The sequence below is a fragment of the Panthera leo genome, chromosome A1 (assembly GCF_018350215.1).
Source record: "Panthera leo isolate Ple1 chromosome A1, P.leo_Ple1_pat1.1, whole genome shotgun sequence".
Lineage (NCBI taxonomy): Eukaryota > Metazoa > Chordata > Mammalia > Carnivora > Felidae > Panthera > Panthera leo.
The window spans coordinates 105,565,585-106,142,300 of NC_056679.1; the positions used below are offsets into that span (position 1 = coordinate 105,565,585).

Genomic DNA, 576,716 nt, shown 5'->3' on the forward strand with positions numbered 1-576,716 from the left:
GAAATTAAACTAGTTTTTATGTTGATTTTGGCTACAGTTTTAATATGTAATCAAGTTTTATTATGAAAGAAGAAAGCAGACCTTTTGACTTGACAAACAAAGAAATAATAGGTCTGACATGGGAGACTTAGGGGGCAATGGATAGTGGTACCAGTTATTGAAATGAGGGTGTGTATAGAGACACAGGTTTGGGGGAGCTGGAGAATCAGGAATTCTGTGTGGTTATTTGATGTCTCTGATGACAGAATTCAACCTTGGTCTTGTGTCCCTGGCGCTAATTTGTCCCTGAACTTCTGCCTTAGTCCTGCTTCTTATTCTGCTCCAGTATATCATAAAAAGTAAAAAATCTCACTTAGCTGTGCCCAATTCCCTTACTGGGGCTTGGCATCACCTCTTCCCTGGAGTGGCAGGTCAGGAGGGAGGACCATCATATAGAGACAGCCCATCCAGATGTTACTTCTGGTCTGTCTTCCAAAGCCCGGTCATTACTTTTTCTAGAACCCATGTTGAGCAGCTTTTTTATGGAACCCTCCACACTAAAATGATGGATCATCAGTCTTTTAGAAGTCATGCTCCTTTCTGATTTGTCTGTCTTGTGAAGATTCAGCTTTGTCCCAGCAAGTCCTGAGAGGGCCAGTTGTTCAGGTATAAGGACTAGTTTTCAGACTATTCATCTGTTAGCTGAAGAAAATAAGATGCTATGGGATACACAGACAATAGTATAATTAAAAATAATCATCAGGATCTTTAAGATCTCATCAGGCAGAGAAAACATATGCTATTTTGCCTCAATCACTAATTAGTGGTAGTTTTCAATAAGAGGCATTTCTGTTTTAAATAATGTATCTGAAAATGGAACAAATGCCACTTTTTAAAGTTAGCCTCAAAATAATGAAGGGTGAAGTTAGAATTATCAAGTTATTTGAATTGCACAGTTAACCACTAGAACAATTCAGCTAATTGACTCCATATCCCCTCCATTATCTTGGCAATTTAGAAAAATTAGTGGTTCCTTTCCTGAATTACCTAAGTAATTATGGTTGTAGACCTGAGCTATTGTCTTTTTATTGTAAATGATGTTCTGATTGGGTTGGTAATATTTTAAGTAACATTTTAGGGTTCAGTTTCTTTCATGGGGGATAGAGAAAATCCAAGAAAGAGGTCTTCTAGAACTCCATGTATTATGACAGATGCCAGGCACACTTTCCATATCTACAAAGCCCAAGTCAAAGCTAATGTTCATTCTGACATTTCATGACCAGCATTATAATTCTCAAGTATGTAAAAATTTTTATTAACTGGTTTTTTCAGTTTTATTTTAACTGGTTTTATTTTATTTTATTTTATTTTATTTTATTTTATTTTAGACAGAGGGAGAGCGGGCAGGGGAGAGGTGAAGAGGGAAAGAGAGAGAGACAGGGAGAGAGAAAGGGAGAGAGAATCCCAAGTAGGCTCCTCACTCAGGATGGAGCCTAGTATGGAGCTTGATGTCACAACTGTGAGGTCATGACCTGAGCCAAAATCAAGTGTTGGACATTTAACTGACTAAGCCACCCAGGCACCCCTGTAACTGGTTTTAAAATGACTTAGTGGTTTGTCTAATTGAATATATTGAAATTATTTGTTAATAATCTTATTTCCCAAGGCTGTCTAACTAGTTCTTTCTTATGTATTTTGCCAGTCTATTTTCTCAACTAAATGGATGGATATTGGCCTTATTTTCCTCAGGTCAACTGTAGAATCAGTGAAGCATTCTTAGCTCTAGAATTTACTTCCCCTAGTGGTCCAACAAATGTAAACTTACTACCTTTTCAGAGATGGCACTAGTTTTCTCTTGGCAGTGCTGAATACAAAAGGAATAATGTTCCACGTCAAATGACCACCAACTCAAGGGTTCTATAAATGCATTTTCATAAGCAAGATAGAGGATATATTTATAGAAATTAGTAAACAATTCTATTAATATATTTATAACAATTGTTTAATATTATAATAAATAAAACGTTTATTGACCAATAAAATAGCAATGGCCAATTTAAAGTAGTGAATTAATATGCATGTTTATACTCCATTGCATTTGTATATAGAACAACTAAGATATTTTTATTATGAGTAATGCTTTCCCAAGCAAAGTAAACCAAATATTTATCTGGGGAATTTAGGCAACAGAAGATAACTTTGGCAAATTATATGTTTTAAGCCAATTTGAAGAGAAGTTACTTATCTCCTGCAAGCAATATTGCTCATATGCAAATCTTCTGACCTATCTTAAATGCATTAGGATTTTGTTCACTCCAGCTTCAGTGAACTTGTGTAAAAGTCCATGACATTATCAAATGGCAAAAGAGATGATATCTATTGGTAAGATGTATTTTTCCCAGTAACCCATAGTGGCCCTATAAATGCTTAGCATTTATAAACAACTGATGACATGAGCGGATTACAAAAGCAAAGATATCACTTTTCTGTTTCTCTTCTGAGGAGCAAGAAGTCAAATGAGATGAAGAGGATATAAATAAAAAAACAGCAACAAAAACAACAACACAGACAAAAGAAACTGAACCCAAACAAAACCACCATGAGTGACATCCCAGAATATCCACGGGATGTCAGGAAGAAATTAGGAAAAATAGAATCATGAAAGATGTTTGTTTTCTTGAGCCACCCAAATTATTTAGGACAATTGCAATGAATTCTAAGGCAAGCTTAATGCTCAGTAAGAAATTGATTCAGAAGAGTTAGGTCGAATATGAGCAAAAAGTGACGAATCAGCAACTGAATACAAGAAATGCTGATGCAGAAATTAAGCAAACTTGCTGAGATCTATGAAAAGGGTTTACATTTGTACTAAAAATCACCATAATTTCCCATGTGCTACTGGTGGCAAGGCAGAAAGACTAATTTTCAAATATCAATAATAATCACAAGGTTTTTTTTTGGAATGCTGTGCTAAGAGCTTCACCAAATTTACCCTGATTATTCTCACAGCAACCTGTGGGGATCTACTCAGACTCACAGAGCTGGTATGAAGATGATTTTAAACCAAAGACATTTGAGATTTAACAGATACAGGAAGAAGGCTTTTTGGAGCTTATCTAACTAAAGGCAGAAACTTCTGGGAGCGAGGATGCCATAAATCCCTTCTCAGAGGAGTGTTACTGGCCAGAAAAAGGACAGAGAAGAGAACGTGCATCTGCACCAACAAACATTAGCACAGACTTTCTTATCTCCCATTTGTTCCTCTAGAAACCCATCTGTTCTTTCCATAGAAGACTTTTGTCCCTCCTCCTTTCCCCTTCTTAAGTTAGGCATATAAACCCCTGTCTTTAGCTGTTTGGAGAGTAACATTTTTCTCTTTGCTCCTACGACAAAGGTGAGTAAGAGTGGACTTTTCTCTTGCTAATCTGACTTTTTTCAGTTTAATTCACATGTCCCCAGCTAACGAACACAAGACTGTACGTAGAGGAAAATTTTTCCTCTGATGAACTAAAGGATGCAAGTAAATCTCAACTTCATTGTAGATGTGAGAAAACAGAGAAAATAGGAAACTTGCCCAAATTCACTGGACCTGAAGAGCCAAGATTCAAATACAAAGCTATTAATTTTACACTAGTAAAATTCATTAAGTTGTTTATAGTGGATCTAAAGGCCCTCCCAGCCCATGTGAACTGTCATCTCTTTCAAGCAATTCTTCCAAGACCCCACCATTACTGTCTTAATTCTGAATGCTTTGGCATTCACTGGGAAGGATGTTATTTGGATGACTGCAAGGTTTACCCAAATTATTCGGTAAAAGCAAAGATAAATGAAGCGTTTAATTTTACTTCCTTCACAAACTGGTTTCTAAAGTTGCTTATGTTTAACCATTAGAAGAAATTCCTTACATACAATTGGAAAATTGACTCAAGGTGAAAGAATCTAGCATGACTAAGACTTGCATTTGTCACATGGCGGTAATGAGGAAGTTGAGCAGACAATACACAGGACCTACACCAGCCAGAGACCAATGTCTCTTAACCCCTGGACATGCCCAGCCCTGCTATGCTGAAGAAACGGCCTTAGAACAGCTGTTGCTAGCAGCCATGAGGGATGGCAGCCAGCCAGGGTCATGGAGAATCAACTGCAGCTCCCAGATTAAAGGGGGAGTAAAGCCTGCGGAGGAGGAAGGGAGGTAGGACAGGGGGGTGAAGATGGAAACAAAGTCCCCTGTGATAGACACAGGAAAGGAAACCACCTGCAAAACACTAAAGTAGTTGGCACCGGAGAGCTAACTGTGCTACAAGAAGGCAGGATAAATATTACTACCTCCCTTCACTGAAAACAATTAGGATTAACTAATAGGGATAGATTTCCAGGATTTTTTTTTAAGTCAAGTTACGGAACCAAATGACATTATTTTTGTTTTTCAAAATCCTCTAAGTGGTATATATTTCCTAAGGGTACACAGAAATATCCATCTGTAAATACAAAGCAAAAGGGCTAGAAGGATATTGTGGAAGTCTACAAAGACCACCAAAGGGGAAAATTCAGAGGCTACTTAGTGAGGACTTGCTGGAGCAAGGGAGTCAGCCACCATCACTGATGTTTGCCAGAGACTCAAAGACAGGCAGTGGTGAAGAGTGGTGGAAGGGAGGGTTATAGGGGAAAAAAGAAAGGAAGAAAGCTTCAGGTATGCTGTGACTGGAAATCACTGGCATGGGACGCTAGAGACAGGCTAACTAGAAGTCAAGTGTTCCATGTGATTGGTTGGGAGAGCATAGCTGGCTTTCTCTGGTTGCTCCCGAGTTGGAAGCTGACAGTCATTGATCAAGCTCTGAGACTTCCGGACCAGTTGCTACACAGTTTGTGGCTTGGCTCATGAGTCTGCTTGCTGCGGAGGATTTGTGTCAGAGTTCTATTGACAGATATAGCCTGGCCCTTCTTTGTTGGCGTTTTCAGTCTCTCATTATGTACCTGACTGATGTTACTGGCACTGTTGGCAAGATGGGAAGGAGTAGGTTCATCAAGGTCTAAATTCTTTCTGCAATGTTTTCTTTTCTCGTGTAAGAAGAATACATTACTCATTTTTTACTTGTAATTTTTTTTTTTAATTCTGAAGCCAAATGGGAGAAGGATGTTAATTGTCATTTCTAAACCTTATGATGGGTTCTATTCTTATTTTACAGTAGAGAATACTGAGACACTAAGAACTTAATCCGCCCAAGGCCATACAGTTGAGAAAAAGCAGACAGAATTTAATTCCAGGTATACCTGATACTAAAAGCTACTGTTCACTGTGCCATGCTGCTGCTTACAAAAGTATAATTATTTTAACATTAACAGAGAGAATCGTCATTACCACTCACAAAACGTAGGCATAGACATGTTGGACTAGCACAATATTAGCATCTGTTAGCATCTGTTAGTACAATATTAGAATCTCCCTACCAGTATGATATTAGAACTCAGAAATAGTTGCTGCCCTTTTTCAAATTGGGTTTATGAAACTATCAAATAATAGTCTTGGATGAATTATTACAGTCCAATCCCTTGTATTTCCAGAAGAGTAGCTTTGGCTTTTGAAAAAGAGAGAGCATTTAAAATGCAGTTATAACCAATGATAAAACAGGATAGTAAGGAAACCATGTATTTCTCAGATAATGCCTTTCAGGGAACAATCTATCACCTATATTGCTGAGGAAATGGTATGTACCAATTTCTCTCCCCTTTCTCAGGAGATGCTCATGAATTCATTTCCTGTAGGTTTAAAGCAGGGTGTGAACCACTTGACTTTTTCGTGTGCTAATATAGCTAACCTAACTTTGAACATCTTGTTGATCAAAAGCTTATAAAGGTGTTATATTTACCTCTGGCTTAAGGAGTGCAAACCAATACTTGAAGGGCTGAACTCTTCTCTTTTTTAAAAATCTTTAATTGGAATCACAGGTTAGGATGACCTATGAATTAAAAAAAATAATAAAAGTAATTTTTATATCAGGTAACTGTAGCACTCACCTGAGACAACAGATTAATATCTATAAAAATTTTTGCTGTTTTTCTTGCCTTAAATATTACCTCAGTGATTCATACAATAATCCCATGTTTCACAGCACAAAGTACCACATTAAAATCATCTGGAAAGCTTAGAAAATTATATCAATGTCTTACCCCTTACTGCACACACATCCAAAAAATTCTGGTTTAATTGGTCTACAGTGGAATCTCTATGTCAGTGTTTTGAAAAAGCTTACCAGGTGATTCTAGCCAGCAGCCTGAGTTCAACAGCACTGTTACAGACCAAGATGGTCAAAATGAAAAGGATTTCATGACGCAGTTGTTCATCCATCTCTTAGGGTTCTAGAAGGCTGACTCTACCCCTACCCACCCAGAGCCAGATCTAGCGGTGTGCACATGACTCAGTTCAGAGTAATCCAGAGCATAGGGGAGCCCTCCCTGAGAAGTTTCCACCAGTCAATGGGAATGGATAAAAAAGTGTTTTTCCGGTACCTGTCTTAGGTTCAATATCCGGGGTCTTACAAATTAGACTGACAAGAGACAGGGTAACAAGAAAAAAAATCCAGAAGTTCATTAATGTATGTGTTGCACACAGCTCAGTGGTGAATAACTCAAACGAGTGGGTAGAAACTGGGCTTATACTGCGTCTTAACAAAAGAAAACTAAATTTCTAGAGAAATGACAAGACAAAGGAAAAGGGTTTTAGGCTGGCAAGGGTTGCAAACTGTGGGAAGGTAAACACATCGGGGAAACTAAGAAGATAAAGGCTAGTTAGTAAGGTTTGTTATATAGATTCTTCTGTTGCCATCTCTGGGCAGGTAACAGTCTAGAATTATCTCCGGTGACTAAGAATTGTTCTGCCCTTCCCAAGTAGAGAGGGGGAAACCAGAGAGTTCTTCTTTGTCTGACTTATCTCCATTGCTTTCAGCTTAAAATAATCCATATGCCAGATTGGCATATTTTAGGGTGGCATACTCCATCCTTTGAGAAGGAAGTCCTCTTTTCTGACTGTAAGCTGTAAGGACAATGTCAGGAATGATTTATGGTATCTTTACTACCACCTGGAGAAATTTTTCACTAATAGGAGAGAATTGATTCTAACTTAACATACAAAGAGAAAGAGAATCTAAAGATTGAGAAACAGTTCAGATTTTCATTCAATAAATATTTATTTATGATAAGTGTTGGCTGGTGACAGATGACTGACATTGAGCCCCTGGCTCTATCACTAGTGTCTACTAGAAGTTCTATAGTACTAGCTTAGGCTATTTAATTCCATTTTTAGTTGGTTTTCTTTTTTTTTTTTAATATGGAATTTATTGTCAAATTGGTTTCCATACAACACCCAGTGCTCATCCCAAAAGGTGCCCTTCTCAATACCCATCACCCACCCTCCCCTCCCTCCCACCCCCCATCAACCCTCAGTTTGTTCTCAGTTTTTGTCTCTTGTGCTTTGGTTTTCTATTGCTTGTAACCAAAAGCATCCTGAAAAGTATAATAATAATTTAACATATTTATAACACCAGAACCAATTTTTGAAGTTATAGAATAGCTCACCCCTTCCCAACTCCTGTTCTTCTAACCATGGGTTTAAAATCTTTTTGACGATATCTACAGTGTGCTAAACAGAAAAAATATGCAGCTGAGAATCCTTTATCCAGCAAGTCTGTCATTTAGAATAGAAGGAGAGATAAAGGTCTTCCCAAACAAACAAAAACTGAAGGAGTTTGTCACCACGAAACCAGCCCTACAAGAGATCCTAAGGGGGATCCTGTGAGACAAAGTACCAGAGACATCACTACAAGCATAAAACATACAGACATCACAATGACTCTAAACCCATATCTTTCTATAATAACACTGAATGTAAATGGATTAAATGCGCCAACTAAAAGACATAGGGTATCAGAATGGATAAAAAAACAAGACCCATCTATTTGCTGTCTACAAGAGACTCATTTTAGATCTGAGGACACCTTTAGATTGAGAGTGAGGGGATGGAGAACTATCTATCATGCTCCTGGAAGCCAAAAGAAAGCTGGAGTAGCCATACTTATATCAGACAAACTAGACTTTAAATTAAAGGCTGTAACAAGAGATGAAGAAGGGCATTATATAATAATCACAGGGTCTATCCACCAGGAAGAGCTAACTATTATAAATGTCTATGCGCCAAATACCCGAGCCCCCAGATATATAAAACAATTACTCATAAACATAAGCAACCTTATTGATAAGAATGTGGTCATTGCAGGGGACTTTAACACCCCACTTACAGAAATGAATAGATCATCTAGACACACAGTCAATAAAGAAACAAGGGCCCTGAATGATACATTGGATCAGATGGACTTGACAGATATATTTAGAACTCTGCATCCCAAAGCAACAGAATATACTTTCTTCTCGAGTGCACATGGAACATTCTCCAAGATAGATCATATACTGGGTCACAAAACAGCCCTTCATAAGTTTACAAGAATTGAAATTATACCATGCATACTTTCAGACCACAATGCTATGAAGCTTGAAATCAACCACAGGAAAAAGTCTGGAAAACCTCCAAAAGCATGGAGGTTAAAGAACACCCTACTAACGAATGAGTGGGTCAACCAGGCAATTAGAGAAGAAATTAAAATATATATGGAAACAAACGAAAATGAAAATACAACAATCCAAACGCTTTGGGATGCAGCGAAGGCAGTCCTGAGAGGAAAATACATTGCAATCCAGGCCTATCTCAAGAAACAAGAAAAATCCCAAATACAAAATCTAACAGCACACCTAAAGGAAATAGAAGCAGAACAGCAAAGGCAGCCTAAACCCAGCAGAAGAAGAGAAATAATAAAGATCAGAGCAGAAATAAACAATATAGAATCTAAAAAAACTGTAGAGCAGATCAACGAAACCAAGAGTTGGTTTTTTGAAAAAATAAACAAAATTGACAAACCTCTAGCCAGGCTTCTCAAAAAGAAAAGGGAGATGACCCAAATAGATAAAATCATGAATGAAAATGGAATGATTACAACCAATCCCTCAGAGATACAAACAATTATCAGGGAATACTATGAAAAATTATATGCCAGCAAATTGGACAACCTGGAAGAAATGGACAAATTTCTAAACACCCACACTCTTCCAAAACTCAATCAGGAGGAAATAGAAAGCTTGAACAGACCCATAACCAGCGAAGAAATTGAATCGGTTATCAAAAATCTCCCAACAAATAAGAGTCCAGGACCAGATGGCTTCCCAGGGGAGTTCTACCAGACATTTAAAGCAGAGATAATACCTATCCTTCTCAAGCTATTCCAAGAAATAGAAAGGGAAGGAAAACTTCCAGACTCATTCTATGAAGCCAGTATTACTTTGATTCCTAAACCAGACAGAGACCCAGTAAAAAAAGAGAACTACAGGCCAATATCCCTGATGAATATGGATGCAAAAATTCTTAATAAGATACTAGCAAATCGAATTCAACAGCATATAAAAAGAATTACTCACCATGATCAAGTGGGATTCATTCCTGGGATGCAGGGCTGGTTCAACATTCGCAAATCGATCAACGTGATACATCACATTAACAAAAAAAAAGAGAAGAACCATATGATCCTGTCAATCGATGCAGAAAAGGCCTTTGACAAAATCCAGCACCCTTTCTTAATAAAAACCCTTGAGAAAGTCGGGATAGAAGGAACATACTTAAAGATCATAAAGGCCATTTATGAAAAGCCCACAGCTAACATCATCCTCAACGGGGAAAAACTGAGAGCTTTTTCCCTGAGATCAGGAACACGACAGGGATGCCCACTGTCACCGCTGTTGTTTAATATAGTGCTGGAAGTTCTAGCATCAGCAATCAGACAACAAAAGGAAATCAAAGGCATCAAAATTGGCCAAGATGAAGTCAAGCTTTCGCTTTTTGCAGATGACATGATATTATACATGGAAAATCCGATAGACTCCACCAAAAGTCTGCTAGAACTGATACATGAATTCAGCAAAGTTGCAGGATACAAAATCAATGTGCAGAAATCAGTTGCATTCTTATACACTAACAATGAAGCAACAGAAAGACAAATGAAGAAACTGATCCCATTCACAATTGCACCAAGAAGCATAAAATACCTAGGAATAAATCTAACCAAAGATGTAAAAGATCTGTATGCTGAAAACTATAGAAAGCTTATGCAGGTAATTGAAGAAGATATAAAGAAATGGAAAGACATTCCCTGCTCATGGATTGGAAGAATAAATATTGTCAAAATGTCAATACTACCCAAAGCTATCTACACATTCAATGCAATCCCAATCAAAATTGCACCAGCATTCTTCTCGAAACTAGAACAAGCAATCCTAAAATTCATATGGAACCACAAAAGGCCCCGAATAGCCAAAGTAATTTTGAAGAAGAAGACCAAAGCAGGAGGCATCACAATCCCAGACTTTAGCCTCTACTACAAAGCTGTCATCATCAAGACAGCATGGTATTGGCATAAAAACAGACACATAGACCAATGGAATAGAATAGAAACCCCAGAACTAGACCCACAAACGTATGGCCAACTCATCTTTGACAAAGCAGGAAAGAACATCCAATGGAAAAAAGACAGTCTCTTTAACAAATGGTGCTGGGAGAACTGGACAGCAACATGCAGAAGGTTGAAACTAGACCACTTTCTCACACCATTCACAAAAATAAACTCAAAATGGATAAAGGACCTGAATGTGAGACAGGAAACCATCAAAACCTTAGAGGAGAAAGCAGGAAAAGACCTCTCTGACCTCAGCCGTAGCAATCTCTTGCTCGGCACATCCCCAAAGGCAAGGGAATTAAAAGCAAAAGTGAATTACTGGGACCTTATGAAGATAAAAAGCTTCTGCACAGCAAAGGAAACAACCAACAAAACTAAAAGGCAACCAACGGAATGGGAAAAGATATTTGCAAATGACACATCGGACAAAGGGCTAGTATCCAAAATCTATAAAGAGCTCATCAAACTCCACACCCGAAAAACAAATAACCCAGTGAAGAAATGGGCAGAAAACATGAATAGACACTTCTCTAAAGAAGACATCCGGATGGCCAACAGGCACATGAAAAGATGTTCAACGTCGCTCCTTATCAGGGAAATACAAATCAAAACCACACTCAGATACCACCTCACGCCAGTCAGAGTGGCCAAAATGAAGAAATCAGGAGACTATAGATGCTGGAGAGGATGTGGAGAAACAGGAACCCTCTTGCACTGTTGGTGGGAATGCAAATTGGTGCAGCCGCTCTGGAAAGCAGTGTGGAGGTTCCTCAGAAAATTAAAAATAGACCTACCCTATGACCCAGCAATAGCACTGCTAGGAATTTATCCAAGGGATACAGGAGTACTGATGCATAGGGGCACCTGTACCCCAATGTTTATAGCGGCACTCTCAACAATAGCCAAATTATGGAAAGAGCCTAAATGTCCATCAACTGATGAATGGATAAAGAAATTGTGGTTTATATACACAATGGAATACTACGTGGCAATGAGAAAAAATGAAATATGGCCTTTTGTAGCAACGTGGATGGAACTGGAGAGTGTGATGCTAAGTGAAATAAGCCATACAGAGAAAGACAGATACCATATGGTTTCACTCTTATGTGGATCCTGAGAAACATAACAGAAACCCATGGGGGAGGGGAAGGGAAAAAAAAAAAAAAAAAGAGGTTAGAGTGGGAGAGAGCCAAAGCATAAGAGACTGTTAAAAACTGAGAACAAACTGAGGGTTGATGGGGGGTGGGAGGGAGGGCAGGGTGGGAGGGAAGGCAGGGTGGGTGATGGGTATTGAGGAGGGAACCTTTTGGGATGAGCACTGGGTGTTGTATGGAAACCAATTTGACAGTAAATTTCATATATTAAAAAATAAAAAAAAATAAAAAAAAAATAAAAGGTGTCTAAACATAAAAAAATAAATAAATAAATAAATAAATAAATAAATAAATAAATAAATAAATAAAATCTTTTTGTGTGTGTGAAATATAACATATACAGAAAAGTATACAAAACACTGTGTGTAACCACCACCCAATTCAAGAAATAGAATTTTACTAGCAACCCAGATGCTCTTTTGTACTATTGTCTCATCATTAATTCTTATACACCCATTGAAGGTAACCAGTGTTCTCTGACTTTTGTGGTAATCAGTTCCTTACATTTCCTTTTAGGCTTACCACCTCAGTGTAGATGTCTAAAACACAAAATTTTGCCTGTTTTTGATTTTTTATATGATGGGAACTACAAAGTGTTTGTGTTTGACTTCTTTCAACATTACATTTGTGAGATCCATCAATGTTCTTGCATATAGCTGTAGCTAATTCATTTTCATTGTTGTATAATATCTTATTCTATGAATATGTAACAAGTTATTTATTCAGTCTATTGATAAACAGGTGAATTGTTTCCACTTTTTGGCTACTGTGAATAATGCTGCTGTGGACATGCTTGTACATATCTCTTCATACACTTGGGCAAGCATGTCTGTTGGGCACATACCTAGCAGGAGAATCACAGAGTATCGAATATAATCATGGTCAACTTGGAAAAATACTGTCAACCTGGTTTCCAAAGTGGGTATAATAATCTAGATTCCTTCTAGCAATGGAAAGGAGTTCCTTTTGCTCTATATCCTCATTAAGACTTGACAGCTGCCTTCTTAATGTTTATTTTTGAGAAAGAGAGAGAGAGAGAGTGCACAAGCGGAGGAAGGGCAGAGAGATAGAGGGAGACCCAGAATCGGAAGCAGGTTCCAGGCTCCAAGCTATCAGTACAAAGCCCAACATGGGACTCAAACTCACGAACTGTGAGGTCACAGCCTGAGTCAAAGTCAGATGCTTAAGCGACTGAGCCACCCAGGTGCTGACATTAGCTGCCTTCTTAAGTGTGCCTATCTAGGTAGGTGAGTAGGAATTTCACTTTGATTTTAATGAACATTAACACAATGACTAATGAAATTAACTATTTCTTGGTAGTTGACTGGCTATTGGATACCTCTTTGTTCAAGCCTTTTGCCTAATTTTCTATTTTGTTGTTGTGGCATTTTCATAGTGTTTTGAAGGGAGATTCTCTGTGTACCTGAATAAAAGCGTTGCAAATATGTTCTCCCAGTTTGTCTTGACTTTTCACTCTTTTAATGGTGTATTTTGATGACCAGAAGCTCTTAATTTTGACTTAATTTGACTTTACAATTAGCGTTCTTTGTGTCATGTGAAAAAAGTCATTCCCTACCGTAAGTTCAAAAAAATATTCTCCTTTGTGATCTTCTGGAAGAATTGTTACGGCTCTAAAATCCATCTGAGTTGATTTCTGTGTAAAATGTTAGGAAAGGATCATTTATCTTTTCCATGTGGAAATTGACTTGTGAAGTACCATATAATGAGATGATCCTTCCTCCACTATAGTGCAGGGACATGTTTTTTGTTTTTTGTTTTTTTTTTGTTTTGTTTTTTTTTTGTTTTGTTTTTCTATTTTATAAGTCTATTTTGTGTCAATACATCATAGGATTAATTACAATAACTGCCTAATAAGTCAAAATATCTATTCAGATAGGTTCTTCCACCTTGTTCTTTATGGGTATTTTGGCTACCTTTTGCACTTCCATATGTTATTTTAGAATCACCGCGTCACTTGTGCTGATCCCCACTTAAGTATCCCATGTAACAAAGCTGATTAGGATTCAGACTGGAATTATACTGAACCAATAGACCAATTAAGGAATAATTATCTTCTTCATAACATGGTAGTCTTCCAATTTATGGGCAAAACATAGCCTTGTTTCTTTAGGACTTCTTTAAGTTCTCTAATAAAATGTGGTAAGTTTCCTGCATGGTATGCTTGCACATCTTTAGTTAGATCTAATCCATGGTTCTTTTTAACGCTGTTTTAAGTAGTAACATTTAAAAAAATATTTTTTTCTGATTTTTTACCAGTATATAGAAATGCAGTTGACTTTTGCATATTGAGTGTATATCTAGCAAACTTGCCAAGCTCACCTTTTATTTCCAATACTGTAACTGTAGATCCTCTTGGATTTTCTCTACAATCACATGCATTCGGACTATGAACAATGACAGTTTTAGTTCTTCCTTTCAAGTATTCCTTCATTCATTCATTTTCCTTATTGTTTTGCTGGCTAGAATTCCTATACAATGTTGAATAAAAGTGTTCAGCATAATAACATTCAATTCAATATAATAAAAGTATGTGATATTCTTGTTTCCTATCTCAAAAGGGAAGCATTCCATATTTTAAGTATAAATATAATGCTTAATGTAGGTTTTTTACAAATGTTTTATCAGATGAAAGATAAACTTCTACTTTTAGTTTACAAAATGTTTTATTCACAAATAGCCGTTGAACTTTTCTGCATCTATTGAGATTATGATACAATTAACTATTCTTTATTCTGTTAATCTGGTTATTTATATTACATTTCTAATATTAATTCAGGATTTAACTCATGAAATGAACACAATGTGGTCATCATGCATAAAATGTTGCATTAATATTGATATATTATCTATGTGTGAGATAGGATTTTTAATTTCCTATCTTATTATCTGCTTGTAAGGTGCGAGTACCAAGATTGGTCTGGCTTCAGAAAACAAGTTGATGTTTACTCTTTTTGTCTTCTCTGAATGATCTTGTGTAATATTGGCATATTACATTGGCATATTCTACTTTGGTAGAAGCCTGGCCCTAGAATTTTCCTGTCAATGTAGTGATCTAGGGTCAAGTTGGCTAATCTTGTTCACATGTTCTACACTTCTGCCGAGCACACATTACACACTTTTTAAATTTGCTTGTTCTGTTACCAAGAGAGGTGTGTTTTTGAATCTTAGTTCTTTAGTTAACATCAATTTATGCTTTATATATTTTGATGCTATATAATTACACATAAATATTTTTATATCTTCATGATGGATTAAAATGTTTATTATAATGAAGCATACATGTTGTTTCTAATAATACCTTTTACCTTGAAGTGTACTTTCTCTGATATTTATATCATTACCTCAGCACCCTTTGGTCAGTGTTTACATTTTTTCTATCCTTTTAGTTTTTTTGCATCCTCACATTTTTAAATACCATGCTTGTAAACAGTACAACATTGAGTTTGTCTTTTAATGAAGCACTTATCTCTTCTACATTTAATGCAGTTAATGGTATATTTATGTTTAAAATTATTTTAGGTAGTGTTTCTATTTATCTTGTATCTCCTTTCAGCCTTCATTTGGGTTTTTTATTTCATTTTTCCCTCTGTATTACCCTGAAGGTTATATAGTCTTTGACTATTTTTGTAAGAATATTCCTAATGACTGGAACTCATAAGATTGAATTATCAAAGTCTACTGTTATTTAATAGATTCACCCTCTTCACAGACAAGGCAAAGTCCTTAGAAAACTCACTTAACACCTGACTTATATCCCATTCTTGTAGGTATTTTAATTGTCTCTATATTTCCCCCTAAGACTTTATTATTATCATCATTATTATTATTGCTTTATACTACCAGTATTTTTATATTCTCTTCCCCCATATTTGCCACTTTCATTGTCTTTCTTTCCTTCCTGCATCTTCAACCTTCTGAAATCATTTTACATGTATCTAAGGAACTCTCTTTAGTATTTCCTTTAAATCAAGTCTGATAGTGAATTCTCTTAATTTTTGTTTGTATGAAAATGTCATTTTGAAAGGATGTTTTCATTGGATATATAATTCTAATTTGGTAGTAATTTTCCATGAACACTTTGAAAATGGTATTCTGTTATTTCCTAGCTTATTTATTTTTATTAAAATGCCAACTCTTGGAAAGCAGTTGAATGCTTGTTCAAAAAAAAAAAAAAATAGACATAGAATTACCATTTGACCCAACAATTACACTCCTAGGTATACACCCAACAGAACTGAAAACAAGTACTCAGATACTTGCACATCACTGTTTAGAGTAGCATCATGCATAATAGCAAAAGATCCAAACAACCTACGTGCATATCAAACAATAGATGAATAAACAAATGTGGTATATACATACAATGAAATATTATTCACTCATGAAAATTAATGATGTTCCGATATATGCTGCATCCTGGATAAACCCTGAAAATGTGCTAAGTACAATAAGCCTGTCAGAGAAGAACAAATATGGTATGATTCCATTTAAATGGAATGTTTATAACAAGCCAATTTATAAAGACAGAAAGTACAATAGACATTAGCAGGGTCAGAGTGGGGGGAGAAGAGAATGGAGAGTAATTTTTTAACCGGTACATAGCTTTGGTTTGAGATGATGAAAAGGTCTGCAAATGGAAAGCAGTAATGGTTGCACACCATTCTGAATGTCATTAACACCACTGCATTGTAGACTGAAAAAGTAAAAATGGTAAATTGTATGTTATATGTATTTTACCACAATGAAAAACAAAAAGTCAGCTCTCAAACCGCTTGTTGCTCTTTAATGCAATACTTCCCTGCCCCTCCTCGCCTCCCCCCCCCCCCCCAGCTGCTCAAAAATGTTCTTGTTTTTGAGCTTTTTTTTTTTTCTTTTGCTTTGATGTAGTTCTATTTTTTGTTCTTCTTGCCTACAGTTCCTAAGCACCTTGAAACTAGAGCATCATGTCTTTATTAGCTTTGAAAAGTTCTTGGTCGTTATCTCTTCAAATATGGCTTTTGTTCCTCTCTTCCTTTCCTTGCCTTCTGGGACTAAGAATCTGAGACATTCTCACTAGAACGAGATACTATTTCCCATCCTTTTCTCTCTCTAAACTTTATTTTGGATACTTTAATTTTACTAATTTTCATTTCAACTGTTTCTAAGTTTTCCATGCTTCATTCTGCAGTTTGTGACCTATATTCCACTTCACAAAATCTCTACATGATGTGTCTGTCTATTCAGTTCTTAATTTCAGTTCTGTTTTCAATTCTAGAATTTCTAGTTGTTTCTTCTTAATTTTTAAAGTTTTAATCTTTTACTCTCATGAAAAGTAGTAAGTATAATCAGATAAATACAGCATGTGTCTGATAACTTCAATGTGTACAAGTTCCTGTGTAACTCTTCTACTGTTTCTATTGCTTTTTTACAATACATCTATTTTTTACCCCTGTTGTCTTGCTTCCTCACACAAAATTGTTTGTAGAAATAATCCTGGGAATACTGGCAATCCAGGATCACCTCAAAACAATCACAGACAGAGGATTTCAAGCTGGTGGTAGTCCCTGAAAACACTTGTCTCCTTTCTGGCTCTCTTTTTCTTCTAAGCGATAATACTTGGTTCCCAACTTGATAATGAACAAATAGTTTACCACCATCTCTGTTTGGTGGGAGCCTTGGATACTCATCTCTATGCATTTAAGGGCTTACTCTAGGCTGCAAAACCATGAGCCAGCCACTTCATTTCTGTTCCTAGCAGAAAAGCAGCCCCAGTGCCTGGCCATTTCCTTAGTTCTCATCCCTCCCCCAGATCCTAGCTTGATAATTCATCATTATGTTGTTAACTTTGAGATACCCACGTGCTTTTTTTTTTCTTAAATAGCTTTTTAAGTTGTTCTAGAAGGAAGGTTGATTAAAATTCTCCAACATATCAATATTTAGATGACCAATTTAGACCCAATGTTTCATACTCTTTGAGAAATTCCATTCACACAAAACTTAACAAAGAACCTCATGGGTAAAAGTTTGACTGCATTCAGAGGAATAAATTATCCATTTTTAGAGTAAACCCTCCCAAAAATTCAATGTAAATTTTTTACTGTGAGCAGTGTGTTATAGAAAGGACAAGTTGCCTGTCACCTACTGTTAGCATCAAATAAATCAGAGCTATTTGGCTCACAGACCAAGATTTCTTACTCTGATTTCCAAGAGTGAGATTAAGGATGAAAATGTTCCAGAAAAACTACTTAGGCAGACCTTCCTTTTTCTTTTTATTATCTAATTAATTTTGCATATTTTATTTCCCAGCAGATATGCAGCTCAAGCTTCATTTTCTTATCAACTATTATAAAAGCATGTGTGAAGAGCAACCCATAATAATTTTGAGAAAGTTTCTGGGAGACTTGGTAGGAAAGCAGAATAGCCATTTAATCCTGTGTTCTATACCAGGGGCCTATCAGGGCTCTACATCAGCAACATATAGACCCTCAGTGAGATCAAGGCCAACGAGTGTTTTGGTATGGCCTGCAAGTTATGAATGGTTTTTATATTTTTAAAGGGCCATGCACACACCCACAAAAAATCAAAGCAGCACATGTAACAGGTAACATACATTATCCATCTATTTACAGAAAAAGTTTGCTGATCTCTGCTCTATATCATCTTGCCAAGACGTTGTGAAGGTTCTGAGAATTTTACCCTATTTGCAAGGTAACAATTTAGCTTGTATCATTTCATGGATGGTGGCAGAAGACATGAGACTCTAGGGTCAGAAACAAAAGACTTTATTTTTCACAGTAATAGCAGTCACGAGATAATCAGCATTTACATCAGTTCCCTAAACCCCAATTCCCACAGGGCAACATGAAGAGAGCCAGGTAAAACCTGCACACACAGTGGCTATGTTACAAGAGAGGAATTCAGGGAACTTGAGCTTAAGGAACCTGAACCTTCTATAATGGGCAGTTGAACATACCTGTTCTACTCCCAAGGAGACATTATTTCAATATTCAAAGGCTGGTTGCTATACAAGCATTCAAGAAAAAGAGTCTGGAACAAAGGCAGTCAATGTCTCTGCTTGCAAGACATGTAGGAACACAAGAGATCCAGGGAGAATGGTCTTCCAATAAATCTAAACTTGTTATCTACAGCTACCACCTTCAGCATGTTATGGTATAGTTTATCATTCCAAAAGTTGACCTGAGCCAAAAAAACTGTTAAAGTATTTTCAGTATTCTCTTAAAAACCAGAGGAAACATATACATAGAAATTTCTTAAAGCAGTTTAAAACCTTAACATTTAAAAAACTATTTTCGGCTACCTTAAAATTTCTGATATTCAGAAAGGTTTATTTCTGACAGGGTCCAGGGAACTGATGAATTACTCTATATTTACCTTCTAACTACCTTCTTAACTGACTCCTACATTTTATTTAGTAGAGGCATAATTTAGTGTTCAACTTTTAGTACTACAGCCCAAAATGTTTTTAAGTTATCTGAGAATTAATGAGAAATATACATTTTAGATAAGAAATTCAAACATGTTAAGGACACTTTTAATGTATGATTTAATCTGTATTATAGTTTTATTTACTTTCTTGAAGTAGAGCCAAATAAGTAGTTTTCTCACAGCACTATAAATGCAACCATATTTAAGATTAAGATGCAGTTTAAAAAAAAATCGTAAGATAAAGTTTTACAAGGCTATAAATTAAATAACATTCAGTTAAATACATAGCAAGCTGCTTTATTGAAAACAATAAGCTTTGTGAAATTGGGAATCTTTTAGAGAATCTGGGTCATCTTTAAACAACAGATATGGGACAGTTACAATTCCCTCAGTCCGACGTGAAACTTTCTTAACCCCCAAAATCAGAAGTATGAGGTCTAATCTAAACTGGCCTGAGGCTTCCATTATACAGGCCTGAGCTGAAGAACTCTGGAGAAAGTAAGATTAGTTTGAGGCAATACAGAATCATGTGTTTCCAAATAAGAGGAACTATCTGGTGGCTTTGAGTTCCTAGCCTACTGAACAAAAGCCAAATATAAGACTTGATGTTACACTAGCTAATTTTACACAGTAAGTTATAGGAAGCTTAAAAATATATATGAAACAGGAATGTAAACTAAAAATGTTTTGCATGGTTGGTTGCTACCCACTACTTATAAGTGTCACTATTTAGTCTTGTTCAGTCACATATTTTTTTTAACAGCTTATTTATTTTGAGAAAGAGTTGGGGGGGAGGGGCAGAGAGAAAGAGGGAGGCACAGAATCTGAGGCAGGGTCCAGGCTCCAAGATGTCAGCAGAGAGCCTGATGTGGGGCTCGAACTCATGAAGCGTTAGATCATGAGCTGAGTCGAAGTTGGATGCATAACCGACTGAGTCACTCAGACGCCCCAGTCTCTTATCTTAATTTGGATTGAACTACAAGTCATTTTAGCTTAGAACTAAGTCTGAGCTAGGTTCACATGGATTGTTTTTATATACGCAAATAATAACTCATTTGGTTGTCCTTAAGTGTATTGAGAGTCTTCATCTACTGTCTTTTAAATATTCTATTAAAATATCTATTATAGGCTTTCTAAGGCAAACATAAACTCCATATAAGTCAATTTCATTTCATTTACTATAAGACAAAGCTTAACCATGAATAAATTGTTATTAGAGATGCTTAAACTTCTGACAGCATTTGATAGTGTTTCAGATGAAGTGAGGACATGTAAATTGAAGGAAGGTTGGAGAGAAGGTATTTTCTAACTTCTTAGGGTACATACTTCATGTCTGGTAAGACATTGTCCTTTACTCATAGCCCTTGCCTACCTATAGACTTTTAGGACCAGTGAAGGAAGAAAGAGGAGTCATTTAAATGTTAAACAGATTTTTGTTTAAAGTGATTACATTCATCATATTCATGATCTACAGTGGTTCCTAGATGAAGTTCACACTTAACATGTCTTTGCAAAAGAGAGAAAAAAAAGGCTGAGCTATATGTGAGCTAAATTTAGGTATCTTTATATATATTTACAAAGCAAATGACAACATATGAAATAGGCTTCTAAGCAATTTGCATCTACAACCTGAAAATCATAAAGAAGATTAAAATTTATGTACAAAAAAAATAGAAACAAAGGGTAAAAATTAAACACAAAATAGTAAAAGTATTTGCAACACATAATAGGCAAAAATGTTAGTATCTTTAATTTGTAAAAAGTTTTACAAATCACTAGGAAAATATGCACTGGCCCAATAGAAAAATAGGCAAAGGATATTAACATGCAGTTGACAAACAAATGGAATCATGTTCAACTTCACTCATAATTAAATAAATGCAAACCCAAGAAAATTATATTTTCAACTATCTGAACAGCAAACAAAGTAGTCTGGGGCACCTGGGTGGCTCAGTCGGTTAAGCATCTGACTTCGGCTCAGGTCATGATTTCATGGTTCATGGGTTCAAGCCCCACGACACGCTCCGTGCGGACAGCTCAGAACCTGGATGGAGCCTGCTGCAGATTCTGTGTCTCCCTCTCTCTCTGCCCCTCTCCAGCTTGCTCTCTCTCTCTCTCTCTCTCAAAAATAGACATTATTCTGATAATATACAATGCTGACAAATAGTCATTAAAAGGTAAACTGACACAGTTATCTGGAGGGCAATTTTGCAGTATCTAGAAAAATTTAAAATGCTTACTCTGAACCAAAATTCTACAATTAAAAATATATCCAATGAATAAGTTCTCAAATATTATGAGGTATGGGTTTGATATGTGCTGACAGCTCAGGGTCTGGATGGAGCCTGCTTCAGATTCTGTGCCTCCCTCTCTCTCTGCCCCTCTCCAACTCGCTCCGTGTCTCTCTCTCTCTCTCAAAAATAAATAAACATTATTCTGATAATATACAAAGCTGACAAATAAGCATTGATTAAAAGGTAAGTTGACACAGCTTTTTGGAGGGCAATTTGCAGTATCTAGGAAAATTTAAAATGCTTACACACTCTGAACCAAAATTCTACAACTAGAAATCTATCCAATGAATAAGCTCTCAAATATTACGAGGTATATATTTCAGTGTATTTACAGATCCATCATTGGTAACAATAAAAACTTGGACATGCCCTAAATATCTGTCAATCAGTCTGCCTGGTTAAATAAATCACCATATACCCAACCAATGCAATATTATTACATTATTAATAATATGTTAATATAACATACCATGTGTGACACATAATGTATTTTTAATTATATGTTAATAAATATCATTCACATTAAGATACCTTTTTAAACAAATGACAGGAAAAGAAGTGAATTCCATTTTTTCTAAATGGTATTTTAACTTTTATAATAAAATACAATACCATAAAGTTTGTTTTCCTCACTGAAGAAACTTTCAGCAAATATCTGAAGAGGTGGTAAAGAACCTTAAAAATAATGCCATTCTTCGTACAACGGCTTCACTTGGACAAGACTTTGTCATTCATGGTTTCTATCTTCTATAGATATATGGTGATCTATCAAAGGTAAAGAACATACCTTGTGAACCAGCAATATCCTCCTAAATGTAGACCCTACAAAAATTTAGACACATATTCACCATGACGTGTATAGTAAAATGTTCACAGCAGCAATGTTCACAACAGCAAAAATGCCAAAAATGAACCTGGAAACCACCAAAATATTCATGAACAGCAGAATGGCTCCATCAATTGTGGTATATCCATCCAAGCTAATACTACAATGTTGTGAAAATAAATGCACTACAACACATACAACAACATGAATCAACTGCACAAACAGATGCTAAGATGAGGCAAGACACAAAAAAGCCCCTGCAGTATGAATCCATTTATATTGTTTGGGGATGCACATGTATACAAAAAAAATCAAGGAAATGACTCTCACTCTACGTGGAAGTAGGACAAAAGGGTTGTGATCTGGAAGGGACATACTTGGGGGCTTCTGGGGAATGGGCAATGTTATGTTTTGTGACTTAGATGGTGACTTATACAGATACTTGCTTTGTAACTTTTATCAAAACATATGTATGTCTTCAACGTTTCCCTATATATGTGTTATATTTCATAATAAAAACTGCAAAAATAACACAAAGCGTTCCAAACTATTCTGCATCAAAACTATGGTTCACACAGACCAACAATGATTCCAAAGGATATCTTATGCTAGTTGCCAAGGAGTCAAAGGCTTGCAGAATGAATTCTAAGGTTTAGGCATTTATAATCCCAAAATAAAGTACAGAGAAACTGACTATGAAAGTGTGTTCACTCTTATGTGGATCCTGAGAAACATAACAGAAACCCATGGGGGAGGGGAAGGAAAAAAAAAAAAAAGAGAGGTTAGAGTGTGAGAGAGCCAAAGCATAAGAGACTGTTAAAAACTGAGAACAAACTGAGGGTTGATGGGGGGTGGGAGGGAGGGGAGGGTGGGTGATGGGTATTGAGGAGGGCACCTTTTGGGATGAGCACTGGGTGTTGTATGGAAACCAATTTGACAGTAAATTTCATATATTAAATAAATAAATAAATAAATAAATAAATAAATAAATAAATAAGAAAGTGTGTTCAAACCATCACAATAAAAATCACTACCAGTACTAAGAATAGATTCTGCATTTAGATGAGAATATAGAATTTCTGATTCCTTCTTCATGATTAGATCTTTAATATTCATTCCTAAATCAGATATAGGTCATTCCTTTTCAAGATACTATATTTCCTGGGGTGCCTGGGTGGCTCAGTCGGTTAAGCGTCAGACTTCGGCTCAGGTCACGATCTCACAGTCCGTGAGTTCGAGCCCCGCATCAGGCTCTGTGCTGACGGCTCAGAGCCTGGAGCCTGCTTCAGATTCTGTGTCTCCCTCTCTCTCTCTGGCCCTCCCCCCTTCATGCTCTGTCTCTCTCTGTCTCAAAAATAGACATAAAAAAAAAAAGATACTATATTTCCTGATGAATTTACTTCATAAATTGAAAATCCACTTAAACACTCATACTAATGTATACTTCCAGAGGACATGGGTGGCTCAGTCAGCTGAACGTGTTTGACTCTGGATTTCTGCTCAGGTCATGATCTCACAGTTCACAGGTTCCAGCCCTGTATCAGGTTCCACGCTTACAGTGTGGAGCTGGCTTGGGATTCTCTCTCTCCCCCTTTTCTCTGCCCCTCCCCTGCTCTTTCTCAAAATAAGTAAATACACTGTATAAAAATTATAATAATATATCCTTCATTATTGCTCATATTCACCTAAACTGCACAGAAAAAATCTGAGAGCTGAACAAAAGAACTATATGAAATATGCCCAGAGAATTAAACTCATCTGGTTAAAAAAAAATCTCTTTTCAACTCACACATCATATTCAAGTATGTGGTAGTAGAGATGGTGGAGGAGGAGGAAGAAAAGATCTGAAGTGCTATGGCATGCACACGTGTGCGCATATACACCATTTTGCAAGGGGAAAACTCCTTCAAAATGTTAGCTATGTGTTAATTTTCACTTGATGTTTCTAGGTACATCTTCGGTTCCGTATTCAATATAACCACCATTTTAATACTAGTATTAAGATGTTTTATAGCTCTTTAAAATGCATGTGTCTACCCACTGGCAGGACTCCTCATAGAAAACACCAGAACTCCACAGGTTTTGGCTGGTCACATGAATGCCGAGTAAAAGGTATTTCCCAACCTGCTATGCATAGTGAAGTGCCTACATCTTGGTCAACAGGATGTGTGTGTGTGTGTGTGTGTGTGTGTGTGTGTGTGCGCGCGCGCGCGCGCGCGCACGCGCACGTGCATGTGTACATGCGTGATGCTAAGAAGTTGGTTATTTTCCACTCTCTAGTTCCCCCTTTCCACTGACTGGAAAGTAGCAACAAGTGAAGCAAGTGCCTCTGCCCCAGAGATGAGAGCCTCCTTCCCGGTAAGAATGGCAGAGCTGCCTGACAAGCTTGAGACATATCGTTTCTGGAATGTTGTCTGAGTAAAAGATATGTATCTTACTTAAACATTGAAATTTGAGGATACTGTTAAAGTTGATTCTCACATAAGAGCCTAAGTACTCAAGGTAAATTATTTGTAGAAAATTGTTAAACCATTGCCTCATCCTAAAGCACAAATAAATGTTGTAAGAGTTAGGGGATTAAAAATAAAACCATAAATTGAAACATATAAACATATTAATTTTATGTACATGAGCCCATGATGGCAAAGACCTGTCTAAACATTACATCAAAGGCAAAAATCATAGAGAAAATGGTTGAGATACTTAACGGCAATACATTTTTAAAATAACTGAATGTCAACACTACATGAACAAAATTATAATGCAACTGAAAAATGAAAGAGAATCAATTTAGTTTAAGGCTTATGCACGTGATACATAAACAGTTCTTAAAATCGATTAGTAAAACACATCAGTAAAATGGCAAAGAACGTTGTCTAAATACGGATTCTTGGTTGCAAGTCATAGGAACCAACCATGGTTAACGTAAAGTGAATTATGTGTAAATTATGGGAAGTCTAAAAGGAAGGACCAGATTTAGAAAGGACAACAGAAGTAGTTTAGGAGGGTTTTGGCAGCATGAACTACTATGCAGTTTTCCCTGAATGCTGCCACTGGAATGAATGGGCAGGTCTCTGGAAGCAGGCAGAAATGGAAGATGGCATAGAGAAGGTTGGCTGGGAAGTGCTCTCAGGAGATACACCCTCAATCAAATGAGGAAGGCAGGACTGGGCAGAGGGAGAAGCAGACGCACAGTGAGGATGCAGCTGAAGCCTCAGCCAGTCCTACCGGGTGCTCATTAGAGTCCCAAATAGAATGGTGGACTTAGTACTGTCCCTTTAGCTAGTCCGGCCTTGGACTTTGGACTGCTCCCAGGCAAGGCAGTTCTCTCCAGAGGGAGGCACTGAGGCATGAGCAGCTAATAGTCCTAGCAACTGGACTTATTTTCTGACTTTGCATCATTCAAAAGTCAAAACTCTTGGGAGAGCCAGATGGTACATTTGTTAATGTGCTCACAATTGGCTGGGGTAGGCAAGGTCCTTGAATATTATATCCTTCAAAACTGCACAGAGCAGTCATTCCCATACCCTGCAAAAAAAAAAAATGTATTTATATGCTATTACCACAAAAATGCAGGATGGAAGCCAGACTTCCAGGATACATCAACAGTCTACTATATATACACCAAGAGGCAATTCAGATATATGTATATAAGATTAATAAACTTTAACAAGTTCACCCTCACCAGCAATCAATGATCTGAAAATTAAACCATTTTTTGCTAATCAGATTGACAAAGATAAGAAGATTCTTCTCAGAATTTGTAAGGGTGGAGGGAAACAGGCACTCAAGTAGAATGCTGATAGAAAAATACACTGATAAAAGCTTTGGAAAATCAATCTTGGATTGTATGCCAGAAGCTTTAAAAATACACATACCTTGCAATTTCACTTCTAGGAATTTATCCTAAGGAAATAATAATCAATTATGAAGAAAGACATATGCACAAAGCAATTCAGTATTGTTTGTTATATTCATAAAGGAAGGAAATAAACATTCAAAAAAAGGATAGATTCAGTAATTATGATAAATTCAAATGAAGAAATATTATGAAGCCATTAGGAATAATACAGTTGCAAGATATTTATATATACAGAAAGATGTTCACGTAATTAGTAAGTTTTAAAAATTACAAAAGACATAAAAATTGTTTAAAACCAAAAGGTAAATGTTATATTAGGGTGATGCATTACAAGTATATTTCTTTTATATTTCCTATGACTTCTATATTAAACATATTACTTTTATAATTAGAAAAATGTCTAATTAATGGACTTCATAAATATGAAATTTTTAATTTACATTCCAAAATTTCATGTCTTTGGAAATTGGTGGAAATAGAAGTATACTTTCAGTTCAAATTTCTTAAAAAACTGAAAACATTTTTTGACCAATCAAAAGAGTTGACATTTGGTGCCAGATCTGAAGTCTGATGTGAAAGCCCAGTTTCAAGTAAAAACAATTACTTCAACAATAAAAATCTGTCTTTACCTTTACAATCATCAGTTGTTGTTTTTTTAACTGGAATATTGAACCTAATGTTTTGGCCTACATTTAAAGGAAGATTAAATTACTTGGAAAGGGCCCAGAGAAAAGTAATAAAAATAATTATGTACTCAAATATTGGGCTCTATAATGACATGTAAGAGGAAATCATTTAGAAAATAAAACAAAAAGTAACCTTACATTTCATGGGTTACCATAACACCCAAAGAATAGGACAAGAGGCAAAAACTCTGAATTATTAGAAGAAGAATTTAGTTTAGCCATTAGGAAGAATGTCCTGTTCTTAAATAATATATTTGAGTGTGTATTACATGTCTAATATTATGGCTGTAAGAACTTGGAATTGTTAAAATATGTTACTAAAGAAAAAAACGTTTTTTGGGGGGGGCGGGGTCTGGCTGACTCAGTCAGTGGAGCATGTGACTCTTGATCTCAGGGTTGTCAGTTCAAGCCCCATGTTGGGTATAAAGATTACTTAAACATTTTTTTTGAAAAAGTGTTTTCTGTGTGTGTGTGTGTGTCAATGGTAGAATAACTATTCTATTTTTCAAAGTAGGGGCTTGCTACATAATCCTTAAGATCCCTTCCATGACTGTTTTTAAGATTTTTAATAATTTATTTACTGTGAGTGGGGGAGGGGCAGAGAAAGGGGGGGAGGGAGAGAGGGAGAGAGGGAGAGAGGGAGAGAGAGAGAGAGAGAGAGAGAGAGAGAGAGAGACTCCACACCCAGGGCAGAACCTGATGTGGGGCTCAATCTCACACTGTGAGATTATGGCCTGAGCTAAAATCAAGAGTTGGACACTAAAGTGACTGAGCCATCCAAGCACCCGGAGTTCCCTTCCATGTTTATGGTCTTAGATTTCAGGCATCCTAAACAATTATAAAAACATATCTCAATTATTCTTACAGTTTTTTGAAAATGAAATGGATTAATCATTAATGAATATAATAGAAGATAAAAAATTAGACATTTTTCATTAAAAATGAAGGGAGTATGGAATTTAGTTATGGGATACATTATAATATTTGACTCCATGGGGGGGGGGAAGCAATTAAACTAAATAACAAGGTTGTTTTTTTTTGTTTTTGTTTTTTTGAGAGACAGATGGGAAGAGAGGTGGAAGGAGGGGCAGAGGGAGAGGGAGAAAAAGAATCTTAAGCAGGCTCCAGGCTCAGGATGGAGCCCCAGCTGGGGCTTGATTCTACGACCACAAGATCATGACCTGAACCAAAATCAAGAGTCAGACACTCAATAACTGAGCCACCCAGGCACCTCTAGGTGTGTATTTTTTAAAAAAATATTTATTTTTGGGAGAGAGCGAAAGAGAGAAAGAGCATGGGCACATGCACCGCAGGGGAGGGGCGGAGAGAGAGGGAGGCAGAGGATGTGAAACAGGCTCTGTGCAGCAAGCCTGACGTGGGGCTTGAACTCAAAAATCTCGAGACCTTGACCTGAGCTGAAGTTGGGCGCTCAACCGACTGAACCATCCAGGCTGCACCCCCCCTGCCCCTGCCCTGTGTGTATTTTTTAAGTGTTGGTGTGTAATGCTATTAAATTCTATTATTTTGAAAGTATAGTAAACACAGTGAATACAGACAAAACATCACTATAGCATACTTCAGTAATATATTTAGTATACAATGGTTTTAGTAACAAACAGTTTAAAAGGGCCCACCCAGTAGGAGGAAAAAATGGACTTAAGGTGAATATAGGATAAATCCTCAGCCTAGGGTGTTATTCCATCTTTCAAATAAGTGGCAGCAAAATGTTACTAACAAATGCTTTAAAACTATACAAACTCTGGGGGCGCCTGGGTGGCTCAGTCGGTTAAGCGTTAAGAAGTTAAGCTTTAAGACTTCAGCTCATGTCAGGATCTCACAGCTCGTGATTTTGAACCCCGGGTTGGGCTCTGTGCTGACAGCTCAGAGCCTGGAGCCTGCTTCAGATTCTGTCTCCCTCTCTCTGCCCCTGCCACACTCAAGCTCTGTCTCTCTCTCTCTCCTTCAAAAATAAATAAACATTAAAAAAAAAAAAAAAAAAAAAAAAAAAAAAAAAAAAAAAAAAAAAAAAAAACTAAACTAAAAATCACTTAAATGCCTCCCAAAAACAAAATTTTAAAAATAAACAGGACACATCCATAAAAAAAGATACAATTTAAAAGTTTCAACTTACTACTGTTTCTTATTTTTGAATGAAATATTTAATGTTTGTATACAGTAGGGCTTACCATGTGTCTGGCACTGTTCTAAGCACGATACAGGTAGCAATTAATGTAATCCTCATAAGTCTAGGAGATGGCTACCATTATTATCCCTATTTACAAAGGAGAAATCTGAGGCACAGGGGTCACACTAGCCCAAGTCACACGATGAGGTGCGCTTGAAGCTAAGAGTCAAATCCAAATAGTTTGGCTAAGAGCATGCTTGTAACCACTACACTATTCTGTAAAAGCATTTCCTTCATATATTAGTATTTGGTAACAATTTTGAACTTCAAAGTTTGCAAATGTTCACCACCTTCAGAGTTTTAAGTATTAAAAGTAAATCAGTACAGAGAGAAAAATAACTTTTTCAATACAAAATTTGAGTGAAAGGGATTTCCTTGATTAGTTTTATGACAAATACAGGTATTCATAGGTGGAAATGGGGAATGAAAAAAAGATTTTGACCAGCTTTATTTTAAATGTGTTATGGGCTTATAGCTGGGATAAGATTTAAACTCAATAAAACCTTGAGCTCTCTTTTTAGAAAGATATAACTTACAAATATAAATTTTTAAATAAGAATGTGATTGGGACTTGAGTAAGAAAACAAAATTATGACATTTACAGCATAAACAAGCTTCTCTAGGGTAACTTTTTTTTCCCCATAATAGGATAATTACTTTATTTGTCAAGAGAAATACCACTGGCCTAATCTGTATGCAGAATGACAGCCAGTAAAAAAGAAAAAGCAATAATCACGTAGAATGTGAGGACACACAATATATTCAAGTAAAACCCATTGTAAAGAAAAAAAAGAAAAAGAAAAAAGGCTGATTTCAAAGGCTCCACATGTCTTTGTATCTCACATATTCTAAAGCTGCAGGTATGAAGAGTTGTAGGTCTAACATAATCTATGCCTCCTTTTAGGATTTTTTGCATTTGTTAACTGAGAGGCTTGGAATAATAACCTAAGTCTCTTCTCGTCCTAAAATTCTAAGTACATTCACTACACACTAGCAAATACATTGCACATACAATGCCACAGGCTAACTTTCTGACAAAAGGGGAAAATGAGCAAAACGATTGGAGTACTCCCTCATGGCACTTGTCTGTTCTCCTGACGGTTAGTCTCTAAATTGACACACGGTAAATCTAATAAACAAATGTTGTATCCTGATAGTGTTTCTACAAGTTTCACATGCACAGTTTGATTACATTTCCTGGAACCCTTGCTCCCCACCATTACCCTCCCATTATGTTGGCTAATACATGGTACTAAATTCAATCTATTACTACTTTTCATCTGTCTCCATCTCTTGGCCCAGTTTAATACAGCTAATCTTACTTTAAGAATGACTTCATCTGGTTTTCTTTTCAACTTTCAGGCCACTCCTCCTTTTTATCTAGTCTTTACATGTTGGAATTACACAAGGTTGGACTCTAGGCCTTCTTTTGAGCCCTATTATATCTATGTTGTTCAATATGGTAGCTACTAGTTCAGGGGGCTACTTAAGAAATTCAATAAAATTAAATTTTCAGCTCCTCAGTTGCACTAGGCATTTCAAGTGCTCAAGAGCCACAAGTGGCTCATGGTTACTATACTGGGCAGCAGTGATATAGAACATTTCTATCACTGCAGAAAGTTCTGTTGTACAGTGCTGCTCTACACCATCTCCCTAAGTGATCTTATTTGTGTCCATGGCGTCTACTTGCAGAAGATCCCCACATCTGTACTCTGTCATACAAACTTTTCCTATGAGCCCAAAACCCATGTCGCCAAATACTTTTCCATTTGGATGTTTCAAAAGTATCTCAGCCACAATATGCTCTAGACCAAATTTCTCATAGTCATCTCCAAACCTAGTTTTAGAATGTTCATTTCCTCACTCATGTCACCATCATCTAACCCCAGGTACATAGTTAGAAAATGCATACTTTATTATCTTTCATTCCTTAACCCCCCTTAAGTACCTCTCAAATTTTCACCTTCGTCATCTCCCGTGCATCCCACACAATCCAAACGAGCATAGCTTGATTAGTGAAGACATCTCTCCGAATTCAAATATGCATTTTGGCTGAGTGACCTCAGACAAGTTACTTAACCTTTTTTTCCCTTAACCAAGTTTTTCATCTGTAAAATGGGGGCAATGCTAGGATTTTCTTCATAGTGTTGTTGTAAGAATTAAGTAAGATTATGAATGCAGAGTCAAGCACAGAATCTAGGACAAGTTCTGTATAAACGTTAGCTAGTGGTACTGCTATCATTTTCTGCCTAGATTACTGAAATTGTATCCTTTCTTATTCTTGCCCCTCTCCACAATCTCCTGCCACAAAATCACTAGAGAGACTTTTAATAAATTTAAATCTGGTCATGTCCCCCTCTACCTCCCTGGAAACCCCTTAATGGTTGTATAGGGCTTTTAGAATAGAGTCATCTCTTACCACTCTTGTCTCTTAATCTCCATGCTTTAACCAAACTGGCCTCAAGCTCCTTAGGCCATGTTCAGTCCATGAGGGCTTTTGCCCACAATATTACTCTTTTTTGAACCCCTCCCCCCACTCCTGCAAGTTCTCACCCTTCAGACCTCAGCTGAAAAGTCACTTCCTCCCTCACTAAGTCTGGCCCCTGTATTTTGCATTCTCATTGTACTATGTTCCTCTCTGTCCTAGAACTTCTCAGCTTGCAATTACACATTTCTATGAGTGAATACTATTAATTGCTATACATGTATTTGTTTCCTCCAACGGATATCTCAGACTGAGCTCCCGATATGCCTCCTACCCAACCGTGCTCTATTCACCATCTCCTCCATCTCAGAAAATAGTAACGCGATTCTTTCAGTTGCTCAGGCCCAAAGGTGGATTCCCTTTCACCCTCCACATCTATCAAAAAATTCTATTGCTTCCCTAATTCAACCACTTCCCTCCCACTCCCATTTTCACTACTACCCATTATGGCCAAAGCCATACCATCACCTCTTGGATTGCTGAGTTGCCTCTTAACATCTCCTTGTTTCTTTCTTTGGCCCCACCACTTACCTTCTTGTATATTTACAAGGCAGTTAGGTTCATGTCTTAAATATATGTCAAATCGTGTCATTCCTCAACTCAGACACTCCAATAACTTGCCATCTGCTAGGAACTAAAGTGACCTTCCCACCCAAATCCATATGTGAGAGCCCTAATTCAGCCAACTGTATTGGAGATAGTGCCTTTCGGAAATGATTAAAATTAAATGAGGTCATAAAGGTGGAGCACTGATTAGATGAAAATGGTCCCCTTATAGGAAGAGACACCAGAGTTCTCTATCCACCAAGTGAGGACACAGTGAAAAGACTATAAGGTCTGTAAGCCAGGAAGAAAGCCCTTTCCAGAAGCTGCCCATACTGGCACCCTGATCCTAGACTTTCTAGCTGCCAGAACTGTAAGGAAATAAATTTCTGTTATTTAAGCAACCCAATCTACGGTACTGTGTTATGCCAGTCGAAACCAATATACCATCTCACTCAAATTAAAAGCCAAAGTCCTTCCAAGAGCCAATGGGGGGGGGGGGGGAGGGGTCCATTCTGGTCTATACCGCTTCCAACCCCTAAACTCTCCAACACAATTGCCTTTGATTCTTCCCATCCCTTCAAACAGCTTTTGCCACACGGGGCTGTATCTAATTCCATGAACATGTCAGGAATATTCTCACCTTTCGGTCTTTGCTTTTCTTCTCCCTAGAACAGTATTTCCCCAAATATACATAGAACTCCATCATTCAAACGTCGCCTTCTCAGTGGGGCCCTTCCATGACAAATTTTGCCACCTCCATCTCACACACATATCCCATTCTCCTTCCTCTGCACTCACTACTCGCTTGCTATACGTTTTATCTATTTGTCTTTATTGCCTCTCTCTCTCCCAAGGGAGACTACAATTTCCATGAGAAGCGACTGTCTGCTTTGCTCACTGTCACACCCTCAAAATACAGAGCACCGCATAGTAGGTGCTTACCATTTGTTCAGCTCAATGCATAAGGAATCCCAAGAGCTACCCAATTAGCATCCCTACCACACAGATCTGCTACTAAGGCAGCAATGCCCTTGTAGAAACTGCACTGCTTTAAGGACTGCCTGATTTTTCTGGCCTCTTCTGGTTTTCTCCTACTATCGCTAAAGCTCAAGAAGGACTTTAAAAACTGTCGCTACAGGATTCAAAAGTGGTTCCTTCCTGTCTCCATTTTTTACAACAGAAATAATAAATGTAGAAGAAAAGTTGCAAAGGTCAGATAAGATCACGGGTATCACAATTTCCTGAAAACTCCCTGGTTGCCAACTTTCTTCACAGCATTTCCAAAGAACCCTGCAAGCTCCGCGGCTCTTTGGTCATGTTTTCAGGGTTCAGCAAAGGATGGTGTTTAACCCCAGAGATAAAATTTTAAATACGCAAGCATAAATAAAAGACAAGGGCTCGAAGAAACCATTCGTTGCTGTTAGCTGCTTTTACGTGGGGCTGGGGATAGAATTTAGGTTAAAAATAGATTCTGCAGCTAAGAAAGTTGCAAAATCACGATATTCCTCTACATTTCACAGAAGAGAAACCAGGCTTGCGGAGGAGAGGAGGAAAACAGGAATTCCTCACAACCTAAACCAAGCCCAAAGTTCCCGGTGAGCGCTCCACGGTTAGTCACTGCTCTACAGTTAGTTACTTTTGTGTATTCACTTCCGAGCTCAGCTTCCTTTTCTTTCTGGAAATGCCTCAAGTTAAGAATCGCCTCGAAACGATAACGTATCACCACTAAGCTCCCTTCTCACCTTCAAACATCACAGCTTTTAAAATAAAGGTGTCATCGAAGCGTGGACACACCCACTGCATCTCCACTGGAATGAGTTTCTGGTTATGCAAATCTAACGCGGCCAGGCGGGGAGTCGACCGCCTCAAAAGCTGCACAGAGGAAATCCTGCCTCCCCCTAAGGCTCAGGCCTGGGGTGAGGGCCGGCAGTCGCGGCGGGCCGGAGCAGCGAGCGGACCTCGCCTCGGGGCGCCCCTCGGCGGCCACTCCGGAAGCACCTGCGGGCCCGACGGGAAAGCCCCCGGCATCACCCACGGGAGCGGGGGGCGGCTGGCAGCTCTAGCACCGCCTCGGGTACCACACGCCTGAGGTGAAGCGGCCCTGCCGCATCTCGCGAGATCTCGCCGGCGCAGCCCAAGTACTGCGAGCTCAGAACTTAAAAAAAAAGAGAGAGACAGAGAGAGAGAGAAATCGAAGAGAGAGAGAGCGCTCCTGGAGCCGCTGCAGTGGTGGCAACTGCCGCGGGAGCATCAGCAATCGGCGTGCGCCGAAGCAGGACTCGGCAGCCCCTTCACCCGCGGGGCCGGACGCCGTCCGCAGGCTGCTCCGCCGAGGCCTGGGCTGCCGGCCCATTGACGTGCAGCCCCAGGGGCGGGGAGAGAGGGAGGCGGCCGGGGGCCCTCTCCTCTTCGCCGCAGAGGGGGCGGGGGAAGGAGGTGGAGGGGTGGGAGGAGGGCGACGGAAGAGGAGGTAGCGGCGCGGAGATCCCGGTGACGGCGGTGAGGCGGTGCGCCGCCGCGCCTGCTCCCTGAGCGCGCTGCCGGTGCTGCTCGCGCTGCCGAGGCCCGGCGCGGACTGGACGGAGGCGTTCCTCGCGCAGGCAGCTCTCGCGTGGGGTCTCGCCGAAACCCGGGAGGGCCGGGACGCCGAGGGAGCGTCTGCCGCGCGACGCTGCGGGACCGCGGGTGGGCGGGCTGAGGGGCGGAGGAGCAGCCGACCCCGCCTCCCGCGTGCTGCAGCCGGAGCCGCCACCGCTGCGGCCCCGCCGAGGCTTTAAACAGCGGGGCCCGCCCCGCGCCCACTGCACTCGCGCGCCGACTCGGCTGCCGGCGGCGTTTGTGCCGGTCCGGGCTAGCGGCGGCGACTGGCGGGTGGAGGGGCGAGCAATTCCGTCACCTGGCGTCGTGGCCGCAGGCACCGCCGGCGGGGGGCGCGGAGGGCTTGCAGCCCGCGACGTCCGCCAGGCTCTCCGAGTCTGCCGGGGGTCGGGCGGCGATGGAACCGGGGCCCACGGCGCCCTCCTCCGGCGCCCCGAGGCTTCCCGGGGTCGGTGAGACGCCGCCAGCTGCCGCGCTGGCCGCCGCCGCGGTGGACCTGCCTGGCACGGCCGTGCCCTCAGCGTCCGAGGATGCTGCGGCCGCGAGCCGGGGCGGCGGCGGGGTCCGCGGGGAGGGCGCCGCGGCGGCTGGGGACGGACTGGGCAGACCCCTGGGGCCCACCCCGAGTCAGAGCCGCTTCCAGGTGGACCTGGTTTCCGAGAACGCCGGGCGGGCTGCGGCGGCCGCGGCGGCTGGTGCCGGGGCTGGGGGCAAGGAGACCCCAGCGGACGGGAAAGCTAGCGGCGAAAGCGCACCAGGCAAAGGCAGCGAGGAAGCCAAGGGCCGCTTCCGCGTAAACTTCGTGGACCCGGCTGCCTCCTCATCCGCCGACGAGAGCCTGTCGGATGCGGCGGGGGTCGGAGGCGAAGGGCCCAACGTGAGCTTCCAGAACGGCGGGGACACGGTGCTGAGCGAGGGCAGTAGCTTGCACTCGGGCGGCGGCGGCGGCAGTGGGCACCACCAGCACTACTACTATGACACCCACACCAACACTTACTACCTGCGCACCTTCGGCCACAACACCATGGACGCCGTGCCCAGGATCGATCACTACCGGCACACCGCGGCGCAGCTGGGCGAGAAGCTACTCCGGCCCAGCTTGGCTGAGCTCCATGATGAGCTTGAAAAGGTGAGCTCTCCCGGCCCCTCTCCCTGCATCCCTCTCACCAGTCCTCCCTCTTTCCCCAGCCACTGGTCCTCCTTGACCGGGGGGATGTGGCCGCCGGCTGGCCACGGGTGAGGTGGCGGGAATAGACGTGCACGACTCCGTTGGCTTCTCAGCAGTCAGCTGTCAAGGGTGGAATTGCAGAGGAATGTAACTTAATCTCATAAAAGTTTGCAGCGGGTTAAGCTAGTTAGGTAATGGAAGAGAGGCTGCATGTAACAACCTTCACCATCCACTTGTGTGTCTCCTGTATACTTTTTCTCATCCACGCTTTAACAGTCACCATCCCTCTGAATGACAGTCGTGCTTGTGGGCTCCTTAAAGGGAATGTGTGGGGAGGTTTAGGTGAGGATGTCTCTGGGGAGAGAGGGGAGAGCACCTACCATCTGCGCCCTTTTTAAAGGTTGTATTGTATGGCTTATGTACACCCACTAGGGGTCTCGAGAGTGGGAACGCTAGTGTTTGAAGGGAGAATCTTAACCGGATGTGTTTATTATAGTCTATGAATTATTAAAGCTGAAACCTGCTATCTTGACTATGCAAAGGATTATACAGATATTGAGATATGCTGTTCCTGATAATGGCATAAATCTGTTTTTTATTACGTAAATTTTTGGAGAGGACTATATAAAAAGATTACCGGGGGTCGGGGGAACGCAAAGTCCAAAATAGGGGGAGGGCAGAGAAAGTGAGAAAGAGAAACAAGAGAATTGGTTTTTTTCTATGAAGGATGTCCATAACTTCTGGGGTCCTGGGTAACTGGTTACACTTAGTGAACAGAAAACCATCCCTATAAGGTCGATTGATGTCTGCAATTCTGTTTTTTATGGCCACATATGATTTTTATTTCTTCAGGGCCCAATATTATTATTTTGAGATAACCTCAACTCTTTGAGATTTGATTAATATTTAACTTTTATGAGTTCGGATTACTTGATTTCCACTTTAACAAGTATATGATGATTACATCGATGAGATATTGTGAATGCAAATGTGGAAAAGTTTAAAGACAGAAAGTATGTAATTTCTTTTGGATGTGATTATTTGATCTCATACAGTCATTTCATACAAGACTATACTTGTCTTAGTGTTTGATAATGTAACATTCATACAGTTTGAAATAATTATAGAGGTCCCAATCCTTAGTGCTTAGTGACTCTTTAAACGCCTGACATCATTTAGCTTTCGATAATACTACTCCTGTTATTCCATTCTGGTATTTTGTCATATCGAAGAAAAATGATTTTTAAAACACTTACACTTCTATACTTTCTTTCAAATTTATTATTTTTACCCTTTCAAAACTATACATCTTTGTAAAGTAGATGTGTAGGTGGTAATTTCTCTTTTATTACAGCATTTTTATTATTTAAAAAATCATAAAGCTGTATTTCAGATAACACCAAAGCTGAGTAGTTTAGTAGTAAAGCAGTCTAAATTTACCCATAAGTGTTAAAAAGGGTTTTTAAATGGAAGTATGTTATAGACCTTGGACTTGTAAGCATCCTATAAAATTGTCTGAATGGCAAAGCACTTCGAGTTCTCCAAAACTTGAGGGTTTGTGTTTGGGAGCTTTTGATCAGTTTACAGTGTCTTAAAAAGAACACCTGTATTGTTAGCTGTGTAGTTGAAGAAACCACTCAACCTTTTCAGCCTCCTCTCCTGCTTATTTTGAAGATTTCATTTTGAAGATTAGAAAGAAATGAACATCAAGGCCCGTGTTCAGTGCCTGGAAAATAATGGCTAGTATAGTTATTATTTGATACATGTTGGTCCTTCAGAAAGTACATAAACTCTAGGATTCTCTTAATTTCTACTTTATTAGATGAATATAGTATATAAAATGTTATGTTCATAGTTCATTTATGCAACAGGTGGTATAATGAGTTCTTTATAGTTTTTGTTTGTTTTTGTTTTTACCTTCTGCCCCTTGGTTCCTTTATGGTCAGTGAAAAAGGTATGTTAGGTTAACTAAGCATAGAATCTCCTATGGAAGATAATTTTGTTTAGAATTTAGCAAATGGACTGAAGAAACATGTCACGTTAAGGAATACAGATGTGGATATAGAGATATACCACTGTTGAAGGAGGGCAGGAAAGGGGTTATAACATAGTTTGACTAGATCCCAAAAGGTTGTTTATCACCCAGTCTAGATTTACTTTTACCTGCATAAAATCTCTTCTAAACTTCTAGCCCTCAATGAATCATAATATTTAGAATTCTGTAACATTGAATTCTAGCGCTTGATCAGTGTCCTGTAGGCTGCTTTGGTCACTGAGTGCTTAAGAACCTACCTTAACTGGATCTAACTCTGTGCCATGTTCTATAGCAGGACAAAAGAAGTAAAAGACAAGAGCTCTAGATCCTTATTAGGAGAAAGAACTATATTCTCAGTCTTCTACTTGAATTCCTTTCTTTGCCCACCACTGTGACTTAAACGTTTTTTCCCTAAAAATCCAAATGAAGTGCAATAAATATTCATGCTGCATCTTGCTGTCTTATGCAGCCATTGTAGAGCCAGGACTCATGAGTTTTTCCATTTATCAAATATTTATTGGAGACAGGAATTTGTTAGGTATTGGCCACCTGGCTATTGGTACTGTGGGTTGATGCAGTGGTTAGCAAAACAAATATTGTGCCTAGATATACCGTAACCAAATAGTTGCACAAATAACATAGTTTTACCAACTTTATTTGCAGTGCTATGTAAGAAAGATGTAGGGTCTAGTAAGGATATAATGGGACCTGATCATATTGGAGTTGGGAGGGCTTTTTTTCAAGAAATGTGACATCGAGCTAAAACCTAGAGGGTAAGTTAATGATAGGGCAGAACAGCATTCCAGGCCTAGGGAACAGTATATGTGAATATAGTGAGGGGAAGAGAGTGGTATGCCCAAAGAACTATCAAGAGGCCAGTAGAAGATTTTATTATAGATACAGTGGCAAGTTCTTGAAGGATTTTTCGTGAGGTAGCAACATGATCTGTTTGGTTTGAACATCTCTGGCTGCTGGATAAAGAATGGATTAGCAGGGGCAACAGTGGAAGCAGGGAGACCCAACCTATTACTGAGTTACAGATAATAACAGTTGGTGGCAGAATGAGTTGCATGCAGGTGCATTGGATATGGGAGTGAAAGAGAAGCGGATTCCCCAGTTTTGGACTTGAGTAACTGTGTAGATGGTGCCACCATTGCCTGAGGTGGCCAACCCAGGGGAAGGACTAGATATGAGAGGGGAAAGAGAGAATTGTGTTTTGAGTAGTATCTTGAGCTGGTAAGATAATTAGCCCAAGAGTCATATTGAGGGAGGGGAGCTGAATACATGTTATATCTACACAAACTTTATGTATATGTATGTATATACACATATGTACATACACATGCAGGTATGTGTACATGTGTATGTATATACATGTGTATATACGTGTGCGTATACAACAAAAATATATATGTGTGTCTATATACAGAGAGAGAGAGAGAGAGAGAGAGAACGCGCACGCACGCGCTGAAGTCATGGACTTGAAATGACTTCAGTAGAGTGGGAGGATAACAGAAAAGAATTTGAGTCGGGGAGGGGCGCCTGGGTGGCTCAGTCCGTTAAGTGTCCAACTTTGGCTTAGGTCGTGATCTCACGGTTTGTGGATTCGAGCCCCACATATCCGGCTCTGCTGTCAGCATGGAGCCTGCTTGGGGTACTCTGTCTCCCTCTTCTGCCCCTCTCCCGTGCAGGTGCATGTGCGCAGTTTCTCTCTTAATCTCTCAAAAATAAATAAACATTAAAAAAAAAAAAAAAAAAAAAGGAAATAGGGTCCGGGGTTGGGAATAGGGAATGTGTAAGTCTGTTAGAAGTTGAGGAGACGAGAGCAAGGGGAAGTGAGAAGGAGCTGCTAGGCTGGTGAGAAATAGCCAGGATAGCAATGTCAGGGAAGCTGAGAGAAGAGTTTTAAAGATGCCAGAAACTCTTCAGTGCTGATGCCAGGAATTGATTTTTTTTTAATGTTTTTCAAAAAATGAATCCAAAGTAGTGATTCTTGCCCCTACAAGAAGAAATTTAAAAGTGAAAGGCAAACAAATAAGCATTTGATGGGCAACTTCACTTACAGATGGACAACATGATGATCAAATGTAGAAAAGTTGGGTGGTAGACAATCCATAATAGCTTCTACTGGATTTAAAGCATTATTAAAAGAGTTCTAAAGGTAGAATTACCTTTGCACAGTAGTTCTTAGTCAAAGCTTGAGAGCCTTTGGTGGTTGGATGTCAAGACTTTGCATATGGCCTCTCTGTTACAGCCTTTTTCCCGAATAAGAAGAGGAGGAACTACATTTAGTGTCTTTTATGTCTCCCTGAGCTTACTCATTTTTCCTACATTGCATCAGAAGCAGTTCTTACACATGTTATTCATGATAAAATGGGTTCACAGAAGCTGAAGAAATTACTTACTGCTACTCATAGAAAGTGATACAACTGGAAATCACTCCCAGGGATTTCTCACTCTAATGCTTAGAAATAGTAAGTAGCTCTTCTCTCTTACTATGATCTCTTCTGCCTTCCTGTTCCCCAGACGTGCTGTGAGATGACAGGGATGTTGAGGGGGACATGTTGGAGATTACCAACATTATCCCTCTGCCCTGACTTCCTTAAAGTGGAATGATTATATAACTGAGAGATATGAGGAGGAATGCTTGTGAAAATGTGATTATTGATGAACATGACTGTCGCTTTCATAGGATATGGGCCTGTGTCTCATTTATCTCCATACAGAGAATAGGTACTTAATAAACATTTGTTCATTGAATGTGTCAGGGTAGGTAGTTCTTCCTTCTTAACAAGGAATTTACGTAGAACATCATACAGTATGTTATCTACACGTACTCGTGTAGCTGCTTCTCTGAGTGGGTTGCATTGATTCTTGGACAAGAAATTCCACACACTACTAACTACTTCAGTACATAGCTTGCGTCCTTGAAGGTTCCTGAAGGAACCAGAATGGGTCACATCCTGGGAAGGGAGGGCGGGTAGGAGAGTGCCAGGACTGAATAAAGGTGGGAACCTGATAAGAAATATTTGCACATGGCAAAGTCAAACTTGAGAGATTTTACACTTTTGCCAGGGGCTCTACCCTGCTTAACCCAAGCCACCTGAAGCGAAAGCTGGTTTTTCCATAATACTGTACACAGTCCCCCAGGTAGTCTACCCTGCCTGGGTAGAAGGAAAGATAAACTTTGGGATTTAAAGTGTGGTAGAACTGTACATTGCTATCATAACTGATGTCTTCCCGATCCCATGAGACTGGACTAGTGTGTCTTGGTTTTTGTTTTTTTTTTTTTTTTTTTTTTTTTTTAATGTATATTTTATTTTTTGAGAGAGAGAGGACAAACAGGGGAGGGGCAGAGACAGAGAGGGAGACACAATCCAAAGAAGGCTCCAGACTCTGAGATTCAGCACAGAGCCTGATGCAGGGGTCGAACCCACAATCATGAGATCATGACCTGAGCCGAAGTCAGATGCTTAACTGACTAAGCTACCCATGCACCCCTCTTGGTTCTTTGGTGTTGAGTGTGTTTGTTTCAAATAATTTTTTTTTAATTTATTTAATTTGAGAGATAGCACAAGTGGGGGAGGGGGAGAGGCAGAGAGAGAGAGCGAGCGAGAATCCCAAACATGAGGATTGTAAGAATTTGCCAGGGCAGAACCCAACACAGGGCTTGAACTCAGGAAATCAAGAGTTGGACACTTAACCAACTGAACCGCCCAGGTGCCCTTTAAATAAATTTTAATTCCATGTTTCATATATGTGTTTGGAAAGTTTCCAGTACTAATCCTATTGATACCTTGCTGAAGTGAAATGAATATGGATTTAGTTGTTCAACAAATCCTTACTGTGCACCAGCAGCAACAGCACTGTTTTAAGTGCTGGAGATACAGCCATGAACAGAGACAAATCATGGAGCTTTCATTCTAGTGTTAGGAGAAAATAAGCAAATGGGTCAGATGTAATTACTGTGCAGAAAATTAAAGGTGGTGATGGCTGGGGTAATGCTGTATAAGAGTGGTCAGAGAGGGCTTCTCTGAGGCACGAACAGACTCTAGATGAGGGATCACCCCTTGCAGATACTTGGGGTAGAAGAGCAATCTAGGCAGATGAATGAACAGCACCATGACCCTGAGGTGGAAGTGTGTCGGGGGTGATTGAGATACGAGAAGGCAGCAGTACTGGAGGAAAAAGAGGGAGAGAGAGGAGAGGAGGTCAGAGCAGTTGTGAGGAGCAAGCCTAAAGTAATGGTGTTTGAGGTGATGACAGGTATTAAGGTGCTAGGTATATTTAAAAGATAGAATTGTTGGGATTTGCTGATTGTTTGCATGACGGGTGCATGGAAAGATTAATGCTAGGGTTTGTTCCCTGTTTGGAATGGAGTTGATACTTGAGATGAGGAAGATTGTGGAAAGAGCAGGTTTGGGAGGTGGATTCAAGAGTTGGTTTCATTGTGCAAATTAGTTCTACCATGGGGCAGGCACTAACAAAATGACAGCCTCTACTTTGTGAAATAATAGTACTTAAAAATGGGTTTTAATTTGTAGCTTAAAAATGTGCTTTTATACTTCAAATTTTAGGTCAAGCCATGAATCAGTAGTTGTTCAGAAAGAGTATACAGCAGAGTACAAAGGAGTGGGCAACAAAGGAGTGAGGGATGGACAACAATGAAAACAACTTAAAATAATTGAAGTTAAAAACATATCAATGTTTTCTTATTTAAAATATGAAAGCTGTCATCTGCCACTGACTCCTTTATCCTGTGATTTTTTTTACTAGAATCTGTATCAGTGCTGTCCAAAAGCTGTTACGAAAAACTGGGTACTGATAGAGAACTTGGGGATTTCTAATTAGAAGGTGGGAAAAATCTAAAAAGCAAAAACAGCTTAGTGGAATGTTGTCTCTGCAGAAGCTAATTATGACAGGTGATTTGTAGTGCCCTTGGGCTCTGAAATTTCCTTGCTTTAAATTTTCACTATGCTGTTTTTCAACATTGACTGATGAGACATTCATCTAGGTTGAGAATCATAGAAACATCTGAGATGGTTCTTTGTTTTGGTGTCACTTAGTTCCTTCAACAGTGTGGTTTCTAACAGAGTTAACTGTATAAGTCATTTTGGGGCTTTGTGGAGGGTAGGTGACTTTGTAAGGTAGGCTTGATTTTTCCAGTGGAGATTTAAAGGACCTGTGAGGGGGCGCCTGGGTGGCTCAGTCGGTTAAGCGTCCGACTTCAGCTCAGGTCACGATCTCGCGGTCCGTGAGTTCGAGCCCCGCGTCGGGCTCTGGGCCGATGGCTCAGAGCCTGGAGCCTGCTTCCGATCCTGTGTCTCCCTCTCTCTCTGCCCCTCCCCCGTTCATGCTCTGTCTCTCTCTGTCTCAAAAATAAATAAACATTAAAAAAAAATTTTTTTTTAAAGGACCTGTGAGGACCCTGACCACCTGCTGTGCTATGGCTTCTGTGCTATCATTTTATTTAAATAGTTCTTGTTAAAGTGACCGGTGACCTCCATCCTATTACCATGTCCAGAAAACCTTCTCCCCTCACCCCCACCTCCTCAGCACTCAACCTTCCAGCAGAATTTGATTTTCTCTTGAGGTCTTCTTTGCCCTTCTTGGACTTTGTAACACCACTTTGCCTTTTAACTTTTCTCCCTTTCTGGCTCTTTGAGCACAGGGTCTTAGGCAGTCTCCATCATGTCCAAATTGGCCTTCCTCAAGGCTTGATTCTGCCTTTTCTTCTTCCTCTGTTTTCCTTTTTCTTTCCCTATGCTGTATCATCTGTAGGCTAACGAATCCCCAAATTTTGTGTCCTACCCACATCTCTTTAGTGCGTTCAGGACATCCAGTGACTATGGGATATTTTTGCTTCTTATCTGAAGGACACCCTGTACTCACACACCTAGGATTTTCTCCCTCCCATTCCAAAAGCAAAACGACCCAGGCATCTTCCAGTATGCCCTGTGTCTCCATGGATGGTACCACTATTCATTGTTACACAGGTGAGAAGTATATGAGTGAGTCCTCCTTGATACTTTTTTTCATCCTCCCTCATCAAGTTTATCACCAAGTGCTTTCTATCCCCTTTATTTCCTAAATATTCTTTTCATCTTCACTATTCCCATCCTAAACCAAACTGTAGCATGTCCCTCTGTAACCTAATAACTGGATTTCCCCTATTCACTGTGCACTCCCAACACTGTTGTACCTAGAGTAGTTTTAAAACAAAAAGGATATGTTATCCCTTGGCTTAAAACTAGCACCTCATTGTCCATGTCTGGCTTACCTGTTCCTCACTGTTTCAGTTACTCAGTGGCACAGTATTTCCTTTGGCCATAGGGCCTTTGTACATAATATTGTCCAAGATCTCTTCTTCCCTTCTCCTCCATACATGCATTGTTAACTTTTCAGTTTTAAGATTTCACTCCCATCCTGTTTCCTCAGAGAGGAAGCTTTTATCCTCTAGCTGGGACAAAACACTTCTTCCCTGAGAGCATTTATATCATGTAATAATAGTATATTTATTAATGTGGTTATTTGAATTGGCATGAGTTGACTTCAGGCTCCCTGAGAAGCAAACTATGTCTGTGGCTACTTATCATTATGTGTTTCTAGTACCTTTTATATAGTTTTGACTGTAGCATGCCCTGAACCAATACATTTTGAAATAGAGAACTCATTCTTTGTAAATTAATGGAATACAAAAGAATCTTATACTCTTTGACACACCTTATATTTGTTATTTAGAATCTCTAAAGGACATTTGACAGACAAATTACCCCAATATGCATATTGGGAGTTTAAGAAGCCGAAGAGCCCAGTAAGTAACCTGTCCACAATCCTAGGACTTGTAACTACCTGAGCCAGGGTTGGAACTTGGAGCAAATATTCTGACTTTAAGTTGGTGTTAATTCCAGGATCCTGTAGTTTAATACTGTATAAGTTCTTTGTTATTTTGGTGATTGTTTTCATTTTTAAATACCCATGACAGTTGTTTTTAAGTTCATTGAAGATAATGTAGGACAGATTTGGAATCCTCAGTATTATTGTATGAATGTATATCTTTTTCTAGTGGAAAGTCTTTTAAAAAAAATTATAAGAGGGGTGCCTGGAAGGCTCATTCGGTAGGTCATGATCTCACATTTTGTGAGTCGAGCCCAGCATCGGGCTCTGTGCTGACAGCTCAGAGCTTCATGCCTGCTTCAGATACTTGTGCCCACCTTTCTCTCTGCCCTCCCCCACTCACACTCTGTCTCTGTCTCAAAAAGAAATAAACATTAAAAAATAAAAATTTTAAAAATTAAATATAAGAAAGTTTTTTTTTTTTTTTTTTTTTTTTAAGATTTAATTGTCAGTAATCTGCATACCCAAATGGAGCTCAAACTTCTAACCCCAAGATCAAGAGTCCTGTGCTCTGCTGACTGAACCAGCCAGTCGCCCCTGAGGAAGTTTGTTATAAATGGAATCTTAACTAAGGTTTTGTTTCCTCTGCCTTTCCCTATCCATACATACCTCCCAAAAGACCTAAATTTTTTAATGTTATAGGGCTATGCTTTCTGCTAGTGTAACCAGTAGTCCTATGTGGCTGTGAAACTAAGTATAAATTTAAGTTTAAAATTCAGTTTTTCAGTTACTAGAGCTACATTTTATGTGCTTGAATACCCACATGTGGCTAATGGCTACCCAAGTGGGCAGCTGGAGAGCTGGAAAATTTCCATCATTACAGAGAGATCGATTAGAACATGCTGTCAAGGGAAGTAATACTTAATAGGACTTTTTTCCTTCCTTCATTTCTCCTTTCTTTTCTTCCATATTAAATAGCCTAGTTTAAAATTACTAAAGTCAGGGGTGCCTGGGTGGCTCAGTCTGTTGAGTGTCCAACTTCAGGCTAGGTCATGATCTCCACAGCTCATGAGTTCGAGCCCCACATCAGGCTCTGTGCTGCACATCAGGCTCAGAGCATGGAGCCTGCTTCGGATTCTGTGTCTGCCTCTGTCTCTGCCCCTAACCCACTTGCATTCTCTCTCAAAAATAAACATTAACAAAGTTTTTAATTATTAAAGTCAAATTTTCTTGTAATTTTGCATGGGATCCTTCCTCATATAAAGGTGTTTAGACATATTAGGCCCTCCATGAAGTGTTTGTTGAATCAGTGGAAACTTCCCATTTCCATCTGAGGCTGAAAATCTGGGTCTTTAATTGGAAAGGTTATAAGGAATTTCTTAATATTGTATAAAGTGTTAAGGTTTCCAAAGCACTCTTAACTTACATATCTGTATTTGGTCTTCAAATCTATCTTTGGAGGAGGTAAGTTTTAAGAAGATCTTGAAGTAGCAGTCTCATTTTGCAAGGTCTGGTTTGTCTAAAGTCAACACAACTGATACTTGGTGAGGCTGAATCTTGTTGAAGCTGGGTCTTTGCCTTCCTCTCCTTTTCTTCTGAACCAGTGATTTCTAAATAAGAATCCCCTGGAGAAAAACTACAGACTCCTTTCTTCCAAAATTTTTAAAAAGCTTTCCTGGTGTTTCCCAGAGAGCCAGGTTTAAGAACCAGTGTCCCAGAGCATGTTGAGAGTCTTACACTTTGGTTATGCCTATGACAGTAGTACATTGTTATTTTTTGATGTGCTGATGATACTCAACTTTAAAATACCCTTATATAGGATAAGGGTACTACTATCAAGATCTCCCTTTAACCCTTCAATAACATGTACTGAATTGCATTAAGTTACCAGTTATTGGATATCTGTCATGTTTCAGGAGCTTTCTGTAGTCTGAGCACAATTAACTTGCAAACCAGGTAATTTATCAATAGACAAACTCAGAGGCTAATAGAACTTGCTGAAGTCTCTTAGCCAGTAAGTGATAGATGGCTGTTTATATATACCTGGAAACATAAACAAAAGCTTACCTGTGAGGTATTAGGGCCGACATGTATATTGCTTTTTAAGTGGCCTCTTAAAATCCTGTAGGGAGGGGCGCCTAGGTGGCCCAGTAGGTAAAGCTTCTGACTTCGGCTCAGTCATGATCTCACAGTTCATTGGTTAGAGCCCGGTGGCAGGCTTTGTGCTGATAGCTCAGAGCCTGGAGCCTGCCTCCGATTCTGTGTCTCAGTCTCTCTGCCCCTCCCCTGCTTGTTCTCTCTCTCCCTCTCTCTGTCTCTCTCAGTCTCTGTGTGTGTGTGTGTGTCTGCCTTTCTGTCTGTCTGTCTCTGTGTCTCTCAAATAAAATCCTGGGGCACTTGGGTGGCTCAATAGGTTAACCGTCCGACTTTGGCTCAGGTCATGATCTCCTGGTTCACGAGTTTGAGCCCTGCATCAGGCCCTGTGCTGACAGCTCACAGCGTGGAGCCTTTTTCAGATTCTCTGTCTCCCTCTCTCTCTCTACCCCTCCCCTGCTTCTACTCTGTCTCTCTCTCAAAAATCAATAAAATATTAAAAAATAATAAAATCCTGTAGGGAAATCAGAGGTATTATAAGTACTAAGTGGTAAGTCTGAATCCTGAAGAGTTCATGTGGAGTAGTTGGGCCTACATACTACTTTCTCTTTTATAGGACCTAATTGTTTTAGACATAAACACTCAGTCTTTCTATTTTAGAAATTAAGTTTTATGATAAATTACTTCCAGCATTGGTTTATCTGTAAATTTCTAGAAATAATAATATGCAATTCTGTAAGTTTGTAGGCTTGGAAAAATTACTTGACTGTGAGTTAATCCCAATTATTTGGAACATTTGCTGACCAAAAAAAAAAAAGAGAGAGAGAGAAAAGCTGATCTCTTAAACAGAACAACAACAATAAAGGAAAGGTTTTCACATAAAAGGGATTCGACTGACTACACCTATACTTGGAAACTGTATAGTTATACTTTATTCACAGTGATCACAAATATGGTGCTCTGGTTTCCAGAACCAAAGTAAGTTGGAAGGGAAAATGAATACTGGCAGAGGTGGATCCAGAGATAGGTAGCATGTCATAGAGGCAGAAGGCAAGTAAATCATAAAAAGCAGAAATGAGGTTTTCAGTAAATAGCAGTCTAGAATAGCCCTTTAGAATCGATGCAAAGAACAGCACCTGAATGTTGGTTATTGTAGCATCTCCATTGCACAGTGCTGGCACAAAATTATTTTTGTTTTGTTTATTTTTACAATAGTATTTTAAATCTTAAAAGAGACTCCAGGAATGTACATTTTTGGGAAATTTCAGTCTCAAGCCATCCTAGAGTATCAAATTTTAAGAAGCTGAAAATTAATCCTTTTTTATAAAACTAACCATGTAAAAATTTACTCCAGGGTTTCATTTTTTACTTAATTTAAAATGTTTTGTTATTATTTCATTATGCAAAGAAAAAATAGAAGATTAGGAAAATAAGGAAAGCTTAACATTCTTGTGTTTTTGTGTGCATTCTATAAACTATACTTTTATAGTTGACTCTTCCCATCTAGCATTAAATAATCATTAGTAAATAAGTAATAGAAGTTTTCTGTTACCCACAGTAATCTTCTGTTTAAGTGCATGTTTGGATAATGTTCTCATACATATACCCTGTGATAAAGACCTGCTAATTTGCATTTTCTCTTCGCAGACTTACTTAGTCATTTACATCTATCATGATTTGGTTGTAATAAGCTTGGTATTTTTGATATTTGTTTTCTGTTTTCTTGTTTCTTATTCTTCTAATCCTCTTTTCGTATTATCTTTTGTACTAATCACATATCTTTTGGTATTGCATTTTAATTCTTCTTTTGACTTTCCAGTGATATATTTCTTTGCCTTATTATTTTAGTGGTTGCTCTATTTAGAGAGAATATTGAATTTCTTTAGCTAAAATCTGGGAACCTTAACAGAGACTCTTTTCCTTAGTGTTCTGGTTGTTATAAATTAGAAACCCCAATACAGTGTTGTAATTTTTGCTTTCAAAAACCATATGGTTTTAAAAAAAGAAAAGAAAAAAGAAGAGGGACACCTGGGTGGTTCAGTCAGTTAAGTGGCTGACTCTTGATATTAGGTCAGGTCCTGAGATCAAGCTCTGTGTCGGGCTCTGAGCTGAGCCTGGAGCCTGCTTGGGATTCTTTCTTTCCCTCTCTCACTGCTCCTCCCCCTACTCATGCTCTTTCTGTCTGTCTCTCAAAAAAAGAAAGAAAAATTGAAAAAAGAGAGAAGAAAAGAAAGTTGGATGTATGGTATATTACGCTCCTATATTCCCATTCATTTTCATTTCTTCTTGTAGATTTCTGTTGCTATCTGATACTGTTTTCCTCCCTTAACTACTTCTTGTAAAGGAGGTCAACTGATAACAATTTTTTTTGTTTTTTTAATGTAAAAATGTCTTTATTTCACTTCATGTTTGAAAGATAGTTTTGCTGGATGTACACTTCTTGGTTGACAGGGTTTTCTTCTTTCAGCTCTTTGAGTATGTACTTCCAATGTCTTGTGGCAGCCATTGTTTCTGATAAGGCCATTGACCATATTATTTTCTCTTTACTTTTGGCTTTCAACATTTGTATGTAGGTGTGTTTTCTTTCTGTGTGTATCCTTTTTGGTTTTGTTAAGTTTCTTCTCTTTGTAAGTTAATGCTTTTCACTGCTTCTGGCTGCCATTTCCATTCTGCTTTTGAGTCCATTTTGTGAATTTTTCATTTCAGTTTTTGTGACTTTCAGGTCTAGAATTTCTAGTTTTGAAAATACAGCTTCTGTTTCTCTGTTGAGATTCCCTTTCTGTTACTCACTGATATATTCACCTTTAGTTTTGTTAACATATTTATTATAACTGTTTTAAAGTCTTTATCAACTAAATGCAACATCTGAGCCTACTTGGGGTTAATTTTTAGTGATTGTTTTTTTCCTAAGTATGAGTTATAGTTCCTTTTTATTAATTTGGAGGTGAAAATTGTACATGCTGATAATATGTTATAGCACCTTTGGGTGGTGATGGTTGTTTTATTTTCTTTTAAGGATTGTTGTTTTTTGTTCCAAAAAGTATTTAACTTGCCTGGGCTTAGACTACAAACTGGTTTCTGTCATTCCACTATGCAGTAGGTTTTCAGCTGACAATTTTTTAGTCTGCCTCTTTGGACTGGGAAGTCTCCCCTGTGCAATTTAGTGGTTTGCCAAGATTTAGGGCTTACCCTTGATATCATTCAGGTTTTCTTTTCTGGAGATTGCCACTTAATTTCCAATTTCTCTTTTGGCTTTGGACTATCTTCTCTTCTATTTCTAAGTACTAAGGCTTCTATTCATTCAAGTTACACACAGTTGGGGAATGCTCTCCATTAAAAAAGACATCAAACTTAGGGATCTCACCCAGTGCCTCTGTATCTATAAAGAATGTTTCCTTTCTGGTTTTTGCTTTTTTTCTATCTGCTTTAGGTTCTTCACCATGCATGTGTAGTTGAGCTGTCAGTCAGGGATTTAAATCTTGGCCTTCCACTTACTATTTGTGTGACCTTGAGAAAAAGGACTTGCCACCTTTGATCTGAAAGATGATATTTTTTATAGTGAGAAATACCATATATTGATGTGAAAAATACATGAAACAACAAGTGTATGCCATACTCTGACTGTAGTTTTTGCTATCACGTGGTTCTCTATATTGCTTTTATAATATTTTACCTACTTAGGATGCCACTGGTCATGTATTTATGTCCCTAACATCTTTTGATTCTTCTTATTTAAAAAATAAAACAGTTTGGGGGAGCCTGAGTGGCTTTGTCCAATAAGTGTCCAAGTCTTGATTTTCCCACTCAGGTCATGATCTCATGGTTTGTGAGATCAAGCCCTACATTGGGCTCTGCACTGACAGCATGGAGCCTGGTTGGGATTCTCTCTGTGCTACTCTCTTTGCCCCTCCCTCACACATGCATGCATGCATGCTCCCTCTTTCTCTCTCCAAATAAATAAAGTTTAAAAAAAAACAACGTGAGATAAAGATCACACAGTTATTGATACTGGGAGGTATAAGTTTTCTGGTAGTTTGAGTTATGTTCATACTGTTGGAGTTAGCAAGTTGTGTGGGATTTGAAATGATGCATACATCATGCTATTTTTAATGCACAGTGTTGTAACTCATTCTTGAATGGCTAGTAAAGAGCATGATGGGCTAGGTAGAGGACTGAATTCTTGGACTGTAATCAGCAGTTCTGACTTGGTTCATTGTAAAGTCACATGGTCACACCATCCACTTTTATCTGTGGCACTTGAGTTTTGAGCTTTGCATTAATGCCACTGGATATTAATAGACCATTGTTAACCAGAGCAGATTGGATTCCTGTAAAACAATACTTTGTTTTGAGAGAGTAGTCTGTATGGGGAGCATTACACTGAATACACCAATCACCGACAGCACGGATAGGAAATGTTGGTAGCTTTGGGATGATATAATTGGCTAGTACTTGATGAAAAAATTGTTAGAATAAACCCAGCCACTTTGGCATCTAAATGTACATATGTACGCATCCATTTTTAGTTACTAATTTTACTATGTTTCAGGATTTAATTTAATGCTTTAGTTTACAATAGTAAACAGATGCTGTTAAATTATATGCAAGATTTTTATCTTTAAAATGTCTTTAGTAATACCTTATTCAGAAGTTTAAGGATTTAAATTGCATTTTTTTGGTGAACTTTAACCTTTCTTTAAATGTAATTTGGGGTTTATTTAAATCCATAATAATATGCTTATAAACGAAGAATAATTCTTATTTATTAATAGTCCTGAAATAGATATTCACTCTTTTGCCTGTCATTAGCATTGATTAAATTTGCTTAAATAAAGCTGGGCCCAGAAGTTTGCTTCTCTTCTCAGACCATGCTAGCTAATGTTAACCCTAACTGATGTAAAGTGATTCTCCTTTCTCACTAAAGGAAATAGTGAAGAGAGGAAGCTGTCTAGTTTACTAGGCACATTTTTAGTGCCAGGTGAGTCACAAAAACATTTCCAGCAGTGTGATCTGTAATGATCAAAGCCATGTTATTTGTACTGTATTCTACTAAGTTGCTGGTAGGGTAGGTGGTAAGTCTTTTACCAGAACGGTGATCCTATTTGTATGTAAAGGTCATTATTTTTAATTTTATCCTTCCAGAGGTAATATAATTCCTACTAATATCAATTTATAAGAAGCTGTATGGTAGAGTCTAGATAAATACTGTTTTGTAGTATTTACTTTCATGTATTTGTTTAACATCTGGTTATAAACACACAGCATGGAAAGTTGCAGTAATAGATTGCTAATTAGTTGTTTGTAATAATAGCTCAAATCTATTCAGTAATTACTTGTTAGTGCTAGGCAAGAATATAGGAAAATATATATATATATACTTATATATTTATATATAATTTATATATTTATATATACATAAAATTTATATAAAATTTATATATATATATATGAATATAGCAAAGAAAAAGACATAAAGCATAAATGATGATCTGTACAGTCATCATCCAGATCAAGAAACAGAACATTGCTGGTACCCCAAACACCCTCTGTGCACCTCTTTCAAATCCTCCCTCCCCCACCTACTGTCCTGACTTAATGGTGATGATTTGCTTGGGAGTTGGTCTTGATTTTATCCAATGCTTTTTGTTAGCTTTATGTGTTCCTGAAAAGTATTAGTCTAGTTTGCCTGCTTTAAAACTTCATATAAATAGAATCATACAGTATATTTTTATCTATCATCTTTTGCTCACTGTTATGGTTGTGTATTTATAATTCATTCAGTTTTATTTCTATTTATCTTCCACTGCGTAAAATGTTACAGTTTATTCTGCAGTTATGTGTTTGGATTGTTTTTGGCAGTTATTAACCAGTGTTGATAGGAACATTTTTATACACATGTCCTGCTTCATATTATATTTTGTATCTGTAGGGCTATCCCTTAAAGTAGAATTGCTGGGTTGAATGGTATGCATGTTTTCAGTTTGAGAAGATAATGCCCAAATTTATTTTCCAAAGCCGTTTATTAATTTATATTACCGCCAGCAGTGTATGAGAGTTTTTGTGTTCTGTGAATCATCATGTTTTTTCACTTGATCTTCTCAAACAGTATGGAGTAGCTAATATTACCTCCAGCTGACAGATGTGGACCCTGAGGGCCAGAGGGGTTAAATAGCTTCCCAGAATTTACATAGCTACTGAATAGCAGAGCCAGAATTTGAACCTGGATCTGACTCAGGAATAGACACTTCAGATTTCACTTGTACCATTACATGACATTGTTTGGAAAATAGACCTGACCTGTAAAGGGTCAATATTCATTTACTATGTCTTTGACAAAAATCATAGGAAAGGTCCGCGCCTTTGTGGATGCTCCATTTTAATGCATAATGAAGGAGTGGAGGTGGATGCATAGATTACAAATACTGAGTGAATAAAAAGATAATCACAGAGTGCCATTGTGCTATGAGGACAATAAAAGGAGCACTGATGAGGAGAAACTGTACGTCGGGCAGCCTGGGACGGAGGAGCCACACTTAATCTACGACCTAAAAGATTTGAAGGAGCCAGTCATCTTCAGAGTGTGTTACAGGCAGAGGGAACAGCAAGCAAAATGCCCCCCCCCCCCCCGAGAAAGTACTTTAAAACCAGTATTACAACAATAAAGCAATATTACATCAAATTAAATATTTTAGCGCGCTTTCAGTAATTTTCTAACTTAAAGGGTAGGAGTTTGAGGGTGTATAAAAATATGTATGATAACTTCCAAGGAAATTTACAGAAATAGGAAAGTGGTCTGTAATTGGAAATGTTTACTGTTTCTTTAATCTTGTTATACGTGGTAACAAAACATTGATGATAAGTCTCAAAAATTCTGGGTAGGTAATTTTATTTTTCAAACCTTCCTGGAAAGGCATGGATGTGTAGGTGGATCCAGGAGTCAAGAGGTTACAATGGTAAAAGCATATGATGGATGAAAGAAACTTGTATGACCTAGAACATTTGATATAAAGGAGTTACTAGCTGAAGCACCTGATGTGGGTTTTTAAGTGAAAAATAGAAAATGCTAGGTAATGTAAAACTGAATGATAGGCCTTTTTTTTTTTTTTTAACCTACTTTCTGTGCCATGATAGCCTCCAAATACACTATTAAAGTTAAATACCAGCTACAGCTCTATTGGTACACAATTTTATATTTAAACATTTGACATGTCTTCCCAGATAGATTTTGTCTGGACCGTAGCTATTCTTTCTCTTCCATAGGGGGTCCAGGGCAGCTGTCTTTAAGAATCCTCTAGGGCAAAGAGTTTTGTAGACACTGTAGACCCTGGGGCATTTCTACAAAGCACAAACAGGTTTAAAAATAATCCCTTGTAGTTCCATCCCATGTAGAACTTGTGTCTTTGTTAGGAGGACAATGTCAGAAGCTTTTAGCTTCTTTAGATGTGGAAGCAGAGGGAGGAGGGAAAGATGAAACAAGGTTGAAGAGTGAAAATAGCTGGGAAATTGCCAAGTTTGAGCAGGACATTTTCCTGAGTTGGGTGATTTGTCTGTCTTTTGTCCCCTTGCCCAAAATATTTTAATTGGCTCACTGTTGTATGTGAACTTCTACCATTTAGAAGATTCTCAGGGTGCCTGGGTGGCTCAGTCTGTTAAGCATCTGACTTCGGGTCAGGCCAGTGATTTCACGGCATGTGAGTTCGAGCCCCACATCGGGCTCTGTGCTGAAAACTCAGAGCCTGGAGCCTGCTTCAGATTCTGTGTCTCCCCCTCTCTCTGCCCCTCCCATGCTCATGCTCTGTCTCTCTCTGTTTCTTGATAATAGATAAACATTAAAAAAAAAAAATGAGAAGATTCTCTGCACTGTCACATTAATAGCTGTATAGTTTGGGCTGTGTTAACCTCTTAAAAGACTGTTTCCTCATTTTTAAGTGAAGATAATACCTACCTCTCAAAGATGTGCCAATTTAGGGAAATAGGACGTGTAAACATTTAGGGAAATGTCTGGCACAGTAGTTTTCAGTAAATGGTGACTGTTACTAAAGTAAGCCAGACAGATTATGAAGGTCTCACATACTAAGAATTCTTGGTTGACCTAAGGTAATGAGTAACGAGTCATAGATTATGTGCAGCTATATTTTGTAAGAAACTTTTGCTTATTAAAAGCAGGAAAAGCTATATATCATCGTATCTGGCAATATTAGTAGAAGAATTCTGGTGTGTATCACAGACTGGAATTGATAGGGTTAGATTCAGTGTCAGGGTTCACCTCACCCCCAAATATATAAAATCAAACTATTTTTTAACCCACAAACCAATTCTCATCCAGAATTGAACTCTTTGCAAGTAATTGGGAAGACATCATTCTTATCTCTGTTATGTTTTCCAGATGTTCATGTGCTTATAGAAAATAGTAAGGGGGTAGGTCAGAAACACGTGGAACTAAGTGCACTAAGGCAGCTTGTGATAACTGCTAACTAAGCTTTTCCATCTTGTTTTTTTCATTTAGTGTGTTTATTAATTTGGGATAGAATTTAAAATAAATTTTGAAAGGAATTCTTATTTCAGTCTTATATGAGATCTCCATTGACGTTGGACTTGTGACATTTTTGATGGTTATAATTAAGATTTTTTAGCATTTAGATGATGTGGTCTTCCAGAATAATTTGAAATTGGACTAAACATTTTTTGTATATTGTTAAATTTATGTATTCTTTACAATAGCTACTATTACTGTACCTAGGACCTTCTTCTGAATAAGCACTTGTTAAATGCATTTCAAGTTCATAGCTGTGTATCAGCATCCCTCCACCCCCACATTCTTTTCCTATTCATGTTGTTTCTGTAACTTTGGATTATTTGGTAAGGTCAATTTACTTTGTAAAAAGGTACATCAGTTCTGACTGAGATCCAAATTTTATTTCGTAGGTCAAAATGCTAGAAAGCAGTGTATAGTTATAGTTCCCTAGTCTACATTTGGCGGGGTCAATGAATTTTTGACTCCTTTTTTGTGGTAGCAAAAAAAATGATTAGGTAGTAGTGTGTGTGTGTGTGTGTGTGTGTGTGTGTGTGTGTAGCTTTGTCTTCTTGAAAACTAATTCTCTGTCGTAATATATTCTCTTTTTGTCTTCGCAGCTTTATCTTCAATGAAATAATCAGCCTTGGGCTTTGTTTTGGTTTTATTTTGTTTCATTTTGGTAAAACAGTACCTTTTCTTGTTTGATCCTCACATTAACTATGTAAGTTAGCATATTGGTTTAAGAACCACTTTCTAGTTGCAGAGGCAATACTAGAAGCAAATTGCGTTTGTCTAAATAAATAGACCTTTCCACAGAAACATAGACTCACAGTGGCTCCATAGAACATAATGACGACTCATGCAGTATGCATTTCAGGGAAGCAGTAGGCAGACAAAAGGAAGAGGAGTTCTAGTTGCAGGAGCAGTTAAGTGATGCTCACTGGCATGGGTTTTGGTCTTCCTGTACTGTGATAGGTTGAGCTGCTCAGCAGGTGCCACAGGAACATCCTTGACCAGGTACCTAGAACATGCAGAATCCTAGGGAAGCTGCTACCCTTGCTCAGACAGGGCATAATCTTGTTCTTGTTGAAAAGTGGTCAGGCACTGAAAAGCCAGGGCACCTAAGAATAAGTTTTCCACAAGTTCTTTTGAAATATATAACCATAAGTGAGTCATAATCTCACATTTCTAACATGGCACTGGCATTTAAATTTAAGTTGCTGTATTATAAGCAAGTTGTATCAGCTGGCTTTATAGTCACGAACTAGAAACCTCAACTGCTTTATGTGGCTGTGTTGTTACCAATTGATCTTTATTTGAAGAGCCTCAAGAATCCAGGGGGATGGTACTGGTGGGCAGGGATTGTCATTTCCCTTGTACAGATTAAGAAACTGACTGTTACAGACAGGCTGTGACTTGAAATAGGGTACTATTGAAAAGGCACCCAACTTTTTTTGACTGGGTTAAGCATTTAATTTAATAGAGGCTGCTTTGGTATAGTGGAAGAAAACCCACATTTAAGGCAGAAGACCTACCCTTTCATCTCTAACCTCTGCTGTAAAAATAAGTCCAGGAGGGCTGGAAAGTACCTAATAATGATGCTTGATAAAATTGATTAATGAATGGTTGCTTAATGAATGAGTAGAAGGATGTGATTATGTTTTATGCCCAGAAACAGCTTTCTGCAAATGTAGAATCTTCAAATAACAGAAAAACATTAGAAGTTACTATGGACTTTTTTCTTTTTTTAATGTTTATTCATTTTTGAGAGAGACAGAGCGAGAGGGGGCGCGGCAGAGAGAGAGGGAGACACAGAATCTGAAGCGAACTCCATGCTCAGAGCTTTCAGCACAGAGCCTGACATGGGGCTCGAACCCACGAACCGTGAGATCATGACCTGAGCCGAAGTCAGAAGCGTAACCGACTGAACCACCCAGGTGTCCTAGAAGTTACTATGGACTTAAAAAAAAAAAAAAATTTTTTTAATGTTTGTTTATTTTTGAGAGAGAGAGAGAGAGAGAGAGAGAGACAGAGCGAGAGACAGAGCCTGAGTTGGGAGAGGGGCAGCGAGAGAGGGAGACCTAGAATCCAAAGCAGACGCCAGGCTCCAAGTTGTCAGCACAGAGCCCGATGTGGGGCTTGAACCCACAGACTGCGAGATCATGACCTGAGCCAAGGTTGCACGCTGAGCCCGCTGATCGACCCAGGTGCCCCATGGTGGGCTTTTTAATATATTAAATACAGTTAAGAGATGGGAACATTTCTCTTTTTGAGGAGTGTCTATATTTGAGCATCCATGAGTCTACCTGGAAAGAGTATTGTGGCAGCCTTAGGCCTAAAGTTTGCTCAGTTCTTTAAAATACAGTTAAAACCGCAAACATTGTCTTTTGCCTGTTGTGACCTGAAATTGTTGAGCAAAGACACTTTTTACCAAGTCATTACCAGTTTAATTGTAAAATCAGAATGAATTTGTATTAAAACAAATTAGATTTATTACCATTCTAATAAACATGACTAGAAATGTATTTTATTAGTATTTTAACTATTCAGAAGTTGCTGTGTTGAAACGGTCTTGATGTTTCTTTGCACAGTGATAAACACCTTACCAACTCATTCTTATTCCTGCACGGTCATCTTTCATGAGTATTAATATCTTTCTCCGGTGTATTGTAAAGACCATCTATGCTACATTGTATGCTAGAGATGAAAATTCTGTGGATTTAGTGACTGGGGTATCCAAAGAAAGAGAAATAAATGACATTTTAATGTAAGGTGAGCTAAAGCATTTAACAATGAGAAATGCAATGATGTGCACATTTGGGACCTGAGAAGGATGTACATACAGGACAGCCTTGCACTCCAGGTTATAGAGCTAGTCTAAAGCAGTATTAAAGTTTTCATTGGTAATGTTTTGAAAACGTGGTCAAGTATTTTTTTTCTAAAGCTTGACTTTTATCCATTGTTTTGAAAACAAATATGGTTTCATCGTAAGTTGTTTGAAAAATTCTGAAGAAAATTGTTTTGTTAGGGAAGAAAGAGTAGCTTCATATATAAGTGGCTTTTTTTTTATGCTGAGAAATGATGATTAATCTTAGTGGATTACGGGTAGTGTCTTAGATCAAACAGAATTGAAATATGACATTTGATACAAAAAAGGTAACTTAAATGGGTGAATTTATATTTAATTGTTCGTTTGGAAACTGAAACTTTGTAACAGTGTTTTTAGATATCCATTGAGGAATCTAACATACATTTACACTATTAAGGTTTTAATTATTAAGACCTTGCTATTTTTCTCATCAAATACTTTTTTTGATAGTTAGGTGTTTACTGAACCTAATCCAAAAAAGAGAAACTGTTTCCTTCTTTTCATACAGAGGAAAGTTGCTGTTTATAGCACATTGACAATTTCTTTTTCTCATTTCATAAGAATTAGAATAGAAAAAAAAAATATCCAAGTGGCACACCATTATGTGTACTCCGGCCTGAAATTCAGAGGGTAGGTCTGATCTGGAAATGAATAGGAGCCATCATTTTTACTTCACATACAGATAGTGTTTAAAGCCATGGGTTTAGTGAAATGACCATAGAAAGAAAATACAGAATAAGAAAAGGAGATGAGTCTAGGACCAAGTGTTATATTTAATTGCTGGGTAGAAGATGCTTTGAGAAAGTGTGGCGTCGGAAGAAATGTTTCAAGAAAGAGTAGTCAGCAGTGAAAATGCATTTCAAAAGTTGAATGGAGAGTGACTGAAAGATGTACATTAGATGTGGCAGCAGAGAAGTCTTGGGATGTATTAAAGCTATTTTTGTGTTGTGGTGGGGTGAAGCCAGGTTGGCCGTCATTGAGGAATGTGCTGTAATATTTCAGCAAATTTGGCTGGGTATTTGTTAATGGTACGTACTGGTGGTTTTGTGTGGGGGGGGGGGGTGGGAGGGGGTGGTCATTGTGTGGTAAAAAGTTAACCATCGTTAAAGGAGAAAGAATGATCGAGTTGAGAAGGGAGAGAAGAGATTACCCATACTGCAAAAACTTTTTTCTCTACTCTGCAAAGAAATAATGGACATGGAGACCAGAGTTCCTTTTCATTTTTGTATTTTCTGTGTCCTCAGAAAAATGGTCAACTCCTCACTCTTTCTCTCTGTAAGTTTCTTTTTTCATTTTGTTTCCATAGCTTTGCCCACTTGCTCTTCATCCCTGGCCCCTCTCCTAAGTTCCAGTCATGAATTTTTTAACAGCATGATAGAACTCTTTAATTGTCTCATGACTCCTCAAATTGAGCATGTCCAGCTGAATTAATCATTCCCTTTTCAGGCTAACTTAATTTACTAGTATCTCTATTTCTTTCATTTCAAAATCCTTCCACTTACTGAGGGCCTAACTCTCTGGGTCTTTTATTGTTTTCCTCTGTCTCTTCCTCTCTTCCCCATTCTGCCCTCACCCCGAACAGCAGTCCTGTTTGGTAGACTCAGAATCACAATTGATAATTTCTGAAAGATTTTTCCCCACATAAATCCAAATTAATTTGGTCCACTTGGTCCATCTCATTTGATATGGTATTAGCCATAAAATTCAATTATGTTGTTTATTTTTGACCTTTTATCCATTATGTGAAAAACAGTAAAAAACACAAACCGATCATAACTGTGAAAATGTTAGTTGGGTTGAAGATATTATTTATGTAGCTTTTTATCAGCATAATTTTATTTCTTAATGGTAAATGTGAAATTTTCTGATTATAAGGTTTTTAAACAATTTTTTGTATGTATGCAGAATCCCACACTGACATTTTCATTCTTTTTCTGAAATTAATTTATTTAAAGGAACAAAATATGTGTATTCTACTTTGATTTCGTGTTACTGCAGGAAATTAATACAATGTAAACCCAATTCTATTATACTTAAATGTATTGATTGAACTATAAGTAATAAATACTTGATTATAATTTTTTAATTGTATGCTAGAGATTAGTAACGGTTTTTAAATAGAGCCTTGGGACGTGGAAAGGAAGATAACTTTCATTTTATGTGGAGTCATGTTTATTCTAAAATACTGCTTTCATACATGCAGGAAAATCTTCATGTTTTGAATACAGTTGTTCATAGTATAGTGGAAATTTGCATAGTTATCACTAGATCTTCAACTTTGATGTGGAATTCTGATAAACACCCACAGCAAAAATTTTAAGATGCCTGCATGCTTTTTGCATTGTTAAAAAGACACCCACATTAGGGCGCCTGGGTGGCTTAGTCTGTTAAGCATCAGACTTCAGCTCAGGTCATGATCTCATGGCTTGTGAGTTGCAGCCCCACATGGGGCTATGTGCTGACAGCTCAGAGCCTGGAGCCTGCTTGGGATTCTGTGTCTCCCTCTCTCTTTGCCCCTCCTCTACTCATGCTCTCTAGCTCGCTCTTTGTCTCTGTCTCTCTCTTAAAATAAACAACAAAAAAAAGACTCACATTAATACTTAACCTTGGAAAAGTTAGCTTATGACATATATATGTCTTTTTCTTTTTAAATAAAAATGGAAAGGAAGAGGTATTTTTGGATATTATAGAAACTATATTTTTTTGCAATACTTGGAAGATTATATAATATATTAACGTCTCTATTTACAAGTTAAGGGCAGAGCACTACATACCCTAGAGTGAAAGCCAAGGAGCTTCTGTCTGCTTTACAATTGATTGAATTAACAGGGAGAAATTTTTATTCTGGCTTTATTTGAATAATGGAACTGTTGAGTTATCAATGCCTATGAGGAGTCTTTTTTTTTTTTTTTTTTTTTTTTTTGTGAGTGGGGAGTGATCATCATCATCGATGTTGTACCGTCCAGAACACCTTCAACAGTGGAAATAAAGCCAAAGTGGGTTGCTCTTGTGATTGAGTCACACAGGCCTCTGGTCACATTTCTTTTTTTTTTTTCTTGCCTATACGTGTTTCTAACAGTTATGGTTACTGATTACATTGTTTATACCAGATGCTAAGTGAGGAAGGGGAATAACAAAAGGCACATGGACTGACTGAAATGAGGAGTGACACTCTGCAGTCTGATACCAAAGAAAAAAAATGACCAGAAGTAGTCATTTCAAAAATGAGAGCCAGCAATTCCACTGGAATTGAAAATTCTGTTTTCAATTCCAATGAAAATGTATGTCCACACAAAATCTTGTGCACACATGTTCACAGGAGCATATTTCATAGCAGCCATAATGTGGAATGGGCTCAAATGTTCATCAAGTGAAGAACAAATAGACAAATGTGGTATATCCATACAATGGGATATTATTTGGCAATAAAAAGGAGTGAGGTACTGAAACAACATATGGATGAATCTTGAAAAACGGTTACACTGGGTGAAAGAAGCCACAGACAGAGGCCACATATCACATGATTCCGTTCCATTTGTATGAAATGTCAGAATAGGAGATCCACACAGACAGAAAGTTGATAAGTGATTGCCAGGAGCTGGAGCAAAGGAGAAATGGGAATGACTGCTGATGGGCTTGGAATTTCTTTTTGAGATGATGAAAATTTTCTAAAATTGATTGTGTGATTGTGGTGATAATGGTGAAACTTGGTGAATTTTCTAAAAGTCATTGACATGTGTACTCTAATTGGGTGAGTTGTGTGGTATATGAATTATATCTCCATAAATCTGTGAAAAAATTATAGCAAATTAAGTTAATTAATTTTTGTTAATGGGAGTGGTTCTATATACCATACGCTTGGGGCAATCTTCTTAGAGTACAGAACCGTAATCATTGATGCCGAAGATAGTAGTTATGAAACTGTGAGTTACAAGGGCAATTATTATAATTTATGTCCCATAGGCTCTGTTTTTAGAACTCTGTCAACTATCACAGATTTGTGGTTAACACGAACATTCATGTTTAATTTCTTCGTGATCTTAGGCGGACTTGTTTTTTGTATGTTTCACATAGGTGAAGTTATTGCCTTGTCTTTTAATGGAGAATGAGGATTAGTTGAAAAGTAGATTATTATTTTATTGTCATTAAAAAGCCTAGGTAAAATAATTTGAAAAAATATATTTAAAGAAATTATTGCATCTAACTTACAATGTTTCTTCTGTGGCTTCAAAACCTAAGAATTAGTAGTCATTCAACTAAATATGGAATGTAAGAGCTGATCCAGGTTGATCTTAAGAAATACAATACATTAAATGGAATTTAATGAGTTTACTTGCCTAATAGATACTGGTCAAGCAAAAAAGGAAAGTTAGGGTTATGACAGATTTTTCTCTCTGGTAACACAGCATCTGGTATAGTTCATTTCTGTGAAAAATATTTGTATTAGGAAATCACTAGAGAGTATGAACCACTGAAAATGGCTTAAAAAAGTATGGCAGGAAATCTGGATGACAAGTTTGAGGGTTATATGATAATTTAGTTGATTTTTCTCCATTTAAAGAATGAGATTAAAAACACAGCTGTATTTTGTTCCCTGCTGTTGACATACAGGTAAAGAAAAATTATGGGGATAGTGTCAGGGACATGATTCTAGACATAAAGCATTTTCCCTGCCCCAACACCTCCCTTCACCCTTCATGACCTATTTAATAACGTTGTTCCTGGTATGGAAATGTGTCATTTATCTTGGGTGTATTGGAACTGAACAAGAAAACTAAAGGAAGAGGGAGAGAGAGAGGGAAGTTAGAGAACAAAATATAAGAATAATACAATCAGACATGAAGGATAACCAGTTCATGTCTGAATCTGAGAAAAATTACAATGGAAAAAAAGCACTAAATGGTTGAATGCAGATGAAGAGTGAGTAAAGGCAGGAGTTAGGAATGAATCTTGGGAATCCGGCTATAATGGACTATAGGGGAAACCTGTTCATTGATGATGAGGAGTTTTAAATTGTTAATGTTGTAATTTCATTTGTAGGAAGGATGCCAACCAAATACTGTAAAGTTGTGGCCAGAGAAACAAGGTCTGAATTTTACTTAGCTAAGCCTATACTTAGCAAACAGTATTTGTTCTCCAGACACCACCAAAGTGTAATTAAAATTTGAAATGATTAAAATGGGTTTACTGTCATGATAAGATTTAAATTTTTTAAACACTCATTAATTAAGGTTTTCCTCTACTTTGTTGCTCTACCTTTTTTTTTTAAAGGTAAAATATGTGCTGTACATTTTTTTTCTTAGGTAAAATATGCAGACTCCCTTGATTCTTGGAAATCTGTATCCTCTTTAACATGAGTAAATGTATTTAGTGATATTTGTCTTTATCAGGTGATTGTGAACTTCAAATAATGAATAATTCACACTTCTTTTATAACCAGGAACCTTTTGAGGACGGCTTTGCCAATGGGGAAGAAAGTACTCCAACCAGAGATGCTGTGGTCACGTATGCTGCGGAAAGTAAAGGAGTTGTGAAGTTTGGCTGGATCAAGGGTGTATTAGTACGTACCTATAGACTTAATTTTAGAGTTACAACATTTCTTTTTATTAGAAAATCTTCCTAATATTCTTATCATTTCTTAAGAGAGCTTGTCTGTTACAGAAGACCATATTAATAACATGTACCTCTTTTTCTTGTATTAAATTCAGTAAAGGAAACAGGATATATGTATTAATGGAATCATACTATAGTTGATTTCCTCTAAATTATATTCTGTTACCTCTTATAAATCTCACATATTGTCATTTGTCAGAAATTAAGTATGAAATGATGAAATTGTTGGAAGCATCAGAATCAAGAAAGCTGAACGGGCAATAGAGCTGATAGATTGCTGCTTCCTTTTCTGCTATGCCATTATTTTCTCGAAGAGAAATGTATAAAAGTTAATGAGGAACAAAATAAAGGAGAAATTGTTTTCTTAAGTGTTGAGGTCACTTCACCAAATAGGTTTGAGTGACTTAGTTTCAGATTTGCTTCTGTTTTTCTGTGTTCACATAGGCACTAAGGAACTGACTAGAGTAGACAGGTAAACTAAAAGGCCCTCCCATTTAGACTTTGGGGGTACTTAAGAGTTGTGTTGACATTTAGAAAAGAAGTCGAGGAGAAGTCCCACTTCTAGGAGTACTTTCATCACTTTTAATGGACAGAGTAAATGTGAAGCTCCAGGTAGTGCTCTTTGCCTATTCTTAAATGTTCATATTTTAGAAGACTATGTTCTATGTGTAAGCATAATAAATAAAAGTAAAAATAAATACAGGAAGCTCTGTCAAATAGTTGAGAATTTTAAAAGATGTGTGAGGAGCACCTGGCTGGCTTAGTCAAAGGAGTGTGCAGTTCTTGATCTTGGGGTGGTGAGTTTGAGCCCCACACTGGGTGTAGAGATTACTTAAAAATAAATATACTTTAAAAAATAAAACATGTGTGAACAATTGGCATTTTGTGTTGACAGATATTTTGTGATACCTGAATCTTCTGAAGGAATCAGGAAATAATGTTGATAAAGAACAAGCAAAAATTATACCTAGTTGCTTTGATAAATGGGAACAGGAACTACTTTCTTAGGGTTGAAGTCTTAAAATACCCTTTTACTTTGTTCAGTTGCTTTTGCTGCTGTGTGTGTGTTATATTATTCTTAAATTAGCTTACATTTTAGCTCTCAGTAAATTCTTTTAAAAATAATATAAAGAAAAGGATAAGAGATTTAAAGTGATTTTCTATATAGTTCTAAATGTATGTTATCCTCCTTTTGGCTAGTTTAACATTTACTGATGTACTATGTTTGATCACTTTGCTTCATCTGTAACTTGGCTTCTTTTCTTTTCTAGGTACGTTGTATGTTGAACATTTGGGGTGTGATGCTCTTCATTAGGTTGTCGTGGATTGTGGGTCAAGCTGGAATAGGTAAGCGAAGTTCCATACTGCTTGATTCACTTGAGAATGAGTAAGCAGAGTAGCTGTGTGCTCATCTAGCCTGGGAACCTCCTAAAATTCAAACAATTAGAAATTATTGTACACTGTTTTTTCTTTGTATCAGATTGTTGTCTTAATGTTCCTTTTTTTATAATTTTGGTTTGATTTTTCTAAAATGGGGTAAAAATAAGGTAATTGTTTACTATAACGTAAATTAGGTTTATTAACCTTTTCTAGATATAGCAAGTTGAAATAAGTATTTCTCAGCCTCTTTTCTTTTCCCCTCAAGGTCTGTCGGTTGTTGTAATTATAATGGCCACTGTTGTGACAACTATCACAGGATTGTCTACATCAGCAATAGCTACTAATGGATTTGTCCGAGGAGGTAAATTCAGTCTTCTCACATCATTGTTACGAGATTACTGTTACTAATAAAGTGAGGTTTAAATTTTTAAATTATTTTTTACCTTTCAAAAAGCAACATAGGTCTGTATAGGTGAGGAATGATACTGAGCACTTTCAAACTAGTGTATTTAAATATAAAATTTTATTTCAGCCTATACAAAAACATGTATGTGTCCAGTTACTTAGGATGCTCAATGTATTTTGTAGCAAGAATGGAGCTTCTAACCGATTTCTTCTCAGTTGGGTTGCCCCTTATTGCCTCCTCCCAGATTTCAGCCCTTAGATGAGTGGCATGCATCCAGTATTTGTTTAGTATTCTATAGGTGTAACCTCATTCTTCCCATTTAGGGGAACTTTGACAGAGTTGTTTTCCCATGACCTGACAGCTGGTCTATTACGCCCAGAACTCGGAATCCACACTATCAAGTCTTGGTCTCTTCTTTGGGTGCCCTGAGGCCTCTTTCGTTGGAGTCCACAAGATCTGCCTTGTGAGATTTTACCTCGCCCCCCCGACTCCTGCCAAGGGAGAGAACCCAAGAGATCAGGGGAATGGCTTTGGGACCTCTTGGAACAAGAAGAGAAGAATTCCATTTTCCAAATCAGAACCCGTCATTTAGCTGGAATGAGGAGATCCCTAGAGAAAGGGGAGAACATGGACTTTAGCAGCTCCTGTAAAGTTGTCAGAGTGGATCGACTGACAAGAGGATCAACCTATACCATCTGCCTCACCTATTTTACAGATCAGTTTGACATTATGTGTACACAATTTCTGTTTTATCTGCATGAGCTATTTAGAGAACTACATTGAGCCTTTCATTCTTCCTCATCGTCTTCCTATTTCTTACTTACCAGAATATCCAAATCACTGTGGCCCTGGGGGAAGCTAGTAGCAATATGATTATGGCCGTGCTGAGCATGCATGACTGTTGGCTGAAGTTTTATGTGTACATGAGTCTACACTGAGCCATATTGTGGTGTAAGGTATGGATTTGTCCAAAAGTGTTTCGTCAGGCTACAGTGAGACTTTCTTTTTGGCTTCTTGCGTACTCGGTGCCCCATGCTTTTTTTATTTCCGCTACTTCCATTCTGGGCAATAGAAGTGAAAGGAGAAACGAATGCGGTGTTATGTACTTGTGGGGACCAGCAAGTCACCAAAGAACTTGTCCCTATCTTCAGGCCTTCCAGTCTAGGTTGTAAGCCTCAATGGGGGCACTGGGGCATGAAGCCGTTAGCAGCATGAATCCCACAGACTGTTATTCTCCATGTGAACACAGACTTAGGGGAAGCATAGATTCTCCTACATCGTGACTGAAAAGCCATTTCATCTTTTGATACTGCCAGTAGTTTTTATATATATATCCATGAATGCACGTACTTTAGAGACTTTGACCACAGACTTTGAAACTTTGCTAGAAGGCATTCAGTTTTCACTTGTTGGTGACTTTGGAAATTTGGCTGATCCTTGACAGAATATAAAAAAGTTGTTTCATCACCTGCAGTGAAAGTTTCGTGGAGTTTTTTTTTCAATGACTGTAAGCCCCTTCTGTCACCTCTATCTGCTTCATGGACTTGGACAGCCGTAATGGGATTTATTTATGTTCCACAAAGTAGATACAAGTCTAAATCTGGCGAGAATATATTGCATCCTGTAGTCATGATTCTAAGTTGAATATATTGTTGTGATTCACACGTTTTATTCCAAAAGTCCCTGTCGCTTACTTCTTTGCATAAAAATTCCCTGTAACAAATGACCAGCCCAGTAGCAGTGAGCACCCCTAGTGCCTATGTTGTGTATTTTCATTCAGAGGAACCAGGGGACCTTAGAGAAACAATTGATTTCCAGATCTGGGCAGGAAATGTACTACAAGAGCCTAGACATCTTTTCACATTGGAAAGTAGAGAGGTAACAAAGGTGCTTGGTTTCAGGTCAAAAGGACCCAGGAGCCAACTTGAAGAAGCTAACATTGACCTAAGTTTGGATAATTTGAACAGCAGTACTACTACTAATAACTGTTTTGAATGAAGATATAATAGATGATAAAATCCTTAGGTTCACAGACACCACAAAAAAAGATCTTTTCATTTTTTTTACCTTTGAAGAATGCTAGGGAACTAACTTATTAGCAAAATTGATAAATAAATATAAAGAATGTCCTGTTGAGTCAAGCTTTCTTGAATGAAAGTGTCCTTACCTAAACTCAGTGTAAGCAAGAAATTGATGAGATTTGTTCTCTGATAATTATTCTATGTGATAAGCGAAGAAGGAAAGAAAATTAAAATCTTCCAACTTTGTAAGCCCTTTACTCAATAAAAGTATCTGAACCATTGTTTTCTGAGAAATTGAATCTGAACTATGTCATTGCCTGTAGCTCCAGGAAGCATTTTATATAATACGCAAGGGAGACAGGAACTTAGACACTATAGAATGACTAGATCAAATTCCAGACTGGGAATGTCTCTGGAACAAGAATCCCCCCCCCCCTTTTTTTAAGTAATGTGTACACCCAACATGGGGTTCAAACTCCCAACGCTGACATCAAGAGTCACACGTTCCACCGACTGAGCCAGTCAGGCACCCAGGAATCCTTATCTGACATAATTTTCTAAGGAGAAAAAGAGGGAGAGAGTTAGGGTTTAAAACTCATGTATAGGTATGAGTTTGTTTGCCATTTGTAACTGTAAACTACTTTGTCTTTTAGTGGGTTGGGACCAAGAGTGCCAAGTTTGGATCTCCTCTAGCCCCATCACAGGATTAATTTTCACTTCCTCTCTTAAAAGGGCTACATAGGGAAGAGAGGAATGGAGCCAGAAGTGTCCATAGGGTCAGGGTGCTGAAGGCTTAGATATCTAATGGAGAAATGGAAGAATATCATGGGAATAGTGATGTTTTGAGGCCCATCTCAATTTTCTATGATTGATTATTAAGGGAATTAACAAGGAAATATTTTACTGAAAAGTTGTGGTTGCTCTCTATAGTGGTTTTAATTTGGAGAGACTCCTTTTGAACTTGCCTAGTTATCTTATTAATATAAAGAACTACTTGAGGTAGTGTTCAACAGTTTATCTTGATTCTTAACTTATACACTGATTTATATTTTATTAATATTGAATAATATTTTATTCTTGGTTTCTAGGGTATGTTTCCAGCTGTGTGGCAGTATGTGAAATGTATACTTTTCCTATGTGCTTTTTGCCATAGGAGAGGTTTAAGTTTACCAAGTAACCTTAACATTGGCTTTAACAGTACATTTTGGAGATTAAACAGATACCAATTTATAAAAGTGTAGTTTTTTTAAATATGAAATAACTGCTAACTTATAAACAAATATAATGTCCAGTTATGAAGTCTAGGATAAAAATAATATAACAACGTTCAGGGTTTCTTTAAAAAAAAAAGAGTCAAAACTTAAAAAATATAAGATGCTTAGTTTGGGGCTTGATTAGATTTTAGTAATGATGTTTGGATAATCATTACAACTACTAGCAGGTGAGAGCATCATCCCCTCAGTTCTCTCCCTGCACAGAATAAGACAAGCAGTGCTGAGTAACTTCAGCACATCTTTACCTTCATCTCTGGCATAGTCCTTAGCCCAACAGACACATACATTGTACAGATAGTCAGGAGCCAGGGCTCTTTACTGTGCCACAAATCGTGTCCGTGTTGAGACCTGGGTTTTACAGAATCGACCTGCGTCATGTTCAACGAGTTCCGCAACCCAGATGGTGCTGGCCAGCGGCTGCTTTCACTGAGATCTGCATTTTCTAGATGTCACAGGCCAAAGTTCTTCCATCCACAAATAATTAGTCTGTGAATATGAACTCGTTTATGACATAGAGGGCAAGCAGAGGCAGCCTTTTATAACATGAAAGTGTAAATACTAGTTGTTCATTGTATTGTGTTATATGACCTGAGGGTTAAGTTGAAAACAGAGATTAGTACAGTTTCAAATAAAAATCCAGGTTACACCAAATTCAGAGGAGTAGTTCTGAACATGTAAAATCAACATAAATGACCAAGATGAAATTTTATGTTACCTGTATTTCAGTCACTCAACAGGTAATTGTTGAGCTCTTGGTGACAGGCACTGGGTTTGTAACCATCACTGTCAGACAAGATCCTATTTTCTTGGAGCTGTGTTCAGATAATAGTGGCAATTATTTTTTGAAACATAACTGCTGGGCATGATAACATGCTTTTGACCTACATTATCAGATTTAATGCATCACAGTTGTTAGTCCCATGTATAATTTGTATGGATGAAGAGAGCGAAAATGAAACACACTAATTTTTTCAACAAATTTAAATGTTATGCAGATTTTACTGATGAATCTTTAAGTTTCTGCAGTATGTCAGGATTGTCTTTATATACTTCTGTTTCATTTTGCTGAAATGAAGCCTTCTGTATATAGGTAAAACTAAATATTGGAAGTAATCGTAACATTTTTCACATGGATTCTAAGTGACAGAAAGTGCTTTCTGTATTAGTAAAATCAGATTATCATTGATTGGCAATTTTTTGTTTAGTCTATTATGTAACTATTCATTCCTGTCATCACCAAGCAATGAGTTGTAACTTAGAAATAAGCTCCATAGTTCTTTCCTTTTATTGCTAATTTCTTTCAAATTACAGCTTTCCAGATCAGTGAAATGCTTGAAGAAGCTGTAAAAGGCAGTTCTGTAACAGTTGTATTATGAGGTTTTATTAGACTTCAACATAACATTGTGTTTTCAGTTTAGTAAAAACATGACTTAACAAACCACAAGTGGCTCAAATGTGAATCTGGCAAGTAGTTGTAAATAATTTTTCATTTGGGTTTTCTCTTTGACTTACTTAGTGGCATTTCAATTTTGCCAGTCTTTAATGATTAAAAATACTTGAATTTCATTCTGAAATTGTCTACTGCAGAATTAGGGCTCTATGTCTTGACTCTTCAAGTTTAATATTTAAAGTGATCAGTTACAGTGGTAATATAGCACTCAGTCCTAGTCAGAAGATTCCGTGTTGGTTCACACATCTTTCTCTACTTGACTTAATAATGACAACAGAATACAGCAAATTTGACCAGTGTTAACAGACACACAAAGTATTGTGTATTGGTAAACCAGGGTATTAGAATGTATTTCCTAGAACAGTAACCAAAATGGATATTGGATCCTTTTGGGTCCATTATTGCCCCATTGTATTCTCAAAATCGTTCCTCAGAATGTTAACACAAGGTGGCTTTGGATAAACTGATTGGTCAGTATACAGAAGTAGGTGATTTATTGCTGTAAAATTCTGGTGTGTTTTCTAAACATATTAGATGAATTTTGAACAGTAAATGTTAAATAGTTTACTTTCTCATTCCTAAGTTTATTACTTTTTCATTATTTTGACCTTTTGATTTGTCTCTTCCTCAGTACATCAACAAAACCTTTATTTTATGAAATTTCCACAGATACAGTAGAGTATATAGATGATTCATATTATATATATTGATCATTTCATCCACGGTAAACAAAGGATGTTTGGTCACAAACTTCATTTTCGTCTGTTCGGTGGCTAACAACTTTCTGGAGATTTTTATTAGTTAGAAATTTTGAACCTTTTTTTTTATTTATTTTTTTTTTTTGAGGGTACTTGACCCACTGACCCACAATGTTACATAGTTCTAGATACACAACTTAGTGATTTGACAAGTTGTTACATTATAATATTTTCACAGGGGTAACTACCATCTGTGTCATTACATCGCTATTACAATATATTGAGTATTGTGCTGTGCCTTTTATTCCCATTCTGACTTATTCCTTCCATAATCGGAAGCTTGTATCTTCCTCTCCTCTTCACCCACTTTGCCCAACTCCCCATCTGCCTTCCCTCTGGCAACCATCAGTTTGTTACCAGTATTTATAGGTCTGAATTCTGCTTTTTGTTTGTTTATTCATCTGGAGTTTAGGTAGGGTTTTGTTTTTTGTTTTTTGTTTTTTGTTTTTTGTTTTGGTTATTTTAGATTCCACTTAGTATAATCATGGTTTTTTTGTGTTTGTCAGTGTAACTTAGATCACATAGCGTAATCCTGCCTAGGTCCGTGTATGTTGTCTCAAATGACACAATCTCATTCTTATTTATGGCTGTGTAATGTTCCATTATGTATACATACCACATTCTCCTTGTCCATTCGTCTATTGATGGCCAGTTAGGTTCCTTCAATATTAATTCAATGTAATTCCTGTCAAAATCTAATGGCATTTTTCACAGAAATGGGAAAAATTATCATGGAACCATAAAATACCCTGAAGAGTCCAACAGTCTTGAGAGAAAAAAAAGCTGGAGGCATCACATTTCCAGATTTCAAACTATATTTCAAAGCTGTAGTAATCAAAATGGTATTGTAGCGACATAAAAAGGTACATAGACCTGTGGAATAGAATTGAGAGCCCAGAAATAAACTTATGCGTATAGAGTCATGTAGTATTTGACAAGGGAGCTAAGAATACTCAGTGCAAAAACAGTAGGCTCTTAAATGGGAACTGGATATTCACATGCAAAAGAAATTGGAACTGTATCTTAAATCACTCATAAAAATTAACTCAAAATGGATTTAGGACTTAAATTTAAGACCTAAAACCATGAAATTCCTAGAAGAAAGTATAGGGAAAAAGCCCCTTAACATTTGTCTTGCTAGTGATGTTTTGGATGCAACAGGAAAAGCACAAGAACAAAAGCAAAAATCAACAAAATGACAAAAGCAAACATCAAACAAAAAGCAACAACTTCTGAACTGCACAAGAAACAATCAGCAAAATGAAAAGACAACCTACAGGATGGGAGAAAATATTTGCAAATCATGTATCTGATAAGGGGTTAATATCCAAAATAGAGAAAGAACTTACATAGTTCAATAGCAACAAACCAAACAATCTGATTTTAAAATGGGCAAGGCGCCCCAGTGGCTCATTCGGTTAAGTGTCTGACTTCGGCTTAGGTCATGATCTTGCAGTTTGTGGTTTGAGCCCTGTGTCGGGCTCTGTGCTGACAGCTCAGAACCTGGGTTCTGTGTCTCCCTCTCTCTCTGACCCTCCCCTGCTCACTCTGTCTCTCCCCAAAATACATAAATATTAAAAAAATAATAAAAACTAAAAATGGGCAAAGTACCTGAACAGACGTTTCTCCAAAGAAGACAACAAGTTCATGAAAAGGAGCTCAACATCACTAATAATCAGGGAAATGCAAATCAAAACCACAATGAATTATCACCTCACACCTGTTCGTATGGTTATTTTCAAAAAGACAAGAGACCGTAAGTGCTGGTGAGGATGTAGAGAAAAGGGAACCCGTTGCACTGTTGGCAGTGAAAATTGGTATGGCCACTGTGGAAAGCAGGATGGAGGTTCCTCAGAAAGTAGAACTACCATATCATCCCGCAGTCCCACTTCCTTGATATTTATTCAGAGGAAGTGAAATTACTATTTGTTAGAGATGTTGCCATTCTTGTGTTCATTGCAGCATTATTCACAATAGCTAAGCCTTGGGAACAACCTAAGTGTTCATCAGTGAATGAATGCATGAAAAAAATAACACACATTCTCACACACACAATGGAGTATTATCTAGCCTTAAAAGGAGACGTTGCCATTTGCAACAACATAGATGAACCTTGAGGGCATTATGCCAAGTGAAATAAGTTAGAAAAAGCAAATACTGTATAATCTCACTCATATGTGGAATCTAAAAAAGCCAAACTCCTAGAAACAGATTGTAGAAAAGTTGCTACCAGGGGTTGATGAGCAAAGGAAGTGATGAGGAAGTTGGTCAGACTTAAAGTTACAAGCAGAGTAAGTTCTGAGGATCTAACATACAACATGCAGACTATAATTAGTATTGTATACTCGAAAGTTCCTGAGAGTAGATCTTGAATGTTCTTACCATAAAACAACAGCACAAATGGAAATTCTGTGGGGTAAAGAATATATTAACCTTATGCTGGTAAACATTTTGCAATACGTATGTGTATCAGCACGTTACATTATGTGTCTTTTTAATGGTTTATTTTTTTGGAGAGAGTGTGAGCAGGGGAAGGGAGAGGGAGGGAATCCGCAGCACACTCTGCACTGTCTGCACAGTGCCTGACGTGGGCTCGATCCCACACACAACCTGTGAGATCATGACCTGAGCTGAAATGAAGACTGCGATGCTTAACTGACTGAGCCACCCAGGCGCCCCCATCACGTTGTGTATCTTATACAATGTTATATGTTAGTTATATCTCAGTAAATCTGGAAAATAATTAATTGACCCTACATGTGTCGGTCTGTTTCTGGACTCTCTCCTGGTACATTGTCTGCAGATTTGCCCTTAATCTAACACCACACTATCTTGGTACTGTGGTTTATAGTAATGCCTGAAGTTGGGCGTTATAGCTCCTTCTACTTTGCCCTTTTTCAAAATTGTCTTGGCTATTCTAGTTCTCTTGCCTTTCCATATATATTTTAGAATTATCTTGTCAATTTTTGAAAACTGTCTTGCTGGAATTTAGATGAACTTGGGTTCAGTGTAGAGATCAGCTTGGGGAGAATTAACAACTGTTAGGGCTCTCATTTCACAAATATGCTTTATCTCTCTCTAGTTCTTAAAGTTTTAGTACACAGATTTTGAGGATATTTTTTAGTATTTCCTGGTTTTTGTGCTATTGTAAGATTTAGTTTCTTACTGTTTCTTGCTGGTATATGGAAATATGATGGATTTCTGTATATTTACCTTGTAATACTTTTGTAGTTGGGGTGTCCAGAGAAACAGAACCAATAAGGTGTGTTTGTGACAGTGTGTGTCTAGAAAGACGTATTTGAAGGACTTGATTCACGTAATAATGGAGGCTGGGAAATCTAAGACCTGCAGGGTAGGTCAGCAGTCTGGAGACCCAGAGACAAGGTGTTCTCAGTTGATGTCTGAAGGCTGTCTCCTGCAGAATTCCCTCTTGCTATGGAGAGGTTTGTTTTTGTTCCATTCAGGCCTTCAGCTGATGGAATGAGACCCACCCACGTTATGGTGGGCAAACTGCTTTATTTACATTCCACCAATTGAATGTAAATCTCCTCTAAAAACACCCTCACACAGGGCTGCCTCGTAGCTCAGTTGGTTAAGCATCTCACTCTTGGTTTGGCTTAGGTCGTGATCTCACAGTTGGTGAGGTCAAGCCCCGTATCTGGCTCCATGTTGACTGACTAGATCCTGCTTGGGATTCTCTCCCCGTCTCTGCCCCTCCCCGGCTCACACTGTCTTTCTGCCTCAAAATAAATAAACTTTAAAAACAATAATGAAATAAAAATACCCTCACAGAAACGTTCAGAATATAATGTTTGATCTCATGTCTGGGCACCAGGGCTAGGCAAGTTGATACATAAAATTAACCCATCACAGTGTCACCTTGTTAAATTAGCTTTTATTTTAACTGAGTCCATTACCCTTCAAATTTTATATGGGATTGTTTTTCTACCTCATAGTTGAATTAGTTTGTATTTTACATCGAATTACTTTGAAGCTCCTCTTTGAAAGCAGTTCATTTTAATAGAAAACTTGGGTCAAAATTTGATTTTGTTCAGTCTTACTCGTACCTGAGGCACTGAGGATGATCATTTGTTGACTGATACTTTAACATCATTTTGGACAATAAGATTTCTTGTGCAGTTTTTATCCAAGGAAGAGCACTAGTTACAACAAAAGAAAGTGTAATAGTTCAGAAGAAGTTAACTGGACTTGGACAGGTTTGTTGGTGTTCTAAATATTAAAATACCTTTCACATTAATGAACAACATTTAGTCCCTGCTAGCAGGTAAGAAGAGTCATGTAGTGCTAAACTGAGCCATGTGTAGTTTTTATTTTCTTAGAGTTTGAGATGTAATGACAATACAGTACTGAAGAAGTTTAGATCTTACAGCATAATGAGTGGTCTTACATGGTATTGTGAATTAGTTGCCACAATAAGTTTAGTTAACATCTATCATCTCGTACAGATAGAAGGGATAAAGAAGAAAAACATGTTATTTCCCTTGTGATGAGAACTTCTAAGAGCCATGTGTGGTTTAAGAAATGTCTGTTTTGTGGCATAATTGGTAGTCAGACATCCAGAGTACGTGTTCAAAAGATAGTTAAGTACTGCTCCTCCCTTCCTGCCTGTAGTTTTGTGGGGTTTTTTGTCTCTGTGTACTTTAGTTTTGAAGGTTCTATATAATTCGTGTTGAATTCATTTGTTCTGAATGTTCATAATAGTTTCATAATAGCTGTACCTGATAATTCCACTTTCTACAAAGATGGATTAGTAAATGTGGTCCTAATCAAAAATTGCTCCTTACCATGCACATGGACATGCACATTGGTTAATTATGGGTTTTTCATTTTTATGTTTCGTATCAGCAAAAGCTAAGGTAATCGTTGATTAATGCGTTACGACAAAAATTGGCAAGATACTTTACTGGGAAGTGAGGTATCAAATCCAATGACTCCTGTTTAAAAAAAGGAACAGGATAAGGTCGGTTTCTTGTAAAATGTTGGATACTTTGCAAAAACCTTTGTTACCCATTTATCATTCATGAAATTTTTTATTTCAGGTAAAAGCCGAGGAAAAGATTTTTAGTGTTTTGCCTAAGTTTAAAGTACAATTGTAATAGAGCTTTGTTTTTTTCCATGGAGTTTTGAATTAATTCTTAATAGTAATAGGCAGTCTTTTAGTGTTGATTTTACTTGTGGGACGAAATAGCAGATCACTTTGGTCTTTTCATTGCTTTACCAGTCACCTATTATACTCACTGACCTCTCTGAATCTCTGTGTACTTCTGTAAAATGAGGGGTTTGGCTTAATGACCTGTGAGGTGCCTTATAGTACTAGGATTCTGTGAGCTTACACTTCAGCAACCACAGAAGTGAATGGAGAGGAGGGAGGGTGCTAGGTGGTGATGAAAAATTTGGGTCACCAGTCTGTCCATTCATTTTGCAGGTGTTCTGTGCTCATCCTGAATTAGGGTTGGGTTCTTTGTTTTTTACAGAAAGATATATAGATGAATTTAAGTGCCTTTTAAAAACAACTTTAACACATGGTTCATCTTAAAGGTAACTTTTGACTCCTTTTGTTGTAATCAGTGAGCTGATGAACTTGCTTGGGATCCATTTAATCTCTCGAAGTCTAACATGCGTGAAGATTTTTTGCTATATCATTTTGACTAGGGTATACTTTTTAAGTTTTAAAATGATGGTTGTTGAAAGTAGATTTACAGTTTATTAGAACAATATTATTGAAGTAAAATTCACATGTAGTGAAATGTAGATTTTAGGTTTACAGTTCTGTGAGTTTTGGTAAGTATATAAACCTAGCTCAATCAGAATACAAAGTATTTTTATCATACTGGAAACTTCCTTTATAATCATTCCCTCACCTCTAGCCCAGGGTGGGCTTTTATTACCTAAAAGGTACTCTTTTTGTGTCATACCTCAATATAATATTTTTAGAATTCATCCATGTCATTCTATATGTTAGTAGTTTGCTGTAGTGTAGTATTTTACTACATACATTTTACTGTATATTACTTTGGTTTATGACTGTACATTTGTAGTAACAATAATTTGTTTATTTAGTACTTATTGTTGGACATTTGGGTTATTTTTGGTGTGAGGCTATTATGAATAAGCTTGACAAGAATATTCTTAGACAAGTCTGTGTCGATGTCTATGTTTTTATTCATGTTGGGAGATTATGAGTGGATTTGTTGATTCATGGGGTATTTATATGTCTCATTTATAAGAAATTGCCAAATAGTTTTCCAAAGTGGTTTTACCATTTTATACTACCATCAATATATGAGACTTAATAGTTTTCCATGTTACTGCCAACAGTTGTTATGTATTTTTAACTATAGCTATTCTTGTAGATAATTAATTATGGTAAGTATCTTTTCATGTGCTTATGACCACTTGTATATCTTCTTTTGTAATGTATTCAAATCTTTTGCCAATATTTAAATTGTGTTATCTTTTTTTATTTGTAGGAGTTTCTAAATATATTCTGAATACAAGTGATTTGTCTAACATCTGTATTATGGGTTTCCCTCCCAGTTTTTGACTTGACTCTACATTTTTATAATTTTTTTAATGCTATGTTTCAGAGTGTAGAAGTTTACTATTTTGATGAAATCCAGATTTTTGTGTTTTCGTGTACGGCTTTTATCTACTGGCCTGAAATCTTTTGCTTATCCCAAGGTCTTAAAGATATTCTTCTTTGTTTTATCTAGAATCTTTATAGTAGCTTAGGTTTTGACTATTAGTAGTATCAAAGGAACTTTTTAATATTAGCACAACAGAGGTTGTGGTTTTCTCCTCTTGCTACCCAACTGTGTACGTATCCACTTGTTCCTGCACCATTTTTTGAAACGACCTATCTTTTCTCTGTTGAATTTATTTTTGTGCCATTGTTGAAAAATTTATTGTGTTTTTGTCTAGACTATATGCTATTTCATTGATAAGTTTTGTTTCTCCTATTATGCTAGTTAGTATTGATTGCTTAGCTTTATAATTTCAGAGACTTCCAAATTTGTTTTTCTTTTTTAAGATTGTTTTGGCTCTTTTAGGTCGTTTGCATTTTTACATAAATTTTTGAATTAGGTGTTTTCTGCTAAATAGTAAAAAAATAAAATAAAATAAAATCTTAGTGGGGCTTTGGGATTTCAGCCTTAAAAATATTTTGGGGGGTGCCTGGGTGGCTCGTTTGGTTAAGCATCTGACTCTTGGGTTTGGCTCAAGTCATGATCTCCTACTCTGTGACCTCGTTGTTTGTGACACCCAAACCTTCATCCGGCTCTGCACTGACATCACAGAGCCTGCTTGGGATTTTCTTTCTGCCCCTCTCTGTATGCCTTTCTCACTCTCTCTCTCAAAATAAACTTAAAAATCTTTAAAAAAATCTTTTTGGAGGGCACCTGGGTGGCTCAGCCGGTTAAGTGTCCGACTTCGGCTTAGGTCATGATCTCGTGATTTCTGAGTTCAAGCCCTGCGTCGGGCTCTGTGCTGACAGCTCAGAGCCTGGAACCTGCTTCAGATTCTGTGTCTCTCAATGTCTCAGCCTCTCCCCTGCTCATGCTCTGTGTCTCTCTCTCAATAATAAATAAACATTAAAAAAAAATTTTTTTTTATCTTTTTGGGAAGAATGGTTATGTTAAAAGTATTGAATCTTACAGTTTATGAAAATGGTATATCCATATATTTCAATCTGTTGTTTCTGATAGCGTTGTTTTGTATATTTCTGTATAGATGTCTAGCATATACATTATTAACTTTGTCCTTACATGTTTCATGTCCTTTGTGTCAAACGGTATTTGTAAATTTTATTTTCCATTTTTTTTTGTTTCTTACATATAGAAATAAAATAGATTTGTTGTATTTTAGTCCCACTAGTCTGTGATCTGGCTAAACATAAACAGACGTATCATCAGTTAATAGACATGGCTTACACTTTGTCTTTACAATTTTTAGGATTTTTTTCTTTCTTTTGTTGAATTAGCTAGGAGTTCCACTACAGTGTTTAATTGAAGTGGTGAGAATAGATATCATTACCTTGTTCTCAGTCTTAAATGGAATGAGTGCAGTATATCACAACTAAGAAGTTGTTAGTGGGGTTTTTGAAGATGTCATTTGTCAGATTGAGGAAGTTCTATTTCTAAATTGCTGAGAATATTTGTTCATGGTTGGATATTGAATTTTGCCATGTATTTCCTACATCTTCTGAAATGGTTATATGGTTTTCTTCCATTATTCTATTACTATCACAAATTATATAGTTTTTTGAATCTCTCTCTTTTTTTTTCTTTTTTTTTTTTTCTTGAAAGAGTGCGAGCAGGGGAGAGGCAGAGGGAGACAGAAGGAGAATCTTAAGCAGGCTCCATACTTAGAATGGAGCCCCGCATACAGCTCAATCGCATGACTGTGAGACTATGACCTGAGCCACAATAAGGAGTTGGAGACTCAACCTATTGAGCCACCCAGGCACCCCAGAATGTGTAATTTTTAACAAAGCAAATTTATTTTTTTATTTTTATTTTTTTTAACATATGAAATTTATTGTCAAATTGGTTTCCATACAACACCCAGTGCTCATCCCAAAAGGTGCCCTCCTCAGTACCCATCACCCACCCTCCCCTCCCTCCCACCCCCCATCAACCCTCAGTTTGTTCTCACTTTTTAACAGTCTCTTATGCTTTGGCTCTCTCCCACTCTAACCTCTTTTTTTTTTTTTTTTCCTTCCCCTCCCCCATGGGTTTCTGTTAAGTTTCTCAGGATCCACATAAGAGTGAAACCATATGGTATCTGTCTTTCTCTGTATGGCTTATTTCACTTAGCATCACACTCTCCAGTTCCATCCACGTTGCTACAAAAGGCCGTATTTCATTCTTTCTCATTGCCAAGTAGTATTCCATTGTGTATATAAACCACAATTTCTTTATCCATTCATCAGTTGATGGACATTTAGGCTCTTTCCATAATTTGGCTATTGTTGAGAGTGCTGCTATAAACATTGGGGTACAAGTGCCCCTATGCATCAGTACTCCTGTATCCCTTGGGTAAATTCCTAGCAGTGCTATTGCTGGGTCATAGGGTAGGTCTATTTTTAATTTTCTGAGGAACCTCCACACTGCTTTCCAGAGCGGCTGCACCAATTTGCATTCCCACCAACAGTGCAAGAGGGTTCCCGTTTCTCCACATCCTCTCCAGCATCTATAGTCTCCTGATTTGTTCATTTTGGCCACTCTGACTGGCGTGAGGTAATATCTGAGTGTGGTTTTGATTTGTATTTCCCTGATAAGGAGCGACGTTGAACATCTTTTCATGTGCCTGTTGGCCATCCGGATGTCTTCTTTAGAGAAGTGTCTATTCATGTTTTCTGCCCATTTCTTCACTGGGTTATTTGTTTTTTGGGTGTGGAGTTTGGTGAGCTCTTTATAGATTTTGGATACTAGCCCTTTGTCCGATATGTCATTTGCAAATATCTTTTCCCATTCCGTTGGTTGCCTTTTAGTTTTGTTGGTTGTTTCCTTTGCTGTGCAGAAGATTTTATCTTCATAAGGTCCCAGTAATTCACTTTTGCTTTTAATTCCCTTGCCTTTGGAGATGTGTCAAGTAAGAGATTGCTACGGCTGAGGTCAGAGAGGTCTTTTCCTGCTTTCTCCTCGAGGGTTTTGATGGTTTCCTGTCTCACATTCAGGTCCTTTACCCATTTTGAGTTTATTTTTGTGAATGGTGTAAGAAAGTGGTCTAGTTTCAACCTTCTGCATGTTGCTGTCCAGTTCTCCCAGCACCATTTGTTAAATACACTGTCTTTTTTCCATTGGATGTTCTTTCCTGCTTTGTCAAAGATTAGTTGACCATACGTTTGTGGGTCTAGTTCTGGGGTTTCTATTCTATTCCATTGGTCTATGTGTCTGTTTTTGTGCCAATACCATGCTGTCTTGATGATGACAGCTTTGTAGTAGAGGCTAAAGTCTGGGATTGTGATGCCTCCTGCTTTGGTCTTCTTCTTCAAAATTACTTTGGCTATTCGGGGCCTTTTGTGGTTCCATATGAATTTTAGGATTGCTTGTTCTAGTTTCAAGAAGAATGCTGGTGCAATTTTGATTGGGATTGCATTGAATGTGTAGATAGCTTTGGGTAGTATTGACATTTTGACAATATTTATTCTTCCAATCCATGAGCAGGGAATGTCTTTCCATTTCTTTATATCTTCTTCAATTACCTGCACAAGCTTTCTATAGTTTTCAGCATACAGATCTTTTACATCTTTGGTTAGATTTATTCCTAGGTATTTTATGCTTCTTGGTGCAGTTGTGAATGGGATCAGTTTCTTTATTTGTCTTTCTGTTGCTTCATTGTTAGTGTATAAGAATGCAACTGATTTCTGTACATTGATTTTGTATCCTGCAACTTTGCTGAATTCATGTATCAGTTCTAGCAGACTTTTGGTGGAGTCTATCGGATTTTCCATGTATAATATCATGTCATCTGCAAAAAGCGAAAGCTTGACTTCATCTTGGCCAATTTTGATGCCTTTGATTTCCTTTTGTTGTCTGATTGCTGATGCTAGAACTTCCAGCACTATGTTAAACAACAGCGGTGAGAGTGGACATCCCTGTCGTGTTCCTGATCTCAGGGAAAAAGCTCTCAGTTTTTCCCCGTTGAGGATGATGTTAGCTGTGGGCTTTTCATAAATGACTTTTATGATGTTTAAGTATGTTCCTTCTATCCCGACTTTCTCAAGGTTTTTATTAAGAAAGGGTGCTGGATTTTGTCAAAGGCCTTTTCTGCATCGATTGACAGGATCATATGGTTCTTCTCTTTTTTTTTGTTAATGTGATGTATCACGTTGATTGATTTGTGAATGTTGAACCAGCCCTGCATCCCAGGAATGAATTCCACTTGATCATGATGAATAATTCTTTTTATATGCCGTTGAATTCGATTTGCTAGTATCTTATTGAGAATTTTTGCATCCATATTCATCAGGGATATTGGCCTGTAGTTCTCTTTTTTTACTGGGTCTCTGTCTGGTTTAGGAATCAAAGTAATACTGGCTTCATAGAATGAGTCTGGAAGTTTTCCTTCCCTTTCTATTTCTTGGAATAGCTTGAGAAGGATAGGTATTATCTCTGCTTTAAACGTCTGGTAGAACTCCCCTGAGAAGCCATCTCGTCCTGGACTTTATTTGTTGGGAGATTTTTGATAACCAATTCAATTTCTTCGCTGGTTATGGGTCTGTTCAAGCTTTCTATTTCCTCCTGATTGAGTTTTGGAAGAGTGTGGGTGTTTAGGAATTTGTCCATTTCTTCCAGGTTGTCCAATTTGTTGGCATATAATTTTTCATAGTATTCCCTGATAATTGTTTGTATCTCTGAGGGATTGGTTGTAATAATTCCATTTTCATTCATGATTTTATCTATTTGGGTCATCTCCCTTTTCTTTTTGAGAAGCCTGGCTAGAGGTTTGTCAATTTTGTTTATTTTTTCAAAAAACCAACTCTTGGTTTCGTTGATCTGCTCTACAGTTTTTTTAGATTCTATATTGTTTATTTTTGTAACAAAGCAATTTTAAATTGAAGATAAATACGTACTTTATGCCAATTAGTAAAATACCAGGCTGAGAGTAGTAGGTCTTTAATACTATCTTTTGATGCTAATGAAAAAAAAAAAAAAGGAAAACAGCTTTTAAAACTGGTTTCCTCTAGGAAGCAAGAGTGGAAGTGAAAGAAATGGGGCAGAGAACATTTACATCAGGAGTAAAAGTATAAGGAGAACAGCAGCTGCTCTTTTATTTTCTATTATCCATTTGCTCTTCTTATATTCTTGGAAAAAATGCAAATGTTTTAAAAATTAACAAAACTGGTATGAAACTTTAAGGTTTACACATCTTAATTTGTAAAAGATAAAATACAGTTCTGGAATGTCAGAATTTGCCTACCTTTATTCATCATTCCTGAGGTGAATTTCCCCTTCTCATTGTTCCCACATACTGAATGCACCTGAAGATACATATTTTTTCTTCTTAATAATAGAAAGACTTGAAATCATAACTGTAAAGCATATGATGGATGAATTCTTTGCTTTTACAGGTCCTGTTGGTTATGTTTCTCATTTTAAAATTTATATTGTCAGCTGTTGAAACCCATGAGTCATTGTTGATTTCAGTTAACCTTTCATGGTGACTTAATTTTCTCATTTATGAAATCAGGATAAATAATATGTAATTCATTGTTGGTATTGGTATTAAACAAAAATAGTTTAAATCAATTTTGAGAACATATGTTAAATATAGGCTTGATAATTAGAGTATTCTAGGAATTTTCCTGTGATTAATTAGATTATGATTTAGTCTTACTCTAAGATCTTTATTTGACATAAAAAACTGTCCTTATATAAGTCCATTAGAACTTTTTTAGTGTTCAAAAATATTTCTGGGAGATTTTTAAGTAATTTCATCTGATTAAAAACCATAAAACCAGGAGCACCTGGGTGGCTCAGTCGGGTAAGCATACAGCTTTGGCTCAGGTCATGATTTCACAGTTCACGGGTTCGAGCCCCATGTCGGGCTCTGTGCTAACAGCTCAGAGCTTGGAGCCTGCTTCAGATTCTGTGTCTCCGTCTCTCTCTACCCCTCCCCTGCTTGCTCTCTGTCTCTCTCAAAATAAACATTTTAAAAAATTAAAAAATAAACATGAGTTAAAAAATACATAAGACCAATCAATACATAGGATTAGGTTGTTGTTTTTTTCCCCAAGATTTCCAAGGTGGTGGAAATGATTAATTGGTAAAATAAGTAACTAAGGAAGTTTGGGGTGGATGGATTTAAAGTGTAGAATATTTTTTTTGAGAGAATTGATAGAATTAACTATAAGACCTATTATAGGTATGTCCAAAATGAAGTTTGTGTATTTAGTACTTTATTAAACTATAGGATTTTTTGTTGTATTTGTCTTCATTATACTAGAAGAACAGGAGAAATGTTCAGCTATTAAAAGGCATTTCATTATAGGGTCTTATGAACTAAACAGTTCATTAGTATTTAAGAGAAAATGTATATAACTTCATGTAACTTCATTATTATTAAAACTAAGTTTGCTAATTACCTAGAGGCCATAAATAAATTAGAATTTTAGAAGAATTCTTAGAGCTAAGCGTTAGATTGACTCAAAATCATAATACTGGTTAATATTTAGGTTAGAAAAACACTTGCTTCATGATAGTTCATTTAATGTCCTTGTTGACTATTGCATTTAGGCTGGATTTATTAAAATATAAACTGTATCTATTTAGGAGACCACCATATGCTTCGCAGTTTCTTGTGAAATTTTCTTATGAAGTTTGCTTAGTCTTAATATTCACATTACCAACAAATTCCCATATTAATTTAAGTAACTGAAATAATCTCAACTGTGATTTTGAAAGTTACATTAACATTAAAAGCACTACTTAGAAAACCATCAGGAGATGATCTTGGTATCTGTGAATCTGAGCAGAAGGCTGTTGCCCGTTTTAGTCTAAGCTTTAGAAGAGAAAATAAGGATTTAAATAGCTGGATGATTTTATATTTGATACAGGCAGAATTCTCTGGATGTTGAGAACTGTTAATGAATGAAGTGGGTTGTTAAGAATTCTTTTGTTTCTTCCTGAAAATATGCTCACCCACTTGCTCGTTAATTTAACTGCTGTGCTTACGGGAGGCATGTGCTTTCTGAATTCTTGTGAAATTAAAAGGATTGTTTGACATTTAAAATCCTAACTTTACTACTTTTGTTGTTCTTTCTTTTAGGAGGAGCATATTATTTAATATCTAGAAGTCTAGGGCCAGAATTTGGTGGCGCAATTGGCCTGATCTTCGCTTTTGCCAATGCTGTTGCAGTTGCTATGTATGTGGTTGGATTTGCAGAAACTGTGGTGGAGCTGCTTAAGGTAATTTCCCCTTTTAGACGTTGGTTTCCCAAATGTTTATTGAGGGGGTTATGTACCACTCCCCATGTTAGATCCTAGGAAAGCTGTCATGGACGCAAAATACGTCCTTCAAGAAGTTTAGTGTGGAAGATAGACAAAGAAAATAATGACAATACGATGTCACAAGTGGGTAGTTGTAGGAGACCTTGGCAACACAAAGGGTAATCACTTAACCTATGTCCAGGAAAGGAGGTAGCACAGGAGTGTAAGGAAGAGTTTTCCAGGGATGGGAGTCTAGGTGTTAGCAGGCGGGTCAGAGGAATGGGGCATCGTATGAAGGGAATAGGGAAGAAAAGGAAACAAAGGCCTGGAAGAGTATGGTTTGTTTAAAAAACAAAACAAAACAAAACAAAAACCCTGTAAATATTTCTTTATGACTAGAGCCTAAAGATTTAAAACTAAAGAGAGGAAAAAAAGGGTCAAATCAGGAAAGGTATTGTTTGCTGTTAAATTGTGGTCTTAATCTTGATCAGAGTTAGGGGCTGGGATGTGATCAGATTGGTGCCTAAAGAAACCCCTGGCCCTCGAGTAGAGAATGGATCTGGGGGATCACAGGTGGAGAGTGAGACCATTTAGAAGATTGTAGCTATCCTGGGAGAGGGATGCTGGCATACGTTCAAACAGTGACCAGTGAGGCTGGAGAAGTGTAGTGAACTGGAAAGATTTTAAATGTTGAATGAGTGGACTTGATGATTATTGGGCTTATGGGAAATTAGAGGAAGGGAAAGGATTTTCAGGTTTATATACAGATTTCTCAGTTGGTGATTCAAATGGAGGATAATGGCCTTCCCTTCGAAATAGCAACACAGGGCAGTTTAATTTGGGATGTCTAATTTGAGGAACCTGAGTTACATCCCAGTAGAGCTGGCCAGGAAGTAGTTGATAATACTGCTCTGGAGTTTAGGAGAGCATTTGTTTAAAAAGGCATTGGGATGTGTGTAGTTAAAGCAGTACAAGCAAAATAGAATTTGACATATTTAAATGAGAAGAACCTTGAGAGATACCTGTAGTTGTTCATGTTAGGTTAGGTTGTAACTCTTCTTCTGCAGTAATATGCAGTACAGTAGGAAGTGTAAAATCTGAGGAGGACTGAGACTTACATTGGCATTGACCTTCTTTGTATAGGCCAAAGGGATGGAGAAAAGCAAGGGCTATACGAAAGCAAGCAATGTAACTATTATGAATTCCTGTTTTTACATTATTTGTTAGCATGTTTTTAATGTCATTGAAATTAAACCACAAACATTTTTACTTGTAGAGTGGAAAGAGTGTGATTTTGGGCAAAAATGTATTCATTTCTTAGACAGTATAAAAGACCATTTTCAAAAAGCATGACTTGGCTAATCACAGTGAATACAAAATATATTTCTTGAAAAAATCCTGTTGGTACTGCTTTGACATACTATGATTTTTATTTGCTTGTTACCAATTTCATTTTTGATTTATTGAATCTGTATTAAATACAGCATTATTAATTTGATCATATTTTTGATATCTTGAGATAATTGTATGATACCTCAATAGTACATAGTTATTTATTCCTTTTCCTTAGGCCTCCCTATTCATTCCATAGTCATTTATCTAACTTTTTCATGTAAGGTGTTGTCATGTCTCTGAAATGTTTCAAAAAAGAATTAAATAGTTTACTTCAGTAACTAATATTGTTCATTACATTGATAATTCTCTTCTTCTAGGAACATTCCATACTTATGATAGATGAAATCAATGATATCCGAATTATTGGAGCCATTACAGTGGTGATCCTTCTAGGTATCTCGGTAGCTGGAATGGAGTGGGAAGCAAAAGTAAGCAATGACATCATTGGAATATCTGTACATATTTAATATGTCAACTTTTAGAACTTATTAGGGACCACTGTTAAGTGTGGTAATATACTTAGATTTTGAAGATTCCTTAAGTGGCCATTTTCAGAGAAATTCATGTATCAGGTTATCTTCTATCTGACAAGGTAAGGAATATTTGGAGATAACAGTCATTCCAGCATCCACTTAAACCCAGTACTTTCTAACTTTTGACTTCCTACCTTCCATCCCTTCCCCTAATCTTAATTTACATTCTTTAGAATCACTCTGGTCAGTATGTTAGGAGCCCAAATTAAACTCTTGGCTTTGTAATTATTTAAAAGTTCAACTTCGAAAATTAACACAGGGGCAATAAACTTCAAACTAGTGCCCATAGAGATCAGAAAAGTTAATCTTGTTCCTTGCGATTGAACTCTCAGAAATCCCAACTACCTAAGCCAAGGGCACTGTTACTGGGAAGAATTGGTGAAGTCACATGTTAACATGTAGGCAGGGCATCTGGAATTATTTCTGTACCTTTGAGAAAATATTCCTCAGCACAACTCTATTCTCCTGACTAATGCACATCCACACAGATGCTGCTGAGGATCTCTAAGTCCTTTTAGGTTTCCTCTTGTTTCCTTTTTTAAGTCATGTAAGATCACACATCTGTGCTATATATGAGCCATGATAATGTTACCAGATCAAAAAGTAGGAAAACTGTAAAGAATAAGGGTTATTTTCTTAAATCATTAGTATAAAATTAAATCATTTACTTACACATTTAACCAGTTGACTTTACTGAAAATAATAGAATTTCATACTACCTGGGACATGATTCTCATTCAAGCAGTTTTTCTTACCACAGATGACACAGGTTTTCTGGAGTATCTGCTCCACTTTATTGGGAGGTTAAGAGTGGAGGAGGAAAGGTGAGGGTAGGGGGCAAAATAGTAAACAGAGTCAAATGTATAAAATTGCAGTTCTAAAATAAATGTCATAGGGATGTCATGTACTGCATGGTGACTATAGTTAACTCTACTGCATATTTGAAAGTTGCTTTTTTAAGAGAGTATATCTTATAAGTTCTCATTACAGGAAAAGACAAATTTTTAACTCTGGTCATGGATATTAACTAGACTTATTCTGGTCATTTCACAATTTATGTGTATAAATACTGAATCATTGCATGGTACCCAGGAAACTAAAACATTGTTACACATCAGTTAGGCCTCACAAAAACAAAACAAAAAGAGTGCAGGAGGAGGGGTTGTTCTCATAGATTGTTCCCCCAGACCCATTGCTACTTAGATCCTCCTCCTGGATACTGTCTTCTTTCTGTACTTTTTCTTCGTCTTTTCCTACAGGTGTCACACATTCAGCATTGTCTTTGGACTTGGTGTAAAACTTGTGTTTGTAACAGATATGTTCCCCACGTCAACATTGTACTTACGGTGGAGGGGGCAGTAAATAACCACAAAGGATGAAAAGCCTACAGATTGTGGAATTTATAGTGCTTTATGATTTACCGGAGGGCATGCACATCTTTAATTTCAGAAATACATGGGCTGGTTCTACGTTTGCTATCCATTTTCTTCCGAGCATATTGAACATTTTTGGATAGTTCTTCAAAGATTTTTCATTTAATAAAAGTTTATTGAGGGGCGCCTGGGTGGCCCATTTGGTTAAGTGTCTGACTTCAGCTCAGGTCATGATCTCACAGTTTGTGAGTTCGAGTCCCACTTTGGGCTCTGTGCTGACAGCTTGGAGCCTGCTTCGGATTCTGTGTCTCCTCTCCCTGCCCCTCTCTTGCTCACACTCTCCCACTGTCTCAAAAATAAACGTTTTAAAAAATTAAAAATAAAAGTTTATTGAGCACTTGCTTTGTGCTTAGCACTGTTTGAGGCTCTGGGAAAACAAGACAGAAATCCTTTCCCTCATGCAAGTTATATGGTAGTGAAAGTGAATCAGTGTATAGACATGAGAGATCTGATTTTGATTTTTAATATTTGAAATTTCTAGGCTCAGATTGTTCTTTTGGTGATTCTACTTCTTGCTATTGCTGATTTCGTCGTAGGAACATTCATCCCATTGGACAGCAAGAAGCCCAAAGGTTTCTTTGGTTATAAATGTAAGTAAAAAAAAAACCATTTTAAAGGTGCTTATTATAACATTCCATTAATAAACAAGATTAGTATATTTTAGGTTCTTTGTAATAGAATTGATTTTGGTATAGTTACTCCAATTTAGTATTGTCTCTTTTATGTATGTTACAGAGTAAAATACCACTTTTATTTAACCCTTTGGTTTTTCATTATTAGCAACAAAAGGTAATAGAATGTAGAAAAATCAGTGCTACTGAGGAAAGGTGCTTTTGTTCTTTATAATTTAGGGAGTTTTTAACTGAAATGGTAACTTGTGTTTTCACATGGCTTTTTCATTCTTCACAACCCAAAGTGCCTAAACCTGTGAAAGAAACATTCATTTCTTGGTGTAATTGCAACTTAAGTTTTTCTACAGTTGTCATTAGAATTTGTGAGAATTTTCCACAGTTTTCACCTCTGTAACCCTTTTCATTCTGCATCTGATTGATGAAATTGTCATTTGTTATTCCCCAAAGTGTCTCTCTGTACTGCCCCTTCCACCCCAACTCCCCACGTACTGGATCAACCCATCCTGTCTCCACAGGGTAAAATGGAGCAGGAAACAATTGTTGCGTCAGCATCATAGAGGCTCACCACTTAGGGTAATAAATAGACTTGTCTTCAGTTCATCAAAATTCCTGGTTTTGCAGCTCTAGAGGAAGAGACGTAGCTTTTATACTGCAAAATTGTATAGCCCAGAGCTGCTCACACAGATCTGTGAAAAGATACAGAATGTACATCAATGCATTTCTTCCTTCACAAAGTCTTACTGGGAACAAAAATCAGCTGACCCAAATTGTGCAACCTGGACCCCTAGTTGGTCTACACCCTGGTGTAAGCTCACTGATAACGTACAGACCTTAGAACATTTGTGAGTAGCACTGGTTTGGCTTATATCAGACACTGACTTAGTTGGCCTGGGTGGTTTTCTGATAGGAATTGTTCCAAGGATTTTACCTGAGCCAGTGATGCTTTTCCATTCTTCACAACCCATTATTTGTGCCTTCTGGTCCTGGGTTGATAGTGTGATAATATGTTTTTATGAGTGGTATTCATGCCTGATTCTAAGCTGGGCTTTCAATTCTTTATCTTCTCCATTGGGAGGACAGGTGTCTACTATGCATGCCAGAAGTGAAGTTCAGTAGCATTACTTAGGTAGTTCCTTTTCTTTATTTTATGCTCTCATAAATTGTGACATTTATTTTAATTACAAGTGATTTTTTACTTAAGTGTTTTTTTAGGATAAAAAAAAATTTTTGAGCATTTCTTTTTGCAACTTTATTTCTAAAAGAAGTGTTAAAAATTAGAGTGGATGATTACTTCTAAAAATATTCCTAGTAATTATATATTTTCTCTTTGTGACTTAGGTTGACTTCAGAATAGCTACAAATAACTGCCACGTTTTTCATTTCCTTGTGTTTCAGATCCTTGGCAACTTTACAGAAGTATTGCATAGCTATCTAGTATAGTAATAAATATTGTATAAGTAGCATATCTAGATTTATCTCAGTCTGAAGTACATAAATCTAAATAAATTTTGGAATGTGACTTTTTTTCTTGGTGACTGATACTGCTTTGCTATCTTGCCATTCATCTTACTAAGGTAGTGAGCTACCAGATGGCTCTAGCAGAGGACCTGGCGTATGGCACACACTCAGATACTGGTGGATAGGTGGATGGTTAAATGACAGTTAGTGGGTTATTTCATTGTCAGGGCCCATCATAATAGATGAAAACAGTAGGACTAGTTAAAGCTTTGATTATTGTTACAATGGAAAGGGACTTTACCTAGTTTGCTTTAGCTAAAATTCTGTGGAAGCCTGATGAATACTTCAGCATCGAAGCATAAACAGGTCAGCACTAGGAAGTAGAGAAAGCTATACAGATAGTATGTAGGTTAGATGTAAGAAAAAAATGGTTCCATGTTAGTATGATGTTTTTCTACCTCCTTTCTTGTTTCCTTGACTGACCCCAGACATTAAGAAGTTTATCCATGCTTTGATTGACATCTGGACTAGTGATACCAATCAAGGTAGAGGTGCTTGAAACATAATTAGTAAGGTATATGGACTAGTACACATGACCGAAGTCAAATCATCATTTTGATTGTAAACTGTTCCCTCATATAAGAAAAGAGGAATGCCAGACTTCACCTAGGAGGTATTCAAGAATTTACCAGTGACTTGAACTGAAAAAAAGCGAGGGATCGTGCATATGTATCGCTCAGACTTGACCTAAATTATAATGGTGCAATCTGCTTTCCATTAATTGCCAAAGACATTCTGTTCTCCATAGCTGAAATATTTAATGAGAACTTTGGACCGGATTTTCGGGAGGAAGAGACTTTCTTTTCTGTATTTGCCATCTTTTTCCCTGCTGCAACTGGGATTCTTGCCGGAGCAAATATCTCAGGTGATCTTGCGGTAAGTATTACAAGGTACTGGATCACTTCTGTATAAAAAACGGTAGATGTATATTATTTTTAAAGGTAGACTTAAATTTTTTTTCTTGCCTTCTAGGATCCTCAGTCAGCCATACCCAAAGGAACACTCTTAGCCATTTTAATTACTACAGTGGTTTACATAGGAATTGCAGTATCCGTAGGTAAATAACCATATAGTTTTTTATGTGTTTCAGAAATTTCATGATGTACACACTTTAAGTATTTATTTCCGTGACATTTATATTTCTAACTTTTAAATTAAGAAATATTTCAGTAAGAAGGTTTAGAGTTGCATATTTTAATTCAGAAAGAGTTTTAAATAAACTGGTAATGATTTTATAGGCATTAGCTAAACTACCAGATGCTCTATTGTTTTTTCCTCTAAGATTTTTATTAAAGTAAATTAGAAAATTATGTAGTCTTATTTGCAAACTTAAATTTCACTGAGCTACAGTTTATAGAAAATGTAATACAATGGTGTAGAAGTAAGTGAATTTTACTTTGTGATCTTTATAAAATTTTTAGTATTTTTGCTTATGGTCATTATTTTATATTTGCATGTTAATCTTACTACGTATGAAGATTGTTTCAAGACATTTAAACAACATTTGGCATTTTCTGTCATAAAAAAATGATTCTGGTAAACAGGACATAGTGCATCAAATGAAAAGCGTTACTGAAGTCTTACTAAATCGAATGAAAATGGTTTTAAATCTTTTATTACATTCATGAAATCATGGCATTTTAGAACTTGAAAGGACTTAAGTGGTCAACCAGTCTCTAAATCACTGTTTTGCACAAGACTGAAAGTTTAGAGATTTCCTTACCAAGGATAACTGACACTTGATTTCCAGAAGTGTTTTCTTGGCAAAGAGAGATTTTGTTTTGTTTTATAATGAATTCTTTAAAGAATGTTAGTAAAGTAGGTTCTTTAAAATATACTAATCCAAAAAAAAAGGTAAATGTTTATTTGCCTGTAATTTACATGTAGTGACTATAGATAAATTGTATTGCCTTTACTACACTTTGGTGAAACTATATACTTTACCCAGAACACATATATTCTTGAATTGTAAGCCTTGTTTTAATGTCTAGACTCAAGTTTTCCAGTTAAATCTCTGAACTATATTATAAGAATAAAGCTTTAGTTTAAAACCAGTCTGAAGAATCAAACTCCAAAATCATAGACCACAGAGTATAAGGTTTTCATAGTATTTCGGTAAGAAAAATTTTTTAAATGTGTATTTATTTTTGAGAGAACATGAGTAGGGGAGGGGCAGTGAGAGACGGAGGCAGGGAATCTGAAGCAGTCCCTGTGCTGTTAATGCAAAGCCTGATCTGGGGTTTGTTCCCACAAACCATGAGATCATGACATTCCCATGAGCCATGAAATGATGACGTGAGCCGAAGTTGGGCACTCAACCGACTGAGCCACCTGCTCACTCCAAGAAAATTGTATTTTGTCACATATTTGGTGATATGTTGTGAAGTAATGACAGAACTCTTTTTATAAACTCTCCTGTTAATTTGCCTAAATGTAATTTTGAAACTTCACTAAACAAGAATTGGAAATGCTAATAATGCTATCATGGTGGGCTAAATTCACATTTAGTAAAGGAGTTGGATTTCATTTATTCTTCCAAGTCTGTATATGCGCAAATCTCTGAAATTCATTTAGAAAAAACAAATCAATTATATATATAAGCTTAGCAAAATATTTTTGTCTTCCCCTAAAAGTTCTTGGCACAAGAAAATTTAGTTTTAATTTAAAGAAAGGTTTATATAACTGGTTATGTTTCAAATTGGAAAATAGTTACAGCAAATAAATGGTTTCTGTTTGTATGTTACCCCCTAACGCTGTTGGCCATCATACTCCTTTCATTCTGTCCACATTAGCCCTTGGAGTGTCTGTTCTCCCTGACCAGCCTACATCAGTGGTTGTGTAACTAGTTCAAAGTAATGGAACCTTTTTTCACCCAATCACATCCATGTAGAACATCAGAATATGAAACACTTAAAAGCATACATGCTTTATAAAGGGTAGACAAGCTTCTTTTCTCCCTTCACCCAAATGGTTTCACAAGCACCTTTAAGGAAACATGGTTTTGCAAACACTATTCTGAGAGTTAGATGAAGAAATTGAGGACAAAAAGGACTTGATGTAGGCTGTCTAATCATTAAAATGTTCTTCCTTTCAAACTTAAGTTTCTGTTTGTTGTTCACTTTAGGCTACACTGTTTATTATTTTTACTTCATATGTAATGAGACAGGAGTGCTAAAGTGCTTCAAAAGTAAAAATATATGAAGTCTAAGGAATGGTAATTGCCAATAGTTACACATCATATGTTGTTCCAAATAATGAAATGCTTTTTTATAAATAAAGTTTTTTAAATGTCGTATTATAGAAGTTTTCAATTTTGCACAAGAGTTGAGAGCTTTTTCTAATCAACTATCACCCAGTTTCAATGAAGTTATCAAGAATTAATTAACAATGTGTGGTTAATCTTGTTTCACCTATACCCGTTCATTCTGCCCCACCAGTTATTTTTAATCAATTCTCCAATAATCATGTCTTTTCTTAATATCAGGGTAGACTTACTTGAGCCAGAGGTTTAAACAGAATTATAATTCATTGATATTCACATTGCTTTCCTTCACAGAAGTTTGATATTACCTGAAATCTGATCTTTGGCATGTTTCAAATATAAAATACTTGGAGCAGGAAAACATTTCTCCCATTTGTAACTCTTTCAACACAACGTGTTTATATTTGCTTAAGGACATCTTACCAAATAGACCTAGAAATGGTTTTGCTTGTTATCATTTTCCACAACCATATGTACAGGGTTTTTAATCGTGTATTTGTAAAATACTAGTTTTTAATAATGTTTTGATTCATTAAAATATTGGGGATCATGATGCTTTTTAAATTCTATTACAGGTAAATCTTTGTAAACTATAAATGCTATGAAAGTAAATGGTGAAAATGTCAGTACTTTTAACAAGTATATATTCAGTACCATAATTTGCTTTATGGATATATGTAATTTTGAAATGAATATAAATTTGAGCTATCTTACTTGTTATTGTACCTTGCATTTCAGGTTCTTGTGTTGTTCGAGATGCCACTGGGAACGTTAATGACACTATTGTAACAGAGCTAACAAACTGTACTTCTGCAGCCTGCAAATTAAACTTCGACTTTTCATCCTGTGAAACCAGCCCTTGTTCCTATGGCCTAATGAACAATTTCCAGGTGAGCATCATATTTATATTATACAGACATTTATGTAGAGGTTAGACTGCTATCAAATTTGGGCATTGAGATTCCAGCACTAACTTAGAAGGGAGGGCTATTGTTATTTTCTACCCAGATATCTGTTGGAAAAGTCTCTAGATAACTAATTGGGCAAATAGAAAAATTTTGAAAGGGTAAAATCTGAAGCTCTTCAAGAGCAAAAGGGCTCCCAAGGGTAACACTTCTATATTAGGGTACAATATATAGTACATATGTATGGTGTATAGTTTAAGAAAACAAGCATCTCATACATGGTCATATTTCTTGGGTCTATTTCTAGGTTCTCTATTGTGTTCTATTGATGTTTGCATCTATCCATCCACTAGTACCATACATTCTTGACTAGAGTAGTTACATAATAAGTCTTAAAGTCAAGTAGATTGATATCTACCACTTTATCCTTTTTCAAAATGGTTTTAGCTATCTTAGTTCTTTTTGCTTTTCTATAAAAGTTCTAGAGTAATCTTACGTTTATCTGAAAAAAGTCTTGGTGAGGTTTTGTTACGAACTGCTTTAAACTTGTATATCAATTTAGGGAGAATGACATATTCACTCTATTGAGTGTTAGAATCCATGAACACAGTCTATTACTCCATTTATTTAGGTCTTTGGTTTCCTTCATCAGCATTGTGTAGTTTTCAGAATACAAGTCCTATACGTGTTTTGTTAGATTTGCACAAGTATTTCATGTTAATTTGAGTTTTTTAAATCCACATTTGTTCAAATGAGTTTGTTTTTCTAATTAGAGGTGTCTACATAATTGCTTTATATATAAAATCCCTTTTAAAAAAACACTGATGAGTATCAGTAGTGTTATTTAGTTAGATAAGGCCCATATAGTCCTAGTGTGCTAAACTACCATTGAACAACAGAATTAAATTTTTGTTGTTGTTTACTTACTTATTTTTGAGACAGATCAGGGGAAGGGCAGAGAGAATCCCAAGAAGGCTCTGCATTGTGAGTGAGGAGCCTGACATGGGGCTTGACCTCATGAACTGTTAGATCGTGACCTGAGACAAAATCAAGAGTCAGATGCTTAACTGACTGAGCCACCCACGCACCCCCAGAATTAAGTTCTTAATGGATGTTTGAAAGTTTGTGACCTTTTAAAACAAATGAACTGTGTAAAAGATAATACTACTTGTCCAGAACTTGGAGGATATCATTTCTTCTTCCTTTTATTATTATCTCTACAAGGTTCTAAAGGTAAAATGAAATTTTTGTAAAATATATGGGTTTTTACAAACAGAAGATTATACTGAATCAAAGGAAAAACTAAAAATTTTGTTTCCTGGTGTTTTTACAGTTTAGTTTAATTATAATAAACAATAATTGATGATTTATTGTATTTTAGGACAGTATAAATTTCATGTAGAATAATGAAATTTTGTAATAAAATGTAACATTTTAATGGCGTTATTTTTATTTTTTGTGGTTTCAAGCAATTGTCTACATTTTCAGTGTTTAGAAATATTGAACCCAATTATATAATAGAAGTTTGTTTTTTTCTAGTCACAAGACTAGGCATAGTCGTAGGCATGAAAGAAAGTATTCATATCCAGCTAATGATCCAGGCCAATTCTGACATTGATATTGTGTATGAAAGGCACAAATGTTGATCTCTGCCCAGTGACTGAAAATGCCAATCAGATTTCTGTGTTGTTGCCTTAAAATACAAAAGTGTGTTGTCTTTATCAAGTCTAGTATGGACTCAGTAAAGCAAAGAGCAGCTTGGTTTATGTAAAGCTGCTTTGCTTATACAACTAAATAAATCTTCAAAAATTTTAAAAATGTAAAGTGAAACAAAAAAATCCTGTAAAAGCGTAAACTCATCATTTAGAGAATGAAGAATGGTACACAGAACATAAGTAACAAGCATGCAAGTTGGAGTTTGATGATGCAATCCACCCAAAACCACACTTGATAATGCCATTGTGCATGTCTTTGTCTATTCATACTTCAGGAAGAAAAATGACTTGGATCATTTTGTCTTAAATTTTGATTTTTACATATATAGTCGTAGGTTTCTTAATGTATTTCTACATTTTAATGTCTTCTGAAACCAGTGACTCACCATTGCTTAGTAAATAAAGTGTGAGCCTTTTTACTGTCAGTCAAAACCCTTCATAACCAGTCTTATGTCCCACTGCCTTCTATCCACACTGAACCCATGTGGTTGCATATTTTTGCATATATACATGCACACATGCTTCTCCTAGTCTTTTCCTTTTTTTTTTTTTTTTTGGCACTTCATTCTGCTTGGAATGCACCTACTTTTTTTCTTTCTATATGTGCAAATATGCGTTTAATCAAGGAAACACAGTTCCATGAAGATTTTCTTGAACCTCAAATCATCAACACATACACATATATTTCCCCCATAGAAAAATCTTGACTTTTGTTTTTTTTCTCTTACTAGAGATAAGACCTTTATTTTTGTCATCTTTGTTTCCATCATGGATTGTGGACAACACTGATGTTACCATTATTTACATTCATTATCATTATCCTTGCTATTCATATTTTATCATAAAATGGTGGGAAATGCAGAGGTTATTGGGTAAATATGTAACTAGAAAATAGGAAACTCAGCAAATTTTAGAAGGATAGCGTTTCTAGATGCTAAGTGTGGAGCATTATTTACCTCCCTTCAGAGGTGATAGAAGAAGAGGAAACGTGATTTTTCCCTCAAAATTGACAGATGAAAGGTTATAGTTATATGTAATGCTTGTGGTGTCTGTTTTGCCTTAATCCAGCAAAGTATCATTTTCTCTGTACTTTGCTTTTTTTCTTCCTTTATCTCCTGTCTTTGCACTTACCTTTGGGGTCATGATGGACAGGCACACAATTTTGGATTTGAAAAGTATGTATAGCAGAAATCAAGTCTGTTCATTTTTATTCTGGTCCATCTTATCTGTCCTTTATAATCTCCTTCCCCAAAGACAGGAGTTGCACTGCTAATCTAGTATTAACGACTGTGAAACATAGTGATTGTGAAAAACGTATGGCATATATCTAACTACCAAAATTTGACTAAAGGGCCGAATAGAAAATCATTTGTTTAAGATTTTTTTCTCTCTGAAATGCTTACAGAGGTCAATGCTAATATTTTTTTAGCCACTTTAATATATTCTTCATTTTTAATACTAAGTCTTTTGAAAGATACAGAGAGAGCTACTTAGGTGAAACAAGGTGGAATTATCAACACATGAAACCAGATGTATGCATTATGGCCCGGGATCATGCCTATAGTTAACTTTACATCTGGTTTAAAGTATAAAATTACAGTCAAGGGCAAAATAGTCACAAATACCTTAAAACCATATTTCCTTGTCTCCTTCTTAGTTGGCACGGTCTTGGTCACTATAAATGAAAAGTAAATCTCTACTAGGGAAGTAATGAATCTAGGTAATGATCATCATTCACTACTGGTGGAACTTATAATGGATTGGTCAAGTTGACAGTACCTGAGTCCTCCAGACAGTTTTCCACCTCTGTCTTGTCTTTTCACAGTTTTCAAAGATGTGGGAGGAGCAGTGCAATGAATACCTCTATACCTACCCCTTCACTTAAATTTACTAGGTGTTTTTGTTTTGCCCCAGGCCTTTACCTTTGTATATATGTATAGTCTCTTTCTTCTCAAATATGTGAAAACAAATTATACACACCATAAAATGCCCATCAGTTTGAGCTCTTTGAAATATTCTATATGGGCACAGTATAGTTAGCCCACTTCAGGAATTCGTTGTTGTTGAAATACTGTTACTTAAATATATCATCCATCTTCATTTTCCCCACTTGCTCCAGTAATGTCCCTTATAGCTATTTTTCTTAGATCCAAAATCCAATCTAGGTTACGTATGGCATTGAGTTACCATGTTCTTTTAAAATCCTTTAATCTAGGAGTTTCCAGCCTGCCTGTTTTAATCTTCCAGGGTGTTGCTATTTTAAAGAGTCCAGGCATGTTACTTTGTTTTTTGCCCCTCAGTTTGGATTTATCTGGTTGTCTTCTCATGATCTAAATGATCAATCCATTTTTTTTTTAAACTTCATTAGGGAAATTTTTGAACATGTACAAAGATAGAGAAAGCAGTGTAATGTACTTTATGAGATTTTATTAATCACCAGTGCTTGGCTGACTTTGTTTTATTTATAACTTCCTACTCCCCACATTATTTAAAGACACATCATAGACTTATGTCCTTTCAGGTAGAAATATCTCCACATTAGGTTCCGAAAGTTGCGGTCTCTTTTTAAAAAAGAGAAAACATAACTACAATACCAATCTCATAGAAAGGGAGGGAGCAAGGAAAGAAAAGAGAGAAAAAGCAACCTTCTTGAGAAAGAAAAGAAAAGAAAGAAAAAACAACCTTGATGGAAGTTCACCATCTTGAAATACTCTTGCCACAGAACTTGTACTTCATCCTGATGCACTGTCTAGATCTGTCAGTTCACTAGAAATACAGAGGTGAGAGCAGCGGGTTACATACCACAAGTTGGAGATGCAGTCAGTGAAATCCAGAAGTGTGAGGCTTCCCTGAGACAATGAATGACTTAATAGTAAAATGTAAAGGAAAGCAGTGAACCTGCTGATTGAAAAAGACGTTAAGAGACGTATCAACCAAATTTAATGTGTGGTCTTTTTGTGGATTTTGGTTTAAACTATTTAAAAAGGCAAGAAAAGATGGAGAACTTGAATGGTGATAGGCTGTTTGGTGATGTTAAGGAACTACTTTTTAAATTCTGACAGTGGCTTTGTAGTTAGAGTTTTTAAAAGTTCTTACCCATTAGAGGTACATGGTGAAATATTTATATATTTGTTTATTAAGTGATGTCTGGGTTTGATTCACAATGATGTGAGATTGGTCCTGAGCTGATCATTGTTGAAAGCAGGTGATAAATACTTCGTGGTTCATTATGCTCTTCTGTCTGCTGTGTGTCTGAAATTTTACCAAATAAAAAGATTCCAGGTGAACGCTACTGGTAAATATGTTTTAGAAATTTGTAATGCACATAACCATTATTACTGCTTGTTATTATCATATCCCCCCGCCCCGACTGTTAGTCTCCTTCATTAGCATAATAATGATATATAGTATTTTGTTCTTTCTTGACTTGTTTGTAACACTTAATTTTCCCCTTTTTTAAGGTAATGAGCATGGTGTCAGGATTCGCACCATTAATTTCTGCAGGTATCTTCTCAGCCACTCTTTCTTCTGCATTAGCATCCCTTGTGAGTGCTCCCAAAATATTTCAGGTAGGTATTTTCATAGTACAAGCTTTATTGAAAGGGAAGTTATGGTAATATATTTCACTTTGGGATTCTTAACTTTTTCAAATCATTTGTTTGCCTTTATATGTGTATGACATATACACACACATCTCAAGACAGGTATCTTTAATTTTGTGAATGTTTCTCTTTATATAAACATGAGTGCATTTACCTACTGTGAAGGTATCGTCAAGTTGTCTTTCTGTAAATGGTGATGGAGTTTTGTTTTTTCAACATACTCTCATTGCACAAATTTTTATAATGTCTTATTAAGAATAAGGAATGCAGTCCAAGTATAAGTTGAACAAATTAAAGGACCTTGTGCCCCCTTGCATGATGACAGCCTTTATGTTTTGATTTATGAACATTTGAATGCCTACTATATGCCATACATTGTGTTAGCTACTCAGGATGACGAATGAGGCACATCTTATCTCCCTTTAATGAGCATTAAGCAAACAGCTGACACTGAATAGGATGTTGTTCTGCAGCCTTGTTCCTGATATTATAGTTGTAGCCAGTGAGTAGGGTCAATGTAGAATATATCTCTTAAAATAGTTTTTAGTAGAGTTTTAAGAAAAGTGGTTAAATTTTATAATTAGGATTTTTATTTGCTTTAAGTCTAGGATTTAGACTTTTTTTTTCGTGATGTAGGTCACACCTATGTCATACTCCTCAAATTTTCAGATTTATTTGTATGCCTGCTTCTCTGCCATTTATCTTCATAAAAGAATTTCAGCGTGAGGAGGGGGGTAAGGTAGATAAAAACTTCAGTGGTATTCTCTACCAACTACCTTTTGATGCTTGAAATGTTTGGTCTCCTTTATCGTTTGTTAGGTAAAGCAATGTGACACAGTGGGAAGAAAGAGGATCAAGAAGTAGAAATCTTGTGTTCTAATCCTGAATGTGTCTGAAATTTTACAGTATTATACGTTTATACAGTATTATACAGTATTATACACTTACACATATTATAACTGTAAGGAAATCTGTTTGTCTAATTTCATTATATTTCCTCTAATATTTGCCTTTCTTCACTAGGCTCTATGTAAGGACAACATCTACCCAGCTTTCCAGATGTTTGCTAAAGGTTATGGGAAAAATAATGAACCTCTTCGTGGCTACATCTTAACATTCTTAATTGCCCTTGGATTCATCTTAATTGGTTAGTCATACAAATGATGTGCTAATACAGATTTTGTAACATTTATAGTGTGAACTCTAAACATTGAATTATTAAATTATGAAGAAAACCTTAATTTGCCTAGTAAACTAAGTTAGTTTTTTTGTGATTAAATGAAAGTGTACGTAGAAAATACTATAAATTATAGTGCTCGGTACATACCTGCGAAAATTATTACCATCACTAAGTCTCCATCAGAGGGAACTCCTAGGTTCTTGTCCCTGAAACAAATAAAATGACAGCGTACGAGAAAGGGTTTTAGTGCCCTCCTGAAGGTAGAGCCTCCCCTGAGCTACTTTTGGGCACTTTTACCTCTGATCACAAGTGAGTTAAATGAGTCTTCCACTGCTGAAGATGATAGTAGACTTTTATTAAAAGTCAGATAGACAAGCAAGTATGGAAACTAACTCTCATGTAATGCTGCTAGGTATCTCTTCGGTATGGCTACTTTGGAGAATAAATCACTAATGTTTTGTAAAGGTTCTCACAGTCCAGCAGTTCTTTTTAGTAGTCTATATATATCCTAAAGAAACTTGAACGTATATCCAAAGAACCATATCCAAAGATGTTTTTAGTGTCATTATTTATAATAGAAAAGGAAAGCAACTTAAATACCTACTAACAGAAGAATGAAACTGCCGACTATTATCGGAGAGTAAAAATAATGAATACGCTTTATCTCCACATATCAGTATGAATGAGTCTCAAATATAAAAAATGTAACCAAATTGCAAAATGATAAATATGGTATTTGTCTGACTTTGAAAATACCCAAAACAGTACTGCATAAAACTTGTGGACTATATATGTGTTTAGTAAAACTGTATAATGTCACTGGAAAAATAGGGCAACTTTGGAAGAATGAGGTGGAAAGGGTTCAACTATGGACCCAAGGGTCGATGTCTGGAAGTATATGAAGTACCTGTGGCAAAATATATGTACTCATTAAATCTGAAGTGTGGATATAGGGCTATATCTATCTATCATCTAAAGGCTTAAAATAATTTCATGTTTTAAAAAGTTAAAAAATGTGTATAGTGTGTCCTTAAATACACCTCATGTGTCTTTTGCAGCTGAACTGAATGTTATCGCTCCAATTATCTCTAACTTCTTCCTTGCATCGTATGCTTTGATCAATTTTTCGGTGTTCCATGCCTCACTTGCAAAATCTCCAGGTGATCTTACATTTTCTTAAAGTTCTGTGAATGCATTAATGTCTTTGATTTTAGAGAAAATAATAAAACTTCAACACATTTTAAAAGATGGTGTTGTGAGTGATTAACCCATTAATGCTCAGTCCACCTTCACTCTAGAGTCAAGTTAAGTGAGTCTTCAAAGATCTCTTTGTCATGAAGTTTACTGGTAGTTTACTGTTTCTTGTCTTAGAAGCATGTAAGATAGCATTAATCTCCAATTCTGACTAATACTATGAAAGAATTATTTTCTCCCTGTTTTTATTATTTATTTAACTGCTTTCCATTTAAGTTCTAAGAACATGGTTATGATAAAGCTAACATGCCCAGAAAAATATTTTTAACACAGTAAGTTCTGTGGAGTTCTGTTTTAAATGGCTCTGGGAACTGAAAAACTGCCCCATATGCTTTCATCGAGGACTTTTTATTATAAACCATAACAACAGCTGGACATCAGGGAAAGAATGAAGGAACAAAGGCAATTTTCCTTCTAAGGGTCTCAAATTCTCTCAGAATAGGAAAGATAAAGTATGGAACTTGGGACACACACATCTTAGCTTCAGTCTTATCTTTAAGAATATAAATTTTAGAGATGGGTATGTGTGGTTGTAAAAGGATAACACAAGGGATGCTTACATTGGACTGCTCTTTGTCTTTACTGTATTAATATCAGTATCTTAGTTGTGATATTGTGTAATTTTGCAAGATGTTATCATTGCAGGAAAGTTAGGTAAAAAGTCCCCAGAATTTCTCTGGATTATTTCTCACAACTTTGTGGGAATCTGCAATAATTTCACAATTAAAAGTTTAATTTAAGAAAAGAATATGAAATTTATTGAAATGATTTTTAAATAATATTTTTGGCTATGGAATGAAAATTTGAAAACATGGTCTTGAGCATTTTTTTATAGTGAACTTAATTCATAAATACTTCATCAAATGGGAAGATAAGTTTCTACACCCAACTGTTAATTTTTCTAGCAAGTAGATGAATTAACAGTTTTCCAGAAAATTTTGTTTGAACTCTTTTGTATATGCATTAGAATATGCATATGTTTCATGGTAAAATCCAAAAGCCACACTTGTAAAGACTCAACTTGAAACTTCCTCTCAATCTTTTGTAGTTTTTTTGTATTCCCTAAGATAGGTTGATGCATAGAATAAAGTAGAATTAAATACATGTGCTTTCTTCATGGCCTTCAAAAATTGTGAAAGTTCATTGTGCTCCATGAATCTACTTTTATATGTTAGCCTTATACTGAATATTTAAAGCAACCACAAAGAAAGTTATTTTGTGCACACATATGTTCCATTGTCTAAAGCAGATAAGGTATTTCACTGACTTTTATGTATCTGTTTTGTTTGTAATTGTTAGGATGGCGTCCTGCATTCAAATACTACAACATGTGGATATCACTTATTGGAGCTATTCTTTGCTGCATAGTGATGTTTGTCATTAACTGGTGGGCTGCATTGTTAACATATGTCATAGTCCTTGGGCTGTATATTTATGTGACCTACAAAAAACCAGGTTAGTACTCTTTTATATTTATTGTTTCAAGCCACAAGACACTTCGAAGTTCTTTGTTACTTTTCCTGTCTAAGCTTCATCTTCTGTGTACTTGAAAGGTGCTTTGTGTAAAACCTAAAATACTTCTCATTTCCAGATATATGTAGTCTTAGTGACCACAAGACTTGTTATTCTATGTAATTTCATACTTGCCCATAAAGTTAACTAATCCTACTTACAGAAAAATGACACATTTGTATTACTAACATTTGGGTGACCCTCAATGTATTTTAAAATTTTCCTTGGAAGGATTAGACTTCGTAGAATAGCTCTTGTAATAGCCGTTAGCCTAATAAGCATACGTGTTAGTACTGTGGTCTTAGCACCTGTTGGAGTAAATTGCACGGAATGGACGATATATTAGAAAGATGTAGTATCTTTCCGTTAGTTCACCATATAGCAGGGAACATTTGACAAACATGTCCTAACTGGGAAATAGTTAAAGATTTCCCAGAACGTGTCATGTTGGTAACTCTTGGGTGTATCTCTACATAAGATGATGATCATTAGGTGTATTGGGATTGGCCCAGTGTAGTGTGGTGACTGTAACACTGAGGGAGGAGCCAGTGAGAAAAGTTTGACAAGTTTTGGCCCCATTCGACTAAGTTAGGAAGAAATGCAAGAGTAGCTGCAGTGTCGTCATCTGAAACTGTGAGGAAGCATTTTGCAATCCAGATATGATGCAGGGAGGTTTTGGATTAGAGTGCTGGCTTTAGAAATGAAATGGACAAAGAAGGTAATGTTTTAGCCATCTTAGAAACAATTATTTCTCTAAAATAACAAATTTCTAAAGTCCTATTTGGTGTCCAGGCTGTTTACTCAATGCAGAGTGTGAAATTTTCCTGTTCCAATAACTTAAACTATTAAGTACTATGAATGGTAATTTCACAGTTTTGAAATCTTTCCATCAGAGATCAGCCTCTTTCCCATTAGGCCTCTGGCTATATAAACAATAATCTTAAAATTATTTGTGGAACTTTGTTGAGTTGCATGCACAGCGTGTCTCTAGCCCCATCACCTTAGTCTTTTCTGAACTGTACTTGTTCTTTAAATGCAGTTCCAGTTCAGATTAGCATTATCACAGTGTCATGCCATGCACTTGAACTGTTGTGCATTGTCAGTACATTGGTTTATTTTAGCATTTGATTTTTTAAACATGGGAGCATCGTTTACTTCTCTGTGCCTCAAACTGGTTATTGATCGTTGGTTAATACTGGTGTGTTGCTGTGTGTACCCTGTCTTCCCACAGACGTGAACTGGGGATCCTCTACACAAGCTTTGACTTACCTAAATGCTCTGCAGCATTCGATTCGTCTTTCAGGGGTGGAAGACCACGTGAAAAACTTCAGGTAAGCGGTAAGGTGACATAGAAGCATCTGTGTTAGGTGCCACTCACTTCGTGACTTACTGTTCGGTAACATTTTCATCTGCTGATATTTCTTGCGAAGTTTCCTAAAAGCACAGAACATTCGTTTTTGTTTTGGCTGGACTTTGGATGGGCCATGTGTTCAAAAACAAGGGTAGTAAGATTTTTTGGTTACCAAAAATTGACAAAGAGGTGAATTATCTGATTTACAAAAATGTTACAAAACTAAAAGTGTCAGAAGTCTCTCATTTGAAGGCTTTTAAATGGTAGCTGTCATAAAGTGAATAGTTGCTTCCCCTTGTGGCCAGCGAAGTTCGGTAACCACTGTATAACTACAAAGTATGAGCTTCTTAGGGATTTTTGACATACCCTATTTTGTAATTATACTAAAGCACTAACTATTGTCGTGTTAGTTGCTTTTTTCTCTCATCATTGACTTCTGGAATCCAGTTTTGATGATAAAGAATCAATGTCTTAACATTTATACTGTTTTACTCAATAAGTGACTTTGTATTTTATAGTAGTGTATTAATCATCAATTTAAAAACTATTCCTTAAAAGATAAAAATAAAAACTATTCCTTAATTCAGCCTGCTTCTAACAATTGATGGAATTCAGTTATTAAAGTGCTACTGATACATATCCCTCTAAATCAAGAAATCTCATTATTTCCCTATGTAGATTCTTAGAAATTATAGATTTTGCATTTTGTGGAAAGTAGGCTTGCCATTTTTTTAAAAATTGATCTAAATAGTCTTTCTCATACTGTTCAGTTAAGCCTGACTGTAAGCAGTTGACTTTCTGTATTCATGAGTAATCACATCTCAGTGGCTTCTGAATAATGAAGAGATGTGTTCCATGCCTGTCAATAAACCAAAAGGGGAAATACTGTTGAAAGAAATCCTAAGGAGTGAATGAGTGACAGAAAAGAACTGCTCTACCAGTTTTCTCCCAGTAAGAAAAGTCTTTATGTATTTTTCTGTTACCTTTTGGATCCTGCCCCCATCCCTTTTTTTCTAGAATGAAAAGTTTCCAGAGACCACAGATGTTCAGCTTTGGAGTAGAGAGAAATTGGGAAAAGAAAAAGCAATGAGAGCCCTGGGCGGAAAACTTTAATTTTAGTGCATTTTGAATAGATGATGCCAAGTATGGCTGAAAATAGAAATCCTCCCTTTGTGTAAAAAATTGTATTACAGAACTGAGAGTATGACCAAGACTCAGAGTTAATTTGCCATCAATGAATACCTTTTGCTTTGCTTTGTTATACTAATGGGAACATTGAAAAGATGTATTTTATTCCAGTATGGCTTCTTAAATCTTTATCAGAATTACACATGAACAAAGTTGAGAGAAACAGAAGAAAATCATGAAAATCCATAGTTGCCTGATTTTTCATGTCCCTGTTTGTGTCATACCACAGGCAACCTCTTTCAACTCTTAGCTGATTGATTTAGTAATTACTTGATATTCCCCAACATTAGAGTTGTCTTGCTGTACTTTTTGATTTTTAATTTAACTTTAATTAAATTTAATTGACGTCCTTCACCCACATGTGCCCACCACACACATGCACTCTTCCCTTTGTCCCATCCTCACAATATATTTTTATGTCATTATTTTGATTAGGTTTTTATATTTTTATGACTTTTTAAAATGATTCATAGCTGAGCCACGTGGTAATTATGACTCCTTTTTCTTCCCTTTTACAGCTTTCTTGTTTTCTCTGGAACCAATTTTTTTCCTTTTCTTTTCTTATTTAATTTTATACATATCACTGTCTCAGCCTTCACCAAACTTAGCTAAAGATGTGGTTTTCTCCACCTTGTAGTTTCTGTTTCTTGAAATGTCTTTCTCTCTGTTTCCTGTCTTTTAGCTTGGGTTCTTAGATTTAGCCTTGTGTGAAGTAACTGTGGTCCTTGGCCAGGGAAATTCTGCATTGGTGCTTGGAGCTTGTCATTGAAGCCCTTAATGGAGATGAATGTGGCTTTGCTGGTTCTTTGAGAAATTCAAGTCATCTTGAAGATTGTTTTTTTTTACAATTAGATTTCACAGAAAGGAATCTTTTAATTTTTTGCTTGTTGATGACAGTCGTGGCTACTGAGTTCTGAGAGTCAAGTGGGAGAGGAGATTGAAGATCTCGGGATTCAGTATGTAAATGTTTTCTCCATTCCTCCCCTGATTAAAGTAGCTGCTTCTGCTCTCAGTTGTTGCTAGTGTGTCACAGACCAAAAATGTTTTCATTAAAGTATAGTTGACTTATAATATTAAATAGTTTTAGGGATGCCTGGCTGCCTCAGTTGTTAGAGCATGCAGCTCTCTATCTCGGGGTCATTCATCAGTTCAAGCCTTTTGTTGGGGGTAGAGCTTACTTAAAATAAATAAAATTTAAAACTTATTTAAAATTCTAAAGTTATAGGTAGACTACATAGTGATTTAATAATTATACACATTATGAAATGCTTGTCATGATAAGTATATTACAGTATTTTTGACTATTCCCAGTGATACACTTTTCATCCCCAGGACTTGAAACTGGAAGTTTTATACCTCTTAATCTCCTTAACCCATTTTGCTCATCCCCCCAATCCCCTCCACTTTGGTGGCCATCAGTTTGTTTATATTTATGAGTCTGTTTTTCTTTTTGTTGTTGTTGTATTGATTTCTTCTCTATATTTGTGAGTCTTTTCATCTCTTGTTTGTTTTCTCTTTTGGTTTTTAGACTCCACATGTAAGTGAAATCATGTGGTATTTGTCTTTCCCTGTCTGGCTTATCTCCCTTAGTATAATATCTTCTAGGTTCATTCATGTTGTCAAAATGGCAAGATTTCATTATTTTTTACGGCCAAGTAATATTCTGTTGTATATATACCATGTATTCTTTATTTATTCATCTGTCACTGGTAACTTAGGTTGCTTCCATATCTTGACTCATGTAAAACACCAGTGCGTGAAGGGTGCCTTTTCTCCACATCCTCACCAACACTTACTTCTTGTCTTTTTGGTAAGAGCCATTCTGAGTGTTATGAATTGATACCTCATTGTGGTTTTGAGCCCCTTTTTAGCAAATAAGCCTTAGCCTGGCAGGATTGGGGAAGGACACAGAAATGTATTCATGATGGTAATGAAGATGATTTGGTTCTTTCTAGTTGTTTCTTATGCAAAGTTGCAACCAGTGCTTCTTACTTCAGTTTCTTTAATACATGGTTCGTGCCACTTCCAGAGGCACCCACTGGCTCTAACTTGTAGGCACTGGTGATTTTTAGGTGTCAAATCAGGTAGCTTCACAGCTTTCTCTTAGGCTTTAGGATTTAGCCTCTTCCTAATATGGGGCCTATCTTCTGTTGTTTTTTCCCTCTCCTTTCTAGCTTTCAGTATTTCCATACTACTGTGTTTTCTCCTGTTCCTTTTTTTTTTTTTCCTTAAAAATCCCTTTATACAATGGACTGTTTTGAGGAAGGAATTAAAACAAAGGTAGATGTTTGCCCTCTGTCATTGTTAATCAGTCTCATCCCTAATATATTTTGTATTCTGCTTTTTTGATGCTTTTATGATACAACTATACTGAAGTAAGCCTTTGTGGTATATTTACCATGTAGTGAAGATGGGGGCTACCGGTTCTTGAACTGCAGCTCTAGATTATGTTAGAGTGTAGGTTAAACTACAGTTAAGGAAAGTTGGTAAATAGAGTGGTTACATAAGACAAGCATCCATATTACGTGGTAGTCCAGAGGCAGATGGGTGGTTCATGGCAGGCAGATTTGCTGCACTTGGTCCTTCAGGTCCCACATTCTTTGTATCTTGTCAGTCTGCTGTTTCCTAGGAGGTGTTTTTGTCCATGTGGTCAGAGTCATCAGCACATCCATGGTGTGGCTTACAGGAAAGGGAAACAAAGTATGGAGGGCAGCCAGCTTCCTTATATGGGCTGTAAGCCACTCACAGGGTCAGTGGTAAGCTACCAGGAAGGATAGGAATTGTGTAATTTCTAGCTGAGGAGCTTTTTAACCTGCTAAAGCTCAGATAGACTAAACTATTAGCAATCTGGGCCGTACAGGCTGGTTTCTTGTTTGATCACTCCAATGCCCTTCTCGCAGACAGAATTGCTTTTTTCAGATAGCTTGCTAAAATTCTGAATACGTTAGTTATTTTGGTTTGCTTTGGTTTTTGTAGTCTTTATTCAAGTTCTCATGCTTACTTTATGAAGTTAGGAACTACCCTACAATTTAGTGATTTAGTCAGAAATTTTAGTCTATTTCCTTTTTCTTAACATTTGTTTTAATCATATAAATTCTTGTTTTAAAGAATCTTTGCTAATGTTTGAACTTATAAAATGGATACTTAGATATTTTTACATTAAATAACATTGATTTCCATTTCTTTTCAGTTAAAATAAAGAATTAAGAATATATGAAAGTCATGCCACTGTTTTGTGTTTACAAGGGCAGTTGAATTTAATTTTGATTTCCACCATAATTTAGAATCAAAACTTTTACTTCAAATAGAAACCTTCAAATCAACCATAGATGATTTTACTGATACAACAGCCGTCATTAAAAGTAAGCTAGATTAGATAGGGCTGATATTACGAAGTAGAAATCATTATGATAGGATCAAGCTAAGAAGGAAGATGACCTGTTTTGTACATGAAAGGAAGGCCAAGCTCTTAGGAAGTTTTGGAACTCTGTGAAAGAACTGGGATATTTATTACCTTTACAAGTAAAAAATTGTTACATATATATATATATATATATATATATATATATATATTTTTTTTTTTTTTTTTTTTTTTAAGGAGTGATTCATTTTCTTTTTTAGATGATTTTTTTTAATGTGAAATTTATTGTCAAATTGGTTTCCATACAACACCCAGTGCTCATCCCAAAAGGTGCCCTCCTCAATACCCATCACCCACCCTCCCCTCCCTCCCACCCCCCATCAACCCTCAGTTTGTTCTCAGTTTTTAAGAGTCTCTTGTGCTTTGGCTCTCTCCCTCTCTAACCTCTTTTTTTTTTTTTTCTTCCCCTCCCCCATGGTCTTCTGTTAAGTTTCTCAGGATCCACATAGGAGTGAAAGCATATGGAATCTGTCCTTCACTGTATGACTTACTTCACTTAGCGTAACACTCTCCAGTTCCATCCACGTTGCTACAAAGGACCATATTTCATTCTTTCTCATTGCCACTTAGTATTCCATTGTGTATATAAACCACAATTTCTTTATCCATTCGTCAGTTGATAGACATTTAGGCTCTTGCCATAGTTTAGCTATTGTTGAGAGTGCTGCTATAAACATTGGGGTACAAGTGCCCCTATGCATCATTACTCCTGTATCCCTTGGGTAAATTCCTAGCAGTGCTACTGCTGGGTCATAGGGTAGGTCTATTTTTAACTTTTTGAGGAACCTCCACACTGTTTTCCAGAGCGGCTGCACCAGTTTGCATTCCCACCACCAATGCAAGAGGGTTCCCGTTTCTCCACATCCTCTCCAGCATCTGTAGTCTTCTGATTTGTTCATTTTGGCAACCCTGACTGGCGTGAGGTGATATCTGAGTGTGGTTTTGATTTGTATTTCCCTGATGAGGAGCGACTCTGAGCATCTTTTCCTGTGCCTGTTGGCCATCTGGATGTCTTCTTCAGAGAAGTGTCTATTCATGTTTTCTGCCCATTTCTTCACTGGATTATTTGTCTTTCGGGTGTGGAGTTTGGTGAGCTTTTTGTAGATTTTGGATACTAGCCCTTTGTCCGATATGTCATTTGCGAATATCTTTTCCCATTCCGTTGGTTGCCTTTTAGTTTTGTTGGTTGTTTCCTTTGCAGTGCAGAAGCTTTTTATCTTCATAAGATCCCAGTAGTTCATTTTTGCTTTTAATTCCCTTGCCTTTGGGGATGTGTCAAGTAAGAAATTGCTGCGGCTAAGGTCAGAGAGGTTTTTTCCTGCTTTCTTCTCTAGGGTTTTGATGGTTTCCTGTCTCACATTCAGGTCCTTCATCCATTTTGAGTTTGTTTTTGTGAATGGTGTAAGAAAGTGGTCTAGTTTCATCCTTCTGCATGTTGCTGTCCAGTTCTCCCAGCACCATTTGTTAAAGAGACTGTCTTTTTTCCATTGGATGTTCTTTCCTGCTTTGTCAAAGATTAGTTGGCCATACTTCTGTGGGTCTAGTTCTGGGGTTTCTATTCTATTCCATTGGTCTATGTATCTGTTTTTAGGCCAATACCATGCTGTCTTGATGATTATTACAGCTTTGTAGTAGAGGCTAAAGTCTGCGATTGTGATGCCTCCCTTGGTCGTCGTCTTCAAAATTACTTTGGCTATTCGAGGCCTTTTGTGGTTCCATATGAATTTTAGGATTGCTTCTTCTAGCTTTGAGAAGAATGCTGATTCCATTTTGATTGGGATTGCATTGAATGTGTAGATAGCTTTGGGTACTATTGACATTTTAACAATATTTATTCTTCCAATCCATGAGCACGGAATGTTTTTCCATTTCGTTATATGTTCTTCAATTTCCTTCATAAGCTTTCTATAGTTTTCAGCATACAGATCATTGACATCTTTGGTCAGGTTTATTCCTAGGTATTTTATGCTTCTTGGTGGAATTGTGAATGGGATCAGTTTCTTTATTTGTCTTTCTGTTGCTTCATTGTTAGTGTATAAGAGTGCAACTGATTTCTGTACATTGATTTTGTATCCTGCGACTTTGCTGAATTCATGTATCAGTTCTAGCAGACTTTTGGTGGAGTCTGTCGGATTTTCTATGTATAATATCATGTCATCTACAAAAAGTGAAAGCTTAACTTCATCTTTGCCAATTTTGATGCCTTTGATTTCCTTTTGTTGTCTGATTGCTGATGCTAGAACTTCCAACACTATGTTAAACAACAGCGGTGAGAGTGGACATCCCTGTCGTGTTCTTGATCTCAGGGAGAAACCTCTCAGTTTTTCCCCATTGAGGATGATATTAGCTATGGGCTTTTCATAAATGGCTTTTATGATCTTTAAGTATGTTCCTTCTATCCCGACTTTCTCGAGGGTTTTTATTAAGAAAGAATGCTGAATTTTGTCAAATGCTTTTTCTGCATTGATTGACAGGATCATATGGTTCTTTTCTTTTATTAATGTGATGTATCACGTTGATTGATTTGTGAATGTTGAACCAGCCCTGCAGCCCAGGATGAATCCCACTTGATCATGGTGAATAATTCTTTTTATATGCTGTTGAATTCAATTCGCTAGTATCTTATTGAGAATTTTTGCATCCATATTCATCAGGGATATTGGCCTGTAGTTCTCTTTTTTTACTGGGTCTCTGTCTGGTTTAGGAATCAAAGTAATGCTGGCTTCATAGAATGAATCTGGAAGTTTTCCTTCCCTTTCTATTTTTTGGAATGGCTTGAGAAGGATAGGTAGTATCTCTGCTTTAAATGTCTGGTAGACTTCCCCAGGGAAGCCGTCTGGTCCTGGACTCTTATTTGTTGGGAGATTTTTGATAACTGATCCAATTTCTCCACTGGTTATGGGTCTGTTCAAGTTTTCTATTTCTTCCTGTTTGAGTTTTGGAAGAGTGTGGGTGTTTAGGAATTTGTCCATTTCTTCCAGGTTGTCCAGTTTGTTGGCATATAATTTTTCATAGTATTCCCTGATAATTGCTTGTATTTCTGAGGGATTAATTGTAATAATTCCATTTTCATTCATAATTTTATCTATTTAGGTCCTCTCCCTTTTCTTTTTGAGAAGCCTGGCTAGAGGTTTATCAATTTTATTTATTTTTTCAAAAAACCAACTCTTGGTTTCATTGATCTGCTCTACAGTTTTTTTTTAGATTCTATATTGTTTATTTCTGCTCTGATCTTTATTATTTCTCTTCTTCTGCTGGGTTTGGGGTGTCTTTACTGTTCTGCTTCTATTTCCTTTAGGTGTGTTGTTAGATTTTGTATTTGGGATTTTTCTTGTTTGTGGACATAAGCCTGGATTGCAATGTATTTTCCTCTCAGGACTGTCTTCGCTGCATCCCAAAGCATTTGGATTGTTGTATTTTCATTTTCCTTTGTTTCCATATATTTTTAAATTTCTTCTCTAATTGCCTGGTTGATCCATTCACTCTTTAGTAGGTTGTTCTTTAACCTCCATGCTTTTGGAGGTTTTCCAGACTTTTTACTTTGATTGATTTCAAGCTTCATAGCATTGTGGTCTGAAAGTATGCATGGTATGATCTCAATTCTTGTATACTTATGAAGGGCTGTTTTGTGACCCAGTATGTGATCCCTCTTGGAGAATGTTCCATGTGCACTTGAGAAGAAAGTATATTCTGTTGCTTTGAGTTGCAGAGTTCTAAATATATCTGTCAAGTCCATCTGATCCAATTTATCAGTCAGGGCCCTTGTTTCTTTATTGATCTTGTGTCTAGATGTTGTATCCATTGCTGTAAGTGGGGCATTAAAGTCCCCTGCAGTGACCATATTCTTATCAATAAGGTTGCTTATGTTCGTGATTAATTGTTTTATATATTTGGGGGCTCCCGTATTCGGCACATAGACATTTATAATTGTTAGCTCTTCCTGATGAATAGACCCTGTAATTATTATATAATGCCCTTCTTCATCTCTTGTTACAGCCTTTAATTGAAAGTCTAGTTTGTTTGACATAAGTATGGCTACTCCAGCTTTCTTTTGACTTCCAGTAGCATGATAGATAGTTATCCGTCCCCTCTCTTTCAATCTGCAGGTGTCCTCAGGTCTAAAATGAGTCTCTTGTAGACAGCAAATAGATGGGTCTTGTTTTTTTATCCATTCTGATACCCTATGTCTTTTGGTTGGAGCGTTTAGTCCATTTACATTCAGTGTTATTATTGAAAGATACGGGTTTAGAGTCATTGTGATGTCTGTAGGTTTCATGCGTGTAGTGATGTCTCTGGTACTTTGTCTCACAGGATCCCCCTTAGGATCTCTTGTAGGGCTCGTTTAGTGGTGATGACTTCCTTCAGTTTTTGTTTGTTTGGGAAGATCTTTATCTCTCCTTCTATTCTAAATGACAGACTTGCTGGATAAAGGATTCTCGGCTGCATATTTTTTTTTCTGTTCATCACATTGAAGATCTCCTGCCATTCCTTTCTGGCCTGCCAAGTGTCAGTAGATAGATCCGTCACTAGTCTTATCCGTCTCCCTTTATATGGTAGAGCACGATTATTCCTAGCTGCTTTCAGAATATTCTCTTTATCCTTGTATTTAGCCAGTTTCACTATGATATGTCATGCAGAAGATTGATTCAAGTTACGTCTGAAGGGAATTCTCTGTGCCTCTTGGATTTCAGTGCCTATTTCCTTCCCCAGATCCGGGAAGTTCTCAGCTATGATTTCTTCAAGTACACCTTCAGCACCTTTCTCTCTCTCTTCCTCCTCTGGAATCCCAATTATGCGTATATTATTGTGTTTTATCGCATCACTTCTCTAATTCTCCCCTTATACTCCTGGATTTTTTATCTTTTTCTCAGCTTCCTCTTTTTCCATAATTTTATCTTCTAATTCACCTATTCTCTCCTCTGCCTCTTCAGTCTGAACTGTGGTCACCTCCATTTTATTTTGCAGCTCATTTATAGCATTTTTTAGCTCCTCCTGACTGTTTCTTAGTCCCTTGATCTCTCTAGCAATAGATGCTCTGCTCTCCTCTATACTTTTTTCAAGCCCAGCAATTAATTTTATGACTATTATTTTAAATTCATTTTCTGTTATATTGTTTAAATTGTTTTTGATCAGTAGCTGTCGCTACTTCCTGGACTTTCTTTTGAGGAGAATTATTCTGTTTCGTCATTTTGGATAGTCCCTGGAGTGGCACGGAACTGCAGGGCTCTTCCTCTGTACTGTCTGGAGTAACTTGTGTTGGTGGGCGGGGCCGCAGTCAGACCTGATGTCTGCCCCCAGCCCGCCGCTGGGACCACAGTCAGACTGTCCCAGGGGCAGAACTCACTGTGGAGTGGTGTGGCCCCTGTCTGGGCTACTTACACACTGCCAGGCTTGTGGTGCTGCTTCGATGGGATCTGGCGTATTGGGGTGGATCTGCAAGGTACACAGGGGCGGGAGGGGCAGACTCAGTTGGCTTTGCCTTTGGTGGTCTGCTTCAGGAGGGGCCCTGCAGCACCGGGAGGGAGGCAGACCCATCGGAGGGGTGGATCCACAGAAGCACAGCATTGGGTGTTAGCGAGGTGAAGCAAGTTCCCTGACTGGAACTGTTTCCCTTTGGGATTTTGGCTAGGGGATGGGCGAGGGAGATGGCGCTTCCCAGCTCCTTTGTTTCTTGCTGAGCTGAGCTCTGTCCTCTGGGGCTCAACAACTCTCCCTCCCGTTGTCCTCTTCTAGCCGTCTCTCTCTCGGAGCAGAGCTGTTGACTTATAACATTCCAGATGTTAAGTCCCGCTGGCTGTCAGAACTCACTCTGTCTGGCCCCTCCACTTTTACAAGTCAGACTTGGGGGCTCTGCTTTGCCGGGCGGGCTGCCCCTCCGCCGCCTGGCTCCCTCCCGCCAGTCCGTGTAGCGCACACCGCTTTTCCGCCCTTCCTACCCTCTTCCATGGGCCTCTTGTCTATGCTTGGCTCCAGAGAATCCGTTCTGCTAGTCTTCTGGCGGTTTTCTGCGTTATTTAGGCCGATGTGGGTGGAATCTAAGTGATCAGCAGGACGCGGTGAGCCTAGCGTCCTCCTACGCGGCCATCTTCCTCTGATTCCTGTTATGAATATTTTAATTACCATGGTCATTTCTTCCTGTAATACCTACCAGAATTTTGATGTGTAATCTTACCAAGTGATGTGTAATCATTTGGCATGATACTTGTTCCAAGAAGTTTTTGTTCATGCATTTCACATGTACCTAGAAACCCTGCTTGAAAGTCATCTTCTGTTGAGAATCCTGTGGCCTGTGTCTTGAGAACAATTACATAAAGGAGAGATTCTAGTGTGATAACACATTCTTAGAGAAGCAATGTAAAACCTTTGCATGTTATCAAAATCTAAACTCTAATTTTGTTTTATTTTTTTAATCTTAAATTAGGCCGCAGTGTCTTGTTATGACAGGTGCTCCAAACTCACGCCCAGCTTTACTTCATCTTGTTCATGATTTCACAAAAAATGTTGGGTTGATGATCTGTAGTCATGTACATATGGTAAGTGTTCGCTTTGTTTTCTATATTAAAACATCCTTTACTCTGTGTATGTAATTTGTAATTCATGGGACTTTTTAGATGTGAAATAATTTGACAAAATAAGTCTGTTGAGTTTCTTTGGGCATTTTGAAATTAGTTATTTTCTTCAAAATATTCTTGCCTCAAAACTGTCTCAGAACCTGACTTTAGCAAAGATTTGAGAATTTTGATTGTTTTTTTTTTTTTCTTATTTATTATGAGATTTTAGGAAACGATATTTCTGTTACAGAAGGTTTTGGGTAAGAAAAGTAGCTTCTTGGTAACTAAGGAGCCTAAGTGAAATACGTGTATTTTCTTTCTTTTTTTTTTTTTAATGTTTATTTTATTTTTGAGACAGAGACAGAGCATGAATGGGGGAGGGTCAGAGAGAGAAGGAGACACAGAATCTGATGGAGGCTCTAGGCTCTGAGCTGTCAGCACAGAGCCAGACGCAGGGCTTGAACTCACAGATCGTGAGATCATGACCTGAGCTGAAGTTGGAAGCTCAACTGACTGAGCCACCCAGGCACCCTCAAATAGGTGTATTTTCTTACTGACATTTTTCATAATGTTTTGAGAATACTGGGAATATTTACTACCAGAAAAAAAAAAAAAAAGTTGGAAGAGGTAGACAAATCTTGGTAAATATCTAGTATCAAATATATAAGAAGGGCAGAGTGAATGCTGAATTTCCAAGTTCAAACAGTGTTAATTTTAATTGCCTATTCTTTTTTGTTTTATCCATGAGTAATACCATTTTAAAAATACTGTTAAACTTTTCATCCAAAAGTAGTTTTTATGATTTTGGCATCTTGATTGTTAGACAATGGATCACCTGTTCTGTGTGAGAAATTTGGAGCATTTGTCAGATTAGCTTTTCTTCCAAACTGTTTTGTTCATCTTGGTAGAAATTTGGGTTCGACACCCCATGTCTCAGCCTGTGCTACATTTGCTCCTCTGCTTATATGGTAGCAAGGTCAAAGCCATGTCTGGGGGAGAACATTAAGACACCGACCCCACTTGGGACCTGTGGAGGTTTTCAGTTTGTCTCCAAGTTGAACATTTCAAGTTGGGGTTTGACCACAGGAAATTACAAATGGGGCAATATTCCTTAACTTTTTCCTCTGTAAAACAAATTGTATTTTTCCTATACTTTTTCATGTACAATGAGGGTGTACTCTTAAACCTACTTTTAGATTGTTGCTTTATACATTTGCATATAACACATTTTATGTGTTGCTTGCGAGAACCAAAATAGAATTGCAAGTTGAAGTCTCATTTCCTTAATTCTCTTACTTCACCATTTAACTAACAGAAATATGAAGAAAAAAATGCATTTATATTTTACAGCAAACTTCTGTTTTCAGTGATATTTTCAGGTTACTGAGAATTAATAACTCAAACATTGGGGACAAAGGGAAAACAAGCTGAGAAACTTTATGTAGAAAAACACAAGGCTCGGGTGCCTGAGTGGCTCAGTAAGTAAGCATCTGAGTCTTGATTTCAGCCCAGGTCATGATCTCACGGTTCGTGAGTTTGAGTCCCACATCGGGTTCCGTGCTGACAAGCAGAGTCTGCTTGGGATTCTTTCTCTCTCTCCCTCTCTCTGCCCATCCCCTGCCCACTCATGTTCTTTCTCTCAAAAATAAAAAGAAATAGAACATTAAACCAAACAAATAGAAAAGCAGAAGGCTCTTATTTTTCTCCATGTAATCTCTTCTCCATCTTTAGTAATTTCTAATTTTTCTCATTTACTTAGTATTGATACCTTCTTATTTTTTCAGTGTGCATTTCTTCCTCTTTGCTTTTCCCTTTTAGTGGCACCCCCCATCCCTCCCATGCCTTCACTTTTGCAACGCAGACCCGTACTGTCATTATCTTCAATACTGGAAAGGATTCACTGACAGGAAAATACGATGTTGTTGTCCTCCTCTTCTCCCCGTCCCCCAGTTGCAGGCAGCTTGTTCAGGCCGAAGTAACAGGGTGATTTTTATAAATGTGGAGTAGATATCTTTCAGTTAATGATATTATTAATATTTTTCTCCAAAAGGGCCCTCGAAGACAAGCCATGAAAGAGATGTCCATTGATCAAGCCAAATATCAGCGGTGGCTTATCAAGAACAAGATGAAGGCTTTTTATGCTCCAGTACATGCAGATGACTTGAGAGAAGGTGCACAGTATTTGATGCAGGTAAATTTGTCCTGCCTTTCAAATAACAGAATTCAAGTAACCTTTTGTAACCTTTGAAAAACCTTTTACATTCTAGGTTTCATTCTTCATATCAATAAAAATGGTAAATCTTTTAACATATTTTTATTACTAAGATTTGTGTAATTGGAGAGCGTAAGGAATGAAAGAAATAATGTGCCCTTGGCAGCCCAGGGAAAACCTATTTGGAAATTATCCTAGCCTATTTCCCTAAGACGTTTCCCTTTCACTTTCTGCTGTACCTCACTGGGGTTAGTTTGTAAGTGTGAATTAATGGCAGTCCTTATTTAATTCTTTAAAAATTCTTGTTCCTTACTGTATTTCTCACTATTTATTTACTAAACTTAGATTTCACTTGCAGTTTTGTGTATGACACACTGGTCAGAATTTGGGATTTGGAGTTGGTCCTAGATTGACATGTTAGCACTACCACTTCCTTATTATGAATTTTTACTGAGAAAGTTCCTCAACTTCTCTGAAGCTCAGTTTCCTCAATCAGCCCTGAAGTTTATGGGAAGAAATAAATGGGTTGGGATCATGTTGGCCATCTTTTTTTTATAGGAACCCCTTTCTTCAAAAGAAAGCTTAACCAGAAGCCCATTCACTGTGTTGATTGCAGAGCTGCTCTGTTAAAGCAGAGGTGGGAGGCTCAGCGTGCTGTCACCTGCACATTCTGTTTAGATATTTTATAAAACTTGACAAGCACAGGATTAAGAATATCTTAGGCGAGCCTCAGGAATAATAAGGGGTGGTAGTGGGCTTACTTTGGTAGATATAAAGTCTCATCATAAACTTTAGTAATTAACACATAGTGGTATTGAATTAGTGATAATAAGGTTAATGGAATAAAACAGAAAGGAGAAATAGAGCCCCTCATATAGAAAATTTAATATATATGGAAGTAGAATTAAAAGGATCAGCTAGGGCAATTGGTGATTCATGTGAAAAAATAATAGATCTTTACAAAGACTACACAAAAACCATTTCTAGAGGGATTAAGGACTTAAATGTGAAAGGCAAAGTTTTTAACTATTAGAAGAAAAATGTAGAATAATTTTATGACTTTGAGCTAGGGAAGGATTTTTATTTCAGTGAGACACAAAATTTGAACTCTGAAGTTCAGTCTGCCAATTCCAAGTGTTAGGAGCCGTATGAACAGTTGGAAATCTTTGAACTGCCATAGTAACATAGATGGCACAGTCACTTGGGTCAGCAACCTGGCAGTGTCCTCTACTTTCAAAGTGTTCGTGTCCTCGGACATTCCGTTCTTACGTGTGTTCCTTAGAGAAACTTTTACACGTGTAGGGAAGACTATATGAAATTGCATAGCAGCATTATTTGTATTCGTGAAAAAGAAATGGAAGTAACTTCAACAGCCATCAGCCACAAATTGAAAGATCGTGGTATAAACATGCAGTGGAATTCTACATAGTGATAAAAGGGAATTAGTTATACGTAGCAATAGGAATAAACTTTGAACACAGAAAGTGCTAAGGAAAAATAGCAAGGTAAAAAGACAGGAACAATATGGAGATGATATAAAATTTTAAATATACGTAAATTAAACATGTATATGTATGTATGTATGCCTAAATGATGAAATGGTGAAAATACAAAGAGGGCGTGACAAGGATACATAGGGTGTTTGAAGTGTGTTTGTAATGTTTTTTCTTAAGCTGGGTGATGGGTACATGATTATTTAATGTATTTGCTTTTCTATGTAAAGTATTTAAATATTTCAAGTAAAATTCTGCTTCTGGTCATATGGTTGTTTCTAGTGGGTAAATCTTAACTTGCTTTTGTGCGATTTGTAGGAACATTTCTAGAACCACTTTATGTATTTAAGAAGCGTTAGGAAGGAAAATACTTCCTTAGAGCAGTGGTTCCTGAACTTGAGCGTACGTCAGAGTCATGTAGTGGGCTTGTTAAAACACACTGCTGCGTCCCACCTTTGGGATGACTTAGTGGGTCTTGGGTGAGCAGGGAGAGTTTGCATTTCTATAACTGCTCCTGGTACAGTGCGGACACTACAGGTTGAGAACCTCTGCCCTTAAGCGTTTCTGTGGTAAAAATGACACTGTTGACGAGTGTTAGGATCCATTGTCCTCCTCACTCTTCTTCCCCCTAACATGTTCACCCCAGTGGGTCTAGACCGTTTGAGCAGTGTGGGGATAAAGGTAGGATGCATAGCGCGTGGTAGTATTTTGAGACTGGCCTATAAACTGGTGGATGCAAGCATTTCACTAAGATGCCCAAGAAGTTGCCTTGATTATAGTGGCAGAGCTATCTGAGTAACTGTGTAAAACAAACTTACATATAGGAGAATTATCTCTGCAGAATTAATCACCGACTTCTTAGTGTAAATTGTCACTGACAGTATTTCTCTTTCTTTTGTACCTTCTGGAAACCTGTTAACATCCAGTGGCAAAAGCCTGTATGTCTTATTAGAGGTTTATAATCTTTGTCAAAAACCGCTTTTGAACATTTTTACTCTACCTTACTCATGCTCTCTCTTCTCGTTTCTCTCTCATTTATCTAGTTACTGATTATAAGCATTCATGTATCATTGACTTAGCATTTAAGTATCCAGGCTCCACAATAAATCTCAAGATTCACGATTTTAAAAAAGAGGCAGTCTTCTCCAGTAGCACTGCTAGCTTCCTTGTGTATTTGTATCTTTCTGTTTTCTTTTTTAATGGCAGGAGCCACTTAATTGTCAGTCAATTTTAAACCTTTATTTCAAAGAGCAAAAACTTACTGTCCTTACTGAAAATTCAGATTACAGATTACATTATGGGGGCCCTTTAAATCAAGTGGGTCTCATTCACAGTCTCACTCTAGACATAACTTTACCTTTTTTCCTGCACAAAAATAGCCCAGAATTATACTCTTTAATACATCCTGAATGTTTGTGACCTTTCCTCTTCATCAGCCACTTTTTGAGGTAGACGGTAAGTTCTTTTAAATTCTTCTGAAATAAATAGATCAAAATAATTTAATTCTTATACCAATAAGAATATTAGAAATATAAATTATGTACAAATTATGTCTTATAGCCACATCTACAAGAAATATTGTGCCATGAGATATTAACTAATGATAATTTAAAGCAGTCACTAATTTGGGGGCACCTGGGTAGCTCATTCGGGTAAGCATCCAACTTTGGCTCAGGTCCTGATCTCGCGGTTCGTGAGTTTGGACCCGCGTGGGGCTCTGTGCTGACAGCTCGGAGCCTGGAGCCGGCTTCGGATTCTGTGTCTCCTGCTCTCTCTGCCCCTCCTCCGCTTGCACTCTGTCTCTCTCTTTGAAAATAAACAAACATTAAAAAAAAATAAAAGCTATCCCTAATGGCTGAACATTTTAACCATCCAGGACATGGAGCCAAAACTCTACAAGTATTGTTTTCAGTAATTTTTAAAGTAATACAGATCTCACAGCAGTATTTAACTACATTTCAATAGGTAACCATAATGATTGGAAATATTTTTACTTAATAGTGAAAGACAGAAATAAAAAGCCATTGTGTACCATTGTGGAAATAGTTCTTTCTGCTGCAGTAAAAATGGTTATGATGATACACAGGAAAATATAATAACAAACTAAAACACATTTCTTGTCAGCAAATTCTGGTGAAAGATGCATAGAAAACATTGCTGAAGATCCAAAGAAACAACACAATGGGAATATTTGAAACTAAAGACGTTTGTAATAAGCTTCAGAGGATTGTATTTTGCCAAATCAGTTTCAATTATGGAGTTCCATGAGAAACTGCTTTTATGAACCATTAAAGAAATCTGTTTTCCAGAGAAGACATATTTTCAGTAATAAATTGTTCTTTAAAACACAGGATATTTTATGGAAACTGAAAGCATTACTTCTGACTGAATAACTACTTTGATTAGAATTTACAAAGGATTTAGGGATGAGTGATACATTTCAAATTTCTGTGCTCAGTCATTCAAGGGAAAGTTATTGAAATAATGAAGTTGAAACAAGTGGACAGAGTGCCGCAGGGTGTGATTGTTAATTTTATAAAAATAAAACCTTTTAATTATTATGTTGTGACAAAAGTTTGTGATGAAAAAGAATAAAAATGACATTATTTTGTATCATCAGTAAGTTATTGGTTATCTTGTGGCCTTGTTCTTTAAAAAGCTCTAAAACTCAAAGATGTTTCTTGCTTTGCTTTTACCAAAAAAAGAAAAAAGAAAAAAGAAAAGTCTGTGTGGTTAGTGGCTATCTTGATACCTAATAGATAGTTTTAAAAAACAATGATTGTCTTTTAGCTATGAAGGTAAAGAGTTGTTTTTAATATCTAGTGGGATAGATATTCTTTCTTTTTTGAAAGAAATTTGTGCATGGAGAGAACGTTTTGAGAAAGATTTTAAGTTTTATATGGTTAGGATATTGCTAGCTATCCCAATCGTATGGACAGTGTCTGGCACATGATCACATAATATATACTTGGATTAATTTAATCTTGAAATTAAGATTTAATTGTTAATCTTTCAATAGATTAATCTTTAAATAAAGATTAAAATTAATCTTTAAATTTATTTTGAGAGCACATATGTATACTCTCAAATAAATATTAAAAGAATAAAAATTAAAAAATAAATGTTTATAGCCCGTCTATTTGGAGGATTTGATCCTTTATAAAATATTTTGCTGAATAGTATATATTGAAAGTTGTGTTTTTCCTTTGTTTTAGGCTGCTGGTCTTGGGCGTATGAAACCAAACACACTTGTCCTTGGATTTAAGAAAGATTGGTTGCAAGCAGATATGAGAGATGTGGATATGTACATAAACATATTTCAGTAAGTATCCTTTTAATCCAGGAACTTGGTTCAGAAAATGAAAACTTGCACTGGTTTTCAAAGCCTGCAGTGGTTTGTGAAGCCTGTTTTCTTAATACGCTCTCTTCTCGTAGAAGCCTAAGAATGAAAAGAATCACATGCGGTTATCTGGGTTGTCATTTGACGAGCTATTCACAAAATGTTTTGATTGATGTTTCTGTCTCTCTTAATACATTGGAACATTCACACACGTGTACAAATGAGCACACGACATATATACTCTAGCTTCTCATTCAAGTTAGAAAGAGTTGGGGTATCCTTACAGCTGTTGCTCTGCAGATTTCCCGAATGTCAGACCTCTCACCTTGCATTCTGTCATTATAGTATCTGGTGCTGAGGAGGGCATTTCATCATTGATATCACCCTTCAGATGGTTAGGTTTATTCTCTCACACTGATTTACATGTTATTACTTTATTTATGCATTAGGTGATTTGCATTTTTTTTAATAAAATTTTTTTAATGTTCATTTTTGAGAGAGAGTGAAACAGTGGGGGAGGGGCAGGGAGAAAGGGAGACACCTACTCTGAAGGAGGCTCAGCACAGAGCCCAATGCAGGGCTCGAACTCTCCAACTGTGAGATCATGACCTGAGCTGAAGTTGGACGCTTAACGGACTGAGCCAGCCAGGCACCCCAGTCATTTACATTTTTTAAATGTACTTACATGCTTTGATTTTCAACCTGTTTGTGAAGTGTAGATTTTGAGTCTATAATTCACTTCTTGGTGTAATTTAAATGAATGATATTTATCAGACAGCTTGTGTTGGTTTAACATTACTTCATCTTCCCTTGTATGGATTGTCTGGTGCATTCTTTTTATTTTTTTGTTACTTTGTCTTTCTGACTTGAGCTGGTTTATGTTATAGTTGATTTTTATGGATGTATCTGTTTAATCCACCACAAATGCTTGTTGGAACTAAGTGAGTTATTTAATAAAAAGAATAAAACTTGTTATTTTTGGCAATTTTCTTATTAATTTTGAAATACTTCCTTTTCCTAGTATTCTGGGTTTGCTTAACAGGTCCTTTTATCTCATTTGTACTGTTTTATAGAGGATAAGGATTCCCTTTCACACTACCATTGTGTTTTGTTTTTTTTTAATTTTCTTTAAATGTTACTTCTTTTTGAGAAAGAGAAAGAGAGAGTACAAGTGGAGGAGGGTCAGAAAGGGAGAAACAGAATCCAAAGCAGGCTCCAGGCTTCAAGATGTTAGTACAGAGCCTGACATGGGGCTTGAACTCAAGAGACGTGAGATTGTGACCTGAGCCAAAGTCGGATGCTTAACCGACTGAGCCATCCAGGCGCCGCTACCATTATATTTTTAAGTTTTTTTATTTTAATTCCAATGGTAACATTTAGTGTTACATTAGTTTCAGGTGTATAATATTGTGATTCAACAATTCTCTGCAATACTCAATGCCCATCATGATAAGTGTACTCTTAATCCCCATCACCTATTTTTTTCCATCCCTCCACCAACTCCCCTCTGTTCTCCATACTTAGGAGTCCATCACACCACCATTCTTTTTTTTGTTTTTTGTTTTTCGGGTTTTGTTTTTTTTTTTAAGTAATCTCTACACCCAACATGGGGCTCGAACTCACAACCATAAGATCAAGAGTCCCAAGCTGAGGCAACCAGGTGCCCCACACCACAATCCTTGGTTGGAGAATAATTTCTTCTTATTATAGATGCTGATGAAACAGAACTGTTCATTCTTTCATATCTTGTTTTTCTTTACATACAATTGTACTTTTTTAAAAAAAAAATGTGTTTGGCAAAGTAGCTCTATGACCAGGTTCAGATCTTATTTCTCTGAATTTTGATCTGATTATCCTTAACTAAGTAGAGTTATTTCCCTTACTGGAACTCCTGTTGGAGCCATAAGTACTTACCTGGATCACATATGATAATTTTGTGTCCATAGCTACCTTGAAATCTATTTGAGGGAGTAACCAGATGTTATACTTTTTAAAAAATCTCTTCATATTGATTAGGCAAGTATAGAATGAATAAGTTTTCCCAAGTAATTATTAAATGCTTTTAGTAAAATTAAAGCTTTTCTGATTTTTGACCTACTATGGTTGCTCTTTAGCTTTGGGGTTTCATCCTACATTTCTAATTCTGTCCTATCCACTTTGCATACGTGAGGACTAGGAAAGGAAGGACAGTGTGAACTTTTAAATCATGTGGGCCATCTGACATGGACTGTGCTCTTTTCTGAAGATGCAAGAGCAGTGAGATGGAATAATTATCCCAAAATGTAGAAAAAGTGACATTTTTACAAATAATTCTTCCACTGTTAGTTGTAGTTGCTCGTATGGAAACACTGAAAAGAAAAGAGTCTTTCTGACTTTGACCTTGTAGGAACTTGAAGTGCATGTTTGCTCTGAGAGTCAAGTATTACTCTAAGTATTATACAGCAGGCAGCAATTAAAATAGAGGCAAAATGATGCTTTCTGGTTTCCAGAGCCATAGAAATTGATGTCAGTTTCAAAGCAGTGATACTGCTTATGCTTTTATCTTGTGACACTTAAGTTTTGGTTCTGATTATAAATACTTTGAGCACTTGAGGTTTACTTAATTTACTATGCCTAGTAACAGCATGGAGAGGCTAAAACTCCAAATCAAATTATAGCTTAGAGAAATTTCTTTGTTTATAGCAAAAATATTTGGCTACTTTATTCCACGGTAAACTTGGGAAGCTATATTCACTGGCTTTTCTTTAAGGACCTTGATTTTAAGTCATTTGTGATTTATTAACTATTTTTTCAAATACTTGTAGTTACTCTTCTCTAGCGTTAGGTCTTTCAGGATACAGCTGAGGAAGGTTACTGTGTCCATTAATTTTCCGATAAATCTCTTCAGACCTTAGCTAATTCATTATAAGAATGATTTAAAACAAAAACAAAAAACATCAATAAACCAATAAAACATCTCTTACAATGATAGGTATTCTTCTTTGTGTCTGGGAACAAAAATTTGATTTTTTTTTTTTTTTTTTTTTTTTTTAGCATTTTAGCCCTTTCTTTTGGTTATATAGAACTAGGTTGTATGTAATTTTTTGAGTATAATGAATATTGGTTGCTTCATAATTAAAAATAATAATGAAAGATAAAACTCAAGCCTGTTACACTCTGGGGAATGACCCAAAGTTTAGGAATTTGTAATTCTTTCAGTAGATTTGAGAAAAACTTGAATCCACATGATTCATGGTCTCAACATAAAGTTTCCAGAATTGAAGTCTGGTTTTAGAGTTGTCTTTGAGGTTTTAATAGATTTTGCATGTGTTATAGGATGATCCCATTTGTGTTTAAAAAACTCGAAATGACATATGAATGCGTGTCTACAAATGCACATAAAATCTTTGTATTACCTTTTTAAACATTTTTGTAAAAATGTGAGAATTACTTAAAAATACTCTGGTTTCTTTCAGAAGTCATTCCTTTATATTCTATTCTCTTTCTCAGTGGAATCACTTTGCTTTGTCTTCTTGTATTTCTCTTAGCTTTAAGGGTGTAAGCCTAAATTAAGTATGGTGGGAATATTGAATGTTATTTTTCCGTAATTTTAGTTTGTTTCAGATAGGATAATAGTACAGGCACGCTTTAAATGTCTGGTGTAGGTAGAGTGTCAAGACTATAAAGATGTACACTTAACTCGTTTTTAAGAGTTAAGTGAAGAAAGGAAACAGAAGAAAGGAAAGGGAATGGTATAGAATTTGAAGCAGACATTATATGGGTCTCACTGTATTTTTAAAAGCATATGTTAGAAATAAGACATTTAAAGCTGAAGGTGTTTTAGAAATCATCTCTTACTGCCTTCATTTTATAGAGGAGGACACTAACATTTTTGTGATTTTGATTCTCCCCCCACCCCCATTATAGTGACGCCTTTGACATACAATATGGAGTAGTGGTTATCCGCCTAAAAGAGGGTCTGGATATATCTCATCTTCAAGCACAAGGTAAGTCTTGCTGGAATAAATGTTTTACTTTAAAAATATAAATGACTCTGTTAGTTCTATGTCATTCTCACAAATTCTTCAATAACTTTAACATTTACTATCTGTTTTGTGTCATGTACTTACTGTATGGCATTTGGAAGTGAGATCTTTTCAGCTCCACCATCTTTTCAGAGTTGGCACCAACCTGGATGATGGCTGGTGATTATTAATGGAGAGACTAAAATTCAGTGTAAATCATAAGTTTAAGAGAAATAAGCATGAGTTATGGTTTTAGATTGGCCAAATGTATAAAAATACATGATAAATACTATAGAGAAAAAAATGTTAATGACTGCTAAATCATCATTTTCATGTTTATGAAGGTCATGCTTTTTTTACACACAGGTATATTAATAATGAAAACTGAACTTGGTAATGTCATTTTCTCTGTCTTCAGAAAAGACCCTATAAGTCATTTTTCATAACTTTTTCGTTTTGAAATGACTATAGATCCATAATAAGTAACAAAAGAAATAACAGAGAGGTCCTCTGTACCCTTCATCCATTGCTCCCAGTGGTAACATATTGAATATCTATCATTATACGTCATAACCAGGAAACTGGCATTGTGACCATTTACCCACCTTATTCAGATTTCACCAGTTCTACTTAACACTTGTGTGTGTGTGCTCATGAACATGTGTATAGTTCTGTGCCGTGTATCACATGCGGTTGATTCATATAACCAGCACCATAATCAAGATACAAAACTGTTCGATTGCCGCAAAAATCTCTCTTGTGCTACTCCTTTATGCCCCCACCATGCCCTTCATCTCTCCCCCATCATGAACCCCTGATACCCACTAATCTCCTCTCCAACTATGTAATTTTTAAAGCATTCAAAAAAAATGTTTTTAGATGAAACTTTAAACCTAACTAAGGTATACTGATTACTTTTGCCACCTTAATAAAAACTGGGAAATTCTATACCCTTTGATGATTTCCTGGTAGTTTAACAAGTATTATAAGTTTAAGAAATTGCATACCTAATATTTTACCCTTATCAATTAATTAACTAAATCATCAAAAATAGCTAAGCCTAAATAGCTGAGAGGCACATCATGAACTTTTGTCACCTGTTTATATATTTAAACAGTTGTAATCCTCCCCCTCCTCCCACCATTTTAAGGGTATTGTGCAGTTTTGAAAGGAACGCTTTGAGGTCTTTATCCGTGGAACACAAAAGTATGGCTTGCTGAAAATGCATTTTCTTACTCCGGAGTAGGCCTTACAAAATACTGTTTCAGTTCTCTCATGAGCTGCCAGCAATTGAGGTTTAGGGTACCTGTTAACTGCACAATTAGTTGTGTTCCCTGTCACTCTCAAAAGTATGACAATTTGACTAATCAATTACATATATAGTTGTGTAATCCACTGTGATTTGAATCTGACTAGAACTTTAAGAAAACATTTTCATGTGTTTCAATTAGGAAAATTGTTTCGAAGGTCTTGTTATTCGTCATCAGGATTTGGACACAGGAATTTGGTTCAGCACAGGATCAAGAGCACAGGCTTTGGAGTCAGATCTCCTTTGAAAATCCCAGCTTTTTCTCTTAGTACATAGCTCTGTAGCCTGGGCAAATTTGCTGACTTCCCAGCTTCAGTTTCCTCATATCTTAAAACAGAATTATTGGGGTGCTTGGGCTGGCTCAGTCAGAAGAGCCTGAGACTCTTGATCTTGGGGTTAAGAGTTCTAGCCCCACGTTGGGTGTAGAGATACTTAAATAAAACATTAAAATTTAAAAAAAACCGGGATTATTTCATAGGGTTGTTGTAAAGAAATGTCTGCGAAGTTCTTAGCATAGTCGTTTCTCTTGTTATTTCTCATCATACATACAAATCAGTGATGAGGATTATCTGTCACCGATCAGTTTCTTATGACATTTGTCTTCGTGTCGCATGTTTTCATGGTGGAAGTTAACTGTTTACTAACTACTTCTCAAAAGATACAAAATGGAGAAAGTGCTTTAAAAATGAAAAACTGGTACTCTACCCTGAGTTGATGTCCTGGTTTTGTCTCTGTAGTCAGGGGTGTAATTTTTCAGTATTGTTTGTCATCTTACACATATGTGAACATTTGTCACATTTTACATTTTTTACATGTGTAAATGACTTTGAGAGTAGAATTTATTCACATTCTATACACTATTCTTTTGTCTGCCACACTTTTATGCTCTTTGAATCTCACTCATTACTAATTCCTCAGCACCTAATTCACATGTCTGATACTTAGCCGTGGCTCAAGATATTTGAGTGAATAGTTCTTTCAGATTATCACATTTGTTTACCTAAGAAATCATGTACTGTAAACTTACTATTTCTTCCTAAACTGTGCTGTGAACTGTTATTTAATTAATATACCATGGTGCTTTAATTAATGGCTAAAATAAGATTTGGATAATAATTTGATTACTTTCATGTCCATAGAAGAATTATTGTCTTCACAAGAGAAATCTCCCGGTGTCAAGGATGTGGTACTAAGTATGGAGTACAGTAAAAAATCGGATTTAGATACCTCCAAGCCATCCGATGAGAAAAGTGTTACACACAAAGGTAATTTTTATTCAGACAAGAAATGTTATTAATGGTAATGTTTAATTTGGGGAGAAATGGTTTTTATTATATATAACATGTCTTATTAAGTAACCCATTCTCTCATTTGTACTGTTCATTTCTAGTAGATGAGGTAAAATGGATGGCTACAACATGATTAGCTATTTTTAAAATACTAAAGTCGATCGTAGAACAGAAGCCATGCCAATTAATTATATACTACACTAATACCTGCTTGTATATTTTTATATATGCTTTAAGTGAAGCAATTTAATTTAAAGCCTAGGTTAAATCTGAACTTGGAAAGTAACATGGTAATTTTAGAGTAATGTGATAGAGCATAAGATAACCCTGGAAGAAATTAAGTTGACCACAAATCTACATAATTTTTTTGTAAATCAAGATACTGAAATACCAGGGATTTTGTTTATGTTCTGACATATTTAGAATACTTTTTACATCTACTGCACCTGGAGTTGTTGAGGTAAAACCATGTAATAAAAAATCACATGCAGTTGTATTCCTCACTTAGTCTCTGAAGGAACATGCTATTGGTGTTTGGTTACTGAACTGTTTGGCCATAATTGCACACCTACTACCCCTGGTGGCCCATGTGATTCAGGCCACACAAAGGTCTCCAAATCTCCTGAGACGCTGAGATAATTTCATCCATAAATCTGTGTCATGTTTACAAGACGGAAAGAGGGATGACTTCCAAATCTTACTGTCCCGCCCTCACTCTCCTACCTCTGTTCAGTCAGTATCTCCATCTGTCCTGGTCCCAGCTGGCACGCAACAAGAAAAATCTGCACTGTAAATCATCAAACCATATCATGCTTTTTTGATTCCTATCAAAGAATTACTATTCTTTTTCTGAAATTGATCACTTTGGACAAATCCTGTCGCTGTGAAATCAATCTTCCCCAGATTACATAGAAGCACTGCTGTTACTTAATATTTCTTTGCTCCTTATTTACATTGGCTGCTCAGAGTAGTGGTAGTTGAGGCTTTAGTTGAGACCTCTTTTCCCTTTAAGTTCTTTGCTGGCTTGATTATAATTTGTTTCCTGTTTCATCTCAAAACTCTATGAAAGATTCTAAAACTGCTTTTAATGTTCCTGCATTTACTTTTAGTTTATGGTATACATGCTCTCATTTTCTCTTTTTATTTTTGTTATCATTTTCTTTTTCTTAAAACCGATCCTTTCTTTACAGAATCTGTTAGGAATTGATAGGTAAAACTATGATGGGAAAGGAAGAAGTAATAGTCATCAAGCATCTACTCTGTGCCTTTCACATTGCAGTAGGTGTTTTCTACACAGTAGCTCATTACTGTGTGCCACAGTCTTGGGAAGTCATTATTTTTAGAGTAGGAACCTGGGGTGAGTAAATACCTGCTCACCTTTTTATTTTGAAAATGTCAATAGCTTTATTACCTTCAGATACCTTTAAATATCTTAGTGTAAATTATTTTTTAAGTGTCAGGATTTCCTTAACATTTTTTGAGGTCTCTGAAATAAATACACAATGTCCGTATTTATATTTATAATTGTTATTTTTTTTTTTTTTTTTTTTTTTTTTTAAATTTTTTTCAACGTTTTTTATTTATTTTTGGGACAGAGAGAGACAGAGCATGAACGGGGAGGGGCAAAGAGAGAGGGAGGCACAGAATCGGAAACAGGCTCCAGGCTCCGAGCCATCAGCCCAGAGCCTGACGCGGGGCTCGAACTCACGGAGTGCGAGATCGTGACCTGGCTGAAGTCGGACGCTTAACCGACTACGCCACCCAGGCGCCCCTATAATTGTTATTTTTACTATCATCAAAGACAGTATCAAATATCTACTTTATAAGAACAATAATACATAATCCTATAAAATTAAATATAATAATTGAAATGTTCCCTAAGAGGCATAAGAAATTAGCATTCAAAAATAGCATTAATTTTATTTTGTGTTTATTTTCTATGTAGCCAGTTACTTTCAAAATTAACATAGAAACTATAGAAAAGTTTATATAATTTAAAGGTGTTCAGAATTAGAAACATTCTTGTGTAGTCACCATATAATTACAGGTGTTCGGTATGTCTTTCTTGGTTACTGTGGCACACAGCATGCAAGGGGACAGAAAGAGCGCCCTTTGAATACTTACTTTGTGCTAGGCACTGAGCTAAGGGCTTTAATGCTTGCAGCATAATGATCTGAAGAGGTATGTATTGTTCACCCTTTTACTAACAAGGAAAGTGAGGAGTTAACTAACCACTTCAAGCTGACGCAGCCAGGAAAAGCGTTAGAGGGAATCCTGGAACCCTGGGAGCCACTTGACTCCAGAGCAGTGTACTCTTCCCTGTCCGGGTCCGGAGTTTTACATGCCTCAGACACCTCACATAAAGCTTATCTGAAGAAGAACCTGAGATTAGCAAAACTGTTAACCCCAAGAAAATACTTAAAGATACCTAAATACAGATGGACCAGTACATGCATACAAACATATATACATGTATATATATGCTTACGTTTTATATATCAATTGATGTATATATGTATAAATAGTATTTTATATAAACCAAAAGACTCTGTCTCTGATCAAATTCCTTCCTGTTTCAAGTGGGGATTAGTTTTTACAAGGACCGGATATCCATTAAACGTTTCTAAAAGTAACTTTTCAGTCATTTGCCCAGTGATGCAGTGGCAGTGTTTAAAATTCATGTGTTATCTGCAGTGTCAGTTTTTAACGTCCTATTTCAATTCTATAAGCCATAGTTGAAATTCTTTTCAACTGATTTCAAGTATGAACATTTACAAGTTTAAAAATCGTGTTCCAGTTTTTGTCAGTTTTACAGGAATACAATGTAGGGGTGAGCGTTCATCAGTAGCCCTGTTGGAGGGGTCTAAAATATGTTTGCTTTTAAAACTCCTCAACACTCAGTGTAGAAGATAAGTATTTTCAGTCTTGATTTTTCACAGACTGTCTCATCATACTATGCTCTGTTTATAAATGTGCTCTATTTACATTTTCATTATTAATATAAAGACAATTAACTTATATTTTGTGTTTTTTAAACATAATCTAGATGAGGAAGAGGATGGCAAGACTCCAACTCAACCACTGTTGAAAAAAGGCAGGCATTTTTCATCATTTTGTTTTAATCCCCTTTTTCATACTGTTAACTCTTTAATTCCAACTTTGCTATTTTCTTTTTTTACCTTAGTTTTTATTTCCATGGCAAGGTGATGCTACACTTATTTATTGAATGCAGATTAGAAACATTATCTTTAGTCCAACTAAAAAGTATAAGTCATCCCAGGGAAAGGGAGTGTATCAAAGGCAAATTATTTTAAATCATCATAGCATTTCTGAAATACTCAAACCTTGACTGTCAATACCAGTTTCTTATTTTAAACTGCATGGTTTAGGTGCTAAACAGAGACACTGAAATGGGTCTCTTTGCCAGTGTCACTTGCATTCTTTACCATCAGGTGTACCAAGCCAAGCCCTTAATTTTGATACTAATATATTTTTCATTTCAAAAATTACAATATTTCTCACAGCCCTGCTGCGTTTGGGAGATACACAGTCATGTCCCCGGGCATGACTTTTATGAGAAGGAGATAGAGGTGAGAGTTACGGAGCAGTGTGGTTTGGCAGCCATATTATGTCATCATGCACAATCATTCGTCATGTTTGCGTGTATCATGGCAGCATGAGAAGTGAATGACAGACATCCTGCAGAAACGATCAGATTTCCTCCTGTGGATTCCTGCTTTTAAAAATTTGCTGTAGGAGTCTCATAATAGTCATTTGCTTGCTCATAGAGTCAGTGCTGAGTTTTTTGGTTTTTTTTTTTTTTTTTTTAAGTTTTTAATTCCTGAGAACGTGGGAACTTCCTTGGTATATTGCTCTTTAGATCTGCAGCACGTGGTGCCCTCCAAGGAGTTCTACCATCTTTCTGTGCCTCAGAGAAAGATGTGTGATTATATGGCTTTAGCTTTTTGCATCACAAACCAAGGGGTCAAGTTAGGTAAAGATGAGGGTGTTTGCTTAGACTCAGAGGTTTCACTGTGATAATTGTTAGATTGTATTCATTCGTCTTCCACTTCCCTCTGTCTTTTATATTAATGATGGCATTTTAAGTAAAATAATTTTTTGATCTTATATTAATGATGACATTTTATGTAAAATAATTTTTTGATCTTTAAATTACTGAGGAAAAAGATTATAAAAGTGATATGTTCATGGAATAGGCATAAGCCTCATTTGTCCAGTTAGCGTAAAACAACTTCTCAAAAATTAAAATCTAGCAGTCAATTATAATATTCTTGATTGGTATTGGTATCATTGCTTCTCTTTCATTAAGAATGCTTCAAAATATTAGAAATTAGGCAAGATAATTTGGATGAGTTAAGCTGTTGTAAAGATGTATTTATCTGTGAACGTCTTTCGAAAGTACATTTAAATTATAAACCACTGAAAGCTTATGATGGATGCCATATACAACTGTCTGCATTATAAACATTTAAATATACAAGAGTTAGGGAATTATAGGAATTCAGCAAAAGAGACTTGAGTATTTATCTCCCTTACATGTTCTTTTTCTGCTTCATCCTTTAGAATCCAAAGGCCCTGCTGTGCCCTTAAATGTAGCTGACCAAAAGCTTCTTGAAGCTAGTACACAGTTTCAGAAAAAACAAGGAAAGAACACTATTGATGTCTGGTGGCTTTTTGATGATGGAGGTAAGGTTGTTACCATGCTTTTTAGCAGTTTTACATGTAGTGAAGTTGTGGGACTATGGGAATAGTACTAAGAAATGACGTGTCCTCTTCATCCCTAGACCCCTTTCCAGTTTTGTCAACATTCCCCAAAGCACCAGGATTAGTTTCAGAATCAGGTGTTGCACTTAACTGTTACCTCTTCAGTGTCCTTCACTTTGCAAGTTGCCTACTTCTTGAGCTCATGACCTTAAGATTTTTTGGTTTTTGTTGTTTTTTTTTTTTCAATCGACCAGTCTGAGAATGTCACTAGATTTGAAGTACCATTTAATCTTTTGTCATAATTAGTATACATTATGTAGGTTTATGGTAGAAATATTACAGAAGTGACACTATGCTCTTCTGTCTATATCTCAAGTGGGACATGATGTTTGTTTTGGCTCATGACTGGTGAAGTTAGCTTTGACCATTGAGTAAGGTGGTTTTCACTAGATTTTTAGAATGAAAAGTTACTGTTTCCCCTTTTTAATTACACATATTAGTGGATGGGGATTTGCTTTTGGATTAGGTAAATATACCATCATTACTACAACTTTTACCACCATCTTCAGCATCCTTTGATACTTTGGCCTGCTCTTATCATTGGTGTGGTGTGTTTGTGGTTGCCAAATGATGATTTTCGAATCCTGTTATTTCTTCCTCTTAGTTGGCTTCTTACTGTAAGGAAGAGCTTTCTCTTTTTTTCTATCTTTGTGAACTCATAGACTGTATTCAGTGTGAGATGATTTGTCATTCTCATTATTTGTTTTGATGTTCAGATCGTTTCCATATTTGGCCAGCAAGATCCTCTGTAGTCTGACTTGTGTGTCCATTTGTCATTTCCCAATCATAAGATGTTCCAGACTTACTTTTGTACTTTGCCTGTACCAGCCATTGAGTCACCTTTTACCCGAGGAACGCTGACTGCTCTTAGTGGAGAATGCTATATAGAAACAAAGATACGCTCATTGCCACTGCAGTGTCACTGCTCCCAGGCCCTCTCAGTAGACGGGTCTCAGAAACTTACCATAGATATGTTAGTACATGTAAGTATAGATTGAACACCCATTCCAGTTTAAACACTGCAGGGTTTTATCCAGCTTCTTCCTTCTTGGAGTTCTCATTTGAGAGAGAAACCTGGCTCCCACTAGGTTCAGTGAAGACTCTCAGTTCCTGAGTCCTCCTGTATGTGACTAACCTCCCGGTTCCATTGGGCTTCCCTCCTTGTTCAGGCCTACCTCATGGCTTTCTGTCAGAATTATTAAGGAAGAACAGATAGAAAAATATTGTTTAATGCAGAGTTGTAGCAGACATTCTTTTAGAGATTAAATTGAATTAAAAGGTCTTAATTGAGAAATTAGCATTTCGTGAATGATTTTTTATATTTTTATGATTTAGGTTTGACCTTATTGATACCTTACCTTCTGACTACCAAGAAAAAGTGGAAAGACTGTAAGATCAGAGTGTTCATTGGTGGGAAAATAAACCGAATAGACCATGACCGGAGAGCGTAAGTGTATTTAAATAGAAGAGCATTAATCTAGCCATACTTCACTATTACAGTATATTTGATAGTATAAAAAAGACACAGTCCAGAAAATGTCAGTCAGGCTGTCCTATACTGAAGCTGAAAATCTTGTTAAACAACTAAAACCTCATTCTCTTTAATTTAATCTTTATGTTTAAGTTGTAGATAGTTCATTTTACTGATTCCTAATATTTTTTCATATATTGACATTTTAGAAAGTCTTTGTTAAAAATTTGCAGCATTTAAATGTTAGGCATGTAAAAAAAATCAGTGGATGTGCCTCCAAATCACATATTCCTGTGTGAGATACATTCTGTAGACTTGAAGACAACAGAAATGAAGGATGCCGCGGTCATCCCTTGTCTTACTCCCGCTGTACTGTCCCCATTCTATTTCTGGTTGGAGTGATTTGCTACATACCCCACACCTCGTCCCTGACCTTTTCAGCATACACTATACACTCTTCTCTTGAGTTCACGTTTGAAAAGTAGAGCTCTGATGACAAGATGCCTCTGCCCAAATACTTGGAATTTCCTCTCTGTTACATTCCATAGAAAGCCTGTGCTAAAATATGACAAAGCCCAAACCCTCTGTCCTGTTCTCCACACTGTGTCTTACCCCTCACTGTGGTGCGCACTGGTGCACCTGCCCTGAACACACATGCTGTCCCAGGCTTGTACCCCTCTCTGCTCTCATCTCTACTGTAAACAGCTCCTCTCATGAAACACTCCAGACTTTCAAGTCCAGCATTGCCGTCACTTTCTTCGTGACACTTGCCCTAATGTGTTTTATTTTTATACCATTGTCTCCCCATTAGTTGTTACCCTTCCTTCCTCAGTAACGGTATATTTGGTATCACTCGCTGCATTCTAGGTACTGTATTAATTTATTTTTGTATCTTAGATTTGAGTTTCGTGGGCCCAGTGACACATAGCAGGCACTTAATAGATCTACACTGGAATTCAACTAAATGTCGAGTCATCTCACATAGTGAATTATGCAAGAAATACTAGAAATAATTCAAAAGTTAAACCTGGAGCAAGTCTGTTTTCTAATGTCTTAATTTAGAAAACTCTGTTTTCTTAAAAATAGAATCCCCTTGTGCTGACAGCTTTTCCTTTGTGTTTTTTTCCACTTTTTTGTTGGTGCCACCAAGGTTTCCTTGCCATCTATGCCTCTGAAAAGGTATATCTTTACTGAAAAGTCAGAGGCTTGTTGGAGCTTCTTTTTCATGTCTGTCCCAGTCCCCCTCCCCCTCAAAAATGCTGTGAACTTGATCTGCCATTAGTTACAGCTTTTGATGGCCCCCAAAAGTCCTGTTTGGGTCTTGAGATAGGCATTCTTCATGGATGGAAGAAGAATCGAAAAATAATTAAACTTAACAACTGTTTACTAGTTTTTGCGGAAATCCGTATAGTCACCAATATAATCTGTCTAAAAGTTTTAACTGAAGTATAGTTGACATATATTATTGTTGGTTTCAGGCGGGCAACATAGTGATTCCATATCTCTTTATGTCGTGCTCACCCCAGGATTGCTACCATCTGTCCCTGTACAGCGCTATGAAAATACCATTGACTATATTCCCCAGGCTGTACCTTTCTTCTTCGTGACTTGTTCATTCTGTAACTGAAAGCCTGTATCTCTGACTCCTTGTGACAAAAATTAAATTTAAAAACTAGTTGCCTTCCAAATTTCATTATTACTGTCTTTCCATTCATGATTAGATCCTAAGGAGCGATTCAGAGAAAGTGAAAGAATATAACCAGAGTCTCTACTCAGGGAATTTTGAGTTCTACTCAGTTGAATGTACGGTGTGAACTAACACAGATGAACTTTATTCAGCACCTGATACAGTTTTCCTATAAATGATGCTTTTCAGATACAGTGATTCAGCCTGAAATGGAATAAAAATACATAGATGCAGCTTTTATGTATCTCAATGCTTTTCATTTTTGTTTTAGGATGGCTACTTTGCTTAGTAAGTTCCGGATAGACTTCTCTGATATCATGGTCTTAGGAGATATTAATACTAAACCAAAGAAAGAAAAGTAAGTTGTTGGATAAATTACTCTGTATAGATAACTGATTCTTTTATGGATGACCTACTCACATATTCCAGTAACAGATCATTCAACTTAAACTAATTACCTGGAGGTTTTACCTGCTGTTAGCATGTGAAGTCAACTTTTTTAAATCTGGTACTGACAGTTGGCATGCCTGTAGCTGTTACTAAAGTAAGTGTAAGGGCTTTCAGTTTTCAGAGAATTCAGTTAGTGCTTTACAAGTAATTTCTGAAAATCCTAATGCCACAGAAATTCCACATGGTTCTTTGAATTTCCACTGTTCATGCCTATATTCATTACCACCACTCACTCAATTCCTACTCCACATTATATATTACTTTTCACTGTTTTGCCTTATTAGTAAAATAGGAGAATCAAAAATTAGCCTATAATAGTTGCAATCAGAATTCTCAAGGGTCAAGGGAAAGTATACTCATGGAATAATCTACCTGAAAATGGTACGTAGAGATTGTTATAATAATATGTATATTTATGTTACCAGGCATAATTTTAATTATTCTCAAGTAAATTGTTGAATAAATGATGAAGCTGGTTTAAAGAATTTATCTTAAATAGAAAATAATAAGGTATACTTTGTAAGCTTATAATCAGGGAAGGATTTGTTTCCTTTTATAAAACAATATATGCCAGGAACTTTGTATGAAACTTGATACTGAAAAATATTTTTCACATTCGTAGGGGATTAGAGTGTTTATGTTCTTTTACTGTCTCTTATCCTATTAAATTACCTTTGTATCTAGAGATTAATTGTGCATCTTCTTAAATGTTAAGTATCTGTGTGTTCCTACCTTCAGAATATTCTAGTACCTTTTCTCCTACTACTGCTCCTTTCATTCAGTGGTACTTGAACTAGGAAAGGTTTTGAATATTTTGAGTAAAGGAACAACACAATTTGACGTATTGCTCAAAAGGATCATCTTAGCTAAGGTGATGGAAATGTATGTAGGTTGACAGGGGAGTGGGCATAGGAGCAGGGAGTAGATACAGAGAGATCGTTGTTAGCAGTTCAAATTACAATTCTGTTATTGTGAATATGGTTCTAAATCTCTAATCAATTTGAGAAACTAGAGATGGCTGTTTTCTGAATAAGTTGCCAAAGAGATGGTTATAATTAGGGTGTGGAAGTGAGCAGGAGAGATGGAAAACACTGACTTCTCAAATTCTGATTTAGCATTTACGATCTTAGTGTTAAGTAATTCAGATTGTGATTGTCAGTTTTTTTTAAGTATTGTAGCATTTGATGAAATGATTGAGCCGTATAGACTTCATGAAGATGACAAAGAACAAGATATTGCAGATAAAATGAAAGAAGATGAGCCATGGCGAATAACAGATAATGAGCTTGAACTTTATAAGACCAAGGTATTATTTCTCTTCTGCTTTCTTTTCATTAATCTTCCATTGATTTTTTTTAAAAAATATGTTAAGATAGAAGTATCAAGAACTATAATTTGTTATGGGAGGAACCGGTCTTGTAAATTCAGTCTCCTCTAAGTTGGATCTGTATGTGAACAGTGTGTGTAAATCATTAGGTCTTTTTTAAACTAGGGAACAGATACTTTTATTACACCAAAATTATTTTGGTTTCTTTTTGCTTACTTCTATATAGTTCTCTGAACCACACTAGATTCCACTTTTCCAATGGTCTAGGAATGACTTTGTCTTATTTCCTTTCAGACCTATCGGCAGATAAGGTTAAATGAATTATTAAAGGAACATTCAAGTACAGCTAATATCATTGTCATGTAAGTAATGTCTATACTAAGATTTTCTTCGGTATTCATTTTATGATAATGCGATTAGGATTAATTGCCATAACAAGTACATACGTATATATTTCCCAGTAATGATAATAGTGGTTATAAGTAGGAAAAACAAACTTTTGTTAATACACTTCAAGCATACGGAAAAATCACTTAAGGTAGGAGGAAAGAAAAGCAAAAATCTTAAGCTTATATGAATCTAAGTAATTCTTTACCACAATAGTTTATTATGGAATTTTTCCTTTCTTCTTTTTCCCACCTTTTAAAAACTCCTTGGCTTTGAGGACACTCCATCATATGTGGGGTACGAGGACCTCAAGTTAAACTTTGGACCCTGAGGTGGTGGAGGGCACCTGGCTGGCTGAGTCTGTAGAGCGTGCCTTTCTTGATCTGGGGTTGTGAATTTGAGTGTGACATTGAGGGGTGGATTGTACTGACTTAAAATAATTTTTTTCTTTTTTTTTTTGAGAAAGAGAAGGCACAAGTAAGCAAGGGGCAGAGAGAGAAGCCCAGCTCACCTGAAACGGCACTCAAGCTCATCTGATGCCAGACTTAACTCACGAACTGTGAGATCATGACCTGAGCCGAAGTCAGATGTTTAATGAATGACTGAGCCACCCAAGCACCCCTCCAAATCAGTTTTTTACTATTAAACTTGCCTTAGATTTTTAAAAAATCTTAAAAAAAAATTGTAGACTCCAGGCAGCAGCCTCATAGAAATAACACCATAAAGTTACCTTGGGGGTTTAATGTAAAAAGTGGTTCCTGTCTGAATCTGCTCCCCCAGTTTTCCACACACAAACTTTACATACAGACACTCTGTCCTTGCATTGAATATAGATGTTAATGCTCTCTAGCTTTTTTTTTTTTCCTCACTAAATCAGATTCGGTAGGTATTACTTGAACCTGAATTTTCTGTCATGGAGCCTGGGTCCTTCAATAGGTTAAACAAAAAAAAAAAAAACTCAGTCCTCCAAAAACATCCCAAATGATAAAATAAAATAATACTAGAGAAATGTTGTTTTGATTAACAAAAAAACAATACACCAGAAGATTTCAAGTTTTGCTGCTAATGATCAGATACTGTAATGGAATATGCTAAAACAGAAGTCTAGAGAGAAACAGTTGATAGGGCAACTGGTGACTGCTACCACTATCTACAAATAGGAATGAAAGACCAGACATTTGAGTGGCTCAGTCCATTGAGTGTCTGACTTCAGCTCAGGTCATGATCTCATGGTTCGTGGGTTCGGGCCCTGTGTTGGGCTCACTGCTGTCAGTCAGGATCCTGCTTCAACTCCTCTGTCCCCTTCTCTCACTGTCCCTCCCCTACTTGCACTTTCTCTCTCAAAAATAAACACTAAGAAAATTAATGAAAGCCCAGAGAAATAAGAGAAGTTGAAAATTAATACATAGAATTAATTATGTTTCAGTTTTGTTTATCCATGTGTAGTTTCTGCTTTCAAAATTCAGATAGAAACAGCCCTTTCTCCTAAAAGAATTCTGTCCTTAATGAAGAAGGGAAAATGTGAGGTTTAGCGTTAGATATGAAATGTGCTACAGTTGATAGAAATACTTATTTCTATTCTTAGGGATAAATTTTAAAAATCTTTTGTTCAGACATGTGAAAGGGAGAATAGTGATCTATGAGTATAGTCATTGTTACGCTATGTTCAGAATTTGCCACGCTCAAAAACAATGTGTAACTAACCAAAGTAATTTTTAGTTAATATTAGTAGGGACTCCATATATAATTTTTATTACATTTTCTATTTTCAACTTAAATGCATTGCCTAATTTCCTTTCTCTTTTTGATACCAGGAGTCTCCCAGTTGCTAGGAAAGGTGCTGTGTCAAGTGCTCTCTATATGGCCTGGTTAGAAGCTCTATCAAAGGACCTACCGCCAATTCTCCTAGTCCGTGGGAATCATCAGAGTGTCCTTACCTTCTATTCTTAAGTGTTCCGACACAGTGGACAGCCCTCCAGATGGTACTTTAGTGCCCAGTGGAGTAACTGAAATCTTCAATGACACATTAACGTCACAATGGCAAACTGTGACTTTTCTTTCACTATTTCATTAATTTGAAAGCACACAGGGAAGTTGCTCCATTGATCCGTGTATGGAGACTTCAGTTTTAGTCAAGTCTGTATTTCAATCTGAATGAATGATGATGATTCCTTGTTGCTGGACTGAAGCTCATGAGAGTAAAGTTTTCCTTTGCTACTTGAATAGCAATAAAAGTGTGTTATTTTTTGATTGATGAGAGGAGTACAAAAAGCCTTTAGCCTTGAGGTGCCTTCTGAAATTAACCAAATTTCATCCATATATCCTCTTTTATAAATTTACAGAATGTCAAATTTTGCCGTCAGCTATTATTTTTATTTCTAGTCTCTTCCACCGTGAAATGAAATGGACACTGCTTTTCTTCTTCCATTGACCAATTAGTGTTGAGTACTGTATGTTTTCTATTACTTTTGTAAAGGTATCTGTTAGATACTAAAGATGAGAATTAGGGCAAATTAATGAAAAATGCAAAAAAAAAAAAAAAATGATAACCCAAAAGTGACCCCAAAGGTTAGGTTTCTGTGGGTTTATATAAAATGTAGATCTAGGAAAAAAAAGACCCAATAAACCTTTCTTTGTTTTGTTTTTTTTTAATCTCTAATTGGCTATTTGTATTTTTATTTGAAATCTTAGGGACAGTTGAAGATTTATCCAGTACTTCTATATACCATACTGAAAAATCTCCTGTTGTCATTCTTCAGACCAAAGTCCTCAAAATCATTTGTATCTATTAGAAGGGAGATCTGTCCTAATTTATAGTTTTCCTCAAATCTTGAGGGACTTTTAAGAAATGCTAAAAGATTTTTCTCGAGGAAAATTAGATAAAATAATGTCATCAAATAGACTATTTCAGTAAACAATATGTGGAATCCCACTGTACCGTCGTTTATAAATCATTAAAATATTTAATGTTTCATCAAATGGTTAAATGGACCACTGGTTTCTTAATGAAATGTTTTTAGGCTTAATTCATTCAATTGTCAAGTATACTTAGTCTTAATTAATATACTCAGGTTTGAACAGATTATTCTGAACATTTAAATTTAATCCATTCTTAATACTTTAAAACTTTTGTGTTAAGAAAAACTGCCAGTTTGTGCTTTTGGAATGTCTGTTTTGACATCATAGTCTACTAGTACAATTTTGACAGTGCATACGCACTGTTACTAAAAGCTTTATATACAATTATCAATGTGAAGTTTTTCATTTTTTATTCAAGGAAGGATTTCCTAAAAACATTTCAAGGGATAGATGTCTGCATATATGTATGTGTGTATGCATACGTATATGCATACACAGATGCATATGTGTATATAATGACGTTTATGTTGCTGGTGTTTTTGCATTTTAAAGTGATCCAAGATTCATTAGATTAAAATTTTTTTGTTTTGGTAAACATAAGTTCAAAATGAGATTGAAAGGTAACAGGTTTCCTGGAGAACAAAGGTGATCATTGGAAGGGCATGTAACTTCACACAGTTACTGTTCAGTTAGAAAATGGAGAACACGTCCGCTACAGTACTGTTCAGTGAGTTCATTGGCATAAGTCTCCGTGGTGAAGAATGTATGCAGGTTTTCATGAATCTTGATAGAAATCCATAAAATTACTATTGTTGTCAATAGTGCAGTCTTTCTGCTGCGTGAGCATAAACTAAATGAATAGACAAGTGGAGATCTGATGATAATTTTGAATTCAGAATGTTAAAATGAAGTAATTGTTTTTCCAAATTTTTTTCCCTACATTATAACTCACAGCATTGTTCCATTTTATTGCAGGTTTTGTAGTGTTTTGGGGAAAGACAGTAGAAATGTCATATTATTCAGTAAACAATATCGTGTTTGAACTTTTTAAATGGATAATAGGGCATGAATTGAGTGCTGCTATCTTGAAATGTGCACAGGTACACTTACTTTTTTTTTTTTTTTTTTCTGGAATTTTTCCCATTCAGGAAACCATCATTGTGATCTGTACTGCAGGAACCAAATGTCATGCGTCATACATATGTGTATAAAGTACATAAAATATATCTAAATATGCATAATGGGGGGAGGGTAATATTGTCTGTGAAATAATGTAAGAAGCTTTTCACTTAAAAAAAAATGCATTACTTTCACTTAACACTAGACACCAGGTCAAAATTTTCAAGGTTGTTGTAGTACTCTAATAAATTTCAACAATTCTTAGAGATGCTAGCTAGTGTTGAAGCTATTCTACTCTGTTTTATTTATGCTGAATTTGATTATTTTAATGCCATTTTTTTTTAATTCTAATCATTGGTGATAACTTGGAAATAAATATGCAATGGCATTGGACAGTTCATTATTTCTATAGGTAAATACCGGGTTTAGAGAGAATGGTGGTGTTAAGCTGATTATTAAGGGTTAATTAAATCAAATATTTATTTGTTACATTATTTCATTTGTACTTTAGGTTTCCTTTTACGTTCTTTTTATATGCTTTCTGACGTTACATATTTTTAAAGACTATGGAAATAATTTAAAGATTTGAGCTCTGGTGGATGTTGATCTACTAAGTTTGAAAATGTAATATTTTGATAATACTGTACTATAACTGTCACACACCTGCTTTTCTAACGTTTTAATGTGGAATATTGCAGTTGCTGCTTGTACAGAGGTTACTGCAATAAAGGAAGTGGATTCATTAAAACTACTTAATGTCTACTCTTCTATTTTATCTGTTTTGGAAATCTTTGTCAACTTTGTGATATACCCTCATTTATAGGACTGTTATTTCACAATATCAGAGTTTTTTGGTGGCTTTTACTGTAATATTCATGCCTTGGAAAAGTTGTTTGAAATTGTTTGCTATCCCTGGGCCTTTGTCCCTAAGCCTCATAGTCCCTGTCTTTTCTTCGGAAGACTTTTGGCTAAGCTGATTAGCGATTCTATAAAACATTTTCGCTTTCTTTTATTTGAACATTATAGTAAGCATGTCATATATGCAGGGCGGTTAAGTTATCTCTGTTTTACTCTTGAGAAAGCAACTTGGTGCAATGTAGGGAGTTTCCTGAGGTCATGTGGCAAATAAGTGAAGAATGTTGGCCGAGAGCCCAGATCTTTCATCTCCTGGGGTATCTCTATTACGCGTTCACTGCTGCCTGATCCATAACTAAGAGGTCTGGGATAGACTGGCTATTTCCAAACTGCTCGTCCATATCTGCCAGCAAATGTGTGTTCAGGTAATGCAATTAAAGTTAGAAATACAGAGTGGCTACAGGCTGGCTAATACATCTGAAGCCAAATAGAGGTGTCCACTGCATGATCTTTACTTCTTGCTTATTGTCCAGTAGTCTGCTATTCAGGGTCCTTATTTCTTTGGGGACTTAAAAGGGGGTTCAGAGGCAACTATGAACTATGAATGTGGCATTTCCCAGTATCATAGTATCCAAAGGTTTTCCAAGTTGGGATGCCATTCATCTTTGAGCCAGCAGGTATTTTTTGTTCATTCACTGGGAAGAAAATATAAATGCATGTGATACATTTCTGTCTTTATGGACCAATAGGATGGGTGTAGGTACAGAACCAATAGGTGATAGTTTAATGTTGAACTCTTGGAGGAAAGATGGCACAAGTCCTGGGACATGCTCATCAGGAAGTACTGTTTAGCTAGTTGAGAGAGTAGATACACATAATGTGTTGGTGGGTTAACCAACTGGACATACTTTGTTTGTAGACTCCTAAAATACCTAAAGATCTAAGTCTTGTTGCTCTCTATGGAATCCAGAAGCAGGGGTCAGGTCAGAGACCTCTTCAGATAGGCTATTAAATGGCAGTGTTAAGAACTTCAGCCCAGTTTTTCCTCTTGAATCTTCCAATGAATTTTGTGTTATGGCTAGAAAGCACTGTTTTAGGGGAAACGTGAAGGCCTCTGAATTTGTCACCTCCTGTTGTGCGGCCTTAGTGTTCACTATGCTCACAGATGAGGAACTCATTCCCCAAAACGGTAGTGTCTTGTCCACACATATCCTCTGTTGCACTCTTCTCGGATACGGAAACAAATTACCAAGATGTTCTGACCACAGCTGCAAAGGAAAATAAATTGTACGTTTTTGATCCACACAATAAGATCAGTGATCTGTGGATACTGAATACAAACATAGAGACCTGACTCAATACTTGCCAGAATTTGATTAGATAACTGCTGAACCTTTGGGGCAGGGGGGAGAGAAACATGCAGATTTTGTCCAGGCTAAAGAAGGGAAAGCACCTGACAGGGTCATTTTATGTCTTCTATCTCTAATAACAGGTAAAAAAGTCTTAAAATTATGCAGGCAGTGTTTTTGATAAACATACGGTACACAAAAAAGGCATCTAACAACTACTCCTGCGAGAGCCTATTTTACTTGCTCTTTTACAAATACATTTAGCCCCCATCAAGCCATTTTTGAAAGAGGTAGTCACAATTTAAAAAGGGAGCTGTAGTTCATCTGAATGACAAGCCACAGGTTATTTTTCTTTTAAGTCCACAACATTTTTGCTTAATTGTAGACAACTCTTGAGTTGTCTTAAGAACTTGAGTTCCTAAGAAACTTCACTAGTTAAGAAATTGCAGGGGCGCTTGAGTGGTTCAGTCAGTTAAGCAACCGACTCCTGATTTTGGCTCAGGTCGTGATCTCACCTTTGTGAGATCCAGCCCCATTGTCAGATAGTGCACTAAACTTGGAGCCTGCTTAAGATTCTCTCCCTCTCCCTCTGCCCCTCCCTTGCGCACTCTCAAAAAAAATTTTTTTTAGAAGATGATAGGGACAATTTGGGAAAGGGGGTGGGGGAGGGTAAAAAGGTAAGCTCCAAGAAAGATTCGAGGATTGTGAAAGATAGACCGCTTTATGGCTAAGTCTTTCACTCCTGTTTCCTTCCAGGAAACAGTAGATTGTGAAGAATGGAATTTTTTTTTTTGCCAAATTTTAAAATCTATTGATCATAATCAGCATCTATTAGCTACATGGTACCAACCCCCGAGATACACCCTACATCCTTCAGGTAGCCTGTCTATGACTTTCCCACCAGTAAAGATAATCCTTTGTTTACTGTCTATGCACCTGTGAGTTCAGCATTATTGACATAAATTTTCTAAGTGGGCTTTTTTCAGAAAATTGATAGTCAGGAAGCACAGGTGTATTATGTATTAAAACACTAGAACAGTGGTGTGCTTCAGAATCAGCTGCAGAGTTTGTTAAATCCTCCTTCACTCCTGCCAGATCTCTGCTCTGAGTGAAATTCCTCCCTTCACATATGCTGCTTCTCACCATAACCCTCCCTTTATGACTGCCTTTGTCCTTTACACATGCCCTATCGCATTTCTTTCAAAAGGTACACGTATTTCCATCTCCCCTAACTTCAACTATGAATTCAAATAATGACCTCCCTTTCAAATTCCTTACCTTTTTTCCTTTTATATTAATTAGATCTTCATCAGTGGCAGGAATAGAACCCAAAGAAGGCAACCAGAAAAAGGAAGTCCAGGAAGACACCTGAGTTGAGAGACTCCATGTAAGCAGAGACTCAGAACAATGTCCTTAGGGCTCTGTCTCTATCTTCCCTTCTCTCCGGTCTGCCTCTCTAGGTTTGACTTGATTCTTCAGGTAGATGGTCACCATGTAGGGCGTCCACTGACTTCTGGAAAAAAAAGAAAGAAAAAAAAAAAAACAATCCATGTAGTTTGGCAACAACTGAAGTAGAAAGATGATATGTTAGCAGCAAGAAGAATCTCATGTATGTCAGGGGCCTTACCCTCTCCCTTGGGTTTGCCTTTAGAGTCTAGGGTTTACGTGGCCCAGATATTGAGAGGAAGGGCATTGGATGTTCATTCCACCAGGGCTGGCTGTTCCAGGTGCTGGGCTGACCAGGCTCCAGCAGTTGATTCAAAGGTGGACAGCCCTTGGGGCACCTGGGTGGTTCAGTCGGTTGAGGGTCCGACTTCAGCTCAGGTCATGATCACCCAGCTCGTGAGTTCGAGCCCCGCGTCAGGCTCTCTGCTGAGGCTCAGAGCCTGAAGCCTGCTTCAGATTCTGTGTCTCCCTCTCTCTCTGCCCCTAACGCACTCAGATTCTGTCTCTGTCTCTCTCAAAAGTAAAAAATAAACATCAAAAAAAAAAAAAAAAAAGGTGGAGAGCGCTGCAGGCCCAGCCTAGGCTACCAACACCTCTGCTAGGTTCCCAAAGTTCTGCAGCTAACTGCTTCATAACTATTTCCTCCTCACTTTCTACCCCAGCCCAACAGTTACACAGCCATCCCAACTCAAAGTATGTGTTCAGAGAATACTTGGCAGAGCATTCCTGACCTCCTTGTCCATGGGAACTCCATTTCTGGCACCTCTTTTCTCTCCTTAGGGTAGTGTCTCTCTGGAACTTGTGCCCACACCACGGGGCAGGCTCTCCCTAGCCCTGGAACAAGAACCAGCTTTTCTTTCTCTTCCCCTTTACTTGGCAATGAAATCTTCATGGCCCACAGGAAAATGCAAAAATGCTCAGCTAAATAGGCTCTAGATCACAGAAGCGTCTCCTTTTCCTACAACATCTAGAAATGCAATAACCATTTAGAAATGCAGTAGAAGAGTCTTCCCTCATCAAAATAGGCAGAGTATACTTATTCTGAAACAACTGAAAATGACCTGGTTAATTTTCCCTCTTACGTTGCATTAAATTCTCAACAGCTCACCTTATTACGAGTACCAAGATCAACAAATCCAAGAAGCATGGTGCAGGATTAACTTCTCTTTGGGAAGATATTCATTAGTCCCCAGACTAAAGTGGGAGAGAGGAAGAAATTTAAGATCTTTGGGAGAAAAACATCAATAGGACTGGGTGACGGGTCGTCCCGTGTGCTGAGCAAGAAGATGGAGTTACTCAGGTTGTCTTGATGGGTTGAGGATTGTCTTCCTACTCCTTATTCAGGAAAGATGGGGGAGAAAAGAGGACTCCTATCAATGGAATACCCACATGGTAGAGTTGAGGAGCAACGTTTAGAGGGGCTATGATCACAGTGAAGAGGAGTGTCAGGACAGAAACCTGGGTCAGCCTCTCTGGAAAGTCTCCTCCACACTTCTGTTTCCTCTTAAGGGGGGGTGCCTTCTGGTACCTTTTTACTCCTTAACTTCTCTGAACAAACATGGTCGCCTGTAATAAACAGAAAAGCATACTCCTTCACTGAACTTTACTAACTTTCTTCCAGGTAGCTTTTTAAAAGTTCAAGAGATTGCAGTATGTAGCTGGCTCAGTCAGTAGAGCATGCAACTCTTAATCTTGGGGTCGTGAGTTCAAGCCCCAAAGTTCAGGAGATAGCTCTCATTTATCAGTTATTCTAGTACAAGCTTATCCACCAGAAAATAGCTCTCTGTGCAACCTGAGCTCAGTGTGTAGCTTTCAGCCATGGAGCTAATTTTGTGCCATGGTTTCACAAATAGAAGAGCTACTTTGACATTTGAAATACTTAAGCCTGTTAGAGATACGACATGACTTGTCCTTTATCTACAGGCTGCTATTTGCAAGACAGGTGTATCTTTTGGAAATTAATGAATATCTCCATAGATTGATATCTCATATTGTACTTAGAGGATTATGAGGAAAAAAAATTCCATGTGATTTAGGTCATTTCTAATGAGAGGGAGAATTAAAACATAAAGCATTTCTTCTGTGCATTTGTGTCTTCAGCCGTGACACCTGAGAAAGTTAATGGAAATGGTAAATGTATCCAAAAAGTGTGTCTCTTCTAGGAAACAAACAAATCCAATCAAGAAAGGAAAAAAAAAATGTAAAAAAGGAAAAGAATATATTAAGTATATAAATTTTGAAATGATAAAATCATGCTCTCCTTATTGCTAAAAAATTAAATGCATAGTAATTGGCACTAATGAAGGATTAATAAAATCAACACAGCAAGAAGTAGAAAACTTAAGTAAACAACAAACAACAACCTTTGAATGAACTGAGTGAACATCAGTTAAGTGCTGTGTCCAGAGAAGGTTTTGGTCCCAATGATTTTATTGGTAAATTATTTCATTGGTTCAATAACTAATTGTCAGGGCATCCAGACCCCAATCTCTTATGTTTATTTATTTATTTTTTATTTATTTATTTATTTATTTATTTATTTATTTATTTTTTTAATATATGAAATTTACTGTCAAATTGGTTTCCATACAACACCCAGTGCTCATCCCAAAAGGTGCCCTCCTCAATACCCATCACCCACCCTGCCCTCCCTCCCACCCCCTATCAACCCTCAGTTTGTTCTCAGTTTTTAACAGTCTCTAATGCTTTGGCTCTCTCCCACTCTAACCTCTTTTTTTTTTTTTTTCCTTCCCCTCCCCCATGGGTTTCTGTTATGTTTCTCAGGATCCACATAAGAGTGAAACCATATGGTATCTGTCTTTCTCTGTATGGCTTATTTCACTTAGCATCACACTCTCCAGTTCCATCCATGTTGCTACAAAAGGCCATATTTCATTTTTTCTCATTGCCACGTAGTATTCCATTGTGTATATAAACCACAATTTCTTTATCCATTCATCAGTTGATGGACATTTAGGCTCTTTCCATAATTTGGCTATTGTTGAGAGTGCCGCTATAAACATTGGGGTACAGGTGCCCCTATGCATCAGTACTCCTGTATCCCTTGGATAAATTCCTAGCAGTGCTATTGCTGGGTCATAGGGTAGGTCTATTTTTAATTTTCTGAGGAACCTCCACACTGCTTTCCAGAGCGGCTGCACCAATTTGCATTCCCACCAACAGTGCAAGAGGGTTCCTGTTTCTCCACATCCTCTCCAGCATCTATAGTCTCCTGATTTCTTCATTTTGGCCACTCTGACTGGCGTGAGGTGGTATCTGAGTGTGGTTTTGATTTGTATTTCCCTGATAAGGAGCGACGTTGAACATCTTTTCATGTGCCTGTTGGCCATCCGGATGTCTTCTTTAGAGAAGTGTCTATTCATGTTTTCTGCCCATTTCTTCACTGGGTTATTTGTTTTTCGGGTGTGGAGTTTAATTCATATTCTAAATACCTCCTCCCACACAAACACCTTTTCCCAAACCTGCTTAACTTCCGGCTTTCGCTGCCAAATTCCCTTTACAGGCCTCCACTGGTTCTCTGGGGCCATCCCATTGTTATTTGATTTCCCAATCAGACTGTGTAACTTCCTTAATACTTTCATATCTCCAGTGGCTTATCTTAGTTGTGGGCAGTGGAGGTTTCAATACAGGATTTTTAAATGAATGAATGAACATACCAATTTTTTATTTATGTTTTTTTCTTTTCTTTTTTTTTTTTTTTTTTTTTTTTTCCCAATTATTTAAAGGGGAAGGCTGCCAGGGCTCCTGGACAGCTCAGTCGCTTCAGCATCTGACTTGACTTTAAATCATGATCTCATGGTTTGTGAGTTCCGACCCCGGCGTTGGGCTCTGTGCTGAGAGCTCAGAGCCTGGAGCCTGCTTCAGATTCTGTTTCTCTCTCTCTCTCTCTCTCCCTCTCCCTCTCTCTTTCTCTCAACAATAAATAAACATTAAAAAAATTTTTTTAGTTGAAAAAGTAAAGGGGAAGGCTGCTGATGACAGGGAAGTGGATGAGTGGAATGAAGGCACACAGCCTTAATAGGAATGGAGCTTTTGGAAATGGGTGAGTTGGATCGGGGCTCTCTAGTCCTAACAACCACACACTACCAGGATTTGCCTGCTGTGAGATGTTCCACATGTGCTTGAATTCTTGAGGCCTACTTAAAATGCAACTACTATTGTCATTTGTTAACTTATTTTGTGTCCTTCATGCTAATCATTACGATATCCTTATTTGAAGAAAGGGTCATTTGATAAGTGATTATTGATTTGGCGAATACATATTGATGGCTATATCCCCAATACTTAACGAGTGCCTGGCATGAGGTAAGTGGTCAGTAAATATACAGAGAGTAAATGAATAGAATCAACTGGTTTAAAAATAGGGCCTGGTTTTCCACTATATATGTCAGTGACTTGTATAAAAGGTAACAATCACCCCCCTCACTTGTTCCAGTTAAGAAAGTAAGTTCGGACTGGTAGAGCACTGGCCTGGTCACTGGCACTACGATGATGCCCTTTCTTACTCCACTGGCACTTCCTCTTTCTGCTCTTGGGCTACTGGACCATCTCCATTTATAAGTGACCTATAAAGGGGCGCCTGGGTGGCTCAGTCAGTTAAGGATCCAACTCTTGATTTCCACTCAGGCTATGATCTCATGGTTCCTGAGATAGATCCTGGTGATGGGCTCTGTGCTGACAGAGCAGAGCCTGCTTAGGATTCTCTCTCCGTCTCTCCCTTGCTTAAGCTCTTTATCTCTCTCTTTGAAAATAAATAAAATAAACTTAAAAAAGTAAGTGACCTATAAAGACAAATAATTAATATCACAAATACTTCTAGAATTACTCCAGCCCAAGTACAGTGCCAGAGACATAAAAAGGAAGAAGACAGTGTCCCTGTCCTTGAGCAATTCACAGATGCCTGTTGTAAATGAGTAACTGGAAAGCAATGCCAAAATCCAAGAACAGCAAAGTGGATTTTTTTTAATGCTCTAGAAAAACACTTGTTGGAGTAAAAGGTCAGAACTATTGGCCATTATGGGACTTAAAAGTTACACATCCGTACCTTTTCCATCTAGCGTCCATGAGCTGAATGCAAAGAAACGCATGGGGGATGAATGCCTAAGGTGAAGGCATTCACAGTAACAGCTGGCAATTTTTCCATTTGTTATCTCATTTAATCCTCAAATCTCCAATAAGCTAGTTTCTATTATTATCCTCATTTTACATTAGAGACAGAGGCTTCCAGATCTTAAACGACGTCACTGCCAAGGGCCCTATTTAGAGCTCAGAGAAAAAATAGGTGCTGTATGCTGCTATGTGACATAAGACCAGGAAGCCCTGAGACTGGGAAGCCATCACCTGGAGAAGAAGACAGGTGCTGGCCTTCAGGAGGGGCTTTCATTTTCCCAACAAGGAAGCCCAAATGGGCCGGGCCAAATCATTTCCCAGGCTGAGGCTTAGGGAGGTGAGCATAACCTTGGGACCCTTGCTGCGCCGCCCAGGGGGAGAGTTGGCAGAGATCGGGTGCGTGAGCTTGGTGGAGAAAAAAGAGAAGAACCGGCAAGGGAGCTGAAGAGAAGGAAGCAAGGAGGCAGAAAGTGGGGGAGGGGAAGAGAATCTGGGGAGAGAGCTGGGGAGACGTGGGGGATGGGGGGGGGAGACAAACCGGAAAAGTGGGAAGAGCTGGGGGAGGGATCCGGGAGAGGGAAGCTGAAGAGGGCAAAGCAGAAGGGCAGCTGGTGGGCGGGGGAATCAGCCCAAGGGAAGAACTGGGGAGGAGACCTGGGGCTGGGGAGCTGGGCGAGGGGCGCCCTCCCTTAAGCCGTCTTTCAAAGGCCCCTCCCACACGACGTGAGCCCTGAAGCAGGTGCCACAGGGAAGGTGGGTGGGGAGTGGTGGGGCTGGTGTGCAAAGCCCAAGTCTGGGAGGAAAGGGAGCCAGTGTTTAAGCTTGGTGTCTAAGTGTTTACTTAAGGAATTAGTCACCTGCTGGGCCAAGTCCAGCCACCCGCTGTTATCTTAAATGCCCTTTAAAGGCTCCTCGGTGGCTTTTGTTCTTGGAGGATTACTGAACATTTGGGTCTCACAGGTGTCCTTTGTTTTGAGAAAACTTTGCCGGGAAAGTCCGAATGGAGACAAATCCGTGTTTGTTAAACTTCCAGTCTTTTGAGAGGTCCCTTTCCAAGACAGGGGACTCTGAGGGTTGACATAATCTCGGGGTCGGATCGGAGGGGTGAGCGGTCCTGCTCACCCCGCGTCACCCCGTACTCAGGAGCAGTCCAACAGAAGAAAGCTTGGTGATTTTTTCTTTCCTCCCTCCTCTCTCTCCCGCCCTTTCTTGTGCCCTCTCTTCCATCCACTAAAACTGGAGGAGTCCCGACTTAATTGACTTAATTCATGGCCTTCTGTCTTCTGTTCGACATTTCTCAAGTTTCACCATTTTATTGGTTGATTGATTTGATTTGATTTTGGAGGGTGTTTTGAAGAAAAACGTGGCTTGAAAATATTTGCTACTGAAAAACAGATTCCTCCCCCTCCCTCCATTCTGACTTGAGTTTTACTGAACGCCAACCTACGGAAAGAAGACTCGACGTGGCGGGGGGAGGGGGGCGAAGGTGGGGGAGGGGGGCAGCAGGGGTCAGGGCCCATCCCGGGCCGCACAAGGAGAACGCGCAGCCGCATGCTGCGTCCTCCGCGGATGCCGGAGCCCCGCGAACCGCGTTTACCCCGACAGGGGCTCCCCCGTGTGGCTACAGGGGTTAGCAACGTCTGTGACTTGAACATTTACTTGCGTTCTCTTTTGAGGATGGAAGGAAGGCCCCGGGGTCCTGACCTCTTGAGCAGACTGAGGAGACGCTCTTGTTTTATTTTTAGCACGTTTTTGCTTTCCTAAGGTTAGAAAAAGTTTCCAGCTTTTCTCAGGCTGACATGCAAGGACCCTGGCAGGGGAGTTTAGTGATGTCCAATGTTCGAGTAACCACACTGCTGCCTGGGAAATGATTTGAGGTAGAATTATTGCAGGAAGCCTCAGGGTTTCTCTTGCCGTGCAAATGAGGGAAAGGGGAGGGGTAAGACCTAGGTGAACTGAACACATTGAGCAGTAGGCATTTTACATCATTCAATCTTCAGAATATCCCAGGGTGAGTAGGAATTGTCCCAGTTTACAGAAGAGGAAATTGAGGTTCTCAGAGGCCCAATGTCTAAAAATGATGTAGCTGGGGTTCAAACGGTAACCTGACTGACCCCAGAAGTTTGCACTAATGAGAACTCCTACAAGAGGGGAGAGTTTGCTGCTTAATTCCCTCTCCCTAGAGATGTCACACTCCGGATGAAATTCCTCATGTATCAAGTAAGCAACGTCACAGCTGTATGACTCACCTGAGTTATGTGTTTTCGCTTCTGATCCCTGCATTGATATAGTACGTTGTATTTTCATATTTAATCTTGAGAACAGTTCTATGAGATTTTTTTTAATTTCAGCTTTTTTGAGGTATAATTGACAACTAAAATTTCAAGATATTTAAAGTACACATTGTGATAATTTGATAAACTTTTACATTGGGAAGAGATTCTTCCAAATAATACATTTATCATCATCACCATCATTATTATTGATAATTCATAAAATAAAGTGAGGTTGAGGGAGATGATGACAGCTAGTAAGTTATGACAGCTAGCAAATGGATTCCCCCCCCCATTTAGTTATGTGAAATCTATTTTTTAAAAAGATTTTATCTTTAAGTAATCTCTACACCCAACGTGGGCCTCAAACTCACAACCATGAGATGAAGGGTTGCATGATCTACCCAATGAGCCAGCCAAGCACCCCAGTAATGTGAAATCCATTTTGATCCTCCTATCAAGTTGCCTTACATCTGCCTATAATTCATAGACTAGTTTTTAACAGTTTTTTTCAAATGAGGATGTCAGTGATACCTAAAATCATATTGGGAGTTAGGGCTTCAACATATGAATTTGGGGGACATACAGAAATACAATCTGTAATAATCCCGTTAGAAAATTCAAACGAAAAACACACTTGTCTCCCAAAAGGTCCAGCAACACCTGTGGCTGCCTGCCACTGACCCATTTGGGACCATAACTTTGTTTTTCTATCAATCACTTTGAGTTGCCAGGCTGGTCATGTGAGCCATCCCAACGCCAGGTGTGTGTCAGACCCATTGAAATGAGAGGGGAAGAGAGGGAAATTAAGAGCTCTCATCAAAGAAAAGGGGCAGGTTGAGGCCAAATGGCAAATAGCCCACAGTGCAAGGCTACAAGACCTACAAACTGCATGCCAGGCTTGGGTGGGGCAGAGTTCTCCTGTGTGATGGAAGATAAGTCATCAAACCTCTCTGTGCCCCTGGCATCACAGGCCAGATCACGGGAAGACCAGGGAAGACACAGATGTTAAAGCACTTAGGAATCAGTGCTCGTAGAACTGGGGGACTAGAAAGGACTTTAGGTATCAGTACTAATGGTGAAGCAACCATGAATCCTCTGTGTCTGTAGAATTGCCTATTTCGGATATTTCTAATGAGTGGAAATATTTAATATATGGTATTTTGTGTCTAACTTCTTTCCTTAGCATAATGTTTTCAAAGTTCACTCATGGAGTGTGTATCATTTTATTCCTTTCTATGGCCACATAATATTCCATTTTACAGATGTATCACATTTGGTTAACCCAGTTATCAATTGATGGACATTAGCATTGTTCCTACATTTTGTCTGTTATGAATAATGCTGCTATAAACATTCAGGTACAGGGTTTTGGGTGGACATATGTTTTCATTTCTCTTGAGTGCATACCCAAGAGTAGAACTGCTGAGGTATGTGCTGAGGTTTAATTGTTGGAAGAATTGCCAGACTCTTTTCCAAAGTGGCTACACAGGTTTACGTTCCCACCAGCAGTGTATGAGGGTTCTGATTTTTTCACCAACATTTGTTATTGTCTGTTACTGTAGGCATCCTAGTGGGCATGAAGAAATATCTCATTATGGTTTTGTTTTGCTTTTCTCTCATGAATATTACTGTCTAGCATCTTTTCTTGTGCTTAGTGGCCACTCTATATCTTTCTTAGAGAAATATATCTTCAGAGCTTTTTCCCATTTCCTAATTGGGGTATTTGCCTTTTTATTCTTGTGATAAATAGTAAGACTATTTATATATCCTAGTTACAAGTCCCTTACCAGACACATGATTTACAACTTTTTCCCCCATTCGGGGGGTTGGTTTTTTACTTACTTAGTGTCATTTGATGCAAAAAGTTTTTAATTTTTTTTAAAGATTTTATTTTTAAGTAATCTATGCACCCATTGTGAGGCTCAAACTCACAATCCCGAGATCCAGAGAACATGCTTTACTAATTGAGCCAGCCAGGCACACTGCAAAAAAAAGTTTTTAATTTTAATGAAGCCCAATTTATCTTTTTTTCATTTTGTTTGTGGTTTTGATGTCAAATTTAAGAATTTTTTGCCAAATCTGCAATCATGAAGATTTACCACTATGATTTTTTCTAATAGTTTAATACTTGTAGCTTTGATATTTGGGTGTTTGATCCATTTTGAGTTAGTTTTTGCATATCGTGTAAGAGTTCAATTTTACTCTTTTGCATGTGGCTATCCAGTTATCCCAGCATCATTTGTTAAGAAGACTATCCTTTCCCCACTGTATTTTCTTGACAGCCTTGTTGAAAATCAGTTTACCACAAACACATGAATTCTCAGTTCTGTTCCATTGATCTATGTGTCTTTGTTCTGTTATCAGGCTGTGTTGATCACTGCTACTTTGTAGTAATTTTTAAAGTTGGGAAGTATGAATCCTTCTACTTTGGAATTCTTTTTCAAGATTGCTTTGGCTTTTTGGAGTCACTTGCAATTCCATGTAAATTTTGGAATCGGCTCATCATTTTCTATAAAGATATAGTTAGGATTCTAATAGAGATTGCACAGGATCTGTGGGTCAATTTGGGTAGTATTGCTATCCTCCTAATGTTAAGCTTTCCAATCCATGGACATGAGATGCTTTTCCATTTACTTGGAAACTTTTTAATTTATTTTAAGAACATGTTGTAGTCTCCAGAATATAAGTTTTGCACTTCTTTTGTTAAATTTATTCCCAAGTCTTTTATTCTTACTGATGCAATTGTAAATGGAATTATTTTCCTTTTTTATAGTTTATTTATTTTGAGAGAAAATGCACATCCATGCAAGTGGGGGAGGGGCAGAGAGAGAGGGAGAGAGAGAATCCCAAGCAGGCTCCACGCTGTCAGCATGGAACCCCACTCGAGGCTCAATCCCACAAACCATGACATCATGACCTGAGCCGAAGTCAAGAGTCAGAAACATAACTGACTGAGCCACCCAGGTACCCCTGGAATTATTTTCTTAATTTTATTTTCAGGTAGTTCATTGCAAATATATAGGAATACAATTCATTTTTGGGTATTGAGCTAGTATATGTTTATGAATCTTAAATCAGCTGGAGTTGTGTTTTTGGTACTTAGAACTGACAGAATGCTAACCAGTCTTTTTCTCTACACTGTGCTGTAACTGCCTTCCCTGAAGGTTGGAATGTAAAACTGTATTTAACAGTGTTTACAGAGAACTTTCATGTGATCTAACTTGATCCCTACTCATCTTGGCAGGCGTGCAAGGGTATTTTTATTTGTATTTTAAGGTGCAGGAAACTGAGGCTGCCGAAGCTAAATGACAAAATAGGCCTCAGCTTAGTACGTGGCATATCTGGGACTAGAACTTCTGACCCCAATCCAAAGCCCTTCCTGAAGCATTGTCCTAAGAAGCTCACTAGGCTTGACAGAGGTACTGTCCTGATGTGCCGGCCAGCAAGGAAGTGGTGTGGTGCACAGAAACATTACCCCAAATAGGGACCTAGAAGCAGGGCCTCAGAGAGTGGGTTCTGACTGAGTTGAAACTCAAGAGATTAAATTCTTATATCCCGCCCCCCCAAGTACAAATGATGACTTACCAACTATAGAACCTTTTTTTTTTTAATAAAGTCTTAATTCTAAAATGTATGGAAAATGAAACTCACTCCTGCACCCCAATATGGTTTGGAATATTCGTGGTAGATAATTTACACGATTGTGGGAACTATACAAACTCTTGTAGTTGCAGGGCCAATATCTAAGGAGGCCAATTTGGCACTGCATTTTTTTAATAAACATAATTATAATGAAAGTTGAAGTAAAGGAAATTCAGTAGAGTATGTGCTGTATTTGGCATCTATCTAAACATTGGAATTAAGACCAGTGAGGGAGGTCCATTACTTGGCTTGAAAGTTGAAACATTTCTTTATAATTGCTCTCTGCTGTAGGTCATCATTTTTTTTAATTTAAAAGCTATTTTAACCCTGTTTTCATATTTCTGTAGGGCCATGACAAATGTAATCGCATGCATTAAGAGCGTCTGTTAACTTAAAAAGGAAGAATAGTTAGCAAAATTCTCCATCTTACTGGTGAGTCAGATTCAAATAGTGAGTTCCACTTAAATGATAAGTGTATTTTATGTTAACTCTTATTCGTATATGCGTGGCAGATAGAACAAGATGGAGAGCAAGTAAGCAGACCCAATGGAACCTCTGTTTTGGTTGTCAAATCTCCTATTAAGGGCTTGTTTGGTTGACAACTGCAATACAAGTCTCCTTGTGGCTTATCCAAATAGCTGTGGGCTATTTTATAATAATTTGTAGTACGGAGGGGTTAGGGGATTCTTCATTCAGGAGAGTTCTCCCTTATTACAACTACCATTTTTTTTAATGAATATAATTTATTGTCAAATTGGCCTACATACAACACCCAGTGCTCATCCCAACAAGTGCCGTCCTCAGTGCCCATTACCCATTCTTTCACCACCCCGCATCCTTCCTCAGTTTGTTCTCTGTATTTAAGAGTCTCTTGTGGTTTGCTTCCCTCCCACTCTGTTTGTAACTATTTTTTCCCCTTCCCTTCCCCCATGGTCTTCTGTTAAGTTTCTCAAGATCCACACATGAGTGAAAACATACGATATCTGTCCTTCTCTGACTGACTTAGTTCACTCAGCATAATACCTTTCAGCTCCGTCCATGTTGCTGCAAAAGGCATGATTTCATTCGTTGTCTTGGCGAAGTAGTATTCCATTGTATATATAAACCACATCTTCTTTATCCACTCATCGGTTGATGGACATTTAGGCTGTTGCCATAATTTGCCTATTGTTGAAAGTGCTGCTATAAACATTGGCATACACGTGCCCCTGTGCATCAGCACTCCTGTATCCCTTGGGTAGATTCCTAGGACAACTACCATTTTCTAATGACTCCATGTCTGAGAACTAGAGACCCTGTTTATGACTATGCATTGTTGCCCATGAAGATTATAAAGAAGGAAGCTTTTGTATTATTTAGAAATAAGTACCCGTATATATTCATCTCTGTAAACCACCTGTGACAATGGCAGGGAAGGCATAAATAAAAACATTAAACCAAGTTGAAGGCCAAGTTAGAGCTCAAAGGGACCATCTACTAAGCAAGGAAGTCCAGAGTTCAGGGCAGAAGCGTGAGGGAGAAGACATAACCCACGCTCAGTCCACAAGCTGGGAGACATACTGCTTACACCTTGCCATCACTATGTCAGGTCATAGTGACACCCTACTGAATGGGCAAAAAGCTTCCAGGAAGGCCCCCAAACTGGAGTTCTATGGGGGACAGCCCTACTACTGAGCATGCGTCCAAAGGTCAGGAAAACCTTGGACTCTCATTGCCACCTATGAGAAATCCCCTCTTTCACCAGGGTTGAGGAGGCAGCCAGCCTCCTGAGAGCAGATAGGTAACCTTCTCTGTTTCTTTTTCTCTCTTCTTTCTGTCCTGTGGGTCTGGGAAAAGAACCAGAAAGAGAGAAACCTCTGACTTTATTTTACTTAGGTAATCCTCCTCTTTCTTCTGTTACATACTAGAGTATAAACTCCTGATCTCCTCATCGCCTCAGTTCCTTGCACAAAACTGATTCCCTGTGGATTTTGTTAAAATGAATTAAATCTGCAGTCAGTCTTACTGAACTTGAGCTTTTGTTGACTTTACCTCAACAACAGTGACAATGTAGGGTAGTGGTGTGCCTTTCCACGTAAGTGTCCACCTCTCTTTTTGCTTTTGAAGACCCAGAAGTTATTTCTTGCTTGCTCTAGCTGAGGCCCTGAGTGTGGATTAAAAGTGCGTTTGGCATTGAGAAATATTCAGCCCAAACTGGAGTGGCCATTTCCTTGAGAGATCATGAAAGGCTGAGCCAATATAAAGATCCCTCAAAAAATTTTAAATGCCAGTTTACAAGGAAGCAAATGCAAATAATTATCCAGGAAAAAAATTCTCTCCAGTGCAAACTCAAAAAAGTGCAAATTAAAGCAAATTTGAAGTGCCATTTACATGTACTAAATTAGGAAACAGCTTCACATGATAATCAAATATGCTAATGTGTTTGTAGTGAATCTAATTTATTTTTATAGCAGTCTTGAGAAGCAGTATGACAATGTTAGTCATTATCTACCAGTACGATCTTGGTGAGCACCACTCTACAGTGTAAATGGTGGTCTGGCACATGAAAGTATTTATATCATAATATTGCTCATGGAATTTTTTTTCCTGAAGGACATAATGCAAAAGAAGTTAAAAACTATGTGAAGATGTTGAGGACTATTGGTGTGGCAATATTGCTGACTTGGTTACCTGAAAACCTTCCTACTACGAACCATCTGGGTGGCTCAGTTGGTTGGGTGTCTGACTCTTGATGTCAGCTCAGGTCATGATCGCAGGGCTGTAGGATCAAGCCCACATCTGGCTCAGCGCTGAGGGTGGATCCTGTTTAAGATTCCTTCCCTCTCTGCCCCTCTCTCATGATTGCATTCTACCCACCCCCCCCCCCATAATATAATAAGTGAATTAGAGTTACATGTATCAACATGACTAAATTTCAAACATATGATTTAAACAAAAAATGTGATGCAAACACAGAAAAAAAGTTGTACACACGATATGATGGCACTTAGGAAAAGTTTTAAATGCTGTGTAATAATACATACTGCTTTTTGATACATACATCTATAGAAAAAATATAAGTTAGCCCAGGAAAAATACCAAACTCACACAACTGGCTACTTCTTGGAAGGGGCTGGGAGTATTTTATCAAAATTGGGTATTCTACCGTATCTTTAAATTTTCTTTTTTTTTTGTTTTATTTTCTTAAAAACAAAAGATCTGAAGCAATATGATAAAATATGTTAAGATTTGACAAAAGTATGTATATGGTAGAAATATTTTATAATAAAAAAGATCTTTACTTGGGTGCCTTAACAACAATTAGAAATGTCCTAGTTGTTCAGTACATTTTGGAATGATCAAATAAATCCTGCCATTTAAATTTAATACAGCAATATTCACTGACTAAAAATGAGCAAATGAGGCATATGCTGCAATCAAAATAAAGCAAGGCAGCTTTTTAAACACAGTCTCCGTAGAGAGACTCATTCAAAGAAATATCACTCTGAAATCTAACAAATTATTAGAAAACCAACCTCAATCTCTTCTAATAGCTCTCAAACCTTTATAAAGAGCTCCATCATTCTTTTTTGTTTGTTTGTTTTTTTGCAAGAGAGAGTGAGCCAGGGAAAGGGACAGAGAGAGAGAGAGAGAGAGAGAGAGAGAGAGAGGGAGAGAGAGAGAATCTCAGGCATGCTCCACACTTAGTATAGAGCCCAATACAGGGCTTGATCCCACGACACTGGAATCATGACCTGAGCTAAAATCACTAATCAGATGCTCAAATGACTGAGCCACCCAGGTGCCCCGAAGAGTCCCTCCATTCTTAAGCACAGTAAAACTTTTTAAGATGATCTTTCTGTATCTGTTATTCCTACTACCTCACAAACAGATTAGCTGCTTGGGAAGCCGCTAGCCATCCTTCCTCTACATTTGTCACATGACTCCAAGACCATCTTTACATTCCTTCTTTCTTAAATTCTGGATTTATTTGGGTTTTGTTGTTGTTGTTGGTTTTGTTTTTTGTTTTTTTCCATTGCCAGTCACTGTGACCCCTTTCCACTATTAACCACTCAAGCATGTTCCAAAGCTTTCCATTCTTCCTTCTCACCCACTATCTCAGTTCTACAAGTTAAAGGCCCTGGAGCTGAATTGGCAAAGAAGGAATTATTGACCATTGGGAGGAGGAAGGAGGGGAATGGCCATGACATACAACATTCACAGTCTGTGATGCTGTAAAACTATGCTAGAAGAGACAAGTGAAGGGTTTAGGACCTACTGTTGGGCAAAGAAAGTTCCACTACAAAACTCATGTGTACTATGACTTAACTACAGATTCAAACTGAAATGTGGGATGCCTAAGTGGCTCAGTCTGTTGAACGTTTGACCTCAGCTCAGTTCATGATCTCATGGTTTGTGGGTTCGAGCCCCACATCGGGTTCTGTGCTGACAGCTCACAGCCTGGAGCCTGCTTCACATTCTGTGTCTCCTTCTCTCCGTCCCTCCCCTGCTCACACTCCTCTGTCTCTGTCAAAAGTAAATAAACATTAACAACAACAACAAAAAAAACTAAAATGTGTCATTGTTTCAAATACTAAGGTGGGCCAGATATTCGGATCTGCCTTCCCAATGGGGGAAGAAAAAGTAAAAATGGAAGGTGAAATACAAAAAGATATCTTTTACAAAAAAGCATCAAAATGCTGAATAACAAGGGACTACTGGACTAATACCTTTTTTTTCCTGATTATTCAAAGTTAATTTATTTATTTTAAGAGAGAGAAAGAGAGAGCAAGTGGAGGAGGGGCAGAGAGAGGGAGGGAGAGAGAGAATCCCAGGCAGGCTCCGCACTGTCAGCACAGAGCCCGAGGCAGGCTCGAACTCACAAACTGCGAGATCATGACCTGAGCCAAAATCAAGAGCTGGATGCTTAACCGACTGAGCCACCCAGGTGCCCCTGTTGGGCTACTATCTAAGTGAAGGTGGGAACTGAAAAAGCTGAAGACACAAGTGCCCAAAACCCGTCTTCCATATCTGCCCAATGTGAGCTTTGGTTTTCAGGACCTCAGAAGCACGTGGGACAGCAGACACAGCAGCAGCATGTGGGGGAGGAGTGTGGCAGAAGATCCTTTCAGGAAATGCTGAGAACCCAGGAGTTTGCTTTCTCAAGCAAGGGTGATCTGGAAGTTCACAGCCCAAACTCCTGACTCTAGGGAAATACAATTACGCTTGCTTGGACAAAGGGAAACAAACACACCTGTAACCAGAAACTCATCTCTACAAGGATTTACAACCCCATTTACATTATCAATGTGGTCCCCAAACCTCTTTTTATAATTTTTCCAGAATAATGCCCTGAGGTATATAAGTGCTAACCCAGGATTCTGTACACAATAAAATACATCTTAAGGATTGGGGTGAAATGAATACATTTGCAGACAACAAAAAATGAGCTCTTCACCAGCAATTTTCATAAGAGAAAATTCCAAAGGTTGTACTTGAGGTGGAAATAAAATGAATCCAGAAAGGACACTTGGGTTTAAGAAGAAATGGAGAGAAAATAAAACTGTTGATATATGGGTAAATCTTAGTAAGTACTGAGCATACAAAGTAGTAATATCTTGCATGGGTTTTTGTTTTTGTTTTGTTTTGTTTTTAAGCAAAACAGGGGCACCTGGGTGACTCAGTTAACCGTCCGACTCTTGATTTCGGCTTATGCCATGATCTCATGGTTAGTGAGTTCAAACTCCACATAGGTCTCTATGCTGACAACTTGGAGACTGTTTGGGATTCTCTATCTCCCTTTCTCTCTGCCCCCCAACTCTAAAGAATAAATAAATATTAAAAAAAAGAAATAGGACATTTTTAAAAAGACAGTTTAAAAAAGACAATTAAAAAAATTTGGATAGCTTCCAAATTTGAAGAGTGAAAAACAATATGAAAAGTATTCTAGCAATCTGCAGGAAGGCGAGAATACATAAAGAAACTGTAGAATAGCAGGAACAAACAGAAAATCCAACGATGGAATTACACTAACCCTCAATGAATTTCATCCTCCAGTTAAGAGGGAGAAAAAATGCCTATTGACTATAGAAGAACCCAACTACTCTTTATAAAGAAAAGAGTAGTGTGGCTACACTGATAACAAACAAAAGAAAGCTGCAGTATTGCTAAAAATAAAGTAGGTTCCTCTTGAAGGGTAGAAATGTTTAACTTATAAATAAGATAGACTAATTGAAATTTTAAATGCATTTAATAACATATTCTCACAATATATAAAGTAAAATCAACAAACCTCCCAGGAGACGTAGGCAAATCCATGGTTGTAGTAGCAGATTTTAACATACCTCTCTGTACTTGGTAGAAAGAGCAGAAAACTGCAAGGAAACATGCAAAGAAGAAAATACTGATGGGATTATGCTTGGTTTTTTTTGTTCTTTAAATTTTTTTCTTCACCTCACACCTGTTAGCATGGCTGTTTATCAAATAAGCAAGAAACAAGTGTTGGTGAGGATACGGAGAAAGGGGAACCCCCATGCACTGTTGGTGGGAATGTTCACTGGTACAGCCACTGTGGAAAACCCAGTGGAGGTTCCTCAATGAAATTAAAAATGAAAATACCACAGTCTCCAGCAATTCCACTTCTGGGTAGTTATCTGAATAAAATGAAAACACTAAATTGAAAAGATAGTGTGTGGTCTTGGGTCAAAGCAGTATTATTTCTAATAGCCAAGAGGTGGAAACAACTGAGGTATCCATAGACAGATGAATGTATAAAGAAGATGTGGTATAGATAAATACAATGGAGTACATCCATAAAAAAGAAGGAAATCTTGCCATTTGCAACAACATGGATGAACTCCGAGGGTATTATGCTAAGTGAAGTAAGTCAGACAGAGAAGGACCGATACTGTATGATCTCTCTTACATGTGGAATATAAAGACAAAAGCAAACAAACAAAAAGCCCAAACTCATAGATGCAGGGAACAGATTGGTGATTAGCAGAGACAGGCAATTGGGGGTGGGGTGAGAGAAATAGGTGAGAGGAGTCAAAAGGTAAAAAAGAGAAATAAAGTTTTCTCCGAATTTAAATTTACAATTACAGTTAGACAAGAAACAGAGCGGCTGAGGTGAAGCTTTCTATGGCTCCGTGTCTTAGGGGACTATGAAAGTTGAGGTTGTGTGTCTGATGCTAAACATCTCAGTATCTGTGAGTGATTATGACCAGCAGAGGGGGGAGGGAGGAACGTGTGAATCAGGTGTTAGCGTTTTTTCCAAACATGATCCTTCCTGCTTTTCCCCAGAACTTTGTTTTTGCCGAGTCCCTTGTGCTGCCCTCACGTAAACCAAACATCTCCCTGAGAGTGTGCCATGGGCTGGGTCCACTTTGATCCTGATTCCAGAAGGGGAATGGCCCCCCAAAGGAACTGGAACAAACACACTTCCAAAGATGTGAAAAATCCCACTTGTTCTAAGTCATTTTGCTTTCTGCCTAGCGTGTGAAAAGTGGTTCTCTGTCAGGTGGTGTGCAGTATATCCTGGTATGAGGTAAAGGCAGTTGATGCGATTTTATTGTCTGTGCGAAATGAACTGTCACCTCCCAAATTATGACACAGGAGTCTTACGATCTTACTTAGTATGTGAAGAACACAGCCAGGGGCCAGAACAGTTCACCAGAGACTGCACTAACTCTTACGTGTGGAAGAGAGCCATTCCAAGATGGAAGATGTTTCCCAGGGCCGGGTGAGGTGATGGAAAAAGAAAAAGTGAGACAAGTATGTACACAAATGTAGAAAGGGCACCTCTTCTCCAGCTTGATGCGGTACTTAGGGCTTGCTTTTGCAAAACGCCTTTCGTACAGACTTTCCAAAACCACTTTACAGTTACTGAAAAGCTCCGTATTAGTCATTTGTTGGTATGCAGTAACAAGTCATGGCCGAAGTAGAGGAAAAAATGACCTTCAGGAAAGGACACTGCTGTCAGCTGGGCATCGGGGTGGGGGGACAGCCTGAGGATCGGGTGCTGGGGCCCCAGCTGAGCAGCTGGTGCTGACCTCGTTCACTGACTGCACCCTTGTAGGGTCTCCTCCGGCTCTGTCAAGCGGGGATACCCACTTTTTTGAGCAGTGACCACAAAGATGGACTTCTCAACCTTTCTGAGGCAACCCCCACCTCCCCGTGTCCCCTGCCTGTCCGATTTGGAAGGCAGAAATACCAAACCAATGAAGAAAGCCAGAGAAAATATTAAGTTAAAAGGAAAAAAAATACATTTACGTATTGTACTCTATATATAAAAATCCATGTTGTTCAAGGGTCAGCTGTATATTATTGCAATTGCTCTGTTTTACTGTTATTTATTGTTAGTCTCTTAGTGTGCTTAATCTATAAACTTTCTCATAGGAAAAAAGGTAGTATGCATAGGGTTCAATACTATCTGTGGTTTCAGGCTTCTACTGGGGGTCTTGAAGCATACCTTTTGGGGGTAAAGGGGAATACTGTACAACTAGAGAGTGAAAGCTTAAGGATAGATATACATGGTGAAAATGTGGGAGGAGAAGAAATTTGACTAATTTTAGCTAAGACTCATTTTCAATCTTGAGCCACCTCAGTCACCAACAGGATATTTTCCTACAGTGAACCTATGGAAAACAGAGTTTATTCTGGAAGCTGAAATAGAAGCGAAATTACTAGTCTTATAAAGTAGAAGGTAACAGTTGTCACAGCTTTGTTAAGAGCAGTTTCTCTTTGACTATGGTGAAATGGAAACGGTAGATGGCGATGTTGCCTCATTTTGGAGGGGGGAGGGGCATAGAAGCTGGTGAACTGAGGCAAGCCCTTGAAAACCTGAAGTTAAAATGTTTCAGCTGTGTTAGAAATGTACCTATTGTATCCCACCAGAAGTTAAAGACTTTCCCTCAACTTTTTGTGAGCCTTTTATACCTTTCTGCAGTGTTCAGGTTGTGCTTTTATTTTGCAAGGTATGATCACAGTAGTGAGGGTAGAGAAGGAATTTATGCTAACCTCAGGCCATTCCCTCTGACCTAATATATTCATCAAAGGAGGCAGTCAGCAGCTGACAAAAATCTATCCAGTTACCAGGTGTTTTTTTTTAACTTTTTTTTTTCTTTTTTTTTTTTTTTTTTCTTTTTTTAGAGACAGAGCACAAGTTGGGGAGGAACAGAGAGAGAAGGAGACACAGAATCTGAAACAAGTTCCAGGCTCTGAGCTGTCTGCACAGAGCCCGATATGGGGCTTGAATCCACCAACCGTGAGATCCCGACTGAGCGACTCAGGTGCCTCCAGTTACCAGTTTTGAAAAGGTACTTGGGACATTTGTTTGGCGGAAATAGTAGACAAAGGGCATGGTTGTCTTTCCCTGGCATGGCGTATACTTCCATAATAGCACATTTCAGGAACTAATAATAAAAAAGCAATAGCAATAATGTTGTTACAATATATCTATCATTTACTGAGTGTTTGCTATAACCCAGGCACTGTGTCAAATATTATACTTGTCTACTATTATGTAATTCTTAGAAAAATCTATAAAATTGGTATTATTACTCCCATTTTACAGATGAGGTCACTGACTTTCAGAAAGTTTACGGATTTTTCCTGAGGTTTTACAATTAGTCACTGGACTGGCCAGCATTGAGTTTTAAGCCTAACTTTTTATTACCTTCCCTGAACTATAAAAAGAATTTCTTTGACTTTTTAAAAGCCAGTCAAGATAAAGGCAAGTTTACTGCTTTCAGAATGAACCTTTAAAATTTAGATATATGAATATCAGGAATGGGGAATAAAAAAGCCTCTGAGGTTAGAGGAAATAGGTTTGTTTAAATTTTTAGAACCTCCTGTATCCTACCGACAATAAGATCAAGTTTGTGTGTTTGTGTGTAAATGTGTTCTGTGTGTGTGTGTGTGCGCGCGCGTGTGTGTGTGTGTGTGTGTGTGTGTGTGTGTGTGTGTAGAGGGAGAGAGAGAAGAGGTGCTGAGCACTTTAAATCCACCTTGGCCAGGCTGACCTGCCATTTGACCTGTGGTTGAGGCAGCCTCAGACAGATACCTGACCTAATTCTTGGGCTGATTCCCCTTTGCAAGGCTGGCTGCGTGAGACAACATAAGCTAGTCCAGGTCTGAAGCCAGTAAGCCATGAAGGTCAGTGATGTATTGATTGTTTTAAATAAGGCAAATGTTGCCCATGACATCTTTTAAAATTCGGCAAAAGGCAAAACCTACAAAGGAAATGATTGAACAGAAGGGGAGGCCTCCTGGTGGCTGAGCGTTTAACAGTGTTCTGCTTTGGCTTCCTGCTCTGTGAAATGAAAGGTTTGGATTCAGCAGTCTCCAGGTCTTTCTGGGGCTGACATTTCTGTGATGGGATTTCATGTCCCGGGCTGCGGCATCATCCCATGGAGGGGAACCCTGAGTGTTGGCTGATGCTGTTGTCTCATCATTCCCAGGCAGCACCAGCGGCTTTCACAGCCCCCCTTGGAGAGAGGCGTCACCTCCTTGTCCTCTTTCCTCTAAGAAATCAGTTGTGTGCCAGACCTCAGGAGGTTATGTTCACAATCACATCTCCGAAAAAACACGGGCTGTTGGTGACCACAATGTTGAGGGAGCCTGGCAGAGGCTTTGCCAGAAGCCACGCTGTTGATCCTGGCAGGGGTTTCTGCCCTGCTGTGGACAGGGCACCAAACTCTCACTTTCAGTTCCTGCTCCCCTGCTGTGCAGTAAGGCCCGGGTGTCTGAGACTCCCCGTGGGAGCCAAGCAGCTTGCCTCATGCCAGAATTTTGTGGCCTGTGCCCATGGCCTCCTGTGCAGGCCTTAATGTGCTCAAATGATCTCGTGCCCACACATCTCTGGGCTGCAAAGTCATTGCCAACTGCTGTCAGACTCTGGGCCAGTCAGGTCTTCCTGCAGATCACACCTAAAGTGTATGTCACATATACAAACGTAGCAGGGGACATGAAGTATTAGCTAGGGTTCCCCACCTCTTTCTACCACTGTGTCCTTGCCAGTTGGGCAGAGACCAGAGTTCCATATCGTCCCTGAGGCAACAGAGTACTGTCAGAAGGGAGATGGAGCATAGAGACAGCAGAGTCAGAACTTTTCATTGCAAAGCCTTGGGTGCAGGTATTTTAGGAACTTGAGACCATCACCCACAGCAAGTACCCACCTCATTGCCCACTCCACTAGATAAAGGTGCCCCTGGCTAGGGGAAGGGTTGTCCAGGAAAGAAACGAAGTACGAGTTTGAATGGATTGTGCACGGAGTAATGGAAGGGGAGGGAGGTCTCTGAACTACAGCCTATTCTTGTATTTCCTGAGCCAGACCTTGGGGGAGGAAATAGTAATATCCCCAGTGGGTTTGGTGGTCCCAGAGCAAAGCAACCCTGTGACTTGATAAGCAACTCTGTGGCTTTCATGTGGTCTTTGAGCCTCTTAGACCTGGAGGAAGTTCATGGAGGCTCCCGCAGGCCCACCCTCACCCCTCCAAGTGCTATGACAGAGCGCCCAAAGTTTCAGTTGCCCTCTGATGAGGACATAGGAAATAGCAGAAAGAGATAGCCTACAAACCCCCAGGACCATGGCTGTCAGGTAGGGCATGCACAGGGTGACCTGAATGAATAGGGAGGCCAGAAGGCCCTGGACGTGTCAGGAGACATCCATGTGGCCATGTGGAGGGCTTGTGGGAGCCAAGGGTGATGATAGGACTGTGGGCATCTGTGGGAATCAGGCAGAACAGTTCGAGACCGATCTGTGGACTGTTCTCTCTACGGCACACAGCCTGGGGTGCATCCTCTGTAACTTTCCCTCTCGCAGTCCCAGGGTTTTGGCAGGGAGTTTGTGTGGGCAGTCTTATATTTGTCTTGGAATTCTTTGAAAAATATACTTTACCATCCTTCTAGTCCATCTCCCTGACCTAGTAACTCACCTGGCATAAACAAACCAATTTATTTCCTCCTACTAGAATTTGCGTGGGTGCTCATCACCCTTTGTCCACGGTTGCACTTCTAAGACAGGAAAAGTCCCACTTAACGTTCTGTCACCATTTTTGCTAGGAAGAAAGTAAGGTTCAGAGAAGTGCGGTGCCTCACTCCGGGCCACACAGCTAGCAGTACACTTCACACCCCACGCCTGCCTGTCTCTCAGGCATCACATCACACAAACTTCTCTCCTACCAGCCTGAGTCAGACATCAAGTTGTATATAAAGAAATAATCCAGCACAGAGTAACTTTTCAGCATGTGCACATATACACACAGAGAAGACAAGACAGAAAGGAGAATCTCCACCCGATTCCAAACAAAACAAAAAAACTCAAACCCCGTAAAATGATGACCGCTTCTTCCTATGCTTTATCCACGGGTATCTGAAATACATGTCCCGAACTGAGCTCATTTCCTTTCTCCCGCCCCGGTCTGCTCTTTCTGCTGTATTTCTGAACTTGGTTGGTGGTAATACCACCCAAACAAATGTCCCCCCAAATGAGAAACCGTATTGTCATTTTTCACTTCTTTCTCTCTAACCTTCCTTTCTCCTAGTTCCCAGCTTTCAAGCCTTCACTGTTGGAATACTTCTCAGGAAAACCTTTCCTTTTGGTTTATTTCCTCTGCCAACACTTAAAGAGTGGTCTTCTCACTCTTATTTTGCTAACTGTTGCTTAAATATCCCCTAAAGTAATTTTGAAAAACTGTGTAACTCCTACATATACCAAGCTTTCCTCTAAAAGGCTTTGTCATCTTCTCAAATGTGTGCAAAGGATCTTCCAGCATATTATGAACATGGACATTAGAAAAGAAAAGCATTTCAGTACTCATTATTACTCTTTAAAATGTATCCAATAAGGGGCTCCTGGGTGGCTCAGTCAGTTAAGCATCTGACTCTTGATTTTGGCACAGGTCATGATCTCACGGCTGTGGGTTGGGATCTCCACACCTAGGGTGGAGTCTGCTTAGATTCTCTCTTTCTCTCTCTCTCTCCCTCTCCCCCTCCTTGGCACAGTCTCGTGCTCTCTCTTTCTCTCTCAAAAATAGATGGATGGATGGATGGATAGATAGATAGATAGATAGATAGTACATGTTTCAACACATGGGGTTGTTACAATGGATGTCCATGTGAAAAATTGGAAACTCCTATTTTGTTTTTATTTCATTTAACTCAAAATTATCATAGACCTAAATTTAAAAATTGAAAGTATAAATTTCTTGGAGAAGTTATTTGTAATCTTGGGCTAGGTAAAATGATTTTGATGTGATATCAAAAACATAATCCACACAAGAAAAAAAATCTGTTAAATTAGACCTTATAAAACTAATTTTTGTTCTTTACAAGACACTTGTGAGGGGTTGAAAAAACAAGCTGCTAAGTGGGAGAAAATATTTGTAAATCATATATCTGGCAAAGGACTACTACCTCTCACAGCCCTATAATGAAGAAACAATAAAATTTTGATTAAATATTTAGTTTGTTCAGCCAAAAAAGTTACATGGCAGGTAAGCACGTGAAAAGATGCTCGATGTCATTAAAGAAATGTAAGTTAAAAGTACAATATGATATGATACCCTTGTACACCTATTCGAATGACTAAAATCAAAATTCCTGGGGTGCCTGGGTGGCTCAGTCAATTAAGCTTCTGACTTTAGCTCAGGTCATGATCTTATGGCCCGTTGGTTCAAGCCCCGAGTTGGGCTCTGTGCTGACAGCTCGGAGCCTGGAGCCTGCTTCAGATTCTCTGCTCTCTGTCTCTGTTTCTGTCTCTCTCTCTCTCTCTCTGCCCCTCCCCAGCTCATGCTCTGCCTCTCTCTCTCTCTCTCTCTGTCAATCTCAAAAATAAATAAACATTAAAAAATCTGCCTTTATCATTAAAAAAAATCAACCCCCCAAATAGGACAGTCCTAACTGCTGGAGAGAATGTAGAACAACTTGAACTCATATGCGTTGCTGGTGGGAATGTAAAATGAGAGAGCCATGGAAAATGGTACAGCACACAGTTTGGCAGTTGTCTTTTAAAGTTAAACATGTACTTGCCACATGACTCAGCAATCCCATCTCAAGGTATTTATCCAAGTGAGATGAAAACCTGTACTCACACAAAGACTCGTATGCACATGTTAATAGTAGCTTTATTCATGGTGGCCAAAAACTGGAGACAACTCACATGTCCTTCAGCTGAATGGATAAACTCAATGGATAAACTTTGGTACATCTATACAATGTGACATTATTCAGCGATAGAAAGGAGTGAATTATTGATGAACACAGTCAAATGATTGATGCCAGACCCCAAAGGTTGAATGATTCTGTTTATATGACATTTTGGAGAAGATAACACTGTAAAGATAGAGAATATATCTTTGGTTACCAGTGGTTGGGATGGAGGGAAGGCAAGACTGTGAAGGGGCAGCTTCTGAGAATTCTGGGGGTTGGTGCACCTGTTCTGCATCTTGACTGTGGTGGTGAATACATTTACCAAAATCCATAAAATTGTAAACTACGAAGAGAATTATACTGCATGTAAGTTCATACACACACACACACACACACACACACACACGAACTGCATCTTCTTCAATAATTGAAGTTTTTTTGTTTGTTTTTTAATGTTTATTTATTTTTGAGAGAGACATAGTACAAGTGAAGGAGGGACAGAGAGAGAGGGAGACAAGAATTGGAAGCAGGCTCCAGGGTCTGAGCTGTCAGCACACAGCCTGATGCAGGGCTTGAACTCACAGACCCTGAGATCATGACTCAAGCCAAAGTTGGATGCCCAGCTGTCTGAGCCACCCAGGTGTCCCTAATAATTGAAGTTTTTATGTCATTCCTTTTTGTCTTTAAATGATGTATCTATTTTATCCCTTCCAAGAATTTTATCCTTAAGTAATGTATTTTTATACTTGAAAGTCTTTTATTGATAACCCCATTATGCTTTTCTTTTAGAAAGTGTACATAAATTGAAAATTAAAACATTACAATTTTTTTTCATGTGATCATAAGTCTATATGAAATTTTAAAATACCTGTTAGAGCTATTTCTGCCATTCATACTAGTTCGGAATGGACTCAGCAGCAGAAATATAAATTTTGGCAATTAATAAACATGTTTATATAAGAACACATTTACATAGAAAGTAAACATGTTTTGGAAATGTATCTCTTGATGAGATGAATGTTTATGTTGTGGGTTGTCCCTCTGTTTGCCTCTCCTCTGTCCCTGGGACAGCATGGTGAGATTCTAGGGGGTAAGACCCATGCCTGTCTTGCATCGTGGGATGCAAGGAAGAAGAAGGGAGGGAAGTGGGAGAAGAGAAGGACTTCCAGTCCAACTACTGCAGGCGTTTTCTCAGGCTGACCAGTTTGATGAAGGAGAACATGACCAAGGTGGAAGGTCTGCCCGAGTAGTGCTTGGAAAGTCCTGGCTGTCTCCCGCCTTAGAGTCCAACCCTCCCCACCTCCGCCTTGGCCATTTCAGTAGCTCTAATCCCTGGGTTCCCTTCTCATCCGTGCTGCACCCAGCCGTCAGGCTTTTCTCTCAGAGTGACAAACTTGACCATTTCTGACTTGGCTCCCAAAACTCGCTGCTCACATCTTCCCCCTGCCTCGTGATCCTCTGTCTTTATCTACCATGTCCAAACTCCTGAGTGGCTCTCTTCATGAGCTGGTTCCTGCCTGCCTCCATTATACCCTTACCTGCCCCCACCTCTGCCCTTATCCCCTGTCTCCTCTTGCAGTCTGAATGTTTTCAGAGCATGTTCCATAAATTTCTCAGCTCTGTATTCCTGTCACGTAACAGGCTGCTGGGGAATAGCAGAAAATTAAATGTCAGAGAAAGGGAAAGAAGAATACTGTTATTTCTTTCCAAATCACCATAAAATGTTTCAGTGTGGAATAGAAGGAGACAGAGAGAGCTTATACCTATCAGACATGAAGGTTTATAGGACCATGAAATGATTGGTTCTTGCCTGTGCGGCATTTTAATATTTTTATGAAAAGTATACACCAGATGTGGGCCTTGCCTTTTTTGGGCTGTAAAGTCTGATTGGGAAGGGGCCACGTGTGTGTTCTCTTCATTTCTTCGTGCAGGGTGGGCTGTACGTATATATTAAATGACAATGAGTTGCCAGAGGGTTAGGCTGGTTTGTTAGTCTTGGCACTCTAGTTAACCATGGTGATGTTAATAATGAAATTCCCTATTTGAACACAGCTTCTTTTCATCCACAATATGACATAATGTGGCTTTGAAGTCTCATTTTAGGAAGGGGAGAACAAAAGGAATATTGGTGTTAGAAAGTTCCAATACTGTGTTTCCCCTGAATGTGTCTTTTAATTGTACTTCCATAAAAAAAAAATATTGAGTTGCAGGAGATAGGGACTTTTCCCATTCTGACCCAGAAGGAAACTGAATGAAGCATGCGGATACCTACAATAGCTTGAGGCTCCATGGGGAGCCTGCGTGTTGACCCTGGTCTTGGAATCGAGTTCTTACCACCAGAAGGGGCGAGATAAATCTTAAGCAGGAGGAACATGTCATGGAATCAAGTGACAGCATCAGTCATTGCCTGTCACGGTGGAATCAAGGTCTAATCACAGAAAGCCTTTTGGTTTAGTTGTGTTTTCCACAAGAGGCTGACTGACATCCTTAAAATATTTCAGTTTTACCTGTTATAAAAATCCACTGGTCTTTATTCCTTTGGGAATCTCCATGGCCTCTCTCGATCATGTGTCATAGACATATTTATGCCTTTCAGAAGCCCTGAGGCTTCCTGGCAAGGTGAGTAAGGGAAGCCATTAGCAGAGGCAGCTTTCCCTCTGGTTGTATGTTGTCAGTGGCTCTATGACACAGGTTCAGTGGATCTCCCAAATTATTGAGACTCTCAACAGCTTTAAAGGGCTCAGTGCATAAGAGTATAAATTCTGTCGATGGAGTGAGTCTGGAAATTCAAGTACAGAAAATTGTTGTCTTTTTAACTGAAAGGAGACAATGCTGTATACACGTGGGTAGAATCAGGGGAGGCAGTATGAGGGTCACAGAGAAAGAGCTGAGCATTTAATAATAAGGAAAGGAAAGACTGCTTCCTCTCTCTTATAGCCAGTTCGATAGGGTGCAACCCTCCATTATTAAATGCCCTCAGAAGAAAGCTAAGGGAATAGAATGATGTTCCAATGCCCTGTTTTGGCCTCATGGTAGTGGCAACTGGGAAGAAGGAGGGAGATATGGAGAATGGAGGTGGGGTGGGAATGGGGCCATGTTTCAGGTGGTGGGTAGTGTATCGCTGTCTTAGCCTTTCAAGGCCCAGGTCTTTGGAAGTAAGGAAAATACTGTTTTTCTGGGAGAGATGATTGTGCTAACAGGGCAGGTAGTCATAACTGTATGCCCCGTGGCCTAGGGGGATGTGGCCGATCGCCATGGAGAGAAGGGTGTGAAGTGTTTATTCTGGGCAGCTGTGACAGGAATAGAAACCCCTCGCCTGGATCATGCTTGTGCCCCCTCTGTGATTTCTACCTTAACCACAGGTTTCCTTGAGAAAGAATTATAGCCCTTTGAAGAATCGTAGCGCCACATATATTTATTTCTCCTTTCTCCCGTATTCACTCTGAATGTCATAGGATGAAATCCATCCATCCTGGTGAAGTCAACTCCGGGAACTTGCAAGCTTTTGAGTTACGGAGTGTCGGGTAAAAAGTGAGTCAGGGCAAGAAATAGACTCATAAACTTAGTTTAAGTTGGGAGGGACCAGACCATAGGAAATGATCTGGTTACAATGCTTTTATTTTACAGACAAGGAAAAGAAAGCAAAAGGTTTCTTGCCTGATCACAGAGCCAAAGGGATGGGAGAATCAGAGCAAGAATCCATGGTTAGCAATTGCTCATTCAGTACAATTTCTTCTTTCCCAGGCTGTTTTCACACTAGGTCCATACTAAACTCTGTGTGTGCGTGTGTGTGTGTGTGTGTGTGTATGAGAGAGAGAGGTGAAGGTGGGTACCCATGGGCCCACAGCATACCCACGCACATACTTTTAGGCTGATCTATACTAATCCTTAGCAATGACACATTTGGCCATTGGTGGGCCCTCTGATCTCATAATACACACAGACCCCCAGCCTGGATGTGGTGATGGACAAATACAGCCATGCCTCCTCTTTTGGCCCCTGTGATGAGGCTGACTCATTGACTTCACAGGCTGCTGGCTAGCTTAGGCAGCAGTTCACGTCCCTGGAAGAAGTCTCTGAGTCTTAATACATACTCTTAATGCATGGCCCCTTGACGGTTGGTAGGAGGGACCCATACTTGTCCCCACTCTGGGGCTATGTGATATATGGTCTACAGAGTGAGCAGCAATACAGACTCCTGTTCTGAATAGGGTCGTATCATTCTGAAACTCTTTTGTCCATCTGAGCCGCTCTGGCCCCACCAAATGTTTTGTAAGGACAGACCTCATTTAGCATCATATTTAGGGTCTTACTATTTTCCCTAGACAGATACTGTGAAGAAAAATGTGAAATGAGCTTATTGAACATCTATTACCTATGCTGTTTAAAAACAATTTAAAAAAAATCTCCTGTGAACATTTATTAGAGATATTAATGCCAACCAGGGATAATTAACATGTGCAGGACCTCACCATGCTGCCTCTTAATTATGCTTCATTTGCACCAAGGAATTGAGATTTGATTCTTTCCAAACTGTGCTGTTGGCTGACCTTACTGGGATTAGGTCATTAAACACCAGTATTTCTTAACCAGATTCTCTGCAGACACTACACATTCAAGCAATCATTTGTTTTCCTTTTCCTCTTTGCTAAAGCATCTGTTGTAGGTGGCATTGTTTCAATCCCACTTAATCAACAAATTAAACTTTCCCACGAATGAAGAATAGTCCCTAAAATTTCTTGAACTGCCCTGGCTTCCTCTGGGCACACTTACAAACACAGCCTGGTAAAAGCTGAATGGTGACTAATGCTACCAGAAACGGGTGTTCCGAATCTTACATGGTGGCCTCCCTGGTTTGCACTGGGGGCAGCATCCCACGTACCACAGAGAATATGATACACAGATGGGGATGGCAGTACCTCATAGGCAGAGCCAACTTGTGGGCGTATTAGATAATGCAAGAAATGCTCAGGGTGCTAACTATTCAAACCTCATGTTGTCCCACAGTTTATTGCCTTAGCCCCACAGTAAATACTTCCTCTACTCCCCTCAAAAAACATCGTCTTAAAAAAAGGGGGCACCTGGGTGGCTCGGTGGGTTAAGCGTTCAACTCTTGATCTCTGCTCAGGTCATGATGTCATGGTCGTGGGTTTGAGCCCCGCATTGGGCTCTGTACTGACAGAGCGGAGCCTGCTTGGGATTCTCTCTCTCTCTCTCTCTCTCTCTCTCTGGCCCTTCCCCACTCATTTGTGCTCTCTCTCTCTCTCTCTTTCTAGAAGAAACAACAAAGCAAAACATTGTCTTGCTTCTCATTAGTGATGAGTTAGCCCAATGTGTTTCTAAAATGTGCTTTTAAAAGTTAATCTCCCGTTTAGGGAAGGTATCCCCCTACCCTTTTATTTTTTAATAGTGTTTTTGACTCTAGCTCATATGTAAATACCAAGATATTCATTCCTGCTGGCTTCATTCAGTAACACCTCGTGTTCCAAGGCAAACGTAGCAAATTAGGCTGTTCAGGTATTGTACTTTGACTTCTTATTACATGTGCCTGTTTGGTTTTGTTTTCTTTGTGGCTGTACCAGGAGTGACAAGAAAAATAATTCATAATCCTGATAAGTTACTCAAAACGAACTATTGGAGAAGAAAACCCAACCCTCCCCCACCCCACCCCAGATTGATTAAAGACCACAGGTTCCCAAGACTCATACCTTGACTTCCTTTGATTAAGGCACGATTTGGGTGTGTCCCTAAGTACTTTACTTGTTCTATAAGGTTTAGGGAGAGAGGGGCTGGTGTGATGAGGAAAGGGAGCTGACATTTCTGGGTTGGCGCAGATTAAGTGCCGTTTGGCAGCTCTCTGATCACTGAGGTATAGGAAAAAGATCAGCCAAATCATTGACTAAATTAATTCTGACACATAACACTAAAGATAGCTGGAGGTCACATCAAAAGAATGTGTTCCACCTCCTTTCACCATTTGGAGAGAAGTGGGGGAGACAATAAGTCATTTGAGTTTCTTGACTAAGCATAGTAGAGTATTAATAACCACGGGACAGCCAGTAGTAAGCAGGGAATGGAGGTGGGGCGTAGGCTGAGCCCCTCCCCTCTGCCTGGTTTTGTGCTACGCGAGTTCTAAATGCCTTATTTCATTTAACCCCAGAGGCACTTTGGGAGAGGTAAACAATAATCCCTACATTGTCACTTAAGTGAAATAATTTGTCAAGGTCACGGGGATAGCGCATGTCGTAGCTAGACCTTGAAACTTATTTTTCTCATTCTGAAGTCCATTGTCTTTGCTTTCCTGGACTGCCTAGAAATGAAACAAGAAACTTTTCTTCATATTCAGTTGGTAAGAACTTCTCCACTCAGTAATAGAGACCATTTAGAACTCATATTTTCTAAAAGGCCTGGACTTTACCCATTTGATACCCACAAATCACATCATCCGCCCGATGTATATAAACCATTTCCAAAGCATATTTCATCCTTAGAAATATGCTGAAATATTTCTCCTCCCCCAGATGCACTGTGATAGCTTGGCTATTTGTGTCCATCTAAAATTCCTACGATGAAACCTAACCCCAATGTGATGGCACATAAAATAAATTTTACCTTCCCTTGCCAACCAGGAGAGAACATTCTTTTAGATCTTGTGCTGAGCCCAAGGGGAGCTGTATTTTATTTTAGTTTTACAGTGACTTCTCCAGGGAGTTGTTTAAGGAGTTAATATCTTTGTGCATCATTTTTTGATGGTTAGCTCTGGGGGAGGGGGGAGAGAAAAAGCCATAAAACCATTCAGGAATCCTGTCACAGGTACTCACTCCTTTATTTAAGGACTGTAATTTCCAAAGCAGATCTCTAACCAAGTCTTGGCAGAAGGCCCTTCCCCTGGCCACCCCCAAGTGCCTTCCCATGCCTTTGAGTGAATCCTTCATCGCTGAGCTCCGAATGTAGTCACATTGCTAGTCTTCTACAACACACAAGCCAAGTGTTTCTCTCAAAATTTGACAAGTGATTCTGTAGACTCTCTTATGCACGGGTAGAATACACAGAGAAAGTCTTCAAGCCCCCATGTAAAAATATTTTCAGAACACAAAAACTCAAAACTAAAGAAAAAGCAAAAACACCTACCACCACAAGGGAAAATATTGTCATCTGTTTCTCTTATTCTCTTATCTGTGTCTCATCCTTCTTTTGGATAGGTGCCGTGTTATTTTTAGACCCTCGTCTTTCTGAGTTAAGGCTCTTGCGATGGTTTTCCATACATTTTTACCACTGTTTTCGTCAATGTGCTTTTAATGGGGGATTGTTTGGTTTGGTAACCTGGCTGTTCAGGTGCAAGTGCTGCTGGCTTACGTAGTGCTGGGTCTGTGCTTCAAGCACGTCTTTGACTCATGTTGCATTTGCACGTGGAGTTTTAGGGTTATGGCTGTTCTAACAGCATTTCCTCTGGGGAGCACTTTGGAATATCTTTGTTTTTTGAACCAGCCTCGTGGTAGATCTGATTCATGACTTTCAGAACTGGAGTGAATTTGTCACCACCTCTTCTGGAAGCAATGCCTCTTTGTTTGAGGAGGAGTTCATTTTGCTGTTGATTTTAGCACCAGGTTTGAAGAAGAGACATGGAAGGCTATCAGGATATTTACTAATTACCGACTTATTAATTGACTTTCCAGTGCCTGTGCTTTCTTTCTTCTCTAAGTCATCAGTACTGTTTTCTATAACTTGTCTTATTTTGCTCTTTGCCAGATCTGTTTTTCTTTTTCCTTTTCCTTTGTGAGTGCATTTACCACATGGTAGTGATGTTTTACTCATCCAGATATCTTGAATGTCACTTTTTTTTTCTCCCTGCACAAGGAGGGTATGGGGAACTGGATGAGTGGTGGTGCTTTGTTTCCAAGAGCTTGGTTCGTGTTCTGCATGTAAAATGGATGTGTAGAACAGGGGCTGATTCTGAAAGCAGAATGGCCCTTGGGAGAATCTTGTGTTTGGATTACATTTTCTTTGCTTAATAAAGTCTACATGACTTCTAAATATTAAGAATCTTCATTGGTGGGGTGCCTGAGTGGCTTGGTCAATTGAACATCTGATTCTTGATTTGGGCTCAGGTCGTGATCTCACTCTTTGTGAGTTCGAACCCCATGTTGGGCTCCATGTTGGCAGCATGGAGCCCCCTGGGGATTCTCACTCTCCTCTCTCTCTGCCTCTCCCCTGCTCTCTCTCTCTCTCACACACACACACACACACACACACACACACACACACACACACACACACACTTTCTCTCTCAAAGTAAATAAACTTAAAAAAAAAAGAATCTTCACTGGAGATGGCAGTTAGGGGGAAATATTTTTTCTCTCCATTTATCAGATAATTTTGATGCTAGGTCAAGCTTTTCTTCAGGGCAATTACTTCCTAATGAGAAGACCTGTTCTAACAGAACTGATATCAAACTGGTGGAAGTGACAATACAAGTCTCTAGCTTGGAAGAAATGTACAGTGGTTTACAGAAATTCATTCCAACAGGACTTTGACCCTTTGTGGAGCTCCCATCAGGACACCTAAAAAGGGACACACTGAAATTGCCTGGTGTTTTCACAGAGCTACTGGTTAAATGATAGCAAAGGCTGTCCCGATGGGGGAAGTCTTTTCTGGTCCTGGCACAGGACAACAGTGGCAGCCTTTGGCAGGCTCAGTCTCCATTCAGAGAAGTTCCTTATCTGTGTCCCCTTTTACTCCCTTATTTTTCACTTACTATCACAAAGCATTCTCATCAACAAATTCTGTGGGCTCCACCTCAGGTATATCCAGAAGCATCTCCTTTCCACCACCTCCCTTGTGGCCACGCACCTCCCTGAGATTACTGTGTTGACTTCCTCTCTGGTTCAACTTCTGCCCTTGCCTCTCCAGGGACAGTTTCCAGAGAAGCTAGCTTACAAGGGGGGAGGGGGGAATCACATCACTTCATGTCTCCCTTCTAGCCCAGCAGTGGCTTCCCATTTCCCTCAAAATAAGATTTAATGCTAATAAAATCCAGTCTCTTCACAAAGGCCTCCAAGGCGCTTCCCTTTTCTATCTCTCCAGCCCGCCCCCCCCCCCCCCCCCCCCCCGTTTTCCCTCTCTTTTCTCTGCATTCCCCTTTCTTGTTCCCAGACACTTGCCAAGGTCAAGCCTCCTTTGCATCATCTGCCCTTGTTCTTCTCTCTCTTTCCTCAGATTTTTACATGGTTGACTCTTTGTCATTCAGCTCTCAGCACCTCAGCCCTGCCTAGTTATTCTCCCTGAGAGTCTTCCCTGAATATACTGCCTTCGTAATCCCTGTCACTGCCTGGCATTTTCTTTTTACTCTTCCTGTTTTCAGCATCCCTAGCATATATAGTACACAACATTGGAAACCTGGGTATTTTTTCTCGCGAGACGCTCAGAACTTAAATAATGTCAGCACATTGCAGAGTATTCGTACAGCAAGTGAATGAAGAAATCAAGAAAGTACATACTCGGTAGTACATATGCAAGAGAGTAAACTGGAGAGAAAAGGTCTTTGTGTCTAGTCATGCTGCATTTTTTTTCTTCACTCTTCATTAATGTATTTATTTAAGAACTATTTCATTGCTTACTATGTGCTAGGCACTGTTCCAGGTCATGTCAGTAGAGCATAAACCAGACAAGGCCTGTGCTGTCATGGTCATGACATTTGAGACTCAGGACACAGCACATGTCCAAGACTTGCTCACATATAATGAAGTCAGTGCCCACAGGATGTGCTATAGAATATGAGCAGAGAGGGGTCAGGATGACTTCTTTTTTTTTTTCTTCATGTTTATTTATTTTTTGAGAAAGAGAGAGAGAGACAGACAGACAGACAGGGAATCCACAGCAGGTTCTCTGAGCTGTCAGCCCAGAGCCGGACACGGCATGGTGACCTGACCCGAGATCAGACACTCAACCAACTGAGCCACCCAGGTGCCCCAGGACGACTCCTTGAATTTGTGACTGCATGGTCTCCGAGGCCCCATCTCACCCTAAGGTCTCATTTCCACCTAATATGCAGTAGAAATAAACCGTAGGTGGTTTTTTCACATTGGAGAGGTGGACACTGCAAAGTCTCATGAAAAATGGAATGAACGCCAGAATTTATAAACAGATTCACTCATCTGGACGGCTGGGTGTAGCCCGAGGAGCACAAGAAATCACATCCAACTGGGTTCTCTCCAGCAATTATTTTGCTTTATCACATGAATACGGAGTTTTATAAATGACTAGGTTGACCTTTTTGTGGTGACTACTGAAAAGCTTAATGCTGTACTTTTTGTTGTTGCTACGTAACAAATCACCCCAAAAGTTAGTGTCTTAAGCATTTTAGTGACTCATAGTTTAGTGGGTCAGCAATTTGTGCTGGGCTCAGCTGAGTGGGTTTTCTTGCCTGGTTTCCCTATGTGGCTCCAATCATCTGGGGCTGAGCTGACACTGGCTATTGGTTGGGCCAAGTGTCTCCAGCGGACTAGTCTGGGTTTCCTCACAGGGAGGCTGGTTGCAAGTGGTACAAGATGTCTTGAGAGCTGGCCCACAAGTTGGACAGTCTGACATGCACTGAATTCTCTGGATGGAGCAAGCACAAAACAGCTTATTAAGCTTCTCCTGATGGGGGCAACTGCAAAGAATTTGTGGCCATTTTTTTTAAAGTTTATTTATTTTGAGAGCAAGAGCGTGCAAGCTGGGGAGGGGCAGAAAGAGAGAAGGAGAGAGAATTCCAAGCCAGTTCCATGCTGTCAGCACAAAGCGTGGCCATATGCTACATGCCAAATGTGTGGCTTGGAGTAAGTATACAGGAATTGATTGTACAAGTTTTGTAGTAACCTCACTTCTGGCTCTGTTATAGGTCCTATGCTTGTTTGCAGTTTATTTCACTTTTGCCCCCTCTACTACTCCTTTATGCTATCTTTTATATACCTTATGAAACTATCTTTAATACTGTTGTTTCTTATACCTTACTACAATTTACGATTTTTTTTTTCTGTATCTGGAGTGCTTTGTCTCAAAGTTTGCCCCTAGCTGTATCTGGAGTGCTTTGTCTCAAAGTTTGCCTACTACAGCTTTATTTCTGTAGTACTTCACACCTTCATATTATCTCATATCTGGGTCTGGCTAACAGTCTCTCCAATGGCTTCCTCTGTCTTCCTGTGATGAAAAGAGGATATCCCAGCATGTCAGAGCAGCAAACAGGAATTGCCTCAATGTACACTATGGGAGCACTCTATTCTAGTCTCATCTCTGTGAGACTTGATGGATGGACTTCCACACCCTTGCACTGGAAAGAAATGAAAACCCCAGAGCTGGAGGATTTGGGAAGAAACACGATCTTTGTGGCTTGCTTCTTCTCCCAAGTAGCTGGAAAGTGAAACAGATATGATTGTAAAAATGAAAACTGATGTCCTTACTAACTGGAAGATGATCTGACATGATTAGGTTTCTTTGAGGGTTTCTTGCTCTGTCTCCTGATGTCTAACTACTGAGCCAGACTGCAGGAGAGCTATTGTGTTTTTGAAGACAAGCTGCCTGGTTTCTCAGTTGGCTTCTCTGGGCATGGGGATCACTGAAAAGAGGTCTTTCTCTAAATAACTCTAAGAGATGTATTTTTAATATTTCCGTTATTTATTTTTTAATCTCAGTACAGTTGACACAGTCTTACATTAGTTTCAAGTGTACGACCTAGTGATTCAACAACTTTATACGTTATGCTTTGCTCCCTACGAGTAGCTACCATCCATCACCACAGAGCGCTATTACAATATCCTTGACTCTCTTCCTGTGATGTGCCTTTTATCCCCATGACATACTCATTCCATAACTGGAAGCCTGTGTTTCCCACTCGCCTTCACCCATTTTGCCCACCTGCCCCCTCCTCTCTGGCACCCACCAGTTCTCTGTATTTATGGGTTTGTTTCTGCTTGTTTGTTCAGTTGGTTGGTTTTTAGATTTGACATGTAAGTGAAATCATACGGTATTTGTCTTCCTCGGTCTGACTTATTTCACTTAGCCTAATACCCTCTGGGTCCATCCAAGTTGTCACAAATGGCAAGACCTCATTTTTTTTATCTCCTTCCTTTTTGTGTCTGAGTAGTATTCTGTGTGTGTGTGCTTGTGTGTGTGTGTGTGTGTGCGTGTGTGTGCACGCACGTGTGTATAAGCTTCTCTTGATGGTAGGAACTATAAGAATTGGTGGCCATTTTTTTAAGTTTATTTTTATTTTTTGCAATTTATTTTCAAATTGGTTTCCATACAACACCCAGTGCTCATCCCAAAAGGTGCCCTCCTCACTACCCATCACCCACCCTCCCTGCCCTCCCACCCCCCATCTACCCTCAGTTTGTTTTCAGTTTTTAAGAATCTCTTATGCTTTGGCTCTCTCCATCTCTAACCTCTTTTTTTTCCTTCCCCTCCCCCATAGACTTATGTTAAGTTTCTCAGGACCCACATAAGAGTGAAAACATACGGTATCTGTCTTTCTCTGTATGACTTATTTCACTTAGCATAACACTCTCCAGTTCCAACCACGTTGCTACAAAAGGCCGTATTTCATTCTTTCTCATTGCCACGTAGTATTCCATTGTGTATATAAACCACAATTTCTTTATCCATTCATCAGTTGATGGACATTTAGGCTCTTTCCATAATTTGGCTATTGTTGAGAGTGCTGCTATAAACATTGGGGTACATGTGCCCCAGTGCATCAGCACTTCTGTATCCCTTGTTTTGAAGTTTATTTGACACACACACACACACACACACACACATATATATATATATATATATATATATATATATATATGCACATGCACACTCCATCTTCTTTACCATTTGTCTATCGATGGACACTTTGGTTGCTTCCACATGTTGGCTATTGTAAATAATGCTACAATAAACACAGGGGTGTGTATGTTTTTCACATGGAATTCATGGATCATGTGGTATTTTTACTTTTAATTTTTTGCTGATCCTCCATACTATTTTCCACAGTAGTGGCACCATTTTACATTCTCGCCAATAGTGCATGAGGGTTCCTTTTTCTCCACATCCTTGCCAACATTTGTTCTTTCTTTTCTTTTGGTCGCTAGCTATTCTGACAGGTATGTGGGTATCTCATCATGGTTTTGATTTGGATTTCCCTGGTGGTTAGTGATGTTGAATATCTTTTCATGTATCTCTTGGCCATTGGTTTCTATTCTTTGGAAAACGTATTTTTATTTATTTGTTTATTTTTAAAGTTTGATTTATTTATTTTGAGAGAAGGCATGTGTGTGAGTGGGGGAGGGGCAGAGAGAGAGAGAGAGAGAGAGAGAGAGAGAGAGAGAATCCCAAGCAGTCTCTGCACTGTCAGCAAATGATGACATCATGAACTGAGCCAAAACCAAGAGTCAGACACTTAACCAACCAAGCCACCAATGTGCCCCGAAGTGTATTTTTATTTTTTTTTAAATCTGCCTTATGAAGAAAAAAAAAAGGCAGGGTTTTTATCGAATACCCTTGTATTGCCAGTGCTTTGGCTAAAACCTGTCACTTCTCGCTTGAATTACTCCAGTGGGCTCCCAACTGCATTTCCTACTTCCATCTTTGTCCCCTCTACAGTCTGTCTACCTCACAGTGGCCACAATGACCCATTAATGGGTCCCAGATAACCATTATTCATTATGTCTTTCCCCACTATAGATTAGTGTTGCTTATTCTAGATTTTCTATAAATGGAATCATTCTGTGAGTGTTCTTTTATGTAAGCCTCTTTTACTCACCACTGTATTTTGAGATTCAACCTTGTCATTGTGTTTATCCATAGGTTGTTGATTTTTATTGCTGCATAATATTCCATTGTATGAATATGGCAGTTCATCTATTCTCTTACTGAAGGATATTCAGGATTTTTTCACATTTGAGCTGTTATGAATAAAGTTGGGATCAAAATTCTTATACAAGTCTCTTTGTAGACATATGTTTTCATTTTTCTTGGGTAAGTACCTAGGAGGTGAAGTGCTGGATCACACTGTAAGTGTATGTTTAGTTTCCTAAGACATTGTCAGTCTTTTGCCAAAGTGACTGTAACATTTACATTCTGTCCCACAATTTATATTAGTCTCCTTGTCCTGTATCTTTGCTAACACTTCACACTGTCAGTATTTTTTGAATTTTAGCCATTCATGTAGGTATATATAATTGTATTATATTATGATTTGAATTTTCATTTCACCTATAACTAATTATGTTGAAAACATTTACATGTACTTATTGGTTGTTGGTATATTTTCATTTGTAAAATGCTCAAATATTTTGCTCATTTAAAAATACTGAGTTATCTTTTTATTACCAAGTTGTAGCATTTCTTCATATATCTTAGGCATCAGTCCCTGTAAAATATATGCTTTGTGAATTTTTTGTCCTAGGCTGTGGCATGCATATTTATTTTCCTAATAGTGTCTTTTAATGTGCTAAGTTATAAATTTTGGCCAAGTCTGATTTATTGATTTTTTTTCTTTTGTGGTTTTGCTTTGTTTTTTCGGCTTTTGCATTTAGATATATGATCCAGTTGGAGTTAATTTTTGTGTTTGATGTGAGGTGAGGGGCAAAGTTAATATTTTTAAGATGGCTATCCAGTTATTCCAGGGCTTTTTGCTAGAAGTATTCTATTTTTCTTGTAAAGATTTCTTATAAAAATTCTGAGGGCTTAGGTATATTGCTTTTCTGTTGCTGTTGTAACAAAGTATTACAGAGTTAGTGGCTTAAACAATACAGATTTATTATTATCTGACAGTTCATTAGGTCAGAGGACTGACACAGTATCACTGGATTAAATTAAGCTGTTGGCAGATCTGTGCTCTTTTCTGGAGGTTCGAGGGAGAATGTGTTTCTTTGTTTTCTCCAGATTCCACATGCCACTCACATTCCTTGACTCTTGGCCCTATTGTGAGTTGAATTGTGTCCCCCAAAAAAGATATGTTGAAGTCCTGACCCCTGGTACCTGTGATGTGTGTGGAATGTACTACTTGGAAATAGAGTCTTTGAGGATATAATTGATTTATTTGTTGGTTTGTTTATTTGTTCATTTATATTTATTTATTTTGAGAGAGAGAGAGTAGAAGCAGGGAGGGGAAGAAAGAGAGGGACAGAGAGAGAATCCTAAGCAGGCTTCTCACTGTCAGAAGAGGTGGTAACATATTCACAGTTCTGGGTGTAGACATTTTGGGAGGGCTGTTAGTTTGTTTATTATAACTTATATTTTCTAAATCTATAGTGAATTAAAACATTTTTAAGTTCAGAGATTAAATATAAATATCATTTTAAAAAATAAATGATTCTGAAATTATTTTTTGTTTATTTTTTTCTTTTTGTTTGGAAGTCTGCCTTTAAATTTTATTTTTATTTTTTAATTTACATCCAAATTAGTTAGCATATAGTGCAATGATGATTTCAGGGTCAGATTCCTTAGTGGCCCTTACCCATTTAGCCCATCCCCCCTCCCACAACCCCTCCAGTAATCCTCTGTTTGTTCTCCAAATTTATGAGTCTCTTATGTTTTGCCCCCCTCCCTGTTTTTATATTATTTTTGTTTCCCTTCCCTTATGTTCATCTGTTTTCTCTTAAAGTCCTCATATGAGTGAAGTCACATGATTTTTGTCTTTCTCTGACTATTTTCACTTAGCATAATACCCTCCAGTTCCATTCACCTAGTTGCAAATGGCAAGATTTCATTCTTTTTAATTGCTGAGTCATCCATTCATCCATCGATGGACATTTGGACTCTTTCCATACTTTGGCTATTGTGGATAGTGCTGCTATAAACATGGGGGTGCATGTGTCCCTTCGAAACAGCATACCTGTATCCCGTGAATAAATGCCTAGTAGTGCAATTGCTGGGTCGTAGGGTAGTTCTATTTTTAGTTTTTTGAGGAACCTCCATACTGTTTTCCAGATCGGCTGTACCAGCTTGCATTCCTACCAACAATGCAAAAGAGATCCTCTTTTTCCGCATCCTCACCAACATCTGTTGTTGCCTGAGTTGTTAATGTTAGCTGTTCTAAACAGGTGTAAAGTGGTATCTCATTGTGGTTTTGATTTGTATTTCCCTGATGATGAGTGATGTTGAATATGTTTTCATGTGCTGGTTGGCCATCTGGATGTCTTCTTTGGAGAAGTGGCTGTTCATGTCTTTTGCCCATTTCTTCACTGGATTATTTGTTTTTTGGGTGTTGAGTTTGATAAGTTCTTTATAGATTTTGGATACTAACCATTTATCTGATATGTCATTTGCAAATATCTTCTCCCATTCTGTCAGTTGCGTTTTAGTTTTGTTGATTGTTTTCCTTCTCTGTGCACAAGCTTTTTATTTTGATGAAGTCCCAATAGTTCATGTTTGCTGTTGTTTCCCTTGCCTCTGGAGACATGTTGAGTAAGAAGTTGCTGCCGCCAAGGTCAAAGAGGTTTCCGCCTGCTTTTTCTTCGAGGATTTTGATGGTTTCCTGTCTTACATTGAGGTCTTTGATCCATTTTGAGTTTATTTTTGTGTATGATGTAAGAAAGTGGTCCAGGTTCATTCTTCTGCATGTTGCTGTCCACTTTTCCCAGCACCACTTGCTGAAGAGACTGTCTTTATTCCATTGGATATTCTTTCCTGCTTTGTCAAAGATTAGCTGGCCATATGTTTGTGGGTCCATTTCTGGGTTCTCTATTCTGTTCCATTGATCTGAGTGTCTGTTCTTGTGCCAGTACCATACTGTCTTGATGATTACACCTTTGTAGTTATAACTTGAAGTCCGGGATTATGATGCCTCCTGCTTTGGTTTTCTTTTTCAAGATTGCTTTGGCTATTCGGGATCTTTTCTGGTTCCATACAAATTTTAGGATTATTTGTTCTAGCTCTGTGAAGAACGCTGGTGTTATTTTGATAGGGGTTGCATTGAATATGTAGATTGCTTTGGGTAGTATTGACATTTTAACAATATTTGTTCTTCCTATCCAGGGGCATGGAATCTTTTTCCATTTTTTTGTGTCTTCTTCAATTTTTTTCATAAGCTTTCTATAGTTCTCAGTGTATATATTTTTCATCTCTTTGGTTAGATTTATTCCTAGGTATTTTATGGCTTTTGGTGCAACTCTAAATGGGATCGATACCTTGATTTCTCTTTCTGTTGCTTCACTGTTGGTGTATACGAATGCAACTGATTTCTGTGCATTGATTTTATATCTTGCCACTTTGCTGAATTCATGAATCAGTTCTAGCAGCTTTTTGGTGGAATCTTTAGGGTTTTCCATATAGAGTGTCATGTCATCTGCCGAGTGAAAGTTTGACTTCCTCCTGGCTGATTTGGATGCCTTTTATTTCTTTGTATTGTCTGATTGCAGAAGCTAAGACTTCCAATACTATGTTGAATAACAGTGGCGAGAGTGGACATCCCTGTCTTGTTCCTGACCTTAGGGGGAAAGCTCTCAGTTTTTCCCCATTGAGGATGATATTAGCATTGGGTCGTTCATATATGGCTTTTATGATCTCGAAGTATGATCCTTCTATCCCTACTTTCTTGAGGATTTTTGTCAAGAAACGATGCTGTATTTTGTCAAATACTTTCTCTGCATCTATTGAGAGGATCATATGGTTCTTGTCCTTTCTTTTATTGGTGTGATGAATCACTCTAATTGTTTTGCAGATATTGAAACAGCCCTGCATCCCAGGTATAAATCCCACTTGGTCATGGTAAATAATGTTTTTAATGTATTGTTGGATCTGGTTGGCTAATATCTTGTTGAGGATTTTTGCATCCATGTTCATCAGGGAAATTGGTCTATCGTTCTCCTTTTTAGTCAGGTCTCTGTCTCGTTTTGGAATCAAGGTAATCCTGGCTTCATAGAATGAGTCTGGAAGTTTTCCTTCCATTTCTATTTTTTGGAACACCTTCAAGAGAATAGGTGTTAACTCTTCCTTAAATGTTTGGTAGAATTCCCCTGGAAAGCCATCTGGCCCTGGACTCTTGTTTTTTGGGGAGATTTTTGATTTGATTACTAATTCGATTTCCTTACTGGTTATGGTCTGGTCATATTTTCTATTTCTTCCCATTTCAGTTTTGGTAGTGTATATGTTTCTAGGAATTTGTCCGTTTCTTCCAGATTGCCCATTTTATTGGCATATAATTGCTCATAATATTCTCTTATTATTGTTCTTATTTCTGCTGTGTTGGTTGTGATCTCTCCTCTTTCATTCTTGATTTTATTTATTTGGGTCCTTTCCTTTTTCTTTTTGATCAAACTGTCTAGTGGTTTATCAGTTTTGTTAATTCTTTCAGAGAACCAGCTTCTGGTTTCATTGATCTGTTCTACTGTTTTTTTTTTTGTTTTTTTGTTTTTTTGTTTTTGGTTTTGATAGCATTATTTTCTGCTCTAATCTTTATTATTTCCTGTATTCTGCTGGTTTGGGGTTTTAGTTGCTGTTCTTATTCCAGGTCTTTAAGGTGTAAGGTTAGGTTGTGTATCTGAGACCTTTTTTCCTTCTTTAGGAAGGCCTGGGTTGCTCTATACTTTTTTCTTATGACCACTTTTGCTGTGTCCCAGAGGTTTTGGGTTGTGGTGTTACCATTATCATTGGCTTCCATGTACTTTTAAATTTCCTCTTTAACTTCTTGGTTGGCCCATTCATTCTTTAGTAGGATGTTCTTTAGTCTCCAAGTATTTGTTACCTTTCCAAATTTTTTCTTGTGGTTGATTTCGAGTTTCATAGCATTGTGGTCTGAAAATATGCACGGTATGATCTCAATCTTTTTGTACTTGCTGAGGGCTGATTTGTGTCCCAGTATGTGGTCTATTCTGGAAAATGTTCCATGTGCACTGGAGAAGAATGTATATTCTGCTGCTTTAGGATGGAATGTTCTGAATATATCTGTTAAGTCCATCTGGTCCAGTGTGTCATTCAAAGCCATTGTTTCCTTGTTGATTTTTTTGATTAGATGATCTGTCCATTGCTGTGAATGGGGTGTTGAAGTCTTCTACTATTATGGTATTACTATTGATGAGTTTCTTTATGTTTGTGATTAATTGATTTATATATTTGGGTGCTGCCACATTTGGCGCATAAATGTTTACAGTTGGATAGACCCCTTGATTATGATATAATGCCCTTCTGCATCTCTTGATACAGTCTTTATTTTAAAGTCTAGATTGTCTGATAGAAGTATGGCTACTCTGCTTTCTTTTGTTGACCATTAGCATGATAGATGGTTCTCCATCCCCTTACTTTCAATCTGAAGGTGTCTTTAGGCCTCAAGTGGGTCTCTTATAAACAGCATATAGATGGATCTTGTTTTCCTATTCATTCTGTTACCCTGTGTCTTTTTATTGCAGCCTTGAGTCCATTGATGTTTAGAGTGAGTACTGAAAGATATGAATTTATTGCCATTATGTTGCTTGTAGAGTTGGAGTTTCTGGTGGTGTTCTCTGTTCCTTTCTCATCTTTGTTGCTTTTCATATGTATGTATGTATGTATGTATGTATGTATATTTTCATCTTTTCTCCCCTCAGAGAGTCCCCCTTAAAATTTCTTGCAGGGCTGGTTTAGTGGTCACAAACTCCTTTAATTTTTGTTTGTCTTGGAAACTTTTTATCTCTCCTTCTCTTTTGAATGACAGCCTTGCTGGATAAAGAACTCTTGGCTGCATATTTTTCTGATTCAGCACATTGAATATATCCTGCCACCCCTTTCTGGCCTGCCAAGTTTCTGTGGATAGGTCTGCTTCAAACCTGACCTGTTTTCCCTTGTAGGTTAAGGACTTTTTTTCCCTTTCTGCTTTCATGATTCTCTCCTTGCCTGAGTGTTTTGTGAATTTGACTATGATATGCCTTGCTGATGGTCAGTTTTTGTTGACTCTAATGGGAGTCCTCTGTGCTTCCTGGATTTTGATGTCTTTGTCTTTCCCCAGATTAGGAAAATTTTCCACTATGATTTGCTCACATAACCTTTCTACCCTTATTTCTCTCTCTTCCTCTTCTGGGACCCCTATGATTTTGATGTTGTTCCTTTTTAATGAGTCACTGATTTCTCTAATTCTTAAATAGTGCTTTTTTGCCTTAATCTCCCTCTTTTTTTCTGCTTCATTATTCTCCATAAGTTTGTCCTCTATATTGCTGATTCTCTGTTCTGCCTCATCCATCATTGCCGCCGCAGCATCCATTCATGATTGCAGCTCAGTTACAACATTTTAAATTTCATCCTGACTAGTTTTTACTTCTTTTATCTCCGCAAAAAGGGATTCTAATCTATTTTCGACTCCAGCTAGTATTATTATTATGATGATTCTAAATTCTGGTTCAGACATCTTGCTTGTATCTGTATTGGTTAAGTCCCTGTCATTTCTTCCTGCTCTTTCTTTTGGGGTGAATTCCTTTGTTTTATCATTTTGAAGGGAGAAAAGGAATTAATGAGGTAGAAAAAATTAAAATTAAATATTAAAATTAAAAAATATTAAAATTAAAAAATATATTAAAATTTAAAAAATATTAAAATTACAAATAAAACACACACACACACACACACACACACACACACACACACACACAAATCGAATAAATGATGATAGATCCTAGGTGTGTTTTGGTCTGGTTGTTGAAAGTGGTTTGACATATTAGAGAAAAAAAGGGGGGAAAAAAGAAAAAAGAAGAAAAAAAGGAAATCATTTGAAAATTTGGACAAATGAATACACTGAAGTAGACTAAAATGAAATGATGGAAGTAAAATAGAATTTGAAAAAATTTGCACAAAAGTAAAGAATATAGTAGAAAGAAATTAAAGAAAAATATTTTTACTAAAAATTAACAATAAAAATAAATTTTTTCTTTCTGTCTTCAAGAAAAAGAAAAACAAAAAAGAGAGAAAAAAGAAAATCATTTGAAAATTTGAAAAAGTGAATACACTGAAGTAGACTAAAATAAAATGATGGAAGTAAAATAGAATTTGAAAAAATTTACACAGAAGTAAAAAATCTAGTCAAAAAATTAAAGAAAAATATTTTTAATAAAAATTGAAAATAAAAATGAGTTTTTTCTCTTTCTGTATTCAAGAAAAAGAAAAGAAATGAAAATGAGGAAAAAGAAAGAAAAAGGAAATCGTTTGAAAATTTGAAAAAGTGAATAAATACACTGAACTAGACTAAAATAAAATGATGGAAGTAAAATAGAATTTGAAAAAATTTACACAAAAGTAAAAAATGTAGTAAAAAATTTTAAGAAAAATATTTTAAATAAAAACGATTTTTTTTCTCTTTCTGTATTCAAGAAAAAGAAATGAAAAAGAGGAAAAAAAAGAAAGAAAGAAAATTGAATAGATGGACTTGCTAACAGACGGAAATACAACTGAGATTACTTTGTTTTCCCCTAGAAGTCAGACTATGAAACACATTATAGTCCATTAGACTAAGCAGGCGATGAGACTTCTGTTGAAGAGCCAGGTTGGCCCAGTGTAATGGCTCTGTTCTCCAGTAGATGGCGCTGCTAGCCTACTGGGGTGGATTTTTGTGGCGCTTGTAGGTGCGTAAGCACATGCGCGGGAGTGGGGAAAATGGCGTCAGGCAGCTAGCCCGTCTCTAGTTTCGGGACTCTGTTCTCCTGGATCAGCAATCGTGTATCCGTCCTTTGTCTTTAGCTTTCGTCCACTCCCTGTTTTTACACTGTCCGTGACCGAGCCCCAGGTAGTACCTCCCTCCGGAGTTTTGTCTCAGATGCAGCTGTTTTACCTGGCCCCTTACTTCTGAGGGACTGTGGCTTTGACCCGTTCTGCCCCTGTGGAAGGTCTCACCAAGCAATGGCCGAACGCCGGCCGCACCCAGGAACGTTCGCAGGACCATGCTGCTGCCGGTGCCCCGAAACTATGGCTGGGTGCCAGTCCGCCCCAGAAAAAGATCGCGAGATGGTGTAGCAGCAGCGTTTCAGGGTTTATGGAAAATCACAACACCCATCTGGCACCAGGCTTCACCCTTAACGACCTTATCCAGTACCAGCGAATGTGGCCATTCTTTGGGGTCTGCTGGGCCCAGGAACCGCTTCTCCCCGTGTGGCCTGAGAACCTTCCAGACCCCACTCTGCTCCTGGGGATTCGCCGTTCCCACCAGGCACCGAGCTACGGAGTTGCGGACTCCGTGCTCCCCTTGTTTACAGTCTTAATGGAATTTAAACCCTCTTCTTTCTCCCTTTTTAGTTTAGTCCCTGCGGCCGTTTCCAATTTTCTACTTTCTCTCCAGCTGCTTTTTGGGAGGGGTGCTTTTCTCGTATTCTCCCCACCATCTCCATCCTCTGTCCGCACGCAAAAAACACCTCCCTGCCCTCTGCGGCTTCTCTCTCCCTAAGTTCAGCTCTCCGCACCGCGTACCTGCTGAATTCTGTGGTTCAGGTTGTGCAGATTGTTGTGTTAATCCTCCAGGTGTGTAGGATGGTTTAGTGTTGGTCTGGCTGTATTTCATGGACGCGAGACACACAAAAAGCTTCCATGCTATTCTGCCATCTTGGCTTCTTCTCAAATTTTTTATTTATTTAAAAAAATAAGCCAAAAACCCCTTTTTCCCATGAAACATACAATAATGTTCATAAGCTCCAATAATGAAATTACTTTTTCTTTCTTGACTTATTAATGTAGATGAAACATTACATTTAATTAACATGTTTCGGTTTACCTATTAATGCATATAAACATTAGGTTTATGATAGGTATATATTTGGCCTAGGATATATTGCAGGGTGTTCCTCAATGTGTTAATTTTATAAAATTTCCTTATTGTATGGAGTATACACCCAATAAGTTCATTATGAATGAAGTACAGGTTTGGAGAAGTTATATTATCCTAACATGACTTGAATCAATAGTAACTTTGGTTTTATAAAGGTCACCTCGTAGATCTATAGGTATTTTTTTAAGGAAAATAAATTTAACCCAGATTAAGTATTTTTGCAGTATGATACCATCGTTACAAGTTTCAGATCGTCTTTTAAAGACACTTTGTTTTGTTTTGTTTTTAATTTAAAGTTTAGTTATTTTGAGAGAGAGAGAGAGAGAGAAGTGGGGGATGGCCAGAGAGAGGGAGAGAGAGAATCCTGATGAGGAGCTCGAACCCACTGTGAGGTTGACACAAACCAAAACCAAGAGTCGGACGCTTAACCAACTGAACCACCCAGGTGCTCCTAAAGACACTTTCTAATGATCTTTTTAAAAAGCGATATGGTAATCTCTTTATGAATATCTTAAGTATACATCTATAAGATGAATAAAAATAATCAACTAATACCATGCAAACAAGTAGCTGTAGCTTGGGGTAAAAAAAATTGTAGTACAGCTTCAGTAACATAATGTATTCCAAAACAGTTTAGGTGACACTGGAGATACCATGCTCTGGAAATCTGTGTTAAATGATTTTAAAAAGTGTATAAAACACATAGGTCAAAGATGCATGCAAGGTATTTAAATAAAATTGACTTATAAAATGTGAGTCGAGAGAAATAAAATATATTAAATCAATAGATCATTTAAACAAAATTTTAATGTTTATATATTTGAGAGAGAGAGAGACAGAGCATGAGCAGGAGAGGGGCAGAGGGAGAGGGAGGCACAGAATCCAAAGCAGGCTCCAGGCTCTGAGCTGTCAGTACAGAGTCTGACACAGGGCTCAAACTCAAAAACTGTGAGATGACCGGAGCCGAAGTCACACCCTTCACCGACTGAACCACCCAGGCACCCCTTATCAATATATCATTTTAGATAGGATGCGGTTTTTAAATGGGTGCGTAATTGATAATAGAAAGTAAAAATTATTATTTTGTACAATTCCTAAAATTTATAGATTGAATTTGGCCCCACACTCAATCTCTTTCCATTGGGAAAGTGGGAGCTTACCTTACATGGGGTGGCCTCATACTCAGGAGTGTATGTTACGTTATGAGTCATGCTTTGTGGGCTTGTCAGGTGGAGGCTTTGGATGGAGTTTGGACCAGGGGCTCGGAGACACAGTGCCTCAGATGGCTCTCTCTCATTCCAGCATGATTTCGTGATTTCAGTCCTGTTTTGAAGAACGATCAGGCAGCTAGATTCCTTGCAGTAGAGATGGCTCTCAGGAGGACCCGGGGGGATGTGCACATGTCAGTGTCTATCACATGACCAGCCCTTGAAAGAAACTTCCAGAAAGTGAGGGAAGTGAATGTGTGTAGTTCATGGAAAAGATCTATGTTGTAAAACAGAATGCTTTTATTATCAACGGCAAAAGGGAACTTATAGATACATAAACTTTTGAGACATGGTTGTTCTCTTTCCTCTATTTTGTTTTTGCTGTAAAACAGATACAAGGGCAAAGTAAGACACACAAAGCAGATTAAAAGCAAATTTAAAACAGACACCAGAAAGCATTTTTTGCCCCTCTGTTCTGAAAACCATTTGTATGTAGCAGGGCCAAGGAGACAGGGGTGAAGAATTAAACTGCCAGGTTGCTGGAGAAATGGTTAGCTGACCTAAGTGGCTGGCATCTGGAGAAGCTGGTTCTTTAAGATGTGAACTGGCTTTGTGAGGCCACATGCATTTATTCTTTGAAAAACTTCTTGTGTAATTATTTATTCTACACAAAGCTTCACATGCATGCACTCAGTCAGCCCATGGCACCGTTGAACATAATATTGCTGGAAAAACGAAGGATGACAGCATGGAAAGAAATGTAATTAAAGTGGCTGACACACAGCCACAGCATTTGATTTATCTCTCTTCTTCGCCGGGCTATTTCCACCCTTCTTGGGGCTCTTGGGCTTAATCCTTGGGGATCATGAATGGTTCCTCTTATTGCTGTTTTCCTTGGCCCTTTGTGAATTGCAGAAAACTAGCTCTTGGCCAGAGGAGACCCCACCTTCCTCCAGCACATACTTCAGAAACAAAGGGGTCTGGTCTGGCCGTGGTTTACCTCTCCAGGATTGAGGCTAGCACAGCCCTGCCCACCTCTGTCCTGTCCCAATTAGAATTGGGGTGGGTCGGGGGGAGGATACGGGAAAGACTGTAAAGAAGGGTCAAAGCTCTTGTGAACAGTGGCCCCCACCCTGGCTTAATTACTCATGGCGATGGGAGCACAGGAGATTGCACTGAGGAAAACCCAGGCTTCCTTCTTGACATCACTAGAGTTGGTCTGTCTTAGGCTCTATATTCTTGGCCCTTTGTTTGGAGACTTCCATACATGGAATCCTTATAACAGTCCTATGAATTCCAAGTTCTTTTTTTTTTTAATGTTCATTTATTTATTTTTGAGAGAGAGAGGCGGAGGGGGGAGTGCACAAATGTGGGAGGGGCAGAGAGAGAAAGGGAGACACAGAATCTGAAGCAGACTCCAGGCTCCAAGCTGTCAGCACAGACCCCAACGTGGGGCTCGAACCCATGAACCATGAGATCATAACCTGAGCTGAATTGGGTGTTCAACTGACTGAGCCACCCTGGCATCCCAGGAGTTTGAGTTTTTAATCTTAAGATGCAAGCGCTAACTATTATGACAATAAAAAGTAACTGACTGTAAGGATAGATAAAAAAAATTTGGGAAACACTGAAGAACCAGGCTTAGAAGACAGAATGGATCAGCTCCCAGGTTCTTGGTTGCAGGGGCTGATCCATAGTTTCATTGGGGTGCTGTTAGGTTGAACCTGAGAACTGTTAGGTGTTCTTGCATTACTCTGCTCAAGGTCACATTCCAAGGAGAGAGACCCCAGTGGTGGCAGGTGGAGATTCCTGAAGTCCCAGTATGACTGTGATGCTGGCTAGGTATTTACCCAAAGCAAAATTGGTATGTTGTCATAGAAGCACCTGGTAAAGGATGATGTGGATGGGCCATAAATACTTAGAAAGCTTAATATAACTTGTATAATGCTACCCAGTGAATGAGTGGCAGCCAGATACAAACCCACTTCTTTTAGCCCAAAAGGCTACCCTTCCCCATTCTGCCATGCCACCTCTCAGGACTCCCTGTGGAAAGGGATCATGTACATGGTTTGTCTTGTTCTGCTGGCAACAAAGTGACTGAAGTCAAGAAAGAGATAAAAATCGGAGGCTGTGAGGAGTAGATATGGGTGGGAAAGGAGAAGGTTTGATTTTGTTAGCAAATAATTCTCATGATACTTTTCTCAAATACCTTCCTATCTCAGCATCCTTGAGATGCTCCACTGTCTCCACTTTGTCTTTCCTTTAGATGCTCTGACAACAACTCTGATTCTATTTCTGGGATTAGAGTTTCCCAGGAGTTGGTCTTAGGCCCTCTTTTCTTCATCAGCTCTCATCCATACACCAGATGACCCCTCATTAGCTATTGTCTACAGGGCAGGCTAAATGGGTCAGCATGACCTTGAGGTACCTCACACCCGAGCCCCACCGTGCCCAGTAATCTTGTCTTTTGTTCTTCATTGTGTCATCATTCAAGTCCCACTGCCTATCTTTTCCTGTGTTCCAATATACCATCAACCTTATCACTGTGAGCATTTGTTCATGCTGTTCTTTCTTCCAGGTGATCCTTCCTACTCCACCTTGTGTCCAAATCTGCCTCATTTTCCAAGGTCCAGCTTAATTCCCACCATCCCCAGGAGACTGTCTCCGGTAACTCTACATTTCAGTGACCACTCCTGTGGCCAAGTCAGAGTCTAGGCCATTTGTCTGAGCTATTTACTATGGTAGTCCTTAACCGCATACCATTTTATAATCTTACTTGGTTATCTTGTTTCTCTGAATTGACTTTAAATTTTTGAGGGCAAAATCCCTTTAGGACTAGGTAATAGGTAACCAGCAAATATTCATGTAGTTAATTTGTTTCAAAAATAAGAACTCTGTAAACTCTCTGTGAGAAGAGAAGGTATTGGGCTTTTTCTCTGACTCCCAACACTCCAGAAGTGGCACCTTCAGTGCATGTTTGGGTCAGGATACCCTCGTGGGAAAAGTTCAGACTGCATTCAGCCTTCCCAAAGAGGCTTCTGTTTTGCTCTCATCCTGGATGGGATCCATGAGGCTTCCTAGAAAGGTGCAGAAAAGCAGCATAAATCAAGAAGGTCCTTCAAAAATATGGGAAGGATACTTACAGAATGATCTCCAGAAATCTGTTCAGATTACTAGTAAAATCATTACTGTAAAGCCACCCACTCCTTGGACAAGGTCCAGCTCCCTGTGGCAGTTCATCATGGTCCATTGCTGGTTCACTACTACCCAAGGTGGTAGACCCTGGAGAGTCTTAGAATCCTCTGCCTCCCTTCATTTACTCATTGAACTTTTCTGGCCTTGGCTCTGTGACTTACCAGAATGATTAAGTTATAGGCTCATCCCAGGTGCTGGTACCTGGCCATGGGCCTTTCCTTTGAGGGACAGGTCTCCTTAGTACAGGGGTTCCCAGGTCCTGTGGAGTGGGAGGCAGGGAGTGAACCCAAGAGCGGAAACCAAGGAGGCTTAAGCAGGCCAAGGGTTTGCTTTTTTGACACTTTGTCAGGAATTGGTCATTCACAGTATATACTGCTCTTTCATTAATGGAACTCACACATGTAGCAGTAGTTGTCTGGGGAAGGCTATTAATGTTCACTTTCCCTATGGCTTGCTCTAAAAATCATGTAAAGCATTTTCCTGTTTTCCTTTGGAAAATGTCTACACTACATCCTGACATTTAATCTGCAGCCCTAACAGGGGTGACTAATGAGAGCTGTTGGTTCTTGGCTATTTCAAAAGTAAGCCAACTTAATCTAGTAATATCTTTTTTAGGCTCTCAGGAAAAGGGGGAAAAAATGACAATTAAGTCACACAAGCAACTAGTGTGCTTTCCTTAGGCACACTTAGTAAAACAAATGTCTATTTGTTTTTAAAGTTTTGAAGGTCTGGTTTAAATAACATGGTTAACATGGCTTAACCCTTTGAAAGGCTGGGCAATAGAGGGCTTTTAAAGAAGTATATGGGTTAGGTGGGGTCTGCTGCTGGCGGCCAATATCTTGGCTTTCTAGCATGTACGCAGATCTCTGGTCTATAGGAGGTTGGGAGCAGTTACCCGGCGGGTGGGGTAGACAAAACAAAAAGCAGTGCTGGAATAGTGCTTGGAAAACATTTGTGGATTCAACGTGAGCCAAAACCATGGGAACTGGACTATATCCTCAGGGTTTAAAAGAGATCCAAACAGGCTTACCACGTAGTGGAAATATGAATAGCACCAGACTACAAATGGGCAGTCAGGGCTCTGGTCTCACCTCCATGGAAACTAGCAATGCAATTAGCCGGGTTACGGGTCTGGGCCTCAGTTTCCTCACTTGTAATAGGAGTAGGTTTCTAAAGGCCTTGTAGCTCTGACATTCCATGGCACTAAATCATCCTAAAAGGGATTATCATATGTCTGTTCTTTCATGTCTGGTTTCCTATGGGTCTGTAGACAGGAGGACTCTCCTGTGCTTGTGGCCCAAACCTCCAGGGCCATAGCCCGTGACTCCAGGAAGCAAAGAGCAGGGTAGAGATTGTAGATGCTCAAGACCACATGAGGACTCCTAAAGATTCCCTAGAGGTGCAGTCCATTTAGGAGACATGGCCGGGATGCTGTTTACCTGGGATGTGGTCCTACAAGCTAGTGGGGAGGCCATAGTTTCACAGCCATGCTTAGGAAGGAATTTTGCATGAACATGCAGGCACATTCTCCTGGTAGTGGTTTTGGTAATGGCAGGGGGAGGAGGAAGAAGAAGAGGAGGAGGGGGGGGGAGGAGGAAGAGGGGGAGGAGGAGGAAGAGGGGGAGGAGGAGGAAGAGGAGGAAGGGGAGTTGACAGTAAGTACTCGCTGTGGACTAGGGCCTTCATGCTGACCACACAGCCTCTACTGTCTCACTCAATCCTCTCAGCCACGCAGTAGGGAAACATCACCCTAGGAAAGATGCCAAGGCTCAGGGACATTAGGTAGCTTGGGATCCAGAGGAGGAGAAGGAGTGGGAGGAGGAGGAAGAATTCACACTGGTGTGCTGAGTGACCTCAGCATGATGTCCTCTCCCCTTTTATTTACAACTAATTGGACAGTCATAACCAAATGAAAGTGCTTTGCACATGACATCAGGACACCCCGGGGGATTTCTACCAACCAACCAGTGCATCCGAAAGTGGGTGGATAGGATCTTGGAGAGGGCTTCAGATCCAAGGGAGACAGTCAGCCTGTCCCACCCATGTGCCAAACTCAGTTTGGCCTGATGGAAGGTTTCTTTCTTTTACTTGCAAGGTGATACTGCCTCACTGGTTGACATGCTGAATTTAATGAGCTGTACATTGTATCTCAGGACTCCACTGTTGTGCATTGCTGAAGGGATTTTCAAAGAGAATTTGGGTTGGACACATACTCCTTATTAAGCAAGAAAACCATGGCTCTGAGAGAGCAATCATGGTTAAAAAAAACAAACAAACCAGAAGCTAGATATCAAAGGCATGCTGTCTGAGATCGCAAACAGGGCTGTCCCACTCACTTCCTGTGGGGTGTTAATGAGTCTCCGTCTTTCCCCTTTCTCTCCAGAAGCCTAAAGCTTTCCCTTTATTTATTTTTTTAAACATGGTGCTATGTTTTGGTCTTTCCCAGTGGATTTGTCTCTGTCTTTAGACAGCTTCCAGTAATCCCCTCAAGGTCTCAAAGATGTGTGATTTACACTCTGTCCAAAGTCTTTGGAGCATGAACAGAAGTGGTTATTTGAATAAATTATGTATATTCTCTTGTGGACTATTGTAGATTAGGAGTACAAATGAGCCACAAGAGGCATGGAAAGGAGTGAGTGGAATAGATGGTCTTTCAGGGAGAAGGGAAAATTTTCAAATTTCCAGTTCATCCTTGAGGAGCAACAATATTTTTGTTAATCAGTTGAACCCTATGAAATTCCCATTCTGTAACTAAGTCAAATGTGGCAAAATGTCAGCGATTCCTCCTGGTTCATTTTAACAGAGGAATTAACCGTTTTCCTTGAAGCTTCAGGGATAAGAACATGAAGGTTTGTAGGACTCAAACGGATTGATGCTCTGTCATTTTAGTTGTATTTTCCACCCTCCACCCCAAGCATTAGTTTTGTGAACCAAGAAAGCAATGAATGCAAAATAAAACCTTAGGTAATTTAGAAGGGACAGACCATAATGAATGATCCCATTTGATATTCCTAGAATGTGTAAAATGGGAGGTGTTTGAATTTAGAGTAAAATCCCTGGATTATTTTCATTGTTCTTGTGCAAACGTGACCAACTTGCATTTACTACAAGTAAGCAGCAAAATAAAAAATCAGAAACAACTAAATTTTTAAAAAGTCCAAGTCTAAATGCTAATGCAAAGAGAATTCTCGGCTGAAGACCAAATTATTGCTTATTATATAACTAATACCTGTATCCACTGGACTTGGTATACATATCTGGGCTTACTTTACTCTTGTACAAACTTTTCTGTGCCTTACCCCAAGTAATTTCTGAGGGGACAGTTAGTGGGAATGACAAAATGATACAGAATAGATCATTAGCAGTTAGTTACCAGAGATACACAAATTAATCATGGCTGTGTCAGGGCTCACAGTTAAGAGAATTGTGAGACGGCAACCAGAGGTGTCTGAGAACGTTCTTCCTAGGAGCATCTTGAGGTAGCCGTTTCTTTCCAGTACATTCTTCTGTGGAAAGTCCTGCATGGTCTTTAATCCCTTCTGTGTAGAGCCCCTGATGGTGTGGATTCTCAAACTTCCTTTAAGAGCAGGTTAAAGGTAAACTTAAGAGTGTTGTTGGTCACCGTTCAGAGTCAAATTTGGTTGCAGGTGATTTCACGTTAGGAGTGCTCATGTGCTACCAGTAACAGTTGCCAGATGAAAGTGCATACCTGTGTTAAGACATAAAGCATGCCCTGAGGCAAATACTTTCCTTACTCCACGCAGCTCATTTCTGGTTGGCAGAGAGCAGCATTAGGATCAGTCATAACATTTCCTTGTTTTCTTATGCCTAGGTGAGAAACTTGGGCGTACAAATTCCCCAACTTTGCAGTGAATGGACTTCTAAGACATTTCTGTGCTTATTTCAGCAGTGTATCAAAAACCATAGTGGCTTGATAGTAACTTCGCATGTCTAGCCACTTACCCACTGAGGAAAGTCTGTAACACTGCAAGAGATGGGAAGTTTTGGGGATTTTTTTAGATGAGGATGCTATTTGGCCTGGGGAATGCTCACTCTGTACTTTTGCTTAAAAACTTAAGTTCAGGAAAAACCTTAAAGAAGGCAGAATCAGAGAATGTTTGCACTTCCTCACAGGTGCTTTAATGCAGTGGCCCTCAGAGCCTATGTGGGGATGACATAAACAGATTCTCAGGTCTCTAGAAAGGTGTGTGTGTGTGTGTGTGTGTGTGTGTGTGTGTGTTGTGGGGGGTGCTCCTAGCAGTCTTAGAATCTATGCAGAAGGAAAGGACCTACTGTCTTGAGTTTGGCCTTCTACATGAATATGATCTTACATTGTAATTGTCACTTGAACACTCCTGCTTACTTTGTGTCACAGATTGGACAGCATTCTCTTGTCTTCCTACAGTTGTGCCCTGGCCGAGCCCTCCCCCACCCACACACAAACAGGGATTGTAGTCCCATAAAACTCTCAGCCAGAAAACTACCCCAAAATAAGCTTTATTGCAAGACAAGTGTCATATTTGGTACATAGACCTACAAAAACAAAACCAAAACCATAAGTTTTTCCTCACAAACACTTGATTACAAATTTACACTGTTTCTTTTTATTTATTTATTTATTTTAGATATTAAAAAACAAAACAGAACAAAACCCCAAACTGGATATAACTGGTTATGAATCTTTGGTCAGCACAGGTGTGAGAGGAACAACCCGGAGCCTGCATGTGCTTCTGGCCATTTCACATATGAGGTTTGGTCACCGGTCCAGGGACAGGTTCTTGGGTTGAGAAGTACACGGGGACGTCCTTTTAATTAGCACGTCCCGGTACAGGATCTTTTCAAAATGACTAAAGCAAACTAAACATCAATTCATTGTACAAACATCTTTCATACACAATAGGCTATGATAAAACGAGGCATATGGTGTATAACTACAGTATTAATGAAAATTCTAAAAAAAAAAAAAAAATGGATTCAAAACAAAACAACATATATTCCTTGGCTGTACTGCATGATTTGTTTGCACATATGGCAGTCCTGAAACAGCTTGAACATAATAAATGCACCGTTAATCTAAGACAGCACCGAACACTAGAGAACGCCAGGGGTCCCTCTGCGAAGGACCGGCAGTTCCGGAGCTGCCTGCGGCGCCACGCATGCGCGGCGCACCCTGGGTAAGAATGAGGTGGTGTGGGGAGCACGCGGGCTTCCTTGAGGTTCTAGGAGGAGGAGATACAGTACGGTCTGGCCCTGCAACGCTACTGGTCTCACAAGCAGTCAAGGTATTTTGCTACAGTGGTTGCGCCTCATCTTCTGTTGCCTGGTGTGTCTGCTGATGTGAAATATCGTCACGCTGAGCTGCTGTGGCTCTGATCGCCTTTATCCAGGATCTAATGGCATTTCCGTCTTTTCAGAGTATTCATTACACGGCCCATACAGCTCTGTGAGGCTTTCTTTAAAACAATCGGATGTGTACCAGTTGGACGACTGGCAGAAAAACCAAAGGAAACATCTCTTGAATCTACTGGATTTTTAAAAAGCACCTCTAAAAGACATAGCTCAAATTTATAAATCTAAAGAAAAACAAGTGAGTTTCCCTTTTTTGTTTACATAGTTTGTTCATTTCTCCATATATTACTGCATTAAAAATAAATAAACATCTATATTTTTTTTTAATTAGCAACTATAGCAAAATACCCAAAGTGTTACAGACTGCTAACAGGTAAAAAAAAAAAAAAAAAAAAGAAAAAGAAAAAAAAACTCACATTATTTTTGTGCATTTAGTGCCATATGCTGATCTCTTGAACATTTAATTTTAGTTTTTTTTTTTTTAATATATTTTAAAGTGAAGTTATATAAAAAATACAGTAACCACGGTTGCCTCTGTACTCAAATCTTTGGCCATACCAGAGTCTCAATTATCCCTCCCTGTGAGGGTCAACATTCTGCAGTCTGAGACAGGGAGGAAAGCAATAAAAGTTGTCTTTCCCGCCCCCCGCCCCCATCTTTAAAATTAGTCCTTGATTTCTCAGAGGCTTCTGCAGGCTGGCTGTGCAGGGATTTGAGCCTGGAACCAGGTCTTGTAAGGGGTTAATAGAGCTGAATCTGCAGCCTCATTCTGAGAGCCTCCCCGAGCTCCCCTACGAGGTAGTCATCCTCATTGTGGTCTTCCAGTTTCTTCAGCTCCTTCTTCTTGTAGAGAGGGATGCTGGTGATTTCCAGTGTGTATGTGCCAGGCACCAGCTTCTTCTTGGCCGTGTGCAAATAGCTGAGCCCGTTTCTTTGGTGGATGCGGAAGATGCCCTCGTCGTTCCCTTGGGAGATGACATAGCGGATGTGGTTGTTGAGGGGCTCGATGGCGGGCATGAGTTCTAGGATGTGCTCCTTTGAGCCAAGGCCCGAGAGGTTGAACTTCATTTTCATGGGGCTGTCCATGTCGACGCTCTCCAGACTGATGTGTTCAACCTGGAGGAAGAGCAGGAAGGGATGTGGGAAGAGATTCGGAGGCAGAAGCAGAGGGACTGGGAAGGGACGTGTTGCTGGGGCTGCGGCCCCAGCAACCACCCCGTGTAGGCCCTGTGCCAGAAACGCTTGTGAGGGAGGCTGCTGTGACTTCCTGTCAGCTGGGGGAAAGGTCAGTCCCACAGAGCTGTAAGCCCTGAGCTGAGCCCACAGAGAGCGTTCACATTTAAAAACATTTTTTGATGAGTTTGTGGAATAACATGCTGATTAATAATTTAAGAAATGATTATAATTTTTTTTTCTGGAGTCTAAATCAGAAGTGTAGCTATTAGCGAACAGCAGGGACTATCCTCAGAACAGTCTTCATTGTGAAGGCTTGGTGTGATTTGTGAGGCCCCCACACCGTGAGTGCAGTGCGTTTACTGGGTGTTCGGCGTTTTTAGTGCAGACCAAGGGACCTGCAGAGTTTTGGGCTTGGGTTTGAGTCTGCTTTGGTTAAAACAAAAAACAAAACAAAACAAAATAAACCAGTGGGGCCAGGCCCAGATAAATCAAGTCTCACTTGGACAGAAGGATGGGAAGTTTTAGAATTCTATTGTAGTAATACTGGAAAAATCTAAAGCTCTGAGTTGATGCCTTTAAGTCAGAAATGGGCTCTGGTGCTGCAGAAGGGCCCATCAGTGATCAGACAGAATCCTGTGCCCATTACCACTGTGGGAAGTTTTAATAAGCAAAATTTCTGGATTTTTGGTTAGGAGCACCGGATGAATATTTAAACATCAGTTAGGTACCTCCGTCAACTTAAGGTAAATGTAACACTGGCTTGTTTATTATTATAAAATAGAACCAAAGACATTTCGTCTAGAGAAGTCTAGTCTTACAGGTAAGGAAAGTTTCTGAAGTTCAGAAACAAACAGTTTCAGTTCAGAAAACTGAAACAAGTCCTCTAACTCACACAGCCAGTCAGTTGTTTTCTTTGGTGGGGGAATTTTGCAGTAATGTTAACTGAAGAAGGTGGTGCTAGCCCTGATCTTTGGGCAAATCATCATCTGTGGATACCAACCAGGTAATAATACCTGGTGACATTTACTAACATGTCAGGCACTGTTCTGGGCACTTCACAGTGTCAACACCATCTTCTTGTCAGCCTTCAAGGTTAAGTATTTTAATCCACATTTTATAGGTGAAGAAATTGAGGGAGACAGAGGTTAAGTGAACATGCCCCATGAAACACAGGTAGTAAGTGGGGAGGGTCAGGGAACATTTCAAACCACGTAGGCATGGCCTTACCTTTTAACTACTCAGGTAAATGTCATTGATAGCAAAGACCCACGGGCAGGCAATTCACATTTTCAGTTCCTTACAAAATACACTTTACTTGGAGATAAAAATTTTGTTTTCTTATATGGGAGGAATCCTTATTCTTACAAATGTCATAGAATATGAGACCTTGTTGCCTTATCTACTGAGAATTAAAAGCAACCTGGTGTACTACATTTGTATAAAACACAGATGGACACATTCAAAATAATTTGTTATCTCAATCATTTTATAATAGCTATTTCTGAGATGGACACGTTTTTCCCTCTCGCACAAATCAAAAACAAAAACATAGGATCTGAAACTATGACTGATAAAGTCCCCCCCCCCACCCCACACACCCAGTCCTTGTGTTTTCAGTTAATACTGCCCCTAATTTTGCCGTGCCTCTGCCATATTGTGTCTGTTAATTTAGTTATGACCTTTCAACAAACTGTCCACAGAGGCTGGAACCTACGTTAAAGTTTACTGCAGAGTATGCGCGACGGCGTGAGGATAAAATCTTGTGACAGAACCAAGCCAGGGTTACTCACGGTAGTGGGCTCTGGGTCGTGAACGCTTCTCTTCTGTCTGCCGTCTTTCTTAGAGTAGCCATTGATTTTGCACTCATAGCATGCTTCTGGGGACAGAGCGTTTTCCTCGTCCACCTCCGCATCCAGGGACAGGTACTGCCCTTTGTTAAATCCCATTCCTGAGACGCAGTGGCTATTGGCAATGAGAAGCAAGGCATTGTGAGACTTCACAGGGTGTGACCACAGGGTTCCAGTGGGAGACCAAAGACTTTTTAGAAACAGGAAACCAACAGAGTAAACTCTAAGCTCAGAAACACCAACACCTAATAGTCTTGGTAACTCTTCCCTTCAACACTTAATACACGAGGTTCTCCCTCATTTTGAGCAACATTCTTCTCAGAATGAGCCCCGGGCTTCTCCAATTTTCATTCCTATTTAGACTGAAGCACTCAGGTATAGTTATATCAAGAAGGTTAAAAAACAAAACAAAAGCAAAGTATGAATTTCAAAAGAGAATGCTTAAGAGAATTTCTGTTGCTTTACAAGCCTGAAGCCTGTGCTTGATGCTCTCAGGGTGTCTCTCTGCTTTAACAGCTGGGATTTCTGAGCTCCTCTTAGGGTTAGTGAGAGTCACTGAGTTGGCTGTAAATGACCTGTTGTCTGGACCACGACCTTGGTTTTCAAGCATTATCAGGTAGCAGGGGTGGACAGATGAGTCCGCACCCCTCAGTGCCTGACTCACTCCCTGTTCCTTCTGGGGAAGGTGACCTTGACTGACTTGTAAATTCCCATCTTCTGTGCTGTGTGAGGCCCAGCTGCCTTGAAGGAAGGATGTGGGTGGCCAGCACCTCCAATGTGCTTGAGACGGCTCACTTGGGAAGGTGCCATTAGCTGGCGGGAACCCAGCCTTGTGGTGGTGCCACGCTGACCAGGCACATCCGCTCTGTGCACTATACAGCCAGATGAGCAAAGAGAGGGAAAGACTCCCTCCTTAGGGACCACTGGGTTAGCACTTGCCAAAATTCATAGAAAAATCTCGGGTGAAGCCATTCCACTTACACCTCATAATCCAGGTGTCAGTGACAACACGGGAGCAGGGTTTTTAAAATGTCTCTGGCCTTGAGGGATCTGAGTGAATCAATTCAGGCCATTCTGAGGGGCTGGAGAGTGACACCTGTATAAAAGCGGGTCTCAAGTTCACCACAGAGGAGGCGATTCTACTGCACCTCACCCATGTGCCTTCCTGGCGGTCCTCCTTCCCACATCCCAAGTCCTCTGACCAGTGCTTTTGCCTCCCGGGCAACATTAGCTTTCCCTTAAGTGTCGGGACCGCGCTTGCTTCCCAGCGTGGAGAGGTGGGTAGCCTTACCCCTGTCCCACTCGGTAGTAGCCGGGCGGGCAGCCACAGAGGTAGCCCCCTTCTGTGTTGGAGCAGCCATAGTTGCAGGGGTTCTTGGAGGACGAGCACTCGTTGACATCATGGCAGGCGCTGGAGAACTGGTCGAAGGAGAAGCCGGAGGGGCAGACGCACTTGTAACCCCCCAGGGTGTTGTAGCAGGAAGCGGAGCCACATGCATTGGGATTGGAGCATTCATTCTCGTCTAGGAACACAGAGTAAGAAACTCTTACCCAAGGGAGGGGGCGGGAGGTGAAGGAGAGCCTGGCTGTCAGAGGAATGACAGTTTCGCGTGGACATACCTTTAGAAGCGTATTTAAAAAATGTTCACTCTGATGGTTGATTGGCAAAGCTTATAAAATTAAAAAAAAAAAAAACCCAGACAAAATTCCCCTCACTTAGGGCTTTAAAAAAACCCTGGCCCTCCCCTTTAATTTTCTGTCTGTGCTTTATTTCTGAATAGGATGGCAGCCTTTGGGTACAGATGTAGGCAGTCTGCCGACTGAACAACTTCTATTCTTGGAACCTAAGGTTACTTCAAAAGCCTGTCTCTCAGATCCAAGGAGATACAAAGTACATCACTACATTTCAGGGGCCACAGGGAGGGAGAAATGGAGAATGACTCCTTATGGGTGTGGAGTTTCTCTCTAGGATGATGAAAATGTGTGGGAGGTGATGATTGCACACTCCTGTAAGAATATACTGAACACCACTGAACTGCACACATTTGTGTTTTTAATTTTTTTTTAACGTTTTTGTTTCTGAGAGAGACAGAGACAGAACGTGAGCAGGGGAGGGGCAGAGAGGGAGGGAGACACACAATCGGAAGCAGGCTCCAGGCTCTGAGCTGTCAGCACAGAGCCCAGCTTGGAGCTCGAACCATGAACTGGGTCATCATGACCTGAGCTGAAGTTCGGTGCTTAAGCGAATGAGCCACCCAGGAGCCCCTGAACTGTACACATTTTGAAAAGATGACTTTTATGATATGTGAATTATATCTCAATTTAAAAAAACCTGTTTCTATACACATTTCCATTCCCCTAGCAATTCCCAAATTCATTCTATGTGGGTAGAAAACATATGTAAAAATTCAAATACTATGAATTACAAAGTAATTAAAAGAAACATTATTTAATTTAATTTATTGAACTGGAAATCTAGTATGCTTTTAACTACTTGAGAACCCATTAGGTGCAGACAGTATCTTCTGGGAGAGGTTTGCATTCAGCAAATGCTAACCTAGCTTTTACTAGTTTAATAACTAACCTTACACTGTACATTCCTGCCTGCAGGATAATGACAGGTTCTACTTTCAGTCGCTCTTATTTTTACAAAAATCAAAGCCTGATTGTGCTTTTAACTGTGGAGATTACAGTTTTGCTCTTCACTGCCTGGTTGATACATAGCATGTGGCTTGACTCCTCTGGGCTTTATCATAATCCACATTTCACCCTGGGCTCAAGTCAACATCTGCTCTGTGGAATTCTTATGACCCCAGTGGAGCACAATGTGGCTGTTTCCCTGATACGTGACAAGTTTACGTTTCAGCCCACGTGAGGAGACGGTCCATTTGCAAGGAGATGTGCGTCTGGAACACAACAGCTACAGGGAGGTTTACGGGGGTGCAGGGGCAATCTCCGAGCCGAGGCCTCTCAGGAAATTTAACTCCATGAAGTAAAGCCCACAAGTTACCAAAAGGATAGGTGTGAATGAATTAGGCAATTTTTGTGTCAGGATTATAGTTTCAGAATTAGACCAGCAAACAGAGAGTGCCGGATGTACAACTTGATAGGATTACTTACTATGTATGAGTTCTTAGTCTTCATTTCATGGGGAGAAAAGTATTTAAGTGAATTCTTAATAACTAGGCTACCTCGGACATAGGCGTAACTGCTGTTTTATTTCTGTGTTCAAAAGACTTGCAATTTTGCCATGAAGGCTGACCTGCTTCAGTCATTAAATCTGACATTTATATGCAGTGTTTCTCTCCTAACAGAAAATACAAATTAGGTTATAATTTAACAAAATGATCCTGCTATGAATACAGGATTAGACATTCTGTTAGGTAGGAAAATTACCAGGGAAAGGCAATTAACTGAGTAAATTGCATTTACGTACTGTTGACGAGAATATTTAAATATGTGTCATGTTTTTCTAAGCTCCATAATGTACTCATTTGTTACAAATGTATATTGTGGTATATTTTTGTGGACTCAGGTAATCTCACTTGTAAAATATTTTCATGTTTAATACATACTTTGTCTCATGCTTCACTGATTAATAATTTTTTTCCATGGGCAAGTGTTAATATTCACTTATTTTCAATTTTGAATAATTAATAATGGTTGCAACAATTTGGGAATGTTACCTACCTACATCGGTACAGTGTATGTGCCACAATGTTATAAATGTTCTCTGGCAAGTGGCTGGAGACTTCTTAAAGTGTTCATGAGAATCAAAACCTTTCTTTAGTGTTGGGGCACCTGGGTGGCTCAGTCGGTTAAGCATCCAGCTTCGGCTCAGGTCGTGATCTCATGGTTTGTGGGTTTGAGACCCAGGTCGGGCTCTGTGGTGTCAGCTCAGAGCCTGGAACCTGCTTCAGATTCTGTGCCTCCCTCTCTCTCTGTCCTTCCCCCATTCATGCTCTGTCTCTCTCTGTCTCTCAAAAAATGAATAAACGTTAAAAAAATTAAAAAAAAAAACCTTTTTCAGTAGTAACACAAACTGTCATTTTCCTTAAGTTGGCAACAGTATTACAACATTGTAGGCTTACAATTTAATATTATTAAAATTATCTGATACACTGACTATAACAGTTTGGTCCCTTCATTCTGTATCCTTCCCCCTTCAATCCTATGAATGACTAATGATATTTACACACACAGGTAACAGATAAAAATAATTTGCGGCCTTTCAGCTGGCATTTTGTCATAATTCTTGTTCTTTTGACAAGTTGTTGCTTTTATTAGTTCCTGATGGTTTAATTCCATCCCTGCCATATATTTGAGTTAAAATTCCAACTGGAATTATGTGTGTTCAAAGCAAGGAAGTCAGCAATTAAAGTAGAGACCAGCTGGATTCCTCAACCTTGAACAGAAGAATCTGGAAACTTCCAAATAAATCCCTGCTGTTACACTGTGTGAGCTTCTCTGGGGTGACTGCCTTGCTGAAGTGCCCACTTGGAGGATCCCACAAAGGGGAATTAGGATGCACCATACATGGGGCACCTGGGGGGCTCAGTTGGTTAAGCATCTGACTGTTGATTTCAGTTCACGTTGTGATCTCATGGTCTTGAGATTGAGTCCCCTCGTTGGGCTCCATGTGGAGCCTGCCTGGGATTCTCTCTGCCCCTCCCCAACTCGTCTCTTTCTCTCTCTCAAAATAATAAATTTTTAAAAAGGATATATACTAATATTAGCCTTGATCTTAAAGTCAGACCAATGTAGTGAAAAACTATATAGATATTTTTGCACTAGATATTTATAGGCAGAAGCTTCAGCAAACTTAAGAACTTGGAAGTTGAGATGATATTCCATACATGTTCCTGTTTATACTTATGGTCACTATAAAAATGAGAATTCTTTTTAATAAGCTGACACATAGGAGATATTAGAAGATCATCCTTTGGCTGTAATATCCACAGAATTAACTGAGAAATCCATGTTATTTACTAAGTGGAGGGTCTCCTATTTTATAAACAAAGCAGTGTCATTGTTTTATACTGTTTTAACAGCTATCTAAAAAAGTACTGTTCTTGATATTCTTAAGTGTATTTATTACGCCTATACTTTGCCCCTGTTTAAAAATCAATAAAGCAGGGCAAAAGGACATTGGCAACATTTTTTGTCTGTGTACAGAAAAACAAGTAAATTTACTAAATCATTTTGACTGCCTAACTTACACCATTGTGATAATGTTTGAAAACTTTGCCCTTAACTTCTTAATCATTAATGGCTTCTGCATTTCCTTTCATGAGTGTCTATTTGTGGGGGTGACAAAAGCATCTGTCTCTGGCCTGGCACAAGACTGCAACCCTCTTTGTGACTTTCATAAGACTTGGCTTCCCTCCTTTGAAATCTATCTTGACTTTCTCTTCTCAAATCACTACACCGTCATTAGAAATTTCTTTTGAGAAGACCACAAAGGATAAAATCAGATTAATTTATTTAGTGGATGCTCACAGTGAAATATTTGGAAAACACGTGGAGTAATTTAAATCACTACAGAGGAACAGGAAAGCGCCCTGCTGTTTCTCTGCAGGACCACTGTTCCCCTCTCTGCTCAGCTATGCCGGCATCTGATGTCACAGCCTGTTGGATGGCATGTCTATGAAGTGCATTCAGATGGAGTGAAGAAATGAGGCCTGTGCTAAGTCAATCAGCTGGCTATTCAAGTACAGAATAATGTTCTCTTTGATCAGTCTGTCCTTAAAAGGAGAACTGCTATTGACTATTAGCAATGCAAGGAACAGAGCTAAAGGTCTACACATTTTATTTTATAAATGCTTTTCTCTGGAGTTTTCAACAGAATTAGCTCTAACTAGATACTTCTTCTACCTTCAAATACTTTAACCCTCTTCATTAGATCTATGTAACTGAAGAGCACAGATGGATGGCTCTTATTAAGCTGATGTGAATTCATTTAGATTTATATGAGGGAGAAGGATGGGTAATTCTTCAACCCCAAATCTAAAGATAAGACATCAATGATGAAAAGCCCCAGACCTTGGCAAATGAAGACGATGATTGTTGACACCACTTTTACAAAGTTAAAAGTACATGTAGTAGAAATTTCTAATTATAAAAGCTCTAGTTGAGTTACCTTTTAGGGCCTTAAAACAACATTTTTATTCCAGGTATTTTCAAACATATACAAACATAGAGACTAGTGTAACAGATGCCCGTGAAGGACTGGCTTTAAAGTTCTAGGATTCTAGGGGCAGCTGGGTGGCTCAGTAAGTTACACATCCCGACTCTTGATTTTGGCTCAGGTTATGATCTCATGGTTCTTCGGGTAGACCCCCATCTCTGGCTCTGCACTGACAGTGTGGAGCCTGCTTGGGATTCTCTCTCCCTCTGCGGAACTTCTGCTGGCTCCCTCTCTCTCACTCTCTCTCTCAAAAATAAATAAAGTTCTAGGATTCTGAGGCTACACTGAAGCATCAACCTTTGTTAGTTGTTCATTTTATGCACAGATACTTTAAGGTAAGAAAGGCAGATGGTACATAACAAGCAGGAGCTCACCGACACACTGATTCCACTGGTAATGCTGAATATACCCTTGAGGGCAACCACATCTGTAGCCTCCAAGGATGTTCTGGCAGCCATGCTGGCACCTGTGGTTTCCATCACATTCATCCACATCTGCAAAAACAAGCCCAGCATGAGATTCACGCAGACTTGCCTCTACTGTTCGGACGTGCACTCCCAACACAACCTGGGCTAACTATCATCAGGGAAACTAACAAGACACACAAAGAGGCTGTGAGCTTTTCCAAGTCACATGGTTATTAGGGGTCATCACAGATGGTTCTAAGAGCCCACCTTCTTCTTATGCTGTCCACCGGACCATCTCCTGTCAGTGCTTTCAATAACATCTTCATTTCAGCAAATCAACAATAGCAACCACAAATGTTGTGTATATTTTGGATGGATTAACTGCATATGGTGTGATTTATTTGGTAGGTAATTGAAGCATATTTGCATTACATATTCCAGTAGATTCAATAGTGATTCGGACATTTTATTCCTCAATTTCAGGAAGATACAGCACTACAGAGATACCATTCAAAATTAAATTTAAAATGTAAGGATTTGAATGTTATTTTTAGATGTGATGGGGTATTCTTACACATCTGGAATAATTTCTTTGTTCGTACATGCATATTCTTTGGGAATGATACCTGAGGCTTTGAAATCTACCCATAAAGAGTAAAATAAAATTGACACGTCTGATGTGTGTACAGCAAATTTATATGGATAATTAATAAATGGTATGTGGATGGTCACAAGCTGAACTCACAAGTGGCAAACAGCAGTACATTCAGAATACTTTAAAATTTTCAATGATTTCAAATATAAAATGTTAAAATGGAAATTTTTAAAGCCGAATTTTTCTTGGCTGCAAATTAGATATATAAATCTCCTACACTTCTTATAAAGAGTACATTAAAAACTATGAATATATTTCTTAAATCAAAGGGTGACTAAAATCAATAAAGACATAAACTGCAATAGCTTATAAAAAAATGTAAGGAGATGTATATAGTCCTATAATTTTTTTGGCATAGGTATTTTGCAAAAGATACCAATTCTAATAAATTAACACCTGTGATGGAAATATTAGAGAACAGTTTAATATTTTGTCAGGTATAGGCAGATTCTTAATTTATTCCCAGTTAACCATTTCCTTGCACTTCACAAGAAATACCTATTGTGGGGGGGTAGATTTATAGAAAATGCCCATTGTCGGGAAGAGAGTGAATCAGGAGTTTCAGAACAAATGAAATGGAAATAGCTCTCACTTTCCCCAGTGCTTTTCGTCGATTTCTGCAATTCTCTTTGATAACTGGTTGTTTCAAGACTTAACTTTCACACATGTCGTTATCATGGAACAAAGCCCCATGTTTTTTTCTGATCTATTTGTATACTACTGTAAACCATATTAGCTACAGAATTCTCTTGCAGTTTTTTTTTTTTTTTTAGATCAGTAATTATGTAAAGACAACACTTACTTTAAAAGCCAGTTCATACTCTCAGAATTTTGGTTCTACCACATTAAAGTTTTCCTCTGCCCCCAGAATGATACATGAAAATCTAAGAACAAAAATCAGTTCCTGAGTTCTATCTTGTTAAGTACTTTCTTTCTTTTGAGATGATCTCATTTCTCATTTAGTGGCTTGGGAGTTAAAAATAGTTTGCTGTGTTAGATCAAGGATTTTTGAGCAAATAAACTGACCTTCACAGTTCAGTCCAGTGGCATCAAGAGAGAACCCTCTTTGGCATTCGCAGCTGAAACTTCCAGGCGTGTTTTGACAGATTCCTTTTGCTCCACAGAGTGAAGGCTGAGACCCACATTCATTGTTGTCTAGCAAAGCAGGAAGGAGGAATGTCAAGCTTCCTAATCATTACCTGAGATTTCACTATACAAAGTGAAAAGTGAGGTATGAAAGCCTAAGTTTCAAGATGTGAAAACTTGAGAGAAATGTATGGCCAGATTCATTGTCATGTTAGTGGCAAGAAAAGGACTATTTCAAGACATGTGAAGTTATAGTGTATCTTGGGTTGATCGAGGACATGATTTCTGATAACGCAGACTGAAGGTCTCTTAACGTGTGTGTTTTCTAACATAAAATAATCCACCATGTTCGCTAGCATGTTGTAAATTACAGTGAACCTTTATCCATATTTTGTCTGAATACACATGGTTATATTTAGAATGCAATAGAAAGGCACTGTTTGGAATACACCCTACCGTGCTTGTGCTTGGTTGGACCTTAACTATTTTTTTCCTTTGGATATTATTCTTGGGCAAAAACACCTATATTATTAGCCACATTTCTAGACCACTAATTATGACGCATTGGTCCTAAATATGAGTATTGAGCCATTCGTTATTCTCCACTTTAAGTATGATTTTTATGCATCTACCAAGAGTTTGCAAAACTAGCCATTTGTAGTTTTGTCTTACCAATACAAGCAGTGTGGTGCTGTGTGAAACCAGGTGGACATTTACAGGTAAAACCTCCCAGAGTGTTGACACAGAGGAACTGGCAGTTGTGCTGTTTGGTTTGACATTCATCAAGGTCTGAAATGAAAGAGAAGCCAGTGAAAATCAGAGCAGAGTCACCCGGCTGTGCATTCTTTCTCATGAAGCCACAGGATGTGTACATCTTCCATTGGGAGTATATTGCCTAGAGTTGTGCAGGAAGCTTTACAGACTTCCATATGTGTATGGCAAGCAGTTCCTTTTCTCACATGTCAGCAGCATAAATATCATGGGCTGCTCTGATAGGATGGCTAAGGTGATACATAACACAAAGTTTTCCTAGAATAAGAAAGAGAATGGAGGAGTCACAGTGGTTTATACGAACCGTTCTCAAAGCGAATATCCAAAGGGTATAATTTTTGAATTTAATGCACAGTTCAGTACATGGCTGGTCACTTACTCCTATTAAAAGAGGGGTTAAATAATAATAAAAAGATCTGGAAATTGATGAAGATCTGAAAACAAACACTGAGTCAAGTTCTCAGACTCCAAATGAAAACACCATCATAAATACAAGAGGAAGCAAAAAAACAAAAACAAAAAAAAAAACAAAAAACAAAACAAAACAAAACCCAAAATACAGCATCTGTAATTCTGATCATAAATGGAATTTATATTTGAACTAACAGAAAACTGAAAATGTGATTTTGGTTAGATTAGAACTAAATATATTGAAGTAAATATGCACAGCAATATAAGATGTAAACAACACTAATTCATTATATTAAAGCTTAAAAAGCACACACTAGTTGTACTCTTAACAACGTGCAAAATTAAATTGATTCCTGATGGCTCAGTAAATAGGTCAAAGAGAATAGTACTGCTTGCTATTATTGTTAGTACTTTTTTTTTTTTCGGTATTCCTTGGAAATAAAACTTCATTATTCTTAAGAATAACCTGTATTTCAAAAATTTAAGAAGGAATTTCCTCAGTCCATTGATTTTATACTGGTGAGGTTTATGACAAAAATGAATGCATGACTACAGCATTGGAGCCACAGTAATGGTCTAACTTAGTTTGATAATTCCTTTCAATACTACTAAGCAAAAAATTTTAAATTCAACCATTCATTTTCAATATTCTGCGGTAGACATATAATAAAAATAGTTTAGAGAAATAAGATCCTCCATAAGCAACGGAAGAAATTTGATTTCAGTTATTTGTTTCAATCTCTTCCCTCACTGTTTTTTGTCTTATGTAATTTCATTTTATTTTGAATTGTGTGGTTTGCTAGAAGAAGCAAACTGGGGTAGTTTGGGTTTCAATGCTCTCTGCCCCCTGCACGTGTCCTTCAGTAGAGGTTTCTGTGCCATAATAAGGTGGTCACTAGGAAGATGTGCTTTAATGAAGGAGATACAGGTGGAGGAATCCTGGACTCGCTAGATTCGGATCCGAAAGAAGAGAGACAAGGGTCAGAAATGCCAGAGACTTCGCTCACCTTTGCATGTCTTTGCGTCCTCCTGTAGGACATATCCCCGGGGACATGAGCACTGGTAGCTTCCCTCAGTGTTCTTGCAGATGAAGTTGCATGGTTTTGGGGACTGAGAACATTCATCAAGATCTAAGTAAGAGTGATATGAAGATTAAATTCTTAGTTTCAAGGAGCAACTGGCCTCCTTCCTCCCTCCATATTCTTACTTCATCTTTTTCTTTTCCACTTCAACTTAAAATGGAAAAACAGCCAGAGAGAAAAGATGCACGCAACAGTGTCCTTGAGAGTAACGTACTGGTTTACTTTGTAGAGCAGTCTATGATTCTTGGATAAATGTAATATCTGGACAACTGTGCGGGTTCAAAAAATCCACCACATTGGTTTTTTTTAAATTGTTAAATATTTAAAAAAAAAATTTTTTTTAACGTTTATTTATTTTTGAGACAGAGAGAGAGCATGAATGGGGGAGGGTCAGAGAGAGGGAGACGCAGAATCTGAAACAGGCTCCAGGCTCTGAGCTGTCAGCACAGAGCCCGACGTGGGGCTCGAACTCACAGACTGCGAGATCATGACCTGAGCCGAAGTCGGCCGCTCAACCAACTGAGCCACCCAGGCGCCCCGAAATTGTTAAATATTTTTGAGAGAGAGAGAGAGCGTGTGTGCACAAGTGGGGGAGATGCAGAGAGGGAGACAGGATCCCAAGCAGGCTCTGTGCTGTTAGCACAAAGCCCGACATGGAGCTCCAACCCACCGACCATGAGATCACAACCTGAGCCGAAGTCAGATCCTCAACCGGCTGAGCCACCAGGCGCTGTGCCACTACATTCTTTAGATTTATGTATTTTGGTTTATAGCTTGAGGACCATACTCTAAAATGTAAGAATTTCTTTCTTCCTTTAAAAAAAATTTGTTTATTTCTGAGACAGAGAGACAGGGAGAGGGAGGGAGGAAGAGAGGGAGGGAGAGAGAGAAAGAATGAGAATGAACAGGGAAGGGGCAGAGAGGGAGACACAGAATCTCAAGCAGGATCCAGGCTCTGAGCTTTCAGCACAGAGCCGGATGACCCGATGTAGGGCTTGAACTCATGAATCGCGAGATCATGACCTGAGCTGAAACCGGACCCTTAACCGACTAAGCCACCCAGGTGCCCCCAGAGTTTCTTTCTTCGGACACTGTGACACACGGGTATGGAAGACATTCTCTTGAACTGTTAGCTGCCATGCTAAGCACCGTGGGGCACCACAGATCCAGATTCAAGTCTTCATGCTGGCCCACCGTGTGGCTAGACTCGGGCCCAGGCTGCTAGACTACACACACACCACCAGCAGGTTCTCTTTGCTGTCTGGTCCTTATTTCCCTCCACACCCTCCCTGCAAGATGGCTCAGGCTCTGAGTCACTGGGTTAGGGGTCACAGCTCCTTTCAAGGCGGCCCTCCGTGTACAATTTTCTCCTCCCAGGGTTCAGTGACATCTCCCTCTTCTCTTTTGGCACAGCCCCAGCACACAGCACTGTGCCTCGCAGTTTCTACACACTCTGCTCACATCTTTATTCAAAACAACTGTCTTTAAATCGTCCCCACCTTTCAATATACTACCTCTTTACTGCTAAGACTGTCAGACGGCAAACAATCTCCATTTCTTCCTAAAACATACTGATCCATGCCTCCAGAATGCCAAAAGCTCATGATCAACAGCCTGTTCTCAAGCACTCTCATGCCCAACCAAGTGAGTCAGATGCTCACTAAGAGTCAGTATGGGTTTTCTTAACCTTTTCATCCCAGGTTGTTATTAAAACAGGAACTTGAATAGAAGTAAAGCTGCAAGGTAATTAAATATGGAGGAGAGAAGACTTGTTTTTTTTTTTTTTTTTTTTTTTGGTCATCATTGAAAACTAAGTCGAATGCTTTGGAAAGACTTGATAAAGGCAAGCCTCCCACCCCTGCCCTTAACTGTTACGGAATTCTGTGTGTGAGACAGTAAGAAACTGAATCAGAAAAAGAGACTGTAAAAACATAGAAGGATTCTGCCCTGAGACTTCTTTCCAACTGGAAATGATACATGATGCTTAATTGGTATGTTTTATGCCAAAAACAGCAATGAGGAGCAAAACGCATTCTCTCTATATATGCTAACACACATGTCCAGAGTCCGAAGTCATTTTGTATTAAAATATAAAATGTTGAAACAATATTTTTGAAATAATTTTTATGCTTCTCCAATTGAACACTTCCTGATGAACTGAACAGTTCTGTGTCCCACACGCTCCATGGTAAACACACTGCATTGACAGAAGTGACCTGTAGGTAATGGGAGCTGGCCACCCCCAGAGGGAGAGACGCGGCACCTTACCTACGCACGAGGTGCCGCTGATGTCTGTGGTGTAGCCAACCTTGCAGAAGCACCGGAATGAGCCCATGGTATTGATGCACTGACCATTGCTGCAAAGGTTTGGCATAACTTTGCATTCGTCGATATCTGTGGGCAAAAACAACCCCAAAATGAAAACAAACGTACAAGTTAATATATATGCGGGGATAACGCTGGTGGGAAAACTAAGAGAAACGAAGGAAGTGATGTGAGAGAACTAGCAACCAACATCCACAGTGCTGCTCACTCCAGCGGCTGGCAACATGCAAGGGAAAGAAAACTATTCTGAAGTGACCGGAAGAGATACATCCATGGAGGCTAGGTTGAAAGCCCTGCTTAAGTCTACTTGTTTTGCAATGTAAGTGTGTATTATTTTGGCGGGATATATACAGCTACCTCTCTGAAGCTCAAGTAATCTGGAATTTGTGGTGATCTCCTATGCCCAGACCTCATATTCACAATGGGATTCGGCTCTGAAGAAAGGGTTTCATTAGCAACGTAATCAGGCCCGGGGCTAGGAGTCTGTGTAGTAATAGAAGAAAATGGTATTTTTCAGGACATCAGTCTATCAGGTGGTTGTACAGAAAAATGGAAACAGAGGACTAATGGGCCAGAGGCTAGAATTTACCTCCAAAGTTAGAGCCTTTAGATATAAACTGCTTAAAAGAGGAATGGGCTCAGGAAGGGGAAAAAAAAAAATTGGAAACCACTAACTGATAATGAGACTTGCTGGTTTGTATATACGTTGCAAACTGACTTAGTCCCTGTGCACAAATAGGCAACACGTATTTAAGTAAAGCAGGTATAGTTTGGGGGGTTACAAGCATGGCCTTTGGGGTAAGACAGGTATGTTCTGTTGCTGAGTGCATCCCTTAGAAAGGGTGTGATCTCAAGAAAATTACTTACTGTTACCAAAGCTTTCAGTTTTCCCAGTCAATCCTACCTCTTAAATACTAAGACTGCATCTTTTCCAGTCTCCAAATCATTAGCAAGAAGCGTATACAAACACATGTAAGTATTTCAGCTATCGTATCAATTTTTCACTTTTCCTTCCGGTTAACCTAAGTTAATGCTCATGGTATTGGTAGCGTGCGTCAATTTCCTCAACTCCTTACCTCTTCCATCAGTGGTATATCCTGGGCCATGAGGACATATCTTTTTGTACTGGGCAGTTCCCGGAAGTGGGCAAAGCTCACACTGGTGACCCCAACCTCGCCCCCCGTCACAGCAGCATTCGGACTTTGTGACGAGATTGCGACTGCTGGACGCCATCTGACACATCGTCTGCAACACCTCGGCAAAGCAGAGTCCCTGTCGATTGTCTGAAATAACAACGAGTTAATAAGCATCAGTGACATGGTGCTGACACTTCATTTTCATCTTCAAGTAAAATAGGACCATCAATGCTTTTCTTCCTGGCGGTAATGTTTTCAAAGGTGAGTACTCTTCTATGTGAACAGCCACACTGCCTGACAGTTTCATGAACACAAAGGTGTTAGAGAATCCGTTCAAAGCATGTTCTTTTACTAGAGTTTATTAAATTTGACAAAAGGTGATACTATCCTTTAGAAATAGATTTATTTTTCTTCAATCCATCAGCAACTAGTTGATAGCAAGCTATCATTCCTGCAGAATGCAAATAAAAGGAAAATGAAATGAAATCATTTCCCTATAAATAAGCAAATGAGTATCAGGATTTATTTGTGGAAATTCCAGATGATGTTACAATGTTGGTACGTATTCAGTCCAATCTCATATTTTCTGCATCTAAAAGAGGGTTCAGACATTTGGGCTAAGTGGTTTTTTTTTTTGTTTTTTTATTTAGTATAAATAAAGGAATTTCTCTGATGTAAATAGGCAAATAAATCTTTAATATGAACCATCCCAGTGAAAATATTATAAACAAAAAACTACATTAGACTATGTAGGTTATCTTTTCTATTTCCGGAAAGATTGGTGGTTAGTAAGGGTCTAGATTGTAAATAATATTTATTTTCTTGACTAACAGTTTCCGAGGATTTAACGCAGTGACATAATTTGGAGAATCTGATATAGCTGAGCCATTCTGTTTTTGTATCAGTGATGAGTGCTCTTATTTCTCGGTTTGCCTTAAATTTTCCTCCTCCATACATTTATACCTGCTCATATTTAACTGAAATGGCTTATCACAGAGGTATTTTAGCATTAAAATACAACATAATGTCTGAGCTTTATATTTTCCACAAGAGAATATTTTGTAAAACATTTTTTTCTGTACCGTAAAATAAAAATTAACCTTCACTACATTTTTGAAATGTGGCATTTACTTTAATATTATTAATACAGCAAAGCTTACCTCACATAGCAAATATTTTCTTATGGAATTAAATCATCTCCTGATGTAAGTTTTAGTAAAGTCACATTTTCCATAGAGCTTAATTAATCTTAATTTTGAAAAGACTATTTACATGACACATAGATGTGCATACAACACATGGGCAGAAATACATCATTTTAATAGATGGGTCCCTTCAGAAAGAGGCATATTGGATTACTCAGATTGGGGGGTTTTATAGCAGACAAGACTATGTATGTAGAGCCCTTCTGTGATGACCTCATAAAATGGATGTTTTACTTACCAAGTACAATACAATCAGGTGTCCACTTACCAAGGCATTCGGTGCCTGAGGAACTTGACTGAAATCCTTCACTACACTCACATCGGTAGCTCCCGATAGTGTTAACACAGCGCCCATTTTCACAAATTCCTGGCTTGGTCCTGCATTCATTTTCATCTTTGGGAAAACAAATAGGGTGAATAATGAGCAGAGTGTAAAATGACCATTCACAAATGATCCTTAAGGGAGTTACATCTTATTTAAAATGTCCCCACCAAAATACCAACATGATGGGATAAAAACTAGTCATATGTGAACATGGATTTATTTTTAACTCCATCCAGGAGGGTTCTTTCTTAACAAAATGTTTTTCTTTTTCCCTTCCCTTCCTTGTGGGGGAGGTATGGTCGTTTGATGGAAAATTGACCTCCACGAGGCATAAACTTGCCCCAAGACACCAGACAAGGTGAGGAAGAACTCTGGGGGAGAGGGTGCCAGTTTACACGATATGGGAGCGAGGCTGGGGGCTGAGGGGAGGGGGGGTGTTAAGGAAGGGTGGAGAGTAGGGTAAAAGCCACACAGGCAAGCATGAAGCGCAGGCTCCCAGACTGGCTTTGAGTCAAATCAGAGGAGCAGCGTGGTTTGTGAGGACTCTTACTGGTTGGAGAAATTTAGGGAGTTCTGCTCTTTTGGTTGGTGATAAATCTATTAGGGCAAAATGGTTTTCATTAAAATCTCTTTTATCTTTACTGGGTTTGATATTCTGTAAATTTTGTTTGGGGCTTTTTTTTTTTTTTTTTTTTGAAGCTATGCTATCAAGAACCTAAGAGAGCTTAGGACAATGAAATATTTTTTATAAACTGCTTTCATCTTTATACTTTTTATATTTTTTTGTCAGGATGTTTTTGTTTTTGCTTTGTTTTTGGTCAGAATGTTTTTTTCTTATTTATTTTTTACTTTACATCCAAGTTAGTTAGCGTATAGTACAATAATGATTTCAGGAGTAGATTCCAGTGATTCATCCCCTACATATAACACCCAGTGCTCATCTCAACAAATGTCTTCCTCAACGCCCCTTGCCCATTTAGTCATCCCTCCACCCACCACCCCTGCAGCAAACCTCATTTGTTCTCTGTATTTAAGAGTCTCTGATGTTTTGCCCCCCTCCCTGTTTTTGTATTATTTTTGCTTCCCTTACCTTATGTTCATCTGTTTTGTATCTTAAAGTCCTCACATAAGTGAAGTCATATATTTGTCTTTATTTAATTTCGCTTAGCATGATACACTCTACTTCTAACCACATTGTTGCAAATTATACTTTTTAATCTTTAATTTGTTGATATTTAAATTTTTTTAATGCCTATTCATTTTTGAGAGACAGAGACAGAACATGAGTGGGGGAGGGGTAGAGAAAGAGGGAGACACAGAATCCCAAGCAGGTTCCAGGCTCTGAGCTGCCAGCACACAGCCCCATGTGGGGCTCAAACTCGTAGACCATGAGATCATGACCTGAGTCGAAGTCAGATGCTTAACACACTGAGCCACCCAGGCACCCCAAATCTGGTGATATTTATTCTGCCTGTGCTTTCTTTTTATCTGCACTTGCCCTCAGTATTTTTTTCCATCCCTTCATTTTCAATCTCCCTCACATTCTGATTTGGCACCTTTCTTACGAACAGCATCAGGCGCTGGGTTTAAAAGGAATTTTAAAAAGTACATCTGTTTTTTTAACTCACAGTTTATAACTATCATGACTATCATGACTGCTGGTATGTTTGGATTCTTACCTATCATTTTATTGTGTTTTGTATCTACTATGGTCTTGCCCTCTTCTCTCAATATTCCTTAGACTAGTCTAGTTTTCTATGCCCTCCTCTTGTCCCCACCTGTGTCTGGAAGTTGTAATTTTCTTAGATCTTGTTTGTTAGATCTTGTTTTTAAATGTGCCTCCAGGATCTATTTAAACCAAATAACAAACTTTCCTGTATCCCTGGCTTACCACTGCTTCATGTATACTATAACTTCCTTTTGCATTAATTAAAACAAAATAATGGAGTATCTCGTTTGGTGGTCATTTCACAGAGTCATTTCATTATGGGTGGTAACTTAATTTAGAACATTTCTGACAATGTCCTATTTTTTGTTTATTTCCTTACTAGACTGAGTATACAGTTTTAGTTCAGAATCATTTTCCCTTAGAACGTTTGGAAAATATTGTTCCCTTGTTCTCTTTGACCCAGTGTTACTGTTCATTTGCAGGAAGTCTGGGTCTTCTCTCTGGAAGCTTTACGAGTTTTCAACTTTGCTCTCAGCGTCCTAAAATCCACTATGCCGTGTCTTGGGGAAATTTTTCCTCCCTTGTAGGGAAAAAACAATTATTACACAATCATAGAAATACACAAATTTTAAGATTATTTACAAAAATATTGAGCTAAGTTATAGATTTAAAAAAAGGAACATTTTTTTGTATATTGTGTACTATGTAGTGTCTGTTATTTCTAGAAGTTGAGGGTTCAAGGTCAGCCTTTTTGATCTAATCCTATCCCTGATGTCATTAGCCTTTATTTTGATTTGTTTTTTAGTTGTCTGAATTATTTTATTTTTTGAATTTTTTTTAAGAAGGGCTCTTGTTGGATAGACGGAGTTCCTCCATGTCTGGTGACACATAATAGAGCTTCTGTACTTGAAAGATGGCTAGAGAGGTCTCCAAGTTTTAGATTACTTTTGTTCTACTACCAGTGGTATGAGAATTAGTGTGAGAATTTGTAAAAAGTAGCTTGATTTCTTTTTCTGCCTTGTAGATACTTTGTTTTTCTGCTTGGTTGCCTGAAACCAACGTAATTCACTTTTTTCTTTCCCTTTTTCCATTGTTGAAATTTGTAACTTCACTAGGGAGTGTCTTGGTGTGATGCTGCACGACCTCTAGAATTTTGATTGCTAGCATTCCACGCTTTATCCTTTGAAAATTTCTCAATGGCATGAGGATTGCCAATTAGTCGCCTTTCCACTGTTGGCTACTCCTAGAGCACTTAGCGCTGTCTACTCCGTGCCTAATGCAGTGCAGACCCATAGGCTAGAGGCAAACACACTACCAGGATGGTCTCACTTCAGCTCGCGATTCAAACCTCAAATGGGAAGTAACACTCCCTTGACAATCTTACTGTATTTCCTAGTGTGTCCATGCTTCCATTTTCTAAAATGACTACTGTGCAGGGCGACAAGAACTCCTCCAACTCCCCACTATGAACCACCTATCCGGCCCTCACTTTCAAACTCTTGTCTTTTTCAGCAGCATAAAGATTCCCTGGTTTTTCTCAAAGGCCAGTCCTTGCACTTGAACTCTGGATTGCCTTCCAGGAGTTTACAGTTCTCCTTTTTCACTGAGTTATTCTCTTAACACACATGTTCTAGTAACTTCCATCTTAAAAAAACAATCTCTTTTAATAATGTGTCATACCTCCACCTACTACCTCATTTGTGGTCCCCTTCAGGACAGATTTATTTCTTTTTTCCCTCCTCAGAACTCCTATTTTATTTCCAGTTTATTGAGGTATAGTGTAAAAGGATTCCTCTGTCGAGTGAATTAACACACCCATTACCTCACATATTTATCCTTTTCCTGTGAGAGAATATTTAAGTTCTAATCTCTTAGCAAATTTCCATTACACAGTACAGTGTTGTCAACTGTGAATCACCATGGTACACATTAGATCCTCAAACCTTATTCATCTTATAGACTGTAAGTTTGTACCTTTCTACCAACCTCTCCCTATTTCCCCTACCTCAAGCCCCTGGCAAACATTTTTCTACTCTTTCCGTGAGTTCAATTTATTTACTTTTATTTTTTTAGATTCCTCTTATAAATAATACTTTGCAGTATCTGTTTTTCTCTGCCTGGCTTATTTCACTTTGCATAATGCCCTTTGGGTCCATCCACATGTTATCACAGATGACAGGATGTGTGTACATTTTCTTGATCCATTCATCCACTGACAAACACTTAGGATGTTTCATACCTTGGCTATTGCCAGTAATGCTACGATGAACACTGGAGCTGACAAGTTTTTGAGATAATGTTTTTGTTTCCTTTGGTTATATACCCATAAGTGGGATTGCTGGATTATATGGTAGCACATATTTAATTTCCTGAGGAACCTCCAAAATCCATACATAGTGGCCTTAGTAGTTTATGTTCCCACCAACAGTGCCTAAGGTCACAGTGCACAAGGGTTCCCTTCTCTCCACATCCTTGTCGACGCTTGTAATCTCTTGTCTTTTTATGACTGTCCATCCTAACAGGTGTGAGGTGATATCTCACTGTGGTTTTGATTAAAATGAAAACCTGATGACTAGTGATGAAGAAGTCACCAAATATAATTACTGCTTCTCTTTCTATATCGTGCAATACATCTCAGCAGCATGATACAGGAGTGACTGACCACTCTCTAACTGCTCTAATGAAAAGTAATTGAATAACCATTCCTTTTAATTGTCATGAATCCTACACTGACCTGGAGAACTTCCTCTCTTGCTGGTCACTCATTTTTGTCTTTTAAGTATTTTCCACCGCACTAGATTTTGGAGTGTTCAGAGCTCAGTCACTGCGTTCTCTTTCTTGGTGTCCTCATCTGATCCTGTGATTTTTAAGTAACTACCTGTTTGCCAATAATTTGTAGTCCTGGCTCATAAACAAATCTGTGTACCTGCTGTTACTGCTTGGAAGGCTCATACATTTCTGACAGTTAACTTGGTCGAAACATTTTTTTTTTTAATTTTTCTGTGTTTCCAATCACACCTGCTTCTTCCAGTCTTTTCCTTATCATTTAATAGCCATCCAATCAACTATTCAAGTAAACTGCTAGGATTTGTCTTCTCTACCTCTCTTCCTTCTTCCATATCCAATCAGCCCGTCATTAAGTTCTGTTGATTATGTCCAGAGTATATTATCAATCTAAGTCCCTTTCACCTCTGGCCCTTATCTGAGCTTCCTTCAGCTCTCATTTAGATGATGAAAACAGCCACCTAAGTGAACCCTGCTTCTACTCCTAACCCCTTGTGCTGCATTATCCACTAGGCAACCAGAGATCTTTTAAAAATGTACATCAGGCAGTAACAATAACACAAGCGAAATTTTACTGTATGCAAAGCACTGTCCTAAGGGTTTATATGAATTAACTTATTGGATCTCCCCAATAATCCTATGAGGTAAGTGCTCTCCTTATTCCTATTTATGTTTAGAGTATGAATTTGAGGCACAAAGTGAAGCCAACTTGCCCCAAATCCCAGAACTAGGAGACATAAATCTAGGTTTCTCACATTCATTGTCCATCTGCAGGGCTGTACTCTAAATCCCTCTACCATGGTGCACGCACCACAAAACCAGTCTCGTTATCGTGGCCTGCCGTGCCCGTGACCGCCTTGGGACCTCACTTCACACTCCTCCCCTGGCACAAACTCTGGCCACACTGGCCTTCGTTCTGGCCTGAGGCATCTGTACTTACTGCTATTTCCTCTTCATTTCTAGGCCCCGGCTCAGACGTCACCTCGTCACAGAAGCCTTCCTTCAATGGATCTTCTCAAATAGATCCCATTCAACCACTAAATCTTACTTTCTTTAAAAGACGTACCACTATATGAAATTTGTATGTCGATTAGTTGTTTGTTTGATGTCTGTTTCTCCCTGAGCAGAACACACATGACTCGAGAGCAGAGTGGGGGCAGGGGGTGCGGGGGACACCCTGCCCTAGTTGAACACCCTGTCCCAAGAACCACACAAACAGCAGGTGTTTGATGAAGTGTAACTGAATAAATGACTATTCTGCACTAGCTTTTTGTGGGGCAGTGTGTTCTCATATACAGGCTTAAATATTTTCTACAAAAATTTAATTCCACACATGCTCGAACATGTTCCAATTTTTTTCATTGTTCCTTTTTTTTTGGGGGGGGGGACTTCATTTATGCAATGTTGGATTTTTTGGTCTTCTACCTGTACCATTTTGTTATGAATCACTTCCATATCCACATTTTTGCTTGTGTTTTCATCCTCGGCTACTTTTTATTAAGTCTACTGTGATTGGTGTACCTGGGTGGTTCATCTGGTTAAGTGTCCGACTTTGGCTCAGGTCACGATCTCACGGTTCACGGCTTTAAGCCCTGCATTGGGCTCTCTGCTCTTAGCGCAGAGCCCGCTTCCGATCTTCTGTTTCCCTCTCTCTCTCACAATGAAATAAAAATATTACAAAAACGCTACTGTGACTAACCTCTGTGATGGCTTTCTTTCCTCAGCTCTGCTACACCATTCTCTCTTGATACTGCTCTATCTTCATTTTCAATATCTTCTATTATAATTTGTATTTAACGGTGTCTCTTAAAGATTACAAAAACTATTTTTCTAAACTTGTCCTCTTCCATTCCTGAGGTGTTCTGGCCCATTTCTTGTTTATTTTCCTTTCTTCTCCTCCGCCTCATACGTATACGTTAGTTGCGGTCTCGTGTAACTCCTCATCTTTGATGGCCTTTCCCCAGGTCTACTACATGCTACAGCACAGCGCAGAAGCGCATCACCAGTGCTGAGCAGGGTGTGACCCAGCTTCACTTCCCGTCTGCTGTACTCTGCTGTACGAGCATTCTCTCACCACATCAGTTATGCTCTCTGCCCGTGGGGCATGCGTACCGAGCCTTTTGTAGTTTAGGAGGTCACTGTGGCTCTGAGTAAAGTCCTCTAAGTCTTGTCAACTGTTTTCTCTTTTACTTCTCTGGCTCTTCACACCGAGTGTCGAACTGGTTTCTCTCATTCACGTGTGTCCCTAATCTACTCGAAGATGCTGGATGAATTCTTTAAATCAGGGTTGGTCACTTTGAGAGATATCTGTATTCTGCTCCAGTCTAAAAAAAGTATGTCACTGAGCCTCAAAAATACCTATTTCTGATTGAAAATTTTACATTATTTGAAAGATACTCTTCAGAGTCTGTAGTTGGGACCATTCCTCACTTAAACAAACACTCTTCCCTCCACTGCTGCATTTCTAAATCTTCAGGGGATGGAAGTGAGGTAACACATTTTTATTTCATCATCTTAAAAGCAAAGCCTTCTTTCCCCTCATTAATATTTCAAAATTCATTTTGAAATAAATTTTATTCATTTCAAAATGAATCCCCAAAAGCATTCTGTCAAGACTTTCATGAAAATTTAATGATCGTGGTAAAGTTTTTCTATTCCTTACATTTTTCTATTCATTTATTTGCTTACTTAAAACGAATTACTGGGGCATAGTATATCATATAGTCGAATTTCATCTGTTGTGTCTGGTAAGGGGTAAATATCCCAAATATAGAAGTAACTCATACAACTCAACACCAAAAAAACAATCTGACTAAAAAATGGGTCAAGGACGTGAGTATACATTTTCCCAAAGAAGATACACAGTTGGGCAACACACACATCAAAAGATGGCTAGACATCACTAATCATCAGAGAGATGCAAATCACAACCACAGTGATCTATCACTTCACTCTAGTCAAAATGGCCAAAGTTTGGGGCACCTGGGTGGCTCAGTCGGCTAAGCAGCCGACTTCAGCTCAGCTCATGATCTCTTGGTCCGTGGGTTCGAGCCCCGTGTTGGGCTGTGCTGACAGCTCAGAGCCTGGAGCCTGTTTCAGATTCTGTGTCTCCCTCTCTCTGACCCTCCCCTGTTCATGCTCTGTCTCTCACTGTCTCAAAAATAAATAAAACGTTAAAAAAAAATTAAAAAAAAAATGTTTCAAAATGGCCAAAGTTAAAAAGACAAGAAATAACAACTGTTGGCAAGGATGTGGGAAAAAAGGGAACCCTCAAACACGGTGGGTGGGACTGCAAACTGGTGCAGCCACTATGGAAAATAGTAATGGAGCTTCCTCAAAAAATTAAAAATAAAAATGCCCTGTAATCCAATGATTCCCCTACTGGGTTTTTACCCAAAGGAAATAAAAACACTATTTTGAAAATATATATGCACTCCTTTGTTTACTGAAGTATTATTTATGATAGCCAAGATATGGAAGCAATCAGAGTGTCCACTGATCGATGAATGGATGATGAAAGATACGGTATCTACACACAGCAGAGTATTATGCAGCCATAGGAAAGGATGAGATCATGCCATCTGAGACAACATGGATGGATCTAGAGATTATTATGCTAAGTGAAATAAGTCAGACTGAGAGAGACAAATATCGTATTATTTCACTCATATGTGGAATCTAAAAAACAAGTGAACAAACCAAACAAACAAACCAGAATGAGACCTATAAAAATACAGGGAACAAACTGATGGTTGACAGAGGGGAGAGGGCTGTGGGGATAGGCGAAATGGGTGAAGAATGAGTGATGGAGAATGGGAAATACAGGCTTCCAGGTATGAAGTAAGTCACAGAAATAAGACACAGCATAAGGAATATAATTCGTGATATTGTAATAGTGTAGAGTGACAGATGGGAGCTACACTTGTGATGAGCACACCATGTTTAAATTTGCTGAATCAGTATGTTGTATGCCCAAAAGTAATTTAACATTATATTACAACTATACTTAAAAAATTAAAGAAATTTCATTTGTGATTACATTTAGTTTTCTTTATAGAGATTTTAGATTTCCTACCTAAGTCCAACTTTTTAGCTTGTAATATTTTTAGTTTCTGTTGTGTTTGACATTTTGGAGATAATTTTGTTGTATTTCAGTCTCACGGTACTCAGCATTTTTATTATGGTTTTATGTATGTGTGTGTGGCTTTATCTTTCATTCTGATTCGGACATTTGTAAACAATTTTTATTTATAATAATATCTTGGCTGTTTATAATAGCATTTCTAATTATAAAAACATGTCTGTATAAAACCAAACTTCACTACAAAGAGTTTTCTGATGATCAAAAAGAGTTCTTTCTGCAGAAGGTTCAGCTTCCAGCATGCGATCATGAAAAGCCTGAGGATCAGAACAGTTTTAGAACCTGTATCTTCTGTAGCATCTTTTCACAATGAAGAAATTACAAACGTATAATGCTGCCCTAGGTCTTTTCTTTGAAAAAGGAAGAAATGGGATCATAGAATACTAGAGCTAAAACACTTCACCCTTTCCATCTCTTCCTCTTCCTCCCACCCAAATCACGTAGTTTCTCACTCTGTAGATGAGGAGACAGAGACAAAGAGAATGAGGCCACTTTTAAGTCACCCAGCTCATTTATGGCACATCCAGGACCAGAAAACTGGGCTCCTGATATGATCATGGTGCCCATCCCCTCGCTCCCAGGAAATATACATATAAATGTAGTGACTGTACAATGTCAAATTCAGCTAGTTACCAAAAAAAAAAAAAAAAAAAAAAAATTCCAGGCATAAAAAATAAACGTGTTTCTAAGTATTTTAGCTAGATGAAATTCAAGCACACATATACGTGCAAAAAAATTAAAAAAAAAAGATACATGGCAGGTAAGCACATGAAAAGATGCTCAATGTCATTAAAGAAATTTAAGTTAAAACTACACTATGATGCCCTTATACATCTACTCGAATGACTAAAATCAAAATTCTCGGGTTGCCTGGATGGCTCAGTCAGTTAAGGGGGAGAGACAGAATCCAAAGCAGGCTCCAGGCTCTGAGCTGTCAGCACGGAGCCTCATGTGGGGCTCAAAGTCACGAACGGTGAGATCAGGATCTGAGCCACAGTCGGATGCTCAACCGACTGAGCCACCCAGACTCCCCTTGGGGTTCCTCTTTTAAATTTTTTTTCCTCTGTATTTACTTGCTTGCATATGTACCCACAGAATTATGAAAAACAAGAAGGCTTATATAATCTGGGACAGGCATAACTGCCTGTGCATCATCTAGAAGCTGTTATATTGGCATGGACCCAGACGTAGAAGAAATCCAGCTCTAGCACAGCCTTGAAATACCTAGAAAAGTAGTTGGCTTGAAGTTAGGATGATTTGGAAACAGTGCTCCAAATGTGTCTTGAGCTAGGGGTCTTAAATAAGCAGACCCTTCAGGCCTTACCTACACAGCCTTCTCCGTCAGGCCGTCGGGTCATCCCAGGCGGGCAGATGCACATGAAGGTGCCTATCAGATTCTTGCACATCATGCCTCTAGATTCACAGTCATGGAGACCTTCGGCACATTCATCCAGATCTAGAAAGCAGTTTTCGTAGGAAGAAGATCAAAACAAATTCTCAGGAGCAGGCTATTGTTTTGGAGTTTTAAGTCTTAGTTCCGGTCTTATGGCTCTTAAAATGCTATTGTGTGAGAGAGGAAGGAGGAGCCCAATATTTTCCAATTGTTGGCTATATTCTAGACTTATAAAAGTTTCAGCATTGATCCCAATGAGAAGAAGTTCAGGGAAGGACAGTCTTTTCTTTAATAAGAGCCCAAGATTGTGGGTTCTTCAGCCTGTTTTATCTTTGACTTGCTTAGGCAGACCATCAAGTGTCTTGTTACCTAGGTATGGAAATCTACCAGCAAAATCCTGTCAGATACAGGGCTGTAAACCCTAGAAGAACATAGATGAGAACTGTAACTTCACTGCAGTACACTTCCAGCGTGGCAAATAAAGTTTTAACTACTCTCTTGTCCATGGCCTTACCTTTGCACATCTTCTGGTCTTCCCTGAGGGCATAGCCAATTGGACATGTGCATTCGTAGGACCCGAAGGTGTTCATGCAGCGGAAAGCACAGAGCAGCGGGTTCTGGGCACACTCGTTGATATCTAATCAAACAAACAGGTAAGCAGGGACTGAGCCTAGAGTGTTAATTGTTTAAAAAAACACTGCTGTATTTACTTAGCAGTCATCGAGAAAGCAGTAATATACTAGAACCTCCACTCCTGGTATGGAGAAGTGAGCACCTAACAAACTCACCCTCCAACAAATAACAACCATAAACTCTGAAAACAAAAACAAAAACAGAAACAACTACCTGAAGTAGTCTTTAGTGGTAAGTTGAAACTCTGCAAACAACCAGCAAGAAAGAAGTTCCCAGTATTTTTCTTTTTCTGAAATTACGCTGTGGATGGACATAGTCCTGCCAGCAGCAGGGCCTGGCAGCTAAATCTTCAATAGAAATGTTCTGAGCTTCTATGCATGGCAATCGGGGGAGGGAGCTGGGGGCAACCAAGGCTGCTCAAGAGTGAGAGGGAATCCCAGATAGCAGAGGGCTAGAGATGGAGGCACACTATTTTGCATAAAAGCAAAAAACTTAATCTGAACCTCTGTCTTCCACGGGCCTGACAGTCTGCTTTTATGTTCATCCAAGTTAACTGTTTGCTAAGACAAAAGCATCGGCATTCTGCAAAGATATCACTCACAATATCCAGGGAATAATCTAAAATTAACCTCCTGCTGGGGAGCTAACTTCAAGTGAAAATACCATCAACAGATGCTGACTCTGACATGACCGAGATGCTGGACCTATCAGACAAGGGCTTTAAAATAGCTGCTGTGACTCTACTCTCACTGAGGCAGAGGAAAAGAATACTTGTGATGAACGTAATCATCAGTAGAACATCAAAACAATGAAAGTAAAAGAAGAGACGAAACAACCCTTTCTAGATCAAGCAGAAGTAGTATTTAAGGGAAGTATCACTTGCCTTCACAATTCATCATGGGCCCTGGCTCAAAGCCTTCATTGCAATTGCATTCAAAACTCCCAATAACGTTGGTGCATGTCCCATTCCCACACGGATTGCCAATGGAACATTCATCAGTATCTGAGAAAAAAAAAGGAATAAAAAAGTGCACCCAAATTTAGGGAAGTTTTAGCTTAATATGTGCATGCCCATGAATCATATCCATCCACCTGGCCCTCACAAACTGCCAGGATCTGTACAGGCCACACCTGACTCTGCACCCTCCCTGCCATTAGCTGGCTGGCTTGCCTTTATTCAGTACAGAGGACCCCAAAGGATCAAGTGTGCAAAGCTCTGAGTCCTGAGATAGCCATGCTTTCCCTAAAAATCACAAACCCAGAGAGGGATGTGGTCTTCTGCTATAGGAGCAGGTGCAGAAAGTCACAAAGTAAAAGGGACTTCTCTCCCAGTTAGTTGCTTTGCCAAGTGTAAATCTCTAGGCACATCAGAGTTTGTATATCTGGTGGAAGGCAGAGGTTGGGCAACTCTCTCCATGTTCACATAAACCAGATCTACTGGTAAATGTAAAAAGGGAGAAGAAAAAGCAGTTATTACTAGCTGCCGATACTGGCTCTGTAAATCCTCCCACCACCCAGGGCACCTGGGAGACCTTCTGCTGAACATGAGAAATGGAATGGAAGCTTCCAAGTATGTAATGTGGAGTCAGCACTCACCCACGCAGCGTACTCCAGTGTAATCAAGGTTGTAGCCCATCGGACATTCACAGCGGAAAGAGCCATCTGTATTGATACACTGACCATTTGAACAAATGCCTGGGCTCTCAAGGCATTCGTTGACATCTAAAATATAGAATCGTCCATAAACTTCCTCCGTATAAAAGGAGACATCACAACCATGTGTATTTATTCAACACAGACTTAAAATTTATAAAACACGTAAACATTTCTTTTAACCAAATAAACAGATTGTATGCAATATACGGTGCAGTTTTACAATGGTGAAGATAACACATGTGATATAGAACATTGTGTACATATGTTAAAATATACTACATGTGATACAGTAAAATAAACGTGATTTACAGAACAAATACACAAAAATGTATTTACACGAAAAAAGACTACAGTTATAAAATACATCAAACCACACCTTCACGTGTGTCATGAAGACTCGGGACAGTTCCGTGGCCGTACGGACACAGGTCCTGGAATGCAACTACAGAGAAAAACACAAATTCCCCATTGACTGAAGAGCCTCAGTTGTGAGACAACTTAAGAACTGATGGAGGGTGTACATGAAATTAGACTTAATTTTCATCTACAAGTTGCTTTTGACAAGAGTCTTATTTTATTTTTATGATTTACTTCAAAAGAAACCCTGAGCCTTTTTCTTTTTTTTTTTTTTAATTTTTTTTTTAACATTTATTTATTTTTGAGACAGAGAGAGAGCATGAACGGGGGAGGGTCAGAGAGAGGGAGACACAGAATCTGAAACAGGCTCCAGGCTCTGAGCTGTCAGCACAGAGCCCGACGCGGGGCTCGAACTCACAGACCGCAAGATCATGACCTGAGCCGAAGTCGGCTGCTTAACCAACTGAGCCACCCAGGCGCCCCATCTGAGCCTTTTTAGAGAAGGTCACCTGGGCTTGCCCAGCTCCTTCCAGAGTGCTGCCTACTAAGGGCTTCTAGTTCTGTTTGCTAGTTTTTTTTGTTTTTGTTTTTTTAAATGTTAATTATTTTGAGAGAGCGTGTGTGGGGGAGGGACAGAGAGAGAGAGAATCAGAGAATCCCAAGCAGGTTCCTTGCTGTCAGCACAGAGCCCGACACGGAGCTCAAACCCACGAACCAGAAGCCTGGGATCATGACCTGAGCTAAGATCAAGAGTTGCTCGCTTGACTGACTGAGCCACACAGGCATCCCTTATCTGTCTGCTCGTCAGTGCCGAGGAGCCCATGACACACAGAAGCCACCTCCAACCTAGAGGTCAGGCTAGTTCCCAGCTTGCTGGGAGGCACCTACAACTCGACTACACTAACAACAGGAGACCTGGGAAGCTCTTGGTCTCACCCTGCAAATGGCCCTCATGCTGACTCAGCATGAGTTTTCACCCCCTCCTTGCATCCCCTGCCCTGCATCTCTCAAATTCATTCCTCTGAAAGCAAGTAAGACGGACCTCCAGGGGAGAAATGAACTAACAGTAACTCTACCCTGCACTCACATGTGTTGAATACACACGTTGGAAAGAAACCCCTCACACTAAGGTGACCAATTTAGACGTGAGGGAGCCATTTCACCTTCACAATATTCCTGAGTTCCATGGTGACCGACAAACACATTCCCAGACCAGCACAAAGTGGAGTCTTACACGCCTGCTCTTACCTTCGTCGTCTTTGGGGCACAGCTCACAGGGGTCGCCCCAGCCCTCTCCTGGCATTTTACTACAGCAGCATTTTGCCTTAGTGGTGTTGAAGGCTTTGGGTACAGAACACTTTCCATTTTCGAAGTTGGTGAAGCAGAAGCTCTGGCGGGTATCTAGTCAAGAGAAAGCAAACATCACAGACCTCCTTCTTGGTCATTTAAAAAGATGGAATACTTTGTGTACAACTTTCTGACGGAACATTTCTCATGGGCCGAACACTGGATGCAGATGCAGATGAGGTCAGCAGTGAAAAGACAGGTCTGGAAATCCCCCAATGCTGATTTCACATGCCAATTTAAATTGACCTGTCTATAAAATTTTACATACTTATCTGAAATGTTAAAAGTGTTTTTATAACGTCCCTAGGAAATCTGAGAAATTACACTCAGTATTAAAATTATTTCCGTATCTCTTCTATTGTTATGTTATAGCCTCACAAAAAAAAATTCATGTAAGTTTCAGTAAGTCATATCACATTAAAAGCAATTCATACAGCAGAGTACAAAAAATTCGGTCCAACGACAAATGGAACAGTGAAGCAAAAACAGTAATAATGATAAGCAAATGAATGAAAATAATTTTTCAGTATGAAATTTAAAAAACTGGAAACAGGGTTGAAAATTCACAGTACCTTAAAAGGTGTCCAGTACATTTAGTGTTGAGACCTAGATTTTTAACGCAGACGTAGTTGCCACAAACACGTACTTTGTAGTGACTAACACTAGCATGATGGTTTACTGTCTATCTGTGAAGTTCCTAAGGTCAAATTATGACACAGAAGTCATTCCAAATCTTACCAAAGCATCTCCGTCCATTATCAGACAATACAAAGCCAGGCGGGCAGATGCACTGGAAGCCCCCAGGGGTATTGGTGCAGGAACCAAACAGACAGATGTTGGGATCTTCGTCGCATTCATTTATGTCTGGACGACAGCAGGAGAATGTATGAATTCAGGCAAATCAATACACTGTTCAGTCTTTGAAAATAAACAGTTTGTCCATACTACAATAACCCACTAGCCATTGATTATTTAATACGAAACACGAATACATAATGTGTATCTATAACTTGCTCTTTAAAAGTAGACTATTATTGCTTCAAAAGTCAAAGATTGTATCCAGATTCAACCAACCATATGGCCCAGACAGCCAAATAGAATTCTAGCTCCTTGCAGTGGATCCCTAGGGGTGTGTGTGTGGCCACCTGACATGACCAACTGTTCAATATCTTCCAAGTGTCACAGCCTCGGATGGTCTCCTTCTCTCATGCTCCTCTCTGCCATCCGCCATCCAAATTAAGATCCCCGAGTCATCTTTCTTCTTCCCCCTGACCTTTTAACCTTATGCAGGCAGCATGTGACCTGTTCCTTCAGCCTCCTCTGTGAATTCGAACTCAACCTCACCTGCTGCCCAGAATACCGTGAATCTCCTAATAGCCTGCCGCATCTCCGTCTAGTCCCTTCACAGGGCCACCAGGCTGTCTTTCTAAACCACACATCTGCTTGAAAATCTGTGCCTGCTGGAACCAGGATGACTCGGACGTGGGTCTGAGAATTTCATCATTCCCACTCATCCCAGAACGGTTCCTTCAAATAAGGATTCCTTAGCAGTGACATTTGGCCTTTGTTTCATTGGAAGTGCTTACTGAGTTGTTTTACGTAAGTGAATAGACATTACATAATTCCAGCCACGTGAGACTGTAAGTTCCATGGGGACATGACCTATAGGTCTGTCTGGGTCACTGCAGCACAGCTTAGTCTAGCACGGTGTCAGGCACATACTACCTTTTCCATTTGTATTCAGTCTTCTGGGTTGGCCACTTGATGCCCCTTACCACACTCGAGTTGGCTGTGTTTGCCAATAGCCTCCTCTGTTCTGTTCCTTTTTTTGGTTGTAAATTCCTATACAACAGTTATGAACCACCCCAAGTGTCACCAATCCATTGTGATGGGCTTCCCTGACTTTCTTTTTGCCCCCACCACCAACGTTCACAGCCTCACCCTGAGCTCTCTCTGCCTTAATGTACCTCCGGTGCAGTGTCTGACCCAGTGGATTGCAAGGGTATCTTTACACAGTGGGTTTACTTACAAAACAGATCTTTTCTTTTCTGCAGTAGGTTACCAAAGGCAAGGGCTGTATCTTTTTGTAACCCCAGCACCTAAGAGGTGCAAGGTGTTCACTGTTACGTACAGTGAAAGTTGTCATCAACTTGTATGTGTATACAGGTGTAGTAAGTATATGTTCATGTTAAGTGTGTATATGGTCACATTAGAAACCATTTCATTTGGAAAAATTGGTAGAAGAGATTCTAGCCTGAAGGAAATAGTCTTGCAGTGCAGTTAATTAAAAATGTACTTTTCAGAAATGCAAAATAGGAGCGTGGCTAACAGTAAGAAAAAAATTGTTCTGCAGTTTAATAAAATGTTACTAAGTCAGAGATTTCTTTTTTTCCACAAAGAGAAAAAGCAGCTGAGTCTTTCTGACACAAAGAAGCATATGTATCTTTTCCCTCCTAATGGTGGACATACCACTGCCATCATTGTTCCACAAAGGGATGTGTTATAGGAAAAATGAAGAACTGAGATTAAATACGGGATAAAGAAAATGAAAGGATCTTAAACTTTTCAAGAAGGTTTTTATTAAGACGCTTCTAGGATTTATTATCTTTTAAGTATTAAAAACACTAGGCAATTTTACAGCGCACTACACAGATCAAGAAAGGGAAAAGATATTAAGGCCAAGCTGGTAAGACTAGGGATGATATCTCCACTATATGAAATCACATGGACTGAAAAATAATTAAATTTGATCAAGTAAACGGTTTCCTTCAGTTCTGTCCATATAGGTCCCTTGAAAGTGAACAGTACAGCTACAAAGAATTTTTGTTTAATTGGACAACTACAAGGCAAAACAAAACAAAACAAAAGCAAAAAACCCTCAGCGATCACTTCATGTTAGAAGAACCACACCAAGATGGTGCTTCTGAATTTCAACAAGACTGTAAAAAATAATTTGTATAAAAGTGAAATTAAGTAACTGTAAAAAGGTCGGCCTTCATCATGTTCACCAGGCAGTTCTGGAACCCACTTTTGATGTGGTTACAGTGTTCTTGTATGCTGGAGGAGTTTCAGCATAAAAACATCTGTTATGACAAATGGATTAATATTTTCTGTTTTGACATGAGGCCTTCCCAAGGAAAAAAATGTCTCAACGGCATGGTCAAGATTTTCTGCTCCACATTTCTAGGACTCCAGACACCTTTAATAGCTGTTTTAAAATTGGTTGCCAAAGATTACAATTTTTGTAGACTCTCTTTAAATTCAGGAGAAAGTCTCTGTTGACATTTGGAAAAAAGATCAGAGTGCACTGAAAATTCTCTCACTAGTATAGCATTTCTGTTCATGACCAGTCCCACATCCCTAAATTCTTTATCCCTACGTTCAAAAGGATTCTGATGGTTCCACAACGCAGATGTAGTCTGCTACACGTTGCATCCCCTAGGTCAGCCTGCTTGCACTGGTTTGGATTTAGTATACTTCCAAAGGGTCTTTACCTGGCCTGTCTTAGACCAAACAGCTCGTGGACCTCGGAATAAATGTTAACCTTACCGATGCAGTTCTCACTTTTCACTTCATACCCCGGCGGACAGATGCACCTGAAGGACCCTTCCAAATTCTGACAGGTACCAGGAGAACAAGAGCCAGGAAGGGCAACACACTCATTAGTATCTTTAAAGAGAAAGGAGAAAAAAAAATGATTTAACTATGAGATGACTGCTGCCAAACGATACTAACATGAATTCAACTTGCTCTCTCTGATCTGTCAGGTCACTATGGACAAATTTGCCCTGAGATACTCTTTTGACATCTTGAGTATTACTCATTTGGCAAGAGGCTAATTTTCCTGATTTGTTTCCTTCGTCTCCTTTTATGGAGACATGGATAGCCCCAAGCTCTCTTCCAATAAAAGCAATGCAGACAAGTCATTCCCAATTGTTGGCGTTGTCCTTACACCAAAATTTCCCATGGTATCTTATTTTCGCCAAGTGATCAGATGATCCCGTGACATGTGAATGGAGTTTCCAGGTGTGTGTGTAGGGCTGGGGGAGTCACATCCTTATTTAACAAAATACAAAGACTTTTTATTGTGTTGCTACTTACCTATACAGTTCTTGCCATCTGGAGTAAGTTCATAACCTTCATTACATAAACACTTGAAGGAGCCAATTTCATTAAAACACCGTCCATTTCTGCACACCTGACCAAAAAAGGAACTGCACTCATCTATGTCTGTAAGCAAATGAGAATTAGCTTTCAGGGAGAGCTCTTACATGCATATGATGTTACACGTTGCAATGTCAAAGCATACTCATTGGTATGCATTTACAAACACGCTTCATTAAAATTCCTCATCAACACAGAGAAAAATGGCTCATATTATAAGGATCATGTGACTAAGACCATGTAGATCCCTACTATATCTCAACCATACTTTTTGATATTAATATAACAAATTTATAACCAGATAAAAACTGAAGGTTTACATGTAGTGAAGACTTCCATTCTTTTCAAATGAAAACTATTTCTTTTCCTGGAGACAAGAACGTATACAGATTTAACCTGACAGCCTAGTTTGCAGTTGACTTTACCTGGAGATAAGCTGACTATATTCAAAGGACAAACAATGGGGCGTATTAAATACAGAAAAATACATTATATTAAAAATACTCTAGGACTGCTGACATGTGTTTTGCTGACAAAATGCAGAATCTGAAAGAAAAAACATCTTAAGTTTCAGTTCAGCTTAGGGCTGACTGCATTTGAGTACTTTTCTCAGTTGTCTGAAGGCTGTGCACTCTGATCAGAGCCACAGCAGTGTGTCTTCAGCTCTCCCTGGTTGTACAAAGGATCTGAGAAACTAGAGACAAGAAGGTGGTACTTGAAAAAATGTCCAATTAGCTCTAAATTTTGTTCACAATGGCAGAATTTTGAAAAAGAAAAAACAAACCAAAACAAAATTGAGAAGAGCGTGTTTTGGGGTAAATCAGAGGTGCATTTGAGCTGTGCTGATCCCATCATGGTAGAAAGCCGGAGACATTATAGGACCAGGTGAACAAAGACACATTAGTTGGGACGCACCAGAGCAGTGCCTGACACGTGGTCAACATTTATTTGTCCTTTCTCTTGCTGTGTCCTCCATCAACTTCAGGAACCTCCCCTACTCACTGCCAACCCTTGTTTTAATCGTTGTCATTTAGGGGTAAACAATACAATCCTGTACCACGCAGAGCCGATACTTTTTAAGTTTCCACTGAAAATTTACAGTTGTTCAACAGTTGAAATCAAATAGGTTTCTGAGGGCTGACCTGGACACCTAGCCACTGGCTCACCATTTCTGTGGGAAAAGGCATCTGTGGCTTCAAAGGCTGACAGAAAATAAAAAAAGTTTCAAGACACAACATGTTTTTAAGTTGGAGACTCTGTCAGTATTCGAATATAAATCAAGAATGCGTTGTTTGAAATACTTGGAATAACACTGGAGCAATGACAGGTCTATCTTCGATCCCATTTAAGGGGTAAAAATAACTTCAAACCATAGAGTAATCCCAGTAGATTTACTATCGTCTTCATGGCTTCCCCCCTGTATCGATGGATTGACAGAAGTGCTGAACACAGCAGATTGTCCTGTGATTATTTAAGCCAATACTGTGACTTCAGTTCAGTGGAAATGAGTCAATGTTATTACAATACTTTTCGGCATCTATCTGCAACTTCAGGGATAAAAACATTTGATTTACTCTGGTTTTATTCCTTATTCCAGTATATTATATGGACATAAATAGAAGCAATAAAGGACTGAGAACTTACCCAGGCAATCATTATTATGAGTGAGTTCAAACCCTGGGTAGCAGAGACAGTTATAGGATCCAACCGTGTTTTTACAAGTCCCGTTTCCACATGGATGTCGCTCACACTCGTCAACATCTACAAAGAAACATTGGCTCCAAGGAATTCAAATTTTTAACTAGAAAAACACAGCCTGTTAAAGATTTACATTTTTAAAAAGTACAGAGTCACTTATATCTTCCTTATTCAAAACTTAGGAACCCCTATTTATTTCGGGAAAATGAGCATGAGGTGGAGAAAACTCTAAGTTATAAAATTATAAGATGCGGTGCTGCTGAGTGACTTATAGGCTCATATAGCTAAGCAAGCATCCCCTTGAGTGCAGATGTTTTAACGAATGGGTTTGCTTGTCAACTTTGTAAGGAAACCAGTCTTCTGAAACCCTAAACAATTTGTTCTATTAAGCATTATCAACACCACTCCCCCAGAAATTTACATACATTAATTTGATCAGCACAACACAGACAAATTTTAGTTTCCTAAATTTTATGAGTTAACAGAATCCACACTGAAGATGTCTACCTCATTAGTATTAGCCTTCAAGGAATGGAATTAAAAAAAAAACGTTTAGAAAGGACTCTTCCTAGAAGAGAACAGATTCCCTACACAATGAATTCCAGGCTGTGCGAACTCTTCTTCTATGCAAAAAAAAAAAAAAAAAAAAAAAAAAAAAGTAATGTTTCTTAGGAAGAAAGCTTTGTTGAAGAGTAGTATTATGAAGGAGTCTCACTGACTTTCATCATTAATGAATTATTAGAATCGAGGGCCTATTTTCTCCATATAAATCTCTGAATCAAATCTCATGTATTTTTTAGCAAATCATGTTATCTCTCTTACAGAGTACAGTCAGGAGAAGCATGCGTGGGCAAGCATTCTCAGAAAGTTCATGCAAATAGGGCTAGATCCTCTATTGTCTTTTGCACAGCATCTCCTAGAGAGTTTTTTCCACCACCACGGCCCAAGTCCACAGGGGAGGTCATAGGAGACAACGTTTTCCGGGCAGTCCTTGTTGTATGGATATGTCATAAAGGAAAGCAGTTCTATGGTGCTGAAATCTGACATTACTTTTCAGATAGGTAGTATCTTCAATACCAAAATAGTAGATGCATAACTTCAGCTTTTCCTAAACTGAGAATGCGCTAATTATACATAGCCAAGTTTTTAATGTAATTTTCCTCCTTCAAGTGCAAAGCAGGGAGAACTGTTTGGCCGAGATAGAGCCCATTGTCGACATCAGATTAAAGGAGTTACACTGAGTTCCAAGGGTGGGCTCCATAAGGGCCAGCCAGCCTATCTGCCTTTGCAATCTCATCACCTGTCAGCTCAGCAAGTACTTACTGAACATTATTACTGCTCAGTTACCCATTACATTAGCTATGGGGACATTTTAGAGAGTTTTGGTACATTTCTTCCTAAAAATTTTTTTTTAAGAGTTAAAACACAAAAGAAGTAGGTAAGTCCCATGTACTCAATGATTTTGGGAAAAGGTGTATAAGATGTGTGTATGTGTGTGTCTATATATTCATCTCAACCCTCTTGCTCCTACTACTATTACCACTCCCTTGCATTCTTGCAGCTGGAAAGGTTTTCTTAAATGGGACCAGAGAATGGCAAAGGGCCACTGGGTACTGTGGGGACGTCCACATAACCTGGAGTGTCCCAGAGTACGTGGTAAAGTGTGTAAAAGGCATCTGGGCAAAAAGGCTGTAAACAGTGAAGCAGAGAACAAACCGTGGTGTCCCCCTGCTTGCAAATTTTACATTCAACAAAGGCATCAATGGTTTAACAGAGCTAACTTTTGGCCAAGACAGTTTCTGACAGAGACGTGGTAGTCAGTCACAGCAAGTGGCCGACCCATAGTCTCTTCTGGAGTCTCAGGTCACTTCTCTCCTGGAACTCAGGTCCTCCTTCTTACCCATGCACATGGTCTGGTCCTGGGAAGCTTTAAAGCCATTGTGGCAGATGCACTGGTAACTTCCTTGCAAATCCACACACAGGCCATGACTGCAAACATTAGGAATTTCTAAACATTCGTTGCGATCTAAAACAAAAAATAAAACACATGTTAGACATATCTGATTTTTATTAAGATTCCTTCATTTTTTCACAGGCATGTTTCTATAACCTGCTACTAATTATTACAGACAGGCTGAGAATGAACCATAACAACAGCTGAATCAAAAAAAAAGCAAGGCTTTAAACTCTCCAAGACTTAAAAAAATTAGGCAATTCTTACACGGTGATGGGTATCTCAGGGATACTATTTCATTTTAGGTCTAATCTTTAGAAAATCCAATTGAAGAGGTTTCTTTTACCTAACCAAAAACAAACAAACAAACAAAAAACTAAAATATATGGCAAAATAGTTCAATATGAATGAAAAGACTTACTTAGAAAATCATTTAAAAATTATCTCTGAAAATATTTTTTGGTAGGAAAGCACGGACAATTGCTTAGTGCAGGGAACACAGAATGCTGGGCAAGGAGTCGGTCTCTCTCTCACCTACGCAGGCTCCGTTGGGGGACAGTTTGAAGCCCGCGGCACATTCGCAGCGGTAACTCCCGGGGCTGTTGAGGCAGTCTGCGTTCCGCTGGCACAGATTATCACCGTTGCTGCACTCGTCAATATCTGAAAGAGCAACAGTTCCATTTAAAGAACTTCCTCACTCCATTACTATGACATTCGCTTCACTAGTTTGGTGACCCGCTCTTCAGTACTGTAGAAGAAACCATAAAAATCGGAAAACCGTCCAAAAATCATTTATGTCTACCAAACTTTCCTGGCTAGGGGGTCATGCATCATTCAGATTACCTTCACAGACCAGGAGCAGGTCATTGTAACTGAAGCCCGTAGGGCATTCACAGCGGAAACTGCCAATCTGGTTGATGCACACGCCGTTGGCACAAATGCCTGGAATCTCTTTACATTCATCAATGTCTGAAAATGAACAGATTCGGTCGAATATATGCGGCTCTGCTTAATGTATTTATCATAAAAACCTCTGATAATGTTATGGGTATGCTGGAATGAGAACACACACTCAGTGTCACGAAAATAAATTTTAACACTGATATGAATGATATCTGAATTTACAAAAGCATGTAAGGCCATATAACAGCCTATTTCTCTTTAAACAGTGTTGGTAAAATAAGTAGCTGATCAATATATCAGGTGATTTTACTGTCAATGTAGTAAATAAACTTCCTAGAGAATCAAACTTCAAGTTACGTTTCGGGCTCCCCTAACTGCTGCTACTCATGTAATGATGAAAGCTATGTGTCCTTAATTTTCTGTACCTTGTTATATACGTATTGATAATGGAGACTTAAAATTATATTGCTTACTTAGTCTTTGAGGAAGAAAAGCAGAATGAACAAGAGAAAGTACATTCAGAAAAATTATTGTGGATAATTAATAATTCTTCAAATTCCAAGGTACATCAGTAGAAAGGGACACCAAAAACATAAACATATCCTTAAGGAAAAGAGAAACTGAAGGTTACAATATAGTGGATTGTTTAGAGTCTTCGTGGAAAGGAAAATTAAGGTTTCAGCTTGAAATGTATGAAATCTTGAGATAGTCCTGGAACTATCCTAACTCAATCACCAGACTATGCTGACGGAATAAAACCATTATTAACACTTGGGTCGAGTCTGTAAACATGTTAGGTCTTTCTTGCCTAACTATATTAGATCAGAATCCAGATTATTATATTTCAAGGCACTTTAAACTTTAAAAACACTGAACAGACTTTTAAATAATGCTACCTATAGGTATTAAAATAAACATAATCTGGAAGAACTTACCAACAGCTTTTCCAGTGTGAATGTCAAAGGTGAATCCAGGGATATTTCCACATATGGTCTTGAAGTCAGCTTTAAAATATAAATGAAACAAATGCACTCTTAAAATTCTCAAACTCATTTCAGGTAACATTTTACATACTATTGCTTGCACTGACAAATATATTTATATTACTCACAAGCATACATTTTAATTTCAGTTATATTTACTCACTAACAGTACCAGCTTCTGCGAGAAGTAGATCTAGGCGTTCTTTACCATTATTTTCATCATTAACTTTTTACTGCTCTTGTGTTAGAAGGAAATCATTACAAGACTCAAAATATCTACTTTAGGCATTTAAATTCTTCTGTTCTTTGGAAATGCAGATCTTTAATAATGGTCCAGTTTATTCACACTGGAAAACCAGGTTAGGTTAGGAATTTAAAAAGGAATTAAAAATTGCACATAGGCAGAAGCGTGCAAAAAGTCTCACAGTGTGAAACAATGAGAAATGAATGAGACATGAATTTTGTCTTATTTTTTTAAACGTAAATGTCTTGTTAAAATATGAAATTTGAGGCATCAGAAACAACGCATCATAGAATAAAACAGAGACTATAACAGTTATTCCTATACATAATCTGCCAAACTAATAGAAATTTAAAATTCTAATCTTTTTAAATGTCTTCTTTTTAAATTTAATTATTTAAGAGAGACAGAGACACAGAGATGGAGGGGCAGAGAGAGAGAATATCCCAAGCAGGCTCTGCACTGATAGTGGGCCTGGAACCTACGAACCATGAGATCATGACCTGAGCCGAAATCAAGAGTTGGGTGCCTAACCAACTGAGCCACCCTGGCACCCCCCAATTTTAATTTTCTAATTTCTACTCTGATCAGATTGCTTCTGATGCCCATGGTGACACATGTGAGTAAACCTCCTGAAAACCATACTAGGTAAAACACATATTGTATACTACCTACCAAGTGCTATCAACGGAGGATCTCTAGGTTTCATCCACCAAAACTCACTGAGTATCCACATCACATGCAGGGGCACACAATAAATAGATGCTCAATTCAATGGTGTCTAACTGCCTGCCAATGCACCAATTATAATTTATATGCATCCTCTCATTTACTATAACCATCTGAGTGAGTTACTGTCATTTTTAATTTATTATCTCTATTCTATATATGAGGAATCCATGTCACAAAGGAGAAAAGGATCTGCTGAAGGTCAGATAATAGCAGAGCTTCAATATAAATACAGACCTGTCCTCTTACACCTAAGCCTCACCCTATACTTCCTCTTACAAAAAGTGGTATTTAATTTCCCAAATCAGTGATCTTCAACCTCGTGATGGGAGTTTTCAAATTAGAGAATTGTAAAAATGTTTCCATTTGCTTTTTTGTTTTGTTTTGTTTTTTGGAGGAAAACTATGGCAAGCGAGTTATGAATATCCATTTGCCCATTGAATTAGAGCCGCTGAGAAAAACTCCACAGGTCACTCTTCATCATTTTTCTCCTTACCTTTCATTTCATCCCCACATTAATTATATCATTATATTAAATGGAACATTTAAATATATACATACCCTAAGCAATACCTGGCCACAAATGTAAAATCGTTTCTTATTTGTCCTATTGGTTCAAAGTTTAGTATCAACTATTAAACTAAACAGTATACAACTATTAAAAGTAACCACTTCCTACATCACAAAAGAGCTTGAATGGGTGACAGTTTTAGGATATTTTTTTGGTTCTTGTAGCTATTCTCTTTTAGTTTTTCTTTCAAAAGAATCTGAGCTTCTGAGAAAAGTTTTACCACATGAAGACAAGTTTTATTTTCTGCCTAAAAATTTCAGATACATTTGGGGAAAAAACACATAAGAAACATGTTGGCAATAGGTTGCTTTAATGTACAGTTTGCTTGTCAAATCTTTTTTTTTTTTTTGCATATTTTCAAGACTGAAACTAAAACAATACTTAATGAATTTGATGGACTTGAAGTTACTGCAAGTTTTTAAATCAAAATATTATACCTTCCGGGTTGAGCACAATGACAAATAGTTGCTCAATAAATATGTGCTTGATGAATAAATGAATAATCAACTAGTACAGTGTAAAATAATGAATTTAAGTGGACCGGGGCTGTAAATTTTAGCTGTTTAGCAGTAGAGCCTGTTTTCAACATCCCAGACTTCCCCTCAAAAGGTATGCCAGGAATCAGTATCTGAGCCCCTAGAAGGGCCGCTTGGGAGACTGGCCGTATGATGTTCCTGGACGTTCTCAGAACTAAACACGTGTGGTTTTAGTTCACATTTGCTTTTTACTATGTGGTCACATAGGTGTGTGTGTCACCGGCCTGGCCTCTGGCAGAAGCATGAGCTATGTGCTCACCTGTTCCTGGTGTTGGGCACGGCTCACAGGGTTTGTTCCACGCTTTGCCCACATTGTACGTGCAGCAGCACATCCTCTTTGTCACATTAAAAGGCAATTCATTCTCACAAGTGGTTCCATTATAGCTCCGGTAGCAAAAGCTTTTTCTCATGTCTATGTGCAGAAAAACAAGCCAACCAGTCACAATCATAGCAGGAGGCAGCTAATAGTGGAGTCCACATACCTGGAGACACCAAACCTTCTTGATTAATAACTCCAGAATATTCCTCAGTCATTTGGAGGTATCTTAAAATAATTCTTTAAGTTGAATCTAAATCACTTCTAGGTTAACAGCTACGTCTCCTGTTTTCAAACAGGGGATTTCATTTATAATTTTCTTAGGAAAAAAATTAACAGGTATTTGTTTCCCTACTCAAAGGCATTTATTTAATTTTAAAAGTAACACATATTAAATACATATTTTATTTTAAACATTCTACTATTTGTAAAATAATGTTTACTTTACATGAATGGAAAACAAAAATTATTTAGGAATAGAAAATCCAAACATTTGATGAACTGTTGTATATCAGACTTAAGCTTTTTAAAAGGTAACTATATAGTCCAAGTTCAAAAACATAATACAGAGTCAGAAGTGTATAAGACTTTGAGATACTTCATCATTCATAAACACCTTCCAACCTTTCTGAACAATAATTCTGAGACACAAGTGCCTGAAATACAAGTGCTGGCTGGGAAGCTAACAACCGTGACCTAATTATTCTCTGAGACCATTACCTACCCATGCAGTTGTGGCCTCCATTGACCTGCATGTATTCAGGCGGGCAAATGCAGGTGTAATTGCCCAGCGTGTTGTAGCAGGTCCCAGGCCCACACACACCAGGATGTGCAAAACACTCATCAATATCTAGAGTGGGCAAGAATATCCATTAATTGATGAAGTTATTTTTCCATGAATTTATATTATTTAAACTACTAAACAAAGTATATTGCCGATTCCCCAAATCCATATTTTTAAAAAAATTATAATTTAAAGCAATTATACTGAAAATAACCCCCAAATACGTACTTACATGGCAAAAAGTGTGTCTTTTTCAAAGAAAAAAAAAAAAAAAAAACAACGCCAGTGTTAAAAAACACAGATGATCAAAAGAAATTTTTCTAAAGTGGTAAAAATAATGTGAATGCTCCTATTTTTTCAAATAAAATTTTAAGTGAGTTTTTTTTAATGTTTATTTATTTTTGAGACAGAGACAGAGCATGAACGGGGGAGTGTCAGAGAGAGAGGGAGACACAGAATCTGAAGCAGGCTCCAGGCTCTAAGCTGTCAGCACAGAGCCTGATGCGGGGCTCGAACTCATGGACTGTGAGATCATGGCCTGAGCCGAAGTCAGACGCTTAACCGACTCAGCCACCCAGGCACCCCTTAAGTGAAAGTTTTAAGTGAAATTCCATATTCTTCAAATGGAACTGCTTTAAAGCTTACTGTTCACTTACGTCATTTAAACTAGTACCAACTTTAAAATGAACGCAGTTAGGAAAGCCTTTATCTTTTTTTTTTAATTTAATAGGTGACCCACAGTGTCACATCACTTTCAGCTGTACAACTGAGTGATCTGACGAGTTTATACATTATGCTATGTTCACTGCTACCATCTGTCCCATTACACTGTTACTACGATATCAGTGACTGTATTCCTTATGCTGTGGCTTTAACTCCCTTGACCTCTTCATCCTGAAACTGGAAGCCTGTATCTCCTTCTCCTCTTTACCTAATTTTGCCCATCTTCCCACTCCCCTGCCTTCTGGAAAACATCAGCTTGTTCTCTGGGTTTATAGGTCTGAGTCTGAGGAGAGCCTTTATCTTTATAGCTGCTTTCAAGTGAGTACCCCATTCACGGATTCCAGAAGTATCACAGATACTAGTTATTCTCTTTATCAAATCATCCTTCTTCCAGAAGCATTCACCTAACACGTTCTAAAACAAAGGTTATGGCATTTTCATATTTCTGGAGACGGGGAGAGACTCGTATACTCTGGCGAGAGGGGGGAGAGGGAACGCGGTTTGAAACATGGCAGATGACGTGGACCAGCAACGAACTACCAACACCGTAGAAGAACCCCTAGGTCTCATCAGGCTCAGCCTGGATGAGCGAATTTATATGAAAATGAGAAACCAAAGAGAACTCCCACCCAGATTACATGCTCATGATCAGCACTTAAAAATGATATTGGGAGATGTGGAAGAAACTATGACCACTACAGAAATTGATAAGGAAACATACGAGATGTAGAAGTCAACAAAATGGAATATTCCAATGCTCTTGGTCCGGGGAGTTGCACTAGTTGCCTCTCCATTAACAGTTGGCTGAGACAAAGCATTTATTGTGTATGGAATATAGGAGATGTTGTAGGACTGCCTCCTTAAATGTAAAAGGCATTCAAAAGAGAAACTCCCCTAATTTCTGACATTAAGAAATTTTTATTTTTTTCCAACCCTTTCAGTAAATGTAATCACCATGAAAAAAAGAAAGGTTACAATGGAAATAATTATATTACATGTTTAATGTTCATTTTTAGAAGCGCTCATTCATTCATTCCGCAAATAAACATGGAGATTCTATCCTTAGAGCTCATAGCTACCAAGAGGACCTAGATGTGGGCCTCTGACCAAGAAGCTCCTAGTCCCATGGGGAGAAGCCAGGCCCCTGAGAGGAAGATTACTGTGCCATGTGAGAAGGGATGAGATCGAAGCAAGAAAGGCATCAGCATAATCTTTGAATGTCTTCTTCCTATGCCTTCTAACATTTAAAAATTAATGCAAAATAATAATAGTTGCCTTCAAGTTTACCTATTTTCTGTGTATAAAATATAACTCTTACCATCATTTGAACTAAGAACTTACTTGATACGGAATGCTTTCATACTGATCCAGCTTTTGCCATTTTATACTCAACTCATGCACTCAGAGAAAAATAATAGTAAATTATAGCAAATGAGCTGTAAATTAATTTATCTATCATCATCCAACTGAGCAGCAATGATGTGAAAAGACAAAAGCTATGGACCAGGCTAACAGATCCTTTGACAGAATCTGAGGATGGGCCCTTGTCTCCAAGCCTGACTGGTAATTTTATTCTAAAGAGCGCTATTAACGTTTAAGTGTCCGTGCAGCTCACCTTCACAGATGCGGGTTTCCTCGCTGAGGTAGTAACCCTGCGGGCACTCGCACTGGAAGCTCCCAAAAGTGTTGATGCAGTTTCCACCTTGGCAGAGACCTGGTAACTCCTGGCACTCATCAATATCTGTGGAAGGAGAGACAGCTCACTCACAACAAATACCACCATTGAGAACAAGAGTCACTTTTAGAACTCTCAAATGTGTGATACTGTAAGACCCGCAGACTTCCATGCGTCTGTGTGAATTCATACTTAGAGGATAGGCTTCTTGTGACCAGGAGTGGTTTTTTTTTTGGCTTTGTTGTGCAAATGTCCTAAAATCTGAGAAGAGTGAGCAAAGCAAGCTGGGCATGACTGGACAGACAGCTTCTCTGCAGAGCAGGCACATCACTGCCATGGCTCCTATCTTTCTGAGTGACAAGCGCTAACTCGGCATCCTGGTAACTGACTGCACATCTGTAATTTTGTAAAATATTCTCATTCAGATTGCTCCACACTGACCTTTCTACCAGCTTTTCTCTAAACTCTTTACCTTGTTTAAATCTGGGTGACAATGAGAGGTGCACTCACCTTCTAAGATGATCGTGATGGGATTAGGTCTGAAGCCCTCTCCTCCGGGACACAGGGTGTAATATTCAGCTATAAAACACAAAAGAGAAGAGAGGTGAGATCGATGGTTCAAGTGGCTGAGACAATGAAGAGGCATCTTTCAGTTGCTGGGCTCAAAATACACACCCAAAGAGGGGTAAGCTGTATTTTCCTTAGTGCCCTTGCAAATATATTTTAAAAGTATATTACATTTTACTTGAATTACGGTCACTGCTTAAAAAATTACATACACAGAATAACTAAAACCATTTGTTTTTGATTAAAGAAAAAAAAACTTCAGCACAGACCATTTATATCACAACTTTTTTCGCTAGTAAAAACAGAAACAAAAACAAAACAAAACAAAACCAGAAAGACTCAAGAATTCGAAAGTTTCATCTGTGGCCCTATCAGAACAGGCATTTCAATGTCACACATCATTTGACTGACCTCAGGAATACACCATGTCTAGGAACCCAAACTACCACCAACTCTGAGATAGTCTCAGAAATGGGCTTTCTTTGTGATTACCATAGAGGACTGATAACATCACCATTCACACTGGATTGTGGTTAAAAAACTTTTTTTTTATCATATCATGGAAAATGAAAAAAGAACAACTGTAATTCCTTTTATATAAAACATTCTTGGCTGCTTTCAGCATAATCACTGAAATCAGTCCAAAGTCAAACTGGGATCCCTTGTCACAGACCCCACCCCCAGTACAAGAATAAAATGGCAACGAGTCTTCAGCCGCCAGTTTGTTCCCTTCCTCTTCCCCAGCTCCATACTCACTGCTGTTGACAGGGGGGCATGTCTCACAGGGGTTGCCCCAGGCCTTTCCCAGGGAGCAGCAGCACGAGGAGCGACTGACGCCCACCCCAATCTCGGTGTTGCAGGACAGACTCCCGTCTCCTCGAGGACCAAACTTCAGGTAGCAGTTGCCTACTCGGTTGTCTGTGGAGCAACACAGGAGCTTAAAACTGTCTGTGCCTTAGCAAGAATTCCTTTTCAGAGAGAGGTCGTGCAAATGACAAAGTTCAAATTCCACACATTCATTTTAATCTCTAGCACAGAGCGATCTCTAGCTTTAAACCTTTTCAAGATTGCATAGTAGGAATGAAATTATGACCGACTTTCCTAGGTTCAGAAATCCATACACATCGCTGACAAACAAAATTGTGAGAAATTGTTCAACTGGGACCTTCTCGATCTTCACTAGTCTGCATGCAAGAAAATTTTGCTATAATCAATTGATATGAATCTTAAGTTTATCAATAATGGAAATAAAATCCCAGAGAAGTCAATCAACACCTACGTATCCGATCAAAGAAATGTCGATAACCCCATCTCCTTCTCCCCATTATCTGGTTTCATTTTAGTTTGCACAGAGAACATTGAGAGTTTGGGGAAAGACACTCAGTTAACAACTTTAGAGAGGATACTTAAGACATCAAAGAATCTCAGTCTTCCTCTTTTTCTAATCCATAATTATCATCTAGATCATTAGTTCCATCACTTTAAATACTGTGTTTTTGCTGAGAACTCTCAAATTTACAGTTCTTTCATCACCCCCCCCTCCTAGAACCTTACATCATTCTGTCAGATGCCACCTTGATTTTTCAACCTCAGATAGCTAACAGTTAAAGTTAACACATCTAAAATCAAACTATTGATATTCCTTCCACCACAGACAAAATCTACTCTATTCTTCTCGATATCTTCCCCAATAAACACCAAGTCCCTCATTTTTTTCAGTTGCTCAAGCCCTAAACCTTGGAGTCAGTCTTTGACTCTTACTCATCTCTTATTCAACCCAGTAATAAAGTCTGTCACTTCTTTTTAATTTTTTCATGTTTTTTATTTATTTTTGAGACACAGAGACAGAGCATGAGCAGGGGAGGGGCAGAGAGAGAGAGGGAGACACAGAATCCGAAGTAGGCTCCAGGCTCTGAGCTGTCAGCACAGAGTCCGATGTGGGGCTCGAATTCACAGAGTGTGAGATCACGACCTGAGCTGAAGTCAGATGCCCAACTGACTGAGCCACCCAGGCGCCCCTAAAGTCTGTCACTTCTACCTTCAAAATCTGTCTGGAGTCTGACTAATCACCACTGCCTCCATCTCTACAACTTGAACCAAGCTACCACCGCCGCTCCTGGACCACTGCAAAGGTCTCCTATGTCATCTCTTGATTTCAGTCCTTGACCCAACGACGGTCCACTTTCCCCACCATACCCAGAGTAACCCTTCAGAAGGACTTCCGATGGCTCCCCTTCTCAATCAGCATAATCTCACGTCCTTACCATGGTCTACGATGTAGATTTCATCCCTGGCTGCACACAAGAGTCACTTGGGCAGCCTCTTATCATTTATTTTTATTTTTCTCATTTTGTTGTTGTTGCTGAATCAGGTGCGGAGATACAAGCTAACTCATGGTTCTGCTCTTACTAGGTTTGCATTCATTCATCCCTCCCATTTTCTTTTGTCCTTCTTTTCTACTCCCCTTCCACATCCCCTAACTCAGCCGTCTGACTGTGTTTAATGGTATCTTTTTGTCTGAGTTCTTGCAAAGGGAGTACTTTTGTTTCCTTGAGCACATCTTAAATTTACACAAATGGTATTTTGTCACAGATCTGATTCCATTTTTATTACTTTCAATCCGTCAACTCTACGGTGTTCAAGTATCATTTTTAAAAAAATCTATCTACTCTTCAGAACTGGTTTCTAGGTCCCTGCTACCACAAGTACTGTGGCAGTGAACATCTTTACCCAGGTCTCTGGATGGGCCTCTGAGTTACTTTCATTGCTGTCTAGCACCAGGAGACAAATTGCTGGTTCACAGTGTTTCCATATTCTAAGCCTTCAGTATCAGGAACAGAGTCACTGTCATTTACCATCTGTATCTTTCAATTTTTTAAAAACTTTTTTAATGTTTTCATTTATTTTTGAAACAGAGACAGAGCATGAGCAGGGGAGGTGCAGAGAGAGAGGGAAACACAGAATCCGAAGCAGGCTCCAGGCTCCGAGCTGCCAGCACAGAGCCGATGCGGGGCTCAAACTCACAGACTGTGAGATCATGACCTGAGCTGAAGTTGGACACCCAACCGACTGAGCCACCAGGTGCCCCAAGCATCTTTCAACTTTTTACAAGTAACTTTGAAAATAATGTACAGAAAAAAAGGCACAGTGGAACAACTTGACCAGAAATTCTAATAAGAATTTAATCCTCTCTAACTCAAATTTTTATTCCATATTTTCTTGGTTTTGGAAAGATGTATGCCTGAAACGGTCCTGTGAATGCAACTAACTGCCCACTGGCTGCTATACATGAACCTGTAACAAATCCATTTTGTAAAAAACTGATTCCACATTTCAAACACATCTGTAATAGCTTCTAGCTTATCATTACTTCTTGTTCTTCTTTTCCTTGCATCATTTAAAACACAATGCCTGAAGACACTTTTGAAAACTGGGACAGCTCCTTTTTCTGATGAGGAAAGGACAGCTCATTTCTTTGCTCCACAAATAAAAACATTTTCATTTTCAGATTTATCAACACCAGCTAGAGTAGTCAATCCAATGATTTTTATTTCTACATACCGTATTTTAATATCCTTTGTCGAAACACCTGCCTTCATTGTTAGTCCCCTTAAGAACCAACTCAATTAAACTTGGTGTCTAAAAGAATATAGGGACCTTGGATGATTCAGGTACTTGTAAAATGTGGCATGTTGAAGTTTTCCCTATTGACTAAGACATGAGAATAGTATCTTTCCTCTATCTAAAAAAATCTATTACTCACTCTTTTGATTCCTGAATTGGAAAAAAATCTCATCTAGGATATGAGCCTCTGAAGACTCACAGCCTAGCATTTTGCTTCTATGATCAATTTTACCATCACCTTTGGAATCTAGACTGTAATCTGTGTTGTATTCATAACTGATCCACCTGACAGTTGGGAAACATTTTCCACATTCAATTTCCTTCTCTTTGTCATAAAGTGAAACACTTATCAACTCTCAACTGTGTTCAATACATGCTTCAAGAAGATTCCAAATAGAGTGTCTCTAGCTTTCTTTTATACCTTCTCAAAAGATAATGCCATCCCCTGGGCAACACAGTAAGAAAATTGGAGGAGTGTTCGACATTTTATTTCACTATTGTGTCAATCCTTCTAGGTGATGGCATGGTTTTCACTTTAGTGTAAATTCATCTTTGTTTTGAGCATCACTGCATCTAACTGATGAGTAATGATGAAATAAAACCTAAAATAATAAAATGGCAAAACATTTTAAGACAAAGGGAAAATAAGATCACTAATATCTCATAATGTATCTTAGACTTATAAGAGGGTCCAATGGACCATTATGGTACTTGTGAGACAGAATGAGTCTCTGTTCTTTGGAAGACCTCTAAGAAAAAAAAATAAGGCCATGAAGCATCAATCCATACAAAGAGTTAGAAACTGCCCTAAAAACAAAATTAAAATCTAAGTTGATTATATCTGGAGGATTAATCTGGATGCTGTTATTCAAAAATATTCTCTGCAAGGATACCTTGGTCTCCACTTCTAACAGTAGAACAGAAGGCTCCTTAAGGTCCATGTTCCTACCAACACTTTATATTATCCAAGTTTCCAAATTTTGCCAGTCTTAACAAGTTAGAGTTATACAACTGTCTTGACTTTTTTTCTTATTACTAATGGTTTTGGGCATTTGCTTATGTTTGTTCACTTTTGAAGCCCTCTCTTTTTAAGTTTATTTATTTTTGAGAGACAGAGATAGAGAGAGAAAGAGAAAGAGAAAGAGAAAGAGAGAGGAGGGGGGCAAAGAGAGGAGGGAGGGAGGGAGGGAGAGAAGGAGAGAGAGAATCCCAGGCATGCTCTGTGCTGTCAGTGTGGAGTCCAAAGCAGGGCTCGAACCCATGAACTGTGAGATCATGATCTAAGCTGAAATCAAGAGTCAGACACCTGACCCACTGAGCCACCCAGGCACCCCTGGAGTCCTCCTTTTATCAGTTGCCTGTTCATAGCCTTTGTTCCAACAAAGCTTTTAAGCGATACTGAGTCCCCAGTGACTCAATTTCTGGGCATGAAGCACCATCGTCATATTTTTAAGGTTCCAAATGGGATGTTACTCGGCAGCTAGGGATGAGAGCCACTTTGTGATCTGGGCTATTGCTCCTTCTCTGACTCCTGTCCTCAAACTGTGCCCATGCTCATCCCCACTCACCCTCCTCTTACTATATACACCCTTGCTGCTATGTCTCCAATGCCAGCACTGCCCTCCCACAGCCCTGTGCACTGGCTGTTCCTGTCCTTCGGAAGCTTCTCCTCTCCAAGCTGCAACTGGCTTGCTCCTTCCTTCATGGATCTGCCCCATCCCAACATAACACAACCCTTCTTCTCCAACAGCCACCAGTGTCAGGAAGTGCTTCTGCTTTTATCTGTCTCCCTGGCACAAGGACATTAACATGAGAGCAGAGAACGTGCTCACTCTGTTCGTGTTGTAGTTCTAGCAGCTGGAATAGAGGCACTCAATATTTATTAAATGAATGACTTTGAATTAAAACGTCAGAACTTGGGGTATCCATAAATCATAACTAAATGATTATGTATAGTCATTTGACACTGAAAACAGCAGGTAGACTTCTACTAAAGCAAGGACTTAGCCTTTTTCTTTGATATTCTCTCAGGAAATTCCCCAGATCATTTACTCCTCTAGATAAATGTTCATTAAGATGCTGAAATAGAGCAGGCAGCAAAAGGTGGACAATTATCTTCTGATCAGAGACATCAGGAAAGTTGATGAGAGACTCAGAAACCTTCGTGACTGCCTTCCTTCCTTCCCTTCAACCTGCTTTACTCCAGTGGTGGGGCTCATGACATCCAGCTCCAATTCCTCTCTTCTCTTCACTTCATTTATTTCCTTTCATGGTCCTTCTTATGGGAAGGAGAAACAGAGATTCCAATGACTCTGCCCTTTGTCCTGCTAATGCACTGGACAGCGAGCCAGGCAACTCTCAACACTGCCTCAGCTCTGCCCTTCCAAGCCCTGAGATCCCAAGGAAGTTATTGCACCTCCTGGGGTCCTGGTTCTCAAGTCTGTGAAAGCAGGAGGAGGTTGGAGCAGGTAGCTCAAAAATTCCTGTTTTAAAAATACTATTGGAATATAAACACGACAAAAGTGACCATATCTATTGGTAACCTGGAGTTTCTTAATGGACTCTTTTGTTTTCAAACTAATTGTAGCAAGTACTCATCACGGTGCACTACCAAGAAAGTCTGAGTATTTACCTCTGTATAATTCTGTTTGTTTTGTATCTCCTTCACTTACCAACACAACCCACACCAGTGGGGTTCAGCTGGAAATCAGGGGGGCAGTTACACTCGTAGCGACCAGGAGTGTTGACACACAGGCCGTTGACGCAGTTTATGGGATCTGCACATTCATCAATATCTAGGAAAAGCATTTAAAATGTCCACATTAGCATCTTTACTTTCTCTGTGCATGCTTCTATTTCAAAGAATTTGGTGGAATCACTGCAAATTATTAAAGATCTTTGGGAAAGCCTCAGCACAGTGAGATACAGATCAAATCCTTGTATATACCTACAACATGTAATACCAACCACACGATATTCATAACATTTAATTTAATATCTTAATATCTTGAATGAATAATAATTAAATGTTGGAATTCTGAAGAAGAAAAAAACACATTACCATCTGCTTAACTAAAATTACATATGTATATGTATATACATACACACATTTATACAAAGAAAGTTTCCTAGTTTAATGTCAGATATTTAGTATTAAGTTGCTTATATTAAAAATGTATCAATTCCATAGTTAAAAATAAATGTGTCATAATGCAAATTTCTTTTTCCAAAAGCTGCGTAACACAAGGTATATAGAAAGCTAAGCAAAAACTTCAGGAATTTGTATACTTAGCACAAAACATTCATCTCAACTAATCCGAACACAATCAAGCCCTTAGCTTGTAGTACCTGTACAGTTTCCTCCGGTTCTGTCCAATTCATAACCATCATCACAGATACAATGAAACATTCCAGGCAAATTATTACATGTTCCAAACACACAAATATTTTGGAAGGAGCATTCATCAATATCTGAGGATAAAAAAACAGTAGTCTCTCATTTACAAAGACATTTTGATTTAATGTATATAATGTTAATAAATTTTTCTATCTCCCCAGATGTTGTTTTGCAGTAAAAAATTTTCTGTTTTTTGACTCGGTAGACCACATAAATGGCCAACAACTAATGTTTATCTATGGAACCAAGACCGAAAAGAAATATTTTATTTCACTGAGCATTTTAACTATATTGGGTTATAATATACTTAAAAAAGAAGAGTTGGCCTGAGTCATAAAAATAAACTACATACAAACATATTAAAGGACTGTAAAAAATTAAACATAAAAACAAATTCCAACATTTTAATAATTTAATACAGAGATGTTTTATAAACATCCACAACATACAAAGTATATAACATAATATTTTAAATTTAAAGATATCATTTAAAGTATTCAAGTTTAACTTCTTAAAAACTTTTATTATCCTGTCATCTAATCTGTTGTCATAAACTCAGTGTTAACCAGGGAAATATTTTTTTTTTCTAATAGACTGTATTAAGATCACCCATTGTCCTACATTCTTACAAATTTCATTAAAATGTCTCCATTGAAGTCATAAATTTATGAAACTCTTCCATGAAGCTTTAACTCAAAGTCAAAAAAGAAGTCACCCTTCCTCATTCATATGAAAATGAAGGCATGTATGTGTGTGTACAGCTGTAGAAATATTCTGTATTTCTACTCGTAGGAAAAGGTTGGACATTTTTGTACACAAATGACCTCATATTCTGAGAATGTAAAGCAGATATGTCATTCTAGGCTAGACTAGACCAGCCATGCTAACATGAGGTCGAGAGACAGACCTTAAGTTAAAAAAGGTCTGCTGGTTCATTCCTGATAGTTAAAAAATGATAAGTTTTAACTATATTAGATTTCAAGTTTTGTTCAAACTGTGTTTAAAAGATCAACTGACATATAGGGGCACCTGGGTGGCTCAGCTGGTTAAGCAGCCGACTCTTGGTGTCGGCTCAGTTCATGATCTCACGGTTCGTGAGTTGGAGCCCCACACTGGGCTCTGTGCACAAGGAACGGAGCCTGCTTTGAATCCTGTCTCCCTTTCTCTGCCCCTCCCCCACCTGTGCACTCATGCTCTCCGGTGTGTGTACCGTCTCAAAATACATGTTAAAAAATTTGTAAAGACCAAATGGCGTATCAATGTGTCTTTTCTTGTGTTGAGGCTATAAACAAAGTTACTCTCTTTACACAAATGAATAAAAAAGACTCATTTAACTAGTTGATAACTGAACTGTGTTCCTCTAGAAGTGAAAATGGAATTGTATTGTCAGCCCTCTTCAGATTCATTTGACTTTTAAATGACCTTTATTAGAAATAACTTCCATTTAACTAATGTAATAATTGTGTGATACTTACATTTACACAAGTGAAAAATAAGGTATTTTAGAAAACTGCCTTTTTTTAAAATTAAAGCATACTCAAATGTCAACAATATAGAAAAGTTCTAGTAGCAAATCGGGAGGACAGAAACAACACAGAAAATAAAGCAGCAAAAGCAGAAAATCACTCAGAAATCCATCCACCCAGAATTATGATTGATCAATATTATTCCAAATACTTCTCTATGCATATTCACAGACTGAAGCTGAGTTTCTATGCATAAGATCAATTTGTATGTATCTCGACAGTTCCTCAAATACTTTCCAATGTTAAGAATTGTTGAAACACACTAAAAATTGATCCTCTTTCCCTTTATGTTAAAATTCAAATATAGTTTCTAAACAGTATTAATGGATTCTGTGCTAGGAATGGTAAGAAAATGAGCATTTGCATTCGCTTCCAACTCATTTTTGTTATTTCTGTAACTTTCACTTTTTAAACGTTTATGGCATTTACCATAATCTCTGAAGCAATTAGTATTGATTCTTAAGGGAGTAAGGTTTTCACTGCAACTCTTACATTTATTTCTCAATTGATGGTGTTGCATTGCTGATAAGGTTTTTCCCCCCAAGAAGGGAGGGCCCACAGGTGTTTTCTCTCTACATTAATTTCCTATGTGACAATATGCCCCATGACTTTATAACTGACTGACTGCTGACGTGGAATATCCTCCAGTCACATGTGACCTCAGAACTCTGTGGACATTGTTCTCACGTCTTTCAGTATCAAATGATTGTTTTGTTCCTGACTTTCCTTTTCTGTCTAGAGCCTGAAGGTTCCTTATCCTTCTCTAAAATTTAAGTCAGCCAAAGTAATAAGGCGAAGTCCTTTCTTCCATCTCAAGAAAATGTGTGGCTGTTTGGTACTGTTCTCTATTTATTTTGAGCTCTCTACCTCCTGGACACCAATTACACTTGTTTATGGCCCTGGTCTTTTCTTGAATCACGTTAACGTCTTCCTCCTTTCATGTTCCTATGTTTTTGTTCGCCTATTTTTGCCCATTCTCTATGCTAGTAGTAATTATGCTTTCATCTCAACCTTTTCTGTTCTCTGACATCTCTCTTCAATAGTTCTCCAATTTTGTTGTGGTGGTACCCGCTTCTTTTGTTTCCCATACTTCTGCACTTTCCTTTTGTCTTCTCTTATTTTTATAATCTCTTTGAATGTCGGGCGCCTGGGTGGCTCAGTTGGTTGAGCATCTGACTTTGGCTCAGGTCATGATCTCATGGTTTGTGAGTTCTAGCCCCATGTTGGGCTCTGTACTGACAGGCTCAGGAGCCTGCTTCAGATTCTGTCCCCCCCCTTTCCCTCTGCCCACCCGCCACCGCCCCGCTCACACTCTGTCTCTCTCAAAAATAAATAAACATTAAAAAAAATTTATAATCTCTTCAAACGTGTTCACACATATTTGTGTTCGTATCAAGGTTGTCCGTGGCACAAGGCACCTGTGGGAAATGTGCTTTATTTCCCGGATAGTATTCTTCGACTCTGGGTTGGTTCTTTACCTTTTGTGTGTTCTTTCACTGTTCTTCCACAGGATGCCTGCATAGTTCATATCACGTATTTTCAAACTGTGCATGCACTGCTTGGTCAGCTCTTCTAGGAGTTTTATACACTAATACACTTTAGATGGAGTATTTTGATATCCCCTCCCCATCTTTATCTGGGCATTATTTGGAAGACAGGCTGGGGCACAAGTTTCATTAGAGCTGCTATTCTGTTAGCCCAAACTTTCCTAAGGCGGAACAGGAGTGGGGACAAAAATGAGAAGAGCTGCCCTGGGCTCTATGTGCCCTCTGCTAATGAACCTGGCCTCTGCTCTGTCTTCACACATGATACCAAATGGTGTGCATCCATGTTTACTCCACTGACAGAATCCTAAGCTGTTCCTGAGGAGCTTTCTCCAGGTTTTATATTCTCCCATTTTGGTGGAGAATACTGAGAAAGGGCCAACTGTACCAAGTGCTTGGACTCTACAGAAATTCTGAGAATGGGAATTGTTCTGTGGTGAGAAGTAGATGCTGAGGAGAAAATAGTGATCAGAGGGTCACTTCAGAGGGGCATATATTTATCATCAAATAAGAAGACCTGAATAAATTAAATTACTGAATTCAGAAGAAACTGTGCAGATGAGACAGATCTTAGAGACAGGGATAAGACAACTTCAAGGAGAAACAGGCAGAACCATGGAATAACATTTTTGGGATCTCAAAACCTGGCGTTTAGCAAAGAGGAGCAGGGTGTCACCGAAGATGAACTCCTTGTGAACCACTCTCCTTGGCCTGGCAGCTGGCATTTCCCTCCCTGGCAATGATAGACTGTGAAAAACCAACACGTGAGGGAAGTGCAGTAAATACACAGTGTCCAGCCTCACCTCAGGGAAGGTGTGAAAGGGCGAAGGCCACAGATAAAGGACAAGAATTATGAAGGTGGAAATTATTACACACAAAGAATTAATTTTTGAAATTTTCTGTTAGCAAAGTATCTGGCTACTGCTCACTTGTTCCTTTTCCCACCAACTCTTGTCAAGTGGAGGTGAGTAATAAATCATGTAATCCCAGAACCACACTGACTCACATTTTCTACTAATTGGCTTTGGTACTTACAAGAAACCAGGACTGGAGGCGGGGGGGGGGGGGGGGGGGGGGGGGGGGGGGGGGGGGGGGGGGGGGAACTCAATCTACAGTGACCTTGTATGAAATGCATTAGACTCTGCTCAATCTAACAGGTCAACATGGAAGCATGAATGCTTTCAGTTTGCACGATCTTCCCCAGGGAGTAGTCTTCGTTCTCTTGTTCCGAGTCTCTGAAAATTGGTGGACATTTATGGAAAATGCAGTGACCTTTTAGGCACACCTTCTTTCCTTAGCACCACTTTGGGTAGTGAGGCAGAGACAGGCTCTAATTGAGCCATTTCTAGATGGTATAATTGGGTTTTGTTTGGTTGCTACTGGTGAGGGGTGTGTGTGTGTGTGTGTGTGTGTGTGTGTGTGTGTTGGTATTTGCTATTTCTGGTCATTTGATTAGACACTAGTGTAGTGAAAAACTGTAATCTGGTTTCCTTTTATAATCTTTGCCCAGCGCTTAGCCTGAGTTACTTTGTTAAGTGTTTTCTACCAATCGCTAATTTTCCTAAGCCTTCTGATTCACTCATTGTTTTTCATCTTCTTCCTTTCCTCACGTGTATTTTCATGTACTCCAAAAGAACACAGTGACAGCCCAAAACTATACATACAGTGAACTAATTTAAACCTCTAATTTAAGAGAAAATCCAAATTCTTTTTCTTGGAGAGTGATCACACTAGTCCCAAGTCTCATTTCTAGGAAAGGGGGATGATGTCATCACTGAGGGGAAGGACACGTTGCTCTCAGGCAAAAGGTGCAGGCCTTGAGGCATCCCTGAGGAGACCTTCCAGTCCCAGACATACAGACAGCAGACCGAAACATGAAGGTAAATGCCCAAAAGGAGCTACTGCGGTTTTGACAAACACATTAAATAGCAGTGACTGGGGTAGATAGATCATATTTTTAAAAAGCTGAATAGTTTTTCCACATGTCATTCATTTAGTAATAAAAAAAAAAAAGAAATGGTTAAAAAGAAAAAAAAAGGAACTAGCCAAACTTCCAAGTGTTGGCTCTCGGCCAGGAAAACTTCATAAGAGATGAAAGCCGCCTTCATCATTATTCATTCGGCAAAATAATCCATGCTTAAACGAATGACTTTTATATGTGCAGCATGTGCTGTGTATTCTGCTTCCAGGTGGGGCCCACTCCAGCCCTTTCTGCGGTTTCATGTGCTGTAGTTGATCCAACTTGGAAATGAGTTGGAATTGCAGTGACCCACCTTGGCAGGACCTGCTGTCGGAGGCTGGAGTGAAGCCCATCTCACACTCGCAGCGATATGCACCCGGGACGTTGAGGCACTGTCCGTTTTCACAGAGATTTATGTTTTCTGCGCACTCATCAACATCTGTGGGAGAAGCAAATTACATCTCTATTAGGTTCCCGAGGTCTTGACATGGTTTTTCCCTGCTAAGTCCGTTTTGCTGGCTTCAGCAGGTGCTCGTTAACAGGAGAGGACACTTAATCACATTCACCTAAACAAGGGTAAGACCTGATAACAGAGCTGCTGAACCTACACTCTAACATTCAATCACCACATCTTTAACAGGAAGGAGGCAGGTGTCGCCCAGATCTGTCTCAGTTCCCTCTAATGCCAACGTGATGCATCAGTATGACACCGACATCACTGACAGATGACCAAGAACATTGAAATGAACCCTGAAGTGGTATCTATTCTAACATTATGTTTTCAAGTAAATGAACTTGGTTTTTCCACTAGATCAAGTATGTCTCAAGCACAGAAGGGCTGTTCAAGTAGCACGAGGACAGTGTCTTTCTTGTCACCATGATTATATTCAATACTTCTGTCTTAATTATGCAAATAGACATTATTCATTGACCCGAAAGCCAATTTACTTAATTCTATAAAATGGAAAAAGGGGGGCAGGGCAGAAAGCAATGTTGACCGAGGGCCTTATATCTGGCAGGTAGCTGCTGGCTGCCTGCCTCACATGCTTTCCTTCAGTACGCCAATTCTGTGCAGGTCAGAAGAGGAATAACCTGAGGCTAGGAGAGGCCAGCCGCAGGGTGGGAGCCCCAGGGAGCCAATCTGTCCCCGACCCTGACACCAAGGCCAGGCCCTTCCCATCATCCCTCGGTGCAGAGAAATGTTCAGAAAGATACAATAAGCCAAGGTTTAAAGGATTAAAGCCTTAAAGATTACATAAGCGTGTTTTCTTAAAGCAACGGAAAATGATAAGTCTGTGTTCTTAATGTCGATAATTAGAAACAAGAAAAAAGCTAGAAGTCTTTTAACGTGGGGCTTAAAGTGTGCACTGACATTCAGCTGAAGAACACTGATGTCCGCAAACCTGTCTCCTACTTTATGTCCACCAAGACAAAGCAGTCATTCACAGGAGTTTAAGTGGGTGCTATATTCTCAAGGGATCCATAATTAACAGCAGCTAAACAGCAGGTAATGTTTACTGAGCTCTTACGAGGTGTTTTTCTAAATCCTTGACTTGTGTTAACTTCATTTTTTCCTTTCAATACCCTGTGGTGATCAGAGATTCTGACAAGCACGTGAAATAGCCGTCACTGGCTGGACATATGCTGTATCTTAAGATGCTGAACAGTTTTCCCATATGTCATTCATTTAGCGAAAAACAAAAAGCAAAAAACAAAAAACAAAAAATAATGGACCTATTATGGTTACTGCGGCTGTTTGAAAATGGGGAAATTAAGGCCACACAGGTTCCATGATTTACTTACGGCGACAAAAACAGTAAGCAGCACAGGTGAAATCTGATTCCAAGGGGTCGGATTCAGAGACAGCTTGGATTTCTGACTACTGTGTAAATTGATGACTACAATAAATTAACAGTCATTAATAGTATATGATAATAATAAATGGAATTATTGAAAAACTGTTCTGGTCTTGGTGTGAAGTGTAAGACAAAGATACACATTCACCTGTATGTCAGATGTAAAAACAGACAGGGAATTTCGGCCCCCTTTAACTACACTTTTCTTCAAATATGGCAAGCTTATGGAATGTTCCATGAAAATTCTGCCAGGACCCACCTCACGATTCTTACCCACCTGAACAGGTAAAGCCATCTCCAGTGAACCCTTCAGAGCAGGCACATCGGTAGGAGCCTGGGGTGTTAACACACTGAGCATTGATGCTACACTGGTGGGTTCCGTTTGAACATTCGTCCAGATCTGCGTGTGCCGAGGGAACAGAGCAAGAGAGTTCAGAAATGCAACTGAAACGTCTAAACGCGCGAAACGATTTTCACTTGTCTCAATTTAAATGTAAACTGGACACATGTGATTTGTTTTCGCTTACCTGTAAGGTCACAGTTCTAATTCTCTAAGAGCTCAGACCCACAATCCAAAATGTTTGTTCTACAAACAGAGGCTAAAATGACTAATAAAAGCATTTGTGAGATACCCAATAAGCTAGAATTTTAATGGTTAAAAGGAAAACCAGTGCTAGATTTCTCTCTGACTCCGCTGGGGACAGACGTGATCGCTGGCTTCTTTATCACTAAAAACAGGTCAATTTCTAAATTCAATTACTGAATTTCGAGTGGGAAAATTAGCATAGAATTTTCAAGTTCCTTTTACAGATGAGGAAATGAAGGTCAGATTCTTGATCTCACGGAGCCTAGTCTAGTAGAAATGACAAATGCTACAGTTAATCATCTGCCTCTCCATTTCGGCTAGGTCACCATCTCACAGTTTGTGAGACTGAACCCTGCACTGAGCTCTGTGCTGACAGTGCAGAGCCTACTTACTTGGGATTCTCTCTCTCTCCCTCTCTCTCCGCCCCTCCCCCACTCACGTGTGTGCACATTCTCTCCTTCTCTCTCAAAATACATAAACATTAAGAAACAATAGACACAGGAAATTAAATTACATTAAATATGTTCTAGGTGACACGAAGAAATGTTACAAAGTGCAAGGAGAAAATAAAAGGAGCATCTAATTTGGATTGTAGGAACAAAGAAGGTCCCATTGAAGAGTTTTTGGTTAACTTCAGGCCTGAATGATGAGTCAGAGTCAGCCTGCTGCACAGAAGTAGGGAAAAGTATTCCTTACAAAGGGAACAGCACTTATAAAGATGCTGAGGAGGAAAAGAACTTAATGTGATTAAAAAAAAAAATTAGAGAAAGGAAGCCAGAGTGACAAAGCACAAGGCAGGACCTAGGCTGATGGAAGATGAAGCTCGAGAGGTATGGGGAAGATGCTGTAGGGTCCTGTAAACCACGGGAAGGAAGCCAGAGTTTGTCCTAAATTCAATGATTAAATGACAACTGGAGAGGCGGGTGGCTCAGTCAATTGAGTGTCTGACTCTTGGTTTGGGCTCAGGTCATGATCTCTCAGTTCATGAGTTTAAGCCCTGTGTCAGGCTCTGTGCTGACAGCGTGGAGCCTGCCTGGGATTCTCTACCTCCCTCTTTCTCTCTGCCCCTCCCCTGCTTTCTCTCTCTCTCTCTCTTTCTCTCTCTCTCAAAATAAATAAATAAAAACTTTAAAAAAAATGACAACTTTAAGGAGATCATATCCATGGTTTATAAGGTCTTTCTGGCTACTATGTGGAGAATGGATTACGGGCCCAGCAAGTGAATGAATGAGCAGACATAAAAACAGTTTCTTTTGGCATCCAGGAGAGAGAGAGAGAGACAGACAGACAGACAGACAGAGACAGAGAAAGGACGGGTAGGGGGATTACTGAGATGGAGATGGAAAGAAGATAATGAATTTGGATGATATTCTGGAGTAGAAGTAGCAGTTAAATCTGTATTTTGTGATAGTTGGCTAGAGTGATGGACAGACAAGCACAAAATATGGAGGCTACAAGAGAGAAAGCCAGTAGCCAACGGGGCTAGAAAACAGGCATGGGGATATGGCTGAAAGACTGTCCAAATAATGAAAGAGTGATGGCTGGACTAGGAGTGGGTAGCAAGTGAAGTGAATGATGCCATCACAGAATGTTACTTACCACAGTTATTTGGAAGGTGTGATCATTTACCTCCATAGTCAGTTCATAAACATTTGGCAAGTATAAAACAACTGAATGTCTAAGACAGTAAATTCAAATTAGTGGATGTTACTGTTAACAGATCTAAGGCTTACTGTGGAATTCTAAGGTTTTAAGGAGTAATCCTGGGGAGGTCAGTTCAGCTTGTTTTATTTTCTATCTTAAGTCGACCTGGGTAATTCTAACCAGTTGGAAAAATGCCTTGTTGTGAAGGCATGTCAAACTCCGGGCATGTGAAGCTGTCCTTTGTGCGACACCAAGGGTGACATCCAGCCCCCTGCCTCACAGCTACAAAAGGCTTATCAGACTCCAGTTCAGCCCTGATAAAACCTAGAGAACAGCAAATGCTTCTCCAATCTCCTCTGATTCTTTGAATCAGATCTCTGAGAATCCAGCAAACCTTTTTGCTTTCTCTGGAAGAAGAATTCTCTTTTCTGTTAAGAAGGTGGTATTCAGCAGAGAGAGACTTAGGTTATCTGATAAAACCTTTTCCTTTCCTTCATGTATTTCCCTGGGTTCTAAGTCTCACTGATTGCTCTCTGAGACTGGAAAAACATATTAGTCGTTTTTCATCATCCATCTGTTTGGATTTCTGGCTACACGTCACAGAATTTTTACCGAACAACAACACATTAAAAAGCAGAGTGCCAAGGCAGACTGCTGTGGCTTGATAATTTATTCCAAGGATAAAAGAAACTCTTAGGCAGGAATTACCTTACAACTGAAGATAGTCTTTGAATTTTCAAGAGAACACAGGAAAGGGAAGAGTATGCCCCTATACCAGTATGTGGGCTAACAACCATGCAAAGAAGAGCCTCTAAGAATTCCGTGCCTTAGCAAAGCATGTTCACGTTTGCAAACTCACCAATACATTTGATGCCATTTCCAACCCAGCCTTCTCTGCAGCTACACCTGAAGCTTCCCGGGACGTTGAGACAGGAGGCATGCATGTCACAATTGTGGGCACCAATTTCACACTCGTCCACATCTGAGAAGCCACAGTTAATATGATAAAGAGTAAATACAAGGCTAATTAATTCTACTTCCAAGGATAATTCTGCACAGTTAACATTTTAAAGTTAATATGGAAATAGCTAAAACAGTACAGAAAAAAAAATAAACATTAACATCATTTTTACTTTTAATTTTTGTAGCCTCCAACAAGATTCAGAAGTTCATGGTCCAAGTCAAAGAGGTCTTTTCCTAGAGCCACTTTCTGGTAAGACAGGGATACTGCCCCCAGGCAGATATGTGTGTCAGGCCCTCCCCACGTCGCTGCCTGGGCCCAGACAAAAGTCCATGCAGAAGGCATGGTTAGAGATGTCAGGAGAAATCGTATTTCCAAAGTGAGACTCTCCTACTGTTTCCTATTCATATTTGTTACATGTGTTTCATAAAGATTAAAAGAAGCCTGACTTTTAAAATAATAGTGCATTCCTGTCATTTTTAGAATACAGTATAGTATAGAGTTTTTGAAAATTATCATTTTAGTGTGTATTCATCTATTTATTTGCAAATATGTGAAAATATTCACTGGAGATTCCATCCGGAAAATAAAGAGTATGTATATACACACACATACACATGTATATGTACAAATAAATGTATACATATTATGCATGTGTACACATTTGTGTGTATAAACTCTGTAGCTTTGGTTCTCCAGAGCTTTCTAGAATAGAAAGAATAATCTTTTCTATCCAGCTCAATGATTACATGTTGTAGACGCTGAAATCACACATGTAAATACACATACACACACAGAACTATTGGCTTTGCATCGACCTTCAGAGCACTGAACACCCAGAGCACCCCGTCTTCCTCGCTCACCTGTTCCTGGAGGTGTCAGCTTAAGAGCCAGGCTGCAGTCCAAGCCACCCACCACCTGCCTTGAGCAAAATGCCTGACGACGGTCTTAAACTGAACAATGAGGAAGGCCTAGTCCAAAGCACTGACTTGGGACTTCCTCGCCCATTTTATGCAGAAGGCCAAAACATATTTCACAGAGAAAGGAAGCAAGAGATAAAGTGCATGAGGTGAGCAAAGACAGAAAGTGAAAAGAGAAGAGGGAAAGTCAACTGGGGCTAAGGGAAGAGAGGGCAAAAGCAAACAGAAAGAGAAGAGGTAAAAACAGAGGAAAGGATGGTGCAGAAGGAAGGAAGGAAAAGGGTGTAACCAGAAATCCACATGAATTTTTGTCCAGTTAGAAGAATTGCAAAAACAAGCGACTGGGATGGTCCGTGGTGCTATGTCCTGACAAGTGTCTGGGCCACACTCCTCCTACGAAACTGAATGATGCTGCAAGAGCAAACAGCCATGTGGGCGATGCTCGGGACTAGAATGCAGGCCCACACCCCCGCTTCGTGTGTGACCAGAGAGGACACAAACCCATCATCACACATGCCCTGGGGCAGGTGCTCATGACCCAGTCATGACCTGGTGCCGTCATGGTCCAAATGAGGCAAAGGGACAAATGAAGGTCAAGTTGGCCTCTGAAACAGGAGGAGCCAGAGCACAAGAGGGTATAAGTTTGAGACCTACCTGTGCATCCTGTGGTCCCCTTCTTCACGGAATAACCCAGCTGACAGTGGCAAATGAAGGATCCCTTGGTGTTCTCACACTCCCCAAACATGCAGATGTTTGAGTTCAACTCACACTCATTCACATCTAGAAAACATATTTTCAGTACTTCGGTTAGTATTTTTTCATCCGAGGAATTCAAAAGCTCTCTTTTATACTGAAGAGCGTAATATTGAAATAAAGAGATAAAAGCTAAAATGTAATCTATGTGCAAGACGCAGTATTATTTTCTAAAATTATTTCCAAATAGTTCTTCCATTTCAGCTTTCGCATCTTGTAAATATGGTGGCTTGAATTTTAAAATAACCGAAAAAAACTGTTCCCTGACATGTTTGTGTGTGCACAAATGTGCACGTGTGTGCGTGCAAATGTGTGCATGGGATTTATCCCATTTTTATGGTACCCACCAATGCATGTTTTCATGTCCATTGAAGCCATGAAGCCATCATAGCAGAGACAGCGATACTCTCCAGGAATGTTGGTACACTGCCCCCCATCACAGATATCAGGATTATTTTCACATTCGTCAATATCTGATGACAGAAAATTGGGATTAGATAAAAACAAGAAAGACTTTTATTAAGCTCGCATATATATTTTTTTCCCCATCCAGATCCAGTCAAAGTGCCTGGAGTGAGATTTGTTAAGATAAAATCAATGAGCTGTACAAAGCCTGCATATTTTCCTTTCTGTACCTGCGCAGGACCTCCCATCTGGCATCAGGGCATACCCCTCGCTGCAGCTGCACTCATAGCTGCCTTCTGAATTAGTGCACCGGGTGTCACAGCCTCCATTCATGATCATACATTCGTCAATATCTGTGAAAACAACATTGCAACCACATTACTCTGTCAAGTCTACTTCCTTAAACAAAAAAAAAGAAAGAAAAAAAAGGGAATTTTTCTTCTTTTCTTTAAACAGATAATGCTTAAATGGCTTTGGAGTTTTCTCCCCATTACTGTGTTGGGTTTATTGTTTTACCATTGGTCTTTCTTAGCTCTTTCTACTTCCTTTCGGACATCATTCCATTTGGCCTTTAGCCCCAGTAGCCTAAGATTAAAGAACTCAGAAATATTGTAGCTATGGAATTTACGGTGTTTTCTGTGATAAAACCAGGGATTCCTCTGCAAAGCCATAAAGACAATGGCATCTTACAGACCGGTCCCCATGCTTAGATTCACGTTTAGGACATAGAACTTCCACTGGCTTCATTACAATATATTCAGTGCCAGAAGCTGTCCTAGGCTGATTTGGAAAATACAAGTTCCAGACCCACTTGGCTGACCCGCACCTGTACAGCCCTGTCGGTCTGGTGTGGCCTGGTACCCGGGGTTACAGGAACACTGATAGGTTCCAATCATGTTCACACACTTTCCATTTCTACAGAGATTGTCACTCAGGGAGCATTCATTTATATCTGTAAAAAGATACACAGAATTAATGTTTTTGCAATAACCACATCACTTAAAAGTATCAAGAAATGTTGCATGGAAGCATCGGTCTCCAAAGGGGTGTGTGTTCTTTTTTTGTTGTTGTAATTTTTATTTAAAATTTTTTTAATGTTTATTTATTTTTTTAATTTTTCTTAATGTTTATTCTTGAGAGAGAGAGAGAGAGAGAGAGAGAGAGAGAGTGAGTCTGTGTGAGCAGGGGAGGAGCAGAGCAAGAGAAGGACACAGAATCTGAAGCAGGCTCCAGGCTCTGAGCTGTCAGCCCAGAGTCCTATGCTGGGCTCGAACCCATCAGCTGTGAAATTGTGATCTGAGCCAAAGTCAGATGCTCAACTGGGTGAGCCACCCAGGTGTCCCAATGTTTATTTATTTTTGAGAGAGAGAGAGAGAAAAAGAGAGAGAGAGGTAGAGAGAGAGAGACAGAGAGAGAGAGAGGGAGAATGAGTGGGGGAAGGGCAGAGAGAGGAGGAGGCAGAGGATCTGAAGCAGGCTCCAGGCTCTGAGCTGTCAGCACAGAGCCTGATTCAGGGTTCGAACTCACAAACTGTGAGATCATGACCTGAGCCGAAGTCAAATGCCCAACCCACTGAACCACCCAGGCACCCCATGGGGTTTGTGTTCTTCTGGGGGAAGTAAGATGATTTCCTGGGGTGTTCAAAGAAGATGCTGGAATCTACATTTCTATTATTTCTATCTAAAACTGTACTGTAAGTAAAACTCTGTATCTCTGCTATCCCAATATGTATCTGCTATAGAGCATTTCAAACACGAACAGAATGAATGAAATTCATTTTTTCAATTTAATTTTAATTTAATTTTTTAAAAGTAAGCTCTTTGCCCCCTGTGGGTCTTGAACTCACGACCCCAAGATCAAAACTGATTGAGCCAGCCGGGTGCACCAGGAATTGAATTTTTCATGTTACCAAATTTTAATTAAATTTAAGTGGCCACATGTGGATAGTGAATGTTGGACCATGTACATTTAGCACATGTCAGACATAAAAGTTACTAATATTTAATATACGAATTTACACTGGCATGCTCACCTGCTCTTTATTAGATGGCCAAGAGGAGCCTCAATGACGTCAAGTATCCCGAGGGAAGATGGCTGATCCCACAAGTCACAGGGGCTGATACCAGGGCCCTCACTAGTTTGTGTGTTTAGTGTGCCTTCAGAGATGGATCTGTATCACCTACTTTAAAATAAACTAACCCTTATAGGAAACACAGGTGCCTAATAAAAACTTCTGCAAACGTCTGTGGAATAAAGTACTACTATTAATGCAGTTGTAAGAGAACAGCAAGAAAAATGATAGAATGGAAGATTTCCTCATACAAACTGCTTGTGACACACAATATAAGGTAAAAATAATGACAATACAGTGAGGTAAAACAAGACCTTCATTCCAAATTCTCAAAATCACCAAGAAGACTATGTGACATATGGATTTAAATCTATGATCATTAAATGCATGTTTTATTAAGTGTGCAAAAATATGCATCTTATATTATACAATATTCCCTTGAGGGGTACTTTTTCCAGCTATAGGATCCACAAAAACTAATAAAATAAACTGAACATAGAAACAGATCTCTGATTCACTGCATCACAATGATGAACAAATATTCCATAATCATGTTTTAAAAAATTTTAGTACCACCATTAAAATGAAATAAAAATATTTAAAACTTTTTAAATTCTTGGGGCGCCTGGGTGGCTTAGTCGGTTAAGTGTCCGACTTCAGCTCGGGTCATGATCTCACACTGTGAGTTCTAGCCCCGCATCGGGCTCTGTGCCGACAGCTAAGGGCCTGGAGCCTGCTTTGGATTCTGTGTCTCCCTCTCTCTCTGCCCCTAACCCACTCACATTCTATGTCTCTCTCAAAAATAAATAAACATTAAAAAATTTTTTTTAACTTTTTACATTCACCTGTAAATGTAAATAAAAATGTCTGTTTAGTGTATGATTTAAGATTCACCTAACATATTAGCAAAGCGATACATATATGATTTATAAATGAATAAATGTGTACAGGAAAGATGTGCTCAAATTACATTTTGAAATGGGGCTGTGCAGTCTGGTCTGTTTTAAGCCATTTTATTTGCTTATACTTGCAAGAAAGATTTTTGGTGAAGAAAATGCTTCCTGGCTACATGAAGGTTTTAAAGCCAGTATCTATAGCCCGGTAAGCCCAGAGGCCTCTGTATACTCAAAAAAAGCAGTAGGCTGGAAAGCTCCAAGACCAGCCACTGGCATTCTCACATCACCCCTGCCCCTCAGCTTTCTGTGAGAAGACGGGGAGGAGAGAGCTCTTGTGTTCACACACACACAGGAGCAGACGCCATGACGACAGACATGGGGGGCGGACTCTGCTGACTGGACGACAGGTGGATGCACAGGTGAACAACCAGGGAGAGGCCCTTCCGACAACCGCTTTGCTATTTTGTCCTCCCTGGAGGAGGCAATTACGTGGCCTTCCACGGGGTCCCTCGTGCAAGATACTTTCAAGTGCACTTATAATGAAAACGGGGGTAACCAGGACAACGCTGGCCTCTTTGACTGTGTCACTGAGGCGCTCTCTAAGGATACAATGGAGGGGCTCTGAAGTTTCAACTTTTAACCAGCTAAGATTTCACGTGCCGCAGACAACGCGTTAGACTTGACCCCTGATCTTTACTATCTTAGTACCAAGTGAGCTGGGTTGGCTTATGTGCTTGTGGAGACAGACTCACCCACACAGTCCTCACGTGACGGTGACAGCTCGTGTCCCAGTGGGCAGTCACACTGAAAGCTGCCCTCCGTGTTCACACAGGTGCCACCCCTACAAAGGAGAGGGTTACGTTCACATTCGTCAATGTCTGAAAGGTAAAAACGTGAGATCCATTAAAGAACTCTGAGGGAAAAACAGTCGCGCACACAGCATGGGAGAAAAAGAATTATTATTCGAGTTAAGTGTGACTCAAATGTAATAAGACACGGCTTTAAGAGGAGATGCGGTAATGCTCCCCTCACTTTTTCTACTACCAGTAAGTAAATGGTTAAGTTTTATTCTTAAAGAGCGAGTTATCAACGAACTTACTTGTATGAAGCAAGCATGCTCATAAAAGATAAACAATTTGTTTCATATCACCCTAAACTCCAGATACTGTACGTCGCCATCCATTATCAGTAATAAAACTAAAAGAAAAATCATAGGCTGATCACCTTCTGCGTCCCGTGTGGGGGAGTCCCGTGAGTCACGCAATATTAAACAGCGGACCAAAAGGTAGGCGGTACCAAGGGAGTTTGTAATAACACACAAACAAAGAAAATAACACGGGATTTGCGTGGCTGAATATAAACCTGGGGTCACCACACAGCGTCATGTGTGTTAAATGAATCCCTTGTGAGCAGTTAGTCTGTGTTGGTTTTAGATTCTATGAATAAACAGAACCCAGTCTCACTGCCGCTAAGGCGCCAAGAGGTTGGGGCTCCCCAAGAGTTATCTAGGAGCAGATTTCCTGTCTGACATTTAAATCTGTTCTCTCTCTCACCACAGCCCCTTGCCAAGTGCGCTGTTAGCAACTCTGAGCCCAGCCAAGGTCGAGCTATCTGGTTTCAAGGCTGCAGGGCGAAGAACTTAGGCACACTTACCCATGCAGTTCTTCATCATCATGAACCCACTTTCGTAGCCTTCGAAACACTCACACTCAAAGCTGCCAGGCGTGTTGACACAGATTCCACTTCCACAGAGGTCGGGAGAAATCCTGCACTCATCAATGTCTAATGCACAGGGGTTAAAAGAAATTAAAAAATAATTGCAGGAGATGAGCAGGTATTCAAGAACAGGGAGACAGGTGCAGCCTTCCCAGGGAAGGTGTGGCACATTAGAGAGGCTGGAGAAGTCAGGGGCCGCAGTACGCGGGTATGTTTGCAGGAGGTCCGTTAGCAGCCAACAGGGTCTTAGGCACATTCCTTTCCCCAACTGTCAAAACTGTCACAGCCAACAGGCAGGTGGTGCCTCTTTGCCTGTGAGAACTCTGGAATTGGGGATTTCTCTTTGTGGCTTGGATGCGGTTAACAGTACGAGCAGTATGAGCCAGAGAAGGCAGGCGGCACGTGAGGAAGCAGTGGGCACCTGGACTGAAGTCCCGGGTGCCAAGTGACAGTGTGACGGTTCTGAGACACTAGCCCTTGCCCACCGCGGTGGAAGTATGTTGGGGCTGCTGCCTGTGAGAAGGGGTGGCTGGCGACCACAGAGCACCCAGCCGGCCTCCGAGGCAGACGTGGCCAACGAACCTTGAGCCAGAGAGCGCACACACATGGCAGGGCCGTGAACTATGCCCCAGCATATGTTTTTTGGTAACATTCAGATGTGAAGAGGCAACTGATACACTTTTCAAAATAAAAATAAAATATATTTGTGTTTGTTGCTCTTTACGTACTACAGTAAGAATCTTCAACAGCGGTGTTTACATGATCAAAAAGATTTTCTGAGAAATATCTCAGGCCTATCACTGACATTTTTTAATAGAGAAGTCATGTCTATAAAATATAATTGAGAAAACATGACGTACTTAAAAATTTTTTGGTCACAAGTATGTTTTTAGGAAAAAATGCCTTTGCTGGCATCTACTTGGAGGAATTTTAATTCTGAAGCTTTTCTATCACAAGATTTACCAGTGATAATTTGTACATGCTCTCTCGGGGGTGTCTCAGTCTCAGAAAGTCAGATGCTTTCTCTCGGCACTGGGGCTTTCTCTATTTCCCTAATTGCAGGCAACACTGAAAAAAATATATAAGTACTTCCTTGTAAACAAAATTCTTTTTTTTAAGTTTTATTTTGAGAGAGAGAGAGAGGGACAGAACAAAAGCAGGGGAGGGGCAGAAAGAGAGGGAGGTTCAGCGCAGAGCCCTATGTGGGGCTCCAACTCAGGAACTGTGAGATCATGACCTGAGCCGAAATCAAGGAGTCAGAAGCTTAACTGACTGAGCCACCCAGATGCTCCTTAAACAAAATTCTTCACAAAATTCAGTGATTCAATTAGACAGTTAACGATGTGCATCTTAATTCTCTTACAATCTATCAGGATCTAGAAACTGATAGCTAGAACCACATGAAGAACATGGAATAAACTTGTCGGCAGAGGAGGGACATGTTTTGGCAGCTGTGATGTGATAAGAGCTGGACAGTGGTGTAGAGTGTGGACTCCAGAACCAGATACCTGGGTACCAGTGCTAGTTTTATCACCTACCAGATGAAGAGGCTTGGGAAAATCATTTCATTTCTCTGTGCCTCAATCTCCATCGCTGTAAAATGGGGAGTAGAGCACAACCCACCTGGGAGGATTAAGTGAGTCAATGTTTGCCGAGTGCTGAGAACAGGGCCTGTCTCATGAGAATTATACAGAGCACTGTATCTATGTTCTCTGCTAAAAATTGGTATTTTGGGGGAGGTGGCTTTGAAGCTTGTATAGAAATTCTCATCCTTGAAGCTTGTATAGAAATTCTAACGTTAAAGAAGTGACATCAATGGAAAGAAAAGAGATAAAGTGCACCGGTGAAGAAAAATAATGCATTTGAGAGTGGCAGGATCAAAGAGGTTAAAAATTAATGCAAGGACAGGGAGGACAGGTGTGATTACTGAGGATGCCAAAAGAAGATGGGCTTAAAAAAATTTTTTTTAATGTTTTTTTTTTTTTTTGGGAGATAGACAGAGCTGGGGAGGGACAGAGAGAGAGGGATACACAGAATGTGAAGCAGGCTCCAGGCTCTGATCTATCAGCACAGAGCCCGACATCAGGTTCGAACCCATGAACCGCAGGATCATGACCTGGGCTGAAGTCAGATGCTCAACCAACTGAGCCACCCAGGTGCCCCAAGAAGATAGGTTTTATATGCCGTGAAGAATGGCAACCAAAAATGTCCCACTGTCCCTTCACATTATACACCACACACTGCAGTGTGACCAATAAACCCGTTTCTCACACAGTTAAAGAAAGTGAGTTTCAGTAAGACTGGGCTAATGTCACACGAAAAAGAAGAAGGGGAGCCAGAACGGGAAAAACACGGTCTTTACCCAGGTTTCAGATCATGGGAGTCGCTGAAAGTTGCTTTGTGGGGAGTAACACATGGTCATTGTTGAACATGAAAGATCAGACTGGACAATCAATGGGATGGAAGACGACGGAAAAATCTGCCATGCAGTGAATACTGCCAGGTGTTGCCCAGTTCACCCTTCAGGAAGGAAGGACTTACTATTCGCCTCTTCCCTTCTACGCCTGGGGGTGCGGGGGGCACAAAGTCCTGAGATGTAAACTATCTTTAGGAAATGCCTTAGCTAAGAGGACCCTTCCTTGCAGTCACACCCTTTTCTCTGGGCAGATGTATCCAAAGACTGACCACGCAGGTCCATAAACGCCTAGCTCCTCTGCCCTAACCCATGACAGTTCTGATGGCCCAGCCTAGGTACAGCGCTTCCTGTGGGATAGGCGGAGGACCACACAGGGCCTGATGGCCGCCCAGCAGCCCCTGCTTCTCACTCCTGCGTTCTTCCCCTCCCTCCCCTAGATGCTGAGCCCAAGAGCAACTTGGGCTCTCTGTTTCCCGAGAGCTGGGCCCGCGCCTGCAATAGTCTTGTAGAAAGTGTTGAAGCAACTCCTGTGATGGAAGATTACATGTAACTTCTTCCCTTGTCCAACACAGGGAGAGGTCAAAATTAAGTCTGAGGCCTCCATTCTGAGTGAAGTGATGCTATTGCCACATGCAAGGAAGCCCCGAGGGAGAGGGGGGTGGGGGAGGGACAAAAGGGGGCTGAAGAGAAGAGGGGCTGCAGGACGGCAGGTGTACGTGTGGCATGGCACTCAGCCAGCACAGAGGACAGTGCTCACATGGCGGAGTCAGCTCAGCAGAGCCCGTCTGCACAGGCATGGTGCAGGTGCAGCTGTGAGAGGCAGAGGACTCTAGAAATTGGCAAGGGCAAGGAGAATCGTCATAGGCACAGGAGGATGATCAAGACGGGGAGGTACGATGGAAACCAAGACAGAAGAAAATCAAGGAAGGGATGCAGCAAGCAGAGAAGTCATGGAGAATATGCACCAACAGAAAGAGATTTTTTCAACTCCACGAAGGTGTTTCGTGAGAGAACGTACATGTGCCTGAATGAGGGACAGCAAAAGTCAAAATTACATGGGCTCTTCGGGAGAGAGACGTGAGAGATAAACGCTGGGACACAGGGTGGCAGCATGAGAGAAAAGATGGCAGGGGAAATGGCGTGATTGTTCTCAGGTCCAGGGAAAGCAAAAGGAAAGAGGGCAATTCACTGCAGAGAGTGGGGGAGGCTGCTGACCAGGGCTGGAGCAGGAGCAGGAGCAGGAGCAGCGGAGGGGAAGGAACAGGGAGGAGTGGAAAACTGTGGAAGAGGCAATGTCACTTCCACAGAGAGGTGCCTGCAGGAAAGGTTCTGGCCACAGGAGTGGATGTCCAGGGAGAAGAAAGGCAGTGAGCAGGCATCTGAGAGAGGGTGTGGACCAGAAGAGGTTCAGAAGTGGAGCAGAGAGGGGCTGGTCGGTGAAGCATCCGACTCTTAATTTCAGCTCAGGTCATGACCTCAAGGTGGTGGGATCCAGCCCCACGTCAGGCTCTGTGCTGACAGCACAAAGCTGGCTTGGGATTCTCTCTCTCCTTCTCTTTCTGCCCCTTCCTCTCTACCTTTCTCTCTCTCTCTTTCCCTCTCAAAAATAAATAAATAAACTTAAAAAAAAAAAGAAGTAGAGCAGAGACTCAGAGGCATGAGAGATGAACAGCGTCACTGAGACCTGTTGAAGGCAGATGCGTGAAGTACAGGCAGGTCTCCACAGACCAGCCACCTGAGCACCAAGCAGGAAAACCACGTGCAAGTGAGGAGCTGGGCAGCAGGGGAGGCAGACAGTTGGGAAATGCACCAGGGTGGTCTAGGTGGGGTGGGGACTTAGGGACTCCAGTACCTTATGCAACAGGAAGTGAGGAAGGAGTCAGAAGCACGTTTCAGTGGAGATCATGAAGCAGTGACAAGGGTGAGGACAGCAGAGAAGGAAACATTCCAAGGAGAATATGAATAAAGAGGCTTTTGAAAATAAGATTTTGGACGTCTATTTCAAGAGTTTGGAATAATTTATTTAATGTGATAGAAAAATTTGGATTTTCTCATCTTTTCAAACTAAAGGGAGCAGATATCAATAGGGATAGGGATGGTGACTGGATAGTAATTACTAATAAAACTCTTTAAAGATGAGGAAAATAAGTTACAACAGCTCTATTAAAAACGTTAACATTTTTAAATAGATACTACATATCATTTATATAATTGTTGATTGCTACAGTTTTGAGTCTTCATCATTCTGAAAATCAAATTTTTATGTTTTTCTTGAGGTAAGACATAGCGTTTTCATGCTACTTACTGTGTAGCTCTTACAAGACCTTGTTTGGAGAAGTGATTTAAGAGTAGAGGGGAAAAAAACAAAAAACACAACATGGACTTTTGAAGGCAGGACTTTCCAACCGAGCAAAAGAAAGAGAGCAAGGGTTTGCCAAATACAACACAAGAGCAGACTCACCTGTGCAGTTTCTTTCCTCCACGTCCAGAGCAAAGCCACTGTTACAACGGCACTTGAAACTCCCAATGGTATTTCTGCACTTTCCATAGGTGCACATCCCAGGAAAAGCTTTGCATTCATTGATATCTAAAAGCGGGACAAAGCAGGAACGTTGAGCCAGCTGATACTAAAAGAACGGGTTCACCGGTTAAAGCTGAAAATCTATCACAATGGAAAGTAACATACCCAACTAAAAAAAGGGGGCTCAAAATTTTTGGCGATCACGTGGATGCCACACAGAACATTTCAAAAGTGATAAAGATTCTTCATTTGAAGAGTTCTGACCTCTTCCTTTCTGACCAATTGTCTGGTAAGGTTTAGGGGGGATAGGGAACATTTCACTACACCAGGGCCCCATCTAGTCAGGCTGTGCTAAGGACAGCAGAGGTGCGTGTGCAAAGATGTAGGAAATGTGAGATTAGTGGCATGTTTTACATCTTCAATACCAGCCTATATAGGTGATTTATATTCTGGGGCCATAAGGCAGGCCACAGATCACGTTTAACAAAGAAAATGAAGTGGCAAATCATATGCTTAAAGCAAAACCAATTCTGACAGAATGCGGGAGGTGGGCTTCAAGTGTAGGAAGATCAACGTGACCCTGACGGTTACCTTTGTAAAATGGCCGCCCCGTAAGAACGTCCCCTCTGTTGGCAAAGCCGGGCCCCCGGGGGCACAGGGTCTCATACTCCTTGGTGCCAGGTTTGGGGCATTCCTCACACTCGGTGCCCCAAGCTGCACCAACTGCACAGCAGCAGGCATCCATGCGGAACTTTCCAGGAACAGGATGGACACACTCATCTTCATCCCACTTCAAGTAACACTGCTCCATGCGGATGTCTACATGGCAAATGAAATCACAGTTTGAGACTAAGGTGTCACATTCATTGATGGTTCATAAACTGAGTTTTTGCTTGGCACCTGGCATGATGCCAAGCTCTGGAGATACAATCATGGATGAGAGACAGGGTCCCCAACCTCCTGGAATGGACTTCGTAATGGATAGTCATTTAAAGAGAACAAAGGTGGGTTTTTCAGGAAGAAAAGGTTCCCTTGTGACATGACTCCTTCATATCATCACCCATGATCCCTTTTTTGTATTGCTCATTTGAGAAAGAATAAGATAATTTGAATGACACATTCTTCTTGTTCACTAAATTGCTTACAGTGGCTTGTGACCAGCTGTCATGTCCTAATCAGAAACAACAAATGATCAACCGTATCTATGTGCCAATTTGGGACAAGTACTATAACAGCTTTACAAAGGAAAAAGAGTATTTTTGCATTTCAAGTTTGTTTGTTTTTTTTTCTGGTCAAATTTACCTTTTGCATCATGGTTTTTGTCCTGCATTATGTAAATCTGCCCTAGTAAGGGCCAAATTATTTGCTTAAATGTCAAATTTTCCCTTTAATCTTGAAACATACCAGGACCTTAGATCAATCAAGAGTCACAAGATAAGATAAATTAGCATGGTGTGTAAATCACACATTTATCTATTAGTCAACAGAGTTGTTGGTCAAACTACAGTCAAACATTTGGCTATATGGATAATGGATACTTGGCTAAATATGGATAATGAGATCAAAAAGGTTTTCCTTAATCACATAGTATGTTTTATTTGATATTGGCATTTCAAGGTATCAAATCCTTTCCTAAACCTCACAACTGTTTAACAGAGAATAAGAGATCCCTAATGGAAATATAAATATAAAGAAATAAATATGTTTACTATTTTAGTTCCTGTCAATACTGGGTCTTTCAAGTGCTCAAGCAAAGGCACCATAAACTTTAGCAACCTCCTTTAGCTTATAGTTACAAATATTTCCAAGGATGGTAATTACAAAGTCCTATTTTTAAAGAAATAAATCACTGTAGTAAATTTTCATTTTGAGTTGGTAGACTGACTATAGGTATTCACAGTAGGGGATTCTGACTTCTATATCCTCACCAACACCAATTCCAAAGCCATGCTCTCTGGTAGTGTGAGGTACAACAGTAATCCATGAAGTCTCATGACCTCCAGGCATCCAGGGGCTGTTCTCAGTCACAGCCAACCCCATCTAATACTGTTGCCAGGGCAGTAAGGATCTTAACAAGATATGTAAGTTTTATTTAGGTACCCTGAGAACTATGGACTGAGTCAAACTGTTTCTGACGTCATTGAAGTAATTTGCTCAAGAAGCAAGATTAGCTAAAAAAAATAAAATAAAATAAATAAAAAGCATTTGAACTTAATATGTGAAAAGTTATGAGAGGCTGGCAGAGTAATCCTGTGTCTTTGCTACACAGATCCATATCAATATCTGCCTCAGGAATCAAAACACTGTACATTGGCCACATCTGGCCTGGGAATGTTTTTACTGACTGGCAGAGAAATTAGAATATGCATTTGGAAACTTTGGGATAGTATATGCTCTCTATCTAGAGTTTGCAGCAGTCCTCAAGACTCCTATTATCACCTCACTCATTGAAGTTACCCGCCTAGCCCCTGAAAGTATTCGAATTTGGAACCCTGATTTAGATCAGTTTCTATCAAAGTGGTTTTCCTCTACTTTTGTTCTCAGGATATTTTACATTTTCAAATGTTAGCCTCTTCTTGAAACTTCCTCATGTCCGGAGCCACAGTGCATTTTTGTACAATAGTTCAAGTAGTGCCAAAAACATTTAACCCAAGTGCGAGAATGAAGACTTCAATGCATCCTTTTAGAATATTATAAAAGGTTTGAATTTGAATAATATTATTGGGAACATACTTTGTTGAGTGATAATTTACAATTACTAATATATCTCTTCAGGTATAGAATTCTTTGGTTACTGAAAGCAATTTGATATATTAGTCATTCGACCAATATTGATACTGTTATTTGGCATCTTCAAAAGATACTTTGTTAGATAATTTAACAATAAAAATCTGAAAAGAATTTTCCTTTATTATTGGACTTTGGATATTATCATTTCTAACCAGTTCCATATGATTTTATAGTCATACTTTGTAGCCTAATTTAAATATACTATTAAAATTAACTTAAAATGAAATCCGTGTCAATTATAATAACTAATCTGTATGATGTTGCAAACAGTTTTTACTACTAATTTAAAAAATCACCAATACATTTAAATACCTTAGGGGCACCTGGGTGGCTCAGTCAGTTGAGCTTCCTCCTCTTGATTTCAGTTCAGGTCATGATTCCAAGGTCATGAGATCAAGCCCCACGTTGGTTCCGCACTAAGTGTGGAGCCTGCTTAAGATTCTCTGTTCCTTTCTCTCTCTCTCTCTTTCCCCCCTTTTGCCCTCCCCCACTTGCTTGTTCTCTTTCTAAAATAAAATTTAAAAAAATAAAATAAATAAAAATAAATAAATACCTTAAAGATATCTGACTATAACACTATCAATGCCTATGTGTTGTGTACAAGCTTAAATTACAAATATAAACCTATAAATAAAAACTTACAAACTTATATAAGCTTATATAAACCTATAAGCCTATGAATAAAAAGTTATTTTAGAAAATAAAAACTGGGGCGGGTGGGGCAGCAAAAAAAAAAAAGAAAAGAAAAGAAAAACTTACTGTTCTATAGCATGTTGGGGAATCCCATAATTAAATAAAAACTGCTTAGATACAATACAAGATTAAGAAAAGTTTCTTTTTCATTAATCAAACTCTGATTCAGGCAAAATGACATTGATAATGATAAGGTCAATTATGTATTTCTGTACTAATGATGTTGAAAGAAAGAGCTTCCTCATTTTAGATTTTTAGAAAATAAAGCATTAGGAAAACTTAAACTCTCAGGTGGTAAAGGAAGGACTAGGATCAGGCAATTTTTTTTTTAATTAAGTTTATTTATTTTGAGAGAGAGAGAGAGAGAGCATAAGTGGGGGAGCAGCAGAGAGACAGGAAGAGAGAATCCCAAGCATGCTCCGAGAGTCCCTGCAGAGCCCTATGTGGGACGAACTCACAAACCGTAAGATTATGAGCTGAGCCAAGATCAAGGGTCAGTTGCTCAACCGACTGTACCACCCAGCTGCCCTATCTGGCAATGTTTTTAAAAAGAAACAATAGGGGCGCCTGGTTGGCTCAGTCGGTTAAGCGTCTGACTGCGGCTCAGGTCATGATCTCACAGTCCGTGAGTTCGAGCCCCATGTCGGGCTCTGTGCTGACAGCTCAGAGCCTGGAGCCTGCTTCGGATTCTGTGTCTCCCTCTCTCTCTGCCCCTCCCCTGCTCATGCTCTGTCTCTCTCTGTCTCAAAAATAAATAAAAACATTTAAAAAAAAAAAAAAAGAAACAATAACCTTACCCAGGGCTTCCTCACTGTCTTCTCTAAGAGTGTAACTTCAATGACCTGATAAACGTTGACTCCAAACACTAGTCTCCAATTTTTCTTTTATGTTCAAAACATAGATAGTTTTCTTACTCCATTGGCCAATGTGAAAGACTGACCCTGCCCGAAATACCTGATTAAAGAAACTGACTTTTGAGATAATTGTTGAGCAGTACCAACTTTCTGTATTATACAGGAACCATGTCACTTAAATACAGTCACTTTAAAAATAACGTCTAGTGATTTTCCTTCCAAATATCCCACTTAAGTCTGTTTCCAGCTATATAGACCCAATGGTTTTGAATTGGTCAATGCCCAAGAAATAAGAAAAATTCATCGCTGGTTTCATGCATAAAATCCATGAGGATGTGAGTCTTACCCAGACACACACGGCCAGTTCCATCCAACGTAAGGCCTTCAGGGCACTCACAATGAAAAGATCCTTTGCTATTGACACAGCGTCCATTTGGACAAATGCCAGGAAATACCTCACACTCGTTAACGTCTGCAGGGAAATGAAGCAAGCAGAGGGATAAAAGATGTTAGAAATAGAAAAAGCAGGTGTAGTCTTCCCATATAGCAGATTCAATCTGCAGCACAATGTGGATTATTACTTGGCCTGAACAGAAATATTTCACAGTGCAACCACTGGGTTTCCTAGGCACCAGGTGTGAAAATGACCACGGCCTTGCCCATCCATAAAACAGCCCAGACACACTCCCTTCCCAGCTGTTTTGTGCCTTGACACCTAACAGTGTCCCCATGAAAATTTACCCACCAGCATAAAAGAGGAGAAATGGGGGAACTCTAAGCTGTTTTCCAAGAGTATTATTACAAAACATTTGTTGATTCATTGTTTTTATTGTACTGAGGTTTTTAAGAATGATAAATCTCTGAAGTGAACGTCAACGTGACATACTGCTCTAAACACTTACAGTATTGTCCAAGTATACACTCACCTTCACAAGAAACACCTTTAATCCTGGCAAAGCCTCTTGGGCAAGCTGTATCTGTGAGAACAACAGAACCTCATTACAAAAGGAAACCTAAGTGTTTTAAGTTCAAGAAACAGTATAACGGAATCTAAGTTGAACTGACTAAAAACCACAAGCTGGGGTTTTAGAGGCCAAGGCTCCAGATGCCCTCCGATCAATTCAGTAGAGTGCGTGACATACGGTGGTAATTCCCATCAGTGCTGAGCCACACTGAGATTCTGACAGTTTTCCTACAGTTCAGTCTTGCTTTTACATCCTCAGCTAAATTACAAATAGACAAGTAAAAAGATGTAAGGCAAAGAGACGCCATCTTCTACTTGGGCACATGCAGACACGGATCCTGACGGATACTGACAGTCACTGAGCAGCTAGATTCCAGCTAGTTCCCTTCCTTGTCAAGGGTGCTCAGAAGGTCTGCTTACAGTCAAGGGATAAACCAAGTACCTATTTCAACAAGTGAATGGATTTCAACAGAAAAGATATAACAGAAAAGGTTCGTGATCTTATGGTCTTCCCCACTATGGAAATACATAGTGAGACAGGTGTCTGGCTGTGTGAAGGAGAAGCTCCTGTGACAAGTCCAGAAGGAGCCCTGGACGGCCCCCTACCTAGTTCACACCGTTCACAGGGGCTGCCCCAGGCAGCTCCGAGCGTGGCACAGCATTCAGATTTCAGAGTGGCTCCATTAATGTTCACCTCACAACGGTTGTCTTGGATGTTGAGCCAACACGTCCCTTTCAGGCTGTCTGAAAAGGAACAGGAAGGAATGGGGAGCTCTCATCTCTGAAGACAATGCAATTCAGTTATATATGACATAGGCAATTTTTATTACAGTATTTAACAAGAGCATTATTTTAAAAACGTTTCACTGCGTATGTTTCAAACCTATTTATGTGTACATGTATTTTAAATATACTATATCACACGTAAGCCCAGTATTATACCATGTACATCTCATAAGGTATGATAATTTTTATAATGAAATCTAGTGATACTCCACAAGCAGCCACTGTTGTCTAAGATTTTATGCTGGTATTTACAAACACAGTGCATTACCACGCTAAGATCATTCCTTGTGTGAAAAACACTCACAAGATTTATCTCTTATGATAAATGCTCTGATATTTAAGATTTTACCAAAAAAAATTCCTTAAATGATTTCCTTCTCTTGTAATCCCCCACCAAACAAACCACACACTATTTACATTCTAGATCAGAGACACCAGTATTTCTCTAACTGAAGATAATTATTTGATGAATAATTATTAAAAAATTACAAGATAAAGAAGAAAAGAAACATCACCCAGGACACTACCACTAAGACACATCAGGGTTAATACCTGATGGATTTTTCTTTCAGGCATTTGCCTAGACATACTATATATGTAGCTTTAACTCTACTTTAAAGAAGAATGCATGCTGATGGCCAACTATTTGAAGAAAAAGAAGGGACCATATAAAAAGGACGTGTACCCAACCGTCTAGCGGTAACTACTCTTACTTTTTAGTCTGTCTCCATATCACACATAACTGAGGATCTTCCTTACGTGACTGCTGAATAGCTTATTTTGTAATGGTGACAAGGAATCCAGCAAAGTTGGTGGGGCAAATAGGAGTTGGGTAAAATAAATCCTACACGAAGCCTTCCTTACAGCACTGTGGCTCTCAGTTCAGGGTGCGTGACACTGCCAAGGCTCTTGTTCAAATATGGATTCACAAGTCTGCAGGTGTGCGGCCTAGGAGCCTGAGGAGTTGACAAACTCCTTAGGTGAGTACTACAGTCTGACAGAAACTTAACAGCCTACTGCGGCACACAGCCTCGGAGAACAATAAAGAAAAAAGTATATTCCCATGGTATGTACCTTAAAATTCATTTAATAATACGGGTAAAGCTTTACTGCTAAATACAACAATAAAAATAAAGCATAATGGGAGACAGCGAAAGAGAATTACAGTAAAATTGCAGGTTCGGAAGCCACTGTGGTTTCAGAGTCCCGACTGAACGCAAGCAAGGTAGGAGTAAGTACCCTGTTGCCCAAGGCCTCAGGGCCAGAAGTGAAAACAAAATAAGTAACACAAAAAGGGATGGGGTGCCTTTCTTTGTTGCAAGATTCAGTTTGGGTAGAAAACTGTGTGCAAATGAAAAAGACTTTCTCATCAGACTGTATCAGGTCTCAAATGAATGGCTTTTTATAGGGCTTTTCCCATCTTCATTTATTTACACGTGAAAGTAGCTACAATTTGCAGAGGAGAAAACTGAGGCCCGCAGAGGTCAGCTAGTTTACCACAAGGTCACCCGGGTGGTACAGTGTCCACATCACAACTCAAAGCCGCACACAGTCTGATTTCAGAGCCTTCACTTTGTAACACCATGTTTCTTTTGGCTGGCATGCTATCAGCACTCAAAAGTCACAAAATCCACTGATACATATCCATACATACAGATGCATCTCTCTTGCTCTGATTATTTTTATGTGTGTGTACAGACATACACACATACACACATCAGATGTAGTTATGTAGTTGTGTGGTTAGGGGCTGGGTGAGAACTCTGAAAAAAATAAAGCAGGATAAGCAGTCTTGAGGGTGTACGTTGGAAAAAGACTGTTATATTAACAAAGGTCGTGAGGGAAGACCTGACCTACAATGTCAACTCTAAGGAAAGACTGTAGGGTGGCAGATAATGAGAAGACAAAGATAAGACAGAGGCTACAGTAATAATCAAGAAGAGAAATAATATGGGCTTGGATGGGTGGGTTGTTGGTTGTAGGTAGTGCTGAGAAAAGGTTGGAATATGGATAAATGTCAAATATAATCAACAGGATTTGCTGATGAATTCAATGGGTGTTTCAAAGAAAGGCATAAAGATGACTCCAGGGTTTTGTGGGCTGCTGACTGGCAAAATGGAACTGCCATTTGCCGAGACAGAAGTCATTCTGGGAGACACAGGTCCAAGCCAAAAGATAGCAATTACGTTTTGGCCATATTAAGTTTGAAGCATCTATTGGACATCCAAATGGAGACAGTGTGCAGACAGTTGGAAATATAAGTCTGGAATTAGTGGGGAGGTTGAGGAAGGAGACGAACATGTGAGGGTCAATGTAGAAGCCATTTAAGTGTGAGTGTAGACAGAGAAGCCAGGAGGTCCAAGGACTGACCAGGGTGACACTTTAAGCTGGAGGCCAGGAGGACACAGAAGACACAGGGAACTGAGAAAAAGGGGTCAGAAAAGTGAAAGGAGAAGAGAAGGCCAAAAATCGAAAACTTCTTGAGAAGGGGTGAGAGAAGAGCACTGCTAACAAGTAAAGATAAGAAAGAAGCAAGGATCACTTGTTACCAGGGAGACCACTGCTCTTGTCATTGTCATGTCCATGTCACTGAGGACAGCACACAGACATAAGCCAACGATGAGAGAAATTGGTCTGGATCACAAAGAGTCATCCAATGGCTGAGCAGTGTCATCCAGGAAAGATTAATCAAATGTATTGTTCTATTACACTGAATCATTTTCAACCAGAATACAATGAATGGTCTTTTCAAGCAGTTTACGGAACAGTTTACGATTAATTTACACTTAGGGAGTCTGCAGAATATACTCTAAATCTCTCAACATTCTAAGTATCTCACCAGTTTCTATATGCTCTAACTTAATTTTAAATTAGTAATCGTATCAGGGAATTTTTATTCAGTTCTAAATAGAGACATTTGGCTGTAATGAAAAAGCGGTTTGCAGACTGAGCACTGATTAGAGACACTGTCGGTCCTATTACAAATTTTCCTATTTTTTTCTATGTATGTTTTACAACCTATTTCCATTTTAAAGCTAGAATTCTGTTTTCAATGAAAAAAAAAACAGATAAAATTATGTCTAAAATTTTAAAATATTAAGTAAATTTCTTTGCGAGCAGCTCTAGGCTGGGATATTCAAGTTTGATCACGTCCCGTAAAAACTCCCAACACACCAGCTGAGAAAAATATGGTGGTGTTTAGTGTCCAACATAATGACTCGGGAGTAAAAAGTCTTTGTTCCTTTTTCATTAATAAATAGAAAGGGAAAAGGCCAAAATAAGAGAAGTCTTTACGATGAAGCAAAAACTAAGGTACTTTTGATGCCCAAGTGGCAGACAGGGTTAGTTTTCTGCGACATTAATTAATTCACATTAACTGACAATTAACTGACATTAATTAATGCAGACTTCATTTCCTTTGCACAATAAAATGACTCCATTTCAGTTGGCAACTGTGGCCTAGCAAAAATATTTCTGCCTTTCCGGGATCTGACTCCACCCCTCCCCCAAAGGAATTCTATAAGAAAAAAAGTAGTGCCCCAGGCAGATGGCAGTCTGTTTCCTAATATGGAAAGCGAGCAAGGCTCAAATTTCACCAGCTGTACCTCACGGGGAGCTGAAGAGCTGGCGTTTCCAAAGGGAAGGTTTTCATTGATAATTTTGGACTAGGTCTTTTTTCTTCATGTAACAAACAGGTATTCTAACATCCAGCTCAATGGTACAAGCATCAGACATACTACTGAAAATACTATTGTCTTTCACAAACATTCAACTGAAAATTCATGCTGGCTAGATAACAAAAACTGACAAATTACTTGGCACTGTGTAAAACTAAAATACCTTCCGATCTGGAAATATATATATTTAGTTTACTTTAAAAGTGAATACTAGCTAACCCTGCGAACTGTCCTATGTCTGGCCGACGGGGCCACAGACAGTGAGACAGTTTTCCCCATTACATGTGCTGAATTGCTTCTTGCAGTAACAGATCAGACTATCTTGTTTTAAGTATATCCTACCATCATTATCACAAACTGACCTTAAATGTTTTGAGACCTATAAAAAGATACCAGTTTGGAAGTTTCAGCATCTTTCTCCTTAAATTTCCAACAGCAGGAAACGTTATCTTTCCTTCCTTGGGCCTATACATTTACGATTGATGGGGGAAATGAAAAAATAGTAAATTCCCTCTATTTGTTTAAAGGCCTCCAATTCTTGTCCTATTAACTGAGACCAAATTCTATCACATTATTGTTCTGAATTGTGTTATGAAAAGTATGCAGCAGGGATTTGATTGCCTCGGTTCCTAAGGCATTCTAGGGTAGCAAACATAAATCTGTGTGTGGTATGCAAATGCTCATGATCTACAGCATAATGTATCTACTCATTTGACAGGAACACTTCTTAGAAGCTAACAAAATTCAGAAGCCCGCCCGCTTAGGCTATCATGTTTTACTCCGATCCTGATAATGAGAGCAAACAACTCAAGTAACTCCTAATTACTAGCTTCCTGTAATCATGTTCCGTTTTCATCCACAGTAAGGCCTGCGGTCTCTACTTATGTTGGCACTGAAGCTGAAACACCAGCCCTGTGTATGAATCTTACCAATACAGATCAATCCTGTTGAGCTGAGTTTGCTGCCAGGAGAACATTCACAATTGAAAGATCCAAGGTTGTTCCTGCAGGCCCCATTGACACATGGGTTGCTTTCACATTCATTTATATCTACAATCCAGGAGGAAAAGATTCTGTTAGAACTGCCATGTGTTTCTGGAAAATATTATTCCAACAAGCCATGCTATGCCAGAATGTCTGGTAAACTTGGCTGTTGCAATTTTAATATGGATCTAGGAGGCATAAAGTGAATGGGGAACGGAGACATGAATTTTATAGCATGGATACACGCAGACAGGACTAGGGGCTCAGTAGGACTACAGGAATCAGCCCAGTATTGTGAAAGGATTTAGTACGTTACTTGTCACTCTTTCACTACCACTTTACACAAATTGGGATTGATTTCCCCCACAATAAGATAGAACTGTCCTGTGGGAAATCTCAATTCTGAATGGATGGAAAACAACCATATTCCTGGGTACAATATGCTGGGCACAAACAAAGGTTGACTGTTTCTGTCATTTGTGGCTCTGGGAGGTTTTAGAAGAATTAAAAAAGCCTGTGTTAGAGACAATATATCACAATGCTGCCTTTCATTCCAAACTCCTGGAAAAAACTCAGGAAATGAGGGATGAAACTTTAATACTGAGTAGAGTATTCTCTTTCAGACTTCATCTACCTGCCTCTCTCTTTAGCCTGTTTACATTTACACGTTTGGTGCATAGACTTTAAAAAAATCAAAACCAAAACAAAACAAAACTGATTTTGGTAAAATGAAAAAAGAGAACTTTTAATTGCTTAAAACACACCTTTGCTGTCATTAATCTGCTTTGAATCATTAATCAACTCAGATAGCATAATCCACAAAATCCTTACTGACTGTCATAAGTAAACAAGCACACCCATGTTCTCAAGTGGTAACTAAAGCAATTGTCAAGCCAATAAAATTAGTTTAACGGGAGTTAATTACAAATAAATACAAGCTTCAGTCCAAGTACTAGAAACAATACCCAAAACTGACTCCCAGTATAAACTCAACCATTCAATTTAAAGAAAGGATACAGATTTTTTTTTGTACTTGGTTAATTATGTGAAACAGGTCAGCATACCCCAAGGCATTTTTTGCTGTTGTTGACCACAAGCATTTCTGAGCTCACCAGGGTACTTTTTTTTTTCCTAAACACCTTTTTCTTTTTTTTTTTTTTTTTTAATGTTTTTATTTATTTTTGAGACAGAGAGAGACAGAGCATGAGCATGGGAGGTGCAGAGAGAGAGGGAGACACAGAATCTGAAACAGGCTCCAGGCTCTGAGCTGTCAGCACAGAGCCCGATGTGGGGCTTGAACTCATGACCGTGAGATCATGACCTGAGCCGAAGTCGGACGCCCAACCGACTGAGCCACCCAGGCGTCTCAACACCTCTTTGAATTAAATATAAAATACTATGTTGAGGAAAACATAAAAATAACGAAATGACTGCAATGCTTGCTCTTGAATGCCCAAGTCAAATATAAATTAAATTGCTCCTGAAAAGCCAGGGCTCACTGTTCACTTGCAAGTCTATGGACTTGAAACACAAATTTAAAAATCAACGTGGAAAACAGGTATATACCCTCTTTACTACTTCAAAATTACTAAGGAAGTACCTAGGTACTAATTTAATTCTTGAAGTAGAAATTGAGGAAATATGAATGCATCTTTTTTTGTTTTTAATCAGTTTGTTTGTAGCAAGAAATCCTCTTAAAAGAAAAATACAAGAGCGGGTTTTGTAAATATAGCACAGATTTAAAATGAAAGCATCTATTCCAGAGTACTGCAATTCTTTTAGTAAAAACACAACGGGAAGAGGGAACCAGATAGTCAAAAAAAGAAGCAGATAACTAATCTGAGGACAAACTATATATAATTCGCCTATGAATTTCATTTGTAAAAAGCTCCTAAAAAAAGCAAAATGTCAATTATCATATATTTTGAAATCCCTATTCTAAATTAAGCAATTATGAACTCCCAAACTATAAACACACACAATGACAGCTACAAATATCAATGGTTTAATTTTTCTTTAAATACAATGTTTTTATGTTACAAATGTCATGGAACCAGGAATTGAAACAGTTCACTGTACATTCCTGGAAATAAACTTCAAAGCACATCTGGTTTACATTTAACTAGTTATGTCACTGGAAACACAATCTAAACCACAGTGCTTGCTGTAAAAATGTTAACTTTCACAGACTTGTGGAGCTCAAACAAAAAAAGTAAAATAAATTTTTTGAAACTTTCGTCTGAACTATCAGCAGAACTTTATTATTACTGCTATTTATTATATATTTAAAATAGCCTGTTGAAAACATGAACGACAAGCAAAATTAGTGACTATAGTAAATATATACAGAGAAAGCTGGAGTCTCCACTGAATCTGCTAATAATTCCCAGCCTAGTCTTTGGAAATTAGTTTAGAAAGGACAGAATAAGGAGAAATGCTTCAGGCAGACACATTTACTGTGTGAATGCAATGGCAGAAATGAGAAGACCCAAGGGAAAAAGACAATCGTGACCTTCAAATCTTTTTTTTTTTTAAACACTTAATAAAATGCAAATGACTTAACAGTGGGAAGAAAGTGAGAAATAAGCTATCTGGTTAGGTTTCTCACAATAAATCACTTTTATTTCCACAAATGCCATCAGGCTAGAGCCAAAATATTTCTCTATCATTTCTCTTCTATTTACATAACATGAGCTTCGTTCTTATGAATGACAGATACGAAATATATTTCATATTAAAGAAAAGGCTTAGACTTATCATGAACAATTATCCTTTGGACAAAAGTAAAGAGCACTCATTCTAACTAACACTGTTGCCTGATTTGGTCCCAATGTCCCTCATATTTATATAGTCATCCAACCATTTGCTTAAACACCATTCGCTCCTACTCTTCAATTGTTCCTGCAGGCAGGTGAGACCCTGCCTTTTATTTAAGCGTTAGTACTCTTCACTTCCATCTTACTTGTTACAATGGTGGGAAAATGCTATAAAAATCACTGACAATTCAGTGTACAAACACAACTGGGACCAAACTGATTCAAAGACACCATCCACCTCGTTCCCCATTATGTGCCTCTCTCAAGACAGGACTAAAGGGTATTTTTACTGGGCAGGGAAACTAGTTCATCAGCTTCCCCGTTAAACCAAGAAGGTATCCTAAGCTGACATGCTTTCAGAGTTTCCTGACCCTTAAGAGAAGCTCATCCTCACAAACACAAAAGATAAAACTGATCAAGCACAATGGGAAGGAAATGCAGAAAGTTGGGAATAAAGAAAAAAACAAAACAAAACAAAACACTACAACTCTTGAAATCCCTTCTTGCTGCCTCAAAAAAAAAAAAAAAAAACCTATAGAGGAAATACGGCCAGAGTATTTTTTTTTTTACAGAGTATGTTTCTCAGAGCAATTCTGAAGGATAATATAGGAAACACTCTAGCTGAATACATTGGTGACACCTGAGCTACTTAAAAAAGACAGCTTTTCAGCAGCATCTTGGGGGCTCAGTCAGCTAAGCATCCCACTTCGGTTCAGGTCATGATCTCATGGTTCAAGGGTTCGAGTCCCGTGTCAGCCTCTCTGCCAACAGCTCAGAGCCTGGAGCCTTCTTCAGATTCAGCGTCTCCCTCACTCTCTGCCCCTCCTCTGCTCACACTCTGTCTCTCTCAGAAAGAAACATTAAAAAAAAAAAAAAGACAGCTTTTCTATCGTTTCTGCTCAACTATGGAGAAGATGAATCTTCAAGTACTTTAACTAGGATGGAAAGAAAGAAGTGTTGCTCTTTGAGGAGCTCCTGCAAGAGGTGGGGGTAGTAGGGGGACAGGTATCAGGACTGAGTTTAGAGAAACTGCCTTTTATACTTAGGGGTTTTTTCTTATTGTTTGTTGTTTTCTTCAGGCTTATTAGTATTTTTCAATGGTCCCTCCAATTCAATCCAAACTTAGAATTGCACTTTGTAATTGCATTTCATTGACTTCAGCTGAGTCACTTGTGTTCTGGCATCTTGTTCAAGCCCTAACTTGTTTCAGTTCACAAGAATGCTTTGAAATGAAACAATAAGAAAAGAGAATGGTAACATCTTTTTGCATCATATTACTACTGCTCTTTTCTTGGCTATGGAGTCACCAAAAAAGAACTATTTCAACAGATAAGGAAAGGTCTATTCAAAATAATTAAAGATGGAATCTTTTTTTAAGTAACTTTGGCAGCAGTTTCTGGATTTGAGACCTTCAGGGGACACTTGTATAGGTGCCCCCTCCCACCGCCCCCACACTCCCCAGTAAGACTTAAAAAGAACAATGACTAGGAGTCAGACAACGGATTATTCAGAAATACACAGGACTTAGATAAAGAAACAAAATCATAATTGAATGCCCTGCTTGCTTAGCTGGTATCTCACTGAAAATAAGGCCCTTGTTCATGTAAGTAATTCACACAGCATCCACTATCCAAAAATGTGGTTAAAAGAAAGAAGTTTTTAACCAGAGATTTACTATCAATAAACCTAAATGGTAACTTTTAAATCATCAAATGGCAACGACAATTTCCTTAGACTATACATTTATTTATGGTGACCATTTTTACTCAGGCCCCAAATATTTTCTGGGCCAATCTCTGAGGTGTATCAATCAATCCATAGAGAAAGTCCCTCAGGGCTGATTCTGACATTACCTGCCAGGTTTCCCCGAGGCTAGTATATGACAGTTTTTAAAAGGGGAAAAGAAAACAAAAAAAATCTGACATTTAATTTCAGCAAGTAAAACAAACTGGCTCCTTTCACTACCCCCCCCCCAACCCATATTTCAAAATGTTTGTTGATATTTTATCTGAATGGAACAAAACTGATGGGTTTATAAACTGGGTTAGGTACCTACTATTTCTTCTTTTTTTTTTATTAATTTTTTTTAATTTTACATTTATTTATTCTTGAGAGAAAGAGACAGAGCGTGAGTGGGGGAGGGGCATAGAAAGAAGGAGACCCAGAATTTGAAGCAGGATCCAGGCCCTGAGCTGTCAGCATAGAGCCCGACGCGGGGCTGGAACCCAGAACTGTGATCTCATGACCTGAGCTGAAGTCAGACATTTATCCAGCTGAGCCACCCAGGCACTCCTTCTTTATTTTTTTAAGGTATATTTATTTACTTAAGTAATCTCTATACCAACCCTGGGGCTGAAATTCATGACCCTGAGATCAAGAGTTAGATGCTCTACCAAATGAGCCAGCCAGACACCCCAGTACATGCGATTTCCCAAAATTGACAGATGAGGCTGAAGGAGATCATTGAATTTTAAAAATATTCAAACAATACTCTGTTCACTATCTTGTTTCATCAATGTACTTGACAAACATCGATGGCCATCTAGGTACTTACGCTTCACAACTAGGCAAGGAAGACATCTCTTACCTTCACATGTCTCTGTCTCCGTTCTGAACACATACCCAGGTGGGCACGTGCAACTGTAACTTCCAGGCGTGTTTCTGCACAGGCCATTGTCACAGAGCAGTCTGTTTACCAAGCACTCATCAATGTCTGAAAACCGCCATTCAAAGACAGGAGAAACACATGTTGAACAATCCGATGACCAATAAAGTTTTATTTTTATTTTTCTTATCCCCTCCTTGATTTCATCTCTTTTAAAAAATTAATATATTTTTAAGTGAAGTACAGTTGACATGTAATATTATATTAGTTTCAGGTTTACAATATAGTGATTCAATATTTATATATATCATGCAATGCTCCCCATGGTGAGAGTAATTACAAATTTTTTACAATATTACTGACCATATATCCTGTGCTGTACTTTTTATCCCTGCGACTTATTTATTTTACAACTGGAAGTGGACACTTCATTTAATTCCCTTTGCCTATCTCACTGCCCCGCACCCACCCCACCAAAAAGACTTAGTCTCTTTGTGCCGACAGTACATTCCTTGATCCTAAGCAAAATATATTTGGTTTTACTTGTACAAGAACATTCTTATACTGGTGCCCATTTTGAAAATGTTCTTAAGTCCCTGAATGAACGAACACACACACACACACACACACACACACACACACACACACACACTATATATTTGAAAGTACCAACGAAATACATCAAAAGATTACTCATTCGCCTATATACTTGTTTATATATAATAAAAATAAGAGATGATTTTAAAAAGTTTTTTTAAATTAAAATCTAATCAAAATGCGTTAAATGGCACTAAACAAAAGGTGCTTACTACTCTTTTTCCATTAGGTTTTTACTTCAGACACAATTCATTATTTATGGGGAATTAATGATCTATTTTGTATATTCTGTTAGAAGTCTACAACAGCCTAGAAAATATTATGTAATGCTCAGGTTTAAGAAGCTCACACTGAGTTTTATCTTCATGTCCTTGCTCATTTTTGCAAATGTAGTTAATAACAGAAAGAAAGAAAAAATGAAGTGTGGGGAGCATAGTTCCTTTAACCTACAGTTATATTTTTAGTCTCATGAATAACAACTGTACTTTACCAAACGATATATATGGTATACTGTTGTAAAAATTTGGAAAACAGATATTGGAGAAATATTTGCTGTACTTCTATCAGCACTGATAAATACTATTTTTTGTGTCTTATCTGATCTTTTTTCGTTTGGATGTTATGTTTTTGCTCCCATTCTGACTTGGTAACACTGTATTTTAAGCAGTTCCATACACTTCCCCATGATTGTGACAGCTTGCTGCAACACAAATTATTTACCTACTATTCCATGCTTTGGGTTAAAATGTGTTCCTCAAAAAAACTTAGGTTGAAGCCAATATGTGACCTTATTTGGGAAAAGGAATGTTATAGAAGTAATTAAGCTAAAGTGAGATCATTAGGGTAGGATGTAATCCAATATGGCCACTGTCCATAAAAAAGGGGAAATGATGTGAAACAGAGCAGGGAGATGAAGTGAAAAGACACGGAAAAGATGTACATGTGACCAGAGTGATGCAACTGCAGGCCAAGGAACATCAAGATTGCAGGCAAACACCCGAAGCTAGAAGAGGAAAGGAAAGATCCTGTCCTGGAGCCATTAGAGAGAGCATAGCCCTCTCTCTGAATACCTTGATTTTGGATTTGTGGCTTCCCAAATTATGAGACAATAAATTTCTCTTGCTTGAAGCAACTCAAACTTTGTAGGTTTTGTTTGTTTGTTTGTTTGTTTTTACAGCAACCCTAGCCAACTAAAACTAAAATCTGGCCTCATTTTAATTTTAAAATGTAGTTCTAATTTTTATCAAAATTATGCATATTCTTACTTTAAAGAGTCAAGTAGTGCCATGAAACATGTTTAGGGAATAAATGCTCACTGAATCTCCCTGTTTCCAGTAGCGTGCCCCTGTGCTCAACTGTGTTCAGCAGTTTTGCTGGAAGCAACTTTTCTTCTGGTGAATATCAGGTAGTAGGTTTACATGTTTTTATAAATGTTCAATAATCTTTGGCTGGTGCCCTTCCTCATGAGTGTCAAAATCCATTATAAGCATATGATATTTAATACAGACTTATACATCTATCTGTACATATGTCTTCAACTCAAGATCAAATGAATATATTCAATAATAAAATTCAGTGCCATAAGGGCTGAAAAATATTTTTTTCCTAATCATAATCATCAAAACTTGGTTTTAAGAGTCATCAGTGATTAGGTGTAACCATTATTATGTATAATGATGAGTTGACAGCATTCGTTTTATAAAAATGGACTTGGTGCTCTATGAGAAAATCTAAATTCTTCACAAATTCTCGAATAGATGAACTAGGTACCTGAGTTTTTATAAACCTTCTCTTATAAATTACATAAAGAAACACCTATGTTTGGATAGGTTGTAGCAACTAGTTGTTTCCTTGTAAGTCAAAGTTTTTTAAACCTGTAACAGTTCATTTTCTTAACTTACTGCCTTGTTAACTCTGAAGTCCCTTTCTTAGTGGAAAAAAAAAACTGCACAATTTAGATATATGCAGAAATACAACAAGACAACAACTGAGTATATATCTATTCATTTGGGAACAGAATGATTTAAATACTAAGTTCTGCCACTAAAAAGTTTGTTATTTTGTAACAGAATTGGGTGGATTCCAATAGCTTTATTTCTTTCTATAAGAAGGAAAGAGAAACTGTAAGATCTGCAGTTTTATTCACTTATTTGTATTTCAATTTCTCTTATAATCCATGAAATGAAACTATACAAAAGGTTCTCGTATAAATACAGCAACTTACCAATACAGTTTCTTCCAGAGGCATCTGGCTCGTAGCCACTGTTGCAATTACAACGGTAACTACCACGTAAATTTTCACAAATTCCATTGGCACATATATCGGGATCCAAAGCACATTCATTGATATCTGCATTAAATGTTGAAAGTTTAATGCTCACAGATATTGTATTGTTTGTTGACATATGTAGGCCTAATAAAGATCACTCAACATATAAAGTGTTTAACTCCACAAACCCACAATTTGCCTGGCTTTCAGAAAGGAAAAGAAAATGAAAATAAGGAATAAGAGATTTAAATTAAGGGATACAGGACAATTCCCTGGTAAGTTAAAAGAAAAATGAAGGGAACTGGCAGAAATTCAAAGGACTAAACCACGTAATGTGCCTGCATTTATGATAAAATTAATAAAGAAATTTACAGGCTGTTGGCTTAAAATCCAAAGGAAAACTTAACTCGATAGGTATTATAACCATCTAATTAAAGGACAACCATTTATTAGGGTGACTTATATAATTTTATGGTCCCCAAAGGCATGGAATATTTCTATTTTATTATCATTTTTTTACAATCAGCTAAGTAATATGAGACTTAATAAATGTTTCTCATTGTTGACAAGTTGAAATTAATGGAGAGGACAGTTCAAATATGGATGCTTGAGAACCCAATGTTTTATAAGAAGCCATCAACAGTGAGTACTCTGTCGGCCGTGGGCAAGACTTGAAGAATGACGTGCTCGTCTGAGCAACCCAGTACTTGGAACAAGTGGCTGGCTCTGTTGCAGAGACCATATTGAGAGGGGATTAAAAAAATGGACATGGTATCAAATTTTGGTCATGATGCTCAAATTTTAATCTTAACAATTGTTTTCCAGAATCTGGAAGACCTTAACATACCCCAGAAATGTTAGCTTTTTCATTTTAGTTTTGGGACAAACATCCTTATACAAGTTGGTTTCTTTAGTGTGGTTTTTGGTGTTCATGGCAAAGATGCAGTATTACTGTCAACTGATCTAAAATGTGTCCAAAATCTTCTCAAACACAAAAGGAGAAGAAATACATACATACATACATACATACAGTGAAGATTAACAATACCCTACAGTTTTCTTAAAAAAAAAACACATAAGAAACTGTATGTGTATACTATACGTGTATAAAAGAACTTTAAAGTTATAAACAAATTTATTTAATATTCAATGTTTCATGGTGGCATTTTGTTAATCATATTGCTGTTTAAAATAAGAAAATGTGATTGAATTTCACTTATTTAAATTTAGAAAGTTTCAGTATTCTTAGGCACAAATAATCTTCATTTTTAGGGTAGTAAATCCCAAACTTGATCCATATCAAGTATTTCTTAAAGATTTTTTAAAATCATGTCAGCACCACTATTTAATATTTTCTCTTTAAACGGACTCACTTTTTCTAAACTTAAATACCAACTTTAGCCTCTTCTTAAGCAATGGTACCCACAAAATTACAGGTCTAGTTTGCTAGAGACATTTTCAACAACGTGTATTTAAAAGTTAAATATTTATCTCCTATGAATGTGGCATCTACATACATTTAATATATCTAGCTTATACCACTATTCTAGGCGATAATTTATCTTATTATTTTACACCGAGTTTTTTACACTGATAATTTGTTTTATTATTTTACACTGATGTTTTATGAAATACTCTCACAACTCATGTTATAATCATAAAGCTACTAATTTCATAATTACTGTAAGACTGAATATACAATAGACTTACCTCTTCCATCCACAGTGATCCCTACTCCACTACTACAAAGACCATGGAATTCAGCTGGAAGATAAAAAAATACAGAAATGAAAAACTCTAAACACTATCTCTCTGTATACAAGTCACTTACGTCACTCCAAAACTACCATGAAGAAAAATCACTGGTAATAATTTTTAAAACGAAAAAAATAGTTACTATTTTCCAGCACATAATTACTTTGACAATTCCAAAATCATGGATGAGCATAAAAAAATAAAACTCACTTGTGATTATCACCCTGAATATAGTTAATATAACGATAAATGTTACAAATATTTTCCACATTTGGAAACTCAAAAAAAAAAATCCAAAATGGATTGTAGAGAATGCTTTTTAACTTTTTTTCTCTCAGTAACAAAATAATTATAAAGAATACTTACATAACAGCAATACTTACATACCAGCATTTACCATGTGCCTGGTATTCCAGCATTTTCTAATAGTTTATTTAATTCTCCCAATATTACAAATGAGACATTTTATTTAAGTGTGGTTAACACACGATGTTACATTAGTTTCAGCTGTAATACACTGTGACTGGACAATCTGATACGTTATGCCGTGCTCCTTACAAGCGTACCTACCGTTTGTCACATCACCGTTACAGTACTGCTGACTGTATTCCCTTTGCTGTAACTTTTATCCCCGTGACTCACTCATTCCAAAGCTGGAAGCCTATACCTTCCATTCCCCTTCACCCATGTGGCCTAACCCTTCACTCCCTCAGAACCATTAGTGTCTGCTCTGTGTTTACAGGTCACCTTCTGCTTCTGTTTGTTTATTTGCTCTGAGTTTTAGATTCCACATGTAAGTGAAATCATATGGTATCTGTCTTTCTTTCTCTGACTGCTTTCACTTAGCATAACATCCCTAAGTCCATCTTAGTTGTCGCAAATGGCAAGTTCTCATTCTCTTTTACAGCTGAGTAATGATCACAAACTAGATACCACTGCTGTCCTCTTTGACACCTGAGAACACTCAGGCAGACATGTGAAGTGACTCCCCAAATCACAGAGGCTGTAAGGTGGGGAGCAGGCTTGGATTCTCAGCACTGTGTCACAGACATTTCATGTTCATATCCCACTTAATAGACTATTTACTGTTTTTACTCAGTTATGTGGATGCACCACATTTACTCAGTCTCATAATGATGAAATCAGGTTTGTCCAATTTTCAGCAATTATCATAAATAACAGGAAATTCAATTATATCAGTATGTTAATCTCTTGGAAGTCAAACTGCTCAGCATTTATGACTCTTTTTAAGGCTTCTGATACTCCTCCTCTCCCTACATGTCCCAGGCTAGCCTTCTATCAGCAGAAGAGAGTACCCATATGGAAAAAAGCAATCATCGACACTTTACCAAGCTAATGAACAAAAACGACGTCTTATTTTAATTTTCATTTTAGCACATCCTTTCATGTGGCTATTTGCATTTTGTGAAATCTTGTTCGCATACAATGCACTTTTTTCTACGGAGGATTTCAACTTTCCTCACCAATTCGTGTAAATTCCTTATAAATTAAGCAAAATATTTTTCCAATTTACATGTGTATTTTAGTCTTTGGTTTCTGTTCTTGCTAGTTCTTTACTATCACAAGATTACAAATAGTTTATATATTCTATAAGAAGGTTATTTTGTAAGGTTTAATGCAGGGAGCTAACTTCATACTTTTTCTATTATTTTTCAACAATATTCATTACTTAGTTCAATCTTTCCTCACCAACCTAAACGTTATCTTTATTGTATCCTACATTCCTATTTATAGTCACAACTGTTTCTAGATGCCAGATTTTATTAGCTCACTCACCTTTTCATCTAGCCTTGTTACCAATTTTTGTACATCTTTCATAGTATGCATAACTGACTTAAACACTTTTAGGGCAAGATTTCCTACCTTAACTCTTCTTTTTAAAAAATGTCCTGCTCAGTTCATTCAAGAGGAAGGCTAATGCTTTGCTGAGATTTGAACAATCCCTTGAAGATTTTCAACACAATTACAAGCCATTTCCCTTGGTTGGAATGCATTTCTTCCATCTCCTACCTGTAATGTTCTTATTCCTTTTTTCGAGATGAAACTAAGCAGATACCCACCCCCAGCCCTGTGAAGTCCTTCCCAGCTTCTCCAGACCAATTACTTCTCTTTCCTGTGTGCTCTCCCAGTTCCCTGTTTATGTCCTGCTTTTTAAAAAATGTTTATTTATTTTGAAAGAGAGAGAGAGAAAGAGAGAAAGAGAGAAAGAGAGAAAGAGAGAAAGAGAGAAAGAGAGGGAGAGAGGGAGAGAGGGAGAGAGGGAGAGGGAGAGAGAGAGAGGCAATCCCAAGCCAGTTCCACCCTGTCAGCTCAGAGCCTGATTGATGCTGGGCTCAATCTCATGAAACGCAAGATCAAGCCCTGAGCCAAAATCAAGAGCTGGACACTTAACCGAGTGAGCCACACGGGCATCCCTATGTCCCTCACAAGGCATCAATCACATTAAACTGTAGTTTATACTTTTGCCTGACTACACTCTCAACTATTCTCAACTTTAAAGAAAAAAAGAGGTTGTGTTTATTTCTGAGTCCCTACTATACTTACATAAATTCAGTAAAGATTATAGTAAAATATTAATAAAGAAGAGTCAGAGAATAGTCAAAGAATTAGGCCATGTAATGTGACTCTATCTGTGAAAAAATTAGTAAATGATTATTACTCACTTAGATTACAGCCCAAGACCATGCTGTGGCTAGATTAAAAATAAAGAAAATCAGGCTCTCGTGAATTCACTATAACCTTGAAAGTGACAAGTGGATTTTATGCTGTTCATCTTCACAATGATATTAAATATCAAAAACACTGAGGAGTAAGGTATCCATATAATAAACATGTTATAACATCCATAATTGAGTCAACAAACACATTCCTCTACCCCCTGTGTGTACTCTCTGTGCGGGGATCATAGATTATAATACAGGACACATTTCCTCATTCTATGCCTCACATACCAACAAAGACTTGGAGGTCTTCAACTGAAAATAACGACAGAACACTTGAGAGCTGATGTACTCTTTGGCCAAATATCTAACGCTACCTTTCTAGATTCTTTATCAGACGTGACACAGGCAAACAGGACTACCTGAGTTTTTCGCAGGGCAGGGTTGGCAGGGCTCTCCAAAACCGTAGTCTGGATTGGCACAGCAGCATTCTGACTTGGTCACTGCACCGGGGAAAGGACGGACACAAGCTCCCTTCTTGATCCCGCCGTAGCACGTACTGCGCATGTGAGTATCTGCAGGAGGAAGCGGAGTGACAACTGGAGATGGTGAAAGAAAGAGATTTCAAAACTGAGGGTTTCTATGAACCTAAGGGGCTATTGGATGGAAGCCTTTAAAGGGCATCTGCCTCTTTTCTTTTTCTTTGTATCTTTAGCATTTAACGGTGCTCAGAAATGAATAAACGCATGCTTGTAATGTCAACAATTCTTTTTTTTTTTTTTCTACACAAAGTTTTACGCACCATGCAAGCATTCATTATCACACTTGAGCCCACAGGCCTTTCGTGAAGCAGGAATAATGCCATCATTTATAAACATGACTTTGAGCTCTCATCACTGGCTATGCTAGCCTCAAAATGACACGTGCTATTTCTATTTTGGAAGTGCTTAGGAACAATGAAGTGCCTGGCTGTGAAATTTCTTACTTCAACTTTCTGAATTAGGAGGCCTTTCTTGTCAACCCCCAGTTTACTACTGTGACTATGTTTTAATCTCAGACTCTCAAAAAACCCAGTTATTAAAAAAAAAAATGGCCACTGCTATGTGTCCTCAGTATTGGGTTTGTTGCTTTGCAGACATGATCTCACTGAACATTCTGATCGACAACTCCGCAGGACAGCGATCATTATCCACGTTTTATAGTGAGGAAGGCAAGGTTCTGAAGGATTACTTGAGTAGCTCCAAGTCCTACACCACCCACTGCTCATGCTGGAATTCATACTCAGGCTGCGCGACTTCCAAAGTCCTTCCTCTTTCCTCTACATCATGCTATGTCCCAAAGAAGCATACCCAGCTTACGCCCTCACTCTGACGCCTCATACAATATGCTACCGTTTTGTCAGACGCTCAGTGGTGAACTATAAAAAAACTCAGCTCACCAGAGAGGCCAGAGAAGCTGTATAGTGTGTAAACCAGACACTGGCATAGTTATTCCCAACTTGTTGGAAATAGTTTTATCTGCTTATTATAACACAAAGTAACCTGAGTCACCTGCTGCTCATGATTTGGTGATGTTTCCCATTAAAACGATAAGCTTTATGGCTGCACTAGACAATGAGATGGGTGAACACTCACATGGAAGAAGACATGAGATTCACCACAACAACCCTACAGACAAGATATGCTGCCCCTTCTGCTTCTGATGAGATGGGGTCTGGCAAAGCCAGCTCAGAGTAACATAACAGAGCAGGGCTCCATTCCAAGACAAGTATGCACAAATACAACACAGTGCATCATTTCCAATAGGATTTTGTGAGTTGAATACGATTTTTGTGATAATGACATCTGTTATCTCAGAAGGCATCACAGAATGGTCAATTTCATTACTGTTTTCATGTTGAGAATATAATCCTTTCACAATTTCTAGAAGGAAGTCGATAAAAAGCCTATGGTACGTGCAGGAAGAGTCAGACACATTATGTAGTGGCCTGGGTTACAGATTAACTCAGTTGTATAGAATACCCAATACCAGAAGGTCCATGAAAAGGAAAGTAACATAACATATGTGTAGGTTTTAGGGACATGAACTGTCCTAGGGTCTGGTCCCTATGGGAAAGAGCTTACTTAAAATACTTAACACACCCGTCACCCATTAAATAAGGATAGAGTTTATATAATAAATGAGACTTGTTTGTTAAGCAGTAGGCACAGTGTGTAAGACACACAGGAAATACTCAAAGAATATGGTGACTTCCTTATTTCTCTCTTCTATTTTTAATAAGGACAGTCAACCTTTTCCTGTTAAAGGTTTCAGACCAGAACCATAGTTCTGGTTCAGGTGGACAGGATAAGAGGCATCAGGACCAGCAGCACCATCAGATGTGCTCATATCAGATGTGCTCATATCAGATGTGCTCATATACATGTTCTGGAGAGGGATTGGAACTGAATGCTCCTGACCTGCATCTTTTCCATGTTATCAATTTTCTCCATGACTTTTCTTACTTAAAAAGTGGAATTTTTAAACAAGTTGCTCAGATTCTACACACCAGTGGTAAAGTATGGATGCAAAATGCTCATTCTATTTTATGCTTCTTTTTTACTGTCAGCTTTTCTTTACTGCTTAAAGTAGCAACTCTAAGACAATACCCTAGGTGTGATGCCATGATTCTAATAGAACAAGAATAACTAATACTTAACTTGCTGGGTATGTGTTAGATACCAGACACCATTCAAAGCTTTACACAAAAAATCTCATATTATTTTACTTAATTTTCAAAAAACTAATGAGAAAAAGAGGCAGAGAGAGATGATGTATCCTACCTATGGCCAAAGAGCTAGTAAGGAATACAACTAGGATAAAGAAAATTAACTGATGTTGAAATACTCTTAAGCTCATGTAGGAGGATGTTGGATAGGAAATGGAAGCCAAAATCCCAATTTATATTATAATATAAATATCAAATAACAAGGTGAATTCTGAGACTACACCCTGAAGGAAGTGGACATGGAAAATAGTTGCCAGGTCACGAAAACCCTCCCAATTATCGAAGACATAGTTTTAAAGAGCAGCAATTAAGAAGAGTATTTTTTGAGGAGGAGTGTTTTGCAAGAGCTGGATTATGAGTTGGGGGACTACCATTCTCACCACTGGTCCAAAGAGAAGAACTTCACAGGGAGCAGGGGGAGAGTTTCATGCCTGCCTCTGCCTGGCATACCTAGAGGCAAAAGTGAGTGGCTGCTCTTCCTATGGGAGGGACAATGGAGGGAGGTGAGTGAGATCCACCTCCATAATGAGGTTAACACGGCAAAAGGATGGCAGGTCATACGGACTAGACGTGGGCCACGTTAAGAGGCGTCCTAACACAACGGCATGGAGAGGTGATGAGACACCCTCAGACAGAGCCTATCTGAAACAGACTGCTCAAAGACCAGAAGGCAGATGAGTAAAGCCCCCAGGAAGAAAATGCAGTGTCCGCCTCTCAGTAAGGGCAGCCAAATGCCTCTGAAGGAACTATGAAATCAAGGGGTGGCTTTAAACATCTGGGAAGCTGAGAAACCTTGAAGCAATCCTGAAACGGTCACCAGTGCTCCTGCTTCTTCCCTCCTCCTGCACTTTGACCCTTGTAGAGTCAGAAAGCTTCTTGCTGATGAAGGTCTGAGCTTGCAAGGGAAATTGTAACTTCAAGTCAGGTTCAGAATATTATCTCTGGGCATTCTAATTTCTATATTTAACATTGTTTTTATTACCTAAAGTAGTCACATAAAGTTTTGCTATTTATGAATAGTAAAGTTATAGGGTTGCCTGAGTTCTCTTCCTTACTTACTGGGTGAGTGGTTTCTACTGAATAAATTTAAAGATACTTTTTAGAGGGATGCAAGAGACCAAAATATAGTTGTCTTTTGTTTATGTCCTGTCTGTGAGCCATGCTTCTTCAACATACCAATTACAATAATAGTTTAATTTTTTGAAAATAAAAACCCACGTCTCAATGTCTAAGAAAACAAACTGAAGAAAAATATATAATTGATAATAAGTAATTAATAATTAATAGTAGTGATTCATTCCTAACTTCAACAATCAATGCATCTCAAAAGCATCACTAAAGGCAGAAGAGACCAAGAAAGAAGGTCTAGCAGGTGACAGGAACGACAATATATAATTTTATACCCAGAACAAATGGTGTTTTTATTTTAAAAAGTTTAAACGACCACAGTTGTGAAAACCTGGAGTCTGTGCAACAATGTCTGATGCCTTTTCTGTATGTGGCAAAAATGCATGATGATTTGTGTTTGGACACTGAATTCCTCATTGCTACTTATACGATGGTTGCTTAAAGGAAAAATAGTATCTTCCTCCAAAACTGGTTTTGTACTCATCATACACTTCAACAGAATCATTCTGGTAAAGGAAAAGGGCAACTAAGTATATCAAAGCAACTGAAAATATTTTAGCTTCCTGAAGCAAGAAGGAGCTACATTCTTCTGGCTGCTGTATTTAAAATATCCCTGAGTGAAGTGCTGACAATCTTGTAAGCTGAAATAAATCCTAAATTGGAGACAGTAGATGAACTTAAGTGGACAGATTATTTCCATCTGCTGTTGCTTCTTTTCTCCCCCACTTTTCGGGATCCAAAGGTTTTGATTCCCATAGGGAAGAGTAAAGTATTATCACCTATGTCTAAGAAAGAATTTCATTTCTGTCATCTACACTCCTAAACCAATAAGGGTGTCTGCTTTCTACAGAGTCACCTGAGAAACAGCAGGTGCACAATGGCTAATGCCCCCTAGGGGTCTCAGGAAAGCCTGCTGGAGAGAAAACCACATTAAGTGTATTTTTACAATGACCTCACTCTGCTATTGTTATCTTTAGGACATATGGTTGAAATGCCATATGGTCTGAAATGTCAATGACATTTTTTATTTGCCTGCCTCTTTAAAACTGATGCCTGTAACTCTGATTTGCATGGAACCCATTTGGCAAAAGTACCCCTTTAAAAAGCAAAGTAATTTGGCATGGTTTAGAATAAAATACCTATTCTCTCTCATATTCTGCCCTTGTTTCTATAGTTAGCTGCATAGCGATGAGGAATAACTATGTAAAAATATTTCACCTTTTGACAGAAGTCTAAGTTCTAAGGGAGAAGTTATTTACATTTTAAATTGTGTTTGAGCTTATTTAAATATATTAAATAAACAGGGCTTATTTAAATATAACCATAATCCCCCTTTCATCTTAGTTGTTATGAATTACAACATCTAAATCCATTGTACTTAAAGAGTCAGCTAACATTATCAAGGATCCTGATTTAAGGATGATTTCTTTTTATTTTTTAAGGATGATCTCCTTTTTTCTTCTCCTGCATTTAAAAAAATATATATTTATTTATTTTGAGAGAGACAGACAGACAGTCACGTAGGGCTAGATAGAGAAGGAGAGAGAGAATCCCAAGCAGGCTCCACACTGTCAGCACAGAGTCCAATGGGGGGCTCAATTTCATGAACCATAAGATCATGACTTGAACCGAAATCAAGAGACAGTGTTTTTTTTTTTATTTTTACTTGCATCTCATCAGAGCCTTCCGCAAGGAGCTAGGTGGACTCCCTGTACATTTTTTAAGCCACTTTACTGAGGTATAATTCACATACCTAAGAATTAACCCGTTTAAAGAGTACAATAGTTTTGTTTGTTTGTTTTGCATAGTCACAGATATATATAGATACAGATATATATACAGATATAAAGATATATATAACCATCACTACAACTGATTTTAGAACATTTCACCACCTTAAAAATGCCTTTAGTTACCACCCCCTTATCCTGGCATCCCCACCCTCTCTGTTCTAAGTAACATGAATCTGCTTTGTCTCTATAGATTTGCCTGCTTCAGACATTTCATATGAAGGGAATCATACACTATCTGGGCTTTTGTGAGCGGTTCCTTTCACTCAGCATCATGTTTTCAAGGGGCATCCATACTTCTGCATTTAGCAGTACTTCCTACCTTTTTATGGCTGAATATTTTTCCACTGTATGGATATATTTTTGTCCGATTTTCAAAGACCATTTGGACACTGGAGAATGATTCACTTACCAACACACACACGTCCATCCACGCCCACAGCCAGGCCTGGGGGACAGTCACAGCGGAAGGACCCTTCATTGTTGATGCAGTGCCCATTCATGCAGATTCCTGGGGTCTGGCATTCGTCAACATCTGTCCAGGGGGAAACACAACTCAGGCCATTACTGGGTAAACTTAACCTTATTCCAGAGTATGCCTGTTGTCATCACTCTAGACTAACAACCTTCTGTTTTCCATTTTATAATTTATGGAAGGACACATAGATGTGATAACAAATCTCAGGTCTAAATGCAACTCTTTCAAATGCATTTTCAGAAATACTGACTCAAAGTTGCCTCACTTTATCCATTAGGAAAAAAAAAAGCCTTACACACTCATTTTTCTTTATTTATATGCCAATTCTGTTAACTATTAAATGATATTTAATTCAAGTTAAGTAAAACAAATTCTTAAAATTAAAGTAAATGTTTGTAATTATCTTATTTTTTAAAAAGTTTATTTATTTTGAGGGGGGGTGGGGAGAGAAGCAGATACAGGGAGAGTGAGAATCCCAAGCAAGCTCTGTGCTCAGAGTGCAGGGCTCAATCTCACGAACCATGAGATCATGACCTGAGCCGACATCAAAAATCAGATGCTTAACTGACTGGGCCACCCAGGCACTTTTATTTACACACATATAAAATTCAAACTAAAGAGAGATGCCTTTTTAATATTAACTTGATCAAGTCATAATAACAAAATATGGAGCATCTCTTAATTTTCAATCTGCTCAAGTTTATCACATGTAACCCAACAATCAATGGCTTCCCTGAAAGATGAAACAGCCTTCAAAACACAGGGTCGCCAAATGATGAACATTTTAATTTGCAGATGGCACTATCTCTAATAAGAAAATAAATTTAAAAAATTGCAAGACAGCAAAAACTGCTGAGATTTAGGTCATATTTATATGTGCATGTAAGTTTCTGAGGAAATACTAAAAGTTACATGCTGTAATGTAATGTTACACCCTGCAATAATACTAAACTCAAATCCTGTGTTAAATCCAATTCAACCGACCTTGAGCTGACATCTCGGTCTTGATTTGAAACAGCAGAGCTACAATCTTTCTACTGAATAATGTACTCCCCTTTCTTGAATAGTCCAGAAGCTATTTTTTATTCAAAAATACAAGAATCAGTCTTGAATTATCTCCCTCAACACTCCCTGGAATTTTGCTGAAATTATTTGGTATTCAGGTAAGCATGTAATGGAAGGCAGAAAGAATTCAAAAGTTGATTTCATCTAAAAGGAGAAAACTGAAAAAAAAACTGCAAAATTTATTCCATCTTACTAAATTCATATTGTGAATAGAAACCTAATATAGTCTTATTTATTTCCATGAAGCACTTCTTTGCTTACTAAAGTTATCACTGGAGCTTAGCTTTCAAAATGGCTTTATAAACAAAATTGATAGGAACAGTCAAATTATTTCTTCACTACGTCGATGTAAGATTTTTAGATAATGATATAGTCACGATCTGTAGATTAGTTTGTGGAAAATACGTAATACAAAATGAGTAACGAATGACTGGTTTTAGTACACAAAAATGAAAACCTCTCAAGATTTCTTTCTTCCTCTTTTTTGTTTAGGCATGGGATACAGAGAAATTATTTCTACATTGTCTCTTCCAGACTTGCTAGAACCGGTCTGTCATTCCCTTAATTTTTCCCATACCATTATTATTTTTGTAAAGATATCACTGTTCCTAGACCACAATGTGTGTTTTTCTAGGAAGCTTTAGACACCTGCCTCGCTGAATTAGCAGCAGACGTGAATAATATGAAATCCGCATGAAGAAACTGGAGTAATTCTTGCATGGTTCATTCAAACAAAAAAGATGGTTTCAATCATGGTAACTTCCCTATCTCAGAGCCATACATACCAGTACAATAACGCCCATTTGGAGCCAAGACAAATCCTGGTTTGCAGATGCACTTGAAGCTACCATCTTCATTAATGCACATGCCATTCAAACACATGTTGGTAGTCGTGCATTCATCATGATCTGCAGGAGAAGAGCAGAGTCACTGACGCCACTGGCCTTGGGGGAGCTGGCTCCCACTCCTTCCATTAATAATTGCCAATCACATTCTACTACATAAATAAGCTATGTGCTCACTGATTTTTTTTTTTCCTAATCTGAATGCCTACCAAGTGAGAGCAAATAGTGTGGAGAACATGAAGGGTCTTTAGCGTAAGGGACAAGAAGGAAAGAATTAAGTAAATGTTGTGCTTAGTTGTTATTCAAACCACCTGAGAAGGGTTTTTACTTTGATTAGCAAAAATGTTAATATGACTTCAGGGGTACAAGGGAAATGAACTGGACTTTCATCATTGGGTGAACTATCACCAGTTGCTGTGTGAACAGATTATTTGTGTGAGGTACTGATACCTACTGCATTGCCAGACATTGCCAGGACGTCAAATTTAGAGATCGGATTATCACATATTCCAAAAGGTTTTACATTCCCCCAGATTGGAGGTCAGGGGAGACCTTTTCTAACCTCTGAGTATTGTAATGGCAAAATGTGAAATACTGTAGGTACTAATAATTACCTACGGCAGAAGAAAAACTGTTACTTTTAATCAAACATATACCGCACAGAAAATTCCCAGAAGCAGTACATTATTCATTGTTATAACATTTCCAAACAATCTTTCCTTTGACTTTAAGGGTCTCATTCTAAATGCATTTATATTTTACCTAAGTCATCTGAAGAATTCTCACATGTGTGTTGTGTGAGCTTATATGGAAACAGCATATATGGTTCTAAATAAAAATGTATATCCCTTAAGAATCTTTTGCAAAGAAGCAGGCAGTTTCCATACCAACACAGTTTTTTCCATCTGTAGTTAATTCAAAGCCGGCATTGCAAATGCACTGGAAACTTCCATCTGTGTTCACACATCGACCGTTTTTACAAAGGACCCCATTCTGGATGCATTCATCGATATCTGTGATAATGAAGAATGGCCAAACATTACTCTTTTACAGTAACCACAGATAAAAACAGTAAGGTAATAAATGTGATGTTCAGTATCCAGTCTGTGTCTTACACATTATACCAAAGATCATGTTGCTTCTTCAGCAAAATTTCCATCTCTCACAAGTTTTTTTTTTTTTGTTTTTTTTTTTTTTTTTTGTTTTTACAGTCCTGACTTAACTGTAGGTGAAGAGGGAAAGAAAGAGGAAAATGGGTTGGTGTGTGGAGGGAAGCTAGGTGCGGTTGGGCAGTGCAGTGGAATGGCTGGTGTAGCTCTTTGGGACACAATGGTCAAAGACCCCCAAATTCAGAGCAGACTGTTGACTAAGAAGACAGGACCGTCAAACTATCTGGGTTAAGAGCAAAATGATGCAACCTGCCAGGTAAGCTTATCTGAGCAACTACTCGTGGATGAAGAGGAAATGAAAAAGAAGACAAGCAGAGTCATCTGCTAAAAGAATTCTGAGATGAATCAGTTTGGAAGAGGGTACTGAGTGTAGCAACAAAACTGTGATTCAAGACAAGGCCTGACTTCGTATCGGACTATGTGTGAGCATCAAAGGAGACAGTAGTTGAGAACAACTACAAATCTTGAGCTCCATTATTCAGACAGCAGTAAGGCTACTGATGTTATTTTGAGAAAGGAAGTTGTGATCTAGGGAAGGGAGAGAAATTGAATTTTGCAAAGCCAGATAGCATGTTGCGAGGGTTATATATGCAAATACTGTTTATGTTTAAAGGAAGCACTTCTGAGGGGAGCATAAAATAAACCTGTAGTAATGTAACAGCACCTACTTCATTCCATGTCTTATTTTAATATAAATTTACTTTTAACCTCAACAGCCTGGGTCACTATATTTCATGGAACATTTTCACATGTGAAAGCAAACTGCCTTACCAATGCATGCTTGCTTAGTAGGAGTCCTCTGGAATCCAGCATGACATTTACAATAATAGGATCCAGGTGTGTTAACACAATCTCCATTAGTGCAGGGATTTGATGTGCATTCATCAACATCTGTGAGCGGCAAAAGAAACCATTACAGACTTCACTCCATTTCTAGAAATGTTTGTTTAAAGTACATTGAGGCCCCCCAAATTTGAGAGAAGGCCAGTCAGTGGTAATAGTCTAAATAGCTGAGTATTTATAAATGAATGAAAATTCCTTTCTTCAAATACAGAGAGGCCAGTCTAGAGATTTACAAAAATATTGCCTATTGGAAACTACAAGGGAATTTGCTTTAATCAAGAAATAATGATTTTTCAATTTGAAAAATGCACACTGATTAAAAGCTCGGAGAAGCTTTTTTTTTTAAAGCTGACTGCAAAGTAATAGCCGTGAGTTCCAAAAGGCTATCACACTTATCTATAGTAATCCAGGCAAGTTAATAGCCTCTACACAACCTCATAGAGTATTAGAAACCCAATGAAAGATGTTGTAAGATATGTATGTATATCTTCATACTGTCAATTTTACTAGTTTTAAAAAAAGAGAATGACAGATTGTGGAATTTCTGTGTTATTATTTGTCGTCCTCAATTAGATATGTAACTACGTAGGCACCAAGGCTTGGTTATTTCAAGTAACATAGGGTGGGACAGAAAATGGAAATTAATTAAAACAAAGTCTATCATATTCAGCAACCTCAGATTTCTTTAGGACCTTAAATGGGCACAGGAATTTTTTGCATAAACTAAGTTCAATGCAAATATGAGTTCTGATCCTAAATGTGACAAACATTACTGCTTTTCATTTAGTTCTCCTAAGGCTTGATTAAATGGAAACCCCATCACGGAATTCAGAGGCTGCAAGACAAAATGGCAGACGGAACAGTCTGGACTACCCAAAGCCCAGAAAAATCACATGTGCCAGAGTCAGAAAAAGTTAAATTCATTTTCTTTCAGCAACGCCCACAAAATATAATTTTGGATGCTAGCAAATTAAAAACCTCGCTGGCTGGTATGGGCATAATGACCTGCCATTTCATGTACATGTAGAGGCCATTAACATATACAATTTCAGCTATATTGGAGAGCACAACAATCCAATGAATTCACAGGTTTACTATTTTCATAAACAGATTACTCCTTTCACAGATGGTCTTTAAAAAGAAACTGTAATCTATCAAACTCACCAATCTCATTTATATAAACACTCAGAGTAAATGCAATTAAGCCCTCTCTGGTACAGGAGGAGAACAAAAAAAAAACAAAACAAAACAAAAAAAAATCTCATAGCAAACTAAATAAAAACAACAGAGAGTAACAGGATTAAATGCTTTTTCAATTCATCCAAGGATGCCTTCAGCCCATTAAGATTCACTTACATTTCAACTTTGGGTTGATAACATCAATTCTAGTGGGCCAAAGGAATGAGGCAAAATGAGAAAAGACAGAGTTTAGAGCATTAGCAAGCATATAAAGTATACTTAATGGACTTTCCAGTATGAACTATCACCCTGAGTTTGCAGTGTGGAAGATAGCTTAAATTCTCTAGCATACGTAATACTCAAATGCAACATTTTTTTTTTTTAATTCTTTTTTTAACGTTTATTTATTTTTGAGACAGACAGAGACAGAGCATGAGCGGGGGAGGGTCAGAGAGAGAGGGAGACACAGAATCGGAAGCAGGCTCCAGGCTCTGAGCTGTCAGCACAGAGCCCGATGCGGGGCTCGAACTCACGGACCGTGAGATCATGACCTGAGCTGAAGTCGGACGCTTAACCGACCAAGCCACCCAGGCGCCCCTCAAATGCAACATTTAAAAATGTGTTGTAGATGCTGCTTTTCAGAAGAGTCACTGTAAAGCTCTGTTCTAGTGAGGAAAATAAGACCATGCACCCAAGCCCCGGGAAGCCAGGCTACTTCTCAAGACCTTTTGCTTTCCTGAAAACCTGCTCCCAAGCCCCTGCCCCCGCCAATGGCTATGACAGCTCTGGGAAGTTATTTTGCCATTACAGCCCTGAGCCTCTGAGAGACCACACCAAGGGATCAGTACACAGAAAGATACAATAGTTCACTTACTTATTTCTTCTTTAGAAGTGAAAACATCTACCAAAAACTATTAGTGTGTTTAAAATCCATGCCTTTAGGGGCACCTGGGTGGCTCAGTCGGTTAAGCGTCCGACTTCGGCTCAGGTCATGATCTCGCGGCCCGTGAGTTCGAGCCCCGCGTCGGGCTCTGTGCTGACAGCTCAGAGCCTGGAGCCTGTTTCAGATTCTGTGTCTCCCTCGGTCTCTGACCCTCCCCTGTTCATGCTCTGTCTCTCTCTGTCTCAAAAATAAATAAATGTCAAAAAAAAAAATTAAAAAATAAATAAATAAAATCCATGCCTTTAAAACCCCACTTGTTTTCTGGGATTGCTGTAAGATTTTAAGTTTTAGTCTAATCGGAAATGACCACTGCCATGTTGTGAAACGTACATTTCACGGCTCTTGATTCTGAGGTCTCACGGCCTAGTCCTTCCAAATGATCACCTCTGTTTCTCCTGGTGTAGGGGAATAGGGGCACTGTGCACTTTGGTTTCTTCCCGTGTTTTCATTGGGGACTGAGTACTTTTCAGCAAAATTCACAGGATTTTAAACTCCTGAAATTAATGAAGTCACTGAAACAGCTGCTGATTATCAAAATGGTTACATTCTCGGATACTATCGGGGTGAGAAATATTTAGCCTTGAAAAGTATTTTATATTCCAAATTAGTAATCACTTAATTGGCAAGGGCTCTAAGATTACCTGTGGCCCAACAGAAACAGAAAGTATTTCTTGTTATTCCAAAATAAAATGATTTGAATGGAATTAACACCTACTGCTAACAGCAGTTTTTCTTATACGCACATAAACAAGTGCCAGAATTACATTTGACAGAAGAACTCTCAGGAAAAGGAGAGAAAAATGTGGTGAGTAAATAAAACTTTACAGGTCTCAGGAGTAATTCTTAGAACAGCAAAATGGACCCAATTCTATTTTCCTTTTCTGTGATCCTTTAAAAGAGTTACCACCTTTCATGTTAGGACACTTCATCAGTATCTACCACAAATTCCCAAATAATAATGGCTGTTTGTTATTCCTCAAAACACAGCATAATTAAAGTAGCTACCAATCCTATCTTGGGCTCCTATAATTTAAAACACTATTTAACTCATATCCTCTGAACTTTTTCTGATATCCTGACCTATTTAAAAACTCAAACTGATGAGAAGCTGACCCTACAAAAAATACTGAAATAAAAATATTAAAAATTTACTTTCTGAAAATATTCCCTGATACTTATCTTTGTCTCTATGAATTACTATGGTTAGAAAGATAATCTTGCTTAGGTTTTAACTTTGCAGGACCAGAGGATGAGACCGATCTAGAATGGAACCGTTTGTAACAATGTTTGGGTAAAATACAAAAGTGAGAGGTATATTAACACCTTAACTGTACAGACGTGCAATCCCAATGCTACCATAGACAGAGTTTTTAAAAAGGGTGGTAGCAGCCCTTCTCATGTGGGTTCCAGAAAAGGAAGGACCTATTTAGGACATCCATTGTATGTGATTAGCTCCTATCCTTTGCATCTGGAGTTATACTACCTGTGCATCACCCTTGGGGGGATTCATGAAAATAGTTACTGAAATCACTTTCTGTAGGACTTAATTCTCTACACAAACCCTGGTTAAGGAGATGCTGGATTGCACACATGACTACAGAAAAAAACTTTTGATCCTTAAAGATAATTCTCTATGCCAATGTTTCACAGAATCCCCCAGAGTACAGGTGTTTTCCTAGGTAGAATGAAGTACACCTGGGTGCTAATATGAACTAAATGGTGGTCTGTGGCTAACTGAAACAAAATATTTAACTTTTGGCCTATTTTTATTTGTTGGTTAGTGAATCATGCAGTGACATATGAATCACAAACATTAGTAGCAAAAAAAAAAAAAAAAAAAAGTCAATCATGAGACTCCTGGGTGGTTCATTTGGTTCGCCACCTGACTTCAGTTCAGATCACGATCTCATGGTTCGTGAGTTCAAGCCCCGTGTCGGGCACTGTGCTGACAGCTCAGAGCCTGGAACCTGCTTTGGATTCTGTGTCTCCCTCTCTCATTGCCCCTTCTCCACTCATATTCTGTCTCTCTCTGTCTCAAATATAAATATACATTTAACAAAAGTCAATCATGTTTCAGTTGATTTTGTATGTATGTACAAGATTTTATATATTGCATGCTTATAATCATGTTTTCTAAGAGGAAAGTCACTTACAAGTCATATAATAATAAATATATCAGTATTTCACAGTGATCCAAAAATAATCACCTGGTCTATCACTTAAACCAGTGTCTGGGAGTATCAGCTAAGCCAGGGCTCCTGTAAAACCCTAGGGTAAGACATTTATATAGATTATGTGAATAGCCCCTCTAGACTTGTGCAGTGCAAAACTTGTGCAACTGTACATGAGGATCCTGAGGTAAGCCTCACTGAATCATTCTGATCTTAGAGCTCTGTATTAGTTTACAATAATTGGTTTTTCCAAAACATCACATTTGGCTCACATCTTCCCTCATAATCATAGTGCACTTAAAACTTTTCAGTTTGCCCTGGCAAAATTATGATACTATCTGTTCCTGGTCTTGTCATCTGTATGCTATAACAGAAGATGTGAACCCAAATAGGGTATTTAGGGTTATACTAATCATGAAACATATACACAACCATTCCCTAAACTACTCCTAAACTAAAACTATTCTCAAGAGATCATCAAAACCCTCTTCATCATAAAATCCAAAAGATTTTTCGGTCCTCATGATATTTCTGCCATACTTCTCACTTGCTGATACTTTTCTCTTCAAAGGGTACCCCTGTGGAGCTTCAGTGACATAATACTTTTGGATTATCTGGCTATCTCACCAATGCTATTACTGAGTTTTGTTTATGGGACCATGCTGCTATTGCACAGGGTTCCAGCCACAGTACTACTGTTATCTTTCTACTCCTGCTGGGGTTCGCTCAGCCTGGGTGACAATACTCACCGTCACGGTTCTCACAGTCACCTGAATTTCACTGATGCCTCGATCTGTAACTCTAGCTCTGAATACTCCCATTAGCTTTAGACCTTTATAACTCAATGTCCCAGATACCTAATACTCAATATGTCCAAAAGTGACTCATCAACTGTAACCTCCCAATCTGCACCTTCTTCTGCATGGTGACGACACTACCATATATCCAGTGTTGTTCAGCTATGAAGGGAGGAAAGAGAGAGGCAGAGACAGAAATCTCAATATTTAGCATGTGAAAAAGTGGCAGATTCTTGAAAGAGCCTATGGAAGACCATGCACACAGCAGAGACACGCTGGAAATTAGCTTTGCTTCAAAAGACTCTTGTTTTAATGATATCCAGTCCAATTTGTTCCTAAAGCTATGAAAAAACACAAAAGGGTTAAAGAATCGTGAGCTTACCTATGCAGTCCCCATTTGAATCCTGCTTGTACCCCATGTTGCATTCACATCGGTAGCTAGACACAGTAGGTATGCAGCGTCCATTTAAACACAGATTTGCATGGTGCTTACAGATATCTATTGTCTGGTTCAGAATAGCTACACAGAATGAAACCACAAGTGGTGTTTCATCATTACAACATGCACTGCTTTTATTACAGCTGATTTTTAAAAGGCTATTTCATAGTCCACTCAGGTGCACATATCAAAGGCTCACATTATTCTACATTAAAACTTGAATATTGAAAATCTAAAAGATATTCCTGAGACACATGGTAGTAACTTGCATTTGTTAAGTTATACATCTGGAAACCCTGCCCATAATGATGTCTTTTCAAAATTTCAGGAATGTTCTACTGTACATTTGAATGCTTTCCATTTCCCCCCCTTTTTTTTGTAACTGTGCTGAATATTCAGATATAGTAAATAGGCCACATGCCAAAAAGAATAAACAGAACACTGTAGGACATCATTAAATATTATTAGCAAGAGCAGTTCTTATAAAAAGAATGGACTTAAATGTCAAGTACGCCAATGCCAGTTCTGGCTGGAAGCCCAAGTTATTCAACAAAAAAGGGTGAGGAAAAGAAAGATATTTCATTAAAATATTTGGATAGGCACAGAGCAAGAGCAAGACTTATTCAGTTTATCTCAGTTGAAAAATGGTCCTGGAAAATAATTCAAGGGGTGTATGAACAGGGCAGCTCCAAACGGCCAAATGAAATATACTGGAACCAAAAACATGCTCTTTAATGGCGTCATCTGGACTGGAGTGTTACCATGCTCTTGTCTTTATTTTCAAAGCGAACTCGGGTCACTCTTCCTGTCTCCAATTTAGAAAGCTTATGGAAGAGAAAAACAGCATTTTCCTAAGAATTTTTTACTACTACATTATTTTAGATCTTGGAATAAGTTTTACACACATGCACATGCATGCACACACACACACACACACACACACACACACACACACCCCTTCTGAAAAAGATGTTAGGTATTAAAGTATCATTTAAGGCAGAAAACTGAAGTGTCTACACAAAGAGTGAACACTCACTTAGTCCAGTGATGATGGGCCCCTGTCCTCCGGCTCCTACGCCAGCTCCCCCAACTCCAGGAGAAAAGCCATTGCCTCCAGGGATGGGGATGAAGCCTGTCCCTCCTGGGCCATAGCCATTGCCATTGCCACTTGGGGCAAAGCCATTCCCCCCAGTGCCTCCAGGTCTGGAACCAGCACTCCCTGGAATCCCTCCTATTGGAAGTCCATCCATGCAAAGTCTACGATATTCCTCTAGAAAAAAAAAAAACATGAGTTAAACATGGATGGATGACCTTCTGCACGATAAAAACCATCTCTCTACTGTAAGATTATTTTAGATTATCTCTATTATTTGGTCTGAACAAGTAAGATATTGTCTTGATAAATGTTTTCAATGCTAGCAGTAGCAGGAAATGGTAGAGAAGTTTCAGAAAAAAAATTAAAACCTATTTGCCATATTTTAACTGGGTTGTATAACCAAAGAATTGTCTATATGTGCATTTTGATTTTATCTCCCCAAGTGCAACTTGTGAAATTCCAGATATAACTATGAATGCAAGAAATTTTGTTAAATGGATGAAAACGAAAGCTTTAAGTAATTCATTATTTATATTTGGTTTTAATGAAAACTTCATCAGCATTGCACCTACACATTGTTCCTATCTCCTTTCTATTCTTTACGTGATTAAGGTGGCTTCAGAAAATACTTTTTTTTCTAATATGGATTTTAACAGAAGACAGTGTTTAGTCAGCTTTTCAATCTTCACCTTATTTTCCCAAGTATTAACACTGAGAGAAAAGAAGCAAGCCTTTAAGTCATCTCCTTATTTCCTTATCTGTTCTCAGAATTAGGGCACTGTGTCAGTAGAAATGAAGATTATTTCACTGAAGCAATTGTCTCAGGGTTAATACTACTAGTGAGACCATTAGTTTCCAAAATTATATACTATGCATTATTGGTGCTTTTTTTTTTTTTTAACACTTTTTACTACTCAATTTTGATGTTGGATAGCTTAGAGATTTTGAAGGAATATGCCTTAGTATTTTTCTCTATAACAGTACATATAGACACCTATCTTTAGAAGAATAGTTCACAAAGTTTAGTTGTTTTCATAATACTATAGTTTAACATAAAGGCTACATAGTAAGACATATTGAATGCCTGTATGTAACTGATAAACATTAATTATAATTTACCATTCATATCACATTAACAAGAGGAGTTACTTCCCATTTAACCTAAAGTAATTTCCACATACAACCTCAATTATATGGTTAGTTAATACAGCAAAATGAATGACAGGTGTCCTTCTACCCTTGTATTCTTAATATTCAGGTCATTAGAAATGAGAAAATATCTCCAAGGATTGGGTTACTAGAAAATAGGGGCACTTATGAAATAAAATATAAATGGAGGTTACTCAAAGACAGTCATAGCTCTGAAATGAAAGATAAGCAGATTTCTAAAATGAACTGAAATATTGATGTTCAGAATAATTTTTAAAACTACTCACACAAAGACCAGTCATAATCGGCTTTCAGGAATTTTTCTGATATTAATAAAGTGGATATAATAAAAACTGATCCCAAATAAACAATGCTGCCCTATCCCTCCCCAAAACACCCTAGTCATACTGAAGACAGAGAGAGGAATACACATATGACTGGACTTTCAGAAGAGCAAAGTACATTACTGTTGCTGATTTTCCTAACACTGCTCGTCCTGAGGAGACAAGCAAAGCAGGCAGCTGCTCACCGGAGCCTCTGACGGGACAGGCCTCAGGAATCGTTCCGACACCCCAGCAGCGGCCAGGCTCACAGCAGCATTGCATTTTTGTCATTCTGCCCGGGAGCTCTTGTGCACAGCGACCATTCACCAGGCCCGAGAAACACGTGCCTGTTCTCTGATCTGAACATGTGGAAACAAAAGAGAAGGCGTGGAAGAATTATCACAGGTTCTTACATCCATTACTTTACATATTAGAAGAGGCTAAGTGAAGGAAATCTTACTTAACCCCTATTATACCTATTTGTTCTTTTGCTTTCTATGACATTTGTGCATTTCCTTACTCATTTACTAAGCAAATACTCACTGACCTATTCCATGCCATATCCCAGGCATACAGTAATGAAAGACACAAAGCAGATGTGAGCCCGTATTATAGAGCCAGAGCTTGAAAGAAAGAGCCCAATTCCAGCCTAGATTATCCAATCTCCAGCTGACTTGCAGACGCACAGTGCTGTTCGCCACTGAGCGTTTACGGCTGTTTGTTACACAGCAATACCTGACTGATACAGCTCCTGTTCTAGAAAGGTTGATCACAAACAGCTCCTCTGAGCCAGTGACATCTGAGCAGAGACCTGCATGATATGAGACCAGGTGCCATGTGATTATATGAGGGAAGAGAAGTTGGAAGAAGAAGAAGGGGATGTGCTCAATGTGTGTAAAAACAAGGGGCCAATGCAGCCAGAGAAGGGAACACAAAAGGAGAGTGGAAGACTCTAAGCTCAGAGAAATACCAAACACAATACCACGTGAACCATTAGAGAAGGACTTTTCAATTTTATATGGAGTGCTGTAAGAGTCACTGGATGCTTTCAGTTAGAGGAAAGATAATGGTTTACATTTTTAAAAAGAACTCTTTGGCTGTTGACAGTGGTGAGTGCAGGAATACCAGTGATGGGAATTGGTGACGGATAATGGGGACCCAGATGATGGTGGTAGCAGTGACAATGATAAAAGCAGTCAGATGGCAGATATATTTTGAAGGTACAGCCAGGGGGAATTGCTTGGGAGTAGGGTATGAGATTAAGAGAGTCTTGGAAATTTCCTAAGTTTTTGACTTAAGACAGCTGAGACAGGAAGACAACGGGAAAAACAGGATTCAGGGGCATAGTACAAGGCTTCTCTAAAACATGTTACATCTGGGATGTTGAATACAGGAGCCTGGAACCCTGAGGGACAGTCAGGCTCAAGGTACATACCTATGAACGAGGTGTGTACACACGTGTTGTAAGCCATGAGGCGGGACAAGACATTTTTGAGAATTAGGGCAATAAATGATGTCAAATGGTGGTGACAAGTCAAGTCAGGTGAGGACCAGGCTGTAACCATGGGGCCTGGCAGGACTGTGATGGTGAGGAGTTTTGCATTATCCTGCAGTGTTGGGAGTAGAGCACTGACATGATCAAGTTTGATTACAATAAAAGGTCCCTCTGGCAGCAGAGTAGCAAATGGATCAAAATAGAAGATGAAGTCTGGAAGACGTCATCAGAAGAGAACATAAAATGCAAAATTGCACAGGGATAAAATATTAATATCATCTATAAACCCAGTGAGCTTAAACTAAAACTGTTTTTATGGTACCCAACGGAGACAAAATTGTGGGTCTGGTTTATTATATATGATTCAACTTTTATCAAGAAGCTTCAAAGAAGTTTTGTCTATGATGGCAAGAATAAATGCGTACCACGGCAATCAGGAGCTGCATTCCACTGATGCAGATGAATGTAGCAGTTGCCAAAAAGTTCAATTAATAGGTAAAGCTTAAATTGTTTTGTACGAGATAGAGACTTTGAAACAAATATACTATTTTCTCAAATGGTCTGTAGTATACCTCAGGATGCTTCTAAGCTACTGTCAAAAAATAAATAAGCTACTGTTAAAATGGCTTTAAGGTACTGCCTTTAAGAATCGCAACACCTCCTTTCATTCCCCAAAAGGAAGTCACTAAGCCCAAAAGCAAAGTACTCCACTTGAAGCATGCATGCAAACTGCATGGCAGACATTTCATGAACTCTCCAAGCTGGGCTTGGACAGACTGCCACTGGGAATAAGTTCACAGGTAGGTGTCTATTCCCAAAAATGATCCAGGAAATTAATTTTTGGAATATTTATTCCAGGAACCCCAGATATCATATTCCTAGATTTACTTGATTGCTACATTCCTCAAGAATAGGATAAGGCAGATTAGAAAGTCCTAAACTCATAGCAATAATCTCAGTTACGAAACACACTCGGTACTACAAAGTAGGCTGAATGTATGTCTGTCTTCAAGGATTCTGCAAGGAGGAGCTTGCACCATGAAGTTTGAGAAAAAATGAAAGACAAAACTCAGAAAACAAAACAAAACAACAAAAAAGCAAAACCATGGCCTTGAATCAGAAGACTTAGTTCTTCCATCAAAATCTTACTGCTTGATTTTGCAACTATATTTAAGTCTTCTCCTTCTCGGAACAGGGTTTGTGGCAGATTTAAATAAAACAGTATTTGTTGTGTTCCCAGCAGAATGGTGGATTAGCTACCCTGAATGTCCCTCCCAATTTAAAGATCCTGCCTAAAATATGAAAAAGTATTTTAAAAATACATTACATTACCCAGCTGGCACGAAAGAAAGGGAAAAACAGAGTCTCACAATGAAGTGAAAACAGGATCTTGAGAGGTAAGTGCACAGCTAAGTTTCAGCTTTACAGCTTCTGCAAAACTCTGGAGACTTTCAATTTCAGCCCTGATAGTTTCACAGGGTCCAGGAAATAAAAGATAAAAAGCCCAGATTCTCCCTTCCAACACAAAAAGTAATAGAAAACTCCCTCATAAACGAAGGGCCCCAAAGACCCATATCCTTAGGACAAGGTGATAATGTACAGGAGGGAAGCTAAGAGACTTATCTGTCTCTACCTCAGTGTTGAGTGGAGGTTAAAAAACAAAACAAAACAAAATTAAACTAAAAACAAAAAACCTCTCCTAAGAATCTTAACTCCAAGCTCTTCCTTACAGAGACACTTTGGTGTCTCAATTCATACTAGGCTGCGGTCTGAAAAACTTCAAAGTAAGAATATACTACATAGAGGTCCTCAGGCAGGGATACCGTGCAACTGACAAAGGTAAAATACAGCAAATTAGGACTTAATATTAAGCAGGTCTCAAAGAATTCTCATAGGCAAAGTCCCAAGAGACAGGAGTGGCTAACAAAAAAATAAATAGCTAAATAAATGAGTAAATAACACAAAAAAGAAACAAGGCTACATAAACAAAAGCAGCTGAATAAACATCAGATATCAGCTATGAGAATGGTCAGGACAGGTGGACAATTTGTAACTGCTTTTAACGATAATTCATTAAATATTAATTATAAATAAATTATATTTCATATGCTTAAGGCAATTAAAGTCTGAAACTGTGAACAGATAAAAAGGGTCCATAAACCATGATAGAACAGTCTTAAAAACTTTCAGTGAAACCTCTATAAATGAAAACTATCACAACTGAAATAAAATGCCTAGTGGATGTATTGAACAGTATACTGCACGTAGCTGAAAAGAGAATTAGTGAGCTCGAAGACGTATCTGAATAATTTATCTTCAGTGTACTTCAGAGAGACAAAGCCATGGAGAATGTATGAAAAAACAGTTAAAAAATATGAAGGTGAGTATCAGAAGGTAAAGTGCATCTAGTAAGAGACTAGAAAGTACTGGGGAAAAGGCAATATTTAACAGATACTATCTTAGAATCGTTCTAACAAAGTTCCAAGACAGTCTCAGATCTATGATGTCCAATAAGTGGGAAAAATAAAAAGAAATACACAGCTTGCCACATCACTATGAAACTGCAGATCCACAAAGAAAAAATAAGGAGGTTAAAAATGGCTAAAAAGAGAGACTGATTACTTTCCAAGGAATATTTGAACCAATCAATGGCTTCTTAATAGCACCAGTGGATGCTAAAATACAATGGAATATTGCATCTTCTGTATACTATGATAAAACAGCTGTCAACCTAAAACTCTGTATCCCAAGAAACCATCTTTCCAGAGAGAAAATTAATGTGATTTTCAGGAACTCATAAAAAGAAAGAATTTTCTGAGGCGCCTGGGTGGCTCAGTCAGTTAAGCTTCTAACTTCCGCTCAGGCCATGACCTCACAGTCTGTGAATTCGAGCCCCACATCAGGCTCTGTGCTGACAGCTCAGAGCCTGGAGCCTGCTTCAGATTCTGTGTCTCCCTCTCTCTCTGACCCTCCCCCACTCACACTCTGTCTCTGTCTCTCTCTCTCGAGGATAAATAAACATTAAAAAAAAAAAAAAGAAAGAATCTTCTACCAAAATATTCTTGCTAAAGGAAATTCTAGAAGAGGTGCTTCAAGCAAAAGGAAGATGATTCCAAATAGAAGGTTTGAAATATATGAAGGAATAATGAGAAAAAATAATTAGATATGCAGGTATATATAAAAAAAACTCTGTAATATTACACAGAAATAATAATTTGTTTCAAACAGAGTGGCAACTGACTAGAATTTTTAAAAGTTGAGAGGGGGAGATCTAAGTGCACTAACCATCCTAATATTCTTTCATTGTTTTGTATGAGTAAAATACAGATGAATTTTAGACTTTATGTTACATATGCACCTTAAAATGCTAGGATAACTGCTAAAACAACAGAAATGGAAGTATATAATTTCTAACCAATAAATTTAAAAGAATGGGGTGTGAGGGAGGAGAGAAACCAATAAATAAAAAAGAGACCCGGAAAGAGAAAAAAAGTCACAGAAAAGAAAGATAAATAAGAAGCACAAAGAAGGTAAGAGAAGTACAAACAGATTGGTTACTATAATAAATACAAATGGATTTAAATCTCAATTTAAAGGCAAAGATTTTCAGATTGTGAAAAAATATTTTTTTTTAATATTTAGGCTGTTTAGAGGAGATATATTTACAATCTAAGGAAAACGAAAGATTGACAGGAAAAATATACACCAGGCACATATTTAAACCCTCTAAACCCCACTCACAAAATGTGATGCACAATGAAATAAAATACACAAAAATAAAGTATTAAGGAATAGATCAAGAAGAAAACAATTTTAGGAAGCCAATACATATTGAAAAAAAGGTTCAATTCACCAGGAAAACATAATATTTTAGATATTTTTCACTTTGTAACATAACATCAAAATATATACACAAAAACTTAAAGAACCACATGGAGAAACTGAGAACTCTACTATCACAGTGGAATATTTATACACCTCTTTCAGTAATGGGCAGATATAGCAGACAAAATTCAGTAGATTAAGAAAAAATGTGAATGGTACAAGTCACAAGTTTAATCTAGTGGACAGATTTATTCAACAACTGGAGAAAACACATCTTTTTCAAGCCCATGTGGAAAATTTGCAAACCATGGAAACCCCATACACTATAAACAACTCATGGGTCAAATACAATATCACACTGGAAGTAAGGTAATATGTATAAAAATGAGTAGGTGCTCATCAGGAATCTATACCAGTTCCAGACTTTCGCAATCTGCAATGATATTGTGAGAGGTCCACAAATCTGTATTTACAATGAACACCGAAAAATCAGTATAAAATGCCTCACCATATGTAGGCACTACTGTGATTCTCATATATGGAGACTTCACTGTGACTAATAAAACACAAATTCATTTAAAATGATTACTAAATACCCAGTTGCTTTTCCATAATACAGTTTCTCAAAGATAATGAATTATCACCCTAAGTGGATCTAAAAAGCAATTTTGTGTGTGTCCAAGAGGGGTCTTCAAATTCAATTAATATAAATAACCACTGCTTTACATGATTTGGAAATCTCTACTCAGCCCTAAGATATGTATTGGACGAAACCATGTCATTTGTGAGAGGGTGGAAGGACAGAAAGAGAGGATTGGAAAATAAATCATACATTTTTTCATAAATTCTACGATTAGTTTCTTCTAATAACATCAGAGAAGCAGGCAATCTACTTCCAACCCTTAGAGTCAAATTCATATTGTGATAAAATACAGATGAGTTTGATGTCCCATAGTTAATGTCTCCCTAAAAATACATTACAAACCAAACCAGAGACTCATTCCTTTGCATAACAAAAATTGTATGGTTTTGGGAAAGCACTGGGTTGAAAACATGTCACATGCAAGAATATCTAGAATAGAAAAGGGACACCCAGTAGGACTAAGAGTTGTCTAGGCACACCATCCCTTGAAATAGGGTATTATTAGGGACGGAGGCAGATGAGGCAGATTTATTACACAACAAGGACAAATCCTTCTAACGCTTGATATATGTTTAACTGCAGGAGTGATATGCCAGAAATAATGAAAACAAGTCTATTTTTCTAATAATCTCCTATCACCCTCACCACATTCCTGAACAAGGTTTACATGAAGTCTCATTTAAAGCCACACTGTGGAAGAGGAAGCAATTCATCGTCTCTGATTAAAATATGGATCTAACTTGAAGCAAAATAATGGTACTCTTATCAGTGTTTTCTCATGGCTTGACATTTACTCTAAGCTTGATTTAAGAGAACTAATGGTTAATTACACAATGTGATGAAAGCTTTGTAAAAGCTGGGGATTGTACCTCGAAATAAATATATCTCCTGTTGAATGAGTTTTGCTCTTTAAAAATGAAAGATTCAGCCGGAAAACACTGATAAGGTTAGCTCAGGTCAGAATATTAGTGATCGTAGGTGGTCAATAAATAGAAGCCATTGTCTCAGGCTGCAGCCCCTGATACTGGAGGACTGCACCTGCCTCTTTGATGATCTGGGGCCAACTTGGGTTCCCCTTGATTAATTCTGCAGATTCTTGCTATTCCTAAAATACTTCCGTGTATGCTTTCATGTTTCCATTACACAAGGCTAACTAGAACAAGGAACAATGAAAGAAATAGAAGCACTGTGGCTCCTAGGTTTATTTTTTTCCTTAAAATAATGAAGTGTTTCTTCCTTAACTATATAACCCTTTCTTGCTAGGACATTCCTTCCTAATTAAAACCAGTATCCCTGTTCCACCACTTGTCTTCTACATGATTCTAAAGTTAAAGGTAAAACACTACTCAGTATATTGTTGCTTCTCTGTCTCCCCTTCTCCCTCCAGTTAAACATTTTTAGGCATCTCGGGTTATCTCTCAAGCGTTTTGCAAATAGGCACGTGCACATGTGATCAACACCCATGGCCACCTAGAAAGAGCATCTCCTGGTCATCACTCTCTATCTTCCTCATTTCTTTTAAAATGTTTTTCCCCCACTGATTTTTGTCTCTGGTCTCTGTCCTGCTCAAATTCTTAAGTCACTCTCACTGCTCTCTGGATCAATCTGATACTCCTCAGCACAGAAGTTAAGAACCTCAGCAACAGAATCTTTATCTCAACCATCTGCCTTGTTTTGTTTCCAACTATTTCCTCCCCTCAGCTCTCTTTCTCAGATGAACTCTTCGCACCCTCTCCAGAGCCCCTCACACAAAGTTTCTGTGTCTTGCTCATGCCTTTCTTCTTTGCTTCGCAAACCCCTGTTCCCTTTATGAAGCGCCTACCTGTGTGCCAGAGTCTACGCCAGTGCCCATTTCCTCAAGAATTTTTGACTTATAGCATCCAGTGCCTACAAAACGATTTAGCAATTAATCACCTATGGCCTCAAATGTTCTTCTGATTTTTTTTTTTCACATTATGTTTTCAGGTTTTGTTTCCTTAAGAATATTCCAAGGCAATATAGTGCACTGAAACTTTTGTAAGGCTCAAGAAAATGTCCTAGGATGTTGTAGCTATAAGATTTCTGAATGCTCTCATTTTCTGAATTTCATTGGCTTTGCTGCTGACTGGTGCTTTTGTATCTCTGCTCAAGGTCCCTGCTGGCTCTGTTCATAACAGCAACAGGCACATCATCTTGCATACAGAATTTGCTCACTGCTCTTATCAATTCATTAATTACTCATTGCTGCCTGACAATCACTCTCTTTGCCTATATAACAATGTGGAAATTAGGTATCAATAATGCCAGAGTATTCTAAAACGACACAAAGGTCATTAAATTGGGCTATTAAAAACGCTTCTAAGAAAAAGATTATTAGGCATATTTCTACTCTTTTTAGAACTGACGTATGTTAGTACTCTGCGTTGAAAAGAAAGCTCTGTCCTGGATATTAAAAAGAAAATTTGATAAAACATACTAGATAAAATTAAATTAGGCACTTGACTTTCATATTTAGTATAAAGTAAAATGGGAAAACTATCCTAGTTTAAAATTAAAATGCCCAGCTAAATTCTTCTGTCATATGAAACTGTTTTCCTACCCATAAAAAAAAAAAAAAGGCAGTTTATTGATGCTTTACCCATGATCTTAGCCAAAAGGCCAAGAAGTGATTATTGATGCTTTATAATGTGGTATAGACTCAGGATATTTTTGTTAACTAGAATAAGAAATTATGGCAGCATTAAGCCTTCATGGAGATAACATGCATTTTCATACTCAAAAAAAAAGTTCTTAGTCCAGCCAACTCATTATTGTCAGTATGCATGTGGTTATAAAATAAATAGCATAGAAATATCCAGGACATACATAATTCAATCATAAACAAATTCAGTCTAAGAAAATACAGTCAAATTTTTAAAAATTAAAATCAAAGATCTCTTACACATTAAAACATCAGATTTGTTTTTTTTTTTTTTTTCATATATGGAAAACACATCCTTACTCCAAACGTAACACAGTTATTCAAAAATGTTTTAAGGTGGTTACTTAATTTAACTATGGCTTTATAATTTTGGAGTGTCATTCTCCCCTCCTTAGGGGATCTCCTTTGTTCCTGGGTCAGGATGTCAACACTGAAATGAATGGAGACTCTCACGCTTAGCACAGGACTCAAAGTGCCTCAGCTCTTAGAAGCTTAAGCAGGCTCTTGTCTTAGGGGCATCCTGGACCCCAACACACCACATCCAGCAGGATGCCAAATGATGTAAAGCAGTTATTAACCAACACAAAATTCTTACATCCAACATCATCTACTTCATCCATTTGCTGGTTTTCTATCCATTCGTGAAAGATTTATTGAGCTCACAGGACTACACAAGTCACCATGTGAGGCTCCCAGGGAGCAGCATAACGCAGAACCAATGGAGCTTATAGCCTGACTGACATATAAAGTGTAAATATCTGTGCAATGTGAGAAAGCCAGAAATGAAGGAAATGAAAAATATTATGGGACGGGCTGATTAATTGTGCCCAAGAAGAAAATGTGACCTCTAACTGGGGACTCAGAGGACGAGCCAGGTTTTAATGAGCACAGTGAGGGGACATCAAGATGCTTCAGAAGAGAAGCTATCATGGACAAAGGTATGGCAGTTTGGTCATGTACAGCAGTGAAAGAAATGCGAGTGTTGAGGCAGCAAGCTATTAGCAATGGATCTTGAATAAAAGCTGGGACCAGGTTCTGAAGGGCTTTGAATGTTCAGGTAAAGACTTAAAACTTTACAGAGACAGGCAAGAGATGAAGAGAGTTTATCGTAATTTCAAAGTAAATCAAATATCTGACACCGAAGAGAAACAACCTCCATAAATCACTGGGAATCTTGATCTTGATTATCTGAATATAACAAAGACTACGCCTCTTTTTCAATGCAAAAAAAAAAAAATGAACACAAATTGTTTGACTAAAATATTTAGAAATTTTAAAAAATCAAATATGAGGATACAATTTGGAAATATAATATAAAAAACTAACATTTGTTGTGTCAAATTCTTCTTTCTAACTAATTTATTTCCCTTATCACCCCTTAGAAACTTCCATTCCAATCCATTCTCAAAGGCCTTCAATTACTCTACAGTGCCTACCAAATAAAATACAAATAAAATACCTTACTTGGATTTCCAGAACTTCACAATAATAGAGTCGTTTACGTCTCCAGCCTCCCTTTTTCACCTTGCCATATTCTAGAACGTAAGTTTCCTGAAACCAGAGTCAATGGCATCCAGCAAGTGATGTTCAATGATGGCTTCCAAATGGCTATTTCTCCTACAGCGTTGGGTCTACGTCTGTTTCAAGGTGGCGGATGTGTGGATGTGTGTGTACACACAGTATCTTCCTACATAGTTTTAGAAAATCAAGCCAGTGGGGGTAGTTCTTACTAGTTTTCAACTCTCACTGACAGCTGACTTTGAAACTATGTTACATGAATTAGACTTACATGCAGTGAATCAATGGGCATACTGACCCTAGAACTGATTAAATTTTCTCCATGTGATAGACCTACTATTCCACATAAAATGTTTGACCTAGCATAAGATAGGAACTTTGATGCATTCATAAAGAACAAACAACTATCATTCAAATCTTGTCACTCTAAGAGGGGAGAGGAAGGCTAGAAGCAGACATCCTACCTCTTAAAGCAGATTGTTCATATGGTACTAAAGAAACCACTCAGGCTAAGACCTTGATATTTAGACACAGGTTATCCACTGCCTTAAAGTAGGTAAGGAGGCAGCGTAGTGGGGCAGTGACACAGATGCAGGTGTTACTGGAGCAATCTGGATAAGAACACTGGTTCCATCTATTGGCTCTGTACTATTGTGTAAGTCACTTAAATTCTCTGAACCTCAAATGTCATTGTCTGCAAATCTGAATAATTACACATATCACACAGAGCTATTACAAGGATTACATAACATATGGGTCCAGTGCAGGCATATATATCCTTCTTCTCCTCCTCGTAATAATAATAAATATATTTTATGAACACAGGGGAAGGGAAGGAAAAATAAAATAAAAACAGAGAAGGAGGCAAACCATAAGAGATTCTTAAATATAGAGAACTGAGGGTTGATGGAGGGGTATGGAGGGAGGGATGAGCTAAATGGGTGATGGGCATTAAGGAGGGCATGTGTTGGGTTGAGCACTGGGTGATATACGTAAGTGATGAATCACTAAATTCTACTCCTGAAACCAATATTACAGTATATGTTAACTAACTTGAAGTTAAAAAAAAAAGGAAAAAAAACAATAAAGAAATATTTTATTGCACATTTACTAGAAGAAACTGAAATACAGACAGGTCAGTATATCGCTCAAGGCCCCACAGCTATGAGATAATGAGATAAGATAGCTGTCCAATGCCTTACATGTGGCATGTGTCTCATAAATGGTAACTATTATTTATTTTAATTTTTTAAATTTTTATTTATTTTTGAGAGAGAGAGAGAGAGACAGAGTGCGAGCAGCAGAGGAACAGAGAGAGGAAGACAGAATCCAAAGCAGGCTCCAGGCTCCGGGGTGTCAGCACAAAGCCCGACGCGGGGTCGAACCCATGAACCATGAGTTCATGACATGAGCCAAAGTCAGATGCCCAACTGACCAAGCCACCCAGGTGCCCCATAAATGCTATTATTTTCACTACCACTACCTCTGTTTCTTCTATGACAGCCATTGTTGTTCTTCTATTATTTAGGATGACAACACAGTATTTTGAAGGAGGGATCCCCATCCCTCATGTTCACTGTTGGATGGTTGCCCTAAGTTTAAGCTTTGCTCAATAAAGGATGACCTACATCATAACTGAGAAGCAGTGTTTCATTTGTCTAAACAAAGGAAAACATACAAATGTATTTGGCTCTACTCTGAATATGTTTAAAACACAAAATTAAAGGTGTCAATTTCTTTTCTGCAATAGTTATTTTCACTAGAATAAACAAGCTCTAAGTAAATAAGACACTGACATGCATTCATAATGAATGCACAGCAACAAAAGAAACTTTAATTACTACATCCCGGTTCCCAAGGCAGATTAAAAAAAAAAAAATCTTTCTTCAGGCCTTTTTGTCTCTAGCACTGGCCAAGAGCAATGTCTTGAGGAAGTCTTTCTTCATTTCCAAAATGACTCTGACAACATAAAACAAACCCAGATGGCTTGTGAAACTGAAGTCTTTGCAAAGAGCACCTGGTCTATCAATCCCTCAATAGTGGTACCATTTATTTTAAACAACCTTTTCAGCCATTTACCCAATGGTTTTATAATCGTTGCCATCTTCATACGTGTTTGGGCTATTCTGTTATTATAAAGGAGCACTGTATTGTGCCTTCAAAAATCCAAGGCTTACCGATGCACCGAGAGCCATCTGTTGAGGTTACATATCCACGTGGACAAACGCAAAAATAGCTTCCCACGGTGTTGGAACATTCGCCAGTCACACATATCCCAGGAATGACGCTGCACTCATCGATGTCTAATCAAGGGAAGGAGGAGAAGATGATTGAGAAAGGCCTCCATTAAACAGCTTTTACAAGGGATTTTTTTTTTTAAAGAGTATCAGAGTACTCATGGTTGATTAGGTCAGATCATATAACCCTGAATATATTCTTGTTTCAGACCCTGAAGAATTTCTCACACACATCTATGGGAACTGAGATGAAAGCAAACTCCCATGGCAGTAAAACAACGCCAACTAAAGCAAAACTCTATATCCTTTTCTCCCCCCCAAATGCAACTTAAATTGAAAATAAGTAAAAATGTCAATGTTTTAGTTTCCATTCTACATCAATTAGGAATTATCCTACTACGGTTTTTAAAAAACACATACGGGATTACATTTTAAAATGTGGAATAACTAAATACATTTAAAAATTTATAGCTAATTTTCACACTAATTATTTGAGCCAACAAAGGCAGCACAAATTTTTTTTTTCTATTTGGCTTCAGGATATGTTTTCGTACTTCCATTTGAATATGGGTATATTTGACATTCTGGGAATTAACTTTAAATCTAAAATAATACAGAAACATGGCAGAGGGCAAACTTGGGAGGCTTTGGGAGGTGTCCAGTTTTCCTACTGTACCTCCCTGCACTTACCCATTCAGCTTACTCAATGCTGGGACTAGTCTATCCCCTTACACGTTAATCAAAGGTCTGCTTTCTTTTAAGCTTTCACTAAAGCAGAAAACCTGGCCATTTACATAAGCATTAATCTATTTTTCTTCTAGTTCAGTAAGCAGAGAAAGGTCGAAAGTCAAACAAAACTACAATTAGGTACACTGGGAGCTAATTGCTAATACATTTACAAGGAAATGAGCAATTGTAAGGGAAACCCAGGAGTTGGCCATCTTCTTTAAAGCACAAAGACCAATGAATACAGGGAAAAGTCATAAACGTGGATGATTACTGACCAGCAAACCTGAGCTTTTAGATTCTTTTGTTTTTTTAATTTGCATATATATTTTTTAATGTATCAAAACAGGAAAAAATTATATTCTTGTAAATACAAGGAAAGAAATTTTAAACCCCACAATTTTCAGAAATGGTTGGCAATCTCTTTTTTGAATTCCTCTATTAATCTAATCATTCTTTTTTTCCCCATTTAGTCTGACAAGTTACTCTTGCCTACAAGCTGCGTCATGAAATAACTATAAGCCTGTGTGTCTTCTTGGAATGTTCTCATAAAAAAATTTATCAGATTCAGACATTCCCTGAAATAATATCTTCATTTGAGGTTTAGCAGTTAGCCACTGAAGGCACAGTGGTACAAATCAAAATTGACCAATTCCCTAAGAGAGAGCAGAATTCTAACATGAATTGACTTCATGAGAAGCAAATACATAATGTGGTGCTGTTACCATCAGATTTAATCCAACAAAATGAAACCATGTGTGCAAAATTAGGACCTATTGCATCTTATACTGCTATCTAAGCGCAGTGCTACTTAATAAAACTGAACGTGGATTCAGAACAGAAAGGAGGCTAGAAATTTACACTTTAATCACCAAATACATTGATCAATCACTCCAGGATAAGGAAGACTATAAAAGAGAACAGAACACAGTAAAGTAGGAAGCAGCACAAAGGTGAAACACCACAAGTTGTCTTCTGATCCTTTAAAGTCATACCAACAGTCAAGGCACTTATGAAGACCAGGATTGATCTAAATACTTAAAAATTAGAAACCTAAAGTCCTTCATTTAAGCATTAACTCTTATTTCTAGGCATTTCCTTTCATAATAAAGAGCTTCTTTGTGCTCTATTTCCAAATACCCTCCTTAACAACAAAGAGTAGAAAACTGAAAGATGTTTGACATTTTTCTTTTTCCTTAAAAAATCTGGAACAGAAAGGAACACATGGAGTGATATTAAATTTGTGGTTTTGTGTTAAATATTTTATTGTACAAAAACTCCATGTTTCAAAATTCTTAGAATTAACTACAAACCTTAAAAAAGTCAGCTTCCAAGTAATTGTATGTAAAAGGCTCCCGCTCAAGTATTTAGGAATCCTATGTGAAAAACAGGAATTTATTTCATTTTTGGGTAGACTGCCTACCCTAATTTTTAAAATTCAGTGCTTTATTTTTAACTGACCAAAACACTCTGCATTTCAATGCAGTCATGCCCAATATTTATTCATCAATTAATATTTAAATTTATCATTAATGTTTATGGTAAGAAGGATGTGTGCAAATATAAAGTATACACTGCATGGTGAGATATACGTAAGTGTGTCTAAGGGTGAGGAGTGTATTCACAGGAAAAGGCAAAGTCTTAATAAAAGGAGTTGGTTTCATTCATCCTCTGCATATCTGATGTGCCTCCACCCACATTCCCTTGAAATATTTTTTAAAGTTTATTTACCAGTTTGGAGGCTTCTGTAGGCAGGTATCAGAAAAACTGGTCTAAATGGACATAAAGGAAATATTTAACAGCTTATGTATTTGGATGTCCATAGGCATGGACGTCAGGATTGGTTTAAGCCAAGGTCTATTGCTCAGTTTCTCTGAGATGTGTTCAACTATGCACTCCTCTGTGCTTTGACTTGATTCTTAGACTGCCTTCCTTGATGGGAGCAAAAAGGCTGTAGCAATTCTAGGCTAGACCTTTGACTAGGACATCTAGTTAGAAGAGAGGGTGTCTCTTCCCAGGGCTTTCTCTTAGGAGAGAGAAAACTTTTTCCCAGGAGCACCCGCAAATCTTCTCTTTTGTCCTAATGTTTTGATCTATATTCCTTTAGCCAGGAGAATATGCTGATTGGCAAAGGGCTGGAGTCCTGAACCAATTACTGTGGCAAGTAGAATGCAGTCAGTTTTAGACTAATAAAGAACAACAAGAATAGAAACCAGCATGGGTGAGTATATCTGAAAATATAGCACAGTTGGAGCATGGAAAGTATACCAGAATGGGTAGGAAGTTGACAGAAGTGAAGTTTAGCTAGTTAGCCATACTATGAACCCTGAAGAGTCCTCCCAAGGACTTTGACTTTTATTCTGAGGTGATTTATGGTGTCTATGAAGGAGTTTAAAGTAAGTAAAAACATTATGTAAGCAAATCATTATTTTAGAAAGGTAATTCTTGTGTTTAAAGTAGACAATGAATAGTCCAGTGATCAGTAATGACAGCATGGAGGAGGCTTTATGATGAGGAAGAGAATACATATTCATGAGACATGAGGAAGGAGAAATCAACAGGATTTTTGCAACAGGATTCTAAACTTCTAGCTTGATTAGCGAAGGAGACAATGGTAGTGCTATTAACAGAGAATGGGACATGGAGGAACATTTTGAGGTTAAGCCAGGTTTTGGCTTTTTTGAACTTGAGATTTTTATGAGAAATGGAGAGCAATTCCAACTACATAGCTACAAAATTGAAACTTATATATATATAAGGGGTAAAGATGTACATTTGTGATTTATCACCAACTCTATGGACTATATTTGAAGTTGTAGCAATAAATGAGATGTCCAAAGAAGATACATGAATGAAAAGAGTTGAATTTAAGGAGGGAACTTCTGAGAACCACCACCATATAAAAAAAGAAACCCAAAGGAAGCAAAGTCAGCATAGGAGACTGGGAAGGAAAAATGAAGGAGAGAAGAGGGAGAGTATGAGGAATGGAGGTGAGCAACAACACTGTCAAAAGGAGAGGGTTGTTGGGTGTGGCATGGAAGGACTGGAAAGAGCTTGGTAATTTGAAGAAGTTGAATACAGATTTTTTTTTTTAAAGAGAATTAGATCTAAGCAAAACCATCTGATAGATTTGACTGCCAAACCACAGAACCTCATATTTGTCAACCAACATTTACAACATTTACTGTAAATCTTACTCTAAGCAGAATATAATGAATAATTTGATAAGCAGTGCTAAGTGTGATCTCAGATATCACTGAATTCTAAGAACATTGCCCTAGAGATTCTGTCAATCCCAATACGGACGTCATATGATAAAGCAGTCCCTGTAACAATTATGTTACAGAGAACTTAGAACAAACAAAACATTTTGTTTTAAACAAGTGTTTGTATTTTATTTCCATCAATGCCAAGGAACTATATGTATTTGGTCTAGTCTGCATACTTTTCTTTTTGGTATAGGAAAAAAGTGTATTTCCATTTTACATTGAACCATGAATATGCTATTTAAATTTATGACTAAATTTTAAGTGCAACAAATGGCTACCTTCTTCAAGCCTTTATGAGGACAACAGTCATTATCAAAATGGCAAAATAAGCTGTAATGGAAAATTAACGTTTGCTTTCCCCTTTTCAGAGTTTGAAAGTATGGTGTGTATTACTTGTCCTCAGAATTCCACTGATTATTCATAAACAGATTTACTGAAATATAGTATTATATGGTAGTACAATTCACCCACTTACAGTGAAAAATTCAATGGTTTTTAGTTCATCTACAGGGTTGTACAACCACCACTACAACTTAATTTTAGAACATGTTCATTCCCCCAGAAGTACTTCCATCCCAGCACTCTCCTGACCTGCCTCTATGCTTCAGAGAGTAAGTAACCTAAGTATAACTAAAAAATCCACAACTAATAACAACTCATCCGTCTCTATAGGGTTGCCTGTTCTAGACATTTCATATAAATGGAATCATAAAATATATGGTTTTTCGTGACTGGCATCTTTCAAGTAGCATGTTTTCAATGTTTCTCAATGTTGTGGCATATATTAGTACCTTATTCCTTCTAATTGCTGAATAATATTCCATTGTATGGATATATCACATTTTATTCATTCATTCCTCAGTTGGTGGATATTCAAGCTGTTTCCATCTTTTTGGCTGTTGTGGATAAAGCTGCTATGAACACTTGGGTACTACTTTTATGTGGACATATGCTCTAATTTCACTTGGGTATACATCTAGCCTGGGTATCACAGCCTGAGCTGAAATCAAGAGTCAGATGCCCAACTAATGGAGCTACCTAGGCGCCCCAGAATTTTACTTTTGATGGGGTTTAAAGAGTACACTTACCACGATGAGTACTGAACAATGTACAGAAGTGGTGAATCACTAAAGAGTACACCTGAAGCTAATATAAACCTGTACGTTAACTATACTGGAATTAAAATTAAAAACTTAATAAAAAGAGAATTTTACTTTTGGTAAAAATATCTGCCAATGTTGATAAACACAGGGCTAAGGTAAGAACAGGGCAGCGACAGTACAGATAATAACATGATCCAGGCTGCAGTTAATGAGGGGGGACTAGGAAAGGAAATAATAAATGAAAGAAACGTCCTGAAAGTTAAAGCAAGAATAAGAGAAAGGGATAGTAAGATTTCATTATTGAACTTATATTAACAAAATTAATAAAATCAAGGAAAAATATTTTGGGGGAAGTTGATGGTTTCATCACTAACATTTTGAGCTAATAATATCTAGAAAGTAGCTGAAAATCCAGAGTAGATCTTTATAAAGGGACCAGCAGCTATAGATAAACACAGATGAAACCATCAGTGTGAAGTGAGTGAAGAAAATAAAGAAAAGAAAGATCACCAGGATTACTGAAAAGTGATTTAAATTTTATTTATTCATTTTTTTTTAACAATTTATATATTAAAGAGGTCAAATGTGACAGGCAGGACAGTGACTCTACCAATGAAGTCAGAGTCCTAATCCTGGGAACCTGTGAATATGTTAGTTCATATGACAAGGGAGAATCAAGATTGCTAATCAACTCATCTTGAGATGAGGAGATAGTCTTGGATTATCTGGTCCTGGGTCCAATATAATCAAGAGTTCTTATAAGTGGGAGATGAGGTAGAAATGTCAGATCTGGAGAGAGATTTGAAGATGCTGCACCATTAACTTTGAAGACGGAAGGGGGCCACAAGGCAGTAACGAAGGAAGTTTCTAGAAATCAGGTAAGTAAAGAAAATGAATTCTCCCCTAGACACTGCAGAAGGAATAGAATGTCCTGCTGATACCTTGACTTCAGCCTGGTGAGATCCATTCTGGACATGTGATTTCCAAAACGGTAAAAAAATAACTCGTGTTTTAAGTCACTAAGTTTTTGGTAATATGTTATAGCAATATTAGGAAACTAAGACATCAAGGAATAATATTTAAGAAGGAAAAGGGTAACCAAGAATGATAAATGCTACGAAGGATTCATGAGAACGAAGGCAATTTTACAAAGGGGTAAGAAATAATTGGTGGGGTGGTAGTGAGACTGCTGCTACAGACTATGCTTTTAGGAAACTTCAGAGTGAACAAAGTCAGAAAGAATATAGTGACAGGAGACTAAAGAGAAAGTGGACAGAGGTTTGATGTAGATGGCCTTGATTGTAGATAAGACAAAGAGTCAGGAAAGAGAAGAGACACAAGTTAGAAACTGAGCCAATTAACAGCAAGAGTCAGGAGTCTTAGAAAGGTGATGGAGTAAAGTACAGAGCTGGAACATTCTGCTCTGGAAAGATGGGAAGACACTTCATCAAAGGCAGGGAATATGGAAAATGGGGTTGTAGTAAGAGAATCTGAGGTTGAATAAGTTCATGTCAAAGAGCTTCAGTCTTTTAGGTAAAATAAAGGACAGATGTTACAAAACTTTAACGTACACACACACACACACACACACACACACACACACACACACACACACAAAATGACCTGGAAGGCTTACTAAACATGCAGACTGTGACTTCCAGTCAAGATGCTCTGGTACTCCTCTCTGCTCCAATCACATAACAGTGACAGATGACATACAAAAATAAAAAATAAAAATAAAACAAGAGACCCAGCTGGTTGCAAAACACGAGATAAATGTTTCCTTGGACCACAAACAGAATTCCACAGCAGTGAGCAGAGCTGAAACCTGGGGTCTGCTGGACTCCTTCTCCAGAAGCTGGCGCTGGTAGCTGAGAGATCAGAGTTATACCTGATGTCAGTGTGGGGTGACCAATACTATGAGCAGTGCAACGAGCAGCGCAGGATGAAAGAGAAACACAGAAGAGAAATGGATCAGGACAGACTTCCACAGGACATTCATAGTCACACCAAAACATGTCAGAAAACAGGCCCCCACCAGGCTATGAAGATGAGTGAAGTACTGTTTTCCAGGCAGAGGGAAGAGCATACACAAAAGGTGAGGCAAGAAGGAGCATGATTTTTTTGAGGAAATAAATGTTAATGGACTGAATCAAAGAGTGCATAAAAAGAAAGGAAGCTAGAGAGGAAAGCAGAGGATGGTCATGCAGGAATTTTATCAAGAAATTGGGGGACTCAAACACAGGAGGGACATGGCCAACCATGGACTTTGGAAAGATCACTGTGCCTACAATGTGGACAAAGGACCATGGTGGGACAATAGGAGATAGGGAGATCCCAAAGAAAGGTGCCTCAGTATTCCAAGAGATAATGGGGAAGAAAGGACAGTCATGTCAGGAAAGGGAGGAGTCAAGAGCGGCCCCAGCTTCAGGAGTGCAATGAGGTATATGGGAAGCACTGGTAAGGTACATACCCACAGGCTGGGTGCAGAGGTGCTACAGACAATATCTGTGCATGCTTCGGCTGACATAACTGTGGGGTGGTGTACAGGCCTACTGGGAGGCTGCACACAAAGGAAGGAAATACAGGAGACAGACACAGGCACTCTAGTGATGGGGGCTGGGGGCAACCACATGTAGATGATTTTTTTCTGCAGGAATACCAGGCAAGCTACGGAGTAGGAAAAGTCTACCTGGTAATCTTGATGAAATGAGTTTCACATGACTGCACAGACTGCAGAGGGTTCTAGAATAAGTCAGAATATAGGAAGTAGAGCCTAACTGTAGATAATTCCCAAGTCTGATGTGGAAAAGAAAGAAAAAAGAGGGCAGCAGCGCAAAATGAAGATAGAAAGGGAAAGATATCTTTTTAGGATGATGGAAAATACCCCAATCCACTGTATATCCACTGTACAGGGATGCTGTCTATCATTTACTATCAGTATGCTTGTGGTACCTCAGCATTTCACTATAGTACTATTATATATTCCTTCTTGGTCCCTCTTTCCTCTTGTTATTAATCTTAAGGAAGTACATTTAAAATATAAAATAGTCTCTGTGCGTTAACCTTAATGAGCACTAAAGGGACTTTTTAATTAACTGCTTTGTTTTTGTTGTTTTTTTTTTTGTTTTGTTTTTTGGAGGTTTTTTGTTTTTTGGGTTTTTTTTTTTTTTTTTTTTTTGGTCTGGGAGCATCTGGATGGCTCTGTTGGTTAAACGTCTGATTCTTGATTTCAGCTCAGGTCATGATCTCACGGTTCATGGGATTGAGTCCCACGTCAGGCTCTGTGCTGACAGTACACAGCCTGCTTGGGATTCCCTCTCTCCCTCTCTCTCTGACCCTCCTCCATGCACATCCTCTCTCTCTCTCTCTCCTGCTCAAAATAAACAAATAAACTTTTTTAAAAAAGTTCTTTTGTCTCTTTAGGCAGAATAATGACATTATTTAAAAAGACCACTTCTATAGCCATGTAACAAATGGTTCTCTTTTGGCTTGAAATCAATACTGCATCTTTCTAAACACTCATTTGGAGTAACTGATGCATGAAGTAACAGCAGCAAGAGGCACTTGCATTACTGGGTTTTTTAAGATTAAAACAACAGTTGGAAAGCTACTTCTATTTCAAAAGATATAAAAGTCACTGATAACCCAGGCAAACAACAGGAGCTTACATTTTTGGTCGGCATCCCCCAATGGTATTTCTTGGGAAGCATAGCTATTTACCAGAAGGGGTTTTCCTTTCCTTTCCTTTCTCTGTCTCTTTTTCCAATTTACACAGGGTGGAAACATCATCTTACCCTTTTAAACAAGTAAGATGAAATCCTCTACAAGTTCTGAAAGAATGAAGACTTAAATTGACGATGCTGAGCTTCTAGAGGAGAATATTTTTAACAACTGAGTGGTGAGCTGTTAAAACTATGTCCTCCAGAAGCTTTCTTTCTTCCCATCCTTTCTGCCCTCCACAACTGCCTTAAACATTTAAATACAGGGAAATTAAATTGAAAGCCTCCTTTAATGTTGGGTAAAACCTACAATTTGAACAACAAAAAAGTCAGGAAATTACAAAGTTAAATTTGCTATAACTATTTGGACTTGGCCAAAATGCAAGAATTTAATATTTTCTGTTCCCTTTTTTTTTCTTGTTAAGCATTAGGACATTGAGATGTAATTATAAAACCCTCGGGATCTCAAGATGTATTTTGGCTTAATACAGTAAAACCCTGATTTAAGAAAACTTTATCAGGGGAGGAATTAAGATGGTGGGGCAGCAGGGAGACCCGTAGTTTATCTCCTCCCTGAAACACAGCTTGACCAGCACCAAACCGTTTTTGCACACCTAGGAAATTAATCTGAGGATTAACACAACAATATGCATAACTTGAGAGAAAAGCTGAAGAGTAAGAAGCTATTTTTGTGGAGAGAGGACAGAGGAGAGGGGGAAAAAGAACAGCAGAGGGGAGACAGCAGTGCACTGGGAAAGTGCAGAAAATACACTCCCTCAAAAGGAGTTGGGAGAGAAAAAGAGACAAAGAGTAAAAACACTCGCAAGTGACTGAACAAGAAATCTGTTCCCCAAAACTACTGATAGGAAGAAAAGAGAGGGTTTCATTACCACCAGGATTGTACAAACAGTGGAGTGCAGACTGTTCTGGAAGCTCAGTGCCTGGAGGTGCTCTGGTGAGGAAGTAGGGCGGGAAGCAGGTAGTGGGGTCTGAGGGGTCCATGTGACACATGGGGAAAAGTGGTTCCCCTGCTTGAAATGCATTTGGTAGAGGCCATATGGCCTCCTCACAGGCAAAGGTATCAGCAGACCCCACAGAGCAAGCAAATTTGCTGCAATTGGGAAAAGGCACCAGAGTGCGGTAAAACCTGGCGCCAGCTGTGTGTTGTCTTTTGCCACAGTCTCTGAACCTCTACCACTGCAGGATCACACAAACATTTTCTGGGGCAAGGTGGTACCTGGCCATTGCTAAGTGAGATCCTCACCCCAAGAGTCGGTGTGAATCCAAGCTGCAGAATCTCTGAAGTGTGGGGTTTTAAAACACAACCCCATATGAGATAAAACTCATCTATATGCAGCTTACAAAAGACCCATTATAGACCTAAAGACACCTGCAGATTGAAAGTAAGAGGATGGAGAATGATCTATTATGCTAATGGTTGTCAAAAGATAGCTGGAGTAGCTATACTTATATCAGACAAACTAGATTTTAAAATAAAGACTGTAACGAGAAATGAAGAAGGGCATTCTATCATAATTAAGGGGTCTATCCACCAAAAAGATCTAACAATTATAACTATTTATACTCTCAATATGGAAGCACCCAAATATATAAATCAATTAATCACCAACATAAAGAACTCATTGATAATAATACCATAATAGGAGGAGACTTCAACACCCCACTTTCAGCAAAGGACAGACCATCTAAGCAGAAAATCACAAGGAAACAATGGCTTTGAATGACACAATGGACTGGGTGGGCTTAACAGATATATGCAGAACATTACATCCTAAAGCAGTAGCACACACATTCTTCTCTAGTACACATGAAACATTCTCCAGAACAGATCACATACTGGAACACAAATCAGCCTTCAACAAGCACAAAAAGATTGATTATATCTTGCATATTTTCAGACCACAATGCTGTGAAACTTGAAATCAACCACAAGAAAAATTTTGGAAAGACCATGAATACATGGAGATTAAAGAACATCCTACTAAAGAATGAATGGGTTAACTGAGAAATTAAAGAGGAAAATAAAAAGTACATGGAAGCCAATGAAAACGAGAACATGACAGCCCCTAACCTCTGGGATGCAGCAAAGGCAGTCATAAGAGGGAAGTATATGGCAATCCATCCCTTCCTAAAGAAGAAAGAAAGGTCTCAAATATACAACCTAACTTTATACCTAAAAGAGCTGGAAAAAGAACAGGAAACAAGGCCCAAAAAAGGCGGAATAAGGGAAATAATAAAGATTAGAGCAGAAATCATTGATATAAAATAAAAAATAAAAAACAAAAAAACAAGAAAAACACAGTAGAACAGATCAATGAAACCACGAGCTGGTTCTTTGAAAGAATTAACAAAATTGATAAATCCCTACCCAGTTTGATCAAAAAGAAAAAAGAAAGGACCCAAATAAATAAAATCACAAATGAAAGAGAAGAGATCACAACCAACAATGCAGAAATACAAACAACGATAAGAGAATATTAGGAGCAATTATATGCCAATAAATTGGGCACTCTGGAAGAAATGGGTAAATTCCAAAAACATATAAACTACCAAAACTGAAACACAAAAAAATAGAAAAGTTGAACAGACCCATAACCAGTAAAGCAACCCAATTGGTAATAAAAAATTTCCCCCCAAAAAAGAGTCCAGGGCCATCTGTCTTTGCATGGGAATTCTATCAAACATTTAAAGAAGAGTTAGCACCAATTACGTTGAAGCTGTTGCAAAAAAAATAGAAATGGAAGGAAAACTTCCAAACTCATTCTATGAAGCCAGCATTACCTTGATTCCAAAACCAGATGAAGACCCCACTAAAAAGGAGAACTACAGCCCAATTCCCCTGATGAACATGGATACAAAAATTCTTGACAATATATAAACAAACTGGATCCAACAATACATTCAAAGAATTATTCACCACAATCGAGTAGGATATATTCCTGGGATGCAAGGCTGGTTCAATATCTGCAAATCAATCAATGTGATACATCACATTAATAAAAGAAGGGCTAAGAACCACATGATTTTCTCAATAGATGCAGACAAAGTAGTTGACAAAATACAGCATCCTTTCTTGATAAAAACTCTCAAGAAAGTAGTGACAGAAGGATCATACCTCAAGATCATAAAAGCCATATATAAAAGACCCACTGATAATATCATCCTCAATGGAGAAAAACTGAGAGCTTTCCCTCTAAGGTCAGGAACATGACAGGGACATCCACCCTCACCACTGTTATTCAACAAAGTGTTGGAAATCCTAGCCTCAGCAATCAGACAACACAAAGAAATAAAAGGCATCCCAACTGGCAAGGAGGAAGTCAAACTTTCACTCTTCACAGATGACATGATAGTCTACATGGAAAACCCAAAAGATTACACTAAAAAAACTGCGAGAACTGATCTATGAATTCAGCAAAGTCATAGGATATAAAATCCATGCACAGAAATCGGTTGCATTTCTACATACCAAAGCAGCAGTGGGAGAAATCAAGGAATTGATCCCAATTGCACCAAGAACCATAAAAACCTAGGAATAAACCTAACCAAAGAGGTGAAAAATCTATACATTGAAAACTGTAGAAACCTTATGAAAGAAATTGAAAAAGACACAAAAAAATTGAAAAACATTCCATGCTCATGGATTGGAAGAACAAATATCGTTTAAATGTTGATACCACCCAAAGCAATCTAAATATTCAATGCAATCCATATCAAAATAACACCAGCATTCTTCACAGAGCTAGAACAAATAATCCTAAAATTTGTATGGAACCAGAAAAGACCTGAAGAGCCACAGCAATCCTGAAAAAGAAAACCAAAGATGGAGGCATCTCAATTCCCAACTTCAAGCTGTACTACAAAGCTATAATCATCAAGAAAGTATGGAACTGGCACAAAAACAGACACATAGATCAAGGGAAGAAAAGAGAGAACCCAGAAACGGACCTAAAAATGTACAGCCAATTAATCTTTGTCAAAGCAGGAAAGAACATCTAATGGAAAAAAGACATCTTCCCCAAGTGGTGTTGGGAAAACTGGACAGCGACATGCAGAAGAAGGAACCTGGACCAGTTTCTTACACCATACACAAGAATAAACTCAAAATGGATGAAAGACCTCAATGTAACAGGAAGCCATCAAAATCCTTGAGGAGGAAACAGGCAACAACCTTTTTGACCTCAGCCACAGCAACTTCTAACTTGACATGTCTCTGGAGGTAAGGGAAACAAAAGCAAAAATGAACTATTGGACCTCATCAAGATAAAAAGCTTGTGCACAGCAAAGGAAACAATCAGCACAACTAAAAGGCAACTGAAAGAATGGGAGAAGATATTTGCAAATGACATATCCGATAAAGGTTAAGTATCCAAAATCTATAAAGAACTTATCAAAATCAACACCCAAAACCAAATAATCCAGTGAAGAAACGGGCAAAAGACATGAATGGACACTTTTCCAGAGAAGACATCCAGATGGCCAACCGACACATGAAAATTGCTCAGTATCACTCAGCATCAGAGAAATACAAATCCAAACCACAATGAGATACCACCTCACACCTGTCAGAATGACTAACATTAACAACTCAGGCAACAACAGATGTTGGTGAGGATGCAGAGAAAGAGGAACAGTGAATGCCACTGGTGCAGCCACTCTGGAAAATAGTGTGGAGGTTCCTCAAAAAATTAAAAATAGAACTATCCTACGACCCAGCAATTGCACTACTAAAATATTTATCCAAAGGATACAAAATTGCTGGTTCAAAGGGGCACAGGCACCCCAATGTTTTTAGCAGCACTATCAACAATAGCCAAGGTATGGAAAGAGCCCAAATGTCCACTGACCAATGAATGGATAAAGAAGATGTGGTATATATATACACATTGGAATACTACTCAGTGATCAGAAAGAATGAAATCTTGCCATTTCCAACAACGTGGATGGAACTAGTGTGTGTTCTGCTAAGCGAAATAAGTCAGAGAAACACAAATTTCATATGATTTCACTCATGTGGAATGTAAGATTCAAAATAGATAAACATAAGGGAAGGAAAGCAAAAATAATATAAAACCAGAGAGGGAGACAAACCGTAAGAGACTCTTAAACACAGAGAACAAACTGAGGGTTACTGGCGGGGTGTTGGGTAGGGGGATATGCTAAATGGGCAAGGGGCCTGTCAGAACAATGGAATACTACGTGGCAATGAGAAAGAATGAAATATGGCCTTTTGTAGCAACGTGGATGGAACTGGAGAATGTTATGCTAAGTGAAGTAAGTCATACAGAGAAAGACAGATACCATATGTTTTCACTCTTATGTGGATCCTGAGAAACTTAACAGAAACCCATGGGGGAGGGGAAGGAAAAAAAAAAAAAAAAGAGGTTAGAGTGGGAGAGAGCCAAAGCATAAGAGACTCTTAAAAACTGAGAACAAACTGAGGGTTGATGGGGGGTGGGAGGGAGGGGAGGGTGGGTGATGGGTATTGAGGAGGGCACCTTTTGGGATGAGCACTGGGTGTTGTATGGAAACCAATTTGACTATAAATTTCATATTTAAAAAATGGGGAAGGGCATAAAGAAGACACTTGCTGGGATGAGCACTTATATGTAAGTGATGAATCACTAAATTCTATTACTGAAATCATTACTACACAATATGTTAACTAACTTGGATTTAAATCAAAAACAAAAACATCTTGGGGTACCTGTGTGGCTCGGTGTGTTGAGTGACAGGCTTTGGCTCAGGTCATGATCTTGCAGTTTGGGAGTTTGACCCCCCCCCCCCCCCCCCCCCCCGCCCCTTTAAGCTCTGTGCTGACCACTCAGAGCCTGGAGCCTGCTTCGGATTCTGGGTCTCCCTCTCTCTCTGCCCCTCCCCCACTCATACTTGTCTCTCTCAAAAATAAATAAACATTAAAAAAAATTTTAAACATTTTGATTTTTTATCAATACTCTACTGATGCATCCAGTTATTTAGTCTGTATGTTCTGAAAAAATGGCATGAACTGAAAAAAGAAATCTGTCCTACATTCCATGGCAGAATTACCATATAAATACTCGTTAAATCTCTTTTTTTTATAGTCTGCATTTTATACTTTTCACTTCAGGGAGGAAAATTTTTCCCTTATTCCCTTCTACATTCGTTGGCTGGCCTAATAATTGACATAAGACAGATTTAATAAGTGAAAAACTAATTTCTTACATAAGGGAGTCCACAGAAATATGAGGCTCAAAGAACTGACCAAAGCAGACAGATTTTTATACCTTTTAAACAAAGGAACATTATTTGTGAAGGTTTGACAAAGGAGTTTGGGCTTGGAGTAGCAAATTAATGAAGAAGTAACAAAGTTTCTTTATACAGCTTCCTGGCCCTGAAACCTCTATCTGATGTTAATGATGATGTCCACCCTCCAGGTGGAAGGGGAATTTATTTCGTGCTTTCAAAGGTATAAAGGGAGGGTCAAGTGTCCTTCTTGCACTGCTGTTTCTTAAGTAATTTCAATTCAAAAGAGCCAATCTGCCAAAATGGTATTTTGGGGAAGTGGTTTGCCCTGAATCCCATCATTATCATATAATGAAACAAACTCAACCAAAGTGGTATGCCCAGTTACTAAGACACATACTATGTACAATTCTTATAAAGAAAAGCTAATCTTATCATTGGTACAGTTGTATTTTCTTGGGTTTGGTTGAATTCCTTATTCACCTGACAGATTACGTTCATATACATTCAGTTTACTTTCAATAAGTAACTACAAACACACTCAACTATACAGACGTGTTTGTATAGAGGCACAAATGGGGGTGTAGGTGTGGATGTGTGAGTAGTAGTGAGGAGTCCCTCATGAACTGCTCATGAGGGTGGTGGGGTTGCATAAATATAACAAGACATTCACTAACATTCTCTACATGAAATAGCAGATTCAAAACATCTGACTAGATAGGCTCACCAAGACTCAGACTGGGCCTTGGTGGGGTTCCACTCTATCTGAGCTAATGGAGCACAGACACACGTTGACAGTATATACTACAATGACTGCTTTTTAGTACAGGACAGAACTGTTGCTTATTCCAGAGGAAGTTCCTTGGGCAATTCTCAAGGACACCAAAACACCTCAGGGGTCCTTCCCTGAGACTGTGAAAGACCTTCATGTTTCAACTCCCTTTTTCTTACATTACTCAGAGTACCTGATTGATGATTTATGCAAAAGTCAACTGTAAGTCAGGAAGTTATACTTGTTTTTAATAGTTTCATATAAACTGATAGAATATATGGCAATAGGTATCTGAAACCACTAAGGTGCTTGCATAAAGGAACTTTATTATCTCCCACTGCCATTTTGCACAGTTTCTTTTGACCCATTCTTTTTTGACCCTAGGAAATCTCATGCGGTTCCCACAGGTTTTCCCATGTGTTTCAGAGGAACAAAATGTCCACTCAAATCCAATAATCATACAGTTCTAATGTCTCATCCAATTAAAACTTCTCCAAATCCCCAACTTCAGCCTGTCCTAGGCTTTACACCTCCAGGAATAGAGAGAACATGGTTGTCTTTTTCTTCTCTCTTTCAACTCCTTCCTTAACGAGTAATGAGAACTTTCAAGGTTGCAGGGGGGGGGGGGGGGGGGGGGGGGGGGAAGACAGTTACTTTTTTTTTTTTTTTAATTTTTTTTAACGTTTATTTATTTTTGAGACAGAGAGAGACAGAGCATGAACGGGGGAGGGTCAGAGAGAGAGGGAGACACAGAATCGGAAGCAGGCTCCAGGCTCTGAGCCATCAGCCCAGAGCCCGACACGGGGCTCGAACTCACGGACCGCGAGATCGTGACCTGAGCCGAAGTCGGATGCTCAACCGACTGAGCCACCCAGGCGCCCCAGAAGACAGTTACTTTTAACAAAGATCTTACTCGGTGGGTGGAGGTGTAATCCAACAGACTTTTCCTTCTCGGTCTTTTCTGCTGTTTCTTATCTCTTGGACCTCTAAATGTTGAAGTGTATGAGAGCTCAGCCTTCAGACTTCTCTATCAAAATGCTCCCTGGGGCGCCTGGGTGGCTCAGTCGGTTAAGCATCCGACTTCATCTCAGGTCATGATTTCGCGGTCCGTGAGTTCGAGCCCCACGTCGGGCTCTGTGCTGACGGCTCAGAGCCTGGAGCCTGCTTCAGATTCTGTGTCTCCCTCTCTCTCTCTGACCCTCCCCCGTGCATGCTCTGTCTCTCTCTGTCTCAAAAATAAATAAACATTAAAAAAATTTTTTAAAAAAATGCTCCCTTCACGATCTCATGTATTCTCAGGCCTTTAAATATCAACTATAAGTTAAAGGCTCCCAAATTTATATATATTGCCAGCCTTGACCTTGCCCCTGAACTTGACCAGTATATCCAACAACAAACATCTACCTGAATGTCTAGCACGTGTCTCAAATTACCCATTTTAAAGCACAGCCTCTGGTATCTTTCCTCCCCAACCACGTTCTACTCACAGATGTTCTCCATCTCATATAATAGCGACTTCAGCCTTTACTGTTCCCCAAACCTCAGAATTAATTTATCTTTTCTTCTATTACTCCACAAGTGTTCTGTTAATAAATTCTGATGGTTCAACCTGCAAAATCCATCTGGAATTCAACCGCTTCTCCTTACTTCTACCAATAAACCCCTGGTCAGGCTACCATCACTTCTTACTTAGATTATGGCAGTAGCCTCCTCACTGGTCTCCCTGCCTCCATATTTGTTCCCTTATTATCTCTTTACCACTCAGCAGCCATAGTAAATCTTTCAAAATGAAGGTCAGAATAGGTCACTCTTCTGCTTAAAACCTTCCACTGGCTCCCATTTCGAGAATCCAAATGACAAGTCAAAGTACTTACCCCAGCCTTCAAAGCCCCACGAAATATGGTCCCAGGCTACATCTCCAAACCTGTCTTGTACCGGTCTCCTCCAGGACATCCTGCTCCAGTCACAGTGGCCTATCCACAGCTCAGGGCTGCCCCTGTTTCAGGGCTGCTGCACTGGCTGGTTCTTCCTAGAAAGCCATGGTTTGTTCTCTCACCCCCTTCAAACTTCCATTAGCGCTTTATAGGCTCTCATCTTGCTTTGTTTTTCTGGTGGTTTTATCACATCTCAGTGTAGATTTTACTTGTTTATTGTCTGTTCCTTGCTTCTAAAAGAACTTGTCCAAGAGCAAGGATTTTTATGTTTGTTCAATAATCTATTCCCAGGTTATAGAGGTGTGCCAGGAGCTCCGTATCAATAAATTTTCTTCTGAATGAACTCTAGCTTGCCTGCCCTCTAGGCAAGACACCTATAAAGCCTAAGGATTTACTGATATTTTGGAAAACCTCCCAGTGCTCCAGTGGAGAAGGTCTCTCACCTCTCCCCATCGATCCTAGGGATAACTCCTCTTTCTGGCCACTTACAAGTCTCCCAGCAGCCCCAGGCTTCTGACAATTTATCTCCATGCTAGGGTCACCCACCCTACAGGAGTCCACGTGGGCAGAAACCACCTCAAGACCACATTAATACATTTCTTTTCTGTGAGGTCCTCACCTGGCAAATGGGAAATGTATCCTTTACCTCTAAAATTCAGGAAATGCAGAAGTGAGACTTTTCAGATCTGAGTCAGGCTCCACTGATATTCCTCTCTCCAAAACCAGTTCGTGGACAACACTTTTCCAAAAAGATCCTCACTACTGTTCTCTTCAAATTCTTTAAGGATTCTTTCTATACAGCCTGCAGGGGCGGGATGGGTCCCTGAAGGCAGAACACTCTCTCTTCCCCGCCCCCATTTCCTCTCCCTTAGCTCACTTCTGCTGCTCACAGGTTATTCAAATAATGAAGACAGCAGTTACATACTGCTCACAGGTTATTCAAATAATGAAAACAGCAGTTACATACAGTATGCTAATGTTCGTAAAAGAACAACACAATGAAATTTTAATTACCTTCTCAAAGAGAAGATTCTAGAATACATTATAGTCATGGGATCCATACTTTCTTGATGCCAGATAGAAATATTAATATTCAATTAACTAGCCACTACAGATTATATATACTAGTACAAAGGATTTATATAAGATGCAACATTGTATTATGTGGGGAAAAAAAGAAGACCAAAAGTCTTCCACCTTGAAGCTGCAAGGAAAATAAACATACAGAAAATATTTTAAAATATAAAATCAAATTTCAACTAAATGTCAGAATGCTATACTTCCTGGTTTTTTATTAGTTAATGATGAAAAATATTTTTTCTATCACGGTAAATTAGGGCAAAACATCCCACGTGGGAGGAAAAATTATGATAATCTAATTTGTGAACAGCTGTATTCTATGAGTATGTTAAGCTGAATTAATTTTCTAAGCCTACAACTAAATATTCACAGTATGGTTTTACTGACGTATTGAATGAGAATTTTTTAGCAAACTTCAAATGTTTTCTATTACAAAGTATCCTCGAGGGCTTCAAATCTGTTGTGCTTACAACCCAACGAAACAAGAAAGTAACCTCTCATATTTTTTTTCCCAAATATCACGAAATGCTCTTTCTCATATGCCTTCATGTTAAAACAGAAACTAGTTATGTCTAAGCATACCATAGTACTTTTAGAAACGCTTTGCTCATATTTTTGTTTCTTTGAAAAATTATATTTTGAAAATAAGATACCGACTACAACAGCATTGATATCCCTCCTGTTTAAGGGCCAGACTGATTCACGTCCCATAAGGTACACAGGTAGAGGCAGACAAATAGAACAACCTAGAATGAGGTTCATGATGTCTACAGAATGGTCTTTCTTCTAATTTCAGGAATGGTCAGGTTTCTAACTGCAGTCTAGATGACAGGAGACAAGATGAGAAAAGGGACAGTACTATAAAGAAGGGCAGGAAGAATAGAAGGTAACTGAAAAAATGTAGACCTACAAAGAAAGATAATGGAGCTATATTTACTTCATCCATAGTGGGCCATTCCTTTTCCTTTGGAACTCTGACAAACACAATGGCAACCCTGAGTTCCTGTCTGAAGTACATTTATTTTTGGAAGTCAAAGAGCTTCTTTTTTTTTTTTTTTTTTTTTTTTTTTTTTTTTTTTCAACGTTTTTTATTTATTTTTGGGACAGAGAGAGACAGAGCATGAACGGGGGAGGGGCAGAGAGAGAGGGAGACACAGAATCGGAAACAGGCTCCAGGCTCCGAGCCATCAGCCCAGAGCCTGACGCGGGGCTCGAACTCACGGACCGCAAGATCGTGACCTGGCCGAAGTCGGACGCTTAACCGACTGCGCCACCCAGGCGCCCCTCAAAGAGCTTCTTGATACTAATAATGATAATAATAATCATAATAATAAATCTTACAAAGTCACTTCCCAAACTGTAGTAATTAAAGAACTATATTTCTATACCTATGGGTAGGTCCTCGAATCACTTGAGGATGCTGTATGAGACTATAATGATGTATACCTATCATTATACATTTGTGCAAACCCAAAAAATATACACTAGCAGGAAGGTAAAAACTACAGAATTTGGGTGATAATGGTGTGTCAGTGTACATTCATCAATTGTAACAAGTGTACCACTCTGGTGGGGGATGTTGATGATGGGGGAAGCTATGCATGTATTGGGTCAGGGAGTATATGGGAAATCTCTGTACCTTCCTCTCAATTTTGTTATGAACCTCTAACTACTCTAAAAGGATAAATAAAGCCTTTATAAAAAATTTAATATGAACTTTGTTCTAATCAGTAACATTTCCAGGAATAACAACCATAAATGCACAGTTTTGACATACCAGTTATGTTTTTTCTTGAAACATTTTAATATATCATCACCATTAAAATTTATTTGCCTGTGATCCATCATCCATTCAACTAACAAAGTAGCTGTGAAGTTACTAGGGGAGGGACTATTTGAAACAGGAAAAGAATAGTGAAAATGAACAACAGGGGTTGGCAAACTACCCCCACTGCCCGTTTCTGTAGGTGGAGTTTCACTAGAACACAGCCACACTCATTTGTTTATGTATTTATTATCTGTGGCTGCTTTTGTGCCTTGGTGGCAGAGCCGCATATTTGTAATAGTGACTTCCGTATCCTAAAATATTGATTATCTGGCCTTTAGCAGAAAAAGTTTGTCAGCCCCTGATATGGAAAGGTTCTGCACTTAGAGTACCTCACAGGTGTCTTAAGGAATGGGCTTCAATTAAAAAAAAAATGAAACTGGAGGGGCACCTGGGTGGCTCAGTCGGCTAAGCCTCCGACTTCAGCTCAGGTCATGATCTCACAGCTTGTGAGTTCAAGCTCCATGTCAGGCTCTGTGCTGACAGCTCAGAGCCTGGAGCCTGCTTCAGATTCTGTGTCTCCCTCTCTCTCTGCCCCTACCCTGCTTGTGCTCTCTGTCCCTCATAAAGGAATAAATGTTAAAAAAAATTTTTTTTTAAATATAAAATTGGAAAAACGAAACACAAAATTTTGGGGATGAAGCAAAAGCATTTCAAAGAGAGAAGTTTATAACAGTACAGGCCTACTTCAAAAAAACAGAAAAATCTCAAATATACAACCTAACCTAATCTAGAAGGACTAGAAAAAGAACAAGAAAGTCCAAAGCTAGTAGAAAGAAGGAAATAAAAGATTAAAGCAAAAAATAAATGAAATAGACACTAAAAAAAATAGAAAAGATCAATGAAACCAAGATTTGGTTCTTTGAAAACATAAACAAAATTGATAATCCTTTAGCCACACTCATCAAGAAAAAAAAAGAGGACTCAAATAAATCAAATCACAAATGAAAAAGGATAAGTAACAACTGACACCATAGAAAAAAAAGGATTATAAGAGAATATTATGTATGTGTATATGTATATGTAATACAGTTAAGAGAATTAGAAGTTGACAAATTGGACAGCCTAGAAGAAACTAATAAATTCCTAGAAACATACAATCTCCCAAAACTGAATCAGAAAGAAATATAAAACAAACTGAGCAACTACTAGTAATGAAATTGAATCAGTTTTCAAAAAACTCCCAACAAACCAAAATTCAGGACCAGATACAGGTGAACTCTACTAAACATTTAAGAAGAGTTAATACCTATTTCCCTCAAACTATTACAAAAAAAAAAAAAAAAAAAAAGAAGAGGAAGGAAATCTTCCACATTCATTCTACCAGGCTAGCTTCATCCAGTATCACCTGATACCAAAGTCAAAGACACTACAAAGAAAACTACAAGACAATACCTGTGATGAATATAAATGCAAAAATCCCCAGCAAAAAATGAGCAAATCAAATTTAACAATACATTAAAAAAATCATTTACCATGATTAAGTGAAATTTATTCCAAGGATGGTTATTAATCAATTTGATACATCACATTAACAAGAGAAAGGATAAAAACCGTATGATCATCTCAAAAGATATAAATAAGCATTTAACAAAATACAACAATTGTTTATGATAAAAACTCTCCAGAAAGTGGGTTTAAAGGGAAAAAACTCACAACATAACAAAGGCCATATAAAAAAACCCTACAGCTAACATCATATTCAATGGTGAAAAACTGAAAACTTTTCCTCTAACATTAAGAACAAGACAAGGATTTCCACTCTCACCACTTATATTCAACATAGTACTAGAAATCCTAGCTGCAGCTATCAGATAAGAAAAAGAAACAAAAGGCATTCAACTTGCTAAGGAAGAAGTAAAACTGTCACTATTTACAGGTGACATAATACTGTACATAGAACATACTACAGTTTTAAAGCAAAAAGCTATTAGAACTGATAAATTGATTCAGTAAAACTGTAGGATACCAAACTAATACAAAGAAATCTGTTTTATTTCTATACACTAATAACAAAGTAGCAGAAAGAGTAATTAAGAAAACAATTTCATTTATAATTGCACCAAAAAGAATAAAATACCTAGGAGTAAATTTAACCAAAGAGGTGAAAGCCTATACTCTGAACACGGTAAGTCACTGATTAAAGAAACTGAAGATGACAAAGATTAATGGAAAGATATACCACATTCATAGATTGGAAGAATTAGTATCATTAAAATGCCCAAACTACCCAAAGCATTCTATAGACTTAATGCAATCCCTATCTAAATATCAATGGCATTTTTCACAGGTACTCAACAAATAATCCTAAAATTTGTATAAAACCACTTAAAACTGACAATAACCAAAGCAATCTTGAGAAAGAAGAAAAAAGCTGGAGGTATCATGTTCCCAGATTTCATGATATACTACAAAGCTATAGTAATCAAAAGAATATGATACTGGGAAAAAATAGACATGTAGATCAATGGAAGAGAATAAAAACCCAGAAATAAACCCACACCTATCTGGTCAATTTATTTATGACAAAGGAAGCAAGAATATGCAGAAAAAGTCTTTTCAATAAATAGTGTTGGGAAACTGGATAACTACATGCAAAAGAATGAAGCCAGTCTACTTTCTTATGCCATACACAAAAATAAAGTCAGGATGGATTAAAGACCTAAATGTGAGACTTGAAACCATAATATTCCTAAAAAGAAACACAGGGAGTAATTTCTTAGACATCACCCTTAGCAAGATATTTATAGATGTGTTTCCTCAGGCAAGAGAAACGAAAACAAAAATAAACTATTTGGACTACACCAAAATAAAAAGCTTTTACACAGCAAAGAAAACCATCAACAAAGCAAAAAGCAACCCAGTGAATGAGAGAAGATACCTGCAAATGATATATTTGATAAGGGTTTAACAACAAAAGTATATAAAGAACTCATAACACTCTACACCAAAAAAAAAAAAAAAATCTATTAAAAAGTGGGCAGGGGCCCTGAATAGACATTTTTCCAAAGAAAACCTACGGATGGCCAAAAGACACACGAAGAGGTGCTCAGTGTCATAAATCATCAGGAAGATGCAAACCCAAATCACAATGAGGTATCACCTCACTCCTATCAGAATGACTAGTATCAAAAATACAAGAAATAACAAGTGTTCTGTTCCTGAGGATGTGAAGAGAGAGAACACCTGTGCACTGTTAGGGCGAATGAATATTGGTACATCCTCTGTGAAAAACAGTATGGAGGTTCTTCAAATACTAAAAATAGAAATACCATATGATCTAGTAATTCCCTTACTGAGCATTTACCCAAAGACAACAAAAACACTCATTCAAAAATAGCATTGTTTATTGCAGCATTATTTATAATGGTCAAGATATGGAAGTAACCCAAGTGTTCATCAACAGATGTATGGATAAAGAAGAAATGGCTTATATACACAATGGAATATTACTCAACTATAAAAAAGAAGATCTTGCCATTTGCAATAACATGGACAGATCTAGAGATATTATACTACGTGAAATAAGTCAGATAAATACAAATACCATATGATTTCACTCTTATGTGGAATCTAAAAATTGAACAAACTAAAAACAGACTCTTACATACAGAGAACAAATTGGTGGTTGCCAGAAGGGAGTTGAGTCAGGGGTTGGGCAAAATGGCTAAAGGGTATTAAGAGATAAAAAAAACTTCTGGTTATAAAATAAATAAGTCACAGAGACGAAAAGTACAGCATAGGGAAATAGTCAATTATACTGTAATAATGTTGTATAGTGATTACACTTCATCATGGTAAGCATTGAGTAATGTATAGAATTGTAGAATCACCATGTTGTGCACCTGAACTAATGCGACACTGTGTGTCAACTGCACGTCAGTTAAAAAAAAAAAGTCAAACGCGAACTCAAAGCATTTTGGTGACATTAAAGTAACAATAAAAGCTCAGTATAACATCTGGGAAACTACCCTCAAAAACATTTGCAAACTTCCTGTAAGAGAGGATTAGAAAATGATCTACAAATACTTTTTAAGTTAAACTTGAACACTAAAGGATTTTTTTATTACTTTTTTATTACATACTATTATATATTACTTTTATGATCCTCTTCTTGATCAGGTTTTTGTTATTATTATTATTAACTGCCAAATAATACTTATTGGTCTGAATCAGAGGTCATTACTATAGTCCTTGATACAGATAAGAACTAAATGAAAAGCTGTTTACTTCTATGGTAGAACTATTATGGTATTCTTTCACAAATGGAAGAAGGGAAATTTTTATTTACAGTTACATAGTCCTGGTGGCATTTCCAAGAGTTTGGAAGATGAAATCTTATAAAGAACATGTTTATTATGCTTCAGATAAGCATCAGCTATAGCTTGTTAAATCAACTCATACTAAATTTAGTATGAAGGTACACAGATGTTGGTAAATATTCCCAAATTGCCTTTTGCCATTCACCAGAATTTAGCCATGCTAGATAATACAAGCCAACAACTCAGCCTGGATGTTGTCCTATTTATGTGTTGCTGTTTTCTGGGACAAAAATATTCTTCAGATAGTCTTTAAAATAGATAAACTACACAAGACATGTTAACATGGGACATATGACACCATAGCCCCCTAGGAACACCAAAGCTTATCGAAAACATAGCAACTCACCTACTACCCACATGATCACACTGAAAGAAACTTGCTGATACTATAACTAAATTCATTTATTTGTTTGTTGATTTTTATTTTTGTGTCTTTGGAATGAGGACTATTTAAAGTACTTGTCTTTCATAAAACAGCAGGTACTTGGAGAAACGATTTACCTGACCGTGTAGCCAATACAGCAGTGGACTGCAGCTAAAATTTTCAACATCACTGATATTATCCTTAAAATTAATTGTATTAACATTCAGCAAAGGCAAAGTATAGATGAGAAACACCTCATACTGAAATCGGAGAGATTCCTAGCTTGGGACTTAGAAAAAAAAAAAAAAGACAATTCAAGCATCATCACAGCTTTGTTCATTTACATGCTTACTAGATGAAAGCATCTATAAGAAATTCTCAGCCTGTGAAATTTTTCTTTAGTACTTCACACATTTTTCAATGCCTGGGTAGTGAATGACTATATAGAAGGTCAGTAAGGAACAACACTTGCAAGAAATGCAGTCGCGGACATAGGTATTGTATTTCAAGTTTTGTTACATTTTTACTGGGCTACAGCAGGATATTTCCTTAGAGCAGACTAATTTCCTTCAGGCACTGAGCCATGGTAATTTGTGAAATAGCTTTTCTTTCTCTCTTTTTTTTTTCCATAGAAGCTAAAGATACACATCCAGAAGATTATAAAACTAGCATTTTATTTTGTTTATTTTGGTCTGCATTATTGCTTTTCCACTTCCATCATGAAACAACATTTATTTGGGAAGTAAAATGAAGAGAGAAGGAGGCATATTTCAGTTTGTATATTTTTTTCCCAAAGGCAAAGTTCAAAATGTTCGTCTGATCCTTTAAATCCAGGGTAGAATAGATTTTCCTATCAGTAACACACAGCTAATTTTATGTCTCTGAGAAAGAGGTTTTGGAGGCTCTCAATTTTTCCAGGGATCTCCAGCAGACACTGAACTTCAGGAATCATGTATATTACTTTACCATGCTTTCTTAGTCATATTTTTTAAAAAAGGGTTTAAATATACAATGGTACTGAGGAAACAATATTGGTTCCCACCATTTGGGAAATTTTTCCTGAGTCCACTAAAATGCAATTTCCTGACCATTGAGTTATGCTAAAAAAATCAAGTCCTCCGGGTCTCAAATGTCCATGTCTGTAATTTGGGTGGGACTGAGGCTAGGGAAATAAAACAGGCTGGCACGAAGTCAGGAATTAATGGATAATCTTGAACTCCCCCTTCCATGTTCCCTCTTCATGATGATGGATTTGGGTGCATTTAATTGTTTGTTAACACTTCCATCAGACTAGGCAAATACATGTACTTGTAGGTCTTTTTTTTTTTTTTTTTTTTTTTTAAGAATGAAAAGAGCTCATTTATGGGAAACTTACAAGTCATAATTGAAATGCTATATTAGAACTCTTTTGCAATTATTTTTTTAAGATCTCAAATCACATGATTTACTGGATTTTTTACAACTAATTTGTGCTATCCTTGCCTTCTTTAACAAAGACCTAAAGTGCCAGATGCTTTGTTTATTTTGTAGGATACTCATAAAAAGCTTCCCACAAAAGATCATTATCTCTACTGTAGAGATGAAGGCATTAATTTGTTCAAAATAACACAGTTTGCACACAGTGCAGCTGCAGTATAGGCCCTAACATTTGGGTCCCAAATCTTGGGCTATGTGGCCACTCACTATACTCTGTTCTTTCTGCACCTTTATTTTTCCAAGTTGGACTTAAAACTTAGATCACCATTTCTCTCTAGCATGTTCTCTTGCTATTGGAATAAAACTTTTAAAACATAAATCTGTTGAAAAAAACAAAGTTAAAATGTGATCTAAGGGGTGCCTGGGTGGCTCAGTCGGTTAAGTGTCTGACTTTGGCTCAGGTCATGATCCGGCGGTCTGTGGGTTTGAGCCCCGCGTCGGGCTCTGTGCTGACAGCTCAGAGCCTGGAGCCTGTTTCAGATTCTGTGTCTCCCTCTCTCTCTGATCCTCCCCCGTTCATGCTCTGTCTCTCTCTGTTTCAAAAATAAATAAATTAAAAAAAAAATTTTTTAAATGTGATCTAAATATTCTTAATTTTGATTCACCACGCTAGTCACATGCTAAAGGTTATTTTGTTGTCGTTGGATGATTTTCTTTTGGAATATGTATTTTTTTTTCACAGACCTCATGGTCATAAAAATGATGTTACCCACTGTGCTTCAGATAAAGAACTCTTTCTCCTCCAGGCTTTCACAGAAAACTATGTGTGCCACTTTCCATGTAAACCATCTTCTTTAGGTTGAAATTAGGGAGTGATGTCACTTCAGGAACTGCCTAGGAAATACCACTGTCAGCTAAGACTGTCAAGGTAGTGTCCAAGATATTCAATGCATGTGTTTTTATAGCAAAAATCATTTGTGGGAAGAAACTGAAAGAGTTTAGGCTGGCAACTTGTGATAAATATACGAGAAAGTGATAGGTGCTAATTTTGCCTCAAATGTCAGCTCTGGACTGCTGTTTGGCTGCTCACCTAGATGCCTATATCAGCTCTTTCCCACTGATCACACTTTCTTGGATGTGCTGTTTTCCACACATGAGACACACAGGGGCTTTCTAAAAGTCAAACCTGGAAATGCCAATGCAGTTCTGGCACCTGGTCACTATGCCCTTCCCAAATGATTTATAAAAGCATAAATGCTTCAGGTTTCTATTTTAGACTTTAACTCTTCAAATATCTGCTCCAAATTTCTAAGCTACTCAACGCTCTGCCTCCCAAGATGGAAACACCCTGAAAACCAGAATCCTTAATGAGAATAACATTTACTACCAATTCATCTGATGACAAGTAACTGTCTATTTTAACGGGAAAAGAGAGACACCAACTGTGATGAATGTCACTTTTGCTAAGCACACACAGGAAAGCGTGACGAATGCAGATAGGCTTTGATTCTCAAAAAAAAAAAAAAAAAAAAAAAAAAAAGATTAAAAGGCACTGTGCAAAGTGTCTGAAAATCAGATTATGAGGACCTGTTTGGGAAGCAAAACTTACAATGAGGAGTTGAAGACAATTTAGTTGTAGGCACCGAGGCATCACTAGGACATAACCAAAAAGAAGTTTCCATTACTGTCCCTGTGTTTAAAAAAAAAATCCTAATTTTGCTCCTAGTGGTGAGAGTGTGGGGAGCTGGGAGTGGGAAGGCTGGGGACTAAAGTAAGGAAGATGAGTTTTAACAATCTTTGCCAGTTTCCTGGCACTGCTCAGAAGCAACCCTGTTCTCAAGGAGGAGTTAGGCGGTTACAGTCTCCATCTCTTTTCTTGATGTGTCTTAAAAATAAGACTGAATACAGAAAGCTGCAGCCAGGAGAGTGCTGTGTTCAAGCGTTGGTAATGCTTTGTACGTGTTCTGGGGAAATGTAGATAAATTGTAATATTTACGAAACAAAAACAAATACAAAAGATACGGAAATGTTTGCAGTAGCTTTGTTTCTCCTGTATGATTTTTTAATCTATGTAAGGAGCCCAAAACCACATGGAAGAGACCTAAAGATCAATCTAGAAGAATGAGTTAGCCCTATGAGCCAGGGGAGGACCACTGGATCACTCCACAGGTGCTTCGCAGCCAATGTGGGTGAAGTGCTGGGTAACACACAGAGCTGGGAAGAGATGGAGGTCACCCTAATTTGCAGAGTATTAGGCTCTATGTTTCCCAATCCATGTTTCACCGAGCAACAGCAAGCCAGAACAAGGCTCCAGTATGCCACCACTGCTGTGACCTAAGCTGCTTACACATACATCAATCGTAATACAAATGTAAATAAGTCACCTTTCAAAAATAACTGGATCAAAAAAGAGGATAAATATCCCTCTGAAAAATCGAAGTGACCCTGAATCCATGGTGTAGCTCTGTCCATGCTGAGCAAACCAGGGGAAACACGAGGCTCTACGTTGAAGGAGATGCCCAGGAGAGCAGTGTAGAGAGCATACAGAGTATATGTGTCTGCAAGTATGCGGGCCAATATCCACAACGGAAAGAACCAGGGAACGATGCCCTCCAGCGCGTAAGCAGATAAACACACTAAGGCATATCCACATAATAGGATAGTGCGTAAGCAGATAAACACAGTAAGGCATATCCACATAATAGGATATAACGGGTTATTCACCTTAAAGATGAACTAGAAAAGCATGCAACAATATACATGAATTGTATCATTATAATATTAAGAGCCTGGGTGGCTCAGCTGGTTAGGCATACAGCTCTTGATTTGCACTCAGGTCATGATCTCACCGTTCATGGGTTCAAGCCCCCCATCCGGCTCCCTGTTGCCAGTGTGGAGCCTGCTTGGGATTCTGTCTCCCTCTCTCTCTCAAAATAAATAAATATTTTTAAAAACCTTAATATTAAGTGAAAAGAGCAAGTTTCACACAGTACTAAACTTTTTTTGATAATGTTTAAAAACCTGAAATAGGGGATCCTGGGTGGCTCAATTAAGCATCTGACTTCGGCTTCTGTCATGATCTCGTGGTTCATGAGTTTGAGCCCCACATTGGGTTCTGTGCTGACAGCTCAGAGCCTGGAGCCTGTTTCAGATTCTGTGTTTCCCTCTCTCTCTGCCCCTCCCTTGCTTGTGCGCGCTCTCTCTCTCTCTCTCTCTCAAAAATGAATACATTAAAGAAATTTTAAAAACCTGAAATAATAGTAATAATACTAAATGGAGTATCTATAGGTGTAATAAAAGTATCTAAAAAGAAAAGAAAATGTGGAATCCTGGATTCGAGGTGATGGTTATGTTGTGGGAGCTGGGGAGGGGGGATAGTACCATGGATACATGCAGTTAATTGTCCCGGTCCCAGAACCTTTTGTTTTTGGTGGTTTTTTGGGTGCATATTAAATAACTGAAGATATTTAACCAAATAAAAACAGGCTATTAATAGAATAATGAGATTATGTCATGAAACAAATACTATGATTAGTATAATTGTGTGCACCTGAGAAAAGGACAACACACACACACACACACACACACACACACACACACACACACATAAATATGTGTCTGTATATGTGTGTATATATTTGAGAGACAGAAACAGAGGCAAATACAGAGACAGACACAGAGAAAAATCTCTGAAATAAAGAAATGCAAACACCATAGAACAGAGGAAAATTTGTCTGTTTTATACTTTGAAAGTCCTAAACCACATAATTGCAAAGGAGCAGCCTGTGTTTTGATACCTAATTTCAATGAGCCATGAAGTGAAGTTCTAATTTCACTGAGCCATGTAGCTCATTTGCAATTTGATGACCAGAATTTTCCCGGATTTTTATTTAAGGTGATTTAAGAACATGTCCTTTCTTCACAATAGACTATCCTATACACTCTTTTAAATAATGCTTTTATTTTGGCCAAAAGCAAATTTTAATCAGCCTCACTGTGATTATCACTTCTAACGTACCTCTGTCTTGAGATTTTACTTGTATTTCCAGCCACTAAGCATATTTCAATGACATTTTTTTTTTCCTGAACAGCAATTAATGAGAGAACTGTTAAAGCCAAATATATTTCATTCAGGGCTCCTAAAAATTTACTGATTTGCAACAGTAATAGTTTTCAGATCAAGTGTAATTCTGCTCAAATCCTAGACTTTTCTTTCTCATCAGTAAGTATTAGAAATGCATACATCATCTGCGTGGCAGTGTGTAATGTACATGGACATATTTAGTGCTCCAGGGAACAGAGGCTGCAATGCCCCGTGACAACACTCTAGCAGGTCTGTGTGCACTGTTCCAGCCCACCAGGAAGGAGACCAGAGTTTTGCTACAGGAATGTGTTGAAAGCTTAACAAGGAAGATAACAAATAAATGAGGCTTCTTGTCACCTTCATCTCTGTTAATTTTTTTGAATAAGCGATACATTTACATGGTTAAAGTAAAAAACTCACGCCAGAGCACCCAATGAGAAGTCTCTTGACCATCCCTTGCTCCCCCAAAATGTTTTCACCCTCAAAATATTGAATGATGCCAATTTTCTAATATCCTTCCATGAGCATTCTGTGTATAAATAGGCAAACACAAGCACACACAAATATACTCTTTTCAATGAAAATGTTTTGCAACTGTCATTTGCCATGCAACAATATGTCTTAATCACACTTTTATATCAATATGTAAAGTGTCCACAATGTTTTTTTTTTTTAAGGATGAATATCTTCCACTGTGTACATGCTTCAGAATTTAATCGGTTTACGATCATGTGTATGTTACTACATTTTGCTATTACAAAAAAGACAGAAGGGATAATCTTGTAAGTCCATCATTTCTTGACTAGTATAAACAGTCAAAATCCTTGACTGAAGATAAATTCTTAGAATTAAGATTTATGGGTTAGGGGCGCCTGGGTGGCTCAGTCGGTTAAGTGTCTGACTTTGGCTCAGGTCATGATCTTGTGGTTCAGGAGTTTGAGCCCTGAGTTGGGCTCGGAGCTTGCATCACAGACTCTGTGTCTCCTCTCTCTGCCCCTCCCCTGCTTGTGCTCTGTCTCTCTCTCAAAAATAAATTAAAACTTTTTTTTAACTTAAAAAAAAATAAAATTTATAGGTTAAATGTTAAATACATTTGTAGTTTTGACAGATAATTCTAAATCACTCTCTACAGAGGTCATACCAACTTTATACTCTTGTCAGGAATTTGTGAGAGTATCTATTTCCCAAAACCTTAATTAATAGTTTTACATTAGAGGGGCGCCTGGGTGGCTCAGTCAGTTAAGTGTCAGACTTCAGCTCAGATCATGATCTCAGAGTTGGTGCATTCAAGCCCAGCGTCGGGCTCCGTGCTGACAGCTCAGAGCCTGGAGCTTGCTTCAGATTCTGTGTCTCCCTCTCTCTCTGCTTCTTCCCTGCTCATGCTCTGTCTCTGTCTCTCTCAAAAATAAATAAATAAATAAACAAACATTAAAAAAATAGTTTTACATTAGAATTTTCATTTTATCCAAGTTTATAGGTACACATGGTATCTCATAGTTTTATTTTGCACTTTCTTATTCTAAGTAAGGACAAGCATGTTTCTGGGTATTTAACAGTTACTGGTATTGCCCTTGTCAATAGTCAGTTCATATCCTTGAACAATTTTATTAGATATTTTTCTTAATGATTTGTAGAATTTATGTATTAGAAAAATTTGTCTTTGTGTTACAAGTTGCAAATGTTTTTCTGTGTTTATCATTTGCCTTTTATTCTTGCTTGTAGCACTTATTTTTTCTATTATTGCCATGCAATTTATATTTTCTGTAGCTGACATTACTGACCTATACCACATGGTTTTTAGGTGAAATAACCTACTACATAATGCTTTCTCAGATCTAAAACAATATAAAAATTCTCATGATTGTTTTTAACCCCACTGTTTATTCTGCTGATAGTTGTATCTTTGGTTCTTTTAAGATGAATCTTCAATTCTGAAGTCATGGTGACTAGGGTATTTTACCACAGCGGTACACAGTAAATTTTCATTTTAATGAACAGAATACAGAGCAAAAACCCATGGACTAAATAGCTAATACAGCACCCATGAGAGGCAGTAAAACACCCATTAGAGAGAAGTTAAGTTTTTCAAGAATCAGCCTTTGGGAGGCTCCCCAGAGGCTCCATGGAAACCAGCCACACGTGAGCACTTAAACTGGCCAATCCTGGTAGAGGGCTGAGACGGTGGATGAGGGCTGGAGCCAGGGAACCGTCAGGCCATGCATCTGCAGTCTCAAGTCTGAGGCCCCGAACCCTGATGCACAAAGGGAAGGTTCACCACTCATGAAGGCTGAGGACAAGAAACAGACTTGAAGGTCAAGGTTCCATATTTTTTCAGCCTTGATTGTATCAAAAGAGAGAGATGATGCTACTTCTGACCACCCACACTCCACAGGAGGGCCAAGATCACTAAAGTGGGTCTAATTCTGGCCTTGCTGGACTGCACGCACTACCACATCATGCAACGAACAAAGAAGAGAGCCACAATGCTGTTGCTGTTGCTGATTCCATGAGACTCGCCCTGTAAATGCGATCTGTGGGCCGAAGTATGTGCTGCCTGGTCATTCCCCCTTGTTCATTCAACCCCTCTAGCTGACTGAAAACTTGAGTAAATCTAGCAGGGTAGAATCCTGGTTCTGCAGTTTCTAAACCACATAACTTCCACAAAGTTATTTAACTTCTCTGGGCTTCAGTTTCCTCATCTGTACAGTGGGTTAATGATAGCAACTAACCTCACACCACTGTATTGATAATTTAACAAGAAAACCCACTTAAAGTGGCTTAAGTGTTATCTGTAACATACTAAGTGCTCCATAAATACTAACTTTAATTAACATATTAATTATACATGTACATATACTCTGCTGGCAATCAGACAAGAAAAATATTTAAAATACAAGGTAAAAAAGTACTATGATAGAGGAATAACTTATTTGTTATGGTGCATAAAGTAGGTTTGGTTTAACAACCTGGCTTTTTTATTTAAGGGAGGGAGAATTTATGTTTTAACTATAGTGTTGTAAGTTTCTTAAGTATTTTTGTTTACTTTTTTTTTAATGTTTATTCATTTTTGAGACAGGGAGAGACAAAGTGTGAGCAGGGGAGGGGCAGAGAGAGAGGGAGATACAGAACCCGAAGCAGGCTCCAGGCTCTGAGCTGTCATCACAGAGCCCGACGAAGGGCTCGAACCCACAAACTGTGAGTTCATGACAGGAGCCAAAGTCAGACACTCAACTGACTGAGCCACCCAAGCACCCCAAGGATTTTGTTAAAGTTTATGTATTTTTGAGAGAGAGAGAGAGAGAGAGAGAGAGAGAAGAGGGGAGAGGCAGACAGAGAGAGGGAAAGAGAAAATCGTAAGCAAGTTCCGCACTTTTAATGCAGAGCCCGAAACTGGGGCTCAAACTCATAAACGGTGAGATCGTGACCTGAGCCGAAATCAAGAGTTGGATGTTTAACCAACTGAACCACACAGGCTCCCCAAAAAGGATTTAAAAATTTTTTTTAACGTTTTATTCATTTTTGAGACAGGGAGAGACAGAGCATGAACAGGGGAGGGTCAGAGAGAGAGGGAGACACAGAATCTGAAACAGGCTCCAGGCTCTGAGCCGTCAGCACAGAGCCCAACGTGGGGCTCGAACTCACAGACCGCGAGATTGTGACCTGAGCCAAAGTCAGCCGCTTAACCGACTGAGCCACCCAGGCACCCCTCCAAAAAGGATTTTAAAAGGATAGTTTTGTGGTTTCTAAATTGATGACTTAAAAAGTTTTATGTGCTTCCAGTGTTTACAACCCCCCTATTTAAATACCAATTTTAATATGTAGTTTCCCTGTTGGAAAACAGTCAATGAATCTATTAATTATTTATTTTCAAGTTAACACATTTTTGGTAATGTGAGTAAAAGAAAGCACTTTTTAGTTCGGGACAGAAGATTACTTTCCATGGTTTATCAAAGCAGAGTTGGAACTGCAACTAAGGATACTGTGCCAATGAGTTTCATGAGCATAAATAAATATATTTGTTGTCACAAATCTCAAACAGTGAAGTGCTGTGGTAATGGAACAAAGCTGAAGACTCTTCAGAATAAATTGCAAACAACTATTTGACATATAAAGAGCCATTGAAGGGAAGCTTTCCAATACAATGATGCTATTTTCCTGCCTTCCATTTAAGCCAGGAAAGAGTAAGTAGCTCAGAGAATGTTAAAGAAGGTATAGTCTGGAAGGCGGGGATCATGCAAGGACATCTGGCATCTACCTGCGCTTTCTCCAAGTGGACTGAAATTCAGAGTAACATATTTCATTATAAAAAAGAAAACTACTGGGCCCTTCTAACATACGCTTCCATGTTATAGTGATGTGTGCGACTTCTCTTCTCCATTTAAATTTAATGGTTATTTGGATGAATGAATCTCTGAATAAAGTAAGCGAAAAAACCTTCCCTTTGGATGTGAAGAAATAGTTTATTCCAACAACAGATCATTTTCCCCGCTGTACAACCGAACTGGGAAAAGATTTTGGAGCCAAAGTGGCCCAGGAGAAATACAACTTGACTTCAGTAGACCTGAGGGGCTAAACTGAATCTGGGACCTTAAGTGAGTGAAGAGAGGAAATAATGGATTCTCCCTTAGACAGACAGACAAGACAGGCATGCGTGCGCACGCGCGCGCGCACACACACACACACACACACACACACACACACAGAAATGAATACTCCTTTCTGCTTTGGGCTCAGATTGTCAAGTACGAGAATCCACCCAGCCAATGATATAAAACGAAAAAGAAGCCTCAAGACAGATACTGAGTCATGCATTTCAGACTCTGACTCAGGAGACGAAGGCCAGCTCACCATTTTTTTTTTCCACTTTGGTATAAACTATGTATGTCCAAACTTAAATATTCAGCAGGACAAGCCTTTCAGGATAAGATTTTAGTTAAGAAGACATCCCAATGAACAAGCAGAAGACAGTTCTTTTAAATAGATAGGGAAGGTCCCTGACCTTAGAAGTAATACCTGCATATGATCAAGAGGGACAATGACACAAAGGTCTAAAAATGCCAAATTGCACTTCACATGTATGTTCTTTGTCTCCGAATGGCAACCAGAGCAAAATAAGATTATTAAGAAAATGAAAAAAAAAGTCAGATGAAGGCGAAATTCCCATAATAAGGAACACTGGCCTCTTTCCAAACACAATTTTAACTCTGGCCCCATATTTTACCTTCTTGGGCATTCAACCCAAGTCAAGGAAATTAACTGATTATACACCCTACTCCCAATTACTCAATACACTCAATACATATTTTTTTTAGGAGCCTCTGCAATACAGCAGCAGAAGTTCCAGGCTCTGGGATACAGCAATAAACAAGACAGAGTTTTTTTCCCTCAAGGATCTTACCCAATGGTCAACAAACAGATACACACCAAAAAACAAAACAGAACAGTAACACAATTTTTTAAAGTTAATAAGCTCACTTTGCTGTTAATGCAGCCACCATTTCCCCAAATCACTCAGATTCAAAATGTTGGTTACCTTTCTTATTTCTTCTCTCTCTCTCTCTCTTTTTTTTTTGAGAGAGAGAGAGAGAGAAAGGGAGTGAGAGAGAATCCCAGGACGGCTCCACACTATCAGCACAGACCCTCATAAGGGACTGGAACTCATAAACCATGAGATCATGACTTTAGCTGAAGTTGGATGCTTAACCAACAGAGCCACCCAGGTGCCCCTTTCTTATTTCTGAACAGACCCAGTAACTTAAAGATTGAAAAAAATATTTCTTTAGAGAATTTCATTGCTGTATGAATAGAAATTGAGTATGTGCTAAAGAGAAACAGAAAGGGTATCATTTTCATGTAAATCTTCCAGCACTACTATGTTTTATGCTCACATTGTAATCCACATAGAAAACTAAAATATCTTACCTTTGACAGTGGGTCAAAAGTAATTGCTATGGTTACATTTTTATTTAGGGCAATTACTAACTTTACATTCATGTCAACATTTTACACTGACACTGTATAAACTGTACATAAACTGACAGTAATTCAAAGCTGTTGCTGAGTGTAGCAATAGCTTACTGTCTTTCCAGATACATTATGTTACCAATTACATTAAATAGTTTTATGTAAGGAAATACCACTTGATATTTTACATAAAAGAACACTATTACTTAAGGAAAATTGATAATAGTTACTTTTAAGACATATCCAAATAAATAGGACTTATACACAAAGTAAAGGCTTCATAAAACCTTTAGTTTTCAAATTCTAATCACCACTTCTTCCAATTCTGCTATTCCCCACCAATCCCAAATATTAAATCATATAATTCTTTCTGGGCAATGCCTAAGTGGATTTGGCTGTCTGGGCAGGAAGTAAGAAAGGAGAGGACTGGACTCAGGCTCTGGGTGGTGCCTACATTACATCAACAGCCCCCTTTCCTAAAGAACATAGACAAGTGCGAATAAAGAGTTGCACTGTCTCTCTCCAAACTCTGCCTTGGCTCTATATGTTGTTTTGATGAAATGTGATGTAGAAAAGGCTCACTCTATTTTCAACTAAGAAGAAATACATTGTATGATGATTAATGGGAAAATGTCACAACCACTTTCATCAGTCAGTGGCTGTGCCTTCTCACCTACAATCAAACCCTGTCTTTGCTCCTAAGTCCACGACCCTTGCATCTTGTTTGGATAGTATTTCAGAAGTAAAAAGTGAAGCAGAATGACAAAAGTCATAGAATAACCCCAAAAGAAGCCAGGAAGGAAATGCAAGAAGTAGCGGGGACACAGCAATATAACCCAGACCTTATGTAGGTCCCCAACTCGCTAGTCCCAATTCCTATGCTCGCTTAGATAATTTCCCCATCTTCCAAGTATTTTTCTTAACCTTTCCAAACAGGCAGACTTTGGTTATCAATATTGTATTGAAGCAACATAAACTACATGGACATTCTTCTTCCTCAGAGTTTCAGAGAGAATTTATTGGTTTTTTTAAATAATTAACCACATTTTACTACCTTGTCTTTGGGGGAGCATGAAATTAAGTCATAATGATATAAAATATATAAAATTGTAAAGATTAACTTAAAGCAGAACTAGAAAGGCAACAGGGCAAATATAAAACATAGAATGATATATTTCCCCTGGGTTCATGAAATTATGATTTCTGGTGTGGAAATCATAGCATGGATACCCAGGCCTCTGGTTCAGTTTGCCTCTACCTCTTGTCCAATAAAACAGTTGGTATTCCTGTTTGTCTTCTATAATTAAACTTTAGATTTTACCTTTTTCCCATTTTTTTTCCCTACAAAGAAAGATAAGACTTTTTATAACTAAGCAACAAAAAAAAAACCAAAACCCAAATACTGCCTTTTGGAAAGGGAAAGATTAGAAGACTTAATTATGTACACTAGAAGCTGAGTTGAGTTTAGTTACTGAAGGTAAATGGGTCTAAATAAACTTGTGACAATTTCTTCGCAGGAAGCAACTATAATACATATTTGCTACTTTTAGTGTACATAACTCGAAAAATACTTCCACATAAGATCATAGCAGGCATACGGAATAAAGTTTCAATTTACTGAATTTCCCATGTAACTTCAGATTCACATTTATCTACCTCAGGTAAGCCAGAGTGCCAAAAACCAATTTCTGGGAGCAATTTTTTCTAAACTTTCAGTAGACAAGTAGGTTTATGTCACAAAAAATTAGAATAAACATAATATTTGTCTTCAGAAAACTATCTTAATGGAAATAAATCGATGTAAGTAGTAATTCTAAAGATAAGCATTATATTTCAATACTACTAGACATATACATTATTCTAAGTATCCATGTTAGGAAAGCTAGATACCTTTAGAAGCTTCCTGAATTTTCTAATAGTGATAAAACTTTTGATCACATGTAAATTTAACAAGTGATTTTAGTCTATTTGAGGAATGCTTATGGAGTGCACATTTCAAAATTACATTCAATTCACATTGAATATAATAATCACATTACACAAAATTATTAATTTTTGAGATCTTTATTTGAGTAAGCTATTCTTTCACAGAATACCTGTCGTGGTATTTCCAAATTCTGAGTCACTTAAATGTCCTTTTTTTTTTTTTTTAATTTGGCAGCCACCAAGAAACAATATTCAATAAAAAATCCAAATACTTTATAACATAGGACAGACTGCCACCTTCTAATGCATCATTTAACACAGGACATTGTACTTCACTCAGAATTTTAATCTTTGATACAATTTTGTAAGTAAAATGGAAAACGACCTTATTAAGGAAAAATATAAAAGGCTGGATTATTCCCATTTCCACTGCAACAAAGAAACTGAGATAACATACCCCTTGTAAAATGCTCATTGGCTCTTTCCAAATCAAGCCCATTAAATACACAAACCAAGGGGGTGCCTGGGTGTTTCGGTGGGTTAAGTGTCGGACTCTTGGTTTCGGCTCAGGTCATGATATCCAGGTTTAGTGAGTTCGAGCCCCCCGCATCAGGCTCTGCACCAGCAGCATGGGTGGGTAGCATGGAGCCTGCTTGGGATTCTGTCTTTCCTTCTCTCTCTGCCCCTCCCCGACTAGTGCTGTCTCTGTCTCTCTCAAAATAAATAAATAGACTTAAAATATATATATATAAACCATGACAAAACTATTCTAACATCTATGCCTTTATTTTCATATTAAAAAATTGTAATTCTGATTAAATTCTTCCAAAATTCAAAATGAAGTTATGACTTTACTGGATTCAGAGTCATCAGTAAGACAGACATGTCCCCCAAAGTAAAGACACTCACCTTCACATTTCTGGGTAGTTTCACTCTGCTTGTGGCCAGCAGGGCATTTGCATTCAAAAGAGCCCACTGTATTGATGCAGTTTCCTCCCTGGCATATGCCAGGAATAGCCTGGCATTCATCAACATCTGCGGGAAGAAAGGACTGTGAACATAGATACCACTAATTTTCAGAATATTTATATATATTTCTTTAATGTACAGAAAAAGTTGAGCTGCTCTCAAGAGAATGGTGTAAGGGGAACTGGGCCCTTTTTGTAAGCATATATTTTAACTTATATAAATCATGTACGTTATAAATCTCATTTTCGTTCTTGATAGTTTCTTCTGGAATTTTATTTTGAAAATCCATCCTTGTTGTTATGCGGACAACCAATCTCTTGCTTAGATTTGCTGCAGAACACTTTTGGATGTGTTCTCTCTCCTGGTGATGGGTACACAGTATACCTCCGGCTTCTCACCACCTCAGCACATGATACAATGAAAGTCCCTACCATGTCTCTTTACAGAGTTGAGTACAGACTGTGAAGACTTAGAAACACTCTTCATCCCTTTGCTGTCAACTCAGGGCAGAATTACTAAATCAAAGTATATATACATCCAACATGAATATAGTGCTCAACAGTCAGAACGCCTTCATACCACCAACAATCTGTACACCGATGAGTAGTTCCCACACCCCTGTTGTCCATGAGGACACTTGAGTTTTCTCTTCCCTGCTAACACATGATATAAATATCCAATATCCTAATTTTCTTTGGTCTAATAATTATAAAGGGATATTAATTTTAGTTTTCACTTCTTTAATTGTTCATTTCTATGCATGTTAGCTTTTAGATTTCTTCATATGGAAGTTACCTGTTCGTATCCCTTAAACACTGTTACAGTGAGTTTGTCACATTCTTACTTTTTCTTGTTTTTATTTAAATTCCCATTAGTTAACATACAGTGTAATATCAGTTTCAGGTGTAGAATTACATCATCACACAGTGCTCATCAAGTGTCCTCCTTAATTGCCATCACCTATTTAACTCATCTCCTCCCCCCCCACCCCCCCTTCCCTCCAGTAATCCTGTTTGTTCTCTATAGTTAAGAGTCTGTTTCTTGGTTTGTCTCTCTTTTTTCCCCTTCTCTGTTCATTTATTTTCTTTCTTAAATTCCACATAAGAGTGAAACCATATGGTATTTGTCTTTCTCTGACTTATTTCACTTAGCATAATGCTCTCTACCTCCATCCACATTGTTGAAAATGGCAATATTTCATTCTTTTTGATGGATGAGTAATACTCCAGTGTGTGTGTGTGTGTGTGTGTGTGTGTGTGTGTGTGTGTGTGTGTCTGTAGGCCACATCTTTATCCACTCATCAGTCTGATGGCATTTGGGCTCTTTCCATAATTTGTTGATGATGCTGCTGTAAGCATTGTGGTACATGTATTCCTTTAAGTTAGTAGTGTCATACATATTATAAATTTAAAATCTTTTCTGCTTTATCTTCAAGCAATTATCTTCCTCATCTTTCAAGCAATTAGTTTCATCCATTTAGGAACCAAAATTCTTAATATTGACAAATGAAATTCAAGAAACTGTAATAAAGACTTTCAGACAAAAGAAGTCTGAAATGTTAAAAGAAATGTTAAAGGAAGTTCTTCAGGAAACATGAAAATGACATGGAAATTATGGTCTACACAAAAAACAAAAAGCACTGAAAATACTAAACATGTTGATAAATTTAAAAGACATTTTTTATTTTTTTAATAGACTTAAAGATAATCAGTTGGTGAAAATAACAACAGCAAAATAATAATAATGCATTTTGAAGGTTATAAAATACATAGAATTAAATAGTATAACCACAATAGCATGAAAGATTGAAGGCAGAAAGAGAAGACTACGGTCATAAAATTATTACACTGTAAGTGAAATGGCATATTAATATTTGAATATAGGCTATAATAAGTTGTATATGTAAAGACAAACACTAAATGTTACAATTTTAAATAAAACTAACATTTTATAATTTTAAAAAAAATACAGCTAATAATCCCATTAAGGAGATAAAAATTAAATACTAAACTAGACTCTAATTGAGGCAAAGATGAATAAAGAATAGGTGGGACAAAAAAGACAAAAAGATAGTAAGATAATAGCTTTACAATCAGTAAAACTGATAATTATCTGAAATTTAAATGGTATTAGCAATTTAATTAAAGGCTGAGGCATTCATATTTGATTTACAAGAAGATGTAATTTTACACTGCTTATAAGAAACCCACTTTTACAGAGACAGCTTAAAAAGTAAATGGCTGAAAAGATGTATCATACTCAATCAAAAGAATGCTGAAGTGGCTAAGTTACTATTATGTAAAGTATTCAACAGAACAAGAATTGTTACCAGGGATACAGATGGATATTTCATAATGACAAAGAGGTCAACTCATTAAGAGGACACAATAATGCACACTGTATTAGTGTGAGCCTGGATGGCTCAGTTGGTTAGAGTCCAACTTGTGATTTTGGCTCAGGTCAGGGTCTCATGGTTCATGAGTTCGAGCCCCACGTGGGCCTCTAGGATTCTCTCTACCTCCCTCTCTGCCCCTTCTCCCCCAAATAAAAATAAATAAAACATTTAAAAAATAATTCACATTACATATATACACTGCTTATAAAATGTTAAGCACCCAGAACAAAAAGTGACAGAACTGAAAAAAGAAACAGACAAACCCCCAATTACAACTGTAATTGCATTCCGTAGTAACTAACTGAATTGCTGAAAATCAGCAAGGATGCCTAAGACTGAATTATACTTTCAACCAACTTGTCCTAGTTCATGTTTGTTGAGCACCCCACCCAACATTAGCAGAATATATGTTATTTTTACACACTGAATATTTACCAAGACATACTATATTCTGAGGCCATGTAAAAAAGACCCATTAAATATAAAAAAATTAAAATCATACATAGTATTTCTCTAAACATAACAGGGTTAAACTAGAAGTTAATAATATAAAGCAGCTGGAATACCTCAACCATCTGAAATTTAAACAAAATATTCTGAAATAATCCCTGGTTCAAAGAAGAAATCATATGAAAATTTAGAATACAGCATATCAAAATTTGTGGGATGCAGCCAAAAGCAGTGCTAAGAGATAAATATGTAGCATTAAAATGCTTGTTTTACCAAAAGAACAAAGTCCTTAAAATTGGTTACCTGAGTTTTTACATTAAGACATTTGAAAAAGGAAGAGCAAATTAAACCTAAAGTAGACAGAAGCAAGAAAATAATGATAAAACAGAACAACGGTTGAACAACAGAGATAATCAGTAACTCCAAAACCTGGCTCTCCGGAAATACAAATTAAACTGATAGGTCTGTCAAGACAGAACAAGAAAAAGGTATGGGGATATGAATGATCAGTATTAAAGAATAAAAGTGGGCACATCAATACAGATTCTATAGAGATTAAAAGGCTCAAAGAAAATAGTATGAATAACTGTGTAGCAATAATTTAACAATTTAGATAAAGTGTACAAATTCCTTGAAAGAGAGCCACCAAGGCTCACTCAAGAACAAATCATCTGAACAGACCTACATCTACTAAAGTTAATTTAATTCATACTTTAAAGTCTTTGTCCAAAGAAAACTTCAGGCTGAGGTGGCTCTGCTGTTGAATCCTTTCAAATACTTAAGGGAGAAACAATACCAGCTGTACAAAAATTCTTACAAAAAAGAGAAGAGGGGACAATGGCAGACCCATTTTGTTGGACTAGCATAGCCCTGACCCCAAAGCAGACAAATATGTTACAAGAAAGAAAACAACAGAATAATGTATTTTTGGAATAGGCACACAAAAATTGTTAGCAAGGCAATTTTAGCCATATATATAAAAAAATTAATACATCATGACCAAGTGAGGCGAATGCCAGGAATTTAAGGTTGCTTCAACATTCAAAAAAATCAATCAATATAATTTATTATATTAACATGTTGACTAAGAAAGAGAAAACACATGATCATATCAAATGTGAAAAAAGTAAGGGACAAAATTCAACACTAATTTTTTTTTTTTATAGAGAGAGTGCAAGTGGGGAAGAAGGACAGAGGGAGAAAGGGAGACAGAGAAAATCTTAAGCAGGCTTCACAGGGATCATACATGACCTGAGTCATAATCAAGAGCCAGATGCTCAAACGACTAAGCCACCCAGGTGCCCCTTTAAAATCTCAGTAAACCAGGAGACTCTTGAGGAGGAACCAAGATGGTGGAACCACATAAAATCTCAGTAAACCAAGGGAATACAAGGGAACTTCCTCAACTTGATAAAAGAGTCCATAGCAAAAAAAAAAAAAAAAAAAAAAAAAAAAAAAAAAAAATACAGCTAACACACTAGAAAGCATTGAGAAAACTCTTGATTTGGAGTTTTTTAATCTGTCATTTACATCCATGTAAATTTCCCTTAATTTCTCTCTCTGTGAAAGGTAATAATTTCTAATTCAGCACAGGGTTATGAGAAAGAAAATATATTAAATATATTAAAAATATATAAAATTGTATATAAAAACGTAAGCTTATACAAATTTACACTACCTATTAAAATCTATAGGGTAACATATTTATTAATATATCTTTAATTAAAAAATACTATAAGTTCATTGTAATAACCTTAAAGTGACAGAAAAATAGAAAGTTAAAGAGATACCACTGATACAAGTCAGCAGTCTGTTCTTTGAGACTTTTATTCACAAACATAGAGCATCAGTCTGTTCATATAACAAGAATAAGGTCACACTTCTTCTGAATCTTGCTTTACTTTCATTAAAAATATTTTGTGGATACAACTGTAAGTCACTATACATTGATTCGCCCTATTAGTTTTTGCTAAGTCCCCAAGTTTGGTGTATCTTAGAGTATCTAAATTAGAGAATTTAAGCCTACAAAAGAGTTTAGCATCTTCATTATTTCTTCCTCACTTTATCTGTCTATAAAAACTTACAAGTCCTAAGTTTTTTATATTGAAATTAAAGTAGATTTTGTTTTCCTATTAAAGGATATCTGATCCAAACAGAAAACAACTAGAATGAAATACAGAACAAGAAATTTATATACTGAACTGTTTAATTCAGAACATTTCAAACCACATTACTTTTAAAATGTACTACATTTCCACCCTCATTACAGTGTGGTATAAAACATCCCTAGAAACCTCTTTTCCTGGCAGATAAACCAGAGAAAGAATATCATGATATAAGTTGAAAAACGAGGCCAAACCTATAAATCCCTTAATAGTATTCATAAAATCTTTGACTACATATTTAGTAGATTCAGTAATTTTTCAAAGGAAAAAAGCAAACCAATGTTACGGGGTTTATTTTGTAATTGCCTAAAAAGTATTTTCCTAGAAGGAAAAATGAAACCTTTGTTTTTGAAGTATCCTAGACAACACAGCCATACAGCATTAATTTCTTTTAGATAAAGTTAATTACTAAAATGAAAAAGGTAACTTTGAAGCAATCTTGTAGAAATAATCAACTTGAACCTAGAAGTATACACAAGTATTCTCTCTATATAAACAAAAAAGCAGACCTCAGATCTTCAAACTATGCAAAATTTTCTTTCTACATCTTCAAAGTGCTAGCATATGCAACTACTAATGTCTGATTAGTTTTCCTCTGTCGCTATTTCAAAGATGTGCTTTCTTTCTGTTCAAGCACAAACTGACTCTTTAAATGTTGAACAATTTCAAATAACATGTAAGGATTTCATAGAATAAAATTAATTTTTTACTCAAGTTCTAATTTAAATTCCAATTAGTTAACATACAGTGTAATATTAGTTTCAGGGTTAGAATTTAGATAAAACTTTTGAAACTTAAAAAACCTTATATAATCCCTTCAGTGTATGCCTATTAAAGTTATAAATAATATAATAAGGTAATAGTAATTCTATTTTATGAACTCATTTATTCTCTAACTTCTTTAAATAAACTTGCCCTAAAAGATTAAACTGATTTTATTATGTAAGTATTATATGGTGTATTATTTTTAGTTCACATTAAAATATGGAAAAATGTGTGCACTGGTACAGGTATATAAAAAATTTAATTTATGTCTGTGGGAACTAAGGACCAATTCCTATTACTATATATTTAATAGCACATGTTTTTCTAACTTTGTCACCAAATGAGATCCATTTTTTAAATTTAAGTTTTCACCCCTATACTCCATAGATATTCATACATTACTAGTATTTCTAAAAAAAATGAATGCCAGCCATTAAGAACAACAATTGGAGAATAGCTTTGTCTGTACCTGGAATATGACAAATATGGAGTATTATGGCAATCACTCAACACAGTGTGAATCGGCCAGAATAACTAATCACGTATTCACAAAAGTTCAAATGTTCAATAAGTGATCATCCCAACAAGCAAATATTAGTTAAGTTACTCCCTGTAGGACTCTGAACTTGGAATGAAAAGAACACAGCATGTTTCTCTGTCTGAATCGTCCTCAAATCAACAAACGTCATCATCCTTTATCCCGGTGTCAAAGTCAGAGATGCAGGAGACAGACTCACCATCTCCCTCCCACTGATCTTACTTGATTCCATCAGTACCAAGTACTTCCTTCCCAAATATGCCTCCAGTCTTCCCTCTGCCTCTATTCTGGTCTCGCCCTTCACCACCGCTGCATCAACTTTCACACTGTTGTTTTTCTTTTGTTTGTTTGTTTGTTTTGCTTCCATTCTGGTCCCCCATTACACTCTACAGAAACAGTCAAGTAATTTCATTTAAATATAAATCAAATCAACAGAGGTCATCCCCTCACAAGTCTGCAGACACTGCCACACTGTTTTCTGGTCTATGAGTTGCTCTAGAGAAGTCGGAGACCAGTTTGGGTACTTCCTTTAAAAAAATACTTGCTTATTCTTTCTTATTAGGCCAAGGTGTTCCATTTATCTTCTATTTTTATTGAGGGTTTCTGTCTTCCAGTCTACAAACTGATAGCCTTATCCATTTTAGAAAATTCTTATTTTATCTCTTTTTCAGTTCCTTTCCTCAGCTTTTAGTCTGACTTCACTGAGTATCAGATTCTTTATAATCATTGCTTATTTACTGTTCTCTGACATTATGATTTGTGATTTCCTTAATCTTAACATTTGTCACTGTTTTTTTTTCAGTTTTATGTATGTGTGTGTGTGTGTATATGTGTGTGTGTAGAAATATATATACACACATATACATATATGTATGCATTTCCTTCTGTTAGGTAAAGTTTCAAATCCCTCTTCCGCTTCTTTTTTGAGTACTATTAACCCACTTTTTATCTCTGGTTGTCTTTACTGAACTCTTATAACTCTACTTCAAGCAACTTTTAAAAGAAGGCCCATATTGTTTTCCGTTTCTTTAGGCTAAGAAAGGATATAAATCTTGTGTTTATTTGGATAATTCTTCTTTGAAGCATGTTCACCTATGTTTCCTTATGTTTTTTCTTTTCTTTTCTTTTCTTTTCAGGTTTTACATGTAGGTACTCATCTTTCAATGGGGCCATTTCCTATTGAAACAATAATGGGGAGAGCCCAAAAAGAAATGAGTTGGTGTGAAAGACAGTTCTGTAGGAACTATTTCCTGATATCTGCTCACCAAACTCTTTCCCACTTTTTTCTTCGTCCTGGTATTAATTTTTCAACTTTTAGGTAGGGGTGTGCCCCCCCCCCCCCGACCTGCTCTTTCACACATAGACTCTCTGAGATGCTCACTGGTGGTTCCCACTTCCTCTCTTCCCTTCCTTCTTGTTCTCCTCCTCCGCAGGGACCACTCCTGGGCTGGAAGGCTGGGCAGAAGGTACTAGAGAAGGCTTGCCTTCAAAGACTCTCTTTCCGCTATCCCTTTCATTACTCTGAGGGTCCGCAGGAGCTCTCTCACTCACACAGTGTCCACTTCTCCAACAGGACATCCCCAACCTCTGAAGAGACTTTCAGAATGCTGATGCGGTAAATCCTCAGAAGACTCTCCCTGTCTCAATGACTTCCCGACAGCTACCGATGTGTACATCGCTGCTTTCAACTGGGGGTAGCAGAATTTTATTTCAGAAGACCTTGTTTTCAATTATTGATTTTCTTGTTAGTTTTTGAGTTAGAAGGAGGATATTCTGTTATCTTTTTTAAGTAAGAGTTGCGATAAGCACCGGGTGCTATATAGAAGGGCTGAATCACACCTGAAACTACTATGATGCTGTATGTTAACTAACTGGAATTTAAATACAAGCTTAAAAAAAAGTGTATGGCAATGGACTTGTTCTTAATGAAACTACATTGTGTGTAATTTGCCTTTCAAGTAACATCATCTGTCATTAAGATATGAGTGTTTGCAAACGTATGTGTAAAATCACGTGGGAATAGCTGAATGCTTATCTCATTGAATCTATATTGTCTAGGAGTGCCTGGATGATTCAGTTGGTTAAGTGTCTGACTTCAGCTCAGGTCATGATCCCACAGTTCATGAATTTGAGCCCTGTGTCGGGTTCTGTGCTGACGGCTAAGAGCCTGGAGCCTGCTTCGGATTCTGTGTCTCTCTGTCTCTCTGTCTCTCTGTCTCTCTGTCTCTCTGTCTCTCTCTCTCTGCCCCTCCACCACTTACACTGTCTCTTTCTCAAAAATAAACATTAAAAAAAAAAAGAAATAGAGAAACTACACTGTCTGTAAACTGTCATTCAAGTAACATCTTCTTTCATTAAGATACATGTTTGTAAAAGTATGTTTAGAAGTATATGGGAATAGCCCTATGCTCAACTCATTGAGGCTTCACTGTGTACAATGTATCTTTCAGGTAACATTCTCTTTCATTAAGATATAATACACAACACACACAAATACCACCCATACATTATTTTAAAAAAAGCTTCTACAATTAATTAGGCTTAAGTAAATTTTCTGGATTGTATAGGAATGGCTTGTCTTCACAGTTTGAACAAAAGTTAAATTTTATAATGGTCTGGGTTAACTAGCTCAATGTAGACAGCCCAGATAAATTTGTCTTTAACAGTTCATACTAATCAAATGAACCAAATCTCTCTCTAGGTTGTGCTATCTAGAAGGCCTAGAAATAACTTTTTACTGTGGGTACCTTCTTCTCAAACTATGACTGAAGGATTACCCAGGCCTGCTTGGGTTCAAGTGAAGTTCAATTTTTCTACATTTTTCACGTGCATCCTGAGTAAAGGAATGAGGTATTTCTGAACACTGACACCATTTGAAAAGAACACACACCAGCATTTGTTTTGCATGGACTGATTTAGGGTCTGTACTGCTGTTTATTTATTCAAGTCCTTGTCCTGTGTGCTAGCTAGGTCCCGACTCCATCATGTATGTCTGATTTCGCACACCTCTCATGTTGCATGGAACAGAACAGAGGCTCAATGTCAGTCTGTTACTATTACCTGTTACCAGGACATAGCAAAAGACAGAATTTGAGGAGGAGATTTCTCCTGCTATATTTTCAGTTTGGGAAATGGATGGAATATTTAAAAGGCTAATTCCTAAAAATCAAAAAACAAATTAGCATCTATGCAAATTTTAATATAGTTTTTAAAATTATAAATGCACCCTGTTCATTTGAAAATCTAAAAGATTCAAAATCAGGTACTAATATTCAGTAAAATATCCCTTTAATTCGAGTAGATTCAAAAAGACTCTAAAGATTCAAAGACAATAAGAAACCATAAGAAAATAATACAACAGATACATGTGGCAGTTTCTGATATATTTAAAATTTGTATATATTCTTGGAAAAGGGCTTAATGTCACTTTTTAAACTAATTCACTTGTTCTTATGATAGCTTAAACATTAAGGCCCATATTAACTTTTATTGGATATTAATAAAATGAAAAAAGTACAAGACTTGGGAATAAAGGGAGAACACAACTGGCTCTTAACCTGCAAAGACACAGATCGTTATGACTGAACACCAAGCACCCTAGGAATGTGAACCTGACAGTGTTTACTTAAGTCCACAAAGACATCATGGCAACAGTTAAAGATGTGGGGGTAAAAAAAACATATTGGTCTCTTCATACCTTAATTTTCTTTAAGTATCATCTTAATTTTGATTTAATTACCAACTCTATTTAAGTATCATCATAAAAACAGATTTATAACCTAACAGATCTTACACTCTAGCTGGGGAACAGTAAAGGCAATAAAGACAATAAATAAGCAAGTATATGAGAAAGTGATACGTGCTACAGAATAAACAAAAAGTATTACCCTAGTAAATCTAGTATTACCCTAGTAATCTAGTAGATCGGTAGAGTATTTTCTTTTAAAAGGAACCCATATGCATTTTGTGGAAATCTACATCTAAACAGTTATTTTGTTTATTATAAGATCATATTTATTATCAGATCATATCTCATGTCTTCTGAAGCCAAAGATAAGGCAATTCACTAACTGCATCAACTAAAGAATAATATTATGTTTAGAACTTTAGAAATGTCCTTTTCTGGTTAATATGATCGACATTTTAGAACCAATATTAACCTATTTGCAGTCAACATCTATGCATCTGAAATTTATTTTTAACTCTACAAAAATTTTCAATTATCCTATCAAAAAGAGAGCTATTATTTTAAAAAGTATGACACATACATATCATGTTTTATCACATTATTTTTTTCATGCCATGTATCTTCCAAATCAACCTGGCAATGTATCTGAGAAACAGTCTAGGAATTTAAAGGGAAAATGAAATCACAGTAAGATGCAGTCTTAAAATAGCCTGAACTGAGGATCAGCATTTAATTGAGAACCTTGTGATTATGCCATGAGTTTGAAATAAAGCAGAACTTTTTAAACTTGCTTTTCCAGATATTTTAACCATGTGGCAAGTTTCATTTTCCTCTGGTTGCTGTACTTACCCATTATATTTTTAGGCAAATGAAACTGAAAACTTTATCTTCACTGCATAAACAAAATCAAATAAATAATCTTTCAGACATTACTAAATCCCGAAGGATATTTTGGAAATCTGAGATCAGATCACACATTTTAGCAATTGTGTTCAGAAAAACTAGGCCTCTCTGACAAAATACATAGGTAAAAAAAAAAGAAAGCCTAAGTACAGATGTAGAAGATGAGGAGAGTGAGTGATTTGGGATGTTTTGGTTGAGGTTAAGAGCTTTTTCCCCAACCTGGACTATTTTTATGAAATATGGTTTTTGCAAGTATGTTAATCTTAATCCCAGTTATTAATTCCAAAGATAGTCATTGAGTATCTACCACATGTTAGGGACTCTTCCAGATGCCTCAGAGACATTAATGAATAAAACAGATTTATGACCTAATGGATCTTACACTCTAGCTGGGGGAGAGTAAAAGCAGTAAAGACAATAAACAAGCAAGTATATCAGAGAGTAAAATGTGCTATAGAAAAAGCAAAAACTATTACCTTAGTAAATCTAGTCGGTATTAATCTAGTAGATCTACGTAGTATTTTCTCTTTAATACGAATCTATATACATTTTATGCTAATTTATATCTAATCTAGGAAAGCTATATAGTATGATAAATACTATATAGTATATAGTATGTCTTCTATAGAAAATATTGTTGCTTTATCAGAATCTCCGTAAAATCAAACTGGTAGTCATATCAAAGATACAGAATTTTATTATCCATACAAAACAAGGGATTAAAAGTGACGTTTCCACAGTTTCCATATTAGAGCTGACCTGTGATAAGTATAAAGAGACAAAACACTAACAGCTGACATTGCTTCTATATGCAATTCAATGAAAAGTTGCTAATCTACTAAATTGCCGGTTCATTCCTTGGGAACCCCTATAGCTGTGATTGGAAGAGTTTTGAAAGAGACCAGTTTTCAACATTTATAAACTAAAAGGTTTTTAACTTTTATAAAACTACAAAACTAACCAAAATCTTTAGAAGCCACCATCAGCAAATTATTTATAGCAAATTATGCAGAGCACCTAAATGGTTATTATTCAGTAAACTGAAGGTATATGCAAGCTTCCCAAACTACAAATCTCACTTGAGTTTGGAGATACTGGACTGGTTTTCCACAATATGCCATTTACAGACATTGGATACATGACATCTGGCCTGTGACGCTGGTTACTAACATCAGTTCGAAAGACTTCAGGAATCTAACTTTGTATATGATTTCATTATAACAAATAAACCCAGCTCCTCATGTCTCAAATATGAGTAATATTTCTCTGAATAAAAGTCATTTTCCATTTTCCTGTGATCCTTCTGCCACTTGAGAACTCATTACAGAGCTATTTCCAAACTCTAAAAATGGGTTTAATATACATATGATATCAGAGAAGTGGCAAAAAAAAAAAAAAGGGGGCAAGAATTGTGGCCGCTGAAAATTAATTAAAAAAATTATCCAGTACAAACATAATGTTTGGCTACTTGGGTTGGAGTCTACTGCTGTAGCATGCTCGGGGCCCCAATCTAACCCTAACATATAAAATATTCACCAAGATGTGGTTGGGAAGATTGCCTGGAGACCAGATTGCAACCACTTGAATTACAAACTCTTAAAATTGTTTTTATGTTTATTTATTTTTGAAAGACAGAGAGATAGAGAGCACAGGCAGGGGTGGGGCAGAGAGAGGTGGTGGGGGAACACAGAATCCGGAGCAGGCTCCAGGCTCTGAGCTGTCAGCACAGAGCCCGATGCAGGGCTCGAACTCACAAACCATGAGATCATGACCTGAGCCGAAGTCGGTCGGATGCCCAACCTACTGAGCCACCCAGGCGCCCCTTGAATTATAAACTCTTAACTGCATTCACCTACAGAGTTCACACTTTGCCCCTAAAGATTCTATTAATAACAATGTCAGGCCATTCTCTTTTCCCTATTACCTAAAACCAGATTCCATTATCTTGAAGGAGAATACAAGAAAGAGAAAGACTGTCCAGGGTATTTACGCATGTATCTTTCAGGGGTTGTGGAAAGGAGCGTGTAGTGCTGCCTGGATGAAGATATAGGAGTGGTTTCTCTAATTATATGAGATATTTTAATCTATTTTTTTTATTTTCCCCAATTTTTCCTACTATCTCTTCTCTTCTCCATTTATGTCAAGAGCTGAAAAACAATTATCCATTAGGTGGCTAACAAAAAGTCATCTCTAGTCAGGCTTGCTGATGAGGCCCTTCTCAGGAATGGTGGGAGGTTGAATGGCATTAGGTATTAGTGGCAGATGGATCGTCGGAGTGCAGTGAAAGGAGACCCACACGTGGGAAGTCTGTGCAAACTCACCTTGGCAAGCTCCGGTCCGGATGTTGGGGATAAAGCCCCGTCGGCAGGGCTGAGGCTGGGCAGGACACATCTCACAGGGGTGGCCCCAGGCCCGTCCAATGGTGGCACAGCACAGAGTCTTAGTGCAGACAATGCCTGTCAGCTGCCCTTGGCACATCTGGTTGTTGACCTGAGTGAAACAAGGGCCTGTCCTGTAATCTGGAATGTGAAAGAAGATGGAAAGACAGGTTTTATGACCATACGCCAGTCTTACACCAGTAGCTCCAAATACATAAAACAGAGGCTATTACTTCTGACTCAAGTGTCTAAAGACAAAAGGCTGGAAAGTTTCATTTTGAAAAATACCTAATTTTTCGCTCATGAGGAGTGCATTAGGAGACTTCAATGTATTTTACACTAGACACTGTAAATGGGTAACTCAAGGGCTGTGTCTGGGCCACAGATGTGTTTTCTTGGCCTGCATAATGCTCTGAAAGAATTTAAATTACTAGCCAACATTTTTAAATTGGGAAATTCGCATGAAATTTCTATTTCTGGCTTTTCTTGAAAAGTTGGAAGATCTGGCCACGCTAGGCCTGCCGTGCTACATGGCAGTGGGGGAGTGAAGTGTGTCCTTCTCTAGGACACCAAGATCCAGCCACCCCCTATCCTGATACTCTCCACTCACTGACATTCCTCACCTCCACACTGATAGCACCTGCTTTAATGACTCTTTACCTAGCAAAGATTTTCCTTCCTGACTGGGTGGACACGAGGTCAGAACATTAGAAGAGAACCAATAATGACATATCCTTCCATATCGCAGATATATTTAAACAGTCTGGCATGTCTATAAACATTAAGTTCTAACAATCTGATTTCTGTTTTCATGTCAGCCTGTTTACTTCTATAAGTTCAGCTAAATTCACCTAAAAAGACTGTACTAACAAGGCCCATAGTCAGGATTCTTTCTAGAGAAGTTAATATTATATACAACCTCTGTTCTCTACAAGATGGCTGCACCATTGTTGATCTGTTATGATAATAACATTAGCAAATGCATGCCACAGATCATCTACAGACAGACCTCTATGCATAGTAAGGACAATCCATGGGGACTGTTGCATCTCAAGGTGTAGACCATGGATCAGAAACATATACACTACCTGGGAGGTGACTAGACATGTGGACTCAGGCCTCAGCCTCCATTCACTGAACGAGAATCTACATTTCCACAAATACTCAGAAGATTCATACATAACTTCAAGTTTAAGAAAGACTGATCCAGATTACAGGCAACTTGAAAGCTAGGCATTCTAACTCTATCTTGCTTTCTCCTATAACTCACCTCAAGGAACCTTTTAGATGACCAGTATTTACTCTTTTAAACAGAACTGAATCATTAACCAAACAGTTTTTCATTTGAGAGCTGCTGTTGCTCTTTCGAGAGACACAGGAAATCAGAGAAAAGTGAGTTTCCTGAAGACTGACTAATGAAACAATTCACATTTGTTATAAAACTACAACAGAAATATGTGAAAGAGGCTCCCCCCCCCCCCTTTCACGGAGACTGTATGAATACAGTTGATTAACTCTTGGGAATGTAAGATGATAGTCAGGATTTCCTGATAAGCCCTCATGCAAATGACATAATTCCATGTGAAGGGGAAAGCCAGAACAAGTTTACTTCAGATTTCCAAGAACAAAACAATCTCACATTCAAAGGAAGAAGAGTCAATAATATTGGTAAGATTTTTATGAAAAATGTACTGGAAAAAGCAAACTTGGATATGACTTCACACTCAAAATGCTAAGCTAGAAAAACTGTGATATCATCTGAATGCTATCGTATGACAAACACAACTTAAAACCACATAAACTTTCCATTTTTTTAACAAAGACTAAGGCTTTCTCCTAGAGAGGAAAAGCATATTTTTAAAGTTTAATATGAAGAAAAAATCTAAAATAGGTAACTTCTTTACCAAGCTGGATTAACACTCTGTTACTCTGCAGCTGAACTTCAACAAAAATAGCTCATTTTAATCCCTTACATAAGAACAACAGATGTGCTGGCTGCAAATGCAGTATACGTGTGGATATGTCAACCTTATAAACAAGCGTGCTTCCCACACCACAAATTGCCAGGTTGTAAATTTCTGAAACCTATCTACTCTCCTTCACATAACACATTATTTTGCCATTTTAAATTAAATACTAGACTCAGTAAATTAAATCAAGTTCTGAACCAGTGGGGATAAGTCTGTTTTTCACAAAAGATATAGAACTCTTATTTTTCTGTGGATTCTTGCTCACACACCTTACGTTCACATTCTGTATATTTTTAGGATTCCCAGAGAGAAGCCTGCATATACCCTCTCTCATAATCCTATCCTTAAGTAAGCCGTGTTGTCTGGAAATTCATTCCTTCTAACTTCTAACTTCAACACCTTCTTAAAATGATGTCCTCTCAGTCTGGTCTCTTTGGAGAAGAAGATTGTCTGGACAAGGAGAGCTGTTTATTCTCTGAACTGACCTTTCCTGTTGAAGGCTCTAATGAAGCCAACCCCCTCCCCTCCTGGAAAAAGAGCCTACCATTACTTATTTCCTTTGTCTACCCTGTATTTGCCACCTTACAAACTGTGCAGAACTATTTTCTTACAGGACTACATTTTGCTTTCTGGTTGGCAACTGATTAGTTTAAAAACTTAAATTACTGGGACACCTGGATGGCTCAGTCAGTTGAGGGTCCGACTCTTGATATAGGCTCAGGTCATGATCTCACAGTTTGTGAGATCTAGCCCCACACTGGGCTCTGCGCTAAAAATGCAGAGCCTGCTTGGGATTCTCTCTGTCTCTGCCACTCCCCTTCTCTCTCTCTCTCTCTCAAAATAAAACATGAACATTAAAAAAGTAAAATTTAAAATTACCATGTCATTCAAGAATATACTAGTATTACAAGTTAGTATTCAAGAATTACTAACTTGTAAAATATGAACAAGGATCAGCTCTTGAAAGTGGATTTAGATTTCTTGCTCAGATTAAGTAAAACACTCTGTCCCAAACTTGGCTACCATTTTAATTACAGTCAAAGAGCCCTAAAACAATTTGGTACTGTAGAAAAGGATCGTGCATTTTTGTCATCAAGTTTTCAGCAGGGGCTAACTATTATTGTATACCACACCACCCATTCATAGTCAAGGACATCCTCACAGTGCATTAGCAAAGATTAAAAGGAAAGAACTGCTTAGCACTTTAGGTGTGCTGGGACCAGTGGTTTAGAAGCCATATGACCATACCATATGACCAAGAATATGTTTTTAAAAAGTAGCCTGTGAAACACAAATACTGTTATTTTGATTTGTTGATATCTAAGTGCAATGTAGCATCTTAACTTGTTTTCTTACAGTTTCATTTTTACTCCCATTAAGCAACTGGTGCAAAGAGAAACCTCATCAAAAATTGGCTGCTCCCTGCCTTTTTTTTTTTTCAAACAACATCATTAAGGTTTCATGCATGGGACATAAATTCATCTATCTTAAATGTACAATTCAATAACTATTAGTGAATTAATTGAATTGTGCAGCCATCAGTACAATCTAATTTTGGAACACTTGCACTGCCCCAAAAGGTTCCTTATGCCCATTTCCAGCTTCAGTCGACCACTAACCTTTCTGTCACTATAAATTTGGCTTTTCTGTACAATTCATGTAAGTGGAATCATATAATATGTGGTCTTTTCTGCCTGGCTTCTTTCACTTAGCATAATGTTCTAGAGGGACATCTGTGAGATAGTAGGGTCCTAGTGTTTCGATCCTTTTTTACTACTGAATAGCTTTCCACACTGCATCTGCTAACCAATCAGTTGTCTGCTGGGTTGTATGGTGAATTTATATTTAACTTCTTAAGAAACTGCCAAACTGTTTTTCCAAAATAGATCCACCATTTTATATTTCTATCAGCAATGAATGAGGGTTCCAATCCCTCCACATTCTTGCTAATATTTTCTATCTTCTATCTTTGTTATTATAGCCTATGTTACCATTCTACTTGAAATAAATACAATTGAATATATTTGGGAATTGTAATATAATTTCACAAGTCTTTTTAAGATGCTAACCAGTGTTAGATAACCAAATTAAGCATTACTGCTGTACAAATAGACAACCTTTGAAGAGGTCTCCAGAAGGTAAAGACAGAAAGAAACAGGTATGGGGAAGGATCTGGGATTGAGGGGATAATATTTTTTGTTGTTGTCATTTAGTTTTTTTGCTTATTTTTTATTTTACATTTTTGTTTTGTTTTATGGAAGAGACAAACATTTCTGAAAGCCGTTGGGAATGACCAAGCTGAAAGGGAAGGCTCATGATTAGCGAAGAGAATAATAATTTCTAGTATAAGATCCCTGAGGAGTCAGCCTGGTGGTGAAACTAGAATGTGCAAGGGGGTTATCCTTAGGAGAAGGAAAGCACTTTTTCTTGCAGTCTGAGAAAGAAGGGCAGGATGCACAGAGATGTAGGTGTATTTAGAGTCGAGGAAAGTGAAACAATGTCCTTTCCCACACCTTCTATTTTCGTTTTGAAACAGGTGGTGGGGTCAGCTGGGACTCAGTTATTTGGGGCTGAGATGGCAGTGCACCCACCAGGACAGGGAGCTGATGTGAGAACCCGGCGGGCTCCCAGGTGACAGCCAAGGTACCAGGGTTTCCCTAGGGCAGATGAACAGGATGTCCTGATATAAGGATTAATCTGCCTCTCTGGGGACTTTCCCCAGCATCCTCAGGCAGCTGAGGGGCTCACTCAGGAGCTGGGTTTATAAGGCGTAGGGTTTTGTCTGTCAGATGAAAAAAAAATTGGAATGGCCAAGGAGTTGAAGGTATCGTTACACGTATTTTACAATAATAAACCATGAGATCTGTGCTAGATGAAACAGGAAATGGGGAAAAGGAGGACTAATAAATTAAGAAGTGGGAGAAAGCAGGAAGATCAATGGACTAGGTGTCTCCATGAGGCTTCACATGAAGGGAAAACAGTCACAGTGACAGCAAGACATCAGCTGCCTGTGTGACTATAGTATCATTCACTTAACTGCCAGGAGGATGCAGTAAACTACACACTGTATAATTTAGGGAAGATAGCCCACATACTGTAATGCAAATGTCATCCCCTGGAGTTGTGTAATCGATGGCCCCTTTAGAGGCCATCTACTGTAACCACTAGTCCAACAATGCCATAAGATGTCCAGAACTCCATCCATTCCCACTTTAGTATACAAAGAACTGCCTGATCCTAGAAAGCACATGAAAATATGTGGGAGTTTCCATCAAGCTGCACATTATTTCGAGTTAGGCAAGAAGGCATTTCCATTCTCAGGAACCAAAGAAATGCAATGTGTAGTCAAGTGATCACATTGTGTGGAAGCTACAGACACGAAGGAATATAACTAAGAGGCGTGAACTGTGCGTAATTAGTCTAACGATCCTGGCTTTGGGATGGTCTCCTTTCAGTAATGGAGTTTCTGACAAATAACATTTTTTAGTGTATTCTATCATGGTTTTAATTGAGAACCTGGTCACTGCACCAGCTAAAACCTTTGATCATAGACATCACTGGAGCAGGGAAGGGAACTCCGAAATTTATAAGGGATGATAGAACAGTCTCCTTAGTTTCAACAAAGTCTGCCCTGAATGTTTACAGATCCGGATTTCATGCTCATCAAATATTCAGAGTTAAATACACTCAAGCAACTGAAATGATAATAGTCTTCCTGGATAGAAAAACACCCATCTGCCTCAGAAAATTTTAGAATTCAGTACAGAAATGTTTAAGAAAATCAAAGCCACTAAATTAATATTTTTGCTTTATGGAATCCGTGCAAAAATTATGTACCTGTAATGTTTAACAGCTTTTGTCCCTGTCCATCAGACTGCCTTGTAACCACAAAGTAATGAAGTGACTTATTTAGAATGATAGGTTTTTAAAATTTTTAAATGTTTATTTATGAGACAGAGAGATACAGAGCATGGGTCGGGGAGGGACAGAGAGAGAGGGAGACACAAAATCCAAAGCAGGTTCCAGGCTCTGAGCTGTGAGCACAGAGCCTGATGTGGGGCTCAAACTCACAAACCGTGAGATCATGACCTGGGCCGAAGTTGGACGCTTAACCGAATGAGCCATCCAAAGGCCCCTAAAATGATAGTTTTTTAAACTTAAAATGTGCCTACGCTTATATACAGGATTGAACCATTTAAGTGAACTTAAGTGAACTTATAAATTTATATTTATATAATATATGTTTATATATTAACATGTTCATATTACAAATTTATGTCATACATTATAAATTTCTATTTATAAGTTTGAGTATTTACATTTACTTTTTAATTACCTTTTTAAGAGTTACTTGAGTGCTTACAAGGGTTTTTAAGTTGCACAATTGAAGTGCTTAAAAATTATATGCATTTAATATAAAAAAGCAGTTTAACAGATATGGAGGTGTTTCATTAACTACGTATTAAATTGGAACCAAATATTGTTTAAAGGCCTTTTAAAGTGACTACTATAATCTGCTTGATTTATTAATAGATTATAGATACTTATAAGTTGGATTTAGAAGTTCAAGGGATATACCCTAAGGAGCTAAAAGCGGGGACATGAAGAAGTATCTATGCATGCAGGTTCACAGCAGCATCATTCACAAAAGCCAAGAGGTGGATGCAACCCAAGTGTATATTGACAGATGACTGAACAAACAAAATACTTCCAATAGAATACTCTTCAGACCTAAAAAGGTAGGAAATTCTTATACATTCTACAGGACACATGAACCCTGAGGGCATTATTCTGAGTGAAATAAGCCAGTGACAAAAGGAAAACTATTTTGTGATTTCACTTACATGAGGTACCTATAATGATCACATTTATAGGGGCAGAAAATAGAATAGTGGTTGTCAAGGGCTAGGGGGAGAAGGGAGTACAGAGTTGAATAGGAATGGAGTTTCAGGTTTGCAAGATGTAAAGAATTCAATGGATGGACAATGATCACCACTGTTGTATAACAATGTGAAGATACTAAAAGCACTGAACTACAGTCTTAAAAATGCTTATGATGATAAATTTCATATTACCTGTATTTCACCACAATTAAAAAATATATTTTTTAAGAGCTCAAGGAATAATCAGGCTTTTAAAGCATATTTACGTAAAGCAAACCTGAAGTTTTAAGACCAAAATAAACTGAGTCCTTTTCATATACTGAGTCACCAGCGAGGGCACTGAAACATCCCTCCCTGGCAACCCTGACCACCTGCCTTGTGATGGAAATGTATGTTGCCACAATTGATCAGAATGCACACAATACTGCATGGGTAATCTTCCACATGTTTACCGACTACATGGTTGGATCTCTGTAAGGTAAAGTCCTAGCACTAGAAATGCTGGGTCAAGGGTCCAGTTTGAAAAACACCAAACATACTCAGAACTGCTCTCTGAAGACAGACTCATTCTCACACCCTCTCCAACACAGAGTAGAGGTGACTGGTGTGATTTTTACTTACTTAAAGGGAGAAATATGGTATCTTGTTGTTCTTGAATTATGAACCAATTGTTCCAATTTTTTGGCAACAAATGGAAGGAAGTTAACTCTGTAGCAGGCACTTCATATTATAAAACCCATTCTATAAGTTACCTCTTTCAATTCTGAACTGCTAAGAAAGTATTTTTGCCATTATGGCAGAGGAAAAATTCAAAGTCAGAGATTAAGATCCACATGGAGAATGAAAAATTAGAAAAGTGAAACCGAGATTGAACTTAAAGGCTCACCTCCCTCCAAAGCCCTGTGCCATCCACATTGTGTTCATCAAACCCAAGACACAGGTCATCGCACCCACAGCTTATGGTAGCTTTGCCCTCTCTTAGCAGACCAAAGCCCTTCACCATATTGATGACTACTGTCGCAATCCCCCAAATGCCTCCTGCCTCCCCCAGGTACGATCTCCCAACTCCCAAATATTCCACAAGCCTAATCTCGCTTTGCTTCCGGTTTCTCCCAAAGATGAATCTCCCAGCCATGTTCAGTTAGGGAGAAATTCTTTCTCTGTACATTGAGAGAAACATTAAAGGCTTTTACTTCTGCAAATAAATGAGTAATTACTTTACCACAGCTGTACTGCATTTTGTTTCTAACGTAATACCATTATTGAAAATCTCAGTGGAACATAGACTCAGTAAAGAAGGGACCCTTTCACCATTCTCCACAGTCTTTCAAAACACAGGACTACCACCAACATCAAAGAGCTCTGCAAGAATGAAGAGGCAGGAAAGATAATTAGGTGCTGGCCAATGGTGCAAACAAAATTGCTATCTTTGATGTCACATTTCATAAGGTTGAAGGCCATCAACGATGTGGTCCTAAAATTCACGGCCTGTGAACTGAAAGGGCACTGTCCCGAGAGCAAAATCAATTAATTTACTTCATGCATAACAAAAAAAATGCTGAAGACTAAAAACTAAAAAGATCATTTAAACAGAAGGATATTGTCACTTTTGAAAAAGAAACTTAAACAGAAAAAATTTGTCATAAGTAATGAAGAGGCCAGAGACATAAATGATTAACACAAAAGATGGATCACAGGCCAGACAAATCAACAAAGTACCAAATTTTATGATGTCTAAGAAAAACACCTAGTACAGCTCATTAGGCAGGAATGATTCCAGGGAAAAATGGTACATGCTCCCAAAACATTTATCCATTATCATTAAAGTCAGATACAAAATCAGTGGGAACCAATGCTGATATATCGCCTGATCCAAACACAATGATGTCACCAAGCTCAATCACAGTGGCAGTGAATAAAATGTTTAGCACAATTTGATGATAGCCTTTATACACTAATGTGGATTCAAGCTACTATTTTCTTACTGAAATTTCTGCTTACATCATTTCTTCGTGAGATATTTGTAAGGAACCATACATACAGTCACACATGATAAATCACACTCATCCCAGGAAAAAGGATGCACAACCTGCTCTGTGATTCTGTCCTGACCAACAACTTCTAGTGTCACAACGTTAGGTGTTAGAGAGGTGAGGAAACCTCCTGAGGAGAAAGTGAATGTCATGTGATTCACTACTGGGGTTTTAATTACTTGGGAGTTTGAGGGAAATGTTGAAGAGCATAGAAGACCACTGATCATAAGGGCTTCTAAGAGGACATAGGTAACATCTGTCGACCGATCCATTAAACTTGCAAAGGGGGAGGCCCCGCCTCTGTGACTTGCTTCCTAAACAACAGCAGGTAGTCAACAGATCTCTGCAGGTAGTGGTGGTCTATCATGGCTGGTGGTCTGCACTGGAGAAACCGGTCATTCTTGGTTCCCTGCTTGGAGCTTTATACCTGTTCCTTATACATAAGCACCAGGAAAGGCTCAGGAACAAAAGGATACCCCAGGGACACTCGGCAGGAAGGTTACAGGAGTCTCATACCAGCTCAGTAAAATAACAATGAACATACCTTACACAGCTGCAAGTCTGTAATTGCCAATAAGCCCATGAAGCCTGACCAGAATGGGTAGTGTGGGAACTTACCTTGCGGATACACAAATACAGATGGAAAGACTGAAGTGTTTCTTTGGCTCATGAAGGTAAAACCCTTTCAACATCCAGACTCAACAGAAGGAACAGAAAACCCAGCAGTCGCTGCTTCCAGCTAAATTAGTTGTCTAGAAGATCAGATGGAAGAAATAGCTTACAACACCACAAAATCTCTAAAAAATTAATATCCTAAGTAAAAGATTAGACTTCACAGAGACTAGAAATGAGAATATGAATAATATGAATTCAAAATAAAAGTAAAAAAATAAAGAGACTAAAGAAATAGTAGGAAAAACTTTCCTAAGCTTAAATAAACAGTAGTTTTCACCTTCTGGGTAAAAGGGCTCATGGTGTCCTAGACAAGAATAATGAAAAGCAAGAGACATGCTCCAAAGAAGAGCTTCCTGCGATCTCTGTATATCTCTGAACCTCAGATTAAAAGGAAAAACTATTTTTCTGTTTCTAGAGAGGAAAAAAAAAAACCAAAAAACAAAAAAAAAACACAGACTGCCTACAAAGAAGATGAATTGGTGTGGCATTATTTTTATCCTATGTGATATAGGTAATTAAAAATACAGCAAAACAACATTTACAGGTTATGAATTTATAATATTTGAGAAAGGATTCTTCAAATAAGAGTCATAAGATACAACTTAATAACAGCCTGAAATAATGTCAAGAATTGGGGGAATGGGGGGTGGTATTTGCCATAATGAAGACTTGGAAATGAATTATTCCTAAGATCTTCACTCAGGACTTGGAGATGTAAACATGAAAAATGTCTCAGGGTAACAGGAATAGGTATTAGTTAATTTCAATACTGTACAAAAGTTATGAGAGGAATAGAAGTTTCAATATAATGGTGAAAGGACGTGAGCACTAGTTTGATGAAGAACACAGAATTTTTTAATCAAGAAAGAAGGGCAACAGAGACAGAAAAGTAAAATATAATTGACTACAACTAAAAATTACAACAAAGATGAAAAGAGAAAAGACACAAAATATAATGACATATACATTAAATAAAATGGTATGAATAAACCATATATATTGAAATCATAATATGAATATGCTTAGTTTCTGATCAAATAATTGGTAATCTGATTAAAATAACAAAATTCAGTTCTACTCTGTCTATAAGAAAAGCATCAAAATGAAATGACAAAAAAAAGAGGGTGGGTGATGGGTATTGAGGGGCACCTGCTGGCATGAGCACTGGGTGTTGTATGGAAACCAATTTGACAATCAATTTCATATTAAAAAAAAGAAATGAAAAAAAAGTAGAAGACAGACAAAAATCATAAAAATCATAAATGAAATAAAGTGGAAGAAGCAATAATATCAGAGTGGAAGTCAAGAACAAAAGGCATTAACCCAGGCGAAAAAAGAATAATATAAGGTTAAAAATTACAATGAAGAGGAAAGATTTGTATGCTTAAAAACTGCAGTGAAACACCAAGAGTTAAAAGTTCTAGAAACACAAAGAGAGCTCAAAGGCATAAAGGAAATCTTTTCATATGTGCCAGGGCAGGTAGACATAAAATAAATTAGAGGAACACAATCAAAAAGCTGGCCTTAACAGGCGAATTTGCAACTTTGCAGCACGTAAACAGAGAATGTAATATTCTTTTGTTTTCAAGGAACAGCCATCAAAGTGATCAGATATTTAACTCACATTATTTCAATAAGATTCAACAGATTCCTGGTTTCTCTCTAGTATCTTCTCTCACAGTGTGAAACTGAAACTTGGTACAGCTCCTTGTGTAGATGGATTTTAGGTAATGTGGTTGGGAACCTCACCAAAAAGGAACAGTGTGTGTTCTTTTATTAAAGGATCATGACCAACTTTTTAAACCGTAGAAGCTGTCTGTGACATCAAATTCAGTATTTTGGAGAAAGAAATTTTAGCAGTTATAAAATTTCACACCAATGTGGTTTGTTGTAATCTATAGCTGTGCTGTCCAAAACAGTAGCCACTTAGCCACATGTGGCTTTCTAAATTTAAACTTTAAATTTAAATTAAATTAAATAAACATTCAGTTCCTAATCATACTAGCCACATGGCAAGTGCTTGAGAGCCACATGTGGTTAGTGGCTACTGTACTGGCAGCACAAAGAGCATTTCCACCATCCCAGAAAGTTCTATCGATGCACGTTGGAGTGGCGGTCTCCCAACACCACAGGGAAACAGGGAATGAGAAAGCGTCTGGTAGTGAGGCAACAGTTCTTTACAGGAGGTCTGTGCAGTGCACGATACCCATCATTTCAGGTTATCTGTACAAGAATTGCTCAAAGTCACACAGATGGTGTCTAACAGAGCCAGCATGTGAATGACAAACATAACTGACACCAAACCCCACGATCTTAACCCCCACACTCTGCTACTTCCCAGTAGTGCTGATAGTCGTGTGTATATACGGAAGGCAGTTTCTGTGCTCGATCACTGGTTCCTGCTCTGCATTAAATGCCCTTTCTGCAGGCATTTATTTTTTTTGTTTTAGGATCATAAACCTTTCATTCAGCTAATAAATGAAGCTCAACTTACTAAACGCTTCTCTGACCACTGTGATATGCCTCCAAAGCAAGCCACCATGGTTCCCCACAGCTGTGTGTCTGCCCAGATCTACACTTTCTACTACTTTAGTGTGCAAATACTTCGCACGTATGGACATTCTGTTTCAGCAGACGCTCTGTGGCATCATGGCACAATCTACTTCAAAACATATCAGCAGCTTCGCTTTTGTTTTCTAAATAGGTGGACTCCAAATAAGTATCACTTAACACTGGGAGAGGCTTTAGTGCTGCGGTTGGACTAGAAACAATGCTCAGTGTCCACGAAGCCTGACACAGTATCTACAGAATGCAAAACCTTTCAAATTTAGTAAACTTCCAAATAATCTGTAGTGTTAGGTAGGTGCTGGGCTTTACTGTCCGCTTCCCAAAGGTATCCAGGTCATTCTAGATGATACATATAAATGCATTCTGAGAACTGTCAAGTGTTATTTAAATTTATTTGTTTCTAGGAATGACTTTTAGAGATGATGTGATATGATTGTGTGATTAAACAGAAAAGGAAATAAAGTCCAAAATGTTTCTGCAACTGGCCCCAAGTCAAAATGATCTGATGTAACGACTTAGGCCTCCTGACTCATTCTCTTGCAATATTCAACATAAAACGGTAATTAGGAGCTTACAATTGATGGCATCTGGGGTGTCAAGGGCTTTTTATGACAAAATTGCTGAGCTGAGAACCAGAGGGATGGTCTAACTCAGTATTTCCCACAATGAGGTCAATGAAATAGCAGTTCCAGGGAATAGTAAAAGTATTACGTCAAAGAGAGATTCTGTGGTCAAATACATTATAGAGTTGAACAAAGACAGAATGTGTGTCTGAGTATGAGTGTGTGTGTGTGTGTGTGTGTGTGTGTGTGTTGGGCGGGGGGAAACCATAGGACTTTCAGGAGCCCTTACTATACTTATGTGCATTATAAACTGCCAAGAGGAGGCTATAGCAGGCAGTGTTCAAAATTTATTTGCTCATAAAATATTTTTATTCAATAGCATTCCTCAAAACTAGTGTGGGATGAACACACTTTGGCAAACACTTATCAGCAGATGAGTCCCTTGTCGTATCTTCAAACATGGCTGCCTCAAATAGATTTAATAAAATGATATCTTTTGTGTAATTGGCTTTCCTCCAGGTGACATCACTGCCGCCATAAATATCACAGAGAACTTTAGAAATTTGTGACATGACTGTAACACTCCAAGTTTCTTAGCTGTTGCCAAACTATTGCCTGGATGGCTAACAGTATTCAAAATATTTAAATGATCAGAGTTCAGACGTTTTTCTGTGTTTCCTGCTTTATTCATCTATACATCAAAGATCACATCTATTTTTCCAGGACCTAAAATCTGAGGACCCATAACTGGTGATGTAAAGAAAAGCACATGGTCCCACAGTCCTGGGTAGGATTCTGCCTGCAATGCAATGCAGAGGAAATTTCTCGTTAAAGCTACTGACAATAATGAGGTAAGGTATCTATGTTCGCTCCACAGAGCATGGAGATTTTTAAGTAGTTTATCTTCTAGCTGAAAACCTCCACAGGTAAACTGTGTTATTTTGTGGCTCTAGCATTGTATACATAGGAAAGCACTTAGTATCGTGACTAGAGCACAAGATTGCAGGGAGACAGTTCTGGATTCACAACCAGAACCCAGCTTCACAAACTACCTGCCTATAGCCTTGCATACATTCCAGTAACTCTAGCTTCCTTAATTGTGAAACGGGTATAATAAGAGAACTTTACTTACAGTTTCTGATACGGACCTGTGCGTGTCGTGAGACAAAAACTTCAAGGGTTTAGCACAGTGCCTGGCTTTTACTAAATGCCCAGCACCTGGTAGTTGTTCTTATTGTGGCTGTTGTTGATGTTAATAAATGTTACAGAGCCTTTCCTAGTTTCCAACGTGCTTTCTTTCATCGTGGCCACTACAGTGCCATTGCAAGGTGAAGGAAGAGGAAAGCAGAAAAAAAAACATCACTGTGGCTTTGTTCCTCATAATTATATATGGATACAATTTTCTTGGATGTGAAAGCTGGAAGAAACCACTTAAATGGATACCAGGATCCTTCCAAGAAATAATATACTTCCTTATGGAGTTATTTTCTCTATTATTCAAGCTCCCTTTTTCCCAAAGATCTGTTTGGAATCAAAGCCAGGTTTCACAGCCTGAAAATTAATACTGTGCAGCCAGAAATAAATTATTTTGCAAAGAGAAATACCAGACCCACATCATTTTTACTCAGTGAAAAAAAAAAAATCTCCCTTTCTACCTCGCCAGAAAGCACAATGGACAAATATAAAAGCTCAACGTTTATCCATTTATGTGGTCTGGGAAAGAGAGCACCCCTTTTGATTCATGGCTCAGCCTCGATTCCAGCACCGCTACTCTGGCAACAAAAGCACCATCATCAATTTGTGATTAGCCATGACATTATCTGGTTTTCAGATTATCTGTTTGTACCCTCAGCCTCTATCCCCTCGCCAGGAGACTGTGGCTCATGCCACTGAGAGCAGGCCCTTGGTGGGAAAGGATGATGGCACAAAAAACGAGACTGTCAGTGTCTGAGCTTATGGGAGAGGCTCTGACTGCCTGATGATGAACATCAAAAGAAACCCCAGTTAAATGTCCACATGTTTCCAAACTTCACAAACATTCCAATATAGAAAAACATCCTGATGCTTAAGTAAATTTAAAAATTTCCAGCCAGATGGTTATAAGATTATGTGTCTCTGATTGCCTTAAAAAATTAGAATATTATGATTCTTATTTTATATTATCTATTTATATCTTCTGTACCTTATTAGCAAAGGAAATCAAACTTGAAGTTTTTCCTAGGGGGGAAAAAACCCTCTTCCTTCAGTTTCTATAGAAATCTACTCAAACATTTCACATTATCTTTTTTGGTGTATAAGGCCTGAGCCTATCCTGTTTCTACTCAATAAACATGATTGTTCCAGTTCCTGGGTAACTACAAAATGCTTATCTTAACTGATAGATAGGAAATTAGAAATCCCACAGAGTTTCCATAATTACTCTACATTTTGAGGGTCAACTAAACTGTCTACCAAAAGGTTCTATTTTAATTATGCACAAGTTTGAACAGTTGAGATCCACAGAACTGCTGTCATTGTGTTCAGTAGTGTTTCTTTTTCTTCTTTTTTTTTAAATTGTTTATGTTTATTTTTTGTTTTATATAGTTTTAACTTTATTTTTTTAATTTTATGTATTTATTTTTATATATAATTTATTGTCAAATTGGTTTCCTTACAACACCCAGAGCTCATCCCAACAGGTGCCCTCCTCAATACCCATCACCCACTTTCCCCTCTCCCCCACCCCCCATCAATCCTCAGTTTGTTCTCAGTATTTAAGAGTCTCTTATGGTTTGCCTCCTTCCCTTTCTGTAACTTTTTTCCCCCCTTCTCCTCCCCACTGGTCTTCTGTTGAGTTTCTCAGGATCCACATATGAGTGAAAACATATGGTATCTGTCTTTCTCTGCCTTATTTCACTTAGCATAATACTCTCCAGTTCCATCCACGTTGCTACAAATGGCCAGATTTCATTCTTTCTCATTGCCAAGTAGTATTCCATTGTATATATAAACCACATCTTCTTTATCCATTCATCAGCTGATGGACATTTAGGCTCTTCCCATAATTTGGAACCAATTAAGGGCCAACATGGAGGAGAGGTAGGGGGATCCATACTTCCCATGTCTCTCAAACAAAGAAGTGCAGAAGCCAAAGGATTTTGAACACCAGAGCCTGGGAGGAAAAGAGACTGAATCTACTAGGAAGAAAATAGGAAAGCTGGGTGTTTATTTCTTTTTGAGTGAGAGAGAGAGACAGAGTGTGAGCCAGGAAGACACAGAGAGAGATGGAGACACAGAATCCGAAGCAGGCTCCAGGCTCTGAGCTGTCAGCACAGAGTCCTACACGGGGCTCGAACACACCAACTGTGAGATCATGACCTGAGCCAAAGTCGGATGCTTAACCAACTGAGCCACCCAGGCACCCCCAATATTGTTTCATTCCAAAGCTGGCCTCCCAAAAGAATGGATTTATAGAGTCCATGAAAATCATGGTCAAAATATATTTTGAGACATGCAGACAAAATGTTAATATATTTGACTTTCTGCATCCCAACCCTTTTCCCCATTTAGGAGAAATCTGCATTGTGTGAGTCTTGGTGTGAGGAACTGATGTGGACACATGTTCAGAAATTCTTCTCAGCAGCAGGAAGACAGTAGAGGCAGCAAAGGACTAACAAGGAACTAACAACCCACAACCTCAGCTGAATTTTGTGCTGGCAGCTTCCGCTAGCTCTTATCTATTCTCCAAACTTGCTTCTCTACACAACCTATCTATTCTACATCTACCCAATGTCTTTCTATTACATCCCTTTTGTCACTATTTTTAATTCAATGACTCGTATTTGTTTTGTTTGCAACTAAGACCTCAATTTATACATGTAGCACCCTACTGACAGTAGAAATTTTGAATGAAGATGTAAAAAGTTAGCTAAAATTTAGGGGCTCTACATAACTTTTCCATTTATGTTCCTGGAGGCAGGGAGTGAAATTCATAAGCAGCCACGATTCTTTGCACCTGTGTCTGAGTTTTGATTAGAATTTTAGAGTATTAGAATATGTTTAAAATATTCTGCAGTGGGGTCCCAATTTTTTAACCTTTCCCATGACATCTAACATATGAAATAAGATTTTAATTGAGGCTTAACCCTTACGAAGATGTTTGTTTTAGTAAAGATTCTTGGTAATCATTATAATGTGAAAGCCTGCCCTTGCCTAATTCATACTAACCTGCCAAGTTGTGAGACCAGCCCTGAGGTTTCTAAAAGAGATCTACGAGATTTGGAGATGCACTTATTTGGGCTTGACATTTATATATAAGAAGCATTTTTTAAAAAGGTGAATGCAAACGAACTAAAAACAAGGTTCAGCCTTTTAGAAAACTACCTAGATGGGCTGACTCTTCAACTTAGCTGGAATGAGGTTGCCAGTCACAAAGCAATCTGTTCCATTTGGGACAGGAGCCTCAGGAAAGTGTAAAGTCTGCTCTTTTCCAAGTTCTGAATTTTCTACATTAATTCTATATTAAACCTTTAATGAACAACTCAAGACAGGTAAGTCCCATGGGATACATAAAATATAAGGACTCTGACCCATGAAAGTATTCCAAACATGGAAAAATTTAAATTTTGTATGAATCGATGATTCCTTAAAACATTTTACTTTAAGTTATAATAGCTGGGGAAAATGGAAAAGTTTATAGTGATTCTCATCAATAACATGATCCTTTTAATACAGTAGATGAATCTGGTTGCCAGGAGAGGCTACTTAACAGTATTTCAACCCCGCTATTGTGTCTGACTTGACCGCAGTGAGGTAACATTTTCTACCATATATGCGGGGGAAGTCTGCGAGCAATTGGGCTATCTAACATAACCCCAGAAACTGAACCTCGTATGGAATGGGCAGGGCATAAAGGTGGGAGAAAACCTAAGTGTTTAATGTAGAAGTTCCTTCTATGTTTTTTAGATTTTCATAGAATTTCAGTTTTTTTTTTCAATATTGTGATAGCATCCATACTTGAACATATCCATTCTCATTCATGTTCTATATGTTCTTATAGGTCCTTTTAAGTTATTATTACTTAATCAGTAAGCAGACAAAGAGTATTAAATATTTTACCATATCTAGAAATGAGATACTCACTTTTAGGCAAATCATAAGGGAAAGAGTAGTAGAAAGGAATTAAATCTAAAATTGACCAGATAAGACAAATCACCATAACCCAAACTCCAAAGGCAAACAACAGTCTAAGAACAGAAAGCCAAACAACAGAAATATATACATGCATTTTTAAGTATATATATGTACATTAATTTTTTGTCTATGTCATTTTTATATATGTACATGGGTATATACACACATATGCCATAAACAGAGTATCCAGAATAGTTAAATGTATACAAATGAGGAAACCACATACCTCTAGAAAAATGAAAAAAAAAATACTCATCAACAATTCATAGAAGTGAATAAAAATGGTTCATAAATACCTAAAACTACGTGCAAACTTATCCTCAGAGAAACAAAAGTAAAACAATGAAGTTCCTATCACTGGATACATTTTAGGCCAAAAACGTGGCAAGTGCTGTTCTAAGTACTTGGATACTTTATGTCACCTAGCCATTGTAAAAACTTTATAAGGTATGATTACTATCATCCTTATTTTACACATAAGGAAAGTGAGCACAGAGACGTTAGGTAATATCCAAGGTCAATGAGCTAGTGAGTCACAGTCCATACAGGCCTACAATGCATGTTGGATAATACTGAGTAAGACAATACCGGTTAAGAGAGGCCTATGTTCATGGTCAAGCGATTGTTTTGGAAAGCAAACTAACAATAGCTAATAAGTTGATGATGCATATATACAGTCTTGTTCATTCAAGAGAAACTTGCATAAACACAGAAGGAGACATTATAGAAGAAGTACATCACAGCACTTTTTTAGTAGGAAAAATGAGAAAGAATCTCAATGTCTCTCAGTAAAAGAATAGGCAAGTAAATTGCTTCACATTTATGCAATGTAATATTGCACAGTAGTTAAAACGAATTCTATATGTAGCAAGATAAGAAGATCTCAAAAACATTGTTGAATGAAAATAAGCTGGGGGATACATGGACTCTGATAATATTTATGTTCATTAAAAATATAAAACAATGATACACATTATTTATGGAAATACTGGAAGTAGTACATGTATAAAGAGCATCAACTAAATATACCACAACTTCATGATAGTGGTTACTTCTGGAAAAGGAAGGGAAAGGAGGGATGAAAAGAACATGGGGGAATTAAATTTTATCTGTAAAGTTTTAGTTCTTTTAAAAAAAAGACAGGGAGAAAGAACAAGAAGTTATCTGAAGCAAATTTTTAAAACTTAACTTTTCATTTGGTGGTATGCACATGAAAGATTTCTTGAGATGTCTTTTGTTATATTCCAGACTTTTAAAATTATCCCAAATATTATACTTAAGAAGATCACTTAATTAGGAACACAGCATTCCTAACCAACTGAGTGATTGTGCGGGGGGGGGAGGGGGGGGGTGGGAATTCCATCCTATTTTCTAGGGCTAAATCAAACCTAACATTTAAGTATGAAATTTATTTAGAGACATTTTGCAGAATTTATGTAACTGCAAGAGATCAGACCTATCTCACTAATGCCCACATATAAAAATAACTTGAGGGGCACCTGGGTGGCTCAGTTAAGCATCTGACTTGGCTCAGGTCATGATCTCACAGTCTGTGGCTTCGAGCCCCAAATCGAGCCCCAAATCGGGCTCTGTGTTGACGGCTTGGAGCCTGAAGCCCGCTTCAGATTCTGTGTCTCCCTCTCCCTCTCTCTCTGCCCTTCCCCTGCTCACTCTGTTTCTCTCTCTCTCTCAAAAATAAATAAAAGTAAATAAATAAATAAAAAAAAAATAACTTGAAGCTTAGAACGTTGTGTTATCTCCCCTATATTCTTTTACCCTATAATTTTAATTCTTAGATTTCATTCCCATCAAAGGGCTGTCACAGACAAGTCAAATCACAGAAGAAATAAAATAGAGTTGTTCTTGTGAATGCAGAAGTCTTAACATTACATGAAATTCCTCTAAGTAAAAATTCATCCATCATGCCTTCTTACCCTAAACGAACACACACCTACTCTCATGGAGTACAACATGAGAAACTTTAACCATCTAATGATAACTCCAGTGACAATGAATTAAAAAAAAAAAAAACTTATTTATAAATGATTAGGAATATTTCCAAAATATTGGCCATAGCTAACACATTAATCATTTTAATAGAAGACAGATAATTATTCAAAACAATGACTTTCCTGACCAATACTTAACTATATAAAAAATTATTATCCACAACATTCCAGGCAAATTGTTTTCTCATGTCTTCAAAGCCCATTCACCTCTCTCTTATCTCAGGGAATTTTCCTATGCATTCTCCTTTACAAGGAACTTTATTTCTCCAATTCTGAAAAGGGCTGGTTCCATCTCATCCTTCAGGCCTGCACAAGTCATTAGGGTTGCTCATCAATATCCATTTTTTTCCTTTCTTTTCAGGCACATGGAAAACTGTACATGCCTGACTTCTTTAAAATTACACATAGCCCTGTCCTATAACTTTTTTTTTTGTGGCTAATCATATGAGAACAGATGTCATTTCCAGGCAAAAATCTTCAAACGCCGGTGTGCAAGTAACTATATCCTCCTTCTTTGCTTTGGTGACCAGGGAGGTGTGTGTTAAGATGGAGTGTCCTTTACTCTGAATCTGAGTAACCACGACGAATAAAATTCTCCTGACAACTCACACTGGATACTTGGTCATGTAAAATGAAAAGTAACCTCTGTTTAATTAAGTAGACAAACCACAGTGATTTCATGGTTAGTTGCTACAACAGCATACCCTACACCATCTTGACTAATACAAGGTCTAAGATTAAAAGGCATCTCTTGGGAGAGGAATTTCTTAAACCGTCATTTAAAAATCCCTCTAATCCATTATCTCAGAAACCTCTTTGTTTCCTTCAGAGCATGTGTCATAATATATATATTTCTAAAATGCATTGTTTCTTTGTTTTAAATTTTCCTGAACAGATTATGAACACCATACAAAGCAGATTTCAAATGCCTCAGTTATAGTGGTTTCCTTAGTACTCACAGAGCAACCAGCAGATGATATCTTCTTAGTAAATATTTGTCGAGGAATGAATGTTTCACTTCCATACTTTACAAATTTTGACACACAGTTAACATGTTTGTGCAAGAAATTCCAGTGACGACAAAGAGTTAAAATGCACAGTAATTTCTCAAAACACATATAAAAGTTCTAAATCTGAACGTCATATGACACACAAACTAAGTATTTTACATCTGGGACACAAATGCTTCCATTTAGACCACATTAGTTACAGGGGATTTCATATTTGTCATTTAAAAAAAAGGATTTCAGATAAACTCACACACAATTCATGTAAACAGGGTGTAGACTTAAATTTACTCCACAGACAAAAGGTCATAAAAGTTATAAAGATGACATTTTATTGAAATTGTAAAGAGCACATATATTAAGCTAAAGTCCTTACTTTCCTACTGGTAATTTAATAAATGTTTCAGTCATATTTATGACTATTTCATTTTCCACATATCTTGTGTTGCCAGGATAAAACCTTAGGAGTTCATGCTTCAATAAACCCAGACTCAAGAATCTCTTACAAAAATGAATTAAGAGTTGGCATTCACTGGAGTTCTAAATCCAAGAAGATTTACCTCGTTCAACAGCCAAGGTATAAGGTAAAAATGGTTGCTGCACTAACAATCTTTGTCAGTTGCCATCCTTCTGCCAATGACTGTATATCAACCATGGATTGTTGGTGAGCGGCAGTCTATCATAGGAGTTGTGGTGTAGGTTCACGTGTCTGAGGGCTCGGCTCAGTAACATTTCAAGATCTACCTTCAAACAAGGCAAAATGCCAGTGCTACAAAGCAAACTTTAGGCTAAGTGTAGTAAAGATGAGTATTTCCATACAATCATGCTAGATCAGAGTCAACAACAGCAATCATAACTACGGCAACATAGCTTAGATTCCTACTCATTAAGAAAAATTGACTGAGAGAGCCTACAAAACCTCTGATCACATTTTCTTTGGAATATTTGTTCTTACAGAAATCATTTAGCTATATTTTCTTCTGGTTTCATTTTTTTTCTCTTTTCCGTGTCTTTCATCTCTTATTTTCATACCTCTCATTTGCAACATTTTTTTCTTTCTATTCTATTTAAGAAATGTTTAATCAATGCATGCCTCTACACCATAATGAAGTTAAAAACCCTCGCTTTCTAATAAACCTGTTTGTTATCCATGCCATGTAATCACGAATGAAAAGGAAGAGATTTATTTTAAAAGGGAAAGGAAAAGATTTTAAAAGTAAAATATTTCTTCTTTATAATAATAAAAGTATTAGAAATAACTACAAAGGACTCAACATGCATCAGGCACTTCTCTAACTGCTTTGTGAATTTCTTTACTTCTTATAGTGAGGTGGATGCAATTATTATACTCAATGCACACAGGAAGAAACAGGTTCTTAGAGGTCAGGAACTATGTTCAAAGCAATACAGCAGTGTAAAAAGTGAGAGAAACACAGAGGGTGTGTGTGTGTGTGTGTGTGCGCGCGCGAGTGCACGCGTGTGCGCTAAGTTACAATGCATGATATGCAGAATAACACAGTATAAAACAGTGGTATAGTACATAACAGCAGGCTTGGGAGTCACACAGGTCTGTTTTCTAATCTCAAGGCCATCATGTATTAGCTTCCTTATACCAATTTAGTGACATTGGTTCTAAGTAAGATAGCTGATTATCATAACATAATTTAAACATGACTCCAATAACATTTTATGATCACCATTTTCTGAGTATTGTACAAGGAACATGCATTATTTTATTGTCAAAAAATCATTATAAAAAAGTAATTTTATTATGGGGATTATATGGCATTAGAGCCATACCCAGATAAAATATTAGGAAGGAAAACTGACCGATTTCATATCAACTTTATTTCAATGTATGTAAGCCATACGTATGGTGAGAAAGGCTTATGAAAAAGGAACTGTTGGTCATGGGAATTCACTGGCATTACTGAAGGCAAAATCAACACTCCTAGGATGAATCATGGAAACCATAGCAAATGCAAAAAGAACCAAAGCAGAAGAATAATAAAAATCTCCACCCATTTCTTAAAATTCCATAACCTATTCAAACAGAAACTGAAAAACAAGAGTTTACTCCTTCATACTTGAAAATACTTGATGTACTACTTGATGTTCTACTGGAGTAGAAATATCAATGCCTAGGCTGAGACAGTAAGTATAGACAGTAATACATGTACGATCACCTGGGTTGATGTACCCAGGGATACACTTCATCTCTAACTTTACCAATTTAGGTCCAGGTATACAATTTAGTATTAGCAGTAACAAATATAGAAACAATAGCAATTTTTCTACTTAATGGAGTAATGGCTTCTATGAAAAGCAAATAGTTTACTCATTAATTCCTCAACCACAGGTGACACAAACATCTTGAAATGTATTTTCCTTGTAAGTATGAAGTGATCCTGAGTTTTTGCGAATCTATTTCCATAATTGTTATCTGATCCAATACGCAGAAAAACCTTCACCACAGGCAGTGGCTTCGATTATGAAACTGATGAGGATTACACCTTATATTCAGAGTAGATGATAAATGAGTTTAACAGAGAGAAACTCATGCTGTCAATTTCGAGTTAAAAAGACAAGGAGCAAAAACTTTTAGTTGCAATTAAGATAGCTTACATAAACACAGTCTGTACTAGTTTTAAAACTGTCTTTTACAAGTTTAAATCTTTTGAAAAGGACAGCAAGCTATTTATTTTCTAAAGCATAACTGGAATTTTTTGAGAAAACATTTATTTTTCTGCAGTGCAACCAAATGTTCTTAAGACATTGTAAGATATGCAGAGGCATTAATACAAATGGAGATAACTGTGATTTACTGAGAACAAAGGCAGGTTATTGGCAAGAGCACTGCTGGCATGCTTCCTTGCAAGATCAGGTGGTAACAGAGCTTAGGGAATAATCACATTTTGTCCATACAGGAACTAGAACAAGTGAAAACTTCCAGGGCTACTATGTTATTAATGCATAGCCCAATACAAGCTACAAGCCTAATGGCATTGGCACAATGTTGCCAAGCATCTCATAGATAATATTCTTACTGTTGTCTTAGACAATATTCTTACTAAATATTACTACTATTTATTAATATTCTTGCTTTTTAAAGAATGTTTGTTTACTTATTTATTTTGAGAGAGAGTACACACACACGGGGGAGGGGCACAGAGAAAAGGAGAGAGAGAATCCCAAACAAGCTCTGTACTATGAGCCCAATGCCGAGCTCAAACCCATAGGGTGAGACAGGGTGAGATAGGGAGCTGAACTCAGACTCTTAACTGACTGAGCCACCCTAGCCACTCCTGCCACCAACTTTAAAGGTGAAAAAGCCACTTCTGAATGATGGTCGGTTTTTTTCTCAACCTGAATCAAGATTATTCTAATATTTAAATTCTACTGAGGGAATTCACGTGAGTTTGTTTTTTGAGAGCGAGGGAAAGAGAGAGCGCATGCATATGCAAGTGGGGGAGGAGCAGAGAGACAGAGAGAGAGAGAAAGAATCTCCACCACACCTGGCTTGGAGAAAAAAGTGGGGCTTGATCTCTCTGCCTTTAGATCATGACGAGACAGAAAATCAAGAGTCTGACACTTAACCAACTGAGCCGCCTGGGCACCTCCAATGCAAGTTAAAAAAAAAAATCCTTCTTTTGAGCCACTCTATCACACCGCTTATCATAATGGCATGATCATCTTTTGAGTTTGATCTCTGACCTACCAATTTTATGAAGTTACTATTTTATAACTTGCATAAAGTTTCTCTCCCACTAATATCAGTTAAAGGGTTTGAGATTCATGCCTAAATGACACGGCATTTGCCTTCCTGTTCATTTTTTCAAAATTAGAAATGCTCACCCAAACTGCAATTATTTAGTGAAAATAATGTTAACATGAGTTCATTTTTGTTTCTGCCAGGAGTCCTCTTGCTTTTTCTTAAATACAGTTTTATCATCCACCATAACCTGAAATGTCCTCATTTAAAAGGGGGAAACACTTTTACTCAGCCAAGAACCATTTCCTCTTTCATTGCCCAAGAGCTGCTTATTTCTAAAGGTCAAAAACAAATCAGCCATGTAGGTAATAAATGCATTCAAGGAGACCTGTGGATTACATCACACCTGTTCTATATGAACATCTAGTCACATAGGTACGGGTAAGAGGTTCCATGACATTCAGTCCATATTTAATAAAGAAGGCTAAGGTTGCATTAAAATATATAAATATTTATCTACTGGTATATAAGAAAAACAGGTAGTTTGGACAAAACTTCATTTTGAAATAAAATTGAAGTGTAAAAACGTACAATGTCCAGTGTAAGGTACTACAATGAAAAAGAATACAAAAAAAAAAAAAAACAATAAAAATAAGTTTACATTAAACATTTTCCCCAACTGAGTAGTACATGGATTTCACCATTTTATTTAGTTTTTATTTTTTTGAGGAAGAGAGAGAGAGAGAGAACACACACAAGCAGGGGAGGGTTAGAGGGAGAGAGGGAGAGAGAGAGAGAGAGAGAGAGAGAGAGAGAATCTTAAACAGGCTCCATGTTCAGGGTGGAGCCCAATGCAGGGCTTGATCTCACAAGCCTGCGACCATGACCTAAACCGAAATCAAGAGCCAGACCCTTAACTAAGTCACCCAGGCACCCCTCACCATCTTAATTACTAGAGATCTGAGGATACAAAGACAAATAAAACACGAGGACTGGCCTTGACATGCTCACGGTCTGTGAAGGCAAACACTCCGATAAATACAGAAATGGTGAACGTCAGCTGTGTATACAGTAAGCACAATGGGAGAATGAAGTGGGATGACTGGTTCTAGTCATGAAGCACTGTAGTGGGAAATCCAGGCAGAAAAGCAGTAATACAAAGGCACGGGGTGAAAACAGAAGGCACCTCTGGAAGAGAAAGTCACTCCATGCTGGAGGCGTAGGGTGTGTGCTGGGGAGAGGCAGGGGGAGGAAATGATCAACATGAAGGCAAAAGGGCAATAGTGATAGTAACTGCTAACAACTTCTGAGCACTCGATAGGTTTTAGGCACTGGAGACGCACTGGCCATGCACCGCGTCACGGCCGCTTCACGACTCGCCAGAGAGTACGATCCTCCTACAATCTAAGGTTCAGACGTGCAATCACACCTAATGGTGTGCAATCACACAGAAAGGGCCTTCCATGTCAAGTTAAGAAATGGGGATTTTACCACATACTAAGAGGAAGCCAATGAAAATTTTTGGTTACGTGAGTATCTTAGAAAATTCCTTAACTGGGAAGGATGAAGAAGAAAATAAACTCTGAAAGCTGTAGGATACTGAAACAAAGGTGGCTGTTGAAAAGGACCAGGAAAGAGAAAGGGGCCTGAACTAAAGCAGTGGCATTATACTGAAGAGAAGGGTGTTTATTTGGAGTGACGTTTCTTTTTTTTTTTTCTGCCTATTTATTTATTCTAATATAATTTATTGTCAAATTGGCTAACATACAGTGTGTAAAGTGTGCTCTTGGTTTTTAGGGTAGATTCCCATGTTCATCGCTTATACATAACACCCAGTGCTCATCCCAACAAGCGCCCTCCTCAATGCCCATCACCCATTTTCCCCTCTCCCTTACCCTCCCCCCCCCCACCATCCACCCTCAGTTTGTTCTCTGCATTTGAGAGTCTCTTATGGTTTGCCTCCCTTCCTCTCTGTTTCTACTTTTTTCCCCCTTCTCTTCCCCCATGGTCTTCTGTTCAGTTTCCCAAGATCCACATATGAGTGAACACATATAGTATCTGTCCTTCTCTGCCTGACTTATTTCACTCAGCTTAATACCTTCCAGTTCCATCCACGTTGCTGCAAACCGCATGACTTCACTCTTTCTCATTGCCAAGTAGTATTCTGTTGTATGTATAAACCACATCTTCTTTATTCATTCATCAGTTGATGGACATTTAGGCTCTTTCCATAATTTGGCTATTGTTGATAACACTGCTGTCAAACATTGGGGTGCATGTGCCCCTATAAAGCAGCATTCCTGTATCCCTTGGATAAATTCCTACTAGTGTTACTGCTGGGTCGCTGAGTAATTCTATTTTTAATTTTTTGAGGAACTTCCACACTGTTTTCCAGAGTGGCATGCAGTGACATTTCAAGGGTGGAGTGGACAGGACTCAGTGACAGATTTGGGTGGAGGTGGAGTGATAAGGTATCAGGAATCCCCACTGAGGTTTTTAGCTTAGATGATAGGGTGAATGCTGACGACTTTATCTGACATAAAGGAAGATGGAGACAAAAGCAGAGTTCTGAGAAAGGGCCTCCGCTTCAGTGAAAGACATGTCACACCCGTGGGGTAAACAATTCTGCTGAGTACACAAAAGCAAATATGGTCTGAGATGCACAGTATAAGCTGAAGACAGAGATCTCAGAGGAACGGGTGGAAAGTAAAACCGAGGGATGAAGTGACATAGCTAAGGGAGAAATGGCCCAAGGGAAGAATCAGAGAGGGAATAACAATATTTGATGGACAAAGAGATGCTTTCTTTTAACACCGGGTCATAAAGGAAGAACGCTGATGAATCGGAATATAAAATATTAACAGGACAAATTTTTGTACACAGAACACAGGGAAGAAAATGGCAGCGTGAAGAGCTCTACTAACCTGGTCCCCAGGCAAACAACCACAACTGTTACAAGATATATTCAAAACCGAGTATTTTAAGTCTCTGAATATTGCCCTAAGGGCATACAGCACACAAAGACAAGTTATCCAAGAAAACCCATTAGTCTTGCAGAGAAGAGCAAGGGTGTGTGTCATCGGAGCCACACTTTGCTTCCTCTTTCCCAAAGCCTCAGTTGAGTAGAATGCAAGCTCCAATACAGACAGACATGGTCAATCAAATGGGGCTCCCTCTCCCATTCAGCTCTCAGTCAAGAGCTGCAGGATCTCTCCAGACGGCGCAGGCTGCCAGTATCACAGCCCTCAGCTTCGTGTTGCAGAGGCTAAATTCCAAGATAGTGTGGCAGACAGGCTGGGGAGCCCCTTTCTTCACCCAACTCCACTCATGAGGTGGAAACTCTAACCCAGGTACAGGAGGCAAAGAATACTGGGCCCTTTATTACCACTGCCCCTGTATACTGAGAGGTCAGAAGCTCCATGCTAGGAGAGGCAAGGTGAACAGATCGGAGGCTACGAAGCCCACACAGCATCCTACTCATAAAATAAGATGTCACTCCCTGACAGACCACCGTCCCCACCTCCAATCCAGAGCAGTGGCTCAGAGATTTTGTCCAGAGAGAGAGAGAGGCCATAAGAACAGACAGTTCTGAAACTCTCTTCAAAAGAACTGACCTTATTTAGAACAGATAAAGTGGGTAAGTTCAAACCTCTGTTGAAAACAACAGAGATTTGCATAGTATGCAACTTAAGAGCAGGAAGGGTAGCTCCAGGAGGGGAATACACTAAACCACAGGCCAGCTAATTTATCAGAAGGAACCTGAATGAGAGATAATTTAAGAGTCCTCCTGGCGTCAGAAGAAAGCTTAAAAAATGAACCTTGGGGTGCCTGGCTGACTCTGTCAATTAAGCATCCAACTTCAGCTCATGTCATGATCTTGCAGTTTGTGAGCTCAAGCCCCGCATCAGGCTCTGTGCTGACAGCTCAGGCTGGATGGAGCCTGCTTTGGATTCTGTCTTCCTCTGTCTCTGCCCCTACCCAGCTTGTGTTCTGTCTCTCTCTCTCTGTCTCTCTCTCTCTCTCTCTCAAAAACAAAACAAACAACCACAACCACAAAAAAAAAAAAAACAACAACAACAGAAACACATTAAAAAATTTTTAAAAAAATGAACCTCAAAACCTACTCCTGGAAATTGGCCTAAATTTAATTGGACTGGATTGTAGAGCAACATATGCCCCAGGGCACTGCTTAAAAAAAAAAAAAAGCAATCAGTAGGCAATTACTGGAGCCTAACAGTTGGAGTGAGGCCAACAAAAGCTGACAGCTTGAGAGACGAAGGACAGTCAAAAGGAGCCCAGCTTACAGCACTGTAAGGGTCACTTACAGCACTGTCACTCTGGGGCTGAGTCTGTATGCGCCTATGATCGTGCCCTCTGAGGAGCAATGTCAGAGGCTTCACATCAGAGGGGCAACAGGCCTCGCTATGGGAACTCAGACAAGTCACTGAATAAGCAAGGAAACAATAACATCAAGCCCCTGGGGGGCACATATCAAGAGCTGGGACAGTATATTCTCTTAAATGTCCAGTTTTCAACAAACTATTTAGGACCTGGAAAGACACAGGAAAGCATAATCAATGATATCCAGAGGGAACAAAAAGCAAGCAACAGAAATGGCATGAGAGGACTCAGATGTCAGGCTTTACAAAGACTGTAGACAGCATTATAAACATGTTCCAAAAACCAAAACGAAACCCCAAAGCAAAGCAAGGTATGAGGATAATGTCTCACTGAAGAGAGAGTATCAACAAAAAATTATCAAAGAGAATCAAAGAGAAAACCTAGAGTTAGAGATTATAATAACTGAAATGAAACATTCTCTAGATGGGAGGAAGAATAGATTTGAAGTGGCAAAAGGAACAACTTGTGAACTTGGTGAGAGATCAGTAGAAACCATATAATTTGAAGAGTAGACGGGGAAAAAAAAGAATGAAGAAAAGTGAAGAGAGCCTCAGAGAAATGTGTGACACCATTAAACACACCAATATAGGTATAAAGGAAGTACCAACAGAAAAGGAGAGAAAAGACCAGAAAAACAATATTAAAAGAATTAATAGCAGAAACTTTCTGTCCTTGATGAAAACTATTAACCCATACCTATGAGAAGTTTAACAAACTCCTAGTAGTATAACTGCAAAGAGATCCACAGTAAAAACCTTAAAGAGAAAATCTTAAAATCAGCAGGAGAAAAACAAGTCCTTGTATTTAAGGGAACCCACAATACATTTAATAGCTAACTACTTACAAGAAACAGTTGAGGTCAGGAGGCCTTAAGACCCTGGAAAAAGAAGCATAAATTAAACCTAAAGCAAGCAAAAAAAAAAAAAAAAAAAAAAAAAGGAAAGAATAAAGAAAGATCAGAGCACACATTAATGTAATACAAAAGAGAAAACTAAGGGAGAAAATCAATGAAACCAACAGTTGGTTCTTTGAAAAGATAAGATTGCCAAGCTTTTAGCGAGGCTGACCAAGAAAAGATTCAAGTTACTAACATCAAGAATTAAAAAGGGGGAATTACAATTGATACTACAAAGAAAAAACAAAACAAAAAACGCTTATAAAGTAATACTATGAGTATGAACAGTGTGCCAACAAATGAAATATATGAAATAGAAAAATTTCTTGAGATACGCAAACTGCCAAAAGTTACTCTAGAATAATTAGAAAGTCTGACTGGACCTGTAACAGGTAAAGGGGTTGACTTAGTAATCAAAAAACTACGCATAAAGAAAAGCCCAGGCCCAGGCTTCACTGGTGAATTCTACCAAACATTTAAGTATTAATGCCCATTTTCCACAAACTCTATCAAAAATCCTAAGAGGTAGGAACACTTTTTAACTTATTCTGTGAAGCCACTATTACTGATACCAAAACCAAATAAAGACATCACAAGAAAAAGGCAACTGCAGACCAATATCCTTTCTGAATAGAAACACAAAAACCCTCAATAAAAAATACCAGCTGAGTTTAGCAACATATAAAAAGGACTGCATGCTATGACCAAGTGAAATTTACACAAGGAAGGCACGGTTGGTTCAACATATGGAAATCAATCACTGTAATACACCACCATCAATGAAATAAACAATAAAAATAACCTTATCATCTAAGACAGAAAAAGCATTTGACAAAATCCAACACTCTTTCATGGTAAAAACACTTTAACCACTAGGAATGGAAGGGAATTTTTCGTCATCCTTTTATAATAAAAAGTAAAGATAAAGGCCACCGGAAAAAAATAAACAAACAAAAAACTAAACAAACAAACAAAAAACCAGTTACACCATACTTAATGGTGGAAGGCTGGGTGCCCTTAATATCAGGAATACGACTGGGGTGCCTGGGTGGCTCAGTCAGTTAAGCATCTGACTTGTAACTTCAGCTCAGGTCATGATCTCACAGTTCATGAGTCCAAGCCCTTCATCAGGTGCTGCACTGACAGTGGGGAGTCTGCTTGGGACTCTTTGTCTCCTCTTTCTCTGCTTCTCCCCTACTTGTGCTCTCTCTCTCTCAAAAATAAATAATCTTAAAAAAAAAGATCAGGAATATGACAAGAATGTCTACTCTTAATAGCTTTATTTGACACTGCTGTGGAGGAAATGAAAGGCATAATATTGAGAGAATCGATTATTGAAATACTGAAAAGAAAGAAAACTATTTGCACATGACATGATCTTACAAAAATATAAAATCCTAAATTGTCCACTAAGAAACACTAGAATTAATAACTCCTGCAAAGTTGCAGGACATAAGATCTATACACACACAAAAAAAGTCAATTTTATTTCTATACACTAGCAATAAACCATTTAAAAATGAAACAAAACAATTCCATTTGCAATAGCATCAAAAAATACCTAAGAACAAATTTAACATAAGAAATGTAAAGTTTATGCCCTGAAAACTACAAAACACTGTTGAAAGAAATAAAAGGACATGCAAATAAATAAAAAGAATATACTATGAAAGAGAGAAAAGAGCAAATGAAGCAATCATTTTAGGACACTGTGGGATACCCTTTCCTAAATGCCTCAATAAATATAAATAAGGTGGGGAAGGAGGTTCTTGGCTTTGAGTGATTGTAAGCCTGAGAGCCAAGATTCCTAGGGCAGTGGGATGTCAACACCTAGAATGCCAAAGACTAGGCTTAAGAGAATTTAACATGTGACACATATGAACGTGCTGTGGATGATCACACCCAAGAAATCCCAAATCCTGAAAGCCTTGTGAGCCAAATTTCCTTAGGCCACTATGAACCGTGAGCTGTATTTCATAGACCCAGTTTGGTAACCACCATAAATCTAGCCTCAGATGAATGAAAACTAAAGTATACGGTCCTAGAGTCCACTTCAAAGTTCTCAGAAATGCCCTGAATCACTACCTACTGTGCTTAACTGGTTAAGTAATTCCTTTATTTAAGGTTTTGCTTTACTGTCATCCTAATGGGCGTGAAGATAGACTGAAGGATTCAGAACCACTCTGTACTAGCCCAGGGCGGCTGTAGTCCCCGGGGTGGGGTAATCCACAATACAGTCATCTAGAATTCTACATCTAGAATTGCAAAGTTAAGTGTCTCAAGAAAAAGAGGCGTGTTTTCTAGATCACAGTCTTATCACTGAGCTAAGGGTACGGGCAGAGCTAATACTGCCAGATCCTCTGTGCTGTAATATTTGAAATAAACAACACAAAAATCTCCAAACAGGTTTGAATTCAGTGACTGGATGCGTTCGTTTCATAATTCTAGTAATTAAATCCTACAAAATATTTCTTAGGCATTTGTACCAAGCAAGGTACCAAATTCTTTACATATGTTACAGTATATACACTCTGTGAAATAACTCAGAACTCCTTATCCTTAGGTCAATCTCTCCCTTTCTAGCACTTATCAGGCACCAAGCTGGCTACAGAGATGGCATCCAGAGGAAGACAGTAAGACTTAAGAGAGTTCTGTTAGAAAGGAAAAGCAAAAGCAAAGTCTGATCCCTTCATCCTTAAGAGTACTGTGAAAATCGGACGGAGGCAGGAGGGACCCACGTAAGAAGCCCAGAGTGGAGACAGCATGTTAGATACGTTAAAGGAAATTCAGAGGGCACAGCACATGTACCTCCCCCTCGGAATTCCAGGAAGAGGCCCACACGAATCTGAGGATGACCACATCAAAGTGGTTCCTGCCTGGCCCCATGGGAACGGGGAAGGTACTGGAAGGTCTCGCCAGATCTTCTGCAAACTCGCATATATACTCCTGATCATACTTAACTAATAAGCAGAAAAGCCTTTAAACATCTCCCCAGAGAGTTCTGGGTTTAATTAATGCATATAATACTTTCCACTGGGACTCCCCAGCGTACCTTCCTCATCTCCTTTGGCACTCTCTGCTCAGCGGCTCTTTCATCTGTTTTGGTTCTGGCTCAAGGTTTTTTCCTGAAGGGCCATGTGCCTGAAAAATGCTGTTCAGTATTCGCTGGCTCTGGCAAAGCCCTCCAAACTGTCTGTTTATCAAACAGCTTTTCAGATACCACCTACTTCACAAATCACTCCTGAAATAATTAAAAGAAAGACATGGAATCCCTCTGGCTCTCACTCAGATGCAGAGAAACTACACTTACTTAGTTCTGCAGAGTTATAAGCGACAAGAGATACCGAGTTGTGTAGTGAGAAATGAATACTTATGGATGCCAGTAATTATTCTAAAAAGAGGAAGTTTATAAAGTATTATATGAAAAGTACTATATGAAAAAAATGTAATGTTATACCTCTGTCTACATTTCACTGTAATCCACACTAGAATAATTGCATGATAATCTACAAAACTATAATGTTATCATTGACTAAGCTATAGGGTTTAACTTTAGCAAAATGTGATGTCATACAGGTGCTTCAAACAAGTGAGATTTGTCTTTAAAAAAAAAACTAAATAAAAGTTCAGTTTTCTACATATGATTTTAAGAGAATATTTGGATTATTACTTAATTTTCCATAGAGTAACCAAGCCAAGATTTAAAGCCATTCTAAACATTGTTGGTTCAGTTTTGCCCACGGTAGGGAATGTACACTTCTTACTGAGGTCACCAGAATTTAAAAATATGTGACATGGAGGAAAACAAGATAAAGTTGACTATTTTCAAATCCAATTTTGCCACATCAGAGGGAAGCAAAGCCTACTCTAATAATGGAATTTTAATACATTATAAATCTGTTCAAAAGAATCCAGTAGTAAATTTTATCCAGAATGGCTTCATTTAGGGCTCTAAAGGTAATAACAACTGAATTAATGGATAAAATTTTGAAGATACTTTAAGAAATGATTCCTCAGATTTGTCTAACTATAAAAAAAGTCCAGGATATTTTGTAAGGACTTCATGATAAACTAGTGTTTCACAAAATTCATGTTACAGTGGAATTTTTGTGGGGACTTTAAAAAAAGCTGATGCTTGGGCATGGGTCCTACTGCTCCAAAGATTCTTACAAACTGATCTCAGGTGAAGCCTCCATGTTAGGATTTTTAAAAGCTCCCTGGTGATAATATGCAACTATGGTGAAAGTCTTTGAATTCGGAGCAATAAATCTGAGTCTCCACAGGAAAAGCAGAGGATTATTTTTGATTAAAAAAAAAAAAAGGTGATTTCTATGACTAAGAAAAATAAGTAAACACTGATCTAGCCCAATGTCATTTTTCAATCAAGAAATGAATTGACTGAAGAACATTACACAGTTAATCTGTTAAATTCTAATTAAAGTCTCTCTGTTACATTCAGAACATAATTCCCTTTTTTTTTTTTAAAGATGAAAATGATCTTGCTCAAGATTTGGAATGTGCCTTGTATGCTATTTCCAAATCAGATGAAGAATTCACAAACATTCAGCACTGCCCATATGGAAGAATTTTGCATGCATTAAACCATGACATTAAGTATGGTCATGGGAACCATAGTCTTTAATCCACAGAAATGAGACACTCATAGACCTTGTGTTTCCTGGTTTAGTAATATGCACTAAATAAACTACCACAATATTACTTGTAAATGATAACTGCAACATCCCAAACTATATCATCTTCTATTAGAAGACCCTACACCTGGCTTTCTGTGTGGCTTGAGATAATTTCAGGTCAAAAACATTTAAATGTGGTATCAACTTCCTAGAAAACACTGGAGACTGAAACCATACCACAGAATCTCCCCTTCCCACAGCCAATATAAACAGGCACAGCAAATATAATATAAACAACAACAAAAAAAGGTAAAAGCTAACAAAAAATATTAGTCTCAGACCCTCCAAATAGGATACAAGCACAAAATCCTGCAATGCATTTGAAAGTAGCAGCCAAGGAATGAAACAGAAGGTCATACCCCTTTTCCCTCACATCACACATGGAATGAGAATGATTCATTAAAATCCTGAGAAGTCTCATTGATTTCCCCCGGAAAGCTGAGTGAGAGTTCAGCTTATGGAGAAATCAGGGAAAACATGAAGAATAAACGTCACTACCTGGCAACAGAGCAACTCATCAGAAAGCAGAAAAACAGAGAGGACCAGAGGTGGTGATCTCTACCAGATGGGAAAATACCAGACAGTGAAGACAGGTTGATCCTTACCACACAGGGTCAATTATCCCCAGCATGCAATAGGAGAAGAGGAGGCAGAAAGAACATAAGGAAAAAACATTCTTAGACAGCAAGAGGCTGAGCCAACGCCTGTCATTATGGGGTGGAGGAGACCGCTGCTGGACAATGATGGGGCAAATGAGGAAATTCAATGCCAAGCATGATTCTCTGAAAGCAAAGGGGCAGACACTGTGGACTTCAGCTGAAGTGGGAGAAATACTTTAAATTTCAGGATTCTCCTCTTTGAAAAGAGAATACTGCCATGACCAGATGGAGTGATCCTGAACAATACATGCAAAGAAGAACCTGAGAATATTCAAAGCTCAGACTCTTTAATCAAAAGATGTCCAAATCCCAGCTCAAGTCTTCTTACCCTTTTTTGGGCTCAGAACATAAAGCACCTGAAATCCTTGGCTCTCAAACAGAAGCTAAGACAGGAAGACAATTCAGGTAATTGGGAAGGGAGAAAAGGAAAATTCACCTACACCAAGTTAGTGCAAATAGAAGTTTTGGACAGAGCTGCCCATTTAAATTAGCAAGCAGGAGACAAGAAGAAATGTGTCAGGAACTATATAACATACTATAATGATTTATACAAGGTACAAAACATATTAAAAAACAAGAATACTCCTTTACAAGAAAAAAAGTATAGTCAAGGAAACAAGATAATTGCATGATGTCTTGGAACTAAAGAACAATCTGTCAAGAGCTATATAAGTAATAAAAAGGCTATTAGATGAAACAGAAATATCCAATAAAAGGAAAACTTAGCTAAAGAAGTTAAAAACCTAAAGACAAAATAAAAACATCTCACTCAATTATAAAAACACTAAATTAATTTAAAAAAGAAAAACAGAAGAGACACAGATAGAAAAGAATTATGACTACAGAACCAATTAAAGAACAAACAGCTCAAAAGTCTGATAAAAAAATTAATACACTTGAAGTAGTGAACCTATCCAAGTAGCAGAACTATCCAAAGATATAACACAAGAAAATTTCCTTAAAATTAATGGAAGGCACTTTGAGTCCAGCTCAAATGATCACACCACTTTCACTAAAGTTCACACAGAATAAATGATATATATAATCACACAGTACAAATTGTTCAGGTATCTGGGGAAAAAACATCAAATAAATTAGCGAGGAGAAAAAAAAAATCAGGCTAGATTCAGACTTCTTCATAGCACACTCAGTGACAGAAAATAACTAGATATCTATAAAAATAAGAAGGGAAAAGTAGAAGTCCCCAATATATATCTACTTCTGTCAGAGTTTAAGTGTAAGGCAAGGTTGACAATGTACACAATGAGAAAGCACTCATGAACATTTCCTAGAAAAAGCTCTGATGACAAAATCCAGTCAACCAACAGGTGTGGTAAAATAATAGTAAGGATACAACATATACATACTTCCCTTATGGTGGAGAGATAACAGAAACTGTATAATGTTAATAAATCAAGAAATGATGGCCCAAGTATATTAATCCAGTTTTAAAGTTTTAAGCCAAAATAGTAACAATATTGAAGGGAGATTGGTACAATGTTTAAGTGAGTTTAAAATAGTTTATGTTGGAAAACACTTCACACTAACTTTGCAAAGACAAAATCTCTGAATGAACAAAAATAGGCAGGCAAAAAAAAAAACAACCCAAAAAACAAAACAAAACTTCTCGATGTGCTGTGATAACTTTGTTCAACATAAATTTAGTCCTTAGCTCCTTGAGAGGATGTGGTTGCTATGACTAAAAGGAATAAAAATGTACTCCTACTATTTATCTAAGGATATCTCCTGTCTCCTTGGCCACTTGCTCCTTGAGACATCTACGCGGAATATGGAGACAATAATTATTGACACTGCTTTCTCAGAGTCCCCAAATAAAGTTCCCCCAAAGATGGAAGTAGAATGATTCAGGAAGTGTCCTCACTGTATCCCTAATTGCAAGTGAGCATGAGTTTAATGCTAGCAGTGGAGGGAGAAAGCATCCTCCCCAGGGAAGAGGTGACTGGATTATATTTATTACAATATCAACACACTTTTTTGGACATATAGTTTCTATTCCCCAAGACTCCCCCACCTTACCTACTACATATCAATTACTTCTTTCAGGAAGTTATGCACTGGGGTTTATTCATTTTGCATATTAGTGTTCAGCACCAACTAGTTCTGTAAAAGGTGTTAAATTTAGATTTTAATACACATGCCATTTTTCTACAAGTGGATAAAGCATACATGGTCAGAGGCATTAATCTAAAAATCTAAAGTTAAATTGGTTTGAACAATAACTTTGAAATTGCTCAATTCTTTAAATGGCTTTACTGATGTACAACTGATAAACACTACCCTGCAAATATTTTAAGTATACATGTTTTTATATATAGTATGAACCCATGAAATCATCACTACAACCTACATAATGATCATACATCACTCACCCCCCCCAAAATTGCCCAAAGCTTCCTTGAAATTCTTCCGTCTTGTCCATCCACACACCTCTCCATCCCTTGTCAATCACTGGTCTGCTACTTGTCACAAAAGTCTGAATTATCTAGAATTATATATAAATAAATTCAGACAGAATGTACCTTTTTGTGTGCTTTCGCTCATTTAGCATAAATATTTTGAAGTTTATCAATACTGCATGCATCAGTAGTTCATTACTTTTTATACCTGAGAAGTATCCCATTGTATAAATATACAACAACTTGCTTATCCATTCACCTGTTGAGAGACATTTGGATTGTTTCCAGTTTGGGAGCTATTACATACAAAACTGTTATGAGCCTTGACTTCAAGTTTTTGTTTGGATATATGCTTTCATTTACCTGGGGGCAAATAACTGGAACAGTTACATCATATAATAGGTATATGTTTACATTTTTAAGAAACTGACAAACTGTTTCCAAAGTAGTTGTACCATTTACATTCTTACCAGCAATATGTGAAAGTTCCAACATAGTGACAGTAATATCACACTGAATTTTTTTTAATGCTTACTTGCGAAAGTGACAAAGTGCGAGCAGGGGAGGGGCAGAAAGAGAGAGAGACACAGAATCTGAAGCGGACTCCAGGCTCTGAGCTGTCAGCATAGAGCCTGACATGGAGCTCGAACCAACCAACCGTGATATCCTGATGTGAGCCAAATTTGGATGCTTAACTGACTAAGCCACCCAGGTGCCCCAGAATTTGTTTCCCTAATGACTATGATGTTAAACTTATTTTTATGTGTTTGTCATTCATTTATCTCTGCTTGCAATTAAGCGTCTCCACAAATCTTTGCCAATTTTTCTAATTGGGTGCTTTCTTTTCTTACTATTGAGTTTGGAGAATTCTTTATATATTATTCCACACCCAAGTCCTTTATCAGACATATGATTAACAAATTATCTTTACTACTTGATTGTTTGACTTCGTATTCTCTTAACAATATCTTTAAAGACTAGAGTTTTTTAATTTTGATGAAATGCAATTCATTGATTTCTCTTTTTTTTTTGGGGGGGGGGTGTCATTCTTCTGGTGGTATGTTAATGATTTGTGCCTAACCCAAACTGATAAAGATCTTGTGTTTTCCTCTAGAGGTTTTATTGCTTTAGGTTTCACATTTAGCTCTATGATTCATTTTACCTTAGGTTTTATAATTAGTGGGAGGTATGGATCAAAAGTTAATTTGTTTGCAGCATATGGATATCCAATTGTTCCTGCACTATTTATTAAAAAGACTCCAAAAACTTACCTGCAACTTTGTCGTATTTATGGGTATGCTTGGGGGTTCTCCATTTGGCTATCTTTATCCAAACTCTCTTGATTACTATAGCTGGATAATAAACTTGAAATCCTGTGTTCTTTCTCAAATGTATTTTGACTTTCCTAGGTTCTTTGCATTTTCATATGAATTTTATAATCACTCTCTCAATTTCTCCAAAATTCTCTTGTCATTTTTATCAGAACTGTGTTGAATCTAACAAATTAATTTGGGGAAAAGAGGCACCCCACAATAGTGAGTATTCCAATCCATATACAAAGGATATCTTTCCATTTATTTATGTCTTCATTAATTTTGCTTAGCAATGTCCTATAGTTTTCAGTATACAAATCTTATACATTTTTTTCTCATAATTAGCCCTGAGAATTTCATTATTTATGAATGGTACTGCACATGGTATCGCTTTCAAATTGGATTTTCAGTTGATGGCTGGTAAAGAAGTACAGCTGACTTATGTAAATTGATCTTGTGTTCTGCAATCTTGCTAAACTTGTTTTCTACATAGACTGTGATGTCATCTATAAGTTTTTACTTTTTTCCTTCCAATCTCTAGGACTTTTATCTTTATTGTCTTATTGCCCTTGCTAGAACTAAATACTACAATGTTCAAATGAGGTGGCAAGAATGACTCTCCCTGCTTTGTTCCTGATATTAGGGTAAAAGAATTTGCTTTTCATCATTAAGTGTAAGGTCAGCTACAGGCATTTTAGAAATGCCCTTTAATCACACTGAGGAAGTTCTCTTATTTTTTCTAGTTTGTTGACAGTTTGGGGGAATAGATTTTGTCAATTTTTTTTTTTTTTTTTCTCTGCAGCCATTTAGATTACCATAGGATTTTAAAAAACTGTTCATATGGTGAGTTACACTGATTATTTTTTAATATCCTGGGATAAATCCCAATTTGTTATATTACCCTCCAAGGTATTTGTTGATACACATCGCTAAAATTCTGAGAAACTTTACAACATGATAAATATTTGTATGTTATATTCTTTTCCTGAAATGTCTTTTTCTGGTTTGGGTATCAAGGTAATTCAACCTCACAGAATGAGGTGGGAAGCTTTAACTCCTGTTCAGTTTTCTAGAAAAGCCTGCATACAATTGGCATTATTCCCTCCTTAAATGTTTGGTAGAATTCACCAATGAAGCCACCTAGGTCAGGAATTTTCTTTATGAGAAGGCTTTTACAGATTCAATGCCTTTAATCAATATAGGGATATTCGTGTTATTTCTTTCTTTTTGAGTGAGCTTTACTGATTTGTCCTTTAAGAAATTGTCCACTCTAGGGGCGCCTGGGTGGCGCAGTCGGTTAAGCGTCCGACTTCAGCCAGGTCACGATCTCGCGGTCCGTGAGTTCGAGCCCCGCGTCAGGCTCTGGGCTGATGGCTCGGAGCCTGGAGCCTGTTTCAGATTCTGTGTCTCCCTCTCTCTCTGCCCCTCCCCCGTTCATGCTCTGTCTCTCTCTGTCCCAAAAATAAATAAAAAACGTTGAAAAAAAATTTAAAAAAAAAAAAAAAAAAAAAAAAAAAAAAGAAATTGTCCACTCTGGGGGCACTTGGGTGGCTCAATTGGTTAAGCAGCCGACTTCGGCTCAGGTCATGATCTCTTGGTCCGTGAGTTCGAGCCCTGCGTCGGGCTCTGTGCTGACAGCTCAGAGCCTGGAGCCTGTTTCGGATTCTGTGTCTCCCTCTCTCTGACCCTCCCCTGTTCATGCTCTGTCTCTCACTGCCTCAAAAATAAATAAAACGTTAAAAAAAATTTAAAAAAAAAAGAAATTGTCCACTTTGTTTTTATTGGCTTAAAGTTTTTCATGATATTGTCTCCTTTACCCACTTAATATCAATGAAATCTGTAGTGATATCACCTCTCACATTCCTGATACTGATCATTTCTGTCTTTGCTTTTCTCTCATTGTGGATACAGTCTTATCAATATGTTGTTGATCTTTTTAATGAGCTAGCTTTTAATTTCAGTGATTTTCTTAATTTTCTTGTTTGGTATTTTATTTATTTTCACTTTGGCTTTATTATTTCTTTTTCTTCTTCTTACTTTTGGTTTAATTAGCTCTTCTGCTTCTAACTTTTTAATGAAGAAGCTGAGTTCACTTATTTGAAACCTTTCTTTTCTTAATGTAGTTCTTACGGCTATAAATTTCCCACTAACTACTGTTACAGGCATTCCACAAATTTTGATATATTGTGTTTCTATTTTCATTCAAGTCAAAATGCTTTCTATTTTCCCTTTTGATTTCTTCTTTGATCCATAGGTGTTAGAAATGAATTACACAATTACTGAAAGTACTTTGCAGAAATCTGTTATTGAATTCTGATTTAATTCCATTTTGGAATGAGAACACACATCATGTAATTTATTGAAACCTGGTTTATGACTCAGAATATGACCTATCTTGCTGCATGTTCCACATGCACTTGAAAAGAATGTACATTCTCTGCTATTGTACAACAGAGTATTCCATAAACATTAAACTCATCGCGTATGTTGACAGTGATATTCAAGTCTTCTATATCTTTATTAACTTTAGCTGCTTCTCTCAATTATTGAGAGGTGCTGAAATCTCCAGCCATAACTGTGGTTTAGTCTATTCCTCTTTGCAGTTTCACCAGCTTTTAATTCATGTATTTTGAAGCCATGTTATGAAGTGTGTGAACATTCAGAATTGTTATATCCCCTTTAGTGATTTCCTACTTATTACGAAATGACCTTCATGCCAGATGTTCTTTGCTCTGGAATCTACTTTGATAGGAGGCCACTCCAGCTTTCTTTTGACTAGTATTAGCTAGATATTTCTTTTTTAATCCTTTTGCTTTTAATCTATTAGCATCTCCTATTTAAAATAGATTTCTTACAGGCAATACATAATAAGTTTTCTTATGATAACAATCTCTGCCTTTTCAATGGATGTTGAGACCATTCACATTTAAACAATTACTGATAGGGTCAGGTTTAACTCTATCACTTTCCAATTGTGTTCTAATTGTCCATTTATTTGCCTTATCTTATTTCGCTGCTTTGAATATTTTTGTTCCATTTCATCATCTTTTATTGACTTACTAGTTACAACTCTGTATTTTTTGGTGGTTGCTTTAGGGCTTAAGAGTACACATCTTTAATTTGCCAAAATCTGTCTTCAAGTAACATTATGCTACTTGACAGTGTAAGAACCTCCCAGCCTCCGTACTGCTGTTTTAATATATTTCACTACCACATCGGCTATAAACTCTACAGAAAATTGTAATTATTTCTGTTTAAGTACCCAATTGCTTCTTAGAATCCTATATGGATTCTTTTCTTCTACCTGAAGGACCGCCTTTAACATTTCTTGAAGTGCAGGTCTACTGGTGGTGAATTCATCTTTTATTTGTTTAAAAAAAGCTTGGGGCGCCTGGGTGGCTCAGTCAGTTGAGCATCCCAAATCTGCTCAGCTTATCATCTCATGGCCCGTGGGTACAAGCTCTGTGTAGGAAGGACTCTACTAACAGCTCAGAGCCTGGAGCCTACTTCAGATTATGGGTCTCCCTCTCTCTCTGCTCCTTCCCCACTCACTCATGCATTCATTCACACAGGCGCACGTGCTCTGTCTAAAAAATAAACATTTTTTAAAAAGCTTTATTTTACATGTTTTTGAAAGATATTTTCCTGGATAGAGAACTCTAGAAAGACTTTTTTTTTTAGTTGAAGTACTTTAAGTATGCTGTTCCAGTGTCTTTTCACTTGCACTGTTCCTGAGAAGAAATTTTTTGTGACCCTTATCTTTTTTAACTTTGTACCAAAAAAAAAAGTCTTTTTTCTCTCCAGCTGCTTATACAATTTTCTCTGTTTATGTAGTTAGCAGCAATTCCATTATGTTGTCCCTTGAGATAGTTTTCTCATTGTTTCTTTGTTTGGGATTCATCGATCTTCTGTCACTTTACAGAATTCATCAAACTTGGAAAATTTCTGCACATTTTTTCAAGTATGTTTTTTCTACCACCACTCCTGTGATAACTCCAATTATGTGTATATGTGTTCAGTGGAAGTTGTTAACAAAGCTCATTGATGCGCTCTTATATTTTTTTAACATTTTTTCCCCTGTGTTTCATTTTAAGTAATTTCTATTGCTACATCTTCACGTTCACTAAGCTTTACATCTACAATGTCTAACCTGCCATTAATTCCATCCAGAATATGTTTCATCTCTAGAGATTCAATTTGGATTTCACATCTCTCACATTTGAATCTTCCCTCTAGCTTGATGCATGTCTGGAAAATCCTGATAATAGCCGTTTTAATTTCCTAGTCTGCAAATTCTAACATCCATGTAGGTTCCGGATGGATTTTGTCAAATTGATATTACTTCTCATTATGACCATACTCTACTGCTTATTTACAGAAAATGTTTGAAGAAGAATATTTGATTAGATGTGAATTTTACCGTACTGAGTGCTTAGTAGTTTTGTAGTCTTATAAATATTGTTGAACTTTGCTCTTGGATGTTTGAACCTCCTGGATGTTGATTTTATAATTTATCCAGCAGGACTAGGGCATTTAGTCTGTAGCTGATTATTCCCCACTACTGAAGAAGGAACTGTTCTAAGTACTCTAACCATTGTCTCACAGAGTCTGTGGTCCTCCATTCTGGTTTGAGGGAAAGGAAGTATTTATGGGGTTGTGTGCGCTCTCAGTATCATTCTTTCTAATTGTTTTGGGTGACTCCCTTCTCTAGCCTCCTGCACATTCCTCATATGCATATGCTGACCAGTATTCTAATGAAAATCTGAGAGAGGCCCGCTGAAGATATCCAGAGTATCTTCTGAGTTCTATATACAGCATTCTCCCCTCCTCTCTCTAGCCCTGGGAACCCTAGCCATCTTGGTCTTCCCAGAAGCTCAATCCCATCTCAATTTAAGAAGTCTGTCTGGCTATACCAAAACTAAACAAAACAAAAAACAAAACAACCTCCCTGAAATAGCAACCTGTGGAAACCTAACAAAGTTCTTCTTTTGGGGACTACTCATATTTTGTTATCTGATGTTCAGTATCTTGAAAACCATTGTTTAATATATTTTATTCTGTTTTTTAGTTCTTTTCAGGAAGGAGGCTTAATCAGGTTCCTGCTAGTCCCTCTTGGCTGGAAACAGAAGTCTCAATTTAGTTTTAAGCATGATGAGTCTTGAATAACTATTTTAGAAAATCACACACATAAATAATCTCTGGGTATATGAATTCAGAGGTATAATATGAAATTTACATACCAAATACATTTCCCTAGGCCAGATGACAGAAGAATACAAAAATAGCAAGCCATCTCTTTCGTCAGATTGGCGCCATGTACCTTTTTATCATTCACTGACACACTACAGTTCTACAGAGTGGGAATATATATTGACTTCGGCAATGTTGTATTTCACTTAAAGTTTTCGTTAAGTTCATGAGTTTTGAGGTTGTATCACTTGCGTTCAAACCGTACTTTCTCCCTTTAGTATCTGGTGAATTTGGGCAAAGTGCCTTGCCTCTTTCTTCCTCAGTTTCCTTATCTGTTAATGTCATGCTAAAAAAATGGTATCTCTGAATTGTATTAATTCCTCTCAAGCATTTATCATAGTAAATGTCCAATAACTATCATTTTCCCCAATATTACATAATTTTCCTTTCCAAATTAATACTAGCTATCTAATTTTATACACACATAAATCATAATCTCAGTGAAAACACACAAACATAATATACCCATTGCTATTATCTAGTTGACATGCAATGAGTTCTGAATGGTGTCTCTGTCTCAGTTTCTCCACCCTCCACTCCTTTTTGTTTGCTACTCCAGAGTAACCTCTCTTAGAGAATTACTTTCAAGTACAATAGTCCTTCGCAATCCCTCTCCACAGTGCCCGCTGACCAGAGGGCAGCCTCTCGACTTGGCATTCCAGACTTTGTATATTAAGGTCCAAGTCTAGTGGCCCAGTCTCACCTTCTACTCTTCCGTTTCATTCACTGTGTCTTAAAGTCTCTATAATAAATAAGACTGCACGAGCATCCAAGACCCTCTACCACGTCTGTAGTTTGTTTCATCCTATTTCTTCTACTTGGAAGCCCAATGTTTGTGCAGTCCCATAACTAGTATGCCTTGCACTGTGCACTGTGTGGAGAAGAAGGAACACAAAGGCAGCTTCAGATAAAAAGCTCTGCTCCTCACAGGTTCACTGACACACAGGCCAGCAGTCAACACCATGATGAAGAAAACTATTCTACAGGAATGGAATACATGACAGGTAGATAAAAGGACAGCAGGCTCAATTTTGCCTAAAAAGTAAACTGAGGCAGGGGATGGATGGTGGCCAAGGAAAGCTTCACAGAGGGACTATTCTCTGGACTGTGGGAAGACCCTCCCCAAACTCTTTCTGTGAGATTGAACAATATGCAAGACTGGTGATTACAAGTATGCTGAGCAAAACAGACCTTACATATATATCAGTTCCACTGTGAAATGCTCACAAATAGACCTTGTGCACCAGGAAGCAGGGGACTAAGACCAAAGAGACCAGTGAAATACTGAGTAACTACTGATAACAATGCTGGTATTTAGAGCACAAGTATGTCAAAGCAAGATAAGTAGGATCTAAAAGTTCAAATATATAATATGTAAGGTAATGATAATGAAACACAATATCTTTCAGTTTATTTTTGTGTATGATGCCAAAGAACCCCACAAAAGGTAAAGCAATGAAGCTTAGATTATTCACAACTGATACACCTTGATCTGATACAGTCCCAGCAACTGGGAATTATCTCTCTCACCCAAGACAATTTTGCCTAAGAGAGCATATCATATCTCGTTTTTATTTTCCACAATGCTAGCTGATCATTCAATGTGCACTTACTGTACCACACCCTGGCTAGGTACTTTGTCTCTCATTTAATTCTCATACCAGGAAGGTGAGCCTCTCTTAAAATACAGCGTTTATTCTCAGTAAGAACTGCATGAAACTTTATTTGTACGACTTAAGCAACTGATAAAATCCTCTACTCCCCATTCAAAATTTCATTTTTGACTATTCCATTTTCAACAGTCAGCCACCATATCTACTTTTTTTTTATAACTGGGCAGTACAATTGAAAGAGATTAGCATCAATGATTATCATTTATTGGATGCCAAATGTTATATTGTGTCATTTAAGTCACAAAAATAAGAAGGACATGATAGGCCCGTATTTTATATGCAGAAACAAGGATGAGGGAGGGCAATCACATTTCCAAGGTCCTACGGGCCTTAATATTCAGTTCTGATTCTGACTACATCCTGTTTTCTTAAAACAAATATCACTTAGTGGCTGTCTACCACATGCTAGTCACTCTGCCTCTTACATATCAGGAGCCTAACACATTATTTCTTTTCATCCTTCCAACAATTTCATGAAATAATTGCAGGTCCACAGTCCTTTATCTGAAACCCCTGGATACAGATGTTATTTAGGAATTTATAATGTCTGGGATTTTTTGACATACACTTGATCCTTGAACAACACAGAAGTTAGGGGCACTAACCCCAGTACAGTTGAAAATTCACATATAACTTTTGATTCCCCAAACTTAACCATCTGCAGCCTATTATTTGACCAAAAGCCTTATTGGTAACACAAGCAATTGATTAACACATATTTTGTATGTAATGTATATTACACACTATATTTTTACAATTAAGTAAGAGGAAAGAAAATGTTATTGAGAAAATCGTAAGGAAGAGAAAATATATTTACAGTACTAGACTGTATTTGCTGAAACAAATCCACATATAATTGTACCTGCAGAGTGCATACCTATGTTGTTCAAGGGTCAAATATACAGAGTGCACATGCATATTTTATTATTACTTTTGAATGAATCCTATGTAACATTTCATTATATTTAATTCATGCGTATGTGTGTGCACGTGTGTGTGTGTGTGTGTGTGTGTGTGTGTGTGTGTATGAGCAGTAGCTCTGCTGAGGTTCCACACCAGTTAGTCCCTAATGTCTTCCAACTTCATGTTGAGATAGGAAAAGAGGAAAATATTTACGGAGTTACACAAATATAAAACATGTTAATGATTTAAATTTTCTATTGCGGTTTCCCTGTCTCTAGGTAGATAAACCAAAAACAAAGAAATGTATAAATAAGGGCACTTAGAGCTGGATGAATGAAAACACTCACTGCATTAATTCAAAGGAGTTTCATAAATAAAGCCATCTAACAGGCTGCCAACACATTTGATCTTACCTCACATATCTGAACAGCAAGATTTAAAGCAAAGACTGAGAAGTGGGAACCCCAGCTTCTCCCATATCAGATCAGTCAATGATTATCTCTCAGATGCATACCCTTCCTTTCTAGAACCAAGCGTCTCCACTCCTAGTATGAACATTACACCTTCCTTTTCTCTCACCCATTCTCTTTCTTCCCTTCCTTCTTTTTTGCTTTGCACTGTCTGCTTTTTTGCTCTCATTTTCTTTCCCTTCTGTTCTTAATGGCATTCAAGATAAGGATGTCATCTGAGCTAGTGCCAAAAAGTAAAGTTCCCACAGATCTTTTGGTATTTCTCTGATGCCCATTTAAGGCTAAGTTTAGCTTAGAGAGTGCAAGGTTATAAAATGTTCTGAACAGCCTCACGAGTGCAGAAATGTGTGTGTGTGTGTGTGTGTGTGTGTGTGTGTGTGCACGCGTGCGTGTGGGCGCATGTGAGTTGGACATCCGTGGTTGGGAACATTCTCTGTTCCTTCTAATTTCATTCTCACTAAATCTTTAGAGGGCAGAGAAAGGCAGACATCTTATTTCTATAAAACAAGTTCAGCTCAGTGATTGTGGTAATTGGTAATTAAGTATGAAGTTTAAATAATGTTATTTAGCAAAAAGTCAATCATTCTGTATCTTGTAATATCATTACAAGAATTAGTCCAAAACTACTTCTCTCACTATAATGAGTAGTATTTTTTGCACTCAGATTAATTGAAGGAAGGCTTTTCTAATTCTGTCTTAATCAGGAAGAATTTCTGACTTCTCACATAAAGTTGTTCCTACTCCTATTATGGTATTTACATAGTGCATCACGTTTTAATGTTTAAGTAGATGATCACCACTGTCCTTTAAATAGTTTGCTTCTAACAGAAGAGTTATATAATTTTTCTTTGTAGCTTGAGTTCCAACTACTTATCCTACCAATAAGCACTCAAAAGATACACGATAAATAAATGTTTATAAATATACTTTATTTAAAAATAAAAATTACCCTCCTATATATTCTCACTTATGGTTAAAAAAGTATAAAGAAATAAAATCTCAACAGCTCTAGGGAAAAAACTATAGATATTTATAAGATTTGGGAGTACTGAAAGACTTTCTAAACACAGAATCAAAGGAGTAAGTCATTTAAAAAAGCCTTTTTAGAGGGAAATAAACAGAACATATCAAAAGTTTTACATTTTCACATACTCAACAACTCAGCAGTTGCATTTGTATGCTAAATCCTAAGAATAAAATCCGGGGCATATATTTACCTGCATAGATTCTTATCACGTAATTGCTAAAATACAAACAAGCCAACAAAAAAAAGGAAAACCTGGAAGTGACCCTAAATGTCAGCTAATCGAGAAATAGAAGGCAGTCCGCTCTATCACAGGAATTGAGTTTAAGGTCTTAAATTAGATTGTGTGATATTCTCCTGTCCTTATACTCCTCACTGCTACTCTAAGTTTGACCTGGGCAAAGTTCCCTCATCTGTGACATCAAGAAAGTAACATTACAAACATGGCATGATTGTACAGAATGTAATGAGCAGCCCTCATTGATATGATATGCAGGGAAACTATATAGGTCTACAAAGTAACGTATTTCATAACAGCAATGAGTAGCAGGATACAAGTAGATTTCATGTTACAGAACAGTGGATTCCAGTAAGAATGGAAAGATCCCATGTTTCGTAAACATTATATGTGTAGTAGAAAAAAAGATTCAAAGCATATCCTCCAAAATGTTATAAAATGATTCATTCTGACTGGAGGAATTATAAATACTTGCATATTTTTGTTTATTTTCTAAATTGCTTTGTAATAAATGTGTATTTCTTTTATATAACAAAATTACAATGGAAGGAATGTTTTCTAAAAACTATCGCTTATACTTTTCTTGGAAGTATCAAATCCACTGTGTATAGAATTTCGCATAATATGCCAGATTCTTCTCACACCACGCTTCCTTATATTCCTGGTCACATTAATTTGCTGTTACTTCATGGGCTGAACCAACCTACTGCACATACTTTATTATAAATTCCAATTTATTAATGTTGATTCATACATGCATCATTTATTTCTGAACAAACTTAGGTCTGGTCTACCCAACTCCGACAACTCACGAAAACCCTAGCTTTGCCTGCCTCTGTTCTTATTCTTGGGAGACATGGTCTGAGTAGGCTGTATAGCTGCCCCAGTTACTTCACTACCCAAAATGTGGGTGGATGAACAAAAATACATAGAATAACTCAATAGCTTATAATTAGATTTCAAGTTTCATTATGCAACTTAAAGATGGTGGCTGCCTCTTTCTAGAGAAGTCACCATGACCATATTCCCACTGAATTAGACAATAAGGGATGGGCTATCTGTATGCTAAATGTTCAGTTTAGGCAGGACCATAATCATACAAAGGGTGAATAACCAGGGTTCCAACAATGAAATCCTGCCTCACAACAGGGTGAGTGAGTGAGAGCCCTGTGAGCAGGGGTATTCAAGCAGAGGGCAAGTGACTCCTCTACATGCTTTCAGATACTGAGATCATGTATTAGGTCCTACAACTGGATGATTTTATGAAAGTTATCCTAAAGTGAAATCCATCCATATTTCACTTTGCACAAAGGCTTCAAAGTTTACATTTTATAAACTTTAACATTTGCAACTTGATCTCACCTTTCTAAAAAGGAGTTTCAGATTCACAAGTGGAATTTTTCTTAAAAAACGTCAATATAGGGGCGCCTGGGTGGCGCAGTCGGTTAAGCGTCCGACTTCAGCCAGGTCACGATCTCGCGGTCCGTGAGTTCGAGCCCCGCGTCAGGCTCTGGGCTGATGGCTCGGAGCCTGGAGCCTGCTTCTGATTCTGTGTCTCCCTCTCTCTCTGCCCCTCCCCCGTTCATGCTCTGTCTCTCTCTGTCCCAAAAATAAATAAAAAACGTTGAAAAAAAAAAAAGTCAATATATTAAAAAGTAAATCCCCAATCCTCCTTTTTGAAGGAGGATTTACTGAAAAGTGTACATTTTAGAGGAAATGTCACTAAATATAAGAATATTTGAAGTTTCACCAAATGTATCTACTTTTTAAAGAAAGTCATGTTTACGTGACAAAAAAGTGTGTTGTAGTAATTTATGGATAATTTAGAAGAGTCTATAATATACTTCTAACAGATGTTCCTTTTATAAGCCTTAAGGAAAATCCAAGATGTCAGCAATCATTTAAGTCAAAGAAGGTGAAATAGGGACTTTGGGCTGGCTGCATTTGTAATCAAGTAATCACCATATCTTGTCCAGAAATCCCTTAGGTAAGTTCATTTCTTGCCTGCCTGCCCCCCTTCAAGTTTCTACTGATAAATAAGAAGGTACATTATAAATGTTAGGGGGAAAAAAAGCACCAGGTCTTGATATATGATGCTAATTCCATTTTTGTGTATTCTCAGGTATATATAAAGTGCAATATTTATCTTTTTTCAAATGCCATCTGTTTGAAGAGACAAGCCAAAAAGAATGGAGTCCCTTCATGTGCCTTGGACACAGCTGGGTTGTCTGCCTTCTACAATCAGCAGTGGCCCTAAGAACTCTTTAATGCTAAATATAAGAAAGATCATTGTCCATATCAGCAAGAGGGAGAAAAGAACTCCAAAGAGGTTCCACTAACCCACCACAAGTTAAATGCCATAATCATGCCAGCCACTCAGTTACCACTCAGTCTCTGTCTCCAGTCCAGAAACCAGTCTGCCAGAAGCCCAGATAGCTGGAAAAGCAGCCGTGTTTTATCATACAACTGATTCCCAGATGTCAATTTGAAGGAAAATTATATGTATCCTACATTAAGGAGGAAAAAGATCCCTCATTTTATAAAAGTCTTTTTTTTCCTTTTAAGAGAACAAAGAACATATATTTTGAAACTCCGTGATTGAAAAAGACAATACAAACTACAAATATTAACAGGGCACTTGCCCCTATTCACTAAGCTCAACATAAATAAATTATTCCTTTTGTATTTGTGTAGACAATGCTTCCTAAGAAAAATCATGAACTCTACTTTTAGTGAGATTAGCTATTACGCACTTAAATATTCCAGAAAATATCTTCTAAAAGCACGTAAATTCATATTTGCAATACAAGAATGGAAATTGCTAAGTTTTTTTTTTTTTAAAGGAACGAAGTTTTAGAATTTCACCCAAAGGGTAGTAACTAAAAACATTTTTAAGAAACAAACCCATGTGTTTAAACATTAAAAAAAATTAAAAGAAGGAAAAAAGTTGGGGGCACCTGGGTGGCTCAGTCAGTTGAGCATCTGACTTCGGTTCAGGTCATGATCTCACAATTTGTGGGTTCGAGCCCTGTGTCGGGTTCTGAGCTGACAGCTCGGAGCCTGAAGCCTTCTTCAGATCCTGTGTCTCCCTCTCTCTGCCCCTCCCCCGCTTGCATGCACACACGCACGTCCTCTCTCTCTCTCTCTGTCTCTCTCAAAAATAAACGTTAAAAAATTTTTTTAAGAAACAAATTCATGTTTTAAAAAGTATCCTTTAGGTCCATTCATTAACTAATTAATTTTGTAATTTCTTCTGAAAACATGCTACTGTACATGTGAAATATATGTAAGTCTTCATTGGATTCCCATAAATTTAGTAAGGACTAACAAATCTAATGAATGAATAACTGTTGAGAATAATGATGTAATGCCTGGAAGCCTCTGACTTGAAACTGCCCAATTCCTTCGCCAATTAGGAACTGAACTTGAAATCTGCTTAGGATGAAAGAACTGCCAAAGTTGCATGACTTCCAGAAAAATGAACATCATTCCACCAATTATAATTATGTTTGAAAGTTTAAATTGAACTATTATCCATGCTATAGTATTTAAATAAACTTAACATTATGTAGGAAATTTGTATCATTCCATTCTCAACAACTTACCTTTTTATGCTAACATTTCACAATTAATTCTTTTTCCCAAAATAAAAGCATATGGGAAAGACATTTAAATTTATCCTAAGTATATCTATAAACTCTGTTATTTGTGGAATGTATTTCAGTCCCAAGAAATCTCAATTACTTCAGGAATAATATAAATATGGCAATATATACACACATACCAGTGTATGCTAAATGGCTGCATATATCTTACTTTTCAAACTTCGCTGTAGGATTCGTTTCTCAGTTTCTTCTCAAGATTTAATCCAAATACTATGATACAGTTTTCGTCAGGGTAATGAGTATGCATTTTTAAATATAAGGTTTCTTTGCAGTTTAAAGTCTCTCTCTATACATAAATGGTCAACCACTATTTTTCTGTAATACTTCAATGACATAGCTTCAGATACTCTAGCATTCTGCAACAAAGAAAGTGCTCTACAAGTTGAGATGCTATGACAATGCCTGGGGAAACAGAGGATGTATGTCATTATGAGTGATTATGTAATACTGCTTTCAGTTTAAGCATATTTTTACTCATATAGTTCAGTGTTAGTTATTTATCACATTTTAGAAGATTAAACATCTTTGACATGCCACTCGCACCCATTTGCTACCAAGACGCCATTTAATAGTTCATTTAGCGCATCAGCCCTGGAGATTTTCAGCAGTCAATAGGTCATGAGTTTAAGTGCTATTCGTATTATGGTAAACTGGTTTCACATGGGCTTGTCTGACCGTTCACATGATAAAGCAGACAATGCTGGATGCCTACTGACCAGTCATTCCTCCACTCCTTTTCTCCTGCCCAACAGAACTTCCACTGGCCTCCCAAAGGGAGGTCACTCTGATGGAGAAAACTGACATTCTTCACCTGTTGTTAGTTACGTCTCATAATCTTACATCTCAAGTTCTAGACATAGTCAATGACAAATAAAAGTATTATTTCCTTAGAAAAATTCTCATTGGATAACAAAAAATTACATGTTGTTACAGCAAAAGAGGTTCCTCCAAAGGGAGGTTATCACTTCTCTTTTCTTACCTCTTTCACACTGCGGACCAGTGAATCCATAAACACAAGCACAGCGGTTGGGTCCAATGCAGCGTCCACCATTCTGACATCCATTTTCACAGACGGCTGCACACAAAACACAGCAAGAAGCTCATTAAACAGTAAATCTCCAAGTACAGTTGACCTCTGAAGAGCACAGGTCTGAACTGCACTGGTCCACTCCGATGCAGAGATTTTTCGATAAATACGGTACAGGACTGTAAATGTATTTTCTCTTCCTTGGGATTTCCTTAATAACATTTTCTTTCCTACAGCATACTTTAAGAATATAGCATATAATACATGTAACATACAAAATATGTGCTAATCGAATATTTACGTGATCAGTAAGGCTTCCCATTAACTATTAGCAGTTAGGTTTCTGGGAATTCAAAAGTTACATACTTAGATTTTCAACTGCAGGGGGGGTTGACATCCCCCACCCAAGATCCATGTTGTTCAAGGGTCATCTGTACAATATTTGGTGGAGATTAAACCTATAATGGATCTCACCTCTCAAACAAGCTACAGCTCACATCACCCATTTAAGTAAATATATATGATGTATATTGAGACAAAAGCCTACACAATCAATTTAAGTCACACTGTTAGGCACAGGTTCGGTAAAAGTTTTTTTGTTTTTATTAATCAGAATCACAAAAATTAGCTGGTTCAAATGTTCATACTATCAGAATAAGACTATATAATCGTCTATTTTAGCTCTATTAGCCCCATAATCGAACTTCACATGTAAGGAGGTGATTAAAATATGGGGAAATGCAGGAAAAAGGGGGCAGACAACAGGTAGCAGAAAGAGAGAGAAAAAAGGGGGAGGTATGTGACATGGAAAAATAAAGAGGATATGGCAACACAGAGAAGGAAAAATCAGAAAAGAAAAAAAGCCCCTCCTAAAAAGACAGGGTGGGGGTGGTCAATAAGAAAAGGGCAAATGTAACATGAAAAGTGAGAGGGAAATACCATCAATTCAGGAATGAAACACCAAAAGAAATAATGAATCTGGAATCTGTAGACAGCACGTAGAGGATATAAAAGCTAAGAAGGGAAAACCTCTCTGTGTCAATATAATAAATATTTTTATTAAAAAATTAACCCACGGTCCAAAATTTTTATGACACACACAGGCAGCCTGCACTCTTTCACTCCTTTCCACTTGGGACCAGGGAAACCAGGATTCAATTCAGGCTCTGTGGGCCCCAAGGAGCCAGAACTGACCCTGAGCCACGCCCCTCCCCCACTGCACCACCCTCAGCAGCCAGGACCACAAAAAGGAAACCATTCTGCAGATTCCCTGAAAAACAAGTATTCCTACTAATTCTCCTGACAGCAGCTGAATCTAAGAATCATGCCTTCTCCAAGAAAAAATACTAAGAGCTTGTCGGTTAACCCACCCACTTTGTTGAATATCAACAATGTCCTCATAGATGAAAAGGACTGCGTTCTATGACTCATGCTCAAAAAACAGAACTTAAGACATTAAAGCAAAGTGAGGGGGCAAAGCACATCTATGTGCCCTTCAAATGAAGTACATATCCAAAAAAATCCAAATACACATTATTATTTATCAATAAATAAACTGACATCTAAATATGCAATAACGTTGCTATTTCCTTACCGGGAACGTTCAGCTGGTTAACCTATTTTCATCCACACTACTCCAAGTGGCTTCTGTTCTGCTCAGTACAAAACCAAAACATACTCTGAAACAAAAGATGTCTTCATCTTAAAGCACCACTGTGCTAATAGCTTTCAGATTCTTTGTCTACAGCAGGCTTTGCTCAAAGGCAGGAAGTAGTCTACGTCCATCTGCACAATTAGGCCTGTGTAAGAACTACACCTTTCGGCTTCTTCCCTTGTCCCAAGCTGAGTTCTCCATAGCACTTCCTACTCATTACTGTCTGGAAATATGGGCTAGGCAATCAATTAGGTGAAGAAATACGAAGGATAAAGGAAATAAAGGTCATGAGAAGTATGAGAAAGATGGGGATGGACAGGAATGTGGAAGAAAACAAAAACCTATCCTAGAACGCTCAATAGTGTGTAACTCCACAGAAACAACTGCCAGTGTTTGAAGATCTGCACTGCTACAAAGATACACTGCAAAGAGGTGACCCTTGCCTAATGTAATGAATTACGGTGTGAGAAAACTGCCTGAAACATCAGCAAGCTGGAAGAAACGAAAATGGAAACCACTTTTCCTGACATGTTCCCTCATGAGACACATGCTTAAAGCCGCTAGGCTTTAAGGTGACTGGGGAGAAAACATTCATGGTAGACACTCAGGATTTATCCCTGTGTTAAGTGAAGGAAGAGCTTCTCTCAGGGTTTTCCAAAAACACACTTCCAAATCCCAGGTAGAAGGCGGCGGCTAGATAATCCTGGACTTTGTCCTGGAAAGAACTCGTCCACTACAGATGAAACCTAGTGTAACCTGTTTAGGCTATACTCATAATGTCTCTCTTCTCATTCTCTCTCTCTCTCTCTCTCTCTCTCTCTCTCTCTGTGTGTGTGTGTGTGTGTGTGTGTGTGTTTTGTTTGTGTTTCTCAGTGGGGAAAACATATTTATTGTTCCTAGAAAATGCAGGTCACCATACAATATGGTTTGTTATTGTAAATACTTTAAATAATTTTTTACAAATTTCTCTATTTTAATTTTTAACAGGGCAAAAATATCCGCGGATGTAACCTACTTAAACAAAAGATCTTCGAGATCCTCAATAACTTTTTTTTTCTTAAATGTAAAGGGTTCCCATGAACAAAGAGGATGAGACCCACTTGTACAGCTACTGGCTGACATTTCCAGTTTTTGCGTGAGAGTTAGCTCCTTCCACAACACAGACCAGTTTGCTTGCCTTTGTATCCCCATTATCTAATGTAGAAGTTGATGTACCGCAGATACAAAAAAGTTTTTTTTGAAATACATGAAAGTTTTGCAGTCTTTTTTCCACTATTTTGGAAGGCAGAATGCCACAGTGAACAGATGAGCACACCCTAATCAAATCATCTTTCTGATTCTGCTGAAAAAGTGAGTTAATTGTCCCTAGCTTAGAGGGCCCCGCAGATTAAATAAAACAGTGTATAAAACAAAGTGCACAGTAGCTGCACATTGAAGGTGTTCTACAAACTTTAATTCTCCTTCTCTGTTACTCTACAGGGTATTTTATGAAAAATAAGACACGCTCTACAGAATCCAAAGTTTACACTGAGGAACAACAGCAACATAAGAGAAGCAGGCAATGCATGTAAAAGTGGAACACAAAAATAAACAAAAGAAGTTATTTTTCTTAAGAATGAGCTATGATAAAAATTATTTTTTTAACTTTTATTTATTTAAGTCATCTCCACACCCAACATGGGGCTCAAACTCATGACCCCGAGATCAAGAGGTGCATGACCTTCTAACTGAGCCAGCCAGGTGCCCTGAAAGTTATTTTATAAAGTAGTTTTTCTTGTGACAAAATATAATGGAAATGCAAATTTACACTTCAACTGGAGTTGGAAAGAAACGTGAATATGCCTAAATTTCCGCCATGGAAAGAATGCTGACCACCCAGGAAGAAAAACAATGCTTACACCTGCTGTGGGATATACAGCAAAAGGCAGTGGAGAAAAATACATGCTACATACTATCCACAGCAACTTCCTAGGGATCTTTATCACGGCCTATAATTAACCTATTATCTATATAAAAATTCAGTCTTGTGCTCCCAAGTTCATATTTCCTTAAGCTCTCTCCTAAGATCTTAGCTCAAACATCTTTCCAATTGGAGGTGGAAGGGACTCCTTAAACTATCAAATGCAAAACAAAATCCTTGCTATTCCATATTTGCAGCCCCACCTAACCCACTCCCTGGCTATTTCCCATTTCAGAAAATGACACTACCATTCACATTCTGGAGCTCCACCCAAACCTCCAGTTGTCATCAGAGGTCTTTGCTTTTTGTTTTTCTCCACCACCACCAACCACCGCACCGCCACCCCGCCCCCCCGCCCCCCCACCGCATGCCCAGCCCTCCTTCCACAGATTCTACCTCCAAACACAAGCTCAAGGCAAGCACTTATCACATCCTCAATTACACCAGCACCGAGCATGGGCACCACTACCCTGTCTGCTAACTGGCCTTTCATTTTCTCTCTCACTCTTTCTACAACCCAGTTCCAACACAATAGCCAGAATGATGCTTCTAAGTTAATCAGATCATATCATTCCACTGCTCAAACTGCCTCAATGACTCCAAATTTCTTTCCTTGGGGTATAAGGCCCTCTACCACCATCTCAGAACTCACCTCCTACCCTTACCTCCTCTCCTCTCTTTAGCCACATGGGTCTTCTTTCATGGTCTCCAAAATACGCAAAGTCTGTTTGCACCAAATGTCCTGTGAATCTGCTTCTCCTTCTGCCTGGAACCCTTTTCCCACTGACCTAAAATGGGACCTTTTGCTCACGGATCTACTCCCAACACCTTGCACAGCATGGAGCTCCCAGGAGTGACTCAATAAACACTGCTGAATGAAATGAATGAGTGCTTTCTAAGGAAGACTGTCCACATTTCTGGGAAGGCAGCTAAGCAGTTTACATGTTTTTATAATCTTTATTTTAGCAAACATATTTCCAGGACTTTTCTGGATTCACAGGCTGAGAGTTTTTACACCTGCTTCCTTACTCTCAGTACTGTAATTCTCTCTCTCTGTCAGACAACTCAGGAAGTGGCTTCCTTACACCATGTTTTGAGCTGATGTCACACCTTGCCACCTTCTTACTTGCTGTGAATGGATTTTTCTGGTTCCATGATTTGCCTGCATCATATGTCCTATGAAGCCTAAGTACTGTGCAAGGATAGTTTTGTCTCAGGAGATATTCAGAGAACAAATTTTCATATATGCTGCTCTTTTTTTAAATTTTTTAATGTTTTTATTTTTTTTAATTTTTTTTAGTATTTATTTCTTGAGAGAGAGACAGAGCGTGAGTGGGGGAGGGGCAGAGAGACAAGGAGACACAGAATCCAAAGCAGGCTCCAGGCTCCAAGCTGTCAGCACAGAGCCCGATGCAGGGCTCGAACTCACGAACTGTGAGATCATGACCTGAGCCAGTCAGACACTCAACCGACTGAGCCACCAAGGCGCCCCTCATATATGCTGCTCTTCTGACCCAGTGCTTTTCCCTTTCCCCTAAATGAAAAATGTGGGGACATTGGTAGGATTTGGCACAGAGACAGAAGAACATAAAAGTGCCTCCTGTAGGAAGAGAAACTATTTTCCATCCCTTTACTTTCCATTTCTGTGAAGAACAGGGAAGGGACACACTAACACACTCTTTCTGCAGAACCTTCAGGAAAATACATACACACACACACATATACCCCAGACAGATGTATCAGCTGAATTCAGGCTGAAAGCAGCTAGTTTCATAATAGATCTGAGTAAATACTCTGAAAGAACAGTAGAGGCAGGCTCTTCCCCCCTATAATTGTAAAGTAATCATCATTCTCCCCTATAGACCAAAAGGCTGAGTTTAAAGGATAATTGTGTCTCTTCCCTTACTACTCAACTCTATAAAACAGGAATACAATCAGATCTCCTAACATTTCTGTATAGGTATAAAAAAGGTATAAATCGGCCTCCTTATAATATTATGTTCATAAAAGGTTTTTTTAGTGGTTATAAACTGGGGTCCATTGTATAAAATTTCGAAACTACTTAAATGTATGAAGAAAATATAGGAAAAAAAATCATCCATGAAAAAAGAAACTTTGCTACGATTTCTGTTCCACTGTTGTCCAGCTATTTCCTGCTTCTGCCTGGCCAAACCTGGCCCAAAAAAGTTGTTAAACTGGCATCTCTTATTCCCGCAAGGAAAGTGGCCTCAGTGCAGCGTATTCTCTCAAATTCCTTAATGCTCCACTTCCCAAACTTGTCAATCTCAGATTATCTTAACATCTGTAGCCATACCTGAAAGCCACCTACAAAAGGGATCTGTAAACTACAGCCCACAGGTCAGATCTGGCCCACAACCTGTTTTTGTACTGCCCGTGAGTCAAGAAAGGTTTTAATATTTTTCTATGGTTGAAGAATCAAAAGAACAGTATATTTTTGTGACACATGGAAATGGTATAAAATTCAAATTTCTGTGTCCAAAAATAAAATTTTGCTGAAACACAGCCAAATTCTTTCATTTACATATGGTTTATGGTCATTCTTGCACCGTAACAGAAGAGCTAAGTAGTTGTGAGAAAGACCACAAAGTTTAAAATATTATCTGGCCTTTACCGAAAATGATGGCCGACTCCTGACCTGAACAAAGTATTTTTCTTCAAGTTGATTCACCTACTTATATTAAATTATTTTAAAAGAAAACTTCATAGCATTTGTAAATGGAAAGCTGTATTACCCTAAATGGAAGGCAGACCTAAAAATAACAACAATCACAAGAAGATACCACTTCACACCCAGTAGGATAGCTATCTCACTCACACACACACGCAAACAAAAAGCCGAAGTGTTGGTGAGAAGGTGGAGAAATCAGAATCCTTGTACGCTGCTGGTGGGAATGTAAAACAGTGCAGCCACTAACAAAAACAGTAAGGCAGCTCTTCCAATCAAAAAGAGAATCAGCATAGGAGCCACGAATTCTATTTCTAGGTATGCACTCAAAAGAACGGAGAGCAGGGACTCAAGGGGATGTTTGTGCATCTATAGTCACAACGGCCAAAAGACAGCAGAACCTCAAGTGTCCATTCACGGACGAATAGACAAAAACAAAAGATGGTCGATACATACAGTGGAATGTTCACCAGCCTTAAAGATGAAGGAAATTCTAACCCATGTTCTAACATGGAGGAAACTTGAACATGTTATGCTAAGCAAAATAAGCTCATTACAAAAGGACAAGTACCGTGTGATTCCACTTACTTGAGGTATCGAGAGTCAGTCAAATGTACATATACAGAAAGCACAATGGTGGTTGCCAGGAGACAGGGTGAGGGAGAAATGGGGGGGGGGGGTCAGTGTTTAATGAGTACAGTTTTACTTGTGTACCTCAAAAACAAAGTTCTGAAGATGGATGGTGGTGATAATTACAAAACAGTTGTGAATGTACTCAATCCTACTCAACTGTTCACTTAAAAATAGTTAAAACAGGGGCGCCTGGGTGGCTCAGTTGGTTAAGTGTCTTCATTTTGGCTCAGGTTATGATCTTAAGGTTCATGAGATCGAGCCCTATGTCGGGCTCTGTACTTGGGACAGCAGGGAGCCTGCTTGGAATTCTTTCTCTCTGCAACCCCACCTCCCCTCAAAAACAAATAAATAAACTTTTGAGAAAATGGATAAAATAGTAAATTTTATGCTTCATACATACTGAAAACAACTTTTTAAATCTTTTAAAGCTCTAACAAAAGTAAAATAAGATTAGCTTAAGCAAGGTAGATACTCTTGCACTTCTACCGTTTCGTTTTTCTATATTAAAAGGATTGATGACAGGGGAGCATGAGTGGCTCAGTCAGTTAAGTGCCCAACTCTTGATATGGGCTCAGGTCATGATCCCAGGGTTCTGAGATCGAGCCTTGTGCTTAAGATTCTCTCTCTCTCCCTTTGCCCCTCTCCCTCCTTGTGCGTGCACTCTCTCTTAAATAGATAGATAGATGATAGATAGATAGATAGATAGATAGATAGTAAAATGCTGATGAAAAATTCTTAGGGAGGTCTCAAAGATCAGCAGCAAACCGAGACTCTGCATCTGATGAAATCCACATGAAAAGGGGCCTTGTTACTATTTATGATTCAATGATGTTTGACGTTGTGTTCTTTTACTCATCCATACTTTAAAATATGGGGATTCTAGTAAGAGTCCCACCATTTGGGAAACACAAACTTCAAGGGATATGTTATTATCCAAGAGCTACAATACCTACATCTTTGTTAAAAGGTTATCTAATTAGTGCAGAATATTCTCTAGACAGTGAAGAGAAGATCTTTACTGGATTAAAGCTCCCTCTTTCACAATGACATTGCATTTTTAAAAAATCATTTCATAGCCCTGCACTACCGTATTGTATCATTAAACATATACGAGCAAAAGACAGTTTGTAAGATTGGCTCTCCTAGGGTTCATTCTGGGGTATCCTAAAGAGAGAGAGAGAGAAATCACAACAATCTTTACCATTTCTTTAGTTTGGTATTCATCTTTTATGGAGCTAGATTTTTAAAAAAGCAAGTGAGTACTAACTTGTGATATATGTCAAATCTGATAAAGTAGGGGTGGTACTCAACATCAGTCCTCTAAAACACAAACACTTTAAAGAGAAACAAATCTCATATGATACAAATTGGAAATTTAAGTGTAAAGGATGGCTTACTACATAAAATTATTTTTTTAATGATCATAGGCTTCACACCCCCTTAAATTATGGCTTAGTATGAAATACCCACTGAATCAAATGACTGCTAATAAATGAAGTCTATGCCAATGTTCCTTACGTTGTCCACAGTAAGTTCCAATATATCCCTTCTGGCACTGGCAATGGTCATCAGCACAGGTCCCTCCATTCAGGCATCTAACATTGCACTGCTGAACTGCAAGGAACAGCAAAAAAGTATAAAACTATCAATCACTATAATTACAGTGTCTGTGAGTTATAAAAGTATACTAAATCCCAATTCAATGGCAAATATATTCTACAGAAGCATTAGGACACAAATACATCTTTATTTGTGTAAGTACACACATGAGCATATGTGTTACATTACTCACCATGCCTTTAAAACATATTACACTTTCACTGTCAATCAATATATGATGACTAGTAGTGTAGTTTCCAGAATGTGGGAAGCACTTGTGTATCCATTTGGAATGCAGGGGCTGAGTGCCTGCCCTATGTGCTCAGCGACCCACTGTAATGAAAGACTTACTACCCACTCTCATGAAGCTACCATTCCCATAGACGGACAAAACACAAGTCAACAAATGCCACAAAGCCATCATAGGTTGTGACAGGTTCTCCAAAGGAAATTGTGTCATGAAAGGGAATACCCTGGAGTCAAAAAGGAACCTAGACAGAAGCGAGACAAGAACCATTCTGATGCAACACTGAAACTGAGTTCTAAAGAATGAGAATGAGCCAGGCATGAGAAGTACCAGCGAGGAACCTCACAGGGAGAGGAATCAGAAAATTGAAATACTCTCAGATGGTAAAGTTCTTCTGTTTGAAGAACTGAAAGGGTTACATGATTATAAAGAGTCAGGCTGAGAAGAGAAGATCCTGGAGAGGCATCCAGAGGCCAGCCAGATAATGCAAGGCCTCCTTCGCCATTGAAGGTTTTGCATTATATCCCAAATGCAACAGAAGTCATTGAAAGGATTTAAATCAGACAGTAAAGTGATGCAATCTGTATTTTTAAAGGATTCCTCAAGCTGCTCTGCACAGAAGAGATTTGAAGAGAGCAAGAGCAGAAGCCAGAGAAGCCCTCAGAAGGTTACTGCAGTAGTCCCTCTGAGAGATGTGGAGCGCTAAACCATAGGCTCTCAGTGGTGATGCAAAGGAGAAGATGTATTTGAGATGTTTCCCAAGAGAACTCACAGGTCTTGTTGAAAGAGCTGATATGACATGAGAGAAAGAGGGAGAAAGCGAAGAGAAACAGTTGCTCAAGCACTGGGTGGATGGCAGCTGCCATTTGCTGAGGCAAGAGAAAATGGAAGTAGACTGTGGGCAACAATGAATCAAATTTCATGCTACCAACTTTCAGAAGTTTACTAAGCATCACGGAGATGTGGAATAGGAAATGGAACAGGCAAATATGAGGCTCAATGGAAGGATATATTCTGGAGATCATCACTATGAGTTAGCAACATATTGGTAGTAGTTGAAGGCATATATGCAAATGAGTTCACCCAGGGAGACCAGACTGTTGACAATGCTGAACTCTGAAAGGAAGTCTAATGAAGAGGACACAGACAGGAGACTAAAATAATAATAATAATAATAATAATAATAATAATAATAATAAAGGAACACTGTGGCCATTGATATTGCACTAGTGAAGGGAAAAGAGCATTTCATAAAGAGAGTCAGTAATGGTGCTAAATGCCTTAGGAAGTGGAGCAGGGTGGGGAATGGAAAAGAGAAAATATTTCCTGATGAAAATAGAGTTATTACTCAAGGCCACAGAAATTCATGGATGCCCTCTGGAATTATATACCATAAAATGAGGGTAGGCCTATGAATGTTTTGTTGCCCAGGCAGAGAATTAAAAAGTTGAATTGTACAATTTCTCCAGGATTGGGTTTGTTTGTTTGTTTTTTGCGGGAAAACTAAGACAAGACAATGAAGATATGGGCAAGAATATCTTCCAGGCGTTCAGATAAGGGAGGTTCCGGAAAGCAATGGAGGAAATCTGCTAATCAGGGTGGTGAGAGAAAGCCTGGATGAACTGTGAATGAGAGCTTTAAAAAGCTGAGAAAATGACGGATTATTTTCAAAGAAAATGAAACTAAAGTTCTACTCAGAAGTTTCACCAGAAGACAATGACATGTCATAGAAATCTTGAATCTTCAATATCTGAGTCAGACAGATTCTCTTGCATGTCTTCTTAGGGAAAACGTGGAGAGAGAAATGTTAAAAATGAAACGTCACTCTGGCTTGAGGCAAGTTTAAAATTTTATTCAATTACTGAGCAATTAAATAAAGAGTATCTGCTTCTACTCTGTTAGAATATTACCTTAAACACTGGCCTAAAAGATTACGCTTGAAGACCCGACAATTCTTAGCTAGGTCATGAATAACACAATGTTAGTCTATTGTTGTGATCTTTCAGGGTTGCTGGGAGTTCGTTTGTGTAAAGCAGAGCAAGTTAATAAACGTAAAGCATCATGTCAGTACACAGTATTTTGTCAGTTACCTTGCCCGATTAGTTAACCTACAAAACAGGACAAGAACCACAGGATTACACAATAGGCAATAAACAGAGCATAGGGTTTGCAAATGCCTACAGGTTTAGGCACCAGAACACGTGGATTCAAATCTATGTTACCTTGGGCAAGTTATTTAACTCAAATGCACCCATCTTCTTTCTCTGTAAAATGGGGTCATAATATTACCTCATAGTTCTTTTTATGTGAGGATTAAATAACATGTGATCATCAAAAACATAAAACAGTACCAGGCACATAGTAAAAACCCAGTAAGTTACAGTTCTTATTCATTTAAAAAAAAAAAATTTTTTTTAAATGTTTATTTACTTTTGAGAGAGAGAAAGAGAGTGAGTGGGGGAGGGGCAGAGAAAGGGAAAAACAGAATCAGAAGCAGGCTCCAGGCTCCGAGCTGTCAGCACAGAGCCTGATGCGGGGACTCGAACCCACGAGTCCTGAGATCACGACCTGAGCTGAAGTCAGACACTTAACTGACTGAGGCACCCAGGCTCCCCAACAATTCCTAATTATAAAGAACTTCTCCACTGAATCCAGGTACTTTTATAACATAGATGCATAGCTTCTGGACCAGAATTAAAGCATTTTGCTTAATAAACATCATGACCCTACTCCTTCTTAGTTTTTGGTGACGATAATTAAGCCACCGAAGATTTTTCACTCCGAAGACAAATACAGATATAGTTAGTAAGGAAAATAATCAGAGACTTATACCCTTGTTGAAAAAGACATTTTGCGTTTACTCAGAAGTTTCAGAATAATGCATTAAGTAAGGTCACATCTAAGAAACATACTTGATTTTGATCCACAGGTTGGTGATATTTGGCCGCTGGAACAGGTACACATGTTAGGACGGGAACAAAATCCATCTCCACAACTATTTCTACAAATTGCTGTGGAAAGCACAATAGGGAAGGAGAGGAACAATTAGGTAATAATCCACAGTTTACAAAACCAGAAAGCTACAGTTAACAACACTAAACCTGAAAAGCTAAGATAAAAACAACAACAACCATGGGATACATAATGACTAATTTCAGATATGTAACAAAACTACCCATTGTAGACATGAGACTTAGTCTCATAAGTATCCTTACAATAATGTGCAAACAAATGGCACTATTTCAAGTTCCATAGCCCTTTAATTCTCCCATCAATACGGGTCATGTTTCCCATTCAAGGCAGAGTGTTTATACACGGAATTTACCACAAGACAACAGTCTTGGTCCTAGAAGCTGGGAGGACTGAGGAAACCCAGAGGTCCCACATACCTCAGGAAACACAGCCCACTCTGGAAAAGATCTTCACAAGATAGAAAATACAAAATGGGTGGAGCCAGAGACTCTGAGCCCTAACCACTTGGCCAAGCCCCAGGGGTTCTGTGCACATTCCTTCCCAGCTGGTATCTGACCTGCCCCATCATCAATCTTTGTTCTCCTTAATAATTCCCTCTCTCCTTCCTCCAGCCTTTCTTCCCTCATGCTACCACCACAACGTGGCCTATCCCTGCTGCTCAGAAAAGCTGCTGCGACATTTTGATGGAGGGAGAGTCAAAGCCTCCTGCGGTTGTGACCTCCAAGGTATGAGGGTCATCACAGCAAAGAATGTTAGGCTCACTGACACAGCACATACCATGGATCCTCAAAATCGTCAGCAGAGTGCTTTCAAATGGGAAGGCTCTCCCATGTTTAGTCAGTTCATTTATCTCCATATCTACAACTGAATTCTTTGTTTGTGCACAAAGTCTATGTACTTTAATGCTCCATGAGTAGATGCATGAAGACAAGAAGAGGAGAGTCTGGGAATGTCTTCAAACTAGCTATAAACATTTATGCAGATGTGCATATGTGTCTTTTGTTAGACAGGGGTCTCACAATTTTCAAAAAGATCTAAGACCCGCAATAATATAAATGGCGTGTTCCACAGAAGCAAGCTAACTCAGTAATTGTTTTCCTTCTCCAAATTGCCTCTTGACATCCACATAATATGACCAGCATCTCCATTAGTAGTCCTTATAAGTGAAAATGTCATAGATCACAGTGTGAAGACTGTTAGGCAAGAACATGGTTCCTGTCAGAGTGGACCGTTAATTTCTAAAATGTGCTACAGTTTCTGATCACCAATAATTTTCCAGTGACACATATTCACTAAAATAATATCTTATGTCAAAGCCCCCTATCCCCAGCAAGCTGACATTGAGTTTAGGCTTAGGTGATCTACAAAGTGCGAATACCCAGGTCCTAAACCCAAGGAAGGTCTCATGGAGGAAGACCGGTCATCCTCAGACAGCAGATCTCTGTTATGACCACAGGTGTGTGCTCTATAGCTGTGAGCCAGTGAAAAGGGAAAGCATGTAGGCCCTTTCTCCTCGTGCTCATCTCAAATTAAGATTTCCCTCACCAAACTGTCTATCCCTCCCACAGTCATGAAAACCATGAGACCCAGAAACACCAAAAGGAGAGGGCAAGAGGACATAGTTGTTAGGATTTTACAGATGCTGGGAGAAGGTACGCAGCACAGTGAAGAATACACAGTACGCCAGAGGTCTGATGTGGAGCTCTTGTGCTACCGTGGACCCACTGTAAACTTAGAAAAAAACACACAGCTTCTCTGGGTTTTGTTTTCTTCTTGGTAAAAGAAAACAGAGCTTATACTGGAGGGATCTGATGTCTTTTCAGGTTCAAATGCTATGATTTCAGGCCAACTCCCTCCCATTCTACTGATCAAAATGCCCTTCATAGCAAAATTTCACAGTAAGTAAACCAACAAACTTTCCCACTGCTTCAAGTTCTAACAAGATCAAAATAAAACCAAACCAATGAAAAGTGAGAGAGTCAATTCCATTCCTTCGGAAACAATATTGGGAAGTTCAGAAGTACTTCAGTGATCTTTGCAGGTCACAACTAAGAACGCTGACAACAAGCACAGAGACTCAAATCAAAACGCATCAGGTTTGCAGCAGTTTGAGAAATACATTTTTCTTTTATTATCTTTGCCTCTTCATGAAGCCTGGTGAAGGCCAAACAGATTAAAATTCTAGATGGTAATCATTTTAATGTTTTCTGTAAAGAAATAATTCTGTTGTATAAATGTATGAAAAAAATAATCTTTGGTGCATGCATTCTATTGGTATTTTACTTATCTCTTTTTCTAAGTTGCCTCAGAGCTTGCCTTTTGCTAAATGATAGAAATTCAATAAATACAATAAATAACTTATCATCACCAGGAAATCCTAGAATGAAAATTCCTGATTTTGACTTTATGATGGTTTCAGTTTGGTTATTATCTTCACATATTATCATTTTAAAAGCCAAAAATAATTGAACTATTAAATTTAATGTAAAGTATTAAAATTCAAAATTTAAGTGAGATCTCTACAACAAAATATAAAGCCATTACATTCTTCCTCTACTTTGTGCACTATTTCAATTTTTTTTTTAACGTTTATTTATTTTTGAGACAGAGAGAGACAGAGCATGAACAGGGGAGGGTCAGAGAGAGGGAGACACAGAATCTGAAACAGGCTCCAGGCTCTGAGCTGTCAGCACAGAGCCTGACGCGGGGCTCGAACTCACGGACCGCGAGATCATGACCCGAGCCCAAGTCGGCTGCTTAACCGACTGAGCCACCCAGGCGCCCCTGTGCACTATTTCATAGTCTTGGGTGTTTGAGTTATTTTTTTAATGCGCTGATATTTTTGTAGAGAACTCTTGATATATGTGCTATACACATTTTTGGAGATTTAAGAATAACTTCAAAGTTTATGCTTTCTAGAGATTTATGATACATGTAACTTCCATTGTATTTCATAAACACCCAAATATTTCAAGTAGTAGAAATGCAGGCTACAATGTCACTGTTGTTCTGAGATTTCCAAAGTGGTTTTTCTAAACAAGTAAAAAGCACAACGTTACTGAAAAACTAAAAGTATTTAAAGCCAACATTCAGAGGGCTACATATATATATATATATATATATATATATATATATGTACATGTATGTGTATGTGTACACATACATGTACATATATATATATATGCACAATATATGTGTATGTGTATGTGTATGTGTACACATACATGTACACATATATATATATATATGCACAATATATCCATGTACGTATATATTTCTACCACAAATATTCTGGAAGGCTCTGTTCTCTGGAATTCCCATTCCACACCAATCCAATAAAATCTGACTTTACAGATTTTCAACACATACCATAAACCAATCCCTTCTTCTCGGCTGCTCTCCAACTCAATAATGGCAGTCACATTCATTACATTTAGTGAGTCAGACTTTCCGCAATGCCTAAGTCATCCCAGCTAGTATGGCAGGTGTGTGGTGAGTGACATTAGCTGCTTTAGGATTCTAGGAACCATGTTAACTTTAAAGCAGGCATGATTATGCCCTACTGGCCTGAAAGAGTAAATACACCTTCCATAAATGCCTCACATAGATGATTTCTGCATTGGAGAAAAAAAGAATGCAGTACCCTTTCTTCCTTTTGAATAAAGTAAAGGCTTATAATCAGAGGGTTTATGTAAAATATTTATGAATCACTTTAAAGAACAGTCATTATTTCCCATTTTTGCCTCCCAACTGGAGATTGTGGGATTTTTAGAGTAGAAAAAGTTTTAAGAAACAAGTCTTCCCAACACTTGAGATTTCATTCCTTTTTAAAAAACTGAAACAACATTACATTAAGGGTCTATCTCAAACCCACAAAACCAATAAATATAGAGTCAGAGATGCCACTACATCCTTATTATCCCTTGGCTAGTGAGGCTTGCCCGTTTTCTCTGTTCACAGTTGCATAATTATCTTTTCCCTGGAGAACATGAAGGTCAATCTAAAGTCAAGATTGGCTCTAAATGAATGTGCTGTCGGGGCGCCTGGGTGGCTCAGTCGGTTGAGCGCCGACTTCGGCTCAGGTCACGATCTCGCGGTCCGTGAGTTCGAGCCCCGCGTCGGGCCCCTGTGCTGACAGCTCAGAGCCCGGAGCCTGTTTCAGATTCTGTGTCTCCCTCTCTCTGACCCTCCCCCATTCATGCTCTGTCTCTCTCTGTCTCAAAAATAAATAAACGTTAAAAAAAAAAATTAAATGAATGTGCTGTCTATGATACCTGGCTCTCCTCCGGACAAGACAAATGTGACTCTGCTAGATAAATACACAGAGGAAGGCCAGTCACACTTCAACTCACAGATTCACAGGAATGTGAAATAAGACATCCTATGGCCCATCACGGTGAGGTTGATAACTAATGACTTCTCCAATTAGAATTTAGGAAAGCTACATATACTCCTTGAAAACTAAATAAAATAATAAAAATTTTAAGGCCAGAGATGCAGAACTTTTGAAGTTCTACGCCTCACACTTTGAAAAACCTACTGTACTCTAGGAGACAGATATGGAGCCTGAAAATCCTAAATTTAAATATCTTCAGGAAAAAAAAAACAACAACAACCTCAAACCATTTGGGAAGAGTTCTTTTAAAAATTTTGTTGACCTGGGTCAACTCTAAATCCCTGAGAGAGTTCCTTTCATATCTATGTTATGTGGCTGTTGAGATGAAACCAGAGATAATAAAGTGGTTTTGTACAAAGGCCTAAGCAAGCTTGATCTTCAAAAGTCCTAAACCTCATGCAGTCAAAAGCCAGATAATTTACATAATCACATTGTGGTCTTATCTGGACTCTTTTAGGAAAAAGTGGTTTTGAGTTATCTAGGGAATTGCTGTACTCCCCCTTCAGTTTGTATTAATAGACACAGAAAGATAAAACTTCCAAGTATCTCTGAAACCTTTATCATTATTGCCCTTCAACAGAGCCTAGAAGTGGAGCCTAAACTGATGTAAACCGGCTGCTTCTTCCTCAACACTCGAATGGGGCCGCGTCCTAATTACCACTGCTTTGTGGCCACTGGATTCTAAAAGCAACTGTGTGCCCCCAAGGACTCAATGCAAGAGCTGGGCCCTGACAGGGGGCCGACCGCGCTGCCCAGGCGGCAATCCCCATCAGGCACTCACGGACAATGCACTGGTTTCCTCCAGGAAGCGTCTTCCATCCAGGGCAACAGTAGGAGTGGAACCTGGATCCGCACACGTTGGGCCTGCGATGGACAAGCGAGGTCACACACATGGAGGGAAGGGTACGGTAACACATTAGCGGTTTTCCCAAGCAAAACCCTGAGTGAGAGGATTTCGGGACAACAAACAAACCAAAACTACACTTCACATTCTTGGGGCTTGGGGCGCAGACAGGGAAGTACATGGGCTGGAACAGGGGAGGGTCGGAAACGTCTAAACCTTGCTTTTCGTCTGCCCTCCGTATTGCCTTCCTAAAGGGCGAAAAGAAACTTAGAAACATGTCATTTGCTACTACTCTAGCCTCCGGATGCAGAGAACAAAGGGATCCCTCTGTTTTCAAAAATCCTTGCCCTCGTCCCCAAATCCGTCCCTCCTCCATCCACTGTTCCTGCGGCCCCGACGTGTCCAGGAAGGCGCGTCGGCAGCTGAAGCGCTGGAGTTTGATGATTAGACTGAACCGTAAGCCCCGCACTGGTCCTCAAACAAAAGGCTCGGGAGCGGCGCCCCCGACGGTGGGGTGCTGGCAGGCTCCACCAGCCCCGACGCCCAGTGGACTCAAGCCCGCCTCCAGCCTCACATTTGGAACCTGTTCCCGCACCGCGGTCACTGCGCGCGCTCTACCATCCGCACCCGGGGGCCTCCGACTCAACCCCCTAGGGAGGGCTTTTTGCCCACTGAGCTGCAGAGGAAAAGGGGGAGGCGCTCCTGGGAGTCCTCGGGATTCTGGTGGAGGGGGCCGCGGCTTGAGCCGCCAGAACTAGGCTGAGGGAGGGGTGGGATGGAAAGCTGCCAAGGCAAGGGTCCCCCCCAGTGCCTCCTGCCCACCTACCCTCGGAGCACGTCCTGCTGTCCTCGTCTGCGGACGCGGCTGGCCGCCGCGGCGCCTTCCTCGCGGTACTCAGGCACCGCGAACCCGCCTTCGGAGCCCGCCGCCGCGGGCCGGACCTGTTGCGGGGGCGGCTGGGGCCGGGGCGGCTTGGGCGGCGCAGGCTGGGGCTGGCCAGCCGTGCCCTGCGCCCAGAGCGCCACGCAGCCCAGCCACACGAAATAGGGCTGCAGACACAGCCGCCGCCGTCTCCCCATCGCGGGCGCCGAGAGCGCGCGGACCGTGGTCCGCGGACAGGGAGTGCTGGGAGACAAAAATCTGTGCGGCCTGAAAAAAGTCAGGGTCTACAAAGCCCTCCGTCGGCTCCCGAGACTCCCCGGGGCTCGGGCTCCCTGCTCTAGCGGGAGCCCCGGAGCGAGCGCCGGCCCCCTGGCTGACGCCGGGGCGCGGGCTCTAGCGCAGCGGGCGGCGAGGCGCGGCGACGGTACAGCCGGCAGCCCTGCGCGGTCCACGTTGCATCCCCCGGGCCACGGCCCCGAGCGACTCCAGGACCGCCAGCGGGTGGGGGGCGGGAAATTACAAAAGTAACCCGAGCAGCCTCGGCGTAAAGTTACAAAGAAAGCGGACCTCAAAAGAAAAAAAAAGGCCTGCACGCAGCGCCGCGGCGGATTCCCGTGCGCTCCGGGAACAGATCTTGCAAAGCTGCAAAAGTCACCAGAAAGAAGCCGGCAAGCAAACAAAAGTCGCCCCCCACGGAAGAGGGTCTCCTCCCGGCTCGCCTGGAGTCCCGCGGGGCAGCGACGCGCCGGCGGCGGCTGAGGAGCCGAGCTGAGGTGTGCGGGGCCAGGGCGAGCCGCCGGTGAGAGAGAGGGCAGGAGGCTGGAGGCCGGGGAAGATGCGGCGGGCGAGGGTGCGGCGCGGGGGTTTTGAGGCCCGGCGGGGCGTGGGGCGGGCCGGCGGGCGGCGGCTGTCAGTGGGGGCTGGAGCGCAACCGTCCACACGTGGAGCGCAGCCCCGACCCAGGGGCCGACGCACAGTGGGCGGAGACAGAGTTAAGGGGCGAACGGGTGGGGAGGAACAAGGGGAACTAGGGGCTGGGGGAGGGGAAGAGGAAGGAAGGGGGTAGGATGAAGGGAGGGGAGAGGACTGAGATTGGGGAGAACGGGGGGGGGGGGGCAAGCCGGAGAGGAAGGCCGGAGCTGGAAGAGGGGCTTGGAAGGAGGGATTGGCGAGCCCGGGTGCGAGAGGAAATGAGCGGGGGATGGGGGCGAGGTTAGAGCGAGGAGAGAAGTGGGAAAGGGGAGGGGGGGGCCGGGGGCCTGGGGGCCGGCTGGAGGGGGCGAGACGCTAGTCGGCTTTGCTTCCCGTCCCCCTCAATTGGCCGCTAGCTCTGTTTTGACTGTACAAAGCGAGCAGACGACGGGGGAGGGGGCGGTTAGGGACCGGATTTGGGAAAGGAGGCAGCAGCCCCTTCCCCTCCCCCTCCGCCCTTGCCGGGCGGCGGAACAGGGACGAGGGTCTCTAAAGGCACTTGGCTGGGCTAGACCCGAAGCTGAACTTCCCCGTGTCGGGCAGAGGCCACAGGGTTGAGGAGGAGAACGGGTACTTCCAGACCCATACCCGGGGTGGGGGGATTCGAAGCCAAGCAGGAATAGAGACTTGCGCGGAACTTGGCTGCAACCTCAATCAGAGGAGGCCAGGCCCTCCCCATCGCTCTCCTACCCGCACCTCCCCACCAGGAGCGGCGTCAGTCTGTGGGACCCGCAAAGGGGCTGGGCGTTTCCAGATTGAAATATGCCCTCCACCTCCAAGAGGGAGCTCACGTGGCCGCGGGGGGCCTCGGCTGCGTGCCGGCGCCGCGGTCCTGGGGAGTCCGCGCAGGGGGTGTGCTCGGGAGTGACCCCTGGCAGAGCTTTGCCGGGAGTTGCAGCCAGAGAGGAGTTAGAGACCCTGAGCTGGCCGGGGGGGGGGGGGGGGGGGGGGGGGGGGAGCGTTGGACGCAGAGCTGGGAAATGGGTCTTGGGGCAAACCCTTGGTTTCGGCTTGGACTCATTAATGATTAAGCCCTAGCGATTGGTGCTTACAGGCTGGCGACCTGCCCTCTGAACTCTTAGAACTGCCTCTGCATTCATCCGCCTCTGGGGTCTTCCTTTGTGGCCCTGATTTCCTGAGGTCTCTGTAAAGCCCTAGTCATCTCTCAATCCATGGCACTGCATGGTTAAAAATCAAACATCCCTAAAAACTAAGGCTGACGATCCAAGCACAGTTTAGGAAACAGTGCAAGAGACCAATGTCTGGATTATTCGGGCCTTGGATGTGTATGTGTGCGTGCGTGTGTGTGTGTGTGTGTATTTCTTTTTTTTTTTTTTTTTCTTTCTGGCCTGAATTGCCCAGATGTGCTATTTGGCAGCCAAAATTCTCTAAGAATTGGCATAACTCCCTTCTCTATTTTCCAAATGTAGTCAGACAAAGCGTCTGACTTACAATATTCTCCTAAGGCCAAAAAATAGGTAGGAGTCCCATAATTTCATGTGAGACACCAATTTGTATAAATTCAAAGAAACTAAAGACAGTAATAGAGGTATTTGTCAGGCACTGTGCTTCAAACAAAACCATTTCAACTAAAGGAACTAAATAAAGTATCTCCTGGCTGAAGGCATGTTTTAATCATACTCTTTAAAACATTCAACCTTGTTAAATGGGTTTTTGTTAATACTTATATGACTTCAGGGTTCATTTCTGTCTGTCACATGAAATCCAAGTGCTCTAAAATTGCATATCCATGTATCCTTTGACTCAACAATACCACTTTTAGAAATCTATTTAAAAGATCTACAGGCAAAAAAAAATGAAATGATGAATACATTCATCTGTTCATTACAGCACTATTTGTAATAGCAAAATATTAAAACACAAATTTCCCATTAATAAGAAACTGAGTGTAATTTGTTCCATTCAATGAATTACTCTATGGCTGTAAAAAAATGAATGAGGATCTCTGTACAGTCCTATGAAGTTATCTCTGGAATATACAATTCAATGAAAAAAAAAAAAACCCAAAGAACAGATAGAAATAGGTAAATCCATTGAGATAGAAAGAATAAAGGTTATCAATGGCTGGGTTGCAGTGAGAAGAGAATGAGGGATTATTGTTTAATGGGTACAGAATTTCTACTTAGGGTAATGAAATGTTCTGAAAATTAATTGTGATAATGGTTGCACAACATTGTGAATGTACTTAATGCCACTAAATTGTATACTTAAATATGATTAAAATGGTAAGTTTTATATTGTGCATATTTTACCAAAATTAAATAAATAAAGCAAAATGCAGGTTACTGTGTGTATTCTATGCTACTTTATAGTATTTGAGTGTGGGTATGGGTGCATTTTTAAAAATAGAAGTGTAAACCAAATCTAATAAAAATGTTATCTTAGGGAAGGAAGAAGATAGTGAAGAAGAGACAATGATAGAAGCTAGACCTTGGTAAATGTGCCTTGTTTTATGGTTCTAACTTTGGAATATGCATATTTTATATACTTAAAGACAAAATTAAATTTAGAAAGAGCAGTGTCTAAAAATATAAAACAAACTAAAACAAATGAACCTATTTATGACATTGGTGGCATAACTAGAGGGAATAATTATTTAAGGTGATATTTTAACATAATATTTGAAATGTACATCTTTAGTATGATATAATCTAAGGATGAAATGAACTAAAAATAAGCCTGAAACTGCATTCAATGATACTAATGTGAGAGAGGGAAGGAAAGAGAAAAAGAGGGAGAAAAATATTAGAAATCATGATTTCAGCATGAGAAAGGAGATATGAAATAAAAATACAGACATTGTAAGCTTAAATTGAATTATGAAATGCCAATATGAATTGGAACTTATCTTTATCTAAATATGCATTTCCTGTTCCTACACATTGAAAAGACCTGGAAGGAGTGACAACCCAATAATAACAGACACCCTTTGTGCCCAGATTATGGTTCCTAAACACCAGTTAAAGGAATGAGGGCTCCTTGCTTAAGAGTCTGATTTCAGGTTTGGGGCAGGAAGTACATAAGATACGTTAAATCTAGACTATCTATCTTGTCATAGTTGAAAGCAAGGGATTTATCACTTTGGCAATCATGTCAAAAGGAAACTGAAGCTAAGGTGAAAAAAATCCCACTAACCAAAGATGGGAAAATTTGAGGATCAAAAAGAAAACTGACCACAAAAGATTGAAATATATGAAATGTGTAAGTATTTGAGTTCCAAATGATATCCCAAACAAAAAATTAATTGGTCCCTTTTAGAGGTTGTTAGGCACAGCTTATTATTCTAGAAATATTGATAAATAAGATAATCATGTGTCCTGATTTTGCTGGATAGACTTAAAGAAGTATTTCTTTAAAAATTATTACAATTGTAGGGGTACCCGTGTGGCTCAGTCCATTAAGTGTCTGGCTCCTGATTTCGGCTCAAGTCACGATCTCAGGGTTCATGGGTTTGAGCCCCACATAGTGCTCCATGCTGACAGTGCCAAGCCTGCTTGGGATTCTCTCTCTCTCTCTCTCTCTCTCCCTCTCTCCCTCTCTCTCTCTCTCTCTCTCTTTCTCTTTCTTTCTCCCCGCCCCTCCCCTGCTTGCACACACTCTCAAATGAACTTAAAAATAAAATAAATGACAATTGTAAATACAGGAATGATAGAATTAGAAAAATCACAACTTTGCGAACTGTAATGAAATAATGGACTTGAGCCAGAGTTATCAATGGTTGCTAAAACCATTACATCAGGCATTCCAACCAGTGGGGAAAGGGGGTCCATTTTCTCCCCATTGGATATTTGGCAATATCTGAAGACATTTTTTATTGTCACAACAAAATGGGGGGAGGGCAAGAGAGTCAAAGTTACCAGGAATGCTGCTAAATATCATTTAATGCACAAGATAGTCCCCCATAACAAAGTATTATCTGCTCCCAAATATTAATTTATTTGAGAAACTCTATATTAGGTTAACAGTCAAGAGGGGGCTGTTTAACGATTTAAGCTGTTACCACCAAAACCTACTGGTTAATTGTTAAATTGCAAAAAACAGGACAAATAGACATTTTGTGTCTGTTTTAGTGGTGCAATATGAGGCGACAAAGAACCACCTGTAAAATATTTTTGTCAAAAACGTAACCTGAGTTATGTAGTCATAATTTCACGTTGAACTACCAGTTTTTAGAAACTGTGGAGGGTAGTGAAACATATTAAACGATACTGCAAGAATAGAGTCAACAAGATCTAGAATGTAGGAAATACCATAGGACCAGTTTTGTTCACATAAATGACATAGATCGAGAAAAGAGAGGAGAACTATTCTGGCCTAACAACCAAATGCAAAACTTGTAGCTTATCTGGGATTTTTATTTGAACAAGGGTATAAAATGACATTTTTGAGACAACATGGGGGATTGAAAGCTAATTATTAGATATTAAAGATTAATTTTCAGTTTGAGAGGGATGTGACAATGATATTATATTTTCTACTAATATTTTCCTGTATTTACTAAGTTCTTTATAGATGAAATGATAGGATGCTGGGGTTTGATTTAAAATACTGTGGGACAAATAAAGGCAGGGTTCTGAAAAGTTGGAGTAGATGTACTTTTCTCTATTCCTCTTGCTAAGTATACTTAGCTAAATATCCTGAACATTGTATGTAGGAAAAGAAAAAGAAGACTCTAACCAGTGGAAGGAAGACAGCAGGTTGGCTGGACCCCAGGACCTGAGGAGTGACATGGACGTGAGTTCCTTGAGTTTTCATTATGCCTCTTATATCCTGGACTAGGTGCTGGAAAAGCTCGAGACCTGGAAATGCCAACTGGCACAGGAAAAAAAAAAAAAAAAAAAAAAAAGCCTCCAAGAAGACCCTGCACTTTCTGGCCAAAAGTCAGGAAGAGTATACACTAGCAAGACAAAAAAAAATTATAGACAATAACTGCTCTACAATCAGCCAAACATCACAGAAAAAAGATGTGGTCACCCCTGCATCAGCAAAGGCCAAGTGGAGAGTTTAAACTTTCATCCTCACCAGGCTATAGAAAGGTATTCCTCCCCTTCTCCCATAGTAGTGTCAGAGAAGTTTAGATAATGAGCCACTTTCTGTGACACCCCCAATGGTGCAATGGAAAACCTGGACTTCCACTTCTACCTAACAGTAATGAACTGCCCTGTCCACTGGTATTAGAGGAGCCAGCAAGTAGTGAGTCAGGACTTTTATCATTCCCCAAGTCTCCCTCCCAGCCAAAGTGGTATAGTAGAGGTTTTGTGGGAAGCCATTACTCCCATCCCTCACTAGCAATCAAAAAATACTGAACACTGGGTGCCTGGGTGGCTCAGTCAGTTGAGTGTCCGACTTCGGCTCAGGTCATGATCCTGCGGCTTGTGGGTTCAAGCCTCACATCAGGTTCTGTGTTGACAGCTCAGAGCCTGGAGCCTGCTTTGGATTCTGTGTTTCCCTGCCCATCCCCTGCTCATGGTCTGTGTCTCTTTCTCTCTCTAAAAAATAAATAAATATTTTTTAAAAATACTGAACACAAAGAGAAAATAGAATGAAAAACAAACCAACAACCAGAGTTTCAGGGACCTGTGAAACTATAACAAAAAAATCTAACATTCAGTCATCAGAATCTCAGAAAAGAAGAAAAAGGACTCTAAAAAGTGGAAGGAAGACAGCTGCTGAACAACTATTTGAAGAAATAATGGCTGAAAATTTGCCAAATTTGGCAAAAAACATAAACATAGACCTACAGATTCAAGAAGCTAAGTGAATTCCAAACAGTATATTTCAGAGGAATCCACATCATCATTCAGCACAAGAGAAAGGATACCTTACTGGTATCAAATCAAAACAACTCAAATGACAGAAGATTTCTCATCAGAAACCATGGAGGCCAGAAGGAATTGGCACACATTTCTCAAGTACTGAAAAAAAAATAATTGTTAATATAAAATTCTATCCCTAGAGTGAATATCCTTCAGGAATGAAGGGGAAATCAAGATATTCTCAGGTGAAGGAAACAAAGAGGATTTGTCTCCAGCAGATCTACCCTAAAGAAAAATCTCTTTAAAAACCAACAGAGAAAATCAAGGTAAAAAGTTGGTTCATTGAAAAGATCCATAAAGTCAATAAACCTTGCTTTCAGGCAAACAAAGAAAAAAAGAGAATACACACTAGTTACTAATATCAGAAATAAAAGACAGCCATCATTACTTATCCCAAGGACATTAAAAGAATAATAAGGAATAGTTTGAACAGCCCTGCTGAAAATTTGATTACTTAATGAAATGGACTAATACCATGAAAGACACCAGTTATCAGAACTCACAAAAGAATAATAATAATTTGAATCAATCTATATTTATTTTAAAAATTGAATTAATAATGAATAACTTTCCAAAAGAAATTCCTCGCTGATATGGTTTCTACAAGTCTACTGGAATTGTAACGAATATTTAAGAAACAAATTATACCAATTCTGTATACTCTCATCCAGGAAATAAAAGTAGTGGGAACACTTCCTAAACTCATTCTATGAGAACTGCATTCCCCTAACATCAAAACAAGGTAAGGAAATTATAAGAAAATAAAATTACAGACTAATATTACATGAACATATATGCAAAAAATCCTCAACAAAATTGTGGCAAATTGAATCCAATGATGTATAAAAAGAATTATACACTATAATCCATGGAGATGTATTCCACATATGCAAGACTGGTTCAGAATTCAAAACTCTATGTACGGGCACCTGGATGGCTCAGTGAGTTAAACCTGTGACTCTGGCTCAGGTCATGATCTCACAGTTTGTGAGTTTGAGTCCCTCATTGGGCTCTGTGCTGACAGTGCAGAGCCTGCTTGGGATTCTCTCCCTCTCCTTTTCTCTCTGCCTTCCCACACCCCCTCAAAATAAATAAATAAACTGAAAACAATCAACTTATGTATTCCACCACATCAATAGGCTAAAGATGAAAAATCTTCTGATTGTATCAACAGATGCAGAAAAAGCATTGGATAAAACCTAGTACCAAACCACGAAAAAAACTCTCCACAGTCTAGAAATATAGGGAAATGTCCTCAACTTGATAAGTAAGACATACAAAGAACCTAGAGCTAACATGATATTTAAAGGTGATAAATGAATACTTTCCCTTAAGATTGGGACCAAGGCAAGGATGTCCCTTCCCGCTAATTCTATTTACCACTGTACTGGAATAAATTAAGGAAAGGAAATAAAAGTTATATAAATTGGGAAGGAAGAAATAAAACGGTCTTTGTTCACAGATGACATAATGTCTGTCTTGAAAATTCCAAAGACTCAGAAAAAAAAAAAAAAAAAAAACTCGTGGAACTAGTAAGTGATTATAGTAAGTTTACTTACAGGCTACAAGGTTGATATAGACAAATTGATTGCTTTCCTATATATCAATGAATAATTGACCCAAAAAATACATATATATCCAACAAAATATGTACAATATCTATGTGAGGAAAATTTCAGAACTCTGAAGGAAGAATTAAAAGAAAATCTAAATAAGTGGAGAGATTGTCCTTGTCCATGGACAACAAGACTCTATATTGTTAAGACGTCAGTTCTTCTTGACTTGGTCTATAGATTCCACCCAATGCCAGTTAAAATCCCAGCAATCCCATTTTATTGTAGATATCAATAAACTGATTCTAAAGATTGTAAGAAGAGGCTAAAGACCCAGGATAGCCTACACAATACTGAGGGATAGTGAGAGGCTCAATGCTATCCAACTTCAAGATTTACTATAAAAGCTACAGTCATCAAGATAGTGTGGCATAAGAACATGTGGGTGTTCTTATATTCCTCTAATTTTGTGTGTATTTGAAGGCTTTCATAGTGAAAATGGTTTTTTTGTTTTGTTTTGTTTTTTATTTTTTTTAATGGTACACACTGGTTCCTGAGAACCTTCCTGATCTTTCCTCTTCTCTGTGTTTTCTCCCTTCCCCTAATAGTCACAAAATTAATCCACACTCTAGGTTTTGTCAATTTTACTGATTTTCTGTTCCCCAAATAAGTAATTTGCTTTCATCATTTTCTTATTCCTTATGTTTTCCTTTAAAAATACATGGTTTAAACATTGGGGTACATGTGCCCCTGTGAATCAGCATGAACCACAGGAATCTACCCCCAAAACCAAGAGCACACTTTACACACTGTATGTTAGCCAATTTGACAATAAATTATATTTTAAAAAATAAAATAAAAATGCATGGTTTAATTTTCTAGTTCTTGTTCAGATTTTTTAGTCCAATGCTTAATTTACTTAGATCCCTTTTTAATTGCTTAAATGTGTAAAACTGTGAGTGCTATCTGAGCTCAACTTTAGATAATCCCTAAATTTTGTGATATATGATGTATTCATTATCTTTATTTTATAAACTTTCTTTATTTTGAAGTGTTTAAGAGAAATGTATTACTTTCCTATGGCTAGATTTTTTTCTATTTATGATTATTAATTTCTCATCCTATTGTGTATTTATGGATTATGGTCTGCTTATGTATTTGTGTGTGTATTTAGAAATTATCTGTGTTCTTTATATGCCATTGGGTTGTGTAAATTTTCTAGGGGGCTTGGGAAGAAGGTATATACTCATGTTATAGAGTTTGAGGCATCTCTATTACCTGGAGTATAATTATATTATTAAAATTCTCTATGCATTTTTGTGTGTAGTTAATTTGTCTTAATCCTACAAAGGCAAGTTAAAATCTGCTAATGATGTGTTTATCTCCATTTCTTCTTGTTTTCCTCTCATTAAAAATATATACATTTATGGCAGCTCTATCCCCATTATAAACTGTATACCACATACTTATAAAATGTACCTTTATCTTTTTAAGCATTTGCTTTGGACTTGGTCTTTGTCATATTGGTATTTTGACTTCTGATTTCTTTTTGTTACTATTTGTCTATTATGTTTTGCTTTTTCATACAATCTGAGTGTGGGTGCTTCTTGTGTATTCAAAATATTGCTTTGTTTTACTTTGTTTTGTTTTTAGCAAATCTTATAATGAATATCTGAACATATCCCATTTACAAAATGTCAAAAATATATTTGGTTTTAATTTTTAATCAAGATTTATGTTTTATTTTGGTTTTAAATGTCTCCTTTGTTTATTGCTGTCTTGTACATAGATTTTCTTGCTGCTACTTTGGTTAAGTGTATGTAGTGTATGCTTACCTTCTTATGATTTGGAAGGCTTATATCCTCTTTTTAGATATTGTTATTGACACAATTTTAAGTTTATATGTTTTATCTAATCACTTATTGATACACCAGCTTTAGACAGTATTTACTGATGTCTGCTTTGAAAGATCAATTAGCACACTACACTTTTTCCAACCTCTTTTCTCTTTCTCATTAAAAAAATTTTTTTAATGTTTATTTATTTTTGAGAGAGAGAAAGAGAGTGAGTGGAGGAGGGGCTGAGAGTGAAGGAGACAGAATCCAAAGCAGGCTCCAGGCTCCGAGCTGTCATCACAGAGCCCAACACAGGGCTCAAATCCATGAACTGTGAGATCATGACCTGAGCTGAAATTGGACACTTAACCAACTGAGCCACCCAGGCGCCCCTCTCTTTCTCATTTTATGACTTGGTCATCTGTCTTGTAGTGTTATTTTTAGCTCTGGTGATTCCCTTTATAACATATAAACAATATACTTAGACTACCATTTGCTGATTTATTCACCTAGATATGATTAGTGATTTATCACTAAGAAAGGTAAGAAAAGGAATACATTAAGTTTCTTTCCCCAATTTTGGTTTGTTTTATTTCTATTTTCACAACTTATAATTTGCCAAAATAACATTTCCCTTCCCTAATTGTGTATCCTGTAACAGTTCAGTCATTGTTATATATTTTGCTATGATTTCTTATTACTTCTTACTTGGGCAGAATATGTTGATGTCATTTATTTTTCAAGAAAGATGCATTATTGTGTATTTCATGATTTGTTTTTAAAACTGTCTGCCTATTATTTGAGAATGTCTACCTCTTGACTTTATAGTTGGATAATTACACAACTCAGCAAAAGGCATGACCTTTTGGAGTCTCATAAGCCTTTTATTAGTTCTTTGTTGATTATTGCTACGTTTTCCAATGATAATAAATGTGTCTATTGATCAGTATTTGAGCAGCCTGATCTGCCCCTCAAGCCTCACATTCAGCCTGATTTTTCTCCTTAGATAATACTTCCATTACTTTCCATTACTTTAAGAACTTACCTAAGATAAATTTCAGTGTAATATCATCATTTATGTCTTTTTCCTGGAACATGATATAATATATTGTTACAGACTCAATTCTTACTATTTTCCAGAAATTTTTCTTTTGTTCTGTCTTTGTATATCTCTTCTATTCTGCATCTGGAGTTTCTTACTTCAATGACACAAATTATCCTCGCTTTGGTCTATTATCTGATATCCACTTACTTTAATCTTCTTTTCCACTACATTCATCATGGTCTCCTCAAACTTTCTTTCTTTTTTAGTAATTTGGTTATTAGTCAATTCTGTAGTTGCTAAATTTAGTCATTGTTTCCTGTTTGTTTTGCTTCTCAATTTATTCTTTAGGTCTGCAATTTTTCTTTTCATTCATTTACCATCTCTTCTTTAAGGTTCTCTGCTTTTATTAGGTTCATGTTTTCATTATGTTCTTCCATACCACAAAACTCACCTAGGGAGATTTCTTCTGTTTCTTCAATTTTGATTTCTTTTTCTAGATAAGATTTATCATTGGTGGCATATGTTACCATTACCCTACTCAATATCCATTTTTCCATATTTTCTTATTTCTAGATCACCCATTTTATTCAGGGAAGTAATATACTCAGCTAAAACACAATGTTTCCAAGACTCATACCTATCGGTGGCTGATGATTTTCTTAGTTTTCTACCCACACAGGAACATTTACATTAAATCTTATAATATTTTCCTTGTGCAAGTGCAATTTTTGTGTGTTGTTTCACATTTCTTTATGTTTGAGAGTCTTAGTACAATTTGCAAAAAAATTTATTATTCACATTTCTTGTATATTCTACAAGCACGTGTGTGTGTGTGTGTGTGTGTGTGTGTGTGTGTCTGTGTGTGTCTGTGTGTGTGTGTGTGTGTGTGTTGGAGGGTTTGGACTAGGAATTTTGTTTTACTGCAAGAAGCCAATTAGATTCAAGAAAACCTCTTTCTTCTCTCTCTCTCTCTCTCTCTCTCTCTCTCTGTGTCTCTCTCTCTCATTCCCTCTTTGCCTCCTTCCCTCTTTCCCTATTTCTCTCTCAGTTTGGGTTGCACATTTTGAATTGTGTGGCATGAAGCTCTGTCCTTTCCTTTGATTGATTCTGAGGTATTTTCACTGTTTTGGTCTTATTTGTTATTCTATCATTAGGGGTGGGGAAAGAGAGTTTCAGATGTTTTTATTCTACCATCTTAACTTGGAAGTCTGTACAAGTACTTTAAATAAATTTTAATCAAAGTAATACAAACAAATGGTCACAAATCAAATCATGCAAAAATATTGTGATAAGAAACAACTGAGCTCAGCTACACTGTGGTTTAATCCAAACCTTACTCCCCAGAGGCATTTTTTTCTTTTTCTTTGTAAATGGAGGAAACATTTACATACTGTGAAATGCACACATCTTCAGTGTAAAATTTGATGAGTTTTGACAACTTCACATTCCCCTGTAAGCTGCCCCCTCCATTAAAATATAGAACACTTCCTACCCTAGCAAGAGCCCCCTTACGCAACTTCCCGCTGAATGTCACACTATTCCCCCATACCAAATGCAATCACTGTGTGGTTTTCTTTCATTACAGATTAGTTTACCTTTTGCAGACCGTCACATAAATTGAATCATACAGTAGCTACTCTTTTATATCTGGCTTCTTTCATTCAGCATAAAGTGTTTGAAGTATTTTCATGTTGTAGCATGTTTCAATGTTTTGTTCCTTTTTATTACTGAAAAATACTCCGTTGTCTGTTTATATTACAATTCGTTTATCCATTTTGGGGACAATGGACATTTAAGTGTTTCCAGTTTGGAGCTATTATGAAGAAAATTACTATGGACATTATTGTCCAGATCTTTTTTTTTTTTTTAATGTTTCTTCATTTTTGAGAGACACAGAGAGACAGAGTGTGAATGGGAGAAGGGCAGAGAGAGAGGGAGACACAGAATCCAAAGCAGGATCCAGGCTCCGACCTGTCAGCACAGAGCCTGATGTGGGGCTCGAACTCACGAACCACAAGATCATGACCTGAGCCGAAGCTGGACGTTCAACTGACTGAGCCACCCAGGCGCCCCTGTACACACCTTTTTTTATGTACATGTTTTCATTTCTCTTGAGTAAAGAAATAAAAGGGGAATTTCTGGGTCTTAGAGTAGGTATACTTATAACTTTACTAGAAACTATTAGAACGCTTTCCAAGCTGGTTACACTATTTTACACTAGCTCCAGCAAAATATGAAAGTTTCCATTGCTCCACACCCTCAACAACATTTGGTGTTGTCTGTATTCATCTTTGCCATTTTAGTGATTTGTGATACATACAATTGTGATTTTAATTTGCATTTTCCAGATGACTAATCATTGATGTTAAGCCTTTTTAATGTGCTTATTGGCCATTTTTATATCTTCCTTCATGAAATGCTTGTTTAAGTGTTTTACTGATTTTTATTGGGCTATTTTTCTTTTTATCACTGGGTTGTAGGAATTGTTTCTATATTCTGAAAAGAAGTGCTTTATCAGATAAAGATATTGCAAATATTTTCTCCCAGCCTCAGGTGAGCCTATGTTCTCTTTTGATGAAGTATAAGCTTGTCTTTTCTTTTTTATTTTATGAAGAATGATTACTAGCTAATAAATCATTACCTAATCCAAGCTAATGAAGGTATTTTCATATACTTTCTTTGTCAGTTTTGTGCAAAATGTAAGGAATGAGTCTAGGTTACTTTTTCTTTTCATATAGTCAGTTCTAGCACTGTTTATTGAAAACATTTCCCTTTTCTCACTGAATGGTTTTGACACCTTTGTCAAAAATCACTACCACACTGTCTTGATTACTGTGGCTTCACAATAAGTCCTGAAAACAATTAGAGTTCTGTAATTTCATCCACTTTCAAAATTGTTTTGACTACTCTAGATCTATTACATTTCATTTAAATTTTAAAATCAGTTGGTCAAATTCTACATGAAAGTCTGCTTGGATTTTTATTGGAATTGCATTGAATTTGAATTTGTTTAAGAGAAAGGAATCTCATCAATGTTGAGTCTTTGTTGAGTCTAACAATTCATGGGCATGGAATATCTATTTATTTAGGTCTCCATTAATTTCTCTTAGTGATAATTTTCCATGTAGAGGTCTTGAACATATTTTGTTAAATTTACCCTATGTATTTAATGATTTTGGTATTACTGAAAATAGTATTGTTAATTTTGTTTTCCAATTATTTGTTGCTTAATGTGATGTTCAGTTTTGTGTGTCAATTTGGCTAGGCTATAGTACCCACTTATTCAATAAACACTAATCCAGGTGTTGCTGTGAACATATTTTGTATACTTTATCAACATCTATAATCAATTTCCTTTAAGTAAAGATTATAATAATCTTGATAATCAGTGTGGCCTGATCTAATTAATAAAATAAAGAACAATTTTATTGTTCATTTGAAAGGCCTGAAGTGGAGAAGTGAGGTTTCCCTGAGGAAGAAGAAATTCCAGCTGCTGAATGCCTTTTAATCTTCTGTTTGAGTTTCCAACCTACCCTTTTTGAGAGCTTGTCCTTATGGGTTTTGGATTTAACTAACCAGCCCCTACAATTGCATAAGCCAATTCCTTGTAATAAGTCTCATATATATCCTACTGGTTCTTTTTCTCTGGTGGAACCTTGACTCTGACTTCATATATAGCAAGAGAGATGATTTTTAAATATTGACTCACATATTTACGATTTCTTCATTCCTTAGGTGGTAGTGGTCTCGCCCTAATAGGACACAAGGCTTTGGTAAAGGAATTGCTTTCTGGGATTTGTCAGGGGACATAGTTGTTGGGGGGGGGGGGGGGTAGGACACACTTAAATACATTTTAGCATGCCTACATCTTGAAGTCTGAATTCTTTCCTCTACACTATACCAAGGAATTTCTGGCATCTCAACTTTGTTTAGTGAGGACCACGTTGGGAGTCTATAGCTTTGTTTATAAGCACAGCAAGCAATTAGAACCATATTCATCTTCTCAAAGACTGAATTCAATTTCTGTGGAACACATATCCTTATCAAGACATGACTAGGTAGTAAATTTAATTGACATTGTATATCAGCAATCTTCATGGTCAGATTAGAAGTTTGGTCCTTGACTTTGATAAGTCTTTGGCTCTGAGAGATAAGAGGTTATTTTAGCAAAATTATAGAAATTTCTCGGGTTTCACTTCTACTTTTGACTGAAACTTAGAGATTTGATCTAGGTATTCTCTCCTTTAATACATCTGAGGCCTTTAGAAGTAGCCACACCATTTAGTAATCTTTGAATTCCTCATGCCTTTCATACTATTACTTTGAAGTGGCAATGAATGTCACCAAAGGCTTGCACTCAAATATTGTCAATAACAAATAAACAATATGATGATTAGCTATTTGTCTTCAGCTCCAGCTGGGCCAAACTTCCCTACCAATTCTAGAAACCTGATGTAATTATAGAATAAGCTAGGATTTTTAACTGCAAGTTGAAGAAACTGTCTTAAGCAGGAAGTGAATCTATTATAAGGAATTTGAATAGCTCACAAATGTGATAATAATTATAGAATGAGGCTCAGGATACATGCAACTCAAGGAGGAAGTATAACCACTGTATTTTAGCAGGAATAGGCCTTCTGTCACTACTAGATATTATTTCAGCTATCCTTAATAATTTATCTCTGCCCCTTCATCTTTACTTCATTCACTTCTGATTCAGAGTCCTGGATGTGAGTGTCCAGTGGCTGAGTTTAAGCACCAGCCTGCATAGCCTCTATGGGAGGACTCACCCATCTGTCTTCCATAGTTGAAGGCAGAGAACTGTATCCCAGAAATACTGTGCACAAAAGGAAATACTCTCTAAAAAAGAAACATGTTGGATAATATACAGCCAGAGGAAAACAATCACACACATATTTAAATAACAACTTTTTTACAATATCCTGATATTTCAAATATGTATTTAATCCTGACCTGTAATTTGTGGGGTTTTTTTTGCCCCACATCTACTTTATTTGTTGTCTTATCCCATTTAATTTTTTTATTACCCCGTTTTCTATCAGTATGATGATGAGAATTAATGCCAGTCTGATTCTCATGCCTTTGCAAATGAATTAGATTTCTGTTTTCCTCTCTTTCTATAAAATGTGATAATTTTTATTCTTCCTTAAGGTTCATAAATGCCAGAAGAGGGGTCTTTTTCATTCATAATGCTGAGTATTTCGGGGAATTTTTTATCTCAGAAATAATGGCTTTGTTTAGTTCTTTGGTTATTTACTTACCTCCATCTTTTCTATTCTCCTTTTTTGAAACACCGAGTAGTCAAATAGCTTACCTTTTGGATCTTCTTTACCTAAATTTATTGAAACCTTTCCTCCATGGATACGCCTCTCTTCCTGCTCTTTTCACTGTCGTGAGTTTATTCCTTTTTTGTTGTTGCTGTTTTGTTTTGTTTTTAGGTCAAGTCAAGGGAGAGATGAGAGCAAATTCTTATTCTTGGTCTTCCTGCAAATAAGTTGTATCTGCATTAATAATAATCTCTTTACTTGTTCAGCATTTGTTGGAAACATTTTACCTGCTTGACTAGTATCTTTTATTTTTGTAATTATGTTTTCTTTTTTATTTACAAAAGTTTTTAAATCTGTCAATGTAAAAATCTTTTCTACCATACCATTTATTCAAAACTTAGAAACCACTTCTTTAAAAAGAAATTAGATATTTGTTTGATTTTTTTTGTATTTCCTGATACTTGGTGAGCAAAGTGCCCAGCACTTATCCCCTTTTTACTGATGTGTGGTATTTTATAATATATTCTTCTATGTATTAGAGTCTAATTCCTTTCTATGTATCCTAGTCCATTACTCTATTTTTTTTAATGTTTTATTTATTTTTGAGAGAGAGAGAGAACGTGAGCAGGGGAGGGGCAGAGAGAGAGAGGGGGACAGAAGATCTGAAACAGGCTCTGTATGACAGCAGAGTCCAATGCGGACTCAAAGTCATGAACCATGAGATCATGACCTGAGCTGAAGTCAGACACTTAAATGACTGAGCCACCCAGGTGTCCCCTGTCTACTTCCATAACAATATTACACTGTTTTAACCCTTTTAGCTTTCTCAGAAACCTGAGGGAGCTCTCATTGATACCACTGCCTTTGCAAACCTCATTAGTAGAAGGTTCCCCCCCCCCCCACACACACACACCTCATGAACCTTAGGGGCAGTATGTAAGTAAATGTCCTCCTTGCTCCTCATTGCTGCTACCAAATCATTTCTCCTTCAGTCTGCAATTCCTCATCATTCCCTGTCATTTATTCAAGTCTTGAACTCCCAGATCTACCCCTTCCTCTCCTGTTCCACATTCAAAATTCTCATAGAACAACATCCATGTCAATAACATGTTCAACACTCTGGCCTCCCAGGTTCTGAACTTCCTTATTTCCAGTCATCATTCCATCCTACCTCAGCTACTTACTTGCAGGGTCACACAGTAAACCTTACGAACAGTAACTACATCATCCTTAAAATAATTCATTCTTCCTAAGTACTCTCTGATCATCACTTGCTAGCCCAGGCCACTTACTACAATACACCACTGCAAACATGTTTGCAACATCACTTGAAATTACCACTAGCCACCCTTTATACTTTTCTCTATCATGCTCTTCTGGTTCACTTCTTTCCCCAGCCAACTTACATTGCATGGAACTCCCATGAAAATACTCCTTTGTTTATCCCACTCACCTAGCAAACAATTAATTTCGATTAAACCCTGCATCTTGCATCTGCTTCCAAAGAATGGAACATTGCTTTGAAATAATGCAGTCCAGCAGAACTATCTGCAATGATAAGTATGTTCTGTATCTGGGTAAATTCATGTCCCTGCTTTCAACACAAATATTTAACACCTTTTCTATTCTTTTAAACCTTCTGCACCTCATCACATTTCTCCTTGTATTTATAGGATAATATCTCTTATGCTTCATTGAGATGATAAAAGAAATAAGACAGGAACCCCTTCATTTTTACTACCAAATCTACTCACCTGACTGCATATGAACTTCTCTGCCTCACTTCCTGCTATATTGGAAGAAGTGTCCATTTTATTTTTTTATTTTTTTTAACGTTTATTTATTTTTGAGAGAGGGAAAGAGAGCTAGCGGGGGAGAGGCAGGGGGCAGAGAGAGAGGGAGACACAGACTCCAAAGCAGGCTCCAGGCTCTGAGCTGTCAGCACAGAGCCCAACATGGAGCTTAAACCCATGAACCGTGAGATCATGACCTGAGCCGAAGCTGGGTGCTTAGCCCACTGAGCCACCCAGGCGCCCCCACGAAGTGTCTGTTTCTAACCAGAGGCCAACTCCCCCATTTAATGGTCTGGAACTTGTCTCTTCCAGTCTTATGAAAAATTACATTCTTCTGGCTCTACCTTCTGTTCAGCCTCAGTACACCAGCATTAGCTATCCTTCATCTTAAAAAGAAAACAATTTTCCTTTGTCTCTTGTCTCATTCCAAATACTGTGATAGTCCTTTTGCATTCCTCACTGCTGTCCTTACTTTCTCATCCTTATTTATTTATTTATTTATTTGTTTACTTGCTTATTTATGTAGCACCTGATAGCCAATTCATTAAAATACAGTAAAACCTTGGTTTGCAAGCATAATTGTTTCCCAAAATATGTTTGCAATCCAAAGCACTTGAATATCAAAGCAAATCTCCCCATAAGAAATAATGGAAACTCAGATGATTCATTCTACAACCCAAAAATATTCATATAAAATTGATTACAATTCAACATACAATTATACAATTGTATATAAATATACAATTAATATGATATAAAATAATAAAGGGAATACAAAATGTAGAGAAAAATGACTTAACCTGAACTTACCTTTGAAACGCTTTGTGGCTGGTATGAGGGAGACAGGAGAGAGGAGGGTTATTGTGTAGGATGACTTTTACTATCACTAACAGAATCACTGCTATCTGTTGGCCCAATGAAATCTTTTTCTTTTCATACAACTGTAACAAGGAACCTATCCTGTGATGTGGAATGAAGCAAAGCATTTCTAAGCTTACTTTTGTATGGTGTTTGGTCCATAGGTGCTTTGAAGAGACAAAAAATACACTAGTGCCAGTTGTGGGCACCTTCTAACATTCTGAAAAATCACTGATTTCTGCCAAACACTGTGCCCTGAGGCCAAGAATCTGAGCATGGGAGATGATCACCCGCAATTCCACAGGGAGAAAGAGAAAGAGAGAGAGAGAGAGAACCATTGGCTCTGTTGTATTCATGTGATATCCAGCATTGGGTACTACTTTTATTGTAAGACATGGCTCGTTTATCAAGTTAAAATTTATTAGAAATATTTGCTCATCTTGCAGAACACACATAGAACAAGTTACTTTACTTGCAATTCTGGGGCACCTGGGTGGTTTAGTCGGTTAAGCATCTGACTTTGGGTCAGGTCATGATCTTGCAGTTCCTGAATTTGAGCCCAGCATGGGGCTCTGTGCTGAGAGCTCAGAGCCTGGAGCCTGCTTCGGAGTCTGTGTCTCCCTCTCTATCTGCCCCCTGAACCACCCCCCACTCTCTGTCTCTCTCTCTCAAAAATAAATAAACATTAAAAACAGTTTTTTTTTTAAAGTTACAGTCCAAGGTTTTACTTCAGTTGATTAAACCATTTGCAATTATGACCTCAACCTCTACTCCTGACTTGATATTGGTGGAGGTAATCTGCTTCCTCTCTGAAGGACTGTTCAAGTCAATGAGTCATATGAGCATTCTGATCTGGTAAAGAATTTCAACTCTTCGAAACTTCATCACAAAGAATGTTTCTCATACGGATTCTCAGTCTTGGTAGGTGTCCCAACCGGTCTCTTAACTTTGAGGTTCTTTTACTTTGTGCCTCTAAACATGTCCAGCACACTCCCTCTCTGGAGATTTCACATGGCCGCTGACTAGGGCAATTTTAATTTGGTTCCATGCATGTCTTTCCAGTGTCCTTAGAAGTCACAGCTACAGTATTGTTTTGTGACCCACTTATGTCTCAGTGAGAGGGAACGCTGGGGAGTCAGAAGGAGCAAGTGGGTCTGGAGCTCTACTGAAGCTGCAGCCACATTGGTGGCACCCTATTTATTCTTAAACCCAGGCCAACTAAAGTTTCTTCGACTACCATACAGAAGCTGGTCATTTTCAGGGCTGCCAAATGAATGCTAAGTTGCCAAATCCAGGAGACGTGATTCTGTGTTCATTGACTCATACTCCTTTAATCATTTCATTTTACTAACCTATCTTTAAGAATTATTGATATGGGGCACCTGGGTGGCTCAGTGGGTTAAGCGTCTGTTGATTTCAGCTCAGGTCATGATCTCACGGTTTATGAGCCCAAGCTGCATGTCAGGTTCTGTGCTGTGGAGCCTGCTTGCGATTCTCTGTCTCCCTCTCTGCCCCTCCCCTGCCCTCTCTCTTTCAAAAATAAATAAATAAAAATTTAAAAAATAAATTAGGGGCGCCTGGGTGGCTCAGTCGGTTGAGCGTCCGACTTCGGCTCAGGTCACGATCTTGTGGTTTGTGAGTTTGAGCCCCGCGTCAGTCTCTGGGCTGATGGCTCAGAGCCTGGAGCCTGCTTCCCGTTCTGTGTCTCCCTCTCTCTCTGCCCCTCCCCCCTTCATGCTCTGTCTCTCTCTGTCTCAAAAATAAATAAACATTAAAAAAAATTTTTTTTTAAATAAATAAATTAATTAATTAAAAAAACTGTTCATCCCCTCTTTTTGGAAAAATGTTCCTTACTTTGCTCCTGTAACACTGCCTTTTCCCTTTCTTCCCACCTCACCAGTTACTAATTTCAGTCTCTTGCTGGCTATTCCTCTCGTGCGAGGTCTCAGCAGACCTGGAAGTTGAGGTTCTCTGACTACATTCCCTCCCTAGGTGATATTTTCATATACTAAGGATATGTTTAATCTCCCAACATTAATTCTAGTTTTCCTTAATCTTCTTTTTTTTCCCCAAGTGTTTTTGCTACCTTATAATGAATTAGGTTGTGACTGACAAAAATTCCAACCCAAAGTGCCTTACAAAATAAGAGAACATAGAAGTAGGGCTGTGTGCTGGTCATAGTTCTTAACTGTAGACAAGAATCCACTGTGCCTGTTTTATCAATAAGACGTTTATTAAATGATGTGAGAAACCATACATAATCATTGGAAGCTCTGGAGGGATAGAGAGGCTGACCTTCCTGAAAAAACTCCCAGAATCATTTTCCAGAGTTTGTTTGTTTGTTTGTTTTTCTGCTGTTACCATCACCACCAGAACCATGCTTCCTCTGCCATGTTCTGCTGTCCTGACTACCTTAGGCCCAGACCACGCTACGTCTGTGGCCACCCACTGAAGAGGCCTCCACTCTGTGCATTTCCTTCTGCAGTTCTATTGCAATCGAGTCCTGCTTTGGGTAAGCTTGGTTGCTAAAGTGAAGTCATGTTTCTTGATCCTGAGGCAAAGGGAACTGAGAAAGGTGGTTTGTTGTTGTATTGGCAAGACAAGATTCACAATGTAGGAAACAATTGAAATCTAGAGGAATTCAGAACATATTGGGCACTCACACATGACAAATGCCCATTATAGAGTGGCTTAATGTCATTGTTTACAAAGTGTTTTCATTTCTCTACTCTTCCTAGTTTTGGTCACTTTTTTCCCCCTCCTATATGGCTTCACTGGAAGGATTGTGGTGTTCTAATTAGTGAGTCAACAACTTTTTGAAAGTCAACTTGGTGTCATGCACTATTCTAGAGGATGGACTCTGCCCAACAGGGAGTTAAGAGAGAGTATCTCAACTAACTTCCAAGCAAGAGCAAGGACTGTTTTCCTAGGAAGCTTCTAGTAAAATATGTGTCCTTCTGAACTCCATACAGGACCTTTCCTGAAACAATCTCTCTAGCAAGCAAGTGGGAGTAGCTGATTGCTCTGAGCCAGTCATGGGCCACTGCTGACCTGGATGAGGTGACTTCTCTTGTAGCATATAGGCCATTTGTGGAACGAGTAAAATCAAGAAAACAATGAGGAGGAAAGGAATGCTGGGTGATGTCAAAGAGTAAATATCCACAGCACTCACTCCATCTACTGTTCATTCTAGATTAACTGGAGAACTGCATTGATTTCTACAAAAATTGCTTTAATCCAGTAAATTATTTTGGAACAGGTAGCATCATTATAAAATTTATTCTTCCCATGTACAAATGAGGGCTATGTTTCCACTTAAGATGTTATTCTTTATTGCTTGTACAAGATTTATAGTATCTTTCATGTATATTTCCTAGCAAGATTTTGCCAGGTAGTTTTGATTTTGTTATTTTGAAAACAATTGTAAAATATTTTTTTTTTGGTGTGTATGAATATTATCAATTTGTGGTCATTAAATTAAGTGATTATTAATTATTTATAAATAATTTTATATGCTATTTATTTATTAAAAAATACTGACATTGTGGAACAAATTTTACTTTTAGTTTTAGTTGATATCACTAAAAAACTTACTCTGTGGTTTCATTTCTAAAAACAAGCTTAAATTTTTCTTTCATGTATTATTAAGATGGTACTAATTGCTTGAACAATATATAGCAGGTACCACAGTTTTGCTATTTATTTAATTGTGCTGATGCACAATTAAAAGTTTAATAAGGTACTTCTATTATTTCATCATTAAATAAAATTCTTTAATTATCTGATACTCTTTATTATGTTAAAATTGTATTTCTATTTTTAAGAAGTATTTAAAAAATAAACTGTGATTGTTGAACTAAAAGACGTATTTGATAAATATTATATGAAGAGACTTCCTTAAGTAATAGAACAATCCTTCCAACCAGAATTTAAATCATTGCATTCAATGTAAATATACTCATTGTTATTACTCTCTACATAGCTACCTGTTGGTGGCACGTGGGTGGCTCAGTTGGTTAAAATTTCAGCTCAGGTCATGATCTCATGGTTCATGAGTTCGAGCCCCACGTTGGGCTCCACACTATGACAGTGTGGAACCTGCTTGGGATTCTCTCTCTCACTCACTCTCTCTCTCCCTCTCTCTCTCCCCCTCCTGTGTGCTCTCTGTCTTTCAAAATAAATAAACTTTAAAAAATTAATAAATATCTACCTATTGGATGTTTATTTTTAAAACTTTTAAACGGAACTCATGAAACCTCTATTTGGGACTCTTCCTATATCTGTTAGAAACAAGGGTAAGATTTTTAGGAATCCATTTAATCTTCTAAACTATCGACATATTTTACAGATTTAACCTTTGTATTACCAAAATAGTCATCATGAAAATGCATATTTTCGGGGTGCCTGGATGGCTCTGTCAGTTGAGCATCTGATTCTTGACTTCAGCTCAGGTCATGATCTTGTGGTTGGTGAGCTCAAGCCCCACGTTAGCCTCTGACCTGACAGCACGGGGCCTGCTTGGGCTTCTCTGTCTCCCCCTCTCTCTGCTCCTCCCCCATGCGTGCTCTCTCTCAAAATAAATAAATAAACTTAAAAAAGACAATACATATTTTCTGCTTTCTAAGTCATTTAATTAAAGAAACCAAGGGGCGCCTGGGTGGCTCAGTCGGTTGAGCGCTGACTTCAGCTCAGGTCACGATCTCACGGTCCGTGAGTTCAAGCCCCGCATCGGGCCCCTGTGCTGACAGCCCGGAGCCCGTTTCAATTCTGTGTCTCCCTCTCTCTGACCTTCCCCCATTCATGCTCTGTCTCTCTCTGTCTCAAAAATAAATAAACGTTAAAAAAAAAAAAATAAATAAAAAAAAAAATAAACCAAGCCATTTATTGTACAAAAAAACTTTAAAATACTATGCTAACTTTTATATTACTTTTATTTTCATATACCTTTTCCAACCCAGTTTTGGCACAGTATGTTGGAAATAGACTTAATTTTTTCCTGAAGCCATGTAAATATAGTCAATAAAAACTCTATTATCTTTTTAAAAAGTATAAACGAAAAAGCCAGTTTTTGCTTTTTTTTTTTTTTGTCCATCAACCAAAGGAATTTCTTAGTTCAATAAAGAGTATTTTCCAATGAAAAAGTAAAATAGGTGTAAGTGATATAAAGTTGCTAAGAGACTTACTCTTTAATCTTTTTCTTAAATTTTGAATTTATTATAGATTTGTTTGAATTTCTTTTTAACACATTCCCATTTTCTTTTATTTCTATCTCCCATCCCTTTATCCCTCTGGAATAGTGAAATTTCCTCATGAAACTAGATTTCTACTTTAAGTAGAACCCTGAAGTTTCAAATTCCTCATCTTTAAAATATATTAGGCAATTTATGGGCTCAATTTTTGAAGCCAATTGCAATAGTACATTTAAGATTCTTGGATGAGGAAGCCCTTTATAAATAAGATTTTCCTGTTCAAATATACAATGGTTCCCCTCTCAAACGAACAGAAATTTAAGCTACTATGTTAAAGGATGTTTATTCCCAAGGAACTTATTTCTTAAAAGTCATCTTGAAATTCCTTTTTTGAATATACAAAGCAAGTAAAATTCTTTTCCTATAATTTTTCTTTTATGTGTATCAATGTCTTTGCAGTGACTTTATCACTAAGTTGATATTTTTTAAGTTTTACTGAAGAAATTTTAAAGTTTTTATATTTCAAAAGTACAACACAGGCATGCTTACCTTTAGTGTTCATTATATTTCTTTCTTTCTTTCTTTCTTTCTTTCTTGCTTTTTTTTTTTCATTTAAAATACTGGTCCTTCGAACATTTTGACTTTTTTCATGTAACGATTTTTTTGACGACCTTGGAACTGGTATAAAAACAAACTATTAATGATTTTCCTAGAGTCACAACCAAATGTTTCTCTACATTTTTTTCTCTCTCCAGCCTAAATTTCGCTTTGCAGAGTTTCCAGTTTCTGAACTGTCCAATTGTGTGAACTTGTTTCAACCTCACTCCACGCCACCATCCAGACCCAAACAAGCTGCTCTACTCAGTCTTCTCAGAAACTTTCATGCCATAGTAACCCCTTGCCATACAGTTACATTTTTTTTCGCCAGAACCAGATCAAACAAGTCATCTTGCTCAATCCCAGCTCAGACGCAATATTCTTCTCCCCTGTATGTCTTCTAAAATAAAATCCAAACTTCTTAGGATTCCAGGATACCAACCATCTACCCCAACTCATATTTGGAAATTCCCTTGGCCTGGATTTTCTACTCCTGTGGAAAAAAAAAGAGAGAGAGAGAGATTTCCCTCTAGTCCCACATACTGTTTTCCAGTCCCAGTCATTATCGTCATCACTGATCACTAACACAGATCTCTACTATCTTCCAATTTCTGCATGGGTCACTTTGCATAGAATATGACTTTCCTTTTTCCTATAACAAAATGCATCGGAAAATGTATCCGCTCTGCATCATCTTGACTGGCTAATTCCTCTAAGATATATGCTCTTACTACCCTAAATATGAAGGTGTAACTCTTCCCTAGAACTGCAGTTAGTTTGCACTTACTTATAGTTTGCTTCTTATACATCTGTTTATATAATCATATATTTTTAATAGATGAAAGGGAGCTCAACTGTCATTTTGGACCAATGGCTTGGTATGCAAAATTTAACACAAATAATAATCCAGTATTCTTTTTCAGGAATACTTCTGATCTCATGCACTGCATTCTGTAGCTGTTTTCTAAGTAGAATTAGCCTTTTCAATGGTTTATATAGACAAATGTAAAAGCTGCTGTAATACATTAGAACTCTAATTTTTAAAAAATTGAAAAATAGAAGTAAGCAAGCCCATAGGAATAAAAAATATTAACACTATGTGTGATTTCCCAATGGAACCATATTAAAAAAAGACCTATAGTTTAGGACTGAATGTCTGATAGCATGATTAATGAAGCAAGTGTAATCTGTCTTAAATGTATTTACACTTTCGTGAAATGTAAGCTTGGATCACGTAGAGTACATAAATTAAATAGCAAAAGAAGATTCCAAGATGAAATCATCTTATTGCATAAGAATTCTTAATTTGTCAACTTTGAAATCCCAGAATGCTGTCTTTTTATTTTTCGGAGTCTATTTGCTTGTTTTGGTGTTTAGCCTAATAAAAGATATCTCAGGAGATCATATTTTACAAGTGAATGCAAACACATGAAGCAATTTGATGGTTTGGAGTTTATATTTAAACAAGTTTGTATTATCCGGGCTTAATTATGTTACCCATACTGTAGACAAGTCATATTTTTATTAAAGGAGGGGCAGGGGAAGCTGATCTCAGAAGCACAGAAACTAGAACTGGAGGGTCACATGGATCTATAGAATCAGATCTGCTAATTCCATACAGATGTGCTCGTGCATTCCTGTAAATTTTCAGACTGAAAAGGAAATGTTAGTTACACCCTTACCCTTTACAGCCTAGGGTAAAATATTTCACATATTGTACATAAGTGTTACTGACAGAAAAAAATAAAAGGACAAAAATTAAGAAGTGGTCACCGTGGGGTTAGTGTTTTACTGTAAACACAAAAGAACAAGTGTATTTAAACCTACACACAATGCTTTTACAGATATCAATCCCTGTAACTCCAAGGATAAAAGTATAATTTGCATTGAACAGCAGTTGAGGAAATTAGTTTATTTCCTCATATTTATTTTCAATTCATATTCAATTCATATTCATTTCTAACATGCCAAATAACATAGTTGTCACATGATATGTTTCCCTTTGGAGAACTGATATGATTATACCTTACCAATATTGACAAGGGAATAGATCTCACCAGAAGGAATTATACAGTGACTAACAAAGCCACTCACTGCATTACCTGGAATCCTTGACTCACATCTCTGCATTCTCCAGACAACCACATACAAGATGGCTTATTAGCTAATAGGCCTTTCTACTGATGGACCAGTGGACCAGCGGCTGCTGGTTAGGTACTGAAGAAATCTTTAGTACTGTTATATTTTTGCTTTGAAGATGAATCTAGAAATAATCTAGTCCAGGAGAGGCTTAGATGCTGACCCTTCCCTTCCCTGATCTTCTTTCTCAGAGAGCCTGAACTTGATGGTTAAATCTTTCTCAATACAACACTATGAGTGGCCATTGCTATTCAAACAGAAATGTCACACACAAGGAAGACTGCTTGCCTTTCCTGGGGTAGTCCAGTGCTCTCACTGTCTGAAGAGTAAACCAATGTTCAGAAAGGATCAGCCAGCAAACAGCAGGAATGGAATCTGAGTCTCTGAATTTAGTTCTGAGGACTTATACTCCAACAGTTCTCCAAAGTAAAGATAGGGAAGTTTCCTAATAATCACTTATTCATCAACTAATATCTAAAGGCAACCCAGACCAGGCATCCTCTATTAAAATATACTACTGTGGAGAAAAGCATCAGGCTAACATAGCAGTCTCCCACTATTGGAAAGGAGAATAGTTTTCAAGGAGTGTTGTGCCAGGGAGGGCAGATGACTGAGCGAAGGTTAAAATATTCCAAGGATATGTAGATGGCAAGTCTTGGAAGTGGAGAAATGAAGTGGAGTTTACAGTGTCCTGCTTGTGGTCCATGCTTGTACCATAATGCTTGAAGAAAACCCAGCAAAAGCTGGGAGAGACTTGATTCTGTTGTTTAGTTTGTGGGAGCTTGTCAACAGGAAGTGGAGATTTACTCTGCACATATGTTTAAGTCTGAGAGACATTGGCAGCCAGCCTTGTAACAACGTGCTGGGCAACAGTTCCAAAACTGGAATCAGCTAGGGCAGGTTAGTGTAGGGGGTACTGGTGGCTAAACATTGCTCATAGAATCCAGGCAGTCTTTGCCAGTTGACAGAAGTCTCAGTCAGTGGCCACCTGGCTGAGTCAGGGAAGCTGGAGGCCCTGAGGGTATGATTCAGTGTAGTGCATCTAAACCTCTTGAGGAGCAAGATTATGGCCAAGACTTGGGACTAGTTGGTTCCTCACAGACAGTCCAGGGCCCCTGCCAGAGACCCACACCGCCAATTTGATATTATTGAGCCCTTGATATTCATAAAGAAGATACATCTAGGAGAGAAGGACATATAGATAGGAAGTATTCACAATTAAGCTGAAGGCCTTTCCGGATTTCGGGAGTTTGAAACGTTGTATTGTTTATTTTGGTTACTGCAAGAAGTTAGCATGAGGCTGCATTACATTTTAGGACAGAGTGCACTGGTCTACATTTTCAGGACTCAGAAATCTGAAGGAATATGTTCTTTTGATGCTGCTTCTAGATGTGGGTTGGGAACATCAGAGAGATGCTAAAGCAAACACAACAAGTGGGACAGGAAACCTGACTCAAAACTCTGCTCTCCTCCTCTTCCTTGAATCTGGATGCTATTGAATGTGTCTGCATTTGAGGTATACTTTCACCATTGTTGTATTTCTTGATGCTTTGCTGAACCCAGCCAGGCAGGGCCAGACAGTGGAATTAAGAGAGATTCAGATATAGTCTTATACTCCACCCTGTAATAGGATTGTGAAGGGGAGCTGGTGGCTGCGTGGAGCATGAGTGGGCAACCCTAGGTGCCATGAGAAAATATTGTAGTCTTCTGAACCAAGAGAACACTGTTGACAAATGCATTGACTCTCCCCAAAACAGGTTTTGAGGGAGAGACAATAGTTACATTTTAAGCTAATAACCAGACTTTAATTTGCTGACACTTGTAGATGAGCACCGTGTGTGTGTGCGTGCGTGTGTGTGTGTGTGTGTGTGTGTGTGCACGCGCACAGACTAGGATCAGCATACGGAGCATTGTCTGCAAGGAGACATATGTGGGAGGAATGAGAGAGGCTGAGAGAGATACAGAGATGCGACAAATACCTCAGACAGCAGAACTTTGGGGGAAATAGCGATATTGTATTGGTCATTAGTCCTGGCAGGAAACAGATGGCATATTCAAATTAGCATAATTTAAAAAGAGGTTAATAAAGGGATTATTAATTAAAATGTATGCAGTCTGTAGGGAAAGCATAAGGGGTAGTATAGAATTAGTAACACACAACAAAAGACATCACTATAACTCCTTGATCTGAAGGCAAGGACCGATCATAGGAATCTGGAGACAGTAAACACTGTGATGAAAGGGCTGCCTAAGAAACAGTAAAAGCTTTCTGTCTCGGGATGTGGGATAAAGCCAACTAGAGAAGCCCTGGGGGCTTAGGGAGGTCTAGGGGATGGGGGGAGTTTGGTCCCTTACTCTGCTGGTATTTCTTTTTGGAACTTGCCATTGGCCGCAGGGCAAGGAGCCCAACGATAGGAGTCAACACAACTCACCCTTCTAAGGCACAGAACAGGATGGGTAAAGATGGAGGTAAGATGTGAGGAGGAAATGGAAGACATTCAGCATTGATCTTTGAAGAGGATGTTTAGAAAGGTTTGCTCTGTGATGTGGGATTTAAACAACTATTCCATGAAAATGTCAGTGAAAATCAACCTCATCAGGGCTTGTTGGAATAGGTGTGTGTGTGTGTGTGTGTGTGTGTGTGTGTGTGTGTTATTGGAGGAAGGGTTTTATTAATTTTACCTTAAGGCAGGTGCCACATGAGGTTTAGCCAACACAATTCAGTTGAATTTGGTTACTTGCATCTGAAATGTAGGTGGCCAGCAGTGTTTCCTTTTTTTTTTTTTTTTTAAGTTTATTTCTTTGAGAGTGAGAGAGAGAGCACAAGCCAGGGAGAGACAGAGAGAGAGAGGAAGAGAGAGAATCCCAAACAGGATCCACGCTATCAGCACAGAGCCCAATGTGAGTCTCGATCCCACAAACCTTGAGATCATGATCTGAGCCAAAATCAAGAATCAGACACTTAACCAAGTGAGCCATACAGATGCCCCATACAGATGCCCCCTTTTGATTTATTCTTAAAAATTTCACTATAATAAATTCTGAAACTCTCTTACTATCACTGGTAAAATTAAGACCTGAAATTAAGTTGGGCCTCATGAGATGAAGGTGTTCTTGGACTTGTGTTTTTACACGAATGCAGTGTTTTTACACATGACTCACAGGACCTAAAATGGTGCATTGCACAGAGTAGGCATAAATTTTTTTTTTACTAAAATAAGCAAATATATAAGTGAATAAATTGATTGACAGGTACTTGATTCAAGCCAGAGCCTGCATCTAACAAGATAAGTAAGGAGGAGTGACACATTCTTCTCCAGAAGCAGAAAGCCTCCTTCCTTCCTTCCTTTCTTTTTTTAAAGTTTATTTTTATTTATTTTGAGAGAGACAGAGACAGTGCGAGTGGGAGAGGGGCAGAGAGCGAGGAGACATAGAATCCCCAGCAGGCTCTGCACTTGGCCTGACATGGGGCTTAAACTCACGAAACCATGAGATCATGACCTGAGCTGAAACCAAGAGTCAGACACTTAACCAACTGAGCCACCCAGGAGCTCCTCCCTTTCTTTGGATTGCTCCTTCTTTTGTTTCCTGTTCCACCATATGGAGACAGGGGAGTTGAGCAGACCTAGAGGCCTATGGTGCTTACCCAGCCAGAAATAGGCAGCCAGAAATAGGCAGCCAGAAATAGGCAGGAGAATGGAATGCTTTCTGGAACTGCATTTCAGTTCAGGGAAATGTGTCTCATTACTGGGAAGACTGGCTTCCCCTTCCTGGATCTATAAAGAACTTATCCACCTACCATCCTCCTGCAGATTAACAGCACTCTTGCATATTCACTGTCTCTGTTTAAAGGAGGGAGGCATTTCACCTTACACAGAGATGGACAGCAAAGTAAGGGGCTCTGTAGAGACTTGACTGTGAAGTCTGGTTTTCCTGCTCACGTCATTAAACTACACTCTGAAAATTCTACAACATAGAGACTGTATCTGAATATATGGACACTTTATCTTTATTTACAACTATTTCCAATGACTCTACATTTTAACCTCCCAGGGCTTGTCTGTGAAACACAGTGACTCTTTGAACATACTTGAGCAACAGTCATTCCACTACTCCCGTGTTTCCTCCTGCCATTTATTTTTCATCATCTGTACAGATGTCTCTGTGTTTTTGCCAAATTATTTGATGGTATGTTAAAAACTGATCTAAATAAGAATTGATTCTCCTGTTATATATGTGTCAAATGCTTTATGAAGCAATAAATCAATGTAGGCACACATGTATAATCTACAAACATCCTTCCTTACTCTCATGAACCATGAAGACTTCATATATCTTTGTCTGAAGACTAATTTTTCAAGTATGTGCCTGGGACTGACTTACCAGGTAATGTTACTAGTTTTATTCTTGTAGTAGCCTTTACACTTACTGCCATAGTAGCAGTTAGTGTTCAATAAGCTCATAATAAGCTCATTTCTAGAAGTATCTTTGATGTGCAAGGTTGTAACTTATTTTCAGAGAACTTTTAAATGCATTATGAATATTAGGGCAATGGCTAAGTCAAAGTTTCATTTGTATAAATATTTATCAGTTTCATTAAGTTGTTTCACTTACATCAAAAAAGTTAAGACCCTCATTATTGTGTTTTATCTTAGAATGATGTAACTTGATAGAGACAATAAAATACTGTGTTTCTACAAATATAAGGCACTCAAATGTAAACATTTTAACATTTTTAATGCCAGGAGGCATTCTACAACAATACATATGTGTGTTTAATGTGGTAGGAGTTCTTTATTACTTTTTTTTCAGTAGAAGCTGTTTTTTTTGTTTTTTTGTTTTTTTGTTTTTTAGTTTATTTGTTTGAGAGAAACAGACACAGCGTGAGCAGGGGAGGGGCAAAGAGAGTGAGAGAGAGAGAATCCCAGCAGGCTCCATGCTGTCAGCACAAAGCCTGACACGAGGCTCGAACCCATGAACTGCAAGATCATGACCCAGGTCGAATCCAAGAGTCCGATGCTAAACTGAGTGAGCCACCCAGATGCCTTGTTTTTAAATTTGGTGTTACATCTAAAAATCAAGAACATGTGTTACCTTATATTTACCGCACAAAACACATTGGGTACCTGGGCATTTTAATTTTCGGAAAACTTTGCAGTACTTTTCTTCCCTTGTGTTTCTTCCTGTCAGCATAATTGACAATTTTTGAGGTTCAGTAGATCCAGTATGATAGATACTATTTGTTATTCTGTCTTGAGACTAAATGACACTCACCCATCTGGTTCTCATTTTGCAGATGCTGCCCGAGTCCCTGGAGATTGCTCTTTTCTGTTAGAAAAGTCTCTTCCTCCATGAGGAGGAGTGAGTTTATCTATAAACCCGGGGTCTGGAAGAGAAGCTGCAGGGGGTGGGGAATCGTAGACAGCACAGTTTGGGTTCTGATCTAAAATATGAGGCAGGTCACAGTGGGTTCTCTCACCTGGTCTAGCTCCTCTTCTATATGTCTCCCCAGGTTGTTCATTTTCCTTCCCAGAAAGTTCATAGAGAAATATTAGTGAGCCTGGGGTTCTCTCACTGTCTCTTTCCTCATTATGAGGATCAAGGAGAAGCTGGACAGGACAGGAGGCTGACATTAAGGATAGCTACTCACAGGCAAAGAGGCCCATTTAACCTCTTTCCCAAGGTGTTGGTTTCCCCTGGGGAAGTTCTTACCACAGGAGGAGGCAGGGGAGACTCAGTAGTTTTGATCACTTTTCATCTCCTCAAGGGAAATAAAGTATATTTCTTGAGAGATCATTGTCTTTGGAGGATAACAATTCATTTTCATGCCTTCATAAATGCACTACTTTTATTCGGATCTCATGAGATCTTCTGTGAAGTATCTGCTTGGACCCACCCATGGTATCCCCAAACACTGTCCTATATTTTCTTAGTCACTAACTTCTCTTACCTATACAGCCTAAAAAAGCAACAGCTTTACCAGGATCTCCTGACTGAGGGACTCAAGGCCTCAGGTTTTACCCTATTATTGGAACAATCCCCTTGTACACACAGAAAATATAAAATAATCCTCCTAATCTGACTGAGTCACAAGTGAGTTCACTTCAATGTAGTTGACTTGGATTTTAAAAATAAAAGAGGCAGGGATTTCAGCTCTGACATTTAAAGAGCGTGGGAGTACATACTCCCATCATTTTTGTTTGTTTTTGAGAGAGAGAGAGAGAGAGAGAGAAAGCACGCGAACAGAGGGGAGAGGGGGAGGGGCAGAGGGAGAGAGACGAAGAATCTTAAACAGGCTCCATGTTCAGTGTGGAGACTGACTCAGGGCTCAATCCCACGACCCTGAGATCATGATGTGAGCTGAAATCGAGTCAGATGCTCAACCCACTGAGACACCCAGGTGTCCCACCCTATCTTTAAAGAAAACAAGTGCTGTGCAACTTGAAAACCAATGACTTTCCTTGGACCCATAAGAAAACTGAGATCACAGGGAAAGCTGTCACTGTGAAATCTGGAGAGACAAGGTGAATATGGAAAATCACAGTCATGTTTATACCACCTGGAGCAGAAGCCCATGGAGCTATAAACTGGCAAGAACACTTCTGTAGCAATTCATCTTGATCTAATTGACATTTATAGAATATTTCACCCAACAACAGCATAATACACATTTTCCTCAAAATTACATGGAACATTTTGATGAACTGGTGGATGATGAGTGTGAACCTAGCCTGAGATGGAAACTTATGAGGACCCAGTCATTGGTGGGGGGGAGGATCCCCCTAATTTTGTGGGTTTTACTTCCAGGAATCCCACCATGTTCTCAAATTGCAGATCCCCCACCACACCCAACATACCCTATCATGTCCCCAACAAGAGGAGAGGAAAGCAGCCATTCTGAAATATTCCCATAGTGTTTCCCATAGCAAAGGCCCACTGTCCATGGGAAAGAACTTTATCAGACCCTTATCTGACCTGGGGAAGGGCAATTAGCCAACCCAACTTCCTTTATCCTGTCTTATCTGACAGGAGGAAAAAACAAACAAACAAACTACGAAACATTTCTGAGCATCTGGCCTAGGGACTTAGGCCCATTCAAAGGATAAGATTTAATCATAAGGTTATAGGACACTTCCATTTCCTGTGTCTTACCATCACATTAGCAGGGCAAAAACGGATAGGACTACAAGGAAATATAGATAAGTACACATTACCATTGGAGGTTTCTGCACTCCCTTCCTTTCCAGCAACTAGGAAATCAGTAAGGATATATTTGAACTGAAGAGCACCATCAAGTCACTGGATCTAACTGGCAGTTATAGAACACATCTCTCAACAATACCACAATATACACTTTTCTCAAACTTACATGGAACATTCATCCAAACAGACCATTTTACAGACAAGAAATCATAACCTTAACAAGTTTAAAGAATAGAAACCACTCCAAGTTTGTTCTCAGACTACAATAGAATTCGAAATTAATAAAAAAAGTTAGTTGATAAATCTCAACGTGTTTGGAGATTAGACATGTTTCTAAATAACACAAGTTGAAGAACTTTCAAGAGAAATTGTAAAAGACTTTTAACTAAATAAAAAAGAAAATGTAATTTATCAAAATGTGTGTAATAGAGTAAAAGCAGTCTGTAGAGAGAAATTCACAGCAGTGAATATATACACTAGAAAAGAAGGAATATGTAAAATCTATAATTATGCTTCCACCTTAGGAAACTAGAGGAAAAAAAGAGCAACTTAAACATAAGACAAGAAGAAGAAAAAAATAATGAAAATTAGAATAGAAATCAATGAAATTGAAAACAAAATCAATAGAGAAAAACCAATGAAACCAAAAGCTGGTTCTTTGAAAAGATCAATAAAATAAATGAACCTCTACCTAAGCTAACCAAGAAAAAAGAGAGAAGACAAGCTTAGTAATATTTAAATGCTAGGGGTCAACTCTTCTCATTCTATGGACAATAAAAAGATAATGAAAATATATCATGAATAATTCTATGCCACAAATTTGAAAACTTACATAAAATGGACCGATTCCTTAAAAGACACTAACTATAAGAAGTCACACAAGGAGAAATAGGTAATGTGAACAGGCTTATATATATTAAAGAAATTGAATCAATAATTAATAACCTTCCAAAACAGAAAGAACAAAGTCCAGATAGGTTCAATGGTGAATTCTAACAAATGTGCAATAAATAAATGATACCAGTTGTCTACAATCTGTTCCAGAAAGTTGGAGCACAGATATTACTTCCAAACTCATTTTATGAGGTCAGTATTAACCTAACATCCGAACCAAAAACATTATAAGAAAGGAAAATTCAGACCAATATCTCCCGTGAACATAAGTGCAAAAATGCTCAAAAACATATTGCCAAATTGGATCAAAGTATTTATATAAAAAAATTATACACTATGACCAAGTGAGATTAATTCCAGGTGTGTTAAGGGTGGTTCAACATTTAAAAGTCAATTAACACAATCCATCACATCAACAGTCTAAAGAAGAAATATCATATGATAATATCAATTGATCAAGAAAGCCCATTTGACAAAATCCACCACCCATTCATCATAACAACTTCAGCAAACTAGGAGGGCAGGAAAATTTTCTCAACTTGATAAAGAAGACCTAGAAAAAACTATAGCTAATATCATGATTAAATGGTGAGAAACTTGATGCTTTCCCCTTCTGAGTGAGGAAAACACAGGATGTCCCCTCTCACCACTCCAGTTCAATAATGTACTGAAATAAGAAGATAAAACAAAAGGCATGCATATTATAAAGGAAGATTTAAAACTGTCTTTGTTCACAGATGATAGAATTATCTATCTGGAAAATTCCAAAGAATCAAGAAAAAGTCCTGAAACGAATAAGCAATTATAGTAGGGTTGCAGAATGCAAGGTGAATATAAAAAAAGTAAATTGCTTTCCTATACACCAGCAATGAACAATTGGAAGTTGATATGAAATCCACAATACCATTTCATTACTACTAAGAAAGAAAGAAAGAAAGAAAGAAAGAAAGAAAGAGAAAAAAAGTCCAAGTATAAATCCATCTAAGAAATATGTACAAAAGTCTATGTATTAATCTACAAAATTCTGATGGGAAAAACCAAAGAAAATGGAGAGTTATGTGTTCATGGATTGGGAGACTAAATATTGTCAAGATACACATTTTCCCCAACTTCATCCATAGCTTCAAAAATGTAATTGTCAAAACACCAGCAAGTTATTTCAGGCATACTGACAAAATGATTCTAAGGTTTATCTAGAAATGCAAGAGATCCAGAATAGTCTACACAATTCTAAAAGTGGATTAACTTTAGGGGTCTCACTAAACTTCAAGACTTACTACAAAAACTACAGTAATCAAAACAGTGCCTGTAGTATTGGAGACAGAAATGTCAAATATGTAAATAGAATAGAATAGAGAGCCCATTGATAGAGTCCCAGAAATGTATTCAACTGATCTTTGACAAAGGAGCAAAGATAGTCTTTCAACAGTGATGTAGAACACTTGACTATCCACATAAAAAAAATCTAGGGGCACCTGGGAGGCTCAGTGGCTTAAGCGTCCAACTTAAGCTCAGGTCATGATCTCATGGTTGGTTGGTTTGAGCCCTGTGTCGGGCTCTGTGCTGACAGCTTGGAGCCTGGAGACTGCTTCAATTCTCTGTCTCCTTCTCTCCGCCCCTCCACCTCTCAAGCTCTCTCCTTCTCTCTCAAAAATAAATAAACATAAAAATATCTACAGATAGATCTTTACACATTTCACATATGTGAACTCAAAATAGATCACAGACCTACATGTAAGCTGCAAAAGTAGAAGACAGTGTAGAATAATATCCAGCTGACTTTGTGTTTGGTGATGAGTTTTTTAAAAAGCACAATCCACAACATAATGTGGTGTTCACTAAGGTGAAAACATTCTGATCTGATCAAAAGAAACACTGTTAACAGAATGAAAAGGAAAGCTATGGACTGAAAACATTTGCAAAATGCATATTTAATAAGCAACTTTTATCCAAAATATACAAGGAATTCTCAAAACTTAATAATATAAAACATGTATTCACCTCTTATCCAAAAGGAGAAATCCTAAAGTTAAATGAGGTGTGTTCCTCTCAATCAATTCTTACTCTAATTTTCATATTCTGGCAGCCTGGGATTAAAGGACAAACATGGCTATTCTATAACACATGGGGGAAAGTACAAAATAACTGCTATTTCCCTAAGGGGAGAATAGCATGAGAAACAGTATGCAGTGTTCTCTGGCCCATAGTTCATGTCATATTAGTGGGCAAAAGTGGTTCAATCACTTTTGCCTCGAGGTAGAGCTCTGGTCCTGAACTCCTATCAACACAAAGTTATTTAAGAAATTTGTGTGACTTCCAGAAGATCTTAACACAAGATCTTACCACTTTATGTGGGACAGGAGTTGTCCCATTGAAGGCAGTCTGTTGAGACTATTTATCAATGTGTCTCACTTTTGAAATATTACATGTCAAGCAATTCTAGCATGATACCATTTTAGGCCACATTTGATTTCTTTACTTTAGGTATTTTGGCTTTTGAAGACATAATCTACTTCAAAATTCTTAAAATAAAATCAAACATTCAGAAATTCTTAGAAATAAATTGAACATGAAATGTAACTTCTATTAAGATAATATTTTACTGGAGCACCTGGGTGGTTCAGTCGTTTGAGCATCCAACTCTTAATATCGGCTCAGGTCATGATCCCAGGGTTATGGGATTGAGTACCATGTCAGGCTGTGCACTCAGTGAGGAGCCTTCTTAGGATTCTCTCTCTCTCTCTCTCTCTCTCTCTGCCCCTCTCCCCAACTCATGCTCTCTTTCTCTAAAAAATAAAAAAAAAGTAATAATGGTATTTTATTTCGTTTATTAGAATACATAGAATAGGGGTGCCTGTGTGGCTCAGTCGGTTAAGTGTCGAACTTTGGCTCGGGTCATGATCTCGGGGTTCATGAGTTCGAGCCCTGCACCAGGCTCTGTGCTAACAGCTCAAGTCTAGACCTTGGTTTGGATTCTGTGTCTCCCTCTCTCTCTGCCCTTCCCCTGCTCATGCTCTCTCTCTCTCAAAAATAAATAAACGTTAAAAATTTTAGAAAACATAGAGTAAATAATAAAAGCCATATTTTTAGACAGTGCCACTTTAATATAGAGATGTACTTTCTATAGATATAAGGGAAGAAGGAAACAGATTGGCCCTGCACACAATTCCTTCCTTTCTTTTGGTTTTGTTCAATATTTTTTTAAATAAATAAAAATACTAAAACATTGAAATCCTTTTTCTCATAATGAGATTTCTTCATAATCTCATTCTCTTGCTTGTCTTTTCATAGGTAATTTTTATCATGATTTGGTCTGTGGCCTTTCCATTCAAATTTTTAAACTTTTACCATGTATACACAAGTGCATGCATATGTATGATACCACTACTTTGTATTTTTAAACTTTATATAAATTACAAGCTGAACATACTATTCATACATTTGTTTTATTTTTAAACATTATGTTTCTAAGATTTATCCGTATAGATATGTGCAAATGTACCAAGTACACTTTGAACTGCAGTGGTTCCTTCTGGTTTTTTACTAGAGAACACTTTATTCTCTTGGTGGTAGAATTTACAACTAACTGGGTTTTGTTGTTGTTGTTGTTGTTGTTGTTGTTGTTGTTGTTGGAACTGTTCAAAGATAAACTGAGATGTATTAGCATTTTTAAGAGTTTATTTGAGCAAAAATCAATTTAAATGAGGCAGTATCCCAAATCAGACTTTTATAGGCAGAAGGGAACACAAACCAGGAAGTTAGAAGAGGTAAAAAGCAGGGTGCTTATTCCATGGTGACTTTCCTTCAGAGGACCACAGAGGTCTATCAGGCAGATTACGGAAGCAGTGCCCATCGGGTGATTCCTGATTGACTGGTTTAAGATTCCATTTTTGGAAGCGCCAAAACGATAATTAAGTTAAATGTCAGTTTGGTGACATGGGGCTTAGCATGAGCGACTTCATTTTGGGACTGTTGTCTTGTTTTTAAGAATTCCATCTTTTGATCACACTCTCAACCTGATGTGATAAAAAAATTTTTTTAAGAGAGAAGTCCTACTCTCACCTACTGCTATAGAGTTCTTGCAGTTTTTTGCTGAATCTCTCTGCAGCACTCACAGGTCACAGGGTCAGGTTCACATTCTTTAAGTTCTTTGCTGCTTTTCTGACATTCTACTCTTAGGGAGATCATTTGCTTCATAGTTAGCAGCTGCGAACATGCATTTAAAGCTTTTGAGAAAACAGTGTGCCAGGGAGACTGCTGCAATTAGGATAAACAGGCTAATTCCCAATTCCCAGGGTCAATTTGGAGCCATGGACCCCCAAACCCAAACTAATCAGAATCAAATATGTCAAAGAAAGGGCCCATTGAAGGAGTCACTTTCTTTCTTTTTTTATTTTATTAAAAAATTTTTTTTAATGTTTGAGAGAGAGAGAGACAGAGCATGAGCTGTGGAGGGGCAGAGAGTGGGAGACACAGAATCGGAAGCAGGCTCCAGGCTCTGAGCTATCAGCACAAAACCCAACACAGGGCTCAAACCCATGAGCTGTGAGATAGTGATCTGAGCTGAAGTCGGAAGCTTAATTGACTAGGCCACCCAGGTGCCCTTGAAGGAGTCTCTTTCTTAAAGCGAGTGACTTGTTCAGTGATCCTATCTGAGTAGGATCAGTAGACTCAGAAGTAGCTGAGTCTCAACTTCTCCAGAAGGTTCCATCCAAGTGCAGCACATGGTGTTGACCATACTGCAAACACCTCCTCGTTCAGCTAAAAGATAACCAAGGACTATCCTATTCTCAAGAACAACTTTGGCCAGAGGGTTAAGGGACTTTCATCAGGCAGCTGTTGCTTCAGCAGCAGAGTCTGCAATATCTTTCAGAGTTGAGATGTTCCTGATCATAGCCTCATTTGTGCTTACTTTTATCCAGAGGACTAGGGATTTGCCAAAAGAAGAAAATTTTGAATTAAGAAGGTCTCCTGGTACTTTGGATTTGAGTAAGTGGATTGGGACTGGAAACATGACAGCTATGAAAGCCAGTAAAATATAAGGAAGGGTCTGCAGACCATACAGGAAGTTTTATTCTGGTTACCATTGCCTTGTGTCCTTTCTTTGTGTAGAGCCTAGGTGTAAGGTTCCCAAGGTTGAGGCTGTTCCCAGAGATATGGAAACAGACACCCAGGGTTAGGGAGCCTGACATGAGAGAGAGCAAGCTGAGTTTGTTCCAGAGAAATTGAGGCATTGGAAATCCGGGAGAAGTGTGTGATGGGTAGAACTACAGGATCACCAGCATTGTGGCACATACCACAATCCTTCGGAGGGTTGACTGCCCCCCTTGCCTAAGAGATATGACAACAGTAGTATTCTTTCCAGACCAGAGCAAGGAGAAAGGTCAACAAAAGAATCCTAAAGATCCTCCTGGAGGATCAATGAGGAAAAGAATTGTCAGAGAGCAAAGGAGGAATAGAGAAAAGTGTTCTTGATCTGCTCTGCCTTCTTGGGAGGAAGTGGTCTATCTGGATGTTGCTACCTCTCTTGTCAATTTTATTTGGAGTTCTCCATGTTTGCACAGGACCAGACGTCAGGTGGAGCCTTGCTCGGTTGTATGATGTGCATTCCGGTACTGACATCTTGTGATTTGGCAGGAGGGTCAGCGGTCAAGAGTACTGGGAGGGTGCTTCCCATGATTCTCACGTTTACCAAAAATCATCAGAATAGGACAGTAACTATAAATGACAAAAGACTTAAAATGCTGATGGCAAAAGATCTGATGAGAGTTTATTTGATAAGGAAATGCAATTATTTCTGTAGCATATAATTGGACAATGAAAGTACTGAGAAATTTCTGGGAACTTCAAACAATTTATGGAATACCTACGTTAGTACCATACATCCACACACAACCCAAGAACATTTATCGTCTTATTTGACAATGCTTCCCATGTAACTTAGCAAACCAAATAGGCCTAATTAGTTTTTCAAGGTGAGAGACAAATTCTTTGAGATTTTCCAGGGATACTGGGAAATTTCAGTTAGTTTGTGGGACAAAGAATTCATTTAGAATTTAATTTTGACAAAATGTCAAAGGGTTTGAATACTTGATTAAATAGGATCACAGATCATTATGGAATAATACTTGATTACCTATTTAACCAAAGGGACAATATAAGATGTTAAAGGCAAATAGAGAAGGTTATATAGCTGTAAAGAAAACTTAGCTCTTTTAATATTGGGAAGACTAGGTTTTCTTCAGTAATCAAAGACTTGATAACGACAACATGATGCATAGCAAATTATTTTGGTAAGACACAAAATGTTTGCTGTCCTAGGCTGGTAACTTAAAAGGTAAAAAAACAAACAAAAGCTCTGTTTGTAATTTCTTAAGAGCAGACCAATAACAAAGAACACTTGGTCCTTTTTACAGAGTTAAAACCAAATCCTAACATGCAACATTTTTATATCCATTATGCACACACACATACATATACATATACATGTATTATCCTTTACATCAACATACAGAGATCTTTAATTAAGATGGAAATAAAGATTCTTATGTTCTACATTTAGAGTTTGTGTCTTTGGAATGTTTGAGTAAATCCTTCCACAAGGGCTTCAGAATATTTTTCTTTCCCTTTAGGTACATAGTTTCATTTTAGCTTAGAAGAGAAGGCCTTTTAAAAGTCCCTATCAGACTCCTGGGGAGCCTATGTGGCTCAGTTAAGCATCTGAATTCAGCTCAGGTCATGATCTCGTGGTTCAAGAGTTTGAGCCCCACATCTGGCTCTGTGCTGACACAAGGATCCTGCTTCGGATCCTCTGTCTCCTTCTCTCCCTCTCTCTCTGCCCTTCCCCTGCTCATACACACACACACACACACACACACACTTTCTCTCTCTCAAAAATAAACAAATATTTAAAAATAAATAAGACTTTGAATATCAGCTTTCAATTAGGCTAACTACTGACCTTAGAGCTATTAAAAAAAAAATTCATGGGGCACCTGGGTGGCTCAGTCGGTTAAGCCTCCAACTTCAGCTCAGGTCATGATCTTACAGTTGGGTGAGTTACAGCCCGGGGTCAGCTCTGTGCTGACAGCTCATAGCCTGGAACCTGCTGCGAATTCCATGTCTCCCTCTCTCTCTCCCCCTCCCCTACTCATGCTCTGTCTCTCAAAAATAAATATTAAAAAAAAAAATTAAAAAAATAAATCTTTTGAGTGTCCTGTTAGGTTTCACCCAACACAAAAGTAAAAATTCCTGGTCATATTGAATAATCCCATGGACTCAAGAGGCATCCTTAAAGAGGTGCAAAAGATACTCCCTTCCCCAGACCCAGAGTCACTCCCAAGGAGAACCAAAATAAAAACTGAGACAACAGCTCTGAGATCTGGCAACAGCTGGTAGGACCCTACTCACGAATGGAGCATGACCCCATCTCTGTCAGGCTGCAGATAGGGAGCAAGGTCCATTTCTGTGCCTCCACGTTTTGGGGGGCCCCCACTGAGAGGGTTGAGCTGCCTGCACACACAAAAAATCTGCATGATCCAGTCAGGCAGAAAGCAAGTCACGTTCTCAGGACAGGCAATGAGACCAGTAAGAAGGCCACAGCCATCCCTGGAAGAGAGAGAACCAACCACGAATGGTACCCGAAGGCGAATCCACGAATCACAGGGCAAAGACCCAATCCTTCAAGTGTTGTTGCCTGCCACTCTGCAGGGAAGGGACAATGTGAGAGCCTACCATCCTTTCTGCACCAGGTCTCACAGGTGCAGGTCTGTAAGCATCGCTTTGATAAGAATCCTCACCCTGTGCTGGTTTCTGCCAGTTTTCCCAGGATCCTGGCAAGCAGTCTTTGCGGTCAGCAGGGTGTCCCGGTGGATCCCATCCTGGTGCTTGGAAACTGCAGAGGAGGAAAAATACATCTTCCTCTACCTCTTACAGTTAGTGGTTGGCAGAGACCTGTTTTCCCAGGGCGCCTTGTAAGTGGATGAGCTTGTCTGTGGGAATAGTTCTCCACGGTGGCCACAACCTACTTCTTCAGTCTGAAAACCAGATTTTATTCGCCCGATGCGTCACACTGCACCCGCTCCAGTTTAAGCGGTACCCAGCGCCTCCCCTGATCCGGTCCGGTTTCCGGACGGGACCCAGTGTGCCTCCCTGGATTTGGTCCGGTTTCCGGATGGGAACCAGCGACTCCCCGGATCCGGTCCGGATTCCAAAAGGGACCCAGGGCCTCCCCGGGATCCGGGCCGGTTTCCGAAAGGGACCCAGCGCCTCCCGGATCCGGTCCGGTTTCCAAATGAAACCCAGCGCCTCCACGGATCCGGTCTGGTTTCCGGACGGGAATCAGTGCTTCCCCGGATTCAGTCCAGTTTCCAAGTTGGACCCAGCACCTCCCTGGATCCGGTCCGGTTTCCAAAGTGGACCCAGGGCCTCCCCGAATCCGGACCGGTTTCCAAGATGGACCCAGCGCCTCCCAGGATTCGATCAGGTTTTCAAGTCAGACCCAGTTGGACTCCTGCCAGTTTTCAGACTCAATGCAGCAAAAAGAAATGTCCAAATAAAGTCTGAAATCTCCTAAGGCAAAATCTGCAAAGCCAGGATCTGAGGGCGACTCTCCCCGGGCCTCCAGAGGTGGTGAGAAAACAGCTAGCTCCAAGGCACATCAGGTACGTTCATCTGGTTGCTCTTTGCTGCTGGAGGTCATTGGGGGTGTCCTTCAGCTCCCCTTCTGAAGCGGGAGTTATTAAAAGAAAAACTGAGATGCATTAAAATTTGTAGGAGTTCATATGAGCAAAAATCGATTGGAATCGGGTGGTATCCAATCTAACAGGTAGAAAGGACCTCTGAGGAGATGTTAAGGATCCAAAACTTACAGGCAGAAAGGAGCAGAAACAAGGAGGCTTTAGGAGGCGGAAAAACCAGGTTGGTTATTGCATGGTTACTTTTCTTTAGGGGGTGGCAGGGGTCTGTCTGTCAGGCAGATTACCCAGCTGGAGCTGATCAGGTGATTGCTGATTGATTTAAGATTATCATTTCTGGAAGAGCCAAAGCTATGATTAAGTCAGTTTGGTGATGTGGGGCTTAGTATAAACTGTTCAGTTTTGGGCCTGGTGCCTTGTTTTTCACAGAATTACAGCTGCCATAATAATGACAATGGCTAAAATACACGCCAGGCTTTATGCTAAGAGCTACACAAATGTTTAGCACATTTTTATCCTCACAATAATCCTGAAGACATGGGTATGTTTATTATTGCCATTTTTTTGAGACAAGGAAACCTAGGCAAAGAGTTGAAGTAATTGTCCATGGTTCCATAACTGAAGGTAATAAAGCCAGGATTTGAGCCCAAAAGTCGTGCTCCAGAACAGGTATTTGCCTGGGACAAATCTCTGGGCAAGGTTTTGTAGCATGTATACCCAGAAATTAAATAGTTGGGTCACAAGTGTCAGCATTTTATTATTTTCAGTGTCACTGTTCCGGTTTATATTCTCAGCAGCACTGAATGAATGTTTCAGGCTCAGGTCTCTCTCCTCATGCAGAGAGCTTACTGGTAATGATACTATGCATGATCTAAACTAGTCATCTCTCTGCTGACCGTCTGAAGCCTAGGAGACGTGTGCCTTCAGCTCCATTTAGCACATTGAGTTTCTTTTGTTGTTGTTCTTTTATCTTTTTTGGACATGGCTATCTTTTTAGTTTTTCTCTTTTGTACTTAATAATTACATGTTTGGGTAGAGAGCAGTCCTAAAACATGAGCTTTAGCACCACCTGGGCTTTCAATTCTATTCATCTGCTCTAACCACCAAATATTTCTTAAAACTCTTCTCCTTTGTTCCATTACCAAAAATTCAACATGTTTGTGTTGATCATCTTCTTGATGAGCTAGATACAGGGCGTACAAAAACAAATAAGGAAGAATTCTTTTCTCTGAAGACCTTGCAAAGGAATTAGCCATATAAACAACTAATTATAATGAAATGTGATAAATACTAGAATGGAAGTATAATCATACTCTATGAGAATATACATGACAAAGTATTTATTTTTGCTTTAGGTGGGGCTTAGGGATGGTGACATATATGCAGGAAATTGAAAATGAGTAGGGTTTTCTTAAACTCTGAGGAAAAAAGTGAAGGTATTTAGCAAAAGTGAGGAATATAAACAATAACTTGAAGGCCTGAAAGTTCATAGCATTTTCAAGAATCAGCAAGTTGGGCAATTCATATGGTGAGTGGTGGCAATTGGGTTGCCTGGGATGGTAACTGAGAGGTGGGAGCTGGGTCACAGCTCACTACCACCTCCCTGGTTTGGCTTTTATTGATTTTGTATACAGTCTAATTTTACGTATCACTTTTCCCTTAAAGATTTTTTTTTTTTTACCACAGGAACTCTTAATGATTTATACCACTTTTTAGACAATGACTCCTTTTTTCCCAGTACAATGATTTTTTACCATAAAGTCCACTAAATAAGCATACCAAACAAAGTTGTACTTTTAACATTCTTGTTTGAAGCAAAGGCACACTTACAAATTTGTTTTATACAATAGTTTCTAGTCAAAGAATATTCCACGGAACAAATTTGAAATGCATGCTAAGTTTGGATGAACCCAGATGTGTTGCTTTGCCTGTGGATGCCAAGCAAGAGGAATAAACCTGTATTCTCTTTACTGCCTTTCCCTCTTTTGCACGTATACTATTTTCTCATGCTTTAAAACACATAGTTTTCTGGGCAAAGACTCCAGTCTTTTCTATTTATGTCAAAGCCTTCCATATCAGGTAGTTATTTTAGAGTTTAAGTCTCAAGGGAAAGAGAATTGTCAAGCCCATATGATTTTGATATTGAATGCCTGCCTGGTATTCAAACACCTGACTTTCTACCACCCTTCAAAGAATGATACTTCATTCCTCCTCCAGCCATCATAAATCTTTCTCCTTTTAGAATATAATAAAACTTCATTATATTTCTTTGTATGTGCAAACAGTATTCACTTTCAAATTGATTATTTGTTATTAACATGTTTTTCTTATTGACTTGATGTATTATCTGAGAAAAATGTCGGGTTATTAGACTGGTACGGATGCATTCATATTTAACAAATTTTCACTTAAGAGCATTATTTTTAGAAATGCATTAAGGTCATTACAGAAGGAATAGATGTGTTTGGATTCCATAGAAGGCCATTTGTAAGAGCACAATTAATAAAAAAAAAATTCCAGTCTACTTCTATAGATTGACAAGATTATTCCTGTTGCTTCTATTTCCAAGAAAATAATTCAATTCTGACCACTAAGTGAGAGCAGATAATTTATTGGGAAAAAAGTTATTGTATTAGTCATTTCACCAAAGTCTGTGTGAAACATCTAGTCAGGAAGGGTAAGAGTGAGAGCTGCTGGGGGTCACAATAGCCAGAGATCCAGGGCTATCTTTTAAAAGATATATAGAAAGAGCAGTGGAGAAAGGCAGTTAAGGAGAGGGAAAGAATCATAAGCAGGCTTCATGCTCAGCAAAGAGCCCAATGTGGGGCTTGATCCCATGACCCTGGGATCATGACCTGAGCTGAAATTAAGAGTTGGACGCTTGAACAACTGAGCCACCCAGGTGCCCCAGGGCTATCTTTTATTATTTGTGCTGCCACTCTTTTCTGCCTCATTCTTGTCTGTCTCTGCCTCACATTCCAGTTCCAAGGAGAGATATCTAATTGGCACGGACTGGGTTATTCCTACATTTTAGTGACTACTTTGAAAAACAGTTTCTCAAAGTAGGTTTTTTTATTAACTATGAAAATGAGTAAAGTGTACTTAGTGTAGGAGAAACAACAGAAATCCACCAGATTCTATCAATAGTCTATCACACACACACACACACACACACACACACACACACACACACCTATTTTCCTCCATATATGAAAATTTTCAAATACCCTCAGATGACATAATCAATCTATCTCAAACAGAACATACTCTGAGCCCTGTGGAGTAAATTAACCAAATGATAACCATTTTAAGGCATTCATCTTCAAGTCTGGAATCTCTGGATTATCTATCATCCTTGTTTCTGCAGCTACTTACCAGCTGTTTATGTCCTCCCTTAACAACCCTTTATATGTATTGGTGTTGTTGTCATTGTTGTTTTTTCTAAACATGTATTAAATAGTGGTGGCCTTCTGGTAACCTTCACATGGGACATAACTATTATTAGCCTTAGTCAATTCTGAGAGTTTCATTTGGGCAAACCATTATCTGTGCCCATGACTCAGTATGGAAACTCTTCTCAGTTCTTTAAAGAGGACATAAAGAAAGGTGTAATTCAAAATACCATCAATCGGAGAGACTGTCTTTCTCCACTGTCTTTTAGGGCCACACATAAGTAGGACTGAATTACATTTAGAGAGGAGCATGGAGCACCATCTGAAAACCAAACTAGTTTTTCATTCTCCATCACCCAATCAAAGGGAATTGCTAGCAAATCTATAGATAGGGATTTAGGAAAAAGTAAGGGTGTCTTTTAAGTATTTGAGATGACATAAATCTCTCAGATACTTCCATGTGGCAAACTACTGGCTATTCACAAAACTCATCATTCTTTTATTCTCTCTGGAGTTATTTCTAGGCTATTTGTAGCAGCTTCCTTTCTTGTGAAGTGTGACCATATGACTGTGTTCTACCTCACGGAATTGTAAGGTACCATTTCAGGCAAAGACGTTTAAAAAGTTTTGGGCTTCTTTTGCAGTTTTTTAAATCTTCCCTGATACCCTGTATATGTAGAGGATAGCAGTGCTCTAGGGGATGGCAGTAATTTAAGAAGCAGAGATTCTGGATCTCTGAACCACTGTGTGGATGAGTGCTGCCAGCAAGGAACACCCAGACTGGGATGTCACATGAATGAGAAATCTACCTCTGTTGGATTAAATGCCTGAAGCTCTACATGTATTGTAGAAATTAGTATTAATCCCTGGGTTGAGAAACACTAATGTCTTGCATTTGGTTCTTCGTACTATAATGGCCTTTATATCAGTGGCCACTGAACTAGCATAGGGATTCTGCCATTGGCCAAAGACGCCTACCCAAGTATATACTAGTAAGCTGGAAAGTAGTCACCGGATAGGTTTGTTGTTCCATAGGCCTTGGCAAGTACTCCATTTTGGCACTTGATCCCACTGGCCTCATTCTGACTCTTAGACCACAGTGACTATGGCTTTCTCAAACTAAGGTTAACTAGAACTCTTTATCCAGTTCTGCCTAAAAGATTTAGGTAGTTCTCTGTCTTGTTTTTCACAACGCACATTACCTTATGTTGATTCAGAAGGCTAGAAGAAAGGACTAGAGAACATAATATGGTGCTACAGAATATCCGTCCTTAACATGTATGATTTTGATTTTATTCCAGGGTCTCTAAGTATGGGAAATTGACTCAGAGGCCATGAATGTAGTATGGATAGCTCAATTTGGTCTTTAGAATATTTTTGGTTATATAGATCTAGTAAAATTATACTATTACTCATACATCTGTGGTTCCATGATTAATAAACCTCAGCTGGAGGTCTCTGTGTGTCTGGCAATCTTGGAACTTGGATGATCATGCTGACTCTCTTGTTTGCTAGGAAAACCAGTGATAATATTCTGCTTGTACACACTGGTGCTTTTTAGTGGTCAGCATCCATTTTGATTCTTGGTGCCTGCCTCCTATTGGTCATTAATTATTTTGAATGTATGCCCTGATAGTAAAGGTGAATGCTGTACATCTGTCACTGCCTGGACTTGGCAGGTCTGAGTTCTTCCCAATCATGTTGATATCAGTAAGCCCAGTTATCAGGGTTGAGAGCTACATGGGATGATCATTTCAGAGGATATATATATATATCTCAGAGGATATATATCTTGGAGAAAAATGAAGTTACATTTCTCATTCATATGGTTTTGACTTGTGACAAATTTATATCTACTATAGTAATTTAAAATTAAAGTATGATATAAAGTACTTTAAACCAAATTATTCAATTAAATACAACTAATGAAAAGTTTTTATTCCTGAGGCTACCAGAAAGAAATAGAAGACTGGCCATCATGGAAAAGCCACATTTTGTTGGTATTACTCGCACATGTTTTGCAGCTTTCAAAAGTTCAGTAATTCAAATCTTTTCTTTTCCAGATATTTGAGTAAAAAACAATATTTCAGGAAGATGTGAACCCATTATTCTGCTACTTACCTCTGTGCACACATATACCCTATTATGAGATGCATGGGGAAAAGTTATAGATTCAATCGGATGTCCAGTAAAAAGGTTTTTTTTTTAATTTTTTAAATGTTTATTCATTTTTGAGAGAGAGAGAGACACTGTGTGTGTGTGTGTATGTGCGCGTGCACGCACGCATTGGGCAGGGGCATAAAGAGGGGGACAGGGGATCTGAAGTGGGCTCTGAGCTGACAGCAGCGAGCCTGATGCAGAGCTCAAACTCATGAACCATGAGATCACAACCTGAGAGTAAGTTGGAACTTGAACCGACTGAGACACCCAGGTACCCCCAGTAAAAAGTTTTTAAAGTCATTCTTTTTCAGTTAAGTAAGGACTTTGTCATGTGTTGAGAGTCAAAGAGTGGGAAAAGAATGATGTGCTCAAGGATAGTGGTGAATAGTAAAGTTTACAATTAGCTTTGGGGAATTAGGAATGGGTTAGAAGGGTAAAATGACTACCACCTAGTGATAACCCTTTCTTCTGACATAGCTAAGAGATCATGATCTGGAGTGGAATTGAAGCCAAGCTATCATCCTTCTGCTGTACCATATTGCCTACAGCGGGTTCCTTGGGTAGCTCTTTACACATCACTCCGAAGCTATTTAGTCAATGAAATAATGTTTGCTCCAGGTATTAAGATGGATCTACAGTGGTGGAATCTGAATGAATATTCCTTTTAATTGATATTCCAATTCTGAGTAATTAGGAAAAATGTTGAAGTGGTAGTTAATGCCCCGTGGTTGCAGTACTAAAAGTAGAATATAGTGGAAGCCTTCCTTAGATCTGAGAGTGAATAGCATGTACCAGTACAACATAAAAAATCATAGACTCTGTATGTTTTTCTCTAGTGCTTCATTAAGAGTACAAGACATGGGGGCACCTGGGTGGCTCAGTCAGCTAATGTCCGACTCTTGATTTTGGCTCAGGTCATGATCTCAGGCTCCTGAGATCGTGCCCCAAGCCTGGCTCTGCACTAGCGTGGAACCCGTTTAAGATTCTCTCTCTCCCTCTCTCTCTGCCCCTCTCCCTGGCTCGTGTGCACTTTCCCTCTCAAAAAACAAAAACAAAAACAAAAACAAAAACACCAGTGGACGGTATGGTATAACTTTGTCACATACTCAAAGAAAGGGTAAAGGATTTATTTTTTTAAATTTTTTTTTGGTAAAAATTTTTTTATTATTTAAACACCAGATTTTTAATGTAGGACAAACACTTGAAGACTTTGTATCTTCTCACTGGCATGCCATTTTTTGTCACTCAGTGTGGTAATTTGAAACCATCCAACAATATTACTTTATACGAGATTAACCACCCTCGCTCTTTTGTGGAGACAATACCTGAGATAGAGGATCAACTTGTTTTTTTCCAGTTAAGCTTGACAGAACGATGAAATCTGAATGATTATTATTGTCTTTCCTTTTAAAAAGGGTTTGTTTAAAGGGCCAAATATGGTAGTAGTCTTTGAAAATTCTTTTTAGGTTCAACTCCAGGCAGCTCAGATCTTTTATAAAAACTCCAGCCCTCACTGGGTCCCTTAAGAGTGATCAACCAAAGATCTGTAATATGAAACTTCTGTGTGAATTAACTTCCCCCAGATGGGGCAAACCACAGTGTCTTTTAATGCACTAATGGTATCAAAATGTATGAACATCAGATGTAACTGCATGCTCACATTTGACACCAATCTGGTATTATAATAAAGGAATTATAATGTAGGGCACTAGGGAAATCACAGTACATCCTCACATCCTGCTTACTACTGCTTAATAATCTCATAAAGTCTTCTTTCGATCAAACTCCCCTCCTAGGCTTGAGTAATAGGATCATAAGAAAGAGATAAGGCAGAAATTAGAATTTAGGACTCCCCAGTATTAATGACTAATGGATTCCCCATTTACCATTAAACACTTTAACCACTGCTCATTGGCTCATGGGGAATATTACTTTCCTTCTGGTCTTAAACAAAATATAGATAATAAAAATAATTTAGGAAACTTCTTTTTGGGACCTGCCCTTAACTCATATTAACACTCTTGGAAAGTCATGTAACTACTGGACTTTGAAAGACAAATGGAACTTTTAAACACCTTTTTTGTTTTTTAATGCAACGTTCCAACTATGAGATGTGACTGTGAAAAAGCCTTCACGATATTGTATTTAATATTTTGTTTTAAAGGAAAACAATTAACACCCTATGCTTTTCCTAAGAACACGTCTTTCTTAATTGTTAAAAATTTTACAAAATTGAAACATATGACTTAGAAGGGGCATATGGATACACAATCTTGCAGTTACTCAAAGTGTTCACTTTTTTCTTCATAGTTTACAAAATGTAGAGGAGAGATAATTATTTTAAAAATTATGTGTAGTTGTAGCGTTTTTATTGTTATGGTATTTCTATAACAATTGTAAAAGAGAACTCTAAACTTCTTATCCCATCTCCTAATAAATGAAATGAATCCAGATTTCCAGCCATCTTATTGCATCCTATAACTTCTCCCACCTGTAAGAATGAATTAACTCTGCAAGATTAATAACCTTTCCCTTCCACATCTTTAAGCTAAAGCATACTGAAGAATTGACAACTCTAAAAACTATTTTCTCAAATTAGATTCATTAATGAATATACTTGATTCTAAGAAATGTTATCAAGGTTGTCCGTGAACGTAGCTATCTTGTGAAATGGAATTTGGTTATGTATTCACAAGTGTTCTGTGTTGCACCATAATTTTCCTACTCATACCTCAGCTAAAACTACCTAACAGCCACCACAACTTTTCATTTCTACCTGAATTACAGAAGAATTTTCAGAGAAGACAGATTTGATTTCAGGCTTCAATTTTAAACTAAAAAATACAGCATTAGAACACAAAGTTGAAATATATGGGGAACCAGGGGCTGACAAATGTGAACTTAGGTTTCCAGAAAACCAAGAAAAAAACAAGGAATTTTCCTGCGAAAAGGTACATTAAATGGTTGCATAGAAAGTTTACTACATATAACCTGCGTTTGTGTCATAAAATTTATGATGTCTGTGTCATATATGGGACATATGCAGGATGTCATAACTGCCACTGGGGCAGGCAAGCTCCAATCTTTTCAAAGATGATAGATCTTTCTTTCTTTCTTTCTTTCTTTCTTTCTTTCTTTCTTTCTTTCTTTCTTTCTTTCTTTCTTTCTTTCTTTAATGTTTATTTATTTCTGAGAGACAGAGAGAGACAGAAGGAGCGTGGGGGTGGGGCCAAGAGAGGGAGACACAGAATCCAAAGAAGGCTCTAGGCTCTGAGCTGTCAGCACAGAGCCAGATGCGGGGCTTGAAATTTTGATCACGAGATCATCACCTGAGTGGAAATCAGATGCTTAACCAACTGAGCCTCCCACCCAGGCGCCCCAATTATTATTTCTTTAGTATCACTGACAAAATGTGGTAGTTGTATCTTCTATATTCAACAATATTTTTTTCTTCATCAGTCTGCTGAATTACTTCTGGCTTCTGGATTATTTATTTATTTATTTATTTATTTATTTATTTATTTATTTTTGTATAGAAATAAACCTTGAAGGCTTTGGGTCCAGGAATGAGACTCTAAAAAGAAAAACTGAAGGCTAGTTTATTGCTTTTAGAGTGTGTCTACTTATGGAGGGGAAAATAGCAATAGAAAAGCACCCACATTTATAAATCATTCATTCACTCCTTCAGAATCTATTTATTGCTTATGGGGTATAAAGAGCCTGACATCAAAAAGCACACAGTCGACTGCCTTGGATGTACTGATAGGAGTTACGACTTGGTGATGGCCTTTATAGAGCTGCATACACATGCTAAGGTTTTGCCAACCAGAGAGGCTTCTGGCAGAGGCAATATCTGAACTGTGTGGCTAAAAGGAGGAGCAGAGTTAGCTAAGGGAATATGTGTGTGGAGAGGAAGATACTCAAGCCACAGTCTCCTCCCCTCATCCAGGCAAAGCCTCAGGTACAAGGAATTGCAAGGAAAGAAGTGTCAAAAAGTAAGTCAGTTGGCTATAGAGAACTAAGTTCTGTACAGGCTTGCAGAGATGCTAGGATGTTTGGGCTTCTTCCTAAGTTAGTGGGTAGTCATTGAATAATTTTAAACAGGAAAATGATTTGTTTTGGAAAAGTCATTTTGGTATACTGTGGAGTCACTGGTATACTGTTGGGGGGTGGGGCAGAGTGAGTCAAGCTTCCAAAGGGCTTGAGGGGCTACTGCTTGCGGTCCTTGTGTGATGTGATAAGGGTCTGACCAAGGGGGTGGTCAGACGTGGACAACTTTGAGAGGCTTGGCAACGAGAGGAGAGGTGGGAATTGAGGTCTCTTCCATATGTTTACTTGGGGGAACCAGTCTGATGGTACCGCGTGTTACTGAGAGAGGGAGAGCAGGAGAAGGCTGAAGTCTGGGGCTCACCAGGGATGCTGAAATAGAGATTGCATTTGAGTACCCTGCTGCCTTGCTGCACCTTCAGATGAATTCAGCTGAATCTGGCTGAGAGAGGATAGCTGGCCAGGACCAAAGCTTTATTTCCGGTGCTAGATTTAGATTAACAGAGGAAACTTGAATTATTGGCCTCTATGGAAGCCACTGACTCCAGAGGAGAAATTCTCCCTTCAGCAATGCTGGGCACTAGTCCATTTGGAACAAAAAATGCTGGAAGAGGAAAAGACAAAAACTTCATTTGGATATAGTAAAAGGAAAGAGGATATTTTAAAATTGACTAAATAAAGAGGAGTTAAGGCAAGTATTACATTCTACAGCAAAACTCCGTTTTATGTATAGTTGTTAAATTGTAAAGAGAAGATATTTATGTGGAAAGTTTATACAGATTTTGAGTTTTGCCTTGACTCACAAAAGTTCACTTTGTAGCTTTTTTTCCTCTATTGGCCTGCTAAATGTAACATTCAATTCTGTGCTGTCTTCAAAAATTAATCGATAGCTTAGTCATAATCTAATTTGGGGTTTCCGTTGGTGGCAGCATCTCTGTGCTTAATTACTTTTTATCTGTTGAATGACTCTATTTGTTTTGGGGCATCTAAGGCAGGGAAGGTCTTCTGGGATCCACGAACTCCTGAAATTGCATACAAAGCCTGTGCATAGGTATTTGGAACCTTTGTCAGACAGAAAGTGCACTAGAGTCGGTGCTTGGGCACACATGGGGTCTGAGTTTTCCAGGTCTCAGTCATAAATCCTGCAAAGCTCCCCCTCTCCATTTTCTCTCACTTATGTTAGTTTGGGGCAGAGATTTTGGCTCCATGTTATCTGACTTTCTGACGTATTTGGTTCCTGGCTCCAGGCAGAAAGGGCCTCTTTTAACAAAGCCATATATTCTTCTCTTCCTGCTTTCAGATGGGCCAGCCTTAACAAAGTGGCTGTCTCTTCTCAAGCATGAAACAGTTTGTCTCTCTTGGCTCTTGGTTGCAAGCAATGGAACACAACTCTGTCTAATTTAAGGGTAAGGAATTTTGTGGAAATGTATAAGGTAGGACATGAGAGGAGGTCAGGAAGTAGGAGTGGAGGCAGAGTCTCACCTCTAAAACGCTCCGATTAGGGCATTGCCCCTGGCTGAGAGTGTCCAGACATTACACCCATTATCATTGCACATCCCTGCCATTGAACACTGTACCATGAACTTCATCTCTGTGTCCCTCATTGAGGGTACAAAATCTGGGAAAAAAAGAACCTGGTGGCTGAGTCTAGGCACATGTCCCCATCATAGCTGCTGGTATAGGAGGGGGTATACTTGGCTTTCTTTGGCCCTTGTATCAGGATATGGTGGTGCCTCTCATCAAGGCTCACACAGTGAAGATTCCTTCCGGGAGGAAGGGGTTTGTATAGACAACAAAGGACAAATAATTCACTACAAGTTTGCCCCTTTGGCTACCTCTAGTTTTCTTTCTGCTTATGATTACATTTTAAAATGTCTTCACCTAACATCATGTCACTGTTTCCTGGGCAGTTGAAGACGTGCTTCTTCCTCTCCCCTTGGAGGAAAACCCACGGCAAGTCAGGCTCCAATCCAGAATCTCAGGGTGATGTCCACTATTCAGTTTTGCACAGCCCCACTTCAGAATCCTGCCACTGATGGTGTGCATTACATCATTAATTACTACCAACAAACCTCCCCCAAGAAAAGGGTACTTCATTAAATTGTGTAAAAATAGCCCTGACTCAACAGGGAAGAAAAAAAATAGGTAGAGGCATTAGTCTTTGTTTCTGCAACTGGCCATGAGGCAGTAGCTGGTATTTATGACTTTCTTCCTCCACCACCCATTTCTGTTTGCTTTGCCCTCTGCTAGCACCTCAGCTGGCTGGGATTCTTTACCCAGTGGGGTCACTCAAACCTTCATTCCTGAGGGATCTAAGGTTTTGGTGGTTCTGCCTGAATAGATTGCCAGAGTCCTTGATTAACTTTTAGCACTAGACTTGGTAATATGAGAAGGTGTTCTGTTTATTCTCCTCCCTGCTCCCATTGTACAATAGCGATCCTATTTTTTTCTTAAAAACTAGAATCAATCAAATCAGGCTAAAACACACTCTCTCTCTGTTTTTGTTTGTTTGTTTGTTTTTTTGTTTTTTTGCTTGTCTTCACAGTGGCATAAAGAGTATGAAATGGCCCAATGGAAGTTTCAGTTGCATTAAATGTTGAAAGCATTCCTCTCTTTTGTCCATACCAGCAGAATGTGGGAATGATGGGATGGAAAGCAGAAATTTGTAAGGTGTAATTACTAATTAAGTAATTGTGAATAACATCATCTTTATAATCCCTGGTTCCTGGATTAACACAGTTTGGCTTTGGGAAAAACAGAATTGCTTACTACTACTTGCTGGTATAGAACTGTTAATGTTTCTGCGGAACTACACCATCAATTTTCAAGGCACTTATCCTACATGATGACTTAAATCAATCTTCACCAGTCTGTTTCACCTGTTTTGCCTCTAGATGATTGGCACATGACAAAACCAATGTATCCACTGGTCATGTTTAAGATAAAGTAAATGCCTCCGTTGGAAGCAATGCTGTATGGGCTACACAGACCTGGCTTACCCTGAACAAATGCCCATTAGCTTTAATTCTTTGAATAGTAGTGGATGACACTAGAGCCCTGGTTTCTCAGGAATTAAGTGTTGGCTCTCAGACAGGGTTTTATATTTATCGAAATATGTGGGTACTTTTCTTTTCTTATAACATAGTCAACCTGCTAAATGCCAAAAGTTACACAGCTAGTAAGTGGCAGAGCCAGAATTTGAGTTCAAACAGGCCGACTCTTATATAACAAGCTCTTATCTTTATGTAATGCACCTCCTCCCTGAATTTGTTACTTACGATATTATTATCCCTCAGGATTACTAGGCTCTTCTTTATTAATGTAGCCTTTGGGTCTGTGAAATGACCTTGTTATAGGAATTGGGTGAGAGGTCAAGAATTTAGTTTCTATTTTGATGGTATTTTTTACCAGACATAGAAATTTTTTCAATTATGTAAGTAAAATAAGACTTCACTGTGTTGTCCTTCTATTTTAGCCCCAGAAACCATTGCCAAAAATATCTACATTGGAACATTCTGATTGCTATAGTAACTATGCCTCCTTCCGCTTTGAGAATTAAAAACCTCCTTCTCCTCCCCTTCTCCTCCTATTCCTCGTCCTCCTCCTCCCTTCCTACTTTTCTTCTTCTTCTTCTTCTTCTTCTTCTTCTTCTTCTTCTTCTTCTTCTTCTTCAAAGATATCTATTGCTTTGAAACAAGCCATCATAAAATACAATGGCTTAATACAATAAGAATTCATTATTTCTCATAAATCTGTAGAATGAGTGGAAGTTTTTGCCCAATATAGTTTTGTTGGGGGCACTGGGATGATTAGAAAGTCCAAAATGGTGTCATTCATATGAATAGCAACTGGTCTTGGCCCCTTACTGGGAACTTAACTGAGGTCTTAGTTATCCTCCACCTGGGATCCCTGCATGGGTTCTCGGTCATCCCCAGAATGGGGTTCCAAGAAGGAGCATTCCAAGAGGGCACGTCCTAATATGCAAGCACTTATAAACCCTTTGCTCACTTTATGGGTGCTAATGTCTCATTGGCCAAGGCTGGTCACATGGCAAGCTCATAGTCACAGAGGGGAAAGACTACTAGAAGTTGTGCTTTTTTGAAGGCCGTTGAAGTTTACCACAACTTTGCTTAAGTATTCCTTGCTCTCATTCTCTGCTAGCATAGTCATTATTTTTTCCTTGATGGTTCTGTCTGCAATTCCTTCTATAATGCTACTTTCATAGTCTTCCAAAGTTTCCTTCCTTATTTTTTGGTCTTGAGACAATGTTTAATTAACAACTTTTTAAAAAGGTAAAGAAATTCAAATATGTTTATTTCTTTTCTTTTTTCTTTTTCTTTTTTTTTTTTGACTGTGTACCATTCTAACTTGCAAGTTTTATTTATTTATTTATATTATATTTTAATATAATTTATTGTCAAGTTAGCTAGCATACAGTGTGTACTATGTGCTCTTCGTTTTGGGGGTTGATTCCCATGATTCATCATTTACATACAACACCCAGTGCTCATCCCAACAAGTGCCCTCCTCAATGCCCATCACCCATTTTCCCCTTCCCCCTGCTCCCCCCATCAGCACTCAGACTGTTCTCTGTATTTAAGAATCTCTTATGGTTTTCTTCCCTGTTTGAAATTATTTTTTCCCCTTCCCTTCCCCCATGGTCTTCTGTTAAGTTTCTCAAGTTCTACATGTGAGTGAAAACATAGGATATCAGTCTTTCTCTGACTGACTTATTTCACTTAGAATAATACCCTCCATTTCCATCCTCATTATTGCAAATGGTAAGACTTCATTCTTTCTCATTGCCAAGTAGTATTCCAATGTATATATAAACCACATCTTCTTTATCCATTCATCACTTGATGGACACTTAGGCTCTTTCCATAATTTGGCTATTGTTGAAAACACTACTATAAACATTGGGGTACATGTGCCCCACTGAATCAGCACTCCTGTATCCTTTGGATAAATTCTTAGTAGTGCTATTGCTGGGTCATAGGGTAGTTCTATTTTTAATTTTTTGATAAACCTCCACACTGTTTTCAGGGTGGCTGCACCAGTTTGCATTCCCACCAACAGTGCAGGAGGGTTCCTGTTTCTCCACATCCTCGCCAGCATCTGTTGTTTCCTGAGTTGTTAATTTTAGCCTGCACTGCAAAGGAAACAATCAACAAAATGAAATCCAACCAACAGAATGGGAGAATATATTTGCAAATGACATATCGGATAAAAGGTTAGTATCCAAAATATGTAAAAAACTTACCAAACTCAATACCCAAAAACCAAATAATCCAGTGAAGAAATGGGCAGAAGACATGAATAGAAACATTTCCAAAGAAGAAATTCAAATACATTAAAAAAAAATTAAAAGCAAAAGAAGTATGTGAATATGAGATAAGGAGGTCTTATTTTTTTCCTTCTTGCTTATATTAACATATTAAATTATTTCAATATTAAAATTATATATGTCTTTGACAAAACCCAACATCTTTATTTTTTGATTCAAGATTCTTGGGAAAAGTTTTTATTGCCGAGTACTGATAATTTACTCTTCTATATATTTAAATTAATTTTCCCAAGTTTGAAATTATAGAGTAGGGGCAACCAAAGTTTTTTCCTGAAAGCTTTTTATACTAATAAAAAGACATACTCATTTACACTATACAAAATAAGCAACTTTAATAATAATGAGTATCACTGCTTAAGCACATTCTATTTTGAGGTAGTGGTGAGAATCAATGGAGATAGTGGATACTCAGTACACATACTTCAGCAATAGAGTTTGAATGATTCATATTTGAAATGTATAGCATATATTTTTAAGATATAACTTAATTACATAACTAAGTTATATTTAAGTATATTTAGATAATTTATTCTCCTCCCTTCCTGTTAATTTAGGTAAAATTTAACTAAAATTTACAGTAAATGAACTAAACAGTAGATTATCATTAAAAACTGAAGGAAGGGGCGTCTGGATGGTTCATTTGGTTGAGTGTTCAACTCTTGATTTCAGCTCAGGTTATGATCCCATGGTTGGGATTAGCATGGAGCCTGCTTGGGATTCTCTCTCTCTCTCTTTCTCTCTTTCTTTCTTTCTTTCTCTCTCCCTCTGCCCTTCTCCCCTTCTCCCCTTCTCCCCTGCTCATGTTCTCTCTTTCTCTCTCTAAAATAAAATGTAAAAATTTAATTAAAAATAAATAAAAACCAGGGGTAGATGCAATTGATTACGCTGCCCGAGTCAAGTCAGTATCAGTGGTATGCTGATAATAAGTCGTTCTTAAGACTATGTGAGAATTCTGGGGCACTTGGGTGGCTTCGTGGGTTAATGACTAACTCTTGATTGGGGCTCACTTCACGATCTCACAGGTTCATGAGTTTGAGCCTTGCACTGTTAGTGCAGAGCCTGCTTGGGATTCTCTCTCTCGGCCCCTCCCCCACATTCTCTCTCTTTCTCTCTCTCTCTTTCAAGATAAGTAAACTTAAAAATGTGAGAAGTCTAATTAGTGTTTAACTACTAAGCTGTATCTGGAAGTCAGCTGATTCAACACTTTTCTTAGGAAAGCAACATAATTCTTAGGAAGCTTATTTTTCTATTTTCCCAGGAAAACCATTAGAATATGGAAAATTCCAGCACTTACCATTATGATTTTTTACTCCTCAACTTCTGGAAAAACTATTTGTGCTCAAAAAATATATTAGAAATATCCTAACTTCTGGGGTGGTCTGTTTTCTTTTTCTGTAAAAATACACACACATACACACACACTCAAAACTGTCTAACCTTTAGCGTCAGGAGGGATAATCTACTTTGGAAAATTGGTTATAAAATCCAAAAAGCGCTGGAGTTGAATAGCTGTGAGATAAATTTTAATCTCACTAGTCAAACCGTGGCTTGTCATTGATGTCATTGGAAGTGATATAGCGTGTACTATGTCCACCACAATAACATGTTCATTGTTTCTGAATTCCAGTAATTTTTTGAATTATGAAAAAAATCTTTCCTCTAAAACACTGATTGAGGTGAGGCAGGACAAAGTGAAGTGATTTTGAATCCATTTTTCTGTGTGATTGGGGACCCAGTTTTACTACTTCTCAGTAAGTGGGTGGTCAGTTGCTCCTTTTTCCCCCCATGAAGTGAACAGTATTTTTAGCTTTTTGTTCCTCCCTAAAGATGGTTTTAATGTTAAAACAAAACCCAGTGTATGCAGTCACTCTATTCACTGAAATCATTTAGCATATACACCACAGACATGTATTTGTCTAATTTTTGAACTGTAGTCTTCTTGGCATTCTTAAATCAGGGGAAAAAGTTAACTTTTGAATTAGTTAACAGAAAAACCCATATGAGCACTTTTAAATGATAAATCAATATTTGAAACAATTCATAAATATACATTCATTGTAGAAAACTTGAAAAATATGATTAAAAGAAAGAAAAAGTAATTTAAATTTCCTGAGACCATGGCACACTCTATTAATATTTTGGGATATATCTGTTAGGACTGTTTTTAAGTAAATATGTGTAGGGAGTAGGATAGTTTACTGAAATAATAATTTGTCTTTTGTTCTTTGGCTGTAGGTAATTTTCCTTTCCATATTCCAAGATAGTGGCCAAGTCTTTTTTCTTACCACAGGAAGTTAATAATGGCTTTTGTGTGGTAGGGCCAGAAGTAAGAGTTGCCAGACAAAGCAAAATCAGTACCCACTGAGAGCTTTTGTTAAAGGTAGATTAAAGGGAGCCATGGGATTGAATTGTCTAAGGAGAGGAGGACCTTCAGGAACTGGTCAAAGCTGGGGAGGAGAAAACATTTGGAGAACTGTTCCTGGGACCCAGTATGGGGAAAGGCATATGAGACCTTCTGTATCCTGCTGTTTCCCTGGACCCCAGGGCTGTCAGGGCTTCTGGGAGGCCAGATGGGTAGTGTCCCTGTGAGCCTCGTTCCCAAGTGCGATGCTTCATCCTGGTACTGATTCCTGGGCTCAAGGTTGGCATCTAACCAGCAAAGCCTCCAACTTCAAGATCACGAACACACCCTCAGTGACCAGTTTGGAACAGAGAGCAAGAGAAACTGAGAACAGTGGGGCTTTCCCAAATGTCCCAGACTACCTGTACCTCTGGGATTCTTGCATAAGCCTGTACAGAGGAGGAGGGCCCTGCAAACTTGACTGTAATAAAACTTTACACTATTCCAGTCGGTGGGAATTTGGGGGGAAATGCTGTTTTCAAGATGCATAGTAACGTGACATGTTAGAGGAAATTCTGAGCCACCGCAGGGAAGAGTCCACCTAGATTGCACCCATGGTGATTTGCAGCCTATGCAACTGCAGACATTTAATGGGGTGCCCCAACAGTGACTGAGATGAAGTTTCCTTCCATCTGGGGACTCAGGGAGTCATTTAAGTTTACTTAAAGAAAATAAAGAAACTGTGCTCTTTCTTGAAACCTAGCACAGTGGTTCACAGTGTAAAGTCTAAGTTGTTGCAAAGCTTTAAGTCCTCTCTCTGCCAGTTACCAGCAGTGTAACCTTAGCCAGATGACTTAGGTTGGCTTTATCACCAAGTTCCTGGGTTGCTTTATCTATAAGATGAGATCATTACTAGGACCCATGCCATAGGCTTGACATGAGGAATAAATGGGTTAGAAGAGTCAGGGCAACGTTGGGCACATGGTAAGTGCTCAGTAAACATTAGCAGTTCGTGTTAACATTAGTGGTTGCCTGGACTTGTGAGTGCACATTTAGGATTGCTGGGCATATTCTGCAGCCCACGTCTGCTGCAAAGACTTGTTATCACCTCCTCCCCACCCCCCCCATACAAAGGAGGTTTATCTGAATTGCTATTTTTGTCCTTGTTTGAGAACTGTTGGGCTGAGATGAAGCTGACTCTCAGAAGGCATTGTGGCTTCTAGGTTCCTTAGTAGAGTGATGCAAGTGAATTACAGAGGATCTCATGAAATGTTTAGAACCTCCTCAGGGGCTACAGGGTGGTCAGCAGAGGGAGCAGAAAGAAGGGAAAGCACAGGCAGCCTTTTCAGTAGTCACTTACGAGGTGGCTTTCTCTGGGATTCTTATATTAGAGAGGACTTGTAGAAGGTGAACTCCAAGATCTCCATCTGCGCTTAGAATCCCCACAAAACAACTCTTGTTGCAGAGAGAGGGGGACCCAGTGACCGCCATTTCTCTGAGTCCCGGAGGTCAAGTCACATCTCACATGTGAGGGGCTTGGGCTAACATACAGGGCCGGGAAATGAAGGAGACTGTTCTGCGTGTGAAGGCGATGATAAATTGTAGAAAACTGAGAGTGGTTTCTAAAGAAGTACCATTGTACCACCCCAACGCACCACACACAGCCATTGGAAATTCACCTTGGACATTTGGCTGAGCTGTAGTAGCAAGGGTGGTTTCTGGCCCAAGGGACAGTGACTGATAGAGGAATTCCTTCTGCTGATTCACTCTCAGCTATGTTGTTCATTGTAGAGTTTGGTATATCAGCATTAACAAGTTCAGGAATTTTACTTTTATTTCTACTTTGTTAAGAGTTTTGGTTTTGAATGGTATTGTATTTTATCAAATGCTGTTCCTGTATTTGCTGGGATAAACATATGATTTTTTTTTCTTCTTTATGATAGTGGTGAACTATAGCAATAATATTTTATAATATTAAATCCAGCTTGCATTACAGTGATGCAACTTACTTGGTCATGGTCTCTCGCATGGTGTACATTGTTGGAATCAATCGGGTGGTATTTTTTTAGAATTTCCTATGATTGGCCTATAATTTTCTGGTCTTAGGCTGTCCTTGTGAGATCTGGTATTTGAGGTTCTAGTAATCTCATGCAATGATTCTGGGATCTTTCTAGTATTTTAGTTCTCTGCAGTATAACTGTGAGAGAAAGATTACCTTTTTCTTGAATATAAATTAGAATATACCTCTCTGTCTGGTCCTAGTAGGACTTCCTTTTGTTATTACTGAAAGATTTTTAGCCCGATACCATTTCTTTAATGGTTAAAGGCCAATTCTAGTTTTTAAAATATTTTTAGTTAATTTCCTTATGTTAGGATTTTTGGGGAGAACTGATCATTTTCATTCAAGTTTTAAAATCTTTTGCTTTGGAGTGGTTCATGGTGTTCTCTTATGGTTTATTTTATTAATGTCTCTTTTCTTTGCATTTAACTTTCTCTATGCGATGTTTTAGAGCTCTCACCCTATTTCTCTTGATCAGTCTTGTGAGTGGTTTATTTATTTTATGAATTATTACAGAAGGATTGCTTTTGATTTGTTGTTTTCTACTATTTATTTTTTAAAAAGTCATTAATTTTCTTACAGCTACTGAACATACTTTAGAATTTTCTTTTGGTGAGGGTAATAGCTACCAAAGTTTCTCAGTATTGATTCTCCTGAAAACATCTTTAATTTCATTCTCTTTTTTTAATGTTTTTATTTTATTTTTGAGACAGAGAGAGACAGAGTATGAGCAGGGGAGGGGCAGAGAGAGAGGGAGACACAGAATCTGAAGCAGGTTCCAGGCTCTGAGCTCTCAGCCCAGAGCCCGACGCGGGGCTCGAACTCACGGACCGTGAGATCATGACCTGAGCCAAAGTTGGATGCTTAACTGACTGAGCCACCCAGGCGCCCCTCTTTAATTTCCTTCGTAAGAAATATTGGCTACTTTTATAATTCTGGGTTGACACCTATGTTCTGTGTTTCAGCTGTTCATTCACCATTTGTTCATTTAGAAGTAATATGGTTTATGGTTTTTGTCTTTTGTTTTTCTTTCTGGTGGTTCTTAAGAGTTTCTCTTTTTCTTTGGTGTTTGAAGTTTCATTATGGTAAGTCTGGATGTTGATTTAATTTATCCTGGTTGGCATTTGTTAAGTGTTTTAAAAAAAAGTTTATTTATTTACTTTTGAGAGAGAATCCAAAGAGGCTCACAGTTCTCAGCACAGAGCCATTGTGGGGCTCAAACTCAAAAACTGCAAGATCATGACCTGAGCTGAAGTCGGACGCTTAACTGACTAAACTACTGAGGTGCCACCTAGGTATTTTGAATGAGAGCGTTGATGTCTTTCATCAGTTCTGATACATCTCAAATATTATTATCTTCAACTTTTACTGGCCAATTGTCTTTTTTTTCCATATGAAACTGTGTCTTAACATATGTCAGACTTCTTACTGTATCTTCATTGTCTCTTATTTTCTCTTTTGTATTTTCTCTTTGGCCCCTTTATGATACATTCTGGTTAGCCAGATCTATCTTCCATTTAACGAATTATCTTTTGACATAGGTGTAAACTGATATTAAACACTTACATTTATAAGTTTAATCATTACAATTTTCATTTCTAGAAGTCTTATTTGATTCTTAAAAATCTGCTTGGTCATTTTTTATAGTTTCTTGATACCTGCATTTTCATTAATGTCTTTTATTGCTTCAAGCATGATGTATATAATGTTTTCAGAATCTGTGTCCTGATATTTTTAGTTTCTGAAATTCCTGTATTTCTGACCCTTCTGTTGGTTGTTTTTGCTTATTCTTCTTGCTCGGGGAGCTTTGTTTCTTTGTGTAATTAGTTATTTTTCCTATGATTGCTCATTTTTATTGTCAGTGTATTTTGAGGGCTTGATCTGAGTGACTCCTCCAGATAGGGCTGTGTTTGCTTCGGCTAAGCAAGTAGGAACACGACACTTCCTGGATCACTCTGAGTCATATTTATGAATTGGGTAATTTTGGTCTGCCTTGGTAAAATGGGTGCAAATGGAAGAAGGCTACCTTCTAGTCCTGTATTTTCAACGATAACTCCCCACCCCCATTTCTCAGGTCTAAGTAGAGGAGAGTTTGTTTCTATTCACTTCTGAGTGGTTTACAACTTGAGAGAGCAAGTATTATAAGCAGTGGAACTCTCCTCTTAGATTCCCCTTTTTGCCTAGGCTTTGAAGCTTATCTCTTATTTCTGCCTATCATAAGGCCACAAAAACCCAGGTTTGGGCAGCATCTGGGAATCGTTCACTCTTCTGCCAGCTCATCTGTGCTTTTATGAAGATTTAAAAATCTTTTTTTTTTTAAGCTAAGACTTTAAGTTGATTTCAGTGAAGGGGTGATCCCAGTACTTAAGCAACCTATGTCAGCAGAATCCGAACAGTGTTGGGTATTTATCTTAATGTGTATAAGAAATCACACAACTAGCATATCACGTTTGTGATTTTACTATATTTTACCTGATAAAATATCGTAATATTTTTTAAAATAAGGAGTGGATTTAAAATCAATTGAGAAGTGGTAGGTAGATCAGGCATAAATCATGAATACAGTTATCACATGACTTCTGTATCAACACATCTCAAGAGTAGGGTTGCAGTGAAGGTGAGAGAAGACTCAGAGACCACTGAGGTATGCCAGACAAAGTTTACAAAGTCAAAGGATATAGAGAATGAAGCCAGAACAGTCACAAGTAGGAACAGAAAGATAAGCCACATTTCTTAGGTCTCATAATTATACAAGCTTCTTTCTAGACCTCACAATCTTCATCCAGGGGTCATACAGTTTTGGGTGATAACATGTGTCATTGAAGGTGACACCAGAGCGCCTAGAAGCTCAGCAGCCTTCCAGGTCTGCCTTAAATATGGATGACTCGAGCCACTTATAGGTAGGCTAGTGTGGGTCTGGGCTGGATTCTCCCTCATCCTGAGATGCCAGGTGCACCTCATCACTGTCAGTGCTGTAGAATATACAGTATGACTACAGAACACATGTTAGCACAGAACACTCAGGCCAGGAACACAGCCCCCATTTATCACCTTCTCCCCACCCCAGGCTGGCCAAATCTGGTTCAAAGATGTTTCTGAACTCAGTACTATGGCATGAAAACAAAGATCAGTTGCTCAGAGTTCTCTGGCCCCAGAGTCCTTACGTGAATAACTGAAGTTTGGAAACACAGGTCTAGTGCAAATAGAGTTTGTCAGGAATTATGGATATCAGGAAAGATCTCAAACGGAAAAGATATCACATTCAAATTAGCCTAACTTGAGGAGAGTTTATTTATACAAGGGACTAATTACAAAGGCGTGTGTGTGGTGGTGGGGTGGAGGGAGACACAAGACACAGCACAGAAACCTGGAGTTAGTGGAAGCAAGGTTTCATCACCCATAGAGCTGAATGGACAATGGGGAGAAGATATTACTAAAACTCTAAAAAAGAGAATGTCTCATATAGCAGTCACCTGCAGTGGCAAAGTGACCTTCTGTCAAGTGACACAGGCTGCCAGGGCAAATTAACAGGCTGGGAATCAGGAAAACAGATACTCTGCCCTGAATTCCCTCTCACTCTCAGCTTCCTGCCGGCCAAACCAAACTGGAAGCCAGAGGACGGGAGCCTATTGACGTAATCCATGCTAGGTAGTGAGCAAGGTGGAGGAGGAAAGAGAGTCAATTTGGAGGAGGAATTAAGTGAAAGATTTCTGGAATAGCAGAAGAACTGATCCATAGTCCATGCTTAGTCAATAACTGCATCAATTTGTAAACCAACTGAAATCTCTAATACTTCACATGTGTAATCATGAGGAAAATTGCTACACTCTTCTTTCAACAAGAATTTACTTAGCGTGCCAATTACACTGATTTTCTTCACAATTTGTAGTTCATTCTTTCTAATTTCACCTACTTTATTCTCTTTGGATGTTATTCTGATTATAGGTCTTTCAAAACTTTTCCAAAATATTCTAGTTTTCCAGGATCTCTGCCACTGGCCTATTTTTTCTTCCTCAAAATTTTTGAACTGCCTTGGATAAAACCCATGTGGACGGAGTATTTATTGATATTGGGTCATGCTAACTCATTTATCACTTCTGTCTTACTCTGAATTCAGTGCGGTGGAGTTTGTAGCCAGCTCAGAGGAATGCTCGATAGGGCTTTTGCCCTTTTTAAGAATCATATTGGTAATGATTGTATGGTCTCCTTTATTAATGTAAATAATTCACTCAGGTGTATAGATGAATAATATAACTTTGATGGACTTTGTAAATTTTATTTGGTAATGGGATTCTTAAAACTTAGACCATTTGAATATAGACTACGTTGGTATCTGATGAGGAAATAGTAGTTTAAATCAAGTGGCACCAATATGTCATGTTGTGGTGAGGACCACATAAAGAAGAGGCACAAGGGACTTAATATTTTTTGATTACTTACCATAGACCAGTTGATGTGTTAAGTATTTTGCACATGGAATTTAATTGAGCCACATAAACATTACAAGTCCAATGATTTGTACTGACTGACACATATTTTAAGCTTCCATAAAAATGTTATTGCATAGCATTTTTAACGTCTTTACAACCAACATAGAGTATTTGAGGTAGGAGTCTCTCTACCCATGGAAGCCCAGGAGTCTACTAGTATTTGATCAAAAGTATTTGATCAAAAGATCCATATGTCATGGATACTTGAAGAGGGCCAGTCCGTGGGTGGTTGTTGTGGCCCCTCCGTTGCTCTCTCTTCTTTGCTGGGTGGTTCTTCCAACTCATCACCACACTACTGCTCATGTTCTTTTGAAACACTCAGTCTAGCTATCTCACTTCTTTACTTAAAACTTTAATTTCAGTAACTGTAATAGCACTTAAATGAGAATCTAAATCCTCAACTCATATGAAGCTCTGAATGACCTGACTTTTTACTTCTCTAGCTTCGTTTCACATCATCTCCCCTACTTACACTACCATTGCCTGGACCATTCTTATCAATGTTCTTTCCTGAAAAGTTCCTGTTTTTCTTTCAAGTTTCAGGTTAAATGTCACTTTTCAAGGAAGTACCACTTGCCCTTCCCCTTCAGTAAGGTTCCTTGGTATTCTTTCTAATAGCTTCTCTCATTCTTCCATCAGATTCCTTCCTGAACCTTGTAAGTATGTATTTATTTCTTTGATTGTTTCCCTAATGTCTGCCTTTCCCATTAGACTGTATGTTCCATGAGGTCTCTTTTGTTCACAGTGGTATCGCTGTACGTGGCACAAGGCCTAATAGCTAACTCCACCTTTGCCAAATGAGAAAATAAATGACTGAAGCTGACCCCCTGTCCTTGAGATATTTTGTGTTAGAGGCACTGATGTGAGGAAATACTACCACTATAGTGTGGTGAGTGCTGTTCTGGCAGAGAATACACATGATAGCACACACAGAGCAGGTCAGGAGTATCCTACATACAGGTTCAAGCCTTTGGTCCCTTTGGGAAAAGAATGACATCTTTCTTTTGAGAAAATACCATATTGAATATGTGACAATTCAACTGTAATAAGGAACTGAACGGTAGAGGTACTCAAAGGTGAGGAAGACACCTTCAAAGCTTTCCAGGCATTTGCATCAATACATTATCAAGGACTAAATAAGTATAAAGATGAACAAAATGAAATGCATAATGTAATTAGGATCAAAAGAGAAGTATACATTAAACTGTGTGGATGGTAACGGGCCTGATCACGCTAGGGGGAATTTTTGTTGGAAGAGCCCTTTGAAGTTGACCTTGAAGCTACAGCAGGACCTAGGTAGGTGGGGTCAGGCAGTGGAATGTAAACAGAGAGATACATCCTACAAAGAGGAAACTAGGTAAGAAAAGATAAACAGGACACTATGGGTGTGGTTTGAGGAAGTGAATTGTCTTGATTCGACTTGGAATATTGTTATTTAGGATCTTTGGTAAGCAGAATTCTTAAAACCTCCTCCTTCCCCCCACTCCCACCTCAAGATTCCATTTTCTAATTCTTGGAACGTAAGAATGTGATGAGATAGAACAATTATGAATAAATTACTTTACATGGAAAAAAGAGTCTTTCTGATGTTGTTAAAGTGATAAAGTGTTGATAATCTTAAAAAGATTATCCTGGATTATCCTGGTGGATCCAGTGTGAGCATATGAGCCCTTAAAAGCAGAGCTCCTTCCCAGGTCGGTGAAAGCAGAAGTCACCTTCAAAACACAAGAAGGATCCAGTGCATCATTGCTGGCTTTGAAGTAGGAGAGGCTACCAGCCCAGGAATGTGGGCAGCCTCTAGAAACTCTGGTTCAAGGAAACAGGACCTTAATTATACAACTGCATGAGACTGAATTCTGCCAACAGTCTGAAGGCTCCTGGGAGGGGGATTTTCTCCAAAAGCCTCCAGATAAGTGATGGGTGGGCTGACACCTTCACTTTGATCTTGTGAGACCCAGAGGTTGCTCTGGCAAGCAATCCCTATCTGAGCATTCTGGGGTTTCTGACCTACAGGGCTGTGAGATAATAGGTGTTGTTTCAGTCTGCTAAATTTGTGGTAACTTGTGGTGATGCATTAATAGAAAATTAATACAAGGGCAACTGTGGATGGCTTTAAATACCAGACCGAGAGGTGTATATATTGATTGGGGAGCAGTTAGGAAACCTCAGGCTCCTGTCGCTCTAGGTCTCCAACTCTGGCTAAGATAAGAGTAAGTACAATCAACCATCTGAAAAAACCAAGTTACTTCTCCCTCCCCTCTTGTTTGCTTAGTTGTGAGCATGGACAAAAACAGTAGTCAAGGCACCAAAGAAAATCTCTTTGGCTCTCCCATAAAGTAATTATGTAGTTTTTTTTTCCCCCCTCTTTGAGGTGAAGTTACGTCATCTATGAAGGTGTGTGAGGCTTATGCCTCAGTTTCATATTTCTATCCTAAAAGAATGTCTAAGAGCAGTGAAATAAAAAGGTGGGGGGGCTTAGAGGGCATTGCCTGACTCATTTCATTCCAGGTTTAGGGAATACTGTCTTCCCCTTCAAGAAAAATGTAAATCAAAGCATGACTTTGGGACAAATACCAGGGTCAGGGGCCTCTTTCCCAGGGGCCTTCAGTAGCTGTCACCAGCAAGCTGGATTTCCAGGAGTTTGTCTTGTTCTACCCTTCTTTTCAAATATGGACCATGTCTCTTTCCCTTGGTTCCATTAACATAGTTTATACAGGCTGGGTTCCCAAAATGACCAGGGGAAAAAATAAAAATACACAGAAGTGTAAGCAGTAGAGCCATGCGGTCATGCAAAGCCCACAGCTGTGAGTTATTCACTAGAGTGCTCCACTTTGCATCCTATCTGGAGACTATTGTGAGCACCTATGGTTTTTAGGATATCCAGGCCCAGGTCCATGTGATGGCCTGCTATCCTGATGCCTGCCACTTGGGCATGGTTCTATCAACATGTTAGTATAAACATTGTCTTCTAAACAAATTAATCTTAATGAACAAAGATTTCATTGTTTCCTTTTCTGACTAAAAGAGCACCATTTTTTAATTGTGTAATGGTTGAAAATAGATTAAATAATAAGGAAGAGAATTTTAAATCCCAGAAGCTTATCATCTATTTACTTTACAAATGGACATATTTTTTTTAAACATGGGATATTGCTCTTAAGACATTAGCTTTCTGCTCTTAATTATAGATTAGATAGCTTGACCTTTCTTCCATCACCAAGACTCAGAGTAATAGAGTAATAGAGTACCTTCTGCCTCTGATGAGATTTTCATTCTTATTAGTGATGTCTAGCCTCCTGTTCCTTAACACAGAGGTGTGGTTTTGTTGTTAAGAACCTTAAAGCAGAGGATGCAAGCATGTTTAATTTAGCCAGCATGATAATTATGACAGTTTAACTTAAATACTCATAGGTAGAGGGTGCCTGGGTGGCTCAGTTGGTTGAGCATCAGACTCTTGATTTGGGCTCAGGTCATGATCCCAGAATCATGGGATCAAATCTCACATCTGGCTCTGTGCAGAGCATGGAACCTGCTTAAGATTCTCTCTCTCTCCCTCTTTACGTCTCCCCCACTCATGTGTTCTCTCTCTGTCTAAAATATTTTTATTGATTAAATACTCCTAAGAAGAAGTATGTACTACTGCCAAATTCACACCTTTGTTTTACCCACCGAGCTCCTGTGGGCGTTTGAAATTGTGATCATCATGTTCAGAAGATAATTGTGGGATGCCTGGGTGGCGCAGTCAGTTAGGCATCTGACTTCAGCTCTTGTCATGATTTCATGGTTTGTGGGGTCAAACCCCACGTTGGGCTCTGTGCTGACAGCTCAGAGCCTGGAGCCTGCTTCAGATTCTGTGTCTTCGTGTCTCTCTCTACCCCTCCCCCACTCATACTCTGTCTTTCTCTCTCTGAAAAATGAATAAACATTTAAAAAAATTATTAAAAAAAGAAGATAATTGTAATCTAAAGTAACAAAATAATCAGCCTTCTTATAGCATGAATTACATGAATATCTACTAGGAGATTGCTCCCTTCACACACACCCATTATCCCATTGCACATTAGGAAAGAAAGAAAAATAATGGCCCATTGTCAAAGGAGAAGGCCGTAACTATAGTACAGATACAGATCAGATTTGAAGGCTGGGGACTGGTCTTTGTATACACATCTTCAGAATTCTGTATCAGCCTCTAAGAGAAATTCAAATGTTCATGTCTGTAGGTCTGTGTTAAAATACTAATGATTGTGGATAGAGTAACACCGCACTGCACTGATGTGCAGTCAGGTATTACCAAAGATTAATCAATTATGCCAGTAAACATCATCTAGGATATTGAGGAGGCCTGGGTGAAATGATGCCCAAGATAAAAGAACAGAGAAAAAGTTCAGATTGTAATGCACTGTCTGAGGTTACATTCAAGCTGAGCCTCACAGTGAGGAACTTAGAGAAGGGAAATTAGTGAAAGGAAAGCGATCAAAAATGCTGAAAATAAATCTCACCTACTACACTGTTTTGCTTGAACTCAGTTCTGCTTCCCAGGCCTCTCCAATTTTTTCTTTGGCCTTTCTGGTCAGATGAATTATTATTCCATCAGTGATCATAACTGTTCCAAAGAACAAACTATCAGGCACCACCCATCCAACCCTCTAGTTCTGAAGTATGCCAGAATATTCTTGGCCTGGGCTAGGATGAATAAATGGATGAGGAGAATTAAGTGCTGCTGACTGGAAAATGGTATTTTAAAGGCAGCCAAGGAGGTCATTCAAAGAAGACAGACAAGCAGATTATCTTTCTCCTGAAGGATCTGTAGCAGGAGCATTCCATAAAGAGAGTCCATTAAAGCTATTTGATCTAGAATGTCTTATCATGGATATTAACTAAAATATTAGAAATATACAGTGGAGTTATTTTCTTTCATAGTTTAAAGTTTTTCTGGATTGTAGTTTAAAACATTGTGTTCCCTTGGGACATTTAAAGAATTTTTTTGGTGAAACATCTTAAATTAATCATTCTGAATATTTCATCTAAATTGGATTTGATTATTTCATTTCTAAATTGTACATTAAAAAAGAATGTTTTTAGAGCTCTAACTTATGTAATCCTAGCTTGGTTTTCCTTGGGATATAAACCTCTATGAAGTATATTCTCCAGATTTTAAATTATTATTCTGTTATTTTCATATCACATTTGGTTTTCATACAGTCTTTCAGAATCTAAAATGAATATAGATTGTTTCCGTAATCTGTAATTATCTTTGTGTAATAAAAACCCTTTTTTATTTCTCATTAGTTTAAAAAAATCAAAGAAGTCAATCAACCAACTACATTTATTCAATCAAAATCAGTAAGGGCAATGAACTTTGTATTAAAATTAGCTTTAGGGGAGCCTGGGTGGCTCAGTTGGTTAAGCATCTGACTTCAGCTCAGGTCATGATCTCATGCCTCATGAGTTCGAGCCCTGAGTCGGGCTCTGTGCTGACAGTTCAGAGCCTGGAGCCTGTTTCAGATTCTGTGTCTCCCTCTCTCTCTGCCCCTCCCCCACTCTCTCTCTCTCTCTCTCTTTCTCTCTCTCTCTCTCTCTCTCAAAAATAAATAAACATTAAAAAAATTAGCTTTGCTCAGGGATTATTTCTCTGAAAGCTATTGTTAGTGTTTCTTTTAATTCCTATAGAAGTAATATCTGTGTTCCATAACTATATGTGTAACACTGTGGAAGGCAAGTTTCAGTGGACATTATAGCAATGAAATAACTTGGTTATTGATATCAATAATTCAGAATATATTATAACACATTACAGGTAAGATTTGTCTTAAGTCTTTACATTAAGAAGGGCAATAAAAGTTAGAACGGAGAACATCTTTCTCTTTCCTCCTCAGTACCATTTTAGGAGACGGGATAAGTTTGTTGTTCTGTGTTGGAAACATAGGCAGTGCAGGGCTTTTGCTGTAGAGGTTGCCATATGCTCGCTCAGCCTTGCTTCTTCGTCCAAGACAAACAGCTAGACGATATGTGTCAGTATTCCTTGCAGTTTGATGTCACTAGACAACTGAATTCTGTCTAATACAACATGAGTAGAGTTCATGCATGACTTTTAGGCCCGGTCCATTTAAAACTCTTCCACCACTTTCCATGCATATTCATTGCACTGCTTTCCTGAGTACATGCAGAAAATCCAGGAGGAGATTTCCATGCCTTAAGGAACAATGGGAAAAGCCTGATTCCTGAATGGTGCTGACCAGAAATTCACAATTGGACCCTGTACATAAGAGATAAACTATATGGTGCACAAGACCGAGATTCGAGGATTTATTTCCTACAAGCTACTTTACTACCCTAGCTAATACAACTTAGAACAAAGGTTAGAATCTCTGATAGGAACTTTCGAGACCTTGAATTTTATTTTCTTAGTAAATTCATATCAAAATCAAAGAAATTAGGTTTATATATAACTATGGGCAGTTAAGTCTTCTTTTTCCAAAGAAGATTGTGAAAGCTGGTGAACGTAAGACAAGTAAAAACATTCTTATCTCTTAAAAGCCAGTGAAAATTTAAAAATATAGAAAACATATACTAGGTCAAAATCAGTATCAAGAATTGCTTAAGAAAAGGAGAAACTCAGCAAAAGAAGTTAAATTGATAGTGGTAACAAATATTATATAGTAAATTATGTGCATAGGAATATTCGCCTAAATCCATCCTCTGCCTGTGATTCACAAAAGGAGATGTAATGGCTATAAAATGCTGTTTTGTTTTCAGGGGCGTCCAGAGCAGAGTATGAAAGGTGAAGGTTTTTTGTTTTTTTTTTTAAATTTTTTTAATGTTTGTTTATTTTTAAGAGAGATAGAGACAGAGTGCAAGCGGGGCAGGAACAGAGAGAGAGAGGGAGACACAGAATCTGAAGCAGGCTCCAGGCTCTGAGCTGTCAGCACAGAGTCTGACGTGGGGCTTGAACTCACAAGCCATGAGATCATGGCCTGAGCCCAAGTCAGACACTCACCCGACTCAGCCACTCAGGTGCCCCTGTTTGGGTTTTCTTTAAAGGTGTCAGCACATTTTCCACCTCTCCCAGAACATTAAATATTAAATATTTAAAAACCAGGTTTGGTTTTTTGAAAGAGGGGCAAGAACTTAAAGAGAATTGTGAAGGAATCTGAGTGCATAATCTTTCTGCGTTTTTGTTTCAGCCTTGTACAATTCTATTATTTAAAACTAAATGGACAGTATCTTTTTATAGTGACCTGTCTTTATTGAAAAAACTATTTAGTTTTCTGAAAAACAATGATTTTTGCATTCAATTCTCATTGGTTTACATAATATTCATCAAAAACTTGTTTGGCAGCCATAGATAGGATAGATTTTATAGTAGACTGATTGACTCTTGGTAACCACCCATGTGGTAACAGCAGAGATTGGCTTTGTAGCAGTGAGAGTTCAGCATGCCATGGGCATTATGCACATTGCTTTACAGGGGGAACGTGGAAAGGTAATGAATCCAGAGAGCTGGCTCGGAGGAGCTGGGTTAAGAGAATGCAGACTCATGTTTTGATGATGCTCACTCTACCCACAGGGTCCGAGCTCCCTGACGCTTTTTCCTCCACTGCTCAGAGTATGCCTGGGACGTTATTCCACCTGGTCTCCTCTGATGACCACATGGGTCACCTGTTCGATTCCTGACCACTTCCGCCAGACTCTTCCAAGCCACACACCATATTCAGATAGTGGGTGCTACCACGGCTGTGTCAAGTTCTGCTGTGCCTGGCAGTATCGCTGCTTCTCTTGAACCCAGTGATTCCCTGCTAGGCACTGTTCCTCTGGTGTGCTGAGGCTTTCAGGGTATCATAGCTATGCTGTTTGCAAAGTGTCTGCATGAAATGCTTGCATTCAATATCTTACGGAAATATAAGTGAAATAACTCCTTCGGGAGTTAACTCCTCAACTTGCACCCAGCCCATGGCAAACCCATCTCCGTATACATATATACATAAGGATTAGGACAGTAATTCAGATGAGGCTGGTAATAATATAGATGCCAAGCAATTTTGACAGAAGTCTATGCGGTCTAGTCACTAATGTGGGTTATGATCATCTGCAAGACTCTAGTTTCTCTTTAGGATTATATATTTTCCAGGATTCTTCTCATTTTTTCAAGCTAATGTGCCTAGGCTTTCCTGTTCCCAGAGAGAAATACATCTTAAGCTCATGATGACACTTGATAACCTAAATATAAGCTTAATTATAACATGGCTATCTCCTGAATAAAGCCTAGCCTAAATAAAGATAGTTTTCAGTTACCTGTGTAAAGAACTATTCCAAAATTTAGCAGCTTAAAACAACAACCTTTTAACTGTATTATGATTTTGTGTGTCAGAAATTCAGACAGGGCTCAGCTGGGCTCTTCTGTGTCTCCACATGATGTTGACTGGGTTCGCTCAGTGATATTCAGCTGATGACCAGGTTGGACTGGGGGAGCCAAATTGCCTTCACTCGTGCCTGGGACCTTTGGAAGGATATCTGGAAAACTACTCTCCCCTGTTCTCCTATTCATCTCCATGTAGTCTCAGGACCTATTTGTTCTCTGCAGGATGTAGCTGGACTTCGCAGCAAAATATTTCCAAGGACATAGTGACGTAAATTAAATACTTGTCGGTGTATAAGACGTATATTCATATGTATATTTACACACACACATATGTGTATACATATATATATTATTTTGCGCTTAGATGATAGATGTATTAGGTATGGGTGTTTGGTTACAAGCCATATTCATGTGATCCCTCTAGTCAATAAAATCTCTACTGTCAACTGAATATATTGATTGTTGATTTAGTGCTCCTACATGAATGAGGCTCACTTAATCCTCAGAAGAACGCTATTAGGTAAGTATTATTATTGTTGTAACTTTAGAGATGAAGAAACTGAAGTTTAAAGGCTAAAGTGAACTTCCCAAGGTGACACAGAGTGTGGTAGCAAGTACTGCCTATGGTTAGTCCTGTGCCCCATCTCTGGAGTATCTTGCTTGGGGAGGGTGCATGGTAGAGCCTAGAGTGAATGAAGTAGGGATTGAGTCTCATGGGTAATGGAGTCTCTCTCCAGTGGGACTGGAGTCAACCCCATTAAGGGACCTAGGGGCTAGGTCAGGACGCAGCAGAGACCGAAATCTTGGTAAGAGCCAGTGAAAGCCCCACTTACCCCTCCTCCTCAGTCATAGCCATCTTTAGGCATTCACAGCTAGAAGATAGAGCTTTTTTCAGCTCTATAAAAAGATAGAGGAAAGATAAATATATGGCTATTATCTGAACCAACTCTTCAACAGTGACCATTCCAGAGAGACTGATGGTCTGAACATACGAACTACTTTTGGCACACTGTCCAAGTCATTTACACTGGCTGGACCAGACACATGAACTAACCTGGATGTGATGATGGCTTGCACCATAGATATAATGGGCTTGAAACCCTGGTAAGTACCAATAATTGCATTACCCTTGAGTCTTACATGTAGACAGGAGGTTTTCATAAGACCAGTCTAAGAGTGAGGTCTTAGTCTCATCTTAAAATCTCTAGGATGAGCGAGGCCAGGCAACATGCTGGCAATTAGCAAGAAAAGAGTGGCCTCACTTGAAGTCTGCACATTCAGATTTTTATTGGGGTTAGGGAATGTATACATGTTACAGGTGTGATGATGAAAGTCAACACAAGGAAAGTCTGGGATGAGGGCTGCCAACACTAAGGGATAAGCAGATCTTTACACAGAGGAGTTGAAGATAATGTCATATTGCTGTGAGCTCAGGAAGGGTAACAGGAGGGGTAGGAGATGGCTTAATTTTAAAATAAATTCAAAGTTTTACCTGTTACATGGTTCTGGACATTTTAATGTCAGTATCAAAATTGTTACTTCCAAGAACAGGAAAAATATTGTCCCATCAAATAAAAATAAAAGACATTGGAAGACAAAATAATGTTTTATTATTACATTTCAAGAATGAGTTGTGTTTGAGGTGCCTGGGTGGCTCAGTCACTTAAGTGTACGACTTTGGCTTAGGTCATGATCTCACAGTTCCTGAGTTCGAGCCCCGCATCGGGCTCTGTGCTGACAGCTCAGAGCCCGGAGCCGGCTTCAGATTCTGTGTCTCCTTCTATCTCTGCCCTCCTCTAATTCCGCTCTGTCTCCCTCTCTCTCTCAAAAATAAATAAACATTTAAAAAAATTTAAAAAGAAGAAGGAGTTGTGTTTGTCCAATACAACTCTGTATAATGCAACATTAAATGATGGTTTTCAATGATCAAATACATTAAACTGTTTAGAAGAGTTATAAATACTTTTAAGTCTATCACAGGAACAAATTTATAGTGTCTGCATGTTCAAAAAAATATTTTTTTCATTTTACAGAGAGAGAGAGAGAGCACATGAGCAGGAGTGAGAGGCGGGGGGGGGGGGGGAGAGAGAGAGAGAGAGAGAGAGAGAGAGAGAGAGAGAGAGAGAGAGAATCCTAAGCAGGCTCCATGCTCAGCATGGAGCCCAACACTGGGCTCTATCCCTTGACCTTGGATCGTGATCTGAGCTGAAATCAAGAGTTAGACTGAGCCACGCAGGTGCCCCCATTTTCAAAATTTAATTGTCATGTTACTTTCTCCAGAGTTCAAATATTGAACTCCTTAAATGTTATATAAAAAAGGATAGTCTAAATAGGTAGTTGAAATAAACTAAACGAATAAAACTAAATACATCAACCACTAATATCTAAGGTAACTGGTTTATTTTCCATTTCTAATCCAAGTTTCTTTCATATCTTCATAAAACTGTCCTTCCTCACTTCTAGTAGCATCATACTTTTTCTTATGTTTGAGTTTCATTTTTAGTATGATTGTAGTATGAATATATCTGCTAAGCATATATCATGTCTGATATTTCAATTAGACGTTGAAGCAGAACCTAGCTGTTATAAATATCTCATAGTGATAACCTCTTTTCCAGCAGTGTCATGGGATAATCTGTCATTGTGTAGACTTATTATATTTAAGTACCGTCAAAGCAACATTAAGACAGTGTTTTATTTTCATGAAACATCTGTATCTTCTCATTCACAGTTACTTACTGGCTCCTTATTTATTTATTATTTTTTAATTTCCCAGTGGATAACTGTGGCAGTTGCTTCTATATTTTCCTAGTGATAAATCCCAATACTTCATCAACCTTATATTTTAGCACATTAGTTGCTCAAATAGATTTCATATCACCGTATGTTTCTGCTGTCTGTTCATATGCTATTTTCCTTAATTCAGGAAATGAGGAAAAAAACTGTTCTTGCTCTTTTTGCTGATACAGTATGTTATTATTTTATAACAGGCTTGAAAGTAACCTTTTCTTTTTAATTGCTAGGGAAGAACATAATGTGCACTGTTATCTCTATATAAATTAGAATCTCAGAATTTGCACAAAATGAAGTATATAAGTCTACATAGGAATGGTAACGTAAAAGATGAATGTCGAAGTGACCATCAGACTATTAGTCTTCATTAACTTAAAGGAGAGTCTGCTAGGGAGGAAAGGACCCAAAAGCACAAGAAAAGCAAAGAAAGGCAACCAGGGTCACTCAAGGGAAGGGAAGGGAAGGGAAGGGAAGGGAAGGGAGAGGAAGGGAAGGAAAGGGAGAGGAAGGGAAGGAAAGGGAAAGGAAGGGAAGAGAGGGAAGGGGCGGGGAGGGGAGGGAAAGGAAAGGAAGGGAATGGAGGGGAGGGAAGAGAAGGGAAGGGAGGGGAGGGAAACAAAGGGAGGGGAGGGAAGGGAAGGAAGGGGAGGAGAAGGGAAGGGAGGGGAGGAGAAGGGAAGGGAGGGGAGGAGAAGGGAAGGGAGGGGAGGAGAAGGGAGGGGAGGGGAGGAGAAGGGAGGGGAGGGGAATGGAGGGGAGGGGAGGGGAGGGAAGGTTTACAGAATTTAAGAAAAGGGGATGGGGCGTCCAATTTGGCTCAGGTCATGATCTTGCCATTCATGGGTTCGAGCCCTGCATCAGACTCTGCTGAGAGCTCAGAGTCGGGAGCCTGCTTTGGATTCTGCCTCTCTCTCTCTCAAAAATAACTAAACATTAAAACACACACACACACACACACACACACACACACACACACACACACACAGAAAAGGGGATGTCAGAAAAAGAGGGATGGGCAAATCTCAAACCATTCAGATATCCACATTACAGGTTTTGAAATTTATTTAAGGAAAACTAATCTAAAATTTGTGAAAATATTCCTTGAAGAGCCATGATTTTAGAATTATCTTCACTGTCATCAGTTTTCATTGCAAGTAGATTGACCATTTCAAACAGAAATAGGGCTTTTATGCAACAGGATAAAAAAACTGTAGGTAAGTTGTAATTGCTCAGGAAAGAAAGGCAAGTAGAATTAGTAAGGATACTATTGATGGTTAATATCAAGGGGCACAATGGTAGAATGGAAAGGGTGTGAAGTGGTTCTTGAGCTGCCCCACTGCAGATGATCCCAAACACGGTTGGGCAAGTTAAATTTTCTGGGCCTCAGCTGCCTGTGGTGGAAGATGATAGATTTGTTCTAAGAAAACTTTAAAGTTCTTTTTTGAGTTTACAATTCAAGAAAAATGCTTTTCAAAGTCTTATAAGAAAAGGTCTCAGATCTCTATCAAGATGATGTCATGCATTTACAAGATATTCTGTTAGAACCCTAAAATTATAAGGAGCTCATTTAAAGAACATATGCCCTGGGGCACCTGGATGAGTCAGTCCCTTAAGTGTCCAGCTTGGGCTGGGGTCATGATCTTGTGGTTTATGAGTTTGAGCCCCACATCAGGTTCTGTGCTGACAGTGCAGAGCCTGCTTGGAATTCTTTCTCTCTCCCTCTGTCTCTTCCCCTCTCTGCTTGTGCTCTCTCAAAATATATAAATAAACTTAAAAAAATAAAATGAAGAACATATGCACAGTGGCACTCCAATGTAAATTTACTCAGACCATGTAAATCATTTGTGTCTTAGTGCTTATAGAAAATAGTACTGTTGGGAGGACTGCGTGGGCAACAGCGTGGTGTGTGACAGGCATGGGGCTATAGGGCTGTGGGAGGCCACTTAGTGCTGGCTGCTGAGCAGGGGTTGCTGGGGATAGGCCATGAGCCACCTTCACCTCATCCTCCTGCCTTGGCCGTGGCCCCTGGGTCCCAGCATCCATAGCCTGAGGGCCCTGAGCTCTACCTGGCTCATTACCAGGACATGTGGAGACTGGTGCATGACTGCCCCCTCTGAGATCTGCTGTCTCCTGAACCCAGCAGCTATCTATGCCAACAACGAGATCATCCTGCCTGATGTTGAAGACCATGGCTTGGAATACCACTATATGCTGGCCCAATACACAGATGTGTTGCACTCTAAGATCTTCAGTGCCACCTGTGACGTCCTGATTAACACTATAAGTACCCAGAGAGGATCTGGAAATATGACTATGACCCCAGCTTTGCTATCGAAGGCCTCCGCTACATTCAGAAGAGCCTTCCGGTGAAGATTGATGCCTTCCAGTACATGATGCTGGGGATGGCCTCCAAGGGCCTCCAGCCTGTGCCTGAGGAGGAGGTGATCCACCTATATGGGGACACCCAGTACATCCCACTGTACCAGATGAGTGGCTTCTGTGGAAAGGGTCTTTCCATCCAGAAGTTCATGGACATCTCCCTGCCACAGATGGCACTCTGTCCTGCAAGGTGGACCACTTCCTAGGTCACTGACCAAGCTCACCTCTGCAAGGATGTGACGGGTGCCATTCGAGCCATGGATGTGAAGGGCCTCGTGTACCAGTGGATTGGGCGGGATATGGACAAGGACATCCTGAGAGGGGATGAGACATTTGCTATCCTGAGCTGCCCGGTGGCCCATAGGAAGCAGCTGTTCCTCACCACTAACAGTCCTTTCAGCTTCATGAACAAGGGGATGTGGCACAGGGTGGGTCCTGACTGGCGCCAACTCTTCAGTATGGTCATCGTCCAGGTGGACAAGCCCAGCTTCTTCACTGACTAGTGCAAACCTTTCAGAAAACTTGATGAGAAGGGTTCCCTGCACTGGGACCACATCATATGTATGACTTCTTGCACCTGACAGAATAGGGTGGTCTCTGCGTGCTCTACTTCAGAGACCACGTGTACAGTGACCTGGTGGACCTCATGCTGTGGGTGCCATCATTCCTAAGTTAGAGCGTGAGATTCACGTCATCAGCATGGAGCAGTACAATACATGGACTCACTGACATGGCAGCAAGCGCTCACGGGACTGCTGGAGAGCATGCTAACCTACCAGTATGCCAAATCGCTGTAGGTTCTGGCTGCCTGGATGAAGGAGCTGCAGGAGCCAAGGTGCATCACCAAGGCCCCGTTCGATGCTCAGTTTGGGAGCATGTTCACACCCTCCACAACCCCACCTACATCTCATGGTGCCACATGCCCTTTTCTGACTTCTACACGGCCTCCCCAACTGTCTGCTCAACTACCATGTGCACCTCACCTTCTGCCCACACTGCAAGCCCTTGCAGCCAGAGGTACCACTCTGGATGGACCAGCTCTGCACTGGCTGCAGGAAGACACCCTTCCTTGGTGACATGACCCACATCCACTGAGTGCACCTTTACTCTCCAGAACAGGGCCTTAACACCTCATGCCCCGCCCACTCTGGGCATCAGTCCAGGGCAGGCAGTAAATGTGGTCTCTCTCCTGGAAAAAATAAAAAAGAAAGATCGTACTTTTGGTCAAACCTGAAACTCTGGCAGTATCTATCCTTTGTAGTCATGAACAGGGACTATCTTACAGTGCTCCCATCTTATGAAATGTGATGGGATTCATGTTTAGCACAAATTCCTCTATGGAGAAGTTTCACATTGAGTCCAAAGTTGATGACTTGATTATTCATTCTTGACTTTTAATCTTCTTTGTGTGTGTCTGTGTTTACAGAAGATAAAAATGTAATTTCTATTATACAGCTATTAGAATGATTAAAATAAAAAAAAACACTGACAACACCAAATGCTGGCAAGAATGTGAAGCCACAGAAAATCTCATTCATTGCTGGTGGGAATGCAAAATGGTTCAAGCACTTTGGAGGACAGTTTGGCAGTTTCTTACAAAAGTGAATATACTTTTACCGTAGGATCCTGTAATCATGCTCTTTGGTATTTACCCAAATGAGTTGAAAACTCATATCCACACAAATACTTGCATGTGGATCTCTGTCACAACTTTATTTATAATTGTCCAAAATTGGAAGCAACCAAGATATTCTTCAGTAGGTGATGTGATTAAATAAACTGTGATATAAATAAACAATGGAATATTAGTACTGAAAAGAAATGAGTTACCAAGACACAAAGACACAGAGGAATCTTAAATACATATTACTAAGTAAAAGAAGCCAATCTGAAAGTCAACATACTGTATTAACATATGACATTGTGGAAAAGGCATAATTATGGAGACAGTACAAAGATTAGTAGTTGCTAGGCGTTAGGGACGTGGGATAGGTGACTAGCTAGAACTGAGGATTTGGGGGGCAGTGAAAGTATTCTGTATGATTCTATAATGGTGGATAAATGTCACTATATATTTGGCAAAACCCATAGAACTACAATACTAAGAGTCCATCCTAACTTAAACCATGGAGTTTGGGGGCGCCTGGGTGGCGCAGTCGGTTAAGCGTCCGACTTCAGCCAGGTCACGATCTCGCGGTCCGTGAGTTCGAGCCCCGCGTCAGGCTCTGGGCTGATGGCTCGGAGCCTGGAGCCTGTTTCCGATTCTGTGTCTCCCTCTCTCTCTGCCCCTCCCCCGTTCATGCTCTGTCTCTCTCTGTCCCAAAAATAAATAAAAAACGTTGAAAAAAAAAATTTAAAAATAAAAAAAAAAACCATGGAGTTTGGTTAATTTTGGTACCAGTATTGGTTCATCGATTGTCACAAATGTCCCCATTCTGGTGAGGATGTTGATAAGGGGAGAGGCTGTGCATGTGTTGGGGGAGGGCACATATGAGAATTCTCTGTTCTTTCCTCTCAACTTTGCTGTGAATCTTAAACTGCTCTAAAATATAAAAGTATATTAAAAAGAAAATGCCTCCATTTTAATAAGTAGAAATGCCATCCTCCTTCTTGCTGAAAAATAGAAGAAAACAACAAAAACAAACTCCAGAGTCTTCCTTGAAGTCTATTTTGCTCATAATATTATATCTATTAGCAAATCCCATTAGCTCTATATTTGAAATTTACTCAAAATCCACCTACTTCGAAATTTGAAATTTACCTCAAAATCTCATGACTTCCACTGCTATCACCATAGTCCAAACCATCACAGTCTCTTGCATGGACTATTAAAATTGTTCTCTAAAAGATCTTTCTGTTCTACCTTTGATCCACTCTTCCTCCAAAGCCATCAAAATGTTCCTTTCAGAGTAGATTACAATGGACAAAGAATTTGATAAATGTAGAGAAAACATCTGACAAAAGCCAACCACTACTCATGATAAAGATTCTCAGCAAACAAGAAATAGAAGAAAACTTCCTTAACCTGAAAAAAAGAATTTACTAAAAGCCTACAGATAATGAAATGCTTTCCAAGACTGTGGACAATACAAGAATGTCCACTTTCACTACTTCTTTTCAGCATTATATAGGAGGTCGTGCAATTAGGCAAGACAAAGAACTAAAGGTCATTCATGTTGAAAAGGAAGAAATAAAACTCTCTTTATTCACAAATGACATGATCTTAAACATACAATATCCTAAGGAAACCACTAAAAAACTGCTGGATGTAGTGAATGGATTCAGTAACTTTACAAGGTACAAGGAAAATACACAAAAAATCAATCATATTTTGATATACTGACAATGAACAATCCTAAAAATAAGAAAACAATTCCATTTACAGTAGAATCAAAATTGACTACATTATATTTCAGTTCAGAAACCCCTAGCAGTTTTTCTTCATAATTAGAATAAAATTCCCACAGGCTCATCATGCCTTATAAGGCTCAGCAGGTGATCTTAGTCCCTGTTACTTCTCTAACTTCCTCTCTTTCCATAATCCCTCTCATTCACTCTGCTTCAGTCCCATTAGAATCTTCTCTGTTTTTAAGTGTGGTAGGTAACTCTTGCTTCTCAGATAGCTATGTGGTCTGCCTCTTCAGTTGTCTCTACTGCTACATCTTTGCTGAAATGTCAACATATTAAGGTCTCTCTCATCACCAGCTAAAAATGATACTCCCACCTCTGTGCACCCTCATTGCCCTATTATTCTTTATATTGCCACACACACACACACACACACACACGTTCTGTTTATTATTCATAACATTTCATTTTGAGAATTTTCAAGTTTATAGAAAAACTAGAAGAATAGTCAGCCAATGCCTTATATTGTTCTCCTAGGTTTACCTACATCAGTGTACATTTCCCAAGAACAAAATCATTCTTCTAAATAATCAAAACAAAACTATCACGGTCAAGAGCAATTGCACTGATCCAATGCTATTGTCTAATCTTTAGTCCCTATTTAAATGGCTCACTTGTTCCAATAATGTTGTTTATAGCTGTTCTTTCTTCAATCCAGGATCCTAGAAGAATCATACATTACATTATTACATTTCTTTCGTCATCTTCAATCTAGAACAGTTCCTCGGCTTCTTTTTGTCTTTCATGTTATGAGAAAATTTGAGAATACCTTTTCATTTCACTGTTTACTTATGTTCTCATGGTTCGAGTCTGGTTCAGCATTTTTGGCAGGAGTATCACATAGGTAATGCTTCCATCAGGAGGATGGAATACTCCTTTTGTAATACTGCCTTTTGGTAGGTTTTCCTCATTTTCTTGCTTTTTTATCTTCTTTTTCCTCATTAGAATATAAACTCTGTGAAAGTTGGAACTATGTCTCCTCTCTTCACTTTTTATCCTAGATCTCATAGGTGCTTGGTAAATATTTATTGAGGAAGTAACTGAGTCCACAGCCCAGCAGATCTGTCTCCCAACAGTATAGAACAGCTCACCGCCCCAGCCTGCCATCAGGCAGTACCAGGCAGCACAGACCTGGTACAGACCCTCCTGCCCAGATTGTGAGATGCCGAGAGGTCCAGAATGCGGGAGGAGTGCCTCAGAATCTGGTATATCAATTTAGAAAAACATTGTTGAAGAGGGTTACTGGAGGGGTGTGGGAGAGGGGATGGGCTAAATGGGTAAGGGGCACTAAGGAATCTACTCCTGAAATCATTGTTGTATTATATGCTAACTAATTTGGATGTAAATTTAAGAAAATAAAATTAAAAAAAAGAAAGACATTGTTGATCATGTGTCCAAAAATATGTATAGTTATTTACTTATGCATTATATTCATATGCTACTGTTCTAATCTGTTAGGTGTGTTATAAATGTATACATACAAGTTTTCTTAATGAGTTAAAAACTAAATATAGATAAAGTTTTATTTTCTTTCTAGACCCCAGTGTCTTGTTTTCCCCATTCCCAGGTAGAACATAAAATTTCCTTTTGGAGGTCACTGTTTTTACCTGTTCTTGAGCTAAGATGTTTTAGTGATTTCAGTATCCACAAAGTCTCTTCACTGATCAGAATTTTGGAAGAGTTCTCAGAATTCTTAGCTGACTCTGGACAATCTTATGTTACCTCATCTTATCAAATGCCAGCCATATCTTTTGAGGCTTTCCTACGAGACTCCTAAAAGTGCTCAAAATTGATAATATTTAACATAAAGAGGCTCTAAGTACCAATTTTTGACTTCTAAATGTTCAGCCAAGAAATTTCTTTAGTTTTTGGAGAATGGTAAATTCTCAGAACATAGTTCTTCCAGACCAGGCTTTAAATGATGCAGTTCAGAATGTTACCAGGAATCTGAATCATCTAGCACGCCTTTGAAAATCAGTCCCATAATTATCAGAAGGGCTCCTTTAATTAAATCCATGTTTCAGGATGCTTAATCCAAACTGAAACATTCCAGAAGTGTACTTACCGAAAATAATATATTGTGAGCGTTTAAACCCCGGGTGCTTTAAATCAGCTACACTATAGCAGGTCCTCCAGTATCAAGGTCTTTGTTCCTATTTAAAGTTTCACTTAAGGAGGAAAGCTTATCTAAGTGTAATATCAGTTTATGTCCTGTTTCTTTACTAATTTTTTTTGCATAGGTGTGTCCATATATACCCTCCTTTTCTTATGAAATTACATGAGGTATGTTTGTCTTCAGGGCTTCAGCAGTTTACATTTTCAGTACACTTTAAAGTTACTCTTTACTACAGTTCTGTAATTTAGGGCACATTTGCTAATGAACAATCAAATGACTTTTGAAGGCACAAAGATAAAGGCTTTCAGAAAGGTTGTGTCTTTCCTTGTGAAATACAAATTTTCTGGGAAAGTAGGGTTTTGCTTTATCTTCTCAGCCATGTGCCTTTTAGTATTCTCGATGTTATTTATGGTGGTTGGATGTTCAATGAATTCATTGTGCTATTTATTTAAATTAAGGAGATAGTTCCTTAATATTTTCTACATAATATTCTTAGAATTTAAAAAAGGCAGCTTCACATTTTTGAGAGTTCAAAAGGCTCTATTTCCTTCAAATAGACACTTTTCCTTCAAAAAAACACTATTTCCTTCAAATGAGTGTACACTTCTTTTTTTTAAGTTTATTTTGAGAGAGAGAGAGGGAGAGAGAGAGGGCGAGAGAGAGAGCGAGAGAGAGCGAGCACAGGTGGGGGAGGGACAGAGAGAGAGGGAGAGAAAGAATTCCAATCAGTCTCTCCATGCTGTCAGTGCAGAGCCCGATGTGGGGCTCGATCTCATGAACTGCGAGATCATGATCTGAGCAGAAATCAAGTCAGATGCGTAAATGACTGAGCCACCCAGGCGCCCCAAGTGGACACCTCTTAAAGAGAAGAAAGTTTCAGTCAGTATTATAAATTATGTTTGGCAAATGTTATTGGAGAACATTTAAGATATTTTAGCAGTAATTCCTGCTCAGTCTTTTATTTGGGACACATTGTCATTTTCCTTGTGAGTCTGTGAGTGATTAAAGTTCTTTTGGCCCATCTCATTAAACAGAAATGGTTGACCCTATAAACAAGACATTTTAAAAGACATATGTGTAGAGATTCATGAGCAAGAAATTAAAAAGAGGCCATGAATTTAAAAGCATACACACACACGCATACACACACTCACATTCTTCATGTATAATCAGCAGCTGTAGTAGTTGGCATGTGCTCTGGGTGTGCAGCATTAAACTTAACAGTTTTCTAAGCATCTCGGGTACCTTTTTATACCATTCAGTTGTATCCAGCTTTCCATTATTGTTGGCAGGACATCCTTTGGAATGTCTGCTCTATTCAGAGGATGATCTGGTGCCAGCCTCTCAAAGAGAAAGAGACAAAAAAGGATCTGTAATTTAAATAAAAAATAGTGGAATAATAAAATTGGCAAGGAGGCAGATGTCCTTAAAACCTTCATGTCCTGAACAAAATTCAACTTCAGAAGGGCAGAACTTTCCCAAAACATTTAAAAGCTCTTGCTCTATGATAAAGATTCTGAGAGAGGGATACCTTCCCTTAGCCTCTGTCAGAAGTTACTTGGATTACTAAGTCAGTAAAACATCTCAGAGACATCTACGCAAGTACTTTTTAAATTGAAAAAACTGGCTTTGCTCAAAGTGAACTGAGACACAACAGTCTTGGATATATTTTCCATAGAAGCACCTGCTTTGGGTGCAACCACACATAGAAGGATTTTGGCACAAGAAGTTGTCTAACCTATTCAAGGGATGATATTTTGGATACTGTTCATGGCACCTTTTAAAGGCAATTTTTAGTGTTCTGTCTAGACTTATGTTCCGAGGTCAGCACACTGCCTTAGGATCCTGTTCGTTGGTTGAAATCAGAGGAGAGACAAGGAAATTCAAATTAAAGCCTCACTCTCTTTAGTAAGGCTGTGTCTCAGACTACAGGGCTTTTTGGGAGAGCACCACTGAAAGAGGCCAAAAATGTCAAGATGAACCAAAACTAATTGTCTTTGTAACCAGGGTTACCCTTGCAGCCTTGTAAGACATTTTAAAAATCTTGAAAACAATATTGTATGTCAAGGCTCTCTTTGGTAATTGAAACATAGGAGGGTGACTCAGGTCATTTCATAAAATCATATCACAGTTTTTCTATCTTGTTTGTGAAACATACATGTATGTACTCTTTTTCTGGCAATATTAAACATCCTTTCTGCCTGGCTACCTTGAGAATTACTAATATTGGGACAACCTTGGAAAACACGTGCCAGTCTATAGGATTCATGAAGCACTAGCGATAATTTATTGTACCTCCTGACGTGGTATCTTGTCACATGTGGTATGCCCACGAACCCTGAGATCATGACCTACTAAGCCACCCAGGTATCCCATCTGTGAGATTCTTAATCCAAGTCAGATTTGAACATGAAAAGCAAAATGTAAATGGAAACTTTTCATGCCTTTAAGAACCATTCCATTGAAGTTGTTTCCCTGATATTTAAAGCAAACATCGATTATCTACATTATTTGCACTGGTCATATACTTTACTTTTTTTCATCTGATTTGATCTTTTCTCTAACCCCATCTTACATGTGAGTATACTTAAGCTAAGTAATAGCTAATTGCTAAGTAACTTGGCCAAGATCATCCAACCAAGTGCTGGGTCAAGACTTGAATCCAAATCTAACTGATTCCCAAAGTCATGTTTTCAGATCCTGGTGCTCTTTACCATCAATATCCAAAAAGTTTATATTCCTCTAAATCAGATTCTTTTTTTTTAACTCTAAAAGGGTGTGCAATATTATATGTGAATATAGATAATATGTCTTCTAGGAACATGGAGCATAACTTTTGTCATTTTCTCAAGCTTAAACTGTGACTTAAAAATGATTAAGAATCCTGAGAGAGAAGCCTTTTAACAACGAGCAAAGAGTGTCTCCATAAATGAAAAATCAGATACATCATTAAGACCTTTTTAAGAATATATAATGTCTATGCAGATTACACGTTGACATGTGAAAAAGAAAAATGCATTATTTGTTACTATTATTACTCTTTATAACAATAACTACTTATAAATTGTTGCAAATATGGTATTCTTCACATTTTATGTGTAGGTTATATGATGTTAAAAACCAGAAAGAAACCGTTGTGTTCCAAATTAGAAGTGACGGAAAATATGTAATTTATGTACCGAAAGTAACTTGGAAAACATATTTTCTTCATGTTGTATACATTAGCATAAAGGGAAAATATGACATTCTTGTATGGAGAGGCATAGCAGTACACTAAGAGGAAACTGATGGAACCAAATGAAAGTAACTGGTAAATTATAAATGTTTCTGTGATAAACCAGATGTGTTAAAAATAGTAGTTAGTATTTCTTGTACAAAAAAAATTAGGGTAAAAATAAAGTTAAATAGTGTCTTAAGATGTGTAGAAATGATCCTCATTAAAGTTTATGAAGAGTGATAAAATGATGTTTTTATGAATTATGCCAGTTAATACTGGCATTTTGTTACATTTCTTATTCCAGTCAACTTGTAACTCTAAGAAATATCCCTTTCTCACTGAAATCATGAACGGCTCTCTCTTCTGCACCTTCAAATTTTCCTTCCCCTTAGTAAGTCTTGAAGATATTGACCTCTTTTTCCTTCCTTTCATATCTAATATGAGTCTATCTCCTTATTGCAATGCTCTTGGTAGGGTTATTGATAACCTCTTCAGTGCTGCCTTCTATTGTTAATTTTCAGATCTCATCTTAAATAGTGGCTCAGAAGCATTCGACATCATATTAAATATGTTCTTCTTAAAAATTCTCTCTTGTTTCTGGAGCACCACATTTCCATGATTCTTCTTCAAGTTTCGTCTTGGTTTCATTTTAATCTCATTCATGGGCTGCTTTTGTTTTACCAACTTTTTAAAAAAATTATTTATTTTATTTTTAAGAGAGAGACAGAGTGCAAGCAGGGAAGGGGCAGAGAGAGAGGGAAACACAGAACCCGAAGGAAGCACCAGGCTCTGAGCTGTCAGCACAGAGCCTGATGTGGGGTTTGAACCCACAAACTGTGAGATCTTGACCTGAACAGAAGTCAGATGCTTAACTGACCGAGCCACCCAGGTGCCTCATCTTTTGCCAACTTCTTAAATATTTTTTGCCACCCTTCTTAAAAGGGTTCTGTTGCTAACTTTTGTCTTTTCCCATTCCATATTCTCCTCTCCCACCCTCACATATCATTCCAAACTCTGGTTTCAACTACCACCTAAATCACGAAGACATTTTTGTTGTCATAAAGAGGATCATTTCATAAAGATAAAGAGGGTAAATGCATCAATAGGACATAAAAATTTTCAAAATTATGTACCTATTAAAAGAGTTTCAGGATATAAGGCAAAAATTGATGGAACTGTGAGCAGAAATAGACAAATGCACAGTTTAAGTCAGAAATTTCAACACTTTTTTCTCAGCAATTGATAGAAGTAGATAGAACATTAGTAAGTATGTAGAAGACTTCAACCAACTTGACCTTGACACCGACATTTATAAAACAACTCACCCAGTAACAGCAGACCACACATTCTTTTCAAGTACACACTGAGCATTCACCAAACTAGTCAATGTGCTGCATTGTAAAACAAATCTCAATAAATTTAGAAGGATTGGAATTATAGAGAATGTTCCCTGACCAAAACAGAATTAAGTTAGAAATCAGTAACAAGGAAATTCTTGGAAAATCCTCACATATTTGGAAAATAAACAACATGCTTTTAAATCAACCATTGAGCAAAGAAGAAATCACAAGGGAAATTAAAAAGTATTTTGAACTCAATGAAAGTAAAAATACAACACATCAAAATTTATGGACTGCAGTTAAAGCAACAGTTAGAAAAAATGTAGCTTTAAATGCTTATCTTAGCAAAGAAGAAAGATCTGAAGTCAGTGATCCAAATTTCTACCATGCAAAACACAAAAAAGGATGAAAATTTACGTCTAAAACCAGTAAAAGAGAAGAAATAATGATAAAAATCAATGGAGAAGCAAAAATAGAGAAAATAAATGAAACTCAGATCTGGTTTTTCAATAAAATCAATAAAATTGATAAATGGTTAGGTAGACTGAACAAGAAAGAGAGAGAAGACATAAATTACCAATATTAGATATGAAAAAGGAGACATCAGTATGTATCTTACATTAACAAAAATAATAATACAGCAATATCATAAACAACTCTATACAATCAATTTGACAACTTCAATGAAATGGAAAAAAATTCTTAAAATATGCCAATTACAAAAATTAATGTAATAAGGAATAGGAAATCTAAACATCTCTATATTTATCTAAAAAATTGAGTTCATCATGCAAAACTTTCCAACGTGCGCGTACACACACACACACACACACACACACACACACACACACACACAAACTCTAGGCAAGATGGCTTCACTGGTCACTTCTACCAAATGTTCAAAAAGAAATTGTACCCATCTTAGTAACACTATTTGAGGAAATAGAAGACTGGGGGAACACTTTTCAAGTCATTTTATGAATTTAGTGTTACACTGTGTCCAAAACCAGATATTAAAATAACAGAAAAGTTCAGATAAATATTTCTCCTGAATTTAGATACAAACTTAATAAAAGCAATGTATACTTAATAACATATAAAAAGGATTGTGCATCACAGCCATGTGGAGTGCATTCCAGGAATCTAAGATTTATTTAGCTTTTGAAAATCAATATAATTCACCATATTAAGAGTATTGAGGATAAAGTCATATGACCCTGTCAATAAGTTCTGCCTGGAAACTTATTTGACAAAGTTGAATTCCAGTTAATTTTTAAAAAAGTCTCAGCAAACTAAGAATAGAAAGGAACTTTTTCTCTGTGAGGAGATGATATGATAATAAGCTTGACAGTAGTAATCATTTCACTATGTACGTGTATACTAAATCATAATGTTGTATATCTTAAATATATACAGTTAAAAATATATATAACCCATAAATCTATGCCAACGTAATAAGAAAATGTATTTCATTTTAACTTTTAAAATTTGTGCTGGTAAACATGGTTTTCTAATATTTACTGGCCAAGTCCATTTCTTTTTGTTAAATATATTCTTGTATTCTTTGTCTTGTTTCTACTGAGTTATTAATCTTTGTCTTTCTGATTGATCAAAGCTCTCTGTATATTAAAAAGCATAGAGCATTTTCTGTAAAAAGAAGAAAAGAAAGAAAAAAGAAAATTTCTCCACCTGAAAAAGGCACTGATGAAAAAAATTCAAACTAAGAACATACTTATTAGTAAAAACTAAATAAGTTCCCATAAGATCAGGAAATGGCAAGTAGGTTTGTTCTTAGGACTGCTACTCCATATTGTACTATTGCACTAGCCAATGTAATAAAGCAGAATAAAGAAATAAAAGGCATAAAGATTGGAAATTAGGATTATGTAAGTAACCCACATGAATCTACCCCCCACAAAAAAAGGAAAAAAAAATAGCTATTATAACTATTCAGTGCCTTTAGCAGAGTTGTAGAACAGAAGATAAATTTGCAAAAAATTCACATCTTCCTATGTAATGCCAGTAAACAAATTAAAAATGAAATTTTAAAAATTTAATTTGAAAAACATTTAAAATATAACATATTTAGGAAAAAATATAGCATATGTGCAAACATGTACATTGGAAAATATGCCAAAAAAACCTTAAAGAAATTAGAGAATGCCTAAATAAATATAGCAATCTATCATGTTCATGAACTGGAAAACTTAATATTGTTAAAATATCAGTTTTTAAAACAATTGATAAATAGATTTTATACAAATATGACCAAAATCCCAGTAGGATTTTTTTTGGGTAGAAACTGGCAATCTGATTCTCATATTTATGTGGAAGTATAAAAGCACTAAAATAGGCAAAACGATTTTGAACATGAAGAACAAAGTTGGAGGAATTATATTAACTGATTTCAAGACTTACTATAAAATTGCAGTCATCAAGAAAGAGTGGTATTGGTGTCTGGATAGTCATAGATCAATGGAACAGAGGAGTAATTCCAAAAGAGATCTACCTATTTGTGGTTATTTTATTTTTGTAAGAGATTCCAACATAATTCAAAGGGGGGAGACAATGTCCTTTCAAGTAATGATGCTAGAACTGAATATCCGTTTTGGAAAAATAATTAACTGTAAGCCTTAACCTCATACTATACTCAAAAATAATTCAAAATTGATCTATACCTGAAAGTATATAGTGGTTTTAAACACATTTGCAAAGTTAACTTTCCCTCAAAATACTGAGTCTTCTTGAATATAGATCACCTTTTAATATGGCTAGCCTTACCAACTTACTCTGAGAGGATAGACGACTGCATGACTTGGGGTGCCTGGGTGACTAAGTCACTTGAGCCTCTGATTTCAGCTCAGGTCATGATCTCGTGATTTGTGAGTTTGAGCCCCATAGGGGCGCTGTGCCTGGAGCCTGCTTCAGATTCTGTCTCCCTGTCTCTCTCTGCCCCTGCTCCACTCATGCTCTGTCTCTCTCTGTCTCTCTCAAAAAGAAATCAACATTAAAAAAGAAGGAGGAGGTGGGGCGCCTGGGTGGCGCAGTCGGTTAAGCGTCCGACTTCCGCCAGGTCACGATCTCACGGTCCGTGAGTTCGAGCCCCGCGTCGGGCTCTGGGCTGATGGCTCGGAGCCTGGAGCCTGTTTCCGATTCTGTGTCTCCCTCTCTCTCTGCCCCTCCCCCGTTCATGCTCTGTCTCTCTCTGTCCCAAAAATGAATAAAAAACGTTGAAAAAAAAAAAATAAAAAAGAAGGAGGAGGAGGAGGAGGGGGAGAAGGAAGGGAAGGAGGGGAAGGAGGGGAAGAGGAAGACCGCAAGACTTCTGAGGCTAGGTCATATGTGTGACGTCTTGTTTCTGGCTTTTTGCTGAAGGTGTCTGAACCCAGCCACCATATTGCAAGGAAGCCCAGGCCACATATAAGTAGGTATTCTGGCCAATAACCCCAGCAATGATCCCAGCTAAGAGACAGTATCCGCCACCAGATGGAGTGAATGAACCTCCCCTTGCTGTCATCCTTGCCTTCCAGCTGCCCCCACTGACTTTGAGTGAAGCAGACACAAGCATTCCTCACCAGACTTGGCTCAGATTGCAGATTCATGAGCCAAATGAATGTTGTTGTTTTAAGCCACTAAATTGTGGTATATTTTGTCATGCAGCAATACATAACTAGAACAGTGTAAAAACTAAACTAGAAAACTTTTAAAAAGTAAACATAGGAAAAATATTCATGGCTAGGGTTAGGCAAACATTTCTTAAAGGGACACCAAAGCATGAACTAAAAGAACCTTAGTGGTAAACTGGTCATCAACAAAATGAAAAGATTTCTGCTCTTCCAAAGGCATTGTAAGAAAGTGAAAAGGCAAAATTTGTAATGCAAAGGTCTGACCAAGTATTGATACTTTCTAGATATGAAAGAGAGTAAATTTTTATGTAGAAGGCTTTCCACAAACCTGCAATTGATGTCACATATGTAATTTCTCATATTATGAGGATATTCCTGGATATATGTAAATTAAAACTTTGCCAGCAGATAATATAGAAAAACGTCCCAATGAAATCAACTCTTTTAAACTCAGTTTTCTCAAATATAGATAAAGCATTCTCTTTATTGTCTACAGGGAATTGTTAAGCATGAATGAAAGAAGTATTTTGTTTTCTCCAGAGAACGTCTACATACTAATAAAAAATTTTATATGCTTTTTCAATAAATAGCCTAGAATAGTGTTTCTATCCCTGATGACAATCCAATCTCTGGAGTATATCGCTCTACTTTAAGCCTCACTTAAAGGACTAATTTACATAGTTCACGGACCAGGATTTCTGTAGAGAATTGTGAGAACCTCTTATAAAAGCCGGGCAAAAAATTCAAATCAATTCCAAATGTTTTATGCTTCACTTAGTGTTTATCTTGAATTTTTATTCATTACCGAGAAGAATTGCCTGTGTATACATAAAGAGTAATATCTTAAGTGTCTAAATTTTAAAATGTATGTGCCTTGTGACTGCTGACAGGCTAGTCTAATGGCATTTTGAATTATATTTTTATTACATGCTATTATTAAGAACTGCTTAAGTTTACTTTTCATTATTATGCAGTTAGGCATTTCATGTTGTCCATTGGTAATATATGTAACAATGTCTACTTTTCTAGGGATAGAAATTCTATCAAGATGAAAACTATAAATGACTATTTACATGAAAGTGGAAATAAAGAGAAAGTTGAAAATTTCACTTGGTTCTAGATATTCTGGAGAAAAGAGCCATCTATATTCAGTTAAGATGTCTTTTAGGTAGAATAATTTGATGAACCTCTACAAAACCAGAATCCTCAAAAAGAGAGGTCAGTTGAGAAGAAATGATGCTTACTGTTTCTAGGTTGATGGCACATGAAAACCTCATATTCTAAGTATCTGAAATATCTTTTTTTCCAAATCAATTCTTGTTTTGATATTCTAGACCCACAATATACACTGGTACATATGCCATAGATCTAGAATTTATACTAATTCCTCTCCTTTTACTCATCTGCCAAATTTTATTGGTTACCATCTTGATAATTTTACCTCTAAAATCTTGATCTTTTCCTCTTCATCAAACTCCCCTTATTTCCTCCTGAGTTATAATGAAAATTTTCTGAATAAATTTCCTAATCCTAACCCTAACCCTAAATCTACAAGGCCAGATTGCTAAGATAAATAATGGGCAATGAGAAGGCTATGGCAAACAAGAAAGCTTAAGCTTAATTAAGCACAGCAGTTGCTGAACAGCCTCATTGATTGTTACTGTGAAGGACTATGGGCCCAATTTTCCAAGTTCACTATTTCCCCTACCCTTCCTCACACACACACACACACACACACACACACACACACACATCTACACACACTATATGAAATCTCATGAGTTCTTAATTGGCAGCTGTGCTCTGCAGAAACAACGTTCACCCTCTATCATGATGAGTGTTGCTCATCTATTACAGATGGGGAGGTAGACACATGGGAAAAAGAGACTGACTTTTCCAACCCTGGCCAGGTATGGCACAGGCAGAAACACAGAAACACAAACCTAGCAACAGATGGGCTGAAAATGTCAAGTCATAGCATGGGCTCCTGGATGATTATGAGAGTTTGCATTCACCTAGTGAATAGTCCCATGCCTGGAGAAGTGTGATATTAAATTAAATAACAAATAAAAAGCACAATAATAGGTCAAGAGAGAGATGATGGAAGAAAAGAAAAAGTCTGATATTTTAGTAACTTCAGTAGTAACTTTTTTCCTGCTTCTTGAATTAGGGATGCATAGTTTTATTTTGCCATGAGCTCCATGAATTATGTAGCTGATCCTGCCAAGAGTCCTGGGTTCTATCAATGACACAGACACAGGAAGTAGAACCTTGAGCCATGTAAAGCAGGAAGATTGCATTGATACTTCTTTGTAAGTCAGTGCCATTAGAAGACCACAGTAAGTGTGAAAGGAAGACTGGAGAAAGAGATCCATTGCAGCAAAGACAGCCAGTAAGGAAAATCTCTGATCTCAGCCTAGGCTCTGGGTAGAAAACAATAATATTTGTCTTGAAATATTTTTAAAAGACAGGCATGTTCTTACTTAGATTTTGGGTTTGAAATAATTTCACTTTGAAGTTAAGGTAAACCCCAAATCAAGAAACTTAGTAATTCCAGAGTGGTGAGGCAGTGCCTAAAGGCACTTGACAGAAGTAGACAAAAGTCCTTAACTCAGACCTAGCAGGATTTCCATAGGGGAAGTCCAAACTTTCAAACACGAGTTCACAATCCAAAATTATAAAGCAAAATAAAGAGTAAGTAAAAATAGAACATAGTAAAACAAAACAAGAGCAAACAGAATTATTGCACAAGAATTTCAAACACTGAAATTGTATTTAATATACAGTGTTGAACAGTTACATTTAAGTTGTTCAAACATATGAAAGGAACTGTCATTGTAAAGGCCACTTTTTGACCAGAGCACATTTTTGGGATTCCATGAAAAGTACCAAAATACATTTGATTAATTCAAAACATAGTTATTAATAACTCATGAATTAAGGAAATAAATATAATAAATACTTAGAATTAAGTGATAATGGAAATACTAGTTATCAGAATCAGTGGGATATTGCCAGTCCTTGTAATTTATAAACTTCATGTATATAATAAAAAAGAACTGGAAAAATTAATAAACTATACTTAAACTTAAAAAGTTAGAAGCCATACAGAGAAAGACAGATACTATATGTGTTTACTCTTATGTGGATCCTGAGAAACTTAACAGGAACCCATGGGGGAGGGGAAGGAAAAAAAAAAAAAGGTTAGAGTGGGAGAGAGCCAAAGCATAAGAGACTCTTAAAAACTGAGAACAAACTGAGGGCTGATGGGGGGTGGGAGGGAGGGGAGGGTGGGTGATGGGTATTGAGGAGGGCACCTTTTGGGATGAGCACTGGGTGTTGTATGGAAACCAATTTGACAATAAATTTCATATATTTAAAAAAAAAAGAAGCACAACAGAATAGATGAAAAGAATAAAGAAAAATAAGAAAGCTGGAAATGACATAGAAAACAAAAATTGCTTTGGATTTATATGGAATTAACATACTTGGTAAAAAACAGTTGAATACTAGCAATTATGGTTTAACCTAAATACAGTTGAGACAATTATCAAAGCCTAAAGTTGATCCTTTGGAAATGCAAGTAAGACCAAATGGCAAGAGAATGACCATTGGTAAGAATGAAGCAAAACTGGAAAAGTCTCTTCTTGTCACTCATTATCTGTGTGACATTGAACTACTTAAGTTTTCTGACCCTTAATTTTCTTTTTTCTTTTAATTAAAACTTTTTTATTTCTTTTTGAAAGAGAGAGACAGAGTGCAAGCGGGGGAGGAACAGAGAGTGGGAGACCACAGAATCTAAAGCAGGATCCAGGCTGCCAGCACAGAGCCCGATGTGGGGCTCAAACTCACGAACTGTGAGATCATGACCTGAGCCAAAGTCAGGCACTTAACCAGCTGAGCCACCCAGGCGCCCCTGCCCCTTAATTTTCTTAATAGACAAGTGTGAACAATAGTAATTATATTCTAAATATCATGTAAGAATTTAATGAGACTTGTAATATACTTTTAACATATGACTTGTAATTTGTTATCTATAATGAGTGCCCTTGCCTTTTTCTTAAAATACAAGATGGTAATTATTCATTCATCCATCTATTCTTTCAAAAAGCCAAAATACTTGCTAGGTTTTACTTCTTGTGTTAATTAAAAAAAAAATAACATCTGTAAGCCCATTTTCTAAAGAGGAACCTCAACGAAAATAAAATGTGAATTCAGATGATTTGTCTAGTGTAGATCACATTATAATTAACATCATTATGTTCAACCAAGTTATGTTTCTAAGAAGCTGTAGTTCTCAGGTTAGCAATGAGATACGACTCCTTGCAGCCTTTTACTATGGTTTAGGAAGAAATAAAGGGGCAGATACAGGGCAGAAAGAGAGACCCTCAAATGTGAACTGAAGTCAGGAGTTAGATTCTAATTCTGTGCCAGTTGGACAGGCTTCCTCCTGTCTTCACTGTGCAGCTCTCCATATGTCTCCAATTTTAAACAAAGCCACTCCCAACAGGAGCTCTACCTCAAAGAAGCCTGAGAAATGGCTGAGTGTCAGTCTTCAGGGTACTTAAAATGCATTTGCTCTGACAGGATCTTGAACACCTGCAGTTATTTCAAAGGAATTTTGATCCAACAATAATTCACATAATTTATCATCTGGAGATGCCAAAAATTCTTTGAAAAACTGTGCTGTAGTTAGTAAACGGAAAAAAAGGGGGAAAGTGATGGTGGGTGGCAGTATTTTCACATAGGATGTTTTTACAGGAATCATTAATTCTTACGTTTTTTTCCCCGCAAGTCTTTGTTTCCTCATAGATGAAACGTTGAATTACTTTTGGAATTTTGTTGTGTGTTTGCAGTTAACACATACAAAAGGACTCTGCATTTATGTAAAGGGAACTAGGTTTTCAGTTTTGCTTTTATCTGGGGGAAATATCTGGGGGGAGGGGGTCTCGTCTTAATAACACTGATAATTTTTAGACATTCCTTGATTTTCCTTCTAACAAAATCACACAGAGATTTGAAAATATATAGTGAATAAAGGAAGAAACCTGTTTCCTCCGAAAGTATAAGGATTTGGATTCTTTACAGTCATAGTCACAAAATAAATGTCTTTTGACCTGATCCAGCCCTCAGAACAAGGTGGAGCAGAAAAGATACTGTGTTGTGATTCCCTTTGTGAAAACAGTCAGAAATGCTCAGGAAGAAAATCTGTGGGAAAGGAAAGGCCGTCTAGACAGTGTGGGTTGTAGAGCGCCAACTTTGACTTAGAGAAATTAGGGAAGTAGTGGATCCATTCAGCATTCAGAATGATTAAAAGCATTAATGCTTTCATAAGCAGATGAATGCAAAGTGCAGTTGATTGGCACAAATCTATGAAAAGGCTCCAGGTCATCTTTATGGAAAAGTTAATTAGAAAATGTGCTTCTAGGGGGGCCTGAGTGGCTCAGTTGGTTAAGCATTTTGACTCTTGGCTTCAGCTGAGGTGATGATCTCATGGTTCATGAGGTCAAGCCCTGCATAGGGCTCCTCACTCACAACACAGAGCCTGCTTGGGATTCTCTCTCCCCCTGTCTTTCTGCCCCTCCTCTACATGCATGCTCTCTCTCTGTCTCTCAAAACAAATGTTAAAAAAAAAAAGGTAATGTTATTGTAAATGTTAATTTCTTCTAATGCCATTTAATGAGTAACTGTATTAAATAGAAATACTAATATTAACTAGAAGACAGTACTCTCGCTATTTATTTATTTATTAAAAATGTTTATTTATTTTGAGAGAGAGTAAGAGCACGAGCAGGGGAGGGACAGAGAGAGGGAGAAAGAATCCCAAGAAGACTCTGTGCTGTGAGCACAGAGCCCTATGCAGGGCTCAAACTCGAAAACCTTTAGATCACGACCTGAGCCAAAACCAAGAGTCTGATGCTTCAACATCGACTGAGCCACCCAGGTACACCTCACTAGCATTTTAAACACAAGAGCACATTAATAACATTTTGATAAACAACAACAACAAAAGTGTATTGATTCTATTGTGAGATGTTTACTTGCTCTCTCCTAGCAGCCCATGACTGAGGTAAATATAATTTCCCCATTGGGCTGGTTCCCAGTGGAAACCACTGGGCACAGCGTTGTAGGTTTCAGGGTGAATGTGGTGGAGTTTCTTGGAGAAGTAAAAGAAGCTCTCTAGTTTCCCATTCTTAAGTTCTTCCTGTTTAACAGAACTGATGTTCCATAGAAGCCAAATTACCAAAAGTCAGTGTCCTTTTAATCAGGTTAAACACCTGAGTCGTGTTTCTGAGTCTTCATCCTGAAAAACCATCTTTCACTGATTTGCAAGAAGCAGTCAGGATTCAGAAAGGGTGGTTCAAGGATGTAGTGTATGCAAGAATAAAGTGCCCATTTTCATATTGGACCAACTTGCTGTGGAAATTATTGCCAATGTCATTTTCATTTAGCTCTTCCAAACCTCAAGATTTGGCTTTCCTGCTTGGAAAAAATATAATTGCATGGCCATGCTCCTGGGAGACTTTGTTCTGCACCTCACAAAACCAAGTTACACCCATAGATGTGAATGAAAGAGCACAGATGGCCAAAATGGATCTCTCTTCCAAATGGGTAAAGGGAATTAGGCAGTGGGACACTGAAGCAACATACTGAAACAAGCATTTCTTCTTCATCTCTCTCTGTCTTTTTAAGTCCAGATTGATTGACCTACCAGAGAGCAGAATTGAAGAATGTTGTGGTTTTACTTGGGAGGTGGGTTCAAAAGCTTTTTGTTGCTAAGTAGTATGGATGATTTTTATTTTATTTTAATATGGTAAAATATACTTCTCTTGAGTTACCCTGTTAGCAAAAACCCAGTCCAACTTTTTAAATGGATACTATTGAATCAAATGCTCTAAGTTAATCTTTAGTTTTTTGGCTTCAGAAAAAAAAATAGTATGTCCATTTTGAAATGGAACAAAGTTTAAACACAGCTTTCTCTTCTGCTCCTGGGTGGTTTGACACAATTCTAAACTAAAGACTTGTGCACTCACAGCATGACCAAGATTACCTCCCCCATCTCCTGCTGTTTCTTTCTGGTGGCCCTTGATTGCAAACCTGCTATTACAGCCTTCTGGAATCCTTAACCCTTTCCAAGTTGTTTTTTCTTCTCTCTCTCAGTTTGCTCCATATTTTAGGTGAAAGGTCTCAGAACTTGTGATTTTTGTAGACTTGTCCCATGACCATAAAGTTCATAGGCTTCCACAGTGCAACAGTGGAGTTTATTAAATTTTAATTGTCAAATTGTATTCTTATTGTTATCAGGGGCTGCCTTAGAGTAAATGAACAAGAATGTTGGTTTAGAGCATGAGGTTTAGGGCCAGATGACCCTTTGGGTGTAAATCTGATAATTTCTTACTAGCTTTGTGACTTTTGCAATGGTTTGACCTCTCTAATGAGTTGTTTCATCTGAAAAGGAGTTGAGAATGGAAGCTACTTCAAAGAATTGTGCAGATTAAATGAATGAGTCCGTACAAAGCACCTAGAACTATTCTTGTCACATGTGAGCTCAGGAAATTTTAGTTTTTAATGACTGAAGGTAGAATGTGACTGTTAAGATGTGGGAAAGAATAAACTTTCCAAAGTTTAAATGATTCTCAGAATCGTGTAAATGATTGATTTGAACTATCTAACCATGTTGGTATATGCCACTAAAGGCTGAGATGCAAGTTATTTAAGATTCTGTATAAATATGGTGGGAATAGAATTTTAAAATCTTATATAGATTTGAGAAGTAGGTAAAACAGACATATTGTAAAACAACTGGTCATAAGAAAGTCTTTTTTGAGAATTATAAATAGATACTGAATAAGAGAGTGTTCAGTCCTAGGAGTTTGAAATCCAGTGATACTCCGAAATAGGCAAGGAAGTAGCTTCCTGTTGCCCCATAGTGACAGTTGATGTCAGTGCAGCATACTCCCAGCAGGTGGCCCATGGGACTCCATGAGAATGCCTCTATTAGAGTGTTACGGAGGTAAACACAACTTACTCTGGTCTCATCTGTAAAGACCACTGGGGAAAATAGACGATAGGAAAAGAAACAGGATCCCACCAATAGACAAAAAGAAACCAAATTGTCATAAAGAGCCATCCTGGGAAGTATGTTGTCTGGGAAGATGCCATTAATTTAAATGGTGTGAACAGAATGACCCTGAATTGCTTGTGAGTCTATATGCGTGGCTGTGCAGATTGGCCCTTGCAAATCTGTTCAGTTGTTCCATCTGTCCATCTATCTGGTTTATTTGTCAAGTAGTACTGCACTTAGAAAGCTGTTAATCTGTTGACACTTCAAGCTATTAGATTTGAAAACAAAAATTACCCTTTATTCAGAAGGGAGGCTGAGATTATAGGACAAATATATGCCACTTAAAATTACAGCTACATTAACCTCTTCTCTGCCTTCCTGAGCAGTTCAGCTCTGCCTCCAAACTTGCATTTCCAACTCAGCAAGCAAAAGTTATATGATTAACTGGACTACACTTTCTTAGAAGGCAATTTGTGGTCAACTGCTTTTTCTAGAGAGCATTCTTTATCTGTGGCAACCAGCCTATCGAAGTATTTACTCCCCATACACAGGTCTCCCTCTGTCACGAGTCCAGGTAGGTAGATATATACTTGTCTCATTGAAATGTCAATAAGATATTGGCAACTGCCAGATACTGGTGTCCAAATATCGTCTGGCTCTGTTCTTTCCAGACTTTTAAACTTGAATTTCACCGTTGTTGTTTCCACATCCATTCTATGGTCAGACTTGGTCTGTTTTGACCCTACAGTATCACTGCCTCCCCCATGCCAGGCCTTTCTGTCCATTCTCTTGATGCTGTCAAACTCAAGCTCTAATTACATCTAACCTTTGCCACAGCTTTAAAACTCAGCCCTTCCCAATCAAGAAGCAGTTAGGCAGAGAAGAGATCATATGTGCTTTGGAGTCAGAATAACTTCAGTTTGCAGTCCAACTTCACTACTTACTTTGCTTAAATAATATTTTCTTCAAAGAGTTTGTCTTACATGAGAATCCAACATACTGTTAGACATAGTATTGATACTTACCGAATTGCCAGTTTCCATTTTCCCTTCTCCTCTCTGTGAAGGATTTAAGAGCAAGGTAGTGAAAACTGTTGCCTTGGCTACAGGTAGTAGAGGAGTGCATTTTAATTTTTTTAAGTTTATTTTATTTATTTATTTATTTATTTATTTATTTATTTATTTATTTATTTTTAATTAATTTTTTTTTGAGAGAGAGAGACAGACACAGCGTGAGATGGGGAAGAGCAGAGAGAGAAGGAGTCAGAGAATCCCAAGCAGGCTCCTTGCTGCCAGCACAGAGCCTGCCATGGGGCTCGAACTCCTGAAACCGTGAGACCATGACCTGAGCTGAAACCAAGAGTCAGATGCTTACCCAACTGAGCCACCCAGGCACCCCAGTAAAGGTGTGCATTTTACATTGCAGGGAATTTAAAGCAATAGTGTAAATGATGAAAAGATGATTCCCTTGTTATTATGTCAGGCACTTAGAACTCTCATCACAATGTCAGTGATGAAATGTTTCTCCTCTAAAAAATCTTCTGTTGGTGGGGCGCCTGGGTGGCTCAGTTGGTTAAGCGTCTCACTTCAGCTCCGATCATGATCTCACAGCTCATGAGTTCGAGCCCCACATTGGGCTCTGTGCTGACAGCTCAGAGCCTGGGGCCTGCTTCGGATTCTGTGTCTCCCTCTCTCTCTGCCCCTCCCCCACCCATGCTGTGTGTGTGTGTGTGTGTCTCTCTCTCTCTCTCTCTCTTTCATAAATAAATCAACATTAAAAAAATTATTAAAAAAATCTTCTGTTGGTGTAAGTGCTAAAGAATTGCTGTTGTCGTTATTGAATTTCAACAGTAACTTCAAATTATAGTAACTTTAGATTAGCGCATTTGTATTACTTAATCTTTTACTAAACATTGCGTTGCACACAGACATTCGTCCAGAGAACTTCTCCTTATACAGTCTGCCCTTGACACATGCAGACTGGCTATGTGTCTTTGTACCTTGGGTATGTCCTTAACGAGGAAGTGTTGGAAGCGTTCAAGCACGCTTCAGATGCAATTTGGATCTGTCAACCCTGTAGTATTACATATTCTTGTATTTAAACAGTAGATCTGAAACAAACAATGATAGCCCAGGGTCTCTGAAGATTAAAAAGCGGAATTTGTATTACCTCCATTCTGTCAGTCTATGTGAGCATCTGGAGTTTTTGTGTTTCAATTTTTAAAAATTTTCGTGAAATAAGATTTTTGTAAATCTCTGCCAAACTTCTTCTTAGGTTTAACGCTGTAACTACCCACAGGATATTGGTTGCCTCATGTGAAAAAATATTTCGAACTTGAAATTAATAAAACATGTTCTTCAGTCAACTCAATGAAGAGACATGAACAAATCTGGCCATATTCATCATTGACCAGAAATATGCAAAAATCTCAATTTTGACAAAGTTGCAAAAATTAAAGCTCTTAATATTAATACTTTAATGTTAATACTCATTATTGTGGCAGATCCATATGTGTATATAAGATTTTTCCCTGTTTCCAAAACTACATATCAAGATATTAAAATGTACATGTACATTTAAATGTACATACGTATATATATATTTGATCCATAATATTGATTTTGTTTTTAATTTCTTTAGAGGCATAATGGTACCACAAAGCTATAGGAAAACAACTGCTGCTTTTCTTTCCTGTCCATTATGTTATTTATTTCATTTCACAATTGTTACTAAAGGTATTTTGTCATAAACAGGAGGTTGTTCTAAAAAGTGGTTCACTTTGCCTATTGCTTGTGGCCTCTCTCTTCAGTTCTTTTATACATTGATGCAGTTATATTTCTTTTCTTTTTTTTTTTTTTAACATTTATTTACTTTTGAGAAAGAGAGAGAGAGAGACAGAGTGCGAGCAGGGAAGGGGCAGAGAGAGGGAGACACAGAATCCAAAGCAGGCTCCAGCCCGATGTGGGGCTTGAACCTACAAGCTGTGAGGTCATGACCTGAGCCAAAGTCAGATGTTTAACGGACTGAACAACCCAGGTGCCCAATGCAGTTATATTTCTTAAAGCACAGATGTGATCATGCCATTTACGTGCCACATATTTTCTGGGACTTATTCTTTTGTGTGGAATGAAGTCACATGAAACTCCATCATCAGTATGTGGCTTCCTAGGCTTGCCAGCCCCTTGAGAACATTATCTAACCATCTTCTTTTCCTGTGTCCCCTGCTCCAGCCACTTGCAAGTCCCAGTATCAGTCCTTTCACATCCCTGTCTCATCACCTGTGCTTATTGTCACCCCAGCTGGAATATCCTGGCTCTTCCTCTCTCCACATTTGCAAATCCCACCCTGGACTACAGTCAACTCTATGCTTTCATAACACCTTCCCTGATGCTCTCAGGGAAAAAAAATCATGTTCTTTCACTCCGAATTCTTATAGCTCTTTAGGTTATGAGGATTTCCCTTCTTTTAAATTCCTGTTTTTCTCATAGTATCTGTACCTTTCTATTTTTATAACGATCTGTTCATATTTCTTTTTCCACTATCTTAGAGTAACTGCCCCAAGAAGGCAAACCTCCTATCTTATTTATCTAATTCACAAAACCATCAAGGCTGCAGCCTGCCTCTTCTGCCCCCAGTTTCCCCTTGCCGTACACCCTTAAGATCTTCTAGTTTTGGGCTCTACACTTAGCCTGGGATCTGAGAAATCCCCAAAGTTGAACGTGCAATTGTGTGTTTACATGTGTAACTTAGATTAAATGAGCTGAATTCAAAGGGATTTAATGAGCCACGATCCTTTTCAAGCATGTCTAGTGGATTAGTTTTTCTTGCTTTTGGATAAAATATTGGCAACTTTAATAGATTTTCTGGTCCTTTCCAATTATAGGTATACTCTTATTACAGAAATTGAAAATTCCTGACAGTATTAAATTTTACCTGAGTCCTTCGCTACTGGAAAACAGTGATGGTTAGGAAATCACATCCCCCTCCTCTTTTGTGTTCTGGGCAACAACTTATTGCAAATTACCATCCTTCCTCTATGACTTGGAGAAGACAAATGGATGCCCCCTTGCTTACCTATGTCAAGGCCCGACACAGACCCTACTACTTTCATTCTTTGCCTCATAAGTGATTAGCTGAACTGCTTGTCTCATTGATCAGTAGGAACAAATCCTTTGTTAATCAAAGTTTGGTTAAGTTTCTCTTCTTCCTCCAGGCCGGTGAATTTCAATTCATCTTCAGCTTGAGCCATAATACAGCCTCTCCTGAGAGGAGAGGTTTACTTCAAAGTAAAACATTCTCTGTTCTGTTCTCCAGTCACACCACACTTTCATCCCACTTGCCAACACCTGTTTTTTTCTATCCTTGTTTACCGCTCCCTAAAACAGGAAAACTCTGCCTAAACCTGGAGATGCACGCAGATCTAATGGTCATAGTGTTCTCCCCCACTGTGATCGTTCTTCTCTCCCATTGCAATGGTCCTTTTGAATAAAGTCTTTTCTTAGAAAATCCAGATTTGTTATTTGACATTCCAGTCTGATGTAACAATTGAGACTGCAAACTCTTCTCTGATTTAAAGCATCCTTCTGCCCCAGCTTGTTACTGCTTTGATCTGGAAGCCCCCTTGGCTTCTTTTCTCCTTACTTTGTCAACTCTTCACTATTTACTAGCTAAGGTTCTGTCCCCCTCACAGCTGGCTGGCAGGAGAGGATTTGTGGAAGGGGCTTCAGCTGATACCACTGGGATTTGTTTGGTGTTAAATGATCTCTGGGCTTCTTCTTTTTGGTACATTTTCGTGGGTTTCTTGGGAAGTTTTCACCACTGTGGATATCCCAGTGCCATCTTTCCTCCTTCAGCCAGCCACTTCAGCCTCCTGGCCTCAGAAGTCTACCTTTCTGCTGGGTCATTTGCTCACCAACTTCCTTCCCCCCGCCCCACCCCCAGACAGTACTTCTGAATGGAGTCTCCTTAAAAAGAACCCCAGGCCAGTTCCCACCTGTAGTGATGCTTCTTTGGAGAAATGCCACTCACTCTAAGTGTACCCCGTCTTTCTCTCTGCTTCGGTCCCTCTGTGTCTTCATGTTCTCAGTCATGACATAAAGTCTAGCTCATGGTGTCTCTCAAGTATTCTGTGTGGACCCCTTATATTCCTCTCACTTGGCTCCCCCCACATCCTCTTCTTTCCCCTTCCCCACCTAGATCAATGAGGGAAATACCTCAGCCCCACACAATCTTACCTTGTGATAACATCCTCCTGTCTCAAACTTGTACAACCTCAAGCTGCATGATGGGTGAAGGACTTCAAAACCAGTTTTTGCAAATCCTGCATATGTGGTATGAGGCCTTAATTTGGAATATGGGGGTTTGTAACACCTACCTTTGGGTATTCGCCAAAACTATGCAAAAACACTTTCTTATATACATTTAAGTGTATTTTTCTCTGGAGAAATTTGGTCAAAGTGGCCATCAAATTCTCAAAATGGTCCCTATCCTGAGGAAAGGTAAGACTGACCAGTCATACCTGATATCCTGCCACACGCTTTCACATCTCCTATGTTGTTGACTTGGCTTTGGCAGCCTTTATCCTTTCTTAATTTAATACACTTGTATTTATCATTCAAGATTTGTTAATTGTGGACTTTCTTTTCTGAAGCCACTACTTTTACCCCTCCTGCAGGCAGAGCAGATGCCTGCCTTCTAAGTACTTTGCCACCAGCTTTAGCCATACATCTGTGAATAACACCTCACTTCCAATGAATTTTTAAATTTTAGTTCCAGTATAGTTCACACACAGTGTTGTATTAGGTTTAATGAATTTTTAGTTCAACAAATACTGACTGAGTGCTCCAGATGAGCCAGGATCAGTGTTAGGCTGTGAGGACACAGCAGGGAGCAAGGTGGGTATAGTCTTTGACATCATGGAGCATTGTTTCTGCTGCTACATCCAGACTTCAGAGAGGGAAGGTTTCTGTGTATTAATCTTTTATCCTCAATAGGTGCCTTAAGGGAAGTACTCAATACACTTATTAAATAAATGAATTAATTAACAGACACACAAAACCTTAAATGTGTTGACTTTCGTGACCATGACAATCTTGTTAAAACTGATCAGTGAAAAGAAAACTGAACTGGTGATATAAAACTGGTGCGCAGAAATCTCTTGCATTTATTTACACTAATAATGAAGCAGTAGAAAGGGAAATTGAGAAAACAGTCCCATTTACAATTACACCAAAATAATAAGATACCTAGGAATAAACCTAACTAAAGTGGTGGGAAACCTGTACTCTGAAAACCATAAAACATTGATGACAGAAAGTGAAGACAACACAAAGAAATGGAAAGACATTCCATGCACATGAATTAAAAGGAAAAATATTGCCAAAATGTCCATACTACATCTACACATGTAATGCAGTCCATATCAAAATACCAACAGCATTTTTCACAGAGCTAGAATGAACAATCCTAAACTTTGTATGCAACCACAAAAGACCCTAAATAGCCAAAGCAATCTTTACAAAGACAAGCAAAGTGGGAGGGATCACAATTCCAGACTTCAAGTTATATCAAAAGATGTAGTCATCAAACCAGTATGGTACTGGAAAAAAACAAACTTATAGATTAGTGGAACAGAATAGAAAGCCCAGAAATAAGCCCACAGTTATATGGTTACTTAATCTTCAACATAGCAGAAAAGAATATCCAGTGGAAAAAAGACGGTGGTGTTGGGAAACAAGTCAACAAATGGTGTTGGGAAAATGGGTCAGCTACATGCAAAGAACGAAACTGGACCATTTTCTTATGCCATACACACAAATAAACTCAAAATGGATTAAAGACCCAAATGTGGTATCTGAAACCATGAAATGCTAGAAGAGAGCATAGGTAGTAATGTGTCTGACCTCAGCCATAGGAACATTTTTCTAGATATGACTCCTAAGGCAAGGGAAATAAGAGCAAAAAATAAGCTATTGAGAGTCCATTGAAATAAAGTCTTCCACACAGCAAAGGAAACAACCAACAAAAGTAAAAGATAACCTATTTAATGGGAGAAGATATTTGCAAATGACCTATCTAGGACAAAATAGTATTGGAAATATTAGAGAACTTCTACAACTCAACACCCAAAGAATAAGTAATCCAACTTAAAAATGAGAAAAAGACGTGAACAAACATTTTTCCAAAGAAGATATACAAATGGCCAACAGACACATGAAAAGATGTTCAATAACACTCATCAGCAGGAAAACACAAATCAAAATTACAATTAGACATGACCTCACACCTGTTGGAATGACTAACATCAATAACACAAGAGACAACAAGTGTTAGTGATGTGGAGAAAAAGGAACCCTGATGCACTGTTGGTGGGAATGCAAATTGGTGCAACCACTGTGGAAAACAGTATGGATGTTTTTCAAAAAGTTTAAAATAGATGTACCCTATGATCTAGTAATGGCATTACAGGGTACTTACCACCCCCCCCCCCCATACAAAAACACTAATTCAGAGGAATACATGCATCACTATGTTCATAGCAGCATTATTTACAATTACCAAATTACGGAAACAGCTCAAGTGTCTATTGACTGATGATTGAATAAGGAAGATGTGGCACACATGCACACACACACACACACACACACACACACACCCTGGAATATTATTCAGCCTTAAAAAAGAATGAAATGTTGCCATTTGCAACAACATGGTTGGAGCTAGAGTGTAATGCTAAACGAAATAAGTCAAAGACAAATACCCCTTGATTTCACTCATGTGGAATAAGAAACAAAATAAATTATCAGAGGGGAAAAAAAGAGAGACAGAGGTAAATCAAGAAACAGTCTTAACTGTAGAGAACGAACTGGTGGTTACCAGAGGGGGAATGGGTGAACAGATGGGTGAAACAGATAGTGGAGATTACGGAGTGCCCTTGTCTTGATGAGCACTGAGTGATGTATGGTGTTGCTGAATCACCATATTGTACACCTGAAACTAATGTAACACTGTATGTTAACTATGCTGAACTTAAAACAAAACAAAACAAAACAAACAAAAAACCTGAAGAGGGGGGAAAAACACTGTGTCCGAAGAAAGAGAATAGGTTCATGAGGCTGGAAAGGGGCTTGTGAAACTACTTTACTTTGAGGACTCAGGATCTACTGGTCTAGTAGTAGGTGAGGTCTCAGCATGGCTACTGGCTCCCAGGGCTGTTCCAGAGGTGTAGTAGGAGCAAGGCCTGCTCGTAGATTTTTGTCACATTCTTTAACGTCTAAAACTACAAAGCATTGTTAATAAAACACTGCATTCACTCAACAAATACTCAGTATCTCCAATATGAGAAATGAGCACTTGGCAGTGGTGATGATTAAAGAATAATTAATAAACCAAATTCTCTATCTTAGAGGAGTTCACAACTTGATGAGGAAAAGAAGGCAAAAAAACTATGATATAAAGCAAAATATAGAAGGAAAGTGTAAGCAATGGTGTAGGAATCTCCAGAGGTGAAAATAATCACTTGGATTATGATTTTGGAGAAAAGATAATCTTCCCAAAGATGAGGCCATTGGAGCTAACACATTGTATAAATCGTGAAAAGCACAGTTCTTCAGGCAAAGAAGAGCAGAATCAAAAGCAGGAAGATGGGAAAGTACAGTTTATAATAATTGACATGCAAAACTAACACAGGTCCTCCTCTCCACAATAAGCATTTCCCATGTAGAGCTTGTCATTGGTTCCTAAATACTCAACTTCAGTCTCTAAATAATGAAGCGATATCTTTAGAGCTTGTGATGCCCCTGACGACCCTATAGAGCCAGTCAGTCTGGGATGTGTGTAGAGATTTTGGGAGCCCAGGGGCGTGTCCATTTCTTTGGTGTCTGCTCTTAATAGGAAGCAGAGTCTGTAGACAGATTTCTTACTTAAACCCAACTACTGCAACAGTTTCCCTGTCTAAAGTCTTATGTTTTAAAATTGCCATTGCCTTTACATACTGATGCACTAAAACCAGAATCTAGGTCAGTATGTTCTTGGGATCACATCTAAACTCCGGGACCACCATCTGCCCTGCCTGGGAAGGGTCACAGCTTTATCAGTCACATACTTGACTCAAATTCAAAATACTTTTCCTCTTAGCTTAGCTTGTTTCTCCCACATTTATCTGCATTTTCTTGGGTTGATTTCTTCATGTTTTTTGTCAACCACCTCTCCCTAGGATTTTTTTTTTGTTTTGTTTTTTGTTTTTTGGCGTACTTCCATTTTGTAGGCTGTCTGCATAAAGCCAGGGAAATGGATATCTGCCTGGTTTATTTCTTTCAGTCTTTGATTCTATATGGATTGCTACTCAACCGGTAAGGCTGATTTGCTTTACTCATTTACCTCGTGGTAGTGTGGCAATCATTGGGCTAATTTACACTGTTTATTTCATTAATCCTCTTCATAATCCTAAACAGATAATACTGATGGACAGATGAGGAAACTGAGGCTCAAAGAGATTAGGTAAATCCCTTAGCAAGGGTCCTCAAAGGACATTCAAGACCTCTCTGCCTGCCTTTGAAGCCTCTTCTCTCCTTGAGTTTTGAGATGTGCAATTTCAGGTGGGTTTATTAAAACAATTTACCCTAAATTTAAAAAAAGATAAATAATTATATAAATTTTAATAGCTGTTTGTATGTGGTAAATAGTTGTTTTGTTTAGACTACTATTATAGATCACCTCCCCTTTTCATGGATTTCATCTGTCACTCAAGTGATAGAACTGTAATGCAGTTCAGAAATTGCTTGACTCATAGGCTGAGCTTTGAGGCTCCCTAGTTTCACTCCTTCCTCTGCACAGGAGAAAACTGAGGACAGGCAGTGCAGAGTCATTGCCTAAGGTTATGTAGATGATGGGAAAGCATGACTAGATAGGAGTCCCTAACCTCTCCTACTGGCCTTTGTGTTACTGAATAGCATACAGAAATCTTTTTCTTTTTTACTTTTAGAGGGAGAGAACAGGAGAGGGACAAAGAGCGGGAGAGAGAGAGAGAATAATCTCAAGCAGGCTCCGTGCTGCCAGCACAGAGTCTGATGTGGGGCTGGAACCCACGAATCATGAGATTATAACCTGAGCTGAAAGCAAGAGTTGGAGGCTTAACCAACTGAGCCACCCAGGCACCTCCAGAAATTCTTATTTTAATAGTTTTTAATCTTCCCATCCATAAGCACAGGATGTCTTTCCATTTATTTGTATGTACTTTAGCTTCTTCCACCAATATATTGTACTTTTCAGTGTACAAGTCTTTCAACTCCTTGGTTAAGTTTATTCCTATTGTATTCTTTTTCTTCCCCCCCCCCCCCACCTGTATTCCTTATGCTGTGCTTTTCATCTCTCAAACTTATTCTTTTTTTTTTTTAACATGAAATTTATTGTCAAATTGGTTTCCATACAACACCTAGTGTTCATCCCAACAGGTGTCTTCCTCAATACCCATCACCCACCCTCCCCCTCCCTTCCACTCCCCATCAACCCTCAGTTTGTTCTCAGTTTTTAAGAGTCTCAGACTTTTTCTTTATTCTTAAGTGTTTTATTCTTTTTAATGCTACTGTAAATGGGCTTTTATCTTTTTAAATCACCACTTATTTGTATTGAGTGATTGAGAGAGAGAGAGAGAGAGAGAGAGAGAGAGAGAGAGAGAGAGTGTGTGCACAGGGGAGAGTGGCAGAGAGAGAGGGAAAGAAAGAATCCCAAGCAGGTTCTGTGCCATCAGCCTAGAGCCCCACATGGGGCTCAAACTCATGAACCATGAGATCATGACCTGAGCCAAAATCAGGAGCTGAATGCTTAACCGACCCAGCAGGTGCCCCATAAATGGGCTTTTAAAATTTTTTTCCTTTGTAAGTAGGTCACTGTTAGTGTATAGAAATGCAACTGATTTTTGTATGTTGATTTTGCATCCTATAACTTTACTGAGCTTATGTATTCTCACATATTTTTCATAGATTTTATGGTTTGCTGTGTATAAGATCATGTCATCTGTGACCCAGTAATGTTACTTCTCCATTTTTGATTTGGATTTTATTTCTTTTTCTTGCTTAATTCCTATGTCTAGGATTTCCAGTACTATGTTGAATAGACATGGCAGGAATGGGTATTCTTGTCTTTTTCCTTATCTTAGAGCAAAAGCTTTCAACTTTTCTCTGTTATGTATGGTGCTGGCTGTGGGCTTGTCATATATGGCTTTTATTATGTTGAGGTACATTCCTTCTGGACATATTTTGTTGAGTATTTTTATCATGAAATTATATTAAATTTTGTGAAATGCTTTTACTGCATCTGTTGAGATATGATCATGAGATTTTGGCTCTTCATTCTCTTAATATGGTATATCATATTTATTGGATTGTGTATGTTGAACCATCATTGCATCCCAGAGGTAAATCTTACTTGATCATTGTATATGATCCTTTTAACATGTTATTGACTTTAATTTGCTAGTATTTTGTTGAGGATATTTGTATCTATGTTCATCTTGGATATTGGCCTGTCGTTTTCTTGTATTGTCTTTGTCTGGCTTTGGTACTAGGGTGATGCTAGTCTCATAAAATGAGTTTGGAAGTATGTACACTGTTAGTAGGAATGTAAGATGGTACAACCACTCTGCAAAACAGTGTGGAAGTACCAGTAAAAATAGAACCACCATATGATCCAGAAACCTCACTCCTGGATATAGCTCCAAAACAATGAAAATCAAAATCCATGGATAGACCTGGAAGAAATTATGCTGAGTGACAAGAAGTCACAGAGGGACAGATACTGCATGATTCCACTTATAGGAAGTATCTAAAATAGTCAAACTTATAGAAACAGAAAATAGAATAGTGAGTCCCAGGAATGGGGGAGGAAGAAATGGAGGTTGTTGTTCAATGTGTATAACATAACAGTTCATAAACTGGAGATCTGCTGCATAACATAGTGCCTATAGTTAACAATATATTGTTAGGTGCACTTAAAATTTTGTTAAGAGAATAGTTTTCACAATTAGAAAAAGAAATTCTTATTTAGACAAAACTCAATGCAATTCAATGGTGAATTCTTCCAGAATTAGCTATAAAATACATATATACATAATGTACATGATTTTGTCCTCTATTCTTTTGTCTTGTTTACATGCTATATCTCCTCTACGTGGTCTGTCTAGAACATCTTATTAATTTGTTCCTATATATGGGATTCTCATTCTATTCTCACATTTTCTCCTTGGCATCCGTAACTGTTCAGTTGTTCCTTTAAATACCAGTCTCAATATATTTCAAATTTATTTATTTTTGTTAACTTCCATAAAATATATTTAAGTCATTCTCTTATTTATTCTTTGATGTGGTTTACCTTTATAATGTCATATTGGTATTAGTGACCCTTTAGAAATTATCCCCAACACTTGATTTTTTACCTTTTGAGTTCCTGTATATTACTTCCTAGGTATTTAATATGAGTTATCATATTGTCATTGCTATGTAATTTATCAACTTCCAGCTTTCATTTCCACAAGATAAGCACTGTTGGTGTATTTTTTCTTTTGTAAATATTAGCCTCATAGGTGTTGTGGCTAAAAGGTAAGCTGTGGGTTCAACATCTGCTTCCATCAGTAATTAGCTGGATAGTTTGGGGCAAGCTACTTAATCTATCTCTTTTTCATTTTTATGAACATGAAATATGATAACAATGATCCCACTTTCTAAATTCATGAGGATTAAACAACCTAACACATTTAAAGCCATTAGTAAAAGCTGCATTTTGAGCATAAAGGTCTGTCCCAAAACATTCA

General features: G+C 38.4%; 2 protein-coding genes and 2 pseudogenes across 3 annotated transcripts; 3 read left to right on the forward strand and 1 right to left on the reverse strand.

Annotated features, from left to right (window-relative positions):
- The first annotated feature begins 34,920 nt into the window (after nt 1-34,920).
- On the forward strand, nt 34,921-144,918 carry SLC12A2 (solute carrier family 12 member 2). 2 transcript variants are annotated; one of them, XM_042934240.1, is made up of 27 exons: nt 34,921-35,740; nt 63,570-63,689; nt 65,014-65,089; nt 65,388-65,483; nt 84,823-84,962; nt 86,696-86,806; nt 88,826-88,934; nt 91,243-91,370; nt 91,467-91,551; nt 94,495-94,646; nt 99,838-99,945; nt 101,002-101,125; nt 102,217-102,318; nt 103,712-103,867; nt 105,156-105,255; nt 116,306-116,417; nt 118,486-118,626; nt 123,356-123,462; nt 127,387-127,466; nt 129,933-130,058; nt 133,129-133,176; nt 134,667-134,789; nt 136,203-136,314; nt 138,297-138,383; nt 139,646-139,781; nt 140,097-140,164; nt 142,004-144,918. In XM_042934240.1, exons 1-27 carry the CDS (start codon nt 35,009-35,011, stop codon nt 142,137-142,139), a joined length of 3,615 nt encoding a protein of 1,204 aa, XP_042790174.1. In that variant the 5' UTR covers nt 34,921-35,008; the 3' UTR covers nt 142,140-144,918. The 2 variants fall into 2 exon arrangements, with proteins under 2 accessions (XP_042790174.1, XP_042790183.1); XM_042934249.1 differs by lacking the exon at nt 138,297-138,383.
- Nucleotides 144,919-205,909: 60,991 nt separating this feature from the next.
- Nucleotides 205,910-461,070, reverse strand: FBN2 (fibrillin 2). Its single transcript, XM_042934327.1, has 65 exons — nt 460,817-461,070; nt 459,928-460,010; nt 454,690-454,788; nt 451,450-451,545; nt 442,951-443,046; nt 389,721-389,918; nt 376,436-376,561; nt 336,714-336,839; nt 324,582-324,734; nt 322,844-323,077; nt 321,751-321,888; nt 316,207-316,326; nt 315,154-315,279; nt 314,207-314,329; nt 312,291-312,413; nt 306,616-306,768; nt 303,468-303,521; nt 301,713-301,838; nt 298,874-298,999; nt 293,417-293,536; nt 288,631-288,768; nt 287,987-288,037; nt 287,407-287,532; nt 283,315-283,542; nt 282,664-282,789; nt 277,724-277,852; nt 276,823-276,948; nt 273,930-274,055; nt 273,334-273,456; nt 273,046-273,171; nt 272,600-272,725; nt 270,924-271,046; nt 268,112-268,234; nt 266,292-266,417; nt 260,900-261,022; nt 260,224-260,346; nt 254,684-254,845; nt 253,871-253,939; nt 253,301-253,426; nt 250,903-251,028; nt 250,122-250,274; nt 247,738-247,806; nt 246,743-246,868; nt 246,434-246,559; nt 245,846-245,971; nt 243,892-244,008; nt 242,185-242,313; nt 241,633-241,752; nt 238,822-238,947; nt 237,985-238,137; nt 236,756-236,821; nt 236,320-236,445; nt 235,607-235,726; nt 234,605-234,727; nt 234,022-234,153; nt 224,047-224,172; nt 222,514-222,720; nt 221,381-221,506; nt 219,038-219,160; nt 217,521-217,637; nt 216,789-216,917; nt 215,075-215,194; nt 209,805-210,036; nt 208,457-208,628; nt 205,910-206,606 (listed from the first exon to the last, which is right to left on the reverse strand). Exons 1-65 carry the CDS (start codon nt 461,068-461,070, stop codon nt 206,232-206,234), a joined length of 8,739 nt encoding a protein of 2,912 aa, XP_042790261.1. The 3' UTR covers nt 205,910-206,231.
- On the forward strand, nt 252,180-252,493 carry LOC122217395 (annotated as a pseudogene).
- Nucleotides 461,071-536,049: 74,979 nt separating the features above from the next.
- LOC122229939 lies at nt 536,050-543,234 on the forward strand (annotated as a pseudogene).
- Nucleotides 543,235-576,716: the final 33,482 nt, after the last annotated feature.

Bases quoted from the DNA above. Each gene is read 5' to 3' on its own strand.
- SLC12A2 (XM_042934240.1), top strand. From the start codon at position 35,009: ATGGAACCGGGGCCCACGGCGCCCTCCTCCGGCGCCCCGAGGCTTCCC. The intron at 94,647-99,837 runs GTGAGCATCATA...CCCTTTTTTAAG, and splicing joins GCCTAATGAACAATTTCCAG to GTAATGAGCATGGTGTCAGG. The intron at 134,790-136,202 runs GTAAGGTTGTTA...TTTATGATTTAG, and splicing joins GTGGCTTTTTGATGATGGAG to GTTTGACCTTATTGATACCT.
- FBN2 (XM_042934327.1), bottom strand. From the start codon at position 461,070: ATGGGGAGACGGCGGCGGCTGTGTCTGCAGCCCTATTTCGTGTGGCTG. The intron at 283,543-287,406 runs GTAAGACTCACA...TTTGCCATGTAG, and splicing joins AACTGGCCGTGTGTGTCTGG to ACATCCGCATGGAGCAGTGT. The intron at 238,138-238,821 runs GTAAGATTTGGA...TCTCTTGACTAG, and splicing joins TAATGGACGGAGATGCTTTG to ATACCCGCCAGAGCTTCTGC.